This window comes from Balearica regulorum, chromosome 10 (assembly GCF_011004875.1).
Source record: "Balearica regulorum gibbericeps isolate bBalReg1 chromosome 10, bBalReg1.pri, whole genome shotgun sequence".
NCBI lineage: Eukaryota > Metazoa > Chordata > Aves > Gruiformes > Gruidae > Balearica > Balearica regulorum.
Window position 1 is genome coordinate 1,705,841 of NC_046193.1, and position 515,957 is coordinate 2,221,797.

At 40.4% G+C, this 515,957-nt stretch overlaps 5 protein-coding genes and 1 long non-coding RNA gene across 35 annotated transcripts; 5 read left to right on the forward strand and 1 right to left on the reverse strand.

The window, feature by feature from the left end:
* Positions 1–2,711: 2,711 nt before the first annotated feature.
* IQSEC1 (IQ motif and Sec7 domain ArfGEF 1) lies at positions 2,712–339,886 on the forward strand. 22 transcript variants are annotated; one of them, XM_075762677.1, is made up of 18 exons: positions 2,716–3,419; positions 74,984–75,013; positions 150,611–150,700; positions 159,454–159,540; positions 184,204–184,248; positions 289,970–290,252; positions 293,980–295,244; positions 310,936–311,097; positions 315,660–315,782; positions 316,572–316,738; positions 319,986–320,125; positions 321,750–321,779; positions 324,091–324,216; positions 325,548–325,647; positions 329,528–329,689; positions 330,381–330,557; positions 337,545–337,594; positions 338,933–339,886. In XM_075762677.1, the coding sequence occupies exons 1-18, from the start codon at positions 3,154–3,156 to the stop codon at positions 339,536–339,538; spliced, it is 3,909 nt and encodes a 1,302-aa protein (XP_075618792.1). In that variant the 5' UTR covers positions 2,716–3,153; the 3' UTR covers positions 339,539–339,886. The 22 variants fall into 22 exon arrangements, with proteins under 22 accessions (XP_075618793.1, XP_075618809.1, XP_075618794.1 ...); XM_075762678.1 differs by lacking the exon at positions 184,204–184,248 and having other exon boundaries at positions 2,712–3,419; positions 329,528–329,701; XM_075762694.1 differs by lacking the exon at positions 337,545–337,594 and having other exon boundaries at positions 2,713–3,419.
* A 4,074-nt stretch (positions 339,887–343,960) lies between these two features.
* On the forward strand, positions 343,961–348,957 carry LOC142603244 (uncharacterized). Its single transcript, XR_012837135.1, has 2 exons — positions 343,961–344,242; positions 344,565–348,957. It is a non-coding gene; the product is annotated as an uncharacterized LOC142603244 (long non-coding RNA).
* Positions 348,958–352,022: 3,065 nt separating this feature from the next.
* On the forward strand, positions 352,023–375,763 carry ACAD9 (acyl-CoA dehydrogenase family member 9). Of its 5 annotated transcripts, XM_075762705.1 has the most exons (18): positions 352,023–352,205; positions 353,790–353,883; positions 355,797–355,898; positions 359,022–359,128; positions 360,524–360,624; positions 361,612–361,690; positions 362,666–362,840; positions 363,458–363,531; positions 364,839–364,914; positions 365,619–365,689; positions 366,037–366,156; positions 366,973–367,101; positions 370,176–370,255; positions 370,850–370,976; positions 372,814–372,891; positions 373,772–373,900; positions 374,938–375,010; positions 375,475–375,763. In XM_075762705.1, exons 1-18 carry the CDS (start codon positions 352,062–352,064, stop codon positions 375,573–375,575), a joined length of 1,860 nt encoding a protein of 619 aa, XP_075618820.1. In that variant the 5' UTR covers positions 352,023–352,061; the 3' UTR covers positions 375,576–375,763. The 5 variants fall into 5 exon arrangements, with proteins under 5 accessions (XP_075618820.1, XP_075618822.1, XP_075618824.1 ...); XM_075762707.1 differs by lacking the exon at positions 366,973–367,101 and having other exon boundaries at positions 352,024–352,205; XM_075762708.1 differs by lacking the exon at positions 365,619–365,689 and having other exon boundaries at positions 352,025–352,205; positions 366,101–366,156.
* Positions 374,686–422,836, reverse strand: CFAP92 (cilia and flagella associated protein 92 (putative)). Its single transcript, XM_075762591.1, has 20 exons — positions 422,350–422,836; positions 410,627–410,932; positions 409,696–409,892; positions 408,550–408,757; positions 407,340–407,471; positions 404,384–404,561; positions 399,358–399,497; positions 394,956–395,054; positions 393,897–394,081; positions 391,427–392,316; positions 390,395–390,589; positions 387,033–387,330; positions 386,201–386,252; positions 385,036–385,466; positions 384,074–384,286; positions 381,755–381,893; positions 380,853–381,034; positions 377,841–378,009; positions 376,518–376,651; positions 374,686–374,762 (listed from the first exon to the last, which is right to left on the reverse strand). Exons 2-19 carry the CDS (start codon positions 410,898–410,900, stop codon positions 376,548–376,550), a joined length of 4,086 nt encoding a protein of 1,361 aa, XP_075618706.1. The 5' UTR covers positions 410,901–410,932; positions 422,350–422,836; the 3' UTR covers positions 374,686–374,762; positions 376,518–376,547.
* Positions 419,652–478,926, forward strand: EFCC1 (EF-hand and coiled-coil domain containing 1). Of its 5 annotated transcripts, none has more exons than XR_012837134.1 (8): positions 419,652–420,438; positions 421,800–422,206; positions 457,798–457,943; positions 461,338–461,470; positions 461,771–461,943; positions 467,764–467,922; positions 470,235–470,304; positions 471,414–478,926. XR_012837134.1 is itself a non-coding variant. In XM_075762701.1 (8 exons), exons 1-8 carry the CDS (start codon positions 419,752–419,754, stop codon positions 471,545–471,547), a joined length of 1,902 nt encoding a protein of 633 aa, XP_075618816.1. In that variant the 5' UTR covers positions 419,653–419,751; the 3' UTR covers positions 471,548–478,926. The 5 variants fall into 5 exon arrangements, 4 of the variants coding, with proteins under 4 accessions (XP_075618817.1, XP_075618818.1, XP_075618816.1 ...); XM_075762701.1 differs by having other exon boundaries at positions 419,653–420,438; positions 461,771–461,936; XM_075762702.1 differs by lacking the exon at positions 467,764–467,922 and having other exon boundaries at positions 461,771–461,936.
* An 18,015-nt stretch (positions 478,927–496,941) lies between these two features.
* GP9 (glycoprotein IX platelet) lies at positions 496,942–499,675 on the forward strand. The gene is made up of 2 exons (XM_010308211.2): positions 496,942–497,023; positions 498,904–499,675. The coding sequence occupies exon 2, from the start codon at positions 498,911–498,913 to the stop codon at positions 499,535–499,537; it is 627 nt and encodes a 208-aa protein (XP_010306513.2). The 5' UTR covers positions 496,942–497,023; positions 498,904–498,910; the 3' UTR covers positions 499,538–499,675.
* Positions 499,676–515,957: the final 16,282 nt, after the last annotated feature.

The following is a 515,957-nucleotide window of genomic DNA, read 5'->3' on the forward strand; positions in this document are numbered from 1 at the left end:
TTTCCAAAGTGCGACGGGATATTTATGTATTGCTAATAATAAATTAGTAAGAGAATCCTACTTACTGAATGAGCAACATTTCCTTTCATATTTCCTTGGCATTTTCTCAGGCAAGAATTAACCATGTGCTGCTTAGCTTATAAAAATGGACAGTCTGAGGTAAGATGTTAGTAAGTAATAGGAATGCTATTTTGGTAATTTTCATATTTAAAAATGTTAGGCTTGATGTCACTTAATTTTCTAACTGAGCAAATCTGAACCAGCTGGATATGCTTTTACAATCTGTGTCTTACACACAGATAGAGTTTGAATATATTATTGATTTCATGAATACGCTTATCTTCTAAGTTTATCTCTTCTTGCTAGTTTACAGAGGGTGATAAAGCACTCAGGCCTTTTGAGGCTCCCAGACACCATCCCCTCAGACACAGAATACTCCTTCCCATTTCTAAATGCTGAGTGCCAGCAACAGCCCAAACGTAGCAGTAACATGCTCCAGGAAGCCGGGTGCCAACTCGGGGCCATTTCTGAGGGTTTACTGGATGTTTCAGTCTAATTCATAGTTTCCTGGGAAAAGTGTTTCCAGTAGGTTTGATTTTCCCCCTGTTATCTATGGGAAACCACAAGTAGGCGGGCTTCTGACTGGCAGGTCAAGTTCATTATCTACTTACTGGTATCCTCTCAATAAACCCTCCAAAATCAGCCAGACAAAGAAGAGAAGCTAGTCCCTTCACAAGCTGTTATTCCTCAGTTAGCTTATCTAACGCGACTGCAAGCCACTGAACAAGGTACAACTTTGCCATTTGGGAACCGAGGCATTTGCTTGTAATCTGTAAAAGAAGGAAGGAAAGTAATCACATTTAAAACAGCTCATGCCTCTTTAGCAGTGTTGCATGGCTCCCGTGAACTCAGTAATTTCTACCTAAAAAGATGTCTTTCCAACATACCAGTTGTACTAACTGCTGCTGCTCCACTTCAGCTGTCCTTTCAGTGAAATGCTTAATAAGCTTTTATTGTCTGCAGACACATTAATGACTTTTGAGTGTCTTACTTTGCATTTTATTTTGCACACAAGAAGCAAGTTCACTGGCTTTATTTATCACTTTGACCCCTGACAAACATTCTGTCTCAAATAATACTATGCAGGTTGCTTCAGTCAGACATTGCGATAAGCAATTCCTTCCACAAAGAGCAGAGTAAATGCACTTCAATTATATTCTGAACAAGTAGTATTTTGGAAAAAAGTTTTGTCAACAATTCTGATGAAAAATTCTGATCAAGTTATTGAAAAGAAGCTTGGCCTCTTCAAAGAGCAGCTAAAGATTTTTCTGTGAACTCATGATCTCCTACCAGGATTGGAAATTAGTCTTTCATGCTTCAGTCACAGAAGCCCTTTATCGCACGTATGTCCAGAGCAAAAGTAACTGTTTTGCCAGTAACTTATTTCTAAATCCTAAAATCAGAATGCGTATGCAAATTGCCAGATGAATCTCTGCATTTCTAGGCATTATCCTCCCCTCATGTCCTCTTCATGGGAGAAGTTGGAACATACACCCTTCGCATTGGAGCTCCGTTCCAAAAGCCTCAGCCCCTCACGCCAAGGGCAGATGGGGAGAGCCCAGAGACTCCGACCTCTCCAGCAGCCACGGCTGCTGTTAGTCCCCTGCTTCCTCACTGCTGAATCAGCCGTGCTCCAAAAGCAACGCATCCTGGCAAATACTAATAAAAGCTGACTCCGCAAGAAAGGGTTTGTGCTTTAGTGACAGCAGAAACAAGGGCTGCAAGAAGATTTTACTAATTGAAAACTTGCAAAGTTTAAAGGTGGAGAGAAGAAGTAGAAAAATGAGAAAAAAATTAAGGAGACATTGAGAGGAAGGGAGGAGAAAAGCATGTCCTCACCTTCCTATCTTCTTCCTGCAATATCTCCCTCTGCTTCCCTTTCCTATTCCCGGTTGTCACAAGCATTCCCAACATGCATTCACGTGGGATGATACAGGACCCAAATCTCAGCAACTTTTCTTGGCTTGATGCAACCTTAACGGGAAGCAGTGTTCCACCAACAGAGCTTTTAAACGTCAAGGCTGCCGACGGGAAAGGCAGAGGTCTCTGCTACCAGCAGTTAGCACCGGTCCGACTTCAGGCACACTGCTAGAGCTCCCACCTCCCAGGGAGCCAGCACCCTGGCGCTATTTAAACAAAACATCATCATTCCCCAGATGCGCCAGGGAAATGCTTTGCCCCTTTATCAGGTCTCGCAGACCGGGTTCCCTGCACGGCTGCCCTACCCCGCCTGCCTCCGCGCACAACGCGCCTCGCCCCGGGCCCTCTCCGGCACGCCCGGGGGGCCGGGGCCGCCCCGCACCGCCGGGCAGAAGCGCCCCGGGGCCGCGGCCTTCCCCGGTCCCCGAGCCTGCAACCCCGCACCTCTCCCGGGGCTCTCCCCCCCCCCCGCCGGGCACCGGGCACGGCGCGCCCCAGCGCGGGGGACGGGCCGGCGGCGCCCACCGCGCCCACGGAAGGGGGCCAGGGACCCGCGCGGGGATGCGCCGCTCCGCACCGCCACGGCGGCCGCCGCTCCGCGGAGCCTCCTCAGCCGCCAGCCCCCCGGAGGAGGCAGCCGCCGCTACTTAAAGCGCATCCCCGGCGGCGGCAGCCCACCGTGGCCGAGGCAGGAGAGCGGCCAGGGCCGGCGGGGAGCCGCAGCGCCGGGCGGGCTGCGGGCTCCCATGCCCGGCTGCGAGCTCCGCGGGGGCGCGGGCGCTGCCAGGCGACGGGCTAACCCGGCTGCGGCTCTGGCAGGGCGGGACAGCGCCCGTGCGCCAGCGGCGGCGCGGCGGCGGCGGGGCTCCGAGCAGCACCGGCGGGGGCTCCGGCCGGCGGCTCGGCGCCCGCAGTCCCCACCGGCTCTGCCCTCGCCCGGCAGCGGGAAGCCGAGCACCAGCAATGGCGGCTCGGACTAGGAGCCGCTGCGCGCCGCTCCTACGCTCGCCTGGGCAGTGGCTGCTCTAGGAGGGGAAGAGCAGAGCTCGCAGGGGGGCTGGTTTCCGGCGGGTTATTTATTTCTTCCCTCTCGCTTAAGTTCCCAGCGGAGCGGGCTGGCCGGCACCTGCGCCCCCCACCTGCTTCTCGGAGGGTGAAAGGTGTGGGGAGGCCATGGAGAGCCCAGCGGAGAACCCCAGCAAGGCGGCGGAGTACCTGAAGGAGCTGAACAAGATTATCGAGACGCAGCAGGAGCTGCTGGAGAAGCAGAAGCGGAGGATAGACGAGCTGGAGCAGCAAGTGGCCAAGTTGTACCACGAAAACGCCTGCCTCCAGGACGAGCATCACCGGCACCTGGCCACATGCAGGCTCCAGCAGGGCGTCCCCCCCGCGTACCCGGGGGTGCTGAGCGCCATCCAGGAAAACGCAAAGCACGAAAAGTAAGCGCTGCCCGGGTTTGTTTGCCCTTTTTCGAGGAGGGTGTTTCTGTAGCGGGGCTTTCCTTCCCTTTCGTCTCCTGCCTTCGGTTTCCTAAAGCCACCCCGCGTACCAGCCCTGGGAAGCAGCAGAACTCCCTGCAGCGTGTGCCCGGGAGCGAGCTCCGGTCTGCTCGGTGGGCAGCTGGCCGCGAAGGAGGGAGCCCTCGCTGAGCAGCGGCGGAGGGGGCGGCCTCAGCCTCTACACCCCTAACCCGTCTGGATGGCGGTGCCTCATCGGTTCCCTAGCCGGGATCCCGCGGATAGCGGGCCCTGGGGGGCCCGAGCAGCAGCGCGGCCGGGGGCTCGCCTGGGCAGGCTTCTCTGCCCTCCCTCCGTGCCGACGGCTTTCTCCGCGGCCACCTCTGCTCGGCGCCGCCGGGGCCCTGGCAGCCCTCTGCGCTCGGGGGGATGCCCCGGGCACGCCGCTCTCCCGGGGGAGCAGCAATAACGGGGCGCCGGGAGGTGCGGGGCGAGCTTCTGCCCTTCTCCCCGCCGCCTCTTCCCTGACAGCCTGGGTACCGCGGGTGCCCCGGGAAGCCGCTCGCCGCTGGGGAGGGAGGGGTGGCGCGGGGGTGAGGCCCCACGGGGGCTGCTCCCCGCCGGCCGTGCCTGGAGAGCCGCGGCGCTTCTGAGGACCCTTGGCAGCGCGGCCAGCCGCGCTCTCGCCGCTAACGAAAGTGACCCGAAGAGGGGTCAGTAAACATTGGCAGCTCGCCACCGCCCGGGCTGACTCCTGCCAGTGTGAGCTCGCCCATTTCGGAGACGCGTTCGCTCCCAGCCTTTGCGTCTGTTTCCAGCCCCTCTAATCTGTAACTAATCGTGCGCTTCTTTACAGCGTACGGAAAGCCGCTTAATTGCGCGCGATTCTTAAGTAACAGAAATTCAAGAATAGCAATAACTAAAGTCGCAGCGCTTACCCGACGTGCTTCTACTTATAGAAAAGTATTTAAGACTTAGTTTTACTTGAGTGGGAAAAGCATGCATCATATTAAGTGCCCGCTTCGCTGCTCTGATACAAAACAACGGGCTATTTGTAGTCCGGTGCACTCGAATTCCCTGTATTTCTAAACGGCACCCGGCTCCAGACGGCAGTTTTCTTCTGCCACCGAGCCAGCGCAGCCCTCCCTCCCTCCTTCCCTCCCTCCCTCCCTCCGCTGCCGCCCGCCCCGCGGGAGAGCCCTGCGCGCCCGCTTGCATAAGGGACCGCCCGCCGTGACAAACGCCTCTCGCCGCCCCGGGCAAGCGGGGAGGGAAAGCTGCTCGCCGGCCTGGGGCGAGGGCTGCGGGGGCTCCCGGGACAGCCCTCCGCGGAGCTGGGACGCCCGTCCCGCCCAGCGGGGACGCAGGGTGCAGCCGCTCTGGGAGACGCCCCCGGGTTAGGGTCTTCCGTCCGGTTTCCGCCCCTGCGTGGGGTAACAGGGGCTCCCCCCGGGGCAGGGGCTCCCCCCGGCTCGGCCGCTGCCGGCGCTCCTGGCCGCACCTTGCTTCTCAGGGCCGCGATGGTAGGGGGGGCGAGGAGGATACCTCCGAGGGAGCCCAGAGGAGCTGCCTCACATCCTCGGATCTCTTGCAGATTACGTGTGTGCCCTCAGCGGGATGGTTATGGGAGGGTAGGAAGTGCTGCTGCTTACGGAGCCCTGAAATTGTGCTGCTCTGAAATAGTGTTTTCTTAGCGTGCTGTTGTGGAGGTCGAAGGAGACGTGGAAAGGGTGGCTGGTCGCTCAGTGCTGCCTTTGCCTGCTCCTGTTCCCAAATGCCTTGCACCTGTCCGGTGTAGCAGAGTGGAAAGGGAAGCAACTCTTCCTCCTCGGCTCCCTTCCTGCTGTTGTTTGTTGGGGTTTTTTGGGTTTGGTTTTTTTTGTTTTTTTTTTTCCTGGTGATGCTAGGGTAATCAGTTTAGGCTTTTTTGATAAACAGAGATGTCTCTATGAAAACTAAGCAAATAGCTCCTTAAACAGACCTGAAAGCATATGCTGTCATTTAACAATCAATCCTCTTGTTGTAAGGAGCAAGAGCTATTTCCAGAAACTATGGAATATTTACACAGATCCTACCCCATGCATCCATGTCCAGTCCTCGAGGGTTTTTGTGGCTATGCTTCTAGTACAAGACGTCAACTCAGCTATCTTGTCCCATTTGTCTCTTGCAAACGACATTACTAAAAATTGTACAAATGGCTTGCCTTGTTTGATAATATTTCTCTTCTCCAGCCCAAGACATTCGCAGAGCTCTCGTTGGGCAAGCAGCTCTGGGGACTTGGAGGCTTTTAAGTCTCTTAAGTGGATTTGATGCTGGGATCAGAATTAATCCGGGATATTTATGGCAGAGTTGTATCGCTTTGAGGCATGGCCTGCAGGGCTTAGTGGGGAAGCTGGGAGACAGCCCTCTCTGCGAGTCTGGTCCTGGGCTGGGCCCTCTGCCCACATGCATGTCTGTGGGATTTGGGGGGAATAGTGCCACCCCCTGAATCATCCTGCGTTGGTCCATGTCATCGCCCTCCCTTCGTAGTGAGCAAGCCTGTTCCCTTCTCCCAGAGGCTCTGCCGCACCGGGTGGGTGGATCTCACTTGTGGGCTCCCCAGCTGCACAGGGGGGCTGCGGCAGCTGTCTGGGAGCTGGGGCGACAAGCCACCCACAGCACCAGTTTACTCTCTGGCTGGATGCAAAAGGTGAAGGAAGTCTCCAACATGGAAAATAAAAAATACCCTTGCTTGAAGTCTTCTCCCAGTCCCACAGTTATCTTGGCTTTCTGAAATTCTAACCTGCAGGTTCTGGGTGTATCTAGCTTCCCATTCAGTCCTGTTTTCCCCAGAATGAAATGTCACGTGCACCTTGCCTATGTTTGGGTGGGGAACGAGGATCCCTTGTATCAAATATGGGAGATGCTTGCTTTGGGGGTCTCTGGTGTGAGGAGAGAGGCAGCATGTGAGGTGCCATGTCCAGCTTGTCCCCTCCTGCCCCCAGTGCACAGACCTCCCTGTCGTCCTCCTTCCCAAGGCAGCAGAACTGCTGTGTCCCCAAGTACTAGCACGATCACTGCTCTTCCTTACTCTTGGTACTTCAGAGCTAAAATGACTGGAACCCTTTTTAAAGGAATCTGGGATTCTCTTAGCCAAATACTTCAAACAATTGGTACTTTTAGGAAGTCATCTATGGTGCTTGTACCTTGACACTTGAGTAGTTTTCTCTAAACAGCTTGGAGTCCTGTCTTGGCAGCACTTCCACCTGTGTAAGGTGGATGTGGATCACTGACAGTGGTGTCGAGACAGCTGTTTCACGTTACCAGGTGGTGGTGAACTTGTTTGATACAAAAGGAAGCATGGGAATGTTATACAAGATAATATGCTCATGATTAGTTCTTACACTTAATAAAAGATATTTTTAAAAAGTCCTGAAACTTTTCAGTTCTTACAATGGGAAGAACACACAGCTGAAGACCGCTTAAATTATTTGGAAAAGCTGGCATATTTGTAGAAATTCTTGAGCTTGATCTCTTGTGGGGTGGTGAACTGTTAATGAGCCCTGTAATAGATTTCTGAAAGAAAAAAACACCAGTCCAGTAAGGTAAAAAATTTTCTGGTTTCTGTCCTTCCAAAAAAGGACCGGAGTGGGACAAAAGTTTCTTTTGTGTAGGTTGCTATCTGAGGGAGGGGAGGGCGGGAGGGGTGGATTACTAGGTGCAAATGTGCTCGTTATTTTGCAAGGAGGACATACCAAAAAAGCTTGGGTGCTGTTTCACTTAATTTTGTAGTAATTTGCTGAGTGCAAATCAGCCTTAAAATCCACAAGTGGAATTCAGGATAATTAGTTGATTACAAGGCTTTGTTAGATGCAATGAATCAGCATGTTAAAGATAACAATAGGTATTTAACTCATTAAGTTGCATAAGACTAATTTTCAGTTAATCCATTTCATTTAACATTCGAGAAAACAGCAAGAACTTCTAAAACTCAGCTCCTCTGTGTAAGGAAGACGTGTTCAATGCACCCATTTTGGTAATGCACCTTTTGGTGTAAGTGTGTAGAAACAAACATACTGGATCTTCTCAAATCTATACAAGTACAGTTTTTCCAGCTCTGCAAATTCAACACCGGCATGTTACCAGCTTCGGGAGTGATATTTATAGTTAACCTGATCAAGTTAAAAACCGCGCTGCTTTTCCGCCTGGTGAGAATTGGAGCAGGAGGTAGAGAATAATCGTTTGCTAAGATGAAGCAATCTTGGAGGGCTGTTATTTGCAACTCAGTCTAAATTCTGGACCTGACCTGACTGATTTATTTTTAAATGAATCTAGGACTGGCTTTGTTCTCTGGGGAAAAATAGTCACAATTCAGAGCTTTAAGGAATCCTTACTGTGTTTAGAAGATACTCCCAGCCTCAGCTGAGGTGTACTTAGTGCAATCTAGTAGGTGGAAGTTGTTGCTCTGGTGATAGTCACATGTGAGGGCTGCTTTATGGCCTCCGTGAAGTGAGCTCCTGGCTTTGCATGTCGCCGTTGGCACTGAGTGCTGCCCTTGCACACAGTCTCAGCAGGAAACCAAAGATTGCATTAGTGTAGAGACCAGCCTGACTTCTTTTTTTTCCCCCTCTAGAGATGTCCTTTACTGAGACAGACTGTTTATATGATGTAAATTGTATTTCATTGCCTGTGCTGCACTTCAACTGCAGCTTATTTTTGTTTGCTTTGGTGAAGTAGAGGTATCCAACATCTGTTAAAATATGCTCGTGTTTGGGCAAGTTTTTGCCTTCTCTGCCTTCTTGTCAGCAAGGATGTAGATGAAGTGCTTTTGTTAGGTCCTCTTTCTTACTCAGCTGTGTAGGAAAGTGTGATTTGTGACCGAGAGTCTCGCTGGAAGAAGTCTGCAGTAGAACTGCAGTTATTACAGAGAGATGCAACTCTACCTATTTAGGTTATTTTGCTCATGAAGAATGTATTTATGTGGAAAGCATAGTTTGTGTCCAAAATGAACACTTTACTCCCACAGTATACTACATATTCTGCCAGTCCACCAGCAGATAGGGATGGTGTAATTCTGAGGTTGGGCAGAAGGTAAATTTGCATCTTCACATAACTTAAAACAAATCTGCTTCTTTTATTTTTAATACATAACTGGAACAGTATGACTACTGAGCTATGAGAATAAGGATTTGACACTGAAGGGAGTGCTTTTGCTTTTGAAGCACTTGTTTCAGCATCATTAGTGGGATTTGTACATCAGCAGATAAGTGAGCATCTCTTAGAACAGGCATTTGTTGTTCTGGCAGACTGTAGGAAATCAATAGTGGGAAGATGTGTAATAAGACCTGAACTTGCTAACTAAACTCAACTAAATTATTTTGGATCTCTGTTGAAATATTGGTCAATTCTTGTACTTAATATCTGCTAAATGTTAAGCTAAATGATAACACAGAAAGACAAATTAATTTGAAAACTGCTGTGTACTGTATAACTAGTAAAACAAGTATAAAAGGGAGGAGGCGGGGCAAAAAGCACAGCAATGACAAAATGGTATGCTGGTATCAAGAAAGGTCCTGGGAAATCAGAGGAGGGAGAGAAAATATGGTCCATAAAGAAAACAGCAAAAATACATGCTATTTTGGGAGGGGAAAACTACCACAGTGGAAAGTAACTCATCCTATAACATAATGACTTTAAAGAGGGTTTCAAAACTTGAAGTAAATCTGTCCCACTTAAAGCAGACCAAACCCAAAGAATTGTAAGTCCTCGGTGGATCTGAAATACTTCTTTTTTATTCTGCCAACAGAACACAACTTCTGAGCTTCCTAACTTTGGAGTTCTGGTGTTCTGAACTTTTAAGAAAACGTATGTTTTCAAGTTAGTGCTTTGATGTTCTTCCTTATGAATTCACTGTCAAGGAAATTGAAACGTACTTCCAAAGATCTGCTTGCGGAAAATATTTGGCAACGTTCATGGATCCTAGGTCCTCAGTGAGCAAACGAGCTGCTACAGTTAATGAGAGTCAAGTATGCGCCTGAAGATCCCCTTCCCTCTCCTTCAAAAACCCTCACCCCAAACCAAGCCCATGTGTGATGCTCTATACACGTGTGGTTCACCAGCAGCGTTCTGATTACTCTCCATTTCTCATGCGAGGCATGTAATGGCGTTTCCGAGTCTCGGTCTGCTAGTTCTTACCAGAAAACACAGCTGGGAGTTCAGTGTGATGGCCTGCGTGGAGCGGAGGCAGTCAAACTTGAGCAGCTCTGCCCTCAACCTCTCCTGAAGAGTCGGTAAGTTTGGAACAGTATACTCGTGTCATAATAAGGCAGTGGCTCTCGGGTCAAGCCTAAAAATTAGTGTAATCTCCAATGTGGTAATTCGCATCTGTCAGCAAAGTAAGTTTTTACATTTTTAAATTACATTAGAGGGATAATGTTGAACAAGGATGTAGAAACGTGGGGAATTAGGGGGAGCAGGAGCAGACCTGTTCTTCACAAATGTGCCAAGCACAGTGCTTTTGAAGAACTTTGCTTCCTGTTGAGTGAGGGATGCTAAACTTTGTCCTTACCTGCTTAAAGTAACAAACTTTTGGGAGAATGTGAAGCATAGACATACACATTTCTGAATCTGATTTTCAGTCTTGTTGGCCTGGTTGTTTGCGTAGGAAGACAAATCTCCATCAGTCCTTAGGGAAGGTGTCTTCTGGCAAAAAAAGAGCTGCAGCATTTTTGAAAACCTGAAGCAAAGTACATCACACTCCAGGAAGTATTTGTAGGAAGACTTTATTCAATGGCAGATCACAGAAGCTCTGAGGAAGAAAGACCGAGGTATTTCAAGGTGTTTTCTTACAGCATACTGATTGGGGGAGTAAATTATTAAAATTAAAATAGTAAATTATTAAATACTTCTTGCAAGTAGCATCTCAAAAAGCTTAATTTCACTTTTTACACCCAGTAAAACTAGGTGGCTTTTACTCATGTGCTGGGCAGTGATACTAAACTGGAACTGCTGTGCTGGATTCAGCGTTGCATGCCAGACCAAGGCCTTCAGATGCTGAGTTTCCACATGGAGCGGTTGCAGAAGTTTCTTACGGGTATGAGGCCGGTTGGGAACAGCCACAGTTGGTTTCTCTGCACTTCCAATTGTGATGCTATTTAATTTTGTGAGCCCCGGTATGGTACAGCTGTGCAGAGCTGCAGAGCATCGCAGTACACCGAATTTCCCCTGAGTTTATGGGTCGTTTGGGATTACAATCCCTAATATGGGAGGAGTTGTCTATAAAATAGGCAGCCTATACCCAGATGAGGTGTTATTTAGAGCCTTGTTCTGTCTGAGGGCTCCTGCCTTCTGCATGCCGGTAGCGAGGAGGTCATCTCATGTTATTCACTGAGGGGGTGTGTGGGAAGCTTCTTAGGTAAGTAGATTTTGCAGGCCAGAAGTACTTCCTGATATGCAGCCCACACTTGCATTATTCTAATTTGATCCTATCGTTCCTACTCATACCCTCTCTATTATGTTAATTCCACCTTTTTGTGTGTTTTGCAGCCTGCAGATACTTTTAGGCTTTTCTTGCCAGTGCTCTTGTCTTTCATCTTGGCTCAGTGAGCCTGTGAATGATGTTGTCATTATTTCATTCTGCCTGTATCCTTGCCTAATTGTACTATATTTTCAGCAGAGTTGTTGAATTTGAAATTTGGACAAACTGAGCAGGCTTTGGTACAGTAGAGCGGGGTGATTTGAAGAGATAGTATGTGATTGTGCATTCTGCTGGATTTTAGGTCTCTGGTAGCTGTCCCTGATGTGGGCTGCTTTATTTTCCACCCCCTGTGCTAGGGGGCTCCTCTGCAGATCCATCACAGTATTTCTGTGAAATACTGGAATTCTCAGCTGCTGCAGCTGACTGTGGTACAGAGGAAGAAATGCTGGTTTGTGCTAGCTTAGAAGTCTGGATAAGAATTGTTACCCTTTATGGCCATTACCATGGTTTTGTGATTAAGGACAGAAGTGGGAGTAATAGGCGTTTCTTTAGTCCCATCTGGTGACCTGTTGTTTGCCCTTGGCAAAACAAAGTACTGATAACGATTGCTATTTTACAGACGGCCAAGTCAGTGTTCAGGTTAACAATCATCTCTTAATAGGTTGCTCAGAGATTTAGGTGAAAAATGATTGCATTAAATAACACAAGCTTTTTTAAATCCTGGGTGCCTTCATGGCTATACACCAACTTGTTTGTTTTTGATGTTATTTGTATGGTTAGCGTAAGGAAAAACTAATAATGTTGTGAAGTGGCCAAAATATTTCGACAGGGCGAACGCTGTAAAACAGAAAAGCTGTCACAACAGGATCTGAAAACCTGGGTCTTACGTTCTTCAAACAGCTAGGTGTGTAAGCGTATGTTTTTGTTCCTCAAACGATGTAGGTGTGGATGGAGTCTCGCCCTCCGGATCCCAACACAGCCGCAGTTCGGTCTCGGTGGCTTGTGCTCCCTCTGCTGGCCGCAGGGCGGTTCTATGTACGTACCGGGTATTTACATAGACAGACGGTGGGGAATCTGCTTCCGAACGGCAGCATCTGCACACTTTTGCGTCTCTTCAAAGCATTGGAAAGACTACTGTGAATGTGGCTGAAGATTCCTCATGAGTTAAGTTTTTTCTTCTTGTGTCTTAAAGTACAGAGGTAAACTTTCAAATAGTTCGAGTTTAAAATATACACAGAAAATAAATTCCTCTGCTGTAAGGCATCTGTGTAGACTGAATGAATTTCGCTGCTGTGCTAGATAAGAAAAATACTCTTACTGAGTAGCTCTCTGTAGCAATTGTTTGAAACATAATATACATTATTTGCATGTTAGTAAGATTTCTAGTCGGACTTCCTGACAAACATGAGTAGACAAAGACATACGTGTAAGACATCTTTTACTGCACCACAGTAATTCAGATTTAGTAAGTGTAAATAGCACTTTATTCTGAATAATTGGACAAATAAAGCAGAGGAAGGAAGGTGGGGAAACAGTCCTCATGTCCTTTTTCAAAATTTAAGATGCAGCTGGCAGTTGATATCTGTCAGGCATCTTTGGATTTCTGCTAGCAGAAGTTTTGGTAACAAAGCCAGTCTCGCCAAACGGTAAGTGCTTTTCCCAGGCTGTGGGACCTGGTTGTGCCCATCTCTGCAAACTGATTTCTGCTGAAAGAGATTTTTAACTGACAAGTTGGACTGTCAGATGGTGCTTGATAATCATACTAGAAAGGACAGGCTCTGAGTTATGGAGGGTCTTGGCCTGGAAGACCTGTGAAAACCTTTAGACTCATGAAGCCCTTTGCTACGGAATGTGAACCACCGTCTTGTGCACATAGTTTCACAAATATGTCTTTAAGGAAGATAAGAACTTGACCATTTAATGTGTCTTTTTTTGGTTTTCCTCACCACCTCTAAGTTTTCTGTCTGGTTGAGCAACAGTTTTCTCTACTGTGCAGATGGCTTATTAGTTCTGCAACTTAGTTTCTACAGCTGTGCCTCTTTTTGCATTCTTTTTATTGGGTATATCTAAAATTCAGGTGTAAACTAGAGTAGCGTAATGTCTATGTGTGTTGAACTATTGATCAAGGTGAGATAATGACCCACTTGAACTCTGTGCTAATGTGCATTTGCACTAGCATTTAAAACAATCCTTTCAGGATCGTATTTGGAGTCTCTAAAATATCATATTTTGATGTTGGCAGCCTCTGTTTGGAATTTGCTGTACTATTTTTGCTAAGTGGATGGAGTTGTGTAGCACTTCTAACAATCATCAACCAGTTCTCCTAAAGTAGTGCTGCCATAGTAAATAAATCCCTACCAAATTTCCAGGTTGCCGGTGTTGAACCAGTATGCACCAAGCTGCATATCTGAAGAAGTTAGTTTGCCCGTCATTCAATGATCTGAGTTGTTTTTAATATCCTGTTTATAGAGAATGATGCTAAAAGTACTATTTGTGCCACCCTCTTAAGTTCTCCCACCTCTAATTTTCAGGCAGTTTGAGTTCTGTGAAATAGGCCTTCCACTTTGCTGCATTCAGACATCTGCTATGATGAAATTCCACCTCCTGGGAGGACTTGAGTTTTAGCCTGTATTTTTCCATTGTAGAGTAGTGAACAGATAGATGTGAACAGTGAGGGAGTATTTTGCCTGTGCCATTCCGCAGCGTGGCTCAAAGGGAATGCCTGCCAACAGAGGTGCCTAAGGGGCACAATCTCAAGTGCTCTGTGTACAGTTGGGTGTGTTCTAGTGTGCCATGGGGATCATGTAGGGTCCAGCGTGTGTGAAAGCTGTTTCATGGAGTTAATTACAGATGGCACTTAGTTTGGCAGTTGCTCGATTGGTTCAAAGTTGAATTAGAGAATTGAACAGTCTCTACTGCTTTTGCCTAATCAGCCAGTGACTTGAGGGGCCCAACGTGCTGCCTTTCCTCAAAGGCTTCAATGGCTCTTGTGTGCTCTCTAAAAGTTGAGAAAGCAGGAGGAGGAATCCAGCTTAGGTCTCCTATGTAGTATAGAAGATCTTTTTATTTTTAGTCCTTAGGATTATTGCCTCGGTCAACTTACTGTTGAAATAGTCTTTAAAACTGACAGCAAGCAAATTTCATCAGCCTTCGGGGAATACTATAGGGATCACTGTATAACAACACTGAGTTGTTTTGGAGCTTGGCTTCTGCTGCAGTGAAAATGGAGCATCTCCCAGTTAGAGTTACTCAGAGGTGATTATTTGCCATACCTAGGAAACACTGCTGTAACCAAAGAAGAATCTCTTTGAAGGTCTGACTGCATTTAAATTAGGACAGCAGCGATTGATTACTATTGAAATAAGACAACATACTGGAATGGTGGTTTCTTTATGAAGGTGTGAAGGGAGAGTATCAGCCTGAATATCTGCAATTCTTCTGTCGCAGTGGTCCCCAGCAGTCACTGGGAGATGCTGAAGAGGAATCCTTGCCTGCTGCCAGGTATGACCCTCCTGCCTGGGAGAGATACTGGAGTGTGACAGCTTTTGCAGTGGACTGCATGCTCTTGGATCAGTAGACCTCACTCAATATCTAGTTGGGGCTGGTTACAGATAAGAAATGGGATGTTTTAATAAGATGGGGTGAACATGACCTCTGTTCACTTGACTATTCTAAGTTGGCTCAATTTCAGAGGTTCACTGCAACAACGTTGTGTTCTTCATTGTGTTTCTGTGGATGCAATGGTTGTCTGCTCATGCTTGGGGAATATAAAATCTTCTCTTTGGTTGTCTTCTGTGCACTATTAATGATCCTGGAAATACAGCAAATGTCAAGGATGTGTGAGAGAGATTCTGGATAAAAGATTGTCTTCCAGTTTAGGTTCAAGCATGTCATATCACTCTGCAATTTTGATCTCTTAGTATGGCTTTTCTGAATTTAGAAACCTAGAGTTCACAAGAATGAAGGATTTTTGACAAACCAAAAGCAAGTAAAATCACTTCTAATGTGTTATCATACATAACACTATTCTTTTAACATGGTTTCTTGGTAGGATAGACATACAAAGCACTGAACCTTAAGGGCTTCTAGGAATTTCATGTGCACTCAAGCCTGTTGCAGAGGTAACTATGGGTGCACTCTTTGAGACAGTGGTAACAGCTAAACTGTGTAGGTGTCACTTGTATTCTGTGCATATACCTGGAAGTAAAAGGTCTGAGTCTTTGGTGCTCGTGACTGCCCCAGGTCATGTACAGTAGCCATGTGTTGTGTGTCCAGGGAAGGCTGCAAACAGGCATTAGTCTCCCACCCTGCAATGCAGCTGGGATGTTGTAATTGTGCTAAATTCAGAGGGACTTCTTAGCGATTCTGGTCACGATGGCTGCAGTGGAGGGATTGCAGAGAGCCGAGCTATCATTCTTCTTCATTCTTGCTGCTTACCTTGCTACATTCACTTCATCTTCCTTTCACCAATGATTTCAGAGTAGAAACTGGTTCAGACTACATTCTGCTTGATAGTCTTTTGTTCCTTAATAGTTTCCTTAGCGAGGCAGACAGGTATTCCTCCAGAAATGAAATTTAAGCATTGTTATTCAAATCCAAACCATCTTGATATATCATCATTTAAAATTTTTGGCCCGAGTGTCAGGATCCGCTGGCACCATGGACCCCAAGGTGCAGGTGTGTGGTGAGCTGTATGCATGCACTGCATTTTAGACTGGCTTTTTTTCCTGTAGATTATGCAGTGGTGTCCTTTGTTCATGAGTAGATGGGCTATTTATGTTAAAGAGCCTCATGGTGACAGTAAAACAAGAATTCACAATAGTAGGAATATCCCCTTGGGTTTTTGCTTGCTACTGGGAGTTATGATTAATGGCTCCTTGTTGTGGAGAATCAGTGTATTTTTACTTTTGGGTTTTTTTTCTTGTATTTCATCTTTAGATATATAGACTCATAGCAGAAACATCTGATTAATCTCATTTTCAAGTTGGGGGAAGTGTGTACGCTTCAAAGAACATCTGCTTTAATCTGTTGTTCTTTCTGCTTAGCTTTCTGCTTGACAGTGCTTTTCTCCTTGCAGGACAGTGGATTCTTAAACTGTAACTAAGTTAAGTGCTAAACCCAAACATTTTTGATGTTTAAAAATGGCCTATATCATCTTAATTCATGCACATAACTTGTATGGCACTATACAATTATCAGGCTCTAGTTAGAGAAAGTAAAATGGATAATGTCTGACCCTTCCTGTTGCTGGCATATTTACCTTTATGACGTAACTAGTTGGGAGGATTTCTCTCGTCATGTAGTGTAGTCTTTTCTTCTGTTGATGTCCCCTATTTAGCGACCTGAAGAGCGAGGTATTTATATGCAGGGGTAAGGCTGTGATCTAATGCAAATGAAATCGGAGATTTGAATAAGGTAAAAATCTATATTCCGCTTTCAGGCTTGATTCTATTTTAAGCTTTTAATTGAGTCCACCACTTTTTGAGTGCTTGAGGTTGTCATGTGTTGAGAGAATGACTTTGTCTTGTAGAAAAGGAGAAAACTTACTCTTTTCAAATTTGCCTAAGGTTGTAACACTAGTGCTAGTGCAACGTTAATGCTGACACGAATGCTCATGCTGCCTTGTGTGCTTGTATTTGTGGGATTAGTGGCTGTGTTAATTAAGTCTTTCGATATGTAAGTAGCAGTAGGGTAAGGGAGGAGAGTTGATACCATAGAATGATAATCTGAGTGGAAGAACTTGCAATCTGTGAACTTTTTCCCAAACAGCTTGGGAAGAAAACTTTCCAGGCGGTGATATGAGACTATTCTGAGACTGCAGGGGTAATTCAATAGCTCCTCCTGGCTTGAATTTCAAAGAAAACTCTAAAACAGTAGGAAAAACTACCTCACATTAGGTATGTGAGACTTTTTAAATATGAGCAATAACTGGTGACCTTTGATTTAGTTCTAGTGATGTGAGACTTGACGGGCCAGTGCTAGGCACCTGTGAAAATCTCATCTGCTGTAGCTTTAGCTGGGCTACACCTCAGTGTGCCTGCCCAATATTTAATTGGAGGGTTATGTGCAGGCAACTCTAAACTCTGATACCTCAAGAAGGGGAAGCAGGGAAATAAATGCTGCTCCTGCTTTCCCCAATTGCTGATGTTACTCCCTGTAAGTTTCCTGGTCTTTGCTGCTTTAAAAAAGGAATAGTTGGACTTGAATCTGTATTCTCTCTTAAGCAGCACAGGCTGCTTTTAATCCTAAAAAGGTGATTTCCATGCTGAAATCTCTGCGTACCAATGTGATTAAAGGGGGTTTGGTTGTGCACATGTGTTCAAGCAGTACAGTCTTCTGTCTAGTATTAACTTGCGTAATAGATGCAATCTCATGCTAACATGAAACAATTCATAATTATAAGCTGTGCTCTGCAGAATTTTCTTAGTTGGATTTGTTGTGTTGAAATCTGATCTAGGCAGTAGACTAAGAGGCTACATGACACTTCAGTGCTTCAGTTGGACCTCACACCTTAAAGGAAACTAAGAATCCTTAAAAAAGCAGAAAAAAATTAGTGTCTTTTTTTTCCTCACCCTCTCTGCTCTTTTTCTCAATATAGTGACAACTTTAAGCTGGTATAAATTTGCCTGTCTCGGAACTTATCACTGAGAAACTGGTGGTGATATCGGTGCTCAAAAGTAGGTATCGGGCTTTCATCTTGTAGGGTTTTATGTGCTCAGTAGTGACTTTCCCCATCTGCATTTTTTTTTTTTCCAACCATCTTATGACTTCCTTCAGCAATTTTATCTTTATCCAAACGTATCTGATAGGGGTAGCCTGTCACCCTCAGGAGGCTGAGGGTTATCTGTCCTTTTACCTGCTCCCTCTGAAAGCAAAGAAGTATATTTTTTTTTTTTTCAAATGCATTGGAGAGTTGGGTAACTTTTCTTCAGGAAGGTGCTTTCTAGCAGTGAGCTTTACTTATTATGTAATGTGATATATACCCAGAATTTGCTGACATAAGCCATGATCTTCACCCCTAGTTGCTCACAAGTCGTAGCCCTTAGATGTAAGTAAGGTCAAGGAAATACGTGCAGTATTTGCAACTTGTTTGAGTATTTTGCTCTAGAGTAAGGAAAACTGGTAATCAGGTAAATCAGGTACCAATCTGGTTTGTCCACTGCGTAGTGCACAGTCTGAGTCTTCTATCTTTACTCCTGAGAGACTGTCATTGTTTTAAGCAACTTATTGCTGTGTGAACATCTTTAAAAAGGAGGTGCTTTCCAGATTTTTAAGGAATGATCAGAAGTGATTTTTTGTACATCTGACATGGCATGACCCTCTTAAGCTGTTTCATGAGTCATCTTGCTGTGAGTGAAGGAAATTATTAAACCTCTTTAAGCTAGATGAAGAGTCTCTTTTTAGATAATGTTATTTAATTGAGAATATGCTTTGCTTATGATAAACTATGCAGTGAACCTTGGTATTACCAACACATTTAACTAACTTGACAAAGGTCACTGGAGCTTTGTTTAATATTATAGCTTGGCCAGGTTTGTAATTTTGCATTATGTTCATGTATGCTCTTGTATTCTGGCTAAATGAATTCATCGTGTGGAAGGGACTGTTTAGCAGCCTGCTATTGTAATCATAAACCTTAACTAAAACTGGTCTGATATGCTGTGTAATTTTGGGGGTGAATCTAGGATTCATAGGAGTCTGGCCAGTAATGACAACTGAAGGGCAGGTTCTCCTCTGTTTCCTCTGAGGAACAGTTATGAACTGTAACCAGCTTAATATGAACTACCTTTTCAGCCAAGCCCCAGAAATATATTTCTGGGTTGTTGGGTTTATCACTTAATTTAGAATCCAGAAAACTTTATGAAATGTTCACTCCTGTTTCAATAGATCCGTTTGCCATGCTGAGTGCAAAATGTGAAAGTTTGTGGCTTTCCTTTAAAAACTGTTTTATGAAAGGAACTGAAAAGACCGTTTAGAGACAAATAGCCAATTTGTAAGTCATCATGCTCCTTGGTAGCTGAAATGCCAACAGAATATCTCAAATCTACGTCACCTGCTCAGCTAAGCAGAGGATTTTCACTTTACTCCTTGTGCTCAGCTGAATAGATGTTTCTATTGGTGGAGAGTTAACTGGGCAAAATTGTCATTCAGGCAGAAATCATTGCTGGTAGTGATCTCTTAACTGTTATAGATCTACTCCTTTTCCAAATAATGGGATTCTTTCAAGAAGTCTCTCTTAATAATTGATGTCCAATATATTATGTTATCTTCACCAATTAAAGTCCTTTATTTTAAGAAAGGGAAAGTAATATAAAAGTGTGCTGCCTGTGGATTTCCGCCAACTTATCTGATAGTGATTTTAGTTGAATATAAATTCTTCGTCAGCATCGAAGATTTCCTTTTTTTTTTTTAAACTTGAGCAAGTTGCTTCTCTTTCCAAAGAGTAATGACAATGTAGAGTAGCTTGATCTCCACATATTAGGTAGATTCCTGGGAGATGGAAAAACTTAAAACCCTAATTAGAAGTCTGACTTAGTTGAAATAGAAAGCTAAGTTGTAATAAGTAGTAATGCCTGGGATGTTGTGATAATAGCCAAAATAAACTGCAGTGCCTTGAGGATTGTGAAGCTTGTGATGCTGTCAAAGCAGATAAGTTGTTCTCTTCTCTCTTGGCTAATTTTGTATTTAATATACTGTTCAGAGGTACTATTGCACTCCCCAATACACTTGAGAAATTGTAATGAATGAAGAATGGTTGAACACATTAGCTGCAGCTTTGCAGTTGGAGACCTCCTATATGATAATTGTTATTTGAATTTAAAATCTTCTTTTAAAGTTGGTAAATTCCATTGTTATTTTCCATGCACAGATGAGTGAATTGAGCTTAAGTATCTTTGCAAGGACATCTTCAATGTCAGAGGTCCTGGCTCCTCATCCAGATTAAGTGTATCTGAAAAACAGCATCCTTTTCTTGAATGGGAAACATGGCAGCAGGATGACCTCTTGTCAGTGTGGGCTGAGATCCTGGGTAGCGTACAGCAGGCAGGGAGACTTTATGGGGCAGGTTTGAAAATGACAAAAGAGAAGGAGGTGAAATACAAGGGGATTAAACCTAGAGGAATCACTCTGATGTACCTTTGATAGAAATTCTGCTCCCACAACAGGAGTATCCAAGCAGATGCGGCATTGAAGAGTTTCACTGACTCTACTGAAATAAATAGCTCTTGTTGACTTACTCGAGCACGCAGACTAAGGGACAGCAACTCCAAGGTCACTCTGAATGCATGTCTGTTTTGTTCTTATGCTACTTGCATGCTAGCAAAGGGAAGCTAAATGGAGGGCAGGTAGTTGTGTTTCATCACATTATCTAGCACTGTCTTCACCTGACATCCCAGGTATGGATTCAGTCCATACAAAGGCTGTGAATACCCTTGCACACCAGGTAAGAGGTCTTATCCTTGAGGACTCAGTGGGTGCTAGCTTGTTGTCCTGGAGTTTGCTGCTTCATCCTTCCCAGGTCTCCTACTGACACTATTCTTTAATATGTTAGTGAGAAGGATATTCTGCATGTTTGATGCAATTCTGGTAAATGTTTGACTGCTAATAAAGTCCTATAATTTTGTTTATAATATCCTTGTAGGAATGGGATGGAGTGGGCGAGCAAGCTAGCTTTTGTGGTGCTGATCCCCTGCCACGTGTGTGTCTGTATTTCGACGAGAAGGACGTAGTTGCATAAATAGCAATTGAACATCCTCTGCATATGTGTATGTAGCAAAAGTACGTTGTTCTGATATTCCTCAGTGTGTTACAAAAAACCCCCAACAAAGCACAAAATAACAACAATCCAACAGAAACCAAACCTATCTCATAATATCATGTCCCCAAACAGTGCAGGTAGAAGACTAAATTATGTATTAGCTTAATTGATGATCTCTCCTGTGACTGCTATATTTAGACAGCAAGTAACTTTATTGTTTTGCATTTTTCTATCTACTAGCCAATCGCTTTCTCTGTTTGAAAGGCAAATGCTCTTTCTGTAAACCCTGGTGCTTTTCTGAGGCATGTTTCCTCATTCAAGAGGAGAGCTCATTTTTCATGTTCTGCTGCAGTTGGAAAGCAGTGCTTCCAGGAAGCTTGCTTCTGTGCTTACTCTGCTTAGCTCTCCTAAAAGCACTACAGATACCTCCTCTCAAATTTAACTTTCTGCATTTGCTTAGCTTTCCTAAACTCCCAGGAGTTTATATTTTGGGTCCATCTGTTATCTTGGCCTCACATAACAATTTTGGACATGTTTCTTATTGCCTCCTTTGTGTGGATGTGAGTTGTTTGGATTTATTTTCAAACTTAACACCAGTATCTAATTCTTTGATGTTGTACTCCCTGCAGAGCTGCAGATATTTTTATTTGGATATGACCAGTAATCCACTGTTAAGCATCAAAGTCGGTATTGAAGACTTCCTGTTGGTAAAGCAGGATTATAAACATCAAAAGGTATCTACACAGCACAAACTTATTAAGTATTAATTAGGTTATTTCTGTGTATGGTAGTTGCTTTTGGATTTGCTCCTTTAGTAGCTCTGGGAAAAGGGTTGTTACTGAGGTGGCCGGGTTATCTTCTGCATTTTGACAGTGTGATTCTTCATAATGGAGACTTTGAGCTGAATGAATACGTCACTGCAGTAAGAAGGCAGACTGAAAAACCTAGCCCTGCTCATAACTTGATTTGATAGCAAGAAAGAAAAATCATGTTTCCCTCCATAAAAGTAATGTGAACAATAACTTATGCTTTAGAAAACTTCCTTTCCATTTACCTGCTAGTTCTTCTTTAAAAAAAGTCCAAAAACTCCAAAAAAAACCGAAACAACAAACACACACACCCCCCACCCCCCCCAAATATCTTTGATTCTACTGGATTTCACAATGTGTTTTATTTTCCCTTAGTCAGGCAAACATAGCAAAACAGCCACTCATATCCTTTTGTCCTTCATCCAACAAAATATTGTGTGGTTGTTGCACAGCTGGAGTGAGTACTAAATATAGCTCAGATAGTACTGAAGGCAAAAATAAGGTATCTCTGTGTTAAACACCTCTCCCTCCTCCCTGTTTTCAGATAGCATTTGCTCTTTCCCATCTTATCACGCTGCGCACTTACCGTCAATATAACCTGTCTGCTTGCTGAGGAAGCAACTCATTCAAAAACACTGTTGGGTGGCTAAGATGAGGTTGAAAAATGAATCTTAGTTGTCTTAGTGCATCTTAGAATGAGCCTAGAATGCATCATTATTCTAATTCTTGATTTTTCTCACTATGCAGAAGAAAAAAGATGTCATTTCTCTGCTGCCTCTTTGCGCTATGAAATGTAGCCTGAGTTGATAAGCAGTGATCGCATAGCTGTTGCTAAGTATAGCAACCATAGGGGGTGGAGAGAGACTGACTTTCCTGTCTGCTGTTTGAAATGGCAGTAATTTTCCCTCCTTGAAAATATATTTTTAGGGCTTTACAAATAAGAGTGATATGGCACAACTTAGAACTGGAGGCAGTGAAAATGAGGAGGCACAGTGAGATTTTCACACTGAGATCTGTATTTTTATTAAAAAAAATAAATGTCTACAGCATATTTGACTAAGCAATCCAGAGTACCTTGGTTTTTTTCAGTGGATATGTCATGAACTTATGAAACATCCCAATACAGTTTCAGCTCAGAAAGCCCTTAAATTGTCCTCTTATATACTAGCCAGATCTTTGTAAGTTGGATTTTCTTCTGGTTTTGGACCTCGAAGTATTTAAAGTTGAAGGCAGCTTTTTTCACTGCTTTCTTGGAGATCACTTTTCTGCAACTGGTATTTATGATTATTTCAGGTACACTGGCATTCTAGTATGCATTCTTAGAATTGGGTTTTCTTGGGGTTTTTTTAATAATTTTTTTTAATCTGGTAAGAAATAACAAGTGGGCATGTTTTCTTGAGTTAAAGCTACTTGCAGTTGTGGGTAACCATGAAACAGCATCCTAGTTCAGAAGTGTTTTGCTACTATACAACACTTTAAGTGTGTGATAAACTTAATGAAAATTCACAACTAGATTATACTAAAGAAGAAATCCTAGCGCTGCAGAAGAAGAGGGCAGAAGAAATCATGGCATTGCAGTAGAAAAGGGCATAGTAAGAAGTTTCTGTTACTTGGACTTCATCATTTAAAAAAAAAACCCAAAAAACAAAAAAGGCCCCCAAACCAAAGCCCTATTTCCAAAGCAAAAGGAATTGCTGTCTGATCTTTTGTTTATAATTAAGTAAAAGGATCTACCAGAAGTGCTAATAAGTGTGGCAGTTTTACGCTAGGACTTGCAGTGGCTTGTACTGCCGACAAAGCAACAGCGTATTTATTAAAACTGTTGAGTCTGTATTTTGTTTATTGCTTGAGCTGCCAATAGAAGTGGATTGCTGAGTAGCCAAGATCAGCACCTGACAACAGCCCTATTTGACTTCTGCTTTCTATGCTGTACGCTCTTCACCACCATTTAAGTGCATGTGGTGGGGATTCAAGCATCAGGTGATAAGGGATTAAATTATGAATGCATGTAAATACAGCTTCAGACGGAGATATGCCATTCACATGTCATGAGTGTTGGCGAAACCCAAGTTTCATGAAAGTAGGTGCAGAAAACCTAGTTATAGTGCCAGTGCTTTTTACTGAAACCATCTGGTGTTGGATCTTTGGCATTACATAAAGAACAAATTTTTCGTTAAGAAAGGAAAGAAAATCCTTCCAGAACAGTCAACCTAGAAAACATAAGACTTCCCCCTGTTTCTTCTCCTCTCTCCCTCCAGACAAGGAATTCAGAGAACCTAACCACAAATACTATGTGAAATGCAATGAAAGATGTCTGTGACTAAATGTCTCGTCTTGCTTAGAAAACATTCACTGATATTTGTAATCCAAAGTCAGAAATGACTACTGTGTTCCTGTTGTCAGTACTGAAAAGTGTTCCAAGAAGATCTGAAGATCAGATTTGACTGCAGTTATTTAAGGAGTGGACTCCCAACCTCTACGGACTCTGAGGACTGTAGATCTTTTTTGTTTTGTATCCACCCCAGTAAAAGCGGAGAGTGTTGGAAAAACTTGCTGAATTGCAGGAGGGATGGGAGTCAGCTTGTCTAAAAATGCTTTTATCTTCTGGCCAGCTGGTATATAGCAAGCTTACCCTTAGTGGTAATCTTATGTCAGTGGAATGTGTAACTGTAGAGCCTCGAGATAAATACTTAGAATTAAAAAAGTTTAGTACTTAAGAATTGAAAGGGTAGGCTTGCTAAGTAAGAGAATTCAAGACTTTTTTCCCAAATGAATTAAAAGATCACATGCTTAAGTATTGGGGGGAGGGGGGAAGTTGAGGCCAGAGATCATGATAAAGTAACAAGAGACAGTAAGTGTTGAAGAGCAAGGAGCAGCCTGCATAACAAGTATCTCCATCATTATGGAACCCTTCAGCGATGGAAAATGGGTGCAGAAGAATTGAGTAAATGTAAACGTTGTGTCTCAGAACTTTGAAGCATGCATAGTTCTTGTCCCTTAGTGACATCTGTTTGCCTAGGTTGTTATTTCAGTGTTAGGTGCACAGTTTGTGCTCTGCGACGTCGGGAGCTCCAGTCTCCCAAAGAAGTGAGCGAGATAATTTCAACCTGCTGCAGAGGATGTGGCTTCTCAACTAAAGATTCTGTACCAGCAGGCTGAATTCACCTGTTTGTGTAGCACAGCCTTTTCTTAGTGGAAGTATAAGGTGAAATTCTAGCTGAAAGATAAAGGAATAACTTGCAATTTAGTCAGCTTGAATGGCTTTCCAAGTGTAATTACATTGTTTTGGCAACTTCACGCTGAGTTTGGAGCTAGGTGGTAGTTACCTGAAGCTTTTCAGAATCCTTAAGTATTTTTTTTCTTCGTGGTTTTTTTTTTTTTTTTTTTGTCCTGCTCATATGAGGGCTGGCAAACTGAACAGACTTTAAAACAAGTAGTGTGAGTACTAGAGCAGTGGTCTGCTATATTAATCCATGCTTTACAACTTTGTTTGCTGAGGATAGGTCATGTGTGTCTGCGTCCCAAGTACATTGCTTGGTGTTTTTATCACACATTTATCATGATTTTTCTTCTCCTAGGGGGTAATCCTTTTCCCAATGCTTCCAGTTTACCTGTCTCTAAGCAATACCTCTGCTCATTTGCTACTTCTACTGACTGCAATCAAATTAAGAGTTTAGGGGAGTATGGTTTCAGACAAAAAGAAAATTATGTCTATATGTACACCCATATATGAATTAAATGATTATTAGCGGTGACAAGCTGGCAAGTGTAAATTTAAAACTTCTTTGCCTAAGTGGATAGAGCAAGCATGAGTTCATCTTCCTGCCCCTTACCGCTCTTGGTATAGAGTCCTCTTGCATTTGGTTTCATTCTGTATTGAGAGCAAATAAAGTAAGCCACGAGTCTAAATGCTTTTGCTGTAACAAGGAGTGAAGCTGTAAAGATACTGGTAAACTCTGTCTTCAGCTAACTGATGGCTTTAGATGTCAGTAATTAACCAGTGTTCTTCCACTTTAGTTTTCTTTGATTTGCCTTGGCTCCAACGCTTAGGGCATGCAAGCGGGTGTTCTTGTTATTTCTAGCTGTTACAAAGTGATCACCTTTCGATATTGAAATTTTGGACTTGTTTTGTAGAGTCTCAGTTACTCTAACACAAGTACTGGGCCAAATAACATATGTTTGTCAAACCAAATAACTTTGGTCCAATTTTTAACTTCTTCTCACAATATTAGATGTGAACTGATGACTTGGTTTTAAAAGGTTGCTATCAAATTCTTTGTATAATCTTTCCTTAATCTTTTTGAGATTATCATATATTGATGCAGTCTGTCAGGTTTGGTTGTGCTCTTAAAGATGTACCATATTATTAAACCCATCGGTATAGTAGATTATCACGGTAGAAATTGGATGTAGTGGAATAGCTGTAGTGTCCTTGTTAATGTTTTTACTCATCCCCTTAATTATCCATTATATGGGTGACTTAGTCTGATATTTTGCAGTTGTTTTGATGCATGTGTTAGCATAACTTTGCTGGACTTGTACAATTACTAATAAAAATGATACATCTGTAATACCTCTATCAGTAAGTGTAGAATAAATGTAGTAGCTTATATTCGTGTAGATGTTGACTTAGTTTTATTTGGAAGAGATTACACTTGGTTTACTCCAGTAAACTTGAAATACAGTTTTGATATTGAACTAATGATTCTTTTGTCATCTTCTGTGTGTTCTAGTAGATTATGAACTTGTGCTTCTATGTGCCTTTTTATAGATAAGCTTCCTGTTTCCAGATCATGTGTTTCAGGGCCATGCAGCGTAACCTGTCTTGGTAAATCAGCTTAACTCTAGTCTAGCTTGCACAACGTAGAAGGAGAATAGATTTCAAATTGAATAATGCTAAATGACATAAAGTCCTGGCAAGCTGCTAACCATCACAAAAACCATTGCAAATAGTTTTATTAGACTTGTAATTGATGTTTGAGGTAATTAGTGCATACTGTAGGGTAGGGCATTATTTGCATTTTCTGGATAGATCAACAGGCTGAATGTCAGCAGCACAACAGTAGTAATTTGAGGCTTCAGAAGCACGATAAGGACATCCTGGAGCTCGGCAGTAATGTGTTCTTAATACAAACCAGCAATGCCTATTTTTGCTTGGAGGGGAATTTTAGGAGTAGTGTCATGATTTATTTTTTGTCACTTAAAGCAAGAACTTCAGATGGGGACCCGGCGAGCTGTTTGTTAATAATACAGCAGGCATTTATCTTTGATATGGAAGTGCATGGAGCTGTACTAGAATCTCACAATAGATGCTTAAGAATAATCCAGTATTAACACTGGCATATGAAATGTATTTAGGAATCCACTTTGTCTTTGAAATTGGGATGGTGTTTGAAGAATTGACTCTGAGATGGATAACTGAGGGCTGTTCTAATCTACTGGAGACGGTTTCATATGGAGTAAAATGCTCAAAAGGTGGGGTGACCTTACAACTCTTCTGTATTTATTTTAAAACAGAATATAACTGCTTTTGCCTTTAAAGAAGCGGAGACTTATGAATTACAGGCTGTAAGTTCAAGTGAGGGTTGTTAGGAATAAATGCTTCTGTGCAGTTGCTTTAACAGTTTGATTCTTAAGGTTGAGTTTCTCTCTTACCAAACTCAGCTGAAGCTTAGCATCAAGCAGGACCAAGCTTTGCTAATCCTTCCAAAATGTGTTAACTTCAGGCACACAAGTAGTTAATGAAGTCAGTGGGACTACTGGTAGCAACGCATTTAAGGATTCTGCTGAATGAGGATGTGTATTTTCTGGGGGCAACCAAGAAATGCTGGTACTGTCACTGTTCATCTGTGTGCCTGAAGGTTTAGGGGAAGAGTCTTCTGCGCAGTTATTTTCCGTCCTATGTAGAGCATTCAGCATACATGAAGCATGCTGGTGTCACCCAAAAGCATGCGCTCTACGACTGAAGGGGGAAAAAAATAAAACAGTTGTAAAGAGCTTCAAATATCTCCATTCTGTTCCAAATGAATCTCTTTCCAGCCTCTGGCTGGAACTTCGTAGCTGTGGAGAGAAGCCAGTCTGTGGCCAGGAGGGAAGCCAAAGCCAGCCATCAAGAGGAGAAGCTGGCAGCTGGGTGATGAGTTTTAAAATAATTGTGTGGGGAGCAGTCAGTAAAAGCTTGCACAGATTTTCCGAGCCATGCTTGTCATTTCGGTACATCATTGGTTTAAAGAAAAGGGGGGAAAAATAATAAAAAAAAATAAATCTGGAACATACTCATATAGGAGGCTGGGGAATTCAGTCAGCTTCCAAAGTATAGGTTGAGGACTGAGGCTGAGTATGGTGTGAAAAGAGAGCAAAGAAGTGCTGTTATCTAGAGGAGGTAATCTTTGTCAAATCTCACAATATTTAGTATTTGAACTCCCACCTGCTACAGTCATATTTTTAGAATTCTAGCTTTTTATTTAGAGATGATGATATTTCTAAGCTGTCTTTTTGATATATTTTGCTGTGGCACATACTAACTTTTAATGCTCTATGGGAAAAATGTTTGGCTTGCAGTAAAGTGCCAGAAGTGATAGACCGGTCCATATTTTTATTTGCAAAGGAGAGTGTTTTGCTAAAGTCTTTGCCAAAAACCTGATACATGAAGGGCAGGAGTGTGAGGAAAGGGGCTCAGTATAATCAATTTGTAGAGAAGCAACTGATTTCCTCACTATGAGCTTCATGTTTAAACAGGTAGTGCTTTTTGAATTTAGGCACAATAGATATGTTCTGCAGAAGCCTTGTCCCTAGTGCAGTTCTTAAAAAATCAGTAAGTCCTTACCAGCAGCACAAGTAACAACAGCTTTTACCACTGAAATACAAATGAGTCCTTAATGTGACAGCATTGAATTTTCATGTTTATTTGCTGAGACAGAATTTTATTAAATAGTCAGCTAGTGTTCTTTCAGCTCCAAATATTTAGTTTGTAGCCTCTTTTCCTCCTGTCTTTCCTCAACACCCCTTTCCTCCTGCCCTGGGATATAAAGCACACATTAAAACTTAGTAGGCTTTGGAGCGGACCTGGAGTGCCCCGGTGTTCAAGGATCCCCAAGCAGTTTATAAAGTAAGTGTTATCCAGGTTACATCAATCAGTGTTTCTCAGCACCCCCTCCCAGATGCAACGCAGCGACAAGCTACTTGTGTTATGTCACTGCTGTGACCCATTTCTAATGTTCTCCATTTAGCTTATCGGTGAGACTCAGGGCACCAAGTGTAAGGTTACTTAAAATGATTTTATTTAAACTTGTGCAAAACTCTGAGTGAATGCTTCTCATCAGGTGAGAATAATTAAATTGATTTCACTTTGATTCAAGTAAAACCAGGGTGATTTAAATTGATAGGGTTGTTGTTAATAGTGAATGTAATGTGACGCTTTGAGTATTAATATTGTAATTACATTTTGGGGGGGGGGTGTGTACATATATACATATTACTTTGTCAGAGTTATGTCTAAATTCAGTGTGACTGATCTCACTTGTTCAAGATCAGGCTCCATGTCTGAAGGCTGCTTCCTTTGCTCCACCAAGCAGCTCACCTGTATTTGTACACGCGTGTGCGTACAACGTGAGGCTGACACGCTTCACGCGTGTGTAGGTTTCTGACAGATGAACGCTAATGGAGCCTTGAAAGCCTGGGACAGTTTGGAGCCCTCCCAGTAGCTGAGCTACAGAATGCCATATATACCCTCTTTTTCCAGGATCTTAAGGGGTCTTTTTTGCTTTGATTTTGTGGGAGTGGGGGAACAGAAAACCTGGAGAGGGAAAACTAAAAGCAATATTGGCAAACTTTCAGAAGCAATTGCTTTCCTGTGTTAAACTTGATTCTCATTTCGAAGCTTGCAGATGGGCTGTGTCAGCATTTCAGTTGTGCTCGTGAAAACAACGGCTTTGGGTGTGTTTGTAACCTTAACCTGCCCGAAGTCTGGGCGATATCAGGAAGAGCCTTCCGAGTTAAAGGTTAGAGGAACCGTGGCTCTGGGACTCTGGCAGTGCTGTGGGATACTTGGCCTTGTGCCTGGAGTAGAACTACGTTTCAGTTGTGTGCTGCGTCCCATTCTCTTTTTTCCCCACTTACTGAAATAAAAAAAAACCCCATAACCCAAAACAGTCTCTCAATGTCAAGTTCTGTTTAATCTTTAAACCCACACATAAATTGTTTTTATTTGTAAGCAATCGTTGGTAATACCAAATTAGCAGTGCTGTCTTCTTACATAGTTTATTCAACTGTTTCATAGCAAATATGTATACTTCAACTGATGCATGTTTCTTGTTAAACCAAGCAAAACTAACTTTATAATATGGATGCTTAAGCTGATGTGAGGGAGGAAAGAAGAAATTATTTTTGTGCTTTAAATCACTGTTATTTTTCTATTTCTATTACAGTTTCTATTCCTTGTATAATTGTACCCTAGCTTAGTGTATAAACTAGGATTTGATTTTTAAACTTAAAATTGGATGCATTTGGAAGCAATTTAAATTTTCTCAATGTAATCCAATTATACAAATACAGGTATAGCTTAAATGGCTAGTGGAGACAAAATGGCACTTGAAATAACAGTAGGTGCTGTAACTCCTTTAGACCTTTGTAGCAAGAAAAAATATTCTTGCTGCAGCATCATATTTGAACAAGTGGAAAAGCTCTGGATCCAGAATGTCCTTATATCCCTATCAGTCTTGATCCTGTATGTTATTCTCTTATGAGATGTGGTTTTCCTCATCTAGGTAGGACCCCATCACCATAGGAACAGAGTGCTTTTGGAATATTTTTCTGAAAGGAAGAGACGTTTTGCAGCAATTTCTTTTCTGCCTTCATGTGTGGGAGAAATACCTTCACTTGTTTGTGTTTCATTGTATGTGAATAAAGGCATGCCAGGAGACATGGAAGAAATAATTCGTAAGACAGCTAAAGATGAGAGTTTAGCATTAATTTCCAAAAGTCGCTGGTTCTGTGGCTCATTGTTATTCTTCCCAAGTGAGTTTTGCATCTCAGTTCAGTCGGTTTGAAAACGGTCTGTGACGTTCACGGGGCGCGGGTCTCTGGATGACAGCTCCGTGGCCGCGATGCGGCGGCTGCGCGTGAGCACGTTTCCTGCAGAGCAGGCCGGGGTTTGGTGTGCCCCTCGTGCTGTTGGGTCCTTCCCGAGCTCCGACTTTGCTTACTGTACTAGAACAAGTTACGCTGCAAAACTCCTGAACTTGTCCGACAAGAATGAGCATACCTATGCAAATCAACCTGTGTGTTTTGGGTGAAACTAAGTATTTTGTTCACTTTTATTAATAAAAGCAAGTGTGTCTTTCTCCCCTGTTTGTTGGTACTGGGTGGCTGAGGAAACCCCAGTCTGAAAAATTAATTTGGTGCTCACGCAGTATTTCTAAGAATACAAGCTGTTTGAAATCATCCCTGCTAGTTCTTCTTGGTGCTGCTTCCAACAGAGCTGTGGAAGAGGTGGGCAGCATCGCTACCTCTTCAGCATATAGATCTGAAACTGCCACTTTATGTCAAGTTTGAACTAATCTGTTGGATTTATAAGCAAGAGCTCTGGTCATGGATGAGTTTTGCATACCTGAGTTTTCAGTTTTGATGTCCCACATAGGCAAGGACAGCTGTAGCTGATGATGATATATGAGGCTTGAGTGATGTGCAGAGTTAGATCCATTCTCCTTGAGCAGAACTTCCAAAGTTCTGTGTTTTCTGCTGAAGTAGGAAGTGAAATGCATGTATTATGGATATGAAACTCATGGAAAATCCTACGTGTATACTTGTTTGGCACAAAAAAGCATGTTAGCATCCTGTTTTAAGTGTAGACGTTGACTCAGGGTTCACCTTCCCTCTCCCTCCTGCCTTTCCTCGTGCTCATGGGAGGAACGCAACACAATACGCCAGTGAACTAGCTGCCTTGGAATAGGCTTTTACTTAAAAATCCAATTCTAAAAATCCTGCCTTTTTATGTGGTACTTGAGGCTGTCTGAAGCATGGACTTTCTATCTTCAATCTCCTTAAAACCAGAGGAATGTTTAACTTGTTCACGCCTTCTTTGAGGAATCTTCGTTTGCCAGCTGGTGCCAGCTTACTGCTGTGCCAGGTCATTTTGCAATTCCCTGTAGATGAGGCATGAAACAATCCATTCCCTTTACCGTACTCTGGTTTGAAAGGCTTGCCTGTATCCTCAGCAGCACACGCTGTCTTTGTGCCTTTAGCTAACCCCTTGTCCTGCTTGTCCTGATAGTTTTGTGTGGTGCGTAAATACTGGTGTCACGCAGAAGGATACGTGGCTCTAACGCAGTGTTCCCTATTGGGAGTGGGATTTAGGTGAGGAGAAATTGCAAGACTTGTATAATATGTCCACCTTGAATTGAAAACGCTTTCCTGGGGAGAATAGTATATTCCTGGTGAGCGGACACTTGTCCACATCAATACCTGGGTAGGAACATAAGCAATTAAGCAGTCTCACTTGTTAAAAATGTTAGCTTCATTTCCTGAGATAGCATTTTTGCTCCAGCAGACTGGCCAGAACGCCTGTGCTGAGCTGAGAGGATATATCACTGCTAGAGCAGCTCAGAGCTGGATTAACTTCAAACCTCTAAAAATAGCTTGCAAGCCATCAAAAGCAAAAATGCTTTTTTCTCTAGTGAATCATGTATTCCGAAGGGAGGACGTATAAAAATTAATCTGTGCTGCCCTCTCTGTGGAATCTCGCAGAGAACTGGCTAAACAATAGAGCACAATGCTACTGTACGCTTTGAACAGGTGGAATTTCTGCAGCAGTATTACAGCATAATACATGGCAAATGAGGTTTTAAATCTGATTATATTAAAATTAAATACCACAAGAAATTCTTCTGCTTCTAAATAGTTTTTTTCCTCCAGGCTTCTAAGGTTGCATTTGAGACAGTTATATCCTAATATTTCATCACTGGAATGATTATGAATAGCTTGAATTCATCTATTTTCTGCAGTCCTTCTATTACACTTCACGTTTGGTGTAACACGTTTTGTATAGGTGGTCATTAGTGATGTCTGGTGTTGATTAGGTGAAGTGCAACAGCTTCTGGGGCTGAGCGGGCTCTTCCCGATCTGCTCGTACTGACGGGTAGCAGGAAGGGTTATTACCTTTCTGAGACACATCGTGTTGACTCTTCCTCCTTTTATTCCGCACTGATATAACGAGACTAACTTGGCTTTTTGTGACATTAAGACAACTTTTCAGCAGTACTTCTGTTGTTGATTATCTGTGGAAATATAAACTTGCGCTCTTTTTAAGCAGTGTTAGAGTTCGTGCTTTTGCCAGAAGAGTGGTAACCATGTGTGGGCAATTTGCGTAGGTAGTTGCTTTTTGTTATCCAAAAGTTTTTTTTACAGTTCCTTATTAGGTTATGTTATAATCTGTGAATGGGATTAAATAGCAATTTACACTTTAGAGTTCTGTCTTTTACTTACAAAAGCTATAGAGGAATAAACTAGAGAAATTGAGCGCTAACTGTGCTATGAAAAATGCCAGTGTGGAACTGTAGTCTGAACGCTGCTGCTTTGCTGGCTTGAAGGGCCGATTCTTACTTGTCAGACTAGAAGTGGAATTGCTATCTAAGACTGCTTTAAGTAACATCGCAAACAGCAGAGATGTTTAAGAGCGTGCAAAACACATTTAACATTTACAGGAAGCATAGTTCATCTTATGAGCAGAATTAAACCGGATATTCCTGCCTATATGTAATTTATAATGTCCTGATCTGTAGAAATGCAGTTTGCGCTGTCCTTCTCAGCAACGGTGTGAAAGTATACATTGGCTACACATTTAAAAATAAAACAAATGTTACCGTTAGCGGGTTGGAAAGTCCTTGTTCTTTCTGTGCTGGTTAAGAACCTAATTACTCTGGAGCAGATCCTTCTACAGCTGCTACCAGTGAGCAAATAGGAATACCATAATGAAGAAGGAACTACTCCTAAACATGTATTTTCTGTTAATGGGGCTTGGAGTAGCTAGTGACTTGTTGAGACAAGTGCTATTAAAACACCCTCACGTCTGCTGGAAGGAATAGTTGCTGTAAGTCACTGCAAACTTGAGCTGTGCTTTCATTTATGTATTTGGGGGATGGAGTGACTAGGGAAAAAAACCCCCAAAGGTTTCTATTACAGAAAGTGTCTGTTCTGAAACATCTTTTAGATGCGGACAGTGTTTTGCCATGCTTATCTTTGACTTTTTGTATCTGAGGAAGCAAAAATGCTAATAATAAAAATAAATTTTTAAGGATTGTTACTGCAGAACTTCTTTAAGCATTTGTCAGAACTACGGTGTGTGGTACCGCCTAAATTTCAGCATAAAGCACTTCCCACACTTGCATGTCTCATCTTTAGCACCAAGTTTGGTTGTCAGCACCAAGAGAACTGAATCTCTTCTCTGTGCTGTCAAGGGTGTTGGGAATGGAAAAGGGATTCTCTTCTATCTTAACATAAACAGATAGGTTTGTTAAGCCAGCAATCTTATTTTCATGTTGAATTTAATCTAATAAAACCTTCTGTTATGGTCATGGAGTCTTTCCGATTAGTTTGACTGAGAGTTTGTATCTCTCTCTTCCTTACGCATTGTTCTCTGCTTCCTTGAAGCTTTCATTTTCTTACCTGAGACATTGTGAACAGACATGGTTGCTACTATGCTTTCTACCTGTCTGAAGGTGGAATGCTTCATGACTTAAAGCAAAGTTAAAGGATACTTAACTTTTGAGCCCTACTTGGTTGAAATTCATTGTATCTGGTTTTAAAAACAAACATACCAAAAAAACCCCCAAACCCAAAGAACTTTATGCATTGACGTTACAGTGAAGAGGCTTACGCTGTTCTTCCCATTCTTTTAAAGAGCGTATTTAGCTTGTAGGAAGTGGTTAGGCGCTGTAGGTGGTTACGTGAATAAAGGTGTGTGGGGAAATCTTTATATGTGGAGAGATGGACCATTGGTCTTGGGTAAAGCGCAAACAATTGTAAAACTAAATATATAACATTTGTGCATGTGTGGCTTTTAAACCCTCCATTGAGATGCTTTCTAAGGGCCACTTAGTGCTGTGTCTCCCTTTGGAGGATGTCGATCAACTTGCTATGTTTTTTAGTCTTCCTCCTATAAGCTTTCAAAGCTTGGGTGTTACCTGTTCAAAAATGGACAGATTTCTCTCCTTTGACTTTCTGAATTTCAACTTCTTTAATTTAAAAGCCCATTTTTTTTAAAAGCCATGAAGGAAGTAGGCTCTCAAATGAAACTGGTTTATGTACTAGCCTTTGCTAAAGAGCAGCAGATGTTGTTCACTTTCAATTCCAAGCTTTATTTTCCAAACAGCTATTTTTTAGCAAACACTGCTGCTTGTCAGTGTAGGAGCAGTTAGTTTCTGTAGGGGAACTTACTCTCTTATAGCTGTCCTCATCCCCCTTATCCACTGACTTGGTTTTCTTAACCCTTTAACTGACCTTGTCTGTCTCTAAGAAATGTGTCAGCAGAGGTGCCATTGGTCGCGGAACCTCAGTGACGCTGTCATGTGAGGAGCAAGGTAACATGAATTCATTGTTAATATTGAACTAACTGCTAGCTCCTGGCCTGGTTTTTTAACAACTCAGTGTACATGCTGTTCTATACCAGTCACAAGGAGGACTTGTAGTCTTTGAAATGGTTTATTCAATTACACCTGTATTGCAGTTGCACTCTGTCTTAAATGGAGAACACAAACTTGTTCACTTGAGGCTCTCAGATATTACAAATACCGGTTTTGGCCAGCTTGAATGGATAAGGTTAGGGAAAAGTAAACAAGCTCTGCAGTTTATCTGGATCCTACACACATCTTCTACCTTTGGATTCTCAACTGAGTGGTTGTTCCTGGTTCTTAGCCTGCCCTTTTCTTGCTAAACTGAGGAATTTCTCGTAAGAGGCATCCTTAAGGTATCTGCATGGTTCATCAGTCAGTTGAAATAGAGCAACTGCAGACGCTTCCAGGTTTGGCACAGCTTTTGGAGCTGCTCTGTCTTCACGAGGAGGATAGATGTTACGTACTAAGTAAGCGGAGGGCGTGTAATTGCAGACTTGCCGTCTTCATTTGACTGGATAAGCTTGCATTTCATATTTTTGAGGTGTCTGAGCTGCTGGCAAATGTTCCCGGAGTACCCTTCTGTGGAGTAGCTTTGCTTCTGATGGTGTGCTCTTTCTGTGTGCATGTATTCAGTTAATAAGAAAACATCTTTTGTTCATTGATCTTTATTGAGACAAAACAACAGTAACTTTGGAGGAGGGGGACTAGGAAGGGAACTTTAGTGCAGAGCTATTAATGGGACTATTAAAGAGCACATAAAAAGTGCCAGAGGTAGGAGGAGAATAGGTCTGTGTTAACCGTAATCGCTAACTTGTGAGACTTAATTTAACTATTGGTGAAACTGAAATAGCAAGTCTTAAACAATTACTTCCTGAATCATCCGTCTGGAGGCAGCAATCTTATGTCAGTGGCATATGGAGATAAATACTACTTTAAATAATTGGTACTAATTTATCCTATAGCAGTACGTGATATTATATAATTTGTATAATAATTTGTATAATTAGTAACAATTTTTGTAATTAATATAAATGTTAATATGAAATTCAGAGGGTAAAAATTAGATGCTTAATAACACACTGATAATAAACACTGTAAAAATAATTCCACAGAATTGTCCTTTAGGACTTGGTAAAAGATGTCTGAAGTCTGACTCTGTAAATGCACCATTTTGGGATTTCCACCTTTTTTTGGAAAGTCTTGTTCCTTTAGTCTCACTTGTTTACCTACCTAAACGTCAACAGTTTGAGGTATTTGTATTTGAACTCTCTTGAACAAATTACCTATTCTTATTTTAATTGTGATGAATAAAGATGTGTCAAATTAAAAACTAATCAAACAAAAAAAACCCACCACACTTTGGAGGGGTATTAAATTAATGGATGCATGTTCCATTACTAAGCAATAACAGGATCTCTGTAGTAATTTAGCAAATATCTATAAAATGTCTCAACTCAGCAAAAGTTTTAGGTGTTTATAATTGCAGCATCAAACTGTTAATACTGTATGTACCATATAATTTGCTCTGTAAGTTTGCTGCTCTAATAATAGTCCGACTGAAGAATTTTTGAAACGTGAATGAACAGTGACACCAGGAATCACTATTAACCTGTTCTGTAAAAGTTGAGAGCACTGAATGAAATGATCTTTGACGTAATTGCAGTTCAGATTCATAGATAGGCAGAGTCAAGAATACAAAAAACCAATTTAATGGAAATTTGAGTTGCTAGACAAACTGTGAAAGAAATAATGAAGCAACAGTCTTCCCAAGGTATTTTAAGAGCTTTAAAATTAAGACTTATTTGTATTCTATATATAACTCTTAGTTGGCAGAATTAAAAAATGTTAATGAGTGAATCCAAAATATCTTATCTTACTTTTTCAAGATACTTCAATAGAACAGACTGAAGTAAGAGTTCTCACTGGTAAGGAAGGCCATGATGTTCCATGAATCCTGGATAAGTTGAGAGAGGAAGGATCAAACAAATGGACTGGGGAATTGGGTCTTTAAAAACTACACATTATGGTATTGATCAGCAGAACTACATTGTAGCCTTGAATTGTTTTGAGTCTCAGAACTAGCAGATTAAGTCCCATTCCCGTGCATAAAGATGAATAGCATTATCACTTTTAAAAGTGGGATTCTTTCTGTAGGAATCTTAGGATTCTCTCCTACCCCAAAGCAATGAAGACCTACAGAAGAGTGTTCCAGCAAGCAAAGTAGCCTTCTAGATTGCCAGTAAGTGAAAATCTTTCATAAAAAAAAAATCTTCTTCCTTCAAAGAATCTCAGAGTGTTCCTAATGACTCCCTTGAGCCTCGCCCAGTCAGCTTCTGTAAGCTTTGATTACGATGATGAAGTGGGATGTAGGAAACTGCAGCAGCTTGTCCAAGAGAGCAGCGTGTCAGTAGTAGATCAGGGAATAAATCTTGTACTGTCCTGTGCCTTCCCTGGCTTGCAGTTAGTCATCCTACCTGATGCTTTCAAAGACTCATGGCCCGCAATGGGACTATGCCCTGCTGGTACGGAGCCGAGTTCCCTTGGCAAGCGAGGGCGCTGGAATGGCTTTTTGAGTGTCGTCTTTGAGTCGGGGTTGAGTTGGCTGGTACCTAGCTATATAACGGGAGTTCTGTCATCCATCCTTTCTGTATGTTAAGTAGATGAGATATTAAAAGTCTTGAAAAAAATCTGTTCCTTTTTAGGCTTTTAGGGAGCGTAGTGCTTTACAGGTAACAGCAAAATCCCTCTCTTTGTAGATTATAATGTAAGTATGTCCCAAGTTTTGAAACCAAGCAGTTGAGCATATATATTATATTAGAATTACAATATTATAATTTCATAACTGGAACAGATTTCTGTTAAATCATTCCTGAAATATACTTCTCTTGAATTTTTGCTAGGAGGAGATGGCACATTTGGAATAGACAGATGTTAATTCAGTATTCGTATTTTTATATCTCATACATGACTATTTGTTGCATGTCTGTAGCGGATGGAACGAGTTATGAGCGCACACGCTGGATCGCGAACTACATCACAAAAAGGCTGTTGAGTGGCACTTCTAAAGCGATGGGGGAACAGGTTTAGTTCTTGTTCTTGATGTTAAGTTACCTCACTGCCTCTACAAACTGCTGTCGTTCGTAGGGCTGTGTCCTTGGCAAAGGACTAAGGGATCATTCTTCTCCATGAGATCAGAGACTGTTCTCTCTAGAAATACTGATCTAGCTCTTGTGCCCTGATTTATTTTTTCACAGGTATACTTTTTTCCTGGGTTTTAGAAAGTAGATGGAAGCATGGATCATGGATTTTGAAATTAAATATCGTAGTATTCATTGTCCACTTGAAAAATTAATTTACTGCTCAATTAAAATAATATCTCTTTACCAGGTTAATTCACCGTGTTGATGGGGAAGTAGAAAGGGAATGTTTTTTCTACCTTTCTCAAGCAGAGAGAAAGGCAGCTTTGTTGTACAATTTTCCAAGCAAAACAGGTTTCTGATGAAATAACAGAATAACTCTTTGAAACTCTGCTTTGGACTGTAGAGGATTATTTGGCTTTTTTTACTTGATCCTGTTATAGAATGGAGAATAGAGACTTGCAGTAAATAAAATATATTTTGAAGAAATCTGGGATTCAAAAGAGAATTTTTTGAAATTTTTTTTTTGTTTTGCTGGGAAAGCAAAACACATTATATACAGAAACTCAAAACCTAAAATGGTACTGCATCTTTCTTTCACCTCTGAAATACAGATTTGTCCCCTTACTGATGTGCCAAGCAGTATTACTGAGGAGCGCAGGGCTCCCTGGGACTGTTAGACTGAAGACTGGAAGCCGGAGCCAGCCCTGTTCTGCATATTTCTAAAAGCTTCGATTTAGCTTCCAGCTTTCTGTGCTATCAGTTGTTGCCTTCCCACTGATAAATCGCTGCCGCGGTGGCTAAGGTGTGGGAAGTCGCTTGCTATTTATAGCCCGTCGTCTTTAATCCAGTGTTCTCGCAGCGCGCAGGGTAGTGACTCCAGGTTTTCTGCTTGTGTTGTGATCGATACTGCTCCTCATTAACTTTGCCATCTCATTCTCCGCTTCTTGAGCGTGCCCGCCAGCTGTGGATATCCATCTGGGTTGGGCACCTGTTCACGTTTTTCCTTCTAGTGCTACAACATAAAGGCTTAGCGACTTAGTGGCTCTGCGAGACTTACCAGAAATACTTAACTTCATGTACTGAAAATCTGTTTAGGAAAAAAAAAAAAGTTGATTCAATTTGACAATTTTCAGAAGAGAACTGCTGTCTTTTTGCTTACACTTTTGGGATTGTTTGTGCTGTTTCTGAGGGATCCTGGATCAGAGCTAATGGATTTTTTGTAACCCAATACAGTATAATAAACCATATGGACTCTTGTGAGACTTATGAACAGACTCTCTTTAGCAAATGGCTGAGAGAAGCTCTCGCGGGTGCTGGTTTTTGCATCTCATTGACAGTATACCAGACAGTGGCCTGACTGAGGAGGAAAAAACTTGGATTCCCAGTTGCTTCCTGGCAGGAAATGAATTCCTAACGCTGATCAGCAGGGAGAGCTGCCCCACAAGTCTCCATTCGACGAGCCAGGCAGGGCAAGGTGACCCCTTTGAGTAGGTGGTGGTCCCACAGAGCTGTGGCTGCTGGCCGCCTGGGGCTGGTAGGCTTTGCTGCTCTCGTATCCAGTTCAGGCCTGTGTTTAGCTCCAAAGTAACTTGAATGCTAAATGAGGAGATTATATTATTTATTTAGATTTCCCCCCTGAAAATATTACGCAGTCAGCGTGTTATTCCAAATGCCCTGTGCCTATCTACTTGTTCTTTGTCTGTTACCGTTAACATGAAGGTGTGCTGCAGCCTGTGCATCTCTGGAAGAAAGCCTTAGTCTTTCCTTTTTGCCCTAGGAGCATAGTAGGAAGATGAGTAACAAGGGTGTGAGAACTTGGATGTCTCTACTGTTGCTGTACAAAGATATGAGGTATAGCTTTTAGTATTTCATAGAAGACATTCTGTAGAAACAATGTTTAGTGATAACCCAATCAGGCTGCATAACTGGGATGCAAATCAGACTATACCTTCAACAGTCCGTAGTACTAATTTTGTAGATAAGCAGTGCAAGGCCTATTTACTGCCCATATTGTGTTAAATCTGCTTGATAGAAAGCTAATCTCTTTTTAATGGATCAGAATGATTAATACTTGATCACAGGACAAGTGCTGCTTTTGTAATCTGAAGTGTTTGAAAAACAAAATGAGAAGTCTTGATGGGGTCAATGGTTACCATAAGCCTGTGCCTTAGATGTAATAATCACTTTCTGTGATAGTAATTAATGTTTAAGTTATGGAGGACATTCATATTACTGACACTGATGTATGTATGAGCTGAATTTTTAATTGAGTGGATGTGCTAACTATGGTAATACTGTTGGATAAATCAAACTTTAATTGTATGTGTTCAGGTTGTTCTTAAAACTACATAGGTATTTTTAGAAACGTAAGATGATTTGCATACTCATTTTAAAATGTCCGGTTTTGTTTGTATACACATACCGCACTTACCAGCTTCCCCTTTCACTACAGGCACACAAATACTGTCTTTCGTCAAACGTTTGAAAGAACATGGGGAGGGGGAAATGCCCAAAGGTAGCCAGAGGCTGCGGATGCGATGCCCAGGAGTACCTTGGCCAAGGATAATGAAATGCACTCGCAGCTTGCTTTGATATAATGGTCCTGGGCAGGTCCTCTGCCAGGGGAGCAGAGCGTGCAGCACGTTTTGGCTATTGGTCAGTCTCCTGTTAACCACCATCTAAAGATTCCCACTTTCCCTGCTATACTCTAGTGAGAAATTTTGTTTTATAGTTCTCTGCTGCTGGAGAAATGGGGAAAAATAATAAAACTGAATTATCTCTCTCAAAATCCCTTTTGGCTTTTCAAATGAAAATTGTTTAAACTTTGAGCATAAATCTAAACTGATGTTTTATTTGAAATGTACTATGCTGCGGTAAATAATTTCTGTACTTCTTTATTGCTGGGTTTAGTTACGATATTGAGATAAAACAGAAAGTTGGTCTGCTGTAGAAGTTGAGAGATTGTTACTCATAGTTGTAAGAAAACTCTCCTGAGTACTTACCTGCAATAGCCACCAATCTTAGATTGTTCTGAATGTGGACCACTGGAAATGTTGAGTGAATTCTGTAGACAGGACACACAGATTAGAAGTGAAAAATCATATGTGAAGATACTAATGGCTTGGAAATAATGATGCTGTGTGCACTCTGTTCCAGTAGAAATGAATCGGCCTGAAGGTGCTGTATATTATTTCTTAATCACATCAAATGAGAGAAGAATAAAAAGACTTTTTTTTCTCTCCGACAGATGGATTTGGTTTACTTAGTGACTTTATTCCAAGGCCTTTTTTGCAGTTAATATAGGTGGGTGATTAAATTAGAAGTTTGAGCCATCAGATGTGGAAAGATTTTGCTTACAACTTCAGGTGGAAGTTTGCTGTTCAACTATTTGGTATGATTTTATGTCTAGATATGAGAAATTGCTCTGTGTGTATGCATATACACACCCTATATGATATTATATAATTGATCATCTTTGTGTGGAGTAACAGCACACATGCATTCTCAGATTGTGTGTTTTAATGTACAGCCACCTTTTGAGAGTTTTGGGTGTAAGTGGTCAAATTTGTGATTAAATTCATCTGGACCTTGTACTAAACAGATACAGAAGCATTTAGCCTTTCAAGCAGGAACAAGAAAGTATCCCTGTTATGGGTTAATGGAAAATTGATAGCTGAGGAGACCCTACTAAGAACAGAGCAATTTCCCTAGAGACTTAGTAATGGGCTTGCTCTATGAAGTGCACTTTTGGAACATTAACATCTTTGGAACATTAATGTGAATCGTTTCTAATGAAAGATCATGAAGGAGTAAAAATATTTTTGTAGCATATGTGGAACACTACTCTTGCTCCCTTATTTGGAGGGGGAAACAATGCTTCCATTTTTAACTTTGCATGAAACTAGGAATGCTTCTTGTTTTCATTTAGTATCTTGATTGGACTCCAGTATCAATAAAAATAACCATTCTTTTTCATGCTTTGAAACTACAAAAGTATTACAATGGCAGACATACATGGTTGTTCGGAGTTTATTTTTAACCATATTAGTTTTACTCCTGTGACCTAATTGTAAGGTTTTCTCCTGTGTTTTGCCAGTCAAACCAAGACTTGACTTTGATTGAAATGGACCTTTTTGTGGGTGTGAAGGAAGCTATCGTAACTTAACGTCTTGCCAGTTACTGCTGGCTGGTGAACCAGGTGGGGGCATGGTAGTGCCATGTTCCTGCCACTTCACCTTCCGGGTCTGTGAAATGAAACAGGCCTGGAGTACCTTACATTTAAAGAGAACTTTTTGAATTTTATGCTACCCAGAAGATGTTGTGCACGATTCTTTTACAGTCTTTTGGAGAGAAACAGTTCATTCATATGCAAAGCCCCCAGCAGAAAATGTTTTACAATAGTTCTGGAGAATGAGACTAAAAGGAACGTCTGGCTTGGTTCAACTTGTAGGACATCAAGATTAACTGTGTGGGTTGACTTGTCTTCCTTTCCTGTCCATTGAAGCAAGCATCCTTGATGTATTTTATGTTAAAACATGTTTGGAGTTCGGGTTTTTTTATTATTTAAACCTTTTCTGTGTACAGAATAAGAATAGGAAAGATTCATGAAACTTCTTCCGACTTGACATCATCTTATTGCTTCAGTTGACATCTTGGCTGAAGGGATGTGAGGAAAGACACGGATATTTTCTTGGTGCTGCCATACAATCTGTCTAGTGACTCTGGGCAACATCCTACTCCTCCTTTCCTCAAGAAACCCAGCTGCAAAAGGGACGGTAACCCTACTTGCTGTAGGGGGTGGGAAGCACTTTGGTAGATGATGGGTTCTTGATCACATAACTGGCTAATGATCTCAGTCAACAGTATCACTACTGACAGTGGTTTTAAGTATTAGTGCGAGGTGAAGGAAGATCTTTATGCTGCACAGAAAATAGTATGGTCAGCACTGAAGTGTTAGAGGTGGGTTACTTCTCACTGAATGCCCTTGGCATGTATGTGGGCTATGAACCCTAGGTTTTCCATCGATTGTGAAATTATTAACAAATATACCGAACACTTAATGTCCATTACTGCGAGTTGCCCAATTTAGCTCTTTCTTAGTTGGCCTTTATCTACTCTACTTTAAATGGAATTATTTTTGTCACACAAATAAAATCACTAAGCATAATCAATTGTGGAAGGACTTGTTGTATATAATTTGGTTATCACATTTGTAAAGTAGCAGTTAGTGTCTCAGAATTAAGTCGATAGACCAATTGCAATTATTTACCCAAAGCAATACGTAACACCGTTTTAGGAACGGAAGCCTACAAAGGTGCAATCCTTGTGTAAGGTCCCTGCTCAGGCTGCCTGGTTCACTACTCTCTGCTAGAGCTTCTTGTTTGTTCTGTTTGGTATTTGAGTGAAGAACTTAAAAACAGGCCGTGTACCAAACCTGCAATGCTGGCGGAGCCGGGCAGCGGGCACCGTGCAGCCCTCGCACCCTTCCCTGAACCTTTATCACAAGGCTGAAAGTCTCTTCTCTCTTCAGTCTGTCCGTTCTCTGGTACTTAGAGCGAACCTTTCTGCTGCTGAGCTGCTGCAGCGCAGTTCTTACTGGGTATAGGAGGCAGTTGTGGACACGGTGCTGCTGGAGCAGCTGCTGCACCTGCTGAAGAGGGGTTTTCAAATACAACTATATACACTTTGTTTTCAAATATCACAAGGGTTTAGCCCATCATGAAGACTAGTTAGTTCTAAAAACACCAATGTAATGGCATTCTGTGCGAAACCTGTCATAAATGCTCCAAAATAAGGCAATTTTCCTGAAGTATAACTTACACAATGCAAATAGAAAATTTGGCTACTGTGTTTCAGTCTGTGACTCATCTTGGGAAATGTTAAGACCTGTAATAAATCCTACTGCACCAAATTGTTCTCATCAGCTTTCTTTGTGTAGGAATTTCCTTGGTCTTTGCTAGTAGGTAAATTTCCTTTGCTGATGGAAGGAAAAAAGTGTAGGATCTGCTTCAGTGAGGGACTTCAGCATCTGTCTTCAACCTGAATCCTGTAAGGCGTGCAGCCGGAAGGAAGGCCCCTCCAGTTAGATCTGCGCAGCGCTGAGTCTCAGCTCCTCGCAGTGGCCCAGAGGGTAAATCGCCCTTCAAACAGGCAAGGCTGTAGGGGGGGATAATGCAGAGCTCAAATATCAAATTGATGATTAAAATAGAGTTACTGTGGGCAGTGAGTTTTGGGTTTATTTTCTTCTCTGCAAGTTTGCAAAATTGTGCCTCAATTCTTTCACTTCAGTGGAAGTTTATTATGAAATAGAGAAATACTTGTGTATTTGGCATAAACTGATAAAGTTCTGGCAGTGCTTAAGCTTCAGTGTACCATTTTTCATCCCATAGACCCAAACAAGTGTCTCGGTAAGCCATGTAAGTGGGGAGGGCAGGCAGTTTCTGATGTTCAGAACTACTGGAACCCCTTTTTGTACGAGCAGACCACTTGTAACAACGTAAACTTCAGTTCTTCCTCCTCTACCTCTCCTCTTTCCCTACCTGTGAGCTGAGCTGTGCTAACCTTTGGTAAGAAACTTGAAACGAAGCATCGCAAGTATTTCTACAAATATTCAACAGAAAACAATGTGTGATTCCAGGTGGTCTTGGTTGCAGTTAAAATCTTGTGTTCAGCAGCAGCCTTGGCCTCCTCCTGTAGCTCCAGTGCGTAATATGGTTTGTAGCTGTGGCAACTAGCATCACTCTTCAAAATATCCAGAGATAACTGCTTCTTACTTTTCTGTTCTTCTGTGCTCTTGGCTGATTACAACAATATTTAGTCACCTGAACCATAAATTTTCAACTCAGCCACCAATTACTGTACAGAAAATCTACAATCAGGTACTTGCTGTTAGCAACCAGCTAAAGAAATCCTGGATCCTGCAGTCACCATCATGCTAACAGAAATGGTTTTGGTTATAACGTTATCTTTCTCAATCTAGTTCTTCATCAACACGCTGCGTTGACATAGGTCCTCTGCCTGATATGACCGTAGCTAAGGAAGCACATTTGAACGTGTTGCCTGAGATGAAAAAACCCCCAAAGCTGAGCGCACGCACTGTGCTTGTCATTGTGGCTTTCAAAGCACTTAATGCTGACGATGAGGCAGTGAGGTAAGGGCACGGCACTGGTGATGAAAGCGATACCTTGGCTAAGCAACGGGTCTTGCAACGTATTTTGCCAGCTTTGCATTCTTGATAAGCAAAGACTTATCGCAAAAGATACAGACACCCCGTGCTAGCAACTGTCATAAATTCATCCAGTTCCTGCCGAGACAAAAGTGTTTCTGGCAGCTTGTTTGAGAAGGAATCTGAGGAGGAAAGTTGTCAAGGGCTGACGTCTGCACTTTTGGGGGAAACAATGACAGGAGCACAAAGAAGGAAAAGATAAAACTGCGTGATGGGAAATTTCTGTAGCGTTCTTAATTTCTCTTTCAGCAGGCGCATTTTTAGTAACTTACTTTCTGGCAAGGGCTGTGGCTGCCTGCTTTAGGAAGCCTCTTCATATGGAACATTCTTACCAGGCTTGTGTTTTAGTGGCCTCAATTGACTTCCTTAAATTTCTTAATGTGGAAAACCAAAACACACTGTAGTACTAAACCAGTGTTTTTTCTGTTTGTCTGAAGGTCAAAGCAGAAGGTATTCTTAAATGTCTTAATATTTTGGGCAGTAGCTATTAAGTTAAAGGCCTGGAAGGTTCTCTTTTCTGGGAGGACTAGCCTTTGTCTCTTGTCTCTCTTTGTCTCTTAAGATCTTGTTTGGCAGCTCTGAGGCTTTTGGGTTTGGTATTTTTGGCTTTGGTGGGGTTTTTGTGTGGGTTTTCTTGTGTGTGGTTTTTTTGTGTTTTAGGAATAGTATGTTTTAGAACTTAGCAGCTCAGGCAGTCCACCTTCCAGTTGGAGAGATGTATTCACCCTTACGTAATCTTGAGTGTTATAAAATTGACTGTAAGTCGGTCAGAAACAGCCTAGGAGGTGCATGTCGCTGACCATTATTTCGTTGCCTTTAATACTCAGTTTGGGGTTTTAGAAACAAGTTCACAAAAATTAATACAATCTTTGGAGAGATACTGCTTTTTCTGACCACAAACCTGTATGCAGAAGGTGGCTAGTGTGGCTCGTTTTTTGTGGCTTTGTTGTTTTTTTTTTTTCAGTCCTGAGTCTATATGCAAAGTTATGAGTCTTGCAGGTTTTTTAAGCTGCAGAGACCAGACTAAGATACAGGGACAAATGAGCTGCTAGAGAAGGCTAAAGAAATTGAAGATTGATCTAACACTGAGGTGAGGGACTCACAGTTTCCAAGGAGAGCTGCTGCAAACAGAAGATACTTGCTTTCTACTGTGGAAGTCACAGTAGAAGTATTAGGTTTAGACTGTAGCGGAGGAACTTAGTTTAGCCATCTCTTGGAGTGTGGTCTTTAAGCCCTGGAGCAGTGTTACTCCCTTCTTAGAGACCTATTTCAGTAGTGCATAATGTGGCTTTAACCTATTCAAATAAAATAGAAAGTTAGCACCCCAATTTCAGGAGTGTTTATGTATCCTACTTCTTACTCCAGTCCTGAACTAAATTGTATAAGAAAGTCATAGAATATCCTAAATGCAAATACTAAATTTTGCTTCTCCAGCGTGCAGCCTATTTATTTTTTTTTGCCTGTAACAGTTCTATAGCCTTCAAATTGGCAGCTAAGTCAATATGAATACATCACTCAACTGATGTATTAATTTTGCTAATCTTTAAGGGCTTCATCTTTTCAAAGCTTCAATGTTCTCACCAATTGGCACCAAAAAAGACGACAGTTACTCTAGTTGGCATATCTGCAGAAGCATCAAGTATTAATGGTCTTTTTTTAATCCCATGTAATCAAACTATGAGTTAATTGATGCAATGCAATGAATGTGTTATGTAAGATAGTTTCTTTTTGGCAACTAGAGGTCTCCAGTACTTCTCAACTTCTGTAGACCCAGTCGTCTTCCTTCGCTATGAAGAGGAAATAGGTGAGTGAGAGGCCCCTGTGAAACAGATGTCTGTCTGTTGTTCTGAGAGCTTTTACTGAATCATACTCCTGACAGGGACTGTACTTTTGTGGCCATAAAGCAACCCTGTGGCATTAGGGTACAAACGCAGTAAATGAGCAATCTGAGCAGCTGGTTTCTTCACTCTAGACTTAGGTTGGAGTCCAGCAAAGCTCGTTTTAAACATGGGACTAACTGGAGTGCAAAACTAATCACAGGAAACTCTCTAGCTCTTTCAGGAAGCCTGTAAGTACTGAGCTGCTTCAGCCAGCTGGATTATGAACTTGCTGTACTGTTCAGTGGCTCTTCCTTAGAAGTGTTTTGCCTCTTCAATGACCGTATTTTGCCATCGAGGTGTTTGGCGTTCAGCTATAGGCGTTCTCCGAGCACTCACTTTCGCATGCTGATGCATCTGCCCGGAGTCTGCATTCTGCATATCAGTAGTGCCAGCCCCTGGCTGGTGCAAGCATAATATTTCTCAGTTTAATTTCCATAGAGGTAATTTATAACTCTGACTAACTAAGGATTGTGACTGTCTGGATTGGCTTTTTCATTAGAACCATTCTTTTAACTGAGTTTCTGCTAATCAGACACACCAGTCTAGAATCTCTCCCTATGTTGTTTATCATTATTAGCTCTCATTGTGCATTCTTCAGGTGGTGTGTGATTGTTTAAAATCAGCAACTTAAATGTTCAAGGCAGTAGCAGCTGCGGAGGAGGTCAGTTCACAAGAAAATGGGATGCCAAGCCCGGGCTGGTGGCTGGTGCACTTGCCTTCAGCTGGGCTGTGTAGGAGCCACACGCGTACCCCACCTGTACAAAAGCCACTTTGCATGCAAAGATGAACCTTCTATGTCTGTAAGGTTCCAAAAATGTTAAACTTATTTAAACCTTAGTTAATATGAACATTGGGGGGAAGTTTCTACTGATGTTTACTAGTTAACTAAACTAAAGATTATTTTGGAAACAAGCTTTAGGGTGTGGAATGTGAAAATCCAGTAATCTTGAAAGAGTTCTCTCTAGCATAAGAAGTTATTTGCAGTTAGCGCTAATGTATGAATGGCTTTTAAAGACAGATTAGTATTTATTGAAATGTTGTGAATGCAAAGAAACCAATAAATTAAATCTCACACTTGCTCCCTCTGTTCATAATTCTGTTTTGGTAATGGTAATTTTATTAGCAACTCTCCTATTGGCTGTCCTTAATACTGTATGTTGTACAGGTATAAATGTATATTTAGGCAAATGACAGTTGTTCTTCCTGCCTGCTAGTATCACCGCTGTGTAGGTATTCAGGTTTATTAAATTGTCTTAATTTCTTAATTGCAGTTGTATTTGGCCAACTTTGCCCGGGGAGCCTGTGGATTCAGTGGGCTTAGGTGTTAAGTAAAATGTCATTATCGTTTGGGAAGTGAAATATTAATATTTTCCTTAACTTGGCATCAGTATAGTGCATTGGTTCTTTAATGGCATTTCTGTATATTCACTTCTGTTATCAAGATCACTTTTGTCCTTTAGTTCTGACTAACTTCAATTTAATGTTAAAAATTTTAAAATAAGTAATTTGAATATTAAGAGCTAGTAGAACAAACAAGGGTTTAGACTCTCTTTTCATTATTTTACTGCTGCTTCTGCCTACCAGCCTTTAATCTGTCTCTGCTGCTCTTAGCACTTGCTTAGGAAATAAGCTGCGGAAGCGAGAGCACTTCTTGTCACAAAGTGGCAAGACTATCACACTGAAATATAAAAGCTTTATATAAACTCCCCATATGTTGGTGAATTGGAAAAGGAAAACTCATATCCGCACTCCAGAAAAATGATGCCTGTGTGACGTGGGGACTGACAACTGACCATTTCCAATGTGCGGATTTGAAGTTAACCCAGCTACGTAGTTGATGGTTGGCAGCGATCAGTCAATAGCTAACGTTATCACCAAAACCAGGTAGGTGTAGCAGCACACTGCCCTTGCTGGAGATGCTCAGGGAGCGTTCTACAGCTTGTGAGCACACAACAAACTGTAGTAGGAAATCACACTGGAGAAGTGTTGTATCTTAGTGTGAGAATTGCACCTAGGAGTTTAAAAACACCAGTGTCCGCTTATCTCTTACACAAACATTGTGGACGGAGATGTGCAAGGTCGGCATGAGAAGGAGCCGAAAGAGGGAGTCTTACGGCGGCAGGACGGCCCTGGTTTGGCTGGAGAATGCGGGATAAACAGATAGACTGTTTCTACACAGAATCTTGAAGGCCACGGTGCCCGAAGTGAGACCTTTTGCTTCATTATCTGTTGTAAAATGAATATTAAAGTTGACACTCCTAAATATGATAATGAGCTAAAAGGCATACCTGCTAAACATACGTGACTATAGTACTCGACTGTCCACCCGAACCACATTAAATGTCACCCCAGGGAGGGGACAGCTAAGGTTGGGGTATAAAGGATGTTGAGGAAGTTACCCCCCGGGGGGGGAGAGGAGAGATCGAAGACCCCGAAGAGGCAGCGGACAGGCTGTGCTCCTTCTCCTCCACCCAAGATATAGGATGTCTTCTTGGTAAGCATTGTGCCCTCACCTTTTTGGTGAGAATACCCAGGACAGCATTTTGCTAGCATTATATTGATAATCACATATTAGTGCTATTGCAGTAAGTGCATTTGTTAATGGCAATTCTGAACTCTTCATATCTGTCACTTTAATAAACTTTCTGTTAGTTTCAACTTTGCGAAACTGTCTCAGTGAAAGTCCTTTGGGGACTCCGACAGGCAAACGTTGACTCTGATATGTGGCTATATATAATCCTTTAGACAGAAACCGCTGACCAAGTCTGGGACTAAGGCTGGACTTAGCCACACCTAGGCTACTCTCTGAGAAGGACTTTAGAAAGCAAGGGGGTCCTTTCTGAGCCTGGGGACTCAACAGGAGGGCCCCCGCAGCCACACATCAGACTCGCACCGTCTGTGCAACAGTTAGTTCCCATCGTACCTGTCTGTGCTTCCGTAGTGGTGGTTGTAACATCGTGAAAGATCTTTGTTATTTTGAACCTGGCGCTGCTTAATTACAGCAACATAGTTTAGGTCAACATAAAAAAGTGGAGTGAGGAGCATTTTGTGTACTGTATTGAGTCAACCTTGTCAGAGATCCTGAGCCCCAGGCAGCTGCTGACCCCTTTATAATCTAGGTTGGTTTGCATATGTGAAATCAGTCTTAGTTACACTTCAGAAAATGCAGGCTTCTGAAAACCTTACCCTCAATCTTTCCTTGGCATTCCCACAGAGGAGTTGAGTATGCTACTTCTGTGACAGCAATCCCAGAGCGAGCAAAGTGGCTCTTTTACGGGGGTTATTCTACAGCTTTTCAACTAAGATCCAAGCCGGAGGTGGACTTGGAACAACCCAGGCTCTGACCCTTCCTGGACTTGAAAACTGGAGTTTGAGTGCTTACGGGTTTGGTGTGCTTTTGGCTCGTATACGAGAATGATGGTTGAATGCAAGTACTGATTTCTTTCAGTGTACTTATGGTAAAGACTATTGGAATATTGGGAAACTTGTCTGAAGCTATCAAAAATAAGGCTATGATCTGAGATATCCTTCCTTGCGGAAGCTAATGGTGATATATTCAAATATATGCTGAGTTCTTTTTCAAGTGGTAGTTTTAGCTAGAAGTGCCCAGAAGAACAAGTTGCCCTTCCTTGTGAAGGAAAGGACTTTCATTAACTCTGTGCTGCCAGAAATGATAGTCTTGTTACGCAGAAGTTCCTTAACTTTTGTTTTATTTCTGCTGGGTGTGTTTTGCTCTGTAGAATAAAACTTAATATCTAAAATGATTTTACTGCCATATTAATTTACTGAGATCATTTGAGTAAAGAAGCCTTTCCATAAAAAGAACAATGTCAATCCAATTTAAACATGCCCTTCTGGCAGAGATGAGCAGTACATAGTGTCTCTCACAGCATGTATGAAGCACACATATATCATGATGGTATACGATGTATCTGGGTGGCATAAGACGTACTTTTTTCCGTTAACTGTTTTCAGAACACAATTATTCACAGACTCCACAGCAAACTCTGCGTAAGAGTTTATAGATGTGACCCTTGCCATGTTACCCTTTATGCTTGGGGCACATGTTGAGCGGGAAATCTCTTGCAGTATTTCTCAAATTTTTTGTCAGGTTTTTAGTGACAAATTTGTAGACTTTTTCTCTCATTTACTGCCCTGGTCTGCTGCCATTCAGAGAGGTGCGGGAGTAAAAATACAGCGGGTGAAATTGTTGTGATGGTTTGTCAACAGTGCAGAGATTAGTTACAAGTTAGGGTTTAAAGAATGGGATTTAACTGACTGGCTTCCAAATCTGTTTCAAAATTGCACAGTAGATCATGTATCTGCGATTCCCATGAGTGGAAAAAGTAAACCCAGTGAGAAAAGAGCAGAAATGAGTTTACACGACAGTATTTGCTATAGTGTTTGAGGATGTCATTTCTGTAACGTACAAGGTAATGCGAAGAACATGTTTTTGCTGTCCTTTGACCTACGTTGATCTTACTAATCAGCTGCTTTCGAAGCTGTAATGTATTGCATGAGAGTAAGCTTTTGGCACTGGTGAGCGAGAGCGAGGAGTGGTGCTTCCGTGCAGGTTTAACTCATGTGCAATCACTACTCCAGCATGCCAAGTTCAAAAGCAGTTTTGTTATAATGTCTGCAAATAAATAGTCCACATACCAACATGGAGCAGCACAGTAAATATAGCGGAGCCAAACAACATGGAAGTGGCTCGTTCCCAGGTAGGCGAATGGTTTGGGTGATAGAATGAAGTAGTTCATGTAGGGAAATACAGTTACAGTAAGATTTCTGCATGGCAGATGTTCATGTATTAAAAATAAGCAACCACTTTAGAAATTAACCTGCTGTGGCTTCACGGTGTATATGTGTAGGCTCAAATGCTCTTTACATTTCACATACTTTCTTGTCGTTATTAATAACACTTTATACTTGAAAATGTTAATAATTTGATTTTTAGATGTCTGTGCCTGTCCGTAGTGAAGTCACAGCAGTGCTGTGACATGTAACAGAACACCTGCTTCATGGAACACTTCTCAAAACAAATTTTTTGTGAGAGGAAGATTTTTATCCCAATCGACCTCTGGATTTGTTCCAATTTTTACCACGCCAATTACAAAATACATGGCCTGTGGAAATCATAACTGATGCGCGAGTAGCCAGATTAAACGTGAACCTGAAGAACTGAGGAATGGTACGGCTTCCTTCCAGTTCCCTTTTGAAAAAGACGACTGGGTGTATAAACTTCTGTTTCCACGTTATAAAGGCACTGCTCTCTCCCTCCCGGCAATCAGTCCTGCTGTCACGCAGCGTAATTCTGAGCGCCGGAGGATGTCTTTCTGAGCAGATGTGTGCTAGAGTTGGTGGCTGTCTGGAGTGCTTCCGTAACGAGGGACTGCGAAAGTGCTACCTGTAATTGTGGTCTTCAACGCTCGGCTTATTTTTAATCAGTCTAACTACTAGAAATTGGTGTTTATGTAATATTACAAATTCATTCACAGATTAAGATATCACAAATGATAAAATATAAATCAGTCTACCAGAGAAATACAAGATTTATCCTTCTCTGTAATATTAGGAATTTTTGCTCTTTGTCCGCTTCTTTGGGGCGCAGGATTTAACAACGTTTTATCCTGAGCTACTAACAGCTTGTTTGCGTAGAACAGCATCCAAACTGAAGTTTGGGGTTTTTGCAGAGCTATAAATGATTTTTTCTTTGTGACAGTGTATTCATTTTCTAATTTTTCTGTGAAGACTCCAGTAGCAGGCCTTATGGGATCTCTGCATGGAGAAGCTCTTTTAGAACTGAGATTTTCATGGGTCCTTCTGAGCTTATGCATTTGCACTTGTGATAATGGTATTACAAAATCAGTCAAAGTAAACATTTTGATACTTCTAAAACTAGTCAGAAAATACTTTTTCTGGAAATTGTTGAGCCGTGCAGAACGCATAATGCTAGGAACTATGAGAGAGTGAGAATAGCTTTGGGATTTTAACTTCCTCTCTGAAAAATAACCCCTTAATCACCAAAACCCAATCTTGATCCCATTTGTTGTACTCCTGTATGAAATCTTGAATGCACTGACCTCAGAAGGCATCGCAGTTGCACCTGGCACACGCTGTAACTCTGAAGCACTTCAGGTCTTTCAGTTAATCTTCAAAACAAGAATTAAGGGTCACCGGAGTGGAACTGGGAGTTTGCTATAGAGGCATGCCTGCAGGACCTCACCTGACTCATGGACCTCACCGACAGCTGAGATTTGTTTTCACTGAGCCAAGTGGGGGTTTTGTTCTTGTTCCTCGCATTATGAATATACCATGTTTAGAGAAACTCTTTACATCTTTCCATGAGAGTATGCTGCAGTGTCGATTAGGTGAAAAAAATGAGAAGTGGAAGGGTAGTAGGGGAACTGCTTTCAGTATCTAATTCCTTAAGCAATGGATTTTTATGCAAGTGTCTTTGCTCATACCATCTTTCACCTACTGCCATAATTTGAGTTATCCTCCAAGTATTAACATCATCTTCAAGCTTTTTGCTTTTGTAGATGTATCTGTATAAAAGCACTATTGACGGAGTTCTCCCTGGAAGCATCTTGAACAACAGTCTTGGTTTTGGTATCTCTTGGAAGCATCTTAGCCGAAAAAGTATGATTGAATCTTTTGGTGGTGTCTGTGCAAACGGATGGGCTCCTGAGTCGGGATCCAGATCCAGCAGCTTGTACTGGCTCTGTCCCGACAATGTTCTCCTTAGACTAATTTTCAGAGAAAACACATTCAAGCTTGGTCAGATGTTTTTAGAATAAAAATAGAATTTGTGACTTTTTATTTAGAAGTTGGAGATCAGACAGGCAGAAATATGACTTAACCCCTCCTACACACACTCCTCACAGTCCTGGCCTGGCTTTGAACTTGTAGTCGCAGTGAAATCTGCAGTCTCCTCTATTTCTAGGACGTTCTTTTTGGGGCTTGCTTTTCCTCTGAGCAGTCTGTATTTTTTTAACGTGAAAACTGAACAGCAAACAGAAGAGAGATACAAGAAGGTGTGTAAGAGGAACGTAATCCAATAGCTACTCATTTATTCATATTACTGCTTGCATGAGTGCAAAAATGAATCTTTAAATACTGTGAATTAGAGATCAACACTTAAAATAATACAACATCTTGTCTCTCTTTGAAAATGAATTCTATAGTATTATGACTACATGACAAATCGTGATGAATGCAATCCTCTTACTGCTTTCTCTTTAGGGTAAAAGCAATTAAGCGCTATTATAAATGTTAGAATTTAACAAGACATTGGTATATGTTGAGATTCATTTATGCACATTTAATTGAAAGCAGAAATGATCAGCAAACATCAATGTAATGACCTGTACTAACCTTGACATGGTTGACTAATGAAATTATGCCTTGTCACTAGTGGTATGTGTTAATTCCATTGAGTCATTTGCCTATGAATAATCTTATTCAGGAGATCTGAAAGCAGTACCACGCAGTCATCTTTTCATATATTCTTGCATGCAACTCTCTGAAATAACTTACTAGAAACAAACAAAAGCACTTCTAGTCTTTTATAAGCAGGAAGTTCAAAGGTCAGGAATGAAATCATCAAACTTAATAATACTGTAGGTGTGTATCACAAGACTATCTTTGATAAAGAGTACAGAAAATAAGCGTTCAAACTATTATATTCCCATTCTGTGGAAGTGACAAAAAGTAGACATCATGTTTTTTCATCTGCTTGGTGAAACCTACCGCATCCTTTCCTATTTGCTGTAAATACTTGTAGTAAGTTGTGGAAGCAGATGAGAAAAATCACGCTCTAGATTCTTGGGACTGAATTTGACTTGGGATGATTTAGAATTGCTTTAAGTGCTGTATGGTAAAAATCTGTAAAAGGGAGGGGGGCAATGAAAGAATGGAATATAGATATTGAAGTCATTGTGACATATTTGAAAATTAGTCAATAGCTTTTCATAAGCATCTGTTGAAATGTTCTCGTCTCTTCATACAAATCTGAAGTAGACTGGTCAACCTGACATGGAGAATGGTGCAGACCTTGGGGTTTTTTTTCCCTGTAATGAGATCTTACCTTAGTATTTGCTGAAGTGAAAGCAGCAATAAGCAAAAGAACAAGGCTCCCTGAGATGGTTTAGCTCAGATGTGCGAATGGCCGATTAAACAAAAAACCCCCACAGTATTAACGTGCGCTTTCAGTTGTGGTTATTGGTACTGCTTGTTTTCAGTGCCGTAGCTGCTGCTTCTGTAGCCTTCCATAGGTGATACGGCACAAAAGAAGGCATGTTACTTATTGGCTTATTTTTCTTGGCTTTTCAAGTTGCTGTCATCGTTTGAGAAACAGAATCAAAATATTATTGTGCTTCACTGCTTGTGTAATTTTCTCAAGCTTGTGTAATTTCCCCAGTTTATAGTTACATTTAGTAAGATATAAAACCAGCATTGGTGTAGGATGTTTGCTTGGAAGCATACTTACGTTATCTGACATTGTCTTCTGCATTTTATGTACCCTTTCTCAAAGGCTCTTGCCACAGAGCTGAGCAGTGCTTACAGGGGATCTCACACTGCCAGAGGTCTGCGGTGATCTGCTGAATAACCACACGATGTGAACAGTGTTACGTAGGTATTTTTCTCTTCTTAAGGTATCTCCTTCTATAAGACATGTCTAATACTTTAAGCAGCAAAGATTTGCCATGTACAAAAATGCACTTGACTCTTCCACTTTCCCTGTACGTACTTTCCTTCACTTAGGTTGACTGGCTTGAATACCTCACTTGTCAGGCTGTCCCATATGTTCCCTTAATTTTGCAAAATATATTTGGAACAGACAAAGAACAGACAAATTGCCTGCATTGTTACTTCAGTTCACGTACGAGCAGAAGTAGTTGCATACCTGGTGGTGCAGACAACTGCTCTGACTGCTCTCATCTCTTCAGGAGTGTTCTTCGTGTTCGTTGGCCTTACCCGGGGATACCGAGTGCTTGCAGGCTGCCGGCTTTCAAGTGACTGTTAAACAGTAGAGACAAAGCTGCCCGCTCTGTGGGCTACTGACATTTTTATACCGTACTACTTCTTCGGGCATAAAACTCTTACTGAAGTCTCCTCTTTGGTCTGCATTACCAAATCAAACTGCGTATGATTTGAGACATGGAATTTATCTATAATGATGTCTAACATATTGCAGTTTAAAGATTCTCTGTAAATTGAGTATTCTCTTAGAACCTGGAACTCAGACTAATTATGTCCAGTAATTGCCTTTTAACCTTTCACTAATTCCTAAGAGATAAGGTGAATAAGTTCAGTGCTTCCACATGGAAATTTCCGTGCATAGTATCCCAGAAAGTAAACAATCCCTAGTAAGTGATACAACTAGTAGTATGTGGTATCGCTTAAAAAAAATGTGATATTAACTTATGTTAACTGAACCAGTTAAGTGTTGGGTTTTTAACAGTAATATTCTTGCTCTTTGTGCTTCTCATACATCTTTCCCATTGAAGTGAGTGAAAATGAATGCATATAGGAAAGTTGCTCTCTGTCCTAGCCATGACTTAAATCTGCAATGCTCTTTGAAAGGACAGAGACCAGCTAGAGCTGGTCTGTGGGTAGAAAAAAACAAACAAAACAACAAAAACCCCCAACAAACCACCACCAAAAACCTGAGCTGTTGAAGAGAAATAAATATGTTATGCCTGGCAGTGAAAAAAATAATTTAGGTCAAAAATATCTATCATCTGATTAAATCTTGTCAAACCTTAATTACATTTTCTAAATAAAATTCATCATGTTCAACATCTGTATGCTTGAAGTTTGTAACATAAGCCCCCCTTCAGCTCTTTCCTTTCTGTGTGTGCTGAAATGTTAAGTAATGACAGGAACCTTATTTGCTGTCTGAAGCTTTTGAGCCTGCTGAAGTAGCACACTAACCGAAGGAGGGAGACTTCCATCTTGCTGGAAAAAGACCTAAATGTACTGTGGCCTCTCTGCATCAAGGAGAAAGAATTCTGAAATGCCTGTATTGCAGTTGAGAGAGATGGAAAAGGAATTAGTTGGGACTGATAGGTAGCATGCATTTTGAGGTACTAAAATAAGGCTTTTTATAGGAATTTACCTTCAGAGTGAACTTTGGTTTGACTGCCAAAGATTTAACTTTCTCACTTAAAATTATAGGGTCAATTAGACTTCTTCCAGGAGTATCTTTAAATGATGTAGTTAAAATAAGTAGGACAGTGTTTTAGGGGGCCTGTGCTGTACTGACTTGTGCATGCTGAAAACTTGTGTAGTATTGCAAACAAGTAGAGAAATTATTATTTCGTGCTGTAATGTGGTGGCCAGGCTAAACTTGTCTTATGAACCAAGCCAATTGTTTGTTTTATATAATGTAATAACAAAGCTCCTGTAGTCATCAAGCTTTCATAGTGAAGTTTACTTAAGAGAAGGACTCCTAAACCTTAATGCTTTACTGATGTTTGGAGCAATAGCATTCAGAAGATTCTGTTTCTTTAGTAATAACTGCTCATTTTTCAGAGTTTTCCTGGAGAATTGAAAGAATAAGAAGTTTTGGTGACACCAGTGGTATGATTTGTAGTTATGTTGCATTAATATTGTCTTTGGACAAGCTTAATGCTGAATTTGTAAGGGCATTGTTATATTAACTATGCAGCTCACCCTGAGGATACTGAAACCCAAATTGTGGGCAGGATAAAAGTACCACATGGCTAATGGGGGGAAACCAAAATCGATGTAACTTAATAGTCAAATGAGCACGATGCACAGGACGTTCAGCCCTGTGAAGTTTGGTGCAAATAGCTGGAACAAAAATAGCCCCGTGACAAATCGCATGGATTGCTTATTTTTTCTCAGGCCGGATGACTTGTCTGCTGGCTCACAGCTGCAGCCCAGCTCCTTCTACAGGGAAATTGCTGCGCGGCAGAATAAACATTGCAGTGAAGATATCTCTATCCCTTTTGCTTCCAGGGAGCGTGTTATGACAAGTGCTGAAGGGATGTTTGCAGGAAGGGAAAACTATTTCTGCCGTTCAAGGCGCATCCACAGAAAATACTGGTTTGTAGGCTTGATGCGGCCTGCACAGCCAGCTCCGGAGCAAATTCAGCTTTTGAACTCAGGGTTAGGAACGCTATTTCGCTGTCTTCAGCCTTCTCACCAGAAGTGACCACTGTTAACAAGATGAAAGATGGTCCTAATGAGGTATAAACCTGTACAGTGTGCACCTTTCTGTACAAAAGTAACAAGGGCCAGATGTGTCCTCTAAATCCTATATTACAGGATTTATTATGCTACTAACTTTAATTGTATTTGGATATTTGTAATTCTTTTGAAGAAACTTATATACTGCTCTATTTAAGGTTAAAAAATAAAAAAAATTTAAAATCCCACCACTAATGGGCATACCTCCTAACTTTCTTTTCATTATAGCTCAAATAACTTTAACAATGAAGGTGCAGCAGAAAAGGCTTCAGTTGCCCAAGGAAAGACTAAGTGTTTTTAGTAAAACTGGTACATTTTGTGCTAATGTTGCCATGGGAATGTCCCTGCTGCTATTGTCTCTTACACTAGTTAAAGTTAATGTTGCTGTGGTTGTGTAGGAATTACACCTCTTGGTAGTGGCCTAACTTAGATATCTGTATAATGAGCAGGACAGACTTGAAATGCACAAAAATATCTGATCTCCTGCCACCTCCCACTTCTCTGCTTCTGTGGACAGACTTGCTGCCATACAAATGCACGGATGCCTAATCTCTGCTAAAACTTGACAAGCTGGTGATTGACTAAAAAAGGAATTGTACCGAAAATATTTTAGTTGCATGACACTTGATCTGGAATTGCAAAGGTCTCTCTGAAGAACCATTTGTGGAGCAGAAACTTTGTACAGCTTGGGAACGTACAGATGTGTTTGCAATGAAACGTACTTACCCTCTTGTGTTTCTGTGGTCCTCAGCCTCTGTTCAGCAGGGATTAACACCGCATCGGCAGTAATCCCGAATGGAGACTAGGCTAGGACTCCTTGCTTTCCAGAAGAGCTGCCTTCTGCGAGGCGAGATTAGTTTGGGAACTCACTGTGCCAGGTAGTAGTGATCCATCAAAATCATTTCATAAACTAAAGTGACTATTCAAATGGGGACAGTTGATTTATTGTAAAAGAAAGGGAGTCTTAAATTCCAATATGTATGTAAAGAAGCCTCTGGAGAGTCATCAATGTTTGATCTTTGAGCTCAGCTATTTCCATGAGTGGAATGTTATTGCTTTTGTAATGTCAGAGTACTATAGAAATGGGCTGTTGATGGATGAGCGTCTGAAAGGATGCTCTTCCCCCAGTTCTACACCTACTGCATATAAACCTGTGTTGGTTTACAAATTTGAAGATACTAAATTTTTTATGCTTTTTGAGTGTTGACCCCCTAGAAGGCAAACCCTGGTTAAGTAATTAACGTATTGAGTGCCAGACAAATATTATCATCATTTTATTTGCTTGTGCCAGTACTGCTCATTGGGCATTATTTAAATTCTGCTAGCAGCTCAAGCACTGCTAAAAATAAATCCGTTTGTTTATAGGCTTCTTTGGCAGTAGCCAAATAAAAATCACGTTACCGTATTTTGAACAGAAGGCACAAAGCCAAAGCAGCGCTGTCTTTGAACGTGGCCAAACCTTTCGGTATATGCCTGAGCTTGGTTATACACCTGCTCTTTTTCCCCTCCCATGCCCATTTCGTTTCCTTTGAAAATTATTTCATCCCAGCACACTGTTACCTAAATACAGTGTGTTAGCTCGCTGAGGAAACAGCGGGTCCTGTTTTGCATTAATGGTGCACATTACAGAGCAAAAAGACTAAAAAGCGGCAGCAAAGGAACTGTTAATGGCAATATTCGGGGCTGGAAATAGAGGGCAGAGGCCTTGAACGCATGTCCATAAATCAAAGGAAATGAGGTTGAGCGTGCTGGAGTGCGGGCACAGCCCGGCTGTGTTGCAGCAGACTTTGAAAAGTTAAGTCATGCCCAAAGGTCACCTGGACTTCCTGGCAGTAGGGGAACAGCGAGAATCTTCACGGTATTTCGGTGCGGCAAGCAAGGGCAATAGGAGGCGAAGAATGACAGCGAAGAGGACAAATGGCCTCCATTGTGCTATCTTCAGTTGTGTAACCCCGGGGTTTAAACATCCTGGAGCTGCAGAGCTCGGGAATGAATGCTGCTTTTAAGAGGTGGAAATGCTGCGGTGAAACATATTGGCAGGAAGAATAATACTGAGAGTGTCACTGTGGGAAGAGTCTTACTTGTCGTATAAACCAGGCTTCCGTATCTCTCTCTCTCAGGAATATCTAGAAAAGAGTTCTTGCACAAGTGAGCAGCCAGCTCCGCAGGTACTTCTTGCTCCTGCTCGCAGTGCCAAGGGACCCAACAGGAACGCCAGCCGCAGTCCTGCTGGGAACCCGGGCTTGGATCTGCTGAGCCCAGTCGTAGCTGCAGTGGGGCAGCTGTGCCCCGATCCAGCGCATCAACCTGATAACGTCATGTGTCATGCAGTCCTGCTGTCCCCCTGTGCTTTAAAGGGCTCACTCTTTCTTTGTCCTCCTCCCCACCTTTTTTTTTTTTTGGAGGGTGGGGGGAGTAAAAGATTACAAAGTGGTTTTTAGCAGGAAGAACTAACCTCAAAGATCCGGAACTGTGAATGTGCTCTTACTACAGGCGAACGGATATACATGTGATCTGCTTTCGCTTAAGGTAGGGTGCTACCAGAAGTCAGGGTTGCAATATATTGCTGTGAACAATGACACCAAATGTGATTTAGCTTTGTAATGTTGTGGGGGTTTAAAAAGAAGACAAAACCAAAACAAAACCCCAAACAAACCAGAACACACACACACACACGCACACCCCCCCAGCAACAAAACCCCCTTATTAAGACTCATTGTTTGCGTCTAGGTCAGTATGAGCTGTTGCAGAGTGCTTTGATCTAAAGAAAAAAACCCCGATGTATCAATGTCAGGAGGCAATTGAAAATACCAAAGGGTGAATTGAGGGAAAAGCAGGCAAAGCCGATAGTGCAGGGATCTCTCAGGGAGCTGGCTGAGGATGAAAAGGTATTTGAAATAATGCTTTGAAAAGCTGAATGGATTAGTTCTTAAAACTCTCCCTGAAAGTTGTAACTGTACTGGAGCTTGCATTTGGGGGACTGATTTTAAGGAAAGAAAAAACAAACAGCAAAAAAACCCCTCAAACCAAACCAGAAGCAAACCAAGCCAAACATCACCACCCCAAACAAAACAAAAACCAACCAAAAAAAAACCCCACCAAAAAACTTGGAAGGCATTTTTCGGAAGATAAGAACTAGTGCCAAAATCATTTCAAGAAATTGTGACCCCAAGATTATCTCAGGAAGGGCATTTGCTGTGGGGGATGGCTCAGTCGCTAACCACTGCAGGCTTTAGGACAGATGGAATCTGACTAAGAGCAAGAAAACCATTAGCTGTAAGCACAGCCCTTATAATTGAAACTCAGGCCTCCAGGCATCTAAAAAGAAGCCAAGAATCCCGTCTATGGGATTTTCTCTTCTAGCAGGGCATTTTTTAATTTCTGCATGCAAAGACGTAATAGTTACAAATTACCATGCTTCTAAAGCCTTAACTGAGTAGGCAAGCTCAAACAAGTTTAAGACTTAAATTCCATTCTTTATGCCTTCTGTCTAATCATTTATAGCACTAGAATATACACTTGGTTTTGCCTTCATCTTTTCAGGTTCTCTAATTCAGTTTTAGTTAGAGAGGAGGGTTATGTCAATGGCAAGAAAACTCAGGTTGCAATTGGTATACCTATGCAGCCACTGAAATCAGGTTGACTTCGGGGGCAAATTAATACAGTCAGCAAAGAATGTTCAGGACTTAAACATCTTCAAAAATGATGTGGAAACTCAAACGGCTCCTGTATTGAGTGGCAACACGTCTCTTCCCAGTGAAAGTCCATTGGGAGCAAGTCTTATGTCTCCACATGTTTCAGGTTGCCTTCATGTTAGGCGTCATCCCAGATACTGCCGGGGTAGGCTATGTGGTTAATCCGGAGCTTAAGTATGTTCAGGGCTTAATACTTTCTTGCCTCTTGGTGTGATATCTAGTTGGTGCTTGAAAAGCACTGTTTTAAAACATAACTTTGCCATTTTAATGACATATCACTCAGACTTGTAATAATCTGTGTGTGGAATTTAATGTACAGATGCTTCTTTTGAAATAAGACTTAAGGGTAATTTAGACTGAAAATTTTAGCTGTAAAGTTCTTGCTTTGGTTTAAATTGCGTAGGGAGGTTTCAAATGCTGGATTTTGATTTGTAATTATTGTTGGATCAATGACTGAACGAGTTCCTGGGATGGAAGGTTGAGACCAACTATGTTCCCAGCAGTTTTATTGTTTCTTCTTTCTCCTTATAGAATAGACATAGTGAGATCTTGTCTTATGTGCAAGATAAGTGCAGCGATGTAATGGCCTCCCAAGCCCGAGGATTAAAGACATAAATTCCATGTGTAGAAAATTGCTTATTCTCGTTGAAGGCTTCTTGGCTGCTTGCTCCAACTAATCCATGTGTATACATCCAAAATATAACAACCCTCTGCAGACAGATAATTTTATTAAGGAAAATACAAATACTTGATAGAAATGAAAGATGAAGCTTGATTTGATCACTTCCTAAACGTTTATGGCTGCTGATGGTATGTTTAGAGGCTAAAATGATGATAAAGTGTCCTGCCATAGATATCTTCATATTCTAAAAAGCATTTAGCTGCCATTAGAGGCAAGGACCTTTATAAGGGAGTATTTTAATTGGCGCCATAACTGTTGAAAAGCTATACTTGCATCTTAACTGTTAGTTTAAATGTAAGATAAAAGGACGCACTCTTTAGTTAAATTCCAATTTTAAAGAGATTAGTCTTTTTTCATAACGCCTTACCTGTAGATGGAAAAGCAATCGGAAATAATCCTGTCTAGTGACTTACTATCACTCTAAGCTAGAATACTACCTTCTTTAGATATACTCAGTACAGAGGAACACCGTATGGTAATGGTTCTGAATACTTCTTTGTAATTCTGCAAAAAAACTTTCAGTCCTCCACTTGCTTGTAAAACAAAGATGGTAACAATACTGTTGAACTTGCTTAGAGATTTCTGATACGCAGTTATATATTAAGAATTTGTTATGCAGTTCTTCATTACTTCTGGGGGTGAGTTGCATTGTCACTTTCTTGACTATTAAGGAAAAAAATTGCAACTCAATTAACTGAGCTGTAAAGAAACATCAAATTGAGTTTTGATGGTGATGTTACTGTTTCCTGAGCTGTGGTAGGGATAGACAAGTCTGCAGGTTGGAGGTGAAATGGTTTGAAAAGCTTTGGCTGCAGGGGGAAAAAATGGAATTAACCCATTTGTAAAATTATTATTGTAATAAGAATGAGACGTTTTTCAAACAGAGTTGAGGGGATGCACCTTTTCAATTTTTGTGATACTGTTTTCTTATAAGCAATTCCAAATGACAAACAGCTGAACAGTAAGGAGGGGGGAAATCCCCAACAGGTAAAATGGTCTCGAGATCATAAACCCGAGGTATTTTAATCTGTTATCTCTTCAGATTCAAGTCTGTATTCTGATGCTGACTTTAAGGAGCACCCCTGCTCATTAGAGCAAAATATTTACTTCCCTTCCATATGGCTCTTTGGCAATATTCTTACTTAGATCATAAATTGGCTTCACAGCAGATTCTAATTGCTTCATCTCATGAGATGGGTGTCGGTGCTGGACTTCATGTAAAGCACGTGGGAACTGCGGTGCCTTTTGAGCACAGTGGCGCGTTGTTCTGGAGGCACTGATTTCAGGAAACCCGTACTGCTACCTGCTGCAGGGAAGGATAATAGAAAACTTCTCGAAACAAAGCCTCCCCCCCCACCCCGTGTTCTGCTTGGCCATATTTTCTATTCCACGGATGATTTTCTATCCGTGAGCGAAGGGATTGCATTCTGAATGAGCCTGTCTGCGAGGACTGTAACCAGCTAGAGGTGCCGGTGCTTCTGTGACATATGCCAGGCTTCTCGGGGGGTACGTCAGAGAGGGCGCTTCTTAATTTATCCTCCGCCTTAATTGCTTCCCCTTCCAGAGATGGACAGCAAACACTTTGGATGGAAAGGTAAAAATACTTCTCGGTTGCTTTGCGTTTAGTCCACTGGTACTGTAGTCTGCACAGAGCTGTATTAAGGTGTTCCCTGTAAAGAAGGAATCGCACCTCCCTTCCTTTCCCCAGGTAACATGGACAATTGCGTGCGGAGGAGAACGGTGCTTCTCCAGTTAGCTAGAAGTGCCCTGAGGTAGATGCATCTGTGTGCTGAGTTTTATGTGTATTTAACTTTTTTTTGGTTAAATATTCAGGTATGGAAGGCTGTTCCAGGCTATCCAGGTGGTGGTATGATGTAGCATCTGCCCAGCATGGGGCTTTATTTGCATGCCGGAGGAAGCACGTTCCTCTGCCTCTCGCTGAGCAGACAGATGGTATCTATAACCTTGGTGTAAAGCACACGGCCAGGCTGCGGAGGGGGTGCTTTTTGTGAAAACACGTGGGGCTCTGCATCCTGTCCTTGGCTTCAAACTATTTTCAGACATTAAGGGAAAAGAGAACCTGGGTTACTAAAAAATGCATCTTAGCTGAACGAGGTGAATGTGGAGAGGATGCGTTCAGCCCCAGCGCTGGCTAGCCTGAAGCTCACCAGCACATGGAACAGAGTGATGGCTGGGCGAGGAAATCAGGCTGATCTTTTTACGAATCTCTTCAGAGATTGCCGAGAGTTTGGAATAGACATTTCTTGGACAGTCATGGCTGTAGACAGTCCAGGAATAGATATAACAAGCTTTTTATGGAGACCATATGCTAGTAGCTGCACTTCCATGGTATTTATCATAGAATATAGGAAGTTATCTATAGGAGATAAGCAGGCACGAGAAGCAGGAAATACTTGGGTTTAACAGCTTAGCTTTAAAAGACAAAAATGCTATCTACTGTCTGAGGCAGTGGCTGTTTTCAATGTTCCTGGTCCAGGCTCGCACTTAGAATTAATTTTCTTAACATGGTTACTGGAAGTGTCTGTGTGTATGTAACCGTTTTAAGGACTAAAGAGGTTTTGGTAGTCACTGCCACGTGAGCAGTGCCTCCCAGGAGGGTTGCTTCTTAGGATGGAGGTCTTCTCCACAAATATGAGTGCATGCGGGCAGACGCTTGAAGACTGTACATGGTAGATCTGTTTAAATAAAAAATGGCATCTGCAATGTTATACTCTCACTTAAGATAGGTAAAAACTAGGTTACTTTCTTTAATAAGAGTTGGAGAAAATACAGGAAAAAATTAATGTGATTAGTTCTGTTCTTTGTTGAAATACCGTGCTGTCTCAGCGAACGTTGTCAGTTGGCGGTTGTAGATCTAATATTCAATTTGGCAAACTTATCAAATAGGTCCTTTTTAAGCAGTCAGTTGTATGTTGTGCTTTAATACAGAACTCTTTCTCCTTCCTCCCTAGCACAGTAGAATTCATTGCACTGTTTTACAGCAGTGTGCATGGGGAGAATTGCCATAACCCCGTAATTCTCTGTTTACAAGTACGTACGCCGGGCTGGTCACCGAGGAGCAGTTCCAGCGGCGTCACTGGCGGTTCCCTGCTTTGTTGCTATGGCACGCGATGGGAATTGGGCACCTGCTGTCTTGTGTTGCTTTCTTTCCAAACGGTGCCTGAAAATGCTTCTTGCATTGGATCTTGCGGCTAGCGATTCATATGTTTGCCTTGTATTAACTTGTCTTTGCCACGCCATTTCATGTGGGAAATGGTGTCCTTTGCCGCACGATCTGCTATGAGATCTGTTAGTCTAAGCACCAGCCCAAACTTAGTTTGTGTATAGTTCTGATATAAGTTTGGGACTTCAGCTGAAACTTCTTTTTCGCTTTTGGTAATGGGAAATCACATCTAACCTCTTCCTGCTTTTCTTCAGTCAAAATGTATTTCTGGGTTTTTTTGAGGGTATGAATACGCAGTACGTATGAGCAGTGGAATGGTGCCCCGTGAACTGAAGTGTATGGAGCATCAAGAACAATGAGACAGAAAGCTTTCTGTGCATGAAACCGGTATTCTTTTTGGCTATATACAATGAAAATTCTAAGTTAAAAACTACTTCAGGATTACACGCACCTCTGGAACACTCAGGCTCATCTTTTAGTTGAGAGCATCCTCTGGCTTAGGGGCAAAGGTTTTTCCGAAGACTTTCACTCACCCTAGCCATGACGCGCCTTTTCTGGGGGTTCCGTGAGGACACTTCCAGTGGAAGAACTGGAGCTGGACCTAAGCGACTGCTGGTCCTAGTACAGCGTACCACGGGGTGTCTCCTGCCTTCTCGGCTGGGCGATCCCGCTATCAAAAAGTGGAGGGAGCTGGACTTCAAACCGACCAACTATGGGAATGACTTGCATTTTACTGTTGTGCAGTTTTGTTCCATCACCCATTTTATTTCCACTTAAAAGGGTTTATCAGAGATGTTTGTTAATGGGGTAGCAGTATTAGCCTGAAGGACTTCAGGCAGCAATTGTAAAGACTGTCTGAAATGCTTGAGAGGAAGTGTTACAGCTCTCAGTCCTCTTAGAACTGAAAAAAGCAAAGCATCTCAGAAATACTGACCCTGTGCTGTCTTTCAAACCGAGTTGGCGGTCTGGAATGCGGGAGTCCCTTAGTTACAGCCCCCATCCAGGCTGATGGAGGCAATAGTTTCCTTGCCGGGCAGGCGTGATCCAGGCTGGTTCGTGCGCAGGCTCCCCAGAGGCCGTCCGGGAGCTGGCGGGGCTGGGGGCCTGCACCCAAAGCACTGTCGCCTTTCCCAGGGGCTGCAGGGCAGGGCGAGTAAAGGCTAATTCCTGGCGCTACGGGTCTGAGTCAGCTTTGAGTTGGTGGCTTTGGCTGCTGCTTTGGCATGACCAGTTTGGGTTTGTGGACTTGGGGAAGTTATCTTTATGTAGCTCCCTATCTGAACTCCTCAATGGATGCAGTCCTCTTTGTATCAGGTACAACTCTCCCCTTTCCCTACCTGCGAGCTCTCTGTGTGCTTCAAGGAGTGACTGCAATAGCCAGAGACTTCTGAAATGAGGGATGCTGCAGACTAGGAACCTACTGCTGTATTTCTAAATGTATGCAAAAAAAATCGTCACAAGGATTACTGGCCCCATTGCTTGTGTGGTATTGAAGCAGCTGTGATATCAGTTAGCTGCTGTGCCTTTGCAGCGCCAGAGTTTGGTGTCCCCTGTGTCCCTGGGTAGTGTCACACGTGTATTTCAGCAGCAGGCAGGAGAGGTCTGTAAGCTGAGCTCGCCAAAGTTTCCTTCCGAGTAAACTGCTGGATCAAAGCAAAACTGGGATGATGCCCGTACAGAGGGAGAGGGGCACAGTAAGGTGAGCGGTTCCTACACCCTCTCTGGGATGTACACCCTCTCAGGTGCTGGCTGCCTCATCACGTCACACCAGGGCGAGAAAGTCGTGGAGAGGAAAGACTTCACCAGGAGCCCCTGGAGTCCCGCTAGTGCGTTCAGTGGTTTCGGAGCATCGCTGCTCACAATGGTGTTGCAGTCCTACTTCTAGCGCCCGGTTTCGGATGGTGCTAATTACTGCTATCCATCTCCTGTTAAATTCCTATAGGCTTCAGGGCGGAAGAGATGGATGCAGGGATCCTGTAACAACTACCGTCGCCTTGCATTAAGACATTCCCCTGGCAGTATGTGTAATCATTATTTGGGAAGTGAAGTAATGATGGTAGACAAAGATGTGGTACCAGGTCTGAAGGCCGTTTGTTATATGCCAGTCCCTAAGTTTGCTGAGTTATCGCTGGGTCAAATGCTTTATGTTCACGAAAATCAAACTTGACATCTTTCTATTCCATTTGGTAAATACTTGTTCTGGTTTGTAACACTGGAACACTTCTAGCAGTTTAAGTTGTTAAAAAAAAAATCACATCAGTGACATGCGAGTCTCTTTCTGTTGTTATTCTTTTCAAAGAAAAACTTCTGTATGCTTTTTACTGTTTTCAGTTGCAGGTGATTTGATTTAATAAGCACACCTCTGCGGAGTGAAGTAGTGAAAAGCCTGGATTGGCAGTGCAGTGGGGAAGCTCAGTTTACGCCGTTTCTTCTTTTGATGTCTTTGAGTTTACCTTTATTCTGACTTCACACAGCTCTTTCCAAAGATTGCTTGTTATTAGCAACATCGTACCTGTTCCTAAGGTGTTCCACACGCGCATCGCTTGTGACTGATCAGATGTAACCTTCTGAAAGAAACTTTTTGTTCTGCAGAAAGTCGGTAGAGATCATCCTGTCCCGTACAGTGCTGAATGGGATGGAAGTGCTATAGTCAAGGTGGCCGTTAGACTTTCTCATATTATTTGGAAAAGAACAAGATGGCTATTAGGATATTACTGTTCTCAAATAATCCATGAAAATAGTGGTTTTCCTACTGTGCAAGATAGGGTTTTTTTTTATCTCAGTATTAGATCAAGACACAATGCAGTAATCATATTTGTGTAAGAGATCTATTCTTTCTGTTACTACTGTGATGGCAGGCCTGAGAGCATGTTTTTGCCGTGAGCGTTCATCCCTTCCTTCTGTTATGCATAATAACAGAATCCTGCTGAAAGGGCTATAATTAGTGGTGAAATGATTCATTTTTCTCATCCTGAAACTTACCTTGTTAAAATGCTACTGACTGGACAGCTCTTACTATGCTTAATGTTTTATCACTTCTAAGTCTTCAGCCCAGTAGAATTTTTTCTGACCCTACTATATAAAGTCTTGCAAATCAACCCATTTTCTGGAAGGGGAAGTCTCCATTCCGTGTGTCTGTGTTACTGGCCACGCTGTTCTGGATGATGCTGGCAATGTCCTGGTGCCGACGTAGACCTACTCACAGGAGGGCACGGGCGCGTGTCTGAGGTCCACGGGGTTTGAGATACCTCGCACGACTGTGTGTGCAGCGAGCAAGGCCACTCTTGTCAGGCTCCTGGAGTGTTTCTTTACTTAACAGAGTACTGCACGTCCGTTGTGATCCATAGGGGCACATGACATCATTCAGGTACAGTAGACTAAAATAAAAATCCTAGAAAGCTCTAACAGCCTTTAGATGGGGCTGGAAGTTTCCCGGCAAAACATCCACCTTGTTTTGAATTACTGCTCAGAACATAGACCCATAGAAACTTTGTACTGAAATGTGCTAATGCCTACTCGTGGTAGTAGTGTTGTTTGTATAGCCATTAATGAGTTCTCCCTGAAGCTTTTTGCCTTGAAGGTAATCCGTTCATCTGCATTCCAAATGCTGGAAGGCTTAATATACTACAAAAGAACAACCTGTAACAGGTATAGTTTTCTTTCTCGAGGCAAATTCTGTGCTCAAAGCAAGGCTTAATCAAATCTGTTCATTCTAGTATTGCTCTATAAAGATTTGGTTCAACCTTTTGTAAAAAATGAAACCAGAATCCTCTTTAATATGTGGTTACTGTATACTCATACCTGTAGTAGGCCTCCTAAAATAAAATTAGTTCTTGTGGCTTGCAAGAAGATGTATTTCAGATGAAGTATGGTTATTTCGCATGGGAGTTTGACATGCTGTTACAAACCTTGGCTTTTACCCAAACCTTTTTATTCTGATGGGAGTGAGAACTCTAGGTGAGGAGCTACAACCTGGCTTAGTACCGCATGGGCGGGCGTGGGGCTGTGAAACTGTAGTGAAATCCTGCCCACGTGTGGGGTTTTACAGTGAGATTTCAGTTCTGCTTTTGGCTGGTTTTCTACCCTGCCACGTGAAGCCAACGTTCACATCCTGAACGTGAATCTCAGGCAAATAGAGTTTCAAAACTGTTGTTTCTACTTTCTATATAATCTGTTTTTACAGAACAGTGCCATAACTCTACTTATTGCCCAAATAAAGTATCTGCTAAGCTTGAAATTGTTGCAGGGGTAGCTGTGTACATCAGTCTATATAATATGCCTTAATGGTTATGAACAATATTTCATTTTGGAAATGATTATTTGCATGAGTCAGACTGAAAGCTGTCCCTGAAGCTGCTTTTGGAAGCAGCTTTACATGATGCTGTTTCACTTCCAAGTATAGCTGTAAACAACAAATCAGATGACATAAGGCATCCAGCTTGGTTGTTATTACGTTAAGGAGGGGGGATAATGGGGAGAATTGAACATTTCCTGCTGGGGTGAGCCAAAGGCTTGCTAAAATCTTTTGCATGAGGAGAAGCCATTGAAGCTTGTGCTGCTCCTGGGATTTAAGACACTGCTCTCACCGGAATGAACAAGGGAGCTGCTGATTGGGAATGGGAACCTCTCGCATTCCCAGTCTGAGTGCCTCTTCTGCCTTGTGCTTTTCTCAGATTTCTTCAAAATTATGATATTCCTGAAAATGGCTTTCCATTTTTGAGCTGACACCATCCTACCAAGAATGTTTTGTTGAAAAATTGCCAACCAACCAAGCAACTGGAAGCCAAGATACTTTGCCACTTTCCTGCTTGGTGTATTCAGAGGAGAATAGTGGTGACGTCTCCTGGGTATGCAGGGCAAAGACAGTAAGTCATTTTGGTGACGTGAGCAGAGATGTTTTCTGAGATCTCCACTTCTCCCAGATGTGGACTGACAGATGGAGGGTGATGGCAGTACTTTATTTAAACTTAGACATAATTCAGGATTTTAATAGCCACTTTGGTTTGCCGTCCCCTGTAAGTCTTAAGTACTGGGGGTTTTGTTTTCCTGTGCCTTTGGGTTTTGGGTCAAGGTTTGTTATGACGGTGCCTGTTCCTCCTGGCCGCTGCTTGCAATGGAATTACAGTAAAAACCGCTATTAGCAGTCATTTCTGCTTCTATTGACTATAACAATCTTAAAGAGGATGCATTTGGCCATATTTCCTACTGAGAATGAAGTTCCTGGGGTCAGGAAGACAGACTTGTGCTTCAGTGAGGTGTGTGGGTTAATATTTACCTCTGCTCAAAAGAAACTTCTGGAAACCAGCCAGAGGTAAGAGGAGAAGTCTTGGAGAAAGCCGCATGACATTTATCACATCACCGATATAACTTAGATATATAAATGGAATATATCCTGCTTAAAATAAAGTACTGTAGCATACAAGATATGGTATATATTGCAGCCTTTCTTCTTTAATGTCTACCTTAAAATAAATACTGTAGTATATTGCCAGAAAAATTTTCAGCTTTCTCCTTGTTTCAGCAGTGACGTTATAATTTCTTTTGCCTGGGTCAAACAGGAAAAAAAAAATAATACAGCATCCAGCACATGGTTAAAGTGTAAGGAGAAACATTAAATATTGATCCAAGATCCTGGCTTTTAAAGAAAATCTAATGCTTTACTTCAAACTACAAGTAGTAGGAGTTTTTTTCAGCAGTGTGTTCATTCAGCCCTGCAAACCGATTATTCATTCCCTGAGTAAAATTGACCATCTCTGAATAACTCTTCAAAATTTACTTGAGTAAATCTTAGCCTTGAAAATGCAAATTTAGCAGCTTTTTTTACCTTTGGGGATCGTAAAAATGAAGAAGGGCTGATGGTCCTTTTGCCCCCATAGTCAGCTGCGGAGTCGGAAGGCGTTGAGCTTGGGAGAGCAGTTGGTTCCAGACGTGGTGCAGCCAGGAGCACCTTGCCGAGGTCTTTACCTCGCAACCTCTCCTTGTCTTATTGAAAATACCTCCTGAGTTTTAGCGAGAGGAACAGCGGGTTGATGGAAGGGGGTCGAGGATGGCTGGTTGGTGCATGTAGTGACCCCGGAATGCTTTGGGCACTCGGACGTTTTCCCTGCTTAGGCGGTTCAGATGGTTTTGTTATTCTAGTCAAGAGGAAAGGCAGAAAATTAAGGTATTAAAAATCCAGTTGTCTCAGCTATATTTGAAAACTTGATAGTACAAGCAATTACATATAACATCTTTCTCAGTCGTAAGGCTTATGTTCTGCAAGATGTAATTTGCTGAAAATGGAGTGTGGGAAGGTGTCAGTTAAACACTTTATTCATTAATGTCTTCATTACTCATGGGGATGCATAGGTGAGTTCACTTCTCTTCTTTCCCCCGTGTTCACGGAACTCCCAGGGATAAGGTAATTGCATAGGAAAAAGCTGCTTTAAAGTTACCTTTTGGCTATCGGAATATGTAAGCGTATCTAAAAACCAAGTTACCTTTTGACTATCGGAATATGTAAGCGTATCTAAAAACCTGACAGCTTGAAGTGACCAGGCAGGCTTTAGAAAAATGAGAAGGGAAGCACGAGAGACGGATGAGCTGACACCGTGTCGGCGGCGAAGGCACGCAGCTCCGAGTCGAGGCCGGGACTCAGCCCTGCGCCGATCCTTTCCTCACCGCCGTCCCGCCTGTGCCAAGGGGGTGTCAGGCCGGTCCTGGTGCGGGGGGCACGATGGAAACGCGGACCGCTTCTGAAGTCTTGTGCGTGTTTGTATGCTAAAATGAGGTAACGCGGCTGGGAGTAAAGCTGTTTGGTATTGGATCCTGTCTCCACTAACAACAGCGGACAAAGTGAGTAAGTACTCAAGAGCTCTTCTGGGTGTGGATTTGTGGGACTGGTTCTTCCATTCTATGTTGTCCTATCAAATCTTTTCAATATGCAGTAAAATAAATCTCGAGATGAGCGATAGTGACGCCGGTATCAGCCAAAGGTCGAGAGTGTTCTTTGTACGGGTAGATACTGCGTTGGGTGCACAAAAGGCTACACTGAGTTTTTACAGTGGTGAGGGACACTGTTAAAGGAATATCAGCGTTCTTCCTTAAATGAAGGGCAGCCATGATTCTTCATCACCTCAAGTAAAAAGCCATTTGTAACAACTTCCAAAAAGTGTTCTCCGAAGCGCAGTTAAGCCTTACAGCAAGCCTTGTGAGTTCTGGGTGTTCAGGTGAGAGACTGTGCGGTGCAGCTACTCGCTGCTGCCTTCTTTCCGGGCAGAAGGTGATTCGCTTTGCTCTGGGCTACAGAATTTTCCACTGTGTTAATTTCTCCTCTGTTTTAAAGTATTCTCTGATGCTAGCATCAGGAACATCAACTGATAGTCCTGCTTGTAGGTATACCCAGCCACCTTGTTGTACCCTACCCTCGCTGCACTGAATTACAGCAGTCTTACACTGCCCAAGTGTCTCGTGGGACGAGAGACTAAGTTCATTTTTCCTTCTTTCCTCTCGGCTTGTGCTTTTAAAATCATCCAGACTTTGAGCTTGAAGAAAATAAAGATAATGTTAGAGCATGTAATGAAGGGGGAGAAAAAAATGGCAATTTTGGGTACCTATTTCTATAATAGATTCTAAAAATTAGTTATTAGGGCTGTTTGCTTTCTGGCATTAGACTTATGAAACTTTTACCTGCTATTACTTTTTCTACTGCCTCTAGGATAATATGCAAGTTGTCATTGGAAGTCATCCCAGTAAGAAATTGGGGTTTTTTCTGGTTTGGGGTTTGTTTGGTTTTTTTCAGTCAAACTAGGGAAGATTCTTTAGTTCCTCAAGAAATAGCCTTCCTCTTGATTTTGAGGAGGCAACTTTGGTGCTTACTTATTGTCTCTTAAGCGCCAGAGCGTGCAAGTTCATGTTGATCGCCGCCTAATCGGGGTCCCTGGTCAGACTGTGCCGCGGAGCCGGTGTTTGGAGGCTTGTGTTCCGCTCCGGAATCTCCTGCTGTGCTCTGCGCATCCGGTCCCTGTTTCTGCAGAGATGTATTTCAGGTTTCTGTAGCACAGAGGTGGGACTGTATTGGAGCGAGGAAGGGAAAGAATTGGGCAAATCGTTGTATGTTTTCTTCTGGGTTTTGTGTTTGTTCATGAAATGCTGGGACTGTTATGTTTCCCTCTCTCTTTGGAGAAGGAAACCTTGTCAGGAGGAAAGACATGAAATTAAATTTGTGTACTTAAAAAATGTTGGGGGGAGGAGGGAGAGGCTTTGTTCCAGTTTTGATTGATAAAAACATCTCACCTTGAGAAAAATACGCCCTTGAAGAGCTTCTGTAACTTAGTCTATCTTATGCCTTAGTTTTGCACAACTATGAAATTCAGACAAGTGTGGATTTTTAAATATTTTAAATTACTTTTATTTGCAAACCTTAGCCCTTTCTGAGTAGTGCCGAATGAGCCTGGGGATTACATTCTTAAATGTATTTGCCTTTGACCTTTTCAACTAAAGAGTGAAGAAAGGCTGAAAAAAAATTTTAAAAAAGGTAGAAGCTAATCTGCTTCAAGAATAATGTCAGAGGCCGGTGCTTTTTACTTGCAAATATGGAGCATAAATCTTTGTTATTGCGTGTTTACAGAAGGTCTTTACTGAGGGTTCAGCGAGTGTCAACGTATATTTTAATATTGCAATTACTGACTTCCACTGTTAACCGTCTTTTAGCTTCCAGTAGATTTAATCTAAGCCTAAGTAGACTGATTTCTTTTTTAAAAATCTCATTAACAGGGTAAGTACAACAAGCCTTAGAAAAACTGACTGAAATAGAAAGGGAGAGAATGCAGGAGAAGCTCCACTGGGTTTAGACTCCCTGGCTTCGATGTGAACAGGAATTGTCCCCTAACTCCTTGTGTGTTCCTTTGCAGGTCTGAAGGTGAAAGTTCAAGAAGCATCAGGTACGTGTACGTTGTACTCTTTCTGTCTTGATGTCTTTGTTCTAAGAAAGTACTTCGTTTAAAAAGCATACCTTTGTTTAAAAGCATTAAATAGAAACATTTTTTTTAAATGTGGGTTTTATTCATTCTACTCAGCATGCTGTTTGGATCTTAACTAGAGGATCGTCTACCTTGGACAAGCTCAGTAATAGATAACATGGCATTTCCTGAATGCTTCTACTTCTGATATGGTTTAAGACTCATACCTTAATTTTGACAATTGTAAAAAATAATTTGTAGATAGTTTCTAGTGTTTTCAATTAAAATACATACTAAATGAGTATTGGCAAAGCCATGAGCCAGCTGCCTGCCAGTTTTTGGGGGCAACATCTGCGTTGGGGAGAAGTCCGTGTACTTGTTCTGGCTTTCTTAGTAGTCTCCTCTTCTCTACTGGACAGTGAGACCCTTCACTGACTCATTATTGCAATGCTCACTATGCGCTTGGAAGACTCAGATGATTTAGAGAATTTATTGTAATTATCAGATACTTTACTTTTATCATATTTAGTATTTTATACTTGTTACCTCAAGGGTATTTTTTTACGCTTACTCTTTGAAAATATGGCTGTATGAAGCAAACTTGTAGAGCTTGGAGAAGTGCTCGAAAAAGGACTGAACCTTTAAAACTACATATTTAAATCTGAACGTGTTCCGTATTCGTTAGACCATTACAATTAAGCAGATGCCTTGATTCTCAAGGAGTGTGACCATTGATTAAGGATAACAAGGTCCAAAATATTGGCTGTGGGTTCACAATAATACCCTGTAGCTTGTTTGGGGGATTGTCAGGACTTTGTGTCTAAAGACATTGTATTTTATTTCTTTAAAAAAAAACCCAACAAAACAGGACCTTCACTTGCAGAATTAAAAATCCAGTTCTTACCCACAGGTGTACAGACTATCCACAAAAGCAGAATAATCAATCTGATATCAGAAAAACACAAGTCTGTAGAAAGTGATCAAAGATCCTCTGAAATGCTTTTTTCTTACCACAGAAACCAAATCAGTACGGTATTGACCTGAGTTGAAGGCTGTGCAAGGGAAGCCGGTACCATATTTTAATATACAGCAGCTGAAGTGCACAAAATCAGAAGCTGCTATAGTTAGGACTGTAGTAAGATGCCCGTACTTCATTCCTTTGGGTTTTTCAACTCCCAGTAGGGTTGCCAGTATACTGGCAGGCTGCGGAAGGACCGATGCCGATCAGCTATTGCAAACTAAGAATAAGTGCACTGGCGCGTGTATTTACAGAACCGTAGCTGAGGTCACGTTTCAGCCTACACTTGTCATTCCTGGTCTGACCTCCCGAGTCTCCGGCGGGGTGTGTGGCATCGCTGCCGCGCACTGGTGAGAGTCGCGTTCATCTGTCAGACCACGTTTTGAGGTGTCTGGGTGGTGTACGGGCACAGCTGGAAGCTAGTCACTTCAGATGTGGTTTGGGTGCTACCTGACCACTAACCGTTAGTACAACTCCAGCCCTTGCTCCTAGCACGCATCGTAATGAACTAGGAGGATCTCCTTGCAGGGGGTGTGTGCTGTTTGACTGATAGGCTAAGGGACTGGGCTGAAGACTGATGGAATAATGTTAGTACGTCCTGCCAGATAAATTCCACGCCCTCAGGGAAGGGTCTGCGCAGACTTGGGGTGTCTGTAGAAACCGGCAGTGCTGCGCGGGGCGTATTTCTCCTGTGTGCAGGCTTCAGGGTTGCGATGGTGAAAATCAACACAATGTGTTCTCTACAGAAACCTGCAGGCAATCAGCATGAGTCTTGGAGCGCTGATATAATCTGTTTTGAGGCTGTTCACTGAATTAATTCTGTTATTCAGCATGAACTTGAGTTACTCCAAGACGGTTCCAGACTTTTATGAGAGCCTAAAATTAGGCTAAACAGATGAACGCGGTGGCAGAGCCGCGCTCCTCCTGAGATGCTCTGTCAGTCCAACTCTTCCATCCTCCCTCTCAATCTGTGGGGTTTTTCAGAGCAGAGGTGAAATGTCACCGGGGATGTGCTTTTATGTTTTTGCCTGCCTAAAAGCCTGGTCAGCTTTTGTCTTGTCTTGGATAAAAGCTCACTTAGCTCTTTATCTCTGTCTAGGTAGCATCTTTACATTGTGGTTAATTTGCTTCATACTGTTTTCCTTTATTTCTGGCAAATGAAGATGAAATGTAATTATCTCAAATGCAATAAGGTCAGTCTAGGGGATAGTGCTACTCTGAAGAGAAGAAATCATCATTCAGCTCAAAAACATCAGCCAAACACCAGTAAATCAGTATGCTGACTATACTATGTAGCGTCTTCTGCCAAACTGCGCAGTTGAATTCATGGAATAAAGTCCAGCAAGGAGCTGCGAGCAGGTGAGAAGCCAGGAATAAAATGTACCGTCTCACGTTAACTGAAGGAAATTAGTTAAGGGCTTATGTTTGTGGTTAATAAGTAAAAGTATAGGTTAGGATTGTAGTGTTTGATTCTCACTAGCATTAGCACTTCAGATAAAGGATTACTCTAAATTGAGAGATGCAACCATTTGGTTTTTTACCCCCTTTCTGCCAGCAGATTATTTTGAGGTCAGATGGATGATGGTTTGGCGTGTATTTCTCGGTCACTAGAAACCTGTATCCTCTGACAGTTCAGGGGCCTGGTACACAGAAGCAAGATCTTTCTCTCATGTTCAGTGCTTAGTGGGTGTGGGATGAACCGGTGCAGTAATTAACTTTTATCTTCGTGTTTCTAGCAGGTGCAGAGACTGACTTGTTTTGGAATAGCTGGTTTTTTTCATACTGGAATGGAATATCCAATACAAGGGATGCTTTAGCGTTTTATACTGTTGCTCAGTTGCAAATGCTACTGCCTTGGTGGGTTTGTTTTCAGGAGCTTTATAGCTTGTCATAACGGTGAAAATTCATCTGAACGATGTTTTGAAGTGCTCTGAAATGCAGGAAATGTTGAATCTGACCATGCAGAGACGAGGTTGATGCAGAAAAGGATTATGATTCTAGATAGCACACTGAAACAATTAAAAATAATATGGATTTTTTTTCCTTGGCTTTGTCATAGTGACGAAAAATAATAAATCATCCCATTGTTTGTGCAAGCCCTTAAAATTCTTTCTGCTTATAATATTGCTGTATTGTAATAAACTTGCATTGGTTTCCTTTCAGTGGACGCCATGTAATTTTCAGGCCTAGGTATTTGTTGAATCTATTAAAATTGATAAATTGCTTTGAACACTTTGCCTTCTGAGATGTAATGAACACACACAGAGTGAGCTATGAAATTGTCAGTGTGATGGTCCCTTTTAATTAGCTTTGTTCACATGTTTTCAGTAGAAAAATGTAATTTGTTTTACAAGCAATTTTATTATTTCATAGTATGACCTGACAGTTACAGATAAGAATGTATATATGTACTATAATCTATCATATCGAAGTTGGCAAGAATAGTATGTCTCGAGGTTTAGTAACTAGGAGACGTTCCTCTTACCTCTGCCATGGACCTTGTGTGTTTAAGGAGCCCAGGGCAGCAGAAGAGAGGACTGAAGCAGCGCGTAAGGTGCGGAGGGACTCAGAAGATCAGTAAGCATCTCTGACTAGCAGACCTCTAAAACCTGCCCAGAAACACTACCGCCCTTCTGGCTTTCCTTCCTCCCTCGTTTTTATTAGTAGGAGACTAATAGTTGTATGAATGGCCTCAAGGCGTAAGGTCTAATTAACCGTTTCCCTAGGTATTCCTTTGCCACTTTTCTGCCAGTAAAATAGGTGAGATGGGATACATTTGAGTTGAGCTGCTCATTGCAGCTGCTCCATGATACTCCTGGTGTAATACTTCACTGCAGCTGGTCCTTTGGCCGTTGCCAGCAGCGTAGCGCACCTCTCAGACCCTGTCCCCGCAGCCATCGTGTGCACACCACGTCAGTCAGACTACTGCAGTCGACTTGTCCTCTTCAGGTTTTTTGTTCCTTCCCAGTTGTGTGCTTTTTAAGAGAAATGAAGTACAAAAGGGGGTAAGCTGTAAGTAACAATACTGCATAAAAGCAGGAGGTTCTCGTGGCTCCTGAACTGAGAAGTGCCAAGGGTATTGCCAAAAAAGTGCGGTGTTCTGTGAATAGCCGCATAATTAAAGAACTATGCAAAGAAAGAGGGAAGAGCTTGGAGGATAGTTTAAAAAAAAAAAAAAGTCAGTTGAAGTACTAACTATGGAGAAAACATCAGCTAAATGATTTAGCTGAACCAAAAGACAAGTCTGAGAGTGTAATTCTTCTCAATGCGTACATAGATGGACGACATTGAAAGTTTTGTGGCAGAGGATCGTGCGAAAAGACTAGTTTCTGTAAAGATGTACATTAGACTAAGTAACTGTCTAATTTCCTTTAGAGTGGGGAAGAATTGTAGACTCTCAGCCTGGCTCTGCGCTGCGAGGAGAGTGGGAGGAATGGCTGTTAAACAGACCTCGGCAATCTGCCGTAATGGAGCCGGAGAGAACGTCTAGCAGGAAGCACAGTTTTGTTGGTTTTCTTTGTTTCGCTTCACCCCAGTAACATCTATTTTAACTGTGTGACTCAGCCTCCTCTCTGATAACCTGCAAAGTACAGGTTGGGGAGAATTAAAGACAGACGGGCTTGTACAACTGATTTACAAGTTCAAATGTATTGCTTTGCAATCTGAATGACTCAGTGTCTACACATAAACAGGGCCTTTTCTGGCTGGTTTTAATCATTCTATAAAGACTTTCCTACAGCTCTTAACCAGCCCTAAAAATGTGTAAAATCACCATTTGATACTAATTTAAAAATAAATAGAATAATTCCCCCAATAGATTTTTCCATAAATGTCAGGCTGACCCTCTAGAGTAGAGTGGAATATGATGAGTTTCTTGATGTTAATTTAAATCAGTTTTATTACTGCTACCAGAAATTAAATATATGGAAACAGCTTCTAGTAGCCGAGATGGCTGTGGAGTTGCCCGTGGCTTTAGAAGTACATAACTTCTGAGTTTCAGAATGGCAGGACAGCAATGCACTCATCAAGTTGTCCAAACTGTGTCTGTGCCATCTTTAATAGTTAACTCTATGCTTGTGATGTTAAAAAAACAAACCCTTTTTCCTAAAATTAGTGCAAAAATCTACTTTTACAGAATAAATTACTGAAAAATAATAGTAATTGTGAAATAAGATTGGGAGTACATCTTGCTTCTTAAAAATCTGTGCAATTTAGAATCACATGAAAAGTGTGCTGTAACATACCTGATTTTCCAGGCGTAGGAGGTGGCGTTGATATAAAAGTCTTAGTAAGGAGTGCTCAAATCAGCACTCCGTGTGTGGTTTCGGTTCTTGGTCACCTCCCTGAATAATACAGGTAATTCTTTTTCCCGTGTGCTCTCTGCGTACGTACACGTAACAAATGTTTTGGAATGGACTGACTCCGTTGGGATAACTGCTTTCATTCATCCCTTTGTGCTTCGCTTTCGGCCTGTGAGTTACTAGACTGAGTATGGGAGATGCTCATTCAAGGCTACTGAAGGAGAAAATCTGCCACAGCAATCTTCTCGAAGAAAAGATGGTTGTGAGTAGAGGAACGCGGCATTGCCAGCTCGTTCCAGTGATTAGGGCCCAGGCCCCAGGCACGCTGCACGGGCAGAAGAGCTTCATGCTGAGACGCTAACGGGGAGGGTGAGGTACCGGAACGCGGGGCAGTGGCACAGCAGCGAGCGGATTTTCTGCTTTCAGTCCCAATGTCTTGCCCACGAGACGTAAGCTGCTTTCCTGCGTTTACTTGTGCGCTTTAACCACACATTGGGAACTTGATATTTAAACCAATTCCAGCTTTAGATAAAATGATAAACGTACCAAAGGCTAGAGATGCAAGCGCTAGTGTATGAGCGTTCTTAAAAGGTGAGTAATATTTTCTGAGTAGATCTTCTCTTTAATAACATGCATCTCTTGCTAACCTCTTAGAATTAGATTAAACTGCTATTAATAAACAACTGTAATTGTTTTTTCCAGATATTCTTGCAGCTGATGAAAACAAATTAGCCCTATATTATCTGTTTCTGAAATCTTGTACCAGCATTCCTGTTTATATGCAACCAGAATGTCTGTTCTGCCCTTTTGACTGCCAGAGGAGTACGTGCTTATCTGTAAGAATTAATACCAGACTGGATTTATTCTTCCCCCGAACTTTGTACTAGGGTTATACCTTAGAAATTGTTTTATGAAACGATCTGTGAAGAATCAACAAGGCTTACTAAAGTCGGTAATTGGTAGAATCCAAAGCGCTCAGCGGGTTTCTCATAACCTGTTTCTGCTAAGCTCTGGTTTTGCTTAGAACTTGTCTGAAAGAGGCTCTTCAGGCTTGTTAATCATTTAGCTTTTTGGCACCTTACAAATCTGGCAGGTAATTGAAAGGTCTCGCTCAGATTCATAGCAAAATCAGCGTTGTCTTGTACTGTTACAGAACTTGTAATTGGGAGAGGAACTGGAAGGAAAAAACTTCAAAAAAGCTGGTAAAATCAATGTAGTCCACTGTCAAAGACTGTGGTAGGTGTTTGGATGACAGTAAAAATAGGTAAAGTCTCTGCCTTGTGCATACTAAACACCATTCGCCGTTTCACCATTGGTGAAGGTTCTGTTGAAACGAGCTGACAGTACAATGCAGTATGTTTTGGGGAGGGCTGTCGGAGGTGGTGGGCTACGAGTGTCTCTACAATACAAAGCGAACGTACACAATCCAACTGGTGAAAGGGTTCATGACTAAACAGGAATTTCTGCTCTCTTCTCTGTTGCTTCAGTAAGGCTTGTCTCTAGGACACAGCAAGAAGGCAACGGCTTGGGTGTCGAGCAGAGTAACTCTCTTAGGTGTCGCTCTTTCTCTGCACAGCCACTTTGACTTCAGTGCTGCGGGCTGATGGCTGACGGCAGTCTTTCCCCATCGGCCTTCTGAGGAACCTCACAAATATGTCTTGGTCAAGGGAAAAGGACAAATGGAGGTTGGATGGTGTTTGTGAGACGCTTGCCAAGTTGGAAGAGGAGGAGGTGATACTGGTCCACGCAGCCGGGTTAGCTAGAGTTTTACATCGCGGGTTTTAGCGCAGGAACGTATCTGAAACCGCCGTGTGGTCTCCACCCTCTACACTGCCCCTCCTGGCATATAAACCGAGAGCTGATTTCATCGGGGATTTGGAATGGTGGCAGAGAGCAGAACATGGCCATGTTATATGCTTTAGTTGACAGGGAGTTGTTATTTGAGCTCTCTGATAGTTTTCACAAATTTTTCACTTCATGTTCTTTTTACTCCAAAGTGGAGTGAACTCACAGTAGCAAAGCTTTTTGCTGGAGTGTAATTGCATTCAGTGTAGCAAAATGACTTGGCAGTGTCATGGCGTTTTAGGCACTTGAGTTTCAGGAAAGGGATTATGGAAATTGATTGTAAACTGCAACGAGACCTTCACGATTTCCTGGTGACACTGAGTGCCTTAATTTTTTTAAGTACCCAATTTGAGGTGGTTTAAAACTTTGATTTTCAAAAAAGGTTGAGTGTATACCTCAACAATTGGTGTGTTTCAAATTACAGCTCTGACTTGCCAAGCAGAGTTACTAATAATTTCAGAAAAACCCTTACCGGTCCAGTATTGATAGTTAATCACAGTGACATTTTAGCATTGAGCAGCTATAATAGTAGATGTTTTACCTAGTAAAATTTCATAGTTAACTGTTTTAACGTAAAACCTTCTACTGCTTTTACATATCGGCTGTTGATGAAGAAAAACAAGAGAATAATACTGTGGTTTTTTTCAGGTAGTTTAGTCAAGGAGTGAGTTAACTGAGTTGAGTTCTCAGACAATACAGCCAAAAATCATATTATTGCCTCGAAGTAACGTGTAACTGCATGATAGTGCTAGTTAGGAGGAGGAAGACGATTGAGGGAGACCTCTTTAACCTGACAGTCTTCAAAAGAAATCCATGATTCTGTGCTTCACGTTGTAAGCTTTTTATTTTTCGGAATTGCTTTGCAACATGTTGAAGAATCTTTAGGCGTATCATAATGTCTCATGACTCGAAGCTTCAGGCACTGCAAACGATTCTAAGCATCACAGCCGGGGCTCCAGCCAGGTTTTGTAGACAAAATGTTCTGCATCAGCTAAGCTAACTGGTTCCCCCACCTTACCCCTGTTTCTGTGGACTCAGTTGGTGAGGAAATACAACAGTATTGTACTGATGATAGGTGAATTAAAGGGAGCAGGGCTGCATGCACTTACTTATTTATTTTCAGTAGTTCTGTAAACACAGGTAGGTGTGTGTTTGCAATTTCATTAAATTTTTGCTTTAGGTAATATGTTATACTAACATTTTGACTTCCGAATTACTGAGATTCCAATTCTTTTCTACTGAAAAGTAGAATCAAGTCTTGCTAAAAATCAGATGCCATCCAGGTGGATAAACTAGCATATGCAAGCATTTTGTCTAAAATTATTTCCGCTGGAAATAGACAGCTGTAACTTATGTAAGTTTAAGTACTGATTGTGCTCAATAGAATTCTCTTGACAGGCTGGCAGTTGTTGAATTTGCAATCTCGAAAAGACAAAGCTTTGTAAGTGGTTTCACATTAACGCAGCTAATTTTTGCGGGAGCTGTTCCCAAGCAGTCCCATTGGTTACTGGGTAGCTAAGGCTTGCTTGATGAGCAACTTGTGTGCACAACTTAATTCAGGAAGTCGAGTGCCTGTAGTGCCCCAGGATTTCTCTTCTGTGTAGATAAAGTAGTTTAAATTTCCTGCATGATTTTGCTATTCCAGGGTAAATTCTGAGTTGCTTTTGTTCTTTTCTATTAGAATTCACATGAAAAGCTGGCTAAATCTAGGGGATACAAGATGATTATAATCAAGAAAAAAAAAAGTAGAATGTCTTATACTTTCTGTGTGCTTCATAACGTTCTTGAAGGGCTTTGCTTAAAGGTGGTCCCGTAGCATCTGCTGAAGAGCTCCTAATTACGCGGGTGAATACGCGTGTCCGTGCCCTCGCTCTAGCCGAGCCCCACAGGAGTGGCGTGCGTCTTGAGGAGAATTAACGCATCCATTAGCTGTTTGGTGGACAATGAGAATCACCTCTAAATGAACTCGTGCTTTAGCGAGATCCTGCTGTGCAGCTTATACAAAATGAAGTCGCTTTCCGGCTTCTCTTTATATCTGCTTTTCAGAAGAAGATGGAACGTGACGTGCCCCTGCGACACCCAGCTCTCCCTGGCTGCGTCGCAGGCGCAGAGACGTGCACCTCTTCGGCTGCCCGCACAGCTAGCTCCGGGGGATTTCATTTTTAGAAAGCAGAATTGTGGCACAGTGAGGCCAGCGGAACTTCTCTCCTCCTGCAGCTCTTGCAGGACTTGCAGAGGAGGAGAGGAGGACTGGGTAGGAGCTGAAGTTGGCCCACTATGAATTTAAACCAGCATCAGTTGGGTTTTCAGTGGAGACGTGATTATATTCAGTGAGGACAGGACAGGAACAGAACAAGCTGGCATACTTCTCTGTCCAGAACACTGAAAATAGCCGACACTGACTACTGGAAATCCTCGTGTATGTGCAAACCGATAGCATCACGAGTGGGAGGCAATGCATTCTGTTAATGATTTGCCTCTATGCACTGGTGAAAAAAATACTTGCCTCCTTGCACCTAACCGGTTTCTTTCAAAAGAATTAATGTATTAGACACTTCTATATGAGATTTTAAGCCAAAGGTACCTTTAGTTCAGATGCAATGCAGCAATTTTGATGTAGTAGTCTGCACATTGATGATTTAAAATCAGAGACAGCTTTTGTGGTTTTTCTTTCTGATCTCATTGCTTTACACAAGTAATCATGGTTAGACTAATCCAACAGGAAAATATGCAGCAAAAAATAGCTGTGTAAAAATCTATTGATAACTTAAAAGGCTCTTTTCTTTCCTTTTTTAATCTGTATTCTAGTTAGATTTATGCCTCAGTGTAATTCAAGAGTGATCCTTGGATCAGGACTGAACAATGATTTAGGTATCTGGTTCCTCCTCTGAGCTGTTTAACGATGCTTTTGGAAGTATTCCAGTAAGTGCAATTGTAAGTAAATGGAAGGTGGAGTAAGCAAACTACGTATTGGAGAAACTGAGAACAGGATAGCATGTTAGTAAAAACATAAAGACAAAAAAGAACGTTCTTGGTTATCTCAGTAAAGAAGAAAAACAAATGTCCTAAATGAGGCATTAAATAATTGGAATCAAGGCTAAAGCCGTATTTGTGATGTAACGGCTTCCTAGGGACTCTGAGTAAGTTGGAGTGGTTGACAACACGAGTTTATGGCCTAGGGTGGTGACTGTCGGTTGCTTTTGCCTGGTTTTTCTTGCTCTGCTTCCTGAACAAAGAGAAAAGTCGATTTTTGCCACGATTTTACAGGGCTCCCAAGAGCTTTCTCCTTAGCCAGAGAGCTCTCAGAGGCTCCTAACTTGTGGTAGCAGCGCCCTCTCATTTAGAGGCATGGCAAATATACCACCGACAGAGTTCCCTGGCCAAAATCTGGCATGGATGTTGTTGCGCTAATGCTGCTCGTGAAACTTAAATAGGACCCGCACTTCTGCGAAGTGTTTGCTTGTGTTGGGTAGACGGAGGAGTGGAAGGGGAGCAGGGCGACTGGATGCCGGTGGAAATCAGGAAGTGCCGCTTGCGTGGTTAGCGCTTACGGCCAGGATTGAGTCCTGAAACGCCCCGGGCAGGGACCCCGCTTGCTTTTGAAAGCAGGAAACCGTGTCTGACGGTTTAGGAGGAGCTGCTCAGCACTGCTGGACGGAAGGCTCGCGCTCTGTGAGTACGTCGTGTCTTTGGATTAGTTACAAGTCAGGCTACTGGAATGACTGGTCGCTAACATCACCAGCAACTTCACTTCTGTTTTACTGAAAGGTAACCACGTTTGCCGTGACGAAATCTGTTTTCCCTGTTGTAGGGGTGCCAACAGTTCTAACTTACGAATTGTGCACATTAAAAACGACCATGTCAGTCTCTTGGCTACCTTCGAAAGTAATTTTGGAGTTGATGCATGGGACACACAAGATGAATCTGAAGAGATACTGCCCATTGTCTGCCGCAGACAATGATGAGGCAGGATTAGGTGTCTAGTTCCTCGTGTGCTGACACAGTCCTAACAAAAGCCGTGTGTGGATTTGCTGCCTTTTGGGCAGCCCCATGTTGTTATGGGGAGCGCGTTATACAGGGTGGGTATTTCCAGCACGTCCTGTAGAGGAAAAACTGGCTAGTTTTGAATAAATATTAACATTTAGTTAATAAATACATGAAGACTTTTTTCCAAAATCTACTGAGAATTTTTCAATATTATTTAGATTTAAAAGTGAAAGTAAACTTTAAGCAAGATCAGAACTGATTTTTATTTACTAAAGGTCTTTTTTCCCTACAAACCCAACAAACGGCTACCTGCGGAAGACTAATGAGAGACCAAGAAAGGTCAGCATCGTATCAGTGCCTTTCAGAATCAGGCGGGTAATGAGACAAGGACATCCTTTTCTAAGTTTGGGGGTTGTTTTTTGTCTTTTTTGGTGAATTTCATTTTCCTTTTTTATACTGTGATAAATCTTCCTCCTCACACTATGTTGTTGCATGAACATTCCCCATTTGGTGGGGTGGATGGGAAAAAATAATTTACGTATATAATTGATGATATCAACCTACTATGCCCAGCATAACAGGGTATAAGGTATCTTGGAAACCAATTGACTTAATTACTATGTCTTTAATGTTTCAGTTCAATTGTATTCAGTTCAATTGTATTCAGCTCAATGTCTGTATCTCTCCTGGAGTATGTTCTTGTACTGTTTGAAATCAAGATCATAAAGAATGAAAAATTTTATGTAGTCAATGGGATTCTAATTAGCTAAGTGTTACTGGTGGGAGATTTTTATGGTTTTTCATTTAAATGAGCTGTGAACAAACTTGGGGGAAAAAAAAAGAAAAATTCTATGGGCATCTTACAGTGAAGGGCAGAAAGGACAAATATTTCAATGGTCTAAATAGTAAAACAAGAGACACAAATGCTTACATTGCTGATAGCAAAGAAAAAACAGCAGAGAATTTTTTGAAAAATTCAGGACTTAGTGAACTACTTATGTGTCAGTGGAGAATTCCTTTCGCATCGCAACTACAGACTGCATGTGAAATGATATCCTACCTGTAATTTCCTCCAAAGAATGAGTTTTCTGCAGGAAAGAGAAGACAGAAAAGGACAACGAGCCTTGCGGTGACGTGCCCACTCTGCCATTTCTCATCTGTTGTGCGCCTGGTGTGCACTCAAGGGCAGACCGGTGAACAAAAACCTTGTTAGAGAAGTGTAACTTGGAGCTTGGATGAATGGTGGAGCGTAAGTGTAGAACATCCTTGTATTCTACAACGTGGAAGTAGAGGCCAAGGAGTTCTTTGAGTTTTGTGGATGTACTACTTGTTTCTTTAGTTTATCTTAAGTTGCTGTGGCCACCAATATCATACAGAGGCAGGAGCACGAGAACAAGATATATCACTGATAATTGTAGCAACCCAATCTTGTATCAAATGATTTCAAATTACGCTTCTGTTATTCTGACTTCTTTTGTAAATGAAGCTGTAGATTTTGCCTTCATGTCAAAGATGAACAAAGTGCAGTAGGAAAGCCTTTCCTGCATAGTTTTCGTAATTAAAGCATAGTGAAGGCGAAAAAGGTTTCTGTGACTTCTTCGGTAAAAAATTACGAACTGAAAGCTTTAACCTTTTGTGCCTCTTTGCTTTGCCCTATCGTTAGCTGTCTCCTCTTGAGGTTAAGAGGAGAAAGTACTGCACTTGAACTTGTCTCCATAACGGATGCCCTCACTTGCTGAAATCCCATATTGATTCCACAGTCTTATCTGCTGAACGTATCTGTAAATACCTGTCAGCTAGTCTTGCCTAATTTCTGTCATCAATTTGGCCTCATTAACTACTTGTTGATTAAATGAAGCACATTACTGGGGATACCCCTCTAATTTATTTCTAATAGTTAACTTTATCAGGGGAATAAAATTCCTCCTCAGAATTTTAATGCAAGAAACAGGATCTGTATACAAAATTAGAGATTGGAGCCAAAATTAATAGAGCTGCACTAAATACTAGATGCACTTATGACAAGTAGAAAAAGTTTTTTGAAGATAAGTGTTAACTGACTTGCTCCTCATTTTAGTCAAGTTTTATTCTAACCTGTGTTGCATGAGTCACATACTCAAGAACTATGTTTTGAAGTGTTATAAGAGTGCAGTATAGAATGTTGCCTGGATATCTTCAATCTTTCTGGTTCTTCATGTGCTTTTGTTTATTATACAGTTAAATTGAATTTGATCTTCAAAACTTTAGAAGTGGTGAAGACTGAAGCATATCACTCATCTTAAAATGAACCTTGAACTCACATCAATCAAATCCTTCCATTCTAGATACTGTAAACCAAACATAGGTGTGAATTAAGATGACTTACCATTATTCAGTTTTGGGGGGAAAAAAAAAAGTGCCTTTGTGCTCAAGCAAATGTCAAAAACCCAGCAAGAAGTCATTTGAATCACCAGCTTCCTAATAACCCCTCAGCTCTGATGCATAAATTGAGGAAGGTTTCCACTCCACAATAAAGATGAGGCTTTCAGCTAGCCCGTTGCCGCTTAATGTGTGCTCAGAATACTCTAGGATAAGCTTGACTTGCCTGAGATGTCACAACTGTTCGGTTTTTTCATGAGCTTTTCCTGCTGCCTTTGGTTTTGAAATGCACTGCTTTGCCAAGCACTGCTGTAAGTAACCTCCCGACCAACGCGTGTCTTTGCAAAAATGACTTTTCAGAAACACGGCTACAGAGGACTAAATGCTACCAAGATAATGTGAGCAAGATATCGGAGCGTAGCTTTGATTGTGCACTTTATCTTTTCTTAAATGAGTATTTGACTTTCAAGAACTGGGTCTAGTGTGACTCTGAACTACTAGATTATTTATAATGCTGTGGCACTAAAATGTGCTGCGCTTCCTGAAGTAATTGTGAATTAATTGGCGTTGCTCCTCTGCATACAGCAGATGTAATCTGGTTCCTTAGAGAATGCTTTCCACAACATCCATCACAATTTAGGTATCCGAATCGTTTAAGAGCCTTACTTACAGACCTTGGAGAAATGCGTAAGAATATCTGAGAAAGGTGTCATCATTGAGTAACGTGCGCTCTGTGGGGGAAAGAAATAGTGTGCGTTGCCTTGGGATGCTGAGGAGAAACTAGTCAAACACCACGCGCTTACTTAACAATGGTAGCAGAAGTGGGGCTACCTTTGAACTCTAAACCCATCTGTACCTGCTTTTTGAGATTCACCTTGCTTTGAAACTCAAAGCAAAAGTCACTTTTCCAAATCTGGATTCTTAAGAAATAGTTGACTTCTGGTAGTTTTTCTGCACCCTCTTAGGAAGAAGTAGCATCGCTCTCGTGCAAGGCTCGGCGTGGTGGGCAGGTCACGTGAGAGAGAACTTACTCAGACTGAGAGCAGAGCTACGAAGTGAACCAACAGTTGGTAACTACTTGGGTCTTTTGTTGTAGCTACCTATTTTTTTTTTTTTTAAGAAAAAAGACATCTGAGGAAGCTGAACAAACCAACCAAGGATTTTCACAGTTCATTGCTGGACTTTGTAAATATGACTGAGGAGTCCATGAACCATTTTTTCATTATTCTTGCGTTCTGTCTGGAAAAACAAGGAGTGTTCTGCCTGAGTATTTTGGCTGAGTCCAGAGAGGACTGACGTTAAAATTTCAAGGCTAGGTGATAAGCAGACTGGAGCACTTTAGCTGCTACTTGGCTAAATTGCTTTATAATCCCTGTTCCGTGGAGCTGGAGGAATTTTTCTTGGACATGCTCATGAACTGATTAAAATGGAGGAGGTGTGACAGGGTTCTGCTGATGCCATAATTTCAGAGTACAGAGCTTCTGCTGCTTATATTGTAAAAGAAAAAAGTCGAGAGATCATTTAAGGGAAGACCAAAGGTAATAACCTGTGTCCTGGTTTGCCATTGCGTTTCTACTGAAACCCCTGGGTTCTGCCACTACGCCCAGATCGTGACTAGGAGATTTCATCAGAGCAAGACCGATTCTCTGAAGGAGCTCTGTCCCGGGAAGCGCTTGCTGTTTGCGTGCCGTATGGTGAGGGCGAGCGGTCGGCAGGGAGGGAGCTGCTCTTTGCTCAGTCCGTTACTCAAACAGCTGATTCTGTCCTGGACGTAGCTCCAGCCCCAACGTGATCAGAATCACTCCTGTCTCTTCTTGCCCTTGCTATATAAACCCCTTATTTTATGGCAACCCATTCTCTCTCTCAAGACGTTCTATAAAGACTGAGCATATGGGAGATAGTTGTGACAAATCTTTGCTTCAGCAGATGAGTCATTTCTCAAGGCTTCAGGGTAGCAAATGTACCTGCTTTCTTGTGATATAATCCTCGCAGTGCCTAAACAGTATCAATGTCGTGGATGTGCCATTTAAATCGGGCTCTCTAACGGCAGTCTTGTTGAGAAGAAACGATGGACACGTTTCTGGAAGTCTGAGTTTTCGTAAGAAGAAGGTGGTGCTGTTCTGATAGCATTAACCAGAAAGGCTACGTGTTCTCGGATCTGCGCTCTGTCTCTGTAGTGCTGCTTCATTATTTCAAGGGGTTTGCATAATCGTGTCTTATGTCCTTGTTTTCTCTTAGGATACTCTTGATAATAACTACAAATTTTCCTTAAAAATCCTGAAGTAAATCACAATAACATTAAATTTCCCTCTATAGAATATATGGTTTCTACTCCTTGAAGACCAAACCCTTCTTTGGTCTTGTGGAACTACGTTCCAATAACATAGATGTTCTGAGTCAACATAATATACTATGTTGGTCTGCGCATTAAATATTCATGATTTAAACTGAATTGAAAAAAAAATAATTGAATTTGTGTATGTACGAATATATGAATGCAGATTCAAAATAGCCTGTGAGAAGCAGTTCTGTTCTGTAACACTATTAAATGTGTAATGACTCCGGCAGTTAAAGGACTCCAAGAAGTCTTTGAGAGTGCTTAAGGCATTTAAATACATTTCACTCCACGTATCTTAACCACACTGAAAAGAATAATCTTTCAATTTCCTGTTTCAGCTCCACGGTAGATGCTAACATATGTATGTGTTTATGTTGGTGGAGCTGTGTAGGCAAAAAGAGGGGCGGCTTAACAGGTTTTCCTTCCATTTTATCTGAATTATTTTTGTAGTAAAAGCGATGTGAATGCGTGCTGAGCAAGGGAAGCTGAAAAAGCCAGAGGTAAACGTGAAGGATAACTCCTCGCTTCAGCCCCCTGTATCTATGTCTTAGGGGAGCTGGTGGGTTGTTGAACAGAGTGACGGGCTTCCCGCAAGGGGTGCGGGACTGTCCTCCTGACCTTCATCCTCTCCTCTGACAGCTCTTCAGTGCGTATGTTTTCTAGCTGTGTGCTGACGAGTCTGGAATGCTGTTCTCAGACCATGCTCAGCCAGTAGTTCTTTATCTTACGCCTTGCTATGAGTGACCGCACTTCTAAATTACATTAGACCGTTGAAACTATAGTGTAAAACCCCCAGACCCCCACCCCGTTGTGTAACGTTGAGTGGTATGAGCTTCCTCATTCCTAAAAATAAATAGGGAGATGCTTCCACGGCTACTCTACAGCTACGAATAGCAGCTGGCCTTTCATCCCTCTGCTAACAGTGTACGTCTTTCACCGTTCATGCCTAACCTAAGTCATTACCCGTCTGAGGCTTTTATGGAGGTCTTTTAATGTGCTTCAGTAATGAGCATTTTAATTATCACTTCGAGGACAAAGATCTTACTGCTGTGTCTTAGCCAAAATAGGGCAATACTAAAGGTTTAGGATTAGAAGAGAATCATGAAAGCTGCTATTTTTTTTTTATTTTTTTTTGCTTAGCTAGTGGCAAAATTGATATCTGCGCCCTGAAAGGCTGTAGGAAGTGATTAGGCAATGGATAATTAACAATAGAAGAAGGATGGAAAGGTACAGTCAGACTTTTATGCAAACAAATGTATTACTAGTTCTTTATTCAGAAAGGATGATGTGATTCTTAAAGCTTGTATGTTCTCAGTTCCAGCTAGAAGTGAAAAGTATTAGCTAATAAAATGATGCAAGTGGAAAGAGCAAGTGCCCTTAACCAAATCTGCAAAAGAGGAGTTTTAATTTCTGTTCTGACTTCCACAGGTAAAACCTAGGCTATTGTCCTGTCATATTTTCTCCTAACAGTAGTGAAAAATAACATACGATGAGCAGGGAGTTTCCTTTTGAATTCAGGAACCGAGCAAGTGGGCAGCCTGCCCTGATCCCCGGGGGCTACTGCTCAGTAAACTCCATTGTCCTCCTGTGACTTCTCCCGGTGCCGTTGGATCCCTGGCCTGAGCACCCTCCTGGTGCTGTGTCGCTCCAGCAGCAAATGAGTCGTCCTGCCTGTGCAATGGAGGATGCAGACAAACATCTGTCAAAGCTGCAGGAATTTCATGAATTATTCTCGTTAGAAAACAGAAGCTTGTCGTGTACGCTCATTTTGGGGGAACTTAAGATGTTTGTTTTCAAAATGAAATAATTGAGTTGTAGCCATTACCTTTCCGTTGCTCTGCAGCAGATGGAGCTGGCACACAATGCCTTTCTGCATTAAAACTTCCCGTGCGCGTAACGGAGTCTTAAAGGAATTCTTAGTAAAAATCCAGATTAAAATCGGTATTTTGAAAGATGTAGCGTGCACTTGCTTTTTGGAAAACCACGACATGAAAGCAGGAGTGTTTGGTTAAGCTTTTTAATAGGGGAAAGACATATGTAGGTTTCCAGGTCTAGACGATTTCTTGCAAGCACTGTTGGACTGCTTTATTCGTTACCTTCCACTGGACACAGTGCCTTTTCTCTTGGACTTTGTTCACTTTCTCGCGTGCAAACCCTTCTAAACGTGCTTACTGTGAGTCAGAGGAAGAACTGACAGTGACCATAAGGCAAACTTTCAAAAATACTCGATTACAGTGGAACAACTTCTGTGCAGATAGAGCTGAGTAATACTTAGGATGCTTTTAACAGCTATGTTTTCCTTGAGACAAAATGTTTATTGTAAAAGTTGTGGAAATGGAAAGGAAACAGAACAAATTAATATCCTGTGTCTGTATTGTTGCAAAAAGCTTAGGGTAGAACTTGGAATACCAGTAATGGAATTACCCGCTTGGTCTAACAGGGATTGTTGGGACGATTTGTGTAACCAGGTCTTTGATTAAAAATGGCTCTTGCCACCTTGAGGTGAGACGAGAAGGAGAAAAAAAAAAAGAAGTATTACGTTGTATATCAGGGAAGCGTGCACTGCTAAAGCTCAGTGGACAGAATCGGGCCTGTGCTGGAAGTCCCCAGGCACAGGTGAAAAAGCAGCAATATTACGCAGTGAGTGCGTAACAGGCTTCAGCGCTGCGGGCAGGAGTCTTCAGGTTTCCTTTGCTCTCGCAGGTACCTGGAGCTAAGAGTGTGGTCCCGGAGGAAGGCTTTCTTGCCCTGGAGATGCCTGCATGGCCATACAGTGCTGCACCGGTGGGCTTTGTGGTTGGTGCTTGGCTTTTGTGGCTTTGATGTTGGGGTTTTTTAAATTTTTTTATTTTCTTTTTTTTAAAAAAAACACCCCTCTAACAATGTAGTTGGGGTAATCTCTTGCTATCAAAACCAAAGTATCTTGCTTTTGGCAACCAGGGGTGAACTGACTGCGTGTGTGAAGGTCGAAGGTGATTTTTAGGACAGCGATTTTGAAACAGTGGGTGTTTGTGGGCCCCTCAAGTGTTAAATGCTTCAAAGCGACAGAATTGTATGTAATCTGGAAACATTTTTCCATATCCTCTGGGGTTTGCTAGGTAAGAGGGCGGTGGCGGTGCAAATCTAGGACAAAACAGAGGTGGCGAAGCAGTGTTAAGGACAGGGATCCCGGCTGTTCCACACCTTCACTAGAGCAGGAGCAAGAATCCCAGGATTCTTTCCAATTTCCTTCTTTGTCCCTGAACTTGCAGGTGAATTCGGACAGGAAGGTATTTATAAACTACCTGAAGATTTGTTCTGCCATGGCGTACTAGGACTGTCCTGTTCTAGGGTCCTGAGCTGTGAAACGTCTGTGATTCAGCTCAGGTTCGATTGATCACTTAATTTAACCACGTGATTAAATTAAGGCCACAGTAAGCAGCAAAGCTGACTGGACAGAGCAGAAAAGACTGTGAATTATGAAGAAGTGAACACTGATTTTTGTGTGTGTGCACTAAATGAATACAAACTTAAAACTATACATTTTTTGTGCTAATATTTGGAAAGAATATAACACAGGACATTAACATTCTGTTACCTCAATATCTACACTAATGAAAGATACCTGTACCTAAGGAAGAAGTAGAGCATGAAGTAGTATAAGGTGTCCGTGGTGAGAAGTTAGAAAAGTGTTCGGAAAAAAGCAAACTTACAGATAATTATGAACTTGGCATTGACAGGTCTTGGCCAGCCAGATGCTGTCAAGTAACTTCCACAACAACTTGATCCCATTGGATACCACAGAATGAATTTTGGTGAGCTAGTTTAGTGAGCCTTTTGGGAGAGGCCTGGGACCTAACAAAGCAGTAGTTCAACTATGCTCTCCTCTTTGATTTTTTTTTTTTTTTCCCCCCTCCCCCAGAGCTTGATTAGGAGCCAATCAATTGCAAACAATAATTAAAAAGGAGTGACAGTGACTTCAAAGAGCTTCCTAAGTGCTATTTTCTGTACAAAATAATGACAAATACCTTGAGATCAGAGAAGGCTTAGTGCATTTTATTATCTTTATAATGAATAAATCATCTCCTTTGTAAGGTTAATGAAAGCAGATAGGATGTGAAAGATGAAGATGTGGTTGCTCTTGAGGAATTCCTTTCCAACGTGCATCTCTCCTCAGTCTTGACCAGTCTCAGAGGAACCGTGGCGTGAATTCGTGATGTTTAATGCGTCTAGCAGTCTCGCTACCCAATAAAAGCTGTCTGTCTCCAAATACTGAATTGCATCTTCAGGCACACTCGCATATCCAGCCGTTCCTCTCATTACATCACTGTTGGTCTGCAGTGTCATACATACTGAAGAATACCATGTAATTAAGAATCTTTTCTATTAGTAAGACTTGTCATTGAAATAAGGGCAAGTATTCCAAAGACAGAGCAAAATTCTGCTTTTGTAAACACTTTTGTCTGTTATGCTGACACTAAGTGGGTATTTTGATAAGTCAAGTGACAAGATAAACACAGCACAGTTTGCCATTGCTGCTTTTTATAGTTTCATATTGGATGTTCTTCACTCTTAAAAAGGCACTACGCAGCAAAAATTCATTCGTTGTGACTTCTTCATTTAGTTTAAACTGGCATATAAACAACTTCAAAAATTGTCTAACCCATTTAGAGATTAGAAAAACAAGCCAGAATTTATTTCTTTGAAGTACCTTTTCCCTTCTATTCTTCCTTTTCTTGATTGCCTGTTAGACATAAGCATAAATAGAGAGAGGTATCTTCCAAGCGTCCGTACCGCTTGCGTCCCCAGCTTGATGGCCATCGCTGCGGGCACAGGCACCGGCCGGCGCTGGGTGGCTGCGCTCCCCTTACAACCGAAAGGGGACATGGCATTAGCCTGCAGAACGCGGAGATTTTCTTAGGGACCTGAAAAAACCCAAACCCTGGGATCATCGTATGAATACCTAGAAGTCTATAGTTTTAGCCGGGAAAGTGGTTAAGCTTAAATGCATTGTTGTCTTATAGAATTGTAGCAGATTTTTATAACACTTTTCATCCAACCTCACTTGCTGGGTCTTGGCTAGGAGCTTGTTGTCCCTTCTCTGTTTGAGCCGCTCCTGCGGTTAGTGGCAAGACATCACGTGGGAGCGCAGGCTGAAAAATCTTACGTGGCTCGTTCTCTCTGCGTTTGAAGGGTCTCAGATTTCTCGGGTTTGTTGTTTAAAAAAAAATACCCCACCACCCGAGTTGCGTCGAAAGTCCAGCTTGTTCTTGGGAGAGAGCTTGTTATTTAGGTTTTGTTACTATTTGCTCTTTTAAGGCTCTTAACTTTAAAAATACTTTTGGCTGCTTATGGTGAATTCTCCTTGAACGTACGTGACTGTAGGTACCTCGGATTGTTATGAAACAGCAATGCTTTTGAGCTATAGCAGAAAGATTTATCAGGAGTATTATATGCTTTTTTTTAAAAATTTATTTTGAAATAAACTGGAGTATGATGTCAACCTCCTTTCTTCGGTGACCTGGCTTAAATTAACACATTGATGCTGCTTTGAGGATTGTAGGAACCTGTCTGAGGTCTGTAAGTTGAGTGCTACTGGCAGACAAAAGGTCTTTCCTGTCCACTGCCTGATTCACTTCTGTTCGTAACGCTGGAGATGCGACTTTTCTATCTCCTTCCCTTGCCTTCGGTGTCGCCTTTAGGGGAGCAATTGATCTTCAGTGCCCGGTCGCTAATCGGCATTTCAAAGCGTTCTCACAATACCTGTAGCGGCAACTCAGATCGACTTTCCCAACTATATTAAAATACCTGCGAAAACGAATGCAGTCTCTTCCAGCGTGCCAGTTCACGTTTTCAGAATGCTGCTTGAAAAAAGGTTCATCTGAAGTTATAAAGTGCCTGTATTCAACTACTGAGAGGGAATGGTGGTTTTAAGAGTTCGTTCTGAGTTTGAACGGACGTCCTGTATTGGCTATCTGCTTTCGCTGGGGATGAGCCTTCCAGGGCACAATAAATTCCGGCAAGGGAGAATTTTAGCAAGTTTCGTGATGGGCATGGATGGGGGCCCAGGAAATGTCGCTTTATGCTTTTTTTAGCGGGAATGTTGTTTGAATTTAAGGAGTTTTTTCTCTATTTAAGGTCATAGGATTTCTGCAGCTTAGATGAATGAAATATGATTGCTCTGCGCTTTTTATTATTTGTTGGCATATTTATGACACTGGCTGATTGCTTGTGCTGCAGCTTCCGTGCAATTGGTTCAGGCAAAGAAAAAAATGGAAACAAGTTCCCAAAAAATAGAACTGGAAATATTTTTAGAAAACCTGCTGCTCACAGAGCCTGATCAAATAACACACCCCGTGTTCTGCCAACACCTTCTGATGAATAATGAAACAATGCTGGCTCTCCGTGTTAGGGAAAGAGGGGGCTTATCCAAACACTCAAATCTGTGCCCGATTCCACCGATTCGTACTGTATTTTATGTAATAGTTGCTAATTAATGACAACAGGTTATGACGCTGGCAGTCGTGAGAGATTGGAGATTTAGAATAAATATTAACCAGTTTATGTTCAGAAATCGTAAAATATACGTAAAAAATACGTAATATAATCGTAAAATAGTTCATCATTGCTTGCTGATGAACTATTTCCTGAAGCAGAGAACTGCATTTAAGATGTTTGTAAATCATTTTTCCTAAAGAGAGCTCGCTGATTTTCTACTGACTGAGAAATCCTTGTTGTGGAAGGGCTTTTACACACCTCTGCGTAGTCAGTTGGGGAAAACCTGCGTAAATATGTATACAGCCAGGGACTGGAGCCGGGGGGCTCTTTGGGCTCTCGGAGCTGAGCTATCCCAGAGTAAATTTCCATTTGTATTGCTTACGCTGCTCATTCAATCGCAGTTCTCTAGTGTAAGTATGTAGCAGTGGGGTTAGTGAACAAGGACTCGTCTGTGAATAATTTCTCCTCATCTCACATTCCCCAAGATCTCAGCACGAAGTCGGCAAGACTGATGCTGCTGGTTGGTGTCCTGTTAACAGAGCCAATACCAAAGTTGGAATATGATAAATGGATTTTTAGTGTCGTTTTGTGCCAGTGCTGTGCTGGGCATTACCCATTCCTTCCTTCCATTTTCTGAAGAGTGAATTACTCTTGTAGCCTCTTTACTAAAGCATAGATGTTGTTAAAGAGTATGAATTTCTGGCGCGGGCACTACTCTACGGTACCTCCTGCCTTTTACGGAGCCGTTCAGAAAGCGTGCAGTGAACTCGTTAGGGCTTTACAGCAAGATACTCAGTACTTCGTGTTTCCTTTTCACGCGAACATGCTGCGCGCAAACTGGGCCGCAGGTTATTGCCCCAAGCCCTGGCAGAGGGATGGGAGGAGACCATTCGTACGGGTTTCGTCTCCATTCGGAGGAGCTCGTACGGTTTGCAAGAGCTGACTTCAACTCTTTAAAATCCGAGGCGTCGCCGAATCCTGTGATAAGCGATCTCCTGCAACAAGGAAGCTTTAATCTGCACGCTTGAGGAATCCTTGTGAGAGTGCAGAAATACGAGGCTGATGTATAGTTCAATTTTTTAATGCGGTGTGAAAGAGCCTCCTAACACTGCACTCGAAATGCATTTATCTTTAAAAACACTGCATCATCATAAAAGTGAGCTCGGTGTGATATCTCTGCCTGTAGTTGGATTTGTGAGGCTAAAATACTTTATGCAAATGCTGAGACGTGGCGGGAAAGACTTGTTGCTCGTTCTGGATAGGAACATATTGATGACATTGATAGCATAGCATGAAACTTCATGTGCTTTCAGTCAAAGGCTGTAGATGCCATGAGGTAAAAAAGCTTTAGACTTCCACTTTAATACACAAATTAATATGTGAAATACTGCTTTTTTTTTTTAATGGAATTTTAAAAATACTGCTGAGAACTTGTACAAATGAGATGTGGGATAGAATGATAGAAAAAGTGGAATTAGGCCAAGCATCTCCTCCTGCTTCACAGGACATATGCTGAAGCGTTAGCGTAGGATTGGATTTCCGTAGGCTTCGGAGAAATCCCAGCCCGAGAAGGTTTTGAGGGACTTGGGGGCTGATTTGCTCAAACAAGTGTGGATTCACACTGAGATTACTCCACAGCCAGATCTGAGGGGCCCTTTTTATGGAAGTCCCACCATGGCACTTGTTCGTAAAAGCAAATATCCGAAGAGTCTCCACATGGGAAACAGGGCAGGTGCGCCCCATCAAAAGTAAGGAGGAAGTGGCCAAAGTTTTTTCCTTTTTGAGCCTCTAAAAATACGTTATCAAAGCTGTCAGCTCTGCGGGAATCCTGGTCTGTAGAATTGGCTGAATCCTGGCAAACATTCAGGTTCAGGCCGCAGCTCCGAGAGTCAAGCGGCGGTCCTGAGTCCCTGGGCAGCGCGGCGGGGGAACGGAGCATCTCTGGGCAGAAAATGCCTGCTTTGCGCTTTTCCTGCACGAGCTTAAAATAAAAGGGAGCTCAAATTTAGTTAACTAAATTTGCTGACTAAAATGTTTAAAAAGCGCTATTTGATTTTGTAACATACGTTTGTAATGGCAGGGGAGAGCGTGGAGGTAAAAACATGAAGGAATTTATGGTTAAGATCATGGAACAGAAAGCAGAAAACCAGTTAGCCCCCCCTGAACTCGAAAGCTTCACGCCCGAAGTTGCCGGCTTTTGGGAAATCCCTTGTTTGTCCCGTGTCCCCCCGACTGTGTTATTAGCAGCCGATAGCCACAAACCTGGAACCTTTCAGGTACAGAAGCTTCGCGCCGATTTGCGTGAGATGAGAACGGACGTGTTAATGTGAAACACCGCCTTGGTTTGCTGCTAGTAACCGGGAATTCGGCTGCCAGGGGCAAACAGGAGTAAGTCCTGGGCTGTGACAAAATACTCCAGGCAAGATAGTGCCTTTTTTTTAGCTTCACAAAGACACTTTATGCCTTGCTCCCAACTTCCTAATGTTTTTGCTTGCTTGGGTTCAAACTCTTCGGGCTCTGAGCATCTCACAAAAGGGCCTGGACTGCACAGGGAGGCAGGGGCTTCAAACACGTGCCAAGAAACGGCTCTACTCTCTTCTTCCACCTCCTAGAAATTAATGCCATAACCGGGGCAAAAAAGCTGCTGACTCTGGTTTTCCCTTTGCTGTTTTGTTGTTGCCGTTTAGTTTTGTTTGGTTTTGGTTTTTTTTTAATCAGAAAAAACAACCCGAACCCTGATGGCTGAGTCTGTATTTGATGTGATCAGGGTGGCGTAAACGTCTCTGCCTTTTTGCCAGCTTCCCTGAGCAGCCGTCGGTCCTGTGCCGAGCAGCATCCCTGCCCTGTGCACCTCTGCCTGCCCGCCAGCCTCCCCGGCCCCTCCAGAAGTCGTGCCGTGTCGTACGGAGCACCTCAGTGACCTGAAACGCGAAGCTATAGGCCTTGGAAGCGATTTTTCTGTTTACTGTGCAGAATGCTTAGATTTACTTTTGTTTTCTTACCTTTGCTTTAAATTCATATTTTATTTTATTAGAGGGAAGAGCAAAAATGGAGGAAAAAGAAGTAGCTCGGCTTACTTTGCAAAGCTCATCTGGCGCACAGCTCTGGCGTAAGAGCTAGGGATTGTGCGGCTCGGTCCCCGTGGCACAATTCAGTTGGCGTTCAGATTTGTAGGAGATTTTTCATTGGTTTGGTGGAAACTAGAGGAGGCTCTGAAATGATGCACGAGCAGTCCGCTGACTGCCTCGGTAGGAGTGGTTTTTCACCTAGCGAGGATAGAAGGAATGTTTTTAAGCCTGTTACTGCAGTTTGTAGCTAGGTACAAATTGCTCTTGCTTTTGTTAGACTCTGCACGTTTTCTTCAGCGCCTGAAAGTTTGATACGCGTAAAGCGCGGCGCAGGCCCGAGGGCTGGGCAGGCGGTTACGTGGCTGTGGTCAGAATGCTTTGACGGGATCCTAGTGGAGACCTCCGCAGAAGTGGAAATGGTGCCGTAGCTACGCGGCTCCCTGTTCACGTTGCGAAGGCAGCAGCGCTCCTGCCGAAATACCTGAACGTAAATACGGAAAATGGCGGAGCTTTAGTTGGGGCTGCGTTACAGAAATCTAGCAGGCCCGTACAGTTTGCCTGTGAGGCAGGCCCGTCTCGGAGGACGTGAGGAAGGCTCTCCCTACTCCCTGCGCCAGCGGACGTTCTCCCTTCTGCCGAGGCTTGCCTTGCCTGTTTCTGAGGATGCCAAATCTCTCAGAATAGATCTTACAACACGTTTTGACTCTCCCTGGGGTTGAGGATGCTCGCTGGTTGTTGTGGTGGCACTGAAGGAAACGTTCCCCAGGTGAAAGCCGTAGGGGTGGTGACCGCCGACCTGCAGCTCCAGACTTGTGGTGGTATTTTCTGGCAGTGGAGAGTGTCTCTGGGAAGGAGCAGGGGGGAGGTCAGAGTTTTCTGACACCAGACTGAGATGGAGGAGTAAGAGCAACCGTGAACGTGGTTCGTCTGGGATGTGGACTGTGCTAAACCCAGCTAACTAGCCGGAAGGGGATGCGGGTACCAGGAGCTGAATAGCGGTGCTGCATACGTGGCCAGAGATCCAGCAGTGGAGGTTGTAATAAAACACGTATTTTTTTCAAATAGGCAGGATGATTGAAAAATTTGTCAGCTATATGAAGCTACAGAATCTCTGTAAAGAAACAGAAGTTGATTGCAGCAACTGTTGGGTTCGTTCCCCTGCTGCTTGTAACACTGTTCCCTACGCTGCTCAAAATGATGATTATAAAGTACAGCTCTTGAAATTACACCATTTTGTTCTGTTAGTCATCATTTTTCGTACTGAATACTATTCAAATATTTGCTCTCTTCAGCTGCTACTTTAGTCTGAAAAATTCAATTGTCTAGAAAACAACCTAAGTACGTATTTAAGGAAAACAGTCTGTATTTATGCGTTAACATTTAAGCTGCGGCAGCACTATTTCTTAGGTTTAGACATGTTAGGAGGAAAATAATTCTGTATATTTAAAGCAGGAAGAAAAAAATCCCACTGAACATTAACATAGTGATGGTGAATGGTGGTGCCAGTGCAATTTTTTTCTTAAATGGCCCCCTCTATACTGAGATCTTTCCACGTACAGTCTGGGTGGTGGACACTTGAAGAGCTGTTTCAAGCGCAGCGTTAGGGCTGCCCTCGTGACCGCGGGGCTACGTGGTTGCGCAGCGCATTGTGTGTCTGCTCTGTGTGCAACAGAACCCGGACCTTGCCACGTTCTTAGGGCATCGCAGTAATAGAGATTTTAATAGTATAACATTGAAACTGTTCCAAGTAATTGTTCAGAGGATGTGTTCTCCAGCAAGTCTCGTCACTCCCTGAGATGCAGCTTTAATATGCCTCAGAGCTCCAGGAAGAGAGAGACTTTGCAAACAGATTATTTTCCTCCATTGCATCCAGCCGCGGGGACAGCAGCAGAATTCCGTTGTGCAGAATAGGAGGCTGGAGCCTTGCGTTGCCTTTAAAGTTGTCGCAAGATAAAGAACAGCCCTGGAAGCTGCTGTTGTACAGCTAAGAATGTAAAAGATGGGTCCGAAGTAAGTTGTTTGTAAAAGCAACTATGCACTAGATTAAAACCAAGTTGATGTTTTATTCAGGTGGTATTTGTATGTGAATGGGGCAAAGCCACGTTCAGGGTTCAGTTAGATGTGACTTTTGTTGGTTCTCCTGTACAAAAGTAGGTTTTATTTCTGGATAGCTGAGTGTTAATGCATAAAAATAACATTCCTATAAGCTACATAAAATACGTAACACTTGAGACTGAGTGTAGAAATTATGAAAAAATATATTTGTCTCCTACGTTAAATATAACTATTCCTAGTCTTTGAAAATGCCGTATTCTTCTTGACAGAAGATGAGATGCAAACTTCACTATTGATCTTTTGCAATTATGCCTTCTCAACTGCCTAGATAGTTCTTCAATTAAATATAGAAATTGTCTTTAATTCTCTCAAATTGTTCTGTGCTGCTACTGTCAGGTGTTAAGTAGCTCCAAGATTTCTCACTGTGGTGAATAAATGGCCTTGATCTCGAGGAGCTAAGCATTATAAATCCCGCTGTCATAAATCTTCCGACTTCACAGAACAGGAGCTGCGGTGCTCAACGTCGTTAAGAGTTGAGCTCCGTGACTCTGAAGTACTTGGAGTAGCTCTGGCCCTGGGAGCACATCGTTTCGAGATTACAGGGGCTTGGAGCGATGCAGTCCTTCTGTATTACCAGCTTGCGTTAGTCCTCTGTGCGCTGTTGCCCTAACTTAATACACTTGAATAGTGGTTTTGAAGCTGAGAAACAGGGCAGGCAAACCTAGCAATCTAAACTCTGACAACTTCTTAGATCACACTGCCAAAAACCCCTCTAACATTGGGTAGGGTGATTTGTGGGATGAAGAAAAACATTTAGATATCAAACTCCTGCAAGACAGGAGAAGCATTTTTGACTCAGTTATTGGCTGGTTGCAAATATATTGGAGATGCTTCATTTCTATACATTTTTTTTTCTGCAGGATAACTGTAGGTGCATCTAGCTCTCCTTACAATGGGGATTAGCTTTGCAGTAAACTGAGATGGTGCTGGGAGGGCTCCCTCTCTCCCCCATCCCTCCCCAAAAACAAAACAAAGAAAAATAATATAATCCTTTAGAGTTTCTGGCTGTTGTGACACATGGATTAAAAAAAAATTTTATGTATATAAAAAAAAAAAGTTGTAAAAAACAGTGAAATTTTCCCAAGCATGTTTTGTTGCATGTTCACACACACTTGAGAAAAAGGGAAAGTTCAGGTTTTGCTCAGGGGAAATGCTCTAGGTGGTGTTGGGGGAACGACTGCGTGTTTCTCCTGTCTTTCTCATACCTTCCTGTTTTTTCCTACAGCCACCTGATCACTGTGAACCTGTTGTTATAGTTAGTCTATCACTGCATGAAAAACCAGCCCTCCCTCTCAGTTCAGCATTCGGTAGTGAAGCGTCAGCCTGCCGATGGAGAAATGGTCCTGTAACGAGGCAGGCTATTTTTGTTTGTGAAAGGAGATGGTTTCATCAGTCGCTGTACCCTGGCCTGACCATATTAAAGTAGATGATGTTAATTTGTACTTTTGCCACTCTGTTAGGTAGGGATGGATTCTGTGAACTTGCGTGCACGTTGCCATATGTATTGAAGTACGTGTTGGGCTCGGATGGCATTGCTGAATTGGTTCTCCTGCTTCCATTGAAACAATTCTGTTCCTCTCGGAACAGAATACGGCCCGCTATGCTAAAGCAGCCATGCGGGTTTATTACAGCAGTTTACACTCATTTGCCTAAATCTGATTTTGAGATTGTGGCCAACTGAGTGAGATTCGTTCGGGTGTTTTGATACCGTGGATATGTTTTGGCCCCGTCCAGGTAGCATTAATAACTGACATCAGTCATGGCCCAGAGAAAGCCTGAGCCTCAGAAGTTCTCTCGGCTCGCCTGCGTGTGATCGAGCTGCGATTCTGAGTAAATCGTGCTTTCCTAGTGTGCTCTGAAGGGAGAATGCACGTGATGATGTGAAATCAGTGCTGAGCCTTGACTCCTTAAAATGATTTTGTAAACGATGATAAGGGCTTATGTTCCAGGGACGAGCGAGCCCTGCTTACATCTGAACTGTTTGTGAAAGGCTAATGTGAAAAACCTTAATGAAATTTCTGGAACAAAAACTTTGCAACTCTGGGATAGAAATGAACCACTCGCGGGAAGCAGAATGAGTAACAGGGATCTTGCGCCAAGTTAATGCTTCCTCTCCGAGCCTGCCGCTTGTGCGCCGAGGGGATGCGCAGAGGAGAGCGCCTGGCGTCCCGCTCCCTACCGGGGGCCATTACCAAGTGCCGTTGTGGGGAAGGCGTAGTATTGCCGCAGGATGGAGAGGGAACGCAGTCGGTAGCGTTCTGTGAACCGACTGTCGCCGGGGACAGGGCAGAAATGCCACGGCACTGGCAGACCGCTCTGTACCCGGGGGTTGCTGTACCTGGGTGGTTGAAGCCCAAAACCTGCCTCCTCCTCGGCTCAAAGAGGCTTTAGCTTCCCCTCTCCGTTTGTAAGAGGAGGAGGCACCTCTTTCACACTTTGACTGGATTAAAGACAAAAGACATTGCCCCCCTTTCACAGCTTGCTTTTTATTTGTGCATGTCTCATTAGCACTTTCTGCTTGCGAGTAAACGATCGGCTACTGGCAACGCATTGAAGTTTTAATTGCCTTTGCTTTATTGGCAGAGAAGCGTCTGAACATCTTTAGAGCCTGTGGCCTTCCACGTCCTCTGAAAAGGCCTTTTTCTGAGGGACCTCTTCAGCACCAGCTTCCTCATAAAAGCTGCAAGCCTTTACATGAGTTGTCTTTCTTGCGGCTTGGCTTTCTGTTTTCAGTCCTCTCTCCAAATCGGAACGACTTGTCTTGTGGTGGAGGAAGGACAGCTGCTGTCTTATCAGAGCCCCTTAGGAACGTTTCGTCTTTCCACATTTGAAAAGCTTGCTCCGGCTTTGCCTGTGTTTGGCCTGGTGGACGGTGGTGTTTGCCTTCCTCTTTGTTCAAGCCTTTGGCGTTTTTTCCCAAGCCCCACTCTCAAACCAGTTAAACTGGGAATTTAGGGAATCCTGTCAGCAGCAATTGCCAAATTCTCTAGTTTAGAACATTCAAACTTTTGTGCTTACATCTGGTTTAGTGTTTAAAAAAAGAAAGTATTGGCTGTCACCAATCACCTCCTTATTTTCCACGTGCCTGAGGGTAGTCTCCAGGAGGGTCTGCTCCATGATCTTGCCAGGTAACGGAGGTGAGACTGACTGGCCTGTAGTTCGCCAGGTCTTCCTTTTTTCTCTTTTTAAAATGGGGGTTCTGTTTCCCCTTTTCCAGTCAGTGGGAACTTCACCAGACTGCCAGGACTTCTCAAATATGATGGAGAGTGGTTTCGCCACTTCATCCGCCAGTTCCCTCAGGACCCGCAGATGCAACTCGTCAGGTCCCATGGACTTGTGCACCTTCAGGTTCCTTAGATATTCTCGAACCTGATCTTCTCCTACAGTGGGCGGTTCTGCATTCTCCCAGTCCCTGCCTTCTGTGACCTGAGCAGTGTGGCTCAAGCATTTGCCAGTGAAGACTGAGGCAAAGAAGTCGTTGAGTACCTCAGCCTTCTCCATATCCTGGGTAGCCAGGTCTCCTGTTTCATTCCAGAGGGGCCCACGTTTTCCCTCGTCTTCCTTTTATTGCTGACCTACCTATAGAAGCTTGTCTTGTTGTGCTTGATGTCCCTGGCCAGATTGGATTCTGTCAGGGCTTTGGCTTTCCTAACCGGCTCCCTGGCTGCTTGGACAGTTTCTCTGTGCTGCTCCTGCCCTTGCTGCCACCCTCTCTACGCTTCCTTACAACATTATTAATTTTTTTTTAATGGCATGAAAAACTTCAGCAGTTACAAACATGGCCAACTCCTGGCACTGATTTACACGCTGAACCAGGCAGCACGATGTGTTGAACCTCTCGACTCTTTCTGCAGACGTGGGCCACCGTTGTCGCTGTCAGCCAGCGCCTGTGGGCTTGCCCTGTGCCACTTTAGGAACGGGCTTGTGTTACTTTCTCACTGAACGCTACGTGCAAACAAAATTTGCAATAATGTGGTGAATTGCCCTACCCTGCTCACTGCGTGGAACAGCAGAATGAGTGAGTTAGGTCTGTGTGTGCTAACGGCCGCTCGTTCTGGGAAGCACCCGCAGAAGCAAGCCGGCTTGTTCTCGGGTTGGAAAAGGACCAGGGAGAAGGGACACAACGGACACTTTAACCTGTACTTGCTGCTTTCAAAGGAGAAATTCATGGTGTCTGATGAATAAAAGATAAGTTAGTCTGATTTGGTGCTTGGAATTCACTTACTTGGGATTCCGTACTTAGAGGCTGGTGCAGATTCCTGCTATACGAAGTTTTAAAGCCTTAGTTTAAAAATGAAGGGTGCGTACCAACTGCAAAACCTGCATTCAGTCGTCAAACATACCAAAGCATTTTTAACTGTTTTCTTACTCCTGAGTGTTTAAATCCCAAGAGGTTGAAAACGTCGCTGGTAGGTTAAGCGGGCAGCGAGCTGAGCAGCGATGTTCCTCCTGCTGATGCGCAGCCCCCAAATCAGCGCTGCCTTTCCTTCGCTGAAGCCAAATGACTTTGAGTCATCTCTTCTTTCGGTACTGTAAACAAGTACGTGGTTTTAAAGACTGGAAATGAGATCAAGGACCAGACTTTATAATCAGCTTGTCCCGGGGAAATGGAAAAAGGAGACGCTCGCTCCCTTTCTGCCATGACTGTAGCTGGCAGGAGTTTGATACAGCTTTCTACTCTACAGGTATTGCTGCTGCTGCTCCTTAAACGTGACCGAGACTGCTGTCTGTCCATTCCCTCACCCCCAGCTGGTTTAAGGGGGGGGAAAAAAGAGTTAAAGAAAATTAAATGATGGTACCGACTCCTTGTGCAATTCTTGTTATGGAAACATTTCTGCTGCACTTTATGCAAAGGGTCAGGTAAATGATGATGCTCAGAGCATGATGATGCTGGAGCACCCTTGCCATGGAGCCAGGCTGAGAGACTTGGGGTTGTTCAGCCTGGAGAAGAGAAGGCCCCAGGAAGACCTCAGAGCACCTTCCAGTCCCTAAAGGGGCCTCCAGGAAAGCTGGAGAGGGACTGGTGACAAGGGCAGGGAGTGACAGGCCAAGGGGAATGGCCTGAAGCTGCAGGAGGGGAGATGGAGGTGAGATCTTAGGCAGAAATTCTTCCCTGTGAGGGTGCTGAGGCCCTGGCACAGGTTGCCCAGAGCAGCTGTGGCTGCCCCTGGCTCCCTGGCAGTGTTCAAGGCCAGGTTGGATGGGGCTTTGAGCAACCTGGGCTGGTGGAGGGTGTCCCTGCCCATGGCAGGGGGTGGAACTGGATGGGCTTTGAGGTCTCTTCCAACCCAAACCATTCTAGGATTCTATGAAATAACTCGCTTCCAGGCAACAGGACTTCCTACAATGATGGGCAGGTGTTTAGAGGAATGTTACTCCATGGTATTTGTAGTAGGAGGCCCCTGCAATGTCAGCTTTCCCTGGTTATGTGTTGCACGTTCCCTGAAAAGTGTTGTCATCTGTCAGAGTGGCTTTTTAAGTGACTGAAGATAAAATATCATGCTGAAATTGTGAGTGGAGAAGGTGGGAAAAGCAGTGCCCCACCGAACCTGCCTGTTGGTGCAGAGAAGAGGGATGGTGGAATGGGGACCAAATCCCCGCAGACGCAGAGGCGGTGGAGGACTTGTGTAAGGTGTGGGAGAAGCCACGCAGGAAAAACCTGCCATGTAGCGTTACTGCATTGCTTGTCATTCTAACCATCTTTCTCCGTAGCTTATGTACAAGTAATTCTAATTTTTGAAAACAAACGATATCAATCAGTCAGTGTTGCTCAGATGGTTTGCATTAATTCTTGTTAAGCTGCAACTTTTACATAAGCCGCTCGTGAATTAAGTCTGCATCGACGTAAGTGAAATCTCTAGCTGGAAAATACTGTTGGTCTGTTCTCGAACAGCAAAATCAAGGAATGGCTTTGCAGCAAGTAGTGTTTGTTCTTAGACTTTCTATGGGGTGTGAACTAGCCATTTCCTCATGAGAATATGGGTCTAGCTTCAATTACTTTGTTGAATTCTTGGCTCTGCTGGAGAAAGGAGAGCTCTTTAACGTGGAAGAGAAGAGCAAGGAGGTGTTTCAGGTACTCATCTTGCACTTTGGTAAAAGTTAAATAGTTTTTTATAATGTTTGCCATCTTTTCTGTGATGGCACGCGCTTCAGATTCTCACTGAAATGATAACTTTTCTTATCATTAAAAAGCAAAAAACCACAGATGCAAACTCTGGCACGTAGCATGATCAAACCCCTGAGTAGACAGTCTAGGAAGGGAACGCCACGTACAATTCTATAGCTTTCCTGAATTCATAAACACTTTATTTTTTCAGATTGGACTAAAATCTAGCTCTGGGAATTTTGTGACCATAGTGTGCATTTACCGCTTTTTACCAGTGTTTCCTCTCACGGCCTAAAAAGCCCCAAACCTTCCTGGCTTCTGGGAGAGCGCCCGTGTCGGAGCCAGGAGTGTGCGCCCCGGGGGTGAGCCTGGTTCTCAGACCCTCCAGTCAGTTTCCTAATCCATAAATGAGGGTAACACCTACCTGCTTCTCTACCTCGCACCAAAAATTAATTCACTGATGTTTTAAAGTGCTTTGGAAAGTAATATTGAGCACTAGGTGTTATTTGTCTAACTGAAACACTGACAAACGCGTGCGTTGCGTAGGGAGGAATGATTAAGACTGTTCTGTGTGTATCTGAGGGACTGTCAAACAAAACCTTACAGAACGTTTATCCTTCTGTACAGCCCGCGTTACAAGATGCTCTGAAAAATCCAGAATGCCTCCCAAATTCTCTGCTTTACCATACCTTTTCTAAAAACACTAAAAACTGAAATAAAATTTATTTTGCAAACTTGTATTTTACTTTGCCAAGACCTAAATGCTAAGGTACAAAGAGGGAAAGCAGAGTAAAATTCATCACCAGATTTGGTGTCGAGAAATCTGCCTTTTTTTTCAACTGGTGATGGGCCTGTTTTGGTCCTGGAGAAATTACTGCGGATCCTCCCAGTGGTGCCGGCTGGTTTTCCCCACCCAGGGGGGGCAACGTCCCTCCTGCACCGTCGTTCCCTACCTGCCGGGGAAGCGCGGCCGCGGAAGGAGGGCGCTGACCTGTGTTTCAGAAGTCTCCTGTTTCTCAGATTTCTGAATCAGCTGCCGGAGGTTTGCGTGCCTGGGATGTGCTCCTGAACGCGAATGACGCTGTGGTGGTGGCAGAGGTTTCTGTTCATTAATTTCCAGCTTTGGTAATGAAAGAGACAAGCTCACGAAAAGTCATTAGACTCTAAGCGCGTACTCCCGGGGTGCGTAACGGCTTAAGCGTGCACTGGAAGAAGAGCTCAGGAAGCGGAACACAAAAAGGGAATGAGAATTAGCGCTGTGGGGCTCGGGACTGGGCGGCATCTCTCACTTCTCCGTCCAGCTCGGTTCTCTGCTGGTCCCCAGGGCTCAGCAGCGCGGGGTGCCTGGCCTGGTTAGTAGTCTAAGTCAGTAGTAGCCTGTTAGTAGTGATCTGGCGTGCTGAGTCCTAGTGTAATCCTAATGTCAAACTACAGTGGACTTTTTAATGATGCTTGCTCAGATTCTTCACGGTTGATAGTTCTTTGTTGGACGTCATATATATATAAAATATGTTCCTTTGCTGATAGCGAGGCACTGATAGCCAAGGAACAGCCCCAAACCATTTATTTCTACCTCTTGTTGGTGGCATCGCTGTCACCCGGTCTGTGTCAGTACCTGCTGCTAATCAGGCGTGATGTAGTAATGGTTTCTCTGAATTCAGATTTAGAAAAAATAAATAAATTAAAAAATCTGGGGCTCGAAGTGGAGGATTTTATGTTGGAAGACTTCTTTCATTTCAGCCCTGTCACGTATATACTGACCATTACTAGCAGCGTATTTAACGCTGTATTCCTTTCTTCATGTATAACTATCCTTCCCCTTGCAGTTTTTGGGAGAGCTTCTTATAAGCAAATACTAACGGCCTCTAATGACCCTGGGAGGATTCTCTCATTAGTCGTTTTGCTTTCGATAGGTATCCCGGAAGGCAGGTATTGCAGTTTGTCTGTACCCCTAAAAATACATTCCTGCTTGTGCAGTACGGAGCGTAGCTAAGGAGGCAACCAGGTGATCCACGGCAGACAGAAGAGACTGCGGAAGGACTGGGGGTGTAGAAGGGTGGAGCGGTGTTTGGATTGGAAATGTTGTGGTCAAAGTTATGTGCAGGCTCCAGGGTCAGAGCTGCAGTTGGTACAAACCAGTTGGGAATTTTCTCTTGGTTTTGAGGGGGTGGAAGTGAATTCCCGTGCAGATCTGTCCCTTGTACGTCTTTCACGTTGCAGCACCACGCACCTCGGCGGTGGCAAACCTGCTGAGGGTGCGCTTGATCCCGCTGTCCACGTCGCCGACCAAGACGTTAAACAGCGCCGGTCCCAGCACCGCCCGGCCCCTGAGGATGATCCCTTCGAAGCCCGTCTTCCCGATACCTGTTTCACCTCTGTCATGGCGCTAGCGGCCGCTCCTTGCTCTGCCGTCAGCGGTAGCTTTTGGCCCACGCTCTCCTCTCTCTTGGATGTTTTTCCGTGGGGTCACTCTGTTTCTTTGCTGCAGGATGTGTCTGCACACAGTTTTGCCTCTTTGCCAAGCGGTTTTAGCTTTCAAGGTCTGAAAATGGGTCAGCTCACGGTTGTGATGAGAAGTATCTAAAGCCCCTAGCATTACTTACAGTGTAGTCACAGTATTTACTTTTCAGCAATGCTGGCAAAAATACTAATATTTTCTTCAAAATTCAGGTGCATGAAGATTGCCTGCAAAAACATAATTCCTGTGCGGGCTCTAATAGCTGCTGGGGCGACGCGCTGCTGCGGGGCAGCGCCGCAACCCCAAATGCTGCAGCGATTTTCAAGACTAGGGCAGATTTAGTGCAGCAGAATAAGACGTTCCTCGTCCGCGTGCTCTGCTGCATAAACCGGTCCTTAGAGAAGGTTCAAATAAAATCTGGATCCACTGGACTGAATTTGTCTGAGAATTTCCATCCAGAGAACAGCGAATATTTGGAGGAATGGTTTCTTTAAGATAATATGGCACGCCTGCCATGACCACTCTGCGGTCAAGTTCTTTGGTAATAGCACTGTGGGACCTCTTCACGTGCATTGTACGTGGCGTTAAAAGCTCTACGTGCATCGGGCGAGCTTCCCCCGTCTTAACAGGGAAGAGAAATCTCCCGGGGGAGCCTTCGTGGTGTTTGTGCGGCACATAGCAAAGCAGAGATTGGGGTCTGGCTCAGGGTGCCAGATTTATAATCTAGGAAATATGTGCTTGGCATTTTCTTCTCCTGTAAACTCTCTTGCTCCATGAGTCTTCTGGACTTTTTGTTTATTTTTTTCTCTAAAACTATAATTAATCTCAAAATCACAGCAATCTTACAAATGTGAGAACTGTGCCAGATTGGCAGAAAGTCTCCTCCTCCTCCAGGTAATGATGAGGAGTGCAGGTTATACTGCAGACTGCAGTTTATACTCTATATTGCAGCTTTATCTAAAAAGCAGCATAAATTGAAAAAGCTTACCTCAATTTAGACTTTGGAAATTGTGGCCCAGCAAATTATTCTCCCCCTTTTGACTTGCAAAAAAAATTAAGGCTGGAAAGAAGGAGAATTGGAGCCTTGCTGGATAAATTTTGTCTGAAACAGACTACTTCAAATAAAGCTGTTGTCAGAAGGACCAGATCTCCTTTGATAGACAAAAGCATGCCCCTGATTTATTTTATTGCATCATCTATGTCTTTGTTAACCCTGGTCACCTCCATCTCTCGTGGCAAGAGATGCCGTTAGTTCTCAGAAAAGACTCGTGGGGGGGTGAATTTTCGGTTTCCAAGAAGAAGATGCAAGCAAGTTCCAAGGAAATGCCGGTGTTCCCAGAGAGGTTTTTATCCAACAAAAAGGTAAATCAGAGAGAGGGTGGTTGGAGATGAACGTTCAGTGTCCACTTTAACGAGGCCTGTCTCGGTAAACCCCCTTAAGTGGAAAGCCTATAATATGCATTTAAATCATTGTATGCTGGGATATTAATTAAAGCATTTATTAATTTACAGATGTTTCAATTTTGATGACACTTTTGAAACAAACAAACAAAAAACCCAGAATTTTTTTTAAAATACCAAAGGCAATGTTTTCCTGAGGCTGATACGAGAGTACGGCATGGGCGAATTTGCCCATGTTTCTGCCTGTATAAAGAAGAAAGATAATCACATTTTGCTAGGCAGAATTCAGCAAGTTTACATGTTTCAGTCTTACAAATCATGCATTAAAGCACAAATAGCTGAGGCAGAGAAAATTATGGTGGCTTTCAGCTGGCTGAGAAACTCAGTGATGTAACCAGCAGCCTAATGGTGAAGGTAGAAGTAAGCAGCACAAATCTGAGCTTTAAAGTGGAAGTGACAGAGTAAAAATATGTGTATTGAATATATTTAAAAAAAAAACAACTTTTTTGTAGGCTATAAAAGGTAGAAGAGCCTTTTAGGAATATTTCTGTAGTAGTCCTAGTGTTTGAGTATCGATGCTGGAAGTTAAATAGCTTAAGCTATTTCTGTTTATATATTCAGTAAGTAGCTTTGGTCTTAGAGGATGTATTCATATAAATATTTCTTATATATGCTTTATCCATGTTGTGATAATGAGGTAAGTATTAAAGTTTTATGTATCATTCTTTCTTTAAAATGTGTAATAATTTTAAAGGGGCAGGGTAGCATGCTCTGTAGTGAGATGCAGACTCTGGGGCAATGTTTCATTGCATTCAGGTAAACATTTCAGCAGGTTTGCTGTGGCAGTATTGGAAAAAAAAGGGTAAAATACATCAGCCTGTGAAAAATACGTGGATATTTTTACCTCTGCTTTTGAAGCGGTCTCAATACATCCTAGATGGCTTGTATTAAACAAATCTCTTGCTCTGTAGAGCGGGTTTTCTTTAGAAGCTAAATGCAATGGTTCCAGATCAGAAAAGCGTAACGATTGTATGTACCTGTAACACTTCAAGAGAGTTTCAGCCAAAACTGCAGCAGATGAACTTGCAGCCTGCTGCCGTGCGATGGCTCGGACTCCGAAGTTTCTGCAGCGCCGCAGAACCTCGGCACCTATAAAACCTCCCCAGGACTCGGGTAACTGCACAGGTTAACGCCAACACAAAACGATGCTTTGTCCTTTTGGGGACAAGAAGAGACAAAATGGAGAAGGGTTTGCACGTCCATCAGTATGGGTAGTCAGGCGTGAGCTGGCAAGCTTAAAAGCTGCTCTGGAATCTACATCTCCAAAAAAAAGTGTTTTGTAGTGTCAGATATTTGGGGTTTTCGTTGACCGTTGTAAGTAGACGAAGCTGAACACATTTAATAAGTAAGCTTTTCTCTAACTATAATGTCTCTGAGTATTTGTCAGCGGTTTGGAATATCGTACTAAGCTACAAAATATACATCAGAGAGAGAATCCTCAGTGGGATTAATCAAAATTCTGTTTATAGTGTAGTGCCTGTTAGATTGGAAATGTTTCTAAGTGGGACAAGTATCGCGCACTAGGACTGTCTTAAGTGTTTAATAGAATTACGCTTTTACCGTGCGGGGTGTTATTTATCAGGCTCCTTTGCTTCTCTTCCCCTGTGCTCGAGCCATCCAGCTGAGGCGGAGGAGCAGGCTGGGAGCGGGACCCTCCCGCTGTCCCCCGGAGGCAGGAGCGCCGAGCCGTACCGCTGGTAGATCTGCTAGCGCGGCAAGCGCTCGGTGGTGTGAGTAGGCTGTTCTCCCCGTTCGGTTAGACCCCAGTTATTTATTGTCTTGTATTTCAAGTTAGCGGAAGTCTTTTCTCTGCTCGACTGTCATTTGGAGGTGCCTGAGGGTGTGAAACTCGGCGCAGCGCTGAAAGCGTGTCATGTCGGTCTGACACCAGCCGTAACAATTTCCTCGGTAATAAACCCGAGTGAAAGCGCTGCCGACCACGAAAGCAGCAGATAACAGCTATCGTCACAGAAGGATTCAGAGAAAGACAGTTTTAAATACGTAGATCTGTTACTTGAATTAAATAAAATTCATATTCGTGGTAGCTCCTTGAAATACATTTAGTTTCTAAAATATCAGAGGAATAGTTAGACAACAGCCTTGAGACTAATAGAAGTGTCTTTCTGTAACTACTTATGTTTTAAAAGGCTCTCTGAAGATGCAAAGAAAGGGTGGTTTGTTGTTTTTCTTCTAGAATTAAAATTTTGTCTTGGTATAAAAGCTACATAAGGGGAAAGTAAAGGATTTTCAAAGAATTTGATTTTTATGCAGAATTGCCATTTCTAGTAGCTGATCCCTTGGAAGAATTTCAGCATGTTTTAATGACAAACAGATCATGTTTTTTCTGCAAAGCAAGCCATTTCCATACCAAATGGCATCACTATGCTATATTGTCTGCAGTTCCAGGAACGATATTGCTGTTAGAATTACCGTCCCACAGGCTTTACTCGACCTAAAGCGGACACGTTACGTTTTTTCTTATGCCAAATATATTGAGGTTACCGACAAATGGGGAAATGGGGTAGGTACAGAAATGGTTTTAAAATGCCAAATTCTGTAATGCTGGAACATATCCCAGTTCTGGATTACAAAGCAACATGGATTTATTGGTGGTCAAAAAGAGGTGGAACTAAAATTAGAATTAATTAACATGGATGCTGTTCAATACTGAGCTTGGACGTCAGAGCGCTGGAGAAGTTACCGGGGAGAAGCGCTGCTGCTGCTAGCTGGGCACCTTCTGCTTCAGACTGAAACGTGTTCAAAGTCCAGTTGTCCATTGATTGCCAAGGGAAGAGCGGGACCTGGTACACTCATTACAAAACCAATTTCATGAAAGTGAGGAAGGAAATAAGTAAGAAAATAGCATGTAAAAAATAAAAAAAAACAAAAAGAAGAATAAACCCCACGATTGTAGTTATGTGATAGAGCTTCCATGAAAAAAGAAAGCTGTCTCAAGAAGCCTGAATGTAGACTTTCAAATCCAGACCAGTCCATCTTCTTTCCTAGCGGTGTTTCCCTAATGACACCAATCTGTGTTCCTACCATTAGACTAATTTTCAGTTTCTGGTTAGCCTGTGCTTTATCCCACTCAGAGAATAACGGGCTCCTGTTATCTGAATTCCAGCACTGAGGTTTAGACCTGTCGTGTCCAAGACAAATCTGGTTTGGGAACTTACTATCTGTTACTTCCAGTAGTGAGATGCGCTTGAGGAGTAGGAGGCGTGAATGTGTTGCACCTCATACTTCAGTGGAAAAGCCATGCTCAAACGGAAGCATCAAGCTGATCTGTGTGTACGGAGTCTGCTCTGCTGTCAGATCCTTAACGTGAAGAACGTTGTACTGACGTGGTCATGGTGTGCACAGACGAAGTGGTAGTGCCATCAGTGCATCTCAGAAAAAACTTACACCCGTATTTAATTTTGCCATACATTTGCTAAAATATGTACATTAGTATCTGAGAAGTTATTTTTATCACAGGCTTTGTAGCTTGATGAGCCAACGCTTTCAGAGTTTCCTCCTGATGGGAGGAGAGATGGCAGTCTGCACAAATAACGGGAATTGTAATAACTGAACCTTCCCTTTTGTGCTGCCAAGAATCACAATGCAGTGAACAGAGCTGTATCGGAAACTGGAATATGAAATGCTGTAGAGCAAATTTCAGTTCAGATCTGTGCGCTCTCTTTGTTCCCCGTGCAGGTTGGCAGTCCCTGCTGTAGTTTCTCGTCACTGCTTCAGTCTGTAAAGGCACAAGTAACGCTTGGAAGCGAGAAGGTAGGGTAGGCTGTTTCACTTACTGCATCCTAGGAAAACAAAACCAAATATAAAAGCTGCTCAGCGCACTGTGCCTATGACTTTCCAGTCCTGAACAACAGAAATCGAGCAAATACAAATCTGACCATGTTGCGGATCTGAACTGCTTCTCTGAGTTTTAGACTTGGGGCTTGACCCTTCCTGCTGTTGGGTTCTGATGGAATGCTCTCACTTTCATTCATGCTTCAACAGGGCACCATCGGATTGAATTCTGCTCTTTTGTGATGGGTCATCACTGCTTCCCCTTCCTAATATCTCTTTGAGAATTTGGTGCTTCCCCTTAAAAGATCATCCTTACCTTTTTTTTGTCTCCTGTACGCAGTGTTCCTCAGCCTGCCTGCCTCGGAGGCTTGGGCCAGCACTGCTGCAGCACATCCAGTCATGCTTTCCAGGAGGCACATCGATCTTTGCCCTGCAAAACCAAGGGATCTAAGCTGTCATTCTATTTCCTTCCGTTTTTCAGTATCTAATAAATAGTTGTCTTAGTGTAGTCTGGTTTTCACATAGTGGCAGTGTTGGTGAAAGTGGTTTTAAAAGGTCAGATGATGCAAGGAGGAAAAGGTATGTCCTGTAAGAAAGAAAAGCAAACCCAAAGAGCTGCCATGGCGATTTGGAGGCACCCTGAAGGTTATACCATAGGTGAGATTGTGATCATTTGTAGCTGTGAAGGCTGAAGAATATCTTTCCATTTACTAGAAAAGCAAAACTCAACGTCTTCTGCAGTGGGTGTGGCACAGCTTGCACGTTAACTGCGTGGCTGTGGGTGCTACAGCACGTATGCGTACCCGCATTGTGACCAAACAATTTAGTAGTAGAGCTGGCACCCTTTTAGGTGCCGGGACAAATTACTTTGCTATAACACTGGGAACAGGTATCTCAAAGATCTGTGATACCTCTGGGCAGGAATTCTGCTCGGAAGAGCTCGCACAAGCTGAACTCGTTGAGGCTGAGGACACCTCTTGGCGTAATTCTCGAAAGAGTGTCCAAAGGCTTTGCAATTGCATGGGGGTGACGTCCGTCTGCGGGTGGTGGGTGCGTGCTGGCCGTGTCCCCGCGGGAAGGATGCGCGAGCTCTCACTGCCACCTCTTGGTAGGCGACGCGGGAGTGAAGCCACCTCGGATTTCAGTGCAGCTGGTTCCGTTGGAGCTCAGAGGAGACCGATGCCAACGAGTCACTGATACGCAGTGAAAGTATGCGGCTGACTGCCGCCCAGGTACAACCCCTGCCCGTCACAGCAGCTTTCGGTTTTACCTGCTGGCTCTCCTGTGAGCAGGACTCGCTGCTGAAGCTGGGTGGCTTCCGTCAGAGCAGGGACTCGCTTGCAGGGACTGATTCAGTCTCTCATGCGGTTACCGAAGTCCATGTATTCTGCTGCTGCTGTGTTCCTAGAAAGGCCTAGTCTAGGAGTAACCCGCTACGAGGACGCATAATGTTTCCTTTTGACACAAAATTACTTCCCCTTCATTCATAGAAGCTTATTTTCCAGAGAATATGTGTATTGATCTTTTTTTCTCTTCCTCTCTGAAGGCTGCTGTAGTCAGTGATTTTAAGTAGCTCAGTAACAGCGTGATTCATCATATTGGACTATATAAAGGTTAGAAGCCTCTACTACCATGTATGCGGTGACAAATACATGTTTTAGAAACTGAAAGGATCTGGTAAACTATGAAGCTGATCAGAGGGCTGGAGCACCTCTCCTATGAGGACAGGCTGAGAGAGTTGGGATTGTTCAGCCTGGAGAAAAGGCGGCTCCGGGGAGATCTAATTGTGGCTTACCAGTACCTGAAGGGGCCTACAGGAAAGCTGGTGAGGGACTGTTTATCAGGGAGTGTAGTGCCAGGACAAGGGGGAATGGGTTCAAGCTGAAGGAGGGTTGATTTAGATTAGATGTTAGAAAGACATTCTTTACTGTTAGAGTGGTGAGGCACTGGAACAGGTTGCCCAGAGAGGTTGTGGAGGCCCCATCCCTGGCAGTGTTCAAGGCCAGGTCGGATGGGGCTTTGGGCAACCTGGGCTAGTGGAGGGTGTCCCTGCCCGCAGCAGGGGGGTTGGAACTCTATGATCTTTGAGGTCCCTTCCAACCCAAACCATTCTATGATTCTATGAATTTTGCTTTAGTGTTACCAACATTTGGAACATGCAGTGCTTCTTTTACATTCCCATTCAGCTGTGAACGTACAGCTGCCAAAGTCAACGGGCTGTAGAGGAGCAACACAAAATGGGGATCACAATCTGCGTTACTGATAGGTAGCCTGAAGTGTCGTACCAGGCCGACTGGTTTTAGTTTGTACCCTAAACATGGGGGGCAGCCTGGAGACCCCACTTGCCTCCGTAGTGACGTAAGACTAAGCCAGCCGTGTAGAAGTGACCTGACTTTCCTCTCCAACCTGCTTTGCCTGCCCTTGATTTGGCAGAATGAATGAACCGGAGGTTCCAAACCAGCTAGATAATCCCTTTCTGGCACTGCTGGACGTCTCAGGTGTATCTTGTGCGTGTAACTCAGTGTGATAACGGCGGCTGACACCCGGCCCGTGGGTCAGTTCAAACTGTTGTTATCCATATTTTTTTCTACTTTCCTCAAGAATGCAGCTTTTGGAGACGTGTGATTAATGGTTTAGATGAGGAATAAAACTCATGTTAGTAAATAGTTTATTGTGCATCTATTTCATAAAGCTGCAATCAAAAGTATCTAAAACTTGTCGATGGTTGTAAGATTGCCATGGCATTTTCTGAGAGGTGCTCCATGTTAAAGATTGTCTTAAACTGGAAGTGGCTAGCTACCGGGGGAGAGGGGGTGTTGGGATGCTTTGTCATTAACTGTTCTAAGGCTCTTTGGCAGTGGGATGTGTGTTTTGGAAAACACTGCCTTGGTCTTGTTGACCTGGCTTCATTTATCAGTATCAACGAGACATAGCGAACAACAAGCAGTTGTACTTCCAGTGCCTTGCCATTGATTCTCTCCTGTTTCAAGCCTTCCTTTTACATGCTCTTCAGTTAATTTTCCGGATAACTCCAAGATAAACATTAACATGGTTGCCTCACATGCGCGTGTGAAAACGGAAGGAACTATTTTACTCTTTTCCAGGAATTTCTAATGCTTTTGGAAGATCTATTTATGGAAGAAGAAAAAAAATAATTGACTGGAGGAAGCTCTAGATGCCCTTAACGGAGAGCCGATAACACTGGTGAAAAGCAGACAGCTCGAGTATTGTTAGGGAGGTAGGAAAGAGTTACAGTCTCTTTTCAGAGGTGGTGGGGGCAGTGAGATTTATGTTCAGAAAAGGTACTTTGTACACTTTCAGGGGTGGTTTAGTAAAGTTCAATTATTCAATTACAACAGAGTTGATTGAATAAACTGCTTTTTAAATTGCAAATAACGCCTTTGTTTTACAGCACTAATACTTAACGGTGAATCTTTTAGTCTGAACAAAACTGGTTAAAGTACCGCTGGTTGACTTTTTCAAAATTAAAAAGAACCAACTCACCAGCACCCTTTGAGAAGGAGAAAAAAAAAAAAGTAGTTTTCTGTGCAAAGGAAGGAACCTACGTGTAGGGCCAACACTCTGTAGTTGGGAGCAGTTCCAGCCTGCCTTCTGTTCTGGGCTGGTGGCAGTGGTGGCTAGCTGCTGCTGCTGCTCCTTCAGCTGACGGGAAGGCTTGTTCTTGACGCTGAGCAGTTCAGTAACTGAATGTTGTAGCTGAATAGGAATCAGATGTTGTTATAAATTATTTAGAGTGAATACATGATAACGGGGAAGTCTTGATCAATATCCAACAAGTCACAAACAATGAGTGTGGTTCTCTTGTTTTGATTACAAGTGGTATTAGGAGATTAAGAGTCTTGTTAGAAGTTGAGTTACCTTTGCTTGGTTTTCAGTTGGTTTTGTATTTATAACAGGAGTTTTAATCTACATGCTACAATTGCCTTTATTTGTTGTTAATTAATTTCAAAGGTATTTAGCCGAAAGTTCTTTCTGAACAGAAGTGCACAGTGCATAAGGTGCTGACTCAGTAATGTCAGCTTTAACGTGTCTATATTGTCATCGTGTGGAAAACTCTCGAAGTTTAAGCATTTCAAGCTAGTCAGCAAGAAGTTGTTCCTGTCCCACTGCGGTGGAACTCTTCCTACGGGTTTCCAACCGCCCTGGCACACCTAACACGCTTAACCTGGTTAGTTATGAGTTCCCTTTGTTTCCGAGAGCCTGGCTGCTTTTTCTTGAAGAACAAAGGAAACTGCCTTCCAGTCCTGCCACTGTTGTGGCTGCTTTAGGTGGTTTACTATTTATTTTTTCTTTTAAGATAGCATGTTGTATTTTGTACAGCACCTAGGAGTTTTGCTTAGTGATTTTGTGTTCAGTTTTGACCTGTAAATTTCCGGAGTGTTCGCAGCCAGAGTGGGAAATGAGAGCTACTTGGTTCTAGGCAAGTGCAAAGTTTAGATAGAGTTTTATAAGGTTTTGAAAATCTCAAAGTTTTGGAGCAGTTGCAAAGCAAGGAAGGTGTGTGCAACTTGCGGTTGTTGTCGTAGAGCTGGAGATAGAGCTAACAAACCAAACCAGCCCCTTCCAGGACCGTAGTCAGTAGTGTGAAGACATTTATGAAATATTAGGTTTGCATACCACTTAAAATTGCCCAGTGAAAAGGAATGTCCTTTTCAGGTCTGTTCTAGGTAGTGGTCTCAAATACGGACACCACGAGAGCCCAAGCATTTCCTTCAAGCTTGACATCTGCTAATGTGTGATCAATTTTATGTTTAATTTCCTGCAGAGCTATCCATTCCAACCGCTGCTGCGTCTTTCCCATGGATGCTTCCCTCTGCTGTATAGCAGGGTAGGATTAAGAGCTAAAGAAACATGCTAATTACTTAGTGGGATCAGCATCTGCTAATGAGATGGGGTGCTATACTCAAACACTGGTCTGTAACAAATCTGCCTTCAGATAATTTGCTCAGAGCAGATTTTTGTCTCTGTGAACCAGATACATTTCACTTCAAACAGTCAAGTTATTAATAGCATTAACAGGGAGGGGATTCTGTTACAACAGACAAAAACCCTCAGGCACGTGCTCCTATTCCACCGACACAGGACGATGAACTGCACCCAGGTCTGGTCTAAGTCTTTTGAGGGTGTTTGTTTTATTTGGAGAGGGGAGCAAATAAAAAGGCGGCGATGTGAAGGTGATGGTGCAAATATTTGAGTTCTTACCTTGTCTCACTGACTGCAGGTGGAGTACGGGTCAACAGGTTATGGTTCCAGACCTTGATGGTGCCAATATTGATCAAAGAATGAGTCTGGAAAGATGTTTATCTTGAGTTGGTTTTGAAAACCGGCTTGTAACTTTGAAGCAAAAGTATAAGCTGCTCAGTGGTATGGCAAAAGCTGGATGGGGCAGTGTCATGTCCTCTGCGCTTCCAAAAGATTGCTGGATTCCCAGTATGCTTGGCTTATGGACACTGGGCTAGAAGAAAAGTAGGAGGCCCACATGCTGTCGAAGTATTATGAGAGTTGTTACCTAACTAGCTCATTAACATCCAATTCCTGAGAGAAGGCAGAAAAAATCCTATTTATAAGCAATATTCCTATAGAAAAGTGTAGTTTGTAGCACTGCGTGAGATAATTACAGCCCTTGAAAATCCCAACAGTACGGGAACACTTGGCTTAAGAAAAGAAGCAGTAAGTAGCTTAAGACTTTCAAGCTGCCAGGAGAATAGCGACCTAGGCTGGTGTAGAGTAAGCACAAAGAGTGTTTGGATTTGGAACACGTGGGCAGTGAGTGATACACCATAAAACGGTGCTGCATTAGTGATCTGTGGGTAATGTGGATTTCTGTCCCATGAAGAAATGGAGAGGTAATAAAGGAACACATCAGTAAACTCCTGACTCTTTCCTGAGTCTGAAAGTACAATTTTGATGCTTTCTTAAAGGGGGGGGGGGGGGGATCACATTATAACAAAACAATAGTCCTGGTGGCTAATAATGCCTTTGGGTTTCATGCTTTGAAGTGCAGAGATGCTATCGTGACAGGGGACAGTGGAAGTCTCGGTATGAAACAGGTATGAGAGTTCTCAGTGTTTATGTGATTGCGTGGTAATTTTAGTATAAAAAACCAATTACAGCAAAAGTTTCCTTTCCAAACACTTACCTTTTCAGAGTTGATACCATTTTTGTTTAAATTCACGTGGAAGAGGTAAAGAAATGCACAGAAAGTACGCTTTGCTTTTAGAGCTTCCTTCCAGCTTTAGGGTAGCTGTAGGGCTTTACATTTTGCAGAGTGCTTTGTTCTCAGCTACCTAAGTATTTATTTTTGTGGCAAAAATCAACATTCTCATCGAAGGAATGATTAACATTGGCTTATTTAAGAAAACAGTAGTGTTTTCTAGTGGGATGGCCTCCCGCAGGAGTCCAGAGAGAAGAAACTCAAACTTCTGGAGCAGAAACAGGAGTAGGGAGCAAAACGAGCAGAGAATGTGATTTAGCAAACAGGAGGTGTAGGGTTGGAAACAAAACATGAAGGCAGGTCGGCAAGGATTAAAGAATAACTCCAGTATTAATGAAGATTGAGGGGTAATTGCTGCCAAGAACTCAATTTCTGTTGGGCTCAGGAGGAAAGAAGTACCTGGTGAATGATAAACCTGAAGGGTTCTGTTTGATATGTATGTTAAAGATGATGCCTGGAAGGAAAGACAATCATCCAAATGGAGAATGGCAGCTTCCATCAAGCATGGGGGAAAAAGATAACAACAAGGTGTGGGCCATTTATTTGAAAGAATTGGCCTTTTAATTATCAGCTCTTTGTACCCCGATACAGAACAGCACCGACGCTTGATATTCTAATGCATGAAGCTTACAGCAGAGGATGTAGAAAACCAGTAGCAAAATTACTAGTGATTATCTCAATGCATGTGTTTTCAAGTTGCATTGATACATCAAAACGGAACCTTTCAGTAAACCAGTACGGAAAATCTATAGATGACGGACGAGTCTCCCCACACCCGCCAAACTCTTTGCTGAATTGTAAGTGGATGAGGTAACGGAGGGCTGTGAGTTACTGCTCTACGGCACTGTGACTGGCTGTTACTGTGCGCCGTCTCCCTCAGCAATGGCTTTTCAGCATTTATTTGACTTTTTAAAGGTAACAAAGCTTTGTATCCATCAGGAGGAGTATCGATAGGTAACTGTTCTCAACACAAAGAGAATTAAGAGAATAAATAAAACCTGCCTATCAGCCTGGACAGTCCAGCTACTGGGATTCAGGAATGGGTTATATTTATCCATGAATGGAAGTTTTGAGTGGCTGATGCAAGTCTTCACTAATGTTGGAAGTTCATAGTATGATCATTCATCCCACATGGGAACAACTCTTCTTGGGTTTTTGTTGGGTTTTTTGTAGGCTTCCACAGGGAGCAAACTTTTGTGTGTTTCTCTGTGTACATAAGTAGATGTTTACAGTTATTTATGAGAATTATAGTGTGCTTTTTCATGTAGAAGTGCACACTCGGGTCTGAACAGCAGGGAACCATAAAAGCTAATTGACTTGAGCCCTCTACATGCTCTAGTGATACGGTGGCATCCTGATGACTATCGCACCTCTGCAGAAAACGGGAGCTGAACATGTCGATATACTGGTTTGGGTATAAGATGGAATCCCATGTCATGCCTGAAAAATCTTTTCCTTGGTTTGTGTTTATAGATCAGCCCAAATGTGCTTGTAAAACATCCAGTGGAGGCTCGCTGGCTTAGCAATCGCATGTAACTGAGCAGCCTAACGTTGCTCCAAAAAGTTACTGCTTCCCTTTGTTCTTCTAGCAGTCCAGTCCTGTATGAAAGCAGCGCTGTTCTGCCGGCCCTCCTCTCTCTTGAAATCTATACCATTACCAGAACAGGAGTTCTGCATTTATTGCAACGGACTGTTTACATTTCTTGGACATACTGGAGCGTAAAAGATAGGAGGTTAATTGTGCACAGGAGAATGTGTCAAACCAGAATTGTTTGAAAAGTAAAAGGAGGTAGGAAAGGAATGCAATGCCAAAGCAATGTAGTTTGCCCTCGGGCCTGTTGGTTTGGTTATTGGCAAATGTGAAGTGTCAGTCTCATCAAGTATTTTTCCCCTGAGTAAAGATGGTTGCCGGGGGAAAAGTCACTTTATTTCTGTTTCCGCATCTGTTTTTTAGAGGTTGCTGGTTTCCTTTCAGGATGGATAAACCCCATTTGACTGACTGTGTATGCTGCCTGGTTTTCCCAGGGCTCAGTGCCATGGGTTTATTCCGCTTTGTGTGGGTATGTATAGACCAAGCTGGCGGGGTGACCAGGATGGGGGCACGCATCTTTCAAGTGAACTTCTCTAAATTGCAGCTGTGATCTCTTAGTTGGGTTTAAAACCTTGCAGACTTCCCTGGCATTTGTGTCTTTAACCATTAGACAGGGAGTATGTGAAAAGAGCTGGGTTTTGAAAGTCAAAAATACTGCTCTAGCACTATCAGACTTGGTTTGATTTTACACAGACATGAAATGCTCAGACTTCCAAAGATTTTTGTGTTCATAATATCCTTAAAGAGGGAAAAAAGCCTCATGTTTTCTGTTCCCTCTGTATGGGTATCTTTTCCGTCTCCTGCTGTACACCTGTCTCTCCCCCGCTCCGTTTTGCTCTTGGTGGGTTTATTCTAGTTTTCTTTGTTTACCTACTTTTAAGTCATAAAGCCAAATGGATTTTCCTTGATTCCTGATGCTTTCTTTTATGCTGCTTAAATTTTGTGCTATGGCAAATGTGACAGCTGATTGCACATTTTCCACATCTGTAATTTTTATGCCAATTGCCTATATAAAAAAGCTGTCATCTAGACTTTATAAAGATAAAATTTAAATGGAAAAGATGTTTGGATCTTAAAGTTTGATTGCTCTAACAAATGTAGAACCCAATGCAAATACTTGGGAAGCTAGCAAAAATTAGCACACATGAAAGGAATTGTAAATAATTAGAACACAAAATGAAATGTCCCTGATGCTTTTTTATTTTCTGTCTAGTTAGGGTGAGCTTCTCATAACCACTAAGGAGGATGTAGTTTTCTAATGCTGTGTGGTTGCTTGCTAAACATTTGGACAACAATTATATTTAATATGGTAGCATTTATAAGTACTAAATGTTATATTTAGTTCATTGTTATATCAACTAGTGTAACAAACTCAAAGTACAAGAGGTGAGTAATTAAAAGCTCAGGTATATACTTTCCTTACTCATGGGAATTTCTGCTAGAGGCAGCGTTAGTATTTCAGGTCAATGAGCAGTCCCAGCAGCACGTTTGGAGAGCTGAGAATGCACCGAGTTGTGCTCTTCTGACTCTTACTACAGAGGGGTGGCCATACTCTAAAGGCATTGGCAGGAAAGAACTGGAATAAAAGAGCTTTTGCCTACATATACATTTAGGTTTTTTTCCCAGTGGGCCATATCCAGCATGGTTTGGAAAAAACTTAAAATTGGAGGGAAACATTGCAGTATCAGCCATACTTTTTATACTGCTTTATAGTGCATGATATAAAAACATGAAGGTCAGCACTCCTGTGCCTCTCAAATCTTTTCCAAGCAATTTGTAATCACACGTACAAAGCATATCTGTAGGCAGAAACACATCTTTCTTACCGGAGGCTTCACGCTCCTTTTGAAAGGGTCTGTAGAAACAATGATTATATTTTGCTTCCACTCTGGTATTTCTTTTTTCCCTTGTGTATCAGCCTGCAAGATGAAATTCTGAGTTACTAGGGATGAGTAAAAACACCACACACACAGTGGACTGCTAATAGGGTTGTAGGTGGCTTTGAGGCACCGTAATGGAGCGTTTAAGATGATAGCACTAACTGATGAAGCGATTTGTTGTTATTAAAGAGATGGTGTCCTATGGAAAACATTAAATGTAACAAGGAACTGGTATCTTTTAGATGACCTGGCAGCTTTGGCTGATTGCCCTGAGTTGCTGTGCATGTAGTAAAAGGAAAATTATTTGGTTTTAGATGACAGTCTACATCTTGAGCATGAGCAGGACAAAGGCGATGCAGGATTTTGTGCTCTGGGCAGTGATGCCTTCCGGGACACTCAGCAATCCATCAAACCCAGACATAAAGACATCTCGTAGTGGGTCGCAGGCTTTGAGCAATACTTGGTTTGCTTGCCCTTTGTGCTGGGTTTCATGTCTTCAGTTAATGTCTCCAGATGTGCAAATATTAGCTGAAGCGAACTACGCTGCTGCCTGTTCTTCTGCCTGCAAGGGCTGTGGCGCTTCTTCTGGTGGCGTTTCTGGTCAGTGGTCCTACCCAAGCTCTGCCCTTCTCCTGCTTTCACCTGCCCGTGCCTCACCTCCGAGATCCCATTGCTTAGTCCAGATGCGTCTGATCTTGTAGCGTTGCGGGGATGAGGAGTTGCTGCAGAGATTTGCTTGGCATGTGATTAGTTTCTGGCCGTGACCATGAAGAAGCTTGTTCCACTCGTTGAATTGTATGCCTTTACATCCTAGTATGTGGTAGTAATGTGAAAAACCATGCTGCACGTGTGCAATAATCCTGTGGAAGCTCAGTATCTCAAGTCCATAAGGTACGTAGATCTGCATAAGTTGAGTGAAAAAACCCCAACCCCCAAATACAGAGATACGGTCGCAATAGTCTCAGTTTAGGCGCTGTGAAAATGGCAGTATTACCTTTGTGAAGCTTTACCTTATGTGAACTTGTATAAAAGGAAAGCCATCCCCAACACGCTGCTGCTGTACTTCTGATCCACCTTGGATCTGTATGTTCACTAAGACTTCACCCGCTGTGAAATGATAGCCCTTTGTGTACCGAGGAGGAGAAAACGCGTGCAAGCTGCCGTCTGCCAGTCTGCCAGTGTGTAGTACCTTTATCTCCGAGTTCTGTACTTTGAATCTTGAACAGAATAGTTGTACATGCTTTGCTGAAGCCAGTGTTTGAGATAGGATCAGATTTCCCTGAGACTCTGTCACTGAAGTCAGCAGAGCAATTACAAGCGGATGTTTATGGAAGAGGAGCTGTGGCTCCCCAGCAGTATTAGGAGGCAGCACGCAGGTTAATAGGGACTTCTAACTGTAGGAAAAGCAGCACTTTTTTTTCCTTTACGTGCGTAGAAATGCTGATCAGTACAGGCACAATAAAATGGTAAGAACCCAATAAAGTAACAGTATACTTCTAAAACCTGAACCGTGATGCACATATTAATGTGGCAGAAACCTGGGAGGTCCTGCTACCTAAACTTCAGAGAATGCTCATTATAAATTTCAGTGAATACCTATTTTCTGCTGGCACATCTGAGACTGCTGCTTACCACAGCTGCAGCATGTCTTTAGGCAGTTTTGGGATTGGGAATGGATTAATGGCCTGTTTCCAAAGCAAGGGAACAAGGTATGGCTCAGACTGTTTTGTATCAATTAAGTCAGCCTCGGGATTAACTACTAAATTCATTTCCCTGTTCTGCTTAGAAGTCATTGTGTAAACTCTTTCATAAGCCTGGCTAGAGAGATCACGAGGCATCTTGCCTATGTCAAGACTATCTTAGAACTTAAAACTTTCCCATTTCCATTCAGTCCTTATTTGAAACATGAAGTTTTGCTGCATTTTAGGATATTGTAGCTTCATTCAACAAGTTATTACCTCAAGGAATTGAAGTTCATCACTCTTTACAACACTTTTTCAGCCCTTGAAATGCACCGAAGGCACCACTGTGGTGGTTTATTGTGCTGTGAAAAGTGATCGATTTTTATAATGTGGTTATAGCAACTGTGATGTCTCCAGGCAGCTGTTGCAGTCACACATTTGAGAATTTTGGTTTCTGATGCTTTTAAAAACCAACCAACAAACAAAACCCCCACAAAACCACCCTCACCCTAAGACAACCAGACAAAACCCCCAAACAAGCCATCCTGGCTGACAAGACCTGGAACTCTCAATGTCTAGACTGTTCTGCCCATAAGGAAAAGATTGATTTGCAGAGCTTAATCGTGAACTGGACCAATGCTATGGCTAATAGTCACTCATCAGCTGCTTCAGGTCAAACCTGGGGCTGCTGCACTAATTTCTTGTACTAAAAGTTTAGACAGTTTCCTTTGGATCTCACACTGCTGGTTCTGATTTAAACAAGGAGGTTTTTCATTATTTTTGAGGTTTCTTCATTTCCATCTGAAGCTTAGATTTACTGACAGAATTCTGTAGTTGAATGAATTTTGAAAAATATTTTCGTCTTGAAACCTCAAAAAAAGACTACATTTCTAAATGTCTTCCTAAAATACTTGAGTAGTTTTCCTTAATTGTCTCAGTGTTTTTCTCATAGCGTTTTCAAGTAGAAGTTTCCAATGTGATTTAAAAGTTTCTTAACCAAAGTTAATAAAAAGCATCAGTCAGATCCTACTGTTTCCAAAACAAGCGTTTGCTCTTCTCCCACGCTACGAATGTTCCTGGGTGTCTGAGAAGGCCCAAACTGGTCCCGAAAAATGGCGAGAGATGAATGAACGTGCTTAATTCAACTGGCAGTTCTGTGTTGGCTTTCTGGGCCCATTCCACCTGACCATGAGGAGCTTATAGGACTTCTTTTTAAGCATCCACCATTGATCCTTCCCTATTAGCCTCTAATGGAAAGGAAAAACATTTTCCTTGTGTTTCTCTGTGCGTTAGTGAGAGCCTCAGACTCTCAGAAGGGCAGGTGAAGTGCTGGGATACTGCCGGCCCTGACCTGGTATAACAGCACTTCCAGAATGTTTTGCATCAGGTTAACTAATATTTGTGTTTGGCAACTCTTGGTAGATGGTCTTCTGATCAGCAGAAACAATGAACTGCTTCCTTGCCGGGTGAATTTTGTCAGTTTATCTCTGGTAGTGTGAAGTTCAGATGTCATTATTAGCTTGAATACTGGTTGGAAATGAGCAAAATTAAACTGAATCACGCTCTTTTAGCTTCAGAATATTTGCTTGTGATTGTCCTAGCGGCACTACTATTTATTCCTGCTTGCATACAGTTTCTTTTGCTGTTTCTCTGAGCAGAGGAATGGCGTATGCAATCTTTTCCAAAGCAAGACATTGCCCTCTTCTGGACACTGCATGCATAATACGGTGTCGAAGGCTCCAGGCCCCCCCCGTGAAGCAGAAATGCTGTGCCCCCCGCATGTTGACAGTGTCAGCCTTAGTCAATCCAGTCCCGTTACCTGAGATGAGCTTTGATGAAACACAAAACCTTAATGGCACACGTCTAGTAAGAGAATAACGTTTTGGGTGACAAAATCATTTCATTCAAAGTGTTGTCTTATCGACAAGGGGCTCGTCTTCAGCCGCACCAAAAGGGTTATTTATAATGTGGTGCTGCAAGTAACATTGGGTTTAGCGTAAAACAATCTGTTCATCTGCCTCCTTTCAGCAGATGCTTCGTGTAAGAGAATAGTCAACTTTATATAAAGTTTAATAAGGTACTTTGGATTGTGAAACATATGTACACCATAAATAACCTTCAGTTAATCAGACTGGGTTTAAAATCTTCTTCTTTGGATGTTTTACTGAATATCTAGCTTTCTTTTTTAGGATGACCTTTAACTAGTGGACTAAAATATTTGATATAGACGGTGTTAAGAAGATCTATTTCTGTAGGCAGAAAAAAAGTTGCTTTACTTAATTGTAATGCTTAAAAGATGACGGAAATATTTCTCTGAAACATCTATTATTGAAACCTGCCAGGTTCTTTAACTTCTGAATAACACGGGTTTGATTGAATAGCCTTTTTATACTAAAAAAACATGGGTTTGATTGAACAGCATCTTTTTATACTAAAAAAGCAACCCCAAAGCCCCCAATCACTTCAGCAGTTACCTGACTCTCCTGAGAGACTGCGTCTATTTTATTCAATATCTCCAGTACCAGTTATAGAAGTTTCTTCTGATATAATGTGATTTTACTAGTTTGCTTCATTTTGATTTGAAAATATCTGGCATTTTCATACTTCCTGTCAAGGAGGGACGAGTCAGTACTTGTAAAAACCTCCAAAGGCACTTTGGTACATGAATTGGTTCTGTTAGAACAAAATGCTTCCACATCTGATCCTATTCAAAGCAGAAGGAGAAAGGAAGATGAGAGTCAAGTGGAAACAAACAAACAAACTAAAACCCCTTCATAATCACATTTCTAATTTTGCAACCACAAAAATAACCACATTTCTTCTTTTCTACTGGAAGCAGGAAGCACTGAAACCATTGCAAGATAGTCTCTGTGCTGGGCATCTCTATGCATATCAAAAAAACCAAACCCAAAACTGGACTCCAACACCTTCTTGTGCCTCAGTTTGATGCTTGAGTGGGTCAGTATCTGGGTAGGAGACTGTTCTGCTGCTGCGACTGTTGACACTTGGTACATATCCCCCCCCCCCCCCAGATTAGCAGGAAAAGGTGTGCCTAAACTTTGCATCCAGGCAGTGTTAAGTACTACAATAGGAAAGCTTTTATGTGTATTTTATTTGTTGCAAATCTCTCTCCTTGCAACATGCATCTGCAGGGGCTGCACTTTTTAAAGGCAGTATATTTGGAACTGGTCAACCAGTTGCAGTATTCATCATACTGAATTTCTCCATATCTAGACAATTCATTCACCTCTTATTCTATGTTGTTTCACAGTATTCTTTTATTTATATTACCTCTTTCTACAAATGGGATAATAGGTTTTCATTAACTTCATCTAACAAGGACCACCTTATGAATGAATACCCCCTTCATTTTGAGTTGACCAAGTTATTGCCACTCAAAACCTTGCCCTTCAGTCTTGCCTCAGCCCGATATGTTAAAATTATCTACTAAGTTAGATCAACACTTGGGATGTAGACAGAGAAGCATGTTAAGCGAATAATTTTTATTTAGAAGCAATTTTTTTAACTGCATTTGTTGTTTTATAACTTACAGGTGTTATTTTAATCTAGCAAGTGTTCCTAAACAAATACTGCAGGTTCCACCTTCGTTGTTGTTCAGCAAAATGCTTTGTTAACACCATGCAGGGAAATACTGTGTTACTGTCAGGTTTATAAATCGGTCTGGGCTATGATATTTCAGACTGGAAAGCAGTGAAGGAAGTACGAGCTCATGTCTGAGGTTCACTTCTCATTCTTTAATCTCTGTTTATAAATTTTTATTTTACTCATACCTATGCAGCCTTCCTGCCTCCAAGAACTTAGGATAGAGGTTGGTCCTAAAATGGGTATGGTGTTAATAGATCCTATTCCCATAACAATGCTGCTGTGCAATAGCTGGGTGTCTGTGTGGTTGAAGAGTCATGAAAAATAATGAAAACTGAAGTTTTATCTAAAGTCATCTATCTGAAATCAACCGATGTGGCCTTGAGGAAGGCAAACTATATACTTCTTAATAGGAAGTGCTGAGTAAGTTTTATATTGTGAGTGTGGATTCAGATGTGACTGAAATCCTCATAGCGTCTCTGGTGTACGTCTGAGCAGGAATTTTGTGCACTTCCTAACTAATGCTTCATCTCAAAAAGGCAGCCTTCATTAGTCAGTGACTCAAGCTGCTATAAATATGCCTTAAATAAGGCAGACTAGTGCCATATTGTATCAGTGTCTGAATAACAAGAGCAAGTGAGAACTGAGTCATTTTAGTGACTCAGCTCATGTTAGAGAGACCTGGTGTTACACTCTATAAGATCTACTTATAATTGTGTTTCAGAAGACAACTTGTATGATGATCACTGCACTGATCAGAGAAGCAAAAGATACTTGGCCTTGTATATACTAGAGATCACGTCTAAGTTAATTCTTTTATTCAGTGGTGAGCAGCCAGGATTTCATAGCCATCTGGCCTTCCCTGAGGCAGCTAGCTTATTCCCTTCACCTGCTAAGGAAAGAATTAACATCGAAATTGATCTTCATGAGGTGAAACTTTTCCTTCGTTTGGCTGCTGCAGTGCCTATGATGCCACGATGTATTGCCTGACGTACAAGAGCCAATTTACATGAAGGAGCCACCGGCAGTTGTGTTTTTCCACCTAGGCAATTCATGTTGTTATAGCAACAAGGTAATTCATATATTGATTGTGTACAAAGCTAAGCTATTTCACTTTGAATCGTTTTTGCAGGTTTGTGCAGACCTGCTCACTCAACATATATTGAATGCGCCTTAATATATATTGTATTGCAACCTGTCGATTATTGGCACACCTGTTGCCCTCGACAAGAAAAGCAGGCTTCTGGTTTTTTCACTTTATCAGCATGGAATAATAATAGCACTTCAGAGAGTTCTAAGGTTTATTTCTTTACATACACTAACCTTCAGTTTAAATTAAAGACTAAAGTCTGAACCACCTACATTAATTATGTGTCATCCTTCTTTTTTTTATTTTTAAAAGCCTCTCTTATAGCCATGCCTCTAGCTAATTGTACCTTCTAGAGAAGCTACACAGCTTAGTAACAAAGAGTTCCACCATACATTGAGAAAGTAGAGATCAACTCGGAGCTGCTGGCAAGGCTGCGTATGTTGTAGTCTTCTTACTACGGATGACTGGCTCTTGGCACTTAAGCGTCTTCGTTTGCCAAAAGCATTCTGGTCTGAACTAAAGTAGGTGGAACGCTCACCAGCTATGCCAAGTTTGATACCTGCCACCTTTATTTTTCCCTTTGCCTTTCTTCCCCAAACTAACCAGGGTGCAGCTTCTCCCAAAGCAGAATGGCTGGGCTTCACTAAAAGGTTCAACTCGCCTTTTGGATCTCAGAAAAAACTTCTTGTGACTCAGGGAGGAGAAATGGATGGACTGGGCAGGGAGTTGTTGTAAGTTTAGTCCCAACCCCAGAGAGACTTTTTCCGTGACAGATGATACTGAAGTAGTATGGCTAGAGCATTAAGAAATCTTGATACTGAAACAGGATTTGAGAAGGGTGGCAATGGACCATACACCAAAGATTCAAGAAAGCTGCTCTTGCCTACAACAGAAGAGTATTGGCTGGGGTTTAAGCGTATCGGTATAAATATTCAGCTATTTGCTTAAAAAATAAAAAATACCCTTGTTACCCCTGTCTATTAAACTTCAAAGTGGGCCGAGAAGTTTTTAAGATTTAAAGGCATTTATCATGCCTAAACTGACCCCATTAGCCTTCTGCGATGAAACTTTCTTTCTATGTTTACTTTATAAGTTTGTCTTGCAGTTCATGCAGACACCTCAGAGGAAAAGCATGCAGTGCTGATTTAAAGGAAAAAAACCCACTTCTCATTCTTTGCCATTCCCTCTCAAGCCATGACCTTCATTCTGCTCACCCTCTGCCGTAAGACACGAAACAAGGCTTTTTGTAGGATTTCTCAAGCTTGCTGAGCTACCTCAGGAGCCTGCTGAGTTTGTTCTTTCCATGGGTTTCTTTCAGCAGTCTTAGCAAGTGTTGATTTTGTCCTATATAAGCAATCCGCGTATATCTTTGTAATCTTCTTCAAGACTGGAAGATTGAGAGTGTCTTGCAGACATTAAAGTTTTTAGTTGAACGTTCATGTGCTGAAATGTATCGGTTCTCAGTTTGGCCCTGTACAAAGGCAGAAGGATATGCTCCTCTGACAAAGCATGCAATATAGTATACCACAGCTCTACATTAGTATCTGAAATATAATCCTAAATATGAGGAATTCTTTTTTTTTCCCCATTAATTTTTAGGGGGCATCAGATATAGCATAAAGAAAAAGTACTGCTTAGCTATAGCTCTTTAATAAGGCTGAGTGGTCAGATGTCTAGCAACTAGCTGCATAGTTCATTGTAAATATAATAGCATTGTCAGAAAACTAGTGTTCTTGTGATGTATTTGCTATTCTAGACTTGAATTTTTGGTTGCATTTTAAGTTAGCCTAAAATTAGTATTTTTCTGGAGTAAATGTTACAAGAAATGCCCGGTTTATCATTTAAGTAAAATGGGAGCCAATTAACTTTGTTTCCAGCAAGAAAAATATTCAGATTTATTTATACTGGAAACATCTGTGAATATTTTTTTTAAAAGAACAAAAATACCCTATACAGCTGAGGCTTGCAACACCTGAATTAATAGGTATGCTTTTTTGAAATTCATCTAGCAAATGCAACAGCCTCCACAATTATGAAAACAGAACAGATTTACCTACTGTAACTTTGAGCGCTGCCTCCAGTACCATCTGTCTTCCTTTTGACTAGCGAAGGTGGCACATTGCCCTAGTCCTCATCACTATTCTATGCGGCCAGAGAAGCAATGAGAACCTCCAAAGATGATTATGTCTGGAAGTTGCAGCCTAACGATCTGCTTGATAAAGTTCCTTCCACCATTTTTATCAATAGGCCTTCAGGGATCCTGCTCTTGTAAGGATGTAAAGTTGAGCCTGCCATGAAAAACAATTTTTTTTTTTTTTTTTTTCTTTCGGAAGGGTGACTATATGGGGCAAGACAGCTGCTCCTGCTATTTGCTGAAAATGTTTTTTTATCTCATTTCTTATAAAAAAGCAGTTTTGGTCTGTAGACATTGTGCTGCAGTGGCATGGTAAAAGACAAGGAGAAAGAAATCAGAAATGATCCAGGGAATAGCTTCTGCACAAAGACTAATGAACTACACTGCCCTTCAGTCTGCAGAGGGGCGACTGGTGGGATGAGGGACTGCAAAAGGTCGATAGGATTGAGAGTTTTAGAGTGAGCGAGAGTAATCATTCAACCTCTCCTGTAATCATAGCTACTGAGCAGAAAATGAAGGCTGATTAAGAAAATAGAATTTTTTTTTTCCTGCAAAGCATAATAAAACTTTGCAATGCTCTGGCACATAGAACATAGTGGATATTGAGTTCATACAGATCCAAAAGACACATTCATGGAAGAAATATTTACCCAGGCTTATTAACCTCTAAGACACTCCTGTGGCTAGGGAGTCACGGGACTGTAAGTTCTTGGAATCTGGGGAGGTATCAGAATGTGATAGAATCACAGAATTGTTCAAGTTTAAGTGACCTTGGAGGTCATCTGCTCCAACCTCCTGCTCAGAGCAGGATCAACACTGAAATCAGACCAGTTTGCTCAGGGTTTGTCCAGTCAGATCTTGAAAACCTCCAAAGTCAAAGGTTTCATAGCTGCTCTGGGGCTCTGGTCGAGTGCTTAGTTACCCTCATGGGGGGGAAGAAAAATTTCCTTTGTTCAGTGAGGACCTCCCCTGTTTTTGTTGGACAGCTCGGTGCCTCAGGGGAGAGCTTGGCTCCCTCATCCTCAGTAACCTCCTCACAGGTACGGGAAAGCTGGTGTTTGCTCCCCAGATTCTCTTGTCTCTAGGCTAAACAAACCCAATTTCCTTTCTTTTTGTCCCCTTCTGTGAGCATCTGTTGGCGCTCTGCAGTAGGTGTGGCCTGCAGGACAAAATAGGCTTTGCCAAGCACGATGGTGGTCCGTCCACACTTGGGATCTCCCCAAGAATCGCTGCTTTGACAAGACCTTTATTCTTATAGCCCATGTCAGAAAAAAAGTTCAAGAATGTTGTATTTTAATTACTCATTTGTTTCATTTTTAAAGCTTTTTTTTAAAAATACAATGTTATGTGGTGATATTAAATGCTGTTACATGTTTGGATATTCAAAATGTCAAACTGAAACGTGTCTCGGTGGTGTGGTTACTGCTAAGGGTCTTTACTATCAATCCACAATGGTTGCACAAATATACGACAAATTTATTTCATAATGTGCTGTTCTATTTTCAGACATTTGCATAGGAAAGAGACTAATTGTTTTAGACAAACTTATGTTCAAGAGGCTTATGGTTAGAATTAATTATAATATTTCTGTGGTTTATACTCCCATAGAATTGCATATTATATATAAAAAATTGATTTGAAAGTGTTCTTATTTTGAATTTCAGGAAGAGCTGAATAAACATCTTCAAAGTAATATATTCTAATTGTGTTATTAATTATACCCTATAAATGTGAAAAAATTTAGTATACACACCATAACTGTATATTTAACTTAAAATATGTTAAGTACTTTATATTTCTTTTCAGAAATCACTTAAAGTAGAATCGATAAAACCTTTTTAAAATGTCTTTTATTTTCTTGTGGGATAAATACTGATAGCGTGTCTCTGACTATACTTCTGGTTCAGTGCCTACCTCTCCAAAAACATTGGCACAAACTTAGACTTCTCATAAATGGATAGAGCCAGTATGTCTGTATGGTAGGGCTGATTTTGGCTGAAGAATTAGGGGCAGGTACTGCTTCAGAGTATTAGTGTCTCATTCCTTTTTACTTTAAAGACATAGAATCTGTAAGCATCTATAGTCATAGCTCCCAATATCTTTAAAAACTGAAGACAAGTTGGGGTGGGTGGTTGTTGGGGTTTGGGTTTTTTATTCTTACTGCAATGAATGCAGTTAACATTAAAGATAAACCTGGTCTTTGGTTAGGCTCTCTTTGTGTCAGTTCTTAGAGACCTACATCACAGCGATGCCTCCCTCTCAGACTGCCTTGTGAACCACACTTAGGTGTGAATTCAGCTAGTCAGGGAGCACAACGTAATTCCCAGGCTAAAATATCAGCATAAATGCTTTCAGTTAACAAGTCTACCAGAGCTGGCTGAAACTCAGTCCTCAACAAATGAAACTCGTAGAGAATGCTACCACATCTATCTAGAGTCTAACTAAAACTTCACTTTTGAAATAATGACCTGTTGCTGTAAAGATACCTTTTTTGAAATATATTGAAATACAGAGGGGGAAAATACGGCTTCATTAATGTAACAGTTGGCTAATATTTTGCCTATAATGAAAAAGAAAATAAAAATGGAGAGACAAAAAGTAATTATTTTAATATCTTCTATCTAGCTAACTGCAAGGAGCGCAGCATCTCGTTCCTTCTTCTTATATTACTTGTACTAATCAAAACAAGTCATAGCTGCTATATGTGAAGGAGAACCGAAATGGGGTAAACATACAGGATTTCTTCTATATTATTCATTCCGAATTGTAGTATCAGAATTTCTGAATTTGTTTCAAACCATTTCTGCATATAAAATAATAATAACAAAGTGTTCCATGACTTGACCCTGTTCCTTCAAACTTTCAAAGATGTTGCCCTAGGTAGAACTGCTCAATATATCAAATTTTAACTTGAAATGCAAAAGTCTGCTGAAGCTGTCCTGTGAAAATGACCTGTTTCTGTGGATTTAACAACAGACGTTTGCTAGGAGCTCTCTTACTTGTTTGTGTTGGTCTGAAAGGTCGTTTAAATTACTTAAATATCTACTTTTAATATTTATAACTGGAGAGAGCTACGCAGATGGGAGTATGAATAAATAAGAGATGCAATAGCTTGTCTTTTAAAAAAAAAGTGTAGAGGTTTTTAGGATTCTTCTAGTGGAGCTCAACTTCAATGACATCTGTTCCCAAGGTCATTGGTATCCAATATAGAGTGCCTGTTTGCGAGCAGCTGAGGTGGTGGCTGGCTTCCAAAAGCCTCTCGGAGGAGAAGCTGGCCAGCTACTGCTGCTCTGGCTGCCTGCGAGAGCAGCTGCTTCACCAGCCTGATGCCTCTGCTGCACTGAGGAACGCTGGCCAAGTCCAGGGTGTCTGCTGCCAGAAAAAGGAACTGGCAAATGGTACTCAAGGGTTTTGTTTTTTTTTTTTTTTGTGTCTACAAGTATGTATTCTGTAGTTCTTGCGAGTAAATGAATTTTCTGTTTGCAAACTTGAATGCGGTTATCTTTTATACTCTGAACTCCACATGTGCAAGTATTTTATGTGTTAAGGCTTTTGCAGAAGGACCTTGAGAGGTTGAATACTTGATTTTTTCATTTACTCTTAATTCACCAAAGAAAATACTGTATCTAATCTCTGCCTGTAGACATATTAGAAGCACAAGAGAACCAGCACACACTTAAAAAAAAAAAAAAAAAAATTCAATTTAGGATTTTCTTTTTCTCTGAGTGTTTTGGGCACTACTATGCACTCCTGAGAGCTGCGTGCTCTTTTTAGAACTAAGCTTATTATAAACTGAAGAGTTGTGGTGGAAAAATGAGTCGTGTTTCAAGGTAGCACTGGGAGTTGTGGTCTACCTAAGTTACTTCGTCCGAATCATAATTTGCCTTATAAAAATGAACAAAAGTTGAGGAAGACCGAGAACGGTAGCAAAAGGAATCCTATAGCAGAGTGTTGTTATAGTGAGGAAAGAACAGAATATTGAAACAGTTACTATTGTCCACAGTTCTGTAAAATTAGACCAGACTGGCAGCCAAAATGGTATTAGTGAATTAAAGTACACTAGTGTGTACTAGTGAAATGCTTGTGGAAAGAAAGTTTTGACACCCAATGGCCTTTTGATTTTAACTCCTGTATTAACTATTAGCTCTAGTTGTCTCCCCACTCCCTTTAGAAGTACTAAATTAGTTCGCCACCGTGCAAAGTTTAGACATGTGTTAAACAGGAAAGCAAATGCCGAGTGGGGAGGAAAAGGAGGAAGCATGCTTGCTGGATTTTGCTGGGATGTGGGATCGCATCTTGGGCGAAAGGCGTTTTGATACCCAGAGTACTGTGGGTTTATTATTCAAGTGTCTGAACAGAGCATACTGTGAAGCATGTTATTTGGATTCTTGTGTTAATTTTGACTCATCTCAAACCATCTAGGCTTCAGGACAATGTAAGGAACCATAACATACTGTGGGTATTGGCGCTTTTGAACATTTAGGGCAATACATGAAGCCCTGACGTGGATATTTTAAACTTCCATTGTCTTAAAACTGTCATAAACTTCCTATTATAAATTTTTTGTAATTCTGCAGATACAGCTATGAAGCTGTACGCATTTGAAATATCTGACCCCCTTGCTTTTTCTACAGATAGCAGATGAAGAGAGTATTATAGATGCTTTTTCATGTGCAGTTCCTCTAGAAACTTTATTGTATTGCCTGTTGCCTTGGTTCTATATGCATGTTGTATGTTGATTGGCAGGGCTGTTTCTCCTAAGAAATCCCCTTTGGACAATGCATTGCTCTCCTTCTGTAAGTTATAACTTCAAATGTAGGCTTGCTATGAACCATTCTCTTTCTCCATTTCTTCAGCATCGATCACTTCACTGAAACGTTCTTGTTTGAAATCATTGAGTTGATGAACTCTACATCACCAAGCAGCATCAAACTGGTGTTCACTTTCACATTCTCAAAACTATTGAATGTTTTAAAAAATCCCTTTGTTGACCTTCCTCTAAGCTGAAAATATGTTTTAAAACCTAATACATAAAGTGCAGGATTTGCAGATGTCAAGAATAACCTGTCTCTCCTGGCATAGGAACACTGGTATCGGAGTTTGACACAGACTGCTTTATAGCATCAAAAGGTCCGCATTCACCCTTGACCCCACACCAGGGCAGGGCTCCTTGGCAGTTCCCACGTTTTTAGCCACAGGCTGTTATCTCCTTACTCAGTCTGTCAGGAGTAGTGCCGCAAGCTGCAGCAGCCCACCAACAAGTAAACGCAGATGACTGGCAGGCAGGTTGGCAATCGGTCTTCCTTGCCTCCGAATAGGCTGACGTGATTTGTGACTCATGGATATACAGGTAGTTCAGCACAGCCAACTTGTCCTGTTCTTGACACTGCGGGTGCTTCATACAGCCTTATCCTGCTCGGTCACATTGGCATGAGCTCTGTAGTAGTAGTATGTAGTATTAAAAGTTGATTAAAAAGGGGAGGGTAAAACAAACAAGCCAACCAACCTCATGGTACAGCGTGTAGTGTTCTTGCTTTGCAAATTCCACCACCGTCATTTCCCAAATGTGGCCAGATTGCAATAGTTTTGCAGCCAGGTGCTCCCTGGCATTTCCAGGGAGTGGGATTACTAGAGCCATCAACACCCAGGACTTGGGAACTCAGCAGTGATTTCTTTATTACCTCCTCAGGTTCTCCTATAAGCTTGTAGCAAATTATATGCTGCTTGTTGTAACTGTGATAATGTACTGCTTCAGTCAGCAATGCATCCGTGAAATACCCAACTAGATTTTTGTTTATATTTACCCTGGGGGGGGAGGGGTGGCATTGGTGTCTTTATTAACATATTGACATAGGAATTGACATCAGTCTTCAGTCTTGTCTGTTTAGTTAATATAATTGATCCACTGAACATCTAGCTAATAATTCTGGGGCAAATATTCTAACTAGTCTTGTTACTAAAATTGCGTTTTAAGCTCCTTATTATGAAATCTGCCATGGGTCTAGTTGCCAAAATAATTAAATGACCATTAATTTGCAATTTTCCCTTCCTCTTATTAAGCTGGATTTTTATTAAAACAATTAAGAACAAAATACTTAAAATGCCTTCACAGTAAGTGAATGCTAAGAAATAATAATGAAATGCTAGCTTATTTTTATGTAGAAAAGATGAAACAAATTATAGTAATGTCAGTGTGTTATATAAGATCTATTGAATAGCAGCTGAAGTCAACAGAGTTTAAATCTAGGAATAAAATGCATGATTAATATGAACAAAGGATGTAGGAAATACGAACTTTTTTTTATGTATGTGTAACCCAATTGAATGCTTTTCTGAGAAGATGCCCTGGATTAGTTAATTATTAGGTAAATGACTTCGTAATTCTGGGTTAGGTTAGAAATATGAATTAGAGAATAAAAACATCTGCAGTATCTAGCGCGTCATGATATCCTGAGCTATAGACAGGCACTTCTTTCTTTTATCTCTTCTCAAATGATGTATTACATCGGCCATTAGTTTGCTAATGTTTGCAAAACATCTTATGGTGACAGATACGTCTTTACTTAAAGACCAGAAGATCTGCAGGCATTAATTACATTCTGCTCATTAGTATTCATTCTTCTGCTGATACTTATTTGCTATTTATGTATCACCCCACATACTAGAAGATGCATGCGGCGGAATTTTTCCTGGTTTTTGCATTTTCAGCTCCATTGTCTAAAAGATGAAGGAATGAATCTGAACAAATATTTTGTACTTATGTAATTAATAAGGGAAGGCATATATACAAATTAAAACTAGCAATCAAAAACTTACTCCAATCTCCAAGAAACATAACTGCTTACCGAATACCTATCATAGTGAGACTCATTAACAATGTGTTATTTTATTAAAGAGGACAGCAGCTGTGACCTGATATCAGGAAGCCCAGAAGAGTGACTCAGGCCAAAATACTGTACTTAGTCCTTGTCCGCAACTGTTTCTAGGCTGTGTTCCAGGTATTCCTGCTGCTGCTTAGATTTGGTGCCTCTGAAATAGTTCAGTCTTGGATTTTTCCTCTGTGTTTTGATCTGTTGCAGCCATACTCAAGCCTCTAACTTTACAGACTTTCATCATATTTGAGGTCTTTAAGTTTAGGACAGTTAGGGTAATGTCCAGTGAAGTGCCTGGGGTAAATATTTCCACAGTTGAAGAGTATTGGATTGTTCCAAGACTATTGCAGACTCTGAAGTTTTCTTTTAATAATGAAGAGAGGAGACAAAATCAGAAATTTAATTTCAAGTAAAATCCTGAAGTTTGCAATTCTACAAAAATTGCTTGAGAATGCTTTGTTTCATTTTTAAAGCAATAATTTTGGCTGGGATGCACAGCTGTGAAAAGACTAGGAATATCTAGTATGTCTTTAAGTTGCTTTTCTTCCTGAGAATTCTCATTTGGGGTAATAATTCAGATTATGGGCAATCAAGTAGAGTTTACGTCTGATACTTGGAAGAGAATCTGTTCTTGCCGAAAAAAATCAGACAAGCCCTCAGCTGACGTAGTACTTCTTACCATGTGTTTCAAGAATATATATAACATAAAAAGATCGATGGAGAAAGCAGAAGAGAACTAGTGACATGTGGCTGAAGTTGTGGGATTATACAATCAGGTTTTAAAAAAATTTCACCAAGCGATTCTAATTCTTCACAGTTCAAAACGTATTTTCAGCACTGGAAATAATAGCTATCTATTATGTTTTATAAGTGCTGTTCTGGTCACGTGGTCCAAAGGCTGTGGAGTAGTTTTGAGCTGTTCAAATAATTTTGCATATTAAATTGAGTAAACCTAACATTAATTGCACATTCTATCTTCTGGGGGTAATCAATTCTGTAGGATGGTACAAAATGGTGCTTAATGGAATTTTAGTGGTTTAATTTTGCAGAATAATTTTTCTTTGCTAATTTGTCACATGAATAGTTACTATGGGGTAGTCTTTAGCTATTAAAAGTTATTACTCTAAAAGTTTTGATTTTTCTGCTAGAGACAATGGAGTTCCTGGTAATTAAATGTCTAATGATGTTCAAAGATGTGTTAAGATATGAAAACCAACCAAACAAAAAAACCACACCACAAAACCAGCAGTGCTACTTAGCAGCTTAAATGTGTATCACTTAGAGGGCTGCACTTAAACGGTAAGTACTGGTTGTGAATTTGTATTTCATGGTACATGTGGATATTTGAAAACAATTCTCTTCAGCTGTTAGAAGAGGATAACTGATAATTAATTAAAATAGCAATGTTACCTGAATAAGCTTCAGGATATCTCATATGAAGTCTAAGGGAATTTGTGCTTTGTGTTCAGAGTACATGCATCTCTTTCTTGGATAAAAAACAATAGCTGGTAGCAGATTTGAGCACAGCATATCTATACACAAATTTCTTCATCACAGATTTTTGCCAATGCAGTTGGATTACATGAAAACTTGGAAGCCAGTTTTCAAATTGATTGGATTTGTTGTCAGCAGCACCATAGTAACATTTCTATAGATTTCACGTCTAAAATGAAATGTTCTAATGAAAAATATGTAGACAAAGAGTTATTATAGTCAGGCAGGTAGTCAGTGAGGTTTTTTAAGCTTCTGTAGTTTTTAGTATATCTTTTGCTTTCTAGTTCAAGCATCCTTTGGTTTGTCACAAGTGGATAGAAGCAACGCAGATGCTGTTAACTGCAGGTCTTCTGAAATGTTTCTGGCTAATTAGTATTTTGCAGATCCTATTCCTCCTCTTGCTCTTTCACAAATATCGTTCTATGTCACAAACAACCCAGAGCTGGAAATACCCGTACTAGACTGTAGCTTATGGAGTGAATAACATTACGCTTCCTTCCCTTGTTACGGATTGTGTCTTGCCCTAGGTATTTCAGGGAAAACAAGCCATGCACACATTCTGATTGATAAAGCAACCTACCGATGGGCTCTGCTGAGCCTGTTGTAAAGTTAGTGCATTAAGTGAGGACTTAACCTTTTGTGTTTGCTCGTTGTCTGCTCTGCCTGCTAGTGCACATGAACCTGTGATCTGCACGGGGACACATGCCCTTCAACCTGAAAACCAGGTTGCTGCCAATCCTTAGCTGCTATCCTTGGCATGGTCAAGCATCGTAAGAAAAAAACAAAACCAAACAACAACAAAAAAGCCCACATAAAGTTTCTGCTGTGTTTTGTGCAAAGAAAGTTCTGCTCAGCCAGTGTTGTATCTTAGGGGAGGATGTTACTGATTCATCTGCCCTTTTTCCCAGTATACAAGCTCTCTCACACTTAATTATATTTGCTACAGTGAAAGAAATGGAATCATATAATTGAAACTAAAATGTATCAAATGTGTGTATGCACACAGGAAAAATCAGGTATTGTGCATATTCTTCCCATACCTCTGCTGCTCTTTGCAAGCAAAATCCTTGGAAAGGTAAGCAGGAAAAAAAAAAGTGCAGTGAATGACAGATAAAATGTTGTTTGTAATCCTTTCTGGGTATACAAAGTGCCTGGAGAACTTGGTATTTTAATACTTAAAACACCCCAATTTGTTAACTGAGAGTTCAAGTTACTTTAAAGAGATGATGATCCTTTTTCCAGAGTCACATGCAGTGCAAGGGCGTTTGAGTAGTTTGTGCATCAAGGAACAGGGCAAAACAGGCACAAAACAGAGATTCCAAAAAGGGGCCAGAGAATAAGGGTATTGGGAGCTCCTTACTATGTGTATGTGTGTTTATTAAGACAGCCTTATTTGACTACAAAGACTTTTGTTAAGGTGATCAGTTTAATAGAAAGCATTTTAAGTATGTGTTAGGACTGGCTGAAGGCTTGCAAAATTATTTTAATTTGGATAGATTTTTTTTTTTTTTTGGTAGGCTTCCTTTTAAAAGAAGCTGTTTTGCATAGTGGGAGGAGGTATAAATAGTTATTTAGAGCTTTGTTTTAGCAGCGTTCTTAAGTGTAACTTAAAAGGATGCAGTTTCTTGGCTTAGGGCTTACGTTGCTTAGCAGAAAACAAAAGATGCTTTTAATAGTAATATCAGTGTACAAATAGAAAAAGAATTTATTGTGAGTGATAATACACAGATTTTTCCACAGCTCTATTCTACTGCCAGTAATGGCTAATACTTGCAGGTTTTTTTGTCATGAGAGCCAGTAAATGAATTCAGCAGCTACTGAACTGATGTTTAGCTGAGGCTTCATTTTGGTGAAGAGCAAGGACTTTCCAGAAAAGCTGATCTCGGAGAACCTGCTGAGATTTAGTGCATATTAATTTCTGAGAGAGGGAGAGGGAGTTTGGGCCAAAGGGAGTCGTTACAGTGAAATATAGAAACAAATTTGACTTCCGTGAGAAATGGAGAGGCTTGGAGAAATGAAGTAAACTATTTATTGAAGTGATCACTATGTAGTGTGGGAGAGGCACACACCAGTGCAGCGGGGAAGAGGAGGCAGATTGGGTTTGCTCTTTAATGTGGAAATTCTTTTGGCTGTTTGGCATAAAATGCCTTTTACTCACTTCTGAAGCAGAGCAGCAAACACTAGCAGGGAAAAGTACAAGATGAAATAACTGTTTCTAATTATATTAAGGGTAAATGGAGAGTATATAAGATAAAATAGGTAAATGCATCGGCATCTGTATATTAAGCTCAGAACGTGCGGGGATAAAATTAGTATTGCCAAGGAAATTCAACACAAGCAAATGTGTATCAACTAATCAGTAACAACCAAGCTGAAAATTAGAGGCAGACTCCTGTTAAAGCTTTGGGGCATCTTACTAAAATAATAGGAAAAAGAATTCAGAGTCTTCAAAACAGAGCTATATACACTCATGAAAAAGATTTCAAAATGTGGTTGAAAATGAAAATACTGTAATCTGACCGGAGAAAATTTTGGCAGTCCTTTTACAAATGTTTATTTTTGCTTTGAGCTTGTGTATTTTATCACTGCAACACGTTAGCTAATGTTTCACAGAGGGGCAGCACCACTTGCAGGAAACAAAAAGCAGCATTTTATCTTTTCCTTAATATCCCAAGAACTACAGCATCTCTGACGTAGCTGGGTTTTTTCCCACTGTTACTCTGAGGACACATTCTGTACATTAAAAGTACAAGCAGATAGTGAAATAAGCAATATATAGTTACGTTCTTGTGGCAGGCCAGCCTTGTCCAGCTGTGGAGGGGCTGCCAGCCTCCCTGAGGCGCTGAGGTGAGGCCGCCTCAGAGGCGGCGGGAACTGGGCGGAACCAGCCGGAACCGGGCAGCCCTGGCTTCCCTCACAGAGAACTCTGCTGCCTGGGGAAGCGTCAGAAGAGACATGGGACACCAGCAAGGGCTGTGGTGACTGACCCACCTGCCTCTCACCCGCTTCCCTTGCTCACTGATGGTGGGGACCCCTCGACTGCTGTGGCCAGTGTTGGGGTTCGGCTGCTGGGGCAATTACGGTGGTTGGGAGCTGGGCGCCGTTCATGGCGTCCTCTGACGTGTTTGGGTCCCTGCCTCAGCCACACTCCTCTGGTGCTGAACAGGGGCGCGATGGGCTTGATCTGCGCCTCAGATTTTCAGAAATAGTTCAGTCTCAGATGGTAGAGTGGATATGTGGGAGTCTGTAGCCAGTAATGGATATTTTTCCTATAAAAATAACCTTTATGCTCTCTCAGATTACCAGTTGCTTACATAAATAACATGGTTGTCAGCTTTGCCCCCCATACGCAGGGGTAACTCAAGCCACTTGGTACTTAAATTTTTAAAGATAGACATAGAAAATATCACTTTTCCTTCTTAGGTTCATAGTCACAAACTTAAATTAAGTATATAGCATGTGTCAGGACCGGGTAGGTTAAACTTTCTTTTCAATACAGATGAAGCAGGAGTAGGGCAGGGGGAAATGAGCAGCTCATATCTCGCAGGCCCAGCTGGTAGGTAACGCTGTTACCCATTCCCAAGTGCGTAGTGGACTATAGCACTCACTCTGGTAGTTAATAGCGTGAGAGTGAAGTGGTCAGTTATGTACCAGTGCTGATACTCAGCACATCGTACAGAGCAGAGTGATTTGCCAGGCAGATGAAGTGCGACGGCTGAGCCTTCCTGCTGCTGGGGAGTTCGGTCGCAGCCCCCTGTTTTAGTGTTCCCAAGGATGTCAATGCTTTAATTGAATAAGGGCACTGAACTTTATCCAGATCAGACCGTGTGTAGTCTGTAAGTATTTTTCTGAGGCTGAGAAATATTTCTTAGGACTCTGTAGAACTGAACACTTACTGTGTCAAGCTGCCCCTGCTGAAGCTTATGGGAGTTCTTCCCAGTCATTTCAGGGGGACCAGAGTCTTTGTGTTAATACTTTTAGATTGCAAACTCATTAAGACAATGATTTGGGCGTCTTATGTCTAGGTCTTTTCACACAATGGCGTTGAGTAACGTACTGTAGAAGTATCTTGCTGGTGTTCCCAATTCTGCCCTACTTACTATATTTTTCTTCTGAAGGAAATCCTTTCTTCTAAGTTAAAAGGTAAGGATAAATAGCCTGCACAGTTACTAACTTCTCAGTTTGTAGTATTCAATCAATTGTAAAACATTTTAATTAAGTCTGCTAAGATACAAACGTGGGCAGACTTTATCCTATGCTTACTCATCAGGCCAACTTCATATTGTTTTAGGGGAGAACTGAGGAAGACAGTGAACTAAAGATATGTTGGCTCAAACAGCAGTTTGAGCACATGCTTAACATAAACTGTGCAAGTCAGTCTGTTACCTCGAATAAAACAGTAAGGACTCAGATGCATTTAGAGCCAAATAGTGGTTTTCTCAGTTGTCATTATATCTGGACACATCAAAACAAAAACTAGAACCAAACTGAAAACTCATACCAAACACACACAAAAATGCTATGCATTATAAAAGCTTTGTGACTATTATCCTGTCTAAAATTAAAGTTTCAATGGCATCCATTACAGAATAGGGAGGAATAGTTATTAAGTTACTAATGCATCTTTCATATAGGAAGAAACTACTGCAGACCGAGTTACTGCTTTTGGATGCGCTTGATGCTAGAACTCTTGTAGGAAATCTGGGTGAACCAGCAGTAGGGATCAGCGCTGAACCTGTGGGGATACAGAATTCAACATGCATGCAGCAGCTGAGAGCCTTCCTGTAGCATTAGCATTGCCAGAATCTAGATAATGCATCTTTCTTCTGCAGTTTGCTTTTGCTCATTGATTTGACTTTTCAGTCTGGTTTTCATATCCCTCAATACTGGGCTTTTGAAAAAAATAGCTAAAATAGTCTAATAGATTAATTTACCATTTACCAAACCACAGTGTTTCCTCCTTGATCCAGAGTGATTATCATCCAGAGAGCACCTTTCTAAATACTTGTATAACTTAGTTTTCACTTTTCATTCAACCTGTGCGCTGCACTGCCAGACATCTGCAGAAACTGGATTTAAGAACAGAAGAATCGAACCAAGCTGACAAGACTGTTTGTATATTCTCTGCCTCATAGACCAGCAGTGATTGAGCTGCTTGACTTTACAATAGGTTGGAAAGCTGTTTTATGGGACTCTTTATGGAACAGTTTTATTTTCTTAGCAGGCATTTATCTGTGTGATGTATTGATGACTATTAGAGGGTTTTGGCTGTGATGTGCAATTTCACAATACGCAAGCACCTTTTAAAATGGTGCTATTTCTTCAGTGCTTTGTATTCAGTATCAGCTAAAAATGAGGTGGTATTTGAATCATGAAAAAGCTGCTCTGGAGCAAGGGAAGATACCTTTAGGCTGTCTTCAGTGCAACAGAAAAAAACACTTAAGTCTGTATTCCTCTAAACTTGTGGAAAAGCTATTTAACTTGCAAAGTTAGCAGATACCAAGCACTCCTGTTAATGTCCTGCAGTGTTGTATATGGGTGTTTCAGGGTAGGGGTGCTTCAAATCAGGTCTTCATTGTGGAATGGGGTCATTTTGGTAAGGTGCCTGATCCATGCCATGAGCCCATGTGAGTTGAAGTTACAGTATCAAGCTCACAGTGAAGGTTTTCTGAACTATATAAACAAAACTATTTAGGAAACGCCGCATTAGGCCAGATTCGGTGTAGTTCACTCTTTTTCCTGCTGCGTGGGGCAGGAAATTTTGGGGGTCTTCTCTCTCCGTTAGTTATGGTTTCCTGTTGCACTGACATAGCACTAACACAACGGTGATGGGACTGCAGGGCTGTGGCTACTCTAACAATACTACAAATTACCATCAATTTTACTTTTGTCAGGATGGAAGGTTAAGATGAGTTGGTAAACCTAAGTGCATGCCTGCTAGATAAAATCCTTATATTGGTTTCCAGCATAGGAAGAATTTGCGTGGCAGGTAAGTGGAGGTGAACGGGAGGTTGTAAAGTTAACTGTTCAGCTTTAGGCCGATGACTGACCAAAAGGGAGCACCTTAGGGTATTTTGACACAAAAGATATTTATTTGCAAATCAGTTTGGACCAAAGATCATCAGAATAACTCCTGCCTTATCTTTTTGTTGTTTTGCAAAGTTACATTATTTAGCAACATTTTGGACAGTTCATGCTTCTCTTTAGCCTGGGGAACTTCATAGGTAATGCTGTGATAAGTAGCATTTGGCCGACCACCTGCTGTCTCTTATTCTGGAAATATGACAACTGGCCGTGAAACAGCTATGAACTGATCACTTGACCATGGCAAATGAGCTGCCCTCATCAGTGTGTTCTGGTATATATTTAACTTAATAATGTGAGCAGATGGTCATTATACTGATTCATGGAGCAAGGGAGGAAGCTTGGCTGTCTTGATCACTTAAGGCCTGAGTGCTGAGCATTGGAGTGGGGCAAGAAGCAGGGGAGCAGAGGAAAAAAAGGAAATTTTTGTTGTGTGGTTTTTTGTTTGTTTGGGATTTTGTTTTGTGTTGTTTTGTCTCGTTTTTTACAAAAGACCACTGTGGACAGGAATAAAACAAAAGCGAGTTCAGGTGACTCATTGAGCCTGTACATATGGTCATTTCCCTGGAGTCAGAGACTGTTAGTGCACAAGCAGGATGCTGCTGAAATATTTGCACCACTGATGGTGCTAAAAAGGGGCATGGGGGGAGATGGGAGGGCAGTAGTTTGGAGAGTTGTGAAACTTCTCACTCTGCTGTTGCTACTAATGATGACAAGTCTTTTGAGGAAACTTTGAAGGGAAAAAGTAAAACTTAAGTAGTAGTTCAGTAATTTTTTTGCAAATAACAACTTTGTTTAATTGTTTCCCCGTTTAATAGGGTATAACTGGAGATTTAAACAAGCAGCTTATGCTATAAAATATTCAGCAACTATCCTTGTTAGCTAAACTGGGAAGTTCACAAATTCCCAACCTGGATCAGCTCAAAGGAACAGCTTGATCTGGTTATTCATTTTGTAATTTTCACATGAGAAATACTATATACAGAAGAACATTCTCTTGAGCAAGAGCTTAATCTCACACTTTGGTTCCTGTTTCTCCTAGCTGCTGATTAGCTTTGCTGTCTTATCAGTTTATGTCATAGTATGTGACTATAAATTGACTTTGCAGTGAAGAGGGAATACGGTTCGTCTTCACAGATGCTGCTGTTACCATGGAGATAAAAGGACCAATGGCCTTTTCTTGGTTTGGACTGTACTACAGTGTTCGTACAGAGATGGTGCATTCGAAAATGCAACATTTGGTGCTTTTATATTTCAGTCTAAATATCAAATGAGAAAGCATGTTGTTTTTTCTCGGTGATGAAGTTTAATAATAAATACAGATTTGGGACTTTTTCTGGAAGCAGAAAGCAAGCCCACCAGGAAAGTGAAAACAGCGTGGCTGGTTTATGCTTGCTAAACCTCCTCTCTGGGAAAAACCTTTTGGCTTTGCAAAATATAACCCTGTAGAGCCTTTGGGTTTATCTGATGCAGTGCTTGATGCTGGTTACATCACCAGCTTACTTATCTGTGATGTTCCACCGTGGCTGATCTTGAATGAGCATGCAAAAGCTGTGAATGTGATTTTTTTTTTTATTTTTTTTTCTTAAGAAAGAGCTTTTCTACCTCAGATTGCGTGAAAGAAAATATAAATACCAAACCCACAATACATTCAAGGATGGCTTGCAGAAGGTGTTATTTGTGAGTACCTTTTCCTTCTTCATCTGTCATCACGTCTCTGATATCTGTGTTGAGGATTCCAGAAGTGGGAGTAGTGATCAGTTTATTGTTTGGTAGGTTTCTTTCCACGAACCATTTTTAGGGTGTTACCTTTTTGGCAGATGAGTGATCTGTATATCTGAAATGCACAGCTGATGATTGTGTTTATGCATATCAGTATTTAAAAATTTAACCTCGTAAAGTGAATAAGCCTATGTTTAGCAGTGAAAAAAAACCCCAACCCTATATAAAACCTCCACTTTGCGTATAAGAAGTAATGCAGGATGCTAGGAATTCTGTCTATGACGAGTCAAGAATCTCTCTTCCATTTTGTTTCAATGCTTTGTCATATGAAAGTGTAATCTGTCTTTTAAATACATAAATATTAATACAAGGATATAGACTGCAGTCTTAACAATATATATATCAATAAGGCAAAATGTTGCTGTGGTTTTATTGTCATTGCATATATATGCTTGATCAAAACCTAAAGATAAGATGCATTTGTTGCTTATTATTTACTTGAACGGTTTCTCAAACATAGTCAGCACAGCAGGAGTTTAATATTTCATTCATTTAATGCAGTGCAGCAGCGCTTCCCATGAGTTGTCACTTTTGGCAGAAGAGCTAAGTGCTTATCCACTTGTAGCCAGGGGAAGGACGATGCTAAAGTTTGCATACTGTTTGTGGCGTCGGCACCAGGGTGTGTATGGAAACCACACTGGGTGGTTTTATTCAGCTGAATTCTAGTGGTTCCACATGACCCTTCCTATGAGCTTTCTCTTAAACCGTACTGCAATGTTGTTCCGCTTCAGGGAAAAATCAGAACAAAATTGACATGAGCGTGCAGTTAAGTCGTCCTCTACCACCCACCCTCGCTGCCATCAGTGGTTCACTTCTAATCCAGTGTTTTGAAATGGCTGTACCTGCTGTTTGTATTTCTGAAGTCTGGTTAAAGATCCTCTCCCTTTAGGGTTAAATTTAGGTTTGCCAGAGGATCATACGTTAAGCAGATGCAATTGTCATCTGTAGTCTTTCAGTTATTTTAATAGTGCCTATGAGGGTCCTAATTTGAGTAAATCTGCTTCATGTTCAGTAGCGCTGTCCACATGCAGGCATAGGAAGATCAACCATTCAAGAATATGCTACTCAAAATGAATATTGAAACAGTACTGAAATCTGTTCTTAAGTTTTCTTTAGCTTTTTGTTTTACTGTGATGGTATGAATGGTTAAGCTGAAATGATTCAAAATCAAAATAAACTTGGAACTGTACATAGCAAGTTGAAATAGGAAAAGTGGACTTGGAAAACAGGTTGTAGCCTTCCAGGTATACGTGGATCAGCTTTAAATATAATGCCGTATGTTTATACAAGGGACAGGTAGTAATGTTTATGTAGACTCCATTTTAATTTGAGTTCTGGGATTTGGGGATTTTTAACTCTCAGCAGGGGACAGAATTTCTTATAGTGCTTATTGTGTGATGTTAAAAGAATGTTTAATCTCTGTAGGTTACTTTCTTCAACAGTGGCGACGTTGTAGTCTTATTTATAGAACCCTCTTGTACAGTATTTTCGTCTATTACTGCTTACGTGTTTGATATCTTTTTACCTACCTCAGGATGTTGCTGTAGAAAACAAGATACTAACTACGACTTCTCCTATAATTCTGTATTTTAACTCCTATTTAAAAAAGTTGATGCTGATAGTCGAGGAGAAGGAAAATGTAAGCCTGGGAGCTTTTTTAGAACTAACTCTCTAGAACATATATATATACACACACACAGACACACACAAAAAAAAAATCTTCATGTTCTTGAAAATTGATCTGTTCTGAATACTGAAAACATCTATTAAACAGTTAAATACACCAGCTTTTTAATACATGCGTAAGTTTTGGGGTGAAAACTTAAATACTATAAATCTGTCAACGTTCTAATAATATATATGCTAAGGACTTTTGCCTTTTGAAAATAAACTCTCTCTCTTACATCTTGAAAATAAAATGTAAAAAGCTAGATTGTTGCTGTTCTAAAAAAAGCTAAACAGCAATGTCAAACTACTAGGATTAGCAGAAGCATTTTTTCAGATGCAGCACTGAATAGCACATAGTCATTGTACGTTGCTTTAAGTAATAGGATTTGCCTTGCTGTAAATCTCTCATGCTATGTCTGTGTAATTTCATTTTTTGTACATTATTATTTTTCCTCTTTTGTGAGCTTCAAATCCAATATGTATAGATGTTGCTATTTAGATTTGGGTTTACTATGATTATTGCTTTGTGAAATTACAAATGTGACCATATTTTGTAATGTGAGTTGTGGTTTCTTGAGAAATTCTAGGACCTAATTTAATGACGTGGGAAATACAGAAAAGATACAGTGAATCTATCAATTTTCTGATTTAATCTAAAAGAATTTTTTTTCCTTCTATCATACACAGCTTCATGTCTCTCTGCTCCTCTTTATTTCTAGTTTTGAACTGTGTGGGGTTTTTCCTACAGATTTTGGAAGTGAGTAGTAAGCACAAATGGTACAAGCGCATTTTATGTGCACAGTAAATTATTGTACATCATCCTTCAGAATAGATGGTTTTGTAGTAAGACTTAATCAAAAGGGAAATAAATGTTCCTAATTATAAGTGCCTACATATTAGCAATCTTAATTAAATTCACCCTAGTTACAGCTAACCCAGTACTGGAGACTGCCTACAAACTGCGCATTGGCTAGGATGCAAAATAATCACCTCTTGCCTATTTATGTAGGCTAGGACTTCATTTTCATGAAACCAAGAAACTTTATCATAATTATTTTTAAAATACTTATCTATGATGTTAATAAGGATTGTGTTCTAGGATGGGACAAGAATAACTGGTGTTTCTTGTTTAGTGTGCTGTGATGGTACTGGTTTTATTCTCCCAAGAGATGATAATTATTTTAAGGCCCTTTTGATGGAGGAGAAGACAGTGAAAGCATAACTAATCATTCTTTTGAAAAATCCAGCTGTGGACACTTGAGTTGGGAATACATAAGGGGTAGTATTATTCAAAACGAGAACGTATGCATTTACATTCCTGCTGCAACATGTACAAATGCTGATATTTAATAATTTTGATGACAAATTTCTATATTCTTGAGCAAAATTCAGTAGTCTGTACTCTAGCCTACATGTGCTGGTCTCTTAGAACTGCAGATTTTACTGAACATCCTTGATACCTAGTGAAACTGTCTCTAAATTTTATTAAGAAAAAATCCTATCCTATAATGGTTTTAACTAGGTTATATGACCACTGCGTGGGAGGGGGGACAGAGAGGGGAGAAGGGAGAAGACATTGTAGCAGGTCTAGAACATACGGTTGTGCTACATTATGATACCTGCGTGGTTTTCTTGACTCTCAGACTATGGTGCGAGGTAATGATACTGATGTTTACTTGCCATGAGTTGTCTCGTTGCCTTCCTGCAATTTGGTGTCCAAGAAGCTGTGTACAGAACGCCATCTTGTTTAAAGGAAATGATAGGAATAAAGTATTAGTTGTAGTCTTTTCTCATGTGTGATGATCTCTGCCAAATACATGTGAACTGTAAGGTTATTATATATGTAACCATAAAAGCAATAACAGCATTTGATTTTGTATAGTCGCCATTCAAAAAAGTATGTAGAGGAAAGATTGTAATTAGTACGAACACTGTGGAAAAACATAGTATTTACTACATGCCACTACAGCCTCTCCTTGACGTACTTGGCTACAGATTGCTGGAGACATAGTGGGATGAGTGGAATAAAAAAAAAAAAGGTTTTTCAGTGCTTCTGCAAAAGCCAAAATCATACTGTCCTGTGTATTTTGGGTGAAGATCTGAGTAGTGAAAGGACTGGTTTTGATGTCAGAACAGTAGGAATTTGTCCTTGCAAGTGTGAATGGATCATCTGTTAAATCACCTTTTAGTGGACATATCCAGAGACAGCTACAATCAGACTTGGACTATGAGGAGATTGTGAGTTCCCATATAAAGCTATCTGCTGTTTCCTCTGCTGGGGGGAGTTTCCAAAAAGCAAGCTGTCTTGTGGGCTCAGTCAGTGTGTTGATTCTGAAAGCCTTTCTAGCATGTTAATAAACATGTTAGTAAGCAAACTTTTTAGCTGGAGTTTATATGAGTCTGTATTGTTATGACTTTTATTGTTTGTCACCTATTTGGAGATCAGTTTGATTATATTTTAGATTTTGTTTCTCATTACAGAAATGCTTAGATTATTAAATGAAAACAGGACAGACTTTACTAGTGTTCTAACTACAGTCTTTTCTAATCTCAGCTGTAGCCATAACTCTGGCTTGACATGAGAGAGAAAATTTTCAACTTGTAAAATAATGTTGTTCATCAGAATAAAATACTGAGAAATGGAAGTATTCCTTTTATTAGCTCGTAGACATGAATCTAATCAAACAAATAGTTCTTAGCTACCTCAGAAGACATTGAAGAGAATGGGCTTATATAGGGGATGAACTTGTCTACCACTTCTGCTATTTACAATCTAATTTTAAGAAGGATGTGTGTTAACTAGCACCAGCTATAGAGTGCCTGAGGTAGTATAGGGGGCTGTGCTGGTATAAATTTTTCCTGATGCTTGCACATACTCATTGGAACACAGCACCTCGTGGAAAAATGTACCAGAAGAAAAGGAAGAATACTGGCAGATGGAGGTGAACAGATTGTTATTTCATACAAAGAGGAGGAGTAGTGTATGAAGTAATACGTCTGTAGAAAAACGCAGCAGTTAAGATGAACAAACTCCTGTCATCAGCCACATCATTAACTTTATAAAAAGGCAACATTACTTCCAGCTGTCTTCCAATACACTTTTACTAAATATCCATGAGACGACAGTCTTTCAGTCTCTTCTGTTTGAAAGCTGATAATCTTGTTAGGAAGAAGTTCTACCACAGTGATGATTTAATAATGCTGTCAACCTACTCACAGGTTTACACATGCTTAAAATTAAACACTAGCAAAATAAAAAAGGGTTGGATATCATATCCTGTACTAAATACCACGTGCTATTCAGAGTTGGGAGGACGAGCTTTCTCCAGGCTCTCAAGATTTCACTGGATGGATGTGGTGCTTGCTACAGCTGGTAGCACAGCAGCACTACCCCGTTGCCAGGAGCAGGAGGATGGTTACCAGCCTACTAAGAGGACATTTTGAAAACAGGAGATAGCCTGTTAAAGCAAAAGTAATTTCCTGTTAATAGCCTGGTATTCTGTTCTCCCAGGTTGTTTTAAAACCAATATTGAGAAAATTGTCTACTGAGTTTGGGAGCCTTGTTGGTGATTGTAAGAGAAAAGGGGAGAAAAATATACTTGTACCTTTGTGATTATCAGTAATCTCTTTCTCTTTATTTGTATGTCTAAGCAAGTAGTACTAGTACTTACTAGTACTAGTACTTTCTAGTACTGAAAGAGTGGAAAGAGTGGGAATTTCTGTTCACTGAAGGATATGAAATGTTGTTAAAATGAGTGGTTTTAATGGCAAACAATGGAATTTATACAGAAGTGAGAGGAACAGTTAAACCTACTTTGAGGCTGCATACTTACTTCATAGCTGGATTTTTCTTGTTATGTTGGTATCCTGAGGGAGATGCGATTTCAAGGTTTTGCTTTAGATTTGGTTACGGTTTTGCTGTTTGACTAGTCTGTTCTCAAAAGAACTTTCTTTAAAAATTGACTAGTGGTTACCTGTCTATTAGTACTTGGGGAGAGCTGGAAGAAACATGGCCTGGAGGCAGGAAGTTGCAAAGTGTCCGCTGGGATGTTGCAGTGATGTTTCAGAAACTGAAATTACTGGAAGAAGCATTCATCAATTTAGCCAGGTTAGATATGAAGAAACTAAACTTTAATAGGGCCAAGTATCTATGATACTGTGAACAGGGGAAGTGATTACTTCTTCAAATTATTCAAATATATTTCTTCGGATGTCATTAGGTGCTACAGCTTGCCAAATCAGTTCTGTTTTGAATGCAAACTTGTGTTGAAGGCTGATTGAAAAATCTAGCTGTATAGTTTAAAAAAAAAAAAGGCATTTGAATCTTGAACTCTTTCTGATATGTTCCAGAGAAATTAATGAATGGAGGTACTGTCTTAGCAGGTGATTGAAAGCACAAAATGACACATGTGAATCTTAGATTGCACCAGAAGAAAGTGGATTTGCTGTGGGTGAAATTAGTATGCTATGATAGAGGTTGTAAAGCCTGAACCTCATCTTTTGTCAGGCTGATCGGGCATCAGTCGATGAGATCCAGAGGAACCAAAACACTGGGTCAAGAAATCCTGAATTTTAAAATTTGGAGCAGTGTCCAAACCTCATGTTTGCTTCTGTAACTAGCTGGACAAAGAGCCTATCTTTGAACACTCTAAGAAATGGCTGAAATCTAACCTTGTGTATTGAACATACATCTCTGACATCTGAGACGTTCTTGTTGGAACACAGCAATGATATGTGGTAACTTAATTACAAGCCTGCAGTTGAACATTGTCATCTGTTTTATCTACTCCATACCTGCACCTATGACACACAGAGCGCCAGTGTAGTTACTACTTGACAAACCTTTGGCACTTCTTATTTGCTATCAAGGTGACTGGACTTTTGCATTTCTACTGCACCTTCGAAAAGAAACTCAAAGCAGTTGAGCTCCTACCAGTCTTGTGCGATAGGTGAGTATTAACCTTAACTGCAGATGAGCAAGCTGAGATTATAGGGAGAACTTTCTTCTTTATTGTTTAGATTTTTTTGGAACCTAGGGAAGTCAGAGTAGGACAGATCTCTGCAGCCTTGTGGGCAGATTCTTTTTGGAATAGCTAGGCGCAAGCTCTGTTCACAATGCTTTGTTGAGCAGAACTGAATCCAGACATTCTTTCATATGTTTACTGATTTATTCTCTGAAGAAAGAGGTACTATTGATGAGAATAGAGAGATTTGTATGGAAAAAAAGGGTGGTGGGAAGGGAATCTGTGACACCTTCATACTAATTTCCTCCTTTTGCTTCTACTGAAAAAAATTAGGTATTCACAAAGCAAGAAGCAGCGATTTCATCAGTGTCATCTGTTTCCCTACCCAATGTGAGACTATTGTGCAATGCACACTTATAATGTACTACCCTGGTCGGTGAATTGTGTGGAGTAACTTGTGTGAATATCATATGCTTTTCTTGTCAGAAAATACAGCTTTTGCGTGTTCTAACTGCTTTTATCATGGTCCATCAATGTTTTCAGTAACATTGTCCATCTTCCTTTAGAATTGTTCCGGTCATCTTTCCAAGTGGTTTGAAGGTGTCACCAATTAGTAATTGTGCACTACGAGGCATTAGCAGGGTACGTCCCATGATGGCAATCTGCCTCGTGACTGAATTGTGTTGCACTTCTGTTTCCAAAACCTCAAGTACTTTACAGGAGTTACCATCAGTTCCTATCTTTAAACAGAAAATCCAACTCATCTTGGCTGTGCAGTTGCTGACACACCGTTCCCAACAGAAATCAGAACAGGCTGACCTTGGTTTTTTTTTTAAAAAGGCTTAGTAACTGACTCCTTTCTGAACAAAGACTGACTTTTTTTGCTCAACCACTCTGTTTGATCTTATAAGAAAGTGACCTCACAGGATTCACTTTAAGCCTCAGGGATGCATAAGAACCAAAATCAGTCATCTGAAAACATTTGTCAAGATGCCAAGCAAAAGATGAGGGGGTGAAAAAAGGTGTATGTATATACACATACACACAGTCTCTATTTAATAGTCACTTTGGATGCTTATAAGTTAAATGAGGATTTTCAATTTAATGGCTGCTTCTTCCATGTGCGCACGCTGTAAGAGCTAGGAAATATTGATTAATTTTTTTATGATTTCCTAGAAGAATGCTGTGTCTTACGAAATTTGATTAGGTGGTTTTATCATGGAGGACTTACTGTGCTAAACCTTGTTTAGTGTTTCCTGGTGCAAACATGAAAAATGCTGAGAAGTGGACTATGTGTTGCTTAAAGACTTTCTAAGCTTTACTTCAGATGCAGTACCTCGTCTTGTTTTGCAACTCTTCCATGTTTTTAATGAAACAGTACAAACATAATGATCTGGGGTGCAGAATATCTTTTTGTGTTGTAAAGCTTTTCATATTTTCCCATGCTTTGAACAAATGACAGCAATTAAATTAGTATTGCACACTTCAGAATATTATTGAAAACTTGGGTGAATCTTAGGTTCTTTCAAATTTATAAGTGGCATATTGCAATATGTTTAGAATTGCTGGGCCTGAAGAAAGCTTATGTCCATGTTCATCACATTATTCCTCCTCATGTTTAAGCACTGTGTTTGTAATTCCATTAACAAAGAAACAGCTTGACTGGTGCAGAGTAACATGCAAGTCTGAAGCTTCATTTCCATAGGACTTTTAACCCTCAATGTTTAGCTTTTGCCTCTGTTCCACGTGGCAAGGCAAAACCAAAGTCTTAAATTGGCATTTGATCTTAATCTTGCAACAAAACTTTGATTCTTCATTGCAACAGTTCATCACTGTCATTCTTGATGTGTATTTTTAAACCATGGGACTATTTCCCTTTTTATTTCCTGTGATCCGGAATTGACAGCTGTACGTCACATTTCATGAGTTTCAAATATACCTATTAGCACCTGCTTTTCCCTAAAAAGCCCCTTTCTAAACACCTGGTGTTTTGACTTTGTGTTTTTCCTTGTGTCGTAGGTCTTTAAATACTCTGCACCAGTTTTGCTGTCCAGCTCCATTGTACCATACCCAGCTAGCTGTCCCTGCCACACACTCAGAGTACAGGTAAGAGTAGATATGGTCCACCCACTTTTTATTTCTGAAGAGAGATCTAACGTTACGATTTGACGTAAGAGAAGGAACAGTAGTTTAAGTTTTAAAAGAAAGAAGAGTATTAGAAAAACATATCAAACATTTTTAACATCTCATGGGACAGTTCTGTTCGCTTCTGTCAGGCACTCCTCAATTATACAGTAAAATGAGTTTCATGTGTTAAGAGGCACATCCCCCAGACTCTTTGAAAGGTAGGAAGAAGCTAGTTGTAGATGTAGTTCTCACATAACAAACATATTGAAATGTTTATGTAATTTCTGTAGGAGATTGATGTTGTTCTGCACAACACTTTTTTTTTTTTTTACCCCCTGAATATTTCACGGCAGTATGTGAGGTAAGCCAGGTATTGTGGCACCCTCAAGGTTAAAGGCACGGACCTGCAAAAGGCTCAGCGCTGCCTTTGGATTTGAATGGAAGTAAGGGGGTTTTAAACAGATGCAGGCCCTTGATGCCAAGCAGAGTCTGCCCTGAATATATAAAAAGATTTGTTTTCCAGCTAGTAATGCTTTATTTAACATAGATGTCTTTACTATGTCTTTTCTAAGTTCTCTTTGATCAAATATGGAGAGCAGTAATTAAGCATCTTAGTACAATTCATTGTCAGTGCGAGTGTTTATTTTAACAGACATGTTCTAGAAGCATCAAAGAACAGCTGATCTAAGTAATTAGAAATGTGAAAACTGTTAAGAAATTGTGCATGTCATGAAAAAATTGTTTAATTTTTACTTTTACTATTAGTGATTAACTTAGTGATAATTGCCAGCTCATGAATAATATTAATATCAAAATATTGAAAGTCTGGTGCTGAAAACTCAAATTGCTTTGCACTGGTGATAAGGAAAGACAAAAACAAACAATGAATCCTAAATCTGTAAATGCATAAACATATTTCTGATTTGAATTTTTCATCTCTTAGTTATCTCTAACCATGCATGTTTGAATTCATTCTGTTGTTTTACATTGCAGCATCTGTTCGTATGTTTGGGTTTTTCTCCCATCAGAGCTCTTAGTTTTATTTGGTGGTAGTGAATCCATAGTTGAGTTGTAAGACAACTTAAGTATTCCTTCAGTGAGGAGCAGGGCCTGAACTGTATTGGATTCCCCACTTGCTTTTTAATGAGGCTTTTATTTTTTCTTTGTCCTTAGTTCATAATGCTCTAATTTTAAGGACTGATAGAGATCTTCCTGTAGCGATGTTGGTAGGAAAACTGGTTGTTTCTTGCATGTTTCAATATTTTGCCCCATGTAGGTTATTTTTATTGGTAGTATTTCTTCTGGAATCAAAACTTATAGCAGCATAACTTTGTGCTTTAAAAATCCTAACATTCTCTAGCTTTTTTCCTGTCTTTGTGCAGTAAAAAAATAACTGCCCTAAGTGTGGCTGGATCTGTAAAGCATGTACCATTTTTAGAGCGCTAATGCATAAAACAGTATATAGATTTGGATAATACCCAGACATACGCTGTAAAACCTTCAGCTTTTGTGTAAGGATTGGAGTGTCTGAAGAAACTCATCATTGACCTTGTTTGCTCTCAAGGAAGTTCAGGTCTCAAACTCTCCAACCATGCGTACATATGTAGCCATAACTCAGCTAGGATCAGTAGAGGTGTGGGAACTTCCAACAACTCATAGTATCGTAGCTTTGCCCTTATTCACCTAAGGATAATGCAGCAATCAATGGGTCTCACTCCCTTTCCTGGCTAACCAGCCTAGATCTGCCAGCAGCACACGATCTGTGCTAACCTCCTGGTTTACTGTGGGGGATTAGATGAGGGCCTTCAGGGATTAGAAGTGGCCTTGTTCTCCTCTTACCTCTCCCCCAGCCCAACACACAAGTTACCAGGGTAAGATGAGCTTTTTGCAAAAGATGCTAATGAGCCAGCAGAGCGCAACAGGAAAAATTCCAGTTCGATACAAGGTGGAGGAAAGAGGGGAATTTCACCATGAATGCAGCTGAACACTGAACAGAGACCAGGAGAGGAGGTGGTATCTCTGTCTTCAGCAATAGTCAGTCCAACTGGACACAGCCCTGAGCAACTTGATGTAGTTAGCCCTGCGTTAGCAGGGGACTGGGCTATAGATACCCCCAGAAGTCTCTTCAAACAAAAATTATCCTGTGCTCCTGAAGCACTCTGTTCTTGGGAAGGAAAAAAAAAAGCTGCAATGTTGTCCTGTAGAATTTAGTTTCAAATTAGACAGTGATTTTAGTGCTGTCCCAGGTAGTATCCTACACATAAATGTGGTGGTGTGATAGAGCCAGACTGTTACAGTCTTCCTCGTGTCAGGAATTTGGTTTACCCCTGAGTTAAATTTCTGAAGCTGTTGTATTCAAACTGATAGTTACAAATTGACATTGCTTTATCTGTAATCTCGTAGTCAAGTACGAATTATGCACCTGTTTTTGTAAATGACCTGTATATGGGAATCCTATTGCTGCAAATGAAAATCAGCTACTAGAACACTAACAAGACTGGGCTCTAAATTTCCACATACATTTAATAGTATTAAATTTAGCTTTTAGTCTTTGCATTTATCAATTTATAAATAGAAATCATTAGAAACAAAACTAACAGAAATGGATGTTTCATTCTAACTTCATTTTTGAGGCTTTATTTAGAAAATACACAGAGGGATTAATTTTGTAGCCCAGAATTAAACATTAAATTTACTCTGAAAGAAGCAATTAATGAATGCATTACAGTGAAATCTGGAGCATCTCTGATTTGCTGTTAGCTAATTGCTGGATGTTTTATTCACTCCAGCAGTTTTAGTTCTAGTCAAGACGATCTTTGGCATCTGTTTTGAATTGTTAATAGGGAAATAATGCATTTTTAATAACTGCAGCTATTGCAGTAATCCCTTGCTTGCTCATTTTACAATGTTCAAAACAGAAATAATACAAGTTATCTTGTATTCTCCCATTGTAAGAAAAGTCTTAGGAAGCCTAAGCAGATAATGTACTTCCCATTAGTTATTTGTATGTTTGTGTTCCAGTTAGCTTGCTCTTTTTGATTTAATTTTATTTGGGGAGGGGAAAAACCCCCACATATCCATAATGTCTGTAGCATGGCTTCTTTGACTCCCTTTCTCTTCCTGCCTCCCAAAGTAGAGCCCTAAAAACAATGTAGTCTAGTTGGAAGCTGCAGATTCCATGAGGTGCTCAGTATTTGTTAGTGATTGTTTGAATACAGAGTTTATGGCTGATGTGAGGGGCAAGGTAAAGCAGATGGTGGTATGCCCTGGAGAGGCTTCCAAAAGGGCCTGGATCCACGTGGTCTTGTACTTCAGTTGCTGAGCCTCTTGCTTGACGTGGCCTGCATGATCACCGTGGCCTTGCAGCTAGAATATGTGCAAAGCGAAGCCCAGACATATAATGGCATTCAGAGAAGGTAAATTTAATCATCTCTGCTTCTTGTTTGAAGAACAGTCTGTGCCCAGCATTATTCTAAACTCATCTGTGTAAACAAACTTCAGTTAGTACTTCAGCCTGTCTGTATAGGTGCTAGGTACCTTATACTAGCAACATACACGCACCTTTGGGCACCTCATGGTTGTTGACTTTGAGTATATCACTTGAACCTTCAAGTTACTCAAGCTGTTTACACCACTCCTGAACATGGAGGGTTCATTTACAGTCTGGGGATAGTTCACTAGCCCGCCCTTAGAGAAGGCTTCCTACTCTGCTGAAATTAGGGGGGGGTGATTTGGTTTTGCTTTGGTTTAATGCCCTGTAGCCCTAACGCTACTGTAGCTGTCAGCTACTCAGGCTTTTGTGTGATGAGTGTTACAGCAGAAATGGCTGTAGGAATGGCTTCACACAGGAAGATACAATGTAGAAGAGTGGCCGTGCTTGGGAATATAAAATCATATTCATATCAGTATTCTTTGTATGGATATGTAATAGACTGATATACGCAACTACAACTGTGGACTGATTTGCTTACCACTAATATCTAAGCATCTTTCATGTGATACGTTTATTCATAATTATGATTTCCTTGTTCTGATTTGCATGAAATGTTGGCTTTCACTCATTCCTTTCTCCATCCGCTTTACCTTCCATCCTTCTAATATTAAATTAGATGCCCTTATCATGTCCAAAGACCATTTTCAAAATCTTGAAGCTAGAGATTTTTCTTTTCTTTTTTTTTTTTTTCCCCAGTGATACCTGTGAAAACAAAAAGATAATGCAAAGGATGTTATAGTACCAAAGAAATCCCATCATTTTCTTGCAGTCTCTACCTGCTTAATGTTTAATCAGCACCTCTGGGAGGTAAAAACATTATTCTGAAAATACTGTACTTATATGCAATTTTAATGTGGAATTTTTGTTTCACCAGGTAATGTTGGCTTACATGCAACAAACCACTGTATGGAAGATGATAGAAGGATTGATTGTGCTATTTCTTTTTGTCTGAGCCACTGGTAGGCATTGTAGCTATTCTGTTACCATAACTGGTTAACACGGAAGCTTAACATACAATGATGTCTAGCTGTGACAGATGCTTCTATGTTGTATTAGAGTGGTTTGGTTTTTCATAATTTTTTTTTTCAAGAGCACTCTGGGAATTCTTGCACACTAGGCACCATCAAGGAGAATTGGGAACTTTTTTGCTTAGATTCCTGAAAGTGAAAAATACCTATTGGCAGATAAATACAGGTTTTTGCAACTCTCGGTTTACTTTTTCAGCTGATGAGCAGTATACTGTTTCCCAGGCTTAGACACATAGCAAATATTTCACATCCTTCACACAAGCATCCTTAAAGACATCCCATGATACACAACAGACTCCTCAGTCCTGTGGTGGTTTCCCAGTTAATGATTAGTCACAAGTGAAGCTGTAGCTGCAGAACTTTGCACTATATTCAGAATCCTTTGCACTATAGATATGACTATTTATTGCGGTTTTCTACAAAAAAAAAAATTTATTGAATAGGATTCTTATTTCTAACTGAATAGCAATTGCCTAGCTGTATAACTTAGCGCATTTAAGCACTGTAGCCTCTCTTTATAATATGCAGAGCTTTAAAAGCTTGACAGTCTTTTTTCAAATGGAACAAAGGAGTGAAAGCAACACAGCTCGGACCAGCCAGCATATTGCAACCAAGATGCAATATGCAGATGAACAAAGCAAAACAGATCCAAACTCTCACCAAATCGTATACTCTGTGCTAAGTCAGTATGAGGTTCAGATGATTATATAAGGCATCTGTGTTCAAACCCTATGGCAAAGGAAAGCTGGCATAATTATAGTAATACTTGTAATTTTCCACTTGATGCCTACGTGATCTAGCAATGCAAAAATGGTGAATTGTGTTCATAACACAGCAAGCTGTTTGAAAACAATCAGGAGTTGGCAGAGTATCATGAAATTTACTATTTGTTTTTGGATTTTCTTGTTTTTCTTCCTTCATTGTGTTCCTTTCCATCCTCCTCCTTTAGCTTTTTATTTAGTTTAAAGGAAATGACCACTCGTGGTTGTGTTACTGATAAAGAAGTGACCTCGTACAAGCTTCCTGCTAAGCCGGCATCCCTTCCTCCACCTGCCTTAAAGCACATTATAGCATTACAGATGTAGGTATTCCAAACTGCTGCTTTAATAGCCTTTGAGCCTTCTGGTTTGTAGCACCATTCATGATGCTGGCAACTCTGCATGGAAACAGAGTTCTTCTACTTGAAAAGAAGGTGGGGGGAGGAGTAAAGTGCAGATCTGTTCATCATCAGTATTTCTGTATGTAAATCACCAGCAGAAGGGGAATGCATCTGTTCTGCATTTTCAGTGGAATACGGGCAGTGAAAATACCTGTTTCTTTTAAACATGTTAAAAATAAAGGAGCCATGGCCACAGTAGGCTGGGTATGTATATGACTACTTAATGTAATTTTTCTTACGGGAAAACCAGAAATTGCCCTTTTTGGCAAAAAAAGACCCCAGCTTTTGCCTCAGAGTTTAACTCTAGGTGTTGGCCTAGGCTCATTTAGTTGTTCTTTGTTGTGTTGAAAGTCCTGTCTCTGAGATTGAAATGGGTTAATCGGATGGTACTTACAAGTTACACTGTGGATTTAAAAACAAAACAAAACAAAAAATCTCAAGCTTAATTTTCCTAATGCTGTTCCCTATGATTCTGTTCCTCTGTCTTTTTTCTTTCTTGCCCCTCCTCTTCCTTGGCAGGGAAGATAATGTTCTGCACCAGTTCTGCTGTCCACCTTCGGGGTCTAGTAGTCCATCTTCAAGATAACAGAGAAGCTCGGGGTCGCTAAGTGTGCAGTCAGTGCTACATCTGTATAGTCCATCTCTCCTCTCTTACTGGTGTGTATGGGACTGACGCTTGCATGGATGGCATAGGATTCTAACTCATGTCAAGTTTGAGTTATTCGGAATGGCACAGCCGTAAATTTTTGCCATTGATGCTTGGTAATCTCCTCTCCATGCTTTTCTACAGCTCTCTTCCTTGTGTCCAGTACTTAAAACACACGTAAACTGTAAAAAAAACGTAAAATGCACAGTTTATTTTGAACTAAAATAAACAGTACCATAAGTCTTTAAGTGTACTGTGAGTTTTGTTACTGTATGTACATGGTCATGTGGTATGAAGGGTAGAAACTAATGTGATTTCTTCTTCCCCAAATGTTGAGGATGTGGGGTGGGAGAGGAGCTGTTTCTCAGAGTCCGTCTTAGGTTGTTTTTACTGCTAACAGTCCTAGAAGTTTGTTCCAAGGTTGGGCAAACGCCAACGTGACATTTTATGAACGTTCCTATATAGAGATTAACCATTCTTTCTTTGCTTTTTGATTATTCTGAGGAACCAGCATATAATGTTGTTACAGCAGATACTCTAGCTATGAGTGATAACATTTCTAACCTTTTTTGAGGTCTGTCTTCTGATTTTGTTTGCCTGTGTTTGTGAAAGTCTTGTATTATGCATTAGCAAAAGTGCAAGATCATTATTCATGTTCTTCTGTTACCTAACTGATGAAAATATTTTTCTCTAAGCTGTGCACAAGATTGTCATCAAAGGAATGAACTTGTAATCGAATGGCCCTGTAACTCTGACAGGATAAATATGAACATGTCCATGGGTGTCTAAGAACAGAGTCCAAGTTACCATTGCCCAAAAGGCACTTTGTTGATTACATCTTTCCAGACACATCTTGTGGCTCTAATATAACTGGAGGATTTCTGCTGGTTGGATCTTCCAAACTTAAACAGCCCAAGCAGCTATACTAGGAAACAGAATTTCTATGATGTGGCATTTACTAGCCTGAAGCTAGCAAGAAAGAAAAACTGACGGGGGGTGGTGGGAGTGAAAGACTCTTAAGACTGTTGTTGCTATCGTGAGTTAAAATATTGCTCCAGACTGTCTGGAGCTCATGTAAAGGCTAAGGTGGTTGGGTGTAAGGTGAAAAGCTGATCTTTATTTGTAGTTATTTGTAGCTTTGAGGATGGGATAAAAGGAGAATCATCAGGATCAAGAAGGGAAGAACTGTGAAGGTAGCATGAGGCTCGTTCTCATCCTGTACAATGTGCTTTTTTTCATGACGTTGAAGGAATCTATATAAAAAAACAGAATACAGGTTATTTGCTTTTCAGTTAGATTTCATTTACTGTTTCTATCCTTCCTGTTAAATGTTTTCTTGTGCTTGTCTTAGGTATGATTGTGAAGTGTCCGAGGCCTAAGGAAGACTTTGCTTGCAGAAGGCTAATGTGCCTTCATCATTTTGCAAGTTTGTCCACATCCTTTATTCTGACTGCAGACTGTAAACAATATGTGGCTGCTTCTGTTATTTAGTATTGCATGTTCCTTGGTTTCATGTGTTTCTCAATCACTTGCCCTTAAAATATATATGAAGTACTTTTATTCCCACTGTAAAATTTGAAAATTATGTATGCAAAGATTGTGTAGTAGATTACTGCAGTTTATTATATCTTTGGAAGTGCTCTGATGTTTACTGAGCAGGGTAAAACATTGAAAAGTGTGGATGTTTCTCACAATTTTGGTCGTCTTCAGCTTTTTACTGTTTCTTAGAGTTGCTTGCTAAGATAAAAACAGTAGGAATTTCTGATATTTTGACTTGCTTATCTCCCTCCCAAATGTAAACAGTAATTAACTCTCTCTACTCAGTGTACTGAACTGAAGCACTGTAATTATTCTCTTCCATAGGGTAAGATTTGTCCAGTCTTTCAATAAGTATCTTTTATGTATTTGTGTAAAGGAAAACAAAGAAGAAAGACAACTATTTAAACATGAAAATTAAACCCACCAACTCTAGGTGCCAGCCTTTTTGCCTTGAAGAGACAGCGGTTGATTATCCTGAATGTGGTTGTAGTTAATGATGTGTCTCAGGAGAAAATGAAGTCAAGGACTGATCAGTGTTATTAGCTGTAACGGGATACTATCATTGGTTGTTTTCTATCCGGTAGTTTTCCAATTAAGGGAAAATAGTGTCATTATAAGTTGCTGGCATTTGAAACGGTTTGAGTTGGTATCCATAGTATCATCAAATCATGGCATTTACTCTTCATGGAGCACATAGAGAAGCTGACCTTCCCTGATGCAGTGAAAGTCAGAAATGCAGAAGTAAACATTTTCCTTTTTAAATAAATCATGGCTGGCTAAATAAAACATGCTGTGAATCTTGGGATTTAGCACTAGAACCTAGTAGGGGTTCTCTTTTAGTTAACCGGAGTTTAAAAGTAGATGACCTAAATGCTGTGCACGTTATTATAAAACAGAGAAAGTGGAAAAATTTCCTCTTTCTCCTGATTCCTAGATAAATTTGCACTGGTTTTGTGAAGAGTGAAGACACTCTTATTGTGCATTCTGGTATGGAAGGTGGAGTAGAAATGGCATTTTTTCATATTTTTGTACACCAAATGTCTTCAGGAACTCAAAGGATTGAAGAAAAGCTGCTGTTTTGGAGGAATTCAGTTAGGGAATTATTCCTTTGGCACCTTGCACCTGTTAGGATCAGGTTGTTTTGGTTTTTTTCTGCAGAGTGGAGTTCTCCTCTCCTCCTCTCCACTCTTTTGAGTGGTTTTGCCTGAAATAAGTGGGTGGGACTTCAGTTTTGCAGAGCAACTGCTGACTTGTGGTTATTTTCTACACAAGTATTATTTCCTCTCTCTAACTGGATGTGGGAAGTCATTAAAACAGCTCAGAGCAGTGTGTGCAGACACTTTGTGCTTGAATGGTACAGACTTTTATGCACCGCTAGATGGAGCAAAAACCAGTTCAACTGTGATAAGTTAGAGACTCATCTCCCAAAGTAGACTTTAAAATAACTCTAAGTAGCTGAAGCAAAGTACTGTATAACATGAGGGGAAGAAATAATCCTCTGAAAAATGTAATAGGGTATAGATCTTAATCGTGACTGAAACCAAGCTTTTAAAATTTTCCCTTAGCCATCCCACCAGCTATGTAGTTGAATATGGATTGCCACAATTTCAGGCAACTCAAGATTCATAATGAATTTGAATTACTTATATAGTTTATGGCCAAGGAAGCTCCGTACTTGAGCAGGTGTCTGGAGATGGCAGAATGTCATCTGCTGATCAGAATGAAGTAGCATTGAAGGTGAGTCATGGGTTCATTGTCAGGAGGTGGGGACTTGGCTGCTCAGGACGCACATTCAGAAGACGCTGCTTGCCCAAAGACACTTAGTCCCCTCTGAAATCTCCTGACCTGCAGTTTTGAAAGGGTGACATTCATGGTACGTCATACCGATTTGCCAGACTGGCCGTTTTGAAGTGCAGCGCTAATTCCTTTTTCACCTCAAATACTGAAATGGAGCAGGAAGTTCTCAGAAAATGTAAACCCAGAAATACCTACACAAGCATCTGTGAAAGAAGGTACTTGCTATCTTTATGTTGTTGCCAGGATTGAGGGCTAGAATTTTTGGAGTATTTTTACAGTAATTGAATAGTTCCTGAAATGGTGGCTAGGGGGAGCTCCAATGCAGTCTGTCTCAAAGCTTTCGCAGTAAGTCAATCATTACAAATATGGCCTATTTTATTACATGAAGCTGTAGATGAAAACAAAGGAGGAAGCCATCTGTATTTACTTTTGCCTGCTATTAGCACTGCAGATGGAGAAGTATTTGATCATGTGGAATGACAAAATGGATATATATGCCAGCATGCCTTACCGTCAATGTTGTTTATTTATTTTATAATTATTATCATAAATACATTGTTTGCTTGTGTAGTTTACTCTGCTTCTACCTTTGTCAAGTTGTAATGCAGAAAATGTTCCAGGGAAGGTGCATGTCTAACAACATCTGAATACCATATGGGATATTCTGCATCCTACTGTCAGGTGTCCGATGGTTATGCAGAAAGGAGTATAAGAACAAGACAAACATACAGTGAAGCAACTAATCCATAGGTGATGTCTAGTAGGTTTTCAGATAAAGAAATTGATAATTACTATTTTTAAAAAGCATGAAACAATATCAAAACTACTAGATAGATGTTTCTGCTGTCAAAACAACAGAAATTCTAGTTTTACTGTTCTACCTCTACTGAATTAATTATAATAATTCAGTTAAGGGTACCACGCTGCTATTTACAGGGTATTTGGCTTTAGGAACTTTTTTTTTCATGTGCAGGTACGTTTCACGTTTTCTTTTAATGTCACAAAATGTGCACAGCAGTTGCTCGGTACTGGGTGGGGAATCTGTAAGGAAGCACAGCGGCGCAGGAAGTTTGAATCATCTGCAACAGTAATAGCTTAATGTGACTCAGCTGAACAGAAGCTGATTTTTATTCCACCCCTTCCTCTCCTGTACTGCTTGGTGAAGGACACTTTGCCGCCTTCTCAGAAGGGAGGCCCTGGTACCAGACAGGATTACCTCAGTATGCCAGGTAGTGACCTCGGGGCTTGTTCCTAGCATCCCTAGCTGGTTAGGTGATCACTGGCTCTGATGAGCTGACAAAAATGGATAGATAAAGAGGAGACAGAACTTAATTGAGTCAATCCTCAAGGAGAAACAACATCTGAGTTCAGTGAGTGTTTTTCCTGGCTATGTGTGCATCAAATTGAGCCTTCTGCTCTCTGCTACTAGCTGACCTTTTGTGACTCAATCCTGCTGCCATTCAGTTGCCACTCTGTAACAGAGAGATGTTGGTTTACTGACCCTTAGAAGAGACTTTGGAGACCTTCCTGGGGATGGGAGGGACTCACTCGGAGGGAGTTGGTTTGGGTTTTCACAATGGAATGCTACAGGGTGAGAAGGAAAGAGTAGCTGTATGGGTAACACGTTTTGCTATACAATTACTATGCAATCCAAACATTTAGGCACTCATTAAAGACTGCTTCGATTAAATAAAGATGATAATAAGGATGGGAGGTTTCAGAGATCCCGATTAGTATGGCTTCCTTCTTTGTGCTCAACTAGCATCTTTATCTGCAATTAATGTTTTACCTTGCTCATTTCTGTACAATATGGGTGTTGCTGGTTTCCCTTTAGAGTTGGGGATAAGATTTTAGAAAATTAGAAAATAATTATCTGTACTTACTGAACAAGCTGAGAAGCTGAAATTTCAAATAACCCAAGACCGTTTCTTCCTATAGTTACGTTTACTTTCCAAATTCAAGTGAAACTTTGTACACAAGATACTTTTCATGAAAAATATATCCCTTTCTAATTTCTAGTGTTTCAAGCAAGTGCCTCTTTTTCTACACCCATTAGAGTTCTTTGTTTTCATTTTTTTGATGTTATTTGTATGCTCTTTGGCCTTTAGTGATTTGTGGCTGCTGCATTCATAGAACAAATGCATAAGATGAACCTAATTTATGACCTGTTAATGTAAGCATTTTTTCCTAAAGAAATTATGTCATGTTTCATTCACCTCTGATTTTTTTCATAGCCAATCACTGAAGCATCGCACACCTGAAAATGAGATAGTATTAAAATCTGCCTTGCTCTCTTCCTCAATCAAATTCATCTTTATGGAGAATTCAGTTAGTTGTAATTGATATTTTATGACAAGATTTTGCCAGAGGCTGCTGTAGTACAGATAATTAATCTCAGTCAGGAAATGTTACTTAAATAATTTTATTTTGTAATCCTACAAGCAGTATTATTAATCAGGTGACATGTATTCTGACACTGGAGAGAATGGGCAGCCAGCCCACTGCTCACGCTCTTAGATGTAGCAGATGTTTCTGACAAACAAGTTTGTTTGCTTGTTGGTCACGAGGTGTCTGATTAAAGCAATTTTGCTCTGCTTTGTTCTTTGTTAGTGGGCGAGCTCTCAGCTGTGCCCGCTGCTATCAGCTGGCCATGGAAGCCACGAGATTGCTGGTGGTGCCCCTAGGATTCAGCATGAAATTGAGGTGCTCTCCACATGCAGTTAGCTCTTCAGGAGCCCACAAAGATGTGTCTTCTGCTTTATAGATAGACTTTATTATTGAAGGCTCCTTTTTACTTTATTTATTTTATTTTATTTTGGGGAACTTGATCAAAATCTATTTAATTTAGTGCTGTCAATCCATACTGGATTCCAAGTAAGACATGAACAGTTGTAGTTCTTCCCACAAACTGTTTGGTTAGATTACTTCAGTGGTTCAAGGCAACAAAATAGCCAGTGGTTTTTAAAATAAAACTGAAAACAACTGAGTAATAGGCATTGTCAACTCGTTTAACACTTTTCATCAAAGAATTAAGGATGATCAAAGAGCCAGCAAGGCAAACTAAGGTTTAGGTGTGTGAGTGGAGTAGCAGGAAGCCTGTCACTTTATTACGGATGAGACTAAATGAATCCTGAGCTTTGCTTTCATGTTTCATTAGGCACTTGTCTCAGCCACAAAACTTAGTCCAGCTTGAGAAAGTCCACAGTTGGCATAGCCATGACTAGGAAAATTGGGAGGCAATTTTTCTTAGTGTCCATGTAAGATGCTTTATCTGTCACAACCTGGAGTGATAAAATATGTAGCTGGGGGCGGGGGGCCTAGAACCAAAGATGAAGTGGTTCTTGCTGTAGCCAGATGTGCAAGTTTCTGCCATTTGTTTCATCTAATTCTCTGGCACTGACAAGTTAAATGGTGTAATAGTCTTTGGGTAATAAGTATGAAATTGAAGAATGGGGGAGATTGATTTAAAGCTTACTCTCTTTAGGTACTTTGACATTTTCTTTCCATGTTTTTTGTTTTGAGGGCTTTTCCAAAACAATTTAACAGTATTGTGTGTGTATAGATACATGTATACACACACACATGTATAGCAGTTTCCCAAGTATGCTTGTTGTCCAAACACATACAGCTGCATCCAGATGGCAGGCAGAACCTTTGGCCCTCTCAGACGCCTCTGGCACTGCATGGTCTGATTTCTTGGTTTACACTGAAGCCGTACGAGTTCCCATGGGTACAAAGGCACCCTGAGCTGTTCTACTGTAAATACTGTTTGGAACTCAGAATGAATATGGCAATCACTTTTGAATGCTGAAGTTATGTAAAGCACGTAGCTGTCTTATTATGGTTTCAACTGGCTCCTTTTTATTGTGAAAAGTCAGAGTAGTGAAAATTATCATTACGGTAAATTCAATTTTTGTATATACTATATAAATGTATGTGTTCATATATATACACATACAAATATATCAGTATATATTTATATATATTTAAAATCTAGTACTTATACACTCTGGATAGCTTCCTGAAGCTGGGGTTTCTAAACGTTGGACAAGAGCCACTGGGAAGTGGGCGTGTGCTGGACCCCTGACCTGTGGTCCTGCGGCTGCCCGTGGTGAAACCCAGCACCATGTGGGTCTGTAGCCTACGGGATCTATTTGGTACTGTCAGGGAAGTGCACATCTCAGCTTCTCAGGCATGTTTGAAAGTCAACAGGCCTCTGTAAATTTGCTCGGCACACTTGATAAATGTAAACTGGCAGTTAGCTGAAAAATCACGTTTCCTTTCTATGGACTAGGCTACTCTGTAGCTTCCCCAGCCTGCTTCCAGCGTGCGCACTACTAACTCCTCTTTTTATTGTTTTGCCACAGACATGCTGATGTAGCTCCAGTTGTGCTTGTTTTCAGATTCTGTAGTAGTTTGCTAGTTGCATGTTATTTAATTTACATTTATAAGCCTTTTCTTCCAGAAAACAGTGATGCTTTAAAAAAAAAATCTGACCCCATTTCAAGTTTAGTAGATTCATAGGCTACAGAAGGAGCAGAATTACTAAAACATTTACTGTGCATGTGTAGTGATAAAAAGGTTGGTTTCTGTATTTAGAAGAAGCATCATAACCTCTGACAGACTGAGATAGTGCACTACAATTTAAATCATTGAATCTGCTTATGGGGCTATCTCTGTCAATTTTCTTATTCAGAAATGATGAAATTAATATAATAGAGGCAGCTTTACTGAGTAATAGGGAAACAGCACGTTGATCGTAGGTCTTTGAATCCACTTAACAGCTTGTGTAATTCTGTTACATTTCCTGGGAAACAAAAGGGTCGTACACATTGATCTATAGTATCTTTCTTATAATCTGCTGCTTCTTGTTAAATGGTAGGTAGTCAAAGAAAAATATCCCTGACATGCAGAGAAATAATCATTGATTGCAAGTGAATGTGTTGAAATAGATTGAAAGTCATACGAATTCTTATATTGTAATACTGATGTTTCTGGACAGCTACAGGAACGAATAGCTTTGTCGTGGTACATGATAAATTAGCTTCTGGCAGCACAGACTGTGGCTCATGCTGCCTGCAGATCTGTGCAAGGGAATAAGGCTCCTCTTTAAGCCTTTTGTTTTTCTATACGTATGTAAGCATTTGCAGTATGCAAACTACAGGGAGGTGCCTGCAGCATATGGTAATACATGGGACATACTTAAGCTGCAAACTGCTCTCAGAGCACTCATTCTGAACTGGGGATTTAAAATCTGCTGATGAGAAACAAATTATTAGTCTATAAACCAATATGAAAAGCAGAGTAAAGTCTGTCACTGAACCACTCCTGTGGTGCAGCCGTGTACTTCTCCATGCCAACAGATCTTTTAGGCTTTGAGCTGTCTGCAATCATAGTGTTCTTATGTAAGCATGAAGGAGATAGGACGACTATTTCTGTTGAGTATATTTTAAAGGATGAAGTTGTAAGTCTCTGCTCCTAGGATATAATGTAACAGAACTAATTTGATGTGTTCATTTTCATATTCAATTTGATGTGGTTTTTTTTTACTTTGCTGCATCACTCTTGCACAGAGCCATTGCTAGCTGTTTTAGGAGAACACTAGTAATGCTGTAGCTGCAAAAGGACACATGATATTCAAACATTTGTTTTAAATTGCACATCCATTTTAGGTTTACTCAACAGCCTTTGTTTTCTGTTATTTTTCAGTCAAGTGATCTCAAATGCCATGCAAGGATACTTGCAGGATTTAGATCTTCGTGGTACCCTGGTGGATACTGGTATGGGGACTTGTGCAGAGAGCGACCATGTGTCCGTGCTGAAGCTTCTGTGCTTTTTTCCCTGTACGAGGCATGATTTTGCTTACACTGTGGGTAAGCAGTCACACAAAGGATAGCAGTTAGCTTAACTTGGTTACTGTAAATGCATAATTCACAGTAATTGAGAAACCTTATGCATAATGTTAAAGTGTTTTCAGATTTATGACTCTCATAAACAGCACTTTCTTTGCAGATGATACGCAAACAAAAAAAAAGGGAAAGGTAGCTGCTACTGGCCAGTAGACACAGATGAGAACTTCTAATGGAGAGTAAGTTTGTCCAGCTATATTGTTGAACTAGACGTTTTCAAACACTTCAGTTCTCAGATTACATTAGCATGCTGGACCTCTGCCTCACAGAGGATTAAACATAGATCTGGAAACTTTAATGTCTTCAAATTGTGTTATATACAATTGGCTGCTGCTATCAGCAACCGCACTTTCTCTTCCTTCTTTGGAAAACCTCAATTCCCATGTTACATGTAAGGGTTGGCTCTGTTTTCATGGCTCTAAAGTTGAGCTGCAAATAGTAGTGAAGCTTGTTAATAAACATCTGATGTTCATGTAACTCTGGGAAAAAGTGTAACTTAAATGATGGGCTTTACTTCTAACAAACTCAAAACCACATCACTGCAATATTTTAATATGAAATCAGTTCCTCTGGCGAGATATCACCTTGAAAAACAATGCTGATTAGATGTTCAGTGGATAGTAAATTCTAAACCATTTTTTGTTATGAGGGTGGTTCCTTGATAAAGAATTTTTTTTTTTTTTTTTTTTCAGGGTTCAGGGCAGGGGAACTTGCAGCTCCTTTGGAAAACTTGTAAAAGGCTGAGGTGACTAAATACAAGGCATAGATGATTGGTGTGAACTCTGAAAATGTATCATAAGATATAGTGGTGAAGAGTGTTAAACGACAGGGCCATTAACCTTTAGATGTTGTTGCTGGAGTTAATCTAGCTGATGGGAGATTTTTTTAAACTTAATTTTTCAAGCAACATCTCACTGTACAATGTGTTACTACAAAACTGAAATTAGCGCATGTCTTGAAAAGGAAGCTTCTCCAAGTACCCCCGTTGTTACTCTTGCAGATTACTCCAGGAGTGCCGGCTCCAACTTTGTAAGCACAAACTGGGTTTTATTTAATATCATTCTGTTCTGTCTGTACAGAAATTCAGTTTTACTTTTGCACGACCTTCTCAAATTAATAGTCAACTGCACTTCCTAGTCTGGCTATTTCCTCATGGCTTTTAGGTTCATGTTGAGATGGCTTTTTTTTTCCTAGATATTGTTTTTCTTATAGATTTAAAATCTCTTTCAGATGCTGTGATTATATTTTGACTTGGAAAGCATGTTATAAAAATGAATGTTTGAGCATGCTGTGCTGAACACTCCCTAAAGTATGACAGAACCCTGTGGTGCAAAGTGGAGCCTCCTGAAGGAGGAAGAAGAAAAGAAAGCTTGTGTGTATAGCTTGCATGCAGCCCAACCCAAATTCAGTTACATTTCTAGTATGCCAAGTAGACAAGTGCATTCAGAGTTTTCCTAAAGCTGCTCTTTTTCTCGGATCTGTTTCTGTCTTTGAATCAAACCTCTAGGTCACTTAGCCATGTCATGTCTGGAAGACATCCAACAAAAAACTCTTATCAGTCAGTCGGGTTTCTGAACAATCAGTTGCTGCTTAGATTTGTAATCCAGCTTTAACTGTTGGCGACCTGGGAGAATGTACTGCATGCTGCAGACAGGCAGTACGGGCTGCCCAAAACCCTTAGACCCAGCAGAACTCTACTCAGGAACCTGAGTCATTCAAACCCCGAGTGAAGAAAGCTTTTTATTTCTAAAAGCAGCATTAAACATGTATTTAAGTACTTTCTTGTCTAGATGGTTCATTTAAAATATTTGGAGCACAATGTATGAAAAGAGAAAATAAGCAGCAAGAATTTCAGTGGTATTCTTTAAAGTTGCTAGTGCTTCCTTCTGAATGCTGCCTTTTCACAGGCGAACAGTGCCAGTTATGTCAGGAAAGCTATTAAATGGTGTATCCAAAAGAAAGGCTTAATTTGAACTATATTTTCAGGTTTTGTTCCAATGACTAATATCAATTGAGTGATGTTTAGTTCTGGCCTACTTATGCAATTCTGCGGAAACCTCTGGAGTTGGGCTGTTCTACTTTTAGATGTATGGTTCAGACAGGCTACAGAGACGGGTTTTCTGAATTCAACCCACACGTGAATGTAGCTACGAGATGCATTACAGGTTTCTGAGAGCTGCTGCCATTGTAACACACCTCTTTTAAGATTGCAACGTGTTCCTTCGCAGAACTGCGCGACAACGTGGTAATGAGTTGGTGGAAACAGTGGGTCAGAATAGCCGTGCTGCACCAGGGCAAACACCCACCCGGGCCAGTACCTTATCTCTGGCGGTGGTCCATAGCAGTGCCAAGGCAGACGTAGAGGAGTAAGACAAGCATGCTTTTGTACGAGTCTGCCTTTGGTTCTTGGAGATATCTTGATTCACTTGTATTGCACTAATTAATGCAGGACACAGCTGCATGTCTGATAAATGATGCTCCAACCAGAAAAGACATTACGGCAGAGCTTCTAGCCATATATCCATCAGAATCCTCTGAATTTCTGGGAGGAGCCTGTTCTCTTCATTAGTTACTGCTCCGTGATATTCAAATTAGAATTTCGCACAGCTTTTTTCTTCAGGGCCATTTGTTTGGGACATCAGGCAAAGGGCTGCCTAAGAAAAGCGAATGCTGAACTGCTAGCCACTGAGTCCCTTCAGCTGAGGGCACTTCTGAGGGTTTTTTCGGAAATGTGTCCTCCCTGATGGCTTCACAGATCTCTGGGCAAAGCCAGTCTCCACTAATGAGGGGGATCTTGAGCTGAGACATGTGCTGAGCAGAATTTAGAGGTGGGAGGCTAAAATTAACGCAGATGTTACCTTGTTACTTTTTTCTATTAGTTCTCTGTTAAGTACCTTCCCCATATTGTGGGTGTTTTGGAACTTGGTCACTAAGCAACTAATTAAAGGGGAGCAGGTTGAAGATGACACAGCTTTCTCCATGCAGTTGAACTGCAGCATTATGAAGAAGGCATGATGTGGTACAATGCAGGATACTTTGGTGATTATGGCTTTCACTTGTAGCTAAAAGCTGTTGGGTGTCAAGCTAGACATCCTGGAATCCTGTCAGTGCTTAAGGAAGTGGCTTACAGCAAGTTCACACAGAATATGAAAGGATGGTTTTGTTTGATGGCCAATGTAATGGCTGGAATATCATTTCCAGTTTTGTTTCTGTGGGAGGGTGGTGTTCTGGCTGGGTACGATCCTTCTGTTACCTTCTTTTTGCCCATTATAATTAGATGCTTTGGGCTTACCTACTAAATGGAGTACTAAGCCTGGGATCCAGAGCGTTCATCAATGCTAGGTTTCAGACTGGCCTCAAGCAAGGGTAAATATTTCCATTTAATGAAGCTGCATTTTGGAATATAAAGAAATCATTTGGTCCTCCTTTGTAACTGAACGTGTGGAGTATCACAGTATCAGCCTGTGGTGAGCAGGATTCCCTTTCTTCTCTGTGCTCCCAGTTCGTATGAAGAAAATGTGACAAGCAGCAATTATTCACTGAGCAATATCTAGCACAGTGTCTTAAATATTTAATATATTATTCTCCATTCCTTTCCTCAGCATTAAAAAGATGCAACACCACGCTGCTTCGAGCACCAAAGGTTTGACAGAGCTCAGAACTGTCTTTTCCCCTCACACACGTGCGCTCTGAGTTGTCATTTGCAGACAGCGTGTCTCTGTACTGTGATGCTCCAAGTGAATTTCACTGCTTAGCCAAAAGATGATATATTTAAACAATCTTTATTTGGGATCAAGCTGTGGATTTGCTTAAACTACAATTATTTAATCTGCCGCTATTGTGCATTTTCATGCCAGAAGAACATCTTGGCTTTTCTCAAATTGGAAATTTGTCTTGCTGTTAGCAGAATGCCTGCTTAGGATCTGTAGTTACTTGTAGCCTCTGTCAGCTGTAAGATAGGCAGTACTGTGCTCTCGTTTGGCCTCTGGTTAACAGATAATGAAGCAGTTGCAGCCATCTGCACTGATGGAAATGGACCGCTCCTATCCCAGCTTGGCATTGTTCAGCAGAACAGTCTGTAGGGCTGGCAGTTGCCCACAGGACCCTGAGGAGGGGAAGCAGCCATACTGAACTGTCACAGTGAGGGGACTCTCACAAGATTATCCACTCAGCATAGTGAGAACCTCCATATAATTTTGCACTCCACCCAGAGTTAACAAATACTCTGTGAAAGGCTTATAGCACAGACACAGTACTGGACTACTAGAATTACTGTATTCTGTTTATCCAGTCAGCAAGAGCATAGTTGTTATCTGGTTCTGTTACACTGGTGCTTACTGCAATCACATTGACATCTTTCTTAGAAATGTCTTAATGATTTACGTTGTCACTGTTCCATACTGAGAAACAGAATACTCTAAGGTCTGTGTAATGTTGTCTCCCAGATCAATAACACTCCCTATTACCACAGCTGAGGAAAGCAAGTTTTAAGATTGTCAATTCTTTGAAGTATTCATTCTCTACCTTCTCTATGTCCATATGGTATAAGGTACTACATCTTAGGCAGTTTCAGAAGTAATCATCGATAAGACTGATTTTTGTATTTGTGAAAAACAGTTTCATCACAAAAAAATCAAAATAAAAAAGAACTTGTATCATTGCTCAAGGTACTGAGAAGCTAATTCTGTGTCTCACTTAAATCTACTAAAACATTTTGGAATTAAATACCCAATTGCTAGGAATCCTGTACCCTCAGGTTTGCTCACTACACAACCTTCATGTGCAGCATGTAAATGTGGTGCAAATAACAGGTGGTGTTGCCCGTGGCCTTGGTTTTTTGCTGCAGGACAGAACTCTCAACTAGAATTGTATTTACTCTTCCTGTCTAGGGATACCTAAAGCCTACTGAATCGGACAGCAACTGTCCGAATTTTAGACCAATGACTTCTTGGTAATATTTTTATTTTCTCCTGCAAAATACCCTGCAGAAGCAGGCTATTTATGATTCCTGTGCTAGCTGATGAAAGTAGATGCAAGCTCTAAGCAAGTTTATAATTCAGGAGTTGTGTGTATCCATATTTTGTGTAATTCTTTTAACCTTGAAAGAGATTGTTATTACCAACAATTCCACCCATTCAAGTTTCATGCTGACCGTGTTAGCACCAAATATTCCAACTGCGTAGACCCCAGCGTGCTGGGTTTAGTTACAGTTCATGCAATGATTCCTCTGCGTTTTTCTCTCAAATGTCAAGAATTTGCATGAAGAGGAGATGTCATTGAACTGACTCATCAGTGAAATTGGTGCAGATTTCCACAGCTCCCTACCTAGAATGCCCCAGGAAACTCCATGGAAACAAACTCAGGCAGCCTGCGGGGTTGTTAGAGCATTTCCCTGCTAATGTGGGATCGTTCTGCAGTTTGCTTTCTTCTGTTTAATCTTTTAGCTCCACTTTCAGCCGGTTCCTTGGGCATAGTTCTACAGTTGATAGGTGGTTTTTTTTCATTGTGTATGTACAAAATGGAGGTTGTACATATAGAGACAAGTCTAGTATATTTTTAATAGCTTTATCATTAGACGGTGTATGGATTTCTTTCTGGACTACAAATGTACTCAGTCAGTGCCCATTAGGAATAAACAGATAGGATTGTTAGACCTTCCTGCTTGCTTTCTTTAGAGCAGTGCAATATTTTTTTTTCCTGCCCAGTTAATTTGTTAAAAAACAAAATAAACAAACCTTGTTTTGAAGTAACCTAAAATAGGTATTTCTTTTTTTTCCCTGAAACAGACATTCCTGCAATTACTTTGTGTAGAATGAGATACTTTGTTTGCTGTAGCTTAATGATGCTGTGTTCGGGAATTGGGTTATTTTTATGTTTTAAATTTACTTTCCATCTTTGAGCAGTGTTTGGAAAGAAGCCAAAAGATTTAAATGGGATTTTAGATGTAAAGAAAGAAGGGGGGTGATTGTGTGATTATACTAAAATTATTCTGTAAATGCAATAAGAATTAAGTAACTTTCTGTACCCTGAATACAGATCTTTCAATAGATTTTAAACTTGATTTCTTCTGTCTCTACTGGTTTTTGAAAAACAAACTAAACTTTGTTTTTCATGTTGTCAGTCTACGCCTGAGGTTTTCCACAATGACAAGTTGGATCTGTGGGTGGGTGACCAGGTTAAAAGGCTGGGCTGTAGCTTTTTCTGGGTGTGTAGACCTTCTTTGTATATGTCTTGGTTTCCGTCTTGCTCCCCGGTAGTGATCTGTTTGTGGCTCTCATCCAGGGAGACTTCTTCAGCGCATGTAGCTTTTCTTGTGTTTGACACTGTTTTCATATCTGATCTTCACGTAAGAAAACCAGTAATAAGCCTTTCTCCGTAGGGCTGCTTTGATTCTGTATTTGTCTGAAGAAATTAATTGTGCAAGGATGGGAAGTTTCTAACATAGACTGTACTACAAGAGACTCCATCGTCTGCCTCTGTGCTCCCCGGTGACACAATGCCGGGGGCCAAAGCTACAGCGAGGTCTCTCCGTGCCGAAGGCTGCCCGCCACATACGCAGCTTCTTTAAAGCAGATAAACTTTTGAAGCCCTTCCACCACCACGGTGCCTGTGGGACTTGCTGGGCGCTGGGCACATTGGCAGCTATTGCGGCTCTGTGTTGCCAGCTACCAAATTGATTGGATCTGTGGCTTTTTGTGTTTGGGGCTTTTCAGCTGCAGTTACCAAGTACATAAACACTGTTACTAATAGCACACTGAACTGCGATTAGCAGCAGCAGGGAAATTTCTAGAAAACTATCTCAGTAAAAAATAGAACCTTCTAGCCATGTTTCAGGCCAGCCCCAAAATGGGGATTTTTGCTACGTGAACTGTGCTTTTTCCTGTATGTTTGAAAATATATGCATCTCCTGACTGAGGCATTTGGTCGTTGGGGAGCGTACTTTAGGTGTCTGTCTTCAGAAAGAAAACGAGGTATTTTTAATGAAGCTGTAATCCCGCTACTTGTGATTGTCTAAGGAGGAGTCCCTGAGGTCACAACGTGCTCAGTGTCATTCGGCACCACAATCAAGGTTGCGCCGGGGTGGCGGCTAATCAGCGCTGCCTTGTGTCTCATTACCATCTCTTCTTTATGTACAGCATATTGTCACTGCACAAAGACAGAGTCTGTTAAATATTTATTTATAGTAAGAAGGGCCAAACTGTTAAGAGAAGATTTAAAAAAATCTGTGTTAAAAGCAAGGCAGTGATCGAGTGGGTTGGCACTTCCACGGCACACTGTGTTAAGCAGTAAACTTAATTATAAGTAAATTAAGTTCACCCTTTTCAATTGTTAAACTAACAACGAGCCACAAAGCCAACATATGTAAACCACCCCCTCAAAATTGATCACTATTCACAAATCTTGAACTCTGAAAGCAAACAAATTACAGGGTGGAATAAGCTCCTAAAAGCTCTTTTAAAGCTTTAGTGCTTTAGTTAAAAGCTATTTGGACAATATGGTTTGTTTCCATTCTTGTACAGCTAATTCTTGCATATGCTGCCTCCTCCCGTCACACAATCCTGTTTATTTTTGTAAACATACTAGTGATCTTGGGATTAAAAGTGAAGATTTGCAATTAATTTACATTACTCACTGTAAATATAATTAATGTAATTCTGATGCTAATTTTATGAACCTCCATAGACCATACACATTTATGACTGTATGACCAAAAGTTGATCTATGGCAGTTTGGATAAGTACAAATAACCATTTAAAAATTTCTAACACAATGATGGAGCATTCATTATGAGGCTTTGGCTAATGTTTTATTACAGCCTGTGGAAAAACTGGTTTCACCCTAAAAATTTAACTCTATCATATATATGTTTATATTAAACCTGAAGTCATTCACAATGAGAGCAAGTCTAATTAGTAGTACTAGACTACACGTTAAAATACTGCTGTTTGAACATAAGCGTAGTTGTAATGATCTCTGTACTGTCACTATCTTAAGTAAACTTTCTGCTGCAATAATTCTTCAGGAGGGTTCTGTAGTTGCCTTTTTGGGTAGCGAACACAAAGCCACACAATGCAAGGATGACTGTTCTGTTAGTGAATAAAGTAATCTGATGCCCAGTGTGAGAAAAGCCAGCAAGAAGGTAGAATATAAGAATGGATCTTAACGAGGCTCTCACAGAATTGTGCCCAGCTCCCTGTTCCATGCAGCTGTGCTATTTTTGCTCAGTGGGTATATGAAGGATAAAAGCAGTGTGGCCAAGAATATGTACTTGTAAGCTGCACAGTGCGATTCTTCTGCGATCATGATTTGGTTTATGTACACTGCCCTATCCTGGTGCTGCTCTTTGCCACTAAGCCGTCTGGTGAGGACACTTTTTTGCACCTTGAAATTACATACACCCCTAAACTAAGCTTCAACTTTAACTTCAAAATGTGCTGAAAGGTGGTTTATGCTCAGGGACAAATTCCAGCAAGTGTGATGAGAGGGCAATGACTATGTGTCTGCTGTGGAGCAAGCTTAGCACCTCCAGGAAGGATGTTTGCGCTGCCTGAAGTTTTCAAGCATTTACAATGTAAAGGTTTCTAACCCTTCCTAGGGCAGGCTTTAATACTGCATATGCTAGTGTATTCCTGATACAGGTGAATTGAGCTGAGATCGTAATGCTAAGTGCACAGAGTGCAAGCCTGAAAGTAGAAGACAGGTTCTGGAAATGCTTAATATAATGGTGCATACAGTAGAACTTGTGTCAGTCATTCATAGAACAAAGTACTGTCATTCACGTGTGACAAGCACGGAAGAGTAGAGTGCTTTTGCAATAGTGAAGATTGATCACGTTTTGACTAGTTCAGCAAAAATGTTTCTGTAATTCCCCTTTCTCTAGTGTATAGGAAATGGTTGTTGGGGTTTTAGTTTCGCGTGGTTTTGTACATGTATGTTTATATTGCTAAGTATTATAAAATGTCACTAAAAAGGAAGAAAATGTTAAGTCATTAAGCATTTGACTTTTAAGGACATAGCATTTTTGAATAGTTTTAATACAGTATAATTTTATTCTTTTGCTATCATCTCAGGACCTCATTGGAAACACGAAGCAGCATCTCAACTGATCCACTCAGGTACTGTAGTAATACAGGTATTAATTTTAGGTTTGAAATAATAGAAGTTACCTCTGTTCTGTATCAGCTGTACATCATGTAACTTTATCTTACAATGCACAGCCAGTAAAGGCATTGACCAAATAGCTGGATTTTTCTGAGGGGATAGTTAGTTGTCTTCCAGGATTTCAGTGAACTTGAAATTCAGTTCTAGCTTCCAACACTGTGTATTTGTTCTCAGAGGAGCACGAAGGGGAGGGAGAGAAGGTGTGTTTGTGCACACACATGGGCAAACCATGTCTGTCTCAGATTTTTTATAACCTTAGACTGTGCTGAAAATATTTGACCTTCACTGGCAGTTTTATACTGCTTTGAGTGAACAATACTGATTGTGTCGAAATGTCATTCATGTTTTCCATTGCTCAGCATTTTGATAAAAGCACATGTATAAACTTCAGAGAGTACTGTCATACGAGTCATTGCAGTAACTGAGATTTTACTTTGATCACTCGATTTAGAAAAAAATGCTTAGCACTGTTAACACTGCATATCAAATGGGCACCTTGCATCTTTGATTCTCATTGTTGCACATTAAAGAGAGCATCAAAGTCACAGACTTCCTTTGATTAAGTTGGGGCAGAGTCTCTTCCTCTCAAATTGACAGTTGTTTTGGTAAAAGTCTTCCTTTGGAGATGTTACAGATTAAGGATGTGACTTTTTCCCACACTGTGTAGTTTTAACCTTGCTTGAACAAAACATTGGTGGAAACTGTTCTGTTTAACCTTATTCAAATTAAAGGTCCTCCCTATTATAATCTTCCATTGTTTCCCAGCATATGGGCTTCTGAAAGTGAAGTGTATGCCTTATTATCATTCCCTAAAACCACCACACCACACACCTCCCCATGTTGTCATATTATCTTTGTCTTCAGCTCAGCATAGCAACACTGGACGATGTTCAGTCATGACTGTAGTTTTGTTCCCATCTCCCGGTTTGACTGCAACACTATTTCTTTGTGTGGTAGGACAATGCAGGAAACAATGTCAACTTCCACCTCCAGCCTCGCTTTTCTGCAAACTTATTTTAGCAAGAATATCATGTAGCTGGTTTGTGACTTACCATGCTCTGGGATAAGGTTCCCTGATAAGGGATAAGGTATTGCTGCCATCTTTAGTCCAGGCTAGATAAGTCTTTGTGAAAATAGCAGATTTTATTACAATGTTTTTCCTTCCCGGTGGAATTTTTTTTCATCAGTGAGAAAGATCAGGAAGAATTAGATAGATGTAAGAAGTGGCTGAATTTTAACATTTAGTGGGAAAAGGAAAAGGGAATATTTTTTGCATAGGTTTAGTTGCACTGAATAGATATGTTTTCTAGAGACTGCAGTGGTTGAATCATTTTAAGTTGCATGGGATCATAAAAACATATGAATATTTCCTTGTTTTGAACTATTTTCAATAAAAAAGAGACCATGCAATTTAATATCCCCCAATATGGCCACTGCCACTGCTGCATGGCCTCATGAACCATAAAGTTTAATACACGCAGTTGATGTGTTAAGTTCTGCGGCGTTGGCTGTCATTAGTGTGTGTTCAGTGGGTAATGCTTCCTTAAGCCTGCAACAGAGAGGTGCAGGCTGAAATGGAATCCTTGATTGTGCTTCTTTATATTTCAAACAATACTTTTATAATAGCTTGTATTCTACCTTCTTTTACAACATTTTTTTAAGCTGTAAGTTATGAGAGATTTTGAGACTTTCTTCTTTATCCCATTCATTATTATAAAACCTCTGTGCTCAGACTTTTCCTAAACTAATTCAAACACATAATCTTGAGAATACTTGTAAATTTTTTGAGAACCGTCTTTATAAAAAAGTATTTGGAAATAAATGTGCTTGCATCCAGTAAGTCCTTTTGAATTTTGAGAATTGGGCTGAAATAATATCTAGGAGTTACCAGATGAGGATGTAAAAACACTACTCTAACTACAAATGAAATAATTGTATGATTGTTTTACTCTAGAGTTTTTAAATATGATAGAGGAGATTTAAAGAAATTTCCAGATATTATCAGCTAAAGCAGTGGATTTTTTCTAGGGTTAAATAATTATTGAAGAAACAGCATGTAAAATCTAATTGACTTCAGTACCTCAAAGAACCCTGTTCTGGAGTTGTAATTAAACAGAATTAAGGCTACTATTTTTAAGTAAAATGAAAGATAGTAGAAGACTTCTTGTTACTGAACGTTTTCTCATGAACCTCTTGAGCCAATTTGCCTTTGAATGACCCATAAAAAGGAATGTACCAGTTAATATGAACCCGTGTAGTGTCCTGTCAAGCAATTAGTATTGTCTGGTCAGGCTACTTTTCTTGCATTTTGCCCACTAAACTCCTGTTCCATCAGCAAGGTAAGTTTGCCCTTGAAGAACCACTCTGCTAGTTCTCGCCTGTTCTGGAGCATTGTAATCCAGACTTCTGATTGTGTGAAATTTCAATTGTATGTAGATTCCCCACAAGAGAGATCCATTTGTTTCCCCTGGATTTATTTAGACTGCACTTGGATTCTGTAGGTTCAATTTGAAAGTTACATCCTTGTGAGATCAGAGAAAAGCTTAGTGCCATAAAGAATAATGTGAGAAATTTGCTTATGTCCTTTATAAAGAGAAAAATCTGAACAAATTGGCATGATACATTTATATATATGTATGTATATTTTGTTTTGTTTTGCACAGTTTCTTTCATAGCCTGCACAGTATTTGTTCTGGATATTTGAAGTTGGTATCTGAAAATATTTTTTTTCCTAATATCTAAATCTTAATGTGGGCCTTCTGGAGTGTTGTACTACCAGACCTGTTTCTACCAGAAATTTAAATATTTAAGCTTTGCAGATATTCATGGCGTATTTTTTGTCTTCCGTAACAAATTGATTAACTAGCATTGGTATGAATTTGGAGAACAGACCTGCAGAAAAGATAATTCAGCATTAGGAGAACAGCAAATTTCTTACCATTCTACTTCATGAAATTTAGGCAGCTTAGAGAGGTAATAACCAGAAATTAAGGATAGTATCAGATGATGATTAATATTCATCTGTGGGGGAGTGCAAAATCTGAGAGCTATTTGAAGCAAAATAACTTTGTTTTGAGTTACTGGAGCGCTCCTAGGCTTCAAGCAAAGAGGTGAGGAGGAACAGAGAGCTTGATTGTTATGTCCCTGATTCTCTGGGCATCTCTGTAGAGCACGGCACCAACGTGCCCAGGCGTCCAACGGTGCAGCAGAGCCCGAGAGCTCTGCATGAACTCAGCTCCTCCGTTTTCCCTGATTGGGAAGGGATGCTTGCTGAAGTGGTACCCAGAAATGTGTAAGAGGGCTGGGAAGAGAGATCTGGTTTGGCAGCACCTTTAACGTCAAAGTCTTCCTTATTCTTTGCATCGGGAACCTAGGAAATTTTCCCACCAACTTGTATTGGAGGCTATTTGATTTCCAATATCAAGAAAGGAACCCAATGCACAGGAGCTTTGTGTGCTGTTGTATTCTGTGAGCAATGAGGCCTTTAAGCCTCCCAGGAACTAGTTCAGCATCTATTCGGTTGCACAAAATCTTGTTTTGTACCCCTTCTATGTATTCCTTCTATGATCCCCACTTTTTACTGTGGTGTGCACAGGGGATATCATGGAATTAGTATGCGAACCATGCTGTCTTGGTCTCACGATATTCTTGAGCTCCACGATCGTGAGCATGAAGTTTTTGTGTGTGGCAATTTAAGTGTTTCACCCTGGAATCATGAAAGACTCATGGAAAACAGTTTTCTTATCGCAGGCTTCCAATTTCTGTACTCCATGTAAGCAGGCAAATACACTGTTCTTTCTGGGCAAGTGAAATATCTTTCAGGAATGTTCCTGGTGTATCACTATAAGGGTGTAAGTAAGTAAATAATAGTAATTTATGTATTTTATGAAGGGTTAAAGATATAGCTAGAAAAATCAATTTTCCTGATTTCCCCAACCCCAAGAAATCAGTATACTAGTAAGTCTAGCAGGCACTGATGTCATGCTGGGGTTATTTTATACAACGCTCTCCCTCTTCAGTGGATTGTTTTACTTCAGCCTCAGAACTTCATGGATTGACAAGACAACCATCCCTTAAAAAAGAGGCATTGTACTGTATGATTTTCACTTTGCCCTTTTTTTAGTGGCTGTTTTTGAAAGCCTTGTCAGAGGCTTCGGTACATTGCTGCCAGAGCTGCCTCTGCATAGCAAAACTCTAAAGGACTACAGAAATTTTCAGCTCACTTATGGTACCCGTGCTGAAGCTGCAGCATGTCCAGAAATTCCTACTCTTGTTAGGCCTGGGAATTCCAAGTCAAAGGTTTCACTAAATGCCGTTCTGAAAGAACTAGTTTTATATCCAGGGAGAGCGTGAGATGAAGCTCAATTTTCTTTGTTGTTTTCCTCTGGAAGACAAGTAAAAATGAAGAACATGTTGAGAGCATGGTGCTTTTCATTTGCAAAAGTCCTAATTAGCATTTTCTCTGCATGCAGTGCAGTATAATCAGCATTGGTTGCTGTCAGAAAATTCATGGGTCCATAGCCTCTACTCACTGAAAGTCCAGTATTTAGAAGTAAGTAATTAAGGTGACAAACAGTGTCTTTTCTTTTTTTTTTTCTTTCTTTCTTGAAAGGGTATGATGGAGAGAAAGAAATTGCTTTGCAATGTGAACAGTTAAAGGATGAGTTTTCAGAAAAATCTCATTTCAGGATCAAATCTTTAGATGGTGGCTCTTGAGCTTAATTGTGTCAGTATGGCTTCCCCCTTCTCCTTCCTTGATCCTGACAATAGATCTTCTTGGTTATGGGGCGAGGCATTCCTTGCTGCTGCTTTTTTTTTTTTTTTTTTTTTTTTTTTTTTTTTTATTTTTTAAAGGAATCTCAAGAAATTCAGGCAGAAGAATGTTCCAATAGGGAGAATTCAAACTTCCCCCCCCCCCCCCCCCCAACTGTTTGTTCTTGGAAATAAAAAGAAAAGGTTTCCTCTTGGCAGTATACCATGGCCTTTGTAATGGACCAGCCCAGCCCAAACCAGGAGGCAGGACCAGGGAGACTGGGGAGGGCTGGGGCTCAGCAGCAGGCACTGGATCGCCAGGGCCTTTCAGTTCCTCTTTAGATAAAACCATCCCTGGAAAACAGAGTAGGGATGAAAAGCTGGAAGATTTTGATATCCGTTGCATGATGGCATCACTGTCTTCAAAATTGCCAAGCTAATGAAGCCCGAGGGAATATGAGTTCAGGAAGGAAAATAGACTTAAACTTTCCCAGTATTTAATATTGTTAGGGGGCTTGCTTCTCAAAAGTAAGCAGTAATGTTTTCTTAGAAATCACTGCAACAGTACCAGCTCTGAAGCTGGTCTGCAAGAAATCCCAGTGAGTAAATGCAGGCATCACAGGCAATTGATTGTTTTAAATTCTTTACAAGAAATTATTTTTTGAAAGGCCCAAATCAAATGCATATCATGTTCATGCTTTTTCATGCAAGTTGCTTTTCTCAGAGCCTGTTTGTTTCCACACTTATCCTGTACAATATATTTTTTAGGGAAATACCAGGCAAAGTGTGACATTGTCTAGGTATAATTTACAGATTTCTTTACTTCACTAAAGAAAGTGCCAAATCTTACTCAACTATATTTATTGTTTCATTTCAAGTAAACTTACACAAACCAGTTTTCTAAGAAGTTGCAAGGCTCTTATGTAACTGAACAGTGACAATGAGTAAAACCAGAAACCAAAAGGATCCCTAAATATAGCTTATTATCCAGGCACTTGGGCAACTAGATATGTCTACGTGGAAAAGAGCCTCCAGTTAAGCTTGAGGGGTTTGGGTTTCTTTTCATATTTTTTGAACAGTGTTAAAAATGGGGGTGGGTGGTTGTGGGTTGGTTTGGTTTTGTTTTGCGTTTTTGTTGTTGTTTTGCTTTTTGGGGTTTTGGTGGGTTGGTTTGGTGTGGGGTTTTTTAAGACCACTTGTCCAAGTGCCAGAATCTTTGCTTTTAAGTATTTCCTCAGATTCTGATGTTGGGTTTGTTGTTGTTTCTGTTGAACTCTTAAATTCCTGTTACCTCTCTGATACTATTGCACGCTGTATCCTAAACATTCACTATTAGTGATTTTCAAAAACTCAACAGAATGAGAAATACCCAAATTGCAGCGTCTGGAAAAGCAAACAGCAGACTGGACAGGAGAATTGGTCAATCTCCACTAGGACAATTGTTATTTCACAACAACAACGACGACTGTTTTAAAAAATGATAATTTGCTGTTAAAGTCTTCTCTTGCGCCGTTAAGGTCTCCTGCAAACTGGGAGTTCTGCACTGTTAACTCTTGCTCGGAGTATCCCGGGAGACTCCTGCGGAGTAAATGTGCACGTTGGGGTGGAGGGGAAAGGATGGAGGCAGGGGTTGGGGGGGAGAGCGGTGGTGCTAGAATTGGGCCAATGTCTTCCATAAAAGATGTCAGTTAAATTTGGGCTCCTGTCTTCAGAATAAAAGCAATTTGCTTTTATCGCGTCTAGCCAGGGGTTTTAAGTAGCAAGCGCTGGTAATTTGGCGATTTCCTTTAAAGCAGCTAATCGCCCTGCGCTCCCTGCGGAAGGAAGACGCCGTCCGGCTCTCGCCGCAGCCGAGTCGGGCGGAGGAGCTGCCGTTCGGCACCCCGCTCACCGCCCAGCCCCGACCCGGGCCCTGCCGCCGGTCTGTCCCCGCAGGGCCACGGCGGCGGCTCCCGCCGGGAGGTACCGGCGTGTCCCCGCTGCCCCGGCAACGCCGGCAGCCGGCCGGGGCGGCGTCAGCGCTCGGGGGCGGCGGGGGCTGCCCCGCTGCGCACCATGTGCCTCCCGTGATTAGTTGTGCTTCACGCAGACCTCGCTGGCCAAGTGTGTTGGGAATAAGATAAGCTTCATTTGGTTTGTGAGTGGGGAGGGTCTGCACTTCTGCCTATCTTTTTTTTTTTTTTCCCCCCTCCTTTTTTTTTTTTTTTTTTTTCTCCCCTCCCCTGTCATAAGGAGCCCACAGTTTTCATAGGTGCTGGCAGACAATGGAGCTGATGTGATTTACACAGGAGGAGCTGATTAACAGAGTTGTGTGCTGCTCTATTTAAAAGGAAAAAAAAAATAGAAAAAGGAAAAAAGCCTGCAGTTCCCATGTGATGGGATCATAGCAGTGCTGTGATTATAGGGCAGTTGTTGTCAGATCTGATTGAGATAATTGCTTGCATTTTCCGAAGTTCCGTGAGCTTTAAGGATGCTTTCCAAAGGTCCTTTGAAAACCTTAGCTGGAATATATACACGTTGTTTGACCGGAGGGCTTTTAGAATGGCCTAAAATAGCCAAAAGGAGAAGTGGGATTTCTGTGCAGTAACAGTTACCAGGTAGTATTGGGGACTTTTGGAAAGATAAATCGCAGTTGGGATCAAAGAGCGATACAAAGAATTTGTATCCTTTGTGCGACTGCCTCTTTGTATTAAAGTAGGATACTGTAACTGTGCAGGTGCGGTGCCATGTGCATGACTAGCTGCATATATTGGTAGCAATTAGAAACACTTATGCTGCAGCAATAAGGAGAGGAGTGTGTTGGGCTGGATTTGAGTCATTCAAATCATAACAAAAAGAAGTCTTGTGTTGTTAAAACCTAGCTGCAGACTACAGTTGCTGCAGTAGAAGTATTTGAAAATGCTGAAGTTAAAGGCCTTCTGCTTGGATTACTGGCAGTTTTTGTGTCTCCAGCCTCTTCACGGTTTCTATAAAAGGTAAGAAAACATTAACTCTGAAATGCTTTTCAGAACCTGGTGGCTGCACATGATGCCACCAGTGCTTTTACTTGCTGTTCTACTCTGTTGCTGAAGGGCAAATATGCAGGGGAAAAGGGAGTGGTAGAGAATTAATGAGAACTTGTGACAAAGATTGTAAAGCTGCTTTTTTATTGCATTGATTATCAGCTACGTTTGTCTCTGTGCGTGCTGATGTGAAAGGTGATGATGCTGTTTGGTTTTAACATTTACTTTAAGTCACATCATCTCAGCTAAGACTCAATTAGTACTTTTTCTTCTCTGAAATGTTATCCTTAGGCACGGCAGCATGTGTTGTGTAGCGTACAGACTGTAAATAGCACTAGGAGATTAATTGAAATGTCACGGAAATTTATGTAATGCAGAGAAGATCTTTTTTTCCCAGAGATATTTAGTAATAGAATAGTTCATCTTTCATCTCCCTCCCAGCACAAAGTACGCATCACAGCCATTCAGAGCAACGGGCACTTCGCTTAGGCAGGTCTGACATCCGGCTTAAATGATTGATGGTGAACAGTGATCATAAAGAATAGGACTGGGTGTCAGATGCATTGAGCTTGTCTATTTAATGGAACAGCAAAATAAGCAATTCCATTTAACATGTCCCTGAACTTACCCTGATGCTTTTTAATCTAAACTTCTGGTTTTTTGCTCTTGATTTACACTACTAAGCAGAGGGAATTATATGTATTTGAATTTTCTGGGGAAAACGTGGGGGTCACTTTGCTGTTAACAAAAACCGTGCAATTCTTTAAAATAGGATTCTGTTCTTGTTATGGACACTTTCTGGTCTGACTACCTATTGTCAGACTACAGAAAGTGCTTTGTACTAAATGCTAATTGCAGTTGAATTTTTCATGCAGTGACTGAAGGCTGGAAAAGGGAACTGTTCCAATCTTTTTCAAGGTTTAAGGGGTGCCCCGCACACTCTGGCATTGAGTAATATAGGACCCTCATCTGTGACCATTGGCTTGTGAAGTTTCAAAAGATAGCTTTATTCTCCTCTTCTTGCAGCTTTTCACAGATTTCATTTCTAAGCCAAAAAAATTCCACCCTATTCCCAGCCATTGTAATGTCTTCCTTGCTGAGAAACCATATAAAATAATAGAAATGTAGCCAAACTGTTTTGACACAAATAAATACAACTAAACTAAAGCTTTATGTCTTGGATTCCTGGTGAAATCCCAGCTTTGTTGCAGATGAATTACTGTAGAGTTATTCTACATCTCCTAATGGAAACCTCTGTGGTATCTAAGGACTGCCCATTTATTTCCTTCCAGATAGTTAATTTATTTGTCATCAAAACCTAGATGTATTTGAGCCCTCCTCCTGGAGTGTGTTTGCGTGAACAGAAGTAAAAAGAGGACTCAAGTACTTAAATATCAGATAGAAGCACTTTGCTTTCATCGTTTTGAGAACAGGAAAATTGAAGGAAAGTTGCAACTTTCTCATGTTTTAAAAAGGGAAAAAAACCCACCACAAACACGCACACACACACACACACACACACCCTTTCTTGAGACTTACTTTCAATTACTATTTATTAGTAATTGAAGATAAGTTAAAATCCTCTTGGAAAAGAGGCAAGGGGCTGTGGGGAAGAGTTTTGTGTGTGCCTAAGTGTATATATTTCTTATTTTTATGTATAAAAACCAAAACAAGATTTGAGTAGCAATTTCATTACATGGGTCTTACTACACAAATTTTTAGTGTCAGTGTTAGGGTTATTGCCCCCCTCTGTTATACCTCAGTGGTGTAAGGGAAGATGTATCGAAGGATGCGGACAGGAGCAAGGAGCAAACTTCAGACGCCCCTGTATGACATTCCCTCGTGCCACCACTCTCACCTGGTGACCAGCCACGGCTTCAGAGATGCAGTACCAAGTTGTGGGGGCAGCAGTACCAAACCCCTAAGCCTTCCCTGCGTACAGGTAGTGCTGTGACAGCAGGTGACCTTTCAGAGCAGACACAGGGTTGCTGTGGAATAGCTGCCCACCTCCTCCTTAAGCCATGTGTTCCTGATCCTCTGGGGTGACTCAGAGCCTCATTGCTTGGCCATGAGAGCTCTGCTCATCGCTCCTCGTGCGCTCACCCTCCCCAGCAGCGCTTAGCAAGCCGTACGTGACAAGAAATGTGACTGTTCTCTTTCCTTTTGTGGACTGAGCAGAGCATGACTTATTTTCAGTTGCAGTCAGTGCTCAAAACTGTGGTAAATGTTTCTTATTGCTTCAGAAAGCCACAGCTTCTCTGTGGCTTTGCTGCTCCATGTTCAGAAACCAAGCTGTCTTTTTCAGCTTTTGTTACTCAGGGGAGTCTTGCGGGATAGTGTCTGTTGCCTGACCTGGACAGTTCTGATTTATGGTATAATTTTGTCTTGCACTGGGAGCCACTTGCATGGAACTGTGCATCAGTATTGAAATCCATGGAGTTCAAGAAAAGTCTGCGCAGGGTGCCTAGCAGTGCTCGTGCTGGCTGTGTGATAGTGTGCACACACAACACGTACACCCTGAAGTGGCGGGATAGGGCTGGCGAGCTATGTTGCTAAGTGTGCTTTTTCCTCAAACCCTTGAGAACGAGATGGTACCGAGAGGCTCAGGCAGACTGTGGTGGTGGCCTGTCCCTGCAGCCCTGGGAGCAGGAGAGGAGGACAGGGCGCATGAGCAAGTCCCCTCGCCGCCTGTGGTTGTAGTGCCAGTTGGGGCACGGCAAGAAAACAGTGATTCTGGGTGATGGGACAGAGTAAAACTAGGAGCAGTTTTGCCTTCTGAGGTGCTAGTTTTCAAAGGTATTCAGGTATACAAGGTAAAACTCCAACTCCAAAGCTCTTTGTAGCAAGCCGTGCATATGACGTTCCTACCGAGAAGCCCAGCTCAGGGCAGGCACCCAACATAGGGTAGAGGGCTTCTGCAGAGTGTGCACTCCTCCGTGAGAATTGGTTCAGTGAGGTTTATTTCCTCAACACAGCAAGGGAAAGGGGGAAATAGGACAAAATAAACCAACTGCACTTTTAGTCTGTTTCTTAAATTTGGCAGTGGCTTCAGTAGCCAGGACTTTACCCATTGCATGTATGTTCACAAAACAAAGTTACTGCAAGGTAATGATGCTGATGCCTCCAATAATGTGTATATAAACCTACAGCCTGCTTTTCTCCAAGGTGTAGCAGATTGTATGCAGCAAACTGGGGGGGCTGGTGTAAGAAACCTTGTCCAAAAAATGTTTGGTAATTCACTGATTTATGAAAATCAAATTTCAGCTCTCTGTTGCCATCAACACTGAGTGCATTTTGGTCAGTGCTGTATAACCCCTCCCTAAAGTGCTGGGTTTCGGTATCCTTTGAATACAAATACTAGAAGTGTAGAGATATATTTCTATAACAGATGAAAGTGTAAGATGAGCAAATCACTGTAGGGTTTCTGTGGGATTTTGAGGATGAGTGTCGCATGCTTTACTCAATGGATTATTATAAAATCATGTGACTTCAGGTTTAGCATGTGAAAGTGAAGATTTTCTTTAGCCAGTGGGTGCATCGTGCTGTGCTTCTGCCAGCTGGTGTGTAATAGCCCAAGCGAGAAATTGTTACCATTAGCATTGCATTAAAGATAAAGCGTAAGGTGAGAAAATTGTGACTGCCAGTGAAGGCAACTATAATCTGTAGTTTGGGGAGGATTTTTCCTTCCAGAGTATCTTCTCTCTTCTTGCTAAGATAATAGTATTTTAAAAAACATAAAGGGCCATGTTTGTAAAGGCTGTTGTACTGGAATCCAGTTGCTTGACAAATGAAACAGTTTGTAAATTGTTTCTTCTTACCTTTCACTTTTATTTCATCAGTTTGATCTCTCTAAAGGACATATGAGTCTCTTACAGAACAACTAGGGCCATTTTTAACAAGCATCTGATTCCAGCCACACCGATGGAATAAGTGAGAGATGACTGGTTTGGTTTTTTTTTTTTTTTTTTTTTGAAGCAGGGATTAGTTGGAATTGTTTCTGCTCGTCTTCAGTTGGGACTGGCAATTCCAACATTGTGATTCAGGAAAGATTGAATCTCATGCTTAAGCCCATCTCTGGGCAAGAGTAGGTCTGTATTGTGGTATATGATTCAGTCCCGTTAGGATGTTTCAGTGATGATTATAAATGAGAATGCTTTCATGAATTTGCTTGGTAGCTTATTGCTGCCATACTAGAATATCACAAAGTAACCAAGTGTCAGAAGCCACTCAGAGCCACTCTGATCTTGCACTCTGCAGGGCACCTGCAGCTCTGGGCTCATCCTCTTTCCCACTCTGTTATCCAAACAAATTCGTAGCATTTGAGGCCATTAAAGGAATTGCCAGCCTTAATTTAGATGCAGTTTCAAAGACAGCACATGTGCTTTAAATGATCTATGTCAGGATTGTCCTCTAGGTTAACTCTTTGTTAAAAAGAATGTGCTTTGATAGTCTTTGTTCCTCATTTCTGGTGTTAACAGCATGGACTCTGCATCTAGGATTATGTGAGGTGGGTTCAGATGTGCCAGATAACATGCTTGCTAACAGGCACAGAGCAGTACTGCTGTTCCCTTTAAGAAAAATGCAGCGTAAAGAAAGATGCAAGGAGCTCCATGGTCGTGCGTTACTACATAGTTAAAGGGAATGCTATTGTTAAATTAATTACTTAGAAACAGATTTAATAAAGGGAAAAAATAGTTATAGATGGTGTGTTATATACAATACTATAATCCTGTATTCCTGGAAGCGATAGCTGTATACTAGTTACAAATCTCAATAACAGTGAGCAGGGAGGAAAAATCCTGAGGTTCTAGTTCATGAGAGATCAGGGAACTTCTTTTGCACACTTATGGACAGTGATGTCGGTTTGATTTGCTTCTTGCTGTCATTTAAATTATGAGCTCCTTTGCAATATCTTGAACAAAACAATAGCCAAGTGGGTGGGAAAAATTACTGAAGCTTTGTCTTGAACTTGCATTTAGAGTTCACCATATATGTTGTTAGAAACAAATAGTTTGCTTCACTTGACAGTGACTTCATCCAGAGCAGGGCTGAGTCATATGCCTATAGTACAGCTCTTTCTCCTGAGGTTTGTGTTGGCAACGTTTATGCAATTGCAGAGCAGCTGAGACCATAAAATTCTCTCCTCCTCCTTATCCCCCCAAATCCACCATCCTTATGAAGTATAGCCTGCAAACAGTGCAGACTGCAGTATTCCCACGTTCAGCATAAAAATCATTAAGAGGAAACCCTCAAATAAATACACAAAGTAGCAAAATGCCTTAAAAGCAATCAGAGGACTTGTCTACACTCAGGAAACTAAAGTGATTTCATGTTGAGAAATTTAAATTAAAATACCTGAAATACCTGCTAATCTTGTTGAAGCCTTCATTGTACTGTAATTAATGCTACTTGTATCTAAAAGAGGGTCTTTGTGCAAGTGTTCAAAACACATTGTTCCTATGCCTTAAATTCATACTTCTGGTTTGTCTTAACTTTCCAGGGTGCTCTTCCTTCCTACCTGGTGAGCAGTCATCTTACAGGATCCCTTAACTTTCCATCCTCTGATCTCACCGAGGTGTGCTGTGGCATTGCTGAGCAAAAATCCTGTGCAAATATATAGGGCTGTGTGATGTGTCTCCCCTTACCACTGCTGTAACTGATAAACTGAGTTTCAGACTGGAGACAGTTGTCTGTGTACATGCCTTTCTTTTTCTGCCTCTCTGCAGCCTTCAGTAAGTGAAGGCTTTCTGAAGCCTTCCTTTACCCCCTTCCCTCTCACTCAGGAGCCATCTGGAGTCCTCAGGTTCTCCGTTCTTCGCATTCGTATGGATTTTAACCTTCCACAAACAGAGCTTCAAAGATTCATGTTAGGGTTTTGAAGAATGGTGGTATCTGTGCTGGGGCTGTCACAGAGGCGTAGCTGGTGATGCCTGCCCTTTCGCTGCCCCCCTAGAGAGCACGTTGTTTGCCAGGCTTTTCTTTCCCTATCTGGTCTCTACTGTATTTAGATGCAACTGATGGGCAGCCCCTAGAGCAGTCACATTTTAATTGTGCGTTTGGCTATGCGCCCTGCAGAGGGGGATTGGAAGCTTTCTGAATTTCCTTTGATAGTCTTCCAAGATTAAGTCACAGAAAAGGGAGTCTGGGAGCACGGTGGAGGCCTGGAGACATACGAGGAGTCTGGCAGAAGCCGCAGCTGGAGGGGTACTGGAGGGGCCTCCTCGAAGCAACGCAAACTTGCCAGCTTGTTGGGGATGTCCTTTATCAAAATGCCAAAATCATGCTGACTTTGTTCCGCAGAAGGACTGGTATGTGGATGTCACTGCTGTAAACTCCCGGGAAACACTGTGTCTTGCATACTTATAGGAATGTTTGTGAAAAATCAGAAAAGGAAGTTTAAAAGGGAAGGAAAGAAAATACAGTGAAGGCTGAGGAAGAAATGTGCGGTGAAAATACTGAGTTTCAACCCCTTCTCCTAGCTGGTAAAAATGCTGACTTGTAAAAAGTTGAAGGTTTAAAGATATCCCAAATTGTCTAAAAATCCAGAATGCTTTTCAATCTAAAAATTTAAAACCCATCTATTTGCAAGGCTCCTTTCAATCCTTAATTGGTAATAGCTGTTGTATAAAGGGAATGCTACCTAAGTTAAAAATAGGTCTGGAACTGTCCTGACAACCAAAACCAAGCAAGCTCTAACGCTTGCATTTTCCTTTTGTCAAATGACCTATAAATATAATCTATATAATAATAGACATGCTGTTAAATTCTGTTTTGTGATCATTTTGTCCTGGTAGAAACTTCAAGAAAATAAGCAGATTGCCACCTTCACTCTGGAAGGCTGCAGTATACTCGTTTTCCCTCTCTTCATAGGAATGTTACACTAACCTAATTTAGGATGAGCCTATGCGCAGTTGAAGTAGTAAGATGATTTTAGCTGTGTAAAGTGATGCATGCATCCGGAGCACATGACTTTATCAAAAAGGAGATCAGATAAGGTGTCCTGGGTGCTTGGTTTCCCTGAGCCACTTCACGGTAACTTCCGTGACAGGGGCTTGACACTCTCAGCTCCTCTCCCTGGCTGTACCAGCAGAGCCCTCTGCTTATCATGCAGGCTTTTATGCAAAATATGAATGAATCTCAGGAGAGGGCAGACTAATAGAATGGGAGACTCCAAATTAAGTGCTGTCTTTCTATTAATATCATTTAAAAGTAATACACCACCTACAACTTGTGAAGGAACCTTAGCTCTAGCATTTTTAAATACTTAGTGATGTACCTCCCCTGTAATATCTTTGCCTGCAGCAGCTTTGTTTCCAGTGTAAAAACCACAAAATAGATTGAAATCCCCCAGTTCGTTTCTGTTCATTACCGCCCTCCTCTCCAATATTTTTTAATTTATTTTTTTAAGAATCCTCAAGTACTCTCCATCCCATAGTGGGCAAGTAGTTGCTCTGGGTTCTCTTAGCAATCAAAAACATTGGGAGAATTCTATTATTGTTACTAAATGTGTGGTATGTGCTTGGAAGTGGCTAAGTTGAGGGCTCTGACAAACAACTTCTAGTCAATTCTGTTCCAGCGTTTTGGAGATATTGATTCTTCCAATTGTTTTTACTCCCCTGCAACAGCTCACCGCTTCTGTGGGCAATCAGCAAAACAAAAAAAGTGTGTCTATCTCAGCTGTTTCAGGTTGCCTTGGTGCAAACTCACCTGCCTCAGCGGTTTTGGCCGGTGCTCCAGACTGCAGATCAGAGCAGCTGAGCAGCAGACAGTCCTTTATGCTGACTCTGCAATAGGCAGCAGTACCCTGTCAGCGAGGCAGGGATAGCTCGGGCTGGAGGCATCTTCAGTGGCCTCAACTATTTGCTCAGTTCTCATAAAGCACTTGAGAGTGCCGGTATCATAGCATCGTCTTTGAATTAGTGATTGCGGCTGTTTGAATTAAAGATTTCTTCCTAAAAAAGAAATTGGGAATTGCTTTCCCTGTTTTGCAGACAGTGAAATGCAGCTCCAAGAGACCTGGGCTGTCTGCTCAATCTCGAAATGTGGAAATAATCTGGGGGGAAACCTAAGGACAATGTAACCTTTGGATGCAGGGGGCAGCACTTCATGGTTGTGCCTATTAATACATCCACTGAAAATAAAACAGGTACTCGGTGTCCTGGGGAGATATAACGATGCTGAGTTTGGAAAAGGCAGCGTACTGAAGTGGGAAGAAATTTTGGAAGGAGGCAGAACTTCTTGCACCTTCCTGTTGCGAGTTGGCAGCACAAAGACAGCTTGTAGTATGTGAACCATTAGCAGGACACTGTTGTGGGTCCAGACACAAGAGTGCTGACATGGCTACTGAGAATGAGAGTTGTGTGGCAGATGCTTGCAAGCAGGGCGTATCTAATAAAGGTTTCCAAGGAGGATAATGGGAGGGGAAAAAAAAAAATTCAGCAAACTAAGTATATCTGTTTGGGGAGTTCTGCCTCATACAGAGCATGGTCCCACGCACAGTGTGACTGGGTGGATGCAGTGATGTCCTGTGAATGGAATCTGTTGTTTTATTTCAAGGGGAAGAGATAACTGAAGTTTTCATTGCCACACCCAAAGAGGAATAATAAACCAGCCAGGCAGCAACTGTCTCCAAACAGCCCTCGTTACCAACCCACAGTCTCTGCATTGGCTGGGATTTCTTGGCCAAGCGCACAACTGTGGGAGAAGATTGTCACTGGAATCGTTACAATAGATTATGATTGATGTACAAAATGGAAAAATCCATGTCAAAGACAGACATGATGCCAAATGGCCCCTGCAGTGCCGGGGCTCATCTTGACTTGTCATACAGTGAAAGCAAACAAGGCTTCAAAACAGTGAAATCATTTGATATGCTAATCTGTGCCTTGTTTCAGGCATAGTAATGTCACTGTGAACAAAGGAAAAGAAAGTAAACAGCTAAGACAAAAGGGACTTACTGTCTTATTGCGCTGGAAAAGTTCCTCTATTCCTGAATAAGACTTTTCTTAATAGTAAGAAATAGTTGATCAGTCAGTTTCCTCTTTGATATCCGTTCTGTTACCTCCTTGGTAATCATATTACAAAGGAGCTGTTTTTAGAAATGGCAGCCTATCATGGGAGACAGAATTAGCCATAGGTTTTGATTAATCACCAGTTCTTCACATCTGTGTATGTACAGAAATCATCAGCTATTAGCTGATGCTGTTAGCACCCGCACTTGGTCAAATCTAGCATTGTTCTCCCTGCCTTCCCGAAGCTTTCCAGGATGCTGTTAGGTTTAAGCATATCTCTCCAATATCATTTCAAGGAGCATTTCACAGCAATCTGTTCTTCCTATATACACCTGAATAAATAGCATTTATTTACATCCAAGATTTAATCACGGAACTGAAATAGAGTGATATTAACTCATTATGTGATTTGCATAGTATTCAGCATTTTCTGGATGTATATTATTTTGTCTTTGCAGGTTGTCTGTCAGTTCTATATTCCACACTAATGCGTGCCGTTCCCTGCAGAGTTAATGCTTGCTTAGTGGAGGGCTATCTTGGTTTTCCTAGGTCTCATTGGGAATTAGTGGACAAACTCAGTTCATCAGAACAGGAGCTGAAATACTCTCTACACTACTTCATAAATAGTCTTCTTACCATGGGAAATGCTGCAGCAATGATTTAAAACCAAACCAAAAACCAACCACCCACACACAAACCACCCCACAGCATCTCACTTGTGTCCTATGCTGCTATCACGTGTTACTTTAATCCATGTGGTCATTAGTGGTGCGCAAATTTTAGAAACATGGATGAAGGTGATTAAAATACTATTTTCTTGCAGATCTCATCCACGTTAATCTATCTTTAGAGACAAATAAAAATACTAGTTCTGCAGATGATGATAATATCAAAATATTGCAGCTGCAGGTGAATCAAGGAACGTATAATCTAAATGCATCAATTACATTGAAGCCTCAAGTATAAACTCAGCGAGATGTTGACACAACTGAGCATGCAGTTTGATACCTCTCTGCTACACAGAAAATAAACTACTAGTTTTATACTCTGTATATAATGTATATGTTTATGCTAAATGAAATATTTCAAATGTACACCATACAAAAATCAGAAAATCTATCTTGTAGGCACTTCATCTCTGAAATTTGCAAGTTAACGTAATGGTCAGGGTTTAGCTGGTCTGCTTGAACTTACATAGCTTTTTCCATCATTGAAATGTATTTAAATGATTATGTTAAGAACAGAGGTACAAGTTTTCTAATGTAACTTTTCTTCATTAAGCCTACTGATTTAAAATGTACAACATGCTGTGGAACTTGTTCTGACTTTTTTTATGAGCTGTGAATAGCTTGCTCCAGAACAGTTATCAGAAAACCCCCGAAAAAAGAAATATATTTCAGAATAGCAGCTAACAGCCACGAGATCCTAGATAAAATGGTCTTACACAAAATGGAGTTGTGCAACAGAAAACAGACACTTAATCATAAAAGTGTACAGTTCTATGAAGACTTAGCATGAACTTAGTTTCTTGCTTAATTAAGTTTTAGAATATAAACATGTATCTAATGTCTTTGATCCAGAGGAGTCCCCGATATTCGTGCTGTTGACCTCTTTGTAGAGAAGAGAGTGTGGTCTTGTGGGCTGAGCAGAGGCTTAGGAAGTTTTAATCTGTCATAGCAACAACGCTAACTTTCAGGGTGGTCTTGGAGAAACCAGGGCAGAATTTAAAGGGCTTGTCCTTCAGTTAAAAAGACTAACAATAATTACCACAACAATATTAACACAACTAAGGTTGATTCCTTGTGAGTGTGTGTTGAGGCTTAAATTCTCTTCAAACTTTTGGCAATAAATGCTGTGTGTTTAAACTTACTCCTAGAAAAGCTATGGGCAAAATTCTTCAACTTGGTAAAAAAAAAAAAAAAAAAAAAAAAAGTAAATATTTGTTTGCTCATAAATCCCTATAATCATGAAGAAATTGCATGCTACATAATGTATGGGGTTTGGTTATTTTGAGGGGTATATACTGTCACAAAGACAAAACCCCATTATCACTTACCTGTCCACAAGGTTTCAGTGGAGAGAATTCCATGTGTATAATGAATAAGTTGGGCTTTGGTTTGGGTTTGGGGTTTTTTTAAATCAGATCTTGCCATTTTATTTTTGATGGAATTTAGCTGATGTAATCAGCTCAGTGTCATAGCTGATATTCACAATTGAGAGTCATAACTTCATCTGTGTTCACATACCGCTTTGGAAAATGACTCATTTACTTCTTTTGGCACTAAAAAGTTTATTGCAGTACACAAGAAATTTTTGCAAACAGTTGAGAGTTTATTCAGCCTAAACCATTTGATTTAGCGTGTATTTGGTAAGCATTTACAGTTCTTGTAAGTGAATTTCTACAGTCATGTTACTGGACTGTTTTTTTGAAGTGAAATAAATTAGAATAACTTTTCATAGGTGCTGCATAGGTAGGTTTTTCTTACTTGACAACTTGGAACAATATCGTATGTAGCTTTCTGAACAGCCTCTAATAATCTCTTCTGGCTTGCAAATAATGTAAACAAGGAGTCGTGTAAATCATGAAGAAAGAAGTAACCCGAGACTTCAGATGAGAAAGCTGGCTTCTCTCGGAGTTCATTTGAGTGGAGGTCGGAGGAATCACTTGGAAATCGTGAATCAGTGCTTGGCTGCTGCATGAACCTTGGACTAACTTTGTCGTGTGCTGCTAAACTGACTTGTTCCTTGAGTTACTTGGAATCGTTTTCACTTTGCAAACACTTCAGAGAAGGTCATGAAGGGAGATGGCAGTGCAATGTGGAATCTGATGTGGAAATACTGCATTTCTGTCAGGACAATCAGGTACGGTAAGAATATATAAATATATGTATTGTTTTGTGGTAAGTCTGAAAACTGCATGCGTTAGAGATCGACTGTCCTACTACTTGTACTCTTTCTCCCTGCATAGTTAACTCTAAGTAGACTGAGATGATTATTTGGCTAGATTCTTACTTGTGCTCATACTAAAGCTGTGAAAAGAAAAATACAGGGTTATTGCAAGAAATCTTCAAGGAAAGTGAAGTTTTCATGATTTCAGTGTCTTAGAAATACTGGCAAAAGTTCGAATGTGGAAGAAACCTTATTTTCATGAACACTTGCCTATCAAAATCTTCTATTTACTCTGTCTCTCAAATCCAGAGGTACCGCATGTGTTCGTAGTGTACCACAAGCATCGTTTGCTTCAGACAAAGGGGAAGGGGGCAGAAAAGAAGGTGGCTTTTATGGCTGAATAAAACTCTGAAGTTTCAAATATCTCTAAGCCAGGGTGGTGCTACAATCTTACCTGTGTGCGGTAGTGAAAACGCAGCCGACTTAAACAAGATGACAGGCTGGGGCTGCTGTGCATCGCTGGTCACATTCTTTGAGTGGTTCGTGTTTGACATGCTGCACGCTCCCTGCCAAGCGCAGTTGCTGAGGATTCCAGTAGAGCTTATTCCAGGAATGGAGCTATTAAGCGAGATGTTTGGTGATTCTGCGTTCTCACAGCAATTTTACATATTTAAAAATAGCTAGCCATTTTCATGCTGTAGTTTCTTCATGTTACACGGTTATATGATTTGAATGGTACGTTTTGTCGTGCAAGCTTCCCTTGAGAAATCACATAATCTAAGTAATTACTGCATTTCACACTGCATAATTATTCTGTGCTGAGGAAATCGTTTGGAGAGCCTGAATTCCTGCATGAACTTTCATTACAGCTGGAATGGGACTGTGCAGAGCTTTTTATCATCAGGATACTGAAATAAAGCTAAAAGTCCCTTAATTTCCAGCAGACAGAGAGTCAGTATAATAGAAACTGAAAATAATCCCTGAGAGAGGCTTCAGTTAAGATAAGAATCATTTTATTTACAATCTGGGTCTAGAACCAGAAGCAGAGGGAAAGCCTGCAACAAACTGGATCAGTGCTTACATCCAGAGAAACAGTCTTTACAGCACAGATGTTCATCCTGACCTCAGTACTGCTGGAAATGTCTGAGAAAAGTCCTGTGTAAAACCCCAAAGTTATGTAAGATGTATGTTCCTACTCAGACTAAGCTTCAAAGGTTCCTGGGAGCACTTGGGTGTGGCTGTTTTATCTGAAGTTTAACATGCAAGTTGTGCTTACCTGTGAACAGCCACTTGTCTCTTTTATCAGTGACCTCACTGCTGTTCAGAATATGTAAGTTGAATATTAGCTTAATTGCTTACAGCAGGGCTTATTTATAAAGCAGCTTGCGGGCTCCCACAGCTGGTGTAATGCAAAGTAACGTTCCTCTCTGGTACAGCCCTATGAGTATTTTCAATTAACATTTTTGGTTGTTTTAACAGATCCTATTTTCTTTGGCAGCAACACCCAATGAGTTTGGGAGCATAAAAAAAATTGTTTTTCCTTTGTGGAAAAAGATCTCTACTACCTTAATTTGCTTTTCTGATATCCTTCAGAAATCCCAAAACTCTCCTTGCATTTTGGAAAGCTTCTGTTCTGGCTCACGTTCTTATCCACCAAGTATGAGGCTATACCAGTCTTTCTCCCTACCCTTCCCTTTCTAGAAAACTGTGAAGCCCCTGCTGGAGATTTCAGTCAGCCTCAGTGTGTTTTGTACCAGTCGAGTCAGTTTGTTTTTTCCCTCTGCATGTAAGCTGCCCAGGTAAAAGCATTTCTACATGCCCTTAGTGCCGCCGCACTGAACAGCAGTGTATTGCACTGACTACACTGGGCCGGTTGTACTACAGCTCCTTACGTATGCGCGAGGCCTGAATGAGGGGTTTTGTGTCTCCCTGAGAAAACAGTCCCACTCCAAAAGGAAAATTATTCTTAACGGGGGTTTAGGGTTGGTCTTGTTTCCATTGGACTCCAACAACTTTAAAAAAAATATTTGACTGAGTCTTTGTTGTCTGTTTTAATTAGACTGTGTGGCTTGGGGGCAAAGAGATTGTCTACATCCATGTATATGTGTTTAAGTTTACGTGTCTAGACCTTAAAATCATAGGGTCATGCCTGTCAGCGAGGTGAAATACATGTGTAGTACTACAGGGAAATGCAGTGGTTTGTTTTTTGCATAGGGGAGCTTCAGGTAGTGCTGGAATAAGCTGAGGAGAGGGCAGGACAGTATGATGTGGAAATATACTGCACTGTCTAAATGATGTCTTTTTGAATTCTGTGGAGTATTGGCCTACTCCTAGAGCAAAACTGCAAAAATTCTAAAGATGAAGGGATTTCAGCTTTACTAACGTACCACAGCTGAGCTTGTGGCACTTGACATGAAACTTCCGTCCTTTCAAAGAGCTCGGTTCCCTGAGCCCATGTGAAGCCTACGATATTATCAGGTTGTGTCCCAAGGCACACTAGGAGAATCAGGGTCTGGCTGAACAAGTGGGAGATCCCTGAGCCCCGGGATGGTGCCTACCTGGAGCTGGTGTTCCCAGGTATCCAGGGCAAGAGTTGTCGTTCCTGTCCAGTTTGCACTGCGTTTATGGGATATAGGGCCATTAGCCTCTTCCCTTGGCCAGGGCAGTCTCCCCCAAGGCCAGCAGTGACTCAGGGCACACCATGGTATTTCCGACTCTCCTTGGTGACAGCAGGCACTACCTGCACAAGAGGTGTTAAGTGTCCCTGCCTAGAGCACTGCAAGTTGTCTCTGGTATTTCTGGCAAGGGGAATAATGGTGTTTGTCACCGGCACAATTCCTGAGAGAGGGGCAGAGCAGTGTGAGAGGCTGCTGTCACAGCACAGCCACCGCTTCACTCACCCTTCTCCCTGAACTCGTTGCTGTCCCAGTGTGTGTGCGCGGAGGGCAGAGTGCCCTTCCCACTCCTCGGAAGTTCACTGCGAGGGAATGCTGCGCTAAAGAACAGTGCTTTCCTCTGCTGGTGAATCTCCACTTGTGATGGTATTCGCAGGTGGAAAACTCTCCCAAAATCAGAGAGCTGGCAAAGCATGAAAGCAGAACCGGGGTTAAAGCATCTGTACTCATTCTCTTCTGTCCAAGTTGCACTTTAGTAACCCACCATAGCTGGGGGACAGGCAAATATAGAATTAGGAAATTGTTTGTCAACATATTCAGATTAGCCGTTGTGTTTATAGGGTCATGTCAGTATTAAAACAGAGGAACATGTGTTATATAAAGACTAGGAGCAGATCCGCTGCATGTGGAATTACTCGTTCCCTCAGTAATGTGCTATATGCCAGCCAGCCTGTAAGGATGGGGTTAGTGGTTGGAGGAGCAGACTGGAGCCATCTGAATCAGCAGATCCACAGCCCACAGAGAATAAATTAAAGGGTTTATAATAATGTAATGCATAGTTTTCGGCTTGCATCTTAAAGTTCCATTTGCAAGTAATGGAGGAAAACAGTCAATAGTTAGTTCTTAGTGCTCTACACATCTGGAAAAAAGTAAGAATTAGTCCTCAGTATGAGTTGTCATGGAGTTTCTTCACTTATTTTCCTTCTGCTACAAACATTTTCCATCTTGGTTCGGTCATACTTTATTTTTAGTTGTCTGCTTTGGGTTTTTTCCTGAAGACTGACAGAACAGTGCTGCATTTTCATCAAGGAAAAATAACACCCTGACAAGTGAAAGGGTCTCAGTTGGGCTTTAATTGCCTTTTGGGCAGCAGGAGCTACTGTAGCTGTGTAGGGGAGGGGCTGTCGTGGAAGTTTGGAGCACATAAAGGCAGTTTGGTGTATCCTGTGTAGGGGCTTATTCATAAATGTTCTGAGTGTCCACACTGCATCGTGAAAGCTCAAACTACTCTAAATAATCATTTAACAGGGGTCAATGTAAAGGAATAGTGAATACCTTGGTCCCCAGTTCATGTTCAGTGATGGTATTGCCCCATGTATTACTGTAGCTCGTGCTTCCAGACTGCCCGTGCACGATGCCAGCAGAGGCGTTGCACAGCCATGCAGGAACGCCAGCAGGAGAAAAAGGGGTGCTTTTCCATCCAGGCGGTTGCAGTGGTAGGGTTCACCACAGGACCCCACAAAAAAGCTTGTGTTCGCATTGGGCAAGGGAGCATAACAAGCAACGGATGGGGAGAGCAGGGGGACGCAGTGCTCACAGCTCGAGTGTGACTTTACCCAATGGAGTTGGCACCTTTCATTGAGGTCAGACATAAACAAACTGGGTTTCCTATAGCTATTTTATGGCTGAAACACTAACAAGAATTACGAAAAACTCACTTCTAAGATTTAAAAAACCCCAACGTCTTCCATGTTGACTCCTTTATCTCCAGAGGGTGTTTACATTTGTATTCAGTTTGTGTGGGTTTCTTTGTCATCTGCAAAATGCTGCACTTGAGAAGTTACAAGAGAAAACTGAATGCAAGTCATCATTAGCAGATTGGACGCTTTAATCTTCATATAGCGCATGGCTTTCTATAGCCATTAGTCTTGTATTTTAATATAGTACAACTGTAATTACCCTAGTGCAAACCTTCCTTTGGGTTAAAAGATCTCTTCAGTATGATGATGCCAAGAGCCAGACAGCACTTAATGAATTTTTAATAAGCTCTTGATGCCAGTATAACAAATCATTGTGAGGTTAGGATGAAGTTGGTATCTTTAGAACCTTGTGTTAGGAGTGTGTGAATGTGTCCAGTACGTTTTGCATACCAAAATACATTATTTGAGTAAGGTCTGTCATGTTTCTCTTGTTGTCTCTGGTCTATGCATAGGAATCTGGAGAGGAAATCACAATGACATGAATTCCTCTGAGCTCAGCTGCTCTACCTAAAGCAGACTTGTTCAAGGGGTGAATTACACATTGCTTTGGATTTGGATTGATATTTTTTTAACTCATTTAACTGTCTTTAAATGTTGCTTGTGTTCAGCTAGAGTGTGTCTCTGTTTACACGGCTGGATTATTTCAATCTGATTGTTAATATAAATTAGTGGTTTGTGATTTAAGTTCAGGAAGGGCACAGTAAGCTTAAACAGGTTACGGATTACGGATCTGTTAAAGTAGAGGACCAGAACCTCATCAGGTCCTTTTGCTTTCTTTTTTTTTTCCTGTGAGCACTCAGTAAAATGATCCTAGTCAGTATTTTCATGTGCTCTTTTTGTCTTGCCCCATGATCTCTTTGTCTTTGTGTACCACTTGCTATATTATTGCTAAAAGCTAAAAACGTATAGGCAGGGGCTGTTAGAGGCAGTAGGTAATTTAAGTTTAATCCTTGCTTGAGTTTTAGGATAAAAACTACCACAGAAGTTGCAATATTTGTGCATATTTAAGCCTTTCTTCACATAGAAAACTCTCAGGTGAGAGTCCACTGCCTGGGAGGAATACAGAAACTCTCCGTCCAGCAGCGCGTGTTGTTTGTGTGTTCTCCTGTACGAAAAGGCAAGGTACCTTATGGACTTAAAGACTGTGTGTTTAAGAAGGGTCAAATAATTGCAAAATGTGGAGGTGATGGACCATTGTGAGATCTGAAGGCTGGTTTTAGTCACTGCCCACATCAGTTTTATCCTAAAAGTTCTGTTCTTTTATTTTAGTTCTGTTCTATTTATTTTAGTTTGGGTTTAAACTATGCCGAAGCCCTGTCCTTTCATGACGCAGCGTATAACCATATGCATTGAAACCCTAGAAGTCCGAAACACAATCCAATCCAAGGCAGTCTAGAGAAGTTAACAGACCGTTTTATTATTTATTTACACAGCCCTTTCAAAAGAGCTTGTTGATGCAGAACCATAGATTACTGAGCTGGTAAAATTGTTTGTCTAGTGATGGAGGAGTTCAATTATATTTAAGGTAGCTTTTTGTATTTAAATGCTTGCTGTAGCTGATGCACATGGTAAAAATGTATGTGGCAACTTTTATAACAGAACTACTGTTTGAGGTTTGTTATACTTCCACTGCTAGTCCTATTGCTCGATGTCTTCTCAGACCTACCTAAAAATTGGCATTTAGGATTTATTTTGAAAGGATACCACTTCCGTTGCTGCTCTTGTTTGCTCAAGTTGCTTGGCTTGTATTTTTTATATTTTAAGAACTCCTGAAGCAGCCTTTCAGCTGGTGTCTTTCTGCTCTGAATATATAGACAAGAAACAAATTATATGGAAGTGTTACCTGCTCTTCAGTTTGAATGGGATTATCTTCTAGTGGACTGTAAAGCAAATTAGGTAGAGAGAAAATGAAGCTCTGAGTTTATCTGGGTTTAACAAGATCATGTGTTTTCCAGAAGGAGTCAGATGACATTTTATTAATTGGTGAGTATTGATCAATTTAATGCTTATGAATCATGCGATTAACATCAATGATACTGTGAATTGATCATAGCATGAAAAGCATGGCATGTGAAATTATTTTAATGAAAAAGTCTTCTGCTTAAATGCCTGGTAAAGCTTTTATTCCTTTTTTACTAGGAATTAATTTTGCTATACAAGTGTGATTTCTAATTCTTGATATGTTTTTGAACATTACGTAAATAATTTCTTGCTGTTCTCTATGCAGTATCTGCCTATTTATAATTTTCTTTGACAATAATCATAAAACCAGCAAGAATTTATGCGGTAAGCAAAGTGTCCTGCGTTCAGTCATCTTTTAGCAGGAGACAATAAATTCATTCGTATAATTAACTGCCTGACAGGTATCAAGTGACTGAAATGTTTGAAGTGTTATTAGATTGTTGGGGTTTTTCCTGTACTCACCACCTGGGGGGGGGGGGGGGGGGAAGAACTGCTTAATTAGGATAGTTTAGAGTCTCATGACAACTGCGGTAACATGCAAATTAAAATAAAATAAAAGCTCATCACCTATGTGTTTACGTCAGACCCTCTGACTGGTTAATGAAACTTAAGCAAAACTTGGGGGAGGCAAGGCACGATTGCCTGACCTGCTATGCTCGTGGAGCATTTTCATGCTGAGCATACCGAGGTTTAAAGCTGCATGCTGCAAACTGATCAATTAAAAATTAAATATGCTCTTGAGTTAGTCACACCTGCGTTGATCTTCTGGAAAAGTCTCAGCAGCATGCACGGCATTTTGCATTTAATGAATTCTCATTAGTTTGTGATATCAGAGTAATGAATAGTATTCTTTCATATCATCAGGGGGCCACTTTCATGGTCTAATGGGGCCTGTTTTGTGCAGGGAGCAACACCATGCCTGTAAATTACACAGGGGGAATTGCCACCCTGACGTGAAGCACTCTGGTTCAGCTCTCCTGAAAGTTATTTGTTTTCACATACATTGTTTTTCTAATATGGAAGTCTTCTTGCACACAATTGTTTACCACATCATCTTGAGGACTAGGTTATGTTCACAGCCACAGTTCTGTCACCGCTTTCTTTCTCAAGGAGAACTTCGCACTCTTCAGGTATCAAGAAATGCAATCTTTCAGAGGGAGATCCTTGATAAAAGCATCAGAACACTTGTGCTGTTGAATTAAGGTAGTATGAGCTACTGTGCCCGTGTAGTACCTGTGATACCTGCTCTGTGTTGTCTGCCAGTTGGCCGAATATCGTACAAAATGCAAAACTAGTTAGACAACTCAGTTGTTTGAGGAGCTGCGCTGCTGTCAGCGCTCCATTATGCAGTTAGCAGTAGCTGCGTATGCTGCCTCTTCCTTGACAAGAAGCGTTTCGTTATGACCTTTGGCAGAGATCGGATAGTACTATTTCACCTGCAGCCTGTATGGTTTTTGTGTTAAAGCAAGAGCTATTTCCAAAAATCTGGGCAGATTGTGATAGGTCTGTTGAAAAGGCAGAACACAAAGCCAGCAGAGGCTGATGCAAAGGGAAATACGACCTTTCTGTTGCTTGGGAGCCTTCAGCATATATGATGAGTCTTATGGATAACACATTTTTCTATTAAGGGGACAGCAGGGTTACAATCTCATCTGTTGCCCACGAGCCTTGGAAGAGGATCTTTTTGGCTCACATTTTCTGAACGATTGTTCCACCTCTGACTTTTAAATGACTCTTTGGCTGTTTCTCTCTCGTTAGCTGGCAGGGGGAAGTGTGTCCATCCATGGTCAGTCCTTCCTCAGACAGAGGTGTTTATTGACTGCCGTGCAGCAGTCCAGCTGGGAAGCGCACCCACTCCCCTGGCCACCACAGCTCTGCGTAGAGCAGCTGGGCAATTCGGAGAAAGGAGATGCTGAGCTTCTGATGCCTCCTGGAAGATCAAAACCACGTTTGTACTTTTGCCTTGGATCTTCTTACCTAAAAGCAAGTCTTGCTTGCCTTTGGAAGAAGTGGATAGAAGTAATACCTATTATTGGCAGATATAGTTATATAAAAGCTTCTATAAAAGCTATAAAAACAGCTTCACTGCTGTTATTGTTGGTTTTTATTATGCTCTTAAGGAAATGGAAGCTGGTTTAACAGAAGTTTGAGAACTAAATTAGCAGTTACCATTTGTTAAATTGCATATTTTTAATCTTAGGCATTCAGCTTAGATTTAAAGCTCAGTTGCAATTTACTTAGAATTGTTGGATGTCCACAAAATGCCTGCAGGCATGTATGCTGCTAAATAGGAATTCTGCATAGGTAGATGTATTCATATCAGCAGATGTTTGTATGGCCTAACTCCCTTTCATGTTTAAATCGGGAAGAATGAAGTATTCCACTAAATCAATGAAATAGGGGGAAATTGATCTTGTCAATAGCTTATTATCTGTCTGAAGTTATCTGTTGATCTTTCAAAATAAGTGAAAACTTATGAAAAGCATACTTTTTACTCTGACCATTTCAGAGAGCTTCATCTGAACTGCTGTAGGCACGCAGCTCTGAGTTTAAGGACTTTTCCACAAATAGCAAGACTCAAGACTTCTGTCCTGCAGTGTTCTCAGCTGTGTGATTTTCCTGGACATGTATACAAAGACCTGATGATAGAATTTCACTGTCTGTATATTTTCAAGTTAATGTAACAAACACTTGTGGAGGAAAGGGGCCAGTAAGGTGGAGATAAATACTTGAACTCTTTCCAAATGGCCAGTGTTAATTCTTTAAAAACAAACATATGGAAAAGAACCCAAACCTTAAAGGCAACCTCTTGAAAAACTTGTCACGAGTTGTTTATCCTCTTTCAGGTTCCGAAACCACTGCGTTTTACTGGTTATTCCACCTGCATATTCTAAGTACTCGAGCAGATTTGTTACTCAGATGATTGAGTCTTGCACAGTAGCTCATACCTACACCTGGTGAGACTGGCCGCCTTGCAGGGACTTGCATGGCCTTGGTGTTTCTTGGCATAAGAATGGGATGGAGAATGAGAAGTCATGCTGAAACAGGTATAAATGATAATTCATAATTACTTTTTGTGCCTAAGCTGTGCTGGCCTGCTTCATCTCATCTGATGTCCTGACACATTGATTTTGTGGGTATAACGATCAGTTATGCTGCGTGGCGATAGAGAAGGAAAAGAAAACACGGTAAAAATAGGCTGCCAAAAAATGAGTCGGGGCTAATGGGTTAGCATGAGCAAGGCTTCTTATGCCATGGTCTCTTCTGGAGGAGAGAGGTTCAGCAAACGAAAGCATAGCCATACTGGCAGGACCATTTCCTCCAAAACAGTGAAACAATGAAACTTTAAAGGAATCAGGAGTGGACTCCATTAAAGTGTATGTGCCATATATGCCATTTCGAAGCAGAGGTGGAGATGGCTGTTAATGCAAAGACAGCCAGAATGAAAATCATGCTGTAGCTGAAAGACGCACAGATCCCCTTGTTAGTACAAGTCCCAGTACTGTTAAGAGAGGAGCAGTAGTGGCAGGCGTGTGGCTATTCAGCTGCTGCTTTAAACCAAAAAACAAGAACAAGCAAACAAAAAAAGCAGACAAAAAAGACCTTGTGTGAGTTATTTCTGTATCTGATACTCTATATTTTATACTATGTATTCAACTGTTAAATAAGCTTACTGGCATAGTAGTGTTTTGTATCAATATTTGATCATTTCCTCAGACTGTGAAGAAAAGACAGTGTATTTTGAGGCACTTAGGAGCCTTGTGGGAAGAAAGCTGCATGAGTGGTCAACATTGTAAAGCTGTTTTGAGGAGGGGAAAGACACTTGGTTCGAATTTGTAAATGTAATGAAGAGTTGCTGTTTGGTGGTGGGTTTTGTTGATTAAGTAGTTTAGATAGTCATGTTAGGAAGCCCTAGAGATGAGGGCTAAGAAAGCTCTCAGAGCAGGGAGTCTTGAAGCATTAACACAATGCATTATTTTATAGACATTTTCATCTGATTGTTGGTGACTGTAAATGATCTGAGTGCAGGGTCTGAAGGTATATAGTATCCTGGACTACCTGGTTTTCTGAAGCAGTAATTCTGGGGTAGCATAAAGGTGAATTTTCTAAAATGAAAATAAATCAGGAGGGGAGAAGAAAACCTTTCATGACTTTCTTATACTTTTAGGGAATGAGAAAGGACTGCTAACACACTTCCCTCCCTTACGTCTAACCTTTCAAGAGAGATTTTTGTGCGAGGTGATGACCTGCTATCTATTGGTGCCTGCTCAGAACCATTAGCTCACTGGGGCTCTTCTGTCTTTTCATTTTCTAAGTGGTGAGGTCAGGTACGTGGTCTTTGCCTCCTCCATACCAGTGACTAATGATGCTATTAATAAGAGGAACCGTGTACCTAATCTTCCATCAAAGAAACAGAAAAAAGTACATCTATATCCTTAGGGTACCAATATCCATATGTGTCTAAACCAGATGAGACTGGTAAGAAAACAAGAGATCTGTGGTGGCAGTCTCAGCCTTTTCCATATCTATCTCTAATTTTTCAAGTCTATCAAAGCACAAAAGATGGATTTCACTAAGTCTAAATCTGCTAGGAGGGAAGGGAATGAAACATTTTTTCCAAGTAGTTGGTGTTCATTAAAAAGGAAGATGAACTTTGCACAATGCTTTAAAAAAATATTTTAAAATCTGGCCCCGATGTGTGCTATTCATTCTTCATAACTTTCCTTTCAAAAAGCTTTTAAAATAGGATGCACTTTGGGTTGTGAAATTATCTTTGCAGACCTTGGAATTTTTTTCCAATGGTAATTTCAGAGCTCATATGTCAACAAATCAGTGTATGGTATTATCATTTCCCTCTGGACTTTTAAAATCTATACCTCCAGGGGAAATCTAGGGACCATATGATGTCAGGGCTGAATACATTAATAAGAATGAAATGTAACATTTGTTAAAGATAAAATCCTTTCATTGGAGAAACCTTCAATTTTTCTGATTAAGTGGTGTGTCAATTTTACATCACGTTGACTTGAAGTTTCTGGATATCAGCTAGTCTGACAAGCTCTAACCAGCTTTAAGAATACCTGGAATCCTCCTCTTGGCATTAAAATTCACAAACATTTGCTAAAGTAATTACTTTTGTTGAACGAATCAGTGGTGTGTCTTGGGAATTTGCTGCTGGTGAAGACCTTTTTTCCCCTCCCCCGCCCCCCCCAACCTACGTGTCAAAGTAATTCCTTGCAAAGGCTGCAAAAGGCTTAATATAATCAATCCACATGCAAATAAATATAACTACATTAGTTCTTTAATAGAAGGAAGACACTGGAAAAATCTGAAACTAAGGCATGTTGTTCTTTGGCAAATATTTTTCAAGTGTTTCCTCCTCTTCTAGCTGGAGATCCTTCTAATTAAACAGCTATGGCAACAAATGCTGTCCAGCCGAGGGTCAGGTATAAAGTTCAAATCCCAGATGGTCGATATCTGTACATGACTTATCTACCAGATGGGTTCAAATGTTCTACTGGCTTTTTTATTCTTTTCTCTCACCCTTCCAGTATTAAGGCAATTTGTTATATTCCTATCAAATATTTATATTGCTTTTCTATTGACTTTTGCTAAGAATTATTTAGCCAGGAGGAAGAGTTTCCCCAGAGCATATGTTCCTCTGCTTGAGAAGTACTCTGTTCAACGTTCCCTTCCTATCACTTTGTATAGTCAGAGTTTCCAAGGGTGCCTCAAAATGACAGGAACAAAAGGCACACGGTCATGGGGGTGTGAGGAGAAAGAGAGGTAACAGTGTTTACTCGTACTGTTCCTGTGGCTAGTTAAAGTCTATATGCTTTTATAGGATAATCAATGGAAATTCAAAGCAATTTTGATGATTACCGCTGATGAAGCACCAGCTGACTGTAAAGCTTATCATCACTGGTAGCTATACAAAAAAATAGCAATATAGTGTCTGTCTTTAGGTTTATTTTTTATGATGTGCTACTATTGAACAGCCTAGGTAATACAAATGGTGACGTGTTGATTTAATTGTATATTTTTTAAAAGGTCTTAAATATTGTAGCGTGAACTTTCTCATGGAGATGAAGACTTAGGTTTCTAATTCCTGATGTTTCTAGCCTTTTTGAGTTTTGGAAGGCTTACATGGTAGGAGATTACAGTTTCTTTTGGTTCAGATTCCAAAACCAGAGTGGTTCAGGAGTTTACATATAAGCAATAAGCAAGGCAGAAACAGATTCTGAACTCTAGAAAATATGGCAAGAAGGCCTTAACAGAAGTTGAGTATTGCATTCATTACTTTCATGTAATCTATTTTACATTGCATTAAGTACAAAGGTCAAACTGGTGGTATTCCCAAATTGTGGTTAGTATTCAAAATACCTTCTAAACTTCAGACTCAAAATCTAAGTTAGATTAGAAACTGAATTAAATGTTTTAGAGAAATGCTGCTTTAGACCTTTTGTGGGTTTGTGTTTGAAATACAGTATTCTTGCTTTTGTCACTGGAAAAACTGTATCAAACATGAAAAGGAAAAAAAACTAACCAAACCCCACCACACACACTTTTCAAGTTTAGGCTTCCGTACACCTGGAAGACAGATTTGCCTGAATTTATCCAGCTTGAATGTTTATCCCAAGGTTGGTGGGCTTTGCCTTTACATTTGCAGATGCTCTGTGCTAGTCTGTCCCTGCTATTTGTCTGCTGCACTTGGGATTAGGAGTAAGGATTTGGATAGGATCAGAATTGAAAGGATTGGAATTTGGATCGGAATTTTCATTCTGACAGGTACTGTGATCACACTTTTGTTGAATCCATTTCTAAATAAATCTGTTGTTTAAATGTGGTTCAAATGAATGACAAATGCAATATATAAGGGATTGTCTTGGTGCTATTGAAAGTCAGGGGGAAACTGAACTTGGAAAGTTATATGAAGTGTGCCTGATCTTAGTATCCTTAAACTGATGGCTTTAGAAATAATTCTGCTTACAGTTTTCAGTTATCTTTATCCTTCCTTTGTTTTTAAAAATAAAACAAACTTTGGAACTCTTGCTACAATAGCAATAAAATATTTCTTACAGCAACTAGTTTGTGAGCTAGTCTGTTCTGACTGTACAGAACTGGAAAGATACCATTAGAAATAAACTGCTGTCCAAAGTTGAAGGAATTGATCTGTTAACAGGATGTGTAGAAGAGCCTCTTTCTTCTCTCCAGTTAACAATTTCTACTCATTGGCCAATTTTGTGGTGTTGCTTTTCTGCTAATTTTACCATGTCTTTTTTAGTTTTAGATATTATAGGTGTAGGTTCAATTAAATGTATACAACAATGTGATTTGACCCCAGAGAAACACTCCTTTCAGTGATCTTTACAAGGGCAGACCTTTTCATCTTTTCTTCTATGCCCTCTTATTGTGTCTTTATTGCTCAGGGGAAGAAATACAGTGATTGCAGTAGACGTGTTCTCACAGAAAGCTGCTTAAGCAATTGGGTTTGGGATGTGCTGAATGCCACAGCAAACCTCAAAGCTGAACACTTTAATGAAGAGACAAACCTCATTTTGTGCAATATTGCTTAGTTTCTTTAAGTAGATTTAGGAACTTGAAGCAGACCCTGTCAGGCAAGGCAGAAAAAGTGTCAGTCACCGAAACCATCCTGCTCTAGAGCTGTCTCAACAAACAGTCATCTGGGCTTATAGTAAAAAGATATTTCTTAGTAAACACATTAGCATGTCATAAAAAGAATACGTTTAAAGACATAATAAATCCAAGCTTGGAGTTGCAAAATACCATGCAAGGCAGGCCACAAAAATAGATGTTGTGTTATATCTTTAAGGAGTTCTTTTTCTATCTATAGGTGTTCAGCCCTAAACCTGAGTTTGACATATGATGTATACAGGTAACGAACACTGTTGCAGCATTCTTCCTTCCGGGAATGACCACTCTGTACACAGCGTCAGTGTACTTTGTAAAATCAGCTCTGGTGCGCGTTTCCAAATGCTACCAGTTGAGTTTCCTCTCTATCCACAAGCTTTCTGTGGATGTGGTAACTCCGGTATCTCTTCTAATGTAACTAGTGCCACGGACAAACACCTTGCTAAAGCCGGAAGCGCAGGTGGCTGATAATCTGTTTTAATTATAGGTAACATGCTTAATTTTCAAAGTGATGTGAAAGCTGACAGGCAGTTCCAAAGAGCTTTCCATCCCAGCGTCTGAACCTTTCTGTAGTCATACAGCCTCCAGCTCACAAGCTTTTAAATTATTTACCCAAAATTGTCTTTGAAGGAAGAATTTTATTTTTTTTTTTAAAAAAATAGTCTAAGCCTGGGTGTATTAAGACGTGATAGAGGAATGGAATGTAAATAAGAGCCCTTGCAGGAGCCCTTTGGCTTCTGCTGATCTACAGGGAACTCGTAACGGGTGAGCTTTGGAAGTCTTGGGTTTTTGTTTGGTGTGTCCCTCACCACTGTTTCTCCCTGTCCCCCCCATCCCTGTTTTCCTTTTTTAAAAACTAAGCGATCCATTTATTTTACATTTTTAGTCGCTTTTGCAGTGATCAACCGTGTTATCAGGTGAACAGATCTATGTGCTTTGTTAATATCCTTTCCAAATGGCCGTCGCACTGAATGTGCTCAGCTGGCTGTTGTACAGATACAAACCCCCTCCTGGTTTGGGGGGTTTGTTTGTGGGTTTTTTTAACTTGGCTGTAAAAACAAAAGCTATGCATGTGTTTAACTTCCTGATTGCTTGTAGTACCAGAGGGGACTGCCAAGCTGCCTGGGCAGCTGGTAGGCCCACTTCATCATTTTTATATAAGCTAAACCCTGCTCCCACCCAGTGGTCCACATACAGCAATCTGTCTTCACAGGCTAAATGAAAAGCAGTTTGAGCATATGATTAGCTGTATAATAAGACAGTGCAAGGAGTGTGGGGAACAAAGAGTGTAGGAAGGCAAAAGGACGTGCATCCTATCATTTTGTGTTCTGTGATTCAGAAAGGAACAATCATTTTCTAAAAATTACACCCATTCAATAGGAAGTGTTCTAAACCAAGATAATTTTTGAGCAACAAAAGATGCTAAACGTTAGCCTTTAAGCTGTAGCGTTCCATAGGGTTTGAGCTTATGCTGTGGCTCCTTCATCCAGTGATTCACGTGGCTACATTGATTGTGTGAAGGACTGTAAATTCAGAGTGCTGTGAGATAACGCTGCAAGATAAGCTGCTGCCTTAAATTTATTTTTTTCTGCTATTTAATAGAGTTACTTTTTAACCTACACAGAGTGCTTTCACACTGGAAAAAGACTTCTGGTCCTTTGGAAGTGAGACATTGAGATAATTACTTTTTCCAGCACTTGCCATGAACTTGCATAGCTTTTATATCTGTTTCCCTCTTCAAAGTATCCCTCCTTCCTCCTTCAGTATTCCCAAGCACATCTTGAGTGTCTAACTATTTGTTTGGAAATTCTATCAAGACAATATTTAAATGTCAGACCATGTGGCACATAAGTTCCTTAGTACCCACAGCTACAGATGTTATAAGAATATAGTGTGTGTTGAAAATTATCATCTTATTGCACGAACTTCATCTAGAGACTGTAGAATCTATCAATTCCTGTTTATAGTTTAACAATAAAGCAATAATTGTATGTCTTATGTGATTTCTGTGGCTATTATATTATGGTGAGCAAGCTTTCAAAATCTGCATGTAATGAAGTTGCAGATGTTTTGTTGGTAATGGAAACTTGGGATTCTGATACTTCCTCATCGACTACTGGTCCCTGTTGGGTTTTGGGGTTTGGGTGTTAACAGTTTGGGGCTGAAATAAAAAAAAATTAAAAAATTGATAGAGCAATATGCTAGAGAAGTTGCATGGTGGGGCAGTTGTGGGACTGAATATTCTCAACGTGCCAGGGAAGGAAAGCTCTGCTGCCAAGCAGGTTGGTGGGAAATTTAGACCTTTGCCTTTGTGCAAGTCTTTAGAAGCAGCTACAGGTGCTATCGGTCCTCGTAGAAATAGGTTCAGTAAACTCAGAGTTGCTGTGTGTGCCAAGTTTCATTCGAGAGGTTCACGGGAGTTGTATGATACCAAAAGGCCTAAAATAGTGTAAAATGGTCCAGCTGGGATTCTGCCCAAACCTTCCCCCACCTCCGGGGGTATTCCTGAGGGGGGCTCAGGGTAGGGTATGTTAGGTCGATCTTGTGCGTGTTGAGGAGCACAGAGAAATACGGCCATTTCTTTATTCCACATCTCTCTCTCTAAACAGATTATCTACAAGAATTACAGCATTTTCAGGTGGAACTAAACCAAATCAAGGGGCTAACCATAAATTTGGGTGGTCAGGTTGTGTATTCAGCCATGCGATTCAGGCCCTTATTCCTCCATGAGGATTTAATACTGAATGGAAAGGGTGAAAAAGAGAAGAAACCCAAGTACTAGCATCTGAGAGAGGTAACGCAAGCTCGGAACGAGGAGGAGATGGGAAATGGGGACCTCGAGCCAGAATGAAAGAGGTGTTTGGGGAGATCTCAAATCTCTTGGGGAGTGGAAGTGAATCACATGCAGTCCTCAGGCTTTACTACCGAGTCAAAATGCCCTCCCTTGCTATATACTGCTTTGCAAAACGTAATCTTACCACTATGCTCTGTTGCAGTGAAACATAATATGGATATTTTAGTGGTTTGAAGTTAAATAGTATGTTTTCAGACGGCAAATATTTGCATCTGTGTAACAGAAGCCACAAGCAATTATACTGCTTGACGGAGGTAAAAATTATTAATTATAGGCATTTAGTCAATTGCATATCTGTCTAGGGGAATTAATTCTGGAAATACAAAATAATATAAAGATCTGAAGGATGTTTGCAGTTTGAATATTGCATACAGCCTGTAGCGTAACAATTTAACTGCTCCAGATAAGGGAGAACAGTCTGTGTTTATGTGTAGATGTGTGCATCTGTGTTTATATATCAGTATGTGTATGTGTGTTTACATACAAAACAATATATAAAAACTCAAAAAGAAAGTCTTAGTGTTTCCGGGTGAGATCAGATTCATTCAGTTCAATACTTTGCTTTTACCTCCTATCACGTCTGCTCTCAAAGCTGGATATTTGATGTTTACCCTCATATATGACTTAGGCTGAAATTCCTGAGATAAAGCAGTACTTTTTAAGGCCTTTCTAGGTTAGCTCAAGGATCAAACCTGACACCCACATGTGAACTTCGATAGGTTTGAGGAGGGCTGAGTTTCCATTCAGGCCTGTTTCTAGTTAAAAACGTAATGAGTGGGTCAGCTGTTAAAGGAAGATGCGGTAGCATCTGAAGAGAACATTTATTTAGCAGGAATATTAAGTGTAAAATGCCACAGCTAACATAATTTAAAGAGACAGTCAGCACTACTACTGACAGTGCAGTATCCTAAGGGTCCCTGGCTATGGGAATTACACATGCTTTTAAACTGCCATTTAAGTACTCCTCTAGCTTGATGTAAAATCCTCCATCCCATGTTCATTTCCACTCAGGAAACCTTGAGAACTTGAAGATTTAGTCCTACAAAATAATGTTAATTCTTGAAGTAGATTGTATTTAAATGTGGTTCTATGTGTAAAATTAGAAAAATTAAAATTGTATTGCTATATCGTGCAGTCAGGAGGTCATACGCAACACAAATATACTTTTCTTTTTAACATATATGCAAAAAATGTGAAGATAACTTCTAACAGTAAAATCTCTCTCCTTATGTGAGCAGTGCATATGTTTCTAGTTTGTTAGTGAAAAACGAATTTGTATTGCAGTGGAAATAAACGCAGTGAAATGAATTATGCTTAGGGGAGGGATGTGTACGGGAACAGGAATTACTGTCAGTGGAAGCCCCTGAGATGTGTCCCGGCAGTACAGCACGGCAGCCCGTGCTCGCAGCGCGGCTCAAGGTGGTGCCATCTACCCAGTAAACCCCTCCGAAACGCCCGGGCGTGCAAGTGGAGCCAGTCATTTCCTCGGTTCTTAGGAAGCGATGAATGCATTTATCAAGCGAAAACAGGCTTTGGCTTTTTATTTTGTAAATTTGCTTAAAATTGAAAAGTAGGCACTTGATTCTTGTTTCATTTGATCTAAATGTGTCTTGATTTGTCAGGGGTAAGGAGCATTTCATTTCCTGTAACAAAAATGAACAAAAGCTGTCCTTAACGGCTAAAATTCAGTCCTGTAGTCTTGATTAACCTGAATACTGATGTGTTAAGATGCTTAAAGTTATAGTCACGTGGTTTATAAACTGCATTACTTTGTATAGGAACATAAACTAGGGCTTGTGAATGGTAATTATTAATTTCTGAACAGCAATTACTATGTTCTGATTAAGTAAAAGTCTACGCTGTTCATGGGGCCTTTTTGTTATCCACGTAGCTCGGGGTGATGCAAGTACCTTTAAAAATCTGAGTTCATACAACTGGAAAAGAGGAGGGGGACTCTGATGACTATATTATACAAGTAAAAACCTGTTCTGTATGCTAAGCGAAGCAAAGGCCTGCAAATTTATGCCACAACAGGGGCAAAATTCAAAATATTAAAACAAAAAGAATTGTAATGGTATTAATTACAGTTGTTAAATGCGTCAATAAGGGCAGAAAAAGTGAATTCGACTTTTTTATTGTGGTTTGGAAACAAAATTAATTCTTACGTAATAATATTTTCTAGTCTGTGGTTCCAGAAGATAAAAAGCACCTGTCAAAGCAGCACATCTGGCTAAATTGTATCCAAATGCTTCTAGAAGAGTTGGCCAATGATTTCTCTCCAACATGTATTATTTAATTATTTTCTGGGAATGAGGAAAACAGAAGCCATAACGATGCAAGTTAATGTAATATCCATGTTTGAGAAGAAAGGAATGATTTCAACAATTGATAATGTGTCTGAGCCTGCTCCTAGTTTCTGACAGAATTGTAGAACAGCCAGTATGCAACTTAATCATGTTATCCTTTGTCTTTAATTGAGACGGCATTTGTTGACATAAATTGAAACAGGCTGGACTTCTAACGGACATCGTGTATGCAAAGTAGTATTGCTTATTGTGGATTTGTACAGTGTGCGAATTGTCCAAGCCAGTGGTCTCCAAACTTTTTGATTGAGCACCCCATCAGTAAAAAATGTTTGAACATGCACTCCCAATGTATGCATATATATTTGTAAATGATATACATGTACTACTGAAGTTCTAAGGTCATCTTCCTGCACTCCAGGGAATCATGATGCAAACCCCCTGCAGTGTGTGCGCCCCACTTTGGAGACCACTGGTCTAAGCAACTAGCATCAACAAAGCCTCTTGGCAGATGTCATTCTGATAGTTCTCAAAACATAGCTGTAACTTAGAGTTACTGCAGAGCAGATGAGTTTAAGTGGAGTCATAAGGATATTGCACTACATAAATTTTAATATTCTGGTAATAAAACAATTTTAATACCTGTAGTTGATGTAAATACAGGGCCAAAGAGGACAGCTATCGGAGAGTTTGGTCAGCAGAAGAGAAGCAAACGGTGTGCATGTTTTAATACCTTCGAATGTAAAGGTGAATGTGTGTAAACCAGGGCTGAAGCCCACACTTAGAAGAATGGGGACTGTCCCAAGGAACGGGTTTGTCAAGGTGCGGGAGTCGTGCTGAGTGATCAGCACACTGGTAGGGGCCAAACTAAGCTATGGTGGGGACAATGGGAACTGACTGGCTCCAAATCTTTTCAGCAGTTAGGAGGGCTGAAGTAGTTTTGGTACCTTCTAACTTTGGAAACTGCTAGGTCTAGGATATGTTTTCAGATATCACGACAATTTGCTGACAAGATTTCTATTTTCTGTTGTCTCTAGATAGTTTCATTAAAAACTCACTGCACATATGGTGAAATTTTTTAGAGGCAATTACATATATGACATACTGTACACACGGATTTAGAGCGCCATGTCATCGATTGCTACTTGAAACAAATGACTTCCTGGCCTGGTGGTACTCTTAGAACTGAAATCTTAAAGTGCACAAGAAGCCCTGGTTGAGGGTTTGAGGACAATTTTTTTCTAATAATTTCCTCTAGTGACAAATCAAAGTATCCCCTATCACTGCTTAAGACCAAATTTTACGAGCTGCCAAGCTAAAATAAATCTGTCTAATTAGAATAAATAAAGCATTTCTACTGTAATGAAGATGTGCAAATGCCTCAGGAATTCTAACTTAACTCTTAGTGAAGAGCCTTGTAGTGTACAGGGCCACGATCCCCTGTGCAATGCAAGTTTTTCCGTTTGAACAGGACTGTGTTGCTTTAGTCCGTCTGAGCATAGACCTGTACATCACCCTTTGGTTTGGCAGGATGATGTGCTGGACGGACCCTGCAGGGATTTGCTCTCAGTCTGTTCTAGATATTTGTGTAAATGGATGACAGGCTCCATCAGGTGCCAGATTTGACTGTTGCCTTATATATGCACGCAGAAAAGACTTGGGGCAATGAGGCAGCACACGCAAGTTCCTCATTTCCTCTTTGTTAATTTTTAAAATTTGCTTTTTTAAACTTATGCTCCGTAGGCACCTGAGATGCAAACTGCCAGTTGTACTATGGATAGCTGTTTCTGACAGCTGTCTCCACTGTAGTTTTTGTGGTATTTTTATGTATATAGCTGTGATTTGTGCTTTGTCTGTCATTATCTGAGCTTTCAGTGCGATAAGTCTCCATCACTAAAATGGAGGGTTGATATCTTTCTCATACCTATAACTCATTCTGAACACCCTAACCCAAATTGTTTGACACTAAGCTTAAGCATTGGTAACTTTTACTGTTTACATCAGTATGTCATCATGAAAAGAAGGAAAAAAATCATCTTGGAGGTTCTGAGAAGTTTGATACCTCTATAAAGCTGCTAATGCTGGAAGTACTAAGTGCAGGTACTGGTGGTCGTGGCACCAGATGTTAAAAATACGCACCTATGTGTGCTGTCCTTTGTGTAAATTCAGTTTTCTCCTAGCATCGTGAAGAAGGTAAAGCTTATTGCCTTTCTCAATATAGATAACAGAATAGGTTTCTTGTTGTGAAAACATTGGCAAGTTGCTGGTTTTGCTGATTCATACTCCAGTGAAAAAGCTTTTTGAACTGCACGAAGGGAAGATGAATGCTTTCCATTTGCTAAAGGTGGGGAGAAGCTGCAGATTTTGCAAACTCATCCCAGAACCATTTTCAATAATAGTTTTTTTTAGTGTGGCCATTTCACTTTTCTCTGTAAACCCTGCAATGCTACTCTTACTCTTTTTTCTACTGACAACGCTTGATACGTTCTGTAAGAAAGCTCATGAAATGAAGTTACAGGTCATGCAGAGTTAATTGGGATCTAAGTTATTTCCATAGGCTACATAAAGATCACCATTTGGAAAGAAAAATAGAAAAGCTGCCCTAATATTCATTTTGGTCTTGGACTTTTTGAGTAGCTTTGACTTCTGTCCTTTGAAGGCTACCCAAGGCTGAAGGATGGCTGCCTGAAGTGATCCCTTGTGGGATTTTGAAAATATGTGTGTGGCAAAGTGCAGTGAGATGACGTAATGAGATGACACCAGCCCAATCTTACCTTGATCTTGTATTTTAAAAAAAGTATTTATGTTAACATGTATTTTTAGGAACTGTGAATTAACATAATTCTTCCCATATTTCTATTCAGCTGACTATTTGGCATGTTAATAGCAGGGGATTTTAAAGCTGACCCGATTCCAAAATAAAGAATAAATTCCCGTTTGCTGTGTATCCCAAGCATTTGTCATGATCCAGCTCTTTCACGTGATTCAGCAAAGCTCTAAGCACGTGCTTACCACCAAACATACGTAAATGAGTAGTACAAAGGGAAGGTAGGTTCTTTCTTCAGTAGCTTACTCAATTTATGTATAACACCAAGTTTAAAAGCAATTTTAGGAAGAAAGGACTGGTAAAACAATAAAACATTTTTTCTAACAGATCAATCTAAAAAATTGATCCTTTTTAATCAGTATAACAACTAGGAAGAGCTATTTATGTGCTGGATTGATGGATTATAAAGTGCACTCATCAAGAGGGAAATGGAAAAGATGCTGTTCTTCCTGTCTCATTTGTCATACTTGCTGGTATTTATTTCCAAAGAGCATTTAGTCCTTTGGAAAGAGTGCAACAGCTTGAAAGTCATCAATGTCTACATTTTCTTTTCAAAATACATTGAATATTTTTTAGCAACAGCTCCATCTCTGTCCTCCATCAAAGCTCATGCTGTGTCTTTCCTGGTGCACAGACCCCATGACGTCCCTTCGTGTAGGCAAAGCATGGTGCTATCATATAGCTTTTATGGGAAAACGAGTGTACGGGTAGTGCAGGAAGGGGCACCCATATGCATGAATGTATGCCAAACTCAGGGACACCTGGGGAGTTTCAACTGAGCCCCAGTCTGGTGTCCACCCCTTCCACCCATTGATAGGAGGAGACTGAAAGATGATGCTTGCTGAGGCCAAACCTACGCCTGGCACTTGTAAGAAGTAAACTGTAGTGAAAGGTGCTGCTGGGTGATTGATAAACATTGAAAGCAGCAGCAATTAAGGAAGGTAAGCTGAACTGGGAGTTTCTGGGCTATCAACACTAATCCCTTCAGGCAAGCATGTTGTATGTTTTCTTCTCATAATCCAGTCATTTTCCACAGTTTTGCTGCTCACAGAGCTAGAAATCTTTTTATTTCTATCTTAATTCAGTTCCAACTTGTAGATATTTCTTCTTGTGCCAATACTATTTTTTTATTTCTAGCCTTTATGCTCACCCCAGCAGTATATATTGAAAAAGCAATTCTTATCCTTTTCCAGAGCTCTGTCAGACTCAATGAACCAATCTTTTGCAGTCCACTGTTGCCAGAGAAGCTTTCCATTTCTTCAGCCATGCACGGAGGCTTTCTTTGCACCCAGGGCAAAGTTCAATTTACTTCGCCTTCAATTTGGAAGACCAATGCGGTTATTCTAGCTGAGATCTCACCTTTGCTTTAAAAGTGCATTGCTGAAGAACCAGCATGGCAATTAAGTTTAAATAAGCAGCAAGAGCAGCCAGCATTCCCAGAGGGAAGCAACTTGGTGCAAGTATCTTGCTGGAGAACTGGAGGCAGCTGACAAATGAGATGACTACCTACAGTTTGCTGTGACTTCCAGTAGAATGGTTTCCTGCCAGCCTGCCTTTTGGCAGTCTGACGTGAGTATCTTTAGGCTTTTCCTTATATCCCTGCATCTTGGATTGACAGTGATATTGAAAAAAAGAAACAAACCCTTCCCTACAGCACATAATTTTTACAACTACTAGTTTCATGCTTCCAGTAAAGGTACCAAGTAATACACCTTAAAATCCCCATAGTAAAATTATCCTGCCTTATCTGTTTTTCTCAGATTTTTAGTGCTGTGGGATATCTGCCAGGGAAGCACAATAAACACGTAATAAACTGTAGGAACGGCAGGAACTATATACGTGTATGCATACACACTTGTTTAGAAACGCGATCTTTCTGTTTCTTCACCTTAAATAAATTTTAAGAAGTGAAGTCTTGAAGGACTTTTGAAATAAATTTGATCTTTTGCTCCAAAACATCTCCTTTTATCTAATGAGACGGTGCAGAGCATTAGCACAGAACATACACGACAATTGTGTTGCTGCAGTCTGCTATTTCAAGAGTTTCTGCTGATCTACTCGACCCTTGAGAGGTTTTTCTAACAGAGAGGAACACTTCAAAGATATGCCGACACTATCATTACTAAGAAGAAAGGGAAAACTATGGTGAGAAAAGAGGCTGCCCCTTAACTTTTCTATAGCGTAGGCAGATGACAGAGTAATTCTATAACTGGTTTTGGTGACTTCTAATACCAAAAAGTCAAACACTGGTTGCGTTCAAATGACAAACCAGTCATACCTGTTAAATTAGCTATTCCTCCCAAGGTGGATCAAGTATATAGAGAGATGACTGTCTGGACTGCAATGCCAGGGAGGTAAAGGAGGTTCACTAGGTGTGCTGGTAAATAATGTGAATGGCATAAAATGCCATTTTGAATAGTTTAATAAGAACATAAAGCACCTTTTTTTATTTGTAGAGCCCATGTTTAACTTGCACGTATATAGAAGTAATTGCGTTGTACTTGGAAATGCATTTAGGTACAATCTGCGGCTGCTGTAGTTTCTATAAGAATTCATAGAACTGGTATGTGTTTGTGGATGTGTGTAATAAGCTGTTTTGCTTTCGTACACTTCAAATAGATTAAAGCAGAAAGGCTAATGAGCGAATGGCCTGTAGTCTAGATGCCAAGTTATTGCTTAGTTTGTCTGACCACCCCACCATATAGTCTCTGTGGCAAAATAGAGTGCTTTTTGTTTTGTCTTCTCCATAAGGTACAACTGAACTGATTTCAGAAGGAAATGGCGCGCTCTATACTTCACTGTCACCGCTACATTTGTAAACGTAGATTCTATGGCCAGAGATCATTTGCTATGTGATCTCTGATTTCACAGATGAAGTCCTTTAGCACATTACCGGATGTTGTATATAATGTTACTATTGAAAATTAAGTTGTTGTTTTGAGCTTTTGGCAGGGACACGGGAGAGGAGGCTACAGTTTAAAGCCCATCAGCCAGAGAACACAAAGGTTCTGGGGAAGTAAGGAACGCTTGAAGTACCTGGTTCATCTGTCCTCTAGGCAATTTTGGTATTGATGGAAATACTCTTTTTTGGGTAATTTTTCTAGTAGTTTTTAATTATAATGCAATGAAACTCATAGGTTTTGAAAAATAACTTCTACATCGTAACTTGTACATGTTATTAGGCATGTGAAGGCCTGTTCCTGAAGGGAGGGGGAATACAGCTTAGTGAGCAGTCTGTATGCAATTTTAGGAGACAGGAAGTAGAACTCTAAATACTGTTCCAATATTGATACTTTTTATGGATTTCTTTAGCTCTGTTTCCCTAGCTTTTCCTTTTTGTAAAGATGGAAAGAGACCATCTCTTCTTTACTTAGGAGGAGGAGAAAAACGGTTATTGAAAGTGAATAAAAATTAATTATTATACCAAGGATTGAAAGTCAAGAGACACGAGTTCTATTTCTAGCTTTGCGGCTGGCTCATAATTGCTCTTTGGCAAGCGATGTCATAGTGTGACGCACATTTAAATGGCTCTGCCTCCCTAAAGCAAGCAGTTCTTGGTCGTGTGCTGTGCGGCACAAGCAGTAGTGCTAGTCTGCGAGGCCGGGCCATGAACCAGATGGGGGAACTGATCCAGGTGGAAAAAAACCCAAAACCAAAACACACCCACACATGCACAGACACAAACAGGCACCCCCACCACCCCCCACCTCATAGCCCCCAAAAAACCCCCCAAAGGTTGAAAAGGTGGCAATGGAGAAGGACGGCGGTATTTCTGTAGCCAGAACAGCTGCCTCGTGGATGGCATTGTGCAACAGCTCAAACATGCCAGCAGGAGACATGTCACAATGTTAGCCTTACTGCAGCTCATAGGCCTTGTCTGGAAAACAGAGGAGAAAATATTTGAATTTTTTTTTTTCTTCAAAATATTTATGTTTCAGGTAACATGGCTTCCTTGAACTACACAAGACTCTGGGCAAGTCAGAAAATCCAAATCATTGTCCAGCAAAGCAAAAGCTGTCTACAAAGTTTTGACATTGAGGAGACATAAGGACTAGGCTTCTCCATTAATCACTTGGTGGGATAAAAATGATGTTACTGTAGAACTACCCTGTGGTAGATGACAACATCCTGCTTTTAATATACACATAATAAAAACCCACCCAAGATAAAGTCATTATCACACAACATTTAATTCATCCTAGGTGGCTTGACTATTGTCTTCCAAATCATAATGAGGTGTAGCTAATTTTGTTGCCATCTATTGGACTTTGCCACTCTTCTGACTGCTGGGCCTTCTGTTGAAATAGGTCGAGCCCAGAATACCCAAGTGCGCCAATTGTTTAGAGGTAATGCTCTTTGTAAGAAACTGTAAGAAATTCTGTTGAACTTTTTTCATTTTTGTAGGGCAGTATTTTTCTTGCACCTTTTTTTCTTTGGCCTCTTCATCTGAGCCTTCTTTTTCCAAACAAATTAGATTTTTTTATTAAAAAAAACCCCAAACTGAAAATCTCAACAACAACAAAAGGCAAATCTGAATGATTCAGATTAAAAAACTTTTTATCAAGTCAGAGTGATATTTTCAGTGTGAAAGAGATGAGCTGCTTTTTGCAAATTGAACCTTGGATAATGAATTTTACTCTCTCATTCTTTGTAATATGCTTCTACAGCCTCATTCTTTGTAATATGCTTATTTCATTTAGTCACAGTTGACTATTAAAATTTTATATCAATCATGACTGTATATTCATGGGATACAGGTTCTACAGATGATTTTTCTATAACTTGGATTTTGGACCGGTTCTGAGGTTCTGTTCATAAAAATGAACTATCTGTTCTGGGAAACCTCAACAAGCTAGAGTTGTTATATATAGATGTCTTGAAAATTAAATCTAGATTTTGCTCTTTTGTTGTCATGTAGAAGGAAAAAAAAATGCTAGAAGATGAAATAACTGGAATCAGAGGAAGAGGATCGAATTCACCTTGTTGTCTTGGGTGAATAGTGGCATATTTCTGTAAGCAAGACACCAAGGGGGTTAGCCTAAGATGATCTTGTATTGGAAGCACCTCATGCAGCTAAAATTGAGCCCCTTCTTCACTTAGTGAATAAAGCATAACAATAATCAATCTGTTCCAAACATAGTCACAAAGGTGGTTAGTCTGAGTGAAAGGAAAAATCAAAGGAAATCAGTAGCAGCAGCAGTAACTTGAATTCTTGGGGAGCGCAGAAGGTGCGATACCTGTAAGAAATGTTGATGAGAATCTTCCAAAAACCCTGAGGAGAAGAAACAAGGAGCTGGGAGCAAATGAAACGTGACAGGGAAGTGCCCGGTGAGAAGACAGAAGTAGCAAGAATGGAAGAGGCACCAGTGTGAAGCGACAGTGAAAAATCCCCTGGGGTTTTAGTGTAAATGAGCTCTGTAGCACAATAAGGTGAAAGATGGGGAGCTAAGATCTGCAAAAGCAAAGCGTCGGATCAGGAGCTGTAAAACATCTGATGCTCCCAGAGGTGGAAAAAGAGAATTCATGGAACTACCCTTCTTCAGGCAGATACAGGAGCATGGGTAAGTGAGGCAGGAAGAATGGCTTACTGAGGACGATCAGCCTCGATAAAGGACCAAGTAGAAAACTAAATAGCAGATGTTAAATCCTTGCGACAGACGTGGGTATTTAGAAGCATGGTCTACTTGCGTTAAGTCAGTATCTAATTGTTAGATCCCAGTTTGGTTATACTGCATTGAAAGTGTTACCAGTAACTATTTGATGCGTTTCTTCAAATATATTTGTGTCTACATCTAAATCTGCGTTATCTTTCAAATTATATTTTTTTTCTACAGTTATGACTGTAGTTTTTCTATTAATCTCAGGCGGTTTTGTTTTATTTATGATTATTCTGGTCATAGTGTGTAATGACTGCAGTCAGGCTTGTCTTCATTGTCTCTTATCCTCCCCTAAATGATACCATGCCAGCAATTAGGCTTCCAATGGGGAAATAAGGAGAATGTGGCTGAGACTGCATCGCCGAAGAAATGAATGTATATCAAACTACAGAATGACTAAAAATGTCTCCCCAAAGCCAGCAGTGATAATGTTACAAGTGATTCTGACAGCCTCCAACAAAAAGAAGCCAATGGCTTTACCCACAAATGGACAAATCGATCTCTTTCTCTGGAGACAGAATATCATTCCAAACAACGGGAGTAAGGATCATTCTCAAACATGGGAAATGCCCCCATCACCCTTACCGTACACTGCAGGTAACAAAGTGCCTTTAAAAGTCAAGTTATTAACATGCATAAGGGGAGCAGGGTACAAACTCCAAGCCACATCAGGATTATTCTGCTGTCAAACTGGTAAGGCTGTTTAGCATTTGAAGACATACTAGTTGTGTTTTATTTTTAATGAAGGAATGGCACGTGCAGCAATTCTCTATTTTTAACCAAAATTCTTGCATCTGGCAGGGGGGTTTTGCCTCAGTTTCCCCACCTTTGAAATACAGACAATGATTAAAGCTATTGCCCCCTTCAGTCAGCTGGTGTAATGGTCAGCAGCTTGTTCTTTGTTCTTTGAAACGTAAAATGTTTTCTACCATTTCAGATGTAATAGCACTACAAGAGTCCTTGTCTGCAGAATAGGTTTTACTGAAGTACAACCTCAAACCTCAGGAGGGGAAAGCAAGGTACAAAGGTGTCTTCAGCAGCACAGCAACGTTTGCAGCTTTAAGTGTAGTCTCTAGTCATTTACTACTTCTTCTGCAACTCAAATGGCCAGTATGAAAAGTAAAAAAACAAACAAACAAAACCCCACCCAAAAACTGTATGAGGAACAGTATGCATTTGTCTGTTTCCCAAAAACATTAGTTTACATGTAGCACAGCACTGATAGAGTTTTGTTTCACTTCCCAGCAGTTTCTCCTCTTTGCACACTACCTGGGAAGGTGTCAGCGTACACGATTCATTACTGTTTTCACAGAAAGCAGCAATGAAATCATCTTACTTGATGTTCTTTTATATCTCCATTGCTAGTGCTAAATTATTCCCAACAATATAGCTAAAACTGCTCTGTCCTCTAATTTCAAACCTTCTGTGTCTTAATTTCTTCCTACTTGGCTGGGCATTATTCTAAAGCCAATTGAAATCACACTGTATGTGACAGCGCATATACAGGTTACCGTCAGCTCTGTTTTGGCAGCCAGTAATCCAGAACAGAAAAAAATTTGGTTTGAATTTATCTTAAAAATTAAATCATGTGAGATTATGGTGAAAAAATGGTAATCAAATTACTCCTTTGAGAGTGAATTAGTTTCCATCCTATAACTATTAGAGGCTATAATTGTTGCACCCAGCAGGTAGCATTTGCATATCTGCTTTTATTAATATGCTTATGTAATATGTAGGAAAGATTTTGTGAATTCATGAAGGTGCCGAGACCTTTTGCAGTTGTATCTACGAGCTAGGGAAACATTCTTGTCAGGTGCTAGAACCAGGAAGCCCTGTGCTTTACCTCCAGTCTCTGAAATCCATCCCATTCCTGGTAACTTTTAGGCCAGACACTGCAGTGCTACATTAGATAGACTAAGCTGGCATGTTGTGGCTCTGAAGTGCAATCAGCTGTACGGGAGGACCAAGGCAACGTTCGGCTATGATCCGATGTTCAAGACTAACTTTTCCCCAGAAAACAAATGTGCTTAATGGATGTTAGAATGGGATGGCCTCTTTTTGCCTTTGTGTAGACGGCGGCAATGGTCACTGCTCGCACAGCAGGTATCTTGGCTGGCACGATTGCAAGACTGCTTGTAGACAAGGACATGTTCTCGTTGGGGAAGAAGGTGGAATTGTTTCCTTAGCATGTGTTAAAATACAAAATAACACACACTGTGTGTTTTGTATATGCACGTGCATGCCTGAGGCAGTGTCGAGAGGGCTTGTGTATGGATTTTCTTCAGTGGCTAAACAGAACCAAAATTGTCCATCTGGCACCTTTCACAATCCTGGAGGTGGCAGGCATGCAAAATGTAAGCTGTACAGATGAATTGTACAAGTCCAGGTGGAGAAAGGAAGCATAATGCAGTTAAGATTAATGCTCTTTTAGCTGCAAATTGCAATCTGCATCCATTCAAGGCAAAACTCCCTGGCACTTTATCTTGTCTAAGGGCCTGGTGTAGGACAAGGATAATTCTGACACATGCAAATGAGTATTTCCCTGGCTTTACAGAGGTAAATAAAAGCAAGATCAGAATTCTGTGATCTTGAGCTTTTTCTGCTTTGACTTTCAGGGGAACTTACTTGAGAAGGTGCTAGACTTTTAGCTCACATAAGAGGAGCAACTGATGCTATGTAAAAGCAAACCGGCCGCTTCAGTGTCATTCACGCAACTTTTCTCAGTAGTTCTGCTAAGACTCCTTTTCCTGGGACCACAGAGCCCTTTTGGCTTCCTCATGCCCCAACCACTTTTCTCATGCGTCTGTGCCTAAACTCAGGTGTCCAAGCTCCACAGTATGATATTTCATGTCTCTGAAGGTCAGAATTCTCATAGCGACATCACAGCTGAGTTGCAGAACAGGCTGAGGTCACTGAGATGTCAAGTAGAAAACATCATGCAAAGTAAATCAACTCTTACAAAACAATGACCTCCATCTCCCAGAACAACTTCAGCAGCGCAGTAAAGTAACAGAAAGAAACTAAGGTGGTGCCAGAGTGTAAAACCAATTGGACTTGCAGCTCGTGGGGTCTAACGGAGTAGAAGGAGGAATGCTTGCCTCCAGGCAGCCTCCAGCCGGCTAAGTAGACAACCTCATACCGGAAGATTTCTTCCCAGCTCTAGCTGGTCTCAAAGCATGCAGGCTCAAAAATATTTTTTTAAATTTTATTATTGAGAGTAATGTAAACTGTTCTTACCAACATGTATTTCAATAATATTTTGCACTTATTCAGCACCTTTGCATTGAAAAATCTCAGAAGTGCTTAGCAGAAGGGAGTGAAAATTATCTCCAGTTTTTCCACAAGCAAAGCTGAAGCAAACTTTTAAGGACTTTGGTATGGATTTTGGAGAGGCAGCATACTCAGATTTTTAAGTTAGACTTTTCTTTATTTACTGTTCTGTTTTTACCTGTGTACTGGAAAGCTGTTCCAGAGGCAATGATGCACGGCCTGGGTGCGGGAGGTTGCTTAGCCTGCATGATCCTCCGTTCACTGGGAAGCTCTGCATAAGATTTTGGTTTGTGTATGGTTTGACCTTGAACCTCAGAAGAGAGAGCTTTCTGTTATTTGATGACAAATTACACGACAAAGATGATGAAGGAATTATACAGCAGGGAAACTGTCACAGATCACTTTTGTGCAGGGGTGTGCTGAGAAGCGTCTCTGGACATGCTGTCTTCTAACAGAAAGATCTCATGTAGGGAGGCAGTAAAGAGATCCTGGTTGCACTGGAGATCTTGGACTTATGCCGAAGGAATGCTCGGGAGTGGTGAAGAAAGCGAGACAGGAGCCCAGCACGCAGGCGTCCTCATATATCCTTTTAGTCCTTCTGTATTTCCTGTCCTGGTTGAATTATCTTCCTAATGTTTTTGTGTGGCCACGTTTCCGTGTTGGAAACACACTCACTGCTCACAGCCATCCCTCTACAGTGAGCTTCACTTGGCTGCATAAGGAATTTGTCCGAAAATGCATGTCAGCACTCTCGCCCTTTGAATGCGCTATTTCTGTCTCATAAAAAGCATCGACTTCATGCGCCCCTGCAGAGGTGAACCAAAAGGTTGGAATGATACAAGGGAGCGAGTGGGGGGTGAGTCCCTGTGACAGCAAACCATAAAGATCTCCTGGCAGTGAGGAGGTACCAAGGGGGGAGCAAGTGCACAAAATAGGGAAGGAGGGTGAACACTCACAGACGGCGTGCGTGGTTTGATATAGGGGTTTGAAATGTGGCAGCCTGATATGACAGCCTGGTTTTCAGATACCTTGCGATTTACTGTACGGTACGGTGTGTCAAAAGGGGACACCCCGTCTGTCTGTCTACCCTGAACTACGCTTAACTTCTGCCGTACTTCCCAGTTCTTGAAAGAGCTTCCAGTCCTCCTCAGCTGACAGGCTCTTGGAAAGTAACCAGCAGTGATACTATCCCAGAAAACTAGTAGAGCTGAATGAAATAATTTTATGATCAGAGGAGGCTGGTAAATAAGAAGGGAAGGGAAGCAGTACACAGTAAGTCTTTCTCGAAGTTGGGAAAAGGATTGTAAAGCCCCTTGGGCTTCAAGTTCAAACCCTTGAACTGAGTGCCTTTCTGTCCCGCACAGGACAGAGACACTTCCCATCTCCCGGGCTAATTACAGTCAGCAGCATTGTGCAGTCAGACACTATCATAACACGTGCTATACGCATATCTGACAGGTAGGAACAGCTGCATGTAGTACTTCATATATTATTTCTATTTATTAGGCTGTTAATATGCTGTTAATATAAAGCTCCTAATCCACCACTATAGATGTATGCAAAACTCCAGAAAAGCAGTCAAGAAATTTTTGTTCAGAAATTTACGTTTTCAAGGAATATCAAAGCCTCTGGCGAAATACTGGAAAAGATTTGGCATTTGGTTGAACAGATCCTGCTTTACTTTTTTTCATTACGTGTCTGTGATTTGCTGCTGCTTGAACCATGCCAATTGGTGAGCATTAGTTGGGGTTGGCTTGGCAGTGTTTGTCTGTACTGAGACTGTTCTAAAGAGCACGTGAACTTGAGTAAAATCTCAAGTTTCATGGGTTAGATGGAAGCAGCATTGCTTTTTTAAATCTAACTTATGATTTTAAAACCTAAACTACTTTCAGCTTCCCTACACAAATATCAGCAATCTGGTCCATGCTTCGGGTTTTATTTCAAGATGTATTGAAAATGCCGCAGTAACAGCAAACACAGAATATGCATCTTGATGTTAAAGGAAATACTTCTTTTAACGTTAAAAGAAAACAACAAAATCTGAAGGCTGGAGAAGCCGGAGCAATAAATTTTTCCATGAAAGGTGCTGAGCACCCCTCCATGTTGATACAGTCAGGAAGAGCTGCACTTGAGCACCTCCAGTGACATGCAAAAGTCTGACAGAGGCAGTGGGCAGAGGACAAGAAATACTGTGGGACCTCTGAGAGGCTGATATATATTGTCTGGCTCAGTGATGTTTAAGAGGACGATCCAGGGGGGGAAAAAAATAATGAATAAAATTATGATTAGCAAATAAAATCATTTCTGCTTAGGCATAAAAGTTATGCTACAGCATTTTGATGTTTATGCATCACTGGCATCGGTCTAAATTTTGAGTTGTGAGTCAGTAATATACCCCATTTTGGGCTGAACAGTACAGAAGTTGAATATTACCGGAGCATTAGCATGAAATTTAGAGAGTCATCTAGTTCTGGGAAAGCACACATAGCATCGTCATTTTTATACAGCCTGGCATCTGCTGCTTAAGCTGTCTGGTACGTCTTGTAAGGCTGAAAAGGGCACTGACCTTGCAGCGAGATTGCTTACTAGCCAGAAGTGCCATAGAGCTGTGGTTTGTCCCAGGGTACGTTCGGGTATGAAAGCTGCTGAGCAGAAGCTCCGAGGTCCGGCCCATCGCAGCGCCGGTAGGTAAATTTGCTGATCAGTACAGTATATCAGTCAGCGAAGAGCCCTGCACTTCCCTGCTCCGTAACGAGGCACTGACCCAGCTTCATCCTCCGGTAGGACCAGCTAGCTCTTTTTATATTACTGCTGCACAGCCACCGCAAAGGGAAACTGTGACAGCTCCACCTGGATGTTTGGTTTTATTTATTCATGGCCAGTGGAACAATGAAGTCAGAGGTAGGTGAATGATGCAGTGCAGGAAGTTGCTGCAGCACTAGCTTCGCTACAGAGATACGATGATTTAATGTATCGGGCTAACGGTGGAGGGAAATACTAATAAATTCTGTTCGTGCATGTATTGGGCAGGGGGTGAGGCAAAACAAGGCTTTCTAGGTGCAGCAGATGACGTTTTCTAATTATATAGCTTTCTGTTATGCCTGAAGTAGTCATGTACAAAGGTTTTGCTTTCCTTAAAATGATAGAAAAGCAGTCTTTTCAAGGCAAAGCTATCCATTTAACTTGCTAGAATTAACGGAATGTCGTGTCTCATTCTTATAAATGCATATCAAGTTCTCAGCAGAAAAATAAGCATGTTAATCATCGTAGCTGATGTAGATTGCTAGCACTCATTCCAGGCTGTAGGTTCAGGTTTCTTATTTGCATTCAGTCAATCAAGTCTGTGCCCACCCTGAATCCCTGCTGGTGAATTTCTGTTGATTTTGTTGCAGGATGTATTTATTCTTCTTTGTGTATCTGCTTTTAAATAAATCGTCAGAACAATAAACAATCCTACAGCAGAGGGAGCAGAATGTTTCAGGAAGCAAAATCCTTCTGTTAAATGGCATGCAATCTATGCAGTTGTTAAAGGAGGGGTTTTCATGTAAACCATGAGTATGTTTTGGGGTTTTTAAAAAAAAAAAAAACAACAAACACCACACAGTCTTATGTCTGTCTTGTGGATAGGAACGTGTGGATTCGTAGGACAGAAACGTAAGTAGATTCTTAACAGGGTTCCCCAAGCACAGCTCTTGCGCTGGCCTGGGTGTAGAGGTGGTCCGGGATTATGTAAGGGGTAGCTGGAGCGTGGGGGTGAAGTGGCTGAGTTAGGAGGTTAGTTTCTTTTTCTTAATATATCTTTGTATTTGTAATACATTTCTTGTGCTTAATATTTTTTGAAACAAATTTGTTAGTTGCTGGGCCTTAAAGGATTTAAAGGATATTAGATTAATGATAGCAGATCGATATATTTTTATTTTAATGGGGTATTAAGCGTTGCTGTTTTTTCCAAGTAGCAGGTACTTTAAACTGCTTTGGATTGGGTTTGACCGTGGTCTGTCGAGGCTGATGAATGGTTAGAACAAGCGAAGTAGAAATCGGAGCTGCTGCCGGCACCCGGGGCAGGAAGTTGCGAGATTCCCATCTGAAAACCAAAGCTCTCGTATGTGCTGCCTGTCAAAAAGTCAGTGCTTTCAGTCTTTACACGGTAGTTTGATTTGGAGATGGTGGTCTGATGGATCTTTTAATGTCTACGTGCAGTTGGAAGTAAAGGAATGAAAAATACCCTTAAGTCATAAGCCTAGTTAAAGCTAAAATTGATAGCCAGATTGCTCTTTTATGGGAGTCTTTACAAACAGAATGAAGAATACCTTGGCTTATCACGTGCTCATTGATACAACTGTCAGCAATGGTTCTCTGCTGTAGAATAGCGAGGGATGATATGAAACCAGTACATTTGGACCTGAGTTTTGTACGCTCTGAAGGTCCACTGGTCCTTCACCCACCCCTGCTTTGGGGGGGTTGAATGAGGCTGACGTCTAAATACAGAATTTCCTTAAGCAGACTGAGAGGTGTCAGTGATGTTGCATCAGTGGATTAAAGGGTATTTGGGGGTGAGCGCTTTGTCACTTTGAGAAGGTCACAGGCAGAGAAATTCAGGTTGGCTTCCCGTAAGTCCAAACTGTCCTGCTCCTCCCGGTGCTTTGCCATGCCTCACGTATGGCCCAGCAGAGCCGAAGGGGAATGTGGGGCACGTCTCGTCGCCCGGCCGTTCTGTGCTTTGGAGAGTGTCGGCCAGTGCACGTGCACCATCCGTGGGTCCAGTCGCCAAATGAGAAACTCTTCCCATGCTTTTTTTAAGTGCTTAAGGAAGAGAAAAATACTACTAAATATTACTAAAAATGATTTTTTTTTGTTTGTAAAACTAAATTATCCTTTAGTTTTAAACAGGATACCATTCAAAAGCATTAATCTAGGTTCTTTTCCTAATTCTTTTTCCTGAAATAAACAAAACATTTTTTTCCTGAATTAAATGAGAAGAAAAGGTACTGTTTTGCAGCTTAAGGAAAGAATATAGGTCTTGAATTTATAAATGCATAGTTTCATTAGAATTGAAGTATTTGTGCTTGTAGTTATATACGTGATTACATGTTTGAAGATCCAGAGCCTTTCACGTGCATGTTTTTGGTTTTACTGTAACCTGGATAGTAAGGATTGTGCAGTTCGATGTAAAAGTTTCATCGCCAGTACACAAACTGAGGCTGAGGGGGGGGTCTTGGGGGGACTTAAGTCCTTCTTCATGAAATCATTATTTTTCTAGAGGGTAGAGAGACAAGGCATGGCTCATTATTAGTCAAGTCATGCTCTTTATGCCAAAGGAACTCTAGTAAAAGGTGAATGGCCCCCATGCTGAACAGCAGTAAAGCAATAAACCCCTTCATTTACATATACACAGTTGCCAGTTTGAAACAGCGTTGGTGAAGGGCAAACAGTGCATCAGCAACTGCATGAAGCTGGAGCATTTTTTCATTACTCTATCAACAAATTTAGATTTTCTTTTTAATGTACATAATACTAGTTTTGCTTTAATGTGCAGGCAAAGCTAGTGCATTGCTAGTTTGCTGCAGTACGGAGTGGTGTATTAGGCTGTTCAGCATCGCTTCTGTTCTACGCTCCTTGCTGCTGGGGAACAAAGGAGGCTCATGCTGGGGGCAACGCTGTGAAAGAGGCTGTTGCAATGAAGCAAGGGAAAGGGTATTTTCTAGCTTGTACCAGTGGTTAGCTGGGGGTATTGTATGGACAGCCATAATTTTTTATTTTTTTTTTAAGACTCTTCCCTGTGAATAGCAGCGCTGTCACAATAAGAAATGTATCCCAAGTAAGGACAACCAGGAGTTTCAGTGTCCATGGAGGGAGCTGGAAGTTTAAATAGGTAAATTAAGCAATTGTAATGTTGATCTCCCAATTACTGCTGCCCCAATGCTTAGTCTTCAGAGTACTTAAAAGCTTCCTAAGGAAATTCACATTTTCCAGGAGAGAACTTTTATTAAGGAAAAAAACACAATTGCAGGCAAGTTGGATCTTGTTTTGAGACTTCTTCCAGGCAGAAGCCACTGTATTTGTTAGAGGGGACTCCTTCAGAAGCAGAAACTTTAGATTTGTCAAAGTGTAGAAGGTTATCAGGCTACTGTGCCTATTGGAAAATTAAATCACCTCCTGAAGCATGAGAAGGGAGAAGAAAGGAGAAAAAAAAAAAACCCTTTAAAAAAATACTTGCTTTTCAGCAAGACAAAACTGTATGTCTGTGCCTCTTAGAAGAAAGAGCATAGCTGGCTACTTCCTCAAACAGCTACATTTGCCAAAGTGGAAAATCGTGCTGAAATTCAGTTTAATCCAGGCTCCTCATTCTTTTACGTCTCTGGAAAAAAAAATCACAGGCCTTATACATGTGAAGACTGAGTGGCCTGGAGTTTAGTAACTGTTTTAGCCACTTTGTTAGAAAGCTTAGTTTTCTAATGTGAACAGTGGGAACAGGTACCAAGATGATGCTATCCAAGGACTCTTTGAAGGTAGCGTGTAGTAGTATTCTGTAATAAGAAGTGCTAATCTGGGTGCTGATAGTCTTTACTCAGTGTAGTAGCATTCAGAGGTACATGACTAGGATGTGGTTTGGAGAAGGGGGAGGAGAGCTGAGTCTGCTGCATTTTTCTTAGGATTTTTTTCTATTGTGGTGTTCATCTTGAGTTGCAATGAGAACTCCTTCATATTTAATATCAGGCATGAGGCGCCTGTGCCATAACCGTAAGGACACAGTTTCATGGACTCTGGATGGGACCCTTATGAAGCTAGGTTTGCAGGGTTTGTTGGGGTTTGTTTTGTTCCACAAAAGTATAAATAAATGCATTAGATCAGAAATATGTAACTTTTCATCTTCAAATCATTTTTTATAAACATTTACTGATTTATATGCACAGCATAGGCACCCACGGTACAGATGCAAATGTCTTCATTTCTCCAGATGGAAAGACTGAGGGAGAGGAAGGGAGAGAACGGTTTGTTCAGCTGCAGAGGAAAGTTGATATTAGAGGCAGACTTGGATTCTAGAAATCTTTTTTCCCAGTGCTGTGCTCTCACAGCTGCCTAGGAGCATTAGACAGTATCTATTTCATATGCTTGAACAATGAGATAGAGAAATGTTATTTTTAAAAGTGTGATTTTGTGTGTGTGTACATGCTGTGTATGTGATATCTGCAGAATATGGTGTTTGGCAAACATTTTTAGCTCTTTCAAGTGAAACCAGATCTCTGAGTTATACTCAATGTCTTGCAGGCAATGCTGAATTGACAGTATTATTTAAATGGGTGTAATCACATGTTATACGTTACAGCATAACTTACTTCATCCCACTTTTTTACTTCTCTGTGTTATTAAAATGCAGAGGAAGCATAGCTGGACTGCCTTGAACTTTCAGTAATGAGCACAGCAATCAAAATAGTGGAAACAACTAATATTTGCAGACAAACAGAAAAAGGAAACTCATGAGAATGTCTTTCTCAGTTTTTCCAATTTTCCCAGTGTTAGTGCAATGCTGAAGTCCACTTTGCAGATACAGAAAGCATCGGCTGAACAACAGCCAAGCAGCACGATTATAACGCAATTATACTGGAGGACAAAGGGGAGAAACCCCAACTTCTTGGGAGGCAAGGGGTTGATTATGATGACCTGTTTGGGCAGACAGTTTAATGCTGATGTTGTGCGCTCCAACAGTATTTTCCTTAGATTTCAGCCAAGAATAGAATCAATCGAGACAGTCTTCAAGGCAGCAATCAGCAGAGGAGAACGTAGGGATCAAAGAACGTAGCTTGAGAAAATGGCCTGTTGTGCTGCCGTGCGTTTATTATGTTACTCTGAGTGTGCAATAAAGGGTGTTGGTTCAGCTGTGTGCCCCTTCCACGGGGCTTCATCAGAGAATATTCTTGGATTCAGTTCCAAAAGGGGGGGGGGGGGGGGAATATATTGGCCTTTAGACACTGCTCTCTTTTTCCTTGTTTGATAACCCCTGCCAAAGCAGGCTGGCCTCAGATGTGTTTCTTTCCAGTGAAGGGCCATAGGAAAATATTTCCTGGTAATAAGACCTTACTAGTTGGACACTATCTGTAGGACATGTTAGTATAACTGTGATGTTTTGTATCTCTTGATTAACATGATGAATAGACTAATGGAAAAATAAAACACCATTGCATTATCAGTAACAGAACTGATGAGATGGGGAATGGGAGGGGAGCACGACACCCTGTTTTAAGTGTCTGAGCATAAGGCATTTGTATCCCATAGAATAGCTTATCTGTGCCATTATGCTCTTAAATCAGTGGCACACATGAATTTCAAAAGCATTGCTTGGGGATTGGAATGATAGTAACATTAGGCTGCTAATAGAAGTATGAAAGGCTGGGTGGAAAGGAAATAAGCCAAAGAAAATAATTGCCCGGTTAAATTTCACTTGGCTACCCTTTCCTCCTTCCTTCCCTTCCTGTTTGTGTGTTACTCTGAGTCCTGTTGTCATGGGACTCCTCTGTAATACCATTTGTTTGGTCACTTCATCCCACCCCAGTGCTGGCCCTGAACTTTATAGCTTACCAGTACCGCTCGCTTGGCTGCTCTGTTAATCTCTTCACACTACAGCACGCTTCAGAAATTCTTATTCTCTTTACTCAGCAAAACATACAGCTGCAATCCAGTACGCAAGTTCACCCTACCTAAACAGCACGACTGCTTATCTCGATCCAGCTACTAGCACAACCTTTGCACCACCTGGCAAGCTCAGCACAGGGACCCAAAAAATGCCTCGTGAGGAACGGCTTACCTTTCGGGTGAGGACAAGGCAGGCTTTGTGTAGTAGGGAGAGGAGCCCTAGAGATGTGTGCTGCAGGCTCCCAGCCTGGAGCGGGCTTTTCAGGCGGGATCAGCTGCCCCGAAGCGTGAAGCTGCAGAGCGTGGAGCTCACCAGGGTGACTTTTCATGCTTTGACCACGCCATGTTCAACTGTCAGCCCAGCAACCTTTATTAGCACAGAGCTCACATTCCAAACGTTTCTGAAGTAGATAGCAGGACAGAAATGCAGAGAACTTTGTTTCTTCAGAACTGCTTGCTTACGCATTCAGCAGTCCGAACTGGGGCTGGAGTTGATGTATTCTCCCAGCTTCCAGAGCAGACGGGTGCGCTCAAGCCAGGCAGTTACCCCACGGTTCTAACTAGAAGTGGGTCCAGACCAGATGCCTACACCCTACTGCCTCAGGCCTTTACAGAAGCTAGAGCTTTCCTTTTGTTCTTGTCCTCATTTCTGCAGGGGACTGAACAAAAGCCCCACTCCAGCTTTCCAGTTTAAGCCTTTGCACCCACTCTTTTTTTTGAAAAGATAAGGAAACCCGCAGAGGAGATTTAGGTGCAACTTCTGCTTCAGTCCAGAACTCAGACATCAGTGGGAGTGAATGAAGTAGCTGTCAGCTGTAAGAGAATACAAAGTATTAGTATGCAAAAGGAGCAAAACCCAAGCAACTCACACAGCTACTGAGGTATCTGCATCCTAGTACAAGCTCTTTGCTACAGCAGTGTCAGATCTGGGAAGTCTGAAATAAAGCAAGATGCCTGGTGTGCATGTTTGCATATCAATACCAGAAGTGTTTTCTAGCTTGCATCTGACACGTAACTGGTGCTTGAGGTCAGGAGCAGCATCAGAAACACTGTGCATGCGGTTAGTCCTTATGTTTGCTTTGCTAGTTTTCTTCTCTTGCAAACTCCAGTTAGTTATTTGTCTGAATACTAGATCTTCCATACAATCTTCTGGGTATGTTTTCTGCATGTTGTTCTGCTCAGAATATCTGATCTGAATAGCTTTGACCCCTGCAAAAAATTTCAGTGCCTAGCAAAATGTCCCAGCTGCTTCTGCGTAGATAAACAGGTTCCTGGAAGCCAAACAGGACTCCTTGAAGAAATCCAGTTTGTGAACCAAGCCAGCAAACGAGTGGAATTTTTGTTTATGTAGCCTTTGATTTTAATCGGATTGCGAACAGTAAAGTTTGTCTCTTTATCTGGTCTCCCTAGGGCATGTGTGTCTATGTTCTCAAGGCTGTCATTATTAACTGTTTTAGAAGCTTGGTCAAAGAGCCTGTCTCATCACTCCTGAGAGTATAAGCTGGAGGGTACAGTGGAAGTATGACAGTGGAGATATGCAGAAAGTTGACTTTTACTTGTTTATTTGTTTCTGTTTGAAAACTATTTGTCTATAAAAGGGAAAGCAGCATTCAAACACAAGATTAACACAGTATTGATAGATGTATTTCTGAAGGATATCCTTTAGTGAATATCTTAAGATCCTTCTGGTCTCAAGTTTGGTATTAGAGTAGGACAAACTGTGATGAAAGGAGTTTCATTCACTGAATGAATGCTGGAGAACTATGTACCTCGATTTACCGTTACGGCACTGCTCCGTCTCCCTTATCTGTTGTTCAGACTTCAATAGATAAAACTGTATATAATCTTTACTGCCTGGGTTGACCAATGTCTTGGCTGAACCATAGAAGAGTGGCGCTCCAATCAAAACAGGGCTAAATCACACTTTGAGCTGATGGGTGTTTTGGAGAACACAAGGCAGTCAGTAGGTGCTACACATGCCGTGGTAACAGCATGGTCGCAGGAAAAGAAAACCAAACAGCAGTGAAAAGAAACAGTATCTGCGTGTAGCCAGATGTGATCTGACCAAATTGCATCCTGGGCAGAGGCTGTATTCCTTCGTTTGCCTGGGATCACCGTAGAATTGTGCCGTTGAATAGATTTTATTTTCAGTTGGTTTTCTGGGGGGGGGGAAGTGTGGGTATTTGAGCAATCTAGGAAACGTGAGCCACCCTCTTAGGGTATGTTTACCCAATCTTTTAAAATGTACACTTCCTCTGACATTTTTATTTATCTTGGCACATAAATACTAAGGCAAGCTGTTTCCCCTTTCCTGAGCTCAGTGTTTTTAAAGGAAGCTAATGTTCGGACTTGCTAAATAATTTCAGACAGCTTGATAGAAGGACTGTGGATAAGAAGAACGATGCCATCTTGCAAGAATGTCCTCCCAGATTTTCTGGTTCTCATAACAAACTGAAAAAATCTTTGCTCAGAAAGACCATGTGATGCCAATGCTCCAAGTCTTATCCAATTCTGGATAATATGATTACAGAAATAGTTTAAAGGTTAGCCTCTGTGCTGTAAATATATGATCTTCTTATATGAATTTTCTTATCCTAAACCCGTCTAGAGTGGATAAAACAGCGTTTCTAAGCGCTTCACAAGGCCTGTCATTTCAGTGGAGGTCTCTTAGCAGCCTTTAAAGCGTTTGAATTACTGTGTAATGATATTCTGTTATCTCTTAGCAAGGCTCACACTCTAAACACTTTCATACACAATAGAAATTAAAATGGAATTGAGTAAATTCTGTCTCTCACATTGGTGGACTGTCTAGTGATTGTCTGGGTGCATTATATTAAATATAGGGTTATATCTAATAGAGCTTGGTTACTTGGAGCAACAAATTGTAAAACGTAAAATAGTAGGTCAGATGTGGTAACTCAAATACTAACTCTTTCAGTACACTTTTTTAAAAGTATATGCATCTAACAACATAGGCACAGGTTTGGTTTTATTCTTTTTCCGTGCTTTAGGATATTGGAAAAGTCAGCTTTTTTTACTGTAAATACATAGTTTATTGGGTGACAAAATATTTGGCACGCAACAAAATTTTTCTAAAAGCTTCTAAAAACTTACAAGTATAGTAGATATGATGATTTTGGGGCTCGTGTGCACATGTGCCGTTGTCGTGGTCTCTGACAATCCTTTGTTGGTCTCTGTTCTCCAGCAGTACATGAGCTTTCTGGGGAGCTGTGGGGTCTGCTCTCTCCATCGTGGCACCTGAGTAAAATTCATTGTGATCATACCAGCAAATGCAAGCAAAAATTGTCACATGCAGTTACCCTTTTTTAAGGAGCAGTGATCAGGTTTCTGAGGGACATCAGAGAAAAAAAAATATTCTAATATGTAGCTTATAGGTAGGACCAGTTTTCTATGTAGTTGCCTGCATGGAGACCCCAGTGAGATGGTCTCAAGCTTATGTCTATCAATTCCTGGGCTGAAAGATGTTTTCCCCTCCCGAGGTTTGAGCTGTTACTTCACACCGCTTCGTGACTCCTCTCACCTTAGACTTTTAGAATCGAGTTCAATGTGCCTGATTCTTCCCTTGAAGATGTTGCCTGTCTTTTTTTTTTGGCATCAAGGATAGGCTCAAGCAACCACAGATGGCAATGCGAGGGAAAAGCAAAAAGTTGAGAAAAGTGGTAAGTAGTTCATCACTAGTCCTGGTTTGAACTTCGTCCCTCCTGCTGTGGTAAGGCAGTTGCAGAGCAGTAGCTGAATGTGTATCCTTCCATGTCTCAGCGTAAGCATCGCTGGTGCCTGGGTATGCCCCGAGGTAGCTACAGCACCCACGTAGGGGTGTAAAAGTTCCCGCTGACCTCTCTGTTTAGAGCAATGCCTGAACGTACATTTGTTTCTCACATGACTCAAATTTGAGGTGTGGGAGATGAAAAATGAGGCTGCTGCATGAACTTCACAGCTCAAAGCAGTACAGAAAACAAGGAAGTGTATCAAAGTGGAGAAATGTTCATGCTTTTAAAGCATACGAAGATATATAGCAGGATTCTCTTTTATAATCTTTGTTAGCCAGCCTGCAACCTTCATTCATTGCTTCGTACAAACTGCTGATCGGTAGAGTACAATCTTCAGACTAGCAGTGGTGGTGGTTTGCTGCAAAAATTACTGTATACCATGGATGGTACCAGCCACTGAGTAAGATAACTGTGGTGTCTGAAAAACATTTCTGTCTGCTTACTGTGTACAGAGAATCTCTCCTTCTGGGGCACGCTTCTGGTACCTTCTTGGCAAAAGTGTGCTGTTAGAGGAGGAGAAAAGGTGGGGGGGGTGATCTAGAGCGGTGGGTAACATTAAAAATAGCAATCTACAGAGGTCAATTGGTCAAATAATAAGCTAATCTAATTTCCTAAAGCCATCAGGTACACTGCAAAAGTTACAATTCCTGTGGGAAGGGGAACTTAGACTTGCCATGTGCTATTTTGTGGTTTGTACCTCTGAATATATTTTGCGAGCAGTCTAAACATGAATGACAATCATGAAGTTCTGGGGTAATGTTATGGACCTCCCATACTTATCTAGATGTCTTGAGTGTACTTTCATAGCTAAAATGTGGTGTCTTTCAATTCCTTCAGTTCCTAAAAAAAAATGCCTGCCTGTTTTCATGCATCTGGAACACTTAATGAGAGGGCTTGTCTTGCCTGACTGTACTTGTCAAAGCACTATCTCACTAACGATAGAGAAACTAATTTGTGACTCTGTCCTGACAGCGCAGAGCAGAGGCTGCCACTTATTGGTAATGTAAAAGAAATAAAGACAAGTGAGCATGAAGTGAAATGAAAATATTTGAGAGACTTAATGCCAAGCTATTCAGCACTTCCTGAGCATTGTGCTACCTTTGGTTTGATTCTGATGGGTACTCTATCTGGAAGTATTCTAGAGAATCAGAACTAATGGAAATTAATATTTTAATTGATCTATTCAGTTGTGCAGAAATAACTAGATGGTCTCTGTTCCCTAAATAAGAATAGAAAAATCTGTGACCAAAGCTGGTCGCACAGCAGTCCTGTTCAAAATGATTGGATCACTGCAAAGAGCCTTCTTGCTTTAAATAGCCATCCTATTAGCTGAAGAATGGTAGAACAGCTCTGGAAGGCATTTCTGTGACATTAAATTATGTCTGTGCAGTATCTAACTCCTTTCTCTGAATTTGACCTTCACATGCCAAATTCTGAGAATCCCAACTTGAGAAACACTCGCCTAACCCTGAGAGAGATCAAGTCTGTCCAGCTGCGATACTTTATATAATGACTTCTGGGACCGGGCCTTTCTGATCTAGAAATAGAGAGCAGGTTTCCTCTCCCCGGAGCTGGTGGGACTGTGCTAACTACACCGTGAAGCAGCAGAGCTATGGCAGCGCAGCTTTTAAGTAAGGGTACATGTTTATGGCTGTGTGGCCACGGAGTTGTGTGAAGTCCTTATGGGCCAAAACTCACAAAGGCTGCTTTCTGTTGCACTGGTGCTTTAATTGTACAAACATGTTTATCTTTCAAATTGAAATCCTTTAGTGATGTTCTTGGGAAGCACAGCGGCTGTCGTGTTAAACCATCCTAGCTCTGAGACAATCTCAGAGAGCGCGTGGTCAGCAAGAGTTGCAGAAATCGTGCCAAGGGAGATGGAACTGCTAATTGTCAAGCAGAGACTCAATGTGGTGTTTTACACGAGGGCAAATCATCTGACTTCATTTGCAGAGCTGACTCCTACACTAAACAATTAATTTTAAACCAGAGTTTACCTTCCACCCCCAAATGACATAGCTGCATTGTCAGCATGGAGGAGCCATCAGGCACTTTCTCTTAAGCGTAATATAAATTTTAGCTCCTGATGTATGATTTGCTGTAGAAGCTTGCCAAGACACTCTCTGTAACAATTAAGAAGGGTTTCTTTGAGTAAGAATATCCATGTTGTTTGCCTGCCAGAGCACTGCACGTTCCTGGACCTTTAAATGAAGAGGAAGGAGCTTTTGGTTAGAGTAACATCTATGTGTATCCTCATGTGGAGTTCTTCTGAAGCAAGACTTTACAAAAGCAAGTGTGATCCCACTCAGTAAGGCTCCAGAAACTGTCCCCACCCACTGTCACATCCTTAGAGGGCCTGGAATGCATTTTTCTAATAACTGAAGGTCTTTTTCAGTTTTATCAGAAAAAAGAGCAGTATTTAACCAGAGTATGAGGAAATATATTTCCAATACCCATGAAATGCTCTCTAAACAACTGCTTATTTTTATTTGCCAAAACAGGGTGGAGTACTGAGTTTTGTGGTTGAGATCACCACCACCAAGAGATACGACCTGTTGGCTGTATGCTCAGTGGTGATGTAATCCTAATTTAATGTTCATCATTTTTTTAATTCTATGAATTTAGAACAGAATTCTCAGAGTATTTTTTCCTTGCAGTCTCAGCACACGGATTCCTTATTAGCTCGTACAACACGTCCGTAATTAAAATTCCCTCACGAGTATGAACAATTTTGTCCTGGCCTGGTTGCGTCTCTAAGCTTCTGAACCTCTCCCAGCCATTCTGATGGTGAATACAAATTGCTTCATGCTTTTATTTTTCAGCACATTAAAGGGCAGAAACAAGAGAGGGAGTTTTTAAATGGGAGTATAATTTGGGGGTTTTTTGGTGGGTCTGCAATAATTAAATGCGCGTATGTGGACAGGCAGACTGTTCTTACTCAAAGCTTAACTGTTGCTTTACTTTAGCTAACATGGCTACTAAAATTTGCGCAGAGACCTTTTTATTGCCAGCACTGTGGAATTCTCCTCTGTACAGTTTACTTCGGCTGTGGCCAGCTGCTGACCCTGAACTGTCATTTACAATAGGACTAAAATGCCACCTTACGTGTTTTTCCTAGAGCAAGCTGGCGTTTCATGACAACTGAATGTGAAGTTGCCTGATGTAATTACTATGAGGAGTAATAGAGAATAGACATTTTGAGTGTCTAAGGAAATGCTGTATTCTGAAAGCTTACATATTTGGCTGACTTCTGGCAGCAGATTCTTCCTGTCAGCAAATCTGAGGAATGCCTTTACCACACTCTGCTGCCTGGCGAGGATTAAGCACAGAGTGTCCAGCTGAACAAGACTAATCCTCAGGGCTGTGCTGAATGAACTATTTGTAGGCCTGGTGCATAACAAGTTCAGGAAGACCGCCTGGCTTGGAGGAGTCCTTTCAAAATACCTTTGAAAAGCTGCTCGAGCAGCCCAGCGTCGTAGGCAGCCTCTTTACTCAGGTTAAATGGAGTGATTCATAAGCTCTCACGTGTTAGACTTGGAGCGTGCCGCAGTGGATTTAGGATGTGTTTGGATTTGCCTTGGACACCCAGGCACCAGGGCTCTACATCTTCCAGTTCATATGAATCTGGTTGAGTCACTACTTAAAGGCAGAATGGGTTCAAGTTTTTGTTCCTGATTCCTAAAAGTACTGCAGGCTCTGTTGGGCGGAGATAAGTTTCTGCAGCTGCTTTCCCCATGCATGAGCCTGAATTCTTACTGCTACGCAAACACGGAGCAGCTGTCCCGCACTGCCGAGGCAGCATCGCTGCTGTTGAGAGGGAAGCACCACATCAGTGTGCGGATGAAATGGTCGCTTTCACGGGCTCATACCTTAGCTCCTGGCAGGTGGCTGAATTCTCCCTCGTCCCCCTCTCTTGGTGCAGTGAAATACAGAGCAGGTATAGAGAAGAGAGGAGGTCCAAGAAAGACTTTTGAAGCAGAGATGTAACCTTTCTTCCCCCACATCACGAGTTGGCTCCCCAGAATTTATTTCATGGAGGAGGGAGGGAAGATCAGGGCAAAGAATAGGAGAGAGTTCAATTTTACTTGAATTGGCTCTTTTCTGAATGGGCTGACACGTGGCAATGCTCGTATCCAAAACCATCTGGTCCTTACTATGCTGGACTGTAAAAACAGGAGTACATGCTGGACAGAATATCACAAAGAAAACTAAGTAGTATCACGCTGGGGACTAGGCGGTTTTATTGTTCCTTCCAGAAAGCGAGACGAGATCTTGCCCAGTTTTTATTCCAGTCTATATATCCACACTCTGTAAATAAATTTGAGGTGACAGCTTTTAAATGCATTTTTACAGCTTGTTTTGGAGGGTAGTGGAAGCAGATTACCAATATAAAACCGCTACAGAAAGTGGGATGTACTTATTACCGTAGGAAACTTGACCTGAAGATAAACAGGGCCTGCAGTAACGACAGCCTTACAGCCTACGGAGGAAGAACAATTGATACAGGTGAAGAGCTGTATACACAGATGGGGTAAAATAGAATATGTTGGCGTAAGTACATTTCTAAAAATAGCCAAACTGTCCCCTGCAGTCTGTGACCTGAAACAGGAAGATATACAATACAAATTGTGGAGCTTGGTTATCTTGTCAATTATTTCTATCTCTGTTATCATTCACAGGACATTGGTGTTTACAGTGCACACAGCAGCATTTTGGGCACCTGCCTAAGTGAAAATTCAGAAGTAAATGTTTTTTTCCTTTGGAATTTATTAAAGAAGCCCTTTCAGCTGTTGTAAGGACGCTATTTCACATGCCACTCTCAAGACAATTGTGGCATAATTTAAAAATACTGTTGCATCCCACCCTGCACTGCTGTCTCATTTGCCTCACCCTTGGGGTTTGAGAGCAAGTACATTCTGTAGCGCTAAAAAAAAAAGCATATTATGCATGTCTGCAAAATTATATGAACACACATAAAATCAAGAGACTAAAATACTGTTTTTAAAAAAGAATTTAATCAATAAAGGATTATTTACTCTTTAAAGATTTAAGCATAACGCTATGGGCAATTCAGGGCTGAGAAGACGCTGCGTAGCTCCAGCAGTTTCTAGACCCCAGAGTAAAGTCTACGTACGGCATTTTGTGTTGTGATGAAATGACTAGAGCAAAATAGCCGACTGGATTCTGAGGCATGAATAATGCATCCTCTCATAAATACAGTCTTAATATTCTACAATGAATGTATTTGTTAAAACACCATTCCCCTCTATTTCAGTTGTTCTGCTCATGAAATAAGAAGTCTAAGCTGCCTTGTGGAGTTGGAAAAGGACTGCAAGGCCTTTCTGATGTTTTGTAATTACGATGGCACACCAGCGTTTAATGAGAGCAGAAGACATAAGGCTTTCACTCCCTGTAACTCTTGGCCTGTAGCACAGATAAATACAAGACCAGAACAGTTCTGCTGAGCTGCCGTTGTTGAACGTGGTGCTGGAGATTCTCGTTAGCCTCCCATCCCAGTTTGAGTAACTCATTAAGGCTTGGGGAAGCTACCATGGAGCTGGTTGGGGGGGGTATTTTTTTTCACTGTGAAAGGCAATTAACTGTAAATTGTACTTAAAGAGTTTAATAACACAATATGCAGTTCATCTTTCATTTGCCTGCATGTTTATACCTGAGAATTAGGTTGTTATGTTGTTGATTATTTACTGGTTTGGAAAATGTGAAGAGAATTTGTTGATGAAGGTGATATGACAGTATGATTATCTGTCAAATCAGCAGGTACTTACTGCTGATGATGCAGGAGTCGGCCTAGGCAGAGAATGGCAGTTTGATTATATGGAAGAATTTTCTTTAGTCCTGTTTCATCTTAAATGCTTTGCTTTTTATGAGGCTTGCTTTGTGTCACAGTCTGTATTGACTCTATTTTATGCTGTCTTCTTCCTTCCATGCTGTTACTTCTTAACTTATATGTTAAGTGGCAGATGCAAGGGGAAAAAAAAGCCCCGTACCGTATGCTAGTTAGAATGAAGAAATAAATCGTTCTTGTAAGGTGATTATAAATTACTTCAGTTATTCCTGCAATGCTAGAAGTATTCTTCACAAGGGGTTACATTTTTAGTACTTTATGGCATACCTTTACTTTTAGCCATCTAAAATGTTGACTGGGAGGGACCGCTAACCTGACAATCTGCCTTTTCTATACTGTTGATCGCCGAAGGGATGTTTCTCCCAACCCATCGTTGCCTCACTGATGCTGCTCCGCGTCAGCCTGTGGCAGGACAGTGCCGAATTACGTTTGGTACGACGTACAGGCAGGGAAATTCTGTTCATAACTGACAGATTCTTTATTCCTGTGAAGTTAGTATCTTCGGTTGGTTCTTAGAAGTGAAAATGAGACTAATAATATGTTACTGTGAGGTAGTTTTCCTGGCTTATTCTGTGTGGGGTACCCTTTGGTGGGTAGCGCTCGTTGAGCTGCAGTGAGCACGAAGGCAAAACTGTCACGGCTCATTCTGAATGTTTATGGTCCTATTTCTTTGTGTATAAATCTGGTAGTATATATGTGTAGTTTGGGGACTAGGGGGCCATATATGTAAATAAAGTAACCAAACAGAAAAACATGTATACATTTCTCCAAGTTGAGTGGATAATTACAGTAACTGTGTGTAGGAGGAAGAGCGCTCCAGGTGAGCTTGCGAGCTATTTAGAAATCTGATCCTTGGGAGTTTTCTCATTTTCTATTCATCTTTTTCCCAAATGTTTTGGTGATCCTAGAAGTGAGAAATTAAACTAGTCAGGTTATTTCCAGATCACCACCTCACAAGGGAGTTGTGGTTTGGCCTTGAAGGAGTAGGAGAGCTCAAGTTCCTAGTTCAGGGATGGAAAACTGCAAGCGCCGCTGTAATGCTTTAGTTTCCCCTGCTCCTCCAAGCAGGGCGTCTCTAGAGTGGAAAGGTAATTACGATAATGTTTTGTTTTGTCGATGGGAAAAGTTCAACTATTGCAACTATTTGCTTACAAAACCCAAAAGCCATCTAGACTTAGACACCATGGCTGAGATTTTCAAAAGCAAAGCCCTGTATTGTCAGCAGTAGACATGCATTTTTGGGAGCACAAATAGAAGTTGGGCTTTCGGCGCCCTTTGGTATCCCGTGAGAAGCAGGCACTGCCAATGTGCCTTTGAAATCCCCACCCTCAGCCCGGGAACCAGATTTCAGTCTTTTTGCAGAAGCTCTGAGCCCTGACTTGGTTTCTAAGGTGACTGCCCAATTTAAAAGGGGGGGTGGGGGGGTGTCTGGGAAAGGCAGCAGCCTAATTTGTGGTTTTAAACTACTTTCTGAAGATTGTTGGTCCATTGCTCATGTAGAAAAAACAATGAGTACTGTGCTCCTTCATCCAGATTGGTTATTGAGGGAGGACCTTTGTCTTTCATCCTTCATGAAAGGTGTTTCATAAAGCCTAGCACTCAGTATGAGCCGTAATATTGACGAGCTCTGCCAGGGAAGCGTATACGGAATTAATACAACTAATACGATCATTTGGGCTTCCACTTTCCAGATTCCTACCCATACCAAACAGATATTTTGACCTAAAAGTCATATATTGAACTGAGAGTAGAAAGGATAGCAGAAAAGACTTTGAATCACCTCAGATCAATACTGGTTTGTCCTGTTATTTTAATACTTTATACATAAGTGTTCTTTTAATATGGCTTGTGACTTGCATGAATATGAAAATGTTATTCCTGTTCCCTCAGAATTAAACATTTATAGCTGCAAATGGTGTCTTTTGCATTTGTAAATTTTATCTTGTTAATATTTATAAATTCTTCTACAAAATGTACTTGCATTTAAGGCGTGAATGTAGATTTTATATTTTCTTACAGGATACCTTAATATAATGAAAGCAAAATCTGAGTGAGAACATGCAGTAAAAAAAAAAAAAAAAAAAAAAAAAAATAATTATTAGCTTTTATTACACATAGAAGAAACAAAATAATTAAAATGTGATGTGTTTATTAACCTTCTTAAATTCACTCTTTTCTTTCTGTAGTTCGGGAAATAAGAACAAAATAACACGGTTCTCCTATATCTCATCAGTTGGGATGCTCTGCTGGTGTTTGATAGCAGCGGTTTCGGTTTCAATGGCGCTACAAAGTTTTATGCAAGTGTTGCACATGGCTGAATACATTTACTGTCTTTGTGTCTCACTGACCAATGTTTCTGCCTTCATTTCGCGTGCTCTTGCTTCAGTAAGATGCATCTTCATAAGTCAAGAGCAACTCTGAAAGAAGCCATATTAGAAAAACACAGATAAATCACACTGCTAATAATAATCTTTGTGGTATTTCATGCCCTTAACAATCCCTGTCTCGTTTATCCATTTGTACCTCAGAATATTCTCTTCATCTTAGGATAAGGCAAAGTACCTGAAGATGCTTAAACCTTTTGTTCGGGCAAGGCTTTACACAAAGCTGCCGTGCTGTTTCCCCACGCCGCAGCAGGATGATCTCAATGCAAATCTGTCTGTGAAGGAGAAGGCACCTCACTTCATCCTTCTGACAGTGATTACACAGTGCTTTCTTGCCAGCCAGGAGTAAGTTCTAGCAAGATGTATCTGAGAGATTTGAGGAAAAACATTTCCCAAAGTAAATATTTACTTTTCTACAACAATACAACTTAAGCAAAATGCAAAGTGTGTCACCTGGTCTTAAGTTCCCTCATATGGGAAAATGACAACTTAATCAGAGAGTAGCAGGAGAAATGGTTCAAAGGCAGGCAGGGTGCCGAAAAGCTGACATCAGGAGAGCTCTGCCTCTTTGTGCAGACTGACCTAAATGCTCTTTAGCAGTGTCAGGTAAAATAATACCTAGTCTGCTTGGCTGAAGAATTTTAATCTAAAATGCCAGATTTACGTGAACAGAAAGAAGCAGAGATAGACATGTCTCTCAAAGCTGAATTTGTTTCTGCTTTCATCTGGCAAAGTTAGTTACGTTTTATCTCTTTGAGTATTCCTGTAGGAGCTGGGTATAAATACTGAGCTATTTCAGTGGAGGCTTTGTTCGAGCTTTTTTCAGCACCTGTCTCAAGCCTCTAAGGTTATTCTGCTTACTGTCGGCTACGTGGTATTATTATCCTGCTTGAGGAATTACAACATTGTGTTGCTTGGTTCAACCTGAAAGGTGGCTTGGATTATTTATACACATTTATATTTCATACTACAAACCAAAAAATATACATCTGTATTGAGCCTTTTATCAGAAATCATAATTAACTAGAAAATTAATTGGAACCCTCAATTATTTGTACCATTTAAATAGAATCAGACGACTAAGTGGAGAGGGTGTTTCCCCCAGCAAACTTTCACTTTTTTTTTTTTTTTCTTCCTACTTATAGAGCTTTAGATTTATAGCTTTTTAGGAACAGTCGCCAAGAGCTGCGTATAGATTTCGGGGGTTATACCTGATGTATGCTAGGCTTTAGCTGTACATAGAGCAATTATGGTAAACGTAAGCATCTTCACTTATCGGAGCTGAACTGCTTTATCAGTAGCTATCTCGGTGAATAGCTCAGGTCAGACTTTGCTGCTTAGGTGGGTGTCTCGGTCCTGCCGTGACTTCCCTGCTGCGGAGGCAGCCACCGAGCCTGGGCCAGGCAGCGTGAGCCACAGGGATTGCTGGGCAGCTCCGAGCAAGCTGGTGCTTTTGCTGCCGCTGAGGAGCTCGCGTCTGGTTCTGAACAGCAACGCTGAAGTGCCTGTTGGCTGAGCCCGTGGAATATTGATGTCGTTTCAAAACTGTCGGCAGTAGCAAGATCAGCTAACAACATTCCTGGGTTTTGAAGACAACAAATAAAATGGAAAATGTTGTATTGACAGTGTGCATGACTTAATTCTAATAAGCCTGCTGAGGTCCGAAAAGAGAGAATGGCGCAGAGAAAGCTGTCAAAACATGACTACATGCACCGACTAACAGTGTATACATGAAATAAAAATCACATTTTAAGGTCTCTTACTAGAGCAGCAAGGAAAACTTAATTTCAGCAGCATGCTCATTTTTGTCTGGCCTCTTGATTAGACTGTGTCTGACCACACTTTATAGAAATGAGCCAAGATGAGATGCTTTTTTGTGCCTTTGCCTTTCATCCAGAGGGGCACGTTCTAATGGCTTTGGTAAATTGATTAAATTATGTTTTGAATGATACAGACTTCGAACATTCAGTGTGTTTCCGGATGCTTCCTGTAGCAGAAGCTAACTTGCCGCAGGCGTTTGTCCCCCATCTGGGATTCTGCCAACCTCTTCTCTGCTAGCAGAGCTATTCAAAGCACTGTCGGTGGTTACCAGACATCCAGAAAGCCTTGTTAGCTAGCGTTTCTGTCTGAATTCTGCAGCTTATGCTTTCATGCGAAGTCAGGTCTACTCTACTGCCTTCACAAACACAGAGGGAATTGCCACCTGTGAAAGAGATGCTGTTCTGTCGACCCCAGCTGTACACATGAGTCAGCATGTTCCAAAAAGCATAAATGCAAAAATACATTCTCCAAAATAAAACTGTGAATTTGTTTTGAAAGCTTATTGCCTCCCTCTTTACGTTGTACTTGTAGCTGCACTCCTGTAGTGCTTTATGTAGAATTCATGTGTGTGAGGGCACGGGCACGCAGAGCCCTCTAAACACAGAGCTGAGTACTTGAAGGAAAAGTGTATTCTGCATAGAGAAAATCTGACACGGGGTTGGAATTAGTCTGAGTAAAGAATGAATCCCTGAGATTTTTATACGGTGATTTACTTGGCATAATAAAATCTGTAACAGACTAGAAGTGATTTTTATTTGAAAACTTTACAGAAGTGTCTGGACTGATTTATTAACAGGTTTAAAATAATCAATCCTTCACTTTTAGAAATAAATTAACTGAAGAATGTATGCGCCACTATAATTCCCTGCAGGACCACCGTAGCATTATGTAATGCCGTGCACAGCATATGCAGAAATTTTCACCAGATGTCTGCTCAAGAGTGTATCTTTGACTTACAAGGAGATAGTAATTTGTGACAGACTGTTCGACTTCTGTTTGGGTGATGGAGGAAAAGGAGGAGAGAATGAACTTGGATGGTTACTGCACAGGAAAAGATTTGAAAATTTAGAAGAAACAATGAATAACGGGGTGGTTTTTTTATTAGCATGTACACTCTCTGGCCTGTCTGTGAGCAGGGTTGAAAGTTGTAGCATCGTTACCATTTGATAGAGAAATCTGATTTCTGAGCATCCAGGCAGAAGCAGCACTAAATACCAGTTCCTGCCTGGAATACTGCTGCAGCAAGTGCTTGTGAGGCTAGAATTCAGCGCCTTTCATTTTAAACCTTTGGGGTTGTTTTGCTTTACATACATTTGTTTGCATTGTAGGGAGGGTAAATCTAGGTCTGTGAAAGGGGCAGGGTTTTGTCCGAGCTCTTACAGTTATGTTTTAGGCAAGTTGTAGCTGATTGAAGGCCAGCCTGAAGGGGTCACAGGAGCAACCTTCCCTCACGGTGAGGAAGGCTTCACCTCTCTTCACTGTCGACTTTGCTGCTTCTGTTCAGCTGTCCTCCTTTCAACATCCTAATGCTACAAAATACAGGGAATAACATACGTAAATACTAGCAGCATATGTCACCATTTGAATGCTTTCTTCAGACTTAACAAACAGAAAACCCCAACCTGTCAGCTCTGTATCATTGAAAGATACTGGCAGGAGCTCTGAGAAATGCATGCCCAAGGGCCACTCATCTTTCCTTCCCATTTTCATGTAGATGTGGTTGGGGAGTCTTGTCTGTCTGCGGTTTCATGCCATGGTTCAACATAGTGCTACGCAGGTGGTTGTGCAGAAATGAGCGGTTGGCATCCTCTCAGGTTACTCAGTCTGTCTTGGGAAAGGTTGATGGGTGCCATTGGGCCCTTACACACCATCCTTTTTAGGGAAAAAACTAAGGCTTTTAGATTGTCTGTAACACTCGGATGATCTTGGCACATCCTTCAAAATATACTTTTTTTTTTTTCTTGTGGATTTCAAAAAGAATCCACTTGAAATAACTCCAGTCTGATTATTTCATTCCTTCTGGCTCATGGGAGAGGTTTCGAGACAGTACGAAAAGGGATGCTTTGAGTTACTTCACCATTAGTGAAAGTTAATTTGATCAATAAAAAAAATCCAAACCTCAACAAACACCTTCCTGCTCTCAGTACTGAAAGTATGCTTGTAAATAGACATTTAATGTAAAATAAATGTAAGGAAACATCACTAACTGAAGAATATCAGGATAGGCTCTGCTGACTTTATAAGCCAGGTCAAAGCAAAATGAATGATCTCATTTACATTTAGCCCAGGTAAATACTTTATTCTCTGCAATATGCAGGAGAACCATGAAAATGCTTCCTGTCAGTTTTAAGTTAAAGATCTGTCATGCATCTGGAAACAGTTACTTGTTGAAACTCATTGTGATAAGTGACAAAAGACTGTGAAGTGACATAGGAGAAAAATTACTGAAATGATCATACAGCAAGGACCTGGTACAGTCTGGACACATTAAGCTATTTTTATGATTATTTTTGTAAAGTTTTTTCTAATTATCTACCTATAAAAATTAGAGGATTTTGTTGTCAGTTAAGAGTATCTGAAAGTTATTCTAAAAACAATACAGAGTAGCAAGATTAAAAAGTCTTCATTTCTTTTGATTCTTTTTCTTTGTAGGAAGAAAAATAACATTACTTTAAATCAAGTATAGCTGAAATTCCTGAGATTAAATTTTAAATTGATAGAGCAATACTTCATATTTCAATTACTTTGCAGTTCATAATTTAAACGAAAGATGGCATAATATCCAAGCTGGTGATCCAATCAAGTCTCAGTGTAAAAGGTTTCTAACACTTCTTTTTGAGCTACAGTTATCTTTGGTTTTGTTCTGTCTCTAGGAAGTCAGAAGTCTCTTCCTAGACTTAAATACCAGGTTTTTAAGTTGGTAACTAAACATATGACTGCTCGTCCAACACTTTTCCTTCTTTTTAGTGGGGTCGCAAACAGGACTAACCATTGCATTACACATACACAGGGATCACATGGGGCTATGAGGGCGACCAGAGGTTGAAGCGCACACTTGCGTTGTAGTACACTTGTGTACTCCTCGGGCTATGTAGCGAGTCTGTCAGTAGTCGGACTGCTAGCTCACTAGGTTATTTGCGTGTTACAGGCTTGAGGCCCAAAGGTCTGCTCGTGGGGTGCTGCGATAGTAGAAGATATTATAAATGTCACTTTGGGATCACAGGCGTGGAGTGCAGAGGCCTGGTCCCTGTACATCACTGCTGTACATCACTGCACATCACTGCTGGGCGATGTCCTCAAACACTGCTGGAGGTTTGGGAGGGGTTACGCTGTTTTACACGTAGATCGCAGCAGTTGACATTCCATCAAGAGTAAAATTTATCCTCATGTTTGTTCAAGAACAAAATACCTGCAATATCTGGAAACAGGTTTGCCAACAAAGCGTTAGATTGTGCCATCTCTTTGATTTCTCCCATTTTAGTTCCTGACAGTGTACTGCGGTCTCCTTTGAATATGCATAGTGGGCTTTGCACCTGAAGCTCAGCTTTAAAATTGATTTAGGGTACAAATTCAAATCTGCAGTTCATAAAATATTCTTCATTCTAGAAACCTTTGGAGGACTCTAGATGACTTCCAGTCTGTGAAATACCCCTGTTCATCGGTGCTTTCGGTACCTGTGAAGCTCATTAGATGGGAACACCGTGGCCAGGTTTCCATAGAATAACGCTGGCTGGAACTGGGTTGCATCCATCTTCTCTTGCCCCACTGCGTGTAACTGGCTGTGCTCTGCCCTCGGTTACCACTGCACAATCCCATCAACAAAATAAAATGTTTCTTGTAATTTAGTTTTCTAGATTCTCGATAAAGAGAGCTTTGAGCACACCGAGATAAATTCTACCCTAGAGAAGGAGGAAATCTCTCCGGTCAGTTAACATGAAAGGATACAAACTGATTAAATTGCCAGTGCTCTTGCAGTCCTATGTGTGTTGAGCTGAGGAGGAGGAGGAGAAATTGGAGTCCCTTTGAGTCCTGAGTATGTTTCCTCCATATCAATGAAGATAAGTAACATTAATATAAACTGGTTCCCTGAATAATCTTACGGTGGGTACCAAAGATCACCCATTTACAACTCATTCTTCATCTGTATTGCCTCAGGGTCATTTTGATTTGCCAAGTTACTGCACTTTGTAGCATGGGCACCTAGATTAGATTTTTACCACCTATGGTGGTAAAGAAAAAGAATTAACATTTCAAATTACTTCCTGTTTCTATTCTAATCTCCAGACTGGTTAGCAGCTTTTCCTAAGACACCTGGGGGTGGTTCTTATTGTAAATTAACTGTTTGCATTTGAAAGGGTACCTACCTTTAACTCTACCACATAATTAATTAGCATAATGGCTTTTAATTTTCTTTTTGTCTAAGATTTAGATGAGACTTATTAAACATCTTCTGTGACAGGGCAAAAAGTCGATCAAAAGTTAAAAGTGCTTTTAGTAATGTAGTTTATTGCAAAGTAATCTTTTTGTTATGGGTGACAAAAATGTGATTTTTTTTTTTTTTTTTTTTTGGCCATTTTTGCCTTTGGAAGCAATGATTTAAAATATGTTTCAGTTTATGGTATAGGTCCCTTATTACATACCTTGTGGGGCAAGTTGGTGTTCTGTGGAAATTTCCCTTTGGAAAGGTGGAGGGCTGCTAAAATAAGATGGGGCGTGGGCAGACTGCCCTGTCTGGCACGCAGTGGTGGGTGCCATTCAATGGGAACGGTTCTCTTCTCCCCTCAGCAACTACTGGTTTATTTCCTGCAAAGTCAGGGAGAGGGGGCATCTTTTTTTTTTTCTTTTTTATCTAGATTCAAACCAAGGACTGCAGTAAGTAATAATTTTAAAAGATGAAAATTTAGCACTCTGATCTTCCCGCTATCTCTTTAGTTGGCATGTAGTTGTGCCAAAATAACCTTTGTGCAAGACACAAACTTCAGCAGTTACAGATTTCCAAAAGGAAACACAGTATGTCCTGTTCATCTATGAGCGAAGATGTGCTGTGCAGTCATATTCCAGTTGTTTCTTCTGTTGGTATTTTGCTAACGGTGCCTTACAAAGGTCTAAGGCAAATCTCATAGCCGCTTTTAAAAGAGAGGCCTGTGTCACAGGGGCTGCTTTCTGGGCGTTCCCTGTGGATCTAACGGCGGGGACACGCGTTTCTTCTTTCACTTAATGTATTAGCCAATGCAATTCGTTTTCTGCACTGAAGAGTTTTGAAGAGGAATTTTCCTGGTCCTTTTTTACCTTAACGTACCTGTATAGGTCAGTGTTACAAAGAAGGTGATACGCTGGCAGCTACGTGTCCGTGTTCTATACATCCATACGCTGGCAGCTACGTGTCTGTGTTCTTTACTGGCATGCTCAGCATAACAGGCGAAGGGACAGTATTAGGGAGAAATCTCTGAATGAGCATAATGGAACAAAACTTAAGTTTCCTTATTCTTGAATTTATCACTCTGTGGTAATAGATAACCTGCCTCTAAATCCCTGCTGCATTTCATGTAAAATCCAGTACTACCATTTAGAGTTGGTGTTTTCTGATCATTTCTTCCCTCTTGTTTAATAATGCCTAGAAAGGTAAAGTAATGTTGTCCTACTCTTTCACATCTCTTGCCTCTTTGTTTTCAAGTTTAGAGAGAGGTGTACAGCAGATGTATTTTCAGGTGCATGAATTTGGAGCGGGCTGGGAGAGCCGCATGGCAGCAGGACAGTGAGCACAGGCGGCTGTGCCTCGGCTCGGCTCTGCTCAGAGCTTGGGCAGGACCGGCGCGTTTGCTCGGAGGACAGGCAGAGGTGTCCCGTCTCCCTCTGAAAGTGCCCTGTGCTGCCCAGCCTTTTCTCCGAGTTCAACGTATTCCACAGAGAGGACACGGAAATGGAGTTATTCTCTGCTGAGGTGTGTGTTTGTTGGTTCCTTTCCTATTCTTGTTTACTTTAAATCTGGCTCAAAACACCATTCAAAGTTTCTATTAGCTATCAAGGTTACCATGGAAAAAGTCAATATTTGTTTGTGTAATTTACGCTAGGATTGAGTTTTATGGTTACTGAATCTGGTCAATTAGTGGAGGCTCAGACTTTGTTACCACACACAGTGGTATTGTCCGTGCCACAGCTGTTTCCTGCGTTACCTATATATATATATATAGGGTGGCCTTGGTACAGAAACTCGTTTTTGCTATGTGATCATTGCTGGGGAATGTGGTTTTGTTGTTTTGCTTTTCCTTAGCGATCACCCTTTGCATTATACATAAAACTGTGGACAGGAGGCCTTCACGCAATTTTGTGGAAAGGGACTCCGCAGTGCCGGTGCAGTCGCTTGCGGTATCAGCCTACGGATGTGCAACTGCCAGAAAGAAGTGCCACGTCCGTAAATATTTCTGGATTTGGATTAAGTCTTCTGTCTGAGTGATACAGTGCATGCAATGCTGACGCATTTGACAAAATGTGAATGTGGATAAATAGCCTTCCTGAATTAAAAATTGTTGTATTGCACAGTCATGCGCTAATACAGAAACCATGAAAATATTTTCCTAAAATGCCTTTAAATCTAACTTTATTAGGTCAATAATAAGACCTTCCTTATAACGTTCTTCTTATTTATTTAAATATGCAGTCAGTAAAAAAGTGTTTTCTTTACCTTAAAATTGGATTTTGGTCACTTTTTTTAGTTATATATGGGACATTTCAGTGATGCTTGTCATTTTAGTAACAGTGTAAACTTAGTGGTTACTATCAAAATAAACAACTTTAACACAATCTGAGCTTCAAGTAGAAAAAATTCTGGGTTTAGAATGGTGCTTGCAGAAAGACATGCCATGGAAAATATGTACTTCTACATGGTGTGCACTGTACACATGATTTCTCAGTGTAGCACATTATACTGAGTCAGATGTCGCAAATGCTGATAGACAGTTCTATATAGCGCATAAATTAGCAACATTCAGATATTTAATACTGACAAGTAATTACTCTCCTGAGCTTTCAGTCACTATTTGTGGGGTTTGTAGTTCTTTCACATTTTTGTTTGAAGGAACGCTATTCTGTATTTTCCAGAATTAGGAAGTATTAGTAAAGCCATGTTAAACTCAGTCATGTATTTTTCTGCCTGACTTCAGTGTGTGCACAAAACCCAGTGTGCACACACAAGCTCACTCATCTTACTAAATTTGTGAGTCGTTCAAACAGGAAAAAAATAATTAAATAGCAAGCAAACAAAAGTCAGCTTTTCTTGGGGATTGAGAGCTTTTGAGATGTTGATGACGTGAAGCATAACTAAGCATTGTTAATCTCAGCTGTCTGTTAATCCCAAAGAAATGCTTTTCGCAGAAAGCACATTATTACTGCCATAAAATGAAAGCAGAAAAAAAGAGGAGGCTGTGGGGAACCTTGTGGTATAGCGTATTTTTAAAGGATGGTTCAGTTTCAGTTAGTTTACACAGGGTGTTTCGAGAGCATTCATATACTGTGTATTAGCTACCTGTGTCATATGTATCATTTCAATGTTCGTGTTCTGGCCAGCTTCATTTAAAGATATTTTATTCCGTGACAAGTTTGCTAACTACTGCCTAGGTGGTACACAGAGGTTTATATCATCCGGTGTCAGTGGATTTTTCTGATGGCTTTTTAACAGAGGTACTTTGTCATATTAAAAAGTTCCAAATCATCATAATCTTTCCCTTCTGGTCCCATTTGAAGACGGTACCTAGAGGTAAAGAACAAAAGCGAATATTCGCATTGCTTTTCTCTTGTGCCTTAAGTACATACTCAGTGGGTCTTATCAATACCGATTGCTATTCGGTGTGCAACTTTGACAAATGTCTCTGCTCTGTATAAGGTGAAACATCCCAAACTGACCTGCCAAAACCCACTTTGTTTTAAGTGTATTCATGCCCATCACATCAACATGAACACGTGCAACTGCAAGGGGGATGGTGCAGACGTGAGAAGGAGGTAAAGCCATTTCTTTCCGTGGCAGTACTAGTTTAATCTCACCACAAATCCATGCCGTTTCTCTAGTAAAGGAAAATTGCTTTACTTTTTCAGTCCTTTACTATGACTACGTAACAGTCTGGAAGGGGGAGTTCATGACTTGACTTAAGATTTCTCTGTTAGGTCTGCTGTTTTAGAGCATGAGGGTGCATTCCTTACATCCTGAGTTTCTCAATCCTGAGCCGCGTGGGCTCAGTGCGCACCACCCTTGCTCGTAGTGGCACCGAACGCGCAGCCAGCGACGTCCTGGAGCCTAGGGACTTGTTGTTGCAAATGCTTAGGTGTGCCCCAGGCTGTGGGAACTCTGGATTCATCAGAGCCCATAGCACTCCGAGTGAGGAAAATGAAGGAGCCACTCTTGTACGTATTTCACTCTTGAGAGAGAAAGGACTATTATATGTATAATGGTATCGGCAAACGTGTAATTGCAATTGCCTTGTATTCACAGTACAGAGTCCTGCCTTTATTGCCCCCGAGAATGCAGCTCAAAGGTTTCCCTTTTCCTTCTACTCTATTTTGATCTACAACTTCTGGCAGTAATAGAGTGGCCGCCTTGGCTTACAGATGAACTTCTTTCTAAAGGGGCTCTCTGGCTCCTTGTCAGCCTCTGTGCTTTCTTTGGGGGATTTCCAAGCATCCACTATCCTTCTGTCCATGGATTTGTGAGAAGAAAGGGTTTTCTTTTGAAGAACCACCGCTTGGTGCTGATTGACCTAGATGGCAGCTTCTGCTTCTCAGGTATGGTTTCACTGCCGGGGTGACTCATGGCAACATTGATGACTGCTGAAAGCCCCCTGCTAAATGTTTTTTGAAAGGAAGGTTGTGTTGTATTTGCAGAAAAAATATTGTTCCACATGCCTATGGATCTGTCAAGAGAAATTTTGAATATCTTGATACTTTTATAATGAAATGTAGTTACTCAGTAACTGACGAACTTTGTGGAAAACCAAAACTGCATCTTGCTGTGAGCAGCACTGTGGGGGGCAGAGGCAGGACCAGAGAAGCTGAAAACATCAGCTCAGAAGCAGCATGAGCAGTGTGCCAGCATTCTCTGAGAGAAATACCTAAATACTGCACTAAATAAAAGCTCAGTTATTTTTTCTGATGTTGTTCCTGTGGGTGTAAATAGTCAGTGTTGTAGTGCACCTAATAATAGTTTACAGTAGCTCTCCGCACAAGTCAGAGTTTGTAGGATCAACTACTGACTTTGGGGGACAAAACCAGGTCAGAGTATTGAGAGCAGACAACTCTGAGTCAGGATTCCTGGCTTTGGTTTGACGGTTTCACTGCAATCTAATCCTCTTTATGCCTTGTTTTTCTCATTGCTGAGATTTTGTATATGTGTTTTACAACCTGCTGTAGTCTAGGGGGTTGTCTGGTTTGCATGCTTCCACCTTGGAGAAATCAGTGTGTATCAGCATTTGAAACACTGTTATCACTGCACAATTTCCTCATTTTGTTCCAAAATCGAGCCCCTTACCCAAATCTTCTAGGTAGGACTAAGGCAAGAGTTTGCTGCAGAGGGCAGCCCTTCACTGGCAGGATTTCATTTGAGGGGCTAATGACAGACCCTTTGCTTTTCTTCCTCTGCAGAGCTAAGTATCTTGTTTTATGGGAGGGGATAAAGCAGCAGAATGTGCAGATCTATTTCATTTTTAGTATTCCCACTGGTCTGCAAGGTGACTGTGAAAAGTTATTCTAATTTTTCTCTGCTATGGTTTATACTCTGTGCTTTGATATTCCCATCTTTCACATAGGGATAATGCTATTTAATATTTTGTAAAGGTGGGGGGTTTTGAGATAAGCAGTTGGAAAATACAGTTTCCAGTCTACAAACCCTTGAAGTCAGTAAAGATTTTCTTTGCCTTAAATAGGCTTTGGATCTGTTCTTAGGAGAGCAAAATGACTACAGAGATTCATTGTTTTGCCTACTCCATAGCAACCGACAACATAAAGCCTTTTCCCAGATGTGTTTATTTAAAGGCTTTGTAAGTTCAGTTTAAAAAATGAAGTTGTAGCTATTGTTTTAATGCCGATTTTTTTGTATATCGGCATTAAAAAATTAAGAGAACTAGTACTCAGCCATAGGGAATGAAGAAATGTGTATGAGAGAAAATCAGAAATCCGTTTTGGGGGAGACACAAAACTGGGATAAGTACAGTGACATGTTAGCTTTTAAAGAATTACCTGGCATTTTTGAGAATTCCTATGTTCCGTGGGAAAATTATCACAATACGCAATGTTTTATACAGTTAGAGAATCAATTACTGGTTATTGAAAATTCTCCTCATGCACCAAAAGAGAATAAAGTGAGAGAGCAATGTGCTGTATGTCCTTGAAGCTGATGTATCCCAGTGGTTTTTTTAGGAACACTTAGTTTTCGTTAGGTGCGCAGGTCAGCATGGGTGGAGGGAGAGCATGAGAAGCAGAGAATTCATCATGGGAGGGCGGAGGTGGAGGATCCATATGGGTTAACATATTTTTTTCAAGGGATGAATTGGATTAATATCCCCCCAAAGCCAACTGTGAGAGGAATAATGTGTATTTTGACCCATGTATGCATTTTATTGCACAGTGCTGCGTGGCTGTATTTATGCTGTGTGGTTGTATTTATGCTCTGCAGGAAGAAAACTACTCCCCGGTAGTTTCTTCCATTTTTGTTCTGGGCAACCCTTTTCTTTTATTCAAGCAAAATGCAAGATAAATGCCTGTTTCAGCCTTTTAGATCTTGGAAATAATGGTGTATTAAATGTGATTAAGTTGGGAATTACCCTTAAGCAGGGTCATAATTACTGTAGATTTAGATGTCATGTTATACAAATTGCTGTGTGCTCATAATTACAAATTGAGTTTGTTGCACTCTGGGGGTTTATAAACTTTATCTTAGCTGTTAACACATTAAATAACAGTGATTTATGTCAATTACTGGATAAACCAAAATTTCATTGTTGTGCTTAATCTAAGGTTTAATTATATTTCTCTCTTAGAAATAAAATATGGTTAGCTTTAGCAAGGAAGATTGAATAGTCAAAGTATAACATTCACCACTGAGATATTGTTAAAAATGATAATGGTAACAAAATTGGAGCCGCCTTTGTAAGTTTGTCAGTAGTGTTTGCTGGTCACAGACTGAAAACTACAGTGGTGCGAAGTGAATGAACTGGCAATTACAGCAAATGAGCCGGTTGTCAACAGTAAGCTCTTCCCGTGGTCAGCCAGCCTGCTTGCTTCAGAATTATTTACCTCAAACTTCTGGACTGATCTAGTTGAGCCTAAGGTCATAGTTTGAAATCTTTGTTTACTTGCTCTTGCGCAGAAATTTCCTAGTTCCTTAATTTTTTCTTAAGTCAAGCTGATCTTTTTTTAATGGAGCGAAGATAACTTTGTGTTTTACTATTGGTCGTGCTGGAACAAATTGCCAGGAATAAGGGTACTAAGACATGAAAAATTACTTTCCTAGCTCCTTACCCTGTGCTACATATTTCCACAATATCTTGGTGGCAGCCCTAACGCTAGCTAGATGTCAAAATAGAAGTGGGAGAACCACAGAGAATATAGCCTCTATATGTCCTATGGGTTCTGCCAATGCTTCCTGTACAAAGTGCAGATAAATCAAGTGGTATAGAAGCCCACATTAGCTCTGTACTAGAGCTAAGAGACTCCCCTGCACTTGTCTTCTAAGGCCCGAAACATCACCTCCATACGGTTGGCACAGAGCATAACCACTGCACCTATGTAGTCATATACCTAGCTACATGTCACCAAAAAATTGTCCTAAAAAGTCAAGCCTAGATGTCTATGAAAAACCACTGCCAGTTACCTGGGTGAGAATGGATTATGCAGTATGGATTATGGTTCAACAAAGATGGTTTTGGAATGTTGAAACATAAACAAAAAATCCTCCAAAAATAATTTCATCAGGCTGCCTTGACTTGGAAACCACAATGCCATCTGCGTAGTGCAGCAAGAATTTGTTTTTCTGTGTTTAATTTCCCTCGTTGGAATACATGCGAGATCTTAAATATGTAGATGATTTGGGCATTTAATCTCTACTTTAGGTTTTAAAAACTTACTCAAACAAAAAGTGGTTGAACAAAAATTTTGTAGCAGAATGGTCGAAGCAAAATTGAGAATTCAGGTTTTTTGACATTGGGGGAGGGAAACTGTAACAATTATCCACGTAGTATTTGAGATGGGATGTGTTAGTATTGCTTGGTTGTTTGCTTATCTAGTGTGTTCATTCGTATCTGTCCAAAGAAGATTCTGTCTGAAGTGGATTCGGGAAAGCACATTCTTCAGAAAACTCTGACTGCTTTTGAGGTCAGAGCTTCTCAGCCACCCTTTCCAGTACATACCCTCCTTCACAGCCCACGCTAAAACCGTCTGCACTTGGTTTCTAAATAGAAACTGGTTTCCAAAGGAGCAGTTGACTTTTGTGGACTGCTTATGTCTGCTTTGGATTTGTCTCTGTTTACAAGGAGAGATGAAGCTTGATGGAGGAGGGCACTGAGTCAGGACCAGAAAAATGTGGGATTGTTGTTGCATCTGTCTGTCCCAGAACGTCAAAGACTTCTGTAGGGAAGGGACTGTCTGGATAATCGTTACATGCTGAAAGTAGGCATTGCAGTGTAAATAGTCTCTGGTTATAGACTTGCAGTGACATTACTATCAAAACAGTCAGTGTAGGTGTGTCCTTCCTTCATATATTTGAGTTTCACTGAAAGCCAGTTAAACCCATGCTTATTGGAACCCATGCCTAACGCTTCCTGAGGGAACTATGCAAAATGCACGCTCCATCCAAATGTTCACCTGGGTTGAAGTAAAGTTGCTTTGATTCTTTTCATCATCTAGAAAAATGTGATCAGCCTTCATGGTATGTATTGTAAATAAGAGGCATGTTGTATATACAGTGCAAGGGCACAGCTGGGCCTTTCGTTATGCTCTTTCCTGAACCTGATTTGTTTGAGCAACGTTTTTAGTTTCTGAGTGAACTTCGGAGTTTCCCCTGAGTACGGAGATCAGCCAGTGCTTCTTTTTTCTGCTGGAGTATTTCCATTCCTAAAAAGTATGGTGCAAATTGCTCTGTCCCTACACAAAATTGCACTAAATAATGTGCAAATGATGATGAATGAAGCCTTTAGTGGCAAACTCACCAACTGCCCTCCTTCCAGGAATGGTTCTTGGTTTCGTAATTAGCTTCCCCTTCTCCAGGACCCTGGCATCGAAATGAAGACAGGGAGCGTCTGTGGTTACAGTTTGCCCAGCTTACATAGACATGATGCTTATTTTGATGAAGGGAAGCTTAACTTGGAAAGCAAGTTGTTTTGACGGTTCCATGAAACAGGAAACCCCAAAGTTAAAACTTGTCTCGGTTTCTTGTGTTATTACAGGATATTAATCATATGGGCCTTACTATTTTTTGAAACACCAACTTCTTTGTACCTATAGGTACCACTATTTATCTACTGGTTTTATGGTGCAGTTTCAGCTGTTCTTTTGACCTGTAAAGCTAAAATTGCTGTAGGAAGTCTACCAAAGAAACTATGACTTAGCAAGTACTCTTCAAAATTATTTGTGGTTTAGATCAGCAGAGGAACTCAGGTTGCATCTGGAACATGAGCAGACAGTTGATAAGGTAATGTTCCCTGGGGACAATGAGTTCTGGAACCGGCTGACTCCTTAGTTCTTCAGCACTCGGATTAACCTTCCAGATACGCTGCAAACCCTTCTCTTTTCTGGGTTTTGGGGGAGGAAGGCTAGGGAAGCATCATGAAGCATAAGCATTTTTGTTAAAATATGTGTCTAAAATGTTATTGTGTGTGAGAAAACTATATAATTTCGGTGTTCTCATTTGCAGGCGTGTGGTTTCTACATAAGAGGCCTATATAAAAATTAAAGCACCTTTTACAGTATGCTAGGAGATGAGATGGTTTTCATTTGAGTAAGTTACAATTAACTCTGTTTAGACTTGATTTCTTGCAATACTTTAATCACTGCACGGTGAATCTGCTTGAAAAAAATTAGGAAGGATTGTCGTTCATGTGTCAAATACTGCGATGATGAAATTCAGTTGGTGGTGCTTTTTTTAAACTCTAGCGAGGAATTCTCGCTTGCCAGAACTAGCTTTACTATTGAGCTCACGTGTGTTTGGAGGAGGTGGAAGGTTCTTTCCATTCCCATTTACAAATGCTGTGAGAACACTGAGGACATGATACAGCAAAATCCACAAGCTTTCTAGGTCAGGTTTCAGTGGAGCAACAAAGGATAATAATTAATTACTTTTTTTTAATTACTCATTTTTATCCAAAATTCTGATAGGTATTTTTTGAATCCTAAATCAACCACTCCTCCCAAAATTGTTGTTCTCCTGTTGCTACAGCACCTAATATATTATTATCTTGTGTGTCTTTTTCTGCATGTTTCACAGTACCAGGAGTTCACGTCCTGCCTTGCGATCGCGAACCTCAAACCATCTCATACCAGTGTAACGCACATAAAAACAATGTGTTTTATGGAAAGTAAATAGGATTTGGATTATTCTGCTGATACTCAGAAGAACAACAGGGAAGTTCAGGTGCTGTTGTTTTGAATGCCGGTGATGTTGACCAAAGCACCCAGCGTCCTCACCTGGTTGTGTGCCTGCCAATAAGCGGAGGGAGAAGAGAGTTTGGAATATTTGCCGCCAGCACAGCTGCTGCCGTTGCCTCGAGTCAGAGGGGGTTTTTCAACAAGTTTAAATTCTTTCTTCACGTTCTTATTCTGGTGCATCTGAAATATTTTTAGCTTTGCTATTTGGTGTTGCTCTTTCCACAGCCAGCTCTGGGAGTTTCAGCGTGGCTGCCAGAAGCCTTCCACAAAATCTAGCCGCACCCTCCGTCCGAGGGAGTTTTTTCTTCCTCCCTCAGGTACCTCCAGTGTCTGTGTACACTTTTTCCACTTAAAATAATTTAAAAAGATAACAGAAATTAAAACTTCACCCTTGCCGCCGAGGAGTTCCCAGGTCTGTTCTGGATTTATGTGTAATTAAAAGAGTTCTCTTTTTAATTAGGCACGCTCAACGCTCCAGTTTTTTAATCTCCGGGAAGGGCCTCGGACGGTGCCGGGGGCTCCTCGGGCCGGCTCCGGCGGGCACCGAACGGTGCCCGCCGGAGCCGGCCCGAGGAGCCCCCGGCACGGTGAGGGCCGTGAGGCGGCTGCCGTGAGGAGAGAGCGGCCGTTGGCGCCTCACGTTCCCCGGGAAACGGATCTTCTACGCTTGCGCACAGTCCCCGTTCACCACCCCCCCCCCCCACCCCCCACCCAGCTGTGCGCGGCCGCTGAGGGGAGCGGGCGCGGGGGCGGAGCGGCCTGAGGGGCGGCTATGGTGGCGGAGCGGAGCTCCCCGCCTGCGACTTTGGCCCAGCCATGTGGTGCCTGCACTGTAGCTCGGAGAGGACTCAGTCGTTGCTGGAGCTAGAGCTTGACAGCTGGTAAGCCGTGCCGGGGGTTGGGGTAACCGGGAGCTCTCCCGGCCCTGCGCGGCGGGAGCACCGTCCTGTCACACAAAGGGCTCCGCTCCGTCGCTGCGCCCGGCCTCGCCGATCGCCGTTGCGGGGAGCTGTAATTCAGGGAAGCCGGGTGGAGCGGCAGCACAGAGCCGCTCCCAGCTCTGAGGGGGCCCGGCTTGCCGCTGGGGTCACCCCCTTTGTCTCTGGGGTGCCGCGAAGTTCCCAGTGACCGTGAAGGCGCGGCGGCGGCTTTGGGCGATCGTGTTGTTCAGGTCCTGGGTGGGGAGGGGGGGAAGAACTGCGGTGCCGTCTGTCTGGCAGGGACATAAGTTTGGAATCGTAATCGTTTCAATGTGGTATCAGAAGTGGACCGGTACATCTGCTGTCGGTAGTCGGTGGCAGGCAAAGTATAAAACCGCCAGCAGCTTTTTGAGAAGGGTGCTGCTAGGATGTGATCGGACTTGGTGAGCGCTGTGCCTCTAAGATATATGCGTCTGTGTACACACGCATGAAAACACTTCTTTTCGTTGAGTTTGATATAGTGCAAGAAATCACATGACTGGTGTCAAACAAGCGGCGAGTCCTACTTCAGAGCTCTGGTACATACTGTTCCGGTGTCCGAAATCCACGGCGAGACCAGCAGACCTGGCGTTGTCAGCATGGGAAGGTGTGCTACGTTCAGTGACACTGCTTAGGGTAAATTACCATTTGCAACTCGTGTCCTCAGCCAAACAAAAGAAAAAAAGAAGAAAAAAAAAAGAAAAAAAGAAGAAAAAAAAAACTTCAGTTCAAAGGCCTTTAAAGTAGGGATACTGAATAGCTGATGCAAGAAAAACAGAAAGTGGGATTTGTCATGTTAACATCTACAGCCTCTATTGTTATGATATTGATAACTACTAAAATAACGTGCATCAAAATTACAAATACACAGCACTCTGTTACACAAGCCACTTGAAAACCAGACGTAAAACCTACTTTTTTCTTGTGCAATATTACGCGTAGACTATGATAGTCTAAAGTAGTTATCCTGGCAAGTGGACTTGCAAAATAAGTTTGTCTCCGATGCATCGTGAAAGTTTATTCCACCAAATAATTTGATGAAATTCTGAGAAGATTGACTGCTAAAGGAATACTCAATTTAAATAAAGATGGTCAACTTCTTAAATTGGGTGTGTGCATGTGTGGAAAAATATAAAAGGAGGAAGTGACTAGGTTCAGTGTAACTGCATATGAATGCAACAGTGTCTTTTCTGGAAAAGAAAGGAAAAACATTTTTTGATAAAGAAAAATGTTTTATAGTACAGTTTAGTCACACATCTAATGATCCTCAAGCCCATTTTTACCCTTGTGGAAAATCATAACGTTTAGCTTGTGAGTTTCCCGTGTGGAGTTGGTAATGTTTGCGTAAGTTATATTACATGTGCATGGGTTGCTACGAAACATAATTTGTAAATGTTACTTTGGTGACAGATTTGCCTGTGTTCACACAGTTACATTCTGCTATTCAGTCATTGTTTCAGACTTTTTCCCTCCATTTGCACATTGCTATGCACTTCCTTTCAGTTAAACTTGATTATTCTGCCTGATGTGTTAAAAGAGGAATTGCTGAGTACTTAGTTTGGATGGTTGTATTTAACTATGTCTATTCTTGTGGCAAATATCCTTCATATAAACACAGCACTCATTACATCTATCTAGTGCTTTGGGAGAACTTAAGCCGCGCTGAATAAAATGAGTACTGTTATATAGCAGTCAGCTGGTTGGTTGTTTTTCCTCTTGATTAAATAGATGGTCACTGTTGGGGTTTCATGTGTGAAGTCAGCTATCATCCTTTTTTTTTTCCTATTTCTACTGTTGTGAAATAATTCATTATCATCAAAGATACTAACTGTAGTACAAGATCTGGAGCTGACCAGTGAAAATTATAGCACTCAGCATATTAACAACATTTGGTTATTTCTGTGCCCCTTTAGAAGCTCTCTGGGAATCCTGGTGCAGTTAATAAAGAATTTGCAATTCAGTTTCATTGAATAATTTGCAACTTTCAGGTAAGGAAAGCCAAAGGATTCAGGTTTTCACCTGAAAAGTACAAACACCAAGTTGAACAGTAACTCTGATTTGTTGTTCTTTTTACAAATCTATATTGGAAGGTTGCTAGGAGTTAACACAGTGAGTTACTGCCGGGCAGCAGACCTTGTCTGCTGGAGAAGGTATCTGCACTCACAGTTGGCAGGGTGTTCTTCTTGAGAGCTGGGAAGTGATTTCTTAGGATAGACAGCCCTGTGGCCTTACGTGGTTTTTCTTGTCCTGTGACCATTTCATATTTGTGAAATTAAAATTCTCTGAAGGGAATTGCATTTCTATTCATATGGCTATAGAAAGTATTCCTCCAAGTATTGAATTTTCATGAGAGTACCCTTCCATCACTTGGAGGCTGGGATTGGTTCATGCCTTTGAGACCTAGAGGTTAGGTGCTAGGACTTCGGGTGGAACAAGTACTTTGAAACAGCAGTTTACATTTTCTGAAGTATAAAGATGGCAATTCAAGGATCAAACTTTCTGAAGAGGAAGATCTCATAATTGTGTAGCTGATTAGCACACTTACATGATTACTCTCATTATGCTTGCAAACTGTAGTTGCCCTGAACACCAATAAGAAGTAGCTGTGAATTACAAAAGCTGGCCTACAAGTAGGCAGTCCTCTGTTGGTGGATGCAAGGTGTCATCCTGAACCAAAACCAACGCTTCTGGAGCCGCTACCTGTAGGTATTTAACATCATCTCACATATTTCAGTTGTGCTTCTTGAAGTCTGATACTCAGACTTCAGGTGTCTCTAGCAGAACATGGGGAAACGAGTGCTACAAGTGAGATACTGCTTTCCTAGTAAAACACGTTCTTTTGCCTACTGTGTGGTGTTCCAATTGAAATTCAAGACACTGCATTGCCTTAACTTTATAGCCTCCTCTGTGTGACTCTCAATGAGTAGAATTGGATTTAGCCTGTTATCAGGGCAGCTTTATTTTGGAAATATTAATGCCATAAAGATTTCCTGGAAATTATCCATTAGGCCTTCATAGAATCTCCAGATCCAGACTAATGCACCCTCTTTGCTGTAAACCTATGCAGCTTCCAGTTTCTGCCTAGTTCTGACAGGTGCAAAGGAGTAGTTCAAGTTATTCTATTTTTGAATATTGTATTTTTTTGAAAAAAACCTGTGAAGGACCACAATTTGATGAGAAAAAACCCACTTTGTTACTTTCAGCATTACGATACATGGATGAAGATTAGCTGGGTTGTTGTGTCTGTTGTGTGCCTTCATTGCAAGGATTTACCATAATTTATGAAGGACAGTAAGGATGCAATTTTCTTGCTCTTTCAGAATTTACGTAGTACTTTTTCTGTCAGAATCAATGGCAATTTTATTATTAATTTCAGAGCCAGGCATATTTTAATCACAGTAGCTGTCAATTATTGCTTTTTATGTTTATTTAATAACAGAACTGCAGGAGACCTCAGAAACTGTAATCAACACGGAGCCCTGATTGCTCTGTTTGATACATTAAATATATGAGAATGTGCCCTTAACGCAGACACTGCCTGATCAACAAACAACTTAGGAATTAGGAAGAGATGAATCATGAGTTTGGGGAGAAAGTGTGATGGTGCGTTGTTTTTGCTAACTGTGCTTTGTTTAGATTTCATTTATGTTTAAACAGAGTATGGCCCACAGACCAAATTTATATTACCAATTTTGCTGCTTTATTTCTGTTGTCTAACAAAACTGTGTAGTTATAAGAGCAGAATCAGGCCCTGGATTTGGAAGTTCATTTTTACCATATTGTCATTTTATGTCAAAATTTATGTAAATACAGATTTTGTTTAATTCATACATCTTTGTTATGCAAAAATAGTTACTGATCATGGGCTTTTAACAAGACTTATTAACCAAAAATATTTTAGATACATGACCCTTCTTGTGTCTTTCAGGACTTAATCTGAATTTTATTTGGTGGCAGGATGATTCTAGTCAGGGTACGGCAGAGATGGCAAGTTTACTGCACTGCTGTGATTTGACTCCAGGTTTCCAGAGAACAGATGCTGCTTTAATCCACTGTAGCACAAAGCCCTAGTATTTCATTAAAGGGGACTGCAAATTTAGCTAAATAAATCTTCTTTTGCTTCCTTACAATAGACAAAAGACTAGAAACATTTTCATAAAATTATGGTAAAGATGTCTTTAATAAAAATAAAGTAAAAAAAGCCAAGCTTTGGTATGATTAAAAAATCAAACCCTTTTGTCCCTGTGGGAGAAGCAAAAAATTAGAATGATGGCTTTGATAGCCTTTAATACAGGAAATTGAGGTAGTATATCTGTTAATCAGATTCTTTCTGTAGTTCTGTGTCATCCGAGTTAAACTTACGCTTAAAAACAAAGGACCCAATTCCCTGTTGCCTTATGTTGTGTAAGCATGAACAAAATGCAACAGTTATGATTTGGCTTCATTTTTTACACAAGTGGCTACATAGAGGGCAGAGCAATAGAAAAAGAACCCTAACCTTGTTTTGAGGGGTACTCACATAGTTTAGTTAAAAAAAAATTCAGTCGCTCCTGAAATTCACCAGCTTAACAAGGATGGATGTGTCACGAGTTTAAATGTTTTGGTCAGAATAGAGAAAAAGAAAACTAACTTCCTTCTGTTCTTTAATATATACGTGACCTTTCAGGTCATCTTTCTGCAGTGTACGGGAAGCAAGGGTGCAAACCTGATAGATTTTCTGTTGCAGGGTCAGCCAGTCCTAAAACTGCATTACAGGAAAGCTCACAATTTGACTTTAATTTCATTTTCACTCCCCACCTTCATAGTAGAATGGACCAAACTCAATCTCAGTTCACAGGGAGAGTTAAGTACAGCGGGGCCATGGGCATTGTAGCTTACAGCTGTGCATTGGCCTGCATTTAACTTGAGTTTAGTATATTCTTTTTAGTGTAGCCTACAGCCATAATGATTATCGTTGAACCTTTCAGTTTTCATGAGTCAAGTCAGAGTAGGCCATGTTAGTATTTGCACAGAACTCCAAGGAAAAATCTTTGGGAAAGGATGGACCATTTAGTTGGAAGCACTCCCGCCTTTAAAGATAATACCAAAGGCAGGGTTTCCCTCATGGTTTGGGGGGGTTGTGCTGAGGAAGTCATCATTCAAATGACATGGACAGCAGTGTTCCTGATCCAGCTGCAGTTCCTCAGGGTCTAATAGTACATTGAGCAGGCCCGTATAAACCCCTGACTTTCTGGTCATGTTTCAGCTTAATAATAGCTTTTCTCTCAATCTAACTTCTCTCTGCACTTTCAGTTGGGAATAAAACTTACCTTTATTTTTCTTTCTTATGTGGTTCCGCTTATTGTAATGTGCTGTGAAACTAGCTGTTGAATTTCCATTCTAGCGGTGTCGGGGGTGATTCTCATGCTTTGAAGTTAACGTTTCATAGGGTGGATGTTAGATAATATTTTCAGCTGTTCTTAGATTCTTGAAAGAAAGACAGTTCATTATTGTTTTTTGTATATTCTATTCGTGAACCTTGTTTAGAAGATACCAGTGATGTGGTGGTTTCTTGATAGAAACTGGTTCCAAGAAGGACCTGATGCTAATGCTTCAGGTTTGGGGAGAATGGAACTTTAGAGCTAATAGTTTCCTATTAATACTAGTAGTTAATGATTTGTGAAATTGAGAGAACTGAGGACTGCCCAGCATTTATTGGAAATTATCCCAAATGGTGACAACCTGGTGCAAGCTTGGATTCTTTTTTTGTTGTTAAAACGTAATTAAGAAGGTTTTGATTAGGTTAGCCGAGAAGAAAAGAAGTATTTCAGGTTTTCCTGTGCTGCCACAGTGCAGCACATTACACAAGATCATTTCTGACTGTCTTTGGTTGATGTTTTCAAAATCTGTCTTTGCACAATATTTCATTTTCAGTTCACAAAATGGTGACTCTTGTTTTCAGGAATTGGACTTCTACTCTTGTCCTAAAAGATCATTTTCCATCACAGAAAGATCTATGAATTAAGTTGTGGTAAAGACCCTATAAATTCTAACTGTGATCCAAGTTCTGTATTTTAGACGAGTGTTCTTTTGTGGTTGATCAGCCTCACATGCAGCCCCCAGCTAAGGCAAGCTGTATCAGCAGAAGTCAGTGCGGATTGTTGGTGCTTCTGGGAGCAAGAGTTGCAGAGCCGTACTGGGCATGTGTGTGCTGCATCAAAATGAAGCTGCTTACACGCTGCAGTGCAACCTAACAATTACTCTCATTCTGGGTGTGTGCAGTAAATCCTCTATTTTTAGCTACTGATTGGAAGTAGCTAATAAAATTACTTGGAAGATAAAGCAGGTCTTAAAATTTGGTAATAGATAAGCTTTGTAAGGAGAAAGTTCTTGGCTTATAGTGAGCTTTGAAATAGCAGTTATAGGTTTCCAAGACAGGAATTGCTACCTGTGTTACTTTTTTATTGTGATTAGTAAGGTGAGTCAGAAGTCCTACTGAAAGCCTACATTTAACTCCTCACTAACACAGAAAGAACTATAAAATATATAGACTCAGCATAATGAAGAGGAAATGTAAAAGGAAGGAAGTTTGTGAATGAGAAAAAGCATGTCAGCTCTTTAACTGATTTAGAGGTTGTAAGCAATTTTCTGAGGTCTCGTTTGTCCTAAGAGTGAAGATTTACATGTAGTAAGACATGAAATATCTTTCTCAGTATGTCTGCAAATATCTTCTGTATCTGAACACATTGCCTTGAATCTAAGTAACATCTAAAACATTTTCCTTTCCACCAAACTCCACACTTCCAACAAAAGATCTCTTTTTGTTTCCTTAAACATTATGTTCTGTACACTTTGATACAAAACTTGGGTGTGTTGCAGAGGATAAAAATCTCGCTTTTATGAGGATGCCAGTGATTAAAGAGTGGTTAGCAGTGATTCTGTTCCAGTAAGTTACAACACAGACCTCTCAGTGTGCAGAATGTTCAAGGCCAGTTCCTGTTCTCACTAACTCGGTAGCAACACTCTGAACTTCACTGAAAGCAGGAACAAGGGTTAAATGTTCTCATCCATTTGCTTTCCTACGTGGTGAGAGTTTCCCATGCCTGTTTGCGTTTATGCTTATCAAAAATAGATTGTTGTCTCTTAGGGAAAACTAGTAGGGTTTCTTTGTCTTTTGGGGTTTGTTTTGGTTTTGACTTGGCCATGACATAGTTGGCAGTCAAAATGCAAGGTTTGTGCAGTGTTTAAGATTGAATGATAATTTTATATATACTTCTAGATTCAGTTAGATCAGTAAAAGGTCCTTCTCTGATCAGATTTTTAACAGTCCATCTTCCTTTAAGACTGGCTTTTTAAAGTACATTGCTCTATAACCTTACGAGGTTTATCTGTAACGTCAGAGAAAAGTCAAACCACCGCTAGAAGTTGAACAGTCACTTTCTGATTTTAAAAGTGGGAGACCTTTAGCCAACTACTTCTTAAATCCTAGTGAGAGAACAAAATATTTCACGTTTATCAGTGACATTCACACACTTCATTAGATAATAACAATATATTTTTAACTAATTGAAATGGAGTCCCTTCGTTGTTTTAAATAGGTCTTTTTGCGTAACATTCATTTGCCTATTAAGTGAAAACATGGCCTAAATGAATACAGTTGTGATGTGATTTCTGACTTTACCCAATATAGTGTCCAATACAAAAAGATGGTTTTGTTGTCATTTTTGCTGCGTTGCGTGGACCATCTACATACTCTTTGTTTTATGATGATTCTTAATTTCCCTCTGCGCAGGCACACAGACATACTTGAACAGAAAGGCTAGCCTGCTCAAAAATTGTTCCCAGCTCTCTCTACTGCATCTTATTTGTAATTATTTTGAGTAATACAGAGGCAAAACCTTAAAATGAGTCAAATCATAGGCCTTATCAGGCGTATTTGATCTAAGATGAGAATATAGTTTTGTTCTATAATTTCAATGCCTGAAACCCTTTATTAACTCAGTAACCAGAATTTCATTAAGGATCTTTAATTCATGTTTATAAGATATACAGTATATAAGAAAGGAAAGACGACTATTATCTACCAAGGACTGAATGGGGAGAGGAAACTAGTATTAAGTCTCTTACAGAACCTGATTGCCAGCAAGCTGATTTCTCAGCAGTGCCATTCTGTATCACCTCTTCCTCTGGTGGGCTTGACACAACAGCTGAAGCCACAACAGAGGTGAAATACAAGGATGGCTGGTATAGGACACCAAGGATTTTTGCATTATATCAAATGCTGCTTCAGCTGTGCGTGCAAATCAGTTTTTTCTCAGCTGCAGAAACTAAATCTTCCTATTTAAAATTAGCATTGTATTAAGGTCATGTCATGATATAAATGGTAGAATATGTGTTAATATCTTACTATCTTAAATACACGTTGTACGTAGCATAGATACGCTACATAAGAGGATTCCGGTTGCTGAATGATACATCTGAATAATAAATAGTTGAGGTCAAATTCTACCACAGCTGCATTGAGAAACTCCATAGATTTCTGAAGCTTATCCTATTGTGTAAGAGTGTACACAGGAGGAACAGGACAAAGTCTGCAGTGGTAGCTAGACCTTCACAGATTTTGATAAATGGTCAGATACCAGTTACACTTAAAAATTTGTAGCTTTAGACCTTATAAGAAGGTAAGCATCCTTTTGAAGCATACGTGACATTTTCTGATGTTAGTGTGTTTTATGCTGACACATCAAGAGGATGAGCTGACCATAAAAAACCCTCTAAAACCTCTTAAAAATTGGGCTGATAAATTTGAGAACTCTTCCTCCAGCCACAAGCCTCAATTTATTACCATAGTGATCTTTTAATAATATTTTATCAATTTTTTTAAAGAGTTTGAAGTATGGAATACAGTCATTACTGAATAAACATATACTGGGTGATGATTAATGCAGATTAGTAGAGAATGACGTCGTCTATCTTTACCTGAGATAGAAGCTAACATTTTAAGCTGTACTCAAGTTCTGTTGATGCTGTCAGTCTCCTTTGTTACTTTTCAGCTGCTAAATAATGAAAATAAAATGCAGCTTTGCCTTTAGCAGATAGGTTTCATAAGGCATTGAACAGGTACTGAGTGAGGGTTGGTTGGTTTGTTTGACTCTCCTGTAGTAAATACTTGTGTCTGCTAAGCAATCTGCTGCCACTGTTTGACTTGGACAAAGGTGATGTGTGAGGTGTTTAACCTTCCTTCTCCTCCTTGGAGGCTGAAGATAATCTCAAGTAAGCTCTTTTCAAATGGATATTTTTAGTTCTTAAATCTATTATAAAGGTTGTTCCCTAAAATGGAGAAGTTGGGTAGATTTTTGTTTGGCTATCTTTTCATCTTGCTGGTGTGCATCTCCATTTCAGAAGAGACAGTGAATTCATTCCTACATTCTGTTTTGGCGTGGAGAAAATAATCTCTCATCTTTCTTCCCCTGCTCTCCGCTACTACTAATGGCATGTAAGAGTGGGGGTCAAAATGCCCTTTTTAAAAAACATTTCTGTTAATGCCTTTTATGGGATTATTTAGTGAGAATTAAAGCTTGGTGGTGTCCAAGAGAGTAGATGTTGGGGTGTTTCCGTAATTTTGAATCCAGGATTTGGACCAGAGAGCAAACGAAGGTTTGCACATAGTGGTACTGGTCTGTGGAACTCTGGTTGCTCTGTCGACGGTCGTCAGACTGTGTTTGAACTTAAGCTGGCTGGTACTGGCAGTCTGATTACACAGAACATCGCAGAATGAAGTTCATTTTGTTAGTGTTCGCTTCTGAGACGCATGCAAATTTTGTCTGGATTTTTCTTGCAATGATATTTAAGTTCAGTAAGATGAATTACCTGGGACATTACTTTGATGTGCATTCAAAGGTTTCATTTGTTTTTAAGAGAAACAGCTGAATTGAGAGTGCATTCTAAGTAAAACAAGTTGGTCAATATTTCTTTGCTGGATCAAAGCTTTTGTCAGCGCCTGTGAATACTGTTGTCCATCATAATGGCTTTGAACTTTTGACAGTGTATATTTGAAAGTAGATTGGTTTGTTAATGTTATTGAGTTTATTGAATTTGGGGATTTGTATAAGTTCTTAATATAATTGACTTTTGTTTACTAGACAGTACAAAACAGACATGGCAATAAGAACTAGACTCTAATCTGTTGCAAACTGAACTAATAATATACTTATGCTCAAATGTTCTCACTCCACTGGGGAATATTGTAAGGGAGGAGGGGAATGCTAAAAAAGCTAGCTTGTGTAAACTACATATGTCTAGTTTTGCATTTTAAGAAGTTACAGTAAGACCATTTTGAGGAGAGTAATACAATGCATACATCAGAGCTTTAATTAAATACACCTCCTAGTTTATAGCAGAAAGCACCACAGGTACTGAAGTGTAAGCCAACTCTGAAGCAGTGGGGTGTACCCTTGTGTCAAATGAATGCTTATGTTCAGATTAAGTTCTGTATGGGGAGTCATAGCTTTAGTTAGCAGTGTTGTGTTTGTAATTGTCATTTAAAATTTCACGTTCAAATTAGAACATCATTGCATTTGGAAAGACAAAGTTATATGCAAGAAATTAACGTTTATACAGGTTTATTGCTGTGTGGAATGCCTAGCTTGGACCTAAACATTTCTGCCATTTAAATGGAGTTTTTTTCAGGCTTCATGTTGGAAGTGTCTGACCATACCAGCTGCTCTAGCAGCTGCCATCGTGCTTCTCTCTGTTACTCAGAGTTAGTTCCATGGGTGACTTCTGGTCTGCATTCTTTGAGCGAGGTAGAGAATTTGGATCCATTTCAAGTGGGTATCTATAATTAGGAGTTATGATCAGACTTTGACTTTTTTTTTAACCTCCAAATTTCAAAAGGAGATAGTTGGTGTAAAACAGATGCGTAGTATTTCCTCATTCCTGGGCATTTGGGCCTATTTATATAGGATATTTATTTCTGAGTGAGGCAGAAGTTTTACTGGGAATCATGTTTATGAAATGAGGTTATAATACTAAAAGCTTTGCTCTTTGGTTTGCATTTAAATCCATCTCATAAATCATATAGCAGACTCCCTAGGTATCTAGATAGTTCAACTGTAGGTATCATCTCAATATTTACAGACAGAAGAGTTTCTGGGACAAAGGAAGAAAATAAGCTTGCTGAATTTTCCCCTCAGTAGATGTGATTTAGAGGGAACCAGGTTTAACTGCATTTTTCCTGAAAAGGGGAATAAATGGCATGGATTCAGGGAAAAGTAAACAAATTAGAGAAGGGATAGACTCGATTGAGGAATTTCATGAAGAACTACTCATGCAAATGCTTCACTGTTGCAACAAATAAATTAAATGTATAAATACTTAATTGAGTTCAATTTGAATTCAGGTTATGCAGACTATCTGGACTTTTGACTGCTGTCTCTGGCAAGTGATACTCTACCACAGTCATGCTTTAAAAACTGCCTGCTTCCTAAAGAACAGAGCACTTGTAATGTCATGGAGAAGCTGAGTGGTTTTATCATCACATGCTGACTAGAATTTTAAGTTGACTGTGGTTTTTGTACTGTATTCATATACTTGTGCATACTTTCCACAATTTAGAAGAAAAATAATTTATTCTGTGTACCTTTGAACTTGTGTTCATACTTTAAGGACCTAAAATGCATGGAAAAATCTTTAGATGTAGCAGCACAAACTTATTATATTGGCATACTTTATGTCCAAACCAAATTTTTTACAGGATGAATATAATGCTGATCTGTTCTCATGTGTGTACCATCCAGTTGTTAGGGCCTGGTTTCAATTCAATGTCTTTATATGACACTATTGAAAGTCCGTTCTAAATGAATGATGAAAATAACTAGTGATTTCAGAGAATGTTCATTGGTGAAATAATTTCTCAAGCATTTACTCTGTTTTGCTGGGAGGGTCTTCTGGTTCTATTTTTAAATGTTGCATCCAGTTTGGGTTTGACATTTGTATTATTTAGAAGCATGTTGAATTTCTTTGTTGCTTTTAGTTCCAAACTAAATCTGCAACATACTTGTTTGAACATTTGGATGATTTCTGTAAGCATACGTTCTCATTATCTTTGTGTATTAGTCCAACAAATGCACCAGGGCACTTCACTACTTATAAACTGTGAGGTTTCTGGAGTGAGTGAGAATACTGAATAATGCCTTGCGTCTGATGTTATTTTTATATACTTCCTCTTTACATGCATGTAGGTTTAAAGGTGAGGTACTGGGCGTCAGTAAAAAGGAAATTTCTGCTTTTCTGGTTATCATCTCTCTCTCTTTCACAGTATAGTCACTCTGAGAGATGAATGCTTGTGCCTATGGATCTAAACCTGCAGCTTCGCTGATAATTTTGCTATTATTGTCAAGGGAATGAGTAAGTCTGTACTCACGGAAAAGCTTGGGGTTTGTTCTTTACTGAAATTTAGGTCTTGAGGACTCTCTCCAGTTTCCATTTTAAGCTCAAATATTGAAGTTTTCTTGGTTTTCAAAATTTTGTCTTTATTGTGGTTATTTTTCATTCTGCTAAGAGAATAGTTCAGCAAGATTTGAAGGAAAAGGAAGATGTGAATGTAAAAATGACAAATCAAAGAACAACAGTAGATCTTAAAGCATCCCAAATAATATGTTGTTTTAAAATATGATAGTGGTTTTAGTGTACTGGCTACTAATTACAGCCTTTGTGATCAGAACTAATAATAACTGGAGGTATAAAATGAGAAAAGACTTGCCAGGTTTATGCTGCTAAGATGCCTGGAGAGGTTTGGTTTGGTCATGGCTAACCACGCAACTACATTTGGCGATTAGACAGAGGGAAGAAGGAGACAGAGCATTTTCTTATTAGCTAATTCTCAAAATGAACTTACCACCTCAATAGTGGGAAATAACTGTAAAAACCACCAGCTTTTTCTAGCTAGCAACACAGTCTGCTTCACAGGTTGTCAGCTTGGCTCTATTGTATGCTACTTTAGTCAAAGATACAGCCATGCGCTGCATCACTCAGCTTTGACATCTAGGCAAATTGGTTAGAAAAGCAGCTTTTGGCAGCCTGCACGTCGGTATTAGTCTTTGATTCAGCCAGAGCAGGGAGCTTTGATTCTGTCGCTGTTAGAGCGCACTGTGCCTCATGGGTAAATGCAGCGTTAGCTGCGCTGCGGGGATGACCCTTATCTCGCTGCCCCGCTGATGGAGCCAACAGATCCGGCTTGCGTGCACATATGTCACTTCAGCTGATGGATTTTAATTTAAAAGTGTTTGCGGAGTGTGTGGCTTAGCTCTTGCAGGAAGTCTAGGGCCATACATACACGGAAGAAAAGAAAATGCCTGAATCCATCTATATTTGATATTTAGTTTATAGTCGTTAGAAAAAGTAACATTAATCTGATTTTCACTAATAGTTTTACATATCCATTGAGATATGTTAAAAATACTGTACTCAGACTGTTTCCATTTTTCTGTAAGCCTTTCTTCCTCCTTATTGTTCCTCGATACAGAGGTGTTTTGGAGCTTTTTTTAACAGTATTTCAAGCTGAGGCTTATGCAGGAAGAAACTTCCAGTCTCAATTTCTGATAAAATATCGATTCAGTCAGTGTTGACCACTCTTTCAAAAAAGTAATTTAGATGTACAAAGAAACAAAGTTTTTCCATTGCTTTAAAGTTTTGTTCATGCAAAGTCATATTAATAGTACTAACTATTTTTAAATATTTAATTTCCATTTTCACTCTTTAGCTGCTCCATTCTCTGCTGCTTTGTAAAATACTGGCAGGCATCTTTTCTCTTTCTCTGCCTTGGCAGATAATGAATGTCTATTTTCTGCTGAAACAGGAGTGCGATAAAACAATCAGAGTTCTAAAAATGAAAGGTTAATTTAAACTGTTTTGCATTCTCCTAATATTACACAGTTGGAATACTCACCAGATTGCTGGTCTGCCTAGTAATATGCCATTGCACATTGCAGGGAGATGAACCAAATTCATCCACTAGATTTTTTTTTTTTAAGCACTGAAATTATCAGTAATTCTACTGGGCATGTATAGGAGGTGGCAGATGCCTCGAAACAGAGACGTTTACTAACAAGTTCTTTCTAATTCCAGTTGGGACTGGGTCAAGTATCATATTGTCCCTTTTTGCAGTGTACTTAATTTCTCACCCAGCTGAGAAAGTGCGTGCAGGGTGGCGACAGGAGGTGAAGTGGTGTTAGAGAGGTGTGAACTGCTCCCCTAGTCATAGGGCGACTTACTCTAATTCTTGTTGCAAGCCTGGAGCGGACTCTCTGACGTTTTTGTCTGTTGGCATTTTTATTAAGTGGATAGATAAAAACCGCCCTTGTAACCCTGCAGTGACTGGCTCATGTTCCAAGTCTGTTTTGAAGCAAAGGTACCCTATTTAGCATTAAGTCTTTCAAAACAGACCTGGGATTCTCAGTTCCACACCCCTGTTCCACAGTGCTCTATGTGCACTTGCTCCATAGTGGAGCAATACATCTTGTCATCCTTAAAGCTTCACACAAGTCGTATTTGTTGCAATATTTTTCTTTTCCAGCTATATGTAAAGTAGTAAGAAGTAGAAAGCAAGCTGCTTTTCTTTGTCAGCCGAGTTTCATTTTTACAAAATAACTCATATGAAGCTTCCACTGCTCTTAACTTAACGGACAAGGAAGAGCTGAATGGGAGAAAGCCGTCAAATGACGCAGTACTGACTGTGCAGGCTTGGTTGCTTTAAAGGGCTGTCTTGCTCTTGTGCAGGAGGCTGCCTCTTGTAAAAGGTAATTACTTCCCTGCTTCAAAGGTCAGATGTGATGGCGGGGAATAGGCCCATGAACAAAATGAGATCAAGCATTATGGGCAGTCAAGGATCATATTTATGTCTGGAAAAAGTACAAAAGACAAACAAAAAGTAAAGAAGAAACCCCTAACTTTAATCAGAGCCTCGGGCAGACCCCTGTCCAATTTTTTCTGATTAGGGCAGGACCCTTTTTGTTGATGAAAAGATTAAGTGATCCATTGAAGGTATCATTATTAAAATGTCAACAGATTATAGTCGATGCAGAAGGGTTATTAACTAGTTCACAATTTAAGGGCGAGGAAGGCGAAAAACGTCAGAGAACCTAAGAAGGGGGAAATAGGGATAATTCCTGACTTCCTGTTAAAAACAAATTTACCATACTTGTATGAAAAGTACTTACAAATAAGCTTGTAATTAGGAACCTATGATACACAAAATAGTGTGGCCTCACAGTCAGCAGAACAGAGAAACGTATTTTAGTATTTAAAGAGAGAATGTGAAGCAGTTCGGTATTGTAATAATTTCTTTAATGGATATTTTAGAGGCAATGATTTGTTTTTAATAGGTGGCTACACAGTTTCAATGTCACTAGCAAAACTCTGGATAATTTATCATTTTTAAGTTGAAAGCCAGCTGTATCACAGAGGGAAAGGGATTAGTTTCCTGTCAGCTTCCTTTTTGGAAAAAGTGATGTGTGCACACTGAAAATATTTCCAGCTTGGATAAAGTATGCTTGAAAATACCTTTCGGGTAGAGTCATATTTTGATGGGTGAAGAAAGAGGACTTGCTTTCAGTTTTACATGTTTATAGAAACATTTTGAGAAATCTAAGGGGCTTTTTTCTCCTTCACTTCTTTAAAGTACACACTTTTCAAGCTAGGAGAGCTGTGCCAGTGTTAACCTTGATCTCTTCTGGCACTGCGGTCTGGTGGAGAACGTTCTTTCAGAAATCACTCCGTACTTTGAACTGTTGAAGGGACTGCTGTGGTATGTGTGTGCAGCAAGGGTCACAGCATTTCATTGCTGAGAGACAACAGGAGAGCTTTATTTTTTATGTTCATATACATGTGAATGAAAGCAAAATGAAAAATGCAGGGCGTGGTGGGAATGCGGAATTTTACTCCTTTGGAGTTTGGATGTGCCTGTTCCTAAAACAAAAGGTAGGGGAAGTACTGCAAATGCTTTTATATTCATGCATGTGTGGACTCTTTACTAAGTCTTTGGAGTGATTAAAAAAAAGTAAAATTTCATTTTTCTATCAATGCTCTGGGCACACAGGATGAGGCAGATAGTATTTATGTGAAACGTGAAAAAGACATACTGTGGAAGAGGGAAGGTGCATACACTATTGCAATGTGAGAATGCCCTACTGTAAATATAAAACAAATACAAATTACTGTTAGTCATCAGTACTTCAGGATAAACCTTGACTAGGACTCAGTTTTAAAATGTTTCCTATTCTGTACAACTCCTTTAAGTTGTTTTTTTCTTTCCTTTTTTTCTTGCCTTTATCCCTTAGCAATAACAGCATTCATGTGAAAATGAAATGGTTTATTTGCCAGATAGCTCCTATTGTGTTTTCCCTACCTGAAACTATTTTGCTTTCATTAGTAAATGGTTTTATCAAACTATCCCTTGGGATGCTTTACTACAAAACATGCCAAAAGTATCCCATGGGAGCAATCTTCCACTAATAGAGAAATAAATGAGATTTCTCCTATAGGTACTTTTTCCCAACTTCAGTTTCTAGAAACACAGTAGCTCACAAGATCCATTAAATCCCAAGTCTCCTTTGAGTAATGTGAAAGTAATCCTTTAATGTCAAACTGTAAAATAACAGTAAGAAAGTATTGCTTTTATTCATCAAAGCAAGGAAAGACACAAATAAGCATCTGTCATTTTGAAGCAGAACAATTTGGAAATGAGCAGTCTTAAAAGAAATTTAAAGTTTTCATTTGTTTTACACAGCAGTTGCTGAGTGACTTACTCAGGATGTTATTAGTAATTACTGCTTGACTCATGCTCTGAAGATGACCTGTGCAACAGAAATAGAGACTTGCTTAGATTACAGTGAAAACTGGTGTTCGACATGAAAGCCACATTACCCTGTACTAACTGCATCTGAATTTGTACCAAATGTGCTGGCTGTCTACATATAAAGATACTAAGCAAAACCATGCTATTTGTTACTGAGAGTTTTGGTATACAATGCTCACCTGAGGATTTTCCTGTTTTTTCATTCTGTCTAGTGTTGAGGGTGAAGCTCCAAGCAGTGAAACTGGCACATCTTTGGATAGCCCATCCGCTTACCATCAAGGACCTATAACACACAGTTCAGCTGTAAGTCCAGACCATTACGATCATTCTGCTTACGGGCTGTATTCTGTCTCCCCTGGACAACAAAGGTCTCGGAGGCCGAAACTTCAGCACTCAACATCCATACTGCGAAAACAAGCAGAGGAAGAAGCTATTAAAAGGTCAAGATCACTTTCTGAGAGCTATGAACTCTCTTCAGACCTACAAGATAAGCAGGTATTTGAGCTTTGTTACCTAATTTATGACAATGGCAACATGTCTGTAAGCTGGGAAAAATCTTTTCTAGCATCACTTCAGTTGTGATGCTGAAAACATCTTCTTTTCCTGTGACCAACTTAATTCAAAATAGTCATACGTCAGCATTTCTGAGGTTTTTGACTCTTTTTTTCTCTGTTGCGTCATCCCTGTGTTCCATACACCTTCCCCCCCTTCCTGAAAAAAATCATTAAAGATAAGTTAAAATTAAAAACAGTTCTACTAGGAATTGTGGTTTCATGCTTGGGACAAGTAGTAGAATGTAATAATGCAAAATATTTTTCTAAGAGAGTGAGTGATTTTGAAACCTGGCTATCTTTGTTGTTGCTGCAAGGAAGGAAGAACTTAGTGCAGCTGATATTCTGTCATATTTGTGGGGTAAATTCAAAGTCTTAATTGGTTTTACTCAACTAGGAAAAACTCCCATATGCTTTACAAAGAACTAGATGGAAGCTATGTAGATGTTGAAAGCCTTTGCCCCTAAAAAGACACTTCTGTAAGACACTCAGCCTCAGCCATTCCTTTTAAGCTTTATTCTGAAGGTAGTCCTATTTGAAAGATGTTTCTTGCCATGTAAGTTCATATTTATAATTTGAAAATGATGCTGTAATAGCATAAGGTAAGCAAATATGCAGGAAGCACTGGATTTCACTGGCAGATGAACAGTAGCCAAATACATCAATGTTTTTTAATGGGTTTGTGCTTGGGCTTTTTGGTTGTGGGTTGTTGATTTTGGGTTTTTTTTCTTTTGTTAAAGACCTTTCTTGCCACAGACTATTTTGTTTACTGTGAATTACTGTGGTCTATTGCATAGTCACTCCAACTTGTACATTAACATGGCAAAAGTGGAAGCAGGCAAAATTCTGCAGATAGGAAGTGAACTACTCTTGATTATGGACCACACATTGATAGTCAGTGAAATTTATAGGGGCTAAGTCTCACTTGCCACCTGTTTGTTCATTCTAAAATTTCAGGTTGGAGAATCATATATTGTTGTTCCAGAGAGACCTAGAAGAACAGAGCTTGAGCTCTGACTTAAAGTTGAAGCCAATATTTAACATAGCAAATATGAGTTTAGTTTAGCCTTTATGCTCATCAAAGTCTGTATGCTCAGCAAAGTCTGCCCCCCTCAAAGGAGTGGGAACATATCAAGTTCCTGATTATTGATCTAGATTGTGCCAGCTCTGCTATTAAATTGGACCTCCTTCTGTTATCTAAAATGTTACTTCCTTTTCCACCTTCGGCAATCATTTTTGCTAGATGTCTCATAAGGGATTGATATAGAGCGTAAGGCTTACTGAAGAGGTCTCCTGCACTGCAGATACTCCACAGAGCCTAATTCCATCTGTCCTTTTATGCTGGTTTGATAGAGAATGAGGACTGCAGATGTTGTTTTGTATTTGCTCAGGGAGTCCTACACAATAAAAAGTGACAATGATACATAAAGGAAGCTTGATACTGGAGAGTTGCTTACTGCTTTTGAAAAGCTCTCATTGCAATCTCAGAAGATACTGAAAATCTATTTAGGAAAATGTCCAAGGCTTTACCTATAGGCAATGTGCATTAAATATGCATTAAAAGGTGCACTAAATATGCATTAAAATTTATTAGAAATATTAGTTACAAATCTAGTAAATCATCTAGGCAAATTCCACAATACTCCTAATTAAAATTCCCGCCACAACCCCCTAATTTATGATAATCAATGATGATATTTTCTGTGTAAACCTGAAGGGCAACAGCCCATTTGCAAGAATAAAGTCGAGATCATTTATTTTATAGAATATTACTTTTTGTTTTATTCTTTCACACCAGCTATGCCAGTTTTCTTTTCTTTAGGTTTGACATTTAATTTTCAGAGGACAACTAAATTAACAATTCATCATTTGTTTTGAGATTAGTCCAGCAAAATAATCTCTCAGGATTTATTTAAACACACGTGACCTAATGTATACTGTGGATAGAAATAGTAGCAAATGTGTAGCACCAGTGGCAGGGTTGTGTTTGAAGTTCTTAATAATTTTTTTAATCTTCAGAATCACGTACAAGTAACCTTATATCCTCTTTGACATGTCCAAATGTGGGGGTAGTATAACCCCCATTTGGGGGCGAAAGGCTAAACAATTGTTTTAAAGATGAACTACAGAAAATTATACAGAGCTTTACAGATTCCCAGCTCAGAGATCAGTCACAGGTTTTTGAGCTTAGTTAAAAGAAGTTTCAAGGTACAGTCAAAAGAACAGTTCCTTAGCAGTAATCCTGATCTGAGCCCATCTGAGAAGGTGACATCCTCAGTTTATGCCAATAACTGTGCATAATATTTTTTGCATCTAGAATTAAAAAAAAAAAAATTAGTGATTCACATTTAAAAACACCAAGCCAAAAAGGACTTCATCCTCAATGTGGAAGGGGAATGGGAGCACTGGAAGAAATAAGTCAGCTGCTCCCAAATGGTAGACAAAACGGACTAGAAAATATTTTTTAGTAGAATTTAGTTCCTTCCACAGAAGGGGATGAAGCCCCTCTGCACATCGATATCCAAACTTAACAATTACTTGGAGAGATCTCCAAGTATGGGGGGAGGAGGCTGTGTGTGCATGTGTACATAACGTGATTAAAACGTGATGTCTAATAAAAAAGGGTACCTGGGTTTGCAAGTGAGGAGAACTGACTTTTGAATCATTGGAGTATTATGAAAAGTACATGGACTTATAAAAAAATGCTGCCAGAAAAATGTTGGGTTTAATTGTAGTGCTAAGCATATTTATTTGTGATGTATGTTCTGTGTTTGTGAATAATGCGGATCCGCAAAGACTGATCAGCACAGATCACAGTTACTCATCTTTTTCAGTGTTTTTAAAATAAGCAATGCTTTTCAGGATTTGGAAGGAAGGGTTTGAAAATATCTAATGAGTATTCTAAAAGTATTGACATGTCATTTTCACTAGGTTAAATTGATAGCATTTGTAATGTATTTATTTTGCATATTCATTTTGTTAATTGGAAACACTGGCAACGTTGAGTTTAATTACAAGAATGCAAATAGATTTGAATTTGCATTCAGAAAGTCTGAAATATGTTCTTAGTTTGAGGAGGACTGTGTATATGGATATTCTATCAGAGAAACCTCTGGAAGCGTATGGTCTGGGAGGCTCAGTTTTGCTTTGATATCAGGCCTGGGTGAAACGATCCTACCCAGTTTTTATTCATGCTGAAAGCAATGTGTGCCTGGAAAGGTGATGGCCACTTTTAGAATTTACTCCCAAAATATTGCAATTTACATTATCCTTGGATTTCAGTTCTCTACAGTTGTCCCTACAGAGAGAGAATGACTGCATTATGCTGCATTAGAGTGCTATCTTTCTGCTTTGACATGGGCACACCAGTGCTAATGTGTGAAACCCAAAATTTAAACACACACACAAATTGGCAACACCTTAATTTTATATGACAGTATGCACATAGCCATATTTTCATCTGTATTTTTATGGTGGAATTTGCAAATGACTATTGGGTTCACTATTTGTGCAGTTGTTAGTCTGGAGCTTTGAGTTTTTACTTTCAAAAACAGTATACACTTTGAAAAATTTCTGAAAATTAAAGTTGTTAAAATAATTTTTTTTTTTATACTTTAACCTTGTTCTAACCTGCATCAAGTTACAAAGTATTTGTGTTCACCCTTTCACAGGTGGAAATGCTAGAACGGAAATATGGAGGCCGTCTCATAACTAGACATGCTGCTCGTACTATACAAACAGCTTTTCGCCAGTATCAGATGAACAAAAACTTTGAGCGTCTCAGAAGTTCTATGTCTGAAAATCGTATGTCAAGACGCATTGTACTGTCCAATATGAGAATGCAGTTTTCCTTTGAAGGACCTGAGAAAGTCCACAGCTCTTACTTTGAAGGAAAACAAGTTTCTGTTACAAATGATGGGTCAAAGCTGGGATCCCTGGTTCAGTCGGAATGCAGTGACCTTGGAGAGTCAGCTACAATGAAGTCTCCAGCAGCATCTACTGATTTTGCTGATGCTATAACAGAACTGGAGGATGCTTTTTCCAGGCAAGTGAAATCCCTTGCAGAGTCCATTGATGACGCACTGAATTGCCGCAGTCTACATTCTGATGAAGTCCAGACTCCGGATCAAGTCAGAAGTCGTGAAATGGAAAGGGATACTTGTGGTCAAACTAAACCAGCGATTCACAATGTGGATCACAGGAAGCTTGATGAGATGACAGCGTCATACAGTGATGTTACGTTATATATTGATGAGGAAGAGTTATCTCCACCCCTTCCACTTTCCCAGTCAGTAGACAGGCCATCCAGCACAGAATCTGATTTGAGGCTCCGGTCCATGAACTCTTCTCAAGAGTACTGGTCCATGACCCACAAAGATGATAAAATAGACACTGATACGAGCTGCAGGAGTACCCCGTCACTGGAATGTCAGGAACAGAGGATGAGAATGGATCATCTACCACTGCTGACTATAGAGCCACCCAGTGACAGTTCAGTGGACTTGAGTGATCGCTCAGAGAGAGGCTCATTAAAGAGACAAAATGCATATGACCGAGGGATCACTAGTCAACAAGGAAGCCCGAAACACATCCCTCACAGTATCCCTGCCAAAATAATAACCCGAGAGGAACAGGAGGCAAGACATAGGGCTAGGCCTATAGATAGTCATTTAGCTATCAATGGCACAGCAAACAGGCAAAGCAAATCAGAGTCCGATTATTCTGATGGAGACAATGACAGCATCAACAGCACTTCCAACTCTAATGATACAATAAATTGCAGCTCAGAATCTTCTTCTAGAGACAGCCTAAGGGAGCAAACCTTGAGCAAGCAAACATACCACAAAGAAACTCGCAACAGCTGGGATTCCCCTGCCTTCAGTAACGATGTTATCAGGAAACGCCATTATAGGATTGGCCTGAATCTTTTTAACAAGTAAGTACAGTATTTCCTCCTTTTCTCTCCATGTTTGGTAGAAACATAGCCACTGAACCAGGAATATTTTTCTTGTCTCAGATAAGCGAGACTGGTGTTTGATACTGACTTTTCAGTGAAAAAATAAGCTGCTTGTGGTGACTGTTGTGTTAGAGTACTTACAAGTTGACATCTTCATAGTAAAACAGCTTCAGGGGAAAAGAAAAAATATAATTATGTGTATACATATATGGTAGTAAGCTATTGAAGAAGATGGATCGGATTCCTTTCTTGCTGGAAAATATGGTGGCTTAATCCTGATCCATTTTTGGTATTATAACAAATTCAGATTTCTTTCTGCCCTAATCACATAGGTATTGTAAAACATGTCATATGGGAATTAGCAATAACAAGCAATGCAAGATGAGCTTCCTGTTTAACACAGGCAGGGCCTGGAATTTGTTCAGTACATTTCATCAAGACTTTGATACTAAAAACCGATGCACTGAATATTATTACGCTAAATAAATATTTATTATTGATCATAAAATTATCATAAAATGTGTATTTCTGCCTATGACTGTTAATTTTCCCATGTATGGAGTTGTTTAAAATTTGTATTAAAAAGCTTTATCAAGTTTCTTTCTTTTATTGGACACTCCCATGTGCGTGTAAAAAACCATGAATATTACGATAGAGGGTAACAAATAATATACTACTCTGAACTCTCTATTCACATTATTGGAGTTACACAGATCTCATTAGAACTGTCATAATCTGAGGATAAGAACAGCTAGGTGGTTGGCATTAGAATTCCTAGTTTTTCTTCACTGCTTAGTTAATGCCTAGTGTGCCAATTTCCCTGCCCTAGAACAGATATCATTTACTTAAACCTTTCCTGGTACTAGCGCTTATAAAGCTCCTCAGAACACTTAGATGAAAGATGCTAAATGCCAGAATTTTTTTCCTATTCTTCTTTAAAATATTGTTGGCAGCTCACAGTGTTTGTATAAGTTTTTGACATTTTCTACAGAATACTTCAGGATTTCTCTATGAAATTTTTGTAGCTTCTGAAGAGCTAATGGTATTTCAGCATGCTGCCATAGACCTTGCTTCACAGTCTCCTACAGCTTGAATGAGTTCAGCCCTCCTTTTCAGCTAGCACTGCCGTGATTTATTTCGTTTGGATTAATAGGTCAGTGGTTCATCATATAATAATATGTTGTAACATTGTAGCTAATTAAAGCTTTTTGATGCCATCATGTGAGGCTGTGCGTTACAATACTGAGTATGGATGGGCCAGGTTTGGCCGTAAAAACTTTCAGGTTTGTTTTTTTAATCTTTGTAAAAAGTTAGTAAGCCTTTACAGAAGCAGCTTTTAACTTATTGGAAGTATGTAAGTAGTAGGATCTCTGCAGCTTTTACTGCTCATGAAGTAGACTGGGTAGGAAGATGTATCAATTGGGCTTTTTTAGAAGATTTGAAATCATTAACGTCCTTGGTGGGGAAGAAGGTGCCAGTACTGTTTGGCTGACATTTAAGAGACTTGGTGTTTGCTCGGTTTTTTTGCGCAGCAATTAAGCCGTAAGCAGTCAATGATCAGTGAACTTCAGGCTTGGTAATACAGTCTGAGTCAATTGCAGAAGGGTGTAAGAAAAAAGGTGAATGGAAAAAGTGCTCTAGCAGCACACAGCGATGAATGAGAGCGTTGGAAATTGTCAGATGCTTCTAGTCACATGCCATCTCAGTAGGAGGCTGAAAGTGAAAACTAAACACCAGAAATAGAGAAGAATAGAGACTGTTAAGTTTGAAACACATCTAAGTGATCTTGCTGCATGGACTTGAACAGAGATAAACCTCTTTTATATATTGATTGGTTGTAAGATGACTTGCAGTTTCTTAGCAGCGAGTTCTAAAAGCAGTATGCAGAACTCCAGGCAGCAGCGTGGTGGTCTTCTGCTGTATATGATTGTTTCATTCCCCCACCGCACTGTGTCTCCAGTATTGATACAGAACGGAAGATTCTCATTACCTTCTGCTGAGTCACTCTGATTCTACTGATAGACAGTCTCCATGTATCTCATGTATCTTGGTATTGATTATGGCTCTTCAAGTCCGCAGATGGTGACGTTTTCATTAATAACCTTATTTGCCCTCTGAGCAATGTCAAGTATTGAACCATCATAGAACGTGATAGTGCATGAATCTCTAAACTCTTTCGAAAAGGGAGCTGGGAAACTTCCAAAGCTTTATCCCTTAAAAAGTTCAGAAGGGAGACTCTTAGGAGTGTATCAGGTGGGATTACAAACTGCATTTTGTGAGGTAAGTGAAGCAGTAGAGACTGTTCAGGCATTTGCTGGGATTTACAAGTGATGATTTCTTCAAGATGAAGAATTCTTTTTCCTTTTAAATATGTGCTGTATGGGTGCATTAGTTTCAATTAACTTCTGAGCATTATGCTCATTCTTCTCATCACACAAAGTGTGTCATTGCATCTTGTGTGTCCAAATATGTTTTGAAAAGAAAGCCACATCCTAGAGGTCCATTTCCTTGGTGAAGACTGTTATTTCACATACAGGACACTGTAAAGGAGGATTGCCCAGCCTGGCTAGACATGGGCCAGGAAGGGGGTCTGCAGGTCAGGTGGCCTTTCTGCACATCAGTCCCGTCTTCGCAGTTTCTCTCTCATGACATGGCAAAAAGGCAACTGCGCAGCACCTCACGTGAGCAAGGGTCTGCCTACACATTCAGTTCCATATTGCAAACTGCTTGTGCTCCCTATCGTGTGACCAGATGTACACCCGCGATGTGAGGGGATACATTTTTAGTCTACTCTCTAGTGTTCAACTCAATGCAGCAGAGTCATTTTAGATGTCTTTTAACCACATGATCTTCCATGACACATTTATGATCATAAAATGAGGGAGTAGTACAAGTCTTGGCAGCGAGCTCCTGAGAGGATGTGCGCTCCACCCGTGCGGAAGGACTGTGCGCAGAACTGAAAGAAGTGGCTTTGAAGTTACCTATTACGAAAAGTCAAGTTTTTTCCCAAATGTCTGCATCTACCAGAGGAAATGTTAGGGCTGTCTTTTACTAGAAGTTCATGCTCATTTCATTGCATTTTTTAAATCTTCCTTGCATATTAAGATCCCAAACCTTAATTAACACCTAATCATGTCATTTCTTTCTGATACATGAAGCTTGGCTGAAATGCAAAGAATTTAGAACCTTAAAGAAGTGCAGGAATTATAGTAAACACTTCTGCTTTGTTCACTAGGAGTGGTGAAAGAATGAAGTTTTTAAAAGCATGGGAAGTCACTATCCTCACAGCTGAATTCAACAGATGCTTTATAATTTTTCTGGCTTTCCTATTATAATAATAATTTTCAGAAGCCAAAGTGCAGTTTTCTTACCAGAGGCTCTTTATTAAAATAGCTGGTTATGGGTGGAGTAAAAGTTGAGCACAGTTGGTGGTCTAGTTCACTTAATCACTACTATATGCACAACATTAGTAGCACAAAGGTCCTTGGAGAATGGAGAACATGGGACAGTAGACAAAAAACTATAGGTAATTGGAAACCATTTTTCTAGAAGTTTTATCACTAGGTGATCACAGAACTTGTTTCAAGCTGTAACTTGGCACTCAGTTTGGAACCTTAGTGTTGATTAAAGTAGTATACTTTTTTTAAAGATGTTTTGCAGTATCCACTATACTGGAATGTAAAGTATCCCCAACCGGAATGATTTCTGCCAAAGAAATTGCAACTAAGTACCAGCTTCTGTATATTCTCCTGGTTTTGAATGGCAGTAGTGATTTCACCCTGTCAATGGGCTGTCAGATTGTGTGTTACCATTCATTGCCTGCCGAAAGGAAGGATTGCAGGTGCGTGCTCAGAGTGCAAGGGCTCCCGGGGAAGCTTGGTGAGGCCAGCTGTGTTGAATTAGGCATTTTCTTCAGTGTAGTTTGAAAGGGATGTAGTCTGGGAGAAATTACACTAGAAACCATTCCTTCCTTATAGGCAGAAGGAAAACACTACCTAGAAAGGTTTATTTTGCAGGCTCCAAACCCTGCCAATGCAAATCCAGCCTTTGAGACTGGTTTGCTTATAAACAAGGCTTCAAGAGGGCTTTTGACTACTGCTTTAAAAAAAATAAAAAAGGGAAGGAAAAAAAAAAGTAAAAAAGGCTGTGATTTTATCCTCATGTTTGTTTTGACTGCAGGCTGGAAATACCAGGTTTACCAGTTACTGCAGCCCAATCCGGTAGGATTTTCAGGTTCCATTCTGCTACCGGTGCACTGATGGTTCTAACAGATTAAACAGGACGAATGGTTTAACCTCAGGAGTCTGAGGAAACATGTGCTGCCCTTGGGTCAACTTTGCAGTCAGTAGTAGCAGAGTTGTGTGTGTGTAGGAAGAAGTATATTGCCATATTCCCTTCTCTTGTGCCACTGTGATGGTGGCAGTAACTCTGGCTCCTCACCAAGTATTAGTGGCTACCAGGTATGTCTGTAGATACCACTGCCCTCCCTTACTCTTTCCTCAAACTGCAGCGACACACCCTCCTGGGCCATGTTGAATAGAGTACGGTGTAGCGATTATTCAGCATTCTTTTGGGCAGAGAGAACAAACACTTCCTCTATTAATAAAGTATTTTCAACAAAACTTGGGCAACGTTAGAGTGGTTTGAAAATTTGATGCGACTGTGCCTAAGTATTATAAAATATGGGAGATGAAAGTTTGTGCTTCTCAGACTCGTTTGTTAATCTAGCAGAGACTAGAGTCAGATTTACTGTCTCCTTTGGGGTATCAGATACTGGAAGACGCTGGCAATATTCCTGTGGCATCATGATTTCTTGCCGCGGGCGCCAGTCTTGCTGGGGCCAATTTGTAACTGCTGGTGAAGAGAGACTGTGAAGTACAGCTCCTGGGCCGCTTGCACCCTGCTGCTCTGCTTTTTATGCTGAGGGCTCTTCTTGTGTAGTGTTTTTTGAAGATTTTATGGCCTAATCTTGCATATACATCTTGGAGGTAAACAAATACAACTTTACATTGCTTGAACAGAGGCTAGGCTATAAATATTTTTACAATACATTTTCCCAGATGCCTTTCACCCCCCCACCCCCCCTTTTTGTCCTCTTTTGCTTCCTGGGAAGGGTAGTGACAGCTGGAAAACTGTTCCCCATGTGTCCTCAGTCCTTTACTGCGTACTGTTTTGAAGAGTTTTCTGTAGCTTCCTTTATAACGGGCTATTATCAAGGTTCCCACTATTCCAAAGTTCTCTCAAAGGATTTATTGACAGAGCTAAAAAGGCATGAGTGTCTGTTTGCATTATGCAGTGATGTATCACCCTTTGACCTGAAAGTCTTACCGGTTTCATTTGTTGCATGATGAGGACGAATTTATTCAAAATTTTAAAATTACTATTGATATGAATTGAATACTAATTCCAGGAGCAGACTTTCTTAAATATGTCTAGATTCCTTGGAATGTTAATTTAAGTATTTCTTTATTTTACTAAGCAGATATGAGAGGAATTTGCTGAGTGCCAGTGGGATTATACCAAATACAAAATTGAAGATTACAATTTCTAGAGAAATTCTTGTTGGAAATCTGAGGCACACAATAATAACATTTGTGAGAAGGCACATCTTGCATTTTCATGAAAGCAGCTTTAACTGTTCATCAGAGGTATACGGTTTCCATCATTTACATGTAGGTAGAGATTGAAGGTAATTTGGATTGCTAAGTAGTGTTACATTCAGAAAGTACTGCAAACTTTTTCTCTATTTGAAATCTTTAAAAGTTGCTAGATGTTATTAATTTTTTTTAAAAGAAGTTTTGCAAGTAGCCATTAGTTTAAATATTATAATAAGCTTACTAATCTGATGTTCCTCCATTTATACTAATCACATGCCTAATGAATTTCACTTAAGATGCTGAACCTACCTTCTGTATTGCTTTTAGTCAGGTCTCAGGGCATTCATTCAGCATTCTAATATCTGGTCTGAAAACATATATTTTTAGACTGTCCCCCTTAGAATTTTAAGATGAAAGCTTATTGGAAACCTTTCTAGTGATTTTTAGACTTTGTAAGTGCAGATTGATTAGGAGGGAGAAGGTGTAAATCAAACTAAGTTGGTTCTCTTTACCTTTGAACTAATTCTTTTATTTTGTCAGCTGATCTCTAGTATCTTTGCAAATCATATATCTTCTGTGATTTTTTGGAATGATTTCAAGAGAAAGAGGAAAGGGGAGGCAAGAGGCTTATTCAGGATTTCACAACAGAGCCATTTGCCATCCTCGTGTATAGCCTGAGAGGGACTTTACTGTTGTTACAACATCTGGACCGCAGATTATTCAGCCGCAGACAATTCCAACAAAAATTAAAATCAAAGCTCTCCATGTAGCTTGTCCTCTAACATGCTGGGGAGTTAGTAAGAAGAGAAGAATGTTCTTAGTATGACTCTCATTGTTTCTAAAAATGTTTAGCCCTAAGTGAAAACACCCAAAAAAAAAAAAAAAGTTCTGTGTGTTTTGCTTTACTCTGTGCGTGTTTTATTTTTTCTCCCTGAGGATCCATTTTTCCTCCTTTTTTTCCAAAATGAGTGCTTTGATTAGCATACATTATGTCCTGCCCATAAGGAACAGCTGAAGTGTATAACTGTGAGAATTCAACCAATAGTATATTTAAGCGCCGGTTTCGTATATGGTCACAAGGATTCCCTTTATTGCTATTAAAAGGGAGTATAAACTTTACCAAATGTTAAAAGCAAACATTTTTTTGCTTTTGAAAGGCTGCACTATGACTGTGCGCAAGCGTCCCTGGAACCCTGAAAGAGCCATTACCTCATCCTCTGCCGCCAGCTCCGCCTGCCCTTAAACATTCTGGGCACACGTCTCCCTCCTGCTGCTACGTGCCAGGAATCGGTAACTGCTTTGCTCTAACAATGCCTGGGTGCGTGCTCAGGATACAGCCAGTTATTAAAAAATGACCCTATGAATGGAGGAATTTGACTGGGTGAGCAGCTCCCAGACGACCATCTGATATGACTCTGGATGCCAGAATTTTAATTTCTTCCCTCTCCCCACAAATCTCAATTGACCAAATTTTGAGGATGAAAAATGTGACTAGCTGCCTTTGCAGGCATAGAGAGGACAGTTTGAATAGGGAGTTGGGAAGCTGCGTAGGAAGAAGAGTTAAGGAAAAGAAAACAGGGCACCAACTCTTTCCTCCTGTTTAACATTCACATCTTAACTACTGAATTGGGGTTGGGTGGATCTGTAAATGAAAAATCTGGAGATCTTCAAATGCTATTTTTGCATTGCCAGTTTCAAAGGTATTCCTTTGAAAGTAAACATGATTGTCAGTGTTTCCCATTTGCAGTCAGCGGAGTTGCAGAAATTGAAACTGAAGTGCTTCTGTTATGTGTAACTGGGGTGAGGGTGTGGAAAGAGAATTTAGGGCAGGGATACTTAGAAAATGTTAAGACAGCGACTGTTCCTCAATTTCAAGGACATAGTCATCAATGTCTCATTCCTGACTATAGTTGCATAAACGTGAAAGCAATAGTCGGCCCTGGCAAATAGTTCTGAGAGAGCCGGCAGGTTTCTCATGTATCTCATCTCAAAGTGGAGCATATTTTACTCTGCTGGCAGCTACAGACTCTTTTCCCTACTCTTTGAGAAATGCAGGGATGCAATGGGGTCAGAGGAGGTGAGAAAATCCTCGTAGAGTGTTTTGGTCCATTTATTTAACAAAAATATTTCCTTCTTTCTTGCAAGGAAGGAAGGAGCGGGGGAAAAAAAGCAGGCAGTCCCCTGCCAAGAGAAGGAATAACGAGGATCTACAAAATCTGCTATAGCGTGATGACTCAGGATTGTTTTTACTAGCCAGGACATGTCCAGCTACTGCATTGCAACTGCTTGGGGTGTGCCTTCTGATTCTCTTCACTGTGCCAGCTGCTTTGTTCCTCAAGGCTGATGCTTCTCATACGGAAAAATTGTATTTCTGAAATAGCTTTAAACTCTGTTTTTCCTCCTTTGTTAGAATAAGCCAGACTTTCTGCTTGGAGCCCTTAGCTGCCTTTTATACATTTTTTTAGGGTTTTGTAATTGGCTCTGATTCAGACGATAGTTTTCAGACAAGCCTAAACATTCAGTAGCAGTAATAATGTTTAGTGTATAATTCTCTAGCATTTTACCAGGAAATGGTGACATAAAGAAACTGATGGATCAGACAGAAAGTAATGGTAGAACTGTTTGGGTCAGTTACCCAATTTTGTGAAAACAGATCTCTACAGAGTTTCCTCTCTTTATTTTGCTCTGCTACTGAATAGAGCTGGGCACTGAGATCACTTCCTAGGAAATTCTTTTGTTAGTGACATGAGTATAAATTAACTTTCACTGAATGGAGATTACTTCAGGTAATTTGGTGTAATTGCAAGTAAGCTGTGACATTCACAGCTGCGGTGGTAGTTTTTTGGTTTGATCTTGAACGTACCTGAGAAGATCATTCAAAAGTGAGAAGACTAACATATAATTTAGTGGAGAGAAGTCTTCCCCGCTGTGGGGGAATCTGTAGGGCTCCTGCCCAAACAATGTGAGTAACTATCTCCCCATTTCCACGAGATGCAGAGAAGCTGTGAGAAATGTGCTGCTTTTTGGCTTATTTTCCTGACCCAGAGACTCTTTCTTGTAATTACCAGAAGATGCAATTTACACCTAGTTTTTCTTTCTCTTCATTAAACATTTGTGTAACATGAAGACGACACAGATCAGGCTTCCCAGGCAGTTTCTCTTAGTTTTTTTCCCTTTCAGTCCCTTTCTTGCGTTGTTGCTTAGTAGAGTGAACTCTCAAGTTGTTTTGGCACTAGTTTTGGTAGTTTTTTAACGATGTTGGGTTTTTTAATTCTTTCCCAGAAGGTTTAAAATAGGCATAGTGATTCTCTTAGCTTCGTTGTGGCAGCAGTAGGATATTCAGCAAAAGTGAAGGAAGAAGTACAACCATAGAAATAAAATTTAGCTGTCTGCCAAACTAAGGAGAATGTTCAATTAGCTTGTTATTGCCAACTTGGCTACTTAAAAATACTTCTTAAATGTTTCTAAGAAGAGTCTTAGATTCTTGATGTTAAATATCCATCCCTGGATTTTAATGTTAAACTGATGCTTAGTTTTGTGACAACTGTAAATATTTTCAAAATGGGATCTCTAGTATCAAAGGCAAGGAAGATTATTTTCTTTTAACAGAGGGCTGGCATCATAGCTGCATTAAATTCTCCACCCCCAACATGAAAAGATTTCTTTGGCACGTTTGTGACCTGTTTCTGTTTGCAGTGTTGACAGCCTCTGAGAAATGTTTGTAGGTCTGGTTTGCTTGTTTGCTAGATTCTCTCAACTTACGATCCTTTCAGTGTAGCGCATGTTTGTGTGCCTAAGCGTGGGCAAGAAACCAAAAAGCATCGATGGTGCCTTCAGAAATACTGAAGTTCTTTCTAGATGTTTCACCAAAGTTCTCATTTTTGGTCAGGCTAGCTTTATCCCCCTTGCCTCATGGCTGTAAGAACAGTATGTTTGTGGTTATTTACCTTGTGTGAACAAACCCTTAGTTTACCTCAAAAGATACTTTTGGTGTTGCTGGGTATTGGAAATCTAGACTTGGGCAAGCTGCTTTGTGTGCTCATTTGTTTATTAATGCTTCCATTTCACAGCTCTGTTATTGTCTGAGCATCTAAAAGGAAATACAAAGATCTAATGTGGGTTTGGATACCTGTAAGCTTTACATGTTTAGCAAGTCAAAATAGGGAAGGCTTTATACACCTTTGTACTGTGGTTTTGTTGAATGTTTCTTTTCGAGGTGGTGCTTGGTATTCTTTTCTCCTGTTAGCCAGCGTGGACATAGGTACTTGATCTGCACTGTGGCTCAGTGAGTAGGAATGAGAGCAGAGAGTGATGCCAGCGCTGGCACTGCCACTGACGTGCTCCCCTAACTCTGCAGCGCTCACACTTAATGTGTTCCTTTTGCAGTATGTCTAGTAGATAACAGTAAATGCTAAGTTTGTGCTCAGCTCTTTCTTACCATCTAGAATCTGACTAGCAGCTTTTCCTGTACCAAATTCACTTTTTGAATTCACTGCGCTGTTTTTGTAAAAATAGTATTTCCTATAATTTCAAAGATAACATTTTGAATGTCTAGGTAATACAGAGCCTTATTTCCCAGGTACCGCTAACCTTTGGAATCTGGTGTTACTTTATGTCCAACGACAGCGTAAGGTGGTGTGTTTCTAACCGTGTTTCCTTTTGTGGCTTGAACAGAAAGCTGTGCATCTGTCCCTGCTCCTGAGCTACCTGCGGGGTTGTGGGAGCACAGTTGTTGACAGCTGAAGTCAGTCAGCAGATGCTGTTATCCTTCCATCTTCAAAGGAGGAGCTGTTTCAGACCGTGGCTCTCCTGCTTTCTCACATTCTGGCAGGTCTTGAGCACCTATGAAAACAGGAAATGTCAAACCAGGGACTGAAGTTACGTGATTTTGACAGTCCATATTTAGTAATTCATGGAGCTTTAGGGCTGGTTTTTTATCACTGGCAATCCAGATTTTCTGCAACAGCTACTTGGTGATTATCTTTGCAGGCTGATGGTATTCTCACGTGGTGTAAATGATTGTCATGACACGTATCCTAAAGCTGCCTGTCAGTGATTCCTCTGACCAGGTGAAAGTTAATTGAGACAAATGATGATACATTCAGAATTATAGATCTGGATCGCTGCTGTCCTTACTAATTTGCTCATGGCAATAGAAATACTAGGAATGCAGTGTTTTTCTAAAGATTCTTATATACATGTAGGTTTTAGTCTAATGAAAAAAAAATCTTTTTTTTTTTTTTCTTTCTATATATCCCTAACTTGGACAAGGGACTCTCAGGAATGTACCGGCTTTAATATTATTACCCTATTTATTGTCTTTTCAACCCCATACTCCAAAGCAGAGCTCATTCTTAGGAGAGTCTCGTACATCCCTTACATTAGCAAAACTCCTAAACATACTGACCTTTTTGTGACGTTTCGAGACTTTTCCAGATTCAACCTGCGTAGCTTTTAAAAGACAACTCCTCCTCAGCTTCACAAGCTATAAAACCCCAACAAACCACCACTCTAATGAGATCTACACAAATGTCAGCAAGTTATATGAACTTCCACTGAATTTACGCTTTCAGTGCTGCATATAGAACTTGCTGAGTAAATAAGCCATCTCCTTTCAGTTAGTATTAGGCCTGGGAAGGAAAGGGGTAGTACCAACTAGGGGAAACAGCAGTGATGTGCAGGGATTTACTAGTGCCTTGGCTTTTGAGGGAGTAGGTTTTTAGTGGGGTCTTTTCGCTCTTTTTTTTTCTTTGTTTTTGTTAACTGTTGTCTGTGTGTGATTTTGCACTCTTTATTCCTGGATATTGCTTCCTCTTAAAGATGTCCGTTTCTAAAAATTGCTGCAGGATCCAACCTGTCTTCAGAAACACCCAATACAACATTTTTACTGGATATGACCAGTACTTTCTAATAAAATATGCTTAATAAAATATACTGGTTTGATCTGTTATTTTGAAGTTTGCATTACTTTCTAAGTAAAACTAAGATGTTTTTCCCCTAAAAGTCGCTTTAAACCATCCTAAAGGTCTTCTTATTAATGAGTTTCTGGCACATTCCTTAGACCTGTATGCAACATCTGAGAATCTTACGTAAATATGTTTTTGCACATCTTTTTGTGCTAGTTATTTTTTTTCCTTCCTTTCAGTAGATTCCTTTGATTTGTTTTGGTGGGGGTTTTTTTTGAGCTAGAAGATATTTTTAAGCTTTATTTTTGAAGCAATCCTGTAGAGAACTTTTCTTATTTATCTATATATATCATCAGCTATGTAAGGTGCTAGCTTTAGAGTGTGTATTTTGATATTAGTTAATGTATTCAAATCTGAAAATAAATGCTCTGCTTATGCAGCTTCCACGATTGCTATTTATAGACTTCTCATCTTCCCTGTTATTGGTAGGTGTAATTAACAAGCCATCACTGGGAATTTTCCTAATCACAAAAGACTCTTAGTTGTAAGTACAAAACGATCTATGCTTAATTCTGAGTAGACAGAAATGAGGATAAGTTATGTCAGGTGTCCTATCTCGTGTTAAATCCGTGACCCTTTCATGTCCCACTTCCTTCTGCGTCCGGTCATACACTTTAGGCAAATTAGGGTTTGGTGAAAAAGAAAGTTTGTCCCATTTAAAACAACTGGTTTTGCAGGCAGTAGAATCCCCGTTTGTTTGTGTTGTCTTTTAAAACTTGCCCTCCCAGAAACCCTGTCAGCTACCTGGTGGTTTTTGCCTTTCATTGGGAAGGAGCAAATGAGTCTCAGGTAGTTTGCTGATAGTCAACGCCACAACCTACATGTCTTCCTGGTGCATTTAAGTGGCAATTTCTTCATACTTAGTAATATTTGAAATTTGTGATGTTGAGGATGAATTAAATTTCCATGAACCTGTTCAGTTCTTTAATTTCTTTGAATTTGAAAAAAACAAAAAATATTGCTTGTGTTTAAAGACAGAGAAGGAAGGCACCCTTGTGTACATTTTTCTCTTAACCTATTGTTAGCTTCACTTTTTAAGTAGAATTTCTTTGGAAGTACAACACTTCCGAATGCTCTTACAAAGTCACAATTTTCTATTAAGTACTTTTCCTGTTGAATAAGATAGTGTCACACCTGGTGCAGGGTGGGAGGGAGCCGCAATAAACCCCCCTGAACCTCCCTAGCTTGCAAGGTGATTAAAAAATAAAAAGGGAGCGTGTTCTTCCAGTAAGCTGTTTGATAAAATTTAGTTCATATTAAATTCAATTTCTTGGTCAAGAGTGTTGAATGAATTCAGGGTTTCAGATCATCAAAAAGAGAAATATGAAGAAATTTTGTCAGCAAGCTAGACTTCCAGACCAGAAACCAACATTAGCATTTATGAGCTGAATGGGAAGCTAGGGAGATACCCATTGGACAGAAACTTATTTTATTTAGAACTTTATTTTGCATATTTCCATTTAACCCCTTAACCTTCAGAGTTCTCCTGTGAGCCGAATAGTATTCATTTTGGTAACAGGAAAACTGAAAACATTGTCGGCTGCCTTGCTCAAGGAGTGACACCCTAACAACTACAGAGTGGTACCACCTGCCTCTGGCTGCTTGTCCTTTATGCCATCCTTCAGAATATACTCTGTTGTAGGCTGTCATTACTTGGGGTGAGGTTCCAAAGGACCACCTGAAGCTATAGGTTCTGTCATTAAGAACAATTATCCTGCTAATGCTTGCTCTAAGAAATCCTTTATCCCCCTTGTAGTGATGACTATCAGAACCTTCAACGAAAGATCAAAGTAAAATTAGGGAAAGTTACAGTCTCTTCTCAACACCTAGCAGAAATTCTCTGGAGAAGCCCTGTAGTTCTTGAGTTGGTTCTTTCTAGCAGTAGCTCTGGGCCAGGTTAGGCTGGGTGCTGGGCTGCTGGCTGGGGCCAGCCCACAAGCAGCTCCTCAGTTGAGATCAGTCATATGCTCTAGGCTTACGGTTCTTTTTTTAGGACAGAACAAAGTTAAGAGTTTTTAGAGGACAGATTTCATAGTAGTATGATACAATTTTACTGATCTTTAGTTGGTGAATTTGTGGATAAGGCTATGAATTACAAAGAAAGTTTCTTCACCGTGGAAATGACTCTTACAGGGTTGTTACTCTGAAGTTTATGCCACCGCTACTAAAGTTTAATTTATCAAGTACGGAAAGAGTAGTCTTCATTCTTACAGTTCAGTGTTTTCAGGTACTATTTGCATGTAATAACAGTTCAGAGTTTACATTGCTTCCGTGTTACAACTTTTGTAACAAATTAAGACTGCTTTCTGATAATCCTAGGCTGCAAAACTTCCTGATGCTTCACTTCAGCATGAAGAAAGTATCGATGGGAAAAAATGATTTTAAATGTTCAGGCTTATGGGGGTAGTAAGAATTCAAGTTGTAATAAGTAATGATCCAGCATTTTCTATATCTCAAGTAAAGGTGATCTTTGAATCAAGCTGTGCTTTTTTATAGTATTCTTTGTTTTCTGTTTTGACGATTGCTGGAAAGGAACTCTCCTGGGTTTGTATCACTCCGGATTTTGTGGACAAATGTCGCTCACTTACAAGGGGGATGGAGAAAACTATTCCTGTTTTTGTTGGGTACTGTGAATTTAAATTCAGAAAGCTTAAGAATTCTGAAATTCAACTCAAAAGCATGTGAACATAGTAGTATCATTACTTGCAGGAAAACCAGTCCTTTCTGAGTACGAAGGAGATTCATTTTCCAAGATTATATTTAGAAGATGACCATATGTGTAACCTTATTTCAGATGAAAAGAGCCACAAAGCCTGATCCAAGAAATTGAGATTTGAGAACTCCCTTATGATTAAATTATATATATTGCTTTAATCTGTCTAACTCTTAATAGGGTATTAAGTGTATAATAGTGTAATGTAAAAGGAGAACTGAATGGTGATGTGTTTAGTAATGTTATTTGCAATTAAAAACCCTGAGGAATGGTTATGGTTGTGTGATCAACCTTGTATAAAAATAGTACGGTCACCTTGTCCTTTGGAATTGATTTTGCATGCCTTAAAGGAAATATCTTTCAGGTCATCCAGCATGCTGCAAATCATTCACTCTTACAGGTGGACTTTATATTATAATTCCTTACAAAATGGTGATGGAATTACTGGTTCTGTAAAGATAGCCCTTTAATATCTTTAAAAGAAATTGTGGTTGTCTGTTGTGTCACGCTGCTGGAAGAAACAGTGCACAGTAAGTGCTGTGAGGAAAATTTTACATCACTTTAAAACATAAGCAGCATTTGCCTTTAAAAGCAGTAGATATTATTGCCAGAAACCAATTCTATCACCAACCCTCCTCCCCAACACATGCTTCTTAATATTTTAAAATGAGTAGCTTTGGCTTGCTTTGTTTTTAGATCTGAAAGTGGTTACAGCTAAGTCTGAAGGTGATGTATAAAGAGATGTAAAATACTCCAGAAACGATGAAGGTGCTTGTCTGAGGAGGGGAATCTGGGGCAATGGGTGTGTTTAAGGGCAAGGAAAAAATAATCTAAATTAGATGGGAGCTCCACTATTTTTAATTGCTTCTTTTTGCATGACTGACTTTATTTTTTCCCCCTTATTTCTTGTATTCTCAGCTTGCAAGTTATACCTCCTCAGATGTTTTTGTTCAATAAGTTTAACTTTTGACAGCAGGGGGGTCAGGGGTGTTCTTTGCTTCTCGTTTGTCATCAGAAGCTTTTCAGTTCAGTTTCTGGAAGGTACTTCCCTCCCAGCAGCAGGAGCATTTAGTAGCTGATGTTGGGCTTGTCTTTTGCATTGACAGGTGTTTTGACTTTCATGCCTGAAGCTGCTTGTGCATAAAGCTTCGCTTTGGGAAAGATTATGGAGCAGAGAAATGTGTAATAACAGGCACGGAGGTGTTTCAAAGCTAGTAAGCTATTAACAGTGAACAGCATGTTCTACGGGATGGTCATATTTATCCTGAAACTATACTAGCCCATACTATCAGTGAGTTAGTCAAAAGTAACTGGCAGAATCGTAAAATTGTAATCAGATGCCTTCAGGTCCAATGGAAGAAAATTAACAGTTTTGTATTCTTGTTTCCCCTCAGAAAACCTGAAAAAGGAGTCCAGTACCTAATTGAGCGAGGTTTTGTGCCAGACACTCCAGTCGGTGTTGCCCACTTTCTCCTGCAGCGGAAAGGTCTCAGCAGACAGATGATTGGAGAATTTCTAGGAAATCGACAAAAACAGTTCAACCGGGATGTGTTAGAGTGAGTATTGTGTGTGGGGAGGAGGTAAGCGTGGTTTAATGTGCAAGTAAGATGTATCATCGAGGTAGAGGTAGTAATGGTCTCTGAATGTTTTGTGCTTGTTCTGAAGGAGAGGAAAACCAGACTCTAAGGGTTAAGAAAGCAAGCACGCACATGAGCAAATATTTATTTCTTTAAGTTACTGTTTCTGTTATTGATTCAGCAAGATACTTATAAGGATTTATATTGTCTGTACTTGCCTACATTTACTCTAAATTTATGTTTTAATTTCATTGGTGCTAGAGTATGTTATTTCAAAGTCTTTTTCCTTCCTCAGGCTCTCTAATAATTTACTGAATGAAACAAAATAATATTATATGCAACATAAGGCTTCATCAGTAACAGAACATGAAAATAATTATTATAGCCAAATGGTTCAGATGTTAGATAAACAGGGATTTCAGTGTGTACAGGCATATGCTGACAAGATCTATACAAACTGTTCTTTTCCAAAAGATTAGATAAACAAAAACTGTTCTAAAACCCGAAGAAATTCAAAGCAGAAAATTAGACTTTTAACAGCGTGGTCATAAATTTCTAAACCTTATATACAGAGTAGACCAAAAAAGAAGTTGCTTTATTTTAAGAGGGTGTTCATTTTCATTTTGTAAACTGGAGAGGGACTGTTTACAAGGGCAGGGAGTGACAGGACAAGGAGGGGATAGCCTGAAGCTGAAGGAGGGGAGACTTGGATTAGGTATAGGGAAGAAATTGTTCCCTGTGAGGGAACTGGTGAGGCCCTGGCACGAGTTGCCCAGAGCAGCTGTGGCTGCCCCGGCTCCCTGGCAGTGTTCAAGGCCAGGCTGGATGGGGCTTTGGGCAACCTGGGCTGGTGGAGGGTGTCCCTGCCCATGGCAGGGGGTGGAACTGGATGGGCTTTAAGGTCCCAGAGGTACCAGTCTAGGATTTAATACATGCATTCTCTTGGGGGTTTCTTGGGGTTTTTTGGCATCTGATATACTGACCTGTAAACATCAATACATCTTAGTCCAGTTTTGTTCAAGGAATTGTATATAAAAAAAATGCAGTTAGTTGTTTAACAAAACTGCTGAGAATTAAAGCAAAAATCCCCACATCTTGCCCACAAAGGAAGACTAGGAGAAATTGTGACTGCAGCTTTTAATCAGAGTATAATAAAAGCTATGCTGAAATTTGCATTGGTTTATAGTTGCAGTCTTTCTTCAGGCCTGAATGTTGATACATTATATTGATACCATAATATTGATCCATCACAAAAAATTTAAGGCTATGTTATCATGAAATAAAGTGTCTGCCCACACCTTATATTTTCTTTGCATATTTTTTATAGAGTGCTCTCACTGACTTCATACTGCAAAGATGTTGGTCACGTTCCCTACAGTCATCCTGATCTTACTCTTATGCTGTCAGAACTTACATATCTCAAATTGCAAGCTTGAACACTGTATTTGTACAGTGCTCATTTGTAATGGTGTGCCTAAAACCATAGGCCTAGTTTTTAGAAGTCGTCTCTTTCTTTCCTACGCCTTATTAAAGGCTGCCACCTTATAGTCCAATACCCAGCGGAAAGCAACGGAAGAGGCTGTGTAGCAAAGCATGCAGCTAGCCTTACAATACAGAGTAATAGAATATGGCTTGATTTAGATGCAATCCCTATTCAGCATGAGTCATTACTAGCTACTTGTAATGATCATCTGGATTTTGCAATTATGAGTCAGACTAGGCTGAAGACTTTTCCAAAGAGTCCATATTTTCTAATGTCTTAAAAGAAAACAGTACAGGTCCAGGACGAGATGACTTCTAATCTTAGATGATTCATTTTGTGGTCTTCAACGAATTGTTTGCTCTCACCCTCTCAAAGAGGCTAGCAGAATATGGGGAAGTGGAAGGGTGTGTGTCTGCTAAGCCAGATGCTGTATCTGTGATGAGATGAAAGAGAAAGGCCATCATCACTTACCTACAACCCTACAACAATCCTTCTACTGAAATTAATCCATTCTTAAATAAGCTGTTTCAGCTATGCTTTGGGGTGAGGAACACCCTGTAAACAGTGTGGTTCTCTTGATAGTGTTCTGAACCTTGTTTGCAAATAGGAACAAGGTATCTTTTCTTAAAAAGAGAAAATAGAATAGCATTGCATCTTAAATAGCACATTTACAGATTGGAGGTAGATTTTGTTGAACTGATAATAACTCCAGGTTGTTACATAGAAAAGATATTTTAACTGATATCCTTTTTGTGTTACACAGTTTAATTTCAAGTTACTTGCTTTGATTTGTGTTCAAGTTTCCCAGATCCTGTAAATTAGGCTGTTTTAACTGTTTGAAATCTTCTTTACACTGGAGCTTAGAAAATATTCAAGAGAGTAGCCTAAGTTTTTGACCAAGAGCTGCATTCTGGGCCTACTGTAGTTGCTACGTGGTGGTAGCTGAAGTGTAAAGGCAGTATTTGGGTGGCGTGAGGCTGGCGTAGCTGGCATTGATGTTCTTGCCCTGGCCAGCATTTGGGGCACATCAGACGCGCTTCCTGGAGCACTGCTGTTCTGCAGTGAGCCTCAGCCTTCTCTTTCTGCCTGACCAAGGAGTGCTTGGTGTAATAGAGATGTAGCTGAGGATCTGACCCTCTACTTTGCATTAGAAAACAAAAGTACAGTCACCCAAAGGAGTAAAATAAAACCATCACAAAGACCACTGTTAAAAGTGAGAGGGGAGGTATGACATTCTGTTGCTCTGTGTGGGACTCCGTCATTTCACTCCGTTACACTACACAGTTACGTGCAAGAGTACAGCAAGTGGTACAGTAGAGAACCAAGGCAGGTGTAGCTGCGCTGACCCAGCAAATGGTATGGTCCACTCTTCTTGCCTAAATTTCCTAGAGAGGTGGTAAGCGGGGGATAGTTCCCGGGAAGAAGTTTCAGTTATCTGCCTCCCTAGCAGTGGTGAAGCTTAGCTGCCTCTTCCTTTTACCTGCCTGGGAGGTGTAACTCTAATAGTGAAGATGTGATCATTCAGCACAGGCTTATTCACCCAGAGTATGTACGTACTCAAAATCACCCCCAGTGACTAAAGTCCATTTAATCATGTTCTCTTTATCATTATGATCATGATATTATTATCAAGGATTATAATTTTTTTAACTATTGTTAACAAAAACCGAACAAGTGTATCTGATCTTACTTACTTTCATGTTTTGATTTGCTGTAATGACCCAGCTAAAACAACTTGTTCCCTTTTTTATCATTACATAGCCACTAGAAAAGTTTTGTTTACTATTTTGAAACATTTGCAGCAAAGTACTGGTTCCAGTTAAGAACACTGACCATGGCTGTATATCTGCTGTCTCCACAGTTCATGTAAAAGATTTTTTAAGACCCCTCCCAATTATATTGTTGGCCATGCATGTTTCTGGAGGTCTTTCTCGCTCTAATTACTTCATTTTGACTCCAGCATGTCTGCACATGTGCTTTACACCTTTGAAGGAGAAAAGTTTTTGAAAGTGTTACAGAACTTACAATAGGTGGGAAGACTGTGAACATTATTGCAGAACTGATAATAGGTTTTTAGGTGTGGGTTGGAAAGGGCGTGAGAAATACCAAGCCTCTTTGTTTCCTTGCACTTCTGCATAAAGGGAAAAATATTCAAGACAAAGTGAATAAATTGCTTTGATATTAATCTGTTAGCTATAATGGTACTAGAAGAAAAATGTGAGCTACTCTAATTTGTCATTGTATAGCTATACATTTAAGAACAGGCTTTTAAAACTGGATTGTGCTTTCTTCTGTGGTTTCTGCGTTACAGTGCTGTTATTTGCAGTGATTCATGTCTGGTTATTTAAAAACTAAAAGCTAAGTTTAAAGGAAGGAAATTTATAAGCTTCTGTTTTTAAAGTAGTCTTTAAACAAAGTATTAGAATGACATAGTTCATGATGTTGATTATATTAAACTAGTTCTTTTTTTATATTTTGTCAGCGCTGTGTTTTCAGAGCAAGAAAGTAATTATTTCTCCATAAATGTTAACTGAAAGACATGGCAAATGATGGGGAGATGAGAATTAGAGTAAGAGAGTATCCAAACAAGATTAATTTTTTTTTCTCCATATGTAAGAACATTCCTACACACAGAGTCATTTGGTACAGATTATTGTGCTTGCTGCAGGCTGTTTGAGATTTGATATTTTGAGCAGTATAAACTATGTATTATTATTATAGGTATTGTAATAATTGATTGGCCTGGAAGCACAAAGCCAATAATTATTCTTGGCAATGATGTGTCACTTATATTGGTCAGATATTTGTCATTCCAGCAGCTCTTCTGTTAAAAAAAAAAAAAAAAGGACCTGCTTACGTGTACGCATTGTCATTGATCTATTATTTGCAATCCTTCCTTCACAGCTTACCTACAATTATTGTAATTGCTGCTGAATGTTTCAAAAAACTCCATGAATCTCTATAAGAGATGGAAAATCACAAGGTTCTTTTGGTCTCAAAATCTTACCTTTGGTACTGCATTGTTAGAAATTGAAACGGCAATATGTTTTTATCCTAGCTGTGTTGTGGATGAGATGGACTTCTCAACAATGGAACTGGATGAAGCACTCAGGAAATTTCAGGCTCATATCCGCGTTCAAGGAGAAGCCCAGAAAGTCGAACGGCTCATTGAAGCTTTTAGGTATGATGCTGAAATAAGTTATTCAGTCACCAGAAACCTGCTGTTATCTAATGGTCAGACTGGAGAACTGGGGAAGTTGAGTCTGTCTAAGTTATTGCCCTGCTTGTTTGCACTGTCCTTGTGAGCAACATACAGTTTCAAATGCAGCATGTCGTTTGTGGTGGTTTTGCTAAGGTTGAAATAGGAAGTTTTATTTGCTGGTGCTGTTCATGTATGTCATTTATATTAATGTAGCGAGGTTTATCAATTAAAAGTTCTTTCTGGCATCAGTTGAAAAGAAATTCAAGGATCTTTTAATGTCTCTAACAATTTCCATATAATAGTTTGTATAAGAGGAATTGTAAGACTGTTCCCATTTTAGAGTTTATGTGCTCTCAACCTTTCATTAAGCATTTCAACAATACCAGAATAAAGAGCATTAACTTACTAACACAAGCATACTTTATCCAGGGCAGGATGAGATGTAGATCATCCTGTGGCAGTAATCTAACATCAATGCTGTATTCTTACCTGGTCTCAGTAGGTATTACTCACTGAAAAAAAATGAAATACTGAAGTTCTTGTAGCTCAGAATCTGTACTAAGAAGTGAAGTTACAGTGGTAGCAGAAAACTAAAGCCTTCCACATTCTAGGATTGGCTAATAAAAATATGTGGACGGAAATCTAAAGATATGTATGGAACGCAAATAATAGCCTGCTCAGCCTCTGGAATGTAGCAGTTGGTTTATTTGGTGGAATTAGAATAGTGATTCATAGTTCTGACAGCTTCCCCTCTTTGCTTTTTTACAGCCAACGATACTGTATCTGCAATCCAGGTGTTGTGAGACAATTTAGAAATCCTGATACCATCTTCATTCTAGCTTTTGCCATCATACTGTTAAACACAGATATGTACAGCCCAAACGTGAAACCAGAACGCAAAATGAAGCTAGAAGATTTTGTCAAGAATCTAAGGGGTAAGCAAACTCTAACCACGGTGGTCATGAAAGCTTTTCCCTGTAACTGTCACTGGAGGGACACCATGTGTCTTCTGGGAAAAAGACAAAATACAGGATGCTTGATTCTGGTTTTACCTGACTTCTAAAACTACTGTCACTTTTACAGGCTTTAGTTATTTCTGAAACAGTGAAAACAGAACTAAGCATATAGTATTTTGTTGTTTTTATCTTGTCTGTCTTGAGTCGATGTATTGTCAGGCCCTTTTATTCCCAGTTCTTTCAGTGTAGCTGAAAAGTGACCGTTACCTTGTGTTCAGAATTCTTCAGTACCTCAATTTTTTAGATATAATTGGAATTTGCCACACTTACACCCTTCACCAAGCCAAAGGGCAACTCATAAAAGCAACAACTTGTATGCATGTGAATGAAGGAATGAATAAATTCTGTTGCAAAGAATGTGTGTGTGTGTGTGTCTGTTTATAGGTATATAAATCTTCGTATAGTGTCACGGCATGTTGCAGACTATTCCTGAGAGGAGGAATGCGATTTCTAGATAGTGAATTACACCACTACACTGCAGCATAAGCTTACTAAGGAGTTCTTACAGAGATGCTGTCTTCATAGTTTACAGTGTGTGATTTCTCCACAGCAACCAATGTATTACAGGGGATATCAGATCTCTATTCTGAAAAAAGTTAAACAAGTATGGTCTCTTACATATTTTAGAGTTTTATTCTAAAAGGAAATCTCTTTCCCTCCCTAGTTTCAAAAATATAAACTACTTATTCTCATTAAGTAGACATGCAGAGGAGACAGAGCCACTGTCTCTTTGGTTTTGTTAGAGAGGTACAAACCTGGGACCTGAAGCAACACAACAGCTTTCCACATTCTTAAGAGATGCAGATTAATGACTTTGCTAGAAACTTGTATGAAAGGTATTGCCGCAGAAAACTTGCATTTCCTCAGGCAGTATATGTAGGTATATTAAGGAACACAAATTGCTATGCCATGATGAAGACTTTTGAAAATCAACTAAAGATTTAAATGCTTGGTGAGGGGAAAAAAAAATAAATCCCAACTCCAAAGCCTTCCTGAAAGATAGACAGTAAATAGCACAAAAATTTCATTTTGGTTTCTTCTTTGGTGTATTTCCTGATCAAGAAACTATTTGCCAGACTATGGCACACCTAAGCCTGCAATTAGATTGCCAAAAAAACCCCAGATATTTTTTCAAATCTGTATCTCCGCTCTTTCTATCCTGGTTCTCTCTGGTGGAAAAAACCCAGGGGTTTATGATACATCAGCTCAGCTCTGCCTAACAGGAAGTAGTCCCTGTAGAGCTGAGGAGGAAGATCGTGCATAGGCAGATGATACCTCCTCTTGTTCTGGGCACTCAAGGAAGAATGGGTCAGGCAGCATTTACCTTTTATCACAGAAGAGCACTCAGATGTTAGAGAAATAAAATGAGGCTGAAGTCCCCATCCCTTTTTTTCCTTTAAGACAGTTTGTGCCCATAGGGAAAAAGCAGCTTTTACTATAGTTCCATTACTGTGTGTTTGTGCAAAGGCCAGGAGAATTGCCTGCTCGGTCATTGCAAGCCTCTCCTCTGCCTCCCTCTGCTTTTACGCACCGAATAAGCACAGTCTCTCTTCTTTTGGCAACAGTGGATGTAGCAGCATGGTAGCAGAATAGGCCCACTGCTGCAGGCACCAGCAAGTACTGAGGTATTGTCTAACAGCCATTTTCTCAGTGATACCTGGAAGTGGGCTGAGTGGCAGGAAGACAGGATCAAGTTGCTTAATATATAAAAATATATTGGCGCATCCCAGGTGCATGGCAGTTTGTATTCATGCCTGCATGTGGTACTTTCAGTTTAGCATTGCTAAAAACAAAATACTTGTGGTGGTCTGGAATGTCAGATCTTGAAAATGAAAGTCCTGTTTGGTGATTTTATTCCCTTAGATTTATATAAGACAGCAATGAACGATCTATGCTTAGCAGATGTTTTAGCTTAGCAAAATTTAAGTTAGTGTTGAGATTTTATTGTAAAATCCATAAAAATTAAAAAAGGCCTGATATTCATCTCTTAGCATAATATTACAGTTATGTTTGTTGTATTAAATACAGTACATTCTCTCTGAGCTCCAGCCTGAATGCCAGCAATTTCTTATTATTGCAGGCATTTTTGTAATAGGCTCCCTTGCCTATAACTTTAAATGACTGGTCTGTGGAAGACTTTCTGGTGTGGAACAGAGCAGAGGCGGTTTAGCTTGCTTCTAGTTGCAAAGAAACTATTTTATGGGAGAATATTTTATGTGAGCAGTTGTTCCACTAGGTGACAAAATATTGAATTTTGGCTTCTGAATGGGAGATAAGAGGTTATTGCTTTAAAACCTGTTTAAAAATAAGACATGCATCTCCCTGTCCCCAGGAAATCCGGCTTTAAGTCACTTATTGAAATGGGGCTCTTTCCATTGCTGTTAAAAATTCAGGATCGAGCATTCGAGAGACTATGGCATTTGTTAGGATACTGACATGCCAGTGGTAATCACAGTGTGCTAAACAATAATGCTGTAACTAGGCTATTTTTTTATTGTTTTTCCAGAGTAAATTAATTGGTTTTGAAATAATACAGGAAATATTGGTTAAATTATTTTTACTGGGTGTTCATAAGATTGTCATGTAGGAAATTATTTTATGAATAACGTTGAGTAACATTTGGACAGAGGCAAAATGGAATGTTGGGTCTGCTTCTTCCCAGTGGTATACTCCTAGGAGGAGGTCATATGAAGGTTTTAGTGTCTAAAGGGTTATTTAACTCATTTGAGCTTTGATGCCAAACAGAAGAAAATTAAAACAAACAAACAAGAATTTACTTAGAAATTAGCCTTTTTATGGCTTAGTTTTACATTAGCCTTTCTCCATCAATGTCTTGGCATATTGGGGACAGCAAGCTTTTGGACAAAAATCAGTGCATTACAGTGATGTAATGAGTAACATAACTTGTGCTGCTTTGGTAAGGTAGGTGCAAGAACAGCATAGCAGATGTTAGCTGATAGAGTGCTGGCAGCTATAAACCAAAACAGCATCAACAAGTACATCAGCAGTCTTGAGCAACATTGGCATTACTGTTAGCAGAGAAAACGACGACTGCCGTGGTCTTATATTCTCCTTGCTGAGAAGCCTACCTTGCTGAGAGGTAACAGTGTTTGTTAGTCAGATCAGTCGGAGCCAGACTGATAACAGAAACTGTTGGCTTCTGCAGGTGTGGATGATGGGGAAGATATCCCACGAGAAATGCTGATTGGGATTTATGAGCGAATCCGCAAACGGGAACTGAAGACAAATGAGGATCATGTATCCCAAGTCCAGAAGGTTGAAAAACTCATAGTAGGAAAGAAGCCGGTGAGTTCACTTTGCACTGCCTGTCAGTTACTAAGGAGATGTAACGCAGCATGTACAGTGTAGAACAGTACAGAAGTTGTTGCTTAGAAGTATAAATTGGTTGGTAAATGGCAAAAGGTAGAAACTGCCACAATGATAATTGGCTATAAGATTGGTTTTCATTTTGGAGCATTCACAGTGCAGACGATTTTTGTTGTTGCAGTCTGGTGTTCATGAGTGATCATGTTATGAGTCTTAAACTCTTTTCTGTCTGTGAAGCTTTACAATTCAGAAATTACACTGAAATATCTGCATTTTAGGCAGGTCTCGTGTTCATTTCCATAGAATTGAAGTGTGTTGATCAAGTGATGCTACAGAGAATCATATTTCAACATTTACACTATCAGTTATGGCTCCATAATTTAAACCAGTGATAAGAGAACAACTGTTAACATCAGTGTCTTTCTCAGCTCTGCAGCTAGCTCTATGAACTGGTATTTGTAAGTGGAGATCGTGTCGTTTTGTCTCAGAACTCATCTGGAAATCAGGTCCCAGGGACTCTAATGCTGGGTTTGAGCATCCAAAGATACCTTCTGCTTTGTTGTGGGAGAAATCCTGAAATACTTTGCTATATAAACTAATCTTCAAAGTGTCTGTTGGAAAAGGAGAGTAAAAAGGAAGGCCATAGCATTTTTCCCTTCATTTTAGGAGCTAAGTGCACAGAGAGATACTAAGACCAATATTTTACATGCTAACAATGATATCTAATGTGGACAGAGACAATGGATGCTCAGCCTTCCTGAATTAAAGTCCTAGAGTCATCTGCTGAAAATCTTCCCGTTAACAGTCACAAAGGCAGCCCAGAACAAAGCCAAAAAAAACACTAGCATGTTTTTGAAGTCCTACATCAGTTTTTTTATCAACTCTGGGGAACTTTACTGCAGCAGGGACTGATGGGTTGAGGGAATTGTTATTAAGAAAAAGAGCATGGATCTTAAGATTCTGCCTGTTACTTTTAAAGGGCTTTGAATTGTAATCTCTTCTCAGACAGTCCTCAGTGGGGGGAGGGGGAGAAGGGAATGAGGGACAAAAATAAAAATCAAATTTACCTCTGTTTCCCAGAAAGGAAATATTGAGGAGATCTCTTGAAAGAAGCAGAGGAGAAAGAAAGCAAAATTTCCTTAATCAAAGCTTTTACCTATTTTTGAGGAGAAGGGAAACAAATATTCTGAAGTCAGTATTTGACAGTCATTTATGCTTTCATATGAATCTTATTTTCCATAATTGTTTGGGTATTTAGGTTTATATATAGGCTTCTGTGGGAGATGTTTTTTTCCATGGTTCTTTTTTTATTCAGGCATATGGCAATTCCAATCCTAAAAATAATCCTGACCTTGTAAATTAAATGGCATTAAGAAAACAATGCCCTCGATGGAGTCCTAGGTTCAAGGATTCTTCTGTTGAGAGACTTTTTAACTGTGTGAAAGAAAATTTAGGAAACAGCCAACAGTCTTTATTGATAGAAATATTTGTTTTTACTTTATAGGCATTTAGTCATAGTAAGACCGTGACGTATTTACTTGCTATGATACAGTACTGTGTTTCTCTGAAGTTTAATGAACTTGTATATGTCTTTCTACTGTAGATTGGATCTCTGCATCATGGACTTGGTTGTGTAGGTATTTCTCTCATATTCCTTCAAAATTTATAGTAATTTTAACTGGCAGCATTTTCTTAAACAGGCAATAATGCATTCCATTACATTTTGGCTTTTTAAAAAATTGGGCTGTTTTCAAGCAGAATTGTCCTATTGTTTTAGTAATAACTCTCCAAAGTATAGAGATTTTTCTTAAAAGTATATTTCCCAGAGAGACTGCTTAATTTATTGGCAAGAGTTTTCTAAACCTTTTTTGTTAGTACACTTTCTTTGCATTTCAAATGTTATTATCACTGTAGAAATTAGGCAGGCAGTGAAGAATAAATAAATAGCTAAAATTACAGTTGCACTTCACCTTTCCACCTGGGCCTTGGTGTGTTTATTCTTTCTGGTCCATTTCGGTTTTGAACGATACTCCAGAAAGGTATTGCCAATTAAAAGTAACAGTTCTCTTCTGAAAGGTGGATGAACATAGAAAATACTGATTCCAGATTTAAGTTACAGGAATATTCAATAATAATCCTAAAACTAGTTTTCTAATGCAGTGTTCCGCTTACTTTAATTTCATGATAGCATTATTGCTAGTAGTTTTGAACAAACCAAAAACCCATCTCATAGCACAGGAGTGCACGTACTGCGCTGAAATCTGATTACCTTATGCAAATTTAATCCTAATGATATTTTTTCCTGAATTCTAACTGCACTGTGCATTAGCATCTTCACTTGGGACAACCCGAAGAAGGAACTTTAAACTTTCATTTGTTTTTTCAGTCTTCTCTTTCTTGCTTTTTCTGTGTAAACAATGAAAATCACGCAGACCTGGCTTCATATTCCTAAGTGAAGTACCTGTCATTGTTTCCTGGATGCATGTCTAGCAGTACCACTGGACTGTAAAAACAAACTGAAAGATGTGACCTTTATAAAATATAGTAGAAGCTAATCTTCCCGGCTCATCTATTGCTATGAATGAAAGCATTGTCTATAGTTAAATTTCAGTCCAGAGCTCACTGTAGTTGTTTGCAAGTTCGTAGGCTCAGTGACTGCCCTTGGGCTTTGTTATCTCGCTGTAGCAAATCTCAGACTGCCATGTGCTGGGGAAACTAAGTCTGGAGGTAAGAGAGAATGGGAACACGCAACATTGATTCCTCCCACTTTTCCCTGAGAACCTGTGTAAGCTGTTCAGTTACCGGAATAACCTGAAAATGGAAACCATTGGTTCCTCCAGCATTCATCACCACACTGGCTCCTTTAGAACATGTCAGATTTGTTCTTAAATACCTTCTCTTTGCAAGTTCAGAAAGGGTAATTAACTTAATGCCATAGATAAATTAAATGCTATTAGCATTTTATCTGTTATTAGTACGATTATCATAGGATTTTGGGGAAAAACTGGAATCTCACCAACTGATTTGATAACCAACCAGGAACAAGGGCAGATAGTGAACCCTTCTTTTTTTTTTCTCCTTCCCTGTTCATGTTGAGGAAGAAGCAGCAGTAACAGTCTTTGACTCTTTTTCTTTGTCCAGTAAATCTCATAATTCCCATGCAGAATCAGGAATTATAAAGAAATAAAATACATAAAGGAAATACATGTCTAGTTACCAAAGAATATTCTCTACTTCAAATTGTACAGGTTTAATGATTTAATATTGTTGACAAGATATCATCATTTGCATTTGAAAGAAATGAAGTCTTACTAGGTTGAGAACAGCAGCTTCAGAGATAACTTCAGCAGGCATTTCAAATAAGAAAATGGAAAATTATTCTTGGTTTTCTTGTTGGCATGAGAACATAAGCCAGACTGAAAATGCATTTACTTTTTCCTGATGTCACCATTTCCTTGGTATTGGGGAATGAGCAAATTGAATTAACTCAGTGGCTGATAAAATGTAGTCTACAACATCAGTGTGATCATCTCCCAAAAGCTGAAGTTGCTTTGCATCTTTTCTTCTAATAAAGATACATTAAAATGCTCAGGAAAGCAAACGTCCTTTGCTTTGAGCTCCCACGTGCTTAATTTTAAGTTCTTTCAAGGTTTTACCATTTCACAAAGTAAAACTATCCCCAGTAAAACTTTCATTGGTGTCCATGTACAGGACTGCAAGCTGTGAGAGAGTATTTTATATAAGAATTACGATGAAGTTTGAATGTCATGCAAGTTTGTGGCATATAAATCTTTATTTTTCTGTTGTTGGTCATCTGATAACAAAGTCTAATGGGCTTAGGGGTAAAAATATTTGAAGTATTCAAAAAAAAGACTCTGAGTATGAAGGATGTTCTTGCTTGGGTAAATATTGCTATATTAACCACGAACTTTGTATTATCATAGGTCCTCTCTCTACCCCACCGGAGACTCGTTTGCTACTGTAGGCTGTTTGAAGTTCCAGATCCAAATAAACCTCAGAAGCTTGGATTGCACCAGCGAGAAATATTTTTATTTAATGATCTTCTTGTGGTATGTACTTTCAGGTGGATAGGTTTCTAGTGAGGTATTCAGAAACGCCTATCTCCATGAAATCAGTGGCAATTAAGTGCATGAGCATTCCTCAAAATAATTATCTATTACCTGTTACTGTGTACTCCAACAATCTTGGGATGATTACAATTTAAATCTTCTTAATTTTCTTCATTATATATAATTTGCTTTTAAACTGAAGCCTTTTATTGATTACTGCGCTCTATTGTAAGAAAGTACGTTGATTCAATAGCTTTTACTATAAAGAACAAAAATTACTTCCAGTTTACCCATTTCTCTAATGGATAAATGGAAACATTCTTTATTCTGTGAATAATGAATTCAAGTTACTTGTGGAAAAACAAAGTTACATAGTCGTATGTATTCATCAGACGTTCTATGAACCAGACATATTTATTCATTGAAATAGGAATAGGATATGTTGAAATACATTTACTTTTTAGTGTGCATTTAACTTGACCCAGTCTTTTGAAAAACAGACGTACAAAACTAGCAACAGCTTGGAATTATTTGGTTGATTTACTCTTAAAAATAGGAAAATTTGTTGCACTCTATTTGGAATGTATTTGGCTGTTACCTGAGAACTAAGAACTAAACTATTTTATGTTTTGTTACGAAAAAGCCAATTGTGCACCTCCAAATACCCTCTTAGACCATCTCATCCAATGATGCCCTGTTCTCCCTGTGATTTGTACAGCACCTATCTCAATACAAGCTCTGAGTCCGTGGAAACCTTTATTTTTTGCTACAATAGAAGTAACATGCTACTACTTCTTGGAAGTAGGCTTGGAAGGTCACGTAGCACGTAAGAGCTAAGAATTAAGCTTGTGTGGAGAGGTCCATGGACATGTCCTGCCCGTTGTCAGACTGTAAAAAAAAAATGTGAAGGAAAGTGTGCTGGCAGCTAAGTTTTTTAAAAAGGAAAATGTAAACATGTTTGCATTTTTGCTAGCATGTACAGTGCACAATATGATGTAGGGTTTTTTCTTTCTGGAATTTCAAGAAGTAGAGCTGTGGAGAATAGAGAACACAAAGGCTTTGTACCTGGATAAAATATTAACCTTCTGGTTAAGAGATACCAATGCTTCCAAGCTAGCTTTGTTTCTTCAGTAGTAGTAGATTAAAGACATCAATTGCATTAAAAAAATAATAAAAAGAAGGAAAAAGATTACAAATTCATCTTTTCTGGCAGATTATAGCTTTCTTTGGCATAAAATGTTCTCTCATATGCTAATTCTTAAGAACAGTAATTTTCCACAAACATATATGGTAAAAGGTATATTTAACTTTGCTTATTTGATAACTTTCAGGTGACCAAGATTTTTCAAAAGAAGAAGAACTCAGTCACATACAGTTTTCGACAGTCCTTTTCCCTCTATGGAATGCAAGTTCTTCTTTTTGAGAACCAGTGTAAGTCTTTCCTCTCTTTTTCGATGACCATTTTATTTATAAATAAAATAAAATAAAAATTCATGTGAGTGAAAGGGATGGACAGGATTTGATTCTGAATTTAGGAATGAAATTGCTCTGAACTTAACTTAGCCCTAAAGTTTAAAACAAGGTGGTGTCAGCATAAGAAACAGCAAGACTGCTATTAGATTTTTTTGTTTGTAGTCAGAAGCCGAATCTAGCCAAATGTGGTGGTGTGCTTGTAAGGAATAGAATGTTTGTAAAGAAATAAATAATACTGTATCTGTTGCTGAGTCAATGGTACAGTTAGCTGGAACTGAATGTATGATAATAAATAATGACTATTATAATGATATGTGTCATTCCAACCACCATTTAATTTATTTTCCTGACTTGTATCTTAACTTTGTGCCTAGGTAATGTATACTTATTCAAATATAAATACAAAGCAAAGAGTCTGGATTAAGGTTTGTGTTTTCTGACACCTTTTGTTTATGTTAATCTGCATCAATCCAATGTTCTTTTTATCTTTAATGCTTATCAAGCTTAGTTTTAGCAGACAACAGCCCAACAAAAAGCAAATAGTTTGCTAATGCTCCTGTAGATTTTAAGCCCTGAGGCAGCATCAGTAATAACGTAGCAGAGCACAGTTGTTGGTTTGGTACATGGGGAGACAGTCTGTTTGACCTGACTTCATGGTTTGTAAACCAAACCTTGACCTTCATTATAAACTGGATAGAGCTCAGTGTAACATTCAGTACTGTCTGTGCATTTCTGTTGTGGGAGGCTTTTAGTTTTCACTTGTCCTTGAGAATGTGCTCCAATGCTCATCTCAAAAGAAGATGCTACTATTGAGTCAAAGCATCTGGAGATTTCAAAAGGGAAGATTTTGTAGAGCTTATAGCAGCGATGTAGCCTGCAGATTATTTATATGCATACACATTCATTCTCTCTCTCTTTTATGCACACATTATATGATATAAAATTCATTTTAGAGAGGAAGGCCAAATATTTCTATCCTGGATTCTACTAAAAATAGAGAAATATATAATTCCTCTGATGTCAGGTTAAATAAATTAAAAAAAAAATCACATAAGCTTGCTAAGTAGAAACACTTTATTCAAGTAAACTTAAAAATATCTGTAGTGGAACTAGGAGTGAAAGGTTGGTTTCCTCCCAGTGAACTGGAGGCATTTTAACTGGGACACTTTAGTTGACATAGTTGGGCTCTGTCAGGGTTTAACCTGACAGGCAGCTAAAACAACCACACAGCAGTTTGCTCACTCCCCACCTCAGTGCAATGGGGGAGAGAATCAAAAAGAAAAATAAAAAAGGTAAAACTTGTGGGTTGAGATAAAGACAGTTTAATAGGACAGAAAAGAAAGACAATAATAATAATAGTAGTAGTAGTAATAATAATAATAGAATATACAAAACAAGTGATGCGCAGGACAATTGCTTGCCAGCCAAGGCCGATACTCATCCAGTTCTCAAGCCAGCTAGCCCAGCCCCCAGTTATATACTGAGCATGACATCGTATGGTATGGACTATCCCTTTGGCCAGCTGTGTCCCCTCCCAGCTTCTTGAGTGCCCCCCACCTTCTTGTTGGCGGGGCAGTGTGAGAAGCTGAAAAGTCCTTGACTGCTTGGCAACAGCTAAAAGCATCACTGTGTTATCAACATTATTCTCACCCTAAATCCCAAACACAGCACTATACCAGCTGCTAGGAAGAAAAGTAACTCTATCCCTGCCAAAACCGGGCCAGGCTCCTAAGGTGAATTCACTACGGTGAATGAGTGAGCTGATTGTACTTCTAATGCCGGTGCCTGTCAGGTGAAAGGCAGTATTTTCCAGTTGGGAAAGAGTATTCTTCCCCTCTGGTTTGTAAAATTCGTATTCTTGGTTTCCCCTGTATTTTGGCCAAAGCCGTCACGCCATTCAGCAAATCTGTGTGTAGCAGCTGTCAGAATCAGCTAGGTGCAAGTGAATAAAATTTACTGTCACTAAAGCAGAAGCAACAAAAATATTGGTATGGCTGCTGGTGAGGTTGAATGAAATGGTTGGCGTTGATGACAGAAGAATTGGCTTCTAATGATAGAAGTCAGTTAAGTTGAGGGATGGAAGAGCTTCAAAAGGGAAAATAATGTCATGTATATCTAGTAAATAAATAGGCCATGAGGGAAGTATATTTTACATTTTCAGTCAAAATCACTGAAAATGTAAAGGGCAAGCAGATCACTTCAGAGAGAGTGTATCTGAAACCAATAAATACTTACATCAGTGTTTCCTGATGCTTAATCGATATGATATAGAGAAGTATCTCTGGTAATAAAACATTTTTGTTTGTTCAGTGTGTGGAGATTCGTTGTTCTTATGTGCAGGTAGCCCACGTGACTTTGGGGTTACCGAGTTTCCTTGTTTGGTTTCATAAACTTTTTTTTCCAAGTGGTGCACTTGGTAGAGCTGTTTGCTGCATGTCCAGTTTCAGTGCTCAAAACAGCACGTGCTGTTAGACCCCGCTCTCCACCCGCGGGCTTGCCTAGCGCCAGCCTCCCTGCACCTTGGCCGTTTGGCTGTATTCTGAACGACAGCAGCTGCAGACAGCTTGAGGCGGCTGTCTTATTTCGTTGAAGGTAGATGCAATTGTCACGCGGTCAGGAGAAGCAGATAGGCTATACATTGCTTCTGTGCAAGGTGATGATGTCAGACCCTGGCAGAAGCCCCAAATTCTTGCTCCCTTCTTCCCCTCTGTACTCTTTGAAGCTTGTGGTAGTTGGCACCTTTTTTTCACCTGAGAATGGTAAATGGACTTGGCTTCACTTTTAGTTGCAAATCTGCTATGAAAGTTAAGGTATCCTTTTAAAAAAGCATAGCACTTGCACTTGTTTCTCAATATTCTAAGTCTGTATATTGCTGAAACCTAATGACTTTGAGGAAGAGACTACCTTGCATCATCTGCTGGTTCTTGAGGGAATGAATTTTAGTACATGGGAGCACTTGAACTTCAGGTTGAATATTTAAGTAAATATTTGAAAGCTTTAACAAACCACTAAGGTCAGGCAGTTGAGTAAAAGAAAACATTGTGAATTAGAATGGACATTTTGAGTTTTTCTGACACCCTGTTTCTACAGATTTGGTTCAAAGCAAAGGCTGATTCTGTTTTCTACAGCAGAAAGTCTCTTCATTATAAACTCTCTTTTTATCTCAACCAGGAGATATTTTTGACCAGCTGTTAAAGTTGGTATTCTCAGATGTGCAGCTAGAAAAGAGGCAAAGACAGTTTGCTGAAAAATCTGCCTTTTAGTGTGAAGATGTATGTAATTTCACAGATAATATTCACTGTATTTTTAAGAAAAAAAAATGAAAGCAGGATGTCCAGGGAGCACAACTTAATGGGAAATACTAAAAGCTGTACATGCTAGTGTGTTTGTCTTCCTGCAAAAGTTAAGTTAAAAGTTTCTGGTACTTGAGATGTGTTCAAGTAGTCTTTATTCAGCAAAACTTTGGTCACAATTGAGTAAGGTAGGTAATGGGATCTGCTCTGTGAAACAAAAATTATGCCCCTAATTTTTTTTTTTGTTTTTTTTCTGGGATTTTTCTTTTATATTGTATGTTGTACCTTAAGGGTAATAGCTGCATAAAGACTATCTTTCAGTATTTATTCGGTATCTTGACAGTTAAGCAGTACCAATGTATCTTAGGGATTTTTCATACTATTTCTGTGCCTTTAGACTTTGATTTCTCTGACTTTGTTCCTATATGGTAGTATCAGTGAAAAGCCTTCAGTTGTGCGAGTTTTTTGTATGTTTGTTTGTTTTTAATAAAAAGAAAAGGAATTGGAATAATCAGAGCTTAGTTTTTCTTGACTTTCTTTTCTAGATTATCCCAACGGTATTCGGCTCACTTCAGCTGTTCCAGGAGCAGATATCAAAGTACTAATAAATTTCAATGCACCAAATCCTCAGGACAGGAAGAAGTTTACAGATGACTTGAGGGAGTCAATTGCAGAGGTTCAAGAAATGGAAAAGCACAGAATAGAGTGTAAGTACCAAGGTACATACAATAGAGCGTTTTCAAGCTAATCAAAACAAGAAAATCGTGAGTCTGTGTGTAACCCATTAGAATTCCTTAAAAGTTCAAAATAATCTGGGGTTTTTTCCATGGCTTTGATTCTAGAAAGAGGAAAAACCCAATAATATCTTAAGCCCCAGCCAAGTTCATTGACTATTATTTAGTGCAGTGTAGCTGCAGTGGAAATTTAGCCTGGACAAACTGCAAATGGCAATGGACAGAGGAGAGATGCCTTTGATATGTGTAGTATGAATTACAGTAAGAATTTTAGGGATAATTTACATCAGTTTGAAATTCTTAATGATGGCCCTTCAAATAAGTTTCACTGAATTCTTCTTCATTTCCATGTTGATATTCCTCTGTTCTCTCAATTAGGCAGCCATAGTACAAATCGATATATTTTGCTGGAAGTTACATGGGCCTCTAAACATGGAATTTTATCTTCTGTTTTTCCAAGAGAGGAATAGCCTTTCCTCCTGTATGATGTAATATAAAGCTGTTAGTACAGGGTCGAAGTTCCTCTCTGGCATTTAACAGCGCCAAAATGAACTCATATCTATTATTCACAGTAATATGTGATCGCATACAGAAATTGTGATGTTACCATGTCCTCTGTTATAGTCAATAAATATGAATTGCAAAATGATTCTCTTTGTTTCAGCTGAGCTAGAAAAACAGAAGGGTGTGGTGCGTCCAAGCATGTCTCAATGCTCCAGCCTGAAAAAAGATTCTGGCAACGGGACGCTGAACAGAGCTTGCCTGGATGACAGCTATGCTACTGGGGAGGGGCTGAAGAGGAGTGCGCTGAGCAGCTCCCTCAGAGACCTGTCTGAAGCAGGTAAGCACTGCCTTTATTTCCTGGCTCTGACTAGTGCATGCAAAGATGCGTGAATGATGCATTTAAAGCCCAGCTCGCAGTGGGCTTTCAGAATTAGTAATCCTGAAACCTCAAACATTTTAAATAGCTCCTCTTTCATAGTTCGTGTTTAATTTCTGTTTGTTTTTTACCCTTGTTTTATTAAGCAACCACTATTTGAGAGCATTTAAACTGTTGTAGATTGCTATATGTACTTTTAAAGGAGAACGAAGACAGAGGAAAAATTGTAAGTGTTTTATTAAAAAACTGGTTAACTTGTGCTAGGAGTAACCCACTTAGTTTTCCTTTCTTTTTTTCTTCCCCTTTGCTTCTTCCCCTTCATACAATAGGTTTAGAAAGAAAAGGAAAGAAACTGGTCTCTGTGTAATGACCGCTTTCTGTGTATTTTGTGCTCAAGTGTACCTGTGTTACCACATTGATGAATGAAATTGAGTGAAGCCCTACTAAATTCTGCGTAGAGCTATGTAATTCAGATACAGTGTGTCCCTGATGCTCTTTTATTCTTTTGTAACTCAAGATGTAGTTCCCAATTCTTGCAAAAGAGGTTGTTGTGAAATACTATTGCCGATATAATAAAGGAAGCCCTAGGGGACAAGAATACAGATATCCCACAAAACCGCTGATGTGTCTTAAGATTTATTAACTGACTAATATAGCTAAAGACTGGAAAGGAGTGGTGGTGTGATTTTTTGGCCAAAGAAAAGCCAGGGGAAGTTTGGTATGTTTTTATTTTGTGGTTTGCCTTGGTAATACACAACTGGCATACCCATGTAATACAGGCTACAATAGGTAGTAACCTTGTCTTTTGGTGTTAAACGTGATTCCTGTCATTTACAGGAAGTTGTATCTGAACACCATGCCCACTATTCAGAAAGTACTTCTGGGGACAGTGGCAACTATATTTTTTTAAATTATTTTTTTTTTAGTTTATAGTCTGTGTTACATGCTCTGATTTGTTTTTTTTTTAAATTGCAGTGATGATTTACAGTATAGTCATAATTTCAATATTATGTATATCTTTAGTAGTAGACACTACTTCTTTCTTTTTTAACTAAAGAAGAGTTTTTAGCTATACTGCAGTAAATAAAATTGTAAACTGAAATTATAGCCCTTATATGCTATATGTATGTGCATACAAATATGTAGAGAGTGAGCTCTTTCAATTATTTTATTCTCTGTGTAGGCTCTCATACTCATATGTCCGTTTGCTTCATTAAAAAGACCTAGGGCCTTGATCCAAAATCAGGCTGAAGTTGAATATTGGTGCTTGATTGGCTTCAAAGGATTTTAGATCAAGCCACTAGTCTTCACCACTATTAGATCTCAGATTTGAGGATACTTCCATCATCCTTTTTTGTTGTTTTATTTTTATTTCATGAGAAGGAGAACTACCATATTGTTGAATATGTGAGTTCAGTGGGTATCTGTACCCACAAGTGTGATTTCTGATTAATTTTTTTCATCCCATAGGAATTTTTCATCCCTGTCTTTCAAACATTGCCATGTATTTAAATTCCTGTTTTGGGTTTTATGCAATAAATGAGTATTTGTAATCATGAAAACATTTCACATTTCAACAGGGCATGCCTGCAATTGGCATGCCTATTACTGAAAATAACTTTTTTCCATAATAAAAAGTAGAAATCACTCACAGACTGCAGGGTTTATCAATGAGTTTGTTAAACCCAACTAAACTTAATTTTAACGAGTTGAGAATTATGGAGAGTTTCTGTTTGGTCTTGTGCAGTGCAACTGACTTGAGAAATTACATACCTGTTATTTGCTTTGTTATTTGGTGTCATTTTAATGAGATTATACATGTCTTTTCTGCCTTTTCTCAGCGAATAGCTTGCATGTGAGGCTGATTTTGTTTTAATATGGGACAGATGATCAATAGAAAACCAAAGAAATCTCTTTCAGTTAGCAAGATACTGGTGTCCCAGGATTATACCATGCTAAATTGCTTCTGTAAAAGAGGATTGAGTTAGGTTGCCTCAATTCTTCTTTTTGTGGATGAAACACAGGATCAAAAAGGAGGAGGAACAGGAGTAGTGGACTGTGTGTGGGTGTGTGTCTTCTGCAGGAAAAGGCATGGTGAAAGTGGATTTTTAGAGCGTTCCTTTCTACATTTAAACAGAACTGAATCTAATAAACATGAGGAAATTGCCTAGTGCATACTTACGCAATAAGGCAGATAATTGTCCAATGAACGTTGCAAAAACAAATTGAAAATTTTAAAATATTTATTCAATGAAGGGGAAATCTGATCGAACAGCATTTTGTTTGCACAGGTATATGGCAAAACTATTCAAGAAAACAGTCCGTTACAGGTATCACAGTAGTAAATGGTGGCTGTGGAAAGTGACTTTAAATTTCTGTCGTGGAAAAGAGTAATTATTCATAAGCTTCTTACATCTAATGAATGTTGATACCCTGAATGATTCTGACTCCTAAACTGTAAACCATAAGGAAAGGCAAGATTTTCTTGTCAGGAAACCACATCAGAAATCGTTTCCTGATGGTTGTTCTTCCATGCATTTGCCACGATAGCTTAAATCGTAATTGCAAAAAAAGGATGTGCATGAGGGTCTCTTGATTTTACAGATAGTATTGTTCATCATGGATTGACAGTTCCTTCCATGGAATAAAAAGCAGAATGTGGTGACCAACTGTTCCAAGATGTGAATTGTCAAAAGTATTTAGTGCCTGATTTTTCTGCAAAGAAAAATACATAGTTTTTATTGCACATTCTTGAGCTATAGTCAAGGAAGAACTGAATTTATTTGTCCCAGACTTAGGAATTCTTAATTTACATAAAAATGCTAGAAGACAGACAAATTTTAATGCAGTTAAAACTGAGTTTTGTGGGTTCTGTTAGAATTTTGGATGTTTCATGACTTACTCCATGTACCATTACCTGATAAGTAGGTTTACAGAAAATGTGAAAGGAGTGAAGTCCCATCGTGGCCACTGGTACATGGGAAGAATGATTTGGTCGCTAGAGCAGAGCACGGAGGATTAGACTGGTTGTGCTTCTGATTCTGTATCTCTCAGGTTTCTTGACTGATTTTAGGCTAATCAATCTGAATTCCAGTGACTGAGTTCCTGGAGGACCCGGTGCTTTCACATTGAGTTTACAGTGGTGAGCACCTGTGGAAATCAAGTTATTCCCCCCCCATCCCTAACCTGTAAGGGGGGGGAGTAATATTTACTCACTGGAGTGGTTTAAAAATTGTAATTGTATGGTTTGCCTCAGTAATATGCAACTGGCATGCGCATGTAATATTGGAATCTGCAAAGGAGTGCAGGATGATATAATGGTTACTATTAATAAAAGTTGTGCTTGTCTCATAATCTCCTGAGCTATCTCAAAACAATCTTTAAGTGGAGACTACCTAAAAAAATACCAAACCCAAACTAAAACCATAAGTAATTCCAGAATTAAAATAATTCTTTTTGTATATTGCATATAATCTCAGTCATCAACCTTTAACTTCTTAAATGTTTCTTTCTACCTTCCAAAAAAAGCTACTTTTTTTTAACAATTTCTTCATGTTTTTTTTTAAAATTTCCTGTATCCCAAAATGTAATGGAAAAGATTGTGGAACTTCTCAGCATTGTAATCCCCTTAAAAAGAGGCTGAGTTCATGCAATTCCAACATCCCTTTCCCTGTTGAATCGCTCTGTGATGGGAGCCCTTGGCTGCCCCCTCACCTGATGCAGGCAGGGTCACTAGGTTATTTCCTCCTGTGCTTTTCCAGTGAAGGAGGAGTTCAGCAAGGCGAGGTGTGGTTATGCTGCTTTCTCGTCACCTGCGGCTTAACCAGTATGTTGAGAATGATCTGTTTGAAGATGCCCAGAACCTATTTTCACAATTGGTTTGTGATCTTTAAGACCGTACCTGTTTCACCCAGAAAACAAGGTGAAACTATGAAGGTTAGAAAGAGTCTTTTCACCCTGGAAAGTGATCTTTCTAAATTAACGATTAGCACATATAGTTTAGGTAATTTTGAGCAAGCCAGGTTGGCTAGTACCTATAAGCTCCGTACCTGGATGGTTACAGATTCTGCTGCTGCTGGGAATATCAATTTCACAGCCTTTGGAGGCTAGTATAACGGACTCATTATTATAAGAGCTGCTATATTCATTTGCTTTACCAAAACCTTAATTTAGAACTTTTTTCCAAATGTTTTTCCCAAGACATACAAAGCCAGGTCATAGTACATTGTTTAGATATCAGTGTATCTCACTGGCATAGAACAGTCTCAAGAAATACAGGGTAGTGGTGAGAGATATTTCCATTTACTGTAATGATCTGCACATCTGAGAGATCAATTTCTGCAAGGTAGAATGGATTTTTATTATTGAAACTCTGAATTTTCTTTTGGAATACTTCCGTTTGTAAAAATATTTTCATCACTTAATATGTCCTCTATGAATTTGAAATATTCCTAGTCCCATATAATGCATATACATATATGGGACATATACATATGTAAGTTAAAGATAGTTCTTACAAAGAATATTCACATCTAACATCAGTGAATTGTTGGATCAATCAGAAAATATTGAATTAACTGAAATTAGGTTTGTAAGTATAAATTAAAACCCACTCTAAATAACATCCTTAAAAATGTCAAGTAGATCAGAATATATTAAGCAAAACCAGTCTTCAGATTTGATAAATACCACCTTGTTTTGTATCATAGCTGTTAATTATTAAGTGAGCACAGAGTTATGCTGACATACAATTCTAGTCAAGAGTCACCGTTTTCTCAAAATGCATTTGAACGCTGCAGCTCTAGGGAAACATTTTTGAGATGGGATGCCATCTCAAAGACCACAGAACAGGCTTGTATAAACACGCATTGGCAGGGGGAATGCTCTAGAGGATTTACTTAATAGCTTTCATATCACACTGTAGGTCAATACAGAATTGGGTTCAATTTGTTTTAAAGAAACAAAACAAAGCGCTCTTTATAGTGATAGTACCTATCTGAGGGAAATTACAGGCATATCAAGTAGGATTTTCTGTTTGTTCTTGGCTTTGCTAGTACTACTTTGCCCTGAACTTATTCTAAGCAAAAATCCATCTGTCTCTGTCCATATATACTGTGTATATACTGTGTTCGTGGTTATTTTATTAGAGACTTTGAGGCCTGCCATATGCAAAAGGCATTAGATTTTCCTTCATTTTTGGCCACATTTAATGACTTGTGGCATCTGTCAGTCTTACTTGCAATATTGACTACTAAGTTAAGAGATGGCTATCCTTCTCTGGTTTTGTATCAGCAAGTAAGAGTGATTTGAGTGTTAATCAGTACTAATCCCGTTAGCAGAGCAGAAAATTATCAAAGCCTGACTAGAAGTAAAAATAAGGGATTATCAAAACCAGTTTTTCTCAGGGGGTTCGTAAGATAGCACAGTTAGGGTTTTGATGAGACTAAAACTGCAGCAAGAGATGAACCGCCAAGCTTTTGTCAAAGAGCCTGCCTAGGGGAATTGTTCAAAATTCCAACAAATTTTAACAAGTCTAACAAAACACCTTGACCACAAGCACCTTCCCCTTGATTTAATTTCAGTGTAGAGGAGTTTGTACTGGGGAGTAACTCTTGATGACAGTGGGAGAGGGGGGGAAAGGTTACAGTAGTCTAAGAGAAACTCACTCTTCAGAGAAACTTGTGTTGCAGGGCGGCATCCCCTGACCAACCAGGTCAAAGTTAAGCCTGTGGATCCAATAGGTGGTAATTTTAGATCATACTGATCTTCTTATAACACTTATGGGAAGTCTAAATTGGTCTGTGAGAGGGTATGTCGAGAAGTAAGGGTGAACCTCCCAGGAGTCACTGTTGTGTCCCACTTAAAGCCAGTCCCGAAGTTCTTACATTTGGCCTCGCAGGAAAGCAAGGAGAAAGCATTGAGAAAAATTAGGTTTCTACAAACATGCAGATTTTAGAGAAGCTTTGGGAACCTGACCACTCTTCGAAGGTTAGCTTTGTTTGTACACCCTGCCAGTAAAGTATTTTGAAATGTGGCAAAGCAATGCCTAACAAGCTGTATTTTCAAAAATATCTATTTCCACTGCAGCCATATGCTATTTTCTCTCCTGTGAAATGAGAGAGAAAATCTGGGATCCTGTGTCCTGTATTTATAGCCACTGAGGTATTCTGGCTCTTTAGGCAAACAGGCTGGTGTTTCATGTGTAGTTTTAGGCAAATGTCTTTGGCAATTCAAGAATGTTGGAGAACCAATCCATCATACTTAAAGATAAAGCACTGCACAGCTAAACAAACAAAATCTAGCCATAATGTCAAGACAGATTCCAGATTTCTTCATCAAAAATTAAGTTTAGTTTTTTTAAAACCTCATGAAAGAAGATTATATGAAATCCACTGAGGTTCAAAGCTGAAAATGAAATGATGAAACCGACGCCCCTCACCAGTCCCCCACAATGAAGTTCAGAATATGCCGATATTAAATTTTGTATTTAAATTAATACCCCACAAGTATATATTAATGCTACCAGTCTTTAAAGAAAGAAATTTCATAGAGGATAAGATTCCAGGAAATTGAACAATTTAAAATTGTTGCTGGTCAACATCATAACCATACTACTAAATACAGATGCTAAAACACGTGTATTTTAAGAGTTGTACAAATTTAAAAAAAATCACACCCCGCTAATGACAGTTGATTCACAACAACAATACCTCTTAAAAATTAGTCAGGTACAGAAACTTAATACAACTAATGGCTTTAAAAAAAAATTTTAAAAAAAAATCTAAGTTTCTGCCTTAGTAGCTGCTGTACCAGTCCAGTGCGATGTTAACCCCCCTGCAGCCCCTCTAGTTGCATTTAGAGACTCCTCTAGCGATTGAGGGAAAGCAGCTGTTTTTCACCCGGGTCTTGTCTCAGTCTCTAATCTATGGTGTTGCATGTCCTGGGCAGGCAAGCGTGGGCGACGCAGCAGTGCAGGATCGCTAGACAGCAATATGGAAGTAAGTAGGAAGTTACGGATGTCTAGCTGGATGTGATGATGTGCATTTCAAACCTTTCTTTTATATACATATTTTTTTGCTCTTTTTTCTTCTAACATATAACCTGCCTGCCTCAAATAAAATGCATGCCTAGGCTACTCACTCCGTATTCTTCCAGCTTAAAAAGCACTGACAGCTTGTTTTAGACCGATGCCATTTTTGGTTTGAGCTAACCTTGTTCCCTGTGTTCCTGCAAGCATGGTTAAGTGAATATGATGTGTCCTTTTACCACCATTTCAGTCTGGTCCCAGCTTAAAAGCCCACTTGCTCTTTGTCACAAAGTACACTGTTCTTGCTGTTTGATATTTAGCTACAACTATTGACTGTCATGCTTAACCATTCCCATTGCTTATTTTCGAGTTAAATTGCTAAATGTATGCAGTCATGACACCATGGAATTGCACAGATAGGGCATGGGAGGAAAAAAATTATTAAGATAGGTGAATTCAATGTGGATTTCATGAGATTTCATTCATCTTCAAACCATTTATATATACTGTTCATGTCTCTGAATTCAGCTTGCAGATTTTTTCTTCTTTTTTTCCTTTTTTTTTTTTTTTTTTGGTGTTTGCTGTAGGTAGATTGCAGTTTAAATCTAGCACACTTTGCCTAAGTACTGTTGTGTCCCATAACGCTTTCTAAAAAATACAAACCCCAAACTTCCAGAAACTAAATACACCATTCCAGCCTAAATAATAGAGAACGTTGGACCACAGGTCAGAAGAACACAATCACATAGATATCTTAGTGGCCAAAATGGTATGGTTCCATTTAACACATAATTCCAAGGTAGGCTTGAGAAGCAGCACTGTAGCATACAGTAGTGGAAAACTACTATTAAAAAAAGAAAAGTTTAAAATACTGTTTTGAAATCTGAATTGTAACTGTAATATTTGCTGCTGTGTGTTTAACTATTTAGGTTGAATTTAATGTAGTTTTATTTTTGTTGTAAAAAAAGCAAGGATGGTATTTTTTGCAGTATTTTAAAATGTATTTTTCCTTTAAGAACACACTCCTAGGTCTTGTCATGTTATCTTCCGTGACATTTTTCTTATTTAAAGTCATAGCTTTCTATATTAAAGTACCAAGAGAAAAACATTTGATGCTTAAAATACCCCAAGAGGGGCGTGAATGCCTCACTGGCAACTTAGAGAAGGTGGAAATAAATTTTTTCCTAGAACTCTTAAGATAGTCCACCCATGTGAACACTGAAGGAGGAGTTTGTGGGTCAGTGTGAACTTTTTCTTTTAAACATTTTAAGATTTTTTTTAATTTTTATTTCTATTAATTTCTTTTTAGGGGTCCATCATTAGCAGTCCTCACATGCGCCGAAGAGCTACATCAACCCGAGAGTGTCCATCTCGCCCTCACCAGACTATGCCTAACTCCTCCTCACTCCTAGGTTCCTTATTTGGTAGTAAAAGGGGAAAGCCACCTTCCCAAGGCCATCCACCATCTGGCTCATCACAGCAACCTCCGCACCCTCCAGCAGTCCCGCATCAGCAACACTCACAGCATCCTTCCGCCATGCATCATGCAGGGCCAGCTGAGGGGCAGACGCAGGCACAAGTGCACTCCCACCATTCCCAGTACTGTCACATGCAGCAGAACCCACCGCCCTACCACCACCACCACCACTATCACCCTCCCCAGCACATCCAGCACCCGCACCAGTATCACCAACACGTGCCCCATTCCCAGCACGCGGCGCACTCCCAGCACACTTCTTACATGCAGCACCCCCACGCGCAGCACACCCACTCTCCTCATCCGCCGCTGCCCCCCCCGCACCCCGGGCACTCTTCTCATCCCCCGCACTCTCAGCATCACCACGGACCGCCACCACCTCCCTCCACTTCAGCCAGCACTAAGCCCAAGCACAGTGGCATCAGCACAATAGTGTAGAACGTGTCGGCCCTCCTAATAACTATAGTTTTAAACAAAGTTACAAAGGCACTTACAGGAAGCAACAAAAAATACTGTCAGTTTTTACCTAGACGATTCAATTGAGTTGTGTGAGCTTAAAGGCTTGCTGTTATTAAATAAAATAATTCAAGTTAGCGCAATCGATACTGGTTTTACTTATCTACTCGACAGACGCTTACCATCTGGTTAGTTCTTATTTCCAAACTGCCTTGAAAACATGCTGCTTGCTGAACATGAGTAAAGCTACCTTTTACACCAAATCCCTTGACAATTTTACATGCGTAATAAAAACGTAGTCTATGAAAAAAGGAAAAAAGTGATACAGAACCAAGTGTTGCATTCTTGCTCTTTTATTGTCAATGGGCAAAAAAAATAAGTAGACCTAATATGGTTGATGAAAGTACGTAAGTAAACTTTATATAATATAAATATATACATATAAATATATATATACTGTATAGTTAACATTTGTGCTTGGAAAGAAATTTTTTCAGTCCACAAAACTAGCAATATAGACCTTACAAGGAATTCCACTTACTTGATAGGACAGTATAATAGATGAATAGCATATGAAAGAGTAGACCAAAAACATGAAACGTTAGAAACAAATTTCAGACATTTCAGTATTTTCATTAAGAGTCCTCTGGACTTGCTAAGATTTCTAAGCAATCATTACTAAATGTGCCAAGTAACATAGCATTTAAACGTTGTAGTCAAATACTGCTTTGTATAAATCCTTATTTTATTAACATGATAATATCATACGTAATCAGTATTATAACTGCTCTGCTATTTCAGGTAAGCAAACTCGTTAAGATGCAGTAATTATACCGTAGCAACGTAGGGTGAGCATTTCCCAGTGGTCACCTTCAAGCATTGGTCACACACATTCTTAGACACTTTAAAGGCTGTGATAACTGTGAATTTACATGATCCACATTTCTTTTGTACGCATATGACTTAAGGAACACCCGTGAAGAGTTACGACAGGTGCATGTACACACTGCAAAAACATTCATCTCCAACATGAAAATGGCAAACTTCCATCTTTCTCAGCTACTTTGTTTCCTGTTTACCATAATTTCTCATTTTTCCCCCCCAGTGAAGCTGAATTCTAGTCAGAGTGTTTCCAGGTGGAAGTGCTCTAAAACTTGAAGGTTTGTTTTAGAATTTAGTATAGGGTTTTTTATATATATATATATATATATTAAAAAAAAATGTAATTCCATGTAGCCATGTGCTAGCAACAAAGTGGCTTCACCGTTTTTACTCATCACATTTGTTAGTTTGAAAGTACCCAGCACTCAGCAGGCTGAGTTTATGCTCAAACCCTCACTTTCATAGTCCAGTTAGTTGCAAGACATCACATAAAAACAGGCTGTGCTGTTGTTGCTTATGTGTTGTAATCAAACCATTTGCAAATTTATATACAATTTTTATCCCAAAATCCTGTACAAAGTTATACATGGCGCCTACTTTATAGTTTCAGCATTTTGAGCCACTGCAAGGACTTTACACCTAAACAGTAGAGACAAAGGAATCACAACTGCAAAACTGTACCAGCCTAAAAGCAAACCTTGAAGAGGATGAGCAAAAAGTTCCAGTATGAGATGGGTAAAAGTAATTATATAACAACCAATCGATTTTCTATTTAACAGTAATAAAGTTGTCAGGAATAATGAGGACATGAGAACAAGAGAGTGACTTTTCATATTGGCTTGCTCATGGCATCTCTAATATTTGGGGGGGGGGAGTGGGGAGAGGTTGAGTAATTTTTTCCCTTTCATACCATTGATACCACAATACCAGCAAAACTGCAAACTGAGCACTTTGTTAACCTCCACAGAGAGCAAATACAGCAATCTAGAGTTTAGCCTTTTGTTTAGAGCTGTCCACGTTTGTTTCACACATGTGCAAGATGTTTTCCCCTTCTGCTCCTTCTCCTCTAAATTATCTTCATGGAAAGAAAAGGAGTAATTGCATTATTATTTTTAAGTATCACTCATACTATTCTAAATTCTGCGGCTCATACGGGTCCCCTGAGGCTCTGTTCCTTGCAGTTTAAAAAAATATATACTGTTCTTATAAGGGAAAGTAGAACTGTCTGCATGTCATCTAATGTTATTAGTGTGAGGCTACACTCTACATATTGTATATTTGCAAAATATATCAGTGTTACTGTTGATATTAGTTGAAGTAAAGTGATAACATATTTCAATATGTAGACTTTTCTTCATACATCTGTACCAATAGTAGAGTCTAACTGTAATTTATAGGTTGTTCCAGAAAAGATAAAGAACCATTCAGGTACAAACATCTTTCAGAAACTGCATCTTTTAATTAAAACAGAGGTAAGAATGCTCCTCTTCACTGGGTGATGGAGTCTGTACTTGTTTCAGATGCAGAGTTACAATGTGAGTAGAATTGCCTGTGTATGGAATAAATGCAGAATGTGTGGTAGCAGTGGAGAGGAAAATCTGACTCCAGCTGTGTTAATTAACAATGAAGATGGTAAATCTCCTGGATCTGCTTTATGTTTTAAAATCCCTTTCATTCATTTAAATTAGAGTTACATATAAATATTCTAAACTGACACAGCAAGCCCCACTTTAATGCTTGACCACTGATTTTCCATGTGCAATGAATTAAATATTCAGATGTCACAAACGTGCATGCAAAAAAACCCATTTACACGTGATTTCATGTACTGTGGGGAAAGAGTTTGTGCCTACCCTCGGGGTGCATTAAGTTGCATGTGTAAAACCACAGGTCATTTTGAGGCTAGTTCAAAAACCAAAACCGGTCATGTAAGAGCACAGTATTTGTAAACTCTATTATTTCAAGTTGTCAATGAGGAGAAACAGTGGACTTGATTTTTTTTCTTCTATCACTTTATTTAGACTGTGTGTTTGTATGTACTTTAAACAAATAACTGTGTCTTGGTGTCAGCATAAGTCTTAAGAACTTTGCTGCTTGTTTAGGGCTGTAGTATAACCTCTCTGACTCTGTCCTAGATTAACAGTTGCTTAGAGCAGTGTGGATCATGCCTAGAATAGGAAACCGATAGTACTTTAACACTGCGTGTGGTTAAGAACGTTAATTTTTTCAGCCTGCAGGCAGGAGTAGAATTGAGAGGGGGTTTTTCTCAAATGCCATTGCCAATTAAAAACTGGTACAGAACTGCATAGAGTGACCGTGTTTCTCTTTTCCCATAAATGATGTGGCAAAGTAGTAATGCTGATTTGAAAAAATGGAAGGGAAACGTAAAGAATGAAGGTGTGGCAACAAAAATCTTTTCTGGGACAACAATCAAATATATATTTGGGGTTTTTATTTTTTTAAGTTAAGAATGAAATGTAAAACAATGTAAAAACAAAAAACAAAGTTCATCCTAATATAATGTGCGTCTTGTATTGCTAAAAAAAACCAAGTCTAACATACAGTGTAGAATGATTTTCCCATCATGTACTGCATGCAGCAGAAGCCTCTTGTTTCTTGATAAAATGAGCTGAAAGACAGTCAGCAGATATTTAAACAATGAATCTCTAGATGTTGACTTGCTGTTCCATATGAAGCTGTGTGTTTTCTGCAGTTAAGCATGCATTTTGCTGTTCCGTTGTAAAATACCATCGCACTTCTTGCCTGCAAAATGGATTATTGTGTATATATTTAAAAGAAAAGTGGAACCAATAACAAGATTAAATTTGGAAAAGAGAAAAGGGGGTGGTGAAAACGGGACCAGTAGGGGGAATAGATAATTCTCTAAATTGTACATAGTGTGTAAATTAGTATTACTATAAGTCTGCAGTCACTTTGAGGTTGCCTGTCTCCTGCTAGGAACTTAAATCAACTTTGAGTTGTATTGAAACTGTTAGAATTAGGTCTTGAATGCAGACTGTTAAAGACTTCAAAAAACATTATGCTTACAAGAAGCTTCTGTTCTGGGGAGGCTCGAGACCCCTTTTGTAACTATGGGGAAGAAAGGAGTGCTTTCATTTTAATATGCATTCTGTTTGTAAGTAGTAACAGACCCTATTGATGTAAAACTATAACTGTGATCATGTGGAGAAATCAAATAAATCATTTAAAACTCTTTGTTTCTCATTTTGTGTTATCCAAGAACTTCAACTCCTCAGACTTGAGATGAAGGAAATTCCTTCCCATGGTACCTTGGCCCTGCTGAGCCAATGGGATTTCTGCTACTCACTGCAAAGGGGCCAAGATTTCAGTCTTCATCTTAAATTAAAGATAAGATGGTGGAAATGGTGCTCAGTGCTGTGGAGATTGTGTTCTCTTCTCAGTAGGTTGTGATTTGTTTGGTGGTGCTGTAAATAGATTTGGTTCCGAGGTACGATAGAGAGCAATAAATTCAACACCTAGATCTGCAGACATGGATTTGGTGTACTCTCTGTCAAAACATTCTGATGTTGAAAGACACTAACCAGATTTTGAATCTTCTTAAACACGAGCTGTCCTGTTCAGCTCATCCCGTTTGGCTGTCGCGTCGCCTTGGCAGCTCATGTTCAGTTGACCGACTGCCCTTGACTTACAAGTGTTCTAAGTTTGTCCTTCCCAGGGATCGGCCCTGCATTTCCGAGGTGTAACCTACCCTCTTTGGATCGAGCTTTGAGAGTACTCATTGCTTCTGTGCGCCCGCTGGCAGGGACCCATCAGCATACTTCAGTAAGTGATGTAACTGGGTAACTATTATCCCATTCCTACCTGTACCTGGATTTATTTGTTGTGTGTCTTAACTGACACCACAGAAGGATCGCTACGCAGGCATGTTTGCCACGCGTGGCCTTCACAATATTTGGTGTTACACTCCTGTGATTACTGATTACTATCGATAATAAGCTCTGGCATGCTCGATTGCGTTCTTGTTTTTCTGCATTTCCTAGATGTCAAGGAGGCTATAGTGTGTCTGTAAAGCCTGTTACAATGAATACTTGGCTATCAGTTTAAACTAAATCTTGTGTTTGCTTGTTTTTTCTATGAATTTTAGGAGATTCTTGAATTATTGCGTGGGAATAGTCGACTATGACCTGTTTCTGAGTGGCTGTAATTTCAGGATGTACATCTTCATCAGTGATTTTTTTTATAGGTAAGTACACATTTATCACTAGATACTTCCAGTATTTCATGCAATAGCAAGTTACTTCAAGGTCTTCTAGATAGCATCTTTTTAAGAGGGAGTTACTTTTCAAGTATTTGCTGTGTTCTTTTGGTTGAAATACAGCAATGTAATATTGTAGTAATGTAATATTGAAATGACAGGAGAATGAACTAAAGAACTTCATACCTTTTACTTCTAAGATATGTTTTATCTGTCTCGTCAGGCTTTTGTTGACTTAAAAATCTTACAAATTCAGTTTAACTTTTTTTTCCCCCTGGTTGGCCTCAATGGTTGATTTTCATTCAGGAGTTTCATACCAACAGGTGTAGTAGCATTTTACCATATATTTATTTGGAGTATACATAATAGTTGTGTGATGTTTTATTCATCAGCTACAGCCTGTGCACAGGGAAGATTTGGGAGCCCCAATTATTTTTGACGTCTTACACGGTATCACAGGCCCTGGTCACACAGAGTCCCGAACACTGTTCTTTATCCCTTGGGATCTCAGATTGAGCTTGAAACATGAAGCCAACTTCTAGTTGGTTTTTTTCCGGCAGTCATTCAAACAACCGCCACAGGATCTCAGAATTATGATGCTGTTGGGATTGTGTAATAAATCATATTTCAACTTGCCTAGGTACTGACAAACGTATTTGTGTAAGATGAGCAGTGTACTTACAGTCACATGCCATAATAAATCTTTACTGGTATTATAGCTGCATTATATACACCTTTTTCAAAAGGAAGCATACTGGATTTTTAGCCTACTCACTAGCCTCTTAGTGATTTTTGCTGCTATGTTTTGGTGATATAAAATTCCTAGAAGAGAACATAATACGGCTAACTTGATAGAAATGACGGAAAAATGCTTCATTTTAGGTGTATATTTTAGTAGATTTTATTTTTGTTTCCTATTATTTTGAGAATTAAAGCCAAATCCTGTATTACTTGGCAAAACTAAATCATCTGCAGGATGAGGCTGATCATGAATGTTAGGAAATGCTTAAATTAAGATCTTTGCTCGAAGTACTTCCTAAGCTAAATAAGACTTAAGTGAAAGTTCTGTGGGTGATGCTGACCTGAAACGGTAATTTTTTTCAACTGGTTAGATTTATTATTTTTACTGTATGTATAAATGCGTATTTTTAGGGATAAAATGTTATGAAAAAAATCCCCTTTATTTAGCATTTTTGCAATAACTGAGATGTGAAATTAGCATCATGGTTCACAAGAAACAGCCAGCTCAAACAAATCACAGAAGCATACAATTTATCAGCTCCGTTGTAAAATGACATACACAACTACAGTTTTCATTTGTGTCTTCATATTTAGACATAGCAATTTAAACAGGTATATGTAATGAACAAAGAAAAAATAACCTGCCTTTAATAAGATTAATAGGGTAAATTCATTCCTACACAAATGAAATGTTATGCATGCGTAGTGAAAAATGCTTTCTCTCTACAACTTCTCATTTCTGCTACAAAACGATGCATTAACAAGTGTTTGTCAAAGAAATGGGCTTTAGTTCTTTGTCTAGGGAAATGGAAAAAGCAAAGACTATGCAGGTGTTCTGGGTTAGGAGGCTGTTATTCAGCAATGGTATCATGGCAAACCAAAGCTGCAAATTAATTAATGTAATCATTACCAGTATGATTATTTTTTTAATGAGGAAACAATCTGACTTTCAGACCTGGAGTTTCATCCCATTGGATCCAACTGGAATGAGTATGTGCAGCCTTTCCTTTGTGCATGGCCAGCATTTTCCTCTTCCATAAGCTCACCGTATGCTCTTGACTGATGATTATTTTCATTTTACTAATGGCTAATATTCCTTTATATCCATCTCCAGCAACAGAGAAGAACATTTTTATTTAATGATTCATCCTATATATTGTCTTTTCCATCTTCCTGGCAATCCCGTGTCTCTGCTTCTGCCTCAGCTTACCCCAAGCTCCAAAATCGCTGTAATTAAAAAAAACCCAACAAAAAACAACAAACAAAACCAAACAAAAACCCCAACCCCACACAACAGCCATAGTGTGAGATACTTCTGTTGTGCTTCAAAACCGGAGTTTTGAAGAGCAGTCACAAGAAGTAGCGTTTTCTGGCCCAATGAGAAATGTGTACTGAGTATTCTAAGTTGGACTTTACGCATCCTGAGTTTTTATAGCCCTCAATTTTCACAGCATTTCAGCAATTTTTGAAAATGTCTTTGATTATGCGCTAACTCTTCTACTATAGCAATTTGTAAATTTTTCAAAATAGTTTGCATGTATATTTTATACCTAAAGGTGGAAGAAACTTTGTTTCTACTCTATAATGTTTTTCTGCTACCGCAGCATTCAGGTTTCTGGACTATTGGAATATTTCATGACCCTGCTAACATACTTGAAAACTGCCAGTGTAGCTCCATGTGAAAAGGTGTCTGTATATTAGCAATGAATCCCAGGGGAGGCAGCCTGAACAATTCCTCTGACTCTGTGGATTAGAAATAACTTGAAGAAAAATGGGGTGAAAAAGCACTTCCATTTTGGGTCATTTGTTTCCCTTTCCATATATGAGAGGGGAGAAGCAGATGCCTCATCTGGGATGAAGCAAATTATTGGACTAAAAAAATATTAATAAAATGTTCCTGACATCGTGGAGCGCCTTCCTTGCTCTCCAACATTATAGAGTATAATAAAATTTATTTTGGCAAAGAGGTTCTGACCCATCTCCTGTGTGTATTCATGATTACTGCCCAGATGTGCTTTATTCAGTTACTGCAAGGTCTTTTTATAGCCACCCTTGTTCTCTCACTTATCACTGTCATTTTTGTGTGATATAAAACCTACACTGTCCAGGCTGGCTTGCTGCTCTTTATCCACAAATGTGCTCGTTCAGAATCCCGCAGTAACAGCTTCTTTCCTAGACTGAGAGTTTAGGTTATCTCCTTCACAGAGCAAGACTTATACTTGATTTCAGTACAATGTTTGGCTTGTTTTCTCTTTCTTGAAAAATTAAAGCTTATTTGGCTGTAAAGAAAAAAGTATAATACTTTATTATTTGAAATAAAATACTTCAGAAAAATAAAATACTTAAAACCAAGATAATTTAGTGCTTCCTTTTAATCTAATCTGACAGGGCTAACTGACGATTTGTCTCTAAGTGCCACCTTACATCGTGAAGAATCCCTTTCACTAACAGTGTGCATCTGTTTCTTTTTCAGGTACTTCTTAGGATAGCCACAGTACAATAATTCTGGATGCACGCTAGCTTGGACGAGTCTGTTTATGCAGTGACTGTGTTTCCAACACGTTATGTTACTTCCACAGCATGTAACCAGGAGCAGAAGTGGAAATACCAGTTCCTGCTCTCACCTTTCCCAAGATTTAATTTGTAAGCCAACTTTTTTTTAAATATTCAGAGACAGGGGAGATGATGCAATGAGCACATCATCACATGCCCACGGGGAAGACGATTATGAATTTCAAGTGCAAAACTTTCCTACTGTCTGTCTGATTGAAAATGAGAAAACAACAATTACTAAAGGGAGGAGGGGCTACTGAAGGAATTGTATGTATTTTCCTGGAAGTGCTGCAAAGATTGGTGAATATTTTTATAAAGTAATTTAGACCTACAGTGTCACTTTTTCAGTAAGTAAGGTATCCGTGTCTCAAGAAGCTAAATATTATCAGATGTTTAGATTGTTGAATACCACTTTTTAAGCAGCTACTGAAAAACATGATAGAGAAAAAAAGGAAAGGAAAACTGTAGGGTAATTTCATGATACTCATTTACTGATCTGTATCTCTTTCGTATGAATTCCTTCTCAAGAAAGCAGTTCCGTGTGGAATAGACTGAAATGGGTATCACTGTGGCAGTCACGGTTGATCGCAAAATGTGAGTTACGAAGAGCTCTCTGAGGGCTGAGGGATTAGCTGGTCCGGGAAGGTAGTGAAGAGTGGTCTACCAAGTCCAAAGGAGCTGAAATGATATGAACATGTGGATGAATAGCTGAGTGGCAGAAACAGCAGAGATGACTTGTAAATAAAAGTGGGGAAAGAAAAACGTTGGGCATGTTGCTGAAGCAGAAGGCAAGAAAAGATAATTTTTTAGCAGCATATTGTGCAGTTCTGTGCAATGCAGTTTGGAGATGTTTATAGGTCAGAATGGTGGAATTAAGTGTTACGGAGAGTTGGCAGAGAACTGCAGCTGCCAGGAGAGTGCTTTCAACTGTAGTTACGTACAACATTAGGAGGAGTTACATGTATGGAACAAAATAAATGGTGTGATACCATTTGTGTCAGTGCAGAAACAAAGAGGATTCTCTATGTGCAAGTGATAGTCTGATTGTAGTTTCATGCTGTGGAAATGCTATCGTCCGTCTACTCTGAATTGTTCTGCAATTGGAAAAATATGGAAAAAAACCTTAAGTATTTCTTTAGCCTGTGCCATTCTCAGGCTTAGTGAATGAATGCACACAGTGGAGTGGGATGGCTGCTGTTCCAGTTCTTTTGAACTTCCTGATGAGGCATCTTTTTCCTGCTATTTCCCAACTGCCTAGCCTTGTTTTCACTGTTCGGATCATTTTCTTCAAGCAGTCTTTTCCTCTGCTCTTTGTTTATCCCTTCTTTAAGGATAAACCCCTTTTGTACTGACCAGAACCAGTCTGACCTGTCGCAGTAGAGGGTGGCCTCAGCTTTTGGCACTTGTGTCCTGAGCGTATGTAGCCTAGGGAGGATGTCACTGGACCCACACCTCTCCTCCTGCCCCCCGAGGGTGCATTAGCTACCACCAGCTCTGCCCAAAACTGGGATGTGGCACTGGCGGGGCAGGACCCTCGCCTCAACACTCCACCGTGTCACTACAGTGCTGGGTGGGATCTCAGTGACATCACGTGGGAAGGCCTTCTGCTCAGTTAACCCCATTTGTCATGAGGCTGAGCAGCAGAGCAGGCTTTTTACTATCCATACCATCAACCAGCTATAGATATAAGCACCCTATAGAGGCAGTAATATGTTATCACTCCACCCCAAAGATGGCAAAGTGCTGAAGCCATCTTAGTGTTCCCCACTCCTGATAGGACTAGACATCACCTCTTGCTTTTCCACCTTTCAAAACTGAAAGAAGTTGGACAACTTTAACCAGAACTGAATATGTGGAGATTAGAAGCTCAGGATCAGTTTTGGTAGTATTCTGTATGCTCCTGTATTTCTGTAACCACAAAGCTGAAAGTACTGTGGTCCTATGGAGGAGCAGGGTCCTGCAGGTAGCCTTTCCTACCTATTGCCTTTATCAAAGGGCTAGCAAAGGCCGCTGTCTTTTCTCTCAGAAATAGGGTGTCCGTCTTTCATACAAAGACAAGTAGTTGGTACAGATCATCAAAAACTCACCCTTCAAGAGAGTGTCAAAAAAGAGCACTCAGCAGTTGCGTCTTATCCCCAACAAGTAGTTACAATTCATGGGATCAAGGAGTTTGTGAGAAGAAAAAGCTTTCTGGTCGAGATGGGTTTGTTTCCTCAGAGTTCTGCACGTTTGGACTCGACACTGGCTGACTCACCAACCAGTGAGTGAAATACTCCTCACCTCCTCCCGGACGTACAGGTTACATACCTGTGTGATACCTTTGGCTTCAGTCAGCCTGGTCAGTGTGCACAGGGCTCTGACAGATACCTCCTCTGCTTGCAGATGCTGAGGATTTGAGGATCCCCACACTGTGAATACATACAGACATACACAAAAGCAGTGAGCAAAGGTGCGTGAGCTGAAGATCAGATACGTTTTCTCACCTTTCCCCTCCCTTCAACCTCAGAGTCCTTTCCTATTCCCAAGTTGCAATACGGTGCCTGAGAGGCACCTGAAACAGCAATTTATTTGGACTACAAGATTAAAGGATTTTACATTTTACAAGTTGTAAGTAAGCAAATAAGTAAGCAAAGTACATCAGTTAATTAGGCCTGTGTTTACCTTTAGTACTTGTTCTTTTGTTAAATGCCATCTTGTTAAATCCCTAGCATTCTGAAAGGCTCTTCACAGACAAAACCAAAATGAGTGTAGCTGAAGAACGACAGGCAGCAGGACATGGTGATCCTCAAAATGAGAGTAAAGACGGCCTTTAAAGGACTTGAAAGAAATATTTCAGACAAATTAATTCTACCCTTGTGTAAATGATGTTTAGTATTCATGAAGCGCTTACGTGTCGGTGAGCACTCTCACGCACCCGCAGATGAGAACAGCAGGTACCAGGTGGTGATGCAATGAACTGGACTAGTGACCTCTGGTACCAAAATGGAGCAGTGTCCCTGCCCAGTGCCCTAACCAGATCTTGGCGTTTAGGTAACCAACTCAGTAACCCGGCATGGGTTTGGCACTTGTTTTTTTTAATAAAACAAAAACTGCTGGCAAAGGTGTGCCAGATGAAAGCGAAGGAGAAAAATAAATCTGAGCATCCTCAGTGCAGCATTTACCCCTGCCACCGTGGTGTTTTGTCCGGCACTTAGTCATCTATGGAGATGGCTACACAAGCAAAGGGCCGCTCAGGTGAGCGCTGTTGGCTTCTGACATCATTTCTCCTCCCAACCCCAGAGACCGAGTAGGAGTAGTTATGTTTTGATGGAGACTTTGTGGTGGTTACCAGCCACTCAGTGCACAGTTCAGCACATCAGCCAGGTCTAAACCGGGGCTGGAGTGACCCCCTTGTCTCCGGCGGCTGCTCCTGTTCCCTCTGCTGGCCTGCACTGATGCTTGTGGGTTGGTTCACTAAGATGGTTCAAAGGCATCCTGTTGCTCAAAAAAATATTTTTATTTGGTTTTGTCAGGCTATGAAGTTACCCGAGTCATTTTTCATAGCTACTGCTATGGGATCAGTAGGCCTGGAGTTTGTGGAGGCTGGAGAGGGACTGCGGCCCCTCGGGCACTGCGGTACCCGGCCAGGTCGGACTAAGGACCTCGCAGCAGGGCTGCCGCGCCTCTGCGCCCTGCCTGGGCTGGTGCTCCCGGCTGCGTCGGGGGCTGCGGGATGTGAGGTGCAAGGACAAAGCCGCGGGTGGCTTCATTCCACTGCGGCCCTTTCTGGTCACCCTCCCCCGAGGCCGAGGGAGGGACCGGCGGCCGCTCCTGGGCACACGCGTCCGTGTGCGTGACCCTGACTCGCCCTGCGGCGGGACCGGAGGACGGGCACTGGCACTGCTGAAGCAAAACGCCCTCCTCCGAGGTGCGGGCTGTCCCCGGGGCGCTGTCAGGGCGTCCTACCGCCCGCGGGCGGGCAGCGGCAGCCGCGGCCCTCGTCCCCTCACACCCCGGCAGCCCGGGGGGGGGGGGGGGGGGAGGAGGTGCGCGGGCGTCACGTGCTCACGTGCCCTGGCGCTCGCGCTGCCGTCAGCGCGGCGGGCGGGCAAGATGGCGGCCACGAGAGGGCTGTTGCTGCGCGCCCTGCGCGCCGCTCGCCCGGGCCCCGTCGCCTTCCCCGCCGTCCGCCGCTTGCGCACCGCCGCGCCGCGCCCCGCTTTCGCCAAGGAGCTCTTCCTGGGGACGCTGCGCAAGGTGAGGGTCCCGCCCCGCCGCTCTGGCGGGGGCCCACCGGGGTCATCAGCCCGTCCCGCGCTGATGTGGCCGGCGGCGCCTCAGGGGCGGGCGCGGGCCGCGGCCGTGGGGGCACCCGGGGAGGGTCCTGGGGGCAGCGACGGGGCCGCTCCTCCCGCCGCGCCGTCCCACGGCGGTGGCGGAGCGCTGGGGAGGGCAGGGCCCCGCACCCGCTGCCCTTACCGGCCGTCGCGGGCGGAGTGCAGCCCGCCGAGCGCGGCCCTCACCGCCGCTGCAGCCGGGCCCGTGTCCGCGTACCTCAGGCGGGGCCGGTCGGGTCCCTCGACCCGTTCGCACCTGCAGGCAGCGTGCACGGGGTAGTCCTGAGCGCTGCGGAGCTGCCGGGCTGCTGCACACCGCCGTCACCTGCGCGCCCAGGCGGTTCCCTGCGGAACCCCGAGTGCCTGTTCCCGTTGGGCGCTGGGCATTGAACAGCTGCATTCCGCGGCACTCGGGGCGGTTAGCCTCTGCTTGCTCCGGGGAACGAGGCTGTAGGGAAGCTTTGGCTTGCAGTTTTTTATAGGAAAGACTGAAGTTCATGTAGTTTCTTGAGATGCTACTGGACAGCAAAGTTACAAATTTGAGATAACGGTGCTGTATTAAAACAGTACCTGTTAATCCAAGGTTTGGAGCACGTATTTATTATTATTTAAATACATTGAAAAAAGGAATAACTCAAATCCACTGAATGAGTTGAACAAAAAGTCTCCCAAACCAGACCTTCTCAAGTAAAGTGTTACGACAGTTAGCAGTCGGACTCTGTCACATTAAACCCCTGTTCATGCATGCCTTTTTTCTTCTTTTTTTTTTCCCTCCTCTAATTTCAATACAACAGATTTCTGAAAAAGTATAGCATTTACTAGATCCTGAATTTTTGGAGCTGATGTGATTCTTTAGACTGTCATGATCAGTTTTGGGCAGAGGTAGACTCTTCTAGTTAATAGGGGACAGATGATAAAAAATAGAACTCTGCTTCTCATGTAGCGTTTCATTTCTTGTGTTTAGTTGATTGGATTTTTTTATTTATTCAAGCCTGTCAGATCACACTGCTTCCAATTTATGACCAAAATACCAGGGTGATGATAAGGAGCAGTATGGCACTCGCTAACCTTTGTACTCATCACATTAAACAGGTGGAATGTGCTGTGTGTTCCAAGGGACAGCGTTTACAGACTGAGCTTTGAAAACATAACATTAAATTGATTCTGATACAAATTAACTCCTTTTTTTTTTTTAATCCCAAAATGGGATAACATTGACAAAATTTGTGGTTGATGAAGGATTTTTGCATCCTCGTAGTTCTTAAAATCTCTCTATTTCTCCCTAATGATTCTGGTTTTCCGGTAATAGCCTTCTGATTTGGTTTTGGTATGTAGCAAAGTTGAGTCCTGTGGATAAAGCTGTTTCTGTTTCTGAATGTTTTCCACAATTCCTAATGTTCACAGTTTTTTAAAGTCTAGTATTTGAAAGGCATAGGGAATTTTTATTTCAATTGCATGATTCATGCTTTTAAAAAATACAGTAAAAATTTGCCTCTTATTTTAGGAAGAAGTTTTTCCTTATCCAGAAATTAGCAATGAAGAACTAGCAGAGATCAACCAGTTTGTAGGACCTGTAGAAAAATTCTTCAGTGAAGAAGGTATAGTTATTAGTTTCTTATTCATGCAAGTGATTTTGTGATTACAGTGATTTAACTATAGCAGTTGAGTAAGTTTATTATACTTTAAATATTTAGGTTATCTTAGGCATTTATTGCCAGTCATATAATGCTGCTGATTCTATAGGCGTGTTCATTTATGGCTTTTTTTGTATGGCCTCTTTGGATGCCAATGAGAAGAAATAAAACTTCAAAACAGAAAAAATAAATTCTTCTATTACTGGTGCAATAGATAAGCCAATTTTAGAACAATTGCAGAAAATTGTTTTTTCCAGACAGCAATTTCTGAGACAGTTAATCAGTATCGTCTCAGATTTCCCACTGACAAAGATAGCAGGTCTAGATTGCCAAACACCGCGGGAGTTTGAAGAAGCCTGTGTTTGTCACAGATAACGATTTGTGAGATCCAGGTAATTTTAACAATAAAATTGTAATGTTGCTTACTAACAGTAAATTAAGAATTTACGCAGATTACAGTTTTTAATTCTTTGTTGGGGAACATCATTTATTCGGTAAAAAACTTCATATATAAGGGAGGAGTAAAAACGTCAAATTATAGAATGTGAAGTAAAGGTGGAAATTGCTCGTCTTTGAGTTCACAGCTATTCTTGTTTGGTTATTCAGGGTAATTGACAGGTGTGGTAAAAATAGGTTAGGAGAGCAGCCTTTAAACAGTTAGAAACTTGATGTGATTGGCACTGGGTGAAGAAATTCAAGTCGGCAGAGTCACTATGAAGCATAACAGTGTCCAGACACCACCGATACATCTGTATGGGCATAATGGAGGAAGAGGTAAAAAAAAACACCTTTCTCTCCCCAGAACAGCTGGTGGCATGACACAAATATGTATCTCACGCTATGTAGCTAAAAAATCAGTGTGGGGAATGAAACGTCTTTTTTAAATGAGTTTGCTTTCTGAATAACTTCTCTCAGGAGAGCATCAGAATGTTTCATTGCCTCCCCCTGTTGTATTTCTCATAAAAGTTACAGCGTCGTTTAAGTTTCTTTAGGAAAGCACCATTGTTATTGCAGAGTTACTTCTTTTTGTGTACTTTTTGGAAAGATGGCTTGTGTTCCTTTTGCTGCAGCTTACAGCCTTCCTGAGCTGCTTAATACGATTCTTGGTTATTTTCACTGTCACAGTACAGAACAGCTCTTGTAATCCCCCAAGAATGTGAATAACTCATTTTTGTAATTAACTTGTTTACGTACCTTTTTTTTTTTTAATCATGACCTAGGCATAGTCCAGATAGAAAATCCTGGAAATACTTTGCTTATCCAGTCGTGGAATCTGGTAACATGCACAAGCACAATCTGTACACATAGAAATGTTTAAGAAAATGAAATAAAAATAAGATTTTTTTTTTCCCCACTTCCAAGTCCTTTTCCTGGATCTGTCGTGACTTTACAGCTATAATCAGTGTTCTTGGGCGCTTCCAGCTGGTTCTGTATTTTGACTTTGATGGTGTAGTAAAGTGGGCTACCTAAGTGGAGTGGTGTTCTCAGGAAACAGAACTGAGACCTCCCGCTGCAATGTTCGGGACTTGTCTGTGTGACCATCAGCGAAAGGCTAGAAAAGCATGGGTTTTCACCTGGCAGGGAGGAGGATGGGTTGGGTGGCAGGCTGTGGCAAGCACTATGTCTTGTCTTAAGATGCTTCAGAAGACTAGAGGAAAATTACAGCAGGGAGCGTGTGATGCTCCAGCAGCCCCTTTTTCTGTAAGTTACTTCAGTTCTTCGTGTCTGGGCTTTCAGACTTGTAGGTTAGAGATCACACTGCTGCTAACTCCTAGCACGCAGTGACCTCGGCTCTGGTTTGAGAACACTGCAGTCTTAGAGACTTTTTCTACACCAAGAAACACAGTTTTAAATTGTAAAACCTTCTGTGTTTGTAGTGGACTCTAAGAAGATAGATCAAGATGCAAAAATCCCACCTGAAACTTTAAAAGGACTGAAGGACTTGGGTCTCTTTGGCATGCAGATTCCAGAGGAATATGGTGAGTAAATGATCACGTAAGAATAACCCAGTAGTCTAATGCATATTTGGGTCTTGCAAAATGTGTCTGTGCTCTTCCATGTGTAGCCATTTGACTCGGATGGCTAATTGGGAGCTGAGGCTTCCTCCCCAGTTAATAAAGAGATGCAGGCACCAAGAATGTCCGTTAGCTACGTAGGGAGCTCTGCATGCTCTTACTGGGCGCCTGACTAATTTTAGGTTGTGTAAATTCCTCTTGGCACAGTATTTTCTTTTTTGTTCTTTTTTTGGATGCGGCGGAGTAGCTTGGCGTTCTGCGGGGCTTGCAGTTCTTGTGGATGGTTCCTAAAACGATACTGGGTCCAAACTGCAGTGTCTCATGGCGCTGATCTGTCAAAGCTGTCACCTGGTATTGGCAGAAGGGAATGTGTGTGACCCCACAGAAGTGTAAAAGTGAGAGTATAGCTTTGGTATGAAATCTTTCCTATTCAATACTGAACAAAAGGTTTATGTCTTAAAGGACGTTACAGCGCCAGTTGAGATCAGAGACATTTGTTCTTCAGTGGATTAACCTTTAAACTTGCAAAGGAATTTTCAAGAAAATGGTAGTCTTGTTCTTACGCATGAAATAAAAATTGGGATTGAAACTAATATTTTACATGAAATTTGTGAAGAAATGAGATCCTTGCATCATCTATTGTCTGTTATAAGAGAAGATGACTTTAAAGAGAACAATTCAGAGGAGGACAAAACTCTGTTTGACCATCTGCAGAAGGTATTTCAGTGGGGAAGATACCCGATTTTTTTAAGAGAATAGTGTGAAATGAAACAATATTTTTTATTTCAGTTATTATAATAATACTATATAAAGCTGGAGGCATACCTCAGTATTTACTTGGTGTTAAAGTAATAACCTATTTTTCGTAGCATTTTTTGTTACACGTTTTGTTTATTGTATTAGGGCATGTAACTGGTGTTGCTGTGCTGCACTGATTTCAATTCTTTAAATAAAGTGTTTCTGTACAAATTCATTGAAGTATGTTGGTCAACTTGCAGGTACTGTAACATGATGTGATCTCTGTTGATTAATTGTTAATTAATGCTTTTGAAATGCATTAGAAATGGTATTAAATATTTTTCATGGGTATTCAGAACTAGGCAGGGATGTGAGAGTAAGACAGAAAGGAGGTTTACAACCTCTTTCAAGTTTTTCCTCTTCGGGATAGTGTCTGAGGAGGAGGAAGATCTGGGCAGAGCACCTTAACCGAGATGGGGAAGGAGAGGTATTTAGGAGTTAAGAAATCATTGGGAGGAGGCAGGAGGTTAGTGTGTATTAAAAGCAGGTGTTGGAAGCAGAGAACAAAGGACTGAACTCAGAGCAGAGCATTAGGAAGTATCATGACCTTGGAAGTGTAACTTACTATTGATTAACTAGAAATGTTTCCTACTCTGTTTATTTTTTAAAGAGTCTGAAAGGCGATGTATTTGACTTAGAAATCATATTTTAATAAAATGTTATTGTTGGTTTGATCTTGTATACTACTCTCTCAGCTTCCAGTTTGTGAAAGGTTGCAATCCATTCGGCATACTTGTCCTTTTGTCTTGTAAATATGTATGCTGGATAAGAAACAGAAGATGGAAAGCAGTCACTTCATTATAAGCAAGCTACTTTTTTCTGCACCATAATTAATATGCTTCTAGCGAGGTTAGTTCTCATTTTCTGTAGTTTAAACCTGCTGTATTTTTGTTGGTGGTGCTTGTCGTATTTTAAACCTCTTCACACATGTTCAGTGCTTTGTGCATTACATGGTATTTGTCATAATGGTTTGTAATAGCGGCATGTTTGCCAGAAGCATTAAAACACAGAACATTATTGGGAAAAATGGAGCTCATGGAAATCATGGAATAATGGCACTCTCTAACACGGGCATCACTGGAATTACTGTGCACATCGTCAGCAGTCTCCACATTGAATCCTGAGCCCAGCACCCTTCAGAAAGGGGCAAAGACGTAAAGCGTGTGTATAGACAGGAGGAGAGCGAGGCTTAATTCATGTAAGCATGCTCTGAAGGAAAAGGGTGTAAGAGGCAGCGAGGTGAATTGATGGTATTGGGAGACTTGTTCTTGTATTTATTTGGTATACGTAAAATAATAGGAGTAGACATCTGCTGAAATAAGGTATTCACTATCCTGACTACACCACTGTCCCAAGTAGAAAATTATTAACCTGGACAAAAGATTATCTTGATCAGATAAAGTTGTTTATTCAGCAGTGACATATAAAATACTCTCAAATTAGGGGGAGCAGGACTTCTAGTCCTGATGACATAAAATTCTTGAACATTAGACTCATACAGATGCAGCTTTGATTTAACCTGCTTCTGTTCTTTCTAAGCACCTTACAAATAGTCCCTGTATTTGCATCAGCAGATCACAAAATTCCTCCCAAAAGCATGTGCTAGTATCAAGTTTGTTTTTTGATATAGTCACGTTTTTTTATTAAAGACATTTTTGAAGCATTGTCTTTTATCCTTCTTTAGTACCTGTTTGGAAGCCTGCGTGGGACCTGTTTTGTGTCAGTTTTGTTGCCCAGGTCACTTTCTGGCAGTTTGCAGTGGAGCTGGGGGCGACCTGGCTGTGTGTGGGTACTGGCCCTGTCCTGCACTGCTCCCTCTGCCGCCTGCTCTGCAGCTGCTCAGCTGTAAAGCCAGATGGGGGTTAATTGTCTGGCTTTGTGGTGTAGTGTGGAAATGTCACAAAAAAAATTAATTTTATCCCATAAGCACAGAAATTCAGACTAGAGCAGGTTTTATACTGAATCTTAACCATTGTCACGTTGGATTCACATGGGTTATGCTGTATTTGCTATGTGTGCGTGTGTGCTTCAACACAAACACATCTGCTTTCTGAACAGAACAAAATTCAGCACAACACATGCTTATTAAAAAGTTACTGTTTTCACAATACGTCCCTCTGGCACAAGGTGGTACTTGTTTGTGGACATTTTATGTCCAGGCCGTGCTGAGACACTCCAGTTAATAGTCTTATATTCTTGATGTTTCTGTACTTGAAAGGGTTTTTTAGGGGGAAAGGCAAGCTAAATTGTAAGGCGTCTGCTGAGAATAAAACGTAGTATTTGTTCCAGGTGGTCTTGGTCTGTCAAATACCATGTACGCGCGTTTGGGAGAAATTACTTCTTTGGATGGATCTATCGCAGTTACTTTGGCAGCTCATCAAGCTATTGGACTGAAGGTAATACTCTTCTTTTACTTCAAGCACTGCACAACTTGCATAGAGAAGTTTGTTCAAGTGTTGAGTGTGGGTGTAACAAATAAGAATTACTGGTGAAGCATAAATCAGGTGGAACACGGTGATATCAGGTTGATCGTTGGTGTTCCCAGCACCCTCTGCCAGTGACTCAGTGTAAGGCTTCCATGCAGCATAAAGACTGAATATGAAGTACACAGGAAAATTATTAGTCCAGGAAACATGGAGATAATAATTCTTTGAAAAAATATCTTAAATGATCCCAAGTTTTTTAAATTGGGCAAACTTTTATTGATAAAAGTAGCTAGAATAAATATTGAAATAAATAAAATATCAGAGAGGCTAAAATTATAGGGAGGTGGGACAGCCATGCAGAAAATTGAGAAGGGTGCAACTTTTTCTAGCTGATTGAGGCTGTGTGTTGGGGGAGCTTAGAGAAGAAAACTTAACAAGACCAGCATGCTATAGCAAGCATGTGAATTTTAAACTCGTTTTCTGCATAGTGTAGCCTTTGTTATCTGCCTTTTGGTGGTGGATGGATGGTAGTAGTCTGAAGCCTGAGATAGCAGTAAGTTCATTATAACAAGAAAAAGTCTTCATGGAATTGAGCACACAGTGCTAATTAAAAATAGGTATTTATTCCTCACTTAAAATTTTGCCATCTGTAGAACAGGACCAGTGAGCTGAGCTTGTTTGTAAAGCAGTCTGATGAGAAGTGTGGTAAGGCGCAACTACTGTTACTCTCCTGCTCTGGGCAGTTTGGGTCAGCTTCAATCCTAATTCTGTTGAGTAACTGTATCTTATCTATTTAACCATTGATTATTTAGCTTTATCATGTATTTTTGCATTTTGTTTGTCCTTCGTTAGAAACCAGCTGTACAAAAACCAAATACAACAGAGAGAATTAAAATAAGTGCACTCACAATACATTGTTGAATGCCTATGTAATGAAATCACTTGGAACCTAAGTAAATCACGTGTTGTGTTCTCTGATGAGGAGCTTTGAAAACTGCTGCTTTGGAGGTTATTAAAATAAAATTACAGGGATAGTAATGAAGGTATAACAAATTATAAAGGAAGGATTATCTCAGTGCTTTTCAGAGCAACAGTTAAGTCTTCACTTACAGCGTAACTGCAGTGAAACCTACCCTAGAAGGCAGGCTTAACAATAAGCCATTTCCTGTGGGCATTTGAGCAACTGTGTGATGATAATTTTGATGTATTTTAACATCTGATAAATAATAATGTCCACTGTTTATTAAACTGTCTCTTTTTACACCATAAAATTTGCAAATTAAGCTTCCTGAACTTGGCGAAGCTTGTCAGCTTCGTTTCTTTTTACACAGGCTGATGCTGTAAAGTTTTCTACTACTTCTTTAGGGAATCCTCATTGCTGGCACGGACGAACAGAAAGCCAAGTACCTGCCTAGACTGGCATCTGGGGAGCACATCGCAGCTTTTTGTCTCACTGAGCCTGGAAGGTACTGGTTTTGTAATCATAAAAGCTTCAGCAAGCACCAAAGCTTCATTACAGTGATTATTTGATTAATATATTTAATCTTTATTATTTGGTGCCTGTGGCTTCAGTATATAGGTCAATTTTTATTTTTATTTTTTTTTAAAAAGCTACACTTGAAATCGTGTAATTATTCAGTGCGCTCCTTATGGCAGTTTCCATGAAATCACTAACCGTTGTTGTTCCCATCCCAGGAATCCATCCACTTAATTTCTGGCATTACTGAATATGCAGTGAAAGGATACTTGGTGCTATGTTAGAAATAACGTGCTGTGACCGTTCTAGGATGCTTCAAAGCCTGTATTGAAGGAGCTACCCAATAGGAAGAAATGTTGGTCTTTCCATAGAGTTTAGAGGATGTGCTTTTTGTTACATGATGTAGTAAGGAGGTCGTTCAAGAGAAGGTGTGAACTAATCACAGAACATAAGCTTTTGATTGTTTTGTTGTAATTCACCTGCTGATTGTGCTCCTGTAGAAAGTATTTGCTGTGCCCCAGTGCTCACTGATAGAGACCGTCAGGTGTTTATTGTTCATTTCTGTTGAGCCTTTTTTCACTGAGGATATAAAAGCAGAGTGTGAATTTTTGTGGAACAACTTAGACATTCTAAACTCAATTGTGTTTTCAGATGACGGTTCCATTGTATGTTCATATAGCTCAACGCGTAGCTCAAAAAGATAGCATACGTGGCATTCTGAACGCTCTGCTCAGGTTGTAAGATTGATAACAGACATGTTAATCAGCAGAAAAGTCACCTCAGGTAACAAGTAGATGTCTGTAGAGCTGTTGAATCTAGAAAGTTTCCTCATTAGTTAAAAACTAAAATTTATATACTACTATTTAATGCAACTGTAAACATTCCTTTTTAAAGGACGGGAAGAGGGAGAAGATGTAGGTTTGTTTTTTAAAGCATGTTTATTTCTTTAAGTATTAATAACTTGTTTGGCTTTTAGTGGAAGTGATGCTGCATCCATCCAGACAAGAGCAACCCTGAGTGAAGATGGGAAATACTTCTTACTAAACGGCTCCAAGGTATCCACGCACAGACTGGAAGTATGACGGGGTTTTGTTACAAGTTTATAGAAAGCATCTTTGTCTTCTGCAGCTTTGCAGTCAGTCAGTTTTGCTAAGTAAGAGGCTAGCTTGGCAGCTGCATTTTGAGGTTTCCAGGCTAGTGAAGAATGAGCATGTCAAAAAGACAACCCGTGTTGGTTTAGGGCCAAAAGGCACACCGTTCAGGGAACAGCCTTCACTGAATGCTTGGTAAGAGAGAGATGACAAGCCACTCCTTAAGTTCCTTCTCTCTATCGCCAGCTCATGGTGTTCAGCTTCAGGGAGGGTTGGTTGGTTAGTTAGTTGGCCCCTCTGTGACAGCATAGGCAAAAAGAAACCTAAAACCATGTTTTCCCCTCTCCTCATTCTGCATGCCAGATTTTGTTGGTATTTTTGAAAGAAAACTGGACACTGAATTTGAAATACGGCTGCTTGGGACATTCCTGCTCAATACAATCTTGACGAAATGTGGCGAGGTACTGGATTCAGCAATACTGGATGCATTGCAGACTTGATCTGTAGCCGTTGATACATTTGTCTGTGATGTGAAGAGACCCAGCCTCTGGGAGTGACCTGATGCAGAGAATTGCTCATCAGAGTGGAAATCATTTTGTACAAAGTGGTTCTACAGTCTGTATTACCCTTGTATCTCTCACCTGCCATAAGTAGCAGGATATACAATCTTTTGTATATCCTGGATTTTAATTTAAGTCAAATCTTTATTACAACCTGGTTTTGTAGTTGCTCTAAACTTACCGTTCTGTGGTTGACTTTCCTTGGAAATACGCTCACAAGAGGCAAAACTAGTAACAGAACACTCACTAGAATTTAAGGGAGGAAGTAGGAATTTTTCACCGCTCTGTTCTTTGCTAGTCTGTTATGAAACACTGAAGAAGAGTGCTCACAAAATCAGAACAAATGTGTTTCTTATTCATCTTTACTCTCTCAAAACAGGTTTGGATATCAAACGGTGGCCTTGCTAGTATTTTCACAGTATTTGCTAGGACAGAGGTTGTTGATAAAGATGGACAACTAAAAGACAAAATCACTGCTTTCATCGTAGAGCGGGATTTTGGTGGAGTCACCCATGGGAAGCCTGAGGATAAGTTGGGCATTCGAGGATCCAATAGTAAGAATCACTTAAAATTGTTCATAGAAATTGGTTTAATATTTTAATGTTTTGTTTAGATCATCTGAGTTCAGAGGCAAATCAATATCTCTTTCATATAACAGTGTAAGTTTCATGTGTCTTTACCTAACCTTTCCTATGAGTCCCACCTAATGCAGGGTCTGAAATAAGAAATCCGTATTGTATAATTCTTTTCTGCACATGTGAAGCTTCCCTAACTGTGCAGTGAAAGAAATTATTCTGAAGATTCAGTAACCAAGTAGCTTTAATCTAGACGTAAATTTTCTTAGGCTCCTTGTGCATGCTGATCATTATAGTTTTTCACCATCTATCGTTTGGACTTGACTGCTCTATCAGTTCCTTAAAATAGAGACAAAACTATAGTTCTGTGTGTACACAATGTAATTAATTATATTTTCCATATTTTACATCAGTAATCGATGCCAGCTACAGTCTTTGCCAAATTCTAACTTGTTTGGCAAAGCGTATGTAATTTGGTCATAAACAGTGCATTAGGAAAGCTTTACTTGTTTTTACAAAAAGAGTAAATTATTTTCTTGAATGTCTTTTAAATACTTCTACATCATAATTCAACTGCTGTTAACTCTGTGTTTCAGCCTGTGAAGTACATTTTGAAAACACAAAAGTGCCCATAGAGAATGTAATTGGAGAAGTAGGAGGGGGATTTAAGGTAAGTGGTGAAAAATAACTAGTGATGATTTTTTAAAAGCCTGAAGGAGACCTCCCCCCCGCCCCTTCTGTGTGTGTATTCTCCGTAGTTACATAGAGCTGGTTGCACCATTTGTTTGGCTTTTCATTGTTTTTCATGGCATACTCTTCAGAAGAGGGAGCAGCTTTTTCAACAGAACTTCTCAATTGAATCAGGGAAGTGACTTCTGATTTCTACAGCCAGAATTATGGACTACGTAGAAAGGGAGAGAAAGACGTGAGTGTAACAGGAAATGGTTTGGGGAAGGTCCAGATCCTGTCCAAGTTCCCGCGGTTGTCAGATCGTTTTCCAGGGTTAGACTCTTGCACCAGACAATAATGGGAGGAGTAATGAAAGGCTGCTTCTGGCATTGGCACCTCTTCGTTGCGTCAGAGGAGCGTGACAGCAGCGAAGGGAATGCTGGGCACCCTTCTGTTGTAGCCTTTCTCTGAGACTCTGAGGTGTGGATTTGCAAAACTCTTCTCAGTGGTCCTTCTGTTTTCTTACTCCTTCTGTAGCAGGCAAGTTCAGACCTAAATGTTAAATGAAATACTTTAATGTTGTAACCATGTTAAAAGAAGATTTTTATGGTTTCTTCTTCAGATAATTATCACAAACTAAAATGTAGGAACAATGACTTCTTGCTAAATTTCCCAGTAGTCTTTGAACTGTCACCCACGTTTCTCTTGTTAAGAAACAATAATACTAGATTTCACAATCTATTTTTGCGCATTATTGATCAGTATTTCCTTCCCACACCTTTCGTTCTTGTTTCCTTTCCTTATATGTTGCTGAAAGGCATCCGAAGCAGGAAAGCATCCATCCCAGGTCAGCTGCAGGGAAGACTTCTATATTTGGCTGTTGTGCACTCACATTAAACAATACTCTGTTTTTCTTCTTCATCTGATAAACTTCAGCAGAGCTGTCTAGTGTGAATGTTGTTTGTCTAGTTGCTGGTAAATAGATTTTTATCTGCATTTTACCTCCATCTGGTTTGAATAGAGGATTACTTCAGGCCACTGAATCATCAGTATCTGAAAACTCTTTCAAATATGAAATTGGATGTAGTAGGTCACCTTAAAAGCCCAGTTTTGGAGCATTATTGCTGGGATGCTGAATGCTGCGTTGAGCAGTACGGGGCAGGTGTCGCAGGACAGGCAGCGTGTTCCAGCGCGGAGTGAAATCCAGGAGAGCACTAAAACGTGGAGCGAGGCAGCAGTAACCGTTGTGGCCTAAGGAGAAGTTTTGCGGCAACAACATTGCCTAAAACCTGTTGCTTTTCTTCACAGGTTGCCATGAATATCCTAAACAGTGGAAGATTTAGCATGGGCAGTGCATCCGCTGGAATGATTAAAAAATTGATAGGTAGGTGAATTCGGTGTTCTGGAGTGCTGGATGCCATGCAGAAACCTGATCTGCATAAGGTATATCATGCAGTTAAGTCAGGATGGTAACACGAGTCTTGATCATAACGACATCCCTCCATTGTCAGTCATGACATGCTTTGAGTTCTTTAAAACACTAAAATATTTTTATTTTAAATTTTCATTAAAAGTCCATTTACAGTGCTTTAACACTGAAGTTTTTTCAGTTCATATAGTGGAAAGTTATTGCCTCTGTTGAATTTTTCTGAGGTAAAAATGTTTGTACTAAGAGAATGGCCTTTAAACTATGGCTTTTAGAAGGTATTATCTCCCATAAAACCTCCCACTTGAATAACTGGCTCAAAGCTTATACAGGGCGATTAGTAATACAATTGGTTTCTACCAGTAGTTACTCAAAATAGTAACAGAAATCCCTCTAAAGTAATGCATTAGCACTAACTAAAACGTGCCTTCCCTAAGAGCACAGGTTCACACCTCAGATTCTTGTTTAAAAGCCGTTGGCCCGCTGTTCCCAACCGTGATCAACGCCGTTATTGTGAGGGTGGTGTTCCCCAGCAGCAAGGGGGTCACCGCGTGTAGGTTGAAGTGTCACAGTCCGTCAACAGAAGGACGCTATCGGCAGGAATGGTCTGGCACAGTTCTGCTGGTTTGAGATGTTTGTTTTCTTCTTTTTTTTTTTTAAAGAAATGACAGCGGAGTATGCTTGTACCAGGAAACAGTTCAATAAGAAACTGAGCGAATTTGGATTAATTCAGGTAATAAAACAACCTAAATCTACTTTGTATTGCCTAAGTGCAAGGACACAGATTATGTTGGGGTTCTTTTGGCTGTACTGGTTTAAAGAACTTGCTAGAGGTATTAAAGTTGTGTAAACTTAGTGCAGACTTCCATACGCTCATCTTTTAAATGTCTAGAATGATCAATGTAATGATACTTTTTTTTTAGATTTTTCATGATTGTTTTGCAGTAGTGCTTTTTATTAGTTAGTACTTGATAATATGTTAAACGTATGAAAACTGCAGTTGTGCTCTTAAGTTTCAGGCTTGACTGTGGGATGTTGCATCTGAATTACTGTATGATTCCTCGCATTACTGTTTGACAGGAGAAGTTTTGTGTTATGGCTGTGAAAGCATATGTAATGGAGAGTATGGCTTACCTCACTGCAGGAATGATGGACAGGCCAGGGTTTCCAGACTGCTCCGTGGAGGCAGCCATGGTCAAGGTAATTAATTTTATTGAAAGCCTTGCCTACAGCTTTGAGCTAATACAGAGTAACACCTCTCCTGTGTTTCAGTCTGCATTCCAGGTATTACATTAGACCTATGATACAAACCCCTCAGCTACATGAAAAAAATAGACGTTACTGTTTTCTCTGTATCCTACGTACTATTGATTACCTCAGATTTTGTCACCATACAAAATAAAACTGCACACAAGGGGTTTGGGATGTCATGGTCCTCTTGAACTCTGTTTTTATGTGGCCTCACACAAGAGTAGAAGACACTCAGTTGTATTTCCAGGTGCAGCCTGGCTGAGGTGCTTCTGTCCTGGCTTAAACTCAGAATTGGTTGCAAAATACATACTGAGCAGGAGTCGGGCCCCCTCTACCGCAGCGTCGCTGTTTACGGCATTGCTGCTGCGCAGGCTGGGTGCTGCGGGCTGGCTGGCAGCCTTGAGGAGAACTCACAGGTTTCCAGCCCCCGCTGGCAGTCCCGTACGGTGTGGTCAGTTCAAAAGAGCGCGCGTTCCGGTGGCTCTGGACAGCCGTGAAGGGCTCCAGCCAACTGGCTACAGCTGTTCTCGCACTGGGGGCTGCTGCTTTCCCAGGAGCATTGCCTTGGAGAGATGGGTTTGTGGATTTAAGTTTGACCAAATTCTCCACCCGGAGGCGTAAGGGCACTATTTCAGGTAAGCTTTTAGCAGGGCGGTTCTATCAGCAGTACAAAATACTGCAGCGCTGTCACGTAGCTGTAACAACAGAGCAATGTATCCTGTAGTTACTGTCTAGCACAGTGATTAAAATACTGCGCACCGGCAGGTGTTCAGTTCTGAAGGAGCATGGACTTGCGTGAGTGAAGCACTGCAAATTCTTGGAGGCCTTGGCTATATGAAAGATTACCCCTATGAACGCTACCTCAGAGACACCAGGATACTTCTGATTTTTGAGGCAAGTATCAATATATGGGTGTTGTGGTTTTACCCCAGCCGGCAGCTGAGCCCCACGCAGCCGCTCACTCACTCCCCCCCGACGGGATGGGGGAGGGAATTGGAAAAGTTAAAGTGGGAAAACTCATGGGTTGAGATAAAGACAGTTTAATAGGGAAAGCAAAAGCCGCGCGCACAAGCAAAGCAAACCAAGGAATTCATTCCCCACTTGCCATGGGCAGGCAGGTGTTCAGCCATCTCCAGGAAAGCAGGGCTCTGTCACGCGGAACGGTGACTTGGGAAGACAAACGCCATCGCTCCGAACACCGCCGCCCGCCCCCCCCCTTCCCCCAAGCTCCTTATAGACTGAGCATGACGTCATATGGAATATCCCTTTGGTCAGTTTGGGTCACCTGCCCTGTCTGTCTCCTCCCAACTTCTTGTGCGCCCCCAGCCGTCCCGCTGGCAGGGCAGTGCAAGAAGCAGAAAAGGCCTTGGCCCCGTGTAAACACTGCTCGACAGTAAGTCCATAGAACAAAACCATCTCTATATTATCAACGCTGTTCCCAGCACAAATCCAAAACATATCCCCACACTAGCTGCTATGAAGAAAATCAACCCTCTCAGCTGAAACCAGGACAACGGGTTTTACTCTAAGTGGAAATTCAGAGTTTGTAAACCTGAGCTGAAACGCGAGTACTCGGTTCTCGGGCCTTCATTCGGTTAGTTGTAAAGTCTAATAGAGCAAGACTGCCGGCCTAAGCCTGTTTCCTTTGGAGATACGGATAGTACTTTTCTGTAATAAAATAAGATATGGTGACTTTTATAGCCACTGGCACAAGCTTTGCCTCTGAAAAGAACAAACTGGTCATATATAGACATGGTAGTATGTATATAGGGGTTTTTTTTTATATATATATACACACGCTGGTAGCGTACGTATGGATTCTTAAATATTTAGAAACTTTCTGGCTGTTTCTAACAAAACATGTAGCTATTTCAAATACAGTCATGAGAAAAAAACCAGTCCCGGTTGAGGGCTTGGGTTTGTTGTTGTTTTGAACAGACTGAAGGATTCTAAATGAGTGTTAAAAGCCTGAAAGTGTGTTAGGTGACAAAAGTAACTCATCAGGTTCTGCTCAGTAACGAGTTGTAATTGCGTTTGCTGATGCACCGTGAGCTCAGAGTGCTGTCTCTGCCTGAGCCAGAGCCTTTTGAGAATGAGGTGGTCCATCTCGCTTTGTATCAAGTGTTCTGTGAAACCTTTGTGCTGCTTTTATTCTCATGTATCTGTACTAATGTAAGTGACAGGATTTGGTAAGGGGTATGGGCAAAATTTTAATTTTTCAACAGATTAATAGGATTTTCTAATTTTTTTGTGAGTAAGCTGCTCTGTTGGTGCCTAGACTGAGTAACCTTTCTTCCTGTGTGCTTCTCAAAATGAAGCAGGGAAACTCACAAAAGATCAATTCAGAAGTTTAACTACCTTACTGATGCGCATTTATTTAAAAAAAAAACCAAACTGTGAAATTTATTCCGTTTCCAAGCCGGATTATCAGTGACCATTCATCTGTACATCTGAGCCAGACTTCCAGACTTTATTTTTCTTGAAGGACCATTTAGAAATGACCAGTTACCTCCTGGTGTCAGGACAGCAAAGGTATCGACTGCAAATTAATGCAAGCAAGAGTTCTCAAGCTGCAGTTCAGTGCCTAGCAGTCGCCTAGCTGCTCTTGCACACACGTGTGTGTTTACCTCATGTAAGCAGGAAGAATCAATGCCAGTGTTGATTAAAGAGCAAAGCCAGCCAAGCTACAAGGTCGTCCTTCTGCATCCTCTGGGTGTGATGTTTATAACTGACAGACATTCTGCATAGTGAAATCAAAACCAGACACAAGGAGCGCTTCCTGGAGCGGTGGAAGCAGAGAAGACTTTTCACCTTGGACAGGTTACAGGAAGTTTTATTTAAAAAAATTCCACCACTGGAATTCCTGTAATTCAGGTCATTTTTGTCACTGATCCCAGCAGTTCATATATGTAAAGTTACTGTTCTGCCCAGACAAGGAGGTTGTGCTTACCTCGTTGTTCACCTGAGCCTGTTTGCAAGGGACCGAGGCAGAGCAGACCCGTGCAGTTTGCTGCAGCCGAGGGCAGGAGACTTGTGCGGGGGCTGGTTCTGTTGTCCAGCACCGATGGCAGGCGGGCTGTGCTGCCTGCGCCCCCCCGAAACCCAGGCGAATGGGTTTTCACTCGGCCTGTCACTGATCTAATACTCGGGGTGCTTTCCTTCGGTGAGCAGCGCCTGTGTTGTGATCGTTATTCTTCAGCCATCCGTATTAAAGCGGTCAGTCACAGAACGGATCCCAGACACCAAATTGTACGGTATCACCCTAATTTCTAGGTTTGCATTTGTGTTCCAAACAGGCAGTTTCACAGCTATGTCAGTGTTCCTGTCCTGGAACAATGCAGAACTGACTTTGTACCCAAACTGCTTTCAGTCTGGCTTCTTTTTCATTGTGATACGTATGTACATTTAATAACGAGAGGCTCAGCTTCTTCACAGCTAAATGAAATCAGAATTTGTAACTGAGATAAAGCAAACGATAGCACATGCTTAGGGATGGATGGATAAAGAGTAATCTTTTAATACTAGAACAACAGAAGGGGAAGCCTGGTAAAACAGACCTGCTTGGAAAAACTTTCATTAATATTGTAAACTTTATAGTTTACTAAAATTATACCAAAACATTATACTTAAAATAGTAGAGGCTTTAGTCTTTGTTGCTTGCTTCTGTTACTGCCTCAGGCAGACTCACCTGGGATGCAGTTTCTGGCGTAAGAGTGTCCCCCCCAGTGACGATCACCTTTGTCTAACATCCAGCTCGCAAGGGAATTCTATCTTACGAGCCCAAATGCATTTTAGAACATTGCAAGGAAAAGCACAGCACAAGTTATTTAGACATTAAAAGCAGGTTTAGGGGGAAAAAAATGTATACAAAATCTTAGCACAGCATAGCTAGATTTTTCTAAATTCATAAAATACATTGTACTTGATACTGACTTCACTTTATATTGTGGTTTGTTTTTTTTTTACAGGGAACAAATGAAATTCTGCGAATGTATATTGCTTTGACGGGTATGCAATATGCAGGCAAAATCTTAACTGACAAAATTAAGTATGTTCTTATTTATTGCTAATAGTTTTTAATAAATAGAATCTGATAACTGTTTAAGTATAGATAAGAGGGAAACCTGTAGGAAAAAAAAAACCCTGCAGTATTTTTCAATGTATTATCTGTCTAAACGGTAGTTCAGTGTTACAGGTGCGTTTTGGGTGGGGTTTTTTTTTGGGGGGGGGGTTCCCCTTTCTAATTGGATGTTTTATGTATTTGGGAATCTTGGCCTTACTGTATTTTATAGTTCCAGCTTGTGTAAAATTCTTACAGGACCAGTAATTGAAATCTTTCAACTTAAGATTTCATAACAATTTTTTATGGGTAAAAGACAGCTGTATTGTACACACTGAGGCCATACGCTGGTCTCTGCATAGTGAGTATTTTTGAGAGGACCGGACTAGGCACCATGTTGTATACTTTTAAGGGCGTGTAATTGCTCTCCAGACTTCATAGTAAAATGGCTCAAAAGCCTTGCTACAGACAGTGCGTGTTTTGGTAAAGCGTTTAGCATTTCCGCTGCTTACCTGCCCCTCCTGAAACTTCCTGTGCAAACCAGGACGTACCTTTAACAGCTGTTTTTATGTACCCTCTTAGAGAAATCAAGAAAGGAAACGTAGGAGTGGCGCTGGGCGAGGCTCTAAGCAAATTACGGGACATGATGGGCAGAAAAGTGGATTATGGGCTAGTTGGTGATCGCGGAGTGGTGCATCCCAGCCTGCAGGTAAGGGGGAGGAACAGGGCTCTTTCTTGGGGCAGAGCTGGTCTGTCGGACGCGATTCCTTTCCCTGCTCATCACAACTTTCTGATTAGACAAAACAAAGCGTGTGCTCAGGACCAGCGAGAGCTACAACTTCCAGCAGCTGTTTTGCCATCTCAGGGGTGGGGACTCACCTGTAGCTATTATATGGGCACATAGCAAGGGACAACGACAACCGCTCTAAGGCTGTATTTATACCAAATCCAGGTTTATAACCATTTTAGTAATTTATATAAATTGAGCCTTCACAGTGTTAAAAGTCCCTGTTTGTAATGGGCTGTTGCTGCCCTTCATAATAAGCTCAGTTACAAAACACAGTATATTTTCCCAATTAATTGTAACAGTTTTTAGGTAAGAATTTCTGTGACCTCTATATATACCCCCCCCATAATCACTTAGTAAACATTTTTTTATGACCAAAGGTGACTATTCTGTTAATAGGAAAAAAAAAAAATTTAAAAAAAAAGTGTTTTTTCCTATGATGTTTTGTTAGTGATTTGAAACCTCTGTAACAAAATGCTTTTTCCTGCTCTGCTGGTACACCTCTGCCCCAGGTCAGGTAGCTCAGGCACACAGGTAAGAGGATGTGCTAGGGCTGGCTAGTGCTGCGCCGCTCACGTACGGCAGCGGCACCCATGGCACCTCCCTGGGGTAACTACGCTGTGCCACCAGCGTGCGAGGCTGGGGCCCTGCTGCAGTGCTGAGCTAGCGGACGTGCTAGAGTCACGTTGCCTCTAAACAGCTTCAAAGCCCCTTACAGGCGTATTACACAAAGTGGCACTATGAATTACCATGTTTATGACTTAATAAAAGCCAAATATGATACTGGCAATTTTCTTCCTACTTATACCAGAATTGGAGACTATTGGTGATGTCACACAGTAGTACCAGAGAATCCTGATTTTTTTTTTTTTTTTAAATTTTTTTTTTCCCTCAGGATTTTTCATAACCTGCAGCACTTAGAATAATTAGGTTTGCTGTGCAGAGGCAAATGTTGCATAAGAATTTTTCAAACTATTTATGCTCATGCAAATAAGACTGTCATGAACCATTACCAAAAGTAAAATTTAGAACATTTTAATGCATTATTTTATAGAAAAAAGAATAGTGCCTGTCTGGCTTTCAGCTGCAAACTGACTGAATGTTAAAGAAAACAGTGCTAGCCAAGTGAAAATCCTGTGTTAGTGAGGCTTCAGGGTACCAGGGCTGCAGCTAAACAGGGATTGCTTTCCTTCAGAAAAGAATCAACATTTTGTAATCCACGCCTTGCAGGTAAATAAGGAAATGGTCTCCCCCTTTTTAGCTGGGAAGAAAAGGATGTAAAATGGTGAAAGATCACCTTAGAAGGGAATTCTGTCCGTGACTAGACGTTGATGACTGCATTTAGCAGAAAATTGAACTGCCATTTTTGTAGCGGGACCCTTTGTTCTTGTGGCGGGGTGCGCCTCTTGGGCTTACAGCGTTGCTGTCGTCAGTAGACTTGGCTGTTGGTTGTTCCACTGGGTGGGTGGTTGTGGTTCCTTCATTGGCTCACTCCAAATCAGTTCCAGACAAGTGTTCTGCTACACTTCAGTCTTGGCTAATTAAGAAAGGAAAACTAGTTTTGTGCTGTAGTGGAGAAATCTTAATTTGTGTCTTGGCTGCTAAATTCCACACACCACCACACCACACCCCCCCCCCCCGAAATCCTGACCTGCAGCTGCTTTCTGGTGCAGAAGGCCATGTCACCTAGGGCAAGAGCTGGGGGTTTCTTCCCTCAGAAAACTACTCAAGGTGTTGTATTTTCTGTTTTATTTCACAGGAAAGTGGCAAGAAACTTGAAGAAAATATTTATTATTTTGGAACTACAGTGAGAGGCCTGCTAACTAGGTTTGGCAAGGTAACTATTACTTTTGCTGTTTGCTTCAGTTACTGAACAGTTTATCCTCAACCAAACTGGCCTCGCTAGAAGCTCAAGTGGACGCTGTATGGTATGAGCCAGGCCTTCCTTCACACAGGAGGAGATACACTGAAATTCTGTATTGATGTAATGGACAACTTACTTACAGTTTAAAAAAAAAAAAAAAAAAAACAAAAGCCCACACACCACACCAAAAAAACCCCCACAATCTCAGTGATGAGTTGTTTTCCTCTACCGCTGTAAGCACAAAGCCCGCCTGCTCCAGGCTCTAGTTGAAGCACGTGCTGTGAGCAGTCTTCCCAAACAAAGAGCTGGACCAGCAGGTTTCAAATTTATGTTATTCATAGTGCCCAGCAAACAAAGCTATCATTACGCCATACACAGTGGTGTAGTTAAAAACAGGAGAGCCTGACCTTCGAATACCCTGGGGTTTCAGTTTTGTGACACGTAAGCTGATGTGGGCCGAGTGTGTGTGTCAGACCAGGCCCTGCCACGTGCCACCTTACTGAGCACGTTTTTTTTCCAACAGGCTCCATGTATCTGGTACTTAATTGTCAGTGATTTTTGGCATCTACCAATGTAGTTTCAAGACACAGCGATTTTACTGTTGGCTGCAGCCAGAAAGACCGTTAAAAGGTGGAACATCATAGTTAATCTAAACCTTAATAGTTTAAACATAGTTCATCCAAAAGCATTAAAAGGTAGAGCATAGTTAATCCAAAACTTCCTGACTTAGGGTGGAAAGGCTATATAACAACTAACTTACTTACCTGTCTATGCTACGTAAATATGAAAATTATAAATTGGTTAAACTTTTAAATAATTGATGACCTTCTAATAATACTTTTTATTCTTGTAGACAATAGTGGATGAGCAGTTGGTTCTGAAGAGAGTGGCAGACATCATCATTAATTTATACGCCATGACAGCAGCTATTTCCAGAGCCAGCCGGTCTATCAGTATTGGTCTAAGAAACCACGACCATGAAGTGAGTGTCCTTTAGTACCAGCCATACCCAACCAATGCCTGCGCTCCCTGGAGCATGTAGCGTAACAACGGGTATTTATTCCCGTTCTGCCTCGCTCCCTGTTGTGGAATAAAGAGGCACTGTCCAGCCTCAGACTTTCCCTGGAGCGTGACAGCCCACGTACGCTTTACAGGGCTCTAACCAGCTGCTGCCTGGACCAGCTGGCGCTGCACGCTCACGGCTCAGACTTTGCAAAACTGCAATGACAAACAGCTTTCATTACGCTTCAGAGTACGCTCTGCGTTTGTTAAGGATTTGTATCTACCACAGCAAACTCTCCCATAAAACTGACAGCGCACCAGAATGTTTCGAAACTGCTTGGTGTGAGAGCGTGGTAACCGCGCTGATTGCCTCAGAGGTGCTCCGAACATAGGAGTTGCATGCTATCGAAGTATTTAAAATATTTTAACATGTACATACATACACATTTATGAATGAAATACAGCTTTGCATGTTCTCCTAAACCTGCTGATACCATGCAGTTCTTCCTAAACTCTTTCCATAAAATCATGACTAAGTAGTAATATATACCAACAACAATATTTTATCAATAAATTTATTGACAGTACAGTGAGCATTTGACACACAGGTGATTGTATAGCAGTTCATTTAAAGTTTCATGGAACAGTTACACTACAGGACAAGTAAATTTGCTGTAACTGTTAGACAAATCCAAATGGATTAACCTTTGTCTTCACTGGCCTTGAGACTTCAGATTCTGTGTGTGCATTTATTACCCAAATAACGTGTCTGGATTTATTACCCAAAATGTCTTCTAGTCAGCACTGAGTGCAGGGCTCATCCCAACTCTGACACGCAGTAGCTGTGGGGAAAAAATAGCAACCAAGCTTGCACCGTACCCGATTAGCTTGCAGGGCTCCATTATCAAGAGACAAAAATAGAGGCTTAGGAATTTAAATGACTGTATTTTTACTACATTGTTTTGTTTATGAAATTAATTTACTAGTTTTTAACTGCCTTTTTTACTGTTTTCTTAGGTGCTTCTTACAAATATCTTCTGCACAGAAGCATATTTCAAGAATAATTACGCCATGGCTCAATTACAAAAATGTGAGTTCTGTAAGATAAAGCAATTTTTGTACTCTCATGGCTTTCACAGGCGCCAAACAAACGTAGGTGGTTTTGATGTGACCAACAGAATAGTTTTGCTCTGCTTTTAATTAGGATGACGAACAGAACTGGTACCGGTTGAATATAAAGAGTCTCTTCATTTAATAGGGAGAACAAACTGCAGTGATACCTTTATTTCCCCAGCTGTGGGGAGGAACATAAAAATTTATCAGTAGCAAATATTCTTGGAAAGAAAATAGTAGATAACTAAAAAGGTCAAATACCTAATTGTTAAGTATTAACTCAGTCTGCAATAATCAGTCTTTTTTTAGAAGGTAATGTTAAATTATTTCCTGTCATTGAAGTGTACATAACTTGCATTTGTTTTCTAAAAATCTTTACGGAAGACATTTAGAAAAGCCATTTACGGTACTTCTGTTAACTTTCCTTCTGTTTCTCCACAGACGCAGATGAAAATCTGGATGACTGTATTAAAAAAGCTGCAAAGCAAGTACTGGAGAAGAGAGCCTATATCTGTTCTCATCCGCTGGACAGGACCTTCTGATTCATCTCCTGACAGCAAAGACTGATGAATGTAAAACAGTGACTAATTTTCTGCAGTTCAAGTATTTGACACCTTAAAAATAACTATTATTTCATGAGTTTACCAAATGTAATTAGCTCAAACTGTGTAAAATAAAACTTCTAAATACAACCTCATATAAAGAGAATAAATAAAGACATTTACTTAGATCTCAGGTTCTCTTATTAAATGTATGTATGTGTTTCCCTTGGAGCTAAATACGGACAGTTGAGGGTCAGACGTGTTTTCACAGGGAAGGCATTGGGTGGGTTTGGTAAGTATCTTTAGCCTTAAGTCAGCTCTCGCTTACCTTTTGAGAAGCACTGAAAGACTTGCAGAATCACAAGTTTAGTTTGGACAGGACCTCCGGAGGTCATTGTGGCCACCCACTGCAGAGAGCAGCGCCAGCTGCCGTCATCACTGCCTTGTCCCCCTTGTTTTGAGTGTCCCTCAGGATGGGAGTCGCACTGTCTCTCTGAGCTCCCACTTGAATGTTTTTCCTTGTGTTTAATCAGAACTACTTGATGTTCTGTGCTTGGCCTTGGTCTTAAGCCTTACACTGGCCCCTTTGCTTTGTTTTGTTTTTTAAAAAACAATAAGGGGGTTTATTTAAATATAAGCTGACATCTGTGTTTAAAAAAAAAAAAAAAAAATCCTGACAAGACAATAGATTTTTCATGAGCATTATTCAGACTAGATGACTGTTTTCACATTTTTCCCCCTACCCTCCTGCCAAGGCCCAAACTTAATCTAGGTACCTCTCGGCTGTCCCTGCAAGGTCAGTTTTGTCCAGTGACGCATTTCACATCGCCTTTGGGAATTATTTGCTGGCCAGATTTCATTAGGAAGGCAATTATTTTGGGTCACAGGTGTGCATTACCAATTATCTGTTGTTCATCAAGTGCTTTCTGTTTACCAGGTTACCTGTATCCAGAATAAGTTTGCTCTGGCCTATCATTCTGGAGAGGATCTTCCTGTTGTGAGGATGGTGCTGCGTCCTCCTGCTCTTGCAGATTGTTCTCTCTTGTAAAACAACCAACTATTCATAGCAGAGTAACCTGGAATGAAAAAGGACTCTCAGATTAAACTGTATCTCTATCTACAATTTCCTAAACAGGGTTGCAATTTTTTTTTTTTTTTTTAATTAAAGATGTTTACTAAACCCCCCTGAATTTGTACAATAATTTACTGCACTAGCCAATGAGCTCAGCACTTCTTTTACCAATTGCTACAACTGTTACTTCATTCTTGTTGCTCAGCAACTCTTAGGAAAGTGTGATTTGAATAAGGAATTTTGATCATCAGGTGCTGTACCAGTTAAAGATTGGTGTGGGCTGTGGCAAAATTTGCTAACAGCTTAGTAGTTCTGAATCAGCTAACAGTGATTTTGTTAGCCAACACCCTGTTTTCTTAGCGATGCAGCTCCCCCTTGCCTTCGGGAGCTAGAGGCCAGCTGTGGAAAAAAAAGAAAAGACGAAGCTAGTGTTCAACCTAGTAAAACAGCAGGTTCAACAGAGGAGCTAATGAGGCATCATTTGACAAGTTGCCACTCAAAAGGCTGAAGTCTGGCTGACCTTGTTAAGCACAATTTATATCTAGGATGGGATTCTGAAAGATTACATTACTGCAAGAATTGAATAATGAAGAGAAGCAGTAGCTCAGACTACATCATGGCATGACAGCAAAATAAACTACCAATTAAACCACTTACTTAACATTCCTTCATAGGTACCTGAGGTAATAACTACAAGTTTCCTGTTAATACAAAAGTTGCTGTCTGATACAGTTTAATTAAAGTTCAAATAACATGAAAGGTCTTCAACTTTCAAGCAGCTAAATGGGAAAGGTAAACATTGCTCTTCAAGAACCTAGCCTGATGCGTCTTAGATTAGAAATGACGCAGGCACGCGGCTGGAGTGGCGGTGTCTGTGACAGCCTGTGGAAAGCTCAAGCTCAAACTATGGCAGTAACACGTAGTGACACCCTGGGCCAATGTTTACCAGCAGGAACCCTAATCCCTTAATTCTGGAGTCTGGACTTCAAAGGGAGACCTCCTGAGAATGCCAAGTTGTCCTAGATAATTGGTTTGTTTCTCTGGGATACACCCTAAAAATTTAATTTATAGACCTAGTAATTTATTATTATAATACTAGTAATTATTAGAATGTCTGTATACTGTAACTCTGACACGCACCATATAAAATGCTGTGGGCCCCTTGTACTGTTTCTACCAATTAGGTGTCTTACTTGAAGGCTGCACCTTGGAGTTTCCCCCCTTCTCACGCTCTCTGTTGTGCCAGGGGGTAACGTTCTTGTGCCACGTGAAGCTGTGCTGCTCCGCAGGCCCTGATACAAAGCTGCTCTTCTTCCCGGGCTCACAGGGCTGCTCGGCCAATGCCGACAGGGCTGGGACAGCCTGGAACAAGAAAAGAGCGTCTGGTCAGGTGCTCAGCCAGCTAGGCTTTAAAAAAAAAAAAGTGAGGCGTATCTGCCCTCACAGGACATTGCCTTTGAGCTCCAAGGTGAGGCAATTTCTTTATGCATCGATTCCCCAAAACATGGACAAGACTATGAAAGCTGCTGCCCCCTCACGCACTATTACATCAGTGAGCCCCAGCGTGTTTTCCTTAGAGGCAAACTGCAAGGCTGGAAATGTACCCAGCCAAAGCACGTAGTGCTCTAACTCCTAGGGGCTTACAAGCCTGTATTGGAGATGGTTTTGGGTTTTTTTCTTAAAGCCTTGATGTGCAACCTTTGTGCTTCACAAGCCTTTAAGATACACAAGCTGATAAATCACGAGCTGATTCCTAGTGTTAAGCAAAAAAACCAAAAAAAGCAAACAAATAAACAAAAACCCCCAGCACTGTCAGGTTAGTCAGTAAAGGTTCCGCTCCAGCTCGGAGGCAGCCACAGAAACGGCATACAGCCCTCAGGTGGTTTGTTTGCATACCACAGGAGTAGAAATATTTAGCAGAAAACATCCCAGTCATCAAATAGCTGGGTCAGACAAGAGCTGAGGAAACCTGCAGCACTCAGCAACCAGCCCTAAGCTGCTACAGCAAAGATGGCTATTTAAAAAAAAAAAATCAGGTGAAGGAGGAGGTGCTCATAGACAAATCAGTAGAAAACACAATAGCGTAAGAACGAGCAGATAATAGAAGGCAATGGCACTAAGCAAGCTTGTGGAGCTGAGATACTGTGTTCACCATTCTGAAAACACTCTTCCAGAAAAATAAGCAGAAAAATAAATGATGCTGTGGTAATGTAACGTAACTCTGCGCGTTAGGCTGTAATACATCCATCTTGTCTAGATTCTATGTTCCTTCAGCCAGGTATGTCATCCAGCAAGGACACTTGGCTTCTTTTTTCTGGCAGAGGAAAAACACTCTACTGGAAAAGGAGGCTAGTTTGGAAATTATGAAAAACAACAAGAAAAATACTTTTTTTTTTTTCAATCCTTCTTCCAAAGCAGTCCCTTAGAAGTTAATGCACATAGCCTCTCCTTTTTAAAGAGATGTCTTTGCAAAGGAGTAGCCAATTTTGTGAGGTAAGACAGAAATGTCTTCCTACGGGCTATAGTTGGAAACCTTGAAAAATGTGTTCAAGAAACTTGGGATATGAGAGGGTGTGGTGGGTTGACCCTGGCTGGGGGCCTGGTGCCCACCAGAGCTGCTCTATCACTCCCCTCGTTCACCAGACAGGGGAGAAAAGGTGTAATGAAATGCTTGTGGGTCGAGATAAGGACAGAGAGAGATCATTCCCTAATTATCATCATGAGCAAAACAGACTGAACTTAGAGAGGGAATTCATCTAATTTATTACTAAGCAAAAGAGAGTAGAGGAATGAGAAATAAAACCAAATCTTAAAACACCTCCCCCCACCCCTCCCATCTTCCAGGGCTCAACTTCACTCCTGGCTTCAACCTCCGCCCCCCCTCAGCGGCACAGGGGGACGGGGAATGGGGGTTACGGTCAGTTCATCACGCGGTGTTTCTGCCGCTTCTTCATCCTCAGGGGGAGGACTCCTCTCATCGTTCCCCTGCTCCAGCGTGGGGTCCCTCTCATGGGAGACAGTCCTTCACGACCTTCTCCAACGTGAATCTCTCCCACGGGCTACAGTCCTTCACGAACTGCTCCAGCGTGGGTCTCTCCCACGGGGTGCAGACCTTCAGGAGCAAATTGCTCCAGCGTGGGTCCCCCACGGGGTCACAAGTCCTGTCAGCAAACCTGCTCTGGCCTGGGCTCCTCTCTCCACGGGGCCACAGGTCCTGCCAGGAGCTTGCTCCAGCGCGGGCTTCCCACAAACAGCCAAATGAAAACCAGGCAGCCAAGCACCGAGTGCACAAAGGGACACCCAGCCCAAAGCCTGATGCTGCAACCAGAGGAGGCCAGGCAGCTTGCTGCAGAGCATCCATTTAATACAAGGCCTGCACTCAGAATATTACAAATTTAAAAAAAAAAAAAAAGAGGTGGGTGTGGCAGTGAGTTGGCCTCAAAGGTTTAACTCTGCTTTTGTCACCAACATTCTCGTAGTTCCTGTGTTTGCTTTGCTAGAGCATTTGTAGCCCACCACGAGCTTCAGTCCCTTTGATCAAAATCAGCTTTAAAAGCAGGCTCAGGCTTTGGGTCAGGCATTTAGATGCAAGCACTGACTAGGATTCAGCCAACAAAAGAACAGTTAGGTGCAGGCCACCCATACAGCTCTTTATATTAATGAGCACAAATCCTTTAGTCTTACAAACTGGGGTGTCCGTGTGGGATTTTTGCACCAAAAAAATGCTGAAGTGCAACGCTCAGAAAGTCTATACAGCACTATGGTAATGAAGAGAACACATGGTGAGACATTTGGCATCTAGTCTATAGAAGCGCCTCGACCCCTACATTTCATTAGGGGACATTACAATTTCTTTTAGAGCTGCTAAGCCAGCTGGCCAAAAATTGTTCTTCTTTTCTCACTCACTGCATGCTGACAGGCGAGTGAGTTAGTTGAACAGAAATTCTCCCCATTATCCCTGAGCATCAAAGCAAAGAACAAAAAAAAATAATTAAAAAAAAAAATCATTTTGTGGCCGATAGGCTTTTCTAAGAGCTTTGTAAGATTGAATCAACCAGTGCTATCAACATCAATTTTAACAAATATTTTTACTTCCAAAAGCATTGTGCTAAATTAAGAGCATCACACATTATCTGGCTTCCACAAAGTACAGGCCAGCGCAAAGGCAGGTGCCAGGGCCAGTACCCAAAGACCATTACCCTTACCTTCAAGACTGGTCCTGCCTTCCTGAGTGAGAATTCCCGAGGTTCATCTTTCAGAAGTCCTTGGAGCTTCTGTAGCTGAAACCTGGCTCTTGGCCCACGGACAGATAACTCAGCTGCTGTGGAGCACCGGTGAGCTTTCAGCTTGGTATCACCATACATAGTTTGCAGAATCTGCTTAGCATCTTCGCAAGGCCGACAACAGAAGAACCAGGCAATAGAAACCAATTAGATAGAAAAGAGAAGTTTTGGCTGTTTGAACTAAAAAAAAAGTAGGCTAAAAGGCTCGATTGCAACCATTCACACAAAGGATTCAACTAGAACAAATGATCCAGGTATTCAAATAATGGCTAGTGCCCACAAAGACAATCCACTGTCCTGTAGGCTCCGTAAAACACACATGAAAGTAGAATTGATCCTGACTGCCTCCAAAATCATTTCTCTGTAAGAGGCACTTGAGAAGAACTGCACTAAGCAAGTGTTTTGCAGGTTACACAGTAATGTGCAGCAGAAAAGCTGTAAAAGATGAAAGATTCCAGCAACCACAATAAAATTACTATTTTCTGCTTGTAAACATTCCAGTGAATCTCAAGATGCTTCTAGCTTTACAGAAGAATAAGCCAAGAAGGATCTATACCTTCCTGTCACATTTTACTATAGACAAAGGAACCAGGGTTAAGAAGTTAGATAAATGGAGGGGTAAAATTGGAGTATGGCCAAGGTCTTACGATGCCTCATTTGCTAGAGTACAAACAGTACAGTTTTGCTGTACATGGATCTCCTTGCTAAACCTCTTCGCATTCCAACTCCCTTCCTTGATGGCAGAACTGAACAAGCTTCGGCACCGTATGTCAGAGCTTCAAGTTAAAAGCTTTGTGATTAGTTAATTTTAACAGATCCATTACCAGTCCGTACGGCTGTTGTCATGAAGAGCTCAGGTGGTTTCTTGTAAAGATCAAAATCAACGTGCCGTTTGTCCCAGCTCCATCTATCTCGTGACAGCACTGGCTCCATGTTAGCATGCAGAGCATTCTCCTGCCATTTCTAAATGAAAATTAAATCCCTTTAGGAAGCCAGGCCAAAATCACCAGGGAGGAGTCACAAAAAATAAGTTAGCCAGATTATTGGGTAGTGATCTAACAGCTACCGTAACAGGATCTCGCCAAAGTCCAAACTTCACTACACAGGCTATTTCTCTCTGTAAGCAGTCTTTCAATTTGTTGTGTTTGATCCACAAATATCCGTTTCATGAGCAAGCTGCTGATGCTCTAGTACTGAGCTGTTAACTAACGCACAGGCACTTACAGTACACTTGAGAAATACCTGGCAGGGGACTCAATTTCATATTTATGTCACATTTCTCTGCAGTGATATAAGGGATCTGATGCACTTTCCTGTATTTCACGCACAGCTGCTAAACTCGCAGGCGAACGTGGACCATCCTTCTCGTCCACGTGACTCCGTGTCAGTATCTTCCTGCACGCAATGGGACAGACCCAGTTCAAAACCTAACTAGTTATTTATCTTTTCCAACAGTAAGAAATGGGCTGGCTGCACAGAATTGCCAGAACAGTAAGAGCTATATATCATCTCAAGGATAACCTTAAAGCACAGTGCTTTTAGAAAGCAGAAGCTGTCCTAGTGCTTCTAAAAATACAATCATGAGTATCAAACTCTTGGGGCCAAGAGCCCAGGTGTCCTGAGGAAGCAGGTGAGAGAAGCAGCACGTGCACGGGAATCATGGCAGGAATAGTCATCGTCACAATTTTGAAATAGAGTTCATCTTTTGTGCTCTGACTACCCACTGCGGAAATACTGTTAGAGTTTTTTTAGACAAAACTATCCTTCCTAAACTACAAATTAACTCCCACTGTCTGTTGTTAGCCCTGGAACTGCACAGTTTTAGGTAAAAGAGTGAAAGTAAAGGATAGCTGAGTCAGTACAGAAACTGTATGGAGATATTTTAGGAAACCGGAAGAACTCCAAGGACTTTTTTGCCTCCCAAGGGATAGCGTTAGAAAGATGTTCAGATTCTGTGTTTGAGAAGAAAACCAGAAATGGTTAAAGCAGCAACGTATCAAAACCAGACTGCTTCAGAATGGGATCCTAACAGCTTTCTGCTTGTGTTCCACCTTTCAGGTAACAGCAATGCTAAGTTCAGAATCAAGCTCCATTATCCACTACAGTGTTGGCCATTCCCGTGGGTCCCTGCTTGGGCAGGAGGAGCCTCCTTCCTCTTTTCTCACAGCTCCATGGCTAGCATTGATGCTACACAGCTACCGGTACTGCCCGGTTACACTTGGTGCCACTCAGGGTAAGATGTCAGCTCTCTTCCCCTCTCTCATCCCACCAGTAAGGTGCCAATGGTCAGCACAACATACTAGTCAACTGCTACTTTTTTTCTTTAATAAATAAAGTCTGAAAATTAAATGGCCACGAGCATATTCTTGCAAGATATGATACCGAGCCTCCAAGCATTCAGCTTGTTCCACTCTGCACTGTGACTGTGTTACACTAATTTGGTAGAATTTACTGATCCTGCACAAACCCCCCCAATTCTATTCCCTTTATTTCCTCATCTTGCCAATTCTGTTAACATCCAAATTTTCTTCCTAACGGCAGACCACATGTGCTTGAGTGTACACAATGCTGAAGACTGTTCAAAACAGGGAATTGTAAACTAGTCAAGTTGATGACCCAGTCAAATGGCAGAAAACTAGAAGCTAAATAGTAAAGAACAGGAGAAGGGAGAGAGGACACAGGGCAGGAAGAAACTGATAGAGAATGGAGGGGTGGAGGACAAACACCCCATAAAACTGTAACTACGAACCGTAAATAAAAGATGGAGGAAAAATAAGCAGTGAGGGAATTTGAAAACACAAAGGCTATAATTAGATTGGCAACTCCTGAAGAACAGCCTGGAATCCATTTGTCATGGAATGCAATATTATGATTTTTCTGACACTAGACCCCATTACATGTAAAACAAAGCACTCTGTAGTCCATTAATATTATTAATATCCAATTGATATTGGCAAATGGCTTTTCTGTATATGTTCAGGGTAGAATTTGTGTATCCAAACAAATATAGGTGTCACCCTCAAAAGAGCTGCCTAGGCTGTACCCCTCAAAAAAGACTTCCATATGCTAAAGCAGTCTGCCTCTTTCGAGTCTCCTAAAACACTTGCGTTCACTTTTGACTGTTCATTTCAGTTTTCTGTTACCTCACTTAGCTCCTCCAGACGTGCCTTATCAGGCCTCAGAGGGTGCAGGTTGCTTTCAATGCTGCTTTTAAATCTGGGAAATACAAATCCATCCGGTGACAGCCACATACTCTTGGATTTTGCAAAGGACTCCTTACAGGCAGCAACCACATCCACTGGGTCGAATGTGGCTGACAGACAGTCATGACAATAAGTGAATCTGTTCTTTGGTTCCTACAAAAAAAAAGAAATTTTGTTTGTTGTTAATGTGAATTCCCCTTTGCTGGGAGAGGAGCCTATAAGGTACAGAACCAGTATAATTTCTTTCCTTAAGACTCTAAGTCTGCAAGGAATTACAGATCAAAATTCTACAAAATATATATCATTAAATATTAAAAAGTGTTTTCAAATTTCATTCTATTATGATCCAATGATGGATATAATGACAAGTGGGATCTCTGTAAAATAATTACAGGAAGAAATATCTTTAATATTATTTGAGCAAAAAGAGAACTGTCATTCCTATCATGAAGAGGTTTCACAGAGCTATAGTAATTTGCACCAGCTGATACAAAAATAGCATTTGTTATTAAGATTCAAACCAGTCAGACAGACAAAAGGAGATAAATGTGATTATTCAAATGTGTTCTTCACATCGCTTAATACTGGATATGCCAACACTGCGATTACTTGAATTTCCCACTTACAAATGTGTGGGACTCAGAACTGAAGCGACCACCTAGGTTATCAAAGTGCGCAGTCAAAATGACAGCCCGAGTCACAGAGACAAGATAACTTGACTGTAATGAACAGCATTAAGAGCAGACTTTTACACCAGAGCACCTCTCAGAGTGAGATCTTTTTGGATACCAACTTCCCTTCCTACGCACTAACGTGGGAGTTATTAGTGTAAACCTATTCATCTATCTTTACAGCACTATCTACAGCAAGCAAAGGTCTTCCAGTTACGTGTCTCAATTCACCTTTGCCATTTCCTGGCGAAGGTGCTTCTTTGCAAGTTCCGCAGAATTCAGGCTCTGACAGCTGTAGTTAAAGACAGATTTGCCATCAACAGGAGAAATCCTGAAAGCTTCAAACTTTGGCTTTTTCATCTTTCCTTTGAGTTGGCATACAGCACCAATGTTAGCCTGCAAAGAGACATTACATCCGAGTTCTGTCTGAATTGGTAATTCAGAGTGTTCTGAAAAAATTATAAACAAGCAAACAATTCTGTAAACATTAAAAAAAAGCAAAAAGAAACCACTAAAAAATCTACATATAGATTTATTACACAACAGCTCTTTGTTAATAAAATACTCCACAGAAGACTCTATTAAAAAAAAAAAAAAAAGCACCATTTCACCCTTGCATATGACATTCTGCAAGACTAACGGCAGTAGACTGGAGGCAAGCACTCACCAGAGCGACTTCTACTTACAGATCTCAATAGCTGTCCTGGAGAGCTTCAAACGAAGTAAGATTAGTTCTTTCATTTCTATGATTCCATTTAAACCCCAGCAAATACAGTGACATGAGAAACACCATTCATTAGGACTCTTCAAATTTCTGTACTGGCACAGCATAATTAAACCCTCATACCTTTTCGTTGACTTCAGAACGTCATTCTACTGTTTTCATGGTAATTATGGCTTTGAATTCAGACTCTGCCACAACAGGTAATTACAGCAAGAGAGTAAAATTGCATTTTGGTTGTCACTTCCCTGTGCATCCATTTCCCTTTTTTTTCTTTTTTTTTTTTTTTTTTTTAATCAAAAAGCCTGAAAGGTTACTTTACCTGCTATTAAAAAAGAATTTCATTTTCTTTTCTACAGAGTACTTCCCAGTTCCTCTATTACCCTCTGGATTCAAAAGCATGTATAAAATGAAAACTGGTTAAAACATGTATACTGGGAAGACTGCTAACTTTATACAAATAACAAAGTAACTCTATACATAACCTATACAGAATGATTAGGTCCAAAAGCTGTGCTGCTCTCATCCTCCTACGATGTTATAAACACAAGCACCAGGAACAATTACTTAAGATTACTTCTTTTTTTTTTTTACAATTACTTCTTTTCTAGCTTCATGTAATACTCCTTTATCAACAGTTTGACTGAAAAAGGAAACACTTAGGAGTTCAATTACCTTCACTATCTCCAAGACAGGAATACAGATTTCCACATATCAGGCAAAACCTCTTTGTATTAAAATATATACAGGAAAAAAACATTCAGAACTATTCTTCACAAACCATGGGATCGCTGAAGTCCTCAACTAAGCAATATATTCCAAAAAACAATCCAGATTCCCAGGAAACATGTGGGATAGCCCTTCTTTGATGCCTATGTTTACAGGAAAGGGTTTCGTTTCAATGTATTTTCCCTGAAGCAACAGAAGGGATGGATGGACAATGGTAATAAGCCAAAAGAGGTTCTAAAATTCTTCACCATTTCCTTAAAACTCAGCTCACTTCTGTCTGCAATTGCTGGTTTTATTTAGTCAAGAATAAATGCCATTCTGGTTGCCCAAAGGCAAGCAGGTCTTTCACATGGAGGGAGAAGAAAGCACAATTTTCACATGCGCTTAGCTGGCTCGGTCTCCGGCGAGCATCTGAAGCCTGGATGACATGATAAAGCACAACAGGGGAGCCATGGAGAAGAAAGAGACAAATAAAAATAGGAACCAAACCCAAAAATAAAGTACAAGTCCTTTAAATAATCCGTTTCCTTATCACTCACATGCTCTCTCCTCTGTTTACCTGTAAGCATTAGAATTGTTTTCCCCTTTGAGAAGCAATTAAATTTGCAATTCGACTTTTGCAAAGTAAAATTACCCTGCACTTTTTATAATATTTGCACAATACCTACAAACACCTTGCCAAAAGTTTTTAAGTCTAATGAGTCATTATTTCAGGAGAAGAAGGAGGTGTTGATTAAGGATATGAAGTTTTGCCTCTTGCATATCGTGAACTACTCACCCTAATATGGTTTCTCTCAAAAGACATCCCGTCTGCTATTTCTTTCTTCCGCTGCACACACACTTCGTTGTAGTTATCTAATGGAGAATATACTGCCTGTTTCACTTCGTTAACTTTTCCTGGTACTGTATAATCATCAGAGGAAACCAAGAGTAAAGGAGGTTTCTGAGTGAAGAGATCCTCATCAGTTAGGGGAACTCCATACTCACGACTCAAGACTGTGATCATCTCTGCTGAGGGCAGCAGATCCCCATGAATTACGTCCTTCAACCTCTTACTGTGACAGAGGTAACTGAGCCTACAAATAGACATCAACATTTTATTAGTTTGCGAAAACTTTACTGCCATCAAATCACTACAGTTAATGTTACTGTGGAAAAACTATCCAACCTTCTTGAAACATCTGTTTATTAGGAGGTTCGGGTCAGTCCTTTGTGCTGGCATTTAGCAGCAATAAAGAAGGTTAGCAGTTTAATAAACCTACTAGGAAAATTCTAGGAATGCTGCCGTCACTAGATTTAGCTGCAAGTTAATGATTAGCTGCTGAATTTCTCGAGCCTCTGGCTGGAAAGGCAATGAAGCGAGGTCCCTTCATGCACACTGGTTCTAGGGTATGACCCATCCTGCCTTACCTCTCTTTTATGCCTCGTTCTGATCAAATTTCATTCTACATGCTATTCACGACAACGCTTACCTCACAGCTGATTTCATTCACTAAATTTGGCCTGCAAAGCCTGGTGGTAACACAAAAGCAGTTCCAAATAGATGACAGCTATTGAACACCATACACACGCTTTGTATACATGCACTTAAATTCAATTCTCAGCCTCTCTGGCTCAGGCCATAGCAAAGGCCACAAAATAAAGCGATTTATCTAATAGCTGAACATCACATTACGATTCCTTGCTACAACTGGAAATGTATTAACTCATTTATCACATAGCTGTTCTTTATTTGGGGGAGGGTAACCTTACAGAGTACTGTAAAAGAAGTGAATTGTAAAATTACTACAACATTATTTTCTTACCATTACTTCTGAACAACACATACAACAGATAAATAACATTCATTTCAAAGTTGCATCAGCATTAACGACACTGAAACTGAGTTTATATCGGTAACGTTAAAAATTAAATTGGACACTGTGCATATGGATCACGTGAATTAATTTTTCTACAGTTACAACTAATTTCTGGAAGCAGCAGTTTCTGCTGTGCACACATTAAACCAGTGACTGACCACAGCAAACCAAAACCCAATAAAACAGGAGTTCTACGAGTCAGAGACTGCTCTTGAACACAGTTCGCAGTCTGTATACTCCAGTGAAGAATTTATTAGCATTTCTCTGAATAATTACAGACCCAGCAGAATGAGGGCATGGCAAAAAGGACTAACACCCAATGCCCAGCAGACGTGATTCACTCATCTGTGATGGTGGGTTGCTGAAAAGAGCTGGTGTTGGAAGGACGTTGTCTCAGCCACACAAGATGCTTTTAACTGAGGTTCTCTCTGATTTTATAGCAACGAGTACTATGAAGTATCGTAATCCTTCCTGCAGCTTCCCTTCTCTTTACTGGAAAAAGAACCCCTGCCATTTAAAATTATTCCACTCATCCCAAAACCTTCACTTACACTGCAAGAACCTGAGCTACAGCTATCTAGCAAGTTGGGCGCAGCAGCCAACCTGCTGATTTAATTTTGTTTTTTTTTTTTGACAAGAGATACTACAATAGAATTTCACAAGAAAATTAACTACCAAGTATCTAAAATATGCAGTATTATGTTATTTTCTACCTCAAATATTGCTGGCACATAGCTAAAGGAAGAGAAGTATTTACCAACCATTATTGAAGAAAAAAAGAAAAAGAAAAAAAGTACTTTTAAGGACATCACAGTGATGGCCATCAGTCACTTTCATATTGTATTCTTTTCCACACCATCTCACAGAACGAACACAAAACAAATTACAGATATGTGAAGAGGTACCCAAGTTACATGCAGATCATTAGAATGAATATACTTCAGAACTTTAAGCATAAAGGCCTGGCTCTTCATTAGCTTAACGATGTTAGGTTTCATTAGTCATCAGCAAATAAACAGTTCTTGAACTTGAATGGCTCAGCCAACAAGGGGAAACAGATAGGTACACTAAACCAGCTTGCTAGATCAGAGGTGTACTGCATTCATCTGCCAGCAACTGCCTTGACATATAAAAAATAAAACTTGTAGTAGATGGGTAATCCACATGTAATACACATTATTGATCACATTTTACCAAAAAGCAAGCATGTGGGAGGGCAAGGGGGAAAGTTGCCATGAGATCATGTGCATATTATTGCACATTAACAAGAATTTTTTATGAAATCAGTTTGATGTCTAGGAGACATTCATTCTCTCTTGTCTCAGGACTCAATGTCCCCATTCATTTTAAGTACGCTTTGCAGGATTTTGGTTCAGAAGTTAATCTAAACTAGTCAGTTTATTTCTAGCAAGAAAGCAAGCAATCATAGTTCATCTCTGCTTTCTACATCCAAGCTGCTCCTATCAAAGATGGATGGTACCTTTTTCCATCTCTCAATAGATATGTCTTAATTTACAAATAAACAAAAAAAACATGCATAGAAATTTTTTTCATAAATTAGCAAAATAGAGAGAGAAGTATGCACATAAGACTTCGCTCACTTTCTTTTTCTTTAATCCATCTCATGAGATGTAATGTCAGAGATGCTTTAAGGCAAACGGCTGTGAATACCTGCATGCTGATAAAGTCAGCACCCTGGCAGAGATGCAGCAATAAATCATGCAACAACCCCCCCAAAAAAGCCAGGAACAGGAAACATTCTCCCAACTCTCACAAAACTCTTCCTTTCTCTAGTCACCTTAGGAAAACTGGTTTCAGAATTCCCCACTTAGTTCAAGTGACTTTCTGGATCTATCAAGTCTTATTTGCCCTCCTCCTTTACTCCACCTCCATGAGAACAGAACAGAGAAGTAAATCCTTCCCAGCTGATCCTTCTGATACTGGAATTTTCTCCTTCTTCAATGTGTATTATATTCAGATATTTTCTGATACACTATCCTACTGATACACCTCTCTCCTCTTCTTTACAAAGTATAAAGTCCTGCCCACACTAAAAGTGGGCCCACCAATATCTAGTTACCACCACATCAGCAGTTAAAAAACCATGTTCTTCTGTCTTACCATAACTGATGTAAAATCTGAATTACTCATCAGGCCCACAGACTGCTTTCATCACAGAAAAGATATCCAAGAGTATTATTTTTTTTGTATCAAATATTCACTCTACTTTGCTAACATTTCATTTCTTGATTTCTTGACTACGAATATGGATGACTCATACCTGGACAAGGCTTGGAAACAGGCCCAAGGAACCATACCTCTGACATAAAGCAGAGGCTGTTTTGTTATAGTGCAGAGGGGCTTACAGAGGCGGAAATGATAAAAGATAGCTTCCAGGTCTGTATACAGGCGTTGATGGAAAGACAGTTGTGAGTTATATAGTATTTCCAGTTGTCCATCTTCATGTCTGTAAGCCCTGTAACAAAGCAGCCCAATGACAAGGTTAAAACCATCAGCCCGGGACTCAGGTTTCCTCAGTTCTGCAGTACAATTGCTCTCCCTAATGAAACTGCTTCACGTTTGTCCTTTAGGTGGAGCCTCTTCCTACACAGCTTTCATTTCACATGAACTGTTCTAAAAAATCACGAAGAAAATATCAAAACTGAGTTGCATATGTTTCCTTTTTAAGTCACACGGCAAACATTTGAAAGGAAGCTCACCTCTGTTTCATCGGTGCTGTGCCCCTTACCAGCCTTATTATAGCTACAAAAGTATTATATAAAACATTTCTATTGCAAATGCCAAAATTCATACCGTAGCAGTAAAACAAAGCTTCAATTTAGTTCACAGGTAAGCACTGATAAGAGACAAGTTTTCATGCAATTAATAATTTCAGTAACTGCAATGAAGTGCCTTGCATTAAATAAATAAATAAAAACAACAAACCACAGGAAAGCTTTAACAACATGCTGCAGTGCTGGAAAAAGTATCAATTGGTTTTTAAGCATGAAATTTGAGGGAGACATTCACTTTGAATTTGTCACATTTCTTCAAAGGAAGAAACAGCTTGAAGTCCAGCCTCCTCATGGTGACCAGTTTTGGTTTATGTTTTGTTACTATGGCGTAACAAGACAAAGATGAGAAGATTATGCCTCAAGTGAAGCAGCCACTAGGACTCATATCCATTAACAGAAAGCATCAGCTATGTACTTGCCCATATATCTGTGTATAGAAAGGGATGGGGGAGGTATAAATCAAATTAAAATCTCTGAATCTAAGGAAATGACTGGTGAAAAACCTCAAACTCTCTTACCTTTCAAAGTGTTTATCCCAGAGTTTCTTGATTGCTTTGTCTTTTAATCCCTCCAAGACAAAGAGATGAGTTGCTCCATCCAGTAAGTGAAAACCAGTAACAATATCCAACTCAGAAACTTTCTCAAGTGTGATTTTCAGTTTTAATGCAGCAAGAGCCATTCCGATTAAGTGTACAGGATAGCAGCCCAGCTGGAGGGCTTTAGCATTGATTTCTGTAATCTCTTCCATCAAATCATGTAATAACAATGAATTATTGTAGTCAAAAATGTAGATTATACAACCGTATGGGCAACTCGTGACTTGAGCATCATCAGCTTCTGTGTGCACTCCCAATGGCACAGCTATTTCCACTCTTACTTTCAAAAGTGAGTCTGATTCTAGGTAATGTCCCATAGGTAACAGGGAAGAACTACTCGTGGATTCTGTTATTTTCCTATTTTTATCCTCCTCATTGAAAGCAGATGTATTTGGAGCTGAACAGTTATGGATGGGAGCACTGATAGTCAAGTACTTTTTACCCAACAGTAAATCAGTTAGACTGACTTTAGCTACCCCATGCGGATGCCACACTTTGCTCTTCGTAAAAGAATTACAGACTGTGGATGTGCAAGCAAGGAAGCTCACCTTACCCACTTTTTCATCAGCTTCATCCTCCCCAAACAAACACGGCTTTTTTGTGTCATTTTCCATGTTTCTATCCCGGTCATGAACTTCAATCTCCAAAGGTGGACCTCTAAGGTACCTCTGTAATTCCCCAGGTTTCATTGTCCCTGTTAGAAGTACATTAACATCCTTAAAGTAGATGTGAGTTCCATGGATTTGTCCGTGAGTTTGATGAGGTGGGAAGTTGTGAAATTTGTATTTGCAGTAGGTAGGAACACATAATCTCTAAAGAACAAAAAACAGGGAGAAACAAATATTTGTAGCATTAACCTTTTTCCTTTTTATTTTTAACCTCACAGAACAATCAGTTTTTCTGGTAGATAAGGTATGGGGGATGAACTTCATGGCACAAATTATGGTCTTCCAGGGCAGCAGAGAGGCCATTCTACATGCCTGGATCCTGGGTTTAGGGAATATACTGTCCCCTTCATTTGCCCATCCTCAACTTTGTTGACTTTCGAAATATGTCAGAAAAACTCCTTGTTTCTAGCTCATTAAGGGAGCATGCTGGGGACTGCAATGGCTCCTAGATTTTTTTTTTTGTTTCTCTCTATGCATTCATCTGTAGGATTTGAGGCCTAAAATAAAGGCCTAAAGCTAGAAGTTAGGAAATTCAACAAATATCCAGAGATACTGTACGGAATGGACTGTACGATCTGCATTATTAGCCATTTGTTTACCAATCTGGGGAAGCAAATAGGGGGATTCATTCCACAATGCTTGTAGTAAGCACCCAGCAGCATTACAGTGGAGTGCATGCAGTGGAGGCTGCCTGGCAAGGACTATCCTGCCAATTCCAAATCTGAAACAGTTCATTATTTCATACGGTACCCCACTTGGCAAGGGAAACAAAATCAAAACGTCTGTGGTCACTCTGCAGGTTGAGTTAGAAACTACAGAGTGGTTTTGTCTCCATTATTTATCATGTTGCACAGTTACTGATGTTTTTTCCCGTTTCTCTTCATAAATGCTAAGCCAATTCACCTAGTTCATCATAAGCCCTGCAGTGTAAAACTCCACCCCAGAACTGTGAGTGTATTACAAAGTTCCCAACATAATATTATTAAACTATTTTCACAATACCAACAACAAAACATCCTAGTAATGTTAAGGTTCAGGCTGATGCAGCTTAGACCGGATCTTTCCGGTTATAATTCCACCTCAGCTGAGGATCAAGAAAATAGCTCCTGAAATCAACAGTCTTTGACCTTAATTTCATTTTCACATCAATCATATATAGTAGTCAGAAAAGAGCCTCTTTAAAATAGCACTTCTTTAAGCCTAAAAATGCAACCATTTGAAAAGAGAATATATTTTGTAGCTCATCTCTCAAAATGTACAAATATAAGACCAAAAATCTTAAACTATATTCTCACCAATATAGAACTTTTTTTGTGCACAGCATTTTTAAGATATGAAACATTCACTGTTTTCTTAAGTTAAATACTTTTAACACAGGAATAGAAGTTGTTCTAATGAGCAAGTCAACACGTGCTGACTTGTCAGCAAATTGTTGCAACTGAACTAGATCGTCTCTGGCTTACTCAGGATCCACTGCTCAGAAATCAAAATGAGATGACTATATAGAAATTATTGCCCTTGGAATACACAGGGATTGCTGTCTTGCTGTCAGCCTATGATAACATAGGCATAATCTGGCCACATGTGTTTCAGGAAACACATTAGTCATATTCTCCAATTTTGCTACTTCTTAGGAAATTTATCTTTAAAACCATGCCCATATTTTAAGCAAAGCTACTTGAGGGTAACAAATTCTTTCAGAAAGAAGTAGCAGTATGTGTTACCTGCAGCACTTCTATTGGTACAGGTGTGTTTGGGAGGCAGGTAGCCGAATTAATCCTTATAATCAGTGGATTCAATTCATGCCTTTGTCTTTCAGACAGAAGAGGTGTTTCCACAGTGAAAGTCACATAAGCATCTAAAACTTTAGGACTGTTTTCTGCCAGACGACTGATCACTGACTTTTCTCCTTTTTAAACATACAAGATTAAATACTGTTATAGAAGCAATCCCACCAAGGCACACATATTTTATGCAATTCATTACAAATCTCCACTGAACTTATATTAAAATAAAACAAAAGTATTGGCTTAGCTGCTTCAAATATTATTTCTTTTTTACAGTAAGGAAGAAAATAGTCCCCAAAGCAGCATCAGAACCCCTCCTTCGGCTAACTGCTCAAAGCACACAGAAGTTTATTTCTGTTTGAAGCTGTAAATATACAGTTCACATAAACACAAAAATTAAAGCAGTTCAGAGACTTCTCATCAAAATTAAACTCTTTGTTAAAGGTAAACAAGCACCTTTAAACAAACTGGCTTCTTGGCAAGCAGCTTTGCCACATCCATACGCTCAGCAGCTGAGTTCCATGCTGCATGACATAGCGCTATTTCTGTCTGCACGCACAGAACAAAGGGGAGATTTAATTCACTACACACAACAATAGGACAAGATATATTAATAATTAATGTTGATGTAGTCACAGGCAGAAAAGCACAGAAATAACCCACTCTACTCTGACCAATATCCCACTTTCAACACATTCTCAATCAAAGAACTTAGATGTACAATGGTGATGGAGAACTACGATGCAGAGTTATTTCTGACATCCTGTCCTTCAGAGCACACCGACTTCTGAACATATGTCAGCCCCCCCCCAGATCAAAACCAAATCCCAAATCTCTCTTAACCAGCCAGCTTTCCTCCAGAACATGAAATTCTCTAGAGGTCTTTGAAGACAGTTTCCTCCAGGCAGACCCACCAGCACAGGTGGGTCAGAGGAGGAGACACAGAGTAGACCCAGCATGTCGCTCTCACCCTGCCCCTTCCTACCACAATATTACCTGAGAGGAGAGGCATGAGCTCTAACTGCAGTGAAGCAATGCCATATTTCTTTGCCGTAGTAGCACCAATATTTCTTTTAGGACTAGAACCTCTTCTACCTGTTGATGGAAGGCAGGGTCGGACTGAGTAGGAAGGATAGAACAGTTTGTTGCAATTAATCAAAGAAATGATTTCAAATTTACTGCAGTAGATGGCATAATTCAGTATCATCCTTAGAAAAAGACATCAATTACACACTTTCACACCAACTTAGGCTAGTATTTCAATATGCTCAAATTTCCATTGCACAGTCCACTATACTATATATAGAATCTCTGCTTGACAAGAAAGTTAAGTTTGCAACAGCAACCATTAGAAGTTCATTGAATTATCAAAATAAAATTTATCTTTGCCACCTTACTATTCTCTCTTTGCACATATGCATTATGACACATGTATGGTACTCTTTGCAATAGGTATTCTATTGTTTCCAGAAACCTGTATTGTATAACTTCACAACTACAAAACAGGAATATTGTCATTCCTCTACCTCACAAGGATACCATGAAGATAAATTCATTAATATTTTTCATTTTCTCAGAGGCTGAGTTAATTATTCCCAAAATTCCTTTCGTCCAGATCTAGTCTTTACCCAACCGGTAAAAGCACGGTCAGTCCCAGCCTCAAGTAATTAAATTCTAGCTTCAGATGCTTTGTTCAATCAGTTAATTAAGAGAGTACAGAATTTCAGCACAAGTAGTTTAAGTCTGACAAAAAATGTAGCAAGTGATCACAGCAACTTTAAAGAACTGTAGCAATATTACTGCTGCTGGTCCTGGTTTATTATTATTCCTGTAATAAAAAGAATGGCAGAATGTTTTAACGACAAATTTAACACTCAAATGGAAGGAAAGAGAGGTATGCAACATATTACTAAAGTTTTATCTTTTAATAACAATAGTAATGTGACAAGAAATATTAGCAGTACTAAAATGACACTGGGCAAAAACCAGTCCACTCTGAATTGAAGTAAAATGATAACCCACTGTCCTGGTTTGGGCAGGGGTAGAGTTAATTGTCTTCCTAGCAGCTGGTACCCTGCTCTGTTTGGGATTTAGGGTGAGAATAATGTTGATAACACATCAGTATCTTGGTTGTTGCTAGGCAATGTTTACACCAAGTCAAGGACTTTTCAGCTTCTCAAACTGCCTCATGGTGAGGAAGCTGGAGGTGCACAAGAAGCTGGGAGGGGACACGGCCAGGACAGCTGACCCCAACTGACCAAAGGGATAGTCCCTACCGCATGACATCATGCTCAGTCCATAACTTGGGGGAAGCTGGCCAGCAGCTGGGACCACGGCTTGGGAACTAGCTGGGCATCGGTGGTCTGTGGGTGGTGGGCAATTGTGCTGTGCATCCCGTGTTTTGTATATTCTATTATTATTATCATTATTATCTTCGTTTTTGGTCATATTAAACTGTTGTTACCTCAACCCATGAGTTTTACCTCTTTTCTGATTCCCTCCTCCATCCCACTAAGGGGGGCGGAGCAAGCGAACGGCTCCATGGTTGTTTTAGCTGCCTGACGGGTTAAACCACAACACCCGCACAGAGAACTCCCTACAAAGGGTGTAACTATTTATCAAAAGCTTGTAAATGAAAAGTTCCAACTGCCTTAATTTTGAACGAAATTGTGTAAGTTTGAGAGATAACCATGTAGAACTGATCGCGTAAGTCATGGGTCTCCAGAGCCATGGGAAAGACAGACCAAACCAGAGCCACAAGGTAAACAGAGCAGATGTGGTTCAGGGTTAAGCTCCTCAAACACACCCCTGTGCTGCAACCTGAGGTGCCTGCCACCATCTGCACACACACAGGAGGGCTCCAAAACGCCTGCCCGTTCCTCTGCACGCCCGGTTTTGCGTCAGTGTTACTAGTCTTCAAAAGGTCTGTCCATAAAAGCAGGAGTACCAAACTGCCACAGTGGACAGCAACAGAAGACGATTGTCAAGTAAAGATTTGGTTGACACTATCAATGCATTCGCTACTTTGATAGAACAATACTACAACTGAATATTATCATTCGTGCCCGGTGATGCTTATTGATAAGCGAATGTACTTTTCGTAATGTGTACTGGGAGCAGTATGTACTGCGACCCTGAGATGTCGTGCTAGTTTTTGGTCAGACAAGCGTGCTATTTAACACGGGTGAGTTAATATACACTCTAGTGTCCATTGTTGCAGTGGTTATCATCTCCTCCCATCTTTCCTAGGCCCTTGGTCAACTGTAAGCTACAGATGAAAAGAGTAAAATATCACTCAGTGGGGCTGTGTTTTTTCATTTAACATCATGAACTAGCACTGGAAATAAAATTGGACTGTAAATCACAGATCAAAACCTGGCCTCTAGTGGAAAAGTGATACGAAACAACAGCTTGGTAAGTTTGCAGTTGGAATAGTTTTAGCTCCAACATTACTCTCTTTTACAAATGCCTTAGAATCAGAGCATCACAGAATCATTTGGGTTGGAAAAGACCTTTAAGATCACTGAGTCCAACTGTTACCCTAGCACTGCCAAGTCCACCACTAAACCATGTCTCTAAGTGCCACATCTACGTGTCTTGTAAATACCTCCAGGGATGGTGAGTCCACCACTTCCCTGGGCAGCCTGTTCCAGTGCTTGACAACCCTTTTCGTGAAGACATTTTTCCTAATATCCAATCCAAACCTCCCCTGGTGCAACTGGAGGCCATTTTCTCTTGTCCTATGACTTGTCACTTGGGAGAAGAGACCGACCCCCACCTGGCTACAACCTCCTTTCAGGTAGTTGTAGAGAGCGAGAAGGTCTTCCCTCAGCCTCCTTTTCTCCAGACTAAACAACCCCAGTTCCCTCAGCCGCTCCTCATCAGACTTGTGCTCCAGACCCTTCACCACTTCATTGCCCTTCACTGGACACGCTCCAGCACCTCAATGTCTTTATTGTGGCGAGGGGCCCAAAACTGAACTCTGTACTCGAGGTGCAGCCTCACCAGTGCTGAGTGCAGGGGGACAATCACTGCCCTGGTCCTGCTGGTCCCACTGTTTCTGATACAAGCCAGGATGGTGTTGGCCTTCTTGGCCACCTGGGCACACTGCTGGCTCATATTCAGCCGGCTGTCGACCAACACCCCCAGATCCTTTTCTGCCAGGCAGCTTTCCAGCCACTCTGCCCCAAGCCTGTAGTGTTGTCTGGGGTTGTTGTGACCCAAGTGCAGGACCCGGCACTGAGCCTTGTTGAACCTCATACAGTTGGCCTTGGCCCATTGATCCAGCCTGTCCAGATCCCTCTGCAGAGCCTTCCTACTCTTGAGCAGATCAACTTGGTGTCATCTGCAAACTTACTGAGCATGCACGTGATAAAGATGTTAAAGAGAACTGGCCCCAGCACTGAGCCCTGGGGAACACCACTTGTGACCGGCAGCCAACTGGATTTGACTCCATTCACCGCAACTCTTTGGGCCCAGCCATCCAGCCAGTTTTTTACCCATCAAAGCATATGCCCATCCAAGTTATTAGCAGCCAGTTTCTCCAGGAGAATGGTGTGGGAAATGGTGTGAAAGGCTTTACTAAAGTCTAGGTAGACAACTTCCACAGTGGGTCACATCCTTCACCCACTAAGTCATAGGAGATCAGGTTGATCAAACAGGACCTGCCGTTCATGAACCCATGCTGACTGGGCCTGATCATCTGGATGTCCTGTACGTGTCACGTGATGGCACTCAAAATGATCTGCTCCATAACCTTCCCTGGCACCGAGGTCAGACTGACAGGCCTGTAGTTCCCTGGATCCTCCTCCTGGCCCTTCTTATAGATGGGCATCACATTGGCTAACCCCCAGTCAACTGGGATCTCCCTGGTTAGCCAGCACTGCTGATAAATGATGGAAAGTGGCTTGGTGAGCACTTCCACCAGCTCCCTCAGTACCCTTGGGTGGATCCCATCAAACCCCATAGACCTGTGTGTGTCTAAGTGGTGTAGCACGTCACTAACCATTTCCCCTTCGATTATGGGGGCTTCATTCTGCTCCCTGTCCCTGTCTTCCAGCTCAGGGGGCTGGGTATCATTCATCATTGTTTACCCAATTCCCTTACAAATATCCATCACTTCACCCCGGAACACTCCAAGTGGTAGAAAAGGACCATCATCATCCCTGCTTCACACTACTACCAGGAAACTGAAAAAGAAAGTTTTATTAGCTGCTGAAGAAACACAGAAAGCTCATGGCAGAGCCAGGACTAAAGCACAGGTCCCCTAACTCTTACTTCTTCGTTTTAACCTTGAATTCTTTAAAATAATAATAAAATTATTTTTTTAAAAAAGAAGATAACCAGAATTCAATAGCTACCTTTTCAAATCTAGTCCATAATTCCATCCAGAACTTACCATTCGTGGTGGCTGTTTTGTCTGCTTCATATGTCACAATTCCCACGTTATCATTTGTTTTCTCAATTTCTTTTGAAGTTGAATTAACTGGGGGACCAGCAACTGCTTTCTGCTTCAGAAGTTGGGCCTTGTCCAGAAATCTGTTTTTTGCAAATATCACACTTATGAAAACATTAAAAAGATCTGAAGTTATTTAAGAAATATGGAAAATTTAAAAAAATAATAATCCCTGCCATGCTAATGATTCCATCCAAACAATTTAAAAAAAAAAATAAATTCAAGTCTAAAAGAGCTCAACTGCCAGAACATAAATGTAAAGGAGATCAAAAAAGGGTATCAACAGGATTCATGGTCCTTCTCTTTTCAGTAAGAGACCAAGTATGTACCTGAAGAGATGCATAAAGTAAAACATCCTGTAGTACACACCACAATACCTTACATACAGTTTTCTGTACATCTGCTTTGCTTTCTGAGGAAAGGGAAATATGTCTGTTCTATTACTGTTCATATTTGGTATACACTGTATACCAGAAATCTAGAATAAATACAGTTTTGTTCTATTATAGGAACAACTGCATTCTTAGGGGGAAAATGCAGGTAGGAATGCTGTCACTTAGTTTCAGCATTAACAAGCTTCCCAAACTTGGTAATATCAGCCACTGTTGTAAACAGTTCTTCACAAGACATCGCACATTTTACTCCCCAAAGTACACACATTCCTTACAAATTTGACACATGATTGCTGCTGAAAAATTAATATTAATCAGAAACAATAGAGAAGGCTGTTTAACAGAGATGAATCTCACTGCATTTTAAATCTCCTGAATAAACAATTTTATTGTCTCTGTCTTCAGATCCCTGTTATATATTGTACCCTGAGGGCAGCAGTACAAGACGTACCACAGCAAAATTGTTTTATCTGTGAAGAACGCGTTCAGCCCTAAAGATTCCTCACAATGACGTGACAGAATTGGTGGTGGAATTCTACATGCTGTTCAAGGAAACACAATGCCTGTCCAAGAAATTTTTACATCAGGAGTCACAAAAAGTGGTCACTGCTTTACTTATAATAGCAGTTCAAAAATAAAGGCATTTGATGATGTTTTGAGAGGTACAATGTTTAATAATGAAATAATTATAGTTCAATGTATGTAGACAGATGCGTGCAGACTACTCTTTTACACACATATTATGACATTCACCTATTTTTTTAAGACTTTAACAAACATTGTATTACTAGTAGCATAGACTACAAGAAGTCCGTGGCATCTACTCATCTCTGAGTGTGACTAGTATTATGCGCTTGGGACACAAAGCACAACTCTCCCTCGCTACTGCCCCTTGGATTACTTTAAGGATTTCTGTACTGTCTCCAGATTATCAATCTACAGCATTTTCTGTCAGATTTATTATAATGTGCAACATCTTCCCTTTATCTTTGGCATTAAATCTTTCAAACATCCTTTTTTTCCTCCTCCTCCCAGGAATTTTAATATCAGAGGTCTAAGTTCTTCAGCTGCTTCAAAAACATTAATTCAGACAGGTATTCATGCGGTGAGCAATGAATCAAGACTGTGGCTGTGAAGCTTGAAGCAATGTATCTTTACAGCAATAAAAATAATAATTCATTACACAGATTAAGCCAAGAATTTCCCAAATAACTCTACATATCCTCAGAGGTGTTTCCAAAAGGATCATAGTAGTAGCTTGGAGTGGGGAGAGAGAAGATTGGTTGCATGGTTTTGCAGCACTAAAAGTGATCAACGTTAAAAATACAGCTTTCCGAGATCTTTGTATTCCTATAAAAACGTACGGTCAAAATTGTTAATATACAGTTAACTGGGTGGTGAATGACAGTCAAAATAATTGCTTGGGGAACAAAAAATCTAAATAAAAAAGTTTACATGCGGATTTAGAGGTAAACCATCATTCTAAGAAAAAAAAACACCTGCTAAAAATAAAAACAAGGCTGTTTCATTTGCCTCAATTAAAAAAAAAAAAAAAATAACTGCAAGGAGTCAGAGGCCCTAGAGACCATCACTATATATAGGAAACTTCAGGTGTTGGGAATAAATGAAGGAAACCGTACTGCAGGGTTCACAGACGTAACACGGAATTTATTGGTGGATTTGTTGGAAACCTGCCCACTGCAGACCGAAAAGGCGTAGAGGATATCAGACCATATGTGGGCATTTACAGTAGTATTAAGAATTCTTATGGAACCAATTTGAGAGAAAAAAATGTGGCATAGAATTTTTGTGACTATCGTACTTCCTGGCTGTAGAATTTTGACATAAAATGAGGGAAGAAGGAAGCTGTCTCTTTAGAAAAAAATTCTTTTCCAGGTGCACAAAGGAGTGGCAAAACTTTGCCAATAATCAAATTGGTAGAATAGAACTTCCTGAATCTCAGATTTGCTTTTAGATTAAGCGTGTAGGCTGCTTGTCAGGTAACTCCTCCACAAGGAATGATCATTACAATAATAATAGTTCTTTGAACATGAAGCTAGAAAAAAATATCACCACAGTCACAATACAGGTGGGATGAGAACATTCAGATACATGAAAGAGCAACAGTCATGTACATACAGATATAATATTAATTCATTTTATCCTGTTTGAGCTTCACTTTGAAGAGGTAATTTTTTCCAGAAGAACTAATATCTTGATAAATATTCTTACATAGCTCTTGTGTCATTAGACTGTAATACCTCTACATACATTTCCAGTAATGGTTTTGGGGTTTTTCAGAAAACTATTACAATATTTCTACCTAAAAAGGATTTCTATTCCAATTAATCTGTATAGAAAGTTATGTTTGCATGAAGACTAAAGGCATGCTCCTAATTTTGCAAAACACCGATCTCATTTGTTCACGTTTCACCAGAATTTTGTTCCTGGCATGACAGATAGTATAAATGCATGCAAGGGAACAGCAACAGCATAAGGAACTACACTTTCAGACTTAACCTAAACAAATACCCTTCAAATATCCTTACACTTCAGTAATAAAGATGCTTACAAATGCAGAGCAAGTCCAAAGTAATGTAACGCCCTGGAGTTCTACATTAAATCTGACACAGCATGGCCACCCATTGTTAAGCTCACGGGACACTGAGTAGCAACAATTCATATTCTGAGTTACAGAGCAAGATTTCACCAGTACTATTTTTTGGAGTAAAAACTCTACTTAGTTTCAACACCACCAACTCACATTTGAACTGAGTGTCTCCTCCCATAAGCCATTAACAAATAAAATTCCATTCCAAAGGTTGTTTTATTATCACAGACAGACATGTAAGATATAAACACATCAGCCCAACTGATTCTAGCAGTTACGAAGCTTCAGAGGGCCCCGTTTTATTTTATCATGCAATCAGATGGTATTTACTTTCATATTAAAGAATTCAATGCAGAAGGAAATAGCTCAATTAGCAAAGGCAGGAATATGGCGGACATGAACGGGGAGTGTCTATTTAGCCTAGAAATCAGGAACTGCAAACCGTTATAAACAGAACAGGCAGCAAACCGGGAATTATGCAAGGTGATATAATAAGACGTGGATTAAAAATCAAGATTCTCTCAAATCTTGCAATACAACGCCTCTGTTAAAGAAGCATCCAGTCTCTAGCAGCTCAAAAGAATACAAGCTAGGAACCTAAAGCAAGCTGGTTGGATTTTCTAAATATTGAGGAATGTTTTTTTAAAAAAAGATAGTTCTGCACTTAAATAAAAACTATCTGATATAAAGATTTTGCTTCCATGTGCAATTTGACATTCTTGCTGATTTTCTTCTTCGTTACAAATGCATGTTTTCTTTCTGCCACATAAACCCCGTATCATTTGAACTGCACAATTCACTTACAGAGACACTCATCAGAAATAGTAGCGTTCTCACTACATGCAAAATACTCAGAAACATCCATCTGTAAAGCTGAGCTCATAAACTTGTGCTGAAGGCAGCAAGAATGCTTTCATTGACTTCATTAGTCAGATTGCTACTCTGCTCAAAAGATAAATCTTGTTCAGGAGAAGTTCTTAAACTTGCATAACAGCATAAAATGAGAAAGCACATAATAGGATACAGGAAAACAAATGGGAACGTTGAGAAAGTAATGTAAGAGTTTGTATTTTTCTGGATGACATATCTGAGATACACCATATTCATGATTCATTTCTATTTCAAGTGCAAAGTTTTCCATTATGAATAATACCCAAGAAAATATTTTTTTTAAATATTCTAGTTTCTCAAGTCTTGAACCCTCTACAATTTTAGAGTTACATGCTGACTGTTACAAATTTACCAATTAAAACTACTAAAACAAATGACTTATTAAACCAAAAGAGTGAATAACTCTTCCTAAAAGCAGAACCGAACAAATAGGGAACCATGTTGCTACAGCAGTATAAACTCGGGATTACCTTAATTGCTTCAGAAAATTACCTCATGGTAATTTGACGCGATACAACTTCACAGTTCTGGAGCTGATCCACTGAGCTCACAAGGCAGCAAGGCCCGCTCTGCTAGCGCTGTTACTGGTGACACTACCTTCAACCTTCCAAAAAGAACGAGGGCCCCAGAACACCACTGCTCCTCGCTTTTGCCACTTCCTAACACTTTCAGCTGAGCAACTAGCAGTAGAATAACTCCTAGTTCCTCCTCCATCTGGTCCTAATGACACTATCTCATCCCACAAATCTGAAGTCACAGGATACAAGTGAACTGAAGAAAAAACATGCACAAACAAGTATGCTGCGCTAAGTTTGTTATTTTATGTAATTTTTTTCAGAAACAGCTTCTTCACTCCAAATATACTCTAAGAAGCTTGATGTATCAAAGGGAATCTTAATGGTTTTGCTCCTTTGCTACAATCAGTAGGAACGGGTGCAAGAAGCAGTAGTTAACCACTTCTGACACCACAATATAATCATAAAACCTTAAAAAAAATGGATACTGAAAAACAATTATGTATCTTCAACTATTTTTAACACATGAACGCTTCCCAATGCAAGTGCAACATTCTTACCTCACTGTACGTAAGTCATCTGTCCTGAATGGATGTGGCAAACCACAATTAGATGTTGCTAGCCCATTCAGATCAGTTTCTTCTGTTGAATTAAAATAGGTTTTATATTTGTTATTAAGTGTTTCTGTGTTTTGAGGACTGTTTTTCATTTCCGTGTTGAGGATGAGTTTGAATAAGCCTAAAATGTATAAAAGAAAAAATATTTTTGAGGGACTTTGAGAAATCATACAGAGAAACTAAAATATTATGAAGTCGTACCTTATTTCCTAGAAAAATAAGTTCCGCAGTAATTATCATGCTGCAAAATTTTAAAAACCCCAAGGAATTAACAAGTAATTTAAATGAGGTGAGAATACCCAAATAACATTTTGTTAGCACTGAATATCTTATCTGTACTCAAGTAGGTATGGATGTCAATAACATATCTAAATGCATGAAAGACTGCATACATAAGAAATAATACATTGCTTTTGCTTGTTTATTGTAATAAACTGTTCCAACTGCTATTCTACTGAATACTCACAAAAAAATAATGTTACCAGTGTCCAGATCTCTTGTACAATGCATAGAAATGTCCAGATATTTAGTCAATGTTTATACATGCCAGAAGTATGGTATACTACACCTAACTATCTTCAAATGTCATTTAATTATAGAAAAACACTACGGTGACAGATTTCAGTGTTAATTACTCAACGCTTAGCGTCACCACGCATCAGCCTTAATTACAGTGAGATGTAGGTCTTAATTACAGTGAGATTAGAGCAAATCAACATTGTAGGAATGGCAGGGGAATCTGCACTTGAATAGCTGCGTACGATCCACACAATGAAGAACAAAATTCGCCTGTATCTGGAAGTAAGCAAAGATGAAGCAATGCAATATTAGGTTTTTACCTGGCTCTAAGCAGGATACTGAGGAACTGTAACAACGTACCTGTGTTACAGAGCACAACTACTGGTACACCCAATAGTGGACATTCTTTTCAAAGTCAATGAAAAGAAACATTCCTTTCTTCCTTAATACAGAATGGGTTAGCACGCAGGCAAAACGCTGGCAATTTTCCATTCATCTGAACTGGAAGCTGTGTTCCTGTCCTTTATCTCCTTGAACACACTTTCTACCTTTGCAGACTTTGATATTCGGTTCAACCCTCGCTGGGCCCGTTACTAGACAGCACTACCACCAAAATACAGATGCATTCTGCCAAACTAATTACACCAGGAATTCATATACTCCTACTCTGATAACACATGTCATTAATCATTTGAAAAAAAAAAAAAAAAAAAACCCAAAAAACAAAAAAAAAACCCACAAACAAAAAAAAAAACCAACAAAAAATGAAAAAGATGACCAACTGCAGCTGGTGACACAGTGCTCCCCAACATAAATGTAAGCAGCCCTGCATCAGACACTAATATAGGAGGAAATCACATTATCTCCTGAACCCCCAGCACCTTACTACAGTAACGAGGTCTCCCTTTGGATAATTCTATCTAAATATTTGGCATTTTTGTTTGTAGATCTAACAAAATCACAGACATAACACAGAGTGAGGACCTAGCTGTTAGTTCTATTTTCACCATAAAAATCTAAAATTAAGGAAAAAACAAACAAATTAAAACAAACAAGCAAACATTTTGTTTGCATTTTCACAAGATTACTGAAGTCAAAATATAGAGTTTCATAATAATTGCTTTCCAATAGGTTTTGGACATTTTTTTGTTCATAAAAACATTCTGTGAAAACAACTATTAAATTGCAAGGCCAACTGCCTAAAAGCAGAAATTTTCAAAGTAGAAGGTCTACTCTGCTTGAATTCGGCCTTTTGGTACATTTATGTACCCGAGACCCCAGATGATGATTAAACACATTTTGCCATGCTCCTCTGCCCCAAGCAGCACACTATCGTTCATTGTGTTGCTCAATGAAAGAGTATTTCAAAAGTTAGCTTTTCTCTTACTGCACAATTCAGGTCTTGGGTCATTTCTTACAAAGCATTCAAGCAGTAACCCTGGTGTACCAAAAGAATTACTGAGTCCTCCTAGAGAGTTCTGTAACACTCGTTTGCTTTCCCAACTTTAACACTTTCTGTAACATGCCAAATATTCTCTCCATTGTGGAGACTGAAAATTGCAGGATAAAAAAAATGAGGCAAAAGGTTTTCATTAACCTTGGTGGCCCGGCTGGAAAGCCAAGGACCTGATCTTTTCAGAATTTTCAGCATTCTGTATTTATTTGAATTTTCATTAATTAAGTGTTCATTCAATTTGCTCTTGACTTCATTGCATTCTGCAGGGCTGCTCAGTTCAGCAGAGCCCAGGCACAGAGAAATCCCAGCTTTCCAGTCAGCAGACTCGAGCAGGGCTCCCAAAGGGATGAGGGAAGCTGGTGGCAGGGTTTAAGAAGATGCAGCTACAAACGCACCGATAGAGAACTTGACACAAGGCCAGATGTTGCTGTTATTTGCAGCAGTACTGCAGCAAGTTCTCAACTGGCATGAGGCAAGGCCAGATTACAAAACTGCATACAACGTCAGGAATAAACTTTCATACTTTGCCATGAACTAGCAATTCAAAGGAAATGTGACATTCTGCTACTGGGTTCCAGGTATTTGCCACCTGGAACAACAAGAATCTGGGAACTTAAGTTCTAGTCATGGCTCTAGCTGTTAATGCAATCACTTGCAAACATGAAGCAGCAGCAAACTCCCGATGCTTTTTTCCAGTGTCGCTTAAAAACCTTCTGTGAGCCAGCTAAATCTCTTTTCTGTCCCAACTCTATTCCAAAGCTATTAAAAACTTGTTCTAACTATAGTATCTTCGGTCTTCCCACAACAGCTCGGTCCCTCAGTAGATTCCTCAGTCCGGATCTTGCTCGCCCATTACCCAAGGTGCCAGTGCACCCCCCTTCCCTTTTTGCCCATAAGGCAGTTTCAGCTTTCACACTGTTGTACCTTCAACAGGAAGGGCTGACGACTCCTCCTGTGCCCTGGATTCCTTTGCTGCTTTGATTTTTGTACAGCTGGGTGCTGGCTGACTCTCTTCAAAGTATTTTCTTTGCAATAGCACTGTATGTTTTACCCCACCTATCAGGAAAACAAAATAAAATAAATTCCCTGGTTTAGACTTCATTGCTTAGTCTGGTTGGGTCACTCATATTTTGAGCAATGACTTTCCCATGGCATCTCTTCTCCTTTTCCTACTATCTCTAAGAAGCCACTCGTAGACTTCAATTCTGTTCATCTGCAGATGAAAGTCACCAGAGTTAATGAGATTTACCTCACAGCCCGCAGAAGGATCTGGTATAAAATGTTCTCCCTGCGTACTGCACAACAATACATATTTGGAAGAAAATACTGGGGCAGGGGAGGCTTGTGGGAACTCCCAGAACACTGGCTCTGCAGAGAGGCAAGCAGCCCTGGCAGCGAGCTGAGGGCACTGCTCCACACAGCCTCCTCGGAAAGCGTGCAACAAGGAGGGAAAGCTTTGAAACCTTTGCTAAAATGTAAGGCTGCTGTTGAGAAAATACTGAACTACAAACAGGTTTCTATTCCTCAACAACAGCTACTCAGGTGCTCAACCTACCTTAAATGGAAACCCCAAATCCTGTCAGAAATTTCCATCGATGGCAAAGCCTGTTTGTTGATAAACCCCATCATATCTGAGCAAATCTTTATTAGTATCAGTTCAATCAAAAGAAACCCAACCCCATATTAACTTGCATTCAAAATATTATAACCTCATCAAATCTCTATCCACGGATACACATGGGAAAGAGATTACAGTACATTACAATTATTTTACTAAGAATTTATGCATATTTTAATAGTAAAATTACTTTTAACAGTAGTTTCAGGCCTTCTCAGGACAACAAAAAGAAAAATCCAGCTTTGAAAAATGAATACTTTTATTATTACCATTACTACCCAACAGCCTCAAACAAGCCATTAGTTTTCAAAGGTTCAGATTACAGGCCTAAATATATTTTCCTGCCATCGAAATTTTCAGGAACTGACTCACATGTTCATTAAAATATCAACAAGTAGGAATTATTCTAGTGGGAATGACATATAAATGTCAAATAATCTCAACGATAACTTATCAATAGGTGCAGTCCCAATTTCAAGGTATGCTTTACAATGTGCCTGTTCGCATTAGACTTACCAACAGCCTCTGCATCCCCTTCTAGTGAAGAAATGATGTTTGGTTTACTAAGCTTCGCTTTTGAGGAAACTTTGTCCTCGGTATCCCAGATCTTTAAAATTATTTTGTGATCTCTTAGTTTTATTAGATATTCATTAGTGACACTGATATCCACGCTATGGTTCCATGATATCCACATCTTGTCATTTTCAAACCACGGTGTAATAGCCTATTAAAACAAAAGATGATATCAAGGTGTGAAACGAAGACCTGAAATAAGAACAAACAGAAACTAAGCTGTTGCTCAGCACGAGATCGCCGACTAAAGAATTAACAGAATACTGTAAAAGCAAATATATACACTTCAACATGCTGAATTGGCATTTACAAAATGAAAGCACCAGCACTAAACTTCGTGTGTATATGCTGGTAAACTGTAAGAACAAAGCACTCGTCAGAGTTGCCGATATAACACATTTCAATCAGCAACTTTGCAAGTGGGTTTTGCTTAAAACAATCATCAAGCTGATACTCAGAAGAAGTGCAAATCAATCAAAGAAGGTCATTAGAAAGATTGTCGTGCAAAGACAATACCTGAGAGTACACAGGTTGCTTTTAAACCAACTCTCTCTCAAAAAAAAAAAAAAATTATTTTAGCATTGACTTTTTGGAAATAATTTCTTAACAAACCAAGGTGTATTCAAAACAATATATCCAAGGTTTACGTTCCTTAATTTGAATGCACAGGATTTAGTTAGACATGTGTCTAAATAAAACAATAATAAAATTGATAGTTGCCTTCAAATTATTATAGTATTGTCTTGGTACTTGATAAAAGATAAAAAAAATTTAAAAAAGATAAAAGCTATAATCCCAAGTAAACTGTAATCTAGAGGAAAATAAAATACTCTGAAATCCACCATCCTTTTACTGCAAATGTAAGAAGTTACTGCTGATCATCCTCTTACTGCAAATGTAAGAAGTTACTGCTGATCTGGACTAGCAGAGCCAAGTTCTGTCCTTGATATTTGCTCTATATCTGCGTGTGCAGAGAAGGCCTAAGCACCTGTTAAAACAATACGTAACTACATCACTCCATACCGGAAAACATTCTCCCACCTTCTCTATGCGACGTTTTGGATTACTTAGTTTTCTTATAGCTTTTACCTTGGAATCAGATTCGGTAAACAGCTTTGCAGCCACCCCAAACACCACGAAATCCAGTTTTCTAGGTACGAGGTCATCTGGCAGAAGGAAGTACTCAATGTGATAGTAACGTTGCATTCTTGGAATAGCTCCCGATTCATCAACTTGAATTCTCTCTCCTCGCATACCAGGGGGATTGGATGTCTTCTGCTTTTGTCCTACAGAGAATATTAGAATTATTTGGAAGCATTAAATGTTATCAAAGATGATACTCTCAGGGGGAATTAATGCTCTCTGCAATGACTGAATGGTAACAGGCGTTCCAGTGTGGCAACAGAAAAATGATGGATTGAACACAGATGACTGCTGAACATGAAACTCTCACCCCAGTGCCCAACCCTGCAATTCTCACCCAGGTTTAACTACCATAAAATGTCCAGAAAGTTCCTGGAACTCCCCCCTCCATCCTCTCTTCCTGCAGCATGATGTCCAGTGACCGTAATTCCCAAGGCACATATGTCCTGTTACCCAGATAACTTCCATAAAGCCGAGTTCCACGCTGCTGAATGTACCTGCTCCTACTACATCTGAACACCCCTACACCACAAGAGAATCATACCTCATCTGTTAAGCAGCTCCTACCTTCTCCTAAAATGACAATACCACCTTTACACTACCCAAAATCATAATTAGTCGAGTATATACGCCAAAAACTACCGAAGATCATCAATGCAAATAACTGTGACTACTGAGGAGACAGCAGTCAGAAAAGGTTTGCAGGCACCAGTGATGTCCCACTGCCATTTTCTTGAGCAATCTTCCCAGGAGAATTCAAATCCACTAATATCTTTTCCAACATTATCTCCTTAAACCATTCAGGACTCTGCCACACAAACTTATGAAGGAATAAGAAGAGCATTCTTAGGAAAACCTGTGTCAGGCAGGTACTTACCTGCAGGCAAGGCAGGGATGGCTAGTGAGACTGTGAATGTGCAGGTCACGGGATGGGAGTCACCCAGTTCCACCCAACTTTCTTCAGTCGGGAGGAGCCTACTGGTCTCACCCTCTGAAGTCAGATGTCCAACACCCGCAGACACCTCTAGGTTTTCAGTTTCAAACGTGCTTTCAGAGCAGATTGTGTTCAAGTCTGTCATCTCCTCTTTATCATCCTCCTCCACCTCCTCTTCCTCCTCTGCCTTTGAATTCTTATGCTTTTCCCTTGCCATCTTGATGTGCAGTCAGACAATGGACTCAAAGGCTATGGAACAAGACAAACAGCTTTATTTTAGTGCTGAAATAAAAATCCCTACTTGAACCAAAGCAGGAGCAAGGAAGGCTAGCATGAGGAGGTCCAAAATCTCCCATTTCAAAAATGCTTTCAAAGTACATAACGTGTATACCCAAGGGATTAATTAGCGGGCGCAGGGACAATCCACACAAAAGTCTCCAAGAGACAAGGCACGGTAACAGTGCGTCAACGCGTTCAGCAAACAGCAACGCCACGCTCAAAACAGTGAAAAGGGGGATGTCACCTGAGGCTATAAACTCTCGGTTTCTTGCCCAACTGCAGAGGAAAGCTGAGTTTTGAAAGGAGTTTCACCTCAGAAAGCAGGGGGAGCCCCCGCAGCCGAGCGCTGGCGGAGCAGGGAGCCCAGCGGCACAGGGCCACCGGCCTGCGGCAACGGCCCAACGGCCCCAGCTCGCCCGCCAGCCCCGTGGAAGGGCCGGGGCTCGGCTACCGCCCCTCGTTACCGGAGACCGAACGCTCCCCGAGCCACCAAAGCCGCGGGAACACGCCGCTCCGTCGCCGGCAGCCGCTGCTCCGGGGCGGGCCCCAGCCCAGCTGCCCCCGCCGCTCGGAGTGACGGCCGCTGGAGCAGCGAGCTGGCCCCAGAGCAGCTGCGGCCCGCAGCTCCTCGCCCCGGGCAGCTGTTCTGCTCTGCCACCTTTCACGACCTGGCGTGTGTAAGGCTGCACTAAGGCTGCCGTAGTGCCCGGGGATGTTCCAAACGCTGGTGCGTGGCTGCTTGCTCCAGCGGCATCCCGCTTGGGTGGTTTGTCCTAGAAACTTAAGTGAAAACATCTCGCCACAGCATCTGCACCTCTCAGGGCTGACTCTTCACACGCTTCAAACAGCATAGGCTTTCCTTGCCAACGTGCTTACACTTTACATGCGTTTCAAAATGGTTTTCTCCGTTTGTATCATTTCTGAATAGACTGTGTATCATAACAAATAGGGGGAACTACCCCCTAGAACTAAACCTATGGAGAGGTAATCTCCTCCGCGCCTGGCACAGCCTGCCCAGCTCCGTGCCACCCATGTCTGACGCAGCAAAGAGCAGGGCGCAAGGCTGCTGCCTCGACGGGCAACAGCAGCCATCTCACATCAGCAGCTTCACCACCGAGCAGCGGGGACGATAACCTCTGCACCAGCACAGAGCACTGCACGGTCATCTGTTTGCAGCCTAAGCAACAAATTACATCTGTGCTTTTATGAATCTGAGAATTTAGTAAGCACTACTACATAAACCTAGAATTAAAACCCACAAAAATGCAATCACTTTCCCTTTCAAACATTTGCAATTTTTTTTCCCACTAGATAAATTTGTCTTTGTTGTCTTGAACATGGGTGATATTTATGGTAGAGTGGGCAAAGGAACGAGATGTGGATTGTCTACGATCGGTACTATGTAATTAATTACGCATGCAGCTAACAAATCAAAAAAAAGTCTAAACATGTGCACTTTTCAGTACTTTGAAGAGCACAACCATCCAAATGACTCAGCAGAAATAAGAATAAACAGACAGAAACAAATGGAGATACATGGTTTGGAGACAGTAACACAGGATTGTCTACAACCGAACCACCGAGCAGCACAGTACAGTGTGAATTCAGTCACCACCTCCCTTTCCAGAGACCAGATTGCCTGAACTATAACTAACGTTCCATATACGCACAACTTACATATCAACTTCCCCTTCCATAGACAGCAGCAAAACCATTACAGGATTAGCTCAACACTTATACTCCAAATAATAATCAAATATTTTGTTTTCTTCCACAAACCACACATCCTATTTTTCATATGAACAGCTCAGTATTTAAGCCTGCTTTACTCCGTTTAGTTTGACAATATTTCACGCAAGGGGAGTGAAAAAGGGTGGGGTGATTCAGAGAGTTCAGTTCTCTTTGTTTTCCCACATGATTATGTCTCACAACCCCTCATTAGGAACTCAGGCCGACATCTCAATTGTCTGCGCAAAAGCAGCTGAGTGATAATTAATATGCCAATGGAATAAAACATGATTGTCATGAAACATTTTCCTGATGGAAAAAGTTTCAACATTTCAGGGCATATTCTAGGAATGAATTCCCATATCTGCCGCTGCCTTCATGCATGGGGTTTGGTAAATCTCTTTCAGACAAACACAATGAGAGCACCTGAATTTTTCATATGAAACTGAAAAGCACATAAATCCCCCAGAAGGATCCAACTCTTAAAATGATTCAACAGTTTGGGGCTCCTTTCACACCTACACTAGCTCAAGACCCAAATCCCGGATGCCAGTCTTTCACTTCAGCCCTCGGCTCAAAAGTGCTGCAGATCCACCTGCTGGGTGTCTACCAGACTGGGCTGCAGCCAAACTGCAATGCTTCTGTTTTAAACACAGCTGTGAGGAAATAAAAGCCTGTGGACAGCGTGTCATACCCTCCTCGGGACCACCAGTTCCACAGCCTGCACGCTTACCCTGCAGGCAGGAGACCCACGGCTACTTCTTCCCTGAGGCCTGCATCTTCTGACCACCAGGAGTGAGACCTATCTAACCATCAGGGCTGTGCGTTGGGCAGAACACAGGGGCATTTTCAGCTCTTTCTGCTGGAGCTGTACCACTGTGAAAGGAGTTCAAGATTTGCTAAGCTCAACAGGAAGAGTCTTAAGATCTACTGCGGTTTATTGAAAGTGCACGAAGAGTCTCAGCAAGCAGCAAAGAGAACACACACGCCCCGCTTGCTGGCAGAGCCCAAACCGTCAGGCCAGAAACTCACACGACTCCTCCTAGGCAAAGGTTCAGGGCTATAAATCCTCAGGAAAGTGCATAAAACCTCAGAATAAGGAGTAGGGGACACCCACATTCTTCATGTGGTCTAACTCCATGCAGTGCTCTGTCCGGCTTGCCATTTCAGGGGCCTGTATGCTAAGATGCCCAACTTATCCCTAAGGAAACTGATTCTGATTTTCCAGGGATTTCAGGTCCTAGATGTCATTGGAATGGCCAGACGGACACAAAATGGGTCTCAACACCAAGGCTGAAGCTTCCATCACCCTCCCTGCATCTGCTCCTCACAGTCACTGTACCTCCATTCCCTCACCTGTACACCCAGACTTGGCAATCTCTGGTGTTCAGGAAAATCCAGGAGAAAAAGTGCTCTAAAAAGGCAAAATCTAAATAATACACATTTATCCTGAGAACTACAGTCTAATTTACAGCAAAAATTAAGATGGCATTAATGTTTTAGAAAGACAATATTTTTCTGAAGGAATTTAGATACACAGTCTTAACGGGAGTCAAAACCTGCTCCCTCCAGTCTGCCCAGGAACTGCTGGCAAACTTACCAGCTAGAGAAACACTAAGCCAGGAGTAATACTGACCGAAGCACTACAAGCCAAATTCTGTTCTCATCCTATTGCGAATATCCAATTTTCCCCTTCCATTTTCTCCAAAATTTGTTCATAGAAAAGAAACATTTACCCCATGAACACCACTAAATAAAAGTTGAAAGCAATAGATTTCTCTCTTCTAATTACTGTAGAAGAGCCTTAAAACTGTTCCAGATGCTGACTAGCTAAGAAATGTCAAATACAACACCTGGGTATTCAGAGAGCTGCAGCTGTTTCCTCTGCAGGCTACATAACACATTGTTTCTTCCCTTTAAACAGTTTACGCCAAGAGAAAGTCCACAATCTAATCAGTAATATCAGTCAGGATACAAACCAAGCTGCAGTTAGGTCAGGTGTTTTGTTAACCCCAGTGGTTTATCCCATCAGCTCCACAGCAAGAGAGGCTCCAGACACCAGTTCTTGTCCATTTTCAACATCGACGTTTTCCTTACGTTCAGAGACGTACAAAAGTTCCCTATATTAGTTACTGAAACTCTTTCCTGTATCCACCCGCTATGCTCTTCATGTCGCTAAACATGCAGAACATCTTTACAGCCTTTTGCACAGTTTATCAGAATTACCTATGCACTCACTGGATGCGTACATGTAAAATCTTGTCTGTATAAACGTTAAGTGAAAACATGCTGCAGGCAGGAGCAGAACTACACGGCAGATTGAGATGTTCAATTACATTACGTTACACTCAAAGAGTTGTGGTCGACGGTTCGATGTCCAAGTGGCGATCAGCGATGAGTGCCATTCCTCAGGGGTCAGTGTTGGGACCAGCACTGTTTAACAGCTTCAGCGACACGGACAGTGGGATCGAGTGCACCCTCAGCAAGTTTGCTGATGACACCAAGCTGTGTGGCGGGGTCAACACACTGGAGGGAAGGGATGCCATCCAGAGGGACATGGACAGGCTGGAGAGGTGGGCCTGTGCGAACCTCCTGAAGTTCAACAAGGCCAAGGCCAAGTCCAAGGTCCTGCACATGGGTCAGCACAATTGCAGGCTGAGCAGAGAATGGATTGAGAGCAGCCCTCAGGAGAAGGTCTTGGGGGTGTTGGGGGATGAGAAGCTCAACATGAGCTGGCAGTGTGCGCTCACAGCCCAGAAAGCCAACCGTGTCCTGGGCTGCATCACCAGCAGCATGACCAGCAGGTCAAGGGAAGGGATTCTGCCCCTCTACTCTATTCTTGTCAGACCCTCCCCTGCAGTACTGTGTCCAGCTCTGGGGTTCCCAGGACAAGACAGACATGGAGCTGTTGGAGCGAGTCCAGAGGAGGCCACCAAGATGCTCAGAGGGCTGGAGCACCTCTCCTATGGAGACAAGCTGAGAGAGTTGGGGTTGTTCAGCCTGGAGAAGAGAAGGCTCCGGGGAGACCTTAGAGCACCTTCCAGTCCCTAAAGGGGCTACAAGAAAGCTGGAGAGGGACTGGTGACAAGGGCAGGGAGTGACAGGACAAGGGGAATGGCCTGAAGCTGCAGGAGGGAAGATAGAGATGAGATCTGAGGCAGAAATTCTTCCCTGTGAGGGAACTGGTGAGGCCCTGGCACAGGTTGCCCAGAGCAGCTGTGGCTGCCCCTGGCTCCCTGGCAGTGTTCAAGGCCAGGCTGGATGGGGCTTTGGGCAACCTGGGCTGGTGGAGGGTGTCCCTGCCCATGGCAGGGGGTGGGACTGGATGGGCTTTGAGGTCCCTTCCAACCCAAACCAGTCTGGGATTCTATGATTTTTCCTTCTTTGTCTTACTGTACACACAGAACGGTCCCAATATGCTGGACCTAACAAACAAAAAGACAACACCCAACATTTCTGGAGTTGCAAGTAACCTCAAGAACATGCCAAGAACAACACTGCACCACAAATATTATTTTAACTCATCTCTGTAGTTCCTTATGAAAGCAACTGCTTCAGAAACAACAATTTTAAAAGTGTCAATAACATCACAGTATGACTCTTGGGAAGGGTTTGGAAAACAAATTTTAGGTACTTAGCACTACATTTTCACTTTTCTCCTTGGTAGTAGAAAGTCTGGAAGGAATAAAATATATTTTGTTACTGTAATGAAGTGATCTTTCAGCAAGATAAGCATTTTCCACAACCCTACAGTTCTGGCTGGCTCTGTGTACTGAATGACAACCTGCCACACAAATGAGACCAGACTATCCCGGACCATCAGACAAACGCAAACTGCGCAGATCCTGGGTCCTGCAACGCATATGAACTGTGAAATAAAACTATAGTTAACTTAAGCTCAAACCATTTTTTTCTATAAACCTAGTTTACACATCTTAACTAATTGCACCGATACCTAATACAATTTAAATCAGTATTCCACTAGTGATTATGGCAAAGAAGCTTAAGTTTGATCGTGACATCTTTTAACCTCTTAAAATAAAAATAACCAGTTAAGTAATTTCAAAAGCAGTATTTGAATATATTTGAATATATATTGAATATATATAATATATATAGAATTGAATATTCTAATTTCCAGCTATTACCACCACACTGTAGAAACATCCATTCCATTCAGATCCTGCTTTCCCATCAGCTCTTTCTATAGTTGGGACTCTTCCAAGATACTTTCATGCTGGAGTGTACTACTGGAACTGGAAACAACTTAGTAAAGAAAAAGTCCTTGAATATTTAATAAAATGTTGCCATATCTCTGAGTGGGTTTAGAGAATAAGTCAAGGAACGGGCAAACCTTGTCTGGGTCAGGAGTAAAATCTTAGTCTTGCTATAGTCAGGAGTAAATACAAGAGCCATTGTAATTACACTGTGACAGGCTTTTCTGTACCTCTGACGTCAGAAGCACTGGACTGGAGAAAAGGTTAAGTTTTATAGAAAAGCAGGCTGCAAAAGGAAAGTTTACTTCTACCAAACCCAACTCCCTTGTCACAGGGAGGCTACAGTGACCATTCTCTGGTCCAGCTGTTTTCACAGTTGTCTGGTGTTTAGAAGTCTTGGGTCAGGTAGTTGTTTTTTAAGAAAACATGATGCAAAACCCAACTACCCAGCAGTCGGAGCTTTTCCTGAAAAATCAAACAAATGGCCAAAGGTTTGGGGTATTTTGCTGGTATCGAGTATCTCCTTTCCTTCAGAGATGAAACTTTGGTGAACATGAACTGACATCATTCTGACATTCTCATTTCCCTGTTACAGCGATAACCCAGAAAGCCAAAGATTTGCCATGCCGTTTCATGTCCTTCGCTCTTTCAAACCAGAAGCCCAGCAGATGGGCAGCGAGGAATTCCAGAGAGGCCCACATGCCCCCAGCGCTGTTAACGATGCCCCTCTTCCAGCCCGAGACAACACCAATAAACCCCACTGGAAACCATAGGTGCTAAAGTACAATTTACGCTGACGGGTTTATAGCCTGCTAAAGATTCTGTCAGCCTTTAAATCAATTATTTCCACTTGATAAATATTTTTACAATTGAAACCAGCTAGACCAAAACAAGTTTAGACTGTTGCATTGTCTAACTCCAGGCCCTTGATGCTTTAGTTGGTGTTTGGGGTCAGTCGGTTTGGTGTGCGTGGGTAACAGACGCGGATTTACGTGGTATCTGCTAAAAACATTCACGGTTTATGGTTTTGTCCTTCCTGTCGCTGGTGCTGCATTACAGGGACATTTTGACCCTAAGTCAATTTCTTGCATCAATAACGTTATCAGACTAAGAAAAGCTACAGTTTTACAGCTATACATGGCTACAAGAGTGAATAAGGAATATATACATACATGTTACCCAACCAGTTCATCCAGTCACTCCTCAAGTGGATGAAAACTCTAAGTGACAAGTTATGGATCACTTCAGACAAGAGGAACATGGGAGAAACGTTCTTTAAAGGTACAAGAATACGTCAAACAAAACCACCCAAAAACCCCTGAAGTAAATCCATGAGCCGCACAGGAGATTCTTAACGACCACACAATTACAAAACAAACTACCATTTTGGACACTCAATACACAGATCACCAGTGGATAAACCTCAGCCCTTTGGAATAGGAAGGCTGATCCTGTGGAGCATCGAGTACCCTGGGGAACCCACACCTTGTAACGGAAAAACCAGAAGGAGATCTTCAGCCAGACAGCCTTGTGTGTTGCCAACCTACCACAGAAACAATCAGAAACCTGATTTTTAGTAAGGAAGAAGATCAACAGCCTTCTAAAGGATGCTTTTTCTTGATGATGCACAGCACACAGATGCCAGCTGACATTCCCATTCAACAGTGGGAAGCAAAAGCAGGGTCTGGGCTCTGAGCAGGCCAGCAGACCTTACCTGCCCTGAACAACCTCAGGTGGGACTCCCACCCACACCCCTGCCCGAGAGCTCCACTTGCGCCCAGCCCTGGGGGATGCCGTAGGTGTGCCTGTCTCTGGTCCTTGCCCAGTTTACTGGCTGGTCCTTGGACCTGCACTCCAGCCTCTCCTCCAGTCCTGTCTGCTGCTGCTCTTAGCTAGACTTCTTGGATGGACCCCAGACCTGGTTCACCACCTTGCCTCGTCTGGGGCTGTTCATGGAGCCTGTTATCACCACCCCCACTTTGCCACCCTAGTCAGACCTTGGGCACGGCTGGCACCACGGTCACCTCTGGCTCGTGGTGCGTCCCCTGCCAGCGGAGCAGCCCCGCTTGTGCTGCTCCCTGAATGTAGCTGCATTCAACAATGCAGGTCCTATTCCATAGCCAAACAGCGACAAAAATCGCTGCGTTGGGAAGCTCAGTCATTTGAACCAGTTTAACATTTATGCATCTCTATGACAGCAGCTTAAGAAATAAATACTGATACCACAAGGACACCACATCTACAGAGAGAGAAACCTGAGCAAACGGAAAGATGGTCAACTTTTAAGCAACATTAGTTTCATTAATTTAGTGGGACCACTCACTCGTTCACAAGTGTTACTTGTCAAACTGGACTCTGTGACACTATTGTTTTGCTCGTGTCAAAAAGGAACCAGAAAGACATTAGTTAAGAAGTTAGAAACAAACTTCGAGCTCAGGCTTGGCTGAAACCCTTTTCCTAACAAGCACATGGAGCGGGTGGCACCTGCCCGCTTTGCCCGGTGAACCCTGCCAGACCCGGGGGCCGCAGGCAGCGGACGGCGCTTGGCCACCGCCAAAAGCGGCCCCCGTTGAGGGGGAAGCCGCAAACTCCGCGTCGGGAAGCGGCGGGTAGGAGAAGAGACCCCGCCACCCGGGGCACCGAAGCCTCCGGCGCGGCGGGGGGGGCGGGGGCACCCCCCCAGCGCCCCTCTCCGTCACCGGGACACTCCTCGGCCCCGCCCGCGGGCGCAGACGCCGAGCGGGGCGGGCTGCGAGGCGGGGCGGGGGCGCAGCCGGCGGGGCGGCCGCCCCGGGGGCAGGATGGTCGGGCAGCGCGGCCGGCGCGGCGGGGCAGGCGGGCGCGATGGAGCCGCCTGAGGGCTGGGACCCGTACGGGCGGCCGGCCCGGCGGACGCAGTGGCTGGTGAGCGCCCTGGCCTACCACTACGGGCTGGACCGCGGCGTGGAGAACGAGATCGTCGTCCTGGCCACCGGCCTCGACCAGTACCTGCAGGAGATCTTCCACCACCTGGACTGCGCCGGGGCGGGCAGGATCCCCGGCGAGGACTTCCGGACGCTCTGCCAGGTGCTGGGGCTGGAGGAGGCGGCGGAGGCGGCGGCCGACCCCGAGGAGTGCGCGGGGCTGTGGGAGGGCCTCTCGGCCGAGCTCACCTTCCGCCAGTTCCACGCCCGCCTCTGCGGCTACTTCAGCACCAAGGCGGGCAGCGCCCCGCGCCGCGCCGTGCCTCGCCTGCCGCTGGGCCGGGAGAGCGAGCACATCGAGACCCAGATCCGCCTGCGCAGCCCCCGCCGCCGCCGCAGGGACCCGGCCGGACCCGGCGCGGCGGGACGGCCCGGCGGCGGGGGGGAGGCGGCGGGGCGGCGGCCGGCGGGGCCGTGCTCGCGGGAGTGCTACGAGGAGATCGTGGCGCTGGAGCAGGCCGAGGACCGCATCGCCAAGCTGGAGGAGGAGAACGGCAGCCTGCGGGAGCTGGTGGAGGACATGCGGGCCGCCCTGCAGAGCAGCGACGCCCGGTGCCTGGCCCTGCAGGTGAGTGCGCTGCCGGCACGGCTCGCATCGCCCCTCGGCTTCGGTACGGGGTTCAAAGCCTCCCCGCTGCTCCTGGCTGCGCCTTACCTCAGCCCTGATTAAAGTGCGGTCTAGGAAGGATGCTGCTCTCGGCAAGTCCAGTGTTAATAACCTCTCTGACTCCAGAGCGATTTATAAACGGAATATGGCATAGCTCTAGGCTGCTCTTTCATCTTCGGCATTAACTTTTTAGCAAAGTTTGGCTACACAGAGTCTTTAAGGACAAATGTATTTTCACCGGTGTGAAATTATATATAAGGGATGCACTGAAAACCACTCTGCTAAAACTGCAAAGACATCAATTTAACAAACCTAAGCATATAATGCTGCTTTTGCTATTGCACGTGCAGTCAGTTCTATACCAGTTACACACTGTTGCGGGTTTTTTTCCAAAGTGAGAAAGAACTTTTGGATTCCTACCTGCACGAGCACGTGCAATGCCTGAGTTGTAAATGCCCACGAGCTTTACCTCAGAAACATTGCAAGGGTGTTTTCTTCAGAGCATGGTCCTGCGAGTTCAGAGTTGGAGCCCGTTCTGCAAACGGGCTGATGAATAGTCTCTGGCTCCCGTGCAGAGCCACATTAATTCTGGGGCTGGTTTCTGTTTCTGCTGTATTGGCTCAAGTGAAGCACATACTTAGCAGCTAAATTACTCTGCCATGAAATGGCTTAGAGCGAGCAAAGCACTGAAGGGCTGAGTTCACCGGTGGTTCTGGCGGGTCTGATCAGGTTGGATTTAACACTGGCACAATCCCCACAGAACTCCGCTCCACGTGTGACACTTCCATTTGGCATCAGCTGGCTGTCCAGCTTTGCGACGTCTGGCACAGCAGGTGAAAGCCACTTTTACCATTTTCACTGCAAAACTGAAAGGAAGCCAGGAGCAAATACAAAGTCACCAGTCAAAGACCCCAGAAAGAATGAGGAGAAGGGTGAGAGCTCCAGAACACCACCAGCTGCTCTCTGCTGACTTGAAAAAAAACAACTGGCAATATTTTTTTGGGAATACTACTTGCCTTTTGAGGACAGACTAAAGTAATGAATTAAAGCTATACAGAGACTTGTACAATAACCTAATTTTTCACTTTAATGAGTAGTTTTTAAATTAAATTTATAGATACATATTTAAAAACTACTTTCCAGAGATTGTTTCCTTGTGTCTGTATTTCGCAAAGGTAAGTAGCTTATTAGTTGCTGATCAACTATATGTCATTAAAAAAAACCAGACAAAAAACAATCCAGCCATCTTCAGTCTTCATTAAAACATCGGTTGCTTTAAAACACACTAATTTCTCCCTGCTTTCTGCCCCTGTTCACTATAGGTAGGACTGCGGAAAAGCCGTGCTAACCATAAGGAAGAGGGGACCTGTTTTACAGGGAGTAAGAGACAGTTAACGCAGAACCACTCCCAGACCAAGTGCCTTCAAAGTGTCCTGAAGGAAGTGGAATTCATCCGGAGCTCCAGGGATGGGCAAATTGAAGAAGCAATTAGGTTCAATCAGGAGTTGGAAAGAGAGCTGAAGAGCTCTCAGGAAGCTCTGGTCAATCTGGAAGACTGCAACCGTAACCTGAAGAGGGAACAAGCAGAAATGAGGAAGAAGGTTGAAGAGGCGAGACACGCCGTCCTTAACAGTCTTGGCAAAGTGAAGGAGCTAGAAGTGAAAGCTAACGAAGTGCCACATCTGCAGATATACATTCAGCAGCTAGAATCGGAACTGCAGCACTATAGGTAAGTGTGAGTCGGTCAGAAAATGCCTATAAAATCACAGCATTGGAACACAAGTTAGCTTGAAAATCACTGGTTGTAGCTTATTGAACGTCTCCAAATACATCTTCTAAAATACAGCCAGTGGGAAATTAGAAGGTACTTACCAATTTTCCTGGTAGGGATCCATAACAAAAGTGGGCCCCTTCAGCAGGAGGTGGGCCAAAATAAGGATGCAGAGAGCTGAAGTTACTCCTCAAACACACAGCAACAGGATACAACATAGTAATACTTCAAGAAAACCTCAAAAGAAATCTCTGACCGTCTTTCAGAATCCATTTCCAACAAACTTATTTTTTCACCTTAACTAATTACTGTCAATTCAGACATTTCCTGCTAGTTAAGTCACACAACCAAAGCCAGCTGTAACCAGATGGCTGATACTCCACTGCTTGAGAAAGCTGTGCAACTTATCATACAACTTGGAGAAAAACATGAGGCCAACTTCTGGCCAGCAGTTTTAAACTCTACTGGGACTTTATCACTTCTTCACTGACAGAGTATGTCGTGCTCCAGAACAGAAAAGTTACAATGCTTTCCTAAAACCACACAATAATTTAGTGGGAGTCTCAAACAAAAAATACATCAACTAAACCCCAGTTTTGTAATAGCAGAAATAAATATGTTTCCAAAATGCACAAAGTTGGTCACAGATTTAATAGATCACTGCTTTTGTTGCTTTTTATCTTAGATAAAACTTGGACTCACTGATGGTTATTAAGTGCTAGGCAGTTCTGCCCAAGTTTCAAATTGACCTATGGAATAAAATGTTTATATTTTTACTGATCCAAAGTAAAGCTAATATTAAATATTTTTTTCCTAACTGTACTAAACCTATATTTTAGTATATTGTCTATTCTGATCTCCTTGTCTCTTCCTAAACTTATACTTCCTCTGTTTGCTTATAAGAGGAATCCGTAGTGAGTTATTTGTAGCATCACAGCTATTGTACTGGTTTATGAAGTGAGGAAACTCTAAAAATAATCATTTTATCCGGTGTCTTTCTGTAAGCATTGTGTATGTTAATACCTGTGTGGTTGCAGAAGATAAAGCATTTATTTAAACATCTATAGGATTTTAAAAGCACTGTGAGGGCACATAATGTCCAAGATGATTGTCCTTTACAGGGATGAATGACACAACTCTTGGTGCTGAGAGAGGTCACACTACTTGTCTAGTCTATCACGTTCTCCCTAGCATAAGCACCAAACACTGAAGATGAGTTCTTCTCCTGCAGAATTGCTTTTCCAAAGTATGGTGAAGCATAAAAAAATCGCCTTTAAACAGAGAGAGATGAACTAGTTAAAGACAATAAGAAATATCAGCTGGGCCTTGCAGAGCAGGAACTTTTATGGGTTACATCAAAAGAAATGGTGCGAGTTCTTCGTCAGATAATTTTCATCTGTAATGCTGATTTTAAAATTGCAAGCTAGTTGAAAGTGAGCGTTAAGCTCAGGAATGGTGCTAGATGCCCATTTGGAAACTACCCCTCTCTTTTAGCCACACGGCACGTTTAGCAGAGGCCCAGGCCAGCTTCCCCACACAAAACCCTTTAATGAGCCTTGATCCTACGTTAGCCATAAAGCACTGTCCATGTAGTACGGTTCTTGGCTTAAACAGCTTAACAGCAGAGCCACTTAATGATGATATCACAGTTCCGCAGTGTATGGGGTACCATAATTCCCAATATTCCAGAGTGTGGCACAGAGATCCCCAAACTGGCAGAAAATAGGTAAGTTAAGCAGTGCGGAGCTCTGCATTAGTGTGATGAAAGAGCTTAACGCTGCACGGCTATCTCTATCCTAGGCAGCCATCGGCATCACAGCTTGTCCCACTCACTTTACTACCTTACGCTTGTGCTACAGGTAGCAGAGACTACTTCTGCTCATAGAGAATCGTCTTCTCCTGTTGTGCATAAGCCCAAAACCCATGGGCGTAGTTTGGGTGAGGTGCTAGGAAGTGCATGTTGAGGGGAAGCTGATGACTTGGCTGAAGCATAGGGACGGAGGGACAGCTGCTATATCCCACAGATTTCTCAGACTGTCATTTAGCAAGTGCATTACTTGTAATGTTATTTAAGTCAGTATGTATTTAAGTTCATTGCTCCATTTCCAAGTACCACAAAAAGTTTGTAGGCATGGCAGCAGGATCTAGGTTTGGAAAGAACTAATGCTGCAAGGTAGCAATGGAGAGAAATGGGTGGGGATTTGAGTATACTGCAGAAAGCATTTAAGATTGCATATATGTCTCCTGAGAATTCACCTTAACTGGCTTGGTACGTCACAATTTTACTCCAGCCAAAGTTTGATTTCTTCCAGAGAGGATCATATTCAAGAATGAGACCAGTCTGAGCTCTACATGCTGCTGCTATTCATACTTTCATATTTATAAAGTAAATGATTTCTTCTTTTAGGTTCAGATTTTCAAAACTCTTTAAGCATCTAAATCCCACTTCTATACCTTCATCTCATACCAGTTTGCTATGATTGAGACCTAGAATCGCCACAATGACCTTAAATTATAATCCCCAACTCAGGAAACAACATAGTTAGCATCTGTTCAGGAAAGTGTTGAAGGACCTGCAAGTGATTAAATGTTTTCCTAAATTGAGGTACCGAATTACAATTGCCTTTTCTGCCCACAGATTCATATTTCTGCAAATTTAATGCAAAATGTTGCTATCAACATCTGTGGTAAACATTTGCTAACTGAAGTTTGTATGACTTAAACTTTTTCTAAGTACAGGTTCTTGTATCAGGGTTTGAAATGTCCCTATCATGTTATTAGGTTCCTAAGCCAACCTAGTTGACCAAATCGTTTATAGATACTTCTTAAGTTGCACACTCCATTCTTACTGCACCGGATGCATGTGTAGGGGTTTTGTCCTCTTTCCTACCATTAGTCTTTTATTTTGTATTTTTTAATCCCTGTCAATTTAATGAGTCAGCTCAGATCCTTTGAAGGTAAATCTCAAGAAATTCCTTACTGAAAAGCATGAGTTAAATTCATTTCAGAGGAAAAAGACATCACAAGAAATTGTATGTTTATCATTGGTATTATATAAAATGCGTAATTCACAATGTCAGCATACAGAAGAGTTTAGGAAGTTATGCAAGTCCCATATTTTATTGCAGTGCTGCCCAGAGAGTTATTCTCATTTTGTACTGGTGCACTTGATTTCATTTTCCCAGGTATAGGACTTTTCATTTGTTATGACTGAAGCTCCACTTTTTGATTTTTGGACTACTCTTCCAATTTATCAAAATGATATTGGGACTAACCTCCAAATTGCTGTTATTCCCTCCCAGCTTGGTGTCAGCTGCACATTTGTCATTTCTCTTCCAAAAGTTGGAAGCCTAAATGAACACACTGGCTGAGTCTCAGGACAGATTCTGGCGACCTCCACTTGATACACTCTATCCGAAAGCGTATCATTAACAGCTCTTCCCTAAACTGATCTTTTTCAGTAAGTTTTGCTCTAGTTCAAGGTGAGACCATCCATGTATTCTAATATAGTCCCTATGATTTCTAAGTATTGTTTATAAGAATGCCACATGTGAAAATGTTACTGCAATAAAAATGTCACATCTACTGCTTCTCTTTATCCATTCAGCCATTTTCCATGTCAGAGAAGGAAATTAGATTGGTTTGACATGAATTGTTCTTGCCAAATATAAATTGGCTCTGCTTTCTATACTACATTGTAGGTAGCTCAGAAATTGATTACTTAATAAAGTTTACAGATTTTTTTCTCTGTAATAGCATTGGAGGGAATAACAGAATTTAACAAGCTTTTTTTGATCCCAGTGTAACAAATAAAAAGAAAGGTCATTTAGAATTGGAATAGACTTCATAATGGAGATGTTCTCAGAGTTTTTATGTTGCTGTGCTAGCCAGCAGCACAGTAATTACATAGGTCAGTGAAAGGGGTCATAAAATACCAAAAATGCTTCCCATATGCATGGTCTGTCTCCCAAATTACTTAATTATCCATCAGCATTTATATGTGTTAATGAGTAGGACTCCTTTCTACATGGAATGCAGAGAGGCTTGTTCCATCCCCTCATATTCTCTTATAAATATGATGATGATGGAGGTCTCTAGCATAATTTCCTCTCTTTCTTTCTTTCACAAGTCACCAGTGTTAATTTTTCTACGAAGTTATGCTTTAGGTTCTCCAATTTTGGAAGTAGTTCAATTTTTCTTTTCTTTTCTTTTAGGAGACATTGTCCAAATCTTTTCAATAATTTCTCAGGTTATCATTTACTTTGTAAAATATAACAAGATGGACCAAACAGATCCAAATCAATAATCCAAGAACAGGAGAGAAATATGGAAATATTCCTAAGTGATACAGAATTGGCTCTGCTAGGTGAAGAAAGAAAAGCCCTAGGAAGGAAACTAATCCACAAAAGAAGGTGTATATAGTAGGTTATTTCCAATCTGAATGATAATGCACATTTTATATTTAGGTATTCTAGAACCTGTTCTTCTCTGTTCTTCTGTTTAAAAAAATAGGCATTACCAAGTCTGGACAACTTTCTGCTTGACTAGTGTCATCAATATCAACTACTTACTGGCTGTAAGGTGGAGCAGCTGTAAGGTGACGTGCATCTTGGCAATTTATTTCAGATGGCACAAAATTTGCACAGAGATTGTGGGTGTATATGCGCCGGACTACACAAAGGAGTGGCTAGAACTGCAGATGATACGTACGTCCTTGGACAAGACGATGACAGGCAGGGAGCAGTGACTGATGGCAGTCAGTAAGAGCGATGACAGTCAGGGAACTGAGCTCATGGAGAGTAAAAGAAAATGTTACTTTGCAGAGCCTCATCTGCAAGGGCACTCAGGCAGATTGTCCTAGATGAACTGATGTCATTTTATTTTTTATTTCTGCTTATACCTAATATTTTCTTCTACTTAAGACTGTAAGAAGCTATATATTATGTAGAAGTCTGCCCAAAACCCCAGAACTTTAAGTTTTTCAAGAAGTTAGCAGCAGCAGGTGAGTATGTTCCCATCATATGAAGCTTAGACTTCTTGTGTTTCTCTAGTCATAGAAGAATCATAAGCTAACCAAGCAAATTGGATTACTACTTGTTTGAAACACTTTCAAGGAAAGTTTTGATTTCACAAGAAGGGATAATGAAAGTTATCATTATATATGGTAGAGAGAACTGTACAGAGCAATTTAAATACATTAGTTTGGCATTGAAGAGAATGTATAGTGTCTCTTTCCATGGAAGGGTTAGTTTTATTTCAAATGCAAGAAGTGTCTTGCAATTTTTTTTAACATTACTACTTGCTTTCCATAATAATAGCAAAACCTTTACTTCAAATCCATTCAAATTAACGTGAGTAGATTTATCCACAAGGAAGCTTGTACGTATGTGCTAATTCTGACGTTGGAAATGTAGCCAGTTCTCTGGCCTTTTGCAGTGCTGGGCTCTTAGTTACACAGCCTTTATTCTTGGGAGACTTTCCCCGGTTTCTCACTAAATCCTCCTTTTCATCTGGCTTGCCTTATTTGCTGTGTTGAGAGTAAATCACTGCGAGCACAATAGCGAAGCCACACAACGGACACTGCCCATTGACTGGGGTGGACGTGCTTTCGCCATGTCCCAGGCTTCCTCCCACAGCTCTGAGCAGGCACCATTTGTTGAACCCGCTGTAGCTGTCACTTAGCAGCCCCCATCACGCATTCCCTCCCGGGGACGTAGAGATTAAAGCATACTAACAAAAAGATAGTTCAAGCCAAAGGAGTTAGTTTTGTCACCTTATATGCAGATTCTGACACACGCAGCTGCCTTTTAAAGCTGTCTCCTGCCTTTCTGTGCGTAATTTGAATCATGCTAACCCCTCCTATACCAGAGAGGGTTTTTTTTTTCCCCAGAAGGTGTGCAGTCAGTGTTTCTGCAGCTACTGTCCCTTGAATTAGTGCCTGGAAATTCAGCCAGCAGTTTGGTGGACCCCCCCAGCAGCAGCTGTGCACCTCCCTCCTCTGTCTGGCTGCCCTGCAAGCTGCATCACACCTCTCTGGCTTTATAGTCTTTCCCTAAGAAAATGGACACTTTTTACTGCTCTAACTTTCTAGGTGATGCAACATATTACCTATCTTGTCTTATGCCAGCAAAAACCAAATATTACTTTCATACACAAAGATAACTTTAAATAAAAACCCTACTCCCCCCACCCCTTTCACATCACTTCATAAGACTGGACTCCCTCTGAGAGGCTGCACACCTCCCAGAACAAAGTCACTTTCCCTCTGTCATTGCAAGAACCAAAAAATCAAACACAAATGGTCCTAGCTCATACATAGCCCTGAGTTGCAACCCTCTGGATTACTTGGGTGAGCTCCTGCACAGCACCTTTCTATATCAAATATTAGCAGTACGTCACTATCTGCCATAAAAGCTTCCTAGGTGATAGGACATCACTGCTGAGTACTGCTGTTGTGCTCAATTTATAGACCTCAGAATTGCATTAACCTTGATATTGTCCATCTGACAGATCCTGACACTTCAGATCCCACTGCATGTAGATACAAGCACAGCAAACTTGATGCATTGGGGTTATTCTGGGAATGGAGTTATCAGCTTGACAAGACTGGGATCTGTGCATCTGTCTTGACCTAAAAGCCAAGTCATGTCAGTGTAGGAGAGCTGCATGAGAAGAACCATTATTTGTCACCAAGAAACACGCATCTGTAGGCCAAGCCTTTGTAGCCTCCTGTCACAAAGCATTAGAGCTCATTACAAACCTCCCTGGGAGCCACGGAGAACCGTTACGTGTTGCCTACAGAGTCACGCACTTGGCCTCTCATTTGTTTCTTAAGCAAACCTGACAAGTTTGTAGCTGCTTGCCAGGCCAGGAAAGGATGCTTGCCAGGGCGCTCCAGTTTGCCCCACCTCACTAAAAGGTCTGCTGCGACCAGGTCCCACTGTGCCGCTCTCTGCTCGTACACTCGTGCGATCAGAGCTGTTGAACGCACAAGGAGCGTTCCTTTGGTTATAGGAGTGACGAGACCATACCTGGGCAATAAATGTTTACTGACAGGCAGTCTGCCAAACCTCCCCAATAGATGCTTTGAATAGCCAGCAGTATTTTAAAAATTTACTTTTTTTTTCAGGTCTGTTTTATAAGACAAAGTAGTAATATATAACCTCAAAGTGTAACCTGTGGCTTAAACTTGAGGCTTCTACGTTTACCTCCCTGGATGTCAAAGATACGGACAAAAATCTGAAGTAAAAACACCAGGGCGAGATCAGACCAGAGCATTGACAAATGCTTCAGTCAGGCACTTAAACACACATTTAGTATAAAGTACTCGAGGACTCCACTGAGCCTCTCCAAAGATAAAATTAAAACAAATCAACCAACCGTATCTCAAGTGGGTTTAGCGCATGTGATTTTTGCTGTCAATTCACATAAGTTACTTTGAAAATCAAACACTGCTGATCATCTACACTCAGGCACAAGCAGAGAATTCTGCATTCTCTGAAGCTTTTTATTCTGCTGGAAGATTAAAAAAGTAAAAATTTTTTTTTCTTTTCTTCATAGAACTTTAAAAATTACTTGATGAAATTGAGGAGTTCTACTAAAGCAATAAAAAGCGATTATTTACTCTTTGCTCCTCATCTCATTTTCCTTCAGGATACAAAGTAGACAAGGTAGTTTGTAAGATAGATGCTGATAACCCAAGTTTTCAAACAGATTCAACTAATTTGTTATGCTACAATAGTCTGCTCTCAGAATATGGAAGGATTAATGATCTGCATGGGAGGAGGCCTTATCCCTTAAATACATCCCAAAACCGACAATGGTATGACAAGATGAGTGAAGTCACCCTAGAATAGTTCAAGGGAAATTTGTGTATGCTATGCTTAAAAAACAAAACTCAACAAAAAGCCTTTTTAATTTATGTACCAGAAAAAAGCATGGAATCATGAAATCTCGAAATGCTAGAGGGACCAATCCACTCAAACCTGTCCTTTGATTTGCAAGAAATATGTTCTGTTTCAGCAGCTTTCTTCAACCCGTTGTCTATTAGAGTTAGCCATCCAGAGAAAGAAAGTATTCTAGCCTTTCAATAGATGCATAGGCAACCATTCCATTTCGTCATTAACTTAAATTCCCAAAAAGTTCCTTGAGGTAATATAAATACTAAATTATCTGGAGACCTGGGGAAATATCTAGAGAGTAAAATTAGTTGACTCCGTGACTTCACTGGGAACTTGCCATAATGCAAACCCACAGCCAAACTAAGTTCTTACACCCCATCACTGGGATAGCACAGCTAAGATCAAAAGATTTTAAATACCATCGGGTTACTCGAGACACTGCCAGGGATACTCGCATCGAGGTAGATAGTCAATCTGTATTTAAAACCGCCTAGACTCTAAGCAGGTTGGAGGATGAGCTAATAAATGCCACTGATGTTAGGAAATACAATATAGGCAATTTCTGTATTTTCAATGACACGAGACAGTTATTTAACAGTACTGCAAATATTGCTGCAGTTTGTTCTGTTTACCTGTCTTCTCACTGTGGTCAGGATTCCTGTTGAATCACTGGCCATGTTTAGTGTACTGTTTTCTCTCCTTCATTCTCCAGTACATTTTTTCAACTTTATCAGCATCTTGGCTGCCTGCTTAGCAGAATAATTACCATCCAGACAGATATTTGCCTCCCTAGTGCTTGGTTTAGGGTATTCTTTTTGTGATACTCAGCATATTTTCCTCTATTTGCCAGATTTGCCTGGCAATCTGACTCTCAACTATTCAGAACTGTAGTCACTGAAACAACCTAAGAAAAACTGCAGACACAACCTAAGAAAACACTGCCCTCAAACTAAGAAAAAAGCTAGAAAAGAATGTCCTGCACTGTAAGTAAAACTGATTAAATGGTCTCTGCATCTGATCTTAAAGCTTCACGTTCTGAGATAATCCCAAACTGGAAACTCAAACACAGACTGAGATGTTGGGGGGGTGAGGGAGAAGAAGGGAAGAGGAAGGGCAGGAGGATCAGCTGGTCAAAGTATTTACTTCAGTCCATTATAGAGAAGAGATATTTCCACAATTCCAGATGTGCTCAAGTCAAGCAACCTGAAAATTGTAAGACACATGAAGAGGCTGGCTTGAATTGTTATTTACAGAGATGATTCTTTATCTATGAAAGAAAGGAATTGTTACACATTTTTAAAGTTTTTCATAATGCTCATCTAAAAATCCAACAAATTCTGATAAAAATGAATAGATGTCTGTGTCCTTAAAGGATCACAAAATTGCAGCTCAGCTTCAAAGACTGAAAACATAAAGCATGGAATGAAGCTTGATCATTATTGCAGACACCTGTATCACACGATGCCCACTGTATTCTTTTCGCCAATGCCATTTCACATAGGAATGTACTTTATAGAAAAAAAAAAGTCAAATGTAAACCTTGAGCATGGCACATCTTTAGAAATTTACTTCTGTATAACAAGTAACTTCAGCCTTTACAGCATTGTTCTTAAAACCACTTGAAAAATAAGGTGTAGAGGCTGTGATTGACTGTGTGTTGCAGTCCTTCCTTGTTTGCGGAAAAAAATGTTCTCTGAAGGGTGCCTGAGCTCAAGTGCTAATTGCCATCACACCACACATCATCCCTTTCAAGAAAAGAGGTGCCAAGTGTTAGGAATCAGATTACAGTGGAAAGACCCCAAACCTTTCAATAAATCTACAGAATAAAATCAGGCCTTGTGCTTTTTGTGAAGAGTCTCTTTTCACAGCAGAATGTTTCAGGGAAGGTTCATGATGTCACATTAATCATAACACTGAAAAATCTGGTATTCACAGCACATCTGCTCTACTTTTATCCTCTGTACTTGACCTCATCACATGTCCTTGGCATTAGTTCGCATAACATAAAAGTATCTGGAACTGCATACGGTGAGGTCAGCCAAGTTTAAAGCAGAGCATTGTCAGGTTTAAGCTGAGCTCCGAGCATAGTATTTTCTCACTCCTGGAGCTAGTAGGTCTAAGTAGCACTTTGCTTGGCAGAAAATTACACAAGACAGAAATAAGAGCAAGCAAAGCAAAGCCAATGCTTATGAAAATTGCAGAAAAGTAGGTTATGCTACTTGTGTCAGCTTATGCTATTTGTGTCAGCAAATATCCAAAGGTGGGATTTCCAACAGTATACATGCAGCTAGGGGTACACCTGTACTTTGTGGTGCATCAGCAGTTGACTCCCAGCGAGCCCCTCTGGAGCTGAGGGCAGTGCAGCTGCATCAGCACAACATCCCGAGCAGCCCACATCTCCGCCTGCTGCAGAGGTGCACAGCACAAACACCAGCTGTTTGGAATTAATTTGGGTGATTTTATACTCCACAACGTAAGCATAGCCTTAAAAGGATAGGTCTCACAGATATTTTCTACTGCAGAACAGAATCAAGGGGGCTGTTGACGGTGGTTTAATTCTGGTGGCCTGACAGATCTGGCATGAATGAGGTAAACAGATGAACCACTCTCACTTACAGTGACTGCTCCAATTTAATTTAGACCCAGGCAAAGTACTCAGTAATGAATGTACATAGCTCTGCTTAATTTCCAATACTATCCACAGTCCCCAGGGACAATTCCTTTAGCAGAGGAAAAAAGAATAAGAAAAAAAAAAGAAAAAAAAAGAATGCTCTTAGCTTATATTGTCAGAAAGTCTGTGTATCTCTGTTTTGCTGGAGCCCCAGCTACGATGGGCCTGGTTTTGCAGAAGTCTGGCTGTGAAATATTACCACCACTGGCAGGATATTCCTGGGTGAATGCACTGACTTTGAATGAAAGACCTTTCAGTGTAGCCAGGGGGTTGATATCTTTCAGAAAAGTTATGACTAATCTCTCTACAGCAGAATTATACACTGCGTCTATTCTTGTGCTGTCAGTCTTGCACTTGCTACTTTTCTCCCCCTCCTGTTGTTCCCTACCTGCTTTGCTCTCTTTGGTCTGGGGTTTTTTGTTCCTTATGATTTATGGTTTCTGAATGATGCTTCAAATGCATTTACAAATAGGAAGCTTTCAAAAGTACGTAATTTTAAACCTTTTTTAGGTAAATACTATGCAGCATGTGAATGATCTAAGCTCTGAATTCACATCAAATAATTATGATTAAAGATCTAAAATCCTGAGAGTTTTGAGGTGTTTAGACCTGGACTTTCTATAAATCAGAGAAACCATCAATCCCTAAGGCTTGGCACTTGTGAAGTACTAAAGGTCATTTAAACTTAAATTGCGGTGCTGCAGCCTTATCAGGTAAGTCTCTGCTTCTGCAAACAGCACTGTCTTGCATCAAACAAGTCTTTTCTTCTAGTTAGGTTACTAATAGATACAGATTACTTAAAAGCTAAATTACCTCTTTATTAAACGATGGGGTTTTTAGAACAGAAGATTGTTAATTCTGGAAAGGTAGCAATTATTTCTTCCTCTTCCAAGCAAAGCGAGCTTTTCTTTGGCAGGCTCCCATGGACTAGCTAAATTAACGGAGCTCCGTTTCATGAACGAGCATGACGCATGGTATAGAAGTCACCAGGAAGTAATTGATGCTTTGCTGCCTTGTGTACTCAAGTCAAAACTCTTAATTCTATTAATCTGCATTTACCTATCATTATGTACAGGAAACAAACAGAAAATAGCCCCTAAACAAAGCAGTGACTCCATAGGCAGAGCCCACAAAAGACACCCAGAGCCCTTCAGTTTATCTAGTCAGCCCCTGGAAGGCAGAGCCAAACTGGCAATTTCTTCCCTTCATGTGGCTCTGTAAAGAAAGAAAAGGCCACGGTGAACAGGAGCCGGGAGAGAAAGAGCAGTGCTGCTCATTACTGTGAAAAAGGAGCTGTCAAAGCATCACCTTCTTTCATCCTTCCTCCCTTGCCAGCCTGGTTTTTTTGACCCAGGGAATGGAAGCTTAAATCAAACAGTCAGAATGAATGATGAAACTGCATAGTTCGTACAAAACAAAGCCAGAGGCTGTTGAGAGAGGTAAAAAGGGGGCCCATCCGAAGACAGCAGACAGCACTCAGCTGATGGTTTCCTTGATTTCATTACAACAGGCTGGTGCTTGAACAGCCATGGTGGGATGACAGACCCCCTTCCTTTTACATCTGTAAACACAGCCTCTCAGGTTCCTGCGGGCATCAAATGAACTGTAAGCGTGGATATTCCTCTTTGGTCAAAGGGAACAGGATTAGTAGGACGACCAGCATAATGAAGATCTGAACTATCATCAGTCAGGCTTCAGAAGGGGTCAGAGTACTGGTTCAAAATAAAGTTTTAACACTGGCACCAAGTATGGCCAACTGTTAAGTTCTGTGTTGGTGGGAGAATGGTCTAACAGCTCACAATAGGCGAGATGAAAGTGAAGTGGGAGAGCTGTTGAAATACGGAAGGAAAACCATGTACTGTATGGCTTTTGAAAGCAGACTTAGGAATTATCCATCAATTCAACATGCAGAGGCCCGAGTTCACTTTCGGGTGTTTATTATTTTTGGTACAGTTAAGCAAACCAATGCTTTTGAATGCTTGTTTTGTGTTTTAACCAAGCTTCAAATGAAGCAACTTTTCAAAGACAGAACTCCTTCCGGGACCCTGGGAACATATGCTGCTTTGCCATGATTACGAAAATGCTAGATTTCTTCCATCACTTCATAAATGAAACTGTAAAAGCATGATCTGGTCCAGAATATAATATGCAAAGTGCCATGTCAGAGGTGAGTGCTGTAAAACAGGTGCAACAAAACTTTATGTGGCTTAGATTGTGTATCTTTAAAGGGCTTTTTCCCCCCCCAATTAAACAAATGCATACTGCATGCATTATTAATGTACTTAGTGGATGATATACATTATAGATTTTGTATTTTTAACAGATTAACGTGTTAAAAGAAAGGGTACCCTGTCGTACATTAAAAACCATGATAATAGCAAGTCTTTCTCATTAAAAACACTGCAAAAGATATGATAGTTCAGAGATGAGTCTGAATTAATCTCTGGAATTAAAAGCAGTAAAGTTCCACCTCAGTAATGCGATACGTGTCTTAACTAAAAGTGCATTTGAATCACAAAGCTTGGATTCAGATCAGAATATCCACTGTCTGAGAGGGAGCTGGATATGTAACTTCAGTTTTATCCTACTTCTAACTATGACTGGTAGTCTGCCTTAGTACTTGAAAACATGTTTTGTTTGGTCCATATTCTAGTTGGAGAAATATGCTTTATATCACATGGCAAGAAAAGCTACAATAATGCGATTATCATTTTATTTTTAGAGAAGATGATGAGAATAAAAATTTTAAAATTACTCAATTAGTCAAGATGTTAAAAACCAGGATCAACTGTGAAGAACTGCAAAGATCTTCGGATACTGAGTGACTAGGTGGTGGCAGGGGATACTTACCGTCTTAATCAAAACTGGTACACTTTGGGTGGGAAAACCTAAAACTAAACGATGCCAAACAGCAGTTCCAGCTTCAGTGGAGCAGATACAGTGATGGTCTCTGAGCTTATTATAACTGCTCAGGAATTAAATCTTTGAGCTTTATAATTCTAGGAACGTATCTGTTCAGTTGTCAAGTTGCAGTGAGGAAAGCAAATATTATATTAAAATTTATTAGGAAAGGAATAGAGAGCAATACAAAGAAAACAATTAGGCGCATTCATAGAACATCTGTATCAGAAAAAAGGAAATTATGATTCTTCCACGTAAACCAGAATAAAACTGGAAAAGGCAACAAGTGTGAAAATAAAAGGCATGGAAACTGCCTTTTTTAGTCACTATTTTAGGGACTTGCAGATGTGGAAAAGAGGTAGCTGAGGAAAGATGTGAAAAAGATCTATAAAATTTTCATCAAGAACAAGAAGATGAATAGGGAAGAATTTTTCAGTCTCTTCCAAGGCAAGAACTATGAGTCATCGCATGAAAGTGGGAGGCAGGTTCAAACAGACAAAACCAAAGTGGTTCTTACTCAGCAGGTAAAGCAAGCTGCAGAGTACCTTCCTGCAAGATGCTTAGCTTGATGAAAGGTTACACAGATTTAAAAAGCAACTAAAATACAGATTTAAAACAAACAAACAACCCTTAGCAGGTATTAAATAGAAAGATGACATCTCTACCTGAGTCACCAAGTAAGTCTACACAGATATTGCAGAGTCAAGGGCCAGGGAAGGACGAAGGTACACAATAGGTGCATACAATAGGGTATGTGAATATCAGGGGAAATACATGTATAAGTATTCTCCTTGAGCTTTTAATATACATAAAATGACAAAATATAGTTCAATTTTTGAAGTGTCTCTAACATTACCTTGTCTTCATGTGCAGAAACCCTAGGTTATTGCTCTGAGAATCAAACTTACTTCATGCACCTACAATTTAAGAGGACCCATGTCTAAGCTTAGCCCTGACTCAGACTTAAGACCGTGGCTTTGGAAGAATCATTGGTGTTTTTCCTTCACATCAGTTTCCCCATCTAAAAAGTTTAGATTATAATGACCACAGAAGTAGGCAGCTATTACCCACCTCATTTAATGGTTCTACAATTACCTTTAAGATAGGCAAAGATGAACTGCAAGCTTCCAGATGCTGTTTAATTCTTTGTGCATCTAAATGAGAGGTGGTGAAGTACTGTTGCTACAAACTGTCACTGATACCTGGAGATTTGCAGGATTTAGAATGGATGAACTATTACTCTGGTAAGAAGAATTTCTGAGTTCTAGTTGTAAATATTAGCTAGAATTTTGGAAAAAATCTCTGAACCCTCTATTTCAGCGTGAGCTCCAAACTCTGACTCTCAGCTTTTGATGAAATTTCCTGTTGGCAACTACTCACAGGATTTCTTGCACACTCCTCAGAAGCATCTGCTTGTGAGACATAATGAGTCGGACACAGGATTAGATAGTTGAAGAGTCCAATCAAAATCTAGCATGACAAAACCCTGCACAAGTCCCTGCCTTTAGGTCATGCTTTCACATTCTAGACTCTGCTTGATGGATGCCTATTGTCCAGTCTCAAACCACTTAATTCATTTCCATTCAAATCACAGAAGTTCCCCGCTGAGCTGGAAACCAGCACACACTATTCAATGTAGATGTCAGGTTTTGTGTAAGAGACAGCCATACCAATATTGCAAAGATTCTTTTTATCCATTCATGCCTACAGCAATATTTAACCTGAAAAGCTAGGCTTAGAGTTTCTGACATGCTGGGACAGCAAATATTTTCCTACATAACTGAAAAAGATCATTTGTAAGAATGTTGGCCCAGTGGTTATCAACACAGGCTGAGATTGGGGGGCAAGCAAAGCATTTTAAAATACTGTATGTTTATCAGAAATAAAATTTACATTTACATTTATTTGGTCTTCATGCTGTTTGCAGCTGTCTGTCTTGGACATATGGTGGTATTTCTCTGTTCACATTTTCTCACTTCACTCCTAGTTGCTTGGCATGTGCATATATATATGCAATATTAAAGATTCTGTTCAATAATTTAGAGGGCTGTGTGATACCTTACATTCACCATGAATATACAAGTGCCTCGCCTGTATCTGCCCCTACATGCATGTCTAACTTGGTTTCTCACACTCTGTCGGGGCTGTCAGGGACACAAAATAGCGTTCTATAACCCTGGAGAGAAGGATTTTTCTCATTTCTAGTTGAGGTAGTCCCGAGATAGAAATACAACATTATATCTCATTGAGAAGAGGAATGAAAAGGTTCTAAAATATATTAACAGGGAATCCCCTTTTCCTTTAAAACCCCTACAAGGGTATAGCCTGACTATACAAATAGAAGAGAATCAGACCAAGATAAGCTTTGTGTTTTACAGGACAGCTAAGTAGATTACATGAATCAAATTATTAAATATATGGCACGCATTCAGACCACTTGCGTTATTCACTTAATATTCATGAGCAAAGCAGTCATTCCAAACTCAGACCAACAGCATTGCTTAGGAATACAAAGAATTTGATTTGAAATAGTACTGCTGTTCCCATGGCAGTAGGCTTTTATTAATAAATATACTATGACCACTCAAACTGTACTATTAGACTTATTTCAACCATTGTAACTATTCATGTCACCAGAATAATAAGTATTCTGTTTTAAATGGTAAGATGAGAAAGTAACTTTGCGTAATAGATCTTACTACTTTGTTCTGTGCGAATGTGGCCAAGGACTTATGTATATTTGGAACTCTGACATTAATGTTTGTTATTTCAAAAATCTTTTATTAGAGGTTACTGTGTATTTGCCAGAACCGAAGACATAAAATACAGGCCGTATCCTTAATATTTCAGTCCAAGATAAATGTGTATGTGATAGAAGAGCATGGTGGAATGGCCTGTTTAGATTATTAAGGAAAACCTTATTTAAAATCTATTCATGTCAATGTATGTCTTGCAGAAGACTGCATGCTATGAATTATAGAGAACTCCATCATGAATATCAAATATAGACAATTTAAAAAGCAAACAATAATTTAGAAGAGTTACACTTGGACTGGATGATCGCTGTAGGTTCTTTCCAACTGAATTATTCTATTCTACAGGGAAAATTCATCAGTTTTCTAAACATTGCATTGTAGGTTTCCCCTTTGGGAAATTTAATTTTTAAAGAGAAACCATGTTTTATCAGATTACAAAGTTGCAGGTCTAACCTGCACAGAGTTTTCTTTTATGGATTGTTTCATGCTTTTAACTTAGGGAACTTTTTTCCATTGTTATAGGTGCTGTGCTTGCAAATAAGTATACATACATAACAGTATATGCTGCTCTACTAAAACTTACGTAAAACCTACCAAAAACATATATGTGATATTAAAATCAATCTCTAGAGCACTTTTTCATTGGCCACAGACTCACAGGGAACAAAAAAGCATTTAATTAAAATAACCTAAATTTGGATCCAGAGTCATTGCTCAGGAAATGAACCCGTGCTCTAGATGAGATTGGTTTGATGGCAGCTTGAGATCTGTACTGGCATTACACTTGAAGTTTGTAAGTTTTTTATTTTGGTTTTATACATCTTGGAAAAGAAAATTCAAATATGTTGCCTCAAAATGATGTTACTTTGATTTCAGCATTTCTTACATAAGGTTAGAAAATCTCTTAGAGAACATCAGGTATAGTTTGGAGAGGCGCTAAACATCCCCAGGTCCTGCTGATACTCGCAGCCCACTGACAGTAGAAAGAATGAGTGTGTCTCACCTCTCTGTCAACCATATCAGCCCTAGGAAGTGAGGCAATCCAAATGGTTCCACAGAAGATGCAGTTGCTAGAGACAGTACAATCATTATGCTAATTATTTAAAAATAAACAAACAAAACCTAAAAATTGTAAAGAATTACAGGCACTGAATCTTTGGGAGGTTTTTAAGGAGTAGAAAGGTAGTATCTTTCAAGCTGGTATCTCATGAATGCATTAAGATTTTTCAGCTTATGTTTTCTTCTGTAATAACAGAGTGACGTGAGAAGCCAGTAGCTAGAGCAGCACTGAACAGGGCAGCACCATAACTGTACTGCAAAATGCAGCTTTCCTCATAGAAAACCAACAAAACTTGTCAACTAATCTTACCCTTAGGAAAAAAAAAAAAAAAGGCTATTCTGCAAGCAATGCTTTGCTCAGATACAGTCTTTCCAATTCAGCGGGACCATCGCAATAGACAGAGCTTGGAAATAGTAAACGTGATTCCTTTCTCAAATCCTCTACGAGGCCTTTGGGGCCTTCCGATGCACTGTACATAAGCATAGTCTGGTTTTACTATACTGCAAGAAGTGGAGGTGGTCTGTCTGCTCGGCATGAATTACTGCCAGCTGTTTGTCTACTGCTGTGGAGTCCCTTAAAGTAATAGGCTCTAACCCACGGCAGGCTCATTTTTCAGCGTGCAGAGAGCCAACATTGAGAGAAAACGGGCACTCTGCACAATTTAACCACAACAGTATCATTCTCAGTGGGGAGGAATAACACTGTAAAAATTAATGATATGGTGCTGTGAGATTGTGCAACTGTTTAAATACTCAGATAAGCTTTTACACGTCTATAAGGATAAGCTTTAATAGGTCCATTAAAACACTACAGAAGTCCATATGCACACTCCGTGTGTGTAAATTGCGAAATGCTCATTACTGGACCCTGGGAAGACTGCTCTAGACTTCCTCTGGGCCTGTATTTCTTTGCTGAAGCATCCACTGTAGCTCCCTGTCAGAGACAGGGCAGCGGGCAAGGTGAAACTCTAAGCATAGTGTGGTTGTTCCCAAGTTCTTATCCTCTTACATCCATTTAAAGATCAATACATTCTTGTAAGCCTTACATTTTGTTTGGATTTCTCTAACTTGTTATTTTATGGAATGGTGGTGTAACATGAATCATACTCAAATCAGGCTCTGAGTCATTTAAATTGAGCCACTGATATTTTCATGATATCAAATTTGGGTTCTACATGATGAAGCTCCAGGTTGTGGGCTTATCTCTGTTTAAAATGGTACAAAATTTGATTACCATTTTTATTACAGGAGTAACCGAAAATCCCAATAACAACTGGCTCCTCATTCAACTTTTTATAAATATCCTCTGCTTCAAGTCACTTCTAAAATTCAAATCAGTCCTTCAGAAAACTGTCTTTGCTATTTCAGAATGCAATATAAACCAGGCCAGGGTCAATGGCACATCGTTCTGGGGTTCTCTGGAAACATTTGATCACTTGATTTAACTTTCACACAAGCTTGTGTCTGCTTAGTGGATAGGACAGTGGGCAGACAAACAAGGATACGTTGGCTATGAATGTGTCCACGAATACTCTAAATGTGCAAGTTTAGGGAGTGGTTACATCACATTACAGTCATGCCTTTGGGTTTAGAATTGTACAAGGAAATCCTCAGTCCTTCTGCAACTTCAGCTAGCTTTTTGGTTTGGGGGGGGCTGCTTTGGGTTTTTTGCATAGGCAATGTGAAATACAGGAAAATGATACGTTGTTTTGAAGTAGTAGCACCAGCAGAATTGAGATAAAACCCTATTTGATCTCCCAGGTTTTGAGCCAAAAGAATATGATAGCAGCAGAATTCAAGCACAGAGGTATCAGCTCCCCCTTTGAGTTATCAAGGAAGTCACACTGATGTTAGCATAAGTCACATAAATCCTGTCCACACCAGTAGCACACATCCTTCAGACTAGAGTGTACTGACACAACCTCGTTATTTCACGAGCAAGTGTCACTGCGGACTCTCTTCCCCGGTTTTGAGAACGAGTACAGTTAGTTGCAGAAGTAACAGATCCCAAAATTTCAAATGTGATGGGTATGGCTCTGTTGAGTTACCAGATACGTACTGGGAAGGTAAGATACAGTGAACAACAGTCCAATTGTCTCCGTCTATAAACACGAGTTAGTTACAATCAACAGTGCGACGTGCACAAAGCAGAGATGTTAAACAAGCAGCTCTTATTTTAACAGCCCGGCTGAGTCCTACGTCTAGGAATCATTTGCAACAGGAAAGTTATAATATACATTCAACTGAATAAAAGTAGACTGTCAATATCAAATTGCACATGGCCAGAAAAAACTATTTCCTAGCATCTTGCACAGTGTAGGTTGGAAAACACAGCAATTGAAACTTTTCCACAGAATCAAATTGCCTGGACCTGATTAAAAGGCTGCATGCAAGAAACTCTTTGGAAATAAGGGAGGGCATTGAAGTTCTGCCGTAGGTCAAGATTTGCTAAGCTCTTTACTAAACAGTAATGATAGGTTACTCTGAAGTAACCTTTGATCCTGCGTGGCCTTTCTAAGAACTGAAGTAAACAGTGGTCTTAATGGATACTGGGAACTTGCATGCATGCCATTATGTCTCTCTTACACCACTATGCACCCAAGAGCCTAAATTCCCCATTATTCTGGTAAGTGTATTTAAATAACAATTTTTAAAGCTGCTGCCAGAAATCTCACCACATGATATTCTCTGTCATCACCAGTATAGACACCTGAAGGCTGCTTGAGGCAGTTGCACATGCCGTGGTTTTAAATTCATCTGAAATAGATCTGCATGTGATATATCCTTTCTTTCTGTCACTAATGATGTGTTAGGGTTTTAACTGGAGATCTGGGAACGATCTGGCATTTTAAACAAATGCGTCTGTTAGAAAATGAAATTTATGCACCAGTTCTTTTAGCAGCTTGGATCCTTCATCAAATCTGGAGCCTGTCACTTCTCCAACAAGCATTATTAGTGGCCCTTACATCTGAAACTAAGGTCATTTCTATTCCCAGTAGAATGGGGACCTGAAAATAAGGAGTATTTATCCTAAATATCCCAGTTCTGGCCACAATGAATGCAATTCAATGAGCCTTTGCTAATGCAAACCAGCCTTCTGCATGCTCATGAGATACTGTCATTAATCCTTTGAGGACATAAATCTACAGCTGGCTTAGTTTACTGCCAGCATCTCTTTTTTAATGACCCTCCAGATATATGACATTTAATGTACTCATGCCTGGTTTCAAGGAATTTACAATCAAAAATGCAGGCAGAGCACGCTAAATCCTACCTTAGCTGTTGTTGCCAGCCTAATCACTATAGTGTATAAAAATTCACTCGGAGGATTATTAGAGTGTCTCTCAGTTACTGAACAACATGGCACACTACAGAGCAGCAAACAATCGTGATGAAAGATTGTGGCAAGTAATGAGGACAATCAAGATCATTTAAAGAGCAATAACTGATGGTTTGGAGGGGGATGAGATCTCTGCTGATAAGTTTCAGGTTTAACGATTCAACAGTGTTGCAGTTTGCACAGATTATATTGATTTGTTTTCCCCCATTTAGTTGCTTAAAGTATCTATAGAAAACAAAATCAAGAAAAATCTACATTCATTACAAAGAGCTACTAGTGTTATTTTTAGTCTATCATCTCAGATAAAACAGTATCTTTAGATTCTGTGAGAGACAGAGAGAAACTCCACTCTGTTCAATAGTTTTAACTCAAGCAACAAAGAAAAACCAGTAAGCTTTATTGTGGGAATAAGCCAAAAGAAACTCAGAAACACTGCAACATACCAGTTCTGTTTCTGCTCTGATTTCAGTGGGGCTATTTCAGATCTACAAAGCCTTTTACACTCGCTCTAATGGGAACTTTAAAAAGTAGACTATGCCATGTCTGAAACATTTCCAATGAAATTCTGGTTTGTAGCTAGTATAGCTTTAAAATTAAAACAGCCGCATTGCCAGCCAAGTAGTATGGATAAAAGGGGTTTTGGTTTAGATGCTTTTGGATTGTGAGGATTTTGAATTTTTATTTCATATATGTCTTGAAACATAATGTTGTTAATTTCTAAAAACCTGGCAGTAAAACTCAGGAACATGTTCTGCTTTCCTTTTTTATCTATTTCTGTATTAGAAATGAGCACAGAATATATTATCCCTAATGTTCACAAATACAAACAACATACTGTGAAGGCCAAATCCATCTTCTGCCTGATGTGTGGCTTTATTAAATATAGAAAGTGAGAGTAAAACTATGTTCAAATTTCTTCTTAAGTATTTACAAATTTAAAGGTTTCTTCCTCAAAAGTTGTCATCCCACATGCTATATCCCAAATTTTCTAATGGGCCGCCGCCTCCACCTCCCCAAGCCTACACAGAGTAATAAACTTCCTCATGCAGCCAGAGTCAACTGCACATTTTCCTCGTGTGACTATACTCGCTTTTAAGGTAGAGAGTTACAAACTTCCCCACTCCTTTTTCAGTGCTCACAGTAAAAGTTAGAACAATTTCTCCACGACACGTGGAACTTTAAGAGAGTTTGAAGTTGGATCAGAAAGCAACTTCATGTGAAATTTCTAGAAAGTTTTCATTAACAAGTATTTCTGCGTGTCCAATTTTGTCAAGTTTTACCCTATCTTCCTCCTCCTCATACATAAATCTCAGGATTTGAAACTGTATTGTAGAATGTCAGAAAGCCAATGGAAAAGATTAGGTCTGATATTGGATGCAGGAGGACTGGATCAGCATTAGAAAGTCTGGGATCTCATCCAAGGCTGAGGCAGGTGAGAAGTTTTCCAAAAGAGTTGCCCAGGCCAATAAAGTGGAAATAGAAAATATGGTGTAAAAACCTGTTTGCAGAAGTTTAAATATTAGTCACCTACTGTGAACTAAAATGAAAGGCTAAATACATTTTTATAAATACCTGAGGTTTTTAATTCTACTGTAGCTCTATGATGTTAAATTTAATCGTTTTTACAGTAAGATACTACAACTGGTATCATCTACTGCTTCAAACAACTGCATTTATTTTAAGACTTCCTCCTAGTGCTATGTTACAGACAACTTCTGAGAACTGCTTCCTGTTTTTCATACAGATTTCCCTCTTTTCCTGTGGAAATCTATTGAGGAAACTCTATGAAAACAAAAGGAAGTATCTGTTCCTAAATACCTGTAAGATTGACCAAAAGAATATTTTACCCACAGTGGGGCTCCTACATATGATGTGAGTAGCGCTGTGTCCTGCAGTGGTAACCGTGAGCCCCCAAACAAGCTGCATCCAGCTCGGATGCAGCAGGGCTGTCCTTTGATGGAATAATTTAGAGTAATGTTGATTGGGAAAAAATGAATCCCAGTTACCCAACCTCCCTAGTAACACCTTCCATCTGCCCCCCTCTCCTTCACCTCATTTATTAGCTGACTTGAGAGGAACCGTAGGGCTGCACTAGAGTCGGTGATGTCCACGTATGACCAGCCATTATTCAGGGAGTAAGACACAGTAGCACGGAGCTGTGTGCGATTCAAAATCTTACCTACATCATGTACCTTTTTTAATAACCTAATGTTACTAAGTTCTGTAATACCTTAAATACACAGCAGCCAAAACAGAATCACTCTCAGAAGTGGTTTTTTGCATCACTTGAGTTACCTTTAAGGTAGCTCTGATTTGCTTTAGACATCTAAGTTTCTAGACCACGGAGCTAAAAAATCCAAAACAAAAAGTAGAAAATGTAATTAATGTATTTCAACATAATTTAGTGTCTGTTTCCGGTTTCTGACAGCCTGCTAGGCTCCACAGAATCTGGATGAAATTTACTCCCCACATACTGCAGTTCTGCTGGATGGTCGGTGTTTCAAAGAGAAACTGAGCCGCAGGCATTGTTAAAGGACAGAAGGTGGTTTTGTTTCAATTTTTCATGCCCTTGTTAAATAATCTATATGCAATTTCCAGGGCAGTAACTACTTGCTCAGTTAAGTTTTCTGCTTGTTCTTAACTAAACTACATTTTAACTAATGTAGCTTAAAAAAATGGGGGGGGGGCGCGGGCCAGGGATGGAGTGAGAGTTATTGTAAGTTACTAATAAAATCTACCTGCTCCTTTGTCCTCCAAAACCAAGTGCTATTATCACTTAGATTACAGTTCTTTCCAAAGGCTCCTGTTAGGATTTCATTGTACCATTGTCCTAATTAACAGGGAACCTCACCCTGGGCAGCTCTGAAGGGTCCTATGTACATGCAATTTTTTGAACCTTATCCCAGCCGCACTGTATCAGTGATGGATGAATTACAACAACGCTAGGTTTTACTCTTCCTAATAGATACCATTATTGATCTTGGTTTTATCCCAGTAATACCTACAAATTTCAAACAGGTTAGGTCATGATTCCCTTACACTGACACAATACAAGTTTATGATAAGTTACATCATTTACATCCTACGCCAGCAGTCTTGTGGTCTAAAAAGAGACATTTTATAAAAAATACATGCATGTGAAGAGGGTATCAGAAAACTGGCCTTAATAGTGCAGTAACATCTCAAGAAGTGAGAACCCATCAAGATCTGGCCAATAGCCCATTGGTAACAAGCAACACTGCCCACTGCCAGGGATTCAGCTAATGCCAATATAACTGTGATTACATTTTTAGTCTCTCTTTTTGCTGGCCTGCTGTGTGCCCGAGCTACACTTCTTTAATGTCTTTTAATGTATGCTTATTCCCATGCTTAACTGTTTTAGCTTATAGAACGTTGAAATCTCATGTTTTGTTTACTGAAGTCAACTGTAAAACCTGGAGGTTTTATATATACTCATACATTAACCAATGGCCTACGTTTATGGCACCTAGTTTTTCAGAAAGCGAGATAAACAACTTAGTCATACCTTTTGTTCCTCCAGTAAATATTTGTATTAATTTATGTTGACTTTCTACAAATCTTCAATGACATTGCATATGGCTACCCTGCAAATTCCAGGTGATTCTAAAAGACAGAAGAGGGTGCTTTTCCCAGGGGAGTACTAAAGATTGCCTAAGCGCCATATGAGTCACAATTTTATGTTACTGATCATGGAAATGAATACAGTATGATCCTATTACAGAAACAGAAAAATGGCTTATAAAGAAAAGCTTGAGAAAAGCTATTAAATGAACTGGTATAAAACATAACCTGAACTTGGATCAGGTCCGTTATTTGAAAATGGTAATACTGAAGTCTTCGTAAAAAGTTTAGAGAGGCATGTAACTTCATTTATTATAAGGTTTGCAACTGATACAATGAAACTAATTTCAACTGTTTTCATGTCAATGAAACTATGGATTTGGTTAAAATTATGCACCTGCTTAAGTACTCTGTAGTAGTAGGAAAAATACTATGTAAAGTTTAACTTAGATGAAGTTTAAGCAAATTTGGCAATAAATACAATGCAAACCTGCTTGGACTGAGGTTCATCAGATAAAGAAATTGGAGGCACTGCTGAGACAAGGAGAGGTGCACCCATGGAGAAAGGAGATGAGGCAGAGCGCTAAATGTACTGTCAGAAATCGATTCTTACATGCAGGGAGCAGCTACGTATGGTTATGTTACATTTCTGTCATTGGCTTTTCTATCTCCAAATAATGTTTCTTATTCAAATACATAATCAATAAAAGACTCAGTAAAAGCTGCTGTATTTGCTGTCAAAATATACCTAGGACCCTAATGAATGCAGGGATACTAGGCAATCTTTTCTGATCTCTGTGAACTGGCAAATAATGTCTGAACATTTGGGAAGGAAAGTAATTAATTGGGATTACAGGAAAGGCAGTATTATTTTTTGCAAGTCACCTGTGAGAATAATAAAGGCTTCAAGAAAGCAAAGGACAGGCTGCTTTCAGGAAACGTAAAACTATTTCAAAAAAAAGCATCAGAATAGCAGGCACAGAGCTTAAATAGGAAGGAGCTTGCAGAATTATCCAGTATCTAACAGAGAAGCAGCTCTCTCTGAAGATCTAAGGATGTTTTTACAAACATCACTGAAACAGAAAACACAAGGTATGAGGTAATTGTTGTGCTTGTTTCCTGATACAGGATCTGAGGAACATGGAAGCTGTGACTTCCCCACGTCCACAGCAGACAGTTGCTGGCACTGACACTCCAGGCTCAGGTCTCACAGTGACTCTGCGTTCCTCTTGCACTTGGAGCAATAACCACAGGACAGCTCTCCTATGTGGAGCACTCGGGAACTTGCAGGGACCAAATGACTAGGCAGGCCTTTGTGCAATTGTCCTGTAAGAGCTTAGGAAACATCTGATTTAGATGCAAAAGTTGATGGTTGCAGCCCCTCCTGTAACATATATTAATGTCATATTTTCCCCAATGCTTAGTAAGTGCTGGCCAGAAAGAACTTGCAGCCAGCTTAAGGCATGACGTTGCTGTTAAGAGAGCCCTCTTCTTTTTCTGTCACTCCAAATCCATGAGACTCTAAATCTATGAAGTTCCAAGATAAGTCCTGAAGGAATTTACATGCCAGTAAATAGGTACTTTCAGAGTTTATACCACATTTGGCAATATCTGCAGTTTTGCATACATCAGACAGAGAACTGAAAAACAATGTTTTGTCAGATGTTTTAAGCTCTAAGAGTTGAATTCAATAGGATCTCCACCCTGCTGATAAGTATTCCCTGACTCTGTTTAGGAAGAACACTTTTCTTTATCTAGGAAACATTAAAAGGATCACTGGACATTTGATCTTTACCAACATGCACTGTAGCACGCAGGAGATAACAGAAAGATTCCTTGGGATTAAATAGCACATGTCTACGTGAAGGAATACATGAGAGAGTTTCTTTGTTATACGGGCAATGGCAGAAGGCAGTTATCTACAGGACCGCAGCTCTACTGTTCTTCTTTATCTCGCTTATATGCTTTATATCAAATATCTTGGTTATAGCTATCGGTGGTTTAGAATTTCATGGTATTTTAGTTATTAGTGTTTGGCTACAGGCTTTCAAGCATCTTTCTGTAAAATACAAGTCAGGATACCAGGAGAGAGAGAATTCCAAGAATAACAGTTTGGAGATGAGGAAGGACAAACAGACTTAGGAAAATACATATGCACAACTCATGCATATGTAGTTGGGGGGGGGGGGGGCAGTTGTGTGTTTTCACATGCCTGTGTTGCTATTCCTTATGGGCTGCACTGAAAGGAGATTGCAAAAAAATACCTAGAGCGAGGTTTTGCCAATGGGACTGTCTGCCTGACTAGAAGCAAAGAAGGCTGGAAATGTTGAGTGAGAACTTGTTCTCACATGAGCTTCAGCCTCATTCAGCTTAACACAAACTCCACTTATATTAAATTAAAATAATTGCTCCAATATGGAAGGAAGGGAAACTCAAGAGCAGAGCTCCCTCAGAAGAGGGAGTAATGGATCTACAACTTCCATTGCCATGACTAGGAGGAAAGTTGAATCCAGGTTTTTAACTCAGACTTCCAAGAAAATTTGTGCAAGCTTTAGCAAATAGCTTTTGTGCTAACAGTTCAATCAAGTTTAAACAAATGATACTTACATTTTTCTAGCTTTATTTAGGTCTGCAGTGTGTGCATCCAAACTCTAGACTTCCAGTGCACATATCTGAATTTCTCGCTAGCAGGGTGGGGTGTGGCAATAGAGTTCTTTATTCCAGTGGAACATCTGGAAATCATTTCCTTCATTGTGTCACAAAAGAATTCATTAAGGAGCAGGAATATCTGAATGACATAATTCCAAAGTGATGTATGTGTTTCTCCTGGATAGCACAGTGATTATTAACCATAAAATACCCCACACAGAGCAAAAAGCAGTCTGATTCATCAAGGATATGCTCAAGAACTACTGCCATGCAATTTAATCCCTTGCTAGGTACAGGATTTATTAAAGCACTATAATTACCTCATCCGTTTAGCCTAATTATCAAATGCTATCTTCCATGGAGCAGCCCAAATGACTAAGTTTATTAATAATGGTAAACTAAAGTTTCAAGGCCAAAAAAAGGTTAAGGAAAACACCAAGCAGTGAGACTCAGAGATCTTAAGCTGCATTTCAGAGTTGAAAGGAATGTATTCTGTAAGTCACAAAATTAAACCCACCCATGCAGTTTTAATTCAGCTTCCTTATTCATTTATTTGTACTAAATTTATGTACATAATGAGTGTGTGTATCCCAGCATAAGAGCATCTTTTTTGTACTTAGGTGGGTCTCACTTAATGCACTGATATTTATCTTAACTGTAAATGTGGCTTAACTGTTACATTGAAAATGAACGATTAGGTTTTTACTGTACTCTTCATCATGGTATAATACACCAGACTAGAAAGATTATAATCAAAATTTTCTGTTAATTTTAGGTGCCTACTCTGACTTATTTAAATGTGCACAGTATCTAGCATTTCAGAGCAAGCCACAGAAATCATAATTTCTGTGATTCCATGCTTCAGCTGCAGTTCTTATGCCCCATAGTCTCAAATTCCATGCCAAAAATAAATAAATCAGGATCCAATTATTATCTGTACACATGTAACACGGTAATTACGTCTCAAAAGCCTAACTAATTTGCCTAGTATTATGCAGGGTCTCTGGCAGAGAGAGAAGTAGAATCTACTTCCTCAAAGCAGCATTAAGTTGCTTTAACAAGGACACTATCCATTCTGTTCCTGTGTGTCTCACCTGACTTGCTACATGTAGCTTCTACAGTAGAAGAGAAAGGAACCTTCTGGCAGAAATTTTCTACTCTCTAAAGCTGTTGTCCATCCACAGAAATCATTCATCCCCTGCCTTGAATGAGGCAAAGGTTACATAGAAAAAATAGACTGCGATTTTACAAATAACAACTCTGTTGTAGTGCATGTGCTCCAGGGGTTAAGGCAACCTCCTGACATCTTGTAAGTTGAGAACCTTAAAAAACCCAAATACACTTAAAACACGAGAACTTGTATCAGGTAGCATCATCATGACATCTGTGTTTTCCACCAAGAGGGTCAGATTCTCTACATTCTCCGCATAGATTTCTACTCTGAGTTAACTGAGCAACTGACAGCACAGTAAATTATCATCCTCCACGTGGCGCTGCAGTGGGGGCGGGAGGAAAAACTCATTTGTGTGTGGTTTTCCCAAACATTTACTGATAGGAGAGTAATGGCAAGACTTTAAGAACTTGGATAGCATCCAAAATTTTATCAGGGAGTGTGTTTGGCCCTTAAGCACTTTTTTCCTGCATATTTCATCTTCGGTCCCTTTATCTCTACCCCAATCCTGTCTCCCTTCTCCATGTTCAAGTCTGCTGTTGCTGGAATTCTCATTCTCACTTTAACCACTGTACCTATTCAGGGTGTAATTCAATCACGTTTCCATCAGCAGCAAAACCCGATCAAAAGGTCTCTCCACTCACTTGCTCCTGTTGCAGCCCTGCATTTTGCCATCCCCTGAAAGATGCAACTCTTAGGGCAAGACACCAATCCAAATTTTAAACTTCTCTCCAAAAATAAGAGAGGGCTGAGATATTTTAAACACACTTCATTTCATAAATCCAGTTCATAGCAGCACAAGCACTTGCACAACTCTGACCTTATAGGAGCAGATATGAGAAGAGGCAGAATGGGAGCAAGGTGCTTAACAAGAGAGATGGTGAGGAAGAGGGAGTTTTTCTTCCAAATTCCTGGGGAATGCTCCTTCTGGCCTAAAAAACTCCTCTGGTCTTTCCTATATGTCAAAGCCAGCACTCCCTGTGATAGTGTCCTTTGCCAGGGAAAGCATTGAGAGTGCAAAAGGAAAAATCTTCCTGCCCCCATTCTTGGTCGTTAGTGCCAGCTTGCCTAGCACAAACAGAGATTCACAATTGTTGGCAAAGCGTTACCTGTTTCTTCATGGCCACAGACTGGAGCATGTTCAACAACTTCAAAGCTCTAAAAAACAGTCAGTGCTCCAGACAAAGCCTTTTAGAAATGCATTCGCTTCTGTTATGCTTGCTTACCTGAAACCTAAAAAAAAATCAGCCTAAGAAACATTTGGATTGTGAGAAATCCAACCCAAATGGCTTGGGAAAGCAATATGCAACGGACGATCTTTGCATCTAAATCTTTGAGAATCAAAAACATCAGGAACACCAATCTACCACCCTGGAAATATGTTCCTCTAATCTCAGATTTTAAGCAGCAGAGTAACAAGAAAGCAGTTGACAAATGAGCAATAAAGACCTGTACTAAGAGTAGCTAATTTCTGAAAAACAATTTCCCCAAAAACAATCTGAACTTACAGAAGTTGCTCTTTGGAATGGGATAGGGTGGATGATAAAGGCACATTTCTATTCTGTAATTCCACCATGTCTGCAGAAAGGTTTGTGTTGTCTCAAAAATGCTTGAAATCACCACAGGAAGAACACTCTATGACAGCAGGGCATAACTCTGCTACTCTGCTCCGTGTGACAGTACCATTGCAAGATTTCCCTGTTTATATACAGTGTGCAGATAGATAGGAAGACTCTGTAAGAAAACATATTACCATCAGCAAATTATTTTTTTCTAGAGGATGGTGATTTTGGCAAGAAAATTAAAATCATCTAGCCAATAACAGGAAACCTCCCAGAACTCTAATCATATTATAGAAGCTCTTTAACTACAAACTTCTCCTTATTTCAGTAGAAATCCAAGCTATTTAGTCATCTTTATCATAGCTACTAAAAATTCATTTTTAAAAGTTATATTTCATGCTTTACAGATCAAGCAATTTAAAACCTGAGATTAAGCAATCTAAAATCTGAATTGATCATAGAAAGCTCATTCAGACGATTTCTGTTGGAGAGGAGTTCACAGCTTACAGTACCAACCACAGATGCATTCAGAAGACCTACACAGACACTTCGCTCCAGTGTGAAAACATATTTGATCTGAACATTAAATGAAAAGGCAAAAATAAATTAAAAATACGCACAGCTTCTGAACTCTGTAATTCCCTGTAGGGCATAACCCAAAACAGAAACCATTCTGAGTTCCCTGAACTCCGCAGGTTGGGTAAAATAGTACAAAAATAAAAATCACACCTCATTTCGGTTAAAAAACATAAGTCGTGCACTTTTAAAATAAAGTATAGCTTGGTTTATATATCTATACTTAGACCAATATACATATTCACACAGCTGTTTGACCTGCTCCATATGTGTCTCTAGAAGAGACTAGTTAAAGGTCTATAAACACAAAGTTAAGTAATTCCTCAGAGTTATTTTATGATTAGTCAGGAATTATTTAAGTTAAAGATTTGTTGAGTGCCAGAAGCAGGTGTGTTTTGCTGCAGTTCGAAGTTTCCATAACAATAGGAAGAGAGCCAATTAAAAGCCAATTAGTCATGGACATTACGTTAAGGTCCAGTACTTTGCAAACTCTCCCCTCTTCAATTTTCCTTCTCCCGAGCTGCCCATTATCCTCAGCACAAAGACTTTAAAATGAATGTGGACTGTTTGCCTGTCTCCATGGAAGCCTTGCTGCACCGCACCATACACAAGCGCTTCCCAGGCATCTTCAGCAGTACTTTTTCCTCTGATCTTTGCCCTAAACAAATGTGCTGTTTATTCACTCTTCTTCTCATTTATGAAGACCCATCAGATGCTGTATGAATACTAATAAGAAAAGAATTAAACCTATGTTTACGAATGAGTGAAGATTCCTCCTTTTAGCATTTACCATGACAGTGAAAGCATACCAGTTAGCCTCTTCCATTATGCTCTTCTTTAAATCCTGAAACTTCTGCCACTTGCAAATTAAGAGTGCAGATTTTGCATTAAAGAAAATAAAAAGCTCCTAGATAGGAAAAAAAATGACCTAGTGGTTAAATCATATGATGAGAAATCAGGAGATCATGGTGTTTCATTGTTCTGCTACCAAAGAGCAGCACCATGACTCCATTCATGCCTCTGTCACCTCACTCGAGAGCAATGATGAAATGTTGCGTACTTCAACAGTGAACTAAGGAGCATGAAGCAACCCTAAGAAATTAAACCTTCTGTACTGTTTGGTTCCATCTGCCTTAAAGTCCAAAAAACAGAGAAAATCCAGTCAGAAATCTGAAATATCTCCAAAATAAATGTAGGATTCTATATCAATGGCAAAATTAAAAGAAGGAAGCAGCTCCTTTCTTCCAATAGACAGCAAAGATTCATTTGTCTCCTTAACGCTATTCTTCTAGTTCTGTATACCATGTCTGATGAGAACCTTCTACAATCCATCTCATGTTTAGTTTCTAGCTACCGGTTAAAGGAATGGTAAGTTTGCTGTTGTGGCTACATGAGCAGCCCCCTTGCCCCTCACAATTCCTGTACAGCCAAGGAGTCTACACATCTCTAGCTCTGCCTCCTGATCTCTGGCACCAAACTTGGCAGATCATTGCCTTAAACTGGTTTTGGATGATATGAATGAAACCCAGCTGTGTTTACACATCCCTCCTTTGGCAGGACACTCCCCCTTTACCTCTGACTCTTGGCTGTTGGGTCTGTCCTATCCCATCATCTTCCCTGGTCGCTACTGGGGACAAACCAGTGCCCAGCATTGCATTACACCAGACCCCTGGCAAGACATACCAAAACAACAAATTTCCAGTTTTGTTATTTCCAGTGGATCCTTGACATTATATATTAGCTGATCAAATATAAAATCTGTTGGATTTTTTTAAACTTCCATATCTATCCATGCTGCTCCTGCTTGCCCCCCCGCCCCTTTTATCTGACATTCCAGCTTGTCTGGCCACATGTTCCTTCATGCACATTTAAAATCTGCTCCATTCCTAAATGCCTTGAAATAATTTCCATGCATGGCTCTAGAAAACAAGGCTGTACCCTAATCTGTGCTGCCTTTTTATTTAGGGTGTAAAGTACACTAACTTTGCTATATTTCTTCCGTTGGAGAAACTAAAGCACAATGTGATTTGATGCAAATGATAAAGCCTGTGCCAGAACGAAGATTTAAATTCTGGAGCACCTGAATCTGAAAACCCTTGCTCAAAACTTACATTTCTTTCTAGTTTCCCAGATGAACATCTCCAGAGAAGACATACGTGGCTGTCTTTAAGCAATATACTGGGCAGAAAGACCTAACAAAACATGCCGCCTGTACGGCTTCCTTAATTTCTCCACATTACAAGAGAGTTGATGAAGCCCTCTCAAGAAGATTACTGTGGAATAATCAGAGTTTGTACTTTGTATTTCATCAACTAATTATAAGTTCCCTACAGAGAAGTGAAAGCTGTTATTTAGGTCTGTCCTGAATCTCATCTAAATGGAGGGAGCCTGCTATTCTAACTCCTGAATTTTATGGCAAGGATTGTTTTTTTCCCACCAAATTTCTTAATGTTCCTTGGAGTGCAAGCTAAATTGAAACCAGGCTGCCAGAGGTAAGAAGTTAGTACCACCAGCAGATCTTCCATTAACATCACAGCATTTACCCTCTTTGGTAGAAATATTTTCATGATACTTGAATATTCTCAATGTTTTATGGGATAAAATCTTAACCAACTTTGAGACCCTGATGAATATTTACTGAAGTCTCAACATCTCTGTATTATGCAAACTAACTACAGAAATCTCTGAAATCCAAACAGATCAAAATTATACTGCAGCTCAAAACTAAGAGAAGAACCTGCAAAATACCAGCCACAGTCCTCAAGGGGTTGTAAATTATTCTTATTAAGTACCAGACCCCCAAACGTTTTTGTCTTAAAGTGAAGGAAATTAACACATTTCAGAAAAACAAAACATGACATCTTGTGAAAGCAAATACTACCATACTCCACAGTAATTGCCCAGAACACTGAGGCTCTGCGATGCTTCCAGGAGCCCCCATTTTGAATGGCCAGGCTTCATAATGCTTGCTATTTGTGCACTGCTTCATAAGTATTTTTTCCCAGAACTAATGAAGCTAAATGACTAGCCAGGCTCCATTCTGGAGACTGCTGTTTCCCTTGGCTTTACAGGAAATCCAATTGTTGCTAAGCTAAATAATACCATAAATTGTAAATCAAATATGTCCTTAGTTTTTACACAGTCGGCTCTACTCGAGGGGGTAAAAGAAGTGCTGGTTCCTAAGCATGGTTTACATCAGCTTCTGTCCCTACAGATATCTTGAAATACTGACTTTTGTTGTTGTTGTTAAATTCTCAAGCAACGAGGGAACTAACATCGGTGGGGCTCGTCAGGAACTGACAGCAGCTGTGTTAGATTAAACAAAAGCTCCCTGCGATACTTATCTCTCTAACTTGGCATCAGCTTTTCTATTACTACATCTAAAGTCCTGTTTCTAGCAGTAGTTGAATTTACAGGCAGGAAGTATTTAGAAGGTTTGTGCAAAAAGATCATGTTATACAACTTCTTTCAGCAGGACCAATTTGCTAAGTGTTTTCACTCTCGCTTTTTGTTAATGAATATTTAATGTGTTAAGTACAAGGAATATTCAATATTCACCCAACCAAAACTAATCTTAGGAAGAATTTGGAGGGAACTTAATTTACTATAAAACTCCTGAATTTGGTTTGCTTTCTTCTGCATAGAGATTCTTTGTGAACTACATGACAGCTCCAACTGGGAAAAGTATAACCATGTTGTTTTATGGTCTAAATAGGAAAATATCCTGATGCAACCACTGACAGACAGTAAACAGTTTTCTAAATAGTAAAAAGGAAGCAATGAAAGTGTACTCTGTAGGAAACGTATAGGATTACATTACACAACGTACACAAGCTTGTAATGGTCTGGTCTTGCTGTTCATTTAGCTCCATGCCTGAGAGCTAGCTTATTTCTACCTTGGAGAATATTTGATATAAACTTTACACATGTGGACTGATAATGCCAAATTTCCATTTATCCAATGTAACTATGAGTTTCATATTACATTATAAGAGTCTAATTTCTTAAATTCTTCATAGCTCTGACTTCAGTAATATTTTGTGGCATTAAGTTACGTACTATGTATGTAAGATTCCTAAAATAAAATCAGTCTTATGCATTGCCTTTCAGTTTCATGGACTCTATTTGCTATTTTGCATGTAAACAGGAGTGTCTGAATTAATTTCCTTTGTCAACTATTTTGCATATTTCCATTGTATTTCCTCTTAAATAGCGATACCTTCTTTCAGTACATCCCTATGAAACGGCAGGTAGGAGAGCCAAACTGAACTGAACCAAACCAAACGTACGCCAATACAGAGAGAGTAGTAATTCCAATGGATTCATCACAACTGTCATTTCACATTCTATTCCCATTCTTTCCAAAATGTAATATATTATTAGATTGTTAGAGAATAAGTCTATGCTATTAGATTTGTTAAAATTTGTTTCATGTACAGTAAGAGTTTACATTTTTCTACAAACAATGACTTGTACTGTCTTACATGCCTGGGTAAGAACATTTTCCATTCAACTACGTGTAAGTATATTCTGGACTTTTCCTCTACCCTGAATTTCCTTGAAGGTACTCCCGCAGTGCTGTCCATTGAGGTAACTCAAAGTTCCTCAGTCTGAACAATCATTGTCCTTCATTGAATTAATATTACCTTTTTTCAATATATATTTTGTTGGCAAGTTTAAGGTATTCATCAGTTACATTATTTGCTCTGCGTACCATCCCTTGAAAGCAGTTTCCTTTAAAACACAGAGATGTGATATCCTCTACATTCCACTCAGAAAAAGACACAATTTCAAATGAGATAGTCAGCAATTCAGAAACCCATTGCTGAGATGCTTCTTACCTATAACTCACTGCATCTCTGTTCATGTATCATTCTTTTTGACTTTTCAGTCTCTGACATTGCTTTATCTCCAGTACTCAGAAGACTTAGACCAAAACTGCCTGACATTTCTAAGTCAGAGTGCCAGTCCAAGTGACCAGGTGCAAGACCTTCTACCCTAGCTATGGTGTCATTGTGCCCATGGTAAAAATGAAGCATGCACTGTCATATCACTGTCAGCAGAGAAAGGAGAGCTTATGGCCAGAGTAGACTGTGTCCACATATAGTTTCTTTGACCTGAACTAAAAGCTATAAGTAATGTGTAGTTCTTATTATCTAAAGGACAGCTGCAATCTACCTTCCTTTGATTCTTAGTGAAGCAACTGACCACAGCTCTCAGGGGTTCAATTGCACAGGTACTGAAGGTGGATACCCCTGTTCTTCTACAGCAAGCGTGAAGAATTTCATTCCACCCAAGTCATTCGTGTGCCACGCTGTGCACAGGTATCTTGGTTCTTCAGATTTCTTACAAGCCCACTTTACTTTGCCCTTCTTCTCCAGGTCGGACACTGTGGTATCTCCACTTCCCTCAAGCAGCAGCCCAGAGCAGAAAGAGGGAGCAGCCTTACCAGATAGAAGTTACTGCCTGCCCGTTGTGCAACAAGACCGACGATCTCCCACAGGTGGAGCTGGAATTTCCGAGAACGGTATCAAACCCAGTACCCAACTACTTTATTTCCTCACTGATTTGTAAGATCCTCAACAGAAAAACTAATATAGATATTAAACCACGAAAGCCACAAACAAATCCTGATGAATATTGAAATCCTAGACCTAAATAAAAGGTAATAGCCCAGCTTTCTACTTCCCACTCCCCACATAATTTTATCTTTTATTAAAGACTGAACAAGTCACTTAGAGCTATGATTTAAAACTGCTTTTCTCCATATGATTCACCTCACCAAAACTTTTTTCCTGGCTTAAAGAGTTCATTTCTTTGTAATTAAAACTCAGAACTTCAGCTAAAATCATTTACAAGGAAATCAATTGCAGTTAATATTCTGTACAGTCACACTCTTTGGAAACATCCTGGCCACTTCAGTAACTCTGAAAAGGTCCAACCTGTTTAGTACACGTAACGCTAACTACCACCACAACATTACATGCTTTACTCCTGGGACCACGTGAAGCATCCTTTGAAAGTCTTCTAGTTTGCCAAGGCTGGCTCTTGGTGTCAGGAACCTCGACTAGGCTTTTGTAGAGCAGACAGCTACAAGGGCTTTCAAAGAGATGGCAATTTCAGCAGGTGTGTGTCATCATTTAGCTGCTGTAATGATGAGACACATTTATGGTACACTTACGTGCCAAGACAAGAGCCAATGCAAAGTTTGGTAAGTTGTTTGACTTATCTTCAGTGATTATTTTTAACACATCTAGTTCAAAGGCAACAAAACCAGTTCTCTGAAATTAACTGTAAGTAATAAGGTATCTTTACTGCAGACCGAAAAGCTGTATGTACCAACAAAAAATTAGATTTAGGTATGTATTGAATAGAGCTGGCAAGCAGCTGCCCAGGAATGCTAAAAATAGTGACATGTAAATACAATTAACATTGTAGCATGTTCTCCATGTGGATAGACTTACAAAGTAAAATCTGCTTTTACAAATATTTTTATCAAATCAGATGTTTTGCCAGCTCAAAGACAGTTCCCATGTCTAACCTATACTACCTGTATTTCAAGTACAAACAGCTTTTTAGCAAAAGCTTTTCAAGCAAATAAATTGTGGGTTTATAGCTTTAAAAATGTGAAAAAGTGTTCCATCAAGTAAAAATAGATTACTTAGGCAGAAAAATAACTCAAAGTTGAACAAATAAAAGAATTGTGTTAACATCTGAGATAAACTAGATATACTAGGTAAATAAAAATTATAAATAATTCTGCATCTAGATTTAAATATACTTTAATAAATATTAATTTCTTAGAGAAGAGCACTTGCATCAATGGAATTTTGCAAGTTATTCTACATTAGCTAGTTTACAAATTAATGCCTAAATATCACAATAATAAAGTGCTCTGAGATTCTACTAACAGAATATAGAAGAATTTTAATAAAATACTGGCTTTATGTTAAAGATAGAGGCATAAAAAACTTTGCTTTTCCTCTCTGTTTTCTGGTCCTGCTAATCACAGCCTGCAAAGGGGAGGGAAAGGTCTCTTTTGCATACACATTCAATTGGAGCAGAGGACATTCCCATGGCAGGGGGAAGAAGGCATTACGAGTGTCTTGGATATCTTAGCATAAAGACAGCTTGAGATGCACATGTTTTCTCCTCTATTTTTAAAACCCCTAATCTGAGTGTCTGCTATACCAGATGCTGCAATTAGTTTACTGGATTAAACATACCAGTTTGAAGCTCTTCAAGCAATCCATAGTGTTGGGCGATCAGTTCTCACGGCTGCCACAACAACTGTAAACTGTGATCATTCCCTCTGAACTCCTGTGGCAAGAAAGTAAATGATGATAGAAGTAGTTCACTACTAATATATCGCAGATTGAAATTTATTTTTTTTGTTCTAGCAGTGCACAGCCTCACAAAAAGAAAGCCCTGCTAATAAATTAGTTTGTACAGTGTAAGGGTTGCCATGAAAACGCAGACATTCATTCTCTAAATAAGGAGCAATACTGCATGCAACTAAGCTTTGTTCCTCCTTAGGCAATAAGTTATTGAACATGATAACCTATAAATTAGGCACATTGAATGCTACTACAATGAAAATTGCATTAACAAACATATGCCGACTGTTAATGAAAAGAAAAAAACCACCAAAACAAAACACCACAGGCCATTTTTCCTTTGTCGCTGAAAATAGACCGGAGAGGGAATTAAACACACTGCAGGCTGGCAGCGAAGGGCTTCTGCAGAGGTGTAACGCGACTGCCCTCTGAAGGGCTGAGGACTGCATAGAAGTCCTTCCAGGAGCGACAACTGAAATGGTGTTTAGCCTGAACTGCAGGTCCTTGTGTCCTTGGAACAACACAGAAAGTCACTGACCTGAGAGTCTCTGCTAGGTGACTCTTCCCTTGAGCTCCCCTTTCCCATGCTGAACAAACTAAACATGCATAACACTTACAATGCTATCTGAGGTCAAATGTGCTTCAGTATTTGAAGAAATAACAGCATTTGACTTGATCAATCTGTTAGAATTCATTAAACCTGTTTAATTAGCTGACAGTGATTAAGGTAAAGGATTATAAAATTTAAAATCACGTTGACATTGGCTTAACCTGATGTCAACTCAAAATAAATGTTCCAAATAAAGATATGACCAGTGGTTTTCATATACTCAGTTTCAAAAGACTCCCTGTAAGTTACAAACATCATAATAATTCTCTGAGTCTAGTATCTTCTTGTGATAAAAAAGGAGTTAAGTGCAATAGCTTTTATAAAATAGAGCTAAAAAAGTATTGAAATGTTACTGTATAATTTACATGTATTATAAACAGTTCATTTATAATTTATTTAGCATGCAAGGAGACATTAAGTTTAGGTAAAAAAAGATATAACTAAACATTAGATAACTATGGGTCCAACATTACATTTAAATATTAAAATCACTGTCCCTACAAAACACAGTAAGGGAATGCATTAGAGAACATTTCTATCAAATTCCTGCACTCTGAGCATGTGTTCAGCTGGTACAATGACTGTGCAAAAAAATCTTACACAGTACCATGGTTTCTCATTCCTCTTAAAAAGTAGATATGCAATTGTATATGTGAACAGTAACTGCACCCCCAAATAACACACTGATCCTTCACACTTACAGTTACTGAGAGAATTGAAGTGAAATAGCTACAAGTTACCTGCAAGAGAGTGCTGAAGTATTCAAGACTCTTAAAATAACAATCATTGCTTTGCTCCCTTGCCTTAGCCCTAAAGCCCCTTTCCATAGATGCTGAAGGACTCCATGGTGTGTTTCACCAGGGTTTTTTAAATCTCACTTCCTTCCTTCTCAGTCTCAGGAGTTTAAACTGCCACAGCTGCAGTGCATTAGGGTGGTTGTTTTGTTGCTAAGTGGTTGTTGGTTTCTCGAGCAGAGGATCAGCTGTTCCGCTCTGTGGAGGGCCAGGCTGCCTCTGATGAAGAGGAGGAGAAGTGGGCAGGAGACCAGCAATCCCAGGTGGACCAAGTGAAGAAAATACTGGCCAGGCTCCCTTGCTGTGGCAGCGGGTATGTTTCTGAGATTAATGCTATTGGAGCCCTTTGCAAAGATTATTTCGTGACCTGAAGGCACCATGGCTTCAGTAAGAAGCAGTAAAACTAAACAGCAGAATCAGCAGGCCCTTTGCCCATCCTTCACAGCACGTGGGACAGCACGCTGGGTGTTCCCACCTAATCCTAACCGCTGTCCGCTATGACACCAATTAGCGATCTGTGGTGCCAAGAGTTTTGTGGGAAAACTGGCTTTTACAAGCATTGACCTTCATTGTGAGATTTCACTAATTTTTTAATTTTTTTATGTATATATAGATGTGATGAAAAAATGTGGAAAAAGCTAATGTCTTATTTGGACACCACCAATACCGATGGCTGTGAGACAGCCCCTGCAGAGCTCGCCGAGAGAATCACACAGCTAACTGAACAGCTTGAGCTTAAAGGGCATGAAGTGAGAAAACTGGAAACAAATATGGAAGAGGTAACAGGTGCCAAGCAGAGTGGGAAAGAGTTATTTATGTATCTTTAAGTAGCTGCATTCATAACCATATGCATTTATATTTTGTTCTGGCCATTTTGCTCTCTGTTGCTGATGTTTCTCACTGTGCCATTAGTTCGTCAGCTCAAACGTCTCATGCTTCCCTGTAATGACCGTATTTCCAGGCTGGTTCCCACCTGAACCTCCATTTCTTTGGAGGATGAGATGTCCACCAGCCCCAGTCAGACACAGTAGTCCCATGTGATCTCACTATTTAAATACTGCAAACTTCAGCCATGGGTGGGCATAGATTTAAATGCTAGCAATCTTTCTGTGAAACAAAACCAGGGCACTGTATGCATTACTTTGGTCTGCTTTGTCTTAAGGTTCAGTTAGTGCTTCTTCAGTATTTTATATCCCTTCTTTAAAAGGAGCATAAAGATTTCAGTAGTTCTGGAAGGATTGTATTGATCAGTAAACTATTTAAAGTAAAATAGTCAACTCCTTTACATGTTGTGATCCTTTAATTTTTTTTATTCCATATCATTTTCCCCCTTGACTAAATTAAATGAAAGAGTTTACTTGTGAGAAAAAACATTTAAAAACAGAATAAAATCATACTTGTGTCTTACACAATTTGCAGTATTCAATGACAATTTATTCCTGTAATACTCCTTAGAGCAACACAAAGCTTCCTTCTGTACTGCTTACCATCAAGCCCACATAAAAACCTACATTTATCCTTTTACCTATAGGAAGGAACTGCCTTCCTGTAGATAATGCCACTTGTCTTCTCCTTTTTTTTCATTCAGAGGTACTCATCTTCTGCAGTATCGTATTGCTTTCTTTTTAATCTCTCCTGATGGATGTTAGTTCTGTGCACCTTGTTCAGAAATGGGCTGTTATCAACAGATTAATACAAAATTCTAGGACAAAAATGGAATCTGTTGCTCTTGATTTAAAGACAAGCAGAGAGGTGAATAAGACAGAGTGCCAACTCACCGCGACATGAATTTAAAATCAGTAGGATGAATCATTTTGAGCCTGTTAGAAATTTATTCTTAAACCCTCTTACTTTTTATTTAGCCAGCATTTATATCTTGTGTGCATTTATAGGTTTGGGGGTTTTATGAAGCTACAAAACAGAGAGACAAGTAGTAAGTAATTGCTTTCAAAAAGGTGACTTCTGTAATCGATGCAAAGCAAACTGGGAGACTGAGAAATGCTCTCTCTCATCTAACTTGCAAATAAATATATTGGCTAAATAAATAAATCACCAAGAACACTTCCTCTGATGACCTGACAAAAGTACCTTATCCATTGCTCTATATACTTCTATTTGGACCTGCTCAATGCTGAAAATTAGACAAATAACAGTAAAGCTAACAAGTAACAAACTCAGCAGGCAAGTGAAAAGCAACATTCTCAAATAAGCGATTAATAATTGCTTCAGCCTAAGACTGTAAAACCAGGGGATAAAAAGGTTCTGAAATTTGTCATGTCTAGAAAGTTCTGCTTTCCAACAACCGAACATTTAAAAATAGTTTCTACTGAAGACAGGGTGATGAAGGTGTCAGGACCTGGGAATAATAGATGGAGAAAACATGAGTGAATTCTAAAAATAACATGATAGGCTGCCAAGTGAGTGTTGCAAAGAAATGCCAATGATTCTCTATAAAAGCTCGCATACAAACTGTCAGCTTAATTAAAAAGACAATTAGCTTATGACCTGCCAGGGCCAAATGAAAAGTTCATCCTGATATCTCGTGCCTGATGGCAAGCAGCAGTTGCTTAGAGAAAAGTGATGAGAAACAGTACAGAGGGGTTTTCTCTTGGTGTTCCTCACCTGGTTCCCAATACACTACGGCCAGACACCTCTTGAACTGGAAGCTGCATGGAGTATCATGTTTAATGGCCAGTATTGAAGCTATTTACCATGAATTTACCTTCCCTTTCTTTAAAGCTAGCAATGCTCTTGGTATCTCAGGGCAAGGACTCCCACGTACTAGTTAGAACGGAACAGGTTCCTGAGGATTTGGTATTGTTAGCTTTAAATCTGCTGCCCGATCATCCACTGTCACCTTGTTTTTGTTCTTGGGAATCAGCAAATGATCTTTCCCTCAAAATTTTACAGACTTTTACCACCAGAAATACTGCCTCAGTTATCACCACTCCGAGTCTGCCTCGGCTCTCCTGGTATAGAAACCATTACTTACTTCTGTTATTCTATTTTATTCTTCCATGTACTTTTCAAGCTCTATTACCCTTTTTGAATGAGAAGAACTGAAAATGTGCTTAGTATTCAAATGCAAGCCCTTCATGGCATAATCATAGTTTCCGGTTTGTCCCTAGTTCCTGTCCTAATAGCTCGTAGCATGTATCCTTTTGATCTTTGCTGACCACTGGGCTACGTTCAGGAGATTACAACTCTTCTGGATCTCCTTCTTGAGTGGCTGTCATCATCACTGCATACTTACGACATTGTGTACCCTTCCTACATGCCTTACTTTGCATTACTGACACTGAGTTTCATCCGATCTTTTATTGCCCATAGCTATTCAACATCATGACATTCAACATCATCCTGTTGTAATTCTTCACAGGGAGCTTTAGTTTTGATTACACCAAAAAAATTGTACTGAGAGCAAACTTAACCGCTTTGATAGTCACCTTTTTTAAAAATCATTTATGGATATGCTGAACAGGTCAGCTCTTAAGCCAGCTCCTTGTGATACCCTAAGGATTACTGATAGTCTTGAGGTGATTTGCTCTTCCTCAGATCATCTCTGCAGCCTTTCATAAAAACTGGTGCTACGTTTGCCACCCTCCAGTCCTTCGAGGGTGAAATGATTTAAAAGATAACTTGCACAGCACAATTCAGGACTTCATTCTGCTGTTCTCGTATGGTTTTCTCCCCGTTTTGAAAATTGTTTCTCAGGTTCACTGCTTATAAAAATGGCTCTAATATCAGAGCTTCCTTAACTTTTGTAGAAAATACAATAGAATGATTTTCTCTTACATTTCTTAAGGGATTTTTGCATATTAATTATTCATTGTCTTAGATGTGTTTGTACACACTACTCCAGAGGTCAGGTTTTCGCCATGGCATTAACTCCCTTTTATAAGAGGGCTGGATATCAGCAGCTGACTTCTTCTCAAAACTGGCATTTGGCAAGGTAGTGTTTCCCATTCACAAGCAAGGCACAGACCCAAAATCAGGCTCTGCTGAGGGACTTTGACAGACCTAAAACCAAAGCCTGCTCCTCTGGGCCCTGTGACTTAACGACTGACTATCCCTCCTCAGTATCTAAGTTTTAAAAATAGGTTATGCTTAACTATCGTCATTATCTTATTGCAAATGTTAAGGTAAGAACAGGTGCTAGATGTACCCAAGCTAGGGAAAATAATCTGGGAGAATGTTTTAATGGTACATTGAGCCACTGTCTTTGAGCACAATGAGACAAAACCCCTGCATACCCATATGTACAAAGGTATGAGGAAACTAGCATCCTGATATATGACCAGATGACTGTTAAGGTATGGCTGCTGTGGAAAGCAGTTTACTAGCTATAGCATAGGAAATACAAACAAAAAGGGCTTTGTAGGAGCAGTCAGAATGAAGAGGAAAAAGAGGCGGCAGCAGCAACAAATGCTATGCCCAAATATCACTAGTGGCACTCTCAGCTGAGCGTATTGCCTGTGCTGTCTATATAAACCAAGCAGCTGGCCATGACACTGGACTACTATGGAGAACTCAAGTGGCATGCATGCTAAAGAGAAAAGTTAGTACTTCTGTTCCTGTTTGCGTGTGAGACCCACTGCGCAGCCTGCAGCCTTTCAGGGACACGCAGCAGAGGACAGAGCAGCCCCTGTGCAGCTTTCCAACAGCAGCGGTTCTGCCAGCATGACTGAAGCAGCAGCTAAAAGCAGCAGCAGAGAAGTCATGTCAGGGGTGCAGGGGCCTGGCAGGGTGCAGGACCAGGATAGATGGGCACCCGTTACGAATTTCCATGAGCATCTGTCTAATTGCATATTGGGAAAGTCTATTTTATACTTCAAAATAATGACCTTTTTATCTCTCTCTTATTTGATATGACACTGCTTCAAGCTGTACAGGGGAACATAACTACTTCATGTCTTTAGTACATATCTATGCCAGGTGGTATTTACAATGTGAAGGCAATCCGCAATATAATAAAGGAAACCACATGTTTAATTCATTGAAGACCTCCCACAGCCTCTAGAGTATTTGTTATGTCTCAGTCGGACTGCTGCCATGTTGGTGGTAACAAAGCTGGCTCTCCATACAGGAAAATGTTAGTGTATTCATCAGCATCAGACGGGGATGCTGAAATCATTGTTTGGCAGATGGACCAGGTTAAGTGATCCAAACTTCTGTAGCTGTTGTAGAGCTCAGAGGAGCTGGAGTGCCTCACAGGGCAAAGCTCATGGAGAGCTAATGGAACAGGCTGATTTCCAGCTGATGGGGAAGTAAGCGCCAACCAATACATACTATTAGCACTGTCAGATACTAAAATTACCTTCTAGAAAGCTCGGTGTGGATCAGGGATTGTTTAATTTTTTCACTCTGATGACACTTGTGTTTTAGGAAACTGAAGTTTCTTCCCATCTATTAAAATTCATTAGGATGCAAATTTTCACCAGAAAAAATCTATTAAATAGCGTGTGTATTAGGGCCTTCAGCTTTTTGAATTCAACTCTCTTAGTTATTTCTAAAACTTCAATAAAGATAAAAAATAACAACAAAAAGGGACTAACAGAGCCAGCACATTTAGCATTTACTCCACATGATTTTGTTTCTCAATGTAATATTATTAAACATATTTAGACTGTGTTTGCAACGAGAAATTGCAAAAAATAGTAACATTTCAGAAATCTGGCCACAGTAATGATTGAGAAATGAGTTTACTTTTATTGATAAACCAGAAATCTGTCAGTGCTCTCAAAGGTCCGAAAGTAAAATATTTAAGTGACATGTTTTACAGAGAATGCTTTTCAGGCTCTTTTTAGCAACTTGGCCATGTATCTGCAGTAGGGCTGGGTCTGTGACAAGCAAAGATATTGAGTTTTGCAAATAGTGTGGCAACTTTGTAGTTCAAAATATGTCACTGAGATTTTGCATTGAAACAAAAGCAACATTTCAAATCCTGAACATTTTTTTCCCAGGGAGGTCTGAGACAACTGACAGGCCAGCTCAGCTTTGGAAGGCCCAGGTCTGAGCAGACCCTTCCTGCCCAGGATTTATGTAGCATTCAAGTCTTCTTGAATCTGGACTTTACTGTGCTTAGCTACAAACCATTGCTTCACCAAGCACGCGTGCTAGCGTTTTGCAGAATCAGAATCTTAAATTTTTTAAGACACATCTTTTTTTAACCAAAATACTTACAGTAAATCAGCAAATTACCTTCTTGTTTCACGGAATGTACAGATGATCGATATGTAGGAGTTGCAAAATAAAGACCTGATTACATTGGTGAGGGCACACAAATTAGTTATGCTTTATAGAGGACGACAGGAATGCAAAAGATTAGAAAACTGAAATAGTATTGCTAGTCTTTAAAATTTCTGAATGATCTGCTTGCATCCAGTGTTGAATGAACTGCTATTACGCGCCAGAGCAAAGCATGCATTTCCTAGCAACTATTGATTCTTTGCTTTGTGTGGTACGTTAAAGAAATGTACTTCCTTTCAAGATAATCTTCTGGAGTGATCTGACATTTACCAGATAAGGGGGAAAACTCAGCTTTGCAATTATTGGGCAAGAAAGTGAAAAGCTCCAGTGCTTTTAATTTCCTGTGTCATTGTCCAGATGAAAGGCCCATTGCTAGGTGAACTGCAGCAAAAGGTGGAGGAGACCGAATTGTTGAAGATGGAGCTGCAGATGTTGGAGACTGAGAGAGTTAGGCTGTCACTGGTGGAAGAAAAGCTCATGGATGTTTTACAGCTTCTTCAACAACTTCGAGACTTGGTATGACTAGAAAGCAGTCCAGAGACTTAAAACTGGTTTGACAGTGTCCTTTCCCAACTAAAAAGGATGTTCATACCTTCTATTAAGTGCAAAGTCCTTTGCACCAGGACACATTTTTACATGTTTGCCCTGGGAACTGCCCGGTGATTGTAGAAAACCTTTAAACCCCTATGGCTGACTTTCTGAAAGAAGCCTAGAGATCTCCCTGGATCTAGATCTCCAAGCTCTCATTATCCTCTCAACAAAAATTTAGAGGAAACAAGGAAATCCAAAAGGCTAGTAATCAGAAAGAGTCTAGAAGATTATTTTTCCTTCTAGAAAAGGACCGTTGTTTAGCTGCATCCTAATGTGACACTGAGTCGGTATTACAGGGATAAAACTCCTTCCTATATACCAATAAGGTATTTTTTGTAAGACATTTCTTACCCAATGAATAATCCTAACATGGATTTATAAAAACTGATGCAATAACATCCCAGAAGTACATGGCCAGTATGGCAGTTCAGTCCTTTACAAAATAAGTTTAGATCTCCTGCTGGGGAATGATAGCAGTAAGGGCTGGCCAAAACACAGGCAAATTGGATAATCTGCAGAACACAGAGTACATTGGGAGCCTCACTGGACTGCTAGGAGCTAATTTCTTTGATAATGATTGAGGGTTCTCCTCGATTTTCAGCAAAGCTCTGCCTAATCTGTGTGAGATGAGAATGCTTCCTCAGATGATCACTTTACTTTGTTTGAAGTACGCTCATGTTCCACTGATGACTCCAGGGAACAAGTGCAATATCTCATAATTTGGTAACTGATTTTAGCACTTGACATGGAAATTCTACTTTCAGATTGCAAGTCTGACACATGCATCAATAACAATCCAGTGAAAGATTACACTAGTAAAGACTACAGCTGGCAACAAGCATAATAACCTTTTGTGTCAAGACTTCAACATGTCGTTCACTGGTCAGTTGTATTATTGCAAATCATTTCTGCTTAGGAGCCAATCCATCACACAATGTGCCATATCTCAGTGATAACAGCACTTAATGCTAATCATTGCCGGAAACATGCCGCCGCGTGCTGCCAACTCCCATAGCACCAGTACAGGCAACGATGCTGTCAACGAACAAGATCATTTACAGCATTCCCAGTAGAGTTTAGTGAGGATCCCTGAAATCCCTGATGGGCTATACTTCAGACAAAAGAAAGCTTATTAATCAGAAACTGTGGTTTTAGGTGTCACTGCCCCAGTGTGTTCACCTTCATGTTTTAAATACCCCCAGCATCTCCTTTGTGACAGAATCTACTACAAAGCAATGGCTGCAGAAAGGCAAATGTAAGGTCTGCTAGGACTATGAAAACCTCACACTGTGTTGCGGAGGTCACGTGTAATCCCAGCCTGCTGCAAACTGCTTTCCGCTACGCCCCAGTCCCCACTGGGGCAGAAAAGCAGAAGGCAGATGACCAGCATCAGCAAGCAAGGCCAGTGTTGCCTGAGCTGCTGGCAGGTACATCGTCTTTCTTCCAGAATAGCTTCCATCTATTTTCACTTCTTGAAGTTTTAACACGAACAACCTGTCCCTGCAGATACAGGCGCTCTAAGTGCTAATTAAACTGATTGCAAGACCATCTCCCAGAAAGCATGCATTAGTGTCTCGACAGCAAATTAAGAGAGTTTGTATTTCCAGACACATTATGTAACGTCCCAACAGATTTCTAATATAAAACTACCACTGACAAAGACCATCCAAATCCTAAGTAGTTTTTACAATCCTTTTTTTTTTTTGGCTAACGTTTATTACATCTCAATATATAACTAACAGTGGGCTTGCCACATGACACACACAATCTCTTCTAATTTGTTTATGCAGAAAATGGTTCCCACTGATTCCTAGAACAGCTGGGTCTGAGAAGCCTCTGTCTGAGATGACACGCAAATTGTGTCCCTTCACCTTCCAACACAGGCCTAGCAGAGGACTGGGCAAGCTTTTGTTGTGCATGCCCTGCTTACACTCCCTACCATCTAGATTTGTTTAGACACGCACTCTGGAAAATTCTGTATTTTCCACTGAATAACTGCAATTTCTCTTTCTACAGCCATATTAAAGAATTGGGAACCTCCACAAACTGCTATTACTTGAGCAGTATCTATGATAAAATGCTTGAAAATATAGCCAGTCTATGGTCTTGTGTTACAAGGATTCAGTCTCATTTTGTTTTAATTTTCAAGTCCAAATACAATGCGCATAGATTTTGTTGCATACATTTAAACTGGTGAAGGACATATTTGTGCCATAATATTATTTTGTGTTTTAAAGAACATATCTAAGCGAGCCTTGGGGAAAATCTTGCTGAGCACTTTGGAATCCTGCCGTGACCCCCAACCTGGTAAGAAAATAAATCATGTATAAAGACCAAGAAGCATGAAAAGTGTCCTTTTGGGAAAAACACTAGATAATGAACAAAAAGATGAGTAGGAAAAAAATATTTCAAATACTGGGGGACAGGCTAGGGCGAAAGAAGTACTATGCAAGAAGATTACCTATAGAAAGTGATGCTTTCTAGTCTGTAACACATCACACACGGGAACATATCCAGGGCTTTTTTTGGCCAAATTTTAATTAGACTAGATGTGGCCTGAGGCTTTAGTTTTGGAGAATACGAGTAACAGTGATTTAGGGAGAATAACATACAAACCATTCTGGGTTTTGCAGTTTCAAAGCTTTGTTGTTACTACTGTCCAGCAATTCAGGGCGCTGGCAGCCCAGAGCTAAGCTGTGCTGCTGCAGCGTGGCTGCAGAGGAAGCAGAAAAAAGAAGGCAAAGACAGACCTTTGTTGGGTCCGGGACACCAACACAGAGGGAAACCGTATCTGAACCATAGCTCAGATATTCTCCTGGTGAGCACAGAAGAGCAGACTTAGTATCCACAGCACACAAATGTCCAGAAGGTACTACTACTTATCCTGCACAGGAACGCTGACTCCAAGCGATGCTCTGGAACTGCAGCACAGCTCAGCTTCCTAAAATGACACCAAGTGGCGTAACCTTGTGCAGCTCTGTCCATTCTCATCACCATTGCCATAAACAGTTCATCTTCTCTGCTTTCGATTTTCTGGCTGTGCAGTTGATATGACTTAAGCAGCTTTCCTAAGTCTTTGTAATCAAACATCTTCTTCCCCTTTGACAAGACTAAGCGGATGGTTGGATTGGCAGCTCTTTATTGTGACATGAAATTGTGACTTTGTTCACACAAGTGTATGAGAACTCAGTGGGCAGTGAATAAAACAAGAGAACCAGTAGAGAAAACAGTCCTTGAACCCAGTTCCCCTCTGATTTCTATAGGGACAAGAATTCATTATTTGGTCTCAAAATTTAGGCGTTTTATGATAATTACTTAAAACGGCATCTATGAAGAAAAGAGCTTGTGTTACAATTCTTAAACTGCAACTTTCTGTCTTTGTTCAAATTATAATATTTGCATTTTTCTTTTAAAAGGAAAAGCCCGCCTATTTGAAGTCCTAGATACTCTTTACCATGAGCTGACAGCCTGTGAACTCTTACAAAGCCAGCCTCTGGAGAAGGCACAGAGTCGCCAGTCCTTGTCTAACCCACTGGTCATCTCGTGCTGAGCAGCAGCGCCAACTACAACCCACACGACCAGCCGAACAACAGCCCTTATGAAGGAATAAGATTTGTCCAGTTCAACGGAGCTCAGTAATGGAGAAGAGAATAATTCAGCCATGAAATCAAAGGTATGCTGGTTCTGGGAAGAGCACCCGTTCCTCAGCTCACGTCAAAGCCCTCCCTTACGTGAACAAGCATTCAGATGACATGAGGATTACGTAGCAGTGTCTGTCTCTGATGGAAGCCTAACCATCTTTGTATGACGGCCCTGTAACTGTACTGGTTAACCAAATAAAAACTTTTCCAAATACCCTGACCTGACCTATTTAGATTTACAGCCCTGGTCGCACACTGGCTGGGCACAGTTTCTAGCTTTTGTGATCGCTCAGTTCCAAAGCAAAAGGCAGCCTATGTTATCACTGGCAAGTAAACCGCTTCCTTAACCTACCAGTGACAAACAGACTGTATTATAAACATTCGCATATGTGTATGCCAGTAGTGCAAGTTTTAAAGGCTCATGTATAAAATGTGTTTGTGCGTGTCTGTGATTCAATTATTCACATTATTTAACTCTGAAGTTAGATTTGTTATTGCTCTCTTGATTTTTATATTTGCAATTACAGAGATGCCTTAGAAATCGGCAACAATCTTTGCCAACAATAGTCTTAGATTTTACATAGAAAGTTACATTTAACTGCTTGAAAAAGGTACAAAGCAATCTTGTTCCCAGGCTCTCAGGGAAAGGAAGGACTGAAAAATTCACTTTACAGCAGCTGCCGTTGTCGCATTAGCAAACGACGCATGCAATACCCGACTTTGTTCTCTCATTTAATTTCCCTCAATGCAACTGCAGAGACATAAAGTTAGACCCCACTTGCAGACAAATTAATATAAAATGCTGGGCCTAATCATGGTGCCATGTAACATTTTAATCAGCAATAAAATAATTCCTGGGGGCACAACTAAAACCAAATAGGTTGCTTCCAAGATGCTTTTGCTGTTTCATTCAACTATCAAACATAGAAACTACAGAAGCAGAGTTCTTAAATGATCCTGCTCAATTTATGTTATTAAAAAGATGCACTGTAGATCTTTTAAGAATGTGAAATGATTTGCCTGAGATAATGCCAGCAATGAAATAAGACCATTCAATTCAGAACTGTGCATATATGAATTTTTTCCATGAAAAAGGTTTTCATACAAGAATAAAGTCCATGTCACAATGCAATCTGAAGAATAAAAGATTTCTATTCCTTTCTATTCATAATACATTGTAGAACTTACACACGCCTCCATCCAAAATTGTGATACATTATTTAGCACTTAGAGCCATGTTGGTAACAAAAATTTGCAACAGATATTTTCATTTTATTTTAGAGGAGGAAAAAAAAAGGTGTTTTGCAAGCAATGGAACAAGCTCTGTTTTACCTGTTTGGGTTTGTTGGGGTTTTTTTTAACAGGGGAAGATTTTAAGATTAAGATTTTAAATTAGGCAGGACATATATAACTAGTGCAATATCCCTAAGAAAGAAAACTTTATACCAATATTAAATATAATACTAACATATTACTAAGCATAATAAACTATTACTCAGTATATACTAAACTATATGCTAATATTAAATACTACAAAAACTATACATTAAATGTGAAACAGATAAAAATTAAAATAAGTAGAAGCTAGTTCCCTGTTTGGATTAATTTTCTTAAAAAAACCCAAGTATCAGCTTATGTTTTGTGCAGCTCAGTCTTTCCCAGGAATACCGTATATGTATAAAGAGGGAAAATGCCAGCAAATCATCACGTAAGCATGATCTGTGTGTATAGTTAGCAGAAGAGACCCTTCAGGAATAGAATTAGAATGCAAGTACATACCTGATTATGGATACCCTCACGCACTCCAGGATTCTTTTATCATTTGAATTAATATCACTTACTGTATCCACTCTATATATACATGTGCATTTGTATTACTTATATACTTATGTATACCTTAAGATTGCTATGCTAATTGTATACTTTTAGTATCTTTTTCACCACTGCATTTCTACTTCACTTTCTAATATATTTCTAGAAAACTAGACTATTAAGTAACCTGATGTCCTAATGCCAAAACCGCACAGCTTATTCAAGCAGCAGTTGAACTCTAACTGGAAACTAGAAAATGTCACTGGAAACATAAACTGGTGTTAAGGAAAATGCAAACAGCTGAGATAAAAGGAAGCTTTTGTGAAAAACTAAATGGCATTTAACAGATATAAGAAGCAGAAAAATCCTGTATCTTGCTAAGTTAGCTTCCAGTACTGTAATATTTTTATTTCTTTAAGAAATGCCTATATCAGAATCATTTCTGATATATCAGCATATGCTGATTAATCTTTTAATAATAAAAGCTGATTATTTTAACTCCAAAAAGTAATTAATATGGAGCAAGTCAGACTTGCAGTATTTCCATAACAAGAATCTGTTCTTCAGGATGCATCAAGAAACAGTCCTCGGTCAAAGTCTTGCTGGAAATCAGAGGCAAAGCAAAGCGCTGTACTTTCAAAGACCTTCTTTGTTGACCTTAAAATTGATTTTTTTCTAAATACTTTTACCTTAATGTTTTATACCAAACCTGTCAGCAGTGTTGCTGGGGCTGCTAAATATTTCATATGAACCTGTATAATTATGTGATTTTAAATCAATGTAATTGAGAAATTTCTAGCTCTGCCTCAAAAGCAGGTAGGCTTCCACATTTTGATTTACTATGTGGAACGTGTTCAAAAGAGTCTGCACAGTAATCCTGGGAAACAAACCCAAATCTCTAGGTTTTCTTAAAGACCTAGCTTCTCAGGTCAAGTGATTACTGTGCAGATTTCAGCTACCTTTTCTTTTCCTTTTTTTAATTTCTTGCCTTTTTGAGTATTGGAATTGTTCCCAGATAAAGACCAAACTGAAATATCTAATCAAGTCTCATTAATAGCTTCACCATATTTCAAACAATAACGTAGGAGCAGTTATTACCCACGCTGTTGACTGCATGACAAACTCCTCCTTCGAACAACTGGAGCAGTCCTCACAGTAACATACTCTCCAATTGCTCATCTAACACATACAAGATGGTAGATTTGCACAAACTAGTACTTCATATTACAGGGAACATATACCAAGTTTAAACTGACTTTGTAAATAAAATTTCCCTGTGTGACAAAACCTGAAAAGATAAAGAAAGCACACTCAAAAGCCTTCCATTTAAAAAGTACAACCACCAACCCAGTGTCTCCAATCTCTGTGAACACTTTGTTTTGTTGTACATTTACCAAATGGTGATAAATGGCCATTTGCTTGCATGCTGACTTCTCAGTAAAGAAAACAATCATGGAGAGGGTGCATGTGCTATAAACGTAAGTGCAATTGTCCATCTCAAATTTTGCATAAGTAGACAAAGGCCAACAAGAGCATGCCTTCCCAACATTTCTTTGTTGAGCAGGAAACCAATCAGGAGGAGTATACATGGCATGTTACCAGGTGAGACCAGAGCCCTGCTGTGCGGTTTCCAACTGGTAAGGGTTACTTAGGTCTTGTCTGCAGAAGGGACCTGTACTACTTTGATTTTCGATCAGAAAGCAAATCTATAAAAGGGCTAAAGCAACCTAATTATGCTGGCTTTGAGGCACTCTGGTTGAACCCTGGCCTTAGATCATGCTTGAGGTTTTATTCCCTCCCCAGCATGCTCATTCCTCATTCTAGTAGGTTATTTTTTTCTCGAGAATAATTCCATTCTTACAGAAAGGACAGTTTGTTTCCTTGCAGTTGTATCTGCTGGGGACTCCCTAATGTAATTCACCCCAGCAAAAAAATTATTCTTCATCACCTCTCCTATATGTTCTTTCCTCCTTCATTGCTAATTGCAGAGCAATAAATCCTCCAGGCTCCCAGATTTTCTACTTTAAGCCTGGTGTCCAGTCTTTCCTTGAGTGAGCTGCCTGGAGTGTTCTCAGCACTCCTAACCCTCACTCCTACAAGTCCCAAGGAACGTGCCCCTTCTCCTGCTCACACCCCCTAAACCTGGCAGTTCAGCTCTCACAGACTTTGCTCATCTAATGTGTTTGCAATTCCTTAGCCTTAGCGGTTCAACGTTAGATCTCCACAAATTGTGATCAAGCTTGCTCTCTTAGCAGTCACCATCTTAATTTATTAATTTTCTGTTAAAACTGCAAATTGGACTTAACAAGGAAGCTGGGACATTTTCCCCACTGATGTCCACTGTGTTTCCATAAATCAAGCTTTCCGATTTGACTTCATTCTCAAACTATGTTCTCCTCCCAATGCCCTCCTCAGTTACCGTTTGACATATTTCTTGCTGAGATAACCTGAGGGCCTGCACAAGTTACATTTTTCAAGCAGAGCTTCCTCCTTCCATTATTTTTTGCTTTATATGAGGTATTAATTATTAGTAAATTAAAGTCCACCTGACATACACAATTTTTCAATAATTGTCCAATTTATTTTCATTGAAGCTCTCTCTGAAGTATCTGGCAGTGACCACTCGTCACAGATGTTACACCAATTCACAAAACTTTCGCACCAAATCAGTGTGGCCATCTCCAGCCAGAGCTACTCTAAGAGGCCGATGGCATTGTACGCATTTTTGGAAGAAAATAATCCTTGGCACCAGTATGTTTAAATTTCCTGAATTTGTTGGAATTAAGTCTCCTCCCTTTCATGATACTGTCCATTAATCTGCTACACGGTACATTTAAATGATGAAAGGCTGTTTAGATTTCATTCTTTGTTTCCATCTCACTGTTAAGAAGGGAACACTTTCAAACAGTGCTGCATAAAATAGAATTGCTTGGTATGAGAGAATGACAATAAACATTCACAGCATGTGTGTGACACAGCACATTACCAGCCAAAGGGTTTCTCTTAGATTTATAATTTCATGGAGTTTAAGACACAGAATCCTTCCATATTTACATTATCTTATTTGCTTAATAATTTTACATATAATTCCGCATAATACAAAAGCTATAGAATGTGTTTCTTAGTGTGAAATTCTATTGAAAACTGAATCATCCTTATTTCCTGAATTACACTGTACTTTCAACAGGCCAGGATTTTCAGAGTTCCGTTGGGTTTCTATTCTACTTTTCTGGCTCTCCTGTAATATTTCACCAGCAGAAACATCCTTGCCCATTTCCCATGGTACTGTATGTTACAGCACTTTGGTGGCCCTAAATTGTGGCTTTTGCAGGCAACTGGTCTGACTGACTGTGCATTTCTTTGGGCGTGCTACGAGACCTTCCTGAGCCCAGCTTCCTCCCTGAAAAGAAGGAAGATGGAATCGGCATTGCCCATCTTTACCTCAGGCCAGCAGCTGACACCACCAGAGCACTGCCTGTTTCCACCACACGTGTATATGTCCTCAGCAGAGTGCCCATGGGCAGTAACTCACTGCTCTAGGTCAGTTTACTCAACAGCTGTGGAAATCCTGGGGAGATTTGGAGAGGCACTTTGCTGGCATTGCCTCAGCAAAACAGCTCAACTTAATTTTGTCCCCTTGACTTTTTTCAAATTAATATTTGTCCTTCAGGCTGAAAGTTTCGGAGACAGCACCCGAACTGATGTATTCAGGTTCTTAGAAGAGTTGCCCCTTAGCAAATCTCTTTGTTTAATGCAGCTCACTCACTTCTTCACTTAGGGGGGGTGTCTGCATTAGAGCAAACGTCCCTGAATTGAGACTCGCATCTTAAATGCCATTATTTCCTAAAATGCGTACATTTTTCTGAACTGTAACCATTTCAGACACTCTGGCTGAAGAACCATCTGCTCCTAGACTTAATCCCCTACCCATTTTTAGACCATATTAACAGTAGAATAAAAGAAAAGGATGAAAAGGCTCAGAGGAAATTCCAGAAATCCTAGCTGGCATTTTAGAACAAGTTGCCAGTTAGACATCAAATTTAATTCATGACCAGTTTTCCTCCTGCAAATACAACTATAATTTTTTCTAATGAAAGTCACAAAACGATAGCAGAGTGTCAGAAGCAGTAGACAAAGGTCTCCTTAAACTTCTACGTGTTTGCTAAAAGTTGGAGCACAGAATACAGATACATGGGAGTTTTAAAGTTAAATAATAGCCTAGGAAATAAAAAAGAAGTAACTCAGTATGATATCTATGCATGCTTCAGAGAATGCAGACTTTGTACCTTTGCCATTCAAATTTGTGAAGGAAATAGCCCTTACTTAGTTTAGGCTTCACTAGAAAGTTTCGGTAGTGGAAGTTTAACTGCTTTAGCTGCCTGGTGCAGCAGCTGGGTAGCATGTCTTCCACAGACAAAACAAACGCTTGGTTTTCCTAAGGCCACCAATGTAAAGCTAGCATAGATGCACTCCAGCATCCATAGGGTCCCCCAACAGCGATGCACAGGTACCCTGTAGGTTAGCTGTCCTTGTGTTAGTTTTCTGTGTTATACCGACTGAGTGCCGTGGATGCCATGAAATGGAAATCCATGATCCTGCAAGTCCATTCTTTCCATCCACTGCTACTTGGAAAATGCCACTGAGTTACCGGATCTGTCACAAACACAAGCTCGCACCACAACACCATGCCTGCCGCAACAGGGAGGTGCCGATGTCTCTGTCTGTGTTGGGGGGAACATATACAAGTCCCGCTCTGTGGGGACTAAAGAAATAGAGGCATATCTGAGGAAACAGCAGAAGGTAAACAGCCCAGGGTATATAAGGAGGCTGAAAGCAGTACAGGGCTGGTTCTCCCAAAAGACGGTCTGTCAACTAGCCTAAAGTTGGCTACCATATTTTTCAGAACTCGCACCTTAGTCTGTGAGCTCAGCATACATCAGGCTTATAAAATACTTAATTTAACATGCTGTGTAGTAACACACCTTTACATACTAATGAGACGAGGACTATGAGCACCTATGAGGGTGTATCTTCACTAAATACTTATTTCAGGCGGTCAGCAGCACGATCTCTGCATGCCAGGTGGCTTTACCCAGGTGAGAGCGAGTAGGCTTCAAAACCCCACTGAGTCACTGTGTTCCCCGTGGTGTTTTGTATGAATAGTACTTTTGCGAGCACAACACAAATTATAAATGACTGTTTTATGATTCTGCCTCAAAGAACTATGAGATAACTTATCTTTGTCAAGGAGTAAACAAGAACTGTAGGATGACATTGAAGAATTATCAGTATTCAAGAGGTTTCACTCACATCCTCACCACAAAGCAAAAAGGTCCGAAGAGCTGAGTATGCTATTATAGTTAGGGATAATTTTTGTACTTGAAGAAGGTTTTATTGTTTCATAGATCTGGTTTTGCTGATTATTTCTCATTGATTTTTTCACAACTGCAAGTGCAAAAAAAGTTCTCTAATAAAAGCAAAGTCCAGTATTTTGTGAGCAATTTTCTACCTCTGAAAGTTGCCAAAATACAGAACAAAAAATACATGGAGGGTGAGACAACGCGATCTAAGCATACCATTCAGATAAGAAAATATAATTTTTAAATAAAGAATATGCAATACCTATAGGAGGGTCTTTTTTGTTTTTAATCTCATCTTGGAAGTGAAAGTCATTGCACATTCACAGTGCTCGTCCAGCACATGCAGCAGTACTGCTTGCCTTCTTGTCAAGCACTGCAGCTCTTACCAGCAGAGATCAGCTCTGGGGACGACAGCAGAAGTCAGTACGGCTGCTAATTGCTTATGAACAAACATCTGTCATGCCCAGGGCTGAGATACACCGCTGACTCATCTACCAAAGGATTGATAGTCACCCAAAAATGTCACCAGGTTTTGAGAGTCATTTTAAAGTCGCTTCTCAAATGCACTCACATTTTAAACCTAATAGCCTTCTGGGGCCTCTGCTGAGCCCTGCCATCAATAGCATGTAGTACATCCTACTGCCATGGAAACCATTTCTAGGTCACCTTTACATAACAGTGCAGAGAAAACATCTTATCACCAACTCCACCATTAAAGGACACTCCTTTTCAATGAAGATTGCAGTAACCAACTTAACATTTACTGTAATTATACATAATATGTTACAAAGAAAAAGAAATACTCTCTCCAGCATAAAGATGGGAATGTATATACCAAGCAGGAAGTCTTGGCTCAGACTCTGCTGTTCTGTTTCTGGTCTTCTAGCGAGGGAAGCAAAATGATTGCCTGATCCTATGCATCCATTTTGTAACTCCAGCTGTGTAACAGCTTGGGTTAAACTAATTCAGTAGAGAACGTCATTAACACTGGAGACCCCCTACCAAGAGGGCAAATACAGCTGGAGCTGCTCTTACATACCTGGCTGGAGCTACATATAAATAAAACTGACAGAACCAATAATTCGAGTCACAAAATGAGATTCAAGGAGCCATTGAACTGAACAACAATATATTGAGTAGAGACAGAAAAGAGACAGGGAGCATTTCAAATCCTGAAATAATTAAGAAATAATTACATACCAGATTCTTTTCTGTTCAGAGAACACCAAAGGGTTACCAATGCAGGAGGAAGAAACTGCATTTTTACAGCAACTGTTAGAGAACACTCTAACCTAATGAGATCTGAATCAAGATGTTCAGATCTGTAAAGAAAGTGGCTTTGCCAAGATAGAATTTGGGAAGGGAACCTAAGAAGAAAGATAAACAAAGTTTTCATATTACATTGATAAATCTGGAAACTTTACCTCTATGGTGATAATTTTAACGAGTTGCTCTCAACAACTTGATTTGAACTTATGCTGCAGGACTTGCAGCTTATGTGCAGGGCACAGTCCTCTATTCCAACAGTCACAAGAAATCCTCAAGAAAGACATTAATATTTATAGCTATCATTTGTTTTCTTTTTTGCCACTGTTGGGTTTGTTCTTGGTTTTTTCCCCTAATGGAGAAGCAGAATTATCTAGCAATCGCTATTTCGTAGAAGGAAATTGTTGCAAGTCATGGTAGACTGACCTGAACTTACACTATTATTTCATTGACAGTACAAGTCATTCCCAGACTCTTGAGAGTTAGAGCATGACAGAGATCACAAGCAATTAAAAAGTACAGGAAGAGAGGGGAAAAAAAATATGGCTGAGACTCTGAAATAAAACATATTTGACAATGCTGAAACTATGGAAAAAGAGATTTTGCTGACAAGAATTGTACAAGAAAAAGCTCTCTAGAATATGTAGAAGGAGAGGGTGAAATTTCCTGGGGTTTATTTTATCTCCTGTAGGGACAAGGATGTCAGCAAATGTGGAACTGAGACCATGTCGACAAGGTAGAACTGAGAAAAGCTGAAAGACAATTTTTCAAACAGCTGAAAAGTCCAAGCTACTTCAATACTGCATACAAATGCAGCACTATATTATTATCACTATTATTTTAAAAGGATAGAATATGAAGGATTTTATAATAGGTTAGGATAAAAACCTGCTTGCTCCTTTTCTGAGGAACGTTTCTGAAGGTGCTTTACCAGAACTTGGATTAGTATTGGAAAAAGGTTGTGAAAATTCATTAAGGAGAATATACATCAGTATAATTAAATATAAATATAGACTGCTGACTGATCAATTATATGAGGAATAACTAAAGAGCATGCTTTTTTGTGCTATAAAACCATCCAGACTTACAAGATCAACTATTTGAACAATCTGTTTAATTATAAATAATTGAATATTCAATAGGCCATTGAGAGACTGACTCATTGTCCGAGAGGAACATGGAGGAACACAAAGATACAGGGTTTTGCACTCAGACTGCAGGCCTGTGATGAGAAGAGACCCACCTTCATGCAGTCGGTCTGAATAATCCAATAATCAGAGTACTCAGTGGGGAAAGGTGGAGCTGAAATTCAAGTTTGTGCTTTGAATCATGATCTCTTTCAACCCAGATGAAGGCCAATGGCATCCTGGGCTGCATCAGGCAGAGCATTTGTAGCAGGCTGAGAGAGTGATCCTTCCTCTCAGCTCCGCACTGGTGAGACACCTGCTGCATCCAGTGCTGGGCTCCCAGTACAAGGGAGTCCTCTCAGAATTGCTGAAGCAAGTCCAGCATGGGGCCACAAAGATGTTTAAGGGACTGGAGCATCAGATGTACAAGGAGTGGCTGAGAGAGCCGAGGTCGCTCAGCCTGGATGGAGAAGAGAAGACTCGAGGGGGAACCTTATCAATGAGGGGAGTAACGAAAACAGAGCCAGACTCTTCTCAGATACCCATTGACATCCAAGAGGCAACAGGCACAAATTGAAGTACAAGAAATTCTGTTTAAACATAAGAAAATTTTTTGTTTTACTGTGAGGGTGGTCAAACACTGCAATAGGTTGCCTAGAGGTTGTGGAGTCTCCAGCCTTGGAGACATTCAGAACACAACCGGACATGGGAGCAACCGGCTCCAGCTGACCCTGCTTTGAACATGGCAGTTGGACTAGATGATCTCCAGAGGTTCCCTCCAGCCTCAACTATTCTGTGATTCTCAGTCTCTTACATATACACATGAAGGTCCCTACAGTTTGTTTTCTTCATTAGTAACATTACGAACAAGAAGAGTATTACAGAAAACACGGAGAGAAAACAAAGTGAATGCAGAATAGCCCTTGACTATCCTAACATGGGAAATCTGTGTCCCTCACTTACCAGAAAGTCCACCCTTGACAAAACACCTGTTTACGTTCACTCGAACTGTTCCACTTCAACTGAAGCTCATGTTTTGATGGAAAAAAACCCTATGTCATGAGGCATCCTAACCCGTTTCAGAATTTAGAGGCCTTTAAAACTAAAAGATTTAACAATACAAAAACCTTGGGTTTCTTTATTCTTTTGCTCATGCAAGAAAACAGCAGCTTACATTTTTTAAGGAAAAGGGAGCTTAGACCTAAAAAGTAGTAAGACTTTTTAAAGCCATTTAAAATCTTACAAGACATTTGACATTGCCTTATAAGCAGAAACAAACTTAATAACAAAAATCAGCATAAAGGCCCCTATACTCCTGCTACTAAAACTGGAAAGAACTAACTCCAGCAATTTGTATGAAATCTTTGGAAGTTCCTTGTTACAGACTCCAGATTCACTTCATTCCTGCACAGATGAATAAACTCTGTAAATAGTTTTAAAGCTGGATCTGCTGTTGAATGATAACATTATGGAGACCTGGTCATAACTTCTGCTGAAAATAAACAGTTGGAGATCTTTGAAGGATAGTGGAATTGTAGTTTAGCCTTTGACTGGCTCATAAATCGTCACACAAGCAAATAGCAAATGTAAGTCACATTTTCCTTTCTTTCTTCCCTATCGCTCCTTGTCCAGCCAATACCACATAAAAATTTCCATAGAAATTATAGCAGCTATGGACACAGGAATGCTGACAAATCACTTAATGGCCTTACTACAACTATGTCATAGTGCAAGAGTGCTAAATAGACCCCAAAAAAGGTCTTTGGAAGCATATTACACAATTATGAGAAGAAAAATGAACCATAATAGACAAGTCATTCAGATTCAAGTTTAATTTTTCACGGTAATAAATGGCTAAGAATGATTGAGAAAACATCCTTTAGTGATTGGTATGCTGTGTTTACACACACACACACACACCCCCCCCATACTTAAACACAAGGTAATTTTGCTATTCAAACAATTTGAACATTGCATGTTCATATTTGTTCTGTTTAACCATCAATGCCAATGTAATGATAAACTCCTAGTCAGCTACATCTACAGCACTTAGTCATTCACTTGACTGTACCCTTTCTCAGCTCCAGGTCCTCCAGTAATCACTATTTCCTTTGACCTTAGCTTTTGCGGTGGGAGAATAAATGGGTCTCTGCCTGGCAGAAAGCAGATAAGGGATATTTCCCAATAAACAGTTTCTATATTGCCTGATCAAGGGCACCTACCCGTGTCAGTGCTTTACATTCCCTGCTTGGTTCTAATAACTCTCATTTATCTTTGTGCTGTAAAGTGCATACAGTATTTATTATGAACCAACCCATCTTCACAATCTGTTACATGGGAAATTGTCTCCTCAGGAGTGAAATCTCCCTGTCTAATTGTGTTTTACCAGTCCGTATTCACATATTTCTCTGACTGAAGTAAACATTGGATATGCAAGAAGAAGAGAACATTTCTTTTCATACCATATGCAGAAATATTATTTGATAAGCATAACAGTGAAGATACTTGCATTTGAAAAGTCAATGCAAGATTTAAAAAAAGCAAACACGTGCCTTTTCTTGGTAAACTGGCAGCACTGATACATACATTCAAAATTAGTAGAACTCTGTCATCAGGTCAGTCACGTTATGCCAATTGCCTTGGTTTTAATACTGGTCAGAGGTACCAGGAGAACTAATGCTGTTCATAGCCTAAAAGCCTTGTTGAAATGAAGAACTATACCTCATGCTGCTCATCCAGAGTGTGTTTTTACTATGCATAGATCAAAACTTCTGATTTGGCCTACTCTGAGCACTGCTGGACACACAGAGAAGTCCTATCCATGTTACAGGTGTGTACAGTACTAGTAAAAAATCCCTGGGAGGCTCCTGCAGGGAGTTTTTTAGGCCACAGTAATCCTCCCTGGCTGAGGTGCTGGAGAGCTTATCCTTCTAAATATCTCAGGGGAAAATGGGCAAGAACTCCAGGATCATCGGTTCCCACCTAATCTAACTGGCATCCTTGGTGCACAGACGTCAGTCCCAACTTCCCTGAAATGGCAGTGAGGACATGAGTGTGTACATGGGGCAGGGGCTTTGGGGGCATCCAGCTTCAGGGGCAGCAGGAAGTTTGGATACCCTAAGAGATGTCTCAGCTTGGGTGAAAAGGATATAATTTGTTTGCAGTTTGAAAAAAATTTCTGGCTTGAAAAATAGGGAGGGGAGAATTTGATTTCTGTTCAGAAAGTTCCAACAGAACAAAAAGAGGAAAAAAAGCAAAGTTACCAGACAATAGAGGAGAAAATAATGTAGCCTTCTCAATAGACCTGACACTATAAAAAATCCAGTCTGGCAAGAGAGTGTGCCCTACCTAGAATGTGAAATTAGTCCTGCACACAGTAACGATTGCTAAGCACATCACTATGGAAATTGTGAGCTCACAGCAGGCATAGGGAGTCTTAGAAATGTGAAAAATCAATGCACTGTATGCTGTGGTGAAGAACGATTCCAGCAGAGTGACCTTTAAACAACTTGATAGATTGTAAGCAAGCAGAAGAAAGGTGCAAAGGGACAAGCTGAGCACAGGAGAACATGGCCATGCTGCAGCCCCTTGGCCAGCGGCAGTGCCGGGGTGCCCCAACAATTCAGCCTGGCAGTGGTTCTGTGGGACAGGATGAATAACAGTAAGGCTTATTTACCCACATTTAAGGTAAAATGGGTAACTATTCAACAGTAATGCTGCATAGTGATTGGAGAGGAGAAGCAGAAGCTACCCACACCACAGACACTACATAGCATATTAAGATAAGAATACCACTGGTGAATTTGGTCAGGACATCTATGTTAATGGCTCTTCCTTTCAGAGCACGACAAGGACCCAGTAAGTGAAGTCCTCAGGGTGGCAGAGGGAAGAGGAGATGATATACCATTCTCTTCACACAGCTGGAAGAAGGACAAACTTAGCAAGCAGAACAGACCAGGAATTTTCCAGTGAAATACTTTGGTCAGAAAAAGTGGACTTCATTAAATTGAATGTTATTTTGTTTATATTAATTATGTCAAGAGTTCTGCAGTATAACCAACAGTCCAGGGATATGGTACTCACTCAGGAGAGGGAAGACTGAATATAATTGAGTAGGGACTTAACTTTGGTCTCCCATATCATCACGAATTCTCTAACCATTGCACTACTGACCTGCTGGGTCCTCTCTTAATCTTTCCTCTTGGAGCTGCTCCACTTTGCATAAATAATTGCATGTTATGCAGAGCAAGGAATTAAACCCAGTCCTCCCATATCCTAGATGAAAGCCCTGACCAATGGGGTATCCAGTTCAACTTTATGTACACCTCTTGGGTCAAACCAGTTTAAATCAGCTTTTTGAATAAGGTACAAGTTATCTAAATCAGATCAAACAACTCAAAATCTGAAATAAGCAATTTACGCTGTCTTCCCTTCTTGTCCCCAGAACAAGAAAAACTATTCACACATCCTTTTGCATTGCTTTAATTACAGCAGTTTAAAGTAAGACTTTAAGTAAGAACAATGCAAACCGCTAGCACAGAAAAAACCTCATCTGAAATGAGTCGCTCCCCATCACAAACCCCACTGCTAGTCACTGTTGGTTCCCTGTGTCCATTGTACCAGGCAGGCTGGGTATTGCAGGGTAAGAAGAGCGTTACCCTTTCATCCTACAGCCCAGGGGCTCTTTCAGGGCAGAGCTGGGAAAGTTGAAGAGGAAGAATGGAAAAAGCTGCTTTGCGGAGGCCAGTACTTTATCTGCTTTTTGTCTGCAGCTCCTTCATTAGCATTACATTTACTTTTAGAAAATCAGGCCATGTTAATTCAGAAAAAGCCTGAGCATATTTGACCCAGAGAACACTGGGGATGATATTTACTGGCATTCCTCAATTCTGAAGGATGTTTTATTTGTAATAAGCATTTTAATAACATACCAAAAAGGAATAATTCAAAATGTAAGGAAAAGCTTTATATCTACCAACACCACATTGTGCAAAAGCGTCCATCACATTTTGCAGACTATACAATGGCTCTTTAAATCTCTAAAAATTATTGTAGACCTCAAGTGTATTTTCTGCAAAAAGATTTTTTTTCTCCCAAAAGATTTTTTTTCTCCCATACATTTTTCAATTCTTTCGTGATTCTTGTTTCAGATACTTAAAATTCCCATTCCATTGTTTCAAATATCTTAAATAATTTTACCTGTCACTTCACTCAACACCAGTTTGGTTTATGTTTCCTCTTACCTATGGCTTACATGGTATGCTTCAGGGTTAAGCCACAGTAAGTACTCATAAAAATAGCTAGCCATACAGAAATGCAATTTATTTAGATCGTAGTTTCCTTCTCATCAAGAACCAACTACACAGAGAAACACAATAAATGCTACAATCATCACAAAAAAGCCAGCTCTTTTTTTTAGTATTTTCCTTTTGCAAATCATAGTAATTTAAATGCAGTCTCCCTGTAAGAGCCTCATTTAATAAATGTAAAAATTCAGTACTTACGATCCAAGAAAGTTGTATATTTTCTTATGTGCCACTATTTAAAAAAAAAGTAGCAGACAAGCTGTAATTTAAAATCAACTTAAGAAATTTTTCACTGGCTTAATAAAAGAGCTAAGATCTTTAGTTTGTCTTTCTAACCAAAGGAAACACAATCAGTATTCTATAGTAATTTGTACTATGTACTTATTCAGAGACAGCTTAGGAAGGCCTTGATTTCAAAGAGTGGTCAGTCAGCAGTTCCTGAAAATTAGGGCTGTTAGTAATTTTGCATTTTAGATAGGAAACATGGTGACATGAAAGTAAAGATTTCCTTTTGAAAAATGTGTTCTGAATTATTTTTTGAGATGGATGTCAGTCTGTTAAGGTCAATACAAGTGTGCCTATGCGGAAGCTTTTTACCAGCCATAACCTAGAACTCCAACAATAGCAGAAGAGAGTCAATGCTCCTTTCCTTTGCTACTGTACTGAAAACGGCCTTGAAAGTAGCAACGCTGTTTCAGAAGGTGTTGTTTGGGAATATAGTTCTTAAATACCGTAAGCAAAAAGTAACATTCAAAAGTAAATAAACTCAACCAGACAGAGTATGTAAGGCTTCAAGAAACAGTTAAGATATAGTAAAAATCTTTGGTCACTAATGAAGCTAGGGGGAAAAAGAAAAAAAAAAAAAGGTTTAGGCGGGGAAGAGCTTGTAATTTTTCACCCAAACAATCTGGTTTTGAATGAAAAACATAATGTAGAAGTAAAGATCATTCAAAAGACCCCTGAGCTTTCATACTACAGTAGTAGGTATATACTTATATTTTACCTGCTAGCACAACCTGATCATAGTATTTCTTCTTTACATATTGTCTATGCTACATTGTTATTGTGTTACTGGTTTGGTATTTATTCTCTTCCAGTCTGAACAACAAACAGGTTTTTTAACTTTCTCCTGTTTTACCCCAGTAGCTGGAAAATATTTTTATCCTTATTTCCTTTTTTACCTAGCTCCTTATGCATAAAGAAAAATCACCTCTAGCCTGAAAACAATAGTATATCAAGAATTTAAAGAGTTGAAAGGACTTATTTGAGACTTGCAACACCAGCATCAATGATTTAAACCTGTAAAAGGGATTGAGCCCTTGTCACTGATTTGTGACTGAAGAGACGGGTAATATACCCACGTTGGGTCTTTGTCAGAGGTATTGCCAAAGTCAAGGTGTGGGGGAGAATTTCTTTTGTTTGCTTTTCAGACAGATGATACTATGCTCGCTTATGTTCCATGCACTTATTTCAGCAGTCTGAGACAGTCTGGTGGGTGAAATACCAAAAGCCAAAAGATTTATACCTATTTCAAAAGTGTAGTGCAAAACATATTCCTACTCAGAGATCTTTGGTACCTGGACTCAGTAGTTAATGCCAGTAACATCACTTAACAGACTACCTCAATAATTCCCTATTATCTGATTTTATTTTCCTATGAGAAGCAGTTAGGACATAGTCATTTCTTCATGGCATTACAGCTTTCATGGCATTCAGGCTGCAGTACTGGCTAAGCCAAGCAACCCTTTCCATACACAGAGGGAAACTGCATGCAGGCTTTAGAGTACTACAGAGAAGGTCCTTCATTTCTGCCTTTTTTTCCTTAAAGTAAATTGTAAGCTTTGGAATCATTACCATCAATATTATCATTATTAGCTAATCTGAAGATTAGCTCCCACATCTTCAACGTTGACTCACTGAGCAACTTTGCCAGGAAGCGCCAACTTTTACTAAATATATTTAGAGTACAGATTCCAGCAGATCCAGTACCTTACCATCCATCCACACAGCTATCTTTTGGTCCCTGCCTTTCCCTTACTTTGCAAGGTGAACTGCCTCAGTTTAGGTTAGCTAAATTGGGCAAAAACAGGAAGATTTCAAAGATAGGTGTCAACCCTTGGCTTCTATTCAAAAAGTTCTCAAACACAAATACAGTTCATACTGTTGAAATTATATTAGAGAAACCTCACTCAATGGAATGGAGGGGTTTGCCCACTTACCTGTCATGTGAAAATAACAGCAGATGGATTTTTTTGGCTCACACTGTGACCAAGCAGAAGTTTTTGAGGACAACTACCACCTACCAAATACCAAATCTCAAGCTGATATATTGGGGTTCATATATAGCAATAGGTCAAATGCATCTTTGTTGACTATGAGTTAGATATGCTTTAGAATATACCCCCACAATGGGCTTTAACAGAGCTCTAAACCATGGCTGAGCTTTCTGGACAACTTTTATACACATACTCTCACACTCCTTTTCCACACTGCCGAAGATTACCACAAAAGCGTTTGCCACAGTCAGATCATGCCAGCAGTTTTACACACTCACCTGATATTCTGCAGTGGCTGTGCAATGACATTGCTGTGATTTCTATACGGTATGAAGTAGCACCCAGACTTTTCATTGTATTTTAAGCATTCTGCCCTTGGGGATTTTCATGTAAATGAAAAATGCTGTTAGCAACTCTGTACTCATGAAAATTCACATCACACCAAACCCCAGTAAGACCTTTAAAACCTTTCAAAGATGAACCTCAAGAACATTTGCTCAGAGTCACAGATATCTTCACCCTCTTTAAGGCACTACTTTATGTGCTGATTCTGAACAAAAAAGACAGGTACCGAATTTCAGCTTACAGACTTCCTTAGAAACAATAATAGCCTAAAAATAAGGTGACATCTGCACTATTTATTAGTTGTATCCAATATCCTGAAGGCTGAGAAAATCTCAGTCTTCACTGAATTGAGAATTAGCGTCTGTGCTTCTTTCCTCAGATGTTCAATTTATATCCGCTAGGAACTTTGCCCTGAGTAAAAGTGCTGACTGCTCTGTATGTTCTTTTATTCCACTATTAATCTCAGTCAAAATAAGAAGCTTCTTGAACAAGTATTTTCAAACACAAGCGTTTGATGGCCCTGCTTGACACATCAGGAAAAAAAATTAATGTTGGAACTCTGGAAATTAATAGCTTCCCATTTTTCTCAACCCACAGGAAATGTACCATTTTTTCACCCGTTCCCTAAAAATAATATGCCTGTTTACTGACTATATATATATGGAGGTGATTCAGCAAAGTCCCGGCCACCCAAGCCCCAGGTCCAAGCCCTAGCAGTTAGTTTATGTTTCCTTTCCAGAAATCCCTCTTTCAGCCAGGGGTTGGCACATGACATTAAGCTCAAGGAAGTGCTTGGGATGCAGAGTTGTCATGAGCACTGCTTCCTCTAACCAGACCTCGGGGTGTTAGATCACTAACTGGGGTAGCTCTTTTTATTGTTTCTTTTTCCTTTTTTTTTTTATAATCATACTTCTGGCTGTAGAGGGGTGGGATAACCTCCTCCCCACCTTTTCTTTCATATGGAATGTATAAGTGTAATCTTAAACAGCACCTGCAAGCCCCACAGGTGAGGATCTGTGTCTGCCATATCTACCCAGTTAAGCCCTTCAGGCATAGCTTTATTCACAGAAATGAAACACTCTTTTGTGCTATTGACTTTCAGAGCAAGATTAAGAAAGAATTAATAGAATTTTGATACATTTTCCCCAAATGCCAGACATGCAATCTGAGTGAAAGCTAAGATTTGTAATAAAGCTCTGTTCAGCTGCAGCAATCTAGCAATAATTATTAAACTGGAAGTAGCATGTAGACATTTAACTTGCCACGTATTCTGGAAAGGGGTCCTCACTGCTGTAAATTGTTTTATTCAGAGACATTTATCAGAAATGCCACAGAGTTTAGAGAAGAAAAGGAAAAATAATTGGGTTTACTAGGAAACAAATGGAAACATCCAAAAGAATGTAGATTATGAGTAAAGGCAAAAAGCAAAGCACAGAAGCAAAATCTCAGGCAAAGCACTGTGATCTCACTAACACACTTCGATCATAATGAAAGTTTCCCCTAAACCAGCAAAAAGTATAAAACACTTCTGAAGGGAGCCAGTGACAAAGACTTAATGGGAAGGGGAATCCCATGGATCTTTCTTTCTCCATCCTAATATTTCAGAATAGTTCACGTGAGGACTCCTCATTAAAAAAAAAGTAAAGTAGACAGATTTTCTGTAGTCATAAAAGCTGAACAATGTTCTTTAGCTTATGTAAATAAAGGTGCTGCAGCTAGACCTGCAGAAAGCCAGCCAAGGTCTGAGGCAAATGCTGATTGATTTCAGGCGTGTAAATGGGGCAAACTGTTGACTAAACAGGACAGAGAGCTTTCCTCTATTCCAGGCTGGTTTTTCCTATTGGAGGCTGAGATACTGCGACTGTTCTGTGCCTGTCAGCGTGGAGAGAATGACACCATGAGTGTCGCTGCAGGACAACATCAAACCACCAAGATTCATCAAAACCAATGTGGAAATAAATTATAAATAACCTCCAACTAGCCCCATTAAATGTAGGAAGTTTCACTGAAGTACTGCCATCAATACTGTGTTTGAGCTAGAGGGAGCAAATGAGGGCAAAGAATTAGATTATGCGGGAAGAGACTTGCAGCATCTTTTAATGAATTTACAATCCTCCTCAGAGGAACACTGCTTATTTATTCCCTGATATATGTGACCATATGATTAATTCATCTGCCAGCTTGATAAAACCGACTCTCCAAACTGTTCGTGTATTAGGATTCAGTGATAGGAAATAATAGGATTAGCACAGCAGCATTTTCAGCTTTTGTGATTTTATCATGGGTCACGCTATGTACAAGATTTCCTTCAGAACCTAACACTTGGACACACGTGACTAGAGGTGAATCTCAGTTTTCACTAGTAATGTCTAGCCTTAATGACTATGAGCAGAACATAGAAAATGTGAACTTTAATGGCTCAAAACACCAAGCTCACTAAAAAACTTTTTAAAAACTCCCAACATATATTACTTTAAAATGCAATTATCATGGCTTTGGGGAGGCAATGCAAGAATTGGAAAATTGGGATTGGCCATAATGTTATCTCACATACCGAAGCAATTACTGTGTGGTAACACAGTTTTTGAGAGCACTGTTCCTGACTGTCCTCCCAACTGCATGAAAACTCTGCAGTTTTGTCATCTTCTAACCGGGTTAAATGGGTTAGCTGGGGTGTGTATTCCTAACAATCCATCTGCTTTGCAGTAGAAATTCAGCAGAACTGGATTAGATCTGTCTGCAGTGACTTTCTGTGGCTCTTCCTGTGTGATCAGAAGTCTGGGCAAAATCTTCTGCAGTGCACTGTGGCCAAAGAACATGACTGGGCACATCAGCAAGTTTTAGCAACACAGTGTGTAAATACAGCATTAGTATGGAAGTAATGTGACTGTAGCTGCTCACATCTGGAAAAATTAATTCATCGTTGAAAATGTATCCAGAGTTAACTGTTTCATGTCAAAAACTATGAAGTCATAGCTTAAAGAAGGGCAATATAAAAACTAACCATCGTAAGTTAAATTCTACAATGAATTACCATGGTAAACTCATCACTTGGGCTTTTCCAGTATAGTCTTTTACATCAGACACTAATTAATTTCTAATTGATCTTTCCAAGAACAACTGCTCAGTGTGACCGTAAAGTTCAATGCCCTGCCTTCAACATTTCCAACTCTTCATGCAGAAAATAGCAGGACTTTAGCTAATGGGGCTAAAGACTGATTTTGTTTGTTACCAAACTCTTTAAACAAGGACAACACCACAACACCGGAGTGCTGCTTAATCTCACGCATTTTACAATCCTACTACAGCTATTATGCATTAACCTGGTAAAGACGCTTAAATATCTTTAGCAGGCTTGACTGCATAGTTACCAGGGCGTTCGAACACGGTTCATTTACGGACAGGTCTTTGGCTGTCACACTGGCAATGTCTGTATCGCCAAACAATGATCCAAAGAGCTGGATCAGGACAGTGAAACAATGTGGAACTGAGGACACCACACCCAACCATATATACCAGGAGAGGAGGTGCTACTTTGGACTGTCTTTAGTCTGGTCCCAAGTATTGAAACTCCATTAGCACCTGAACAAATCAGATGTATTTCCAGAGTGAATATTGCAGTTTAGTTTCTTCTAAAAGGCACGCATGGAAAATGGAGAAGACCGTGAGATTTGCTCTGAAAGCTCAATCCTGATACTAAATAAAACATTCACATAAATGCAGCAGTTGTAATTGTTTGACTAAAACACAGTATTGTATTTTGAATAACAGTGACCGTGCATAAAGAGCTAGAAAACTAATTACTTTTCATTAGAGCAAAATATTTAATTGAGCAAAGCAAGCAAGGCAGAGAGGGGCATAGCTGATCCATTTTACCAAGCCCAGCACTTCCCATCAAGGTGCCAACATCGCATTCAGCTCATGAAAGCCAGGACAGGAAGAGTGCCTGCACTGACTGCTGTCAGGATGACTGGGTTCCTGGTGCACGGCCAGAGCTGATGAACTGAACCGGGAGGGCAGGGAACTGCCTAGGCACTGTCTTGTGGTGGGAAATACTGCCTTGAGGGGGTCTTTTGATGATGCTCTTAGAGATTCTCTAAAAGCTTCCTTATGTGCATGCTATCATTGTTACAACTTAGCATAAATGGTATTAATATTTTCCTGAGGACAGTTTGAATCCAAATCATCTATGAATATTTATTTTCATAAACAGCCTCAAGACCCTAAGAGTTCTATAAAACACAAACATGTCATTAGCTATCTGATTTAGGCAGATCACATAATACACCATTTTGTACATCTGTTACATTTTTATTTTGGAGGCTACAGAAAAAGTAATATCCTAAAAGAATATAATATTTCAGTCTTTCAGACAATTATTTTGAATTGATAAATTATATCTAAAGGTTTATTCGGACAGTGTATGCTCAAAAACCAAACAACTTGGATGACACCTAGTGGAATGATAAGCAATAGCTGACGATCGCACAGCAACTATGTACAGGTTTGAGTAGTGAAAACAGCAAGGAGGGAGATTCTGCATGAGAATGGGTGAGAGGAGAAAGAATTATTGGATAAAATGGGTGGAGTACAATTTAGGAGAAGAATTTCCTAAATGACAAGAGTTTATCTGCCTGTGTAATGATCTTCAGAGGAAATGGGATATTTGATTTGACAGAGGCAAAATTAAATCAGGTAAAACCACAATAAATGTGCAGCAGGAAACAAGACAATAAGCAGAATATGGACAGGATGAAATTCAGAGTCCTCCTATGTATAAATACTAAAAAGGCTTTACCAGGCTAGTTCTCTAGAGTGCAGTAGATAATGGGAATATTTTGGTCCTGGGGTGCCAGTAACTCCTGATGTGAGAGAAATCACAGGTTTTCTTTAATTCATTTCTGCAGGCAATATTCCTTGATGTGTGAATGAATTTCAATCTTTTTTTTTTTCCTTCTTTTTGCTTATTCACTTATTTGTATAATTCATTAATTACCAGTGACTCACATCCAGTTATAAAGAAATATTTTGGTTAGTCTGTTCTCACCGACCTATTTGAAAATATGAAAGACAAGATTTAATCAAGGTGATGATAGAACTTAAACGAGCAGCACTTGTGCCATCTATTGACAATGTGATGCGGCAAGATTTTTCAGCATTGGAAGTGGAAATAGTGCTTGAGAAAGACTTCTGTCTTTTTAGGTCAAGAAGAGGTCATTGACAGCAGTAAATGACTATAACTCCTCAAACCCATCTATAAAAAATAATGGTATATTCTGCCTGAATTTCCTCTTAGCAGGTCATGCGTTTGATCTGCACATTTAACTTTAACTTACAGCTTTTATTTTTAACTGCAAGGAAACTAGTAATTCTCCTTTCAACTCTTTTTTCTCTCTATAAAGGCAATCAAAAGCAGCAACACGTAGCTGACTGGAAAAGTCAAGGCCTCAAAAGAGCACTAATCCAGAGAAGTGTGCTTTCAGGCAGTGAGGTAGGAAGAGAAGTTTCGTTTGGGAAACAAGCGTGTTCAGAAATACCTCTCCGCTGAGGAGCTGGACAGACCCTCTCTCATTCACAGAAAGTGCAAATGGATTCACTCTGTGGAAAATATATTTTCAGACTATAACAAGATTATAGCAGATTATAGCATCTTTTTTTCAAATTGGCTCTCTATAAATCCTCTTAAAATGAAGAATCCTCATTTGGCCTACAAAAAGCTATAGCCCTAAAATCATAAATGCAAATGACGTGTATTTTCAGCTTTACTTCTGCCAGATACTCCCTGCATATGTTCACTGCCACACAGAGCTGAACAAACTGGCCCACGGTCCTCATCACCAGTAACAGAGTCCGGGACTCGGCCTGACCAGCTACTTCTCCAACCACGTGTGACACAGCAGCCGGAGGAACATAGGACTACCTTTGTTAGAATTACCCATAGCACAGAATTTGGATATGGATTCCAGAGGATTCCAAATATTTTGCATCCATTTCAATGCAAAAAGATGCAGCATTTGATTTCACTGCCTAACTTCATATAACTTCATCTTAGAGAAAAAATCAAAATTCAAATGGGGTTTGAAGTATTTTTGCCTTTTCCCTCCAGCACTGTCTAAATTACCTTCTAAAATACTAAAGAGCAGAGATAGACATTAAGTCATTTTCTCAAGGAAGATCCTAACCAACTTCAGGCTACTGGGAATTCATTAGACTTTATGACGAAAAGTACTTTAAATATAAGTAAGAATTACTAAGAATTGCTGTCAGAATAATTTTAAATGTCAGAAATTTCCCTTCCCCCCAAGAAAAGCATGTTATAAAGAAACAACAGCTCAGAAGCAGGGCTCTGCTGCCCATCTGCAACATCAGAAACTCACCTGGGTTTCATTTCCAAATGCAGAGCACAGCTGAAAGCCTGTCCCCAGAACAACACACTAAACAAGAACTGGCCTGAATTAAACATCAGATCCACAGCACACTAGGTTTCCAAATGTCAACTACTATCTTAATTCTAAAACGGTCATGTTTGGTAGCTACAGCAAAGGAAAACTTATTTCAATTCTATTCCAAAATTTCATGTACAAAAAAAAAAAAAAAGTGAAAACAAAATCCTGGGGTTTTTTTCTTTTACACAAACACGGCATTCTTTATTTAGATGAACAGATACATGTATGATATAAACTTGTATCATCCTGAATTACTGGCTTTCCAGCCAAATATACACAGAGCATGTTATGTTCTAAGATGTCACACTGCTATTATTCCACATTTGATGTTCTTCAGCAACTTCAGTATGAAGAAATTTGCAGGACCACAGTCCTCTTTGGAGCTATGCACAGCTGCCCTGACTGGGACGAAAGGCTATATATGTGCCCAAGGCCGTCCTTGTCCTCTAGGCTGGGCTGATGAAGGGGAGCCATGCTAACCATGACAGTGAGCCTTTCTCAGTGCACCTTCCCTGACTACCCATTTCTAAACTCCAAACCAAACTAGGACATTACAAAGAAATTATATTCCACAAAGTATCACAAGAACCAAAATAGGAGTTGATCCATTGATCCATACACGTGTACTCTCCTTCACATCCAAGGTCGTGTCAGGGGCACCTGAGTCGTTCTGGCTCAGGTATTTCTGCACTGCTCCACATAGCAGGGTACAGGTCACTCTCAGCCTCTTTGCGTAAGATAGGTTCTGCAAATCCCTCATCATCACAGAAACCTTCCTTTCACTTGTTGGTGTAATCTCTTTTGAACATGGGTGACCAGAATTAAATACTGTATTTTCGGTGAATTTTTACCACTATTTTAACGTAATGGCATTAATATTTCTCTATCCCTTAATGATCTCATCTGACTAACATAAGTTATTTCGATGCTATGGTGTTTTTTTACAAATTTTACTTAATCAGTGGAAAGGCAGATATCAAACACACCTGGCTTTGACTAAAATAGAACTCAATTTCATGGGCTAACTTGAGTGCCCTTGAATCTTGCTTGGGCTTGCATATGTCAGCAGCTGAAGCTCAAGCTAATTTTTATACCTGTAGCTTATCACAGCTGAGGAAAAAAAAAATGCTAGATTTCAGATGACTCATTTTAGGTTTTCAAGACATTGTCAGCTTTAATAGGAAAAATATATTAGCAATAAAAAAAAAAATTCAAAAGCATTTTCTTGTCTGCAGAAAATACAAAAATGCCCCAAGCACTATATGCTGTGACACGTCAACCATATATAGCACCTTCCAATGGGATTGGTTTCCCATTATACATAGAAAAAGCTCATCTTCTTTAACACATTTCCTTACTGACTCTTTAAAAAGTCAGCTCCAATTGCTGCATGCACTCCAACGCTTTACCAAGCGGAGAGAAAAGAATCAAAAGGGAGTAAATAAGGGTAAGTGTCTGTCAGGCATCTCACCAACTCTTCCTTTCTGCGTTTTTGCCACAGTTCTTATTTCTATTGGATTTGGAATTTCTTGCTGTTTATATATTAAATCAGAAGAAACCGTCTTTTCTATAGACATTGCCTAACTATTTTTTAGTCAGATGACATAGTCTGTCCTTTTAAGATGTCTACTTTGAAAAAACCAGCTCTAGTAGATTTCTGGAAAAATAACAGATGAGTATCTAGATTCAGACCAGAGATATTCAGACCAGAGATATAATAGAGACTTGCTAACAAAGACAAAGGAGATTGTTAAGATTAATACTCCAGCTTCTCTGTGATGAAGTTTATAATTTTATGTAGCATTAATCCAATTTAAAATATAGAAATGTAGTGTTTAGATCAGGAATTTAAAGCTGTCTAACTTTATTTTGAAAAGCTAATTACATAATCCTTGTAAGTAAATTGAAGCAAATTAATTTCAACCAAAACCAATCTGTTTTTCCTACAATTTTGGTCTTTATTAAATGAAACTTCCTAGAGAAAAAAAGTAGTTGCAGCTCATTTTAAGTTTTAAGAAGAATTTTTTTTTTCAGTTCTAAAATATCTCTACACTTGAAAAAAATATTTTGAAGATTTGTTTTCCAAATTTCATTCTACATTCATCTAATTCAAGCTCCTTATTGCCTTAGTATGTAAAAACTTCTTTTACTCTGTATTTGTTGTTGTTAATAGGTCTCTTCTACCTGCTTGCTATTTCTCAGGCTTTGTCCAGTCCAATTTTAAAATCATAGTCAATGTGCTTCTAATGTTTGCCTGCAAACAAAGTTATACAACTGCTTTCACCTTCTTCAGCTAAAAAAGGATTTTTCTTTACGTGTATATAGTGTATAAAAACTCAGCACTTTTTACAGTATCTGCCATTCTCCAAGTAGTACCCAAGTACAGTCAGATATTTTTTGCTTCACTACTTACTTATTGTAAATTAATTCAAATTTAAAAAAATAATTATAGGATGTATTAATATAATAAATAAAGATGGTTTCAAGATTGGAAATTCCCCAACCTGTGCGAAGGAGTTCTTATATTTCAAATTCCAATCCAGTCCCAAGGCTAACTATGTATTTTTAAATGCAGAGAAGTAGTAGGAAATACAGGAAGGGAATAGCTTTATAGGTTTTGAACTGCCAAATAGAAGGGACTGAGATGGAAGTCTAGTGGGACCCACTCTACACAAGTGAGACTGACATAGCAAAAGGATAATTACCTGCTAGCCCAAAGCATGGTTATTTAATGCCTAAAAGACAAGCAGTACCAGATATGCAAAATTTCCAATTCTCTATTCTTCCAAATCTTAAACTGTATGTTCGCAGAGGTGCATGAAGCTACAAGGCAGCGAAAGAAACCTTTTTGTCACATAAAAACATGTACTTCCTGGTTAGAATCTTCATACTCTCAGAAAGATGATTTTTAGACATTTACAATTATTCAATCTCAATTTTGAAAACTGACTTCAACACACAATTTTAACACTAGACCTATGAAGATGTAGAGACTGAATCAAAATCTTTGCCTAAAACTAACCTAGTTTTTACCATTGTCTCCTGGTGACAATCTGTTCCAGAACTTTGAACAATAATATATTTCATACAATATGAAGGAAAAGCAATGAACTACAGACAAAATGGAAGCACCATGCTCACTGCCATTTATGCTACTTAATGTCAGGAAGAATGGCTCTGTGGGAAATACAGAAAACTAAAGATTTTCTTTTAACACCTAAACCTTATGAGTAATCCTGAGAAAGAAATAGCTGTGTTCTAGTGCTGCATTTAGAAACATGCTAATGAATCATACTTATCAGATTATTATTCTTATTCTCTGGGTAGCTGAAGCATGAACAAGGCAGTATTCATCACTGCTGCAGGATTTGCCATGTCATTGCTGTTCCACGTGACCCAAACTGAAGTCTGTCCTCCCTCCTGCAATTGTAAGTCACCAGGAGAAATGACGGATTGGCATATAGACTGCAGTTCCAGGAAGCTGACGGAAGTGCCTGTCTTGCCCGTTAACACCAAGAGGCTTTATCTACAGAACAACAGCCTGACCTCAGTCCCTCCCGGTGTCCTGGACAGCTTGCGCAGCCTGGAGGAAGTGAAAATATTTGACAATCCTTGGAACTGTGACTGCCATATTCTGTATCTAAAACTCTGGTTAGAAGACTTCTCTGCACTGTCTCTTGAAAACATCAGATGTGCAACCCCAGTTCCCGTGAGGATGAAGCCCTTGAGTCAGCTGACTGGGAATGAACTGGGGATTTGTAAGAGGCTTCTCCCAATCAAGTGTCTTGAGTTCTTTTGGCGAGACCTCATTTTAATTGCTGGAGTAATAATTGCACTTATTTTAGTAGCATGGGCTCTGAAATTCTCAAAAAAGCTGGTCTACCAAATAAAGCTAAGCCAATACGACTCTAGGGGCTCACTGTTGGGGAGGCAGACCTCCAAAAACCACAAGATACAATGAGCTGTTCACTACCACTAGCTTAAACAGAAACATCCAACTATTCTACCACAAAAAAGCACATGCACTGGCAACACCAATGGTCAACATGCTACAAACAGATCCAAGGGCTCAAAGTCTTGGTCCTCAGATAGGCAAGTTTTGATTTAATTTCCTTTCAAAAATAAGCATGGTGATGTATTGACTGGCCAGTTTCATTCTGCTGCCATCTACTCATGTGAAAAGCAGTTTCTAAGTTTTTTAAAAATCATTTAACTTAGCATTTTTCCACTGAAATCTGAGTTCTTATAGCAAGAAGATTTATATCACCAAATCCTACACTTTTGAATATATAGAGGTGAACAACAATTGTACTATGTTAGCAATTCTTTTCTCACTCAGAAGCTGCGTGAGTTTGTGTCCCCATGGGCTTGGTAGGACCATGTTGCGTGCGAATTCAGCCATCTCTTCCTCGGATTCAGGAGTTTCCTGCCAGCAAACCCACAATGATTATTTAGGCCAGCCACTGAATGTATCCCTTATTGAATACGTTTAAAGGTGAACTTGAATGAAAATATAATCAGTAAAAATAATTTTAAATACTGTTGAATTTCCTAGAGAGTGAACAATAAAAAAGCGTTCTATGTGAAATTGAAATAATGGATGCTTATTGAACATTCATACTCACCCAAGTCTGATCTCTTTCACAGTTCTACAGATTTCTGATTAAAATCCTAAGAAATTTCCAGAGCTTGTCTTCCAGTTTTACTACTGACATTTGATATACTGGATTTTGTGCAACAGCTTTGAAGAGGATGTACTCTCTTTCCTCCTTTTCTTGTGCACCCCATCCTCAGAGAAAAATTGTGGTGGTGACTCAAGCATATTGTTTTCTCCCTAACCTGATTATTCACAAGACTCCAAGAACAGCACTTCATGCTGTGACCCCATCTGGTCTGGCAAAGTTAGGCTGGTTAGATGGGAGATCTCTGAATGTCTTCTGTTGGCAGTTCAATTTAAGACATATTTTGCAAATGCTCCTCCTAGCCCCAGACCTGAGCTAGGTATTAGAGGTTATCTGCTGAAGACACTAAAGACTGTTTAGCTTTTTACCTAGCACCTTGTCATCTGAGTGGGGTTCCTTCTTAAAGCACATAATATCCCTAGCAAAGTTGGTGGTTAGCTTTCTTCTGATAGGTGGCTTTGCAATTACCATGTGCTGTCACTTCTGTAAGATGAGACTCATTTCTAGCCACAAACACCCAAATCAAAGACAGCAGAAGCTTACAGGGACATTTCTAAGTGTTTCTTGCCCCTGCCAAAGCACTTCAGCAATAGGAGTCAAGCTGTCGATGCTCACTGCTGGTGACATTCTCAGCTTCAGAAGAGACATGTTACTGTCTGTAACATATCTTCACTGTTGGTCCTCTCTCTTGTGCACTAGCAGCGAAATGCCAATCTGAGACATCACCACTTGTCAACGTAAATTGACATCAATTCAGGATGAGTCACTTGTTCCTCCACACACGGAATGGCCACCGAGTATGGTGGAACTGCTGAAAGAACCTCTGAAGCACAGATAGATTTGGGGAAAGGACATGCACCATGGGTAGAGGGTTACACAATTTAGTAACAAAGTGCAGCATGGATCTTTAGACTGAGACAAGGAAAGGAACAGAGATTTTTTTTCCCTGTGCTAGAAAATAATTAATGACCTGGGATACAACATTCCCACTGCAATGTTAAAGTCAGCAAATGATACACAGTGGGGAACAAGAAGAGGGAAGTCATAAATGCAGAGAGTGGTGGGTTACTTGGAGAGCCAAGCAATCAAAAGCAAGATCGTACATATAGAAACAAAAGATGGGTTGAGGACTCAATTCAGAGAAGGCATATAATCCAGTAATAATGATCTCCCACGTATGACATCATTGCAGCAAAGGGCTAATGGTATCTTTTCTTGTTAAAACAGGGAATATCATTTAGGCATAGAAAGATTTATTTACTTCCATGTTTAGATAAGCTTCAGTAATTCAGTATCAATATCAGTATGTCTACAAATCAAGAAGAATCAACTGCAGAAAAATCAGAAAAACAACTGTAATGCAAATAAAGGATTGGAAAATGTATCTTAAAAGGAGCTTAATCAATTTCATTTAATAAAGAGGAACTGAAGGAATGACAAGATCACAGCTTGTATGAATCTACATGAAGAGAAATTTGTTAACAAAGGGCTGGAAGTAGAAACTAGAACATCGGACTAGAAACAGGGCTCAAAATCTAACAGTAAAAATAATTTAAGCGCTGAAATAGCTTGTCAAACGTCATGGTGAATCCTACAGCTTAACCAACATTGGACATTTTTTTCAAATTGGTAAGCGCTAGCTGAAATGAGAACTATTTTAACCGAATTGTATGTGACATCTAAAACATTACAGCTAGTCTTACTGCTTTGGTCACCTGCAAAATTTATGGTGGGACAGGCCATGAAAAGAGAGACCGCAATGGCAGTGTGTCACAGGGACATCCTTAGAGAGCACTGGCAACACCCCTGAGGAACTTGGCCTGTGCCGGCTGAGCCACCCTCCCACACTCCACAGCAGCAGTAATATTCCACTCCACCTTCTCCAATTGTGTATCGCACTCTTCACTATGAGTACTCAAAGTGCAGCACAGAATTTGCTTTCTACAAAGTGTTGCATCCCTGCTGCAGGAAGTGAACCATATAACCTAGAAACAGCAGGGCTTAGTAAGGCTATATTACACTCCGGTGCAGACCAGAATAAAATTGTGTCTTCAGATTTAAGTGGACATTTTGATCAGGTGAACACAAACATTCAGAATTTCTCTGGCTTTTAAAAATGTTATTCTACATAAATAACCTCTGCAGGAAAGAATTTCAAAGAAACACATAGGAACATAGTGGTGTATGCACTTAGATATTTTTAGAATATTTTCTCTGCGCTGAGCTTTTCAAATTTTTAAAAGGCAACCACCATTTCATATTAATGCAGAATACTACAGAAGAAATGCACTCTGCAATCTCTCATGGAGAGTTTCTAAATTATATCTTTCTTTTCCCCAAAATAAAATCAATCATTAACACCAAAAGCTTATCACCCTCTTTTGTGCCTATAAAACTACATATGCATTTTCCATCCTGCCATAAAGAACAGGCCATGCAACTCAACGAATTTGAATTGATATAGACCATAAGCTATACCAAAACAACATTCAATATGCAGGTGAAGTGGATGAAGTTATAACTGTGCATTGGAACACAGTCATCTTGAAAGTTTGCTAGTGTCGGTAAAATAGTAAACTGCTTTACTGTATAGCTTTAATTGTACAAATATAAAAAATGAGCAATTAGCAAACATTTCTGCTTATACCAACCAACATATTAAATAAGATGCACAGAATACAGGGGGAAAAAAAAGTATTTGAGAGAACATGTTTTCTGTCCTCATAAGAGGAAAGAAGAGGGAATGTCTTCCATGGCAGTATTTCACATACCACTAAAAAAGCATCATATGTATCACTTCTGAACCATTTGACTTTTATCTGGAAAAAAAAAACCAAACCAACCAAAACCAAAAAACCTTCTGAAAAGGGGAAAGTTGGAACTGCTAACTAAAGGCTCCAGAGCAACATGCAACTGTTTATCTGGTAAGGGCACTATGCTGTGCTTAAGCCACACACTCAATCAAATTGCATAAATAATGCTGCAGTTGCTAACAACGTGCGAAGACAGGAAAATACATCAGCTATCTAAATGAAACATGCAAACAGCATTCCCAAAGGAGTTTGTAAAGATGCCAGAAAGTGTTACTGTATCATGCCTGCAGAGTGCAAACTAGTGAATATATCTGTTTTCACATCCTTTGCTAACATAGGAATAACTGCTGGAATTAATGGCAACTAAAAAATTACAAGTTTTGGTTCAATATTTAGCAAGACAAGTAATCATATTCAGAATTATTGAGCAAGAACAAAAAATATTTTTAAACAGTTCACTGTAATACACTGAGTAGATTTGTGTAAACTGCAATTCTGTGTAAACTGCAATTCAATTAACATGGCAAATATTTGCAGGCTTCATTTATTAAGCAGAATGTTAGGTGAATCACTTTTTTTCTTGAAATGGTCAAGATTTTCTTAACATTGAAGCAAAAAGGTTTGTTCTATCTGAACAACTTCTGTTTGGCTTAACGCTGTCTTTCTGTCTGGGATCTACAGGTAGAGTTTATTCCAGATCCATTGTTTGAGTTCATGCATCTGAGGAGTTTACTGCTTTTTCCTTTTGCTCCCCCCCCCCCCCCCGCCCCCCCACTCGACACTAATACACATACAGCACTGTTTAGAACGTTTATGTGAATAACCATAAAGGGAGGCTTAGAAACTAGGCACTTTGTTTTGACCTTACAATTCCATCCCACACCCAAATTACTTCATATGCTACTGGAGCCAGTGGCAGGCTCTTCCTGGGTTTGGAATGTGTCATGCCCATTCACAGCCGAAACATGCAGGCATTTTATTTCAACAGCTCTTACCACATTTATCTTCCAAGTTTCCCAGTTCCCCTAAATTTGATGTCACAGCATCTTGCATCCATGACAAGCATTTTCATGGGTTTGTGTTTCACTTACTGGCAGTTGGTTTCTAATGTATTTGGAATTTTTTTTTCACTTTTCCATTAATTCAATAAATCAACCGGGGGAAAAACCCTTTAGAACAATGGGATAATTCCCACTAAAGCAAGTGCAATATACTTAAGTGACTAGTGCCTGAAATTTGACTGTAATAAACGGTGGCTGCAAACATACAGGACCCTTATTAAAGGGCACATAATGTAGGATGTCAGCATGAAACAGAGAGGTGATAATCACCATTTTTGCTTTTAAAAAAAAATTTTTTTTTTTAAAATCTGTTCTCTATATACAGCAGGCTGCTCAGGTATCTTCACAAAGGCCTAAGTGTCTCACATGGCCCTCCTATGAAACGTGGGGAAAAAAAAAATGATGCACATACAGGGTATGTATCTGCTAGTTGAAGTAACATGAATATTGGGTTCTTGGAAAACTGGCGTACTGGATTGCTGGAAACATGGTCTGATCACATGGCATATAACATTCAGTATTTGCTTGTATTAACAGGTACACTTAAACCACTTCCCTAGGTAATGACTTACAGTCAGTTCTGAAGAAACCAACCTTTACACCCTCCAGTGCTGTGGAATGGTTGAAATTTTTCATACTCCCTTTTTGCCCTTAGCATTTGTTATCACAAAGACCATCATCAAAACAATGAGTCACAAATACTCTTGGACAGAGTAGATTATTATTCTTCAGTGCCTGTTCCTACATCCACTCCAAAAAAGGAAAACCTGTTTTCATTAGGTATATCATTAAGCTGTTTGCAGTTATTTTTGGTAAAGCTAGAAAAGAAAACCACTGTGCATTGTAGCATTATTTTAAATTCCCTACTGTTTCAAAATTGGAGCGGGAGGAAAAGCATCTCAGTGGAAAACTAATGAATTTTAGAATACAATTTGGTTATTACATTGCATGAGTTTTGGCTGAAGATCCTTAATTCAGGGTCAATTATACAATATAAATACATTCTCATACCAGTTTTACGTGTAAATGCACTGTTTTGGGAATTATTAAAATAGATCTTGAGGCTTCACAAGACTGCTGGTTTTCTCGGACTCTTAAGATCCACACAGGTGTAATTATACCCGAATTACACGATTTTACTTTCGCCTGCCAACAGGTGAAATGACTACACTGAAAAATTAACAATGCCTATCTAATGATTCCTTTGATAATACTAAGTTTATCGTACTGCTTAGTAATGCTAAGTTTATCTTAGTAATGCTGTTTATCTTAATGCTTTTTCTCTTCAGAGCACTACACAAAACAATTTTCAAAAGTGCTTAGAGCCTGTTGCTAGAACCCATGTAAATATTTTGCTATTACATTGACTCCAATTAAATTTAGATTACACTCAATAATGGGTGTGTGACAACAAATTGCTTTAGTTGCATAATGGCCACATGGCTGCTATTTATACTGAACTCCTTCCCAGGGGCAATTTGCTCCCTGACGTACCCTCTCAGAATGCCTTCCCCAGCAGCATATTCTCAGTTTATCCAAACAATCGCCCATGGGCAGCAGCACTGATGTCACTTCAGCAGGCACACAGCTAATGACTGACATGGCAAGTTCATTTCAGGCAAAATAAATCTGAGGCTCCTGACAGAAGTTCGTTCGGATTTCATTTAGCTTTACTTACGACTTTCTTGTTTGACCATCAAGCATCCAGTCCTTTAACAACCTATAGTTATTAAAGTTGAATGGCACTGCGTTATACAAGTACATTCTCTGGGAAAAGTGGATTGAAACCTCTTCCCTCTGAAGAGTATTAAGAAATAGGGCTAAGGACACCCAAAGCATTCATCTCAGTCCAGGGGGAAAAAAATGTCACACAAAGCCATTTCTTAAATGGCCTTGATCTCTAGGGAAGGAAGTGTCAGCAGCGATGGATTACAGGCTCCCTTTTCCCCCTTGAATCATTTGTTCTTGTCATCTATTTAGGGGTCAGAAGGTTAGTGCCTCTGATATTAATATTTTTTGTTTCAGCTAGGATTCATATGACCAGGGAGAAGGACTATGGAACCTGACACATCTGTATAAAACCTACCTTTGCAACCCGTTCCTATCAGTAGTAGTACAAAGTAGTGGAAGAATGTGGCAATCGCCACATCGTAAAAGGTTGCCTTCAAGACAGTAGAGCACTTAGAAGCAAGTGTATGTTTGACTTTCCAGAGTTTGCAAGGCAACTGCAAAAGCTGTAACTTAATTTTCAGATACATTTACCAAAAGCTGAATTATCAGAAGACTAAAACAAAATTAGCAGCAATTACAACCTGAAGGAAAAAGGCAACTGCAGTCCATAAAAGAACACAAATTGTGGATAACAGAACCTCAGAGCCCCTGAAGTGATTCCTTTAACTTTAGTAACAGCTATATCAGACAGCTGTGAAACTGGATCAACATTGTCACCTAGTGGCTGCCGAAAACCGCCGGTGAGAAAAATTCCTTGAAACTTGTCACCCTTTCATACCATGGCCTCAGTAATGGGATGTGATAGAGTGATTTTCTAAACAAGCTATCAATTAATGGTACCTCTTACTACAGTCTTAATACAGGTCTTCTGTCATGAAGTGTCAGATGTTGCAAGATGTAAATTGTTTTCTATTGACAGAAACCTAAAGTTACTACACTTTTGGGCACTGGGCAATACAATCTCTATTTACTTTCTTCACTGTCATTAATCCTTTTTAGACCTGCCTTAAGTTTTCTGCTACTACAGCTCCCAAAGACACAGCTCAATCTTTATGTTAAAACTTGACATAGGTTTTCTTTCTTCTGTTCTCCTAATGTCGTGATGAACTTTAAATTAAAAGTTGACTAACTACTCTGGTACTGTAGCTTCATCCTATCAATGTGCAATAAAATAAAGAAGAAAAAAATTGTAAATTAAGTATCTAAAACAAAATAATGAAATCAAAGCAAACAGCACTTTGTGGGTTTTTTCCCTACCATTTCTCCACTGTTCCTGAAAGTCTGAGACAGATCTTTCTGAGATAGTGTCAAAAAGGAATAAAATCTCAACAAAATCAATCCAAAAAGAAAACAAAATTTTAAAATCTGTGGCAATGTGTTAGCTATCTTCAATAAAGTAAGAGAAATGGTTTTAGATATATTTCAAATTTAGAAATTATGATCTGTTCTATTTTGCATAAAAATACACAGTATGATTTTTCTCGAGCAGCTTTTTGGGGTAGAGATTTTCATATGTTTTTTACTTAAGCAGTTAGCTAGCTTCAGGTCAGTGCACTTTCAAGAACCTTGTGAGGGAAAACAATACATTTATCATGTTACAGATAGCAATTTCACATTTACAGCAACTTTCAGCCAAGGAACTTAAAGTGTTACGGAAGTGCTGGCTGAGTGCACACTGCTGCAGAAGCTGTGTCAAGACACACCAATGCTAAGGCCCCCAGTTTGCCCCCTGATCAACACAAATTAAAAAAAAAAAAAAAAAAAAAAAGCGCAAACATCCAGGAACCTATCTCTTTTTTTTTTTTTTTTTTTTTTTTGAGCATTGGCTACTCCTCTTCATATCACAGGACCAAGCACATCCCACATGTACTTTTTTTTTTATGCACATTTGAGATAGTCTACTGCTGTAGAGGTAATCTGAAGCTCAAGTATATAATAAGTAAAATAAATTACTATAAAACAATAAACAATAACTTAATTTATTCAGCAGAGGAGCAAGGTTTATGTTCTTTACATACTTTACACAAGAGCTGGCAGTTTGCCAGTCTCATTAAATTTAACTGAACTGTGTGATGCAGCTATATTCATGTATACATCAATCTTTCCAAGTGTGACACTGTACCACATACGAATCTGAAACGGTAAAGGCAGCAATAAAGCCATGAAGCCTGAATTGCCACATCTGCATTGAAAATGATCTCTGCTACTAGTGACACTAAGAACTGCAATGTCAAAAGAATGAGACGGCTGACAAACAAACCAAACTTTCATATTAGCTGTATCTATCATGACAATGAATGTAATTGAGGACACATTTATTAACCTTAATTAATACGTATCTTTTTGTTCTCTTAATTTCAGGGAGGAATTCTTTATAATATAGCCTAAGTTTGGTAAATGAAGTACTTAAACTTCTATTTCCCAAGACAGAGCTACCACATGTAAACAGTTAGAGGAAGTATGAGCCATCTCCTTGCATCAGAGGCCATCAAATACCAGGTGGGGATTTGGTTTGTCAAAATTTGGTATACAGAATTTGGCAAAATCTATAATACCTTAAACACCTTTGAAGTACAACAGTAATGTAGCAACACTGGTCAAATTCAGATTTAGTAATGTATCCCATGGAAAGATACAAAAGGATTCACCAGCTTTTGGGGCCCAATTTAACGATGTATTTGACTACATCTGAACTTCAAACATACAAATTCATTCCATTGACTCTTTCCAGATCAAAACCTTTGAGAAGAATAGAAATAAATATCAGGAAATACAGCAACCAAAAGCAGTTGAGGAAAAGGAACATGCTATTTAAATCAGCAGAACACAGCCATTGGAGTTGGAAAGGCAGACGTTTGTTTTAGTGCTGAGTTCTCATCAAAGAGTCAGAGAAAACAGAAGATAAAGTAATGGAGGTCTGAAGGCAGGTCTCTGGCCTGTGTTCTCACAAGCTGTATGCTTCTTTTGATAGGTACACAGCTGTCCTTCAGTCCTGCCTTTTTCCAAGTACAATCAGGTATAAAACAATCCACCTAGCTGCACGCACCATGCAACCAACCATTCCAAGACCCTTGTTGGCATATGCACAAAGCAAACAAGAAGCCTTGCCATCACTTAAGGGGGAATTAAATTATGCCACTCTGATGGTGAGGATGAATTTTGATAAGATACTGAAAAAAATGATTGATTTTGGTAAGAATTTCAAAATGCTTCCATGAAAATAAAATGCAGAGGCTTGTATCATACACTTCTAGCAAACTAACCATTTTGATCGTTCACATTCTTGGTATGATAAGTAAGATAAAGCAGAGACTTACTGACCTGAGTGGGAAATGAGTTTCACTTCAGAAATTAAAACCTCCATCCAATATTACTACCTGATGTTAGCCTTCTTTGAAGAACATGGCAGCGTTGCCAAGTGCTCAGCAGATTCACAATATATTCCAAAACTAGAGATATCTTTTTCATACCAATCGTGTGTAGAGCTGAACTGCATATGTACCTCTATTTCAAATAATTTATACAGATTGATGGTGTATCTGACTGTTAATGAGTTCACATTGCTATCAATCTCAATTGCATAACATAAAATTGTTCTTTATTCTTATACTTACTGTTCAGAGATTCAAAAATTATGTCAGATTTGCTCTCTATGAAATAAAAACAAAAATACTATTCTACCTATAGGAAAAAAAAAAAAAGAAGAAAAAAATCATTTTCTTACCAGATTTTCTCCTTTTATGTATGCAAGATCTTCTTGCTTCTTATTTGTCTAAATCCTACAGAGGCAGTGTAACTAAGGCAAAGATCTGGACTGTAGTCCATACTGGCAAAGTTATTTCACACGTTCTAATCCCCGCTGCACCTGTGCAGTTCAAAAGACAACAGTTGGCACAAATATTACTGCAGGTTGAATTTAGCCCCAGCTTTTTTATTACTGGTGATGTGGCAAAAGTAGTAATAAATCTGGTTTGCTCTCAGAACAAAAAATGAGGCTACAAGTCAGAAGAGGAAAACATATTTTTCATTTAGGCTGAACACACATCGAGAAAATGACACCGGTTTTTCCTAACACCATTTTTATAGACCATGCTTAGAATCAGTAGTTTTCTGAACCGAGCTTTATTAATCCAGCAACTAAATTACTATGCCATAGACTTATGGCAATTTTCCTTGAGGAGGACACAAGTTCCAGGGAAATTCAAAGCTGAAAATTCACAAGGCAGTAAACTGCAGGAGGGTTTGGGGAGTACTGACAGAATCATGATACTGTGACAACTGCCACACTCATTACCTCCTCCAGTATAATGCAATAAAATTATGTCAAAAAGGATCTACTACCTGCAATTGTAAAAACTTGTGTTTGGAATTGTGAAGAACATTGTAAATGCTAGGTGGTGTTGTTATGACAGGATTTCATTAACTGCCAACTGCTCAGTAAGCACACTCTAACGACACACCAGAAAGTTACATCTTTCAGTCCACCTTTTAATAAAGATGTAATAGAACAGGCAAAAGTTAAAACACATACTATTATGATATTTGAAATATGTTGCTTGTAGGTTGTTTATATTACATGACATCATGTAACTGAAACTACAGAGAAAGTACTAGAATTTAACAGAAAGATAATTTTGGTTGTACTTTTCCAACATGTTATGTCAAAACTCTCATCTATATTTGGGGAAACTGGAATGTGTGCTTGAACTGAAGCTTTGCTGGCTGTGTTTCAGTTCCATCTTCTAGATAGAGCAAAAAATTGTTTGCAGGATGTATTCTAGATTTATTCAAGTCACAAGGCCAAAGCAGCTGTTCTCAGGAAATAAGAAAGCTATGATATGTAAGACTTAACTTGGAAAACTTCTACACAAACTCTTTAGAGCTGAAGTAATCCTTATGGTACTAAAGGAAGAAAATGGAACATTTCATTTTTTTAATCTCATATGAGGACACTTCAGATTTCACATAGGACAAGCAGCATCAATTATAGCAGAAATACTGACAGAAAATACGTTGGAAAAGAGAGGAAGTATTCACAGCCACTACGTAACTTACACAATTCAAAAGGTAACAGAGATCAGTATGTTTCAAATGAAGACACTAAACGTGAGCTCATACTGACAAAAAAATAAGCCTTTTAAAAACTGTAAGAAGAAAATTGGTCTTGAAAACCAAACACATAGTTGTAGAGAAAGGATCAAGCAAACTCCTTTAATGAACAGAAACGCCAAGAGATAAAGAACCCTCAGAACAGAAGTACTGCCACGGGATGGGATGCATTAGCTGTAGGACTATATATGCAGGAATGAGCTGCAGTTTAACTCCCTGGAACCTCTGTTTTTATCACAGGTATTTTTTACAGTATCGACAACAAGCTTGCTACTTTTTGGTAGATTTATATTATTTTTTACTTTTACATTGTTTTTCAGGAAAAAAATGTGTTCTCATAGATATATATTTAAGCATATATGTGTGCATATACATATGTACAAGTATATATATACAGAAACCTATATATATTCAAAATACATATTCAGATATCTTACATGGCCTTACTAAGTAAAGGTATCTAGGCTGATATCATCAAGTATTTTACAATCTTTATTTCATACTATTACATCAACACTAAAACATCACCAAGCCAAAAGGAGAAACAATGAGATTGAGTTAACAAATGAAAAATAAATAAATAAATTACACTGCATAAAACTGATTCCTAAATTAAATGCATCAGCTCTGAAAAGATGACTTGAGCACCATGAAAATCTTTACCTAATTGATGTGCAGCATCATAATTTTAAAGTCTCAAATACATTAGAATAACCTCAGCTCCCTCAGCAATCTGTACCAAGGAAAGGAAAAGCTACCGTCAAGAAATGCAACTATTGTGACAAGTATTGGGGGATCTCAAACAGACAAGTGGAGACTGTAAAAACACGGATTTTAAGATGTCTGATAAATTTACAGGTACTACATTGATCTCACTTGGAACACTAAAAAGTCAGCAAACTATGCAGATTTCCAGGTGGGTCTTCACTGAGCCTTTAGCACTTTAAGCAGTATTTCATGAATGTGCAGTCAGATGTCAACTGGTAAATCCTCAGTCCATGTGCACACTGCTGCTCTGTGGGCTTCTGGCTGCATTTGAAATGACGGAGAGGAATACTAACGAGCATACACACTGTTCAAAGGTATTTCACGCATTCCCCTTACCCTACATTCCTGAAGGCGCATCTACAATCTACAGTGGCAAGACGACACAGGTCAACAAACAACTCAAAGAACCACACAGATACCCAAAACTAGGGGACTGGCCTGTGATGATTTGCCAAATAAACCTGACTGCAAGGAACTAAGGTTTTTAGTTTCATCAGCAACTCTTTGATGTTTGAAACTGTGATTAACAGCTGTGTTTTAAGAAATCTGTTCTATTAATTGGCATGGTTTCTGAAGTGGCATGTCTCCTCTTACACTCTTTGAGATAAAACCCACGCAATGACTGGCTTTCATTCTCTATAGAATACAGACAACGAAAACGGATGGGTGACTAAGATTGATAAAAGCCTTTAGAAATGAAGCAGAGGAGAATTTGCATTGCATTCATCCAGAAGACGATTAAGCTATGTATATGAATTGAGTATTTCAAACAACAATGAAGCTAGTATCCACAACTGAGTGGATAGGAACTGGAAATAGCTTATGGCTTCTAATATTCAAAATGCATAACTTGGAAAACTTCATTAATGCAATTTTTTTATTACTAGCTTGTTCTGAAACTTGGCTGATAACAAATTCAACGCTCGCGTTGGGTAACAAATACGTCACACATGACAAAGTCATACACTTTACCGAACAACTGCGTAATAGAAGCTATTTAATTGCTAGGAATCACCCATGAAGGAGACACTAAAAGATTTTCTCAGAGCAAGGCTAAGCTCTGCAAGCTTACAAGGAGAAGTACTCAACAAAAGTCCTTGGTTGGAGAAGTTTCAGACCCCAAATTCATCCGTTTGTTGGTAAGCAGCTTCCTTATAACTTCACAGTTTCAATGCGACTTGCGCTAGTACAGTAAGAAACCACCAGGGCAGAAGCAAAACTTCGGCTAGAAGAGGTCACAAGCAATACAAGGTCTAAGTGGCATCATTTTTCCAGACTCCAGGAGTCTTCAAAGTGCTGCGACCACCCAGCTTTAAGGGACAAATGTCTGACTCTGGAAAAAATGAGCATGTAAGGCTCTCCAGGAAAAAAACATTGTAAAACTGTGGGGCTTCCCAATTAATCATGATTCTTACCATTACCTGAAAAAGTATCTCTATATGCTGCTCCCCAATTACTTCTCACACAGAATACAGACATACAGATATGGAAAAGAGAGGCTGACATGGTCAGCAAGAATATCTGTTGACACTCCTCAAAATGCCCATTCATTTGTCTTGGCCCTCTGCAAATGAGTTAAAAGGTCTACACCCCATCCACAGAGAGGACAAAATTTTGTCTTTCCTGTAAATATTAAACACTCAGGTAACTTTCCTAATTCTCTTTCTGCTCAAAAAGGCTTTAGAACATTAACAGATGAAAAATAAACCTACTAACATTTTACCTGGCAGCCATCAGACACTGCTAAACTTTAAAGAGAAAGTCCTGGACACAAACATGCTTAAATCAGCATGTCCTTCATTTTAGACTGAATTACTAAATAGTATATTATTACAAAATTCTTCCGGTTAAAATTCAGAACAATCAATTTTTGTAAAAGAACACAGCCCTTAATACCGCAGGCTGCATTGCGCAGCAGACCCAAGCAGATAGCCTTACCTGTGGTAAACTGAAATCTAAGACCTCTTCAAGGTAACCTCACATTGTCTGGAACTACAAAGCCAGAGCCCACATGATTACAAACGTAGGTAAATTCTTAAAGAGTGAAAGTATTTAATCTCAAACAATATAAAAATATTAGAAGATGGGAAGAAGAGCAGTTTGCTCTCATAAACTCAAGAGTCAGAAAATATGTATGATTTAATATGCACAACCAAGAATTTATGTACCAAATACACGGGGACATGTCAGGTAATGGTGAGTATGGGAACATGATTTTAAGACTTAAAAAAAAAAAAAAAATCACAACAAATAAGTAGTTCTTTTTTTGTTTATATTATATTTATTATAAAAAGTAACCATTTAACTACTTAGCAGATATCTCTTTTAAAAAAGAAAGTACAATATATTACTTTTGTGTCTAGAAGAAATCGTTCCATTTAAGCTGACTCCACTGTAAAATTAGCAGGTTATAAAGCCATTAAGAACTACAGATGCTTAAACATTCTTTTAACCAAAATCTAACCAAAGAAAATTTGTACCACAAATTTTGAGTGTTAACACATCAAATAATATGCCTGCATTATAAATACAAGGAGGAAATGTTGAACTTTCCCGAAAAATTTATTTTGGAACACAGTATAAACAATGTACCAACAAAGCTGTAAGTCAAGTCATCTTGGTTTTCATGAACCATTTTGGCAATTGTTCTGTATCCACACTGGAAGTTATTAAGAATTAATGCTTCCTACTGCATAGAATTACAGTAATCTATAAACTTATTGAGTCATTGCATAGTTACAAAATTTACTTTGAATGCCTGCCCTCTGCTCCATCAACTAGTGCTGCAGAAGACTGGGTAATGTATTTTAGGACTCCTTGTGTTTTTTCAGTGTTTCATATGGGATGAATTATAATTCCAAAGCAGCTGCTTTGAAATATAATGCAGTCTCACCACCCAAATACCACTATCACATGTGGAAATTGCAAGTAACCTTGCACCTGTAGCAAAGGCTTTCCAGCTCAATCCCTTTGTTACAGTTGAAATTTAACTTCTCTTGTAGCACTGTGTTAGCCGAGTGAAAAGGAAACCGTGACTAAGGCCAGTATAGAGGGTCTTCTACCACGTTTTGGTACTGTTTTCTAGTAACTACTAGAGTAGCGCTAGTAGAGAGACTACTACTTTGTACTAGAGAGTGTTTTCTAGCACTCCCTACTCTACTCTTCTCTGATGAAAAACTCTCAAATACAGCCAGATACAAACTGGAATTGACTCAAACCCATTTTGTTTTTCCTGATCTTTGCATGAAACAGGTGTTAACACCAATGGTGACTGGGGATCAAAGACAGACAAGCATTTTAACATTCAAACCACTATTTACAGCTTTCACAACTTGAGAGAACTAATGAGAGATCCCTCACACAAGCATAACATGACAATTCATGGGTTTTGTTTGGGGAATTCTTGGTTTTGGAAGCAGTTAAAGGCTCATGATGACAAGCAGCAACAGTTAGAAAAAGAAGTTTGTAATGATCTAGAGCAAGGACAATGGAATACCTGGTTTATAGCTATCTTCATGGAAGTGGTACCTTTATTTTTCTACTAAAATGAGGTCTTATAATTAATTCTAAATATTAAAGACTGACATATTCAGCAACGTTTCTTCCTAAACAATCTAAATTCCCTGAAATGCTTTGCTCAGACACTGAAAACATAAAAAGTGCTAATCAACATGAAAGCATATGCACACTGGTGTCCTATTTCCTCTTAAACACTTTTTCTGTCCTGGTTGATCAATACCCTAGAATTCAGTGGCCTGCTTAATTCAGAGTTGCAGGCTACCAGGAACAGAAAGCTTTTTTTCCCAGCTTGACAGAGTGCTTGTATCTCTGCTCTTGCTGGAAGGTTACCATGGATTGCCAAAAATATATATGGAGACTTGAAAAGGAATAAGCATGAAGCCACCCAAAATTGCATTGATTTGGAGCAATTCAAGACAGGCTGGCCTGGTTGGTCTATGCTGGCTCAGTCATAAATCAGGTTGTTCTCCTTCTGCAGAACTACTTAGTGGAAAATTTAACTCTCATTCACTGCCATTAAACAGCTTCATTTCACAATTTTGTCATTTGAGACTACAAGGATGGAATTTAGCAAATCTTTCTTACAAAGAACAGACTAACAAAATGTGCTGCGTCAGAGTATTTTATTAGTAAAGCCGGTTTTTATTAGCATCTTGACTCACCATATAATCTAAAGGAGAGTACCTATTAAAGAGCAG

What these genes read in the sequence shown, in the direction of transcription:
- IQSEC1 (XM_075762677.1), top strand. Translation starts at nt 3,154, where the DNA reads ATGGAGAGCCCAGCGGAGAACCCCAGCAAGGCGGCGGAGTACCTGAAG. An exon ending in TGCATCATGGACTTGGTTGT is followed by an intron (nt 321,780 to 324,090) that starts GTAGGTATTTCT and finishes GTATTATCATAG; the next exon opens with GTCCTCTCTCTACCCCACCG. An exon ending in CGCTAGACAGCAATATGGAA is followed by an intron (nt 337,595 to 338,932) that starts GTAAGTAGGAAG and finishes ATTTCTTTTTAG; the next exon opens with GGGTCCATCATTAGCAGTCC.
- CFAP92 (XM_075762591.1), bottom strand. Translation starts at nt 410,900, where the DNA reads ATGGCAAGGGAAAAGCATAAGAATTCAAAGGCAGAGGAGGAAGAGGAG. An exon ending in AGGGGATGCAGAGGCTGTTG is followed by an intron (nt 407,472 to 408,549) that starts GTAAGTCTAATG and finishes TTTTCCTGATAG; the next exon opens with GTGGGGTAAAACATACAGTG. An exon ending in GATGACTTACGTACAGTGAG is followed by an intron (nt 399,498 to 404,383) that starts GTAAGAATGTTG and finishes TGCAAAAAACAG; the next exon opens with ATTTCTGGACAAGGCCCAAC.
- EFCC1 (XM_075762701.1), top strand. Translation starts at nt 419,752, where the DNA reads ATGGAGCCGCCTGAGGGCTGGGACCCGTACGGGCGGCCGGCCCGGCGG. An exon ending in TGGAAACAAATATGGAAGAG is followed by an intron (nt 461,937 to 467,763) that starts GTAACAGGTGCC and finishes GTCATTGTCCAG; the next exon opens with ATGAAAGGCCCATTGCTAGG. An exon ending in CTGCCGTGACCCCCAACCTG is followed by an intron (nt 470,305 to 471,413) that starts GTAAGAAAATAA and finishes TTCTTTTAAAAG; the next exon opens with GAAAAGCCCGCCTATTTGAA.
- GP9 (XM_010308211.2), top strand. Translation starts at nt 498,911, where the DNA reads ATGAACAAGGCAGTATTCATCACTGCTGCAGGATTTGCCATGTCATTG.
- ACAD9 (XM_075762705.1), top strand. Translation starts at nt 352,062, where the DNA reads ATGGCGGCCACGAGAGGGCTGTTGCTGCGCGCCCTGCGCGCCGCTCGC. An exon ending in AAAATTCTTCAGTGAAGAAG is followed by an intron (nt 353,884 to 355,796) that starts GTATAGTTATTA and finishes CTGTGTTTGTAG; the next exon opens with TGGACTCTAAGAAGATAGAT. An exon ending in ATCAAGCTATTGGACTGAAG is followed by an intron (nt 359,129 to 360,523) that starts GTAATACTCTTC and finishes CTACTTCTTTAG; the next exon opens with GGAATCCTCATTGCTGGCAC.